Source organism: Delphinapterus leucas, chromosome 3, assembly GCF_059928025.1.
Source record: "Delphinapterus leucas isolate spDelLeu-1000000601 "Yukka" chromosome 3, BTC_Dleu_Yukka2, whole genome shotgun sequence".
In the NCBI taxonomy this organism is placed as follows: Eukaryota; Metazoa; Chordata; class Mammalia; order Artiodactyla; family Monodontidae; genus Delphinapterus; species Delphinapterus leucas.
In genome coordinates, this window is record NC_143131.1 from 93,503,846 (window position 1) to 94,080,561 (window position 576,716).

At 39.6% G+C, this 576,716-nt stretch overlaps 1 protein-coding gene, 1 non-coding gene and 2 pseudogenes across 7 annotated transcripts; 2 read left to right on the forward strand and 2 right to left on the reverse strand.

Moving 5' to 3' along the window:
* The first annotated feature begins 27,662 nt into the window (after positions 1-27,662).
* EPB41L4A (erythrocyte membrane protein band 4.1 like 4A) lies at positions 27,663-288,208 on the forward strand. Of its 5 annotated transcripts, none has more exons than XM_089909174.1 (25): positions 27,663-28,295; positions 28,701-29,145; positions 132,200-132,304; positions 162,494-162,545; positions 169,071-169,149; positions 178,928-179,025; positions 180,216-180,336; positions 182,893-182,980; positions 185,455-185,543; positions 186,100-186,163; positions 190,898-190,969; positions 208,567-208,658; positions 210,032-210,109; positions 216,206-216,327; positions 238,089-238,179; positions 240,665-240,748; positions 241,732-241,845; positions 250,658-250,705; positions 251,814-251,891; positions 262,773-262,892; positions 278,720-278,767; positions 279,359-279,427; positions 280,025-280,135; positions 281,218-281,303; positions 285,405-288,208. In XM_089909174.1, exons 2-25 carry the CDS (start codon positions 29,047-29,049, stop codon positions 285,419-285,421), a joined length of 2,025 nt encoding a protein of 674 aa, XP_089765300.1. In that variant the 5' UTR covers positions 27,663-28,295; positions 28,701-29,046; the 3' UTR covers positions 285,422-288,208. The 5 variants fall into 5 exon arrangements, with proteins under 5 accessions (XP_089765300.1, XP_089765301.1, XP_089765299.1 ...); XM_089909173.1 differs by having other exon boundaries at positions 27,665-28,295; positions 281,218-281,299; XM_022591117.3 differs by lacking the exon at positions 190,898-190,969 and having other exon boundaries at positions 27,666-28,295; positions 281,218-281,299.
* A 106-nt stretch (positions 288,209-288,314) lies between these two features.
* On the forward strand, positions 288,315-368,222 carry LOC111162828 (small integral membrane protein 20 pseudogene; annotated as a pseudogene). The gene is made up of 3 exons (XR_016392732.1): positions 288,315-315,701; positions 316,449-316,524; positions 316,668-368,222. The product of XR_016392732.1 is annotated as a small integral membrane protein 20 pseudogene (transcript).
* Positions 288,719-290,888, reverse strand: LOC149749612 (uncharacterized; annotated as a pseudogene).
* Positions 288,780-288,914, reverse strand: LOC115801686 (small nucleolar RNA SNORA13). Its single transcript, XR_004021997.1, has one exon. It is a non-coding gene; the product is annotated as a small nucleolar RNA SNORA13 (small nucleolar RNA).
* Positions 368,223-576,716: the final 208,494 nt, after the last annotated feature.

Here is a 576,716-nt window from a genome sequence, read left to right on the forward strand (position 1 = left end):
TCTCTATAGGACTTGTTAAGAGGTGACTCCAAACTGGCTCTGCTGCCTTTTCCAGGTTTAGCGAAGGATTGAGAATGAGGCTTTCTTGGAGGTCTGGTGGGCGCTGAGCTCTGTGGCATGGCCCTCCCCTCCCACTGGGAGACAGATGGTGCTACCCTCTCCCACCTCCAGCCAAGTGAGGGGGCTCCTCCATAAACCCTTACAAAGCTATGGTCCTGGAATGGCCACTGGTGAGAGCGCTCACAGAAGACTGTGACACATGACTCCCAGTGTTTAGAGCATCTGGGGTCTGACTCCTGCCAGGAAACTTCTAAGGTTCGAGGTTTTCTGGACCTGTCCCTGAAGCAGGGCAAGGGGAGCAGCTGCAGTGAGGCAATGCTGGCTGTCCTTCCCTCGAGGGACAGTAGATTCCCTGGGCCAGAGTGGCCAGAGTGGGACATTGCAATGGAAACAGGATTTGGGGAGGTGGGAACAAGTAGTCGTCTGGGGAGTGCACCACCCACATCAATGCACACATAGTGCTGGAGGTATCTGAGGGCAAAGAACCCCCCAAAAGAGAGCCAGCTTTGGTGCATCTGCCACGCAGGAGTCACAAACACCACATTAGAACAGCACCCATTCAGTCATAACTGTTTACCTCCTTACCTGTCTATCTCCTCTCCCTGCCATCTCCTCCAACCCTGGAGGAGCCAAAGGGTGCACACTGAGTAGGAGAGGAAAAGTGGAGGAGCCACGTCGGGGAATTGTGAAAATATGGAGTAGATCAAGCCCCCTTCCCCACTGCTAGTCTGTGGATGGTGGCAGGGAGAAGCTGGAGAGATCAAAGTTTTCATTTTATCCTATGGGATTTGTTAACACGGTGCCTGAAAGTTAAACCTTTTAATCTCTGAAAGGGACTGCAAATCTATAGGATCTGCTTAAGCTCTCATCCAGGGGCCAAGAAGGGAAACACGATGGGAAATATCTGAAGATCAAAGTGGGAGAAAAATGAAGGTGCTTCCTGCCTGCACCCCCTGGAGTCCAACGCATTCTACAAACATTTTACATCTGGGATACCGGGGAGAAACTGGAAGAAGTAGTTAACATGTATGGATTTCAAGTAAATGCCCTGCTGGAGATAAGTGGAATTGATGTTTGCAATGTTGTATTTCACTATTAAATTTCACTATTAAATAGCATTAGATCGGGAGGCATTAAATATGGCTCCTTCTCATCGTTTCTATCAATGACAACCAAAATTATTTCCCACCTCAGTAATTCATTCCTTTGGGAGAAAAAAATCTAAGAACTTGCTTTTTATACTTAACATTATATCATAACTATTTTCCATGTTATTTCATATTCTTTTGAGTGCAGTTTTAAATGACTTTATAACTACATCCTATAAAAAGACATTTTGATTACTAACAGTTTTTTTTTTTTAATGAATAGCAAAGCATGTAGATAGGACTTTTCACATATTTTAAAGCTTAATTCCTTTGGTTATATTCCAAGAACCAATGGGACTCTTAAGTCTCATTATTATTTCATTTTCAATTTTTGACAATTCAAGGTGTAATTGATTCCTATTGATTATGATTGAAAGTAATTTGTGTTCTATTTCATGGCCTTACTGGTTAGAAAAAGCAGTTTAGTCTAAAACTGATCACTTTAATTTTCCAAATCAAGCGCTCATAAATAAACAATTTATTCTTTGAGCCTTCAACTTCTGATTTTAGCAATAAGTTATTTTGTGTTAAATGCTTGTGTTTATTGTCCAAAAAATACTAGTTTATTTTAATCCTCATTTACATATTATATGTACTACATTAAGAGTAAATTATCTTTAAAAATATTCTGTGATTAAGAATTCTCACTTCGTAGAATAGCCATTTCCTTATTGTCAGTTTGTGAGATTTTATCATAACATGCTTATAGCAAAAGACTCAGTTGTTTTAAGAATTCAAAGTAATTTGAATTTATTGGCTAGACAGTTCTGTGGAAATAAAGTAACTCATACTACATATGAGAAAGTTTGAGTGAAGTTATTACTTATTAAAATTCCCTCATATTTAATAATAAAATAATATTAAATACATTGTATGAGCAGAATAAAGCATATTCCACATTATTTTGCTTATAAATGTAGTTTCATAAAACAAATAAAGTTTCAATTGTCCAAAAAGAGGAAAGAGAAGAGCAATAATAATAAACCATGCCTGATCTAACCCAATGATGTGGAAATTTTAAACAATGTCCATACATCTGACTAATATTTAAGGACCTGCATTTGGCATTGTTATTTTTAATGTGTGCAGGATAATATGCATAAAGGTAACGTAATTTTAAAGTTTAATTAGAATTTTTGGCCCTATGTCTTTCAGCAAACTAAACTGGACTCTTTCCTCAGTTGCCTTTGGCAATAAACACTACAGTGACTGATCTTCATGACCTCATCCTGGAATTTGGCTTGAGTGACCAGTTTTAATCAACCTGAAAATAATGCCTCTTTGTCTATTGGAAAACGAATGGCGACAGATTGGCTCTTTCTGCTATAACCATAGCTCATCTGACTAGCTTTGACCATGAAAGCCTTAGAAAGTATGAAATACAATTTGAGGAGTTAGTTGTGTGTGAAAATCTTAATGAACTCAGTCACCTTGTAATTTACTGGCCAAGAAGCAGCTGTCTGAACAGATTAGCCATTAAATCTCAGATGTGGGGCTGTTTGACCTGAATTTACATATTTTTAAAATCCAGTTTTGCAGGATGTGGTCGGCTGTCTGAGTCAAGTGAGGAGTCTGAGCAGTGCCTCACTCCTATCATGTAACAAGGCTACGGAGCAGAAGCTGAGCCAGTCACTAGTAGAAAAACAAAAGGTGACACTATTTTCGTTTGTTTTACATAGTTTTAGTAAATTAAAATGGTTTTATACAATTGGCATTCCCTCACTGGCCACTTGTGTTCTCTGAAAGGCTAAATTAACATTCAACTACAGCAATGGTGGGTAATAAGAACATCACTTATGTTGGTCTTTACAGTGTATTTATTTCTGAATACAGATATGACTGTTGTTGGGATAAGGAAAACTGAAAATAAAATAACGAAGACATTCAAATAGTATTGCTAAAGGAAATGCCCAGAAGAACTGGGGAGGTAAAAAGTTGGGTTGTACAAGAGACTACTAATGGACCTCCAGGATTAGCAATAGAATCCTGCTCAGAACATACACTACACTTCTCAGGCTCCCTTGCAACTAGGTGAGGCCATGTGTTATGGACTGAGTTGTGTCCTCCCAAATTCATATGTTGAAGCCTACCGCCCTCCACCCTCCCCATCACACCAGCACCATGTGACTGTATGTGGAGATAGGGCCTTTAGGAGGTAATTAAAGGTAAATGAGGTCATAAGTGCAGGCTCCTAATACAATCAGACTGTGGCATTCTAAGAAGAGGATGAGATCTCTCTCTCTTTCTCTACCATGTGAGGACACAGTGAAAAGGCTGCTGTCTGCAAGCCAAGAAGAGAGCTATCACTAGAAACTAAATCAGCCAGCACCTTGATCTGGGACTTCCCAGCCTCCAGAACTGTGAGAAAAAAAATTCTGTTATTTGCAATGCCTTGGTTATGTTAGCTTGAGAAGACTAAGATACCTTGTGATTAAGTTCTGGCCAATGCAGTATGAGCAGAAATGATAAGGGTAACTTCTTGGTTGTGCAATTATGGAGAATGCACACACCCTCCCCTTCTCCTTCTTTCTTTCTCATCAGCAGGAACCTGTTCCTTGTGGTAGTCAGCCATCTAGGACCACTCAGATGAGGACAATACCTTGGCTGAGCAACAACACAGAAAGGACCTGGGTCTCACACACCACAAGTCTGTCATCTTAGCTCTGTAATGCTTATGCTAGAATTATATTACATGAGAGAAAAAACAAAAGCATTTCATTTAAGTCACTGTTACTTTGGGTCTTTGTTTTAAGAACAGAATCTATTTCTTAATTCACATAGTATATGTCAGTTGAAAGGAGGGGTTAAAGTCCTAAAAGCATAAAAATACAAGTTTTAGGAAACAATGTGCTTGCAAAAACAAAAGGAAACAAAATTCTGTCTTAGGATAGACTGAACTAGTTTGCAGTTCTGGCTGTCATTTTTCAGTCTCTTTTCTGAAGCCCAGACTCAAGAATCCTTAGAAAGCTGCCACATCCCACCCTTTTCCAGGCTGTTCAAAGCATCCCTCTCACATAGCCTGACAAAGGTGATTCTGCCTGTCAATCCTTTATAAGATTTAGACCTAGGGGTGGGAGCATATAGTTTAGGTCCTTCATTATTAACTGGCTGATTAATTGTGAAGACAGGAAGTTGAAAACCAAGGGCCATGGGTCTATGAGGTGCCAAAAGAAAAGGAGTTTGAGGATGGATTGGAGAGAAAGTACCCCTGGAGGGGATGGGCACAGGACCACCCCTTACTGGTGTGTAGATTGGGTATTACACAACTGTAAGGGAGCCCATTCATGAAGAAGTCAGAGATTTGCATGTTCTGACAATCTCCCAACAAGTCTTAATGAAGTGCCTTGGAGTCAAGGCTCCTTTTGTCTAATTTGCATACTGCTGCAGTAAGGGCTGCATTAGCTATAGGGTGGGTGTGATATGCTGGCTGGTGCTGAAGAACAAGAGTGGGAGACTTTCTGGGAATATAGAGAGAGAAGGTGGCAATTGCCCCCGAAAGGAAAAAGTGACTTTCCCTTTGTAAAACTCAGTGAGGTTTTGCAGTGCCAGGAGGGCCTGAGTTTCAGCATACATATCTACTACGTAGATCTTGAGACAGCCATGGGGGGGAAAAAAAAAACACAAGAAGACCAATGAAGTGTGGGTGGTAAGGACGTTTGATTAGAAAGGTTCCTATCTTTACAGTCATTGCATAGGAAATCCCAGGCACCCCAAATGGTGCTAGGGGATTGGGGTAGGGAGAGATTTCCAGTAACATATTCCAAACATTTAAAAAAACTTATTTTATGTCAACATATTGTAAGAGTAGCTGCTCCATGTTTTAGATATTTCCAAAAGTTGAGGGGAGAGGGAGAGGGAAATGGCAATGCTTTTTGAAATTCACTGCTTGAGTTTTAAATATTGTACTATACTACGTTCTATTGCAGAGGTGGTTATCTGGCTGCTCAGGTTGAATTTGGCCTTGCAGTCATATTTTGCTGACACGGTATTTTTTACAAATTGAAAATAGTTGTCAGTTTTTAAACAGAAGAAATTTCTCAATAAAATTGGGATGTGAGGCTTTTTTAAAAACTGGAAAATGTGGCAATACTGAGCTCATGCTCCCTTATGGTAATAATCAATGGAGCTGAATAAAGGCAGCTTTTTTTTTTAAATTGAAGTATAATTGATTTTCAATGTTGTGTTAGTTTCAGGTACATGGCAAAGTGATTCAGTTATATATATATATTCTTTCATATATATATATGTATATATATATTCTTTTCCATTATAGGTAATTACAAGATATTGAATATAGTTCTCCGTGCTATACAATAGGTCCTTGTTGTTTATTTTATATATAGTAGTGTGTATGTTAATCCCAAACTTCTAATTTATCCTCCTCACACCCTCTTCCCCTGTGGTAACAATAAATTTTTTTTTTGTTCTGAGTCTGTTTTAATTTTGTAAATAAGCTCATTTGTATCACTTTTTAGATTCCACATATAAGTGATACCATATGATCCTTGTCTTTCTCTGTCAAGGCAGACTCTTTGCGATGGAGCCTCTACTCTTCAGGCCACCGCAATTCCCAGTTCCCCCTAGCCTGCCTCATTTACGTTACCTGCCTGCTTCTATTGGCATTTGACTTGACTACCTCTGCTAGATTTCCAACAGGGACTGTTTTTCCTCACGAGGACCTAGTGTATTGCTGATAGAGTATGTGCTCGATAAAGATTCATTGAATAATGAATGAGTGAATGAATTGATCCTACTCAGGGTTCACTACAGTCTGACGTCAGTGATCATCCTCAGGCTAGAATAAGTTATGGACCAGTGTTTTGATCTTCCCGCCTGGACCTCTGCTTCCAGCCAGGAGACAGGTGAACCACTGAAGCCGGATGTCATGAATCCATCACCAGGGAGGCGGCTTTTGCAGTTATTCAGGATGAGTTTGTGGGACTTGGTGCTGCTCTTCATTTTTATTGAAAACTTTATTTTCTGACAGCCTACAGTCCTGTATTTAGGGTCTGATCTAAGTGATTTCTCGGACCGAGGCCTTTCTGTTTGTGTGTCTTTGTAAAGCTGCTTTAGATTCTTTGGTCAAAAAAGATAACTTTTGCCTGGTGACCTGATTTTGCTTATCAGCATATTCAACAATTCTGTGATTTCAGTTATTTCCTCAGGAAACTGTGTTTGATTCCAAATGAAACACTTAAGTGCTTTATCTGCAAGTAACACACAATGTGTCCCAAATGCACGGACTTTAATTTATGAGTCATTTAAGAGAAAGGTCTACTAAAGGAAAACTGGGGTGGAGGGTAGAGGGAGGGAAAGAGTAGACAAGAAAGGAGAGGTTGAGGTTGCTTTGTAGATTCAGCAGAAGGAACTGGGTGGGGATCTTGAAGGAAAAAATTAATCTTGAATTCCACTGGGGTATACAGGCAAAAATTCAAGTGCAAAGCTCTTCTAAGATTGAAAGAAAATCATCCAATCCATGCTTTGGGGTGAAACCTCTGATTCTGGTTTAATATTTTTCGGCCATTCTACTTCGCCCAGTTGTTGAGGATTCTGCTCCTTTTGGTGGAAACAGGAAGAAATTCCTCTAGAGTTCTGCAGGCTGGTTGGTACTTCATAAGCTAGGAAGGATTTTATAAACTCCTCCCAGAAGGATATAATATATTAAAGAAATAACATTAAAATTTTAGTTGCCTCATTGCTAAGATCTTTTATATCCCTATGTGCTAGGCATATTATTTCCTGGTAACTAAAAATGGCTCCCTCCATACAATTCATGAAACAAGAAGCATTTCCTCTTCTCACCTTGAGTGTGTATTTCCCGAGTCCTTTTCCAAAGCTTAAAATTTAAGGCAGAGAAAGGCGTTCTTCTCATTTTGAAAGCATTTATTAAGAGCCTCTGGTGTACTGTACTTACTACCTGGCCAAACAAGAGGCAGAGAGTGGTGACTGGAAAGTGATAAAGGGGCACAAGACAATACAGAGAAATCCTACGATGAAACAGCCCCTGATCAAAAAGCCAGTCTTTGGGGGCAAATAAAACTCACATATTTTATTCTTTCAATTCATTCACTCATTCATTTATCGATTTTTCTTTAAACACTTAGTAATTTATACTCAGAAAACTGTAACATGAACAAAATCAAAGACCTAGAACTGACTGGGGAAACAGTGCCTGGTACATAAAAGCATTCAGTAATGGTTAGCTATTATGTTTACTAGAAAATTAAAAAGTTAGTATCACAGAGAGCTTCTACAAGTTAATGAGAAAAAGATAAACACTCACAGAAAATCGAGCAAGGATTATGAAAAGGCAATTTATAGAGGAGGAAATCCTAATCTTTAATAAACATATAAAAATATGTCCAGCCTCATTAGAGGTCAAGGGAAAACATTGATTTAAACAACAATGAGATATTAGTTTCAGACATCAGGCTGGAAAAATTTTCAAAGGCTAGTGAGGATGGGGAGAAATAGTTGCTACAACTGTGGGAAAAGAAATCCGGTGGAATCTATTAGAAATAAAATTACACATATCCTCCTTGGGTTATGGTTCGTTTTGGCTAGAACTCGGTGAGTGGGTGTTTGTGGGGAAAAGTACACAAGGTGAGACCTGGGTATGTGGTGGGGAGCTTGTATCTGCAGGGGGAACCCCTGGCAGAATTTTACCTGGGGAGTGGAACGATGAGATCTAGGAGGTGATGAAGATCAGATGTAGTGCTTCAGAAGGATGCTCTGGCTGCAGTGCAGGAAGAGTAATGGATAGTCACAGCGCTGGAGACAGGGAGATGAGTAAATGGCTGTGAAGAGAAGTCTGATGCAAGAAAATGAGGGTCTGGCACTAGGGCAGTGGCTGGAGAGGAGTGGGTACTATCAAAGCAAGCCCTCAGGATGCGAAATCGACAGGCCACCTACATGAATACTCAAGGTCAGGGTGGTACAATGCAGGTGCCTCAGGAGGCAGAGGTGAGAACAGACTGAAGAGACCAGGACACAAGACTGCCCTAGACCAAACGGTGAAATAGCTCAAATGTACATTAAGCTCTTCCTCTTACCTTTTGGTCTGAGCCCTCATGCCATCCTGGATTACCCAGAGCTCTTGACCACAGGGCCTCCCACTGACAGTGCTGCAGGCTTCAAAAGGCTCTAGGCATTAAGCTGTGAGCCACTGGAGGGCAGGGATTGCAACCCATTCATTACTGTGTCCCACCCTCTAGCCTGTCTGTCACATTGTAGGTACTTAATAAGTATTTTCTTATTTTGTGCTTTCAATTAGTTATTAAGAGGATAATTAAGTAAGTCATACCAAAATACGCAAGATAGCAACTTAACATGTGACCTTCCTAGAGTCAGTTGTTAACCCAAAGGAATGTATTAGTGATGGTGAAATTTCTGGGAGATGGAGAGCTTTTGGAATCTGTATCTTCCTGTCAAATCACACAACACAGGCTATCACCTAGATAAACTGTATTAACCTGGAATGGCAGGAGAAAGTCCCGATGCCATGGCTGGTTATGAGAATCCAATGAAATAATATACGAAAAAAAGTTTAGAAGACGGTAAAGTAGATCAGAGATTGAAGTTCTGTCACAATCCAATTCCTGCTCTACACAAAGTCAGATATGGAACGACAGAATCTGGGTATATTTGAGGGCTTTGATTTAGTTACATCAATCCGTGGTACCCAAACACGAAAGTTTACGTTAAGAGCTCTCTAGCTTGGTCTACAATTTCGTATTTCATATTGTCGCTGCTTTGGGCTCTCCACAATCCAAACTTGCCCTGGGATGATGAATTACTCATCTGATTCCACTGACTGTCTCTTTATTTACCCCTTAGTGTGTTCCCAGCTCCACTGGGACCAGCGATGGGTCTCCTCTGGGTCCATACAGGTGTGTGTTAGTCTTTTCCCTGTGAGCAATAGAACCAACTCCTGGAGGGCAGAGGCCTGTTCTCATTAGTGTGTATTCTACAAGGCACACAGTGGGAACTCAGTAAACGTTTGCAGATTTCAATTAGAATAAACCATGGAAAAGGGGAGACTTTCAGCATTCTCTGATTAGGTTGAAAGGGAGCTGTATCTAGAGATAGAGCAGATCTGTTGCTGGTCCCCAGAGAGGCCAGGCTCTTGCCTGCAAGGTACTCCACTTTTCTATACCTCATTTATGTCACCCTACTCACAAACAACTTCCTTGGTGGTCAATAACCACAACGATATCATAATGTAGCCATTTATTGTTTATGGGTCAAGCAGTATGCCTAGCGTTCTTTGTATATATTAATTTTATTCTCACAACAACCCAGCAAGAGGAATTATTATTCTTGTTTGATCACTGAGTTAATACCAGAAAGGTTAGAAGACTTGCCCAAGGTCACTGGACTAGTAAGTGATGGAGTCTTTTGGTCTCTAAGTAAAACCTGTGCTTGAGTCACAGCAAGGAGCTGTTCGTTTGCTTCTTCCCATCCCCATCCTCACTCACATTTATTTATCAGCGTGCCAGGCAGTTTCCTTGATGCTGGGAAGGTAAAGAAGTGTAAGCAAATCATTTATAGTAAAGTGTGCTTAGTGCTCAGATAAAGCAATGTAGAAAGTGCTATGGAAACCAAGGCAGAGATACCGAAATCAGACTGGGGTGGGGAGTAGGGCAGTCTTCTCAGAGGAAGAGATCCATGAATATAGTTCTGAAAACAGTAGGAGTGTTATAGCTGGAGAAGGGAGACAAGGTTTGTTTGGGGAACTGCTGAGCATTGGGTTTAAATCCTGATTTATTTATGCACTAGCTCTGGGATCTTGAAAAAGTTACTTAAACTTTTTGAGTCTCAATATGTTCATCTTAAAATGAGGCAATGATTTGTCTTATGCAGGGCTCTGGTGAAAGCCAATGGGAAAACATAGGTAGAACACCTGGCTTATTGCCTGGTGTGCAGAAGGTGTTTGTAAATGGCAGTGATGGGGGATACATTTTATCAACATGATCGAAGGAGGAGGCTTGTGTAGAGCCCCTGGACAGGTGAGACTGGTGAGGGGGCTACTGAGCAACCAGGGGCAGAAATGATGAAGCCTGGACTCAGGCAACAGGTGTGGGGAAGGAGAATAGGGGCAGATTTGAGAGAGATTTCAGAGGTTGTAGGTGAAATAGGAATAATCTGGTGACTGTTTGGCTAGATTATGAATTGAGCGAGAGGGAGGAGACTTCTCCCAAGTTACTGGCACAAGTGCAAGGGTGGTGACAGCAGAATAGGGAGAAAAGATTTTAGCGCATCCACTGTTTAGAGCCTACCACCCTTTAGGGTCAGTAGAGTCTTAAACCCAGTCACTTGGCATCTACACAGTGACTATGAGAAGGGGCTCAGCATGACCATAGGGGTTGGGAGGAAGATGGTGCTGCACATTTCTAACCCTTAACCTCATGTCCCAGTTAAAATCTGTGATCTTGAAGAAATGTTAGCATGTTGAGACGCTAATCCCAAAATTACTTGGGATGACATTGTTTCCTTAGTTATAAAGCATCATTTACTCTCAGGGAGATTCAGAATTCAATACAGAGACAAACTTAGGACATCAATAATTTTTGTCTTAAGGGACCTGTGCATATTTCGTACTTTAAGTATTTGTTATATTTAAGGGAACTGAGCCTGTTAGAGTCAACAAGTAACCTTGTTTCCTATATAAATTTATAATTGAATAATTAATTTAAACCTGTGACTTTAAGTTGGAAAATATAAGGATATGTTAGTAAGTCTAAAAACAGGATTAGAAATCTTAAAACATTTAAAAAATATGCTTAATAGCCATGTATGAGTAATTTAGGTTCTTAAAAAGGGTTGGTTTGTTCTTTAGAGAGTTGAAATACTTAAGATAGAAATAAAATGTAAAAACTCTGTTTAAAATGTTTGAGGGTTTCTTTTTATGAACTCAGTTTGTATATTAATTTAATACATTAATCAACCTTCCTTAAAAGTGACTGTTAAAATTTGTTAGTTGTATGAACAGAATAATAATATTTGTAAGTGAACTAAAAGCTCAGAAAAGACCTAGACTTTCCATATTTAATTTTAATACATAACTTATCAAAAAAATGAAGTTCCTCAATAATCTTTTCTATTTACAAAAGCCTCTCAAGGTACCAAAAAACACCAGTAACACATTGACATGATGTATGCCTAAATTAAAAAGAATATTATATAAGGTTTCTCAGATAATATATTTATATTGTATACAAAAATATTTCTATATATAAATATATATTAAATATATTATAAATACTATATAGAGAGATATAGATAAATATAAACATTTATATTTACTATATTACTAATAATGTATTCTTCTGTACATAATAATATAGTCCAAATATATATTTGTGTGCATATGTTTGTGTATTCCTTTTTCCTCTCATAGGAGAAGCAATGGTATGCAAACATTGCCCACTAAGGGTTGGATGGTCTTGTCTGAAAGCTGTTTGCCACAGCTCTGATATCCAGTAACCTAAGTAGAGAACAAAGGGGTTTTGCTCCATGAAGCTTAATTGCCTGCTGAATAAATAAATAAACAGATGAAGTGCTGCAGGCGTCAAATGAAGGTAAATATTGACCTGACACCATATGTTTCCTGGCGTGCCAGCTGAAGTGTGCTGGCAGGTTTGATCAGTCAGGGGGCTCGCCAGCCCAGCAAGCAGGGGCCTCGGTCATTCAGAAGCACAGTCTGGGAAGAGACTGAAATATCAACAAGGCTCTCCTGTTGGTACCTTAATCCACCCCCATGCCCAATTCTTTCACCAAAGTCCACTTGCGAAAGCTGAAATCCAGAAAAGGAAAGATAGGATGGATATTGATTGCCTAACCTCAAGATGGTCCCATGGGAGGCTTTGTTCAGTCAGACTGAGGAGAAGCATACCTTTGTTTTATTTCACCTTTACTTTAAAAAGGAGGAATTATTCGATTGGGTCGGACCCATGAGTGCGTAGGCAACTACAGCACGCCCGCGTGGAACAGACTCCCTCTCCCCACAACACCACTGGCTGGGGGAGTACTATCACCTCTCTGAGCCCCAGTTTACTCAGCCTCACGATGAGGATAATACTGGCCCTGTCTTTGTCACAGGGTTTAGAACCTCAAGTGAGGTTAATTATACAACAGGCCTGGGGAAAAGGGCTGTGGATTTTAAAAAGCTAGTTACAATGATTTCTGAGTAACAAGAAGTAACTCTGGAGTATCTCCTCACCCACCTTTGCTTTCTGCCCCCATTCCCGTTTCTCAAGCCCAGAGTGGCCAAAGGAGGGGCAAGGATGGTCAGGCTGCTGCTGCAGGTGGCCATGGTGACTTCTACAGAGGAAGAAATCCCTTCTTTTCTCCTAATTTTTTCTGAATTAATTAAGAAGTCTGAGTAATAGATTTTCAAAGAAATGGAATTTACAAATTTTAAGGATATACAGAATCAGAGAAGTTAAATATTTTCCTTCAATAATAGACAAAACTTATTTTCAAGGAGTGGCATAGAGCACATAAGTAAGTGGTCCTTAAAAAAAAGGTGTGTAGGTTGTTTATTTAGTTCTTTGCTATTCTATACAGTTAGAAACACGGCTGTGGGTTTCACACAGGATTACATTTGGCCACCTGTAACAAACGGCAAAACAAACTCCCAAAAACAAACAACAGGGGTTTGAACAGGTGGACATTTCTTTCTTCCTTTCTCATAAAAAAGCCAAGACAGGCTGCCCCAGGCTAGTGTGGTGCTTCCATGTGTGCTGGGTATAGGCTCCTTTCTTGTTCCCTGCCATTGTCTTGACCAGGTTTTTTGAGTTCCAGCCATCCCATTCAAATGCCAGCCACCAGCAGGGATGACAGATGTTGTACGTCTCCTTTCTTCTTGTTAAAGACTTTTAGGAAGACTTTTAAAAGGCTCTCAGGAAGTACCATTGAATACTTAACACTTATACCTCACCGGCCAGGTCTGAGCCACATGGATATATCTACTAGCAAGGGAATTTGGGGAAAATGCCCAGTTAAAAACTGGGGTTTAATTTCAGAGGCAGATTATATGCCATATTTTGCTTTGATATATAGGTAAGGGGAAGGTAAACTTTAATCTCAAGATATCATAAACTGCAAAATCAGAAGTATCTTTTGGATTAATACTCAGGAAATACTTCTTCCTACCTAACTCTAATCCACTGCAGCCACGCATACTACTTTTTTGGAGTAGAGACTAAATTGATTCATTAAAAGCTGGGGATACATATGATGTGCCAGGCAGTATTTTAGGTGTTACAGGTAAGAAGCGGAATAAGGTGCAGCCTCTGCCTTCAAGCAGCTCATAGTCTAATAGGGAAGACAGATCCATAAAAACATTTATAGGGCTTCCCTGGTGGCGCAGTGGTTGAGAGTCCGCCTGCCGATGCAGGGGACACGGGTTCGTGCCCCGGTCCGGGAAGATCCCACATGCCGCGGAGCGGCTGGGCCCGTGAGCCATGGCTGCTGAGCCTGCACGTCCGGAGCCTGTGCTCTGCAACGGGAGAGGCCACAACAGTGAGAGGCCCGCATACCGCAAAAACAAACAAAAAAAACCACATTTATAATTATAATACTAGAGTCAAAAATAATCTACTCAACCCCCAAAGTTCACATAATGATCTTCTAGAGTCTTATTTTCACTTCCATCTTATACAATAGTGATCTAACTAAAGGAAGATGAATGCTTGCTAAGAACTATCATTCTGTGAGACTGTAAACTCCATGAGGGCAGAAACCATGTGCAGTTTGCTCATTGCTAAGTCTGGTACACAGTGGGTTGTCAATGTCATGACTGAGTAGTAAAATGAATGGAAATATGTGAGGAAAAGGGGAGTCTGAGTACCACTTTTTAAGTGTATAATTCGTACAACATAGAAACTTGGTACATGAAAATAGATATTTGTCAAAGATATAAGGCAAAGGATGATTATTTACCTTGAACACATGGCCCTCATTTCCAAATATGATTTGTCAAACAAACCTGTGTATTTAAACCATGATTTGGGTAGTGGACATTTGTCAGTTACTCCTACCTGCTTTCTATGCTTCAAATGCCTAATTATTCCTTTTCAGTGCCCCTATTTGGGGATCCATGTGATTCCAGAGAAGCAAATGCTGCCTATCACTCGGGAGGTGACTTCTGACCTAGGCTAAGCCTTTCAGTACATTGTCCCTCTAGCCACAGTGATTGTTTCAGGGATGAACAACACCATCATCATCACCACCACCACCACAACCATCACCATCACCATCATCATCATCACCATCGTCATCAAAAATACTTTCATAGGATGTACTAAGCGCCAGGCACTGTTCTAATGACTGCATTAGTCCATTTAACCCTCACAACAACCGCATGAGGTAGGTGCTATTATAACCACCTCTTTGTGCTGCTCTGAGGCTCAGAGCTTGTAAAGAGTGAGCTGGGTTGGATTCTGAACTCAGGTAGTTTGGCTCTGGAATCTATGCTCCTAATAACTCCATTGAACTGCGTGTGACTCAAGCTGGTCCACCAGAGTGAACCCTGGGCCTCCAACTAAGAAAGTTAGGATGGTTTACACCCTTTTCTCTGTGTGGTGTGGACAACAGATGTGAGTATTGGAATTACTCCAGCATCTGATTGCTTCAAGAGAAAACAGGCTGAGTTAAAAAGACCAATACATGGAGGTGGTATAGGTAAAAGGTCACAGGGAATCAGAGTGAGTTCTTGGATGATGCTTGAAATTTGTAGTCAGCAAGGCAATAAACTCTATTTTAAAGATTGGTTTAAGTTGGGCTTTCAAAAGCATCCTCCTATCATTTGATTTACAAAAAAATTACATACATGCATTTTTTCTTGTATACATGTTACATGAAAATACTTATATCTGTGTCCTTCACTTATATTTACCAATGAGCATCGTATAAATACAGAGACATTGGTAACATTAATCAATTATTTTAGCAGAAAAGAGTAGTATAAACATAATCCTAATTATCATCATACTTTGTTAGTTTTCAAGATGACATTTTTTCCCACATGTTAGTATTTCTGAAATTGGGATATCTCTCATAATTGATAGTGTCATCAATTAATTCTTTCTTTCTTGGTGGTAAAAAAATAAGTTACTAATGGAATCAGTGGCATCTTAGAGTCAATGAAATATAGTAATTTGATTATGGTTGGATATATACCCCTTCTTAAATATTGCTTTATCTTACCTACAACCTGGACTTACCTACAACCTGGACTAAGCATATTCACTATTCATATACACTATTGATATATATAGTATATGTATACACAACAAAGCTTAACTTCATACTTCCCTAGAGTTTTGGGTGATGTTATATTGCAAGTAAAGAGAAATTATAAATGAAAAAATTAACAAATTAAAACTTAAGGAGAGGGGTATCAAGATGGTGGAGTAGGAGGACATGGAACTCACCTCCCCCCACAAACATATCAAAAAAAATCTACATATGGAATACTGTCATGGAAAACTAACTGGAAACTGGTAGAAGAACTCCTATACAACAAAAGCTACAAGAAAGATCTCAATGCAACTGGGTAAGATGGAAAAAAAAGGCATCAGGTCAGGACCTGTGTCTCTAGGAGGGGTCTATAAAAAGCAGAAGGTCCACATGGGTGGACCCTTTCCCTGGGGACTGAGCAGGATAAGCTATAAACTGGAGGTCCCAGTCCGGGGGTCATGCACAGAGACAGCCCCCTTGCCTGCTGGGAAATCTGCTGAGACAGATAGTAGGGTTGGAGAAGCTGAGGCTCTACTGAAGAGGAGCACATGTGTGCTGGCCTGCTAAAAATCAGGGCAGAGAGAGCCTTGCACTGGCAGCTTCAACCTTGTGATACCTACCTGACACTACATCCCTCAAAACCAGAATACACATTCTTTTCAAGCATGCATAGAACGTTCTCTAGGACAGACCACATACTAGGTCACAAAACAAGCCTTAACAAATTTAAGAGGATAGAAATCATTTTAAGCATCTTTTCTGACCACAAATATATGAAACTAGAAATCAACCACAGAAAGAAAAATGGGAAAAGATGAACACATGGAGACTAAACAACATGCTACTAAAAAAAAGTAATGGGTCAATGATGAAATCAAAGAAGAAATTAGAAAATACCTCAAGACAAATGAAAATGAAAAAAAACCCCACAAAATTGATGAGATACAGGAAAAGCAGTTACAAGAGGGAAGTTCATAGTGATACAGGCCTTCCTCAAGAAATAAGAAAAATCTCAAATAAACAACCTAAACCACCACCTAAAATAATTAGAAAAAGAAGAACAAACAAAACCCAAAGTCAGAAGAAGGAAGGATATAATAAAGATCAAAGAAGAAATAAATGAAATAGAGATTAAAAAAAATAGAAAAGATCAATAAAACCAACAGCTATTTTTTTAAAAGATAAACAAAATTGACAAACTTCTAGCCAGGCTCACTAAGAAGATAAGAGAGAGGACCCAAATAAACAAAATGAGAAATGAAAGAGGAGACATAATAACAGATACTACAGAAACACAAAAAAATCATAAGAGAATACTAAGAACAGTTATATGCCAACAAATTGGACAACCTAGAAGAAATGGACAAATTTCTAGAAACATACAGCTTGCCAAAACTGAATCGAGAAAAAACAGATAATTTGAACGGACTGATCACTAGTAAAATAGAATTTGTAAAAACAAAACAAAAACAAAAACAACTCTGTGCAAGCAAAAGTCCAGGACTAGATGGCTTCACTGGGGAATTCTGCCAAACATACAAGGAAGAACTTATATCTATCCTTCTCAAACTATTTCAAAAAACTGAAGAGGAGGGAACACTCCCAAATTCATTCGATGAAGCCACCATCACCCTGATACCAAAACCATACAAAGACATTACAAAAAAAGAAAATTACAGGCCAATACCTTTATGACTATAGATGCAAAAATCCTCAACAAAATATTAGCAAACCAAGTCCAACAATGCATGGAAAGCATCATACATCATGATCAAGTTGGATTCATTCCTGGGATGCAAGGATGGTTCAACATATACAAATCAATCAATGTGATACACCACATTAACAAAAGTAAAGGTAAAACCACATGATCATCTAAACAGATGAAGAAAAAGCATTTGAAAGAATTCAGTATCCCTTCCTGAAAAAAACTCTCCCCCAAGTGGATATAGAGGGAACATATATCAACATAATAAAAGCCGTTTATGACAAACTCACAGCCAACATAATACTCAAGGGTGAACAGCTGAAAGCCTTCCCACTAAATTGAGGAACAAAACAAGGATGTCCACTCACACCACTTCTATTCAACATAGTACTGGAAGTCCTAGCCACAGCAATCAGACAAGAAAAGGAAATAAAAGGTTTACAAATTGGAAGGGAAGAGGTAAAACTGTCACTATTTGCAGATGACATGATACACTATATAGATCACCCTGAGGTCTCCACATGAAAACTATTAGAACTAATAAATAAATTCAGAAAGATATCAGGATACAAGATTAATATACAGAGGGCTGTTGCATTTCTTTATACTAATAATGAACTATCATAAAGAGAAATTAAAAACATAAACCACTTAAAATCATGTTGGGAATTCCCTGGCAATACAGTGGTTAGGACTCCATGCTCTCACTGCTGACAGCCTGGGTACAATCCCTGGTCGGGGAACTAAGATCCCACAAGATGTATGGTGAGGCCAAAAGTAAATAAATAAATAAAAGTCATGTCAAAAAAAATTCGTAGGAATAAACTTAACCAAAGGTGTGAAAGACCTACATGACGAAAACTACAAAACACTGATAAAAGAAACTGAAGATGATTCAAAGAAATGAAAAGATAACCCATGCTCTTGGATTTGAAGAATTAATATTGTTAAAATGGCCATACTACCCAAAACAATCTACAGATTTAATGCAATCAAAATAACCATGACGTTTTTCATAGAACTAGAACAAACAATCCTCAAATTTATATGCAACCAAAAAGGGCCCAGAATTGCCAAAGCAATCCTGAAGAAAAAGAACAAAGCTGGAGGCATAAAACTTCCACACCTCCAAACAGCATGATATTGGCACAAAAACAGGCATATAGATCTAGTGAACAGAATGGAGAGCCCAGAAATAAACCCACACACCTACAGTCAATTAATCTATAACAAAGGAGGCAGGAATATACAATGGAGAAAAGACAGTCTCTTCAACAAGTGGTTTTGGGAAAGCTGTACAGCTACATTTAAATCAATGAAATTAGAATACTCCCTCACACCATATACAAAAATAAACTCAAAATGGTTTAAAGACCTAAATATAATACATGAAACCATAAAAATCCTAGAGGAGAACATTGGCAAAACATTCCTGGACATAAATCGTAGCAATTTTTTTTTAGATCAGTCTCCCAAGGCAAAAGAAGTAAATGCAAAAATAAACAAATGGGACCTAATTAAACTTAAAGCTTTTGCACAACAAAAGAAACCATCAATAAGAGAAAAGACAACCTACAGACTGGGAGAAAATATATGCAAATGATGTGACCGACATGGGGTTATTTTCCAAAATATTAAAAGAGCTCATATAACTCAGTATCAAAAAACAAACAACCCAATCAAAAAATGGGCAGAAAACCTAAATAGACAATTTTTTCCAAAGACGACATGCAGTTGGCCAACAGGTACAGGAAAAGATGCTCAGCATCACTAATTAATAGAGAAATGCAAATCGAAACTTCAATGAGGTAACACCTCACACTGGTCAGAATGGTTACCATCAAGAAATCTATAAATAATAAATGCTGGAGTGGGTGTGCAGAAAAAGGAACCTTTCTACACTGTTGGTGGGAATGTAAATTGGTGCAGCCACAATGGAAAACAGTAGGAAGGTTCCTTAAAAAACTAAAAATAGAGCTACCATTTGATCCAGCAATCCCATTCCTGGGTATATATTCAGAAAGGATGAGAACCAATTCAAAAAATACATGCACCCCAATGTTCATAGCAGCACTATTTACAGTAGTCAAGACATAGAAACAACCCAAGTGTCCATCACTAGACAATTGGTTTAAGAAGATGTGAAATACACACACACACACACACACACACACACATACACACACACACAATGCACTACTACTCAGCCATAAAAAAATGAAATAGTGCCATTTGCAGCAACATGGATGGACCTAGAGAATATTATACTTAGTGAAGTAAGCCAGACAAAGACAAATTCTATATGATATCACTTATATGTGGAATCTAAAAACTAATACAAATGAATCTATATATAAAACAGAAACAGACTCACAGACATAGAAAACAAACTTATGGTTATCAAAGGGGAGAGGGAGGACGGAAGGGACAAATTAGGAGCATGGTATTAACAAATACAAACTACCATACATAAACAGATCAACAAGGATTTACTGTAGAGCACAGGGAATTATATTCAATATCTTGTAATAACCTATAATGGAAAATAATGTCAAAAAACATATAATCGAATCACTTTGCTGTTCACCTGAAACTAACATAATATTGTAAATCAACTATACTTCAATTAAAAAAAAAAGAATTAAGGGGCAGGAGTCCTGTGGTTAAATCCAACTCTGTCAAGAGTTAAACACTTCATCTCTTTGTGTCTCAATACATTCATCTGTAAAATAATTAAAAGTTAGGATTAGGTTATCATTAAAATTCTTTCCAGATTTCACATGCCATAGGTCCTACATAATTATATTGCTTGCCGCTGTTTTATAATATTACCAACAACAACTCCAATCATAATATCAATAAAGCATCCCCTAAACCCAGATTAAATTACTTATTAGGGACTTACCTGGTGGCGCAGTGGTTAAGAATCTGCTTGCCAATGCAGGGGACACGGGTTTGATCCCTGGTCCGGGAAGATCCTACATGCTGCAGAGCAACTAAGCCCATGAGCCACAACTACTGAGCCCGCACATCGCAACTACTGAAGCCCACGCGCCTAGAGCCCGTGCTCTGCAACAAGAGAAGCCACCGCAATGAGAAGCCCACGCACCGCAAAGAAGAGTAGCCAATGCTCGCTGCAGCTAGAGAAAGCCCATGCTCAGCAACAAAGACCCAACCCAGCCAAAAACAAAACAAAACAAAAAACACTTATTAGAGATTAATCCTCATCTTGGGGAACTCAACCAAGCTTTCTAAAGGAACAGATTACTGTAACTCTTTTATCAGTATCATCTTAAATATCAGCTCAAATGCTACTTCTAATAGTATTTGGTATTTATTTAATACACCTTGACCGTAAACTCTGGTCTGTAAGTTTGCACAAAGAAAGCCTGAAGTTTTCACCACTGCCCTAATTGCTCATTCAGGTTACTTTCTACAGAAAATAAGGGGATACCTCACAACACTTCTGAGATCCAGGCGACAGCCACAAAATCCAGTAATACACAAGGCAATGAGAAGCCTCAAGGGTAAAGTGCACATTTCAATATATGACAAAGGTTTTATGCTTACTCCAACTCTTTATTACCACATCAGTAAAAGCTGCTTTTGGTTGAGAATATAGATAGCTGGCAAAGTAAGAGTTTTTGGGGAAGGGAATCAAGTCCAGTTGAGGGTGCTCAAAAGAAATGTGCAGGTAGCATGCCACAACTGGAGCCTGTACAAGTGATCTCATTCATTCATTCAACACATATTTATTGAGAGTTTACTGTCAGTTAAGTACTGTGACCGGTGCTTGGGACATAACAGTGAACAAGCCAAACATGGCTCAGAGTTGAGGAACGACAGTCTAGTAAGAGGGTGGTAATAATGCAGATTAGATTGGGACCCAACCCAGCCCCAGGAGTCAAAGGAGTTTCCTGGAGGAGGGAGGGCAAAGTGGATACCTGAGCAGAGAGTGGACTTACTGAGCTGAAAATGGGGCAGTGGGTGGAGATTTTGAAAGAGGAGGATTTTAGGAAGATGAAGGTTTTAAGCTAAGAAAACGGCTCATATGGTGAAAGGGGATGAGGACTGAGGGGCTGAAAGTCAGTGATTCCCAGGCCATGCCCTGAGAGCATGTCTGTGTTAGGTGACGTGGTTGCTAATAGAGACTGTGTGATAACTTCTCCCCTTGTTTTGATGTGCTCATTTGGCCTCCTTTTGCTCTTTACTTCACATTTTTATTTTGTAAGATTAATGCTTAAAATTAAAAAGATTTACCTGGCCACAGGGGTGATATTCATGGAAGAAAATTCACAAAAATAAATAAAATCATAGAAACTAAAATTCGCTCACAGTTCTACCACAAAGAGATAATCACTGTTATTTTCACATATATAAATCCAATCCTTAATCTATCCGATCCATTTAAAAAGATGAGATCATAAACTATACTTTGTCTTTTTAAAAGTGACTTTAAAATACTTACTTCTGAGGTGACTAAGTAACACATGCACAGAATGAGGCTACAAAACTCCAAATGTGTAAAAAGGAATATGGCAAACGTTGTCTCCATTCTAGTCCTGTCCGCCAATCTCCCTCCCTGTAGAAAATGACTGTATTCAGTTTTTCTTGACAATTTCCTAATATCAGAATCAGAAGGTTAGACATGAGTACAGAGGTCATCTACTCCAGATGTTTCTTTGCCAGACGTTACACTGGGTTGTTCCTTTGGGGTAGCACACTTACAGAAAGAGCAATGTGTCGTTTCTAGAAGAGAGGGATGGGAAAGCAGCATGCTGGGCATGAAGATCAAGAGGCACCATAAGTCCCAGGTCCCTTATTTTATAAATGATGGGACTTCTCTAAGGTCACATGGCTCGTCTGACAAAATCAAAATAATTGCATGTAACTAAAAGCTAAATTCCTTATCCTTGTCCTCAAATTTCTTTAGGTGGATTAATACCTGTATCACTAAATTGATGTTAATAAAGTTAAATTGATATGCTTTATTCAGGGCACAAACCAGAATATATGAACCAGGCAAAATAGTCAACACATTAGAGTCCAGGTTAGGACTTAGAAAAGGCATTCATTCTTAAATGAGGGCCAGTTTCACTAACTGGTAATTTGACAATTATTTCATATAAAAATTGATTTTTATTTTAAACTAATTCATGCTCATTGTAAAAAATCCAAACATTCTTTTAAAAACAAACAAACATGGATGTTTCTGTTTGCACTATTATATAAGCTGCTCTCTTTTTACTTCACTGCTTACCTAAGAGAACTTCCATGTCAGTGCATATACATTACTCTCATCTTTTCTAACAACTGCTGGGTATTCTATTATACACATACATGAAAATTAATTTAATAACTCCCTATTTTGGGGCCCTTGGATTGTTTAAAAAGTTTTAATATTATAAACATGCTGTAGTAAATATCTTTCTACATACATCTGTGTCTATTATTTGATAAGGATAAATTCCTAGAAATTGAATTTCTGTGTCAGAGTGTATGCATATTTAAATTATTGTATTTATGACATATTGCACTTCAGAAAGCCTGAATCAATCTATAATTCCACCAACAATGTATCAAAATACCCATTTAACCCACACTTGCCAATCTTTGGAATCTCAATCCAACATGCAAAGATGTTAATCTGTTGTTTAAAAAATTCAAAAAATATCCCCAAATGAACTAGACTTATTGACTAGCTCCCCTGCTTCCATTTTTTGCTAGTATATATTTGAACAGATAAGGGGAGACTAGGGTATTTCAAACTCAAGTTTCCAAACCTTTTATACCAAATACGAACCATACTGATGCATTCACCAACAAGGATTAAAAACTGTGCAAAAGGGACTTCTCTGGTGGCACAGTGGTTAAGAATCCACCCACCAATGCAGGGGACATGGGTTAGAGCCCTGGTCCAGGAAGATCCTACATGCCACAGAGCAACTAAGCCCGTGCACCACAAGTACTGAGCCTGCGCCCTAGAGCCATAACTACTGAGCCCCTGTGCCACAACTACTGAAGCCCATGTACCTAGACCCTGTGCTCCAAAACAAGAGAAGCCACCACAATGAGAAGCCCATGCACTGCAACGAAGAGTAGCCCCAGCTCGTTGCAACTAGAGAAAGCCTGCGCAGAGCAACGAAGACCCAACACAAACAAACAAACAAACAAACAAACCAAAACTGTATAAAATTAGAATTTCCCCTAAACCCCAAAGAACATTCATATGGAGATCACAAGGATGAAGAAACAGCTTAGATAACTATCTTGGGAGATGATTTCCCTTGAAATGTGAGTAACACCTTTGAGGCATTTCAACAAATGGGATCTAAAGCTTCACTACTTAGAAGAGAGGAAAGCTGGTTAATGACATTTATATGAAGTGAGTCAGAAGGCAGGATGGGCTTAAAAACTGGATGCGCCTGGGTACATACTATATGAGAAAGAAAAATGAGGAGGGTATCCGAATAGACTAGGCCATAATATAATGAAACTCAAATAGGGATATCTCCCTTCCTTAAAAACTACTCTTTGTGATGTAACCTACTGGGCAAGGTCTTCAATACTCTTTTCTTTGACAGGCATTATTTTGATGGATGAGGTAGAATAAGAGGGAGGCTGCTGGTAAAGAATGGACTTTCCCCTTTTAAAATACTGTATGTAGGTAATTAGGAACAACTTTTATTATTTTTTTTTGAGAGATAAGCTCTAAAGCAGTGGTTCCAAGTATAGTTCCCAAGCAGCAGCAGCAGCATTCACCTGGGAACTTGTTAGAAATGTAAATTCTCAGGCCCCATTCCAGACCCACTGAATTCAAAGATCTGGGGATGGGGCCAGAATCTGTGTTTTAACAAGTCTTCCTGGTGATTCTACTGCATAGCCTTCAGGTATTTAAGTAATTAACTTATTTATGTCAATGTTTTAAAAGTGTTTTTTCTTTTTTCAAATTAGTTAACTTTCTGAAATTTGGAAAATATAAAATTATAAAAAGATGACATAAGACATAGATTATTTAAACACATCTTAAAGAGAATATGGTGCTTTAAACAGAATGCTGTGTCTGGCATTTTGAAGTGCATGTTTCAGCAAAGGGTAGGGGCCTGTTTTATGTAAAGTGAAACTGCTTCTTCCAGGATGAGATTCCTGCAGTCCTTCACAGATGGTCTACATATTTCCATAAAATTGTATCTACTCTTAATTTGTTTGTCATTTGATTCATCTACATGGGCTTATTACGACAAAATGTCATCTTGACCAAAGAAAATACTTTCTTAAAAATCTCTGAAGAGAGATCAAAGGTTTTGACACGAGGCTTTAAATAGACTGTATTATGTTATGCACATGTTGAAAAACTATATGATTTTCCTGGGGACAAAATGTTTGAGTAGTATCTTGTTAATTTGTTTCTCTGTGTAGGCAGAGAAAGTTTTCCTCCAAAATCCTGTGGATGGTTATATGTTCAACTTTTTGAGAAACTCTCAAAGTGTTATCCAAAGTGGTTGTTCCATCTTACATTCATACCAGCAGTGTATCAGAACACAAATTGCTCCTCACCCTCACCAACACTTGGTATGGTGGTGTAGTAGGCATTTTATTAGGACTGTAGTGGTATCTTACGGTGATTTGAATTTGCACTTCCCTGATGACAAATAATGTTGAGCATCTTTTCATGTGCTTATTTGCCATTTGTCTATCTTCTAGTCCAATGATTCTATTCTTTTTTTATTTCAAAAGAAATAAAAGCACATGTCCACACAAAGACATGGATCCTTGCTATGGACTGAACTGTGTCCCCTCCAAATTTATATGTTGAAGCTCTAACCCCTAAGGTGACTGTATTTGGAGATAGGGCTTATAAGGCGGTAATTAAGGTTAAAAGGATCATAAGGGTGGGGCCCTGACAGAATAGGTTTAGTGTTCTTATGAGAGAAGACACACAGAGCTCATGCTCTCCCCAACAGCTCCCAGCAAAGAGGAGATCATGGGAGCATGCAGTGGGATGGCAGCCACCTGTAAGTCAGGAGAAGAGGTTTCAACAGAAAGGAACCATCCTGATTAGACTTCCAGCATTCAGAACTGTGAGAAAATAAGTGCCTGTTGTTTAAGCCACCCAGTCTATGGCTTTTTGTTTTGGCGGCCGGAGCTCACTAGTATAGTCCTCATAGCAGGATCAGTAATATTTATATTATTTGTAATAGTCAAAAACTAGAAACCACACAAATGAATGGACAAACAAAAGGTGGCATACACATGTTCAAAGGAATATTACTGAATAATACAAATGAACAAACGATTGATATACACAGCAACATGGATAAATATCACAATAATTATGCTAAATGAAATAAACCAGACCAAAAGAAAAGAGTTGGCACTATTATGCCATTTATATAAAACTCCAGAAAATGGCGATAACTGATAGTGACGGAAAGAAGGTCTGTGGTTGCTGGGGAGGTGAGGTGTGGGGAGGAGTGACAGGGAGAGATTACAAAGTTACTGGAGCAAACTCTAGGGGGTGATGGACAGGTTTACTAGCTTGACTGTGGTGATGGTTTCATGTATGCATAAGTCAAAACTTACAAACTGTATCCTTCAAATATACACAGTTTACTGTGTGCCAGTTATAGTGTTCCTGAACCAAAATTGGGTCTGCTAGCCCACCCAAAGTAAAGCCAATCTCCCGACCGGGTTGTGGTGAATGAAAGTTCAGTGTTTATTGCAAGGCACCCAACATAGGGCCAAGCAAGGAGAAGGGGCAGCTCATGGTCACAAAGACCTGAACTCCCCGATGGCTTTCCTGGAAGGGTTTTTAAAGACAAGGTGAGGGAGAGGGTGGATATCCTTCTGAATGGTTGGTGGTGAGGTAACAGGGTGGTGTTTCAGAAGTTAACATCACCAACCTTCTGGTTTGAACTGGTCTGGGGTCTACATGCAGTTAACTCCTTCCACCTGGTGGGATTTTAGCATCTTCAAAACAACTCAAGGATACGGCTCAGAACATTATCTATAAGCCCTTGAGGAGGAACTAAAGGTCCTTTGTTTTATGGCTAAACTATTATTATTTTGTCTTGCTTCACTGTTTTCCTCTGTTTCTGCATTTTCTCACTTCTCTGATTAAATTTTCCCTTTGGAACTTGGGGAAGGCCTAGGAGACTAAAGCTTTTCTATAATATAAACAAGAGGCAAGGGGACATGAGGGTGGGGTCTGTTCCCAGGAAGGCCCCACAGTGTCTCGCTTGGTTTCCATAGCTCAATAGGCTGTTTAACAACAACAACAAAACACCTGTGGAATTCCTATTTTCTCCAGGAAACTCTAATTTTGTGTTAAGTGGATTTTGTTTTCTCCATCCCAATAAAGACATGGAAAAGAAAATGTGTCATCCAGAAAAGGCTGTCATATGTACAGGACTCCATGGCTTTGTACTTTCCCTTGTGAGGAGCCTAGAACAGAATCCCTGCCCCATCCCAAACCCCCAGCCTTTCCATTACCATTGGAGGTAAAGCGAAACAAAATCACAAAATCAAAGAACATAAAACAGGGGGCAGCAAAACTCAAAACTGGCAAGCAAATGAATACACTTGGGCCTTATCTTTTGTTTTTGTAAGCTTAGGTGGCTCTATTGGATATTGTGGTAAAGAATGAAAATCTGTTATGCAATCTTTCAGTCACATTTGGTAATTTGTGTGAGGAATTATATTACAGAAAAGAAAAGCTTCCCTAAGTAAAGACACTAAAATCTAGAATAATAAGATGTCAGCTCACGGGAAGCAAAACTTTGCCAGTGCAACCCAAAGTTGGACACAGAATTTGGTTAGAATTTCAAAACCTGCTTCAATTTCACGGTAAGTTTGAAAGATAAAGCAGGGTTTGGTTCTTAGCTTTAGGTAAAGTTCATACCAAAAATAGTGGGTTTATCACGCTTTGGGGGTTGTGCTAATTTATGTTTAGATGGGGCTGAGACAACAGGGAAGGAGGCTTTCTACAGAAGGTCCTTTGTGGCAAACCACTATGGGAGGAAATTCCTTCTAAAGTTGCACTGTGCATTTCCATTCTATAATTCTACTGTGCTGTGGATGCCAGGTTTTTTTTTTTTTTTTAAGTAGTAGCGTCCTAGGCTTTAAGCAAATTTTTCGCACTTGGGCTCCGTAGTTTAAAAGTGGTAGAGGAGAGAGCTCAAAACCGTCTGATACCCAAACTCTCGCTCTTTCTAATACTCAATGTAAAGTAGAGAAGATTTCTGGGAGGCCTACCGTCCACCCTGGCCCACGTCCTCCCCAGCCCGCGTCCTCCTCTTGTGTCTCCTATTTCACTTGCATTAACTTGCTTCTGGTTCCCAGCTGAAGTGCATAAACTGCACCTGCTCCGAAGGCCAGCGGGGGCCTTGCCTCACCCGCCGCTCAGCCTCGGTTGCTTGTGCACGGACACGAGTTCCCACCAGGGGGCACTGCAGCCTCAGAGCTATTGTGCCCGCCAATCCTGGACACAGCCGGTCCCGCGGAGGGCGTGGGACTGGGAGCGCGGAAAGCCGGGGTCCGACCCTCGCTGCGCCTGCCTTCCTAGAGCAAGCCTCCAGGTCTCCCCGGGAAACCCATACAGCGAGCCGGGCCAGGGCCTGCGACGGCTAGGCGGACCCGCTCCTGCGTCGCGCAGGTTCCTGTGCGGACCTCTCCGCACCTCGCCATTTGACCACCTCCGCTCCACCCTCCATCCCCGGCCGAGACCCCGCCCAGAAGGGGCGCCCCCTTCCCGGCCACTGGGTCCCCGCTTCGCTCCAGGGCCTTTTGCAGACGCCCGGGCCCGGCCCAGCTGCACCTGGGCTACTCCCGCCCGGGGCGCCATCCCTTGCGCCGCCAAGAGAACTTTCCCGGGAGCCGCTGCGGCCTGGCGCGCCCAGGGCAAACCCCACCAGCCCGCCGGCCGCGTTCCCAGCCGGGGCGCCCGCTCCTCCGCCCGCAAGTCCCCCGACTGCCCGCTTCTCTCAATCTCCCGGGGAAACAGCACTCCGCCGCCCGGGCAGGGGGTTCTCGGAGGGAAGGCTTCAACTTGGCCACACGTAGCCCCGTGATGAACTCGGGGATCCCCAGACGGGAGCTGCGCCCCGCGACGAGCTGACCTCCACTCGCCGGTCGCGGTAAGGAGCCCGAAGCTCTTTCCGACCCTTTTCGGGCTTCTCGGTGCCCGCGGGTTGGGAAGGTGTAGGTGGAGGTAGCCGACTGAGTGACGACCCTCGACACTGCCCCTGCAGTGGGGCCGGGACGTCGTGGGTACCCCTGACACAAAGGAACAGCCGAGTGCTCCCCAGTCGGCGGACCGGACCGGGGGCTGCGGGGTGGGGTCGGAGCTGGAAGTGCGCGTCCGCTGGGGACCCCGGAGGCGGAGAGGAGGCTGGTGCGTGGCTGCAGCGCTCCAGGCGGGCGTGGGTGGAGGCGGCTGCAGAGCTTCTAGGGGCTTCCAAGTACGGGGACGGCCTAGAGCTCTCGTCCCTCCCTTTTCTTGCCTCTTGTATCCTTTGACAGGAGATTTTTGTCGTCCGCAGGGCTGCGGTTGGGGCCGCGGCACCCTCGCCTTCGGAGGAGCCGGAGCCGCAGGATGCGCGGGGACGCGCCGCCGCCCTCTGCGCCCAGTTCCTCCGGCGCTTCCCTGGCCGCTCGCGGGCGCTGACTCTCTCCCGGGCTTCCCCGCCCTCCTTACCTTACGGCCGCGCCGGGCGGCTGGTCCGCGCCGCGCTGCTGGTCCACGCCGCGCTGGACCGCGCCGGGAACTGGTCCTCTCGACCTCGCCGCGGTGCGGACAATAACTTAATGCCTCGCGCTTGAGGGGAGGGGGCGGCTCAGCGCCTGGGTCGCAGCTTTCTCCTCTGGCTGAGGCCGGCCACAGCCGACATGGGCTGTTTCTGCGCTGTTCCGGAAGAATTTTACTGCGAAGTTTTGCTTCTGAATGAATCCAAGTTAACCCTCACCACCCAGCAGCAGGGCATCAAGGTAGGCGCGGGCCGGGGGCATGTTCGGGGTCGGGGGTGCGTAGCCGGGCAGGCTCGGGGGTTCCGCGGCATTGTCCCAGGGCTGTCACCCGGGCGGGGCGGACGGCGGTGGCGTCTCTGCACGGTGGGAACGAACGGCAGCTGCCCCCCGCGCTCAGGTGGAGGGTGGACGTGTCAGGGTGAGTTAACTTTGAGTCCTTCATAAAGGAAAGTAAGTTTGACGCCTTGTAGGAGGGTCCATGCACCAAGCTCTCAGCTGCAATCCACCGTCCTGCAGCTGAGACCCAAACTTCCCTACGTCGTTTTCCTCCAAAAGCGTTTAAGGCCCCCGCAGCTCCCAAAGAGGCGCAGAATTGATTGTACGGGCAGCATACAGTGTTGAAGGCACGATCTCCCTCGGCTTTGTTGAAGACCTTTTTTCTTGATAGGATTATTGGGGAAGTAAAATAATTCACTCGTTGAAACACATTTATTGGGTGGTTGTGATTGTGTCGCCTGTGTTTGTGGTTGGGTAATGCTACGTTTGGCCGGAAAATAATTTCCTTTTCCAAAAGCCACTTGGTTTATCCCAACATTTAAGTAAACATCTCTCCAAACGAGGTAATAACTTTGCGTCTCTTCGTAGGTCATTATAATGCAATTACTGGTGTTAACCTAGAGAACCCAAACAAAAAGGCTGTGGGAGCTTGCAGACATTCACTTCCTTAATTTTGGCGAGCTCTTATGTTTACGGTTGACAACCTGACTGACGCGCCTGCGCGCTAGTTTTTCTCTCGCAACAACGTAGCTACCTAGAGATGATCGGAATCCCGAGTGTTTTGTTTCCCTTTCTCCTTCAGTTTTAAATCATTTAGGCATTTTAGATACCTCAGCAGCTGAGTCTGATGAAGGGAAACCGTCCCCCTCCCCCCGCCAAGGAGGCTGTCTGAGAAATCAAGTTCAGGCTGCCAATTGTCTTGTCCTAGTCTTGTCATCTCAGAAGTTAATCCTAATGGCGTAGGCTCTGGGCATTTCCTTGTGTGAATCAGATTTTACATAGCTTTATGCACACTAGAGTAAATGTTCTTGGCCAAAAGCTTCAGCTTTGTTATTACCGTTCTTGGTGTACAGAATTTTAATTTCACAGCTGTCATTTTTTTTTTTTGGTCAGAGAAAGAGGGCAAAAATGATCAATTAAAGCCACAAGATACAGTTAACCCTTTAGGAAATTGTTTTGAATATTGTTTCTTCTGTAATTTTAATAAGCAAAAGTCAGTCAGATTCTCATTTAGTGTTTCCTTTCAAGGACAATAAAAGACTCTGGGGGGGAGAGTGTTCATTGTATATTTTTAGCTTTTTATGTTCCAACTCCCAATCCCCCCCACCCCTATGAAATCAGGAAAAGAACTTACTTTACAAGATGACGTAACATTCTTTGGAGTACTGTGAGCACAAAATAGACAAAAGTAAAAAAAAATCATACATTTTTGATAATACATAGATTCTCTTTGGCTTCGAAACAATTAGAGAAAGATAACTGATGATCTGTTACTAAAAAAACATAGAAATCTTTCTGAAGTCTAAAGTCATCTGGTGTGTGAGCTTCCTATTTAATCATGAAAGCCCTACTCCTGTCAGTTGTGGAACATGTACATTATTCTGTCACTAGAGCAGCCAAGACTCGGAATCAAATGGAATAATTTTGTCAAAGAAACATGAATTAAAAATCCTGATCCATAATTACTTTTTATATCCTGATGGTGCTTATCTTGTTTTACAAATAGGTCAAAAATTGGTGATGGATTCAAATGCAATAGCAACTTTATAATGCTGTTATTTTGGATATGTGCCATTTAACTGAACAATAATTTAAGCATGCTTTTGTTGGAAGTAATCATTTTGCAACAGGCTTGCCTTCTTTCAGTGTCACAAAAGCATGCCACAATTATTTTGATGGCCATATGTGTAACACAGATGTCTGCTGAAGTTAACCACATTATCTGTAACTACCATGCTACCATAAAATGCATGTGTTAAGCACCTATCTGCTTGTGGTATGTACTAAATTAAACACATATATATATATTTACAAATGGTATAACGTATGAACAGCATCTTGCACGTAGATGGTATTCAAACATTGAATGAATACATGTATATTATTGTTCTGTACATACTTGGCACTTTCTTTAACTCCTGCTTTATTATTATTATTTTTTTCTTTAACTCCTACTTTAGTTTGTAACTGAAATAGTAAGCAATTACTCCAAACTTAATAGCCAATAACTACTATTACAGTGTTTTTCCCCCAGGATAGTACTCTTGATAATTTTGATTATCACTAATTAAAGTCGAAGTTAAGCATGTGACATTTTCCCCTGAAATTAAAATAGAAAAATCTTTTTTCAAAAATATTATCTAATATTTATTTTGAGATGACCCCTTTTCACATTCTTTCTCAAATGAAGTATCTAATTCTGTGGTAAAATTATTCACATATTTCATCCCTTAATGGAAGGAATTTTACTGATTCCTAAATGGTTACTTAAGAATTTGCTGGCATTACTGTTATAATAATGCATTGTAGGTTAAAGAAGATTAATTGTAGTAAATTTAAGTAGAAAACATATGAGAGAAGCTTGGTAAAACATTTTTTTCTGTGTGCTATTTTGAAAAACACTCTCTGGATTTCTTTAAGCACCAAATTGCTCATTGAAAAGTTAGTTATGAAGTGATTTTTCTGCAACTCAGATCAAAGTTTTTAATCAACTTAAAAAAAAAAAATCAATGTGTGTCCTATGGAAAGCATTTCAGCCTGAAGACAATAGTTACACATCTTATGTGTTAAGATGAGTAGCATTTAAATGGAAAATAATTTTCTGTTTTAAAAATAATTAGAAAAATAAAACCCAGTGTCTGTATTCATACTAATGTGATGTAGCAGTTTGCCTTCTTAACTTGTTTTAGAGCTAACCTCACCTTGTCAAGCAGAAAGTCTTTTGCGTGCAGTTCGTAGTTTGAGCCCTCTGCAAGATTTAAAAACCCAAGTTTATATAAACTGAATGTTATTGGTTGTGTGTCGAGCCACACAATAGCTTTTAGCTGTTTGTTCTCTGCTGCTATCTCTGTTGTTTATTTTAGTAAGAATTTCTGCTGTGGTTGGTCTCTTGGTTTTTTGAGCAGTGTTTGTTCAGGGAAACTTTTGTTATGTCCTGGGGGAGGTAGAGATCCTTCTTTTTGTTCTCTTAGAAAGCAAAACTTGAATGTGGCTCAGACTACTTTTATAAGTTGTCATTTGATTAGCAAAAGATTTTTAGGGAAAAAATCACAAGGTTTGATGATTTAGTCCTCATAATTGCTGCTGCAAATGTGAACTAGATTAGTATTTTCATTTCAGCAAGATTTTAGTCCTCTGAGTAGTAATGTAATAAACACTGAGGTGCTTATTTTTGCCTCAAGGTATTTGACTAAATTAATGAAACCAATATGACAGCAAGATGGAAATTCCATTAACTTTTTAAAAAAACTGCTTTATTGAGATATAGCATACAATTCACAAAGTTAAATTCATCCGTTAACTTTTTTTTTTTTTTTTTTTTGCGGTACGCGGGCTTCTCACTGTTGTGGCCTCTCCCATTGCGGAGCACAGGCTCTGGACACGCAGGCTCAGCGGCCATGGCTCACGGGCCTAGCCGCTCCGCAGCATGTGGGATCTTCCCGGACCAGGGCACGAACCCGTGTCCCCTGCATCGGCAGGCGGACTCTCAACCACTGCGCCACCAGGGAAGCCCCATCCGTTAACTTTTAAATGAAGTTACTTCCTAATCATCCTGAGGTTCCTGAGGGAATATTATGAGTCAATTTTGATGTTTTGATCAGAAACTTCCTAATAAACTAGAAAAACAGAAGTTGGGGACTTAAATTATATGCGTCTCCCTTACCAAGGATTGTAATTTTCACTCCATTTGGACTGGTAAAGAAAACATCTGAGAAAATTTGGAAAAAGTGAAAAACAATAGTTTTTCACAAATCACATTAAGTGTATATCTATACCTTTTAATATCAACTACATAAAGTACACAGTCAGGGACCTTATAAACATAGGTTGAAGCAAGTAATCATACACCAACATTTCTGTTAATGTAAGATTGGCTGTAGTTAGTAAATTAGGCTGTGGTTAGTAAATTAGTAAATTAGATGTAACTGGGATAGAAGTACCCCTCTTCCACACTGCATCTAGGTTTCTAAAATTCAGATATGGTATCCATGTTGTGACTGATCACAACTGTATAAATCAGCTAGATTTATCTAGCTAATCAGTAGATCAGCTACTGTATAAATGCCCCTTCATATTTTTTTTGTTTTTAAAAAATGATTGAAAGTATTTAGCTTTATTGAGGTATAATTGAAAATGAAACTGCAATATATTTAAAGTGTGCAACGTGATGATATAATATATATATATAGTGAAAGGATTCCCGCCATCCCACCATTGAGTTATTAACATTCCATCACCTCACATATTTACTTTTTGTTGTTGTTAACAGTTCAGTTCTATTCTCTTAGCAAATTTCAATTATACAATACAGCCTTATCACCTATAAATACCATGTTATACATTACATCCTCAGACGTAAGTGCCCCCTCAATTTTACAAGAAGTTTTTCTTGAAAAAAATTATTAAAACTGTCATTTATCATTTATGGTTTAAAAGTGATTTAAAAGCAATATAATGGGGAAAGAATTGTTTGTTACCTCTAGCAGGTAATGGCTAACTATCCTTTTATAGGGACTTACACTTTTCTTGGTTGATGGTGAATCATACTTTTTGCAGCCCCATTAGTGTAATTGTCCTTGAATTCTGTAATGTTAAGCTTAAACAAACTTTGAACTAAACTTAAAACTAATGCAGAGCTTTTGTTTCTTTTGAGCATGGGTGGTGCCTTAGTCTGTTCAGGCTGCTATAAGAAAATACCACAGGCTTGGTGGCTCATAAACAAGAGAAATTTATTTCTCATAGTACTAGAGGCTGGAAGTCTGAGATCGGGGTGCCAGCATGGTCAGGTGAGGGCCCTCTTCCAGGTTGAAAACTTGTTGTATCCTCATGTGGCAAAAGGGCCTAGGGAGCTCTTTTGGCCTTTTTTTAAAAATAAGGGCGCTAATCTCAAAGGCCCCACCTCCTAAAACACATTACCTTGGGAGTTAAGTTTCCGACATATGAATTTCAGGAGGGCACAAACGTTCAGACTGTAGCAGATGGCGATAGAGTTAAATCTAAGTTGCAGGGTCAGAAGTCCAGGCTCGACTGTCCATTAGCTGTATGGACAATGGTTGGTTATTTTTATTACAGAACAAGATGGGAAACTCATCTTTTCTTCAGTGGTTTGTGTCAGGTTGTATCTTAGTCCGGCCAGACAATTCTTTGTTGTGGGATGCTGTCTGCTCCATGGCAGGATAATTAGCAGTATTTGTAGCCTCTGCCCATGAGATGCCAGTAGCACCTCTTGCCTAGTTCTAACAACCAAAAATATGCCTAGATGTTGCCAAATGTCCCCTGATGGGCAAAATCACCCTCATTTGAGAACCACTGCTGTGGAGGGTAGCAGTTTCCTTTATTCTCCTTTATTTGGTACACATTGGATGCAAACTGACTTTTGGATGCCTTCTTTTTTCTCTTTTGGAGGAGTGAGTCATGTGCCTTATAGGTCAGTGAAAACAATATGAAATCTGTATCTTTAACTTGCTTAATATTCTTAGACTAGGAGCAATATACTGAAGTGATGAAAAGCATGGGCTGTAGCATCAGACCACCTGGATTTACATTTTGGCTCCACTGATTACTTATTAGCTGTGGGGCCTCCAGAAAGACACTTTTCTTCTCTGAATCTCAATTTCCCCATCTGTAAAATGTGAAAAAAGTCATACCCACTTCATAAGTTCAAGGTGCTTTGCATGTGGTAAGCCCTCAGAAAATGTTGGTCTAGATTCTTTCTCCTCCGTTCCTTATCCTCTCCTTCTTTTAGTGCTTCATTCCTGTCTGCATATAAAGTCCACCCTTCACTGTCTGATTTGCCACCCTCCCTGCTCTAGACCTTCAGCAGTTCTGTGTGCCTACCTAAACGACTTGCTCTATATGGGCACGCACAACTGCTCAGTCTCCCAAACATACCAGAGTTGCTTGTGCCTTATGCTTGGGATTCCCACTGAGTGGCACTGTTTTGTGTTTCCCTAAGCACACGCTCATCTGAGCTCATCCTTTAAGACTTGAACCGAGCGTCGCATCTGCTAGAAAGACTTAGACCCGGCGTGCCCTGGCAAAGTTAAGTGCTTGTCAGTGTCTTGCACGCTTCTTGTTATAGCCCTTACCACACTGCAGGCATTATTTCTGGACACATCTGTCTCCCCCAGAAGCCTGAAAGCCCTCGCCCGTGATCCCCAGCAGCTAGAGCTGTGCACCACATGTAATAGATGCTTATTCACTGTAATTTGAATAGAAGAATGAATGGAGTGTTACCGTTGGAATAGGCCATATTGAAAATCTTCTGGATAATGAGGTTCCTTTGCCATTTTATTTTTACTCGAAAAGACCTAGAATAGAGAGAATCTCACTGTGAAAAATCTGTTGCCAAGATACTCTAATTTTTATATTGATAATGGGTAGAAAATGAGATGGTGCAGTGGACTGGGTGCATGTAGCGCATTGAAGAGCTGACTAGCGGCCATTTTAGAAAACACGAGTTACCAACATCTTTGTAGTGTAGAAGTAACTACTGAATCCTTCCCTCTCTCTCTCTTTTTAAAAAGTAGAACTTTCCCCTTATAGCTCGAGAGTCTTTTGGAAGAAGGGCATATTTCACGAATGGATAATAGATCCTCACACTTTTTGCTTTTCTTCCTTGTCTCCTGTTCTGTAAACCTTTGGAGAACAGCATCAGTTGGTTTCACAGTGTGGGTTTACACAATCGGGGACCATTGGTATAATTTTTAATCTTGCTGTACCACCCATTTTACTCCTGAACCTCATCTGACACTGCTCTAGGGCATAATGGAAAACACAGGGTCGAGAAGTTAAATACTGGGTTTTTATGACAAATGTTAAGTTTTTCATTCCGACGCACAATGGATTTTTCTGCAGGCCTGTTATAAACAGGACACATCAGACATCAGATTTGTCATAACCCTGCAGCTTCTCTGGGGTTGACTGCTTTGACCGAGCTTTTGTCTCTGATATTTTAGCCACGCGTACAGCTTATACATAATGCTCCTGGTTAGCCTGCTTTGGGGGGTAAGAGTAACTGACGTTTGCTCCTGCATAGCAAGATTTGTTTCTAAGTCTCACGTGTTAAGTTTAACCAGGCCTCTGTTATCACTTGTTTGGGTCTCGACTAGGTGTGTTAAGGTCAGGAACCAGCCAGTTTAGTTTGTGACTCAAAAAGCCTGTTACCACACTTGGGAGAGTCTGTAGCATTCTCAGAAATGTGGATTGCATTCCTGTGCCCTCTGAACCATGATTTCCTGTTTTGTTTTTTTTTCTTTTTTTTTTTTTTTAAAGTGAAACAGCCACTTTTCCTTAGTGCCGCCTGTTGTTAATCCATTTCTCTGTAACTAAACACTCTTGGTGAATCCCCAAAGGCTGAGATGGCTCTCTGCAGAGGCTCTCCCAGTAATCGCTGAAGTAGTGAGAGGGCCTGGCAGTGGCTTCCAAAGCGGCAAGAAGTTTGTTTTCAAGGATACTGACATGCCAAGTGGAAGTTAAAACAAGGGAGATTGTGGCAGGCAGGGAAACCCGAGAGGTGCTGAGTGCTAGCCCCCATGGTCAGTGACCAAAAGGTCAGATGGCAGAGGAGGAATCAGCCGACTGAGACCAAGGAGGGATCCAAATATGGCAGCGGACTGTCGAGAAATGCCGTGTTGTGAGCACGTGAGGAAGCGCAGTTAGTGATGCTCAGCGCTACCAACTCTGTGGGCACAGCGTCCTGGAAGTTGGGTAGAAAGTACCTTGCGTAGAATACAGCTTTCTGTAGGAACAGTGACTTGAATGGGGGTCAAGTTCCTGAGCTAGCCCACCGAGACCGTTTGAGTTTTTAAACCACTCACGTCCCACTTTGCCCTTCATTCAGAGCCGTGTTTGAGAAGCGGTCTTGGAGCCTCTGCTGCCTTAATTATCACTTGTCAAAATTGGTTTTTAGCCACCATCCTCACTGCTCCCACTTCGCACCAACCAGCCTCCTAACTGGGGTGCTGTGTGGTCATCTTCAATCTCTCCCCATCCCCTATCCTGCCCTGTGTTTAAATCCTGGTTTACCATGAAATTGTTGGTCTTGTGATGGACCACAGGACTCTTCTTTGAACTAGCCTCCCTTTCCTCATTTGTAAGCCAATGAGTGTGATAACTGCCTCATGGGATGACTGTGCAAATTTGAGAAAAGAATTTTAGGCACATAGGATAAAAGGTGCTCAATAAATGATAGCTATCATTATGTGTGATCTATTATTTGCTAATAATTTTTTTTCTGAATTCCAGTTTGGGATATCTAATCCCCCACCCCTGCCCAAAGTGACACTGGCTCTCTGAGAGGCATGGGTGGTTGTTAGAAGTGGGGGAACAGTGGTGGTTCGATATCCATAGGTACCAGTGACTTTTCAGGTCTCTGTATTTTTATTCACATTGCCTCAGCTACCACTGGGATGCTGAAACTTCGCATCTGTACCCCTAGTCCAGACTTCCTCACTCTTACCTGACTTGTATTTCTGATTGCCTACTGGAGGTCACACTCGATGTCTAAGCCCTTCTGTTCGCTCCAGACTCTCTCTTCTTGTGCTGCCTAGTTTGGCGAATGAGGCCACTCTCCGTCTTCATCAGTTAAGATGCTTTGATTCTCGGTTGCAGAGATTCCATTGCAGATTCTCTTAACGTGAGGAAGCTTATTTGTTCACATCAGGTTCCCAGCTTCTCTCCATCTCTTCTGGGCTCTGTCTTCTTGGGAGACAGGGTCATATGCAGATGGGTAATGGTTCTAGAGACAATATTTGCACATGGCAATACGTGAGTTGGGAATAGAGACAGGCTCTTCTTCAGAAAGGAGAGAAGACTCCTTCTCCCCAAGTTCCCCATCAGACTTTCCCTTGTGTCTTTTAGCAGAACAAGTCTTGTGGCCATTCTTGAGCTATAATGGCAATGGGATCACCTTTAGGGCAACAGATTCTCCCTGGGACTGGGTGGGGGTGGAATCCATTTTCCCAAGGCAGCTGACAACTGGGGGAGGGGTTCAGTCAGGAGGAAAGGTAGGAGTTGTGGGTGCTATTGGCCCTCTGCCCCTCTGGTCAGGATTCTGGCACCTGGGCTCTCTGTAAATTTCCACAGCCTTCCAGGTGTTGTAATTCCACCTCTTAAATATATTCCAGATTCATCTCTTCTCCCCTCCTCTGATTGCTCCTGCCCTGATCTGGACCACTCTCAGTTCTCAGCTGGACACCTGTAGTAGCCACCAGCATGATCCCCTGTGACTGCCTCTAGCGTGGCCTTTCTCACCCTGGCTTGGATACTTCCACGGGTTCTCAACCTCCGTGGCTTAGTTTATATTCCTGAGCATCATGGCCCTTCATGATCGGACCCCACCTCTTTCTGACCTTCCTCCCACTGCTACCATATGCCTCTCACGGATTCTAGCCAGAGGGAGCTGCATTCTAGTCTGAATTCTCCACACTCCCTCTCACCCTGGTCTTTTTCTGTCCGGAAAGCCCCACCCCACCTCATCTTGTTTGAGTGAAGTCCCAGCTCTCATCAAGCAGGGTTCTGCTCAAATGCCACCTTCTCTGAAGACTTCTCCTTGGTGAAGCACTGGAGAGGCCCTCTCCTGACCTGAATCAGGCCTGCATTTCATTGCAGGAGTTTCCGTACTTTCCTGCCCACCTTGCCCTGGGAGCAGTATAGTAAGATGAAGAGAGAATGGGTCTAGGTCATAGATAAATCTGGCTTCAGGTCTCCTTTCCATGTGTTAGTGCTGTAAATGTGGTCAGGTCACATACCCTTAGAGTCAGATTCCTCATCTGTAAAATTAGGGTCAAGCTCTCCAGCTTATTATCCTGAGATACTGCACGTGAAACCCTGAGCCCTGTGCCTAATGAGAGGGAGCTGTTGTTACTGGAGATGGAAAGCCTTGAGGGAGGGGACTATATCTTTTTTATGGGATCCCCAAGTCAAGCTGAGTTCCTAAGGAATCAATGAACGATTGTTGACTGGGTGAATTAATCTGAATAAGAAAAGTACTTCCAGATCGACATAAGCAATGAACCTGAGAAAGAAAAGACATCTTTCACCTCTTTACTTTCTAGGTTCCCTGGTACAAGGAGTGTACCTCCTTGACTCCTTAATTTCTCCTTGACTCCTTAATTTCTCATTTAATTTTTAAAAACAGGTTTATTGAGATATAAATCACAGACCATACGAGTCACCCATTTAAGGTGTGCAATTCAGTGGCTTTTCATATATTTACAGAGTTGTGCAACCACCATCACAATGAATTTTAGAACATTTCATTACTCCACAAAGAAACCTTATACTTATTAGCAGTCACTCCTCATTTCCTTCCAACCCTCTTACCTGCTCGGCAACCACTAATCTTTCTGCCTCTACAGATTTGCATATTCTGGACATTTCATATAAGTGGATTTGTATAATATATGGTCTTTTGTGACTGGCTTCACTTTGCATAATGTTTTCAAGGTTCATTCATAATGTATGTATCAGTATTTCAGCCATTTTTTTGCTGAATAATAGTCCATAGCATGGATATACTATATTTGTCCATTCATCAGTTGATGGACTTTGGCTATTATAAATAATTTTGCTATGAAGATTCATGTGTAAGTCTTTATGTGGACATGTGTTTTAATTTCTCTTGCATATGTACCTAGGAGTGGAATTGCTGGGTCATAGGTTTAACAGTTTGAGGAACTTGCAAACTGTTTTCCACAGTGGCTGCACCATTTTACATCCCCACTAGCAATGTCTAAGGGCTTCAATTTCCCCACATTCTCACCAACACTTGTTTTACTCTTTTTGATTATAACTACCCTTTTGGATGTGAAGTGGTATCTCATTGTCATTTTGATTTGCACTTTCCTGAAAAATAGTGACGTTGAGCATCTTTTCATGTCCTTATTGGCCATTTGTATATCTTCTTTGGAGAAGTATCTATTCTTTGCCAGTTAAAAAAAATTGGGTTATTTTTCTTTTTATCATTGAGTATAAGTGTTTAAAGTATATATATATATACATATATATATATATTCTGTATACAAGTTTTTTGTCAGATACTTGATTTGAAAATATTTTCTCCTATGGGTTTTTTTTTTACTTTCTTGACAGTGTCCTTTCATGTACAAAAGTTTTAAATTTTGATGGAGTCCAATTTATCCTTTTGTTTCCTGCGCTTTTGGAGTCATATCTGAGCAGCCATTGCCTACGCCAAAGTTATGGAGATTTACTTGTATATTTTTAAAGAGTTTTATGGCTTTAGCTCTTACATTTAGGTCTATGATCCATTCTTCATTCTATTGAGTGTGGATATCCAGTGGCCCCAGCTCATTGTTGAAAAAACGATTTTTTCCCATTGAATTGTCTTGGCACTGTTATCAAAAAATCAATTGACAATAAATATGAAGGTTAATTTCTGGACTCCCATTTCTGTTCCATTGATTGACATGCCTATCTATGCATCTTGTTTAGTTTTACTAATTCCTTGGCAGGGTAGGTGTGTGTAATTCAGCAGAGAAAACACTCCCAGTTAAAACAAATTTGACATTTAATATTTTGAGCAAAATTTCCTGTAAACTTCCTGGTGGCAGTTAAGTATTGTATATTTTATTCACTTTTAAATCCCTGAGCACCTAGAAGAGTGGCGGGCCCATGGTGGTGCTCAGTAAATATTTGTCATATTTGAAGAAAGACTAATAGAAGGATTGTTTTAGTCATGCTGCTATTGCTTTTGTAACTTGAAACCTTGGTTGTTGAGTATTTAGATTTCCAAAATCTTTTCTGTATAAGCTTTTGAGTGTTGCTGTTTATGTTGTGTAAAGGATTTGCCTTTGGTCCTTCCAGGCTCTTCTGTAAATCACTTGATGGAGGGCTGGAAAAGAGTATTAGCATATGTTTTATGAATAACTTTCTTCGTTAGTTTTGGTAGGTGAAGATGTAGCATGTTCAAAAAGTTAATGTCATTTAAATAGGTATGCGGATTTCATCTATTACTTGGCAACACACTGAGAATTTGCTAGAGATTTGTCCTGAGAGTGCAATGTGTTCTCCTCCTGGGAAAATAATGTAGGTGGCTAGAAGACCACTTCTGAATGCACACACCCTCCCCAATCCCCATGACTTCCTTTCAACCTTGAACTTCCAGGATTCCTAGTGTGATTGCAGGTTGAAGCCTAGGGAGCAACTGTGGCTTCATGGAATTGAATTCCCTATGACTGGGGCAAATGGTCGCAAATCTTAGTGGTATTGAAAGTGGCATAATAGAAGCTCTACATCTTTTGTCTGGATTGTGCATTTTAAAATTGGTAGTATTCAAACACTTGACAAATCCCAGTAGATATGCAGGCTACAGGCAGTTTCCTCTGTGAAGAAAATTTCAAATGTCTAGAATCTAGATAATGCCACAGCTGTGTGTGTCAAAATCTTTCACATAAATTGGTTTCTACTTGTCATTGCTTTTTTTTTTTTTGCCAGCCACTCATTCTTTGCCCAGTAGTTCAACTGTCTGGTTCTCTGCACCAAATCTGACTGTGGTCACACGTCCTTAGTTAATTCAGCCCTGTGATGCTGCTCCAAAATGCAGCAGACACCCGGGGAGAATGTGGAAGAGATGACATGAGTTACAACAGCCTGGCTTTCACTTACCATAGAAAGCTAGACTCGGCATGGGCATTTAGAATCATCTAATCCAGTCCTCTCATTCCACAGCTGTGGGAACAGGGACCCAGGGAGGGGCAGTGATTTGACAGAGCCCAGCACATGGTCCTAGAACCCTGTCTCTTGGTTTCCTGTCTGGTAATTTCTCAGTGCTCACCCACCCTCAGTTTCTTTGAAGCCTGCAAGGGAGGAAGGGCTGAGAGCTGATTATAGGGGAAGAGGTCAGAATTTATTGAAAATCATCTAGATTTATTGCCAATCCCATCTCTTCCATGCTCCCAACCCTTCCCCGTTTCCTCCCCGCCCCCCCCTTAAATTAAGTCCTTCTAGGCCTACATCTGGCTTGATTACCTTCTGCAGCCTTGGCATTTGGATTTGTGGAACTCTTTCTGTGTAGGTTTTATGAGGGAGAGACTCTTTTGTCCTAAAGAATCTTTTTTTTTCCCCCCTCCCAATTTGGAAAAGAGTTTGCTTATGTGGAATTTCTTTTCAGAATGATACCAACTGCATTGCATTTTAATTTTTTGGCTTTTTTGAAAATGCTTATTTATTTAAAAGGCCTAGAATAATTTATGGTTATGGCCATGGTTTTAGAGCTCATATCACTCAGAGTTTTTCCTTGGTCTTTATTAGTAAAGTCTTTATCCTGAATTCTTATAGCTCCATTCTGGTATCTCTCCAGGAAAGAAAATTAAAAACTGATTAGTGACCCTTCTTATTGCCTGAGGGAGGGTGCAAGAGAGGAAAGTAGAAAGGTAAAATTGCTCTTTTGCTGAAAGGTTTAAGATGGGCCAGTCATCAGGAGGCTAATAGATCTTTCCCCCGATGATGATTATTTCATGCATCTGCTGCTGTTTACAAGGGCACTTGGAGGATGTGCAAATTTTCCAGAATTCCTCAGAGAGCCAGCTTCTTTTTCTTTCAGATGCTGTTTTTACATAACGTTCTGGGGTAGTTACATGAAGATAAACAGGTTTTGAGTGTGAGGGTGTATGGGGGTCTGGACCAGTGCTGTGTGTCTGTAATTGTAGGTATTGCTTTGTGAACTCACTTTTAGGAGATTTTATTCAGAGCTTGTGTACCCAGTAGCACCCAGAATTTCTGGTAGGGATGATGAAATAGAGGGAACACTCTTGCCTTTTTTTTTTTCCTTCAAACATAAGTATATTTAATTCTTTCAAATGCATACAAGACAGTAATTACACAGCAACAAATCTTTTGTTCAACAGTGATTTGATTCATAAGTATTTGAGTGAAATTTACATAATTTCACATCCAGACTCTTGCATTTTTAAATACTGTAAGTAAAAAAGCTCCCCAAATAACCAATTCTTATATTTCCTACTTATCCATCTCTATATCCACACTTTAAAAAGTTACAAACTGAACATTATACAGAACATATAAGTCATGTTTAAAAACTTGAGGTTTTAAAATCATTGTACCCCAGTATGACTGAAAGAAGTCTCAATGCTAACAAATGCAGTCCTAGGTGGTAAAATAAATTGGAGGAGGGGAAGAAAGAAGAGACAGACACAAGTTTGCTGTCTTAATATTTTACTAATCCTGTCAGTTAAAAATGGTGATGTCATGAGAAATGACAGTTTAGGTTTAATATGAGGAATGGAGTTTGCCTCATAATTAAAAGAAGTTTAAAAAGTTAAAAGAAATTTAACTTTTAGGTGGAAAGACAAATATTTACTTATAAAACAACAGAATTCAATACAGTTCATAATCAAGTACTGGGTTATATGGTGGAGATTCTAAGAGGTATAGACATTCTTATAAGAAATGATGTTTCTTATATGCCAAGGTGGGGTTAATCAGGAAAGGAATTTTAGAAAAAGTGAATATAGGTTTGCAGTGCCTTATCTGAAACCCTTGGGGTAGATGTGTTTGAAGATTCAAAATTTTTCAGAGTCCAGCAAGGTAATATGGTATATAAACCATCCATTATGCAATATCCCTGGCCAGGTTTGGGGTGATATCTCATAAAACAAGCACATTAATATTTGCACAGCTCATGATTTGGATATTCACAATAAGTGGGGTAAATAGAGACTATAAGTTGTCTTCTGCCAGTTTATAATAGATTTTGTCTCTGTATTAGTTATCTGTTGCTGTGTGCCATGTTACATCCAAAACTTAGCAGCCTAAAAGAACAAACATTTATCCCAAACAGATTCTGTGGGTCCGGAATCCAGGAGCAGCTTCACTGAATGATTCTGGTTCAGGGTGTCTCTGAGGCTGCACCCAAACTGTGCCTGAGGCATTGGTAATCTGGGGATGGTGGGTCTGCTTCCAAGCCCGCTCACGGGCATGTTGGCAGGCCATGGTTCCTCACCACATGAGCCTCTTCATAGGCTCCTGGGTGTCTTCACAACGTGGCAGCTGGCTTCCCTACATAGCAAGGGATTTTAGAGAGAGAGAAAGCCCAAAATGGAAGCCACAGTCGCATATAATATCCTGTTACTTCTGCGGTATTTTGTTGGTCACACCAGCTAACCTTGGAGTGAGAGGGCACTGTATAAGGGTGTGAATACCGGGGGGCGGGCATCACTGAGAGCCGTCTTGAAGATGGACTGCCATAGTCATCAAGTGAGTTTTGGCGTCAAACGTAAAGCTTTCAGTTTTCCTATCTTTTTGGGTTCTGGATTGAGGATTTATATAGACTCTGGCCTCCTCAGAGTGATGACTTGAGAGGATGAACCGTGGCTCTGAAGGTGGTCAAGGACTGCAGGGTAGCGTGAACACAGAGAAGTGAGTTTGGTGGAGAAAGATGGGCGTCTGGGGAGTATGCAGACTCATAGTGTGCTCTGTGCCAGGCACTGTACCTGACGTGGGGGGTAAAAAGGTGAATTAGATGCATTTTTAACCATCTGGAGCTAGACTTATGCTTTGAGAAGTCTAGAGTTTTGTTTTGAAAATACTTGTATTGAGGATCTACAGTGAGAAAGAAAGCCTGCATGGTGAGAGAAGCAGAGAATATAGACTCAGAAAATCTGGATTCCTTTGCCAGTTCCTTCATTTCCTACCTTGCAAAAGTCAAAGTTTTGGAGCCTTAGTCTTTCCATTTGTAAAATTAAACTGATGCTTATGTTATTCCGTCAATATCAAAGTGTTGTGAGACCCCAAGGAAGATAACGGCTGAAAAAACTCTTGCAAAAGTTGAAAGTGCTTTGGAGTGTTAATAATTATTATCCTGTGGCTCTGTCGTTTACTAACTAGTGACCTTTTGCCTCAGTCTCATCATCAGTGAAATGAGGATAATACTACTATCTACTTCATAGATTGCTATGAGGTTTGAATGAAATAATACATGTAAGGGCTGAGAATAGTGGCTGGCACATGATAACATGAGAAATAACAAATATTAGCAGTTATTATTATGTCATCATATAGTGCTAAGCCTTATGAGGAATTAAAAGAAAAGTGAAATGATGACTTAGAATGTCCTTAGAAAGTTTTAAACAATGAGAAAAAAAAAAACAGTTTTCCTTAAAAGGCTTTTTATTATTTGTATTTGCATGTGCCAACTAGAAAACGGATTTATTTGGTTGGACAGAGATTACTTTGAAAACAGCTACCAGCTTCCTCCCTCCTTCTTTTTTTCTCTCTCTTTCTTTTTTGATGTTGACCTTCACGTACAGCTTTTCAAATTTTTAAAGGTCATAACTGAAAATAAATCCCTTTGCACTTCCGGTAGCATAGTAGTCAGCTTGCCTGTCCAAGCAGAAAGAGCTAAGTTCAATTTAGATAATCCTCATCACTTGATAAAGATGTGTTTCAAAAATGAAGCTTAGATTTGGAAGCCTGGCAGGATTTACTCATTAAAATTCCTTGTTGGAATAAATTATGAGTCAAAAATGAAGACTTGCAATTCTTTTGTGGAGTTCTGTGATGAAGACATTTAGTTTATTATGATTTAACCTTTGTAAGAATCTGAATAGCCATTTTTTGAGGATCATGAGAACTTCAACAAATCATTATTTTCTAAAATCTTTGTCTGGCAAACCCTGAAGAACTTTTCCCTTAGAATGCCTTTATGCCATTACATGCACCCAGGGATAGCAGGCTGTGACAATGTCATGGAAACATCAGTATTGACACAGCCATTATGGTGACTACCAAAGAACAGCTATAAAGGAAACCAGACCCCAGGCTGACAGCAGATCAATCCCCTTAAGTCACAAATTTCCTTTGTGAGCGGTGGTGAAAAAACTTGAGCTTCTTGTGTGTTTTCAGGTTAAAAATTCTTGAGACTTCCTTCTGTTTGAAAATGCTGAACTCGTGCGTGTGTGTGTGTGTGTGTGTGTGTGTGTGTGTGTGTGTGTGTGTGCACGTGCCAGAGGGAGAAAGATAAGTGACCTTGTGTTTAACTACCATTTTAATATTTGGGTAGTTGTGTTTAAGAGTAAATGTATGTAGAGAACAGACTTGTAGTTGCCAAGGGGGAGGAGGTGTGGGAGTTTGGGATTAGCAGATGCAGACTATTGCATATAGAATGGATAAACAACAAGGTCCTATGTATAGTACAGGGAACTATATTCAATATCCTTTAATAAACCATTAATAAAAGACTGTGCAGAAGAATATATATGTGCATGTATAACTGAATCACTTTGCTGTACAGCAGAGACTAATACAACATTGTAAGTCAACTATACTTCAGTAAAATAAATTTTTAAAAAAGAGTAAATGAATGACTAACTTCTCTCTAGGAAACCATTTTTCTTGCTTTTAAATGTTGTTTTCAAAAGATGAGCAGTATTTATGTTCTGAAACAACATTTTCTTCAAGTGTGAGCATCGGGGCTACTGAAAACAGGTGTGCATATTCAACAAGATGTACCTTGCTTTACTTAAAAAAACTGTTATTTTGAAAAGTTTCATTGTGAATTGACTCTTGTTTTAAAATGCTTCCCATCTGGTATAATTGAAAAGTTGGAAATGACACAGAGATTTTTTTTCCCAAGGGAAGGGTGGTGATTTTGTGTCAACTCGCTTACAGATCACTGGGTCCTCCTTGTGCTTTTCCATTTGCTTCAGTTAGTGCTGAGTTGAGCAAAGCCAAGTTCCTGACAGAGACTGTTGTGGTTTCCAGCACAGGCCTACCTCTGTGTTGGCTTTACCAGTGTATGTTTACACTTTTGTCCTCAAATGGTTAGATAATTTTGTGCTTTCTGCCTGAGATTGGGATAGCAAAGTGACAACAAAATGTACCACTTCTCCCTACATTTAATAGATTCTGCTGCTCGTGAGTGGAACCCATGGCTTATTAGATATGTCAAGTTGCTAGTTTTCTAAGCACGCTCAGCTAAAAATGATGAACAAAATGGCTTAAACTGGAATATTTTAGGTCTCTCTGCACGTATAATATTTGTCAAAGAGTTTGGCCCTAGTTTATTGGCCAATCTCTTCACGGAAGATTCATTGCCACCACTTGGGTCAATTTGGCTGCCATTTCTTGTGTTAGGTTGTGTTAGAGCCCTCTTGAAGGAAAATAAAGGAGTAAGAGCCAGTAGGAACCCAAATATTTATTTATTTATTTTAAAAAATTTATTTATTTTATTTTTATTTTTGGCTGTGTTGGGTCTTCGTTGCTGCACGCGGGCTTTCTCTAGTTGTGGCGAGCAGGGGCTACTCTTCATTGCGGTGTGCGGGCTTCTCACTGCAGTGGCTTCTCTTGTTGCAGAGCACGGGCTCTAGGTGCGCGGGCTTCAGTAGTTGTGGCACGAGGGGTCAGTAGTTGTGGCTCACGGGCTTAGCTGCTCTGAGGCGTGTGGGATCTTCCTGGACCAGGGACTGAACCCATGTACCCTACATTGGCAGGCGGATTCTTAACCACTGTGCCACCAGGGAAGTCCCAGAACCCAAATATTTAGAAACATCTGTAATTTTTATACCGATTACTAATAGATTTTCCACTTCCCCATAAATTAAAACTTTTGGGCTGAGAATAAAGCACATACAATCCACGTGTATATTTGTTATTACATGAATCTGGTATTTCTGGTTGTGTCAGTGCATGCAGGGATAATGTTTAAAAAAAGATCTTCAAAATTAATGAGACAACCTTGACTGAGAAAAAGTTTCCTTACACAGGAACTTTTAGTTCTTAACTGAGTGAAGTGTGAGGAAAGGATTCTGCAGACCCTGGGTAGCGAATACGTTAATTGTATGTTTGACACAAGCATTTGACCATTAGAATAAATAGCTGAGCTTCCTTCTAGCTCTGAAAGTCTGATGGGTTGTGTCTAAGGTGGCTGTGATGACAGGTGCAAGTTTTCATATCTGGAGATCGTGTCTGTGGTTTATCTAGTCTGGAGCCACAATCAGCTTTTCATTACTCAGGTTTCACAGATTACTGTGGCTTGTTCAGCTCCCCACATAGAGTGGACAGGGCCCAGGAAAATCAATTAGATTTCCTGTTTTCAGCAACCTGAATGATTGATTTGGTCATAGGGAAAGGAGAGTGAAGCTGCCTGTTCTTTCTCAGACTCATGAGCATTTTGGATTTTTGGTTACTCCGTTTTTTTTGGGGGGTGGGGGTGGGGGCATTATTATTTTCGTCTTTAAGGCTACTTCATAGAGTAAGCGCATAGGCCATTAAAGGCTGCCCATAAGAAAATGTGAGCCAGTCAATTCAGTGGATGTTTTAACAGTACTTACCATGCACATGGATATTTTATACCACATGAAATGTCTAATACCCAGTGATGTTCAGTAAATGTGACCTTTTCCTTCTTTTTGACACTAGTCAGCCTGTTATGGGTGATACAACATGAACATAAGTGAAATTTTAAGAGAACAGTTAAATCTATACTAGGGCTGGAAGTATGATATTGATGTGTGGGACATGAAGGGTCTCATGGAGAAGTGTGTCTTGAAGTTGACTTTTAAGGATAAGTGGGCTTTAGATACACAGAAAATGAAGGGTTGCCCAGTAGAACTGCTGGGACACTGAGGAGGCTGGCCGAACCTGGAAGCAAAGGGGAAAACCAGATGGCATCCAGTTGGTGTTATTCAGTAAGGGAAGGACTTGAAAACCATGAAAAGGAGCTAAGGGCTTCCCTGGTGGCGCAGTGGTTGAGAGTCCGCCTGCCGATGCAGGGGACACGGGTTCATGTCCCGGTCTGGGAAGATCCCACATGCCGCGGAGCGGCTGGGCCCGTGAGCCGTGGCCGCTGAGCCTGCACGTCCGGAGCCTGTGCTGTGCAACGGGAGAGGCCACAACAGGGAGAGGCCCGTGTACCGCAAAAAAAAAAAAAAAAAAAAAAAGAAAAGGAGGTAAGACCTTGCTGAGTGATAAGTCAAAGCAGAGGAGAGTCCTGGTGGTATTTTAGGAAGATAAGTTGGCAGGTAACAACTACAGACTGGATTGGAGCGAGAGGAGCCTGGAATCTGGGAAAGCAGTCAGTGGTGAGGTGATGAGAGCTGGGATTCCACCGTGACGTGGAGTAAAAAAAAAAAAGATAGTAAGGATGTTTTGGATAGTCATTCACAGACTATATTTGGAGAACCTTCCAGGTGTCAGGCACTGGGCTGGGCCCTGGATGCAGTGATGAGGCCAACTCACACAGTCTCGACCTGCATGGAGCTTACAGCTCAGCAGGGGAGCAGGTGTGTGAGCGGCCAGGTGTGTGAGCGGCCACGTGTGTGAGTGGCCAGGTGTGTGAGTGGCCAGGTGTATGAGCCCCCAGGTGTGTGAGTGCCCAGGTGTATGAATGCCCAGGTGTGTGAGCGCCCAGGTGTGGGGAGGAAACATTGGCAGTGACACCAGAGTGTACAACAGGGACTCTGATGGAATGGGAGGGAAGTTTCCTGAGGGAGTCATACTTGGGTTGAGTAGGAGTGCTGGGGAAGCGGAAGTTCTAGGCAGAGCGAACAGCTGGTGCAAAGGCCCTGAAGCAGAAACAGGAAGAACCCAGTGTGTCTGGAGTACAGTCAGGAGGATAAATGAAAGAGCTGGTGATTTGTTACCATCCTAAGTGAGGGAGGGTGTTTAGAGAAGAATATTGATGGAAAATGAGTGGCTGGAAGGTTTAATGTGGGTAGGGGTGAGAGTACCTGGTAGGGGAGGTGGGGAGAGGATGGATTCAGAATTCCATTTCTGCTGATTGACGCCTTCTTGCTTCCCTCCTCTCACCTGTATACTGGTCTGCCTCTAGAACCCCACCTACATGCTAAAGCGCACTTCCTGGGATGACTGATTTGTCTAATTATAATTTTACCTTCAGCAGGTGTCTTACTGAATGTGACCTACCTGAGATCAAGGTCACAGCAGTTTTGTTTAGGTGTGCTCATTAGTGGGTGTCCGTTTTCTCGAGAAACGTGCCCTCAAAACGCAGTGTTTTGGATGGCTGCTTTAAACATGAAAGGCTTTAGGTTTACTTTTAAAGAGAATTCTTAAAAGACAGGGACTTCCCTGGAGGTCCAGTGGTAAAGAATCCACCTTCCAATGCAGGGGATGGGGGTTCGATCCCTGGTCGGGGAACTAAGATCTCACATGCTGCAGGGCAACTAAGCCTGCACACCACAACTACTGAGCTCGCGCGCCTCAACTAGAGTCCGCGTGCCGCAAACTACAGAGCCTACACACCCTGGAGCCCGAGCACCACAACTAGAGAAGAAAAAACCTGCACGCCGCTACTATAGAGAAACCCGTGCACCACAGTGAAGGATCCCGCACGCCTCAACGAAGATCCCGCCTGCCGCAACTAAGACCTGATGCAGCCAAAAATAAAATAAACAAATAAATAATAAAGACATCTTTAAAAAAAAAGAGAGTTCTTAAAAGACAGTAAAATAATTAATGTTAAGTACTCTGAGTTCTAAGGCTTTAGAGTCATGAAGATGTTAGGAGTAAAGTCTATTTGTTTCTCATACACGCAGCTGGTCTCTGCCTTGGGGCCTTAGCTCCTGCTGTTCCTTCTGCTGGGAATGCTTTTCCCCAGAATTCTGCCTGGCTTACCCTCATCCCTTCAGGTCTCTGCTCAAGTGTCTCCTTTCTGAGACCTTCCTTGAGCCCTCTGCATATACTTTCCCTAAACCCCTTCTGCTTTATTTCTCTTCATCATACCTACCACCTTCTAACATAGTGTATAATTTACTTACTGATTTTGTTTGTTGCCTGCCTTCTCCACTAGAATGTACTAGAATGTATGCTTCATGAGGGCAGGAGTTTTTTTAGGATTTGTCCACTGAGATCTGCTCAACATCAACTACAGTGTCTGGCATATAGTGGGCTCATAGTAAATACTTATTGAATGAACACCTTTTTTTTATGCTTTCATTTTTTACATTTACTTTTAAATTTTTTATTGAAGTATAGTTGATTTACAATGCTGTGCCAATCTCTGCTGTACAGCAAAGTGACTCACATTTACACACATAGACATTCTTTTTTAAATATTCTTTTCCATTATGGTTTATCCCAAGAGATTGGATATATTTCCCTGTGCTCTACAGTAGGACCTGGTTGTTTATCCATTCTAAGTGTAATAGTTTGCATCTACCAACCCCAGCCTCCCAGTCCATCCCTGCTGCCATGGCAGCCACAAGTCTGATCTCTATGTCTGTGAGTTTGTTTCTGTTTTGTAGATAGGTTCATTTGTGTTGTATTTTAGATTCCACAGATAAGTGATATCATGTGGTATTTGTCTTTCTCTTTCTGATTTAATTCACTTAGTATGATAATCTCTAGTTGCATCCATGTTGCTGCATATGACATTATTTCATTCTTTTTTGTGGCTGAGTAATATTCCATTGTATATATGTACCAAATCTTCTCTATCCATTCATCTGTTGATGGACATTTAGGTTGTTTCCATGTCTTGGCTATTGTGAATAGTGCTGCTATGAACATAAGGGTGCATGTATCTTTTTGAATTATAGTTTTGTATGGGTATATGCCCAGGAGTGGGATTGTTGTATCATATGGTAATGCTATGTTTAGTTTTCTGAGGAAACTCCATACTGTTTTCCACAGTGGCTGCACCAACTTACATTCCCACTAGAAGGGTAGTAGGGTTTCCTTTTCTCCACACCCTCTCTAGCATTTGTTATTTGTAGACTTTTTAATGATGGCCATTCTGACTGGTGGAACACCTCTTTTTAATGTGGGCTAAACACATTTCTCTGCTGGCTCTAGTCAAGATGTACTGGATACCGCACCCACCCCCCCACCCCTTTTTTAAGGCTAGGCTCCCAATAGCTTCTTCCTTTCAGAAAACACCCTGACAGTAAGGAAAAAAAGTCTCAGAGGTACTGGATGAGCCACTTAGAAGCCTATGTTTTAAAGCCCATGTATGTTTTACTCGGAGCCTAAGAACTCAAGTCAGCAACTGTCATACAAGTTAGTTGTAATTTCCAACTCTATAGCAAAGACAGGCCTCCGAGGAGGACCATATGTGAAAGAAAGAAAACCCAAGTTCTAAAAAGGCATTTATTTTGGGGCTGTTTATTATAGAGGCTGATAGACCTTCCCTCCCATTAAACTGCTGAGTTTGGAAATTGGGCAGTCCTAGGAAAAAGTAAGGAAAGGCCTTTTTTTTTTTTTTAAAGAGTCCCCCATGTCTCCCCACATTGGGGAAAAAAAAGTTAGATTTTTTTCATATTGAATAATCATCCCTGTACAGTGAATGGGTTGGACTAAGTAATCTCTAAAGCTGCCTTCTGTCTTGAAAGCTATATGATCCTGTTCTAAATATTCCACTCTGGCCAGTTTATTTTATACACCGCTGTATGAACATGCTGCATGCATTCCTTAGCTTAGTGGCTTAGTTTATGATTGTCTCTAGCCTGAGTACTCTAGAAGGGGGATTTCTGGATCCAAGGGCTTGGAGATTTTTGAGGCTCTTGTTTCATAGGGCCAGATATTTTCTACATAGGCTGCACTTTAGGGTAAGGTATAGTGTTTAGGATATTGAGTCAGCACAGCTGTGGTCAGCCCTGGGTCAGCTGCTTGCCAGTCCTGTGCTGAGTTTACCGGATCCCTTTCTCTTCATTTCTTTCATACCTTCCTTACAGGATAGTGATGACGATTAATTGAGAATGCACCCTGGCTGCTATTATCATTATTATTATCATTATTATTTTATTTTGTACTCAGAGTTTTCACAAGCATCGAATATTAGCATATAAAATATCCTTGTCAATTTGTTAAGGAAAATGTGAAGGTTTTATATTTTTGATTACTTTTGAGTGTTTTTTCATGTTCATTGGTTATTTACATTTTTTTGGTGTTTAAAAAAAAATTTCTTCTTCATTTTGGTCACAATTCCTTTCTCTAAGTTTAAATCCGTATTACACCCATCACTCAGTTTACATGCATTTGGTGTTCTTAAGATCACCAAACATAGCAGGAAGAATGCACAGGTGGTGTTCAAGAGTTACTGTATACATTTTTAAACATATAAGATATGTGTATAGTATGTGAAGATTGTTTTGGTAAAAATTGTTTTTTGATCAAGTCTATCAATTGCTTATTAAATAAGTGAATATATAGTTGGTTTTAAAAGCAAATCCCTTGCCAATGGCCTGGTGAGTGAGCCATTTTGAAATTTAGTCTGTTGGCCCATTCAAGCCTTCAGCTGACTGCAGCCGTGGCTGATAATCTGACTACAGCCTCATCAAGAGACCATGAGGCAGAACCACCCAGTTTATTAAAAATGCCAGTACAAATCTGTCCCCATACAGGGAAATAATTTTGGATGAAATATATTTCTCATATTAGAAAATGTTAGTTTTGCATTTTAAATTATTGTACTTTCTTTTGTTTTTTTCCCCCGCTCTTGTGCTCTGAACCTCCTGCTAAGCCCCAGACATTTGGTTTTTTTCATATACAACAGTTCTCTTCTGGGATGAGAAGTTACTTTAGCATAAGTTCACAGCTCATTAATTTAAGAAGCAACTGCTTCAGAGACCCGCAAACCAATAATTTACTCTTAAGTGTGTGTTTATGTCTGAGAACTCGTAGCAGGGGGCTAAAAGGGGAGAGTAATGAGCCTGGAAACTCACTGCTCAGCTGGCTCACCAGACCCCTCACAGGCAGTGTTTCCACAGTCCCTCTCTGTTTTCTGGGGTCCCATCAAGATGCCCTTCGGAACATAACAGACAGTTGTTCTGCATGGCACTTAATGATAGAGCAACAGAGCAAAGGGAGAGAAGAGCTTGGAGCTGACCCTGCACACAGAAATGGACCGGGTGGATGTATGGCTGGGCCAGGCCTTTGAGAGAGCCTTCTGCTCCCCAAGTGGGCACGGAACAGACTTATGTCAGGGCAGCCTGTGGACCTGAGGTGTTTTGAACGCAGGTTATCTGTTCCTGCCTTCCATTTTCCTTTTTCACTCCTCAGGCCAGTGGGGCTGACCCCTGATTGCACAATAGTCACTTGGGGGAGCCTTGAAAACAACCAGAGAGGTTCTGATTCAAGTGGTCTGGGTGGGTTCTGGGCTTGGATAAAGTTAAAAAACCTCCCCCTCGTGATTCAGATACACTCCAGGATGCGAGAGCGAGGAACCCAAGCCAGGTTGGTCTACTGATCTGTTTCCATACTTAGCCTTTCCAGGCTCCTCCCCTACCATTTGCCTTCCTTAAGTCTGCTCGAGCAACAGCTCTGCCCTGCACTTTCAAACTTCGACCTTCAGCTGCTTGCTCTTTTAAATGGGAAGGAAGGAGATTGGTGAATATTTGCAGGCTGTAATCATGTAAGGGTAAGTTGTTAGTTTGCTACCCTGTTGGGTTTTGAATTAATTTAATGATCTGTGAATTTCTGCGGAAACAACTAGAATATCTAAGTCTCCTCTGTGGCATAGCCCCTAGTGAGAAACTCTTGGGTTTGGTATCTTAAAACTTCTCTCTGCTGGTCCTCATGTGCTGGTAGAAGATTCAGGTGGTTTAGTTCCTTTTCCCTTTATTATTGTTGTTATAAATTGGGCACACAACTTTTACATTTCTTTTTAAGGCAGTGAAGGTGGAACATTAAGAATGTATTTCGTGAGTTTTGAATCAATCTCTTAGGGTTAATCTGAATGTCTAATTTTTCTTTTTAATGTTATTGTATAGGAATGCCTCAGCATTCTAATGAAGGCTATAATCTGCAGAACTGTTTCATATAAAATCTCACTTACAGATAATGTATATTGGACAGTGTAGAAACTTCCCAAATCTACAGTTTGGAGGACTTTGTGATAAATGTTATATTATTTGGCAACTCAAAGGAAATTTTGCAAATTATTGAACACAGTTTCCTTAAAATATAGCCACTTAGTAAGAAACTGTTATTAGCCCATTCTAGGCAAAGTTTGACACTTTTGTTCTAGTGGTGGTTCATTACCTTTGAGATACTTAAAGTGATGGGAAGGCTTTGGAGCCCTGATGGAAGCTGGGGTGTCCTGTGGGGATGGTGGTCGAGGTGGGCTCAGGGAGGGCCCCTGTGTTGGACATGGTCGGCCTCAGGTACCCGGACTTCATGCAGATAGCTTAATCACTGGTTGCATCTGGATCTGGCCAACGTCAGCAGCCATGTGAGTCAGCCTAGGGACTTTTTTGAACAGAGTATGAGGGGAGAGACCATTGAGGGCCTCCAGTTCAGTGAGCTTCATCCTCAGTAGTGCAGGACCCGGAATCAGTCCCTTGGGGCACTTGCTGACAAAGCTGAAGGGCAAGCAGCCTTCAGGCCTTCCTCCTCCGTGTATGAATGGCTAAGTCTCTGCAGGTCAGTGCTATGCTGTAGTTAGTCCCAGTGGGAAGGTAATTCTCTTCTCTGGGCTTTAATTTTCTGTATCAGATGTGAGGCCCATGTCTCTTGGGGTAGATGTGGGTCTTCCGGGTGGACACACACACTTAAGGGATCCAGGTGGCAATTTGCTCTTTTTTTCTTTTTTGTTTTTTCCTCTTCCCTTAATCTTTTTAGCTAAAACGGGGACCCACTGGTAGGCTCTCTTAATGGTAAGGTCAGTGTCAGGTAGGGTGGTGGAACGGAAAAGAGTCTACCACCAGTGTTTGTTGTCTCAACTCCGTTGCTTCTGCTTTCTCCGTTTCCACTGAGCCTCTCCATCTATTCAGTCTTCCAGTGTCATGTCTATAGTATCTTCCTTTACTGTCCAATCAAAGTAACTGGAATCTGTAACCTCAATTTTGAGATGTGTCTTATATTTATGATCCTAAATATGGGATTAAAAAGAAAGGTGATATCAGAGATTTGTTTTATTTTTTAATCTATTTATTTATTTATTTTTGGCTGTGTTGGGTCTTCGTTGCTGCACACGGGCTTTCTCTAGTTGCAGTGAGCGGGGGCTGTTCTTCGTTGCGGTGCGCATGCTTCTCATTGCGGTGGCTTCTCTTGTTGTGGAGCACGGGCTCTAGTCGCGCCCACTCAGTAGTTGTGACGCATGGGATTAGTTGCTCCCCGGCATGTGGAATCTGCCTGGACCAGGGCTCAAACCTGTGTCTCCTGCATTGGCAGATAGATTCTTTTTTTTTTTTTTTTTTTTGCGGTACACGGGCCTCTCCCGCTGCGGAGCACAGACTCCAGACGCGCAGGCTCAGTGGCCATGGCTCATGGGCCCAGCCGGTCTGCAGCATGCGGGATCCTCCTGGACTGGGACACGAACCTGCGTCCCCTGCATTGGCAGGCGGACTCCCAACCACTGCGCCACCAGGGAAGCCCCGGCAGGTAGATTCTTAACCAGTGTTACACCAGGGAAGTCCCAGAGATTTGTTTTAAAACTTTATTTCTATAATCTGTCCTGAAGTTAGTGCTCAGTCCAATTTCTTATATCTTTCACAGGATCAGAGCCTGACAGTTAAATTCAACAATCATTTATTAGATTAAAACAACCTGGAAAATGCAATTACCCAGAAAACCCATTCCCTGAGCATCCTTTTAAATCAATATTGGGCCCTATAGATGAACTGGGAAGTCTCTGTATTCCTTAATTACTGTGGATGTGTAAGCCTTTTAGAATCTATCAAAATCAAGTGTTAATTTTTAAGCTAATAAAATGTATTACTGAAGGTTTGATGTCCCATTGGAAATAGTTTAGGATCAGACAGGAGTAATTTGCTGTAAGGATATTTTACGTAAGGCTTGAGCAATTTTATGCACTGGGTTTATGAGGCTGGTGTTCAGGGGCTGTTTCTTTCTTCACTGTGTGTTTGCAGGGTTTAACATATGATGCCGATTCGTGGGTGATAGTGCCTTCGTTAGGTCTTAGTGCAAACAGCTGTGCTTCATAAAGACAGGCCTCACAGCTGAGAGGATGCACGGCATTGCTTCATCCCATTATGCCTTTTAAAAATATAAAGCGCTGGGGCTGAATTCTTTATTAAAGTAGCTAGAAGTAAGTGTAACTGAAAGGACTAATTAAGCCATATTAAAAAAGTTAATTTGGCTAACAGTGAGCTCACAACTTTATTTCTGAGACAGTAAAGCTTAGGGGGAGAAAGGAGTAATGTTCTAGTGACAAAGAAATCAATACATGGTGCTCACATTATTTTCAGAAATTCTACCTATTTGAACACCTACCACAAGCTTGTGAGACTGAAATCTCCTCTGAGCGATATATAGTATTTGAAGATTTGAGAAATACAAATTTGCATCTTAAAAATTCATTGGTGAGGTTAGGTATTACCCATTTGTTTCCCTCCTTTGAGGTTTGTGTCCTTTGGTCCAATGGAGTCTCTCAACATCTTCTGGGTTTGGGGCCGCCTCACCTCTGTCACTTAGACTATAATTTTAATTCTTTTAATCTCAGTGAGGAGATAATTTCAGTGACTGAAAAAACAGAGACTGGTCAATGGATTTTATTTTTTTTTTTATTTTTTTTTTTTTTTGCGGTACGCGGGCAGAGGCCACTGCTGTGGCCTCTCCCGTTGCGGAGCACAGGCTCTGGACACGCAGGCTCAGCGGCCATGGCTCACGGGCCCAGCCGCTCCGCGGCATGTGGGATCTTCCCGGACCGGAGCACGAACCCGTGTCCTCTGCATCGGCAGGCGGACTCTCAGCCACTGCGCCACCAGGGAAGCCCGGATTTTATTTTTTAATTGATGGTATTTTGGCTTTATGTAAGAAGTTTATTTTTCTCTGGAGTCAGGCAGTTCGGGATTGGTTCAAGGTTAACAGCTCTGGATTGGCTTTTCTGTTTCTTGGTTTTTTTCATGGTTGTCTGGGGGTGGTTACAAGTTTGTTACCAACTGTGGGATAATGCAGTCTCTAATGGTTTTCTGTACCGTACCAATACTCTACAATACCCTTTGTTAGACTTTCCCAAATTATACAACCTGAGTCCACGCTGTATTTCTTCCAGGGATCCTGACTGAGACAGGTACATCTCTTTTCATAAGAGAGGAGCATTTTCCCCGGAAGCAGCACAGTCCCATCAGACTTCGTTTTCTGCAGGTTCCATTGGCTGGGACAGCTCACACTGTCAAGCTGTAGGCTGTCGGGGGGAGTACCTGGCAGAGTTTAGAGGAAGGTAGCTTCTGCTGACAAGGGCTTCTCCAGGTCTTTATAAAAGGTAGAGATGAATCCATATCCCAGGATCATATGTGCTATTTACAGCTTCTTCCTGAAGGTGGGAAGCTTCAGTGGATTGAAGGGTCATGAGGTCATGGAATGATCAAGACTGACCACAGAGGCAGTTTCAGAGATACTACCCTAGGAAATGGATGGGTTTGTTCTTTGTATTATTTTTCCCAGCATATATTGAGTCCTAGGGAAAAATTTATTTACCGTTCATGCTGAAATGTCTTCAAACCCAGGCAAAATCCCATCAGGACTTTTCTTTTGCCTTTTTAAAATAAATTTAAATAAAACCGCTTCAGTCAGGGTTTTGACAAATTACTCATTCTTCTTTAGTTTGATACCTAGGAAGTATATACCTTCCACTCCCATCTGCTTCCATAAGAAGGAAAAATTCATGTATGTGTGTGGCAGAAATCTGGCTGTGGTCGAAGGTTCTCAGCCTCTAAATGGGCATTTTACTGACAGTCCATTTCACAACAGGATCATATTTTTATTATTATTTTTTTAACAGTAAAGTTAGCCTTGGTTTGCCATGTTAATTGCAACACGTTTACCATCATTTTGCCTTTAAACTCAGGTTAAAGAAGTTGTAATTTTTTTTATTGAGGTATAATTGATGCATAACATTATATTAGTTTCAGGTGTACAACATAAGGATTTGATATATGTATATATTGTGAAATTATCTCTATAATATTAGCATCCATCACGCATAGTTACACTTTATTTTTTTTCATGATGAGAATTTTAAGACCTACTCTCTTAGCAACTTCCAAATGTACAATAAATATTAGCTATACTCACCACACTGCATTATATACCCGTGGCTTACTTATTTTATTTTATTTTATTTTGTTTTATTTTATTTTTTTTGCGGTACGCAGACCTCTCACTGTCGTGGCCTCTTCCGTTGCGGAGCACAGGCTCCAGACGCGCAGGCTCAGTGGCCATGGCTCATGGGCCCAGCCACTCCGCGGCATGTGGGATCTTCCCGGACCGGGGCACGAACCCGTGTCCCCTGCATCGGCAGGTGGACTCTCAACCACTGCACCACCAGGGAAGCCCCTAATTATTTTAAGAAGAACTTTCCAAATGTTTGAGGGGAGATATATATGTTCTTTTGCTTCCATTCATGTCCACTGAAAGCTGGGGGGCTGCCTTGGCTTCCCCAGTGTACTGGCCCCTCAGAGAATGAGTATCTGCAGAGATAGTGAGGAAGCGCTGGTTTGGTGCTGGCCTGGCGTGCTCTCCACTTGTGTAAAGGTGTTCATGAATGCTCACACCTGCACACACCCAAGCCACAGGAGGACAGGTAAGGATTTACAGGGAGCACATCACAGTGGAATGGTTTCCATATTTAGCCCCTGACGCAAAATAAGACTTAATTTTAAGTCAAAATTAGACTTAAAAAATACCTTTAGAAAGGTTCCCCCATGGAAACTGCCCTACCGGCTGTTAAACACGGCCCGTGTTTTGCCTTGCTTTGGAGCTATTACTATATGTTCAATAGCGCATCAGACAAATGAAGAAGGAGGCTTGTGTTTAGAGGCTTTGTGTTGTTAAAAAAAAAAAAAAAAAAAAGAATGCACCTGAACCACTAAGATCAGACACTGTCAGACACTGTTTCAAAGCACACCTGAGAGAGGCGGGGAACTGAAGCTGCAGGAACAGGAACGGCCCCTGGAATTTCCTTGTCTTTCAGATTGATCTAGTTCAATGTGTGTAAGCCAAATGCTGAGTACTCTCTGACACAGCCAATCTGGCATTCTTAGGAGTGGCTGACATTGTGTGAAAACGAATTCCTCCAGTCATGAGAGGAAACAGACACAATTTTTACCAAGATGTGATGCAGAAGATAGCATGGCTTGACCAATGAAAAGTTGTGAAGTATCAGAATAATCAGTGGAATGGATTGTAGATATTCCCTCTGGAGTGTTTTAAATTCAGGGTAGGTTTTCACTTTCCCATGTTGAAATAAGTTACTCCCTGTAGATGAGGTACATGGATTCTTATGTCTTGGAAAGTTTTAATGACTATCCTTGTAGGTAAAAAGTGAAGGTGGCAGTTTTTTGTTTCTGTTGTTTTTGGACCCAATAATTGTGGATTCAGAATCCTCCAAATGTAAAAATAGATGAATTCTTGTTGTCCTAAATACACTGTAGAGTAATACCCTTTTTGGTTTCCCCTGAGAATTGGGTTTGTGATAGGGAAGATGAAGCATTAGGAGTAGTGGCTTTTTTTCCAGTTCATATGAAAATGTTAGTCTGAAAGACAGAACTGGAAAGGTCGTAGTACTGGACAGATGGGCATTTTAGCATCTTTCACTAAAGAGATGGAAGAGATCAAAGCAAGTAGCAGCATAGAAAATGGTCACTAGAGGCTATGTGTGTCATAGGCTTGATAGCTAAAATTATGTTGCATGTCACCAAGGAAATATTAGTCTTGGCAAGGCTAAGGGGTCCCCTCCTTTATTGAATAAAATTAGGTAGGTTGCTGGGACTCATGAACCACGGATGAAATGTTAGAGCTAAAAATGGCCCATAGGATCTTCCCTGGAGGCGCAGTGGTTGAGAGTCCGCCTGCCGATGCAGGGGACACGGGTTCGTGCCCCGGTCCGGGAAGATCCCACATGCCGCGGAGCGGCTGGGCCCGTGAGCCATGGCTGCTGGGCCTGTGCGTCCGGAGCCTGTGCTCCGCAACGGGAGAGGCCACAGCAGTGAGTGGCCTGCGTACCAAAATAAATAAATAAATAAATAAATAGATAGATAGATAGATAAATAAATAAATAAATATCTTGAATATACATAAAAGTCACTTCCAGGTACTTGCTGTTCTCTGTATGTTGCAGTTAATGTTCAGTGGGCTGGTAGCCTTTTTTTTTTTTAAATTAAACTTTTTATTATGAGAGAATTCACATGCAGTTGTAAGAAATACTACACAGAGAGAACCTGTGTCCCTTTATTCAGTTTCCCCTGATGGTAACTTCTTGCAAAACTGTAGTCCAGTATCACAGCCAGGGTATTGACATAGATGCAGTCAAGACCCAGAGCATTCCCATCACCACAGAGCTTCCTTATAGGGCTCTTTTATAGCCACATCCACGTCTCCGCCACTTCTACCTCTCCTTAAACTCGTTACCACTAATCTTTTCTCTCTTTCTATAGTCTTATCATTTCAAGAACGTTCTATCAGTGGAGCCATTTGGAAAGGCTTTTTTCATGCAGCATACATCTCTGGAGGTTCATCCAGGTTTTGCGTGTATTCCATGGTTTGGATGCAACCACAGTTTGGTTAACTAATCCACCTGCTGAAGGACACTGGGTTGTTCACAATTTTTGGCTTGATGAACAAAGCTGCTACAAATATTCATACATACATTTTATGTATGAAAATAAAAATGTCATTCCTCTGGGATAAATGCTGAAGAGTACAATTACTGGGTCACGTGGCAGGTGCATGTTTAGTTTTTTAAGAAGCTGCCAAACGGTTTTCCACAGCGGCTTTACCGTTTTATAGTCCCACCAGCAATATGTGAGCGACCCAATTTCTCTGCATCCTCGCCAGCATTTGGTGTTGTCACTACTTTTATTCAGCTGTCCTGTTTGGTATGTCATGATATCTCATAGTAGTTTTTTGTTTGTTTGTTTGTTCTGTTGTTGTTCAACAGAGAATTGCTCATTGTAGTTTTAAGTTGCACTTCCCTAGTAGCTAAATATGTGGAATATCTTTTCATGTGCTACCTGTATATCCTTTTTGGTGAAGTGTCTCTTTCTGTCTTTGCTGACTTTCTAAATGGATTGTTTGTTTTCCTGCTGTTGAATTTTTTGAGTGCTTTGTGTATTCTAGGTATTAGTCCTTTCTTTGGATATGTAGTTTTCAAATATTTTCTCTCAGTCTGTAGCTTGTCTTTTTATCCTCTTTACTGGATATATTTTGCTAAATAGAAATGATTAATTTTGATGAAATCCTTAGCAGTTTTTACTTGCATTCTTACTTTCTGTGTCAAGTCAAAGCCAGCCCCTGGGATCAGTCCTCTTGTCCCTTCTTCACATCTGAAGCCTTTGGAGACACAGACACTGTCAGTCAGTCAGTCTCCAGAGGGCTAGCTCCCCTCAGTGGTCCTCATCTTTGACTCATTCAACAGTCTCATTCAGAAAGTCAGATTAGATCCATTAAGACAAAGGCAACTTGGTCCCTCGTGGTGCAGTGGCTAAGAATCTGCCTGCCAGTGCAGGGGACACAGGTTCAAGCCCTGGTCCGGGATGATCCCACATGCCGCGGAGCAACTAAGCCCGTGCGCCACAACTACTGAGCCTGCGCTCTAAAGCCCATGAGCCACAACTACTGAGCCCACGTGCCACAACTACTGAAGCCTGTGCGCCTAGACTCCGTGCTCCGCAAAAAGAGAAGCCACTGCAATGAGAGGCCCGCGCACCACAACGAAGATTAGCCCCCGCTCGCCACAACTAGAGAAAGCCCACGCGCAGCAATGAAGACCCAACACAGCCAAAAATAAATAAATAAAATAAGTAAATTTATTAAAAAAAAAAAAAGACAAAGGCAACTTATAGTGAACAGGCCCTAGGAGACCACAGGCCAGTGTAGAGCTGGGATGGAGTCCCATGGGATCCTTCCCCCAGAGAAGCTTCCCAGCCTGCACCAGCCCACACCTGCACAGTTGGTGTCCGGGCTAGTGATGAACCTACTTCAAGGACCTGAAAAACATGGTAGCATTTCCCTCAGTTTATCTAGCATCTTCATAATGCCTCCTTGAAGAATTTTTATCATGGCTACATAAAAATCTTTGTCAGATAATTCTAACATCATTGTCATCTTGATGTGGAAATCTGTTGTTTTGTCTTTTTTCATTCTGTTGGAGATCTTCCTCGTTCTTGGTGTGATGAGCGATTTTTGAACAAAACCTGGACATTTTTGTATTATGTTATGAGATTTTGTTATGTATTATGAGATTTTGAGATCTCATTTCAACCTTCTGGTTTTGATCCCACTCGAAAGGGGAGCGGGGGAAGTTGTCACCTAATTACTATCTGTGTCTCCAAGGGGTTCTTAGGAAGAAGGGGCAAGAGGATTGCTTGGCTTTAGTGTTCCACCATCACTCTGGGGCCTTGATATTTCTTTAGTATCCTCTACGCAGTGGTTCTCAACCCTGTCTACCCGTTAAAGTCCCCCAGTGGAGCTGAAAGCAGCAACTATACATGATGGTCTCTTCTTCTACCCTGAGATTTTGATTCAGTTGAGCTGGAGTGGAGCTTAGGCAGTGGTATTTTTAAAAAGCTCCCCAGGTAATGTGCAGCTGGAGTTGAGAGCTGCCATTCTGCAGACAAAAAGAACCTGAATATTGACCATCACGTTATGGATTCTTACATTTTTTAAAAGCCTTGGCCTTAAACTCAAAGTTTTGTTTATATCCATTCTCAGTGGCAGGGATGGGGGGGTGGGGGAAGATGTGAAAAGTCACAGGATAAACTTGACCCATCTTCCTGGATTGCCAGTTCTGCCCTGTAGAAAAATCATGTTTTAAATTACCTTGCAAAAACGGGCAAAAAAAGCAAAACAGATCTTTTTTAGAGTAGAATGTAAAGTTTGCATGCATTTTTAAAGAAAAAAACCAAACTAGGTAGGACTCCAGAGAAAGCTCACATTAGCGGTAAGCCCCAGCACCCAGGGATGGGTGTTGGCAGGGCTCTCTTACTGGTGGAATTGTTTTGAGATGCACCATGAAGTCCTGGAAGGCAAAATACTGCTGTCTGTGAGTGATGTTTATAACTCCTATTGTTAGGTAACCTAGGTGACTGGACTAATGCGATGTTTTATAGTATGAATCATGTTTATTTAGAAGACTTTACCCCTTTTCATCATCTTTAACTGTCAAAAGTATTCATCCCCCTGAATACTGATATTTCATACACACACACACACACACACACACACACATATTTTTTGGTCTGGAGCTCTGGGTGATAAGAATCCCATGGTTCTGAATTCTAAATTTAGGAAACACTTCTACTCATTCTTAGAGGGTTAATGCAGGGGGCTGTTGGATAATGAGAATATTCTCGGCCTTTTGTTTCCAGCCGCCATCACTGTCAGCATGGATGAGCTCCTTCTGTATGGCCATAGCTTGTAACACCAGCTTAGCAATCTTGTTGGGGGCCTGTGCTATTCTGTGGGGATGCTTCTGACATTTGAAGAATACCATTTATTTCTGAACTGAGCACTCATTCCACACTAATAATTCTCTTTGTGGGAAGTTCTTACAGAAGATGGGTGCTTCCTCCCTGCAGACTTGCGCTCTGGCAGAACTGACAAGTGTGTGCATGCGTTGCTCTCTTTACCACATACTCAGTGAAAAATGAATGTTTTCTCTTCTTCCCATATTAACCTGATTTTCTGGAAGTGATCCAGAACTTGATGGAAACAAACTCACATAATTTCAGCACTATAGAAACCATATAAACATTCACCTCAACGTTTCCCCATTAAAATATAAAAGTTGGATACTCCCTCTTTCCATTGAATCATGGACCTTTTGGTGGTTGACTGCAGTTGTTTCAGTTTATTCCTGAAGAATGAATAACCAAAATGAGGCTTTGAAGAGGCAGCTCAAGTGGTTAAGAGCATGGGGACCACGGGCAGACTGGCTAGTTCTAATCCTGCCTCTGTTGCTTGCTAGTTACTTAGCTTTTTAGTTTTTCAGTGTCCCCTTTTATAAAATGGGAATCGAATTTTTCTGAGGATGACATTAGTTAATACATTGAAAGCTCTAAAACAGTTCAAGGTGTGGATGAAAAAGGTCACCTGACATATCAGTAAATGAAGGATGTTGTGACCACCAAGCCAGCAGGTACTGCAGCCATCCCCAACAGTGTGCACCCTGAGGGGATTCAGAATGGAGAAGAGTAGGATACTGGCCCTAGATAGTTAAGGTGTATATCAAAGGAATGATTTCAATCAGCCCAGCCTCTTGCATCTGCCCAAACATAGAAAAGCACTAAATTCATTGAGGAGATGTCTGGTTTTCTTTAATTAACAGTAATATTTTGATGTTCGACTACCTGGTTTTTGTTGCAAAACTCCTATACCTGGTTCTTCCTTCACCTCTTTGAAGCAGTCCCTCAGAGCTGTCTGAGAGACTGTCTTCTGGGCTTAAGTCCTCAGTTTTCTCGGCCAAATAAAACATAATTCTCAACTTTCAGGTTGTGTAATGATTTTTTTAGTCGACAGTGGCATATGACAACAAATGCTCAATAAATTAGCTCTTCGTATTGTTTAAATGGACATAAAATATAGGTGGCTACCAGTTTCTGCACATTTGACATATATGTGAAAAAAAAATCCAATTCCAGATTGGGCGGCAGGTGAATTTGTACTTGTAGCTTCCTACACTTGGGATGTGCTCTTCCTCTCATGACTAGTGCACACTCAGCTCAGATATCCCCTCCTGGAAGGGCCTTCCTTATCATTCTGCTCATTTCCTTCCTAATAATACCACTATTGATAGGTACTTATGTACTTGCTGTTATCGATCTCTTCTACTAGAATATAAACTCCACGAGGTCTGTGTTGCAGGCTGACTTAAGTCAGTCTGGCCTTCCAGCATTGTTGGGTTCTTTTGTTTAATATTGGAGACCTCCAAAATCTAGAAATAAGTGGGTGCTCTACAACCCTCTCTCCAGGCTTTGACTTCCAGCTGGGAAATAACAACGAAAGCAATTTCTCATCTTAATTCTGCCAGGCTTACAGTCGTTTATGAGAAAGCAGTGCCAGCAGGTCCAGAGCCACATACCATCTGGTCACTCTGGATGAGTCCCCACACTGTCTTTGGGCGCTGAGGTTCCTCCGGTACAAGTGCAGTGATGATGTTCTGATGACAAGGCTGGCGAGCTGGGACTCAAGTCGAGCAAGAGAGTCTCCTGAGGGGTGGAGAGAAGCAGCACAAAGGTTCCACATCTTGAGTCGCACATTACAGGTGTCAGATTTTTGGCCTTGCCAGATATTTGATGTCTTGGTCTTGCAGAGATGGTGGAGTCTGTATAATCTTAACCAACCACATATCTTGGACACCACTCTTTTCACAAATCAAAATTACTTCTCATTCCTTCAAACAGTTTGCTAATTAACAAACCTTTTGTTGTATTTTAAAATAATGATACTTAAAGTGCTAAGCAGGAGTGTGAACTCCTGATAACAGAACTTGAAATGCTAACTGACGACTGCTAGGGTGTCCATAAGTCATTATGTAAATATACAATACACACAGTGCTCATTGTTTATACCAAAGTTTTACTAAATTACAGGAATTGTAATAGATGGGGACCTTCTCTGTTTTATTTCCTATAGTATCTCCATCACTTAAAACAGTACTTTGTACATGATAGGTGTTGTGTGAATGAATAAAATTATTGCTGATAGGAAAAAAAAAATCTATGTTCTAAACAACCAGTTTACAGACTTTTGGAGCATAACTGACTTTTGAGGATTTGTAACTTGAAAAATTAATCTTTTTAAAGAAATCCATGAATATTTTTATTTAATCTAGACCAAGTCGATGATTTGGTTATCAATCAAATATCTAAATTGATTAGGATGCCATTTTATGAATATGGGAAACACATCCATTACCATCCATATGCTTAAAAATGCTGTGAAAATGACAGAAAAAATACTTTTGGAAGAGAAAAACATCTGGGAATTCCCTGGCGGTCTAGTGGTTAGGACTTGGCACTTTCACTGTGGGGACCTGGGTTCGATCCCTGGTCGGGGTACTAAGATCCTGCAAGCCTCACAGCGCAGCCAAAAAATATATAAATGAATAAAAATTTTAAAAAGGAGAGAGAAAAAATCTGTAAAATTCAAGAAAGGTATAGAATGCCACTGACAGATGAAAACTATGGAGTAATTCCTGAATGATGGAAAAGTTACCAGTTCTGTAGAGGAGCAAAAGTGGTTAAAAGGAGCCAAGGATTGCTACAGAGTAGAAACAGTTCTGCAGACCTACATCCCAGAGTAGGAAAGCAGCAGAAGCAGGTAAGCAACCCGGGGTGTTCATCGGAGATTAATGCAGAGCTTAGAAGCCAGGGAACCTTCCCCAAGTTTCAGTACCTTTTGCTCCAGGCTAAGTGGGCCAAGGGGTCTGTGCCCTGGTGTCCTCTTGTCCCATCAGAAAGCTCAGGACTCTCAGAGGATAAGCTGCCCCACCGCCCTGACAGCATTTCTGCTCCCTCCCAGCAATTTCCAGTGGCACGCTGGTTATTTCTCAACATTTCTTCAGTTACACAATGGAGATAAAACAACTATCTTAAGAATTTGGAAAATATTAAATAAATGAATGAAAAAACCCAACATAGCACATGGTGCTCATTATATTATATAAAGAGCCCCAAGTTTGTAAGCGGTCTGTATTCAGTGCTGTATAGAAACACTTAAAGTAGTATGAGGACATTGGCCTTTCTCAAGTAGTGGAACACATGTGGGTGAATTAATTTAGCTTTTTTGGAAATCATTTCATGAGCCATGTTTCTTAACATTAAACTAGGATCATGTTGTCATAAATCATCATTTAATATAAGCAAAGCATTGAAAATAAAGTCACAAGATTTATGGCTGTTTCAAATAAACTCAAATACATTCCTCAGTTTTTCTAATTCATTCATTAAAGAAATATCATATCTAGATCTGATTATGCAGCTGTTCCTTCAAGTCCCTGAACAGAAGAATGACTACAAGAGAAATAAGTCTCCTTTGAAAATCTATTGCAATAGAAACAATGAAATGTGCTAGTCTGATTTTGGGTATTGTTTTGTTTGCAGTTATAATGAAGGAAAAGATAGTGTTCTCAGGGCTCACCAAAGCTTTTACCTCCAAGAATTTTTCTTTAGGTCCTCTTAATTTACCAGTAATTTGATCCAAATCTAAATGATATTCAAAATACCCCTCAGATGTTTTTAATCATACTAACTTTTGCTTCAAGTCCAATTACCTTCATTAAGGCTCTTTGATTCAGTAAACATTTCTTGTGCCTCTGTGCTATGCTATGCCCTGAGAATACACCACTAAATAGGACAGGGTCCCTACCCTCTGGAGGCAACACAGAAACAGGTGATTTTAATTAATGAGGCCAAGGAGGCTACCTAGAGGAGATGTCACCTGAGACCAGAAGAATGAATATGACTTTTTCAGGGAAGGGAGGGTATGAGGAGAATTCCACAGAAGATCAAATAGCATGAACAAAGACACAGAGCCATGGCATAGCCCTGCGGAGCACAGGCAGGTGACAGCAGTCAGTTCTGTATTGCTAGAACATGAAACCAAGTAGAGACTAGGTGGGACATAAAGCTAGGGAAGTAGGTGGGCCTGGAGCGGGAGGACCTTTATGCTCTACGAGCAGAGTTAATGGAAGTTCCTCTTAAGGGTTTTGACTGGGCTGCTGATAGACATTTGTGTTTTCAGTAGATCTGGCAGGGCTGTGTCAGGGAAGTGAAATGAAGGAGGTTCAGAATTAAGGAGAACCAGGTTCAAAATAAGGAGAACCAGGAAGCTCTGTTAGAGACTTTGCAGTGGTCTAGGTGAGACAGTAAGAACCTAAATTAGTATTGGGAAGTCTGTGTGGAAAGGAAGGGGGGGGGCGATGGGTTTTAAAAATACTTAGGAGGTAAGACTTGGAAGATTTGGAAAATGTGGAAGAGGTTAGGTTGATTCCAGATCCCTGGCTTGCCAGACTAATGGTGGCTAGGCTACCATTGGGCATTCATGTTGAGTCTGAAACACTGTAGGCATCAAAGCTGCCATCTAAGTATATTTCTGTAGCTGGAGAAAAGACTTAGGGAGCATTTAGTGAAAGGTGAGAGTTAGAACCGTGGAAGTGGATACAACTGTCTACTCCAAGGAGAGCTTGGAAAGAGCGAGAAGGGGGCAAGGCAGTGGGAGGGATGAAAGAGAATTGTTGACAGAGGGGTGAGAAGGCAGAGAGAAAGACAGAGGCAGTATCAAAAGAGAACCATTAGGGACAGTAATGTTTAAGGAGTGGGCAGGGAAACACCGAGAAAGCAAAGTAAGCAGGAATGGTTAGAGAACTCCAGAACAACCAGAAATGAAAAAATTGCATTATAGCAGTCACGGGAAGGAGAGGTCAGTGGTATAAAACATGGCAGAGAAGGCCAGCAAGACACAGACTGAAATGTAATCAGTGGGTTTGGCATCTAAAAGAAATTGGTGGCCTTTGGGAGAGCAGGTGCAGTAGCATGATGGTGTCTGGCCTTGGCTCAAGAAAAGGAGGGGCACAAGTAAAGATGCAGGAGGCCAGAGCACCAACAGTCTTTCAAGTGAGAAGGAGGAAAGCAATGGGCAGCAACTGGAGGGACTTACGTACGGGCCAGGGAGATTATTATTGGTTATTTTTAAATTTAAATTTATTTTAATTTTTTGGCTGCACCACGCGGCATGTGAGATTGAACCCACGCCCCCTGCATTGGAAGCACAGAGCCTTAACCTGGACTGCCAGGGAAGTCCCTATTGGTTATTATTATTTTTTTAAAGGATTTGAGTGACTAAGGGGTATATATGAGCTGTAAGGAAAGTGTGAGTCAATGGGGACAAGATGGTGATAGAAGGGAGGGGACAACAGATGGCCAGAGGAGACGAGAGAATGGTGTCAACCATAGTATGGAAGGAATGGTGTCCAAGAAGAGAATCCATGCTCTTAGATCAATGATGAGGAGGGAATAGAAGTACTTTACAAGTGAAGGCAGAGAGATGAGATAGGTATGAAGATGTTCCGTTAGAAGGCCAATCTGTTCTGAAAGTTTACTCCTCATATCTTTAAAAATGATAATTGAGTAATAAGATTAATAAAAGACTTAAAAGCTACAAAAATTATTTATGTTGGCTGCTTTTTTTTTTTTTTGCGGTATGCGGGCCTGTCACTGTTGTGGCCTCTCCCGTTGTGGAGCACAGGCTCCGGACGCGCAGGCTCAGTGGCCATGGCTCATGGGCCCAGCCACTCCGCGGCATGTGGGATCTTCCCAGACCGGGGCACGAACCCGTGTCCCCTGCATAGGCAGGCGGACTCTCAACCACTGCGCCACCAGGGAAGCCCTGTTGGCTGCTTTTAAATTATTTTATATCATAAGCCTTATGAGCTATTTTTTCCTACCAAGTAGTCCCTGTACAAACCCATTTTGATAAATTAAATGCAATTATTGATCATCTCCTTTTATAAAGAACAATATTAAATCATCTGCTTTGTATTCCTGGTAAGGTGAACATAATGGCTCATTGCCACACCGCTGCAGAGATTTCATTGTGGGTGATGGTATTTTGTGTTCTTTGTTTGATGGCGCAGGCTGTTCACGGTTTGTTAAAATAGCGACTTAGAACTTTATTGACAGCACGATCATAATGAAATGTAAATGTCATTCCTGTGGTCCTTCAACCTTTCATATTTTCATTGCATTTCCGAAAAGAGGAATGGGTGTTTTTATTAAATGCAAAGGCATTTGTGCACAGCACATTCAGTGCATGAATTCCTTAGGCACTTACTGTGTTGCCTGGTACAGTGCTGGTCTGGGAGGAAGTCAGAAGAAATAAGGAGGCATCTACTTGTCCTGGAAGGAGCTGCCAGGTAGGGAATGTGGAGTGGAAAGTACCACCGTGGAAGATGTCAAGGGCCCCAAGGGCCCCAAGGAGGGCAGGGGAAGGATGGGGAGGGCATTGCAGGGCCTTTATTCAGGGAGCTTTATGCAAGTAGTGGGTGATAAGGGAAGTCTGCTGTTTATATAAACATAGAAGGTCTAGTACCTCATTAAAAGTCTCCAGACAACTGGTTTTATAGACTCTTAAGCAAGACAAATTATTTGGAGAAGTGGAGTGAAATGTAAATGAAGTTTTATTTTGTTCTCAGTCTATCAAGTGTAGATTCAAGGTCCAGCCCTGGAGCTTATGAAGTATTGGGCAGGATGACCCAGTGGTTAGGTTCTTCCTTGTTAGAACATAGGCACTGGCCTGGGACCACAGGTGCAGACTCTGTTCTGTATTGACATGGGGTGTGGGGCAGAGCTGAGCGGTCAGTCTGGGTGCTTGTGAGCCTTCCCTGCAGCAGAGCCATGCTGTGGTGGACCCAAGTTCCATCCTGACTAGTAGATGAGATGGGCATGTTGCATCTCTTCTTTCAGATAGACCTCCATGGCCCACTAGGTGGTTTGTGTTGGACCTGAGATTATTTCTGTAAATCCCCGTCTTCCAGGAGTTCACAGTACAGTAGTGGTGATATGACAGACAAACAAATATGAAAATGCAAATAGCTGTCTGAAGGGTGCCTTCCTTTCTGAACTGCCTGTCTTTTATTGGCCCCTCCAGATCCTTTCCCCATCCTAATCCACTCTGTTCTATGCTCTGGGATGCTGACCTATGTAGTCAACTTGTTTGCCTTCTGGTCTCCTTGGTTCTGGCCGATGGAAGGATCTAGCAGGGTGGGAGGACAGGAGAGTGAGGTGGGAAAGTCTGTTCCCCTAAGCTCCTGTCAAGTAGCCCTTTTCCCAGTCACTATTCTTCCAGGATTTTAGTATTTCCTTTTGTTCCTTGTTATTTCAAACTCGGTGTGGAGCAGCTTCCCATGGTTGTGTACCCCAGGGTACTGTACCATCTCAGGTTGGTTTCTCTGCCCACATCTCTGTAGATGCTCCTTGATTAATCTCAGTTACTCTGTTGGTAATGCTCTTTCCTGCTGGGACCTGACCACTTTCTTTTCTTTTTCTGAAAATGATTAGAGACAGCTTACAAAGAAAGACAGGCTGCAATGAATAGCTGCGGGAGAGTTGGGCAAAGGTAGGTAGTGGCGGCGGAGGCAACAGTCAGTACAGTTCCTGTAGTTGAACTCTAGCTTCAGAGTGATGCCTGGGGCACAGTAGATGCCAGGTGAGTTTTCTCCCAGCTCTCCCGAAATGTTTCCTTGGCACTTAGTCTTTCTCAGGCTCACTTTCTCTAGGTTTCTTGTGATTTGTCCCCCAGCAACACTCTTCAGCTTAATTTCCTATTGCTTAAGTTCTGTACCTGCAGTCTGGAATTTAAAGCTGTAGTTGGCTTCTTCCCAGAATATAGTGCATTTTTCATTGAATAAATGGGGAGATAAAGGACAAAATTTTTGCTTTGTACCTTGTCCTGTCAGAAATCTTTGAGTTGAATATTTTGAAATTTGATGTTTGCAAAACCAAAGCCTTCTAGGAAAAACATAAGACAAATCCAGATTGAGGGACATTCCTCAACTCAGTACTTCTTAAAATTGTCAAGGTTATCAAACTTAAGGCAAGTCTGAGAAACTTCACAGACCAAAAGCTAAGGAAATGTGATCACTAAATGTAATATGGTGTTCTGGATAGAATCTTAGACATTAGGGAAGAACTAGTGAAATTCAGATATTGTCTGGAAGTTTGTTCATAGAAATGTACCAGTGTTGGTTCTTTAGTTGTAACAAATGTACCATGATAATGTCAGATGTTAACAGTAGAGGAAACGGGGTGCCAGGTTTATGGGAACTCTACGTCATCTCTGCAAGTTTTCTATAAGTCTAAAACTATTTTAAAATAAAAGTTCACTTAAAAAATCAGTCTTTCAGAAAAAGCAAATATCGTATAATAATGCATATATTTGGAATCTCGAAAAATGGTATAGATGATCTTATTTGCAAAGCAGAAATAGAGACGCAGACGTAGAGAACAAATGTATGGATACCAAGGGGGAAAGGGATGGGGTGGGAGGAATTGGGAGACTAGGATTGACACATATACATTATTGATACTATGTATAAAATAGACAACTGATGGGAACATAGTGTATAGCGCAGGGAACTCTACCTAAAGTACTGTGGTAACCTAAATGGGAGGGAAGTCCAAAAGGGAGGGGATATCTGTATATGTGTGGCTGATTCATTTTGTTGTGCAGTGGAGGCTAACACAACATTGTAACAATAAAAATTAGTAAAAGAAATCAGTCTTTAATATCTAAATAACCTCAGTGGAATTGATATTAATGGTAAACTGAGATGAGTGTTTTGCTTGACTTTTAAAATTAATGGTCTGCTTGTTTTATAAACTTAATAGTCTAATGGTAGACAAGCCTATTTGGTTTAGTATAGTAAATAACCTAAGAATTTAAAAGTTTGCCTTAATGGCCTGGCTTATCAAGAAAGAAGGAAAAAAAATGTCAACATAATAAAACATTTTTAGAATTGGATTTGCTTATTTTCCTTAATTACTTTTGTTACCCTAAAACTGAGTTTGCCTGTTGGTGGGTGTTGAGCCAAAAGACACAAACAAGCCAAAGATGGGGAGAAGGACGGATTTATTATTTGCAGCAAGTAAGGAGAACACCAGGCATCTCTCCCGAAGCAGTGTCTCCCCATCAGCAAAACTGGGGAAGCTTTAAGCTAAGGGTACATGCATATTCATGAAGGGGCTTGGGTGGTAGGCAGAGTCCAAGATTTAGTTGATTGAAGTCATGAGGGTCAGAAAAGGTTGACATCATCATCCCTTAGATTTCTGGTGGGTGAGCCCCCAAGGGGGGGTGATTTAAATTCTGTAGAACAGCTCAGACTGTGCTTTAGTCTCATCTTTACCACTGATACAGAATTGGGAGTCTTTACAACTGATTTGCTATCTTTGCTATTGTTACTTCTCTTGCCTGATAAGGTTGTTTCTGCATTCTTTTGTTCCCATGATATGACTGAGACCTGTTCAAGGACAAGCTTTGTGGCCAGGCTTAAATCACACAATGGCTTAGGCCAAAAATGACTTCTCTTATGTCAAGAAAGCCATGCCTGCTTCTCTTTCTCCGGGGACCCCCGCTACCCTATCTAATTACACTTTTACAAATGTATTGGATTTCTATTGGATCTAGTCTGGACAAGAGTTTTTTTTAAGAAAATGTAATTTTAAGTAATTACAGAGTTCAAATATATACTTTGAAATTTGAAACATAGTATGTTGAGATAGAAAGGGAAGATGGTGTATCATAATAAGGTTAACATTTTAAAACGTAGTGATACATGACATATTTAACATAAACTCATCAAGGCTTTCAAGGACTTTTTCCTTACTTATCCTTGAAACTGAAGCAGCAAGTAAGTTTTTTCAAATTTGAAACTCAATCATTGTTATTCCAACCACATTAAGATTAGAGAGCATAAGGAAGTGAAAGCTTTTGAAATCAGCTATGGTAGATAATTGGCTGCCTCTGGCTATGTAGAGAGACGGAAGTTTCTCTAAGCAAGCTGAAAATTTGAATATCTCTGGCTTTCGTTATCTTTGTTGGACCCATTAGAGAACCTGGGGAAAAAAAAAACCCTCTGGATTCTCTTCTAAGAATATGTACATATACATAAATCTTTTAAGAACAATTTTATGGGGGTATAACGTACAGTAAAGTACACAAATCTTAAGTATATAGCTGGATGCATTTTTACATATAAATACAATTGTATAAACACTGTCCAGATCAAGATGCAGAATATTTTCAGTTCCCAAGGAGGCTCCCTTGTGTACCTTTTGAAACAGTACCTCTCTCCCCCTTTCACTCACCCACCCAGAGGTAAACCACTATTCTGACTTTCAGCACTGTACCTTAATTTAGCCTGCTTTTGACATCGTGTAAGTGGAATAATAAAATATGTACTCTTCTATGTTCTGCTTCTTTCACTTAGCATTATGCTTTGGGATTCTTGCATGTTGTTGCCTGTAGCAGAAGTTCTTTGCTTTTTTCTGTTCAATTTCTGTGTGGTATTCCATTATATGAGTATAGTACAATTTATCCATTCTGTTGACAGTATTTAGCTGTTATATATAAAGCTATTCTGAACATTCTTATACATGTCTTTTGGTGGATATGTGCACTTACTCATCTTACGTGTATAGCTAAGAAGTAGAATTACTGGGTCACAGAGTATGTGTATGTGTAGCTGATGGTTTTCCAAAGTGGATATACCAATTTATGCTCCAAATTGCAATATATGAGAATTCCAGTTGCTCCATGTGCTTGTCAAACCTCTTTTTTTTTTTTTTTTTTGTGGTACACGGGCCTCTCACTGCTGTGGCCTCTCCCGTTGCGGAGCACAGGCTCCGAACGCGCAGGCTCAGCGGCCATGGCTCACGGGCCCAGCCGCTCCACGGCATGTGGGATCCTCCTGGACCGGGGCACGAACCCGTGTCCTCTGCATCGGCAGGCGGACTCTCAACCACTGCGCCACCAGGGCAGCCCTCAAACCTCGTTATTGGCAGTCTTATAAATGTTTGCTATTCTTATGTGTGTTTTTTTGCCCCCATATGATTGCAGGGGGATTTTAGGTTTCCTAATGATTAATCATGTGCTCACATCAGGATTTCAGATTAAGAACTTCATAGTTGGGTGATAGTTAACAGTATCTGTCTACGGATGTAGTTCTTGTCTCTTCTAATTTATTCACAATTTCATGGAATATTCTGTAATCTAGAAACTAAATTGTAAAGTTCACCATGGCGAATCCTTCTTAAAAAGGGTAGAGAAAGAAGTGAGGAAAAGCAAATAACATGGTGTATATGTATATATATGTGTGTGTGTGTGTATAAGTTGGATGGAAACAGTGAGGACAAATCATTACCTGCTCCTTGATGGAAAGGGTCCAGTGTAATCTATCTTCCACCCAGTGGCTGCCTGATCCTTCAGGGGAAGGGGGACTTCCCTTGGGGAAGTCTTGGGGACTGAGGATTGGTTTCTTCTATTGACAAGTTAGGTACTTACTGTAGGCAGGAGCCAGGTTAGCCTTTGTGAGAAGTCCTTGTGTGGAATCCATGCATAGCCTCTGCTACGGTCGCCATGGCCACTTCTAGTCAGTCTGTTGAGGGTGTCCTGGGGTGGCTGGTGACAGAGGCTAACTGACAGCCAGAGATTTGTAATTTTGTTTACTTGATTATTGAGAGGCCCCTCTGCGATGGATGCCCTTCAGTGTATATCCACACGGGAGAAAAACATTTTTCACATACTGTGATCATCCTGAGAGGTCCCTCCATATACCTCTTTCTAGATCTTCTTGTACCCTCTCTCCCAATATTGTTTTTCCCCAAGTTCTTGACCATCCAGGGTAACCATTAGCTCTTGCCCATGACTCAGTGTAGATCCATAATTCTGGCCATTTCTCAGTGTTGATCAAGTGGACAAGCAAAAGTAGTGGTCACACTTGTGTCTGCTAGGATGATTTCTCTTCACAAAGTATTTCAGGGATGCTGTTCATTGGAGATGTGAGGCTGCAACAGTCCTCTTTTGCTTGGTGCCAGATACTGTACAAGCTATCTCTTAACCAGGCCCAAGTTTCCTTCTCAGTCAGCTGATCATAAGAAATTCTCCATGAAGCTCTAGGTGTGGTAATATAATAGGAGTAGGCATTAGAGGTGTCTGAGCCATCTGCTTATATGATTTCTTGTGCCCTGTAGACCTGCTTTAGCCCAGTCTCTTTTACACCATTCACTTTTGATGGTTGATTGCTTCTGCACAGGCCCAACCTTATGGTCTGGTGGGTCAGATAGCATTCAGATCATTATAGGCAGCTCAGGTCACAAGTCACTTGATATCTTTTCATCAGGCTCTGCCAAAGGCTAGTTGCAAGCCAGGAGTCTTTTCTTAAAAAGACAGTTATCTGCAGAAGAGGGCATGACTTTATTCAAGAACCTTAGAGGGTGGGTGCTGTGATTCTCTGGATTTTATTAGATGCAACTAATTGGACCTGCTGCATCTTAAGACCTAAGTGGCATAGCAGTTGGTACTGCAGACCAGACATGCTGCCTAACCAACCACCTCTTGCTCTGGGCCCTACTCACCACTGGTGATCTTTAAGGTTACCTAGTAAAGGTAACCTATAAGTGTGTATAAATGTATTGTCTTTAAAATGTAAAGAGGCCCGTGAAGAGCTGTGCCTCTTTTTCAATAGTAAGCAGTTCCAGGTTCAGCAATTTGCATTTCACTTTGGAGGGGATGTTCCAACATGTTCTAGACCACTGTATCCCCAGAAACTTTACTGACATTGCAGCCCTTGAATTTTCATGGTGTTTTTTTCACCATCAAGCTTGGATGCATTATACTAAGACACCAAGGAATTTGTTATGTCCTGTTCATCGAGTCTAGTGTGCATGGCGTAATCAATGCAGCAGACCAGTGTGATGGTCTGTAGGATGTGAAGACAAGCAAGATCTCTGTAGACTAAGTATGGCAGAGAGGAGAGTTGTTAAAACCCCGATTCAAGAATGTTGAAACTGTATTCTTGAACTTGACCTGAAATAAAAGTAAATGGTTTCTTGTGTTCCTTGCATATTGGTAAAGCATTTTTCACATGAGTAGCTTCCTATCAGGTGTCAGGAGCTGGATTTGCTCCAGAGAAGGTACCTCATTTGGTAAAGCCAGCTACATTGGAGCCACTGCTTGAGCCATTCTCTGAGATCTGTCTGTTCTCTGCATGGACCAAAGAGGTGAATGTGATCCTTGAAAATTTCAAGTTCTTGGTGGTGGTATTCTCTGCAGTTTTCCCATGGATGTAATATTTCCTTTGGTTTACTATCCTCGTAGGGAGGTCACTTTGTCATTCCTGTCATAATAGCCCATACCCAGTGGTCATGGAGCCATTGTGGGAAGTCTATCAGTGGTGGAGCATATTTACTCAATAACACATTCAGAAACTGAAAAATAACCATAGGGTGGGTCCATGGATTTATTGGACCCACTGTGCGATGCAGGAGGCCAAAATATGATTCACCTGACTACAGTAAACTTGACTTTGACTGTTAGTATGGTGTTTTAGGTCCCTAGGATTTAGTGGAGCTCTAACTTTTCAAAAGTGGAAAGGGAAGGATTGCTGTCTGAGGGAATCAAAGCAAGTGGAACGTGGTTTGTTATGCTTTTGTTTCCAGCTCGAAATCACTCAGTATACCTATAAGAAGGGCAACCCTAGGAGTCGGTAAGGGCCAGCAGGTGAAGGAGTGGAATGCTTCGTGGGTGGTGGTCTGTTGCAAAAGGTAGTTCCTGCAGAGCTTGTAGTTGTGTTAGGAGAAGGTTTGATTGAAAGAGCGTGTTTGTTTTCACACATTCTTAATGCTCTCAGACCGGCTCCTAATGAGGTACCAGAAGTGACCTTCATCATATTGGAAATTGAGTTTCCGTTGTGAAACTCAATTTGTGCTGTACATAAACACATGTAGCACTCCACAGCCAGTGAAATATCAGTTTGAAGTGTGAAACATGCTTGTAGAAAAGAGGTGCTTAGGTGTTTCTTTTTCTGACAAGGAAGCCCCTGTTACCTGTTCTTAAATCAAATTAAAAAAGAAAACACAAAACTTCTTTCTTTAGTCACGTGTAATAGTTTTTCTTACCTGATGGTAATATGCTATGCTTATTAATGGCATTAGTGTTCTCTGAGACTTATAAAAGACATAGTTAAAAGTGCAGAGAGGGCTTCCCTGGTGGCGCAGTGGTTGGGAGTCCACCTGCTGATGCAGGGGACACGGGTTCGTGACCCGGTCCGGGAAGGTCCCGTATGCCGCGGAGCGGCTGGGCCCGTGAGCCATGGCCGCTGAGCCTGCGCGTCCGGAGCCTGTGCTCTGCAACGGGAGAGGCCACAACAGTGAGAGGCCTGCGTACCGCAAAAAAAAAAAAAAAAAAAAAAGCAAATAAAACAGGTTTGCTAGTAGCATCTTGGCATATAGTTTGCAAAGACTTCAGCATCCATAAGCCATGTTTGAACTAGACCAACTATGAATCATGAAGTATTTATTGTTCACTTGTGCAGAGGCTGCTGTTTGTTTTGGAGTCCTAATCAGAAAATGGGATTTTCATCTATCAGAAGCCTTTCCTGGATATTTTTTGTACAGGGTAACTATATGGCAGGAAAAAACAAACACTACAAAAAGCAGTACTTGACTGGTAGTTAGCTTATGTTCACTTTTTTAGGGGAATGGGTGGGGTTTTGTCAAACTGAATTAAATGTTTCTTCCATGTCCTTCCTTACCCTGCCTCAAATTTGGCTTTCTCCTGACATGCCTCTTCCCATCCTCCCTTGCCCGATGGTAGTACATCACTTAGCCAGGGAGTGCGGTCTGCTTTTACTTGCCTTATCACTGCTCCTTCCAGGTTGTTTCTCTTCCCTTCGTTTATTGTCCTCTCTTGATTTCTCCTTATCTGCAACTCAATCTATTGCTGACATGTGGGTTCCTCCTCAACACAGATTTAGGTGCTCGGCAGCTCACACCCACTGTTTTCCCTGTAGTTGTCAGCCTAGGTGACTCCAACTGCCATCAGGAATCATAATAACTAACATTTAATGAGTTCTTGTTATGTGCCAGGCACTATTTTTATTTTTTTAAATTTTATTTATTTTATTTAATTTTTTCGGTCTCACTACACGGCATGTGGGATCTAGTTCCCTGACCAGGGATCGAACCCATGCCCCCTGTGTTGGAAGCACGGAGTCTTAGCCACTGGACCACCAGGGAAGTCCCCAGGCACTCTTTTTAAAGCAAGTTTATATAAAAGTCAATCCTCAGAATAGCCCTCCGAGGTAGGTACTGTCATTATTCCCATTTCACAGATGAGGTTATTTGCTTGAAGTCGCAGAACTCAACCAGCAGGTGTGGGTTTTGAACTCAGGTAATCTGATTCCAGAGTCCATGTTCTTAACCACTCTATCCTGGGAGCTTTAAAAAGTGCTGATGCTTGAGGCACATGCCTGAAACTAATAAGAGTCTCTGAGGAGCAGGACCCAGGTAGCTGTACTTAAGTCTCCCCAGGTGATTCCATTGTGTAGTTAAAGTTGAGAACCATTGCTCTACATCTGCACTACTTAGTATGGTAGCTTCTAGCTGATTGTGTTCATTTAAATATAAATAAATGAAGGTTGAAATAAGTAAAAACTCAGTCCTTCAGTCTGCTTGGCACATCTCAAGTGCTCCATTGCCCCCTGTGGCTAGTGACGGCTGGATTGGACCAGGTAGATACAGAATATTTCTGTCCTGGCAGCAGTTCTGTTCGACAGCGCTAGCTATACTATGACGCCTTCCATCCCTCACACTGTCTGCTTCCTTGACCCCATGACCTTCACTGTTCCTTATAGCACTGGCATGGCTTAACCCTGGCCTTGCCATCACTTGGAACTTGTCTGCTTTGCAAAATCTTTAACTCACAAATCCCTCTTTAACCGGAGCCTCCTATTCTGTCTTCTCTCTAGCTCATTTACTTAGTCAGCCTCTCCGCCTACCCATTTTCCCCGTCAGCTTCCTCCAGGCTTTCATTCTTTTTTTCCATTCAGTTTTGGACTCCAGGATCAGTAACGTCCTAGACATTTCCTCTGTGTCTTCTGTTTTCTCTTTCCTTTCCTGCTGTGCCCACAGTGGCCAGCTCTGATGCTGGATGTGGAGGTGTTGACGTTCCTTGCTGCCCCTGGCTCCAGTGCTGCTAGAGAAGATCATCTGTCTTCAAACAGATGTTGCCTTAATTTTTCAGTCTCATTTGGAAACTCATATCTGCACAGCAGTCCTTTAAGTCAGCGGTCCGCACTTTATTTCTATTATTATTACATTGTAATATATAATGAAATAATTATGCAACTCGCCATAATGCAGAATCAGTGGGAGCCCTGAGCTTGTTTTCACTTGCCACTTGCTGATAGGGTTTTGATATGAGCCTGCAAGCAATTGATTTATTATGGTCTCTGTGCAGTCAAACCTCTCTGCTAATGATAATCTGTATTTGCAGCCGCTCCCCAGCACTAGCATCACCGCCTCAGCTCCACCTGAGATTATCAGGCATTGGATTCTCATGAGGAGCGCACAACCTAGATCCCTTGCATGCGCAGTTCACAGTAGGGTTCGAGAGCTCCTATGAGAATCTAATGCTGTGGCTGATCTGACAGGAGGCAGGGCTCAGGCGATAACGTGAGCCATGGGGAGCGGCTGTAAATACAGATGAAGCTTTGCTTGCTTGCCCACTGCTCACCTCCCACCTCCTGCTGTGCAGCCTGGTTCCTAACAGGCCACAGACCATTACTGGTTCTTGGCCCAGGGGTTGGGGACCCCTGCTTTAAGTCACACTTACACAACTCTCTCTTTTCCCCCATAGTGGCTGCTGCACACCTTTTCACCCCTGGCATCCTGATCTCCCACCTCTGCCAGCCTCAGCAAATGCCCCTACCTCTCACCTGGAGGCAGTGCAGTGTAAACTCCTGTGCTTCCCTCCCTTCCACCTTCACACTCCTCAGGAGCAGCGCCCACTCTTCGTTCCTTCCCTCATCTCAGAAGAGAAGCCCCACTCCTTTCTAAGGCTCACCTCTCCAGCAGGTCACCCAAGCCCCATCTTCCTATACTGGGGCTTTGCCAAGCCTCTCCTATCCTCTCCAAAAAAGTGAAAAAAATGATACAAGTGATCTTATTTACAAAACAGAAACAGACTCACAGACTTAGTAACATTATTGAATGGGATGAGGCTCTAGGATGATTCTGTACTGGGAATACATAGCTTGTTTGGAGATAACTTGAAACACATTCTTGATTTGCACATGTGTGCTTCTGAACGGACAGATGGAGTCCCTAATAGATGTTTGGGGGCTCATTGTCGAGGTTCACTTTCTCTGTCCACAAAACACCTGACCGCTTCATTAATACCACTGTCACGTCACTCGTCACGTGCTGTCTCACTTTGCAGGTCTGCCTTGATCTCAGCCCCCTGCACCCCCCACACCTTCCTCATACACCTGCCTCCCCACTGTCCCTGCAGAGGGACTCATGGGACTTCCCAGATGTTTTAGGTTTTGTCTGCAGCCAAGAAACATTTAGGACTATTGTGTTTTTACATCACATTTTCTAATAAAATGGCTTTTCATGAAATAGGATTTGGGCCCGTTATTATTGATATCTGAAAATGATTATTTAGCAGTCTAGGAGGACTATCTTTGTTCTTAGAGATATAAAGAGAAATAAATAAAACACGAAAGCCATGGCTTTGGGGTGATTATAAGCTACTAGGAAAAGAATATATGTGTACCATTTGATTCTAATACAGGCACAAGGTGATAAGTGGACAGAGGTGGGGCATTTTATAGAACGTCTCATGAAGCAGTTGGCTTGAGGAGAACCTTGAAGGACAGGTAAGAATTTCAGTGGGCAGAGACTAGAGTGAGGCTGAAGCAATCCAGGTAGAGGGACACCGTGAGTCGTGGTAAGAAGTGTGGCCCATGCTGGCTTATGTTGGATATTTCAGTTTGATTGATGCAAGGGTGTATTGGGATATTCACACAGAAGGATAATTTGTGTCACAGAATAGAGTGCCAGCCTAAATAGTGCACATGTGGTAAGTGGCAGGGAGCCTTTCAGGGCTTTTGTCAGAGGAAAAGTGTGAAGGTGGGGTGCTGGAAAGATGCTCTGGCAGCAAGAAGGAAGTTAGAGGGTTTATGGGAGGGTTTGAGGCTGGGCATCTGTGGCTGGGTGAGGAGCCCAGGGAGGTGATGGTACTGGGGCTCCTTTTTTTCTCTGCTGGAGTGTGGGAGGCACAGGCTAGCCCTTGTCTGTGCCCCACTCCGATCTTACATTGAAACTATGGCCTTTGGCTGCTCAGCTTCTCAGACTTAAGCTTTTCTCCAAATTTCTGCTAGTTCAGTCTTTCTGTCACCACTCTGTTCCACAAGTATTCAGTTATATTTTAAATGGATGCTCAAGGGTCAAGCAGTGAAAGCGGGGAAGAAGAGAAGCCACTTATAAAATGGATAATTAAAAGGTGCGTGAATGGCTTTCCTGGTGGAACAGTGGTTAAGAATCCACCTGCCAATGCAGGGGACACAGGTTCGAGCCCTGGTCCGGGAAGATCCCACATGCCACGGAGCAACTAAGCCCATGCGCCACAACTACTGAGCCTATGCTCTAGAGCCCGTGAGCCACAGCTACTGAGCCCACATGCCGCAACTACTGAAGCCCGCGTGCCTAGAGCCCATGCTCTGCAACAAGAGAAGCCACTGCAATGAGAAGTCTGCACACTGCAATGCAGAGTAGCCCCCGCTTGCCTCAACTAGAGAAAACCTGTGTGCAGCAATGAAAACCCAATACAGCCAAAATTAATAAATAAATAAATAAATTTAAAAATGGTGTGTGAAGGTCCAAACGCATGTTTTTTTAAAAAATTATTTATTTATTGAAATGTAGTTGATTTACAGTGATTCAGGTATACAGCACAGTGATTCAGTTTTATATATATATAAATATATATATATAAAAGAATATATAGGGCTTCTCTGGTGGCACAGTGGTTGAGAGTCTGCCTGCCGATGCAGGGGACATGGGTTCGTGCCCTGGTCCGGGAAGATCCCACATGCTGCGGAGCGGCTGGGCCTGTGAGCCATGGCCACTGAGCCTGCACGTCCGGAGCCTGTGCTCCGCAACGGGAGAGGCCACAACAGTAAGAGGCCTGCGTACCACAAAAAAAAAAAAAAAAAGGAGATATATATATATATATATATATATATATATTCTTTTTCAGATTCTTTTCCATTATAGCAAACAGAAACATTTTTGAGAACAGAGGTTAGAAATAAAATTATATACTTTTTGAGATATTTATTGTCTAGCAAATTGCTTTATTATTATGGTGAACCTAAAAAATAACATATCTGATATAGTGAAGTTTTTTTTTAATGTTTATTTATTTATTTTATTATTAGTCATCCATTTTATACACATCAGTGTACACATGTCAATCCCAATCTCCCAATTCATCCCCCTCCCCCCCGCACTTCCCCCCTTGGTGTCCATACGTTTGTTCTCTACATCTGTGTCTCAATTTTCATATGAACAGAGCAAACACATGTCCTTAGCTGAAGCAAGTTAATGGCTCCAAGATGCTTGCAAAGTCTTGCCTGTAGGAGATGAAATTGGGGGAGTGGATAATCTGTAATTAAAGTATTAGTACTTACCTAAATTCTGCACTTTAATCAGATATGAATTACCTACACCACTTGGTGAATTGCCAGTGTTTAAAAATTCAACTGATTCCTTCTGTATTTTTTTCATCTTTTTACCGACTATTGCTTTTCCACCATCAGTGCAGATGTCAACACAGTGAAAGAGGCAAATAATGTGGGCCCTCTTAATGGATCGCACTTTGAAAATGCTGGTGTGTGTATGTATGTGTATCTAACCATCTTTTGTTTATTCCAGCTCACTTTTGTGGCTAGATGATGCTACTTGTAGCTTTCACTTGCTTTGCTATTTGCTTATTGTTTCCTTACAGAACTATGTGTAGACCTCAGTGGTTCTCTCCATACTGTGGCTCAGGGCACTGTTGGTTTACTGGTTTTGTGCCCAACTTTGGTTTGGGGTTAGAGTCAGACATACAGCTGGCTGTTCAGGCTGTAACTGTCAAAATGCCAAATGTTGGGCATTGACTCTCAGGTCTTCTGCCTTGGTGTTAAAAAGCTGTAAAGAGCACTGGGGATTTAAGAATTCATCTGGATATAGCTCTCCTTTTAAAGCTGTGGCCTGAGAAGCCTCAGAGAGGATTTCTGTGCCTAAAACTTGTGTTGTCTGATGGAACAGGGAAATGATGATTTGCAAGTTTTGTTTCACTAACATTTATTTTTGGTTATGACTATAAAATAACACTATAAAGTATGATATGCTTGTACATGGTATGCAGGTCTATAGTATGGTGGGCTGCCATACTGTAGTAAGGTATACGGCTGCCATATTTCTGTTTATAGTATGGTGCAGGGCTATAGTTTGGTGTATGGCTGCCGTGTTTCTGTTTATGAACCTCTATGGCTAACATATTTTTATGAAAACCATAAGGCAGTATCTATTCTCACAGTTTAACTTCTTTCAATTTCTATTTATTAATCTTTAGGCATCATACAAGTTCTTTCTCTTTTGTTAGGTGAAAAGTATCTAGTTTATCTAACTTTGAAGATCTTTTCTATCAGATATTTGATGAAAATATAACATATAGTTATATCTGTGTGAATAAATGATTTGGCATTCCACATTACTGGAAATCTTGGAAAGAGAACGCAAAAGTAATTGTGGATTCTTGTGACTAACAGTCTTGTCCCAGTGTTTCTAGTAACCTAAGATTTCTGTGCAAATGAATTGATCTCCCTTGTCCTTGTCAGTGAAATCAAAGAACTGTCTATCAACTCAACTCTACAAAATAGCTTCATAGCGACACCTAGATAAGTGATTGAAAAACTGGGGACTATAGCCCGGCCATGTTGACTCATAAAGGTGTGACCGTCACAGAGAATATGTTAATGAACTGCACTCATGTACCCTCATTTCCCCCTGCAACGACCATAAACCACTGTTACCTCATCCACACCTTCATCCACTTCTCCTCTTCCTATTTTATTTTGAGGCAAATCCCAGTCATCATTTCATCCACAAATGATTCAGTAGGTATGTATTTCTAGCCCAGTGCAGTCCAACAGAATTTTCTCCTATGACAGAGGTATTTATTCTATATCTGTAGCCACTAGCTACATGTAGCTATTGAGCAGTTGGAACGTGGCTAGTGAGACTGAGAAAATAAAATTTTACTTGTGTTTAATTTTAATTAATTGAGAGTTAAACAGCCACATGTGGTTAGTGGCTATGGTACTGGAGACCATGGCTTAAGAAGGTAAGAGCTCTTTTCATATAACATAATCCTATTATCTTGCCAAGAATTTAATAGTTATTCCTTAATATGATCAAATATCCAGTCAGGGGCTTCCCTGGTGGCGCAGTGGTTGAGAGTCCGCCTGCCGATGCAGGGGACACGGGTTCGTGCCCCGGTCCAGGAAGATCCCACATGCCGCAGAGTGGCTGGGCCCGTGAGCCATGGCCGCTGAGCCTGCACGTCCGGAGCCTGTGCTCCGCAACAGGAGAGGCCACAACAGTGAGAGGCCCGAGTACCACACACACACACACACAAAATCGAGGCAGTATTAACATTTCCACTTGTTTCATAAGTGTGATAAAGTATGTATTTTTTAACAGTTTGGGTCAGAATACAAAGAGAAACAGTACCTTGCAATTGGTAGATGTATGTGTCTTCAAAACTGTAGGTTCTCTTTCTCTGATTTACTAGTTATTTGTTGAAAATATTGGGTGATTTGTCCTTTTTAGATACTGTGTCCTACTCATTTTATAGATTACATGGTCAAGGGTTGGTTGTGTAAGCTGGGCTCAAAGCCAGGTTTGTCTCCAAATTAAGGTTCAAAGTGACGCTGTCTGGATCCAGACTTTGAATTCTTAATCACTATGCTGCATACTATATTTCCTCTTAAACACAGGGATGAGAAATTCATCTTGGTTGCCTCTTAGGAACCTCAACATGTTTGAAATTATGAAGCCAAATTTTACTGATTGACTTTCCAAGGCTGTTGGGAGAATGAAACCAGTTAATGCTTGAAAGCACTTGAGGACCCTTAATGTAAAAGACTGTTACAGAAAGTATTTACTTGTCTGTGAAGTCAACTGCCTACTATTCCCAGACTCCTATTTGTGTTTTGTATTTCAGTTGCTTTAAAATGGAATCTGTTCCTACAGGCCTCATTCTGAATATGACATTTTTATTTTAAATCACTTAAACATTATAGAAATCCTCTAAGAAACCTGTTTAGAAACTCTTCTGTTCGAAGTGCCTTGTGCATTTTCTAGATTGTTTTTCTCTCCTGGGTTAGGAGAGATTTGTTTGTGTCAACAAGATGGAATGCTAAAATGCACTCTTGGGACTGAATGCCTCTGAAGTTTAGCAACTTGATACAAAACCTGAGTGTCTATGTGCACTGGAATTTTCCTATTTTGTATGCCCATCTGCTAGCTGGAAGCCTACAAACTAATCCCCGTGAGTCTTAGTGGTTGCCCTTCCCTCAAGACCACCCCTTACTTCCTCAACCTAAGTGGCCGTGGAGCCTGCTGCAGCTCAACATGCCAAAGAGGAGTAGACGCCTCCAGCTCTAATTCCTTTCACGTGTACTGGATTAAACTGGTACCTAACGCAGCACGCGGGGACATTGCCTGGCTGATAAATGGGTCTGGAAAATGTGCCCAGTGCAGTTGCTACTCTCTGTAAAACCCCCTGCCAACCCACCCACTCAGGACTGCGGGGCATCTCAAACCCACCCCACTGGATTGGGCTGATCACAGTTTCTAGAAATACATGGCAGTCAATGCTTTAAAAAAGTTATCTGGAAGTACCAGTGATAAGATAAGGTATATTTCATATGTCTACAATTCAATGGAAAGAGAGATAGAAGGAGAAAGAATAGTGGAAAGGAATGAAGAAATGGAAGGAAAAGAAATTGGCAAGCCAGCTGGGACAACGTTTATTGTGTCCAGGAAGCATGGTTGTCTTCCTGCACACTGTATGCGGTATTTCTCTTTGTTGCCCACTATCTTTAAGGAAATGGTCTTTAATGGAAAGGGTTACTTTACTGATTAACCTCTCTTTTTAAAAAGTGAAGTTTTTAACAGTTCTTATTTAAGTGTCTCCCAAGAATATATTTCTCTGACAATGTATAGTTTCCAATTGCAGATAACTTTGCATGGTGTTTTATGAATTATTTTGGTCCATTCTATAGGATGGAATTGATATTTGGCTTTAAATAAAGATATTTGAAGGAATTTTGACATAATTAATTGCATATTCAATCCTGTTATACTGTCTTCACCTAAGCTAAGATGATATACAGAATTTTAGATTACTGTCCAAAAATATTCTTCAGTATTTTTTTAGATACAGGATTCTGTCTTTAGAGTGCCCTGTTTTTCAAGGCATGTAGTTAAGGATGAGCAATATAGCTTTTAATATTTAAAATGACTTCCTTTCAGATAATTGGATGTGAGCCATCAACAAAGATGTTTATAATAGTTTACATGCTTTGTTCATTTGTGAGGTTATGAAAGAGGTATTAGAGAATCCTACTACCATATTTCAGTTGACAGCTAAAGCGTCAGAGCTACATTTAGTGACCTCTGGTATTAAAATCATTTTCTGTATGCACACACACAGAAAATATGTATTTTTGTAAACTTATTTCTGGAAGAATTGGTTGTGAGGGAGGTAAGCAACATTTGTATTAGTTTCAAGTAGGAAGGTTAATGCATTATAATTGAACACAATGAATTATATGTGGGATTTTTAGAATCTGATAAGGATTTATTCAATAAATTCAACTAAAATTTATGAAGTGCTGTATCTGCCAGGCTCAGGGAAAGAGTAATGAACTAAAAGTCCCTATTCCATCTGGCAAGAGGAGACCTATTACAGAATGAAAAAATAAATATGCGGTAAGTGTTAAGAAGAAGAATAAAGTTGGGTGAAGGGTCTAAGAGTGATGGGATGTGGGGAGGATTGCTGTTTTAGAGCAGTAGTTGTGGACTTTTGATGAGGTAACATTTGACCAGAAACTTGAATGAAGGGAGCAAACCATCTGGCTATTTGTTAGAAAGAAATATTCTTGCAGAGTGAACAGTAGGTGTGAAGGTCCTTGTGTATGTGTAAATGGATACTTACTTATGAACAGTACTTAAGGTTATATTAGGGCTGAATGAATGCTATGGGCTTGCTGTCTAATTTGGATCTTTACCCAGGGAGTACATACAGGAGTAAGATAAACTGTACATCATTTTAAGTGGATTATTTGTAAGCAAAATGCACATCACAAAATAAAATTGGCAGACATGCATATATAGTTGTATGAGAACCAGTAAAGGTGAAAGGTAAAAATAAAACCTTAATATGTTGTTATATAGCATTGAAAAAAATTTATTATATTCAGAGCAGGGATCTGTTTTTGTTACTATTTAATCTTCCTATGAGAACTGGAAAATCATATTGAAGGAAGCAATCTAAGACAGATTCCCTGTTAGGCATTGGAATGGGTTGAATTGTGTCTCCCCGAAAGATACTGAAGTCCTAACCCCCAGTACCTGTGAATGTGACCTTCACTGGAAATAGGGTCTTTACAGATGATCTAGTTGGGATGTGGTCATTAGGGTGGGTCCTTATCCAGTATGGCTGTGGCCTCATAAAAAGAAGGAAGATGATGTGAACACACAGGGAGAATGCCATCTACAAGTCAAGGAAAGCCTGAGGCTATGAGAAGCTAAGAGAGAGACGTGGAATAGACTTTCCCTGTAACCCTCAGGAGGAACCAAGCCTGACCTAGGACTTCTGGCTTCCAGCACTGTGAGACAGTCAGTCTCTGTTCTTTAAGTCACCCAGTTTGTGGTACTTTGTTATGTCAACTCTAGGGAACGAAAACAAACATTAAGAAATATTTCGTTTTCTTCTCAAGCTGTCAAAAATGAGAAGATAAACCTTAAAATGCTTTCTGTATCTTGGCACCTTGACAGTTAGGCGTGTGGTAGGGCAAATATAAATGCCTGCAAACCCCAACGGGATCAGAGCCTTTGCCCGTTCACTGTCTCCTTACATGGGACGGATACTTCATACTTGGTTATTGATTTCTTTATCTAAAATGGGTAATGAGATTTTTGGTAACGTGGCAGCCACATAAAATGTGTACCAGTTGAAGAATCCTCAACAGAAGTATAATGCTTTTCCAGGAATGCTGTCTCTCTATTATGTATTTACCATTTTCTGCTTGTTAGTTGTGTTTTGCAAGACGGCTGCTCTGTTATAACACTTGAGAAAAATGAACTGAATAAACTTTCTTCTCACTGAGAAACTGAAACACATGGTCGTGCCTTCAGAAGAGGCCAAATTTTGCCTTTCGGAGGGAGGGGAGGGAAGTAGTAAGTTGAAGTTTTCTTAAAAAACAAAACTTGAAGATGCATGGTCCTTTTTTCATACTGGGAAATAAAGGCCTGAGGATGGAAGCTGGGATCATTGCTGGATATGGTCAGGCAGCTTTAGAATGCTTGTGACTTGGGATCATTGAAATCTGGTTGTACGTTTGTATGAGGAGGTGTACAGTTTGGAGCATGGGCTCTGAATGACATGGCTTGTGTTTGAATCCTGGCTTCACGGCTTGTTGGCTTTGTGACCTTGAGCAAGTTGCTTGACTTCTCTGTGTCTCATTTTTTCCTCTCTGAAAACTGGGATAACAGTAGTTCCAGCCTCAAAGGGTTGTTGTGGAAATAAAATGAGATGATCCCTGTAAAGTGCTCTAGAATAGTGTCTGGTCACATTAAGTGCCCAGTAATTTATGGCCTTTATTAGTAGGAGGAGGAATAGAAAATCAAGTTAGAAGGCAAAATGTAATAAGATGGAAAGATAGGGCAGATGAGGCTGATCTGTGAGGAAGAGGCATAGATGCATTGGCCAGAGGAGCTCTAGGGAGAAGATGGCTCTAGCCAGCCCCTGGTGACTCCCCAGGGAGTGGGGACCTCCATGATGCTGAAGAATGGAGGCCTTAGTTGGTTCTAAATCCTGTTTGGAAAAAGTAGAATTTGTAACAGTCCTCACTGACTCTCCCAGGTTTCTGGAGCTGGCTTTAGTGTTCGTGATAGGATAGAGGGGGATGGAGCACGGGGCACGTCCAGGCTCCACAGGGGCATCCTGACCTTAGCAGATCCGTGAGAGCTGTGACAGTGACAGCTAGCATGGAGGACACCTTACAATGAAGCAGCATGTGCCAGCCACGCACCGTACAGGGTCTTGTCATTTAATTCTCAAAGCCATCCTGTGAGGCAGTTCTTATTACCAGTTGTATTTTTAAAATGGGAAATCTTGTGCTTTGGAAGGTTGCTTTTCTAAAGTTACACGTTAAGGAAGTGGGGGAGCCGGGATTCGAATGAGGTCTGTCTGATTATAGAGTCGGAGCTTCCAGCCAATTTCTCCCCCTCCCCAGCATCTGGTTCACCAATGAAAATCTTTTCTTCCTGAGGCAGGGACCTGATGACCTAGATTTAGTGCCCCAACACTGTTGGTTTCATGGGAGGATTATAACAAGAGGAAGGTGATGGCGAGTCAGTCTCTATCATCTGTTCTTTTCCATATGTATACATACATACATACATACATACACAGAATATATATATTCTGTGTGTATATATATATATACATATATACACACACACACATAATTTTTGTTTGATGATTTAAATCTCAATCTTGCAGTTATAAAATCGAGAAGACCAGTTTTAAGAATATCATAACTTATGTATCTATGCGTATTTTTCAGCAGACTTTGTACATATAATAATGGTACTCCCATTAATGCTTAAAGAAATCAGTCTTACTTTCAATGTATTTCTTGGTTTTTAACTAAGAAATATCGTGTTATTCAGTGTACTCAACTCCTTTACTAAGACAGGTCTTCAGATAATGTTTTGGACTTTTCCCAACTTACAGCCACCCTCAAATGGCCATCTGCAAAAGTTGAGGATATTTAAAGAATGTGCTGCATTCTCAGCAGGCAATTCTAGAGGAGGCACTAAACTGTTTTGACGGTTTGTCTGCCCTATTGGCAAAGCAGCGTAATAATCACAGGAATTGTTTTGAGGTAGATAGCGTTCACTTTGAGACATTCATCCTGACACACTTGCAAAATTATTCATTGCTTGACCTCTAGGGCACTGGGCTTGTCGCTAATGTCTGGATAGATTCTGTGCCCTTCTGTGTGCTCAGACGCCTGCCATTCTTTCCTGTCCCCACCTTCTGTGCTCCCTCACTAAGAGCGGCTCTTTTCTCTGATGTGTTGTGAACAAGCTCAGGTTCTTTCATCTTCCTTGAACTTGCAGCTGCCACCGCCCTGTTTCCCCTCTTCTTTTCATAGACAGACTTCTCAAACTGGTGGCCAGAGAGAGAGGTGAAGATCCAGGTGAGAGAGGAGTCAGGAAAGCCACAGGACGGGTCAAGGTCAAATGCTGCCACAGTGGTTCCCAGAGTGTGATCTCTGGACCTGCCGCATTAGCATCACCTGGGAACTTGTTAAAAGTGCATGTTCGTGGGCCTACCCCAGACCAACTGAAGAGGAAACTCTGGGGTGGGCCAGCCGCCTGTTTTAACCACAGCACCAGTTGATTGTGATGCAGCCTAAATTTTGAGAACCACTGTGCTACAGAAAGGTCAAGTGAAAGGTGGGCCGGAAGTCCCCATTGGTGTTCCTAATTGGACAGTTCTTTGTTTCCCTCATTTGCTCCCTCAGTCCTGTGCAGTCTTGCTTCTGTCCCCAGTGCTTCAGTGAAAGTGCTGGAAGTCGGCAGGACCTCCCTCCTGACTCCTGGTGCTGCTGTGAGCACTGATGATGGGAAGAGCCCCGGGCCCCTCGGCAAGAGTTCTGGGTTCTATTCCAGCCTCCTCCTCTTAACCAGCTGGGTGACTTAACCAGTCTGGGTCCTAGTTTCTCATTTGTTAACCCAGAGAGTAAGATTTGCTAATCATTAAAGGATCTCCTCCATCAGGTCTAAGGTTTTCTATTTGCTTATAAACATTTAAAATTTATAAATTGGCTTATATGTATTTACTTGTTACTCTGTTGTTAGCCGTTCAAATTTAAGCATGTTATCTCTGGTTACCAAAACTTTGAGTCTCCAGTATATATTTCAATCCCATAATAATGGAGCCAGTTTATTAATAGGGGCTGTGCTGTGGGTCATTGACTGACCTTGCCAAGGAGCCTGACACCTTCATTTCAAACCGATCAATGGGGAGACAGCCAGCCCTGATGCAGAACTTGTGTTTGTGGTTTGATTAGAACCTCCTCCTTTGCCTAAGGAACACAGCCAAGTTTGAAATCCTTCTGTTGGCGTGATTCCTTCTCTTTTTCCTGGCACCTGCACGCAGTCACCAGGCCTGTTGATTTCCTCTCCGGCCTCTCTTGCATCCATTTACTCCTTTCCTTTCACACTTCCCCCTCCATCTCCCTGTCTTCCATTTAACAAATGGTTTCTGAGTGCCTGCTGCTTGCTAGGTAATGCAACAGTAGGTCTGGAGGTAAACTGTGAGCACAGAGGGAGAGAGAGGCAGATTGCCTGACACTCGAGAGCACGGCTGGCAAACCTTTTCTGTAAAGGATCAGGTAGGAAATATTTTAGACTTTGTGGGTCATGAGGTCCCAACTATTCGACCCTGCCATAGCAATATGGAAAATAATGGGGTGCCTTTGTTCTCATCAAAGCCTAGGCGGTGGGCTGGATTTGGCCCATGCATTATAGTCTGCCAGCCCTATTGTGGAGATTGAGGTAGGCCCTAAAAAATACACAATAAAAAAATGTGTGTGGGTCTTTCTGTGTGTATATCAAGTCCTGATAAATGCTACGAAGAAAATAAAGCAGTGTGAAGGGAATGAGGCAGGCTGGGGTATGTGTGTAGGGGGTGTTCTTTTTCGCATAGGCTGCAAGAGGAAGCCCCTTCATCTGGAGAAGGTGTGGGAACGACTGCAGAACATGTGGTGGGAGAGGTTTTCTGGTGCTGGGAAGCCAGTGCAGTGCCCCTGGCATGACCATGTGGTAGGCTCGTTCAGGGAACAGCAGGGAGGCTGGACTGGCTGAGGTGAGCCAGGGCGAGGGTGGGCAGTGGCTCTGGGACAGCTGCCAAGGGAAGAGCTGGTAGGAGTTCACCAACAGACAAGAGAGGAAGGCCTTCGAGAGAGAGGAGGTACCCTGTGGGAGGATCTGGGGCGTGAGAAAGGACAGTCTGCTTAGGGGAAGGAAGAGATTTGGTTTGGCTGGGGAACAGGCTAGATGGGATATTTGGGAGTGAGAGGCGTGGAGACATTGGTAACTTGGATTTGAATATCATACCAAGAAGGTTTGACTTTGTGGGCAGGTTTTTTGGGAGAGGAATACTGTCAGCATCTGTATTAGAAAAGGGGACAGGAGGGCAAGAGGCGTGTTCAGGAGGGACCTTGCACTTGGCCCAGTGGAGTCCTTTTTTGTCTCTTTATGTGCCCCGTGTCTTCCTACCATGGTGTCTTTGTTCCTGCTGTTTCCTCCTGCAGGAATGTCTGCTTCTGACCTTCACTTGCAAGGAGTGGCCCAAAGGCTTCCTTCTCTGAAAAGCCTGCCCTGATTATGCTAATGAAACAGTCCACTTCTTCCTCCCAATTCTCATAACATCTTCTTCCTGGCAGTTTTTTTAAATAAATATATAAATAAATTTATTTTTGGCTGCGTTGGGTCTTCGTTGCTGTGTGTGGGCTTTCTCTAGTTGCGGTGAGCAGGGGCTACTCTTCGTTGTGGTGCACGGGCTTCTCATTGCGGTGGTTTCTCTTGTTGCGGAGCATGGGCTCTAGGCACACAGGCTCAGTAGTTGTGGCTCGTGGGCTCTAGAGCGCAGGCTCAGTAGTTGTGGTGCATGGGCTTAGTTGCTCCGCTGCATGTGGCATCTTCCCGGACCAGGGATCAAACCCGTGTCCCCTGTATTGGTAGGCGGATTCTTAACTACTGCACCACCAGGGAAGTCCCCTGGTAGTTTCCTTACAGTACAGGTCAGAGAAGGCTGTTTGTTTACATGCTTTCACCACTTCTTAGGTATTTTCACATTCTTGAGGGCAAGGGATACTTCATTGATATTGGGGTCTGAGGATATAGTATAGTGGGGAATATGAACTCAGGAGGTTTGCTGTCCCACCACTTACTGTGGCACTGTACGTGAATGGCTTTGCTTCTCTAAGCCTGCAGTTTCTCATCGGCAAAAGGAGGTTAGGAGTATTATCAGTCTCACAAGCCTCCTGTGATAACTGAGATACTGCATGGAAGCACTTAAAACAGAGTCTGCTCATTTTAAGTGTTCAGTAAATGTGTCAGTTATTAGTAGCATTACTGTTACCTTACATTAGTACTTAGCACAGTGCCTTGAATACAGTAAATGCTCAGAAAACGTTGGTCAACGGAGGGAATGTGGTCCAGATAGAGTCTGTGCTAGATGGATACAGACCAACCCAAACTGTGGCAAAACTTACTAAAACGGATCAGTTAGGTCTGTATTAAGATCAAATTAGAGGCTTTAAGAGAAACTTACGTATAGTTAGATATCTTAGAAAGTTATAACAGAGGAAAAGCAATAAATTCTAATTCCTATGTGAGTGAAAAATCTCAGTATACATGCATCATCAGTATTAATGATCAAATGTTCTTTCATCTTACAAAATCTGCACGTGACAGGTTTGAAAGACAAATACTGAGGGATAATAATGTCAACAATGCATACTGCTTCCGGATTGAGAGAGCTAGCTTCTGTGCTTGGGTGGGAGACCAGTTAGGAGGCAGCTGCGGTAGTGTAGATGGTTCGGACCGGGTAGTGGTGGTGGAGACGGAGGGACACAAACAGATTTGCGTCAGGAGATCTTGTCCTGATCATCACAGTGTCTGGCTGGTATAATGGGGTAAAATGAACCATCTGAGAAATGCCAATTTGTGGACCTGGGTTAATAGACTTGAATATCTAGAAGCATCCAAACCTATTTCAGTGATTTTATCATATTCCTCATTTCCTTTCATTGTATAGGTCTGGTTTTTTTAAAAAAAGAAAAGTTTCAAACAAAAAGTAGTGGTGATATTTTTCTGCCTATAAATCTATATTATGTTTACCTTTTCCTGGTTAAAGACAATAGATTAATTCTTTATAAGACTGAAAAGATTTCTGACTGCTGAGGAAGGAGTGTCCTTCTGTGAGTTTGGTGCTTGGGTGGATTCAGACTCTAGTGGAGGTACCTTTAGTTTTCTGCCTTTCAGTGATGGAGATCTTCCCCCTGCTCTCAGGTCCACCGTGCAGGGCCTTGGTTGGATCCAAACAAGGCATCCCGTGTCCAGGCCCCTTGTGCCCAATCAGTGCAAAGCCACCCTGGCTTTTTTTTTCTGATGACAGAGTAGTTCTTCTTGTGCTACTTAAACTTAATGGAAATGAAAAATCCCATTCTAGGCCAGAATTTAGTAGTATGTTTCCTAAGGTTGTCACGAATGTTTTTTGCAGTTCTTTTCTCTGTCAGAATTTAATGTTTGACTTTGCCCATTGGGGTGTCTGTGAAACACTCACACCCCTCATCTCTTACTTTTCATTTTCTTAGACTCACTGTTAATCATGCTTTGTGGTCCTTGAGATGACCTGAAGTGGGTGCTGAGTAAGCTGTTTATGTAAACCTACAGGGGAAACCAATGGCAACATCATGGAGTGTGCACATAGAATAATTCAATGTGATACTGCTCCTGGCTGATCAGGGGCCCCGGCAGGCAGCTAGGTTGCCAGAGAAGCATTTATGCAAAAGCCGAGCTGGTGACGTGTCCTGGAAAGAGTGGGATCAGAATTGCTGTCAATACGTAGCAGTCAGAGAGAGATCTCTTAACAGCGTGTAAGTGGAGGAGAGAGTGGGGGAAGAAAAGAGGACCAGAGGAAGTCAAGCAGTTTGGGGAAGACACATCTTCCCTTTGTGGCCAAGCTATCCATTTCTGAGAACAGGGAGTGCAAACATAGTATCTTGGATCATCTCTGCTTTGTCTGTGTGTTTGTTTAATATTCATCAACACCCCGTCTCCTGGGGTTTGGTGTCACAACCATTATCCTTCCGTCTGAGGCTGGCTGCAGCTTCCCGTGGAGACCAGCAGTGAGGCTCCTTAATCAGCTGGTGGGGTCAGCAGAGCTGACATGCACATTCCTATCATTTTCCCATCCCCCCTGCTCGATGTCTCCCCCCCCCATATATTTCCTAGAGGAGAGGGCCCAGCAGAACCAGGAGGAATTAGGGGTCTTGCCTGGGAAATGAAACCTGCTCAGGAATGTAGCTCCTTAGTGAGAGGCTCATTCCCAAAGTGTATACTTTAAGCTTTTCAGGGATGCCTCCATTTTATTATTATTATTATTATTTGTGGTATGCGGGCCTCTCACTGTCGTGGCCTCTCCCGTTGCGGAGTACAGGCTCCGGACGCGCAGGCTCAGCAGCTATGGCTCACGGGCCCAGCCGCTCCGCGGCATGTGGGATCCTCCTGGACCAGGGCACGAACCCGTGTCCCCTGCATCGGCAGGCGGACTCTCAACCACTGCGCCACCAGGGAAGCCCCTATTATTATTATTTTGAAGTGTGGTTGATTTGCAGTATTGTGTTAGTTTCAGGCATTAAGAGGGAAAAACAGTCCTGCAGTTAGGGCTCCTGCTCAGCAGAGTGGCTACTAATGATTTCAGTATTCTTAGCATTTGCAGGAGTTGGGAACTCGATAGCATTAAGAACAAACGTGACTTATGCTTAAATATGAGTACCCACCATCTCCCTGTTCTTCCTCTAACGCATGCTGTGAATGATCTGAGCCTATGAAGAACCTTTCCCCAAACCTTGAACACTAGTCTCTTGATTGATATGTTGTGTTGCTTTTAAAACAGTAAAGGAAGAAAGCCTTTCACTATTTGTAAAGAGCCACAAAGTACATAAGCAAAAGTACAAAAATAATCATGTGCTTTTAAAAAAATAGGTCAATTTTTAAAAAGCTGTAGTTCTACCGTATCTGCGTATGTTTTCAATTCCTAACTTTAACTGTACTATTGGTAATCCATGTTACTCTGAGAGCTATCAGTGGGGCTTAAAAGATAGCTTGGGGTGTCAGTCAAATATAAGACTTATTAGGAAAGAAAGAATGCACAAAGAAAGAGAGAAATGAAAGACAACCAGAAGTGGAAAAAGAGTGCCTGGACTGGGGAGTGGAAGGGTGATTTCAGAGAGGGCCTGGTGTCATTCAGGAGCAGTAGTGCCCACATCTCTTGTAGTGCAGATGTTATTTTTATTTATTTATTTATTGAAGTATAGTTGATTTACAGTGCTGTGTTAATTTCTGTTATACAGCAAAGTGATTCAGTTATACATACATTCTTTTTCATATTCTTTTCCATTATGGTTTATCACAGGATATTGAATATAGTTCCCCATGCCATACAGTAGGACCTTGTTGTTTATCCATTCCATATAAAATAGTTTGCATCTGGTAACACCAAACTCCCAGTCCATCCCTTTCCCCCCTTCCCCCTTGGTAACCACAAGTCTGTTCTCTGTGTCTGTGAGTCTGGTATAGACTTAAAAAAATAAAAACGCATAAGCAGTTATTTCATGGCAGACCTTGTCACACTGAAATGGTCCTGGGTGGTCCCTAAGCCAGATGATTACTCCAAATAACAGAAGTGGTACCACCCCACCTAAGGCTGTGTGTCAGCAAGAATGGTTCAAGAGTAAAATAAGTTGATGAGATGGTTTGGAATCGAGAGCTAAAACCAAGAGGACTGTTTTAATTTTCACCTTCTTAAGATTTTGGAATTAGAGCTTCACAGGTAGAACTCTTGTAATGTTGTACCTGCCTCCTTGAGGATAGAAGTGGAGGTCACGAATGTCTTTGCTTTCATTCCTGCTCCCACAGACCAGATCCCTTAGGTTTCTTCAGTTTCTGTTCCCAGTTCACCTGTTTTGAGAGGGAGCTGCTTGGTAGCATCCTGTTCCTTAATAAGAAATACTTGCTGTGATTCTAATGCCTGTCTGCCCATTGGCAGTCGCCTGGATGGCTCAGGGTTGGAGGTGAAGGATCAGTATTTTGAAAAAGCAATCCAGGCCGTTCTCACATGTACCCAGAAGCAGGTACCCCTTGGGTACCATGGACAGCAGATCCTCTGTTGAGTTAGCTGCCCCCCAGCTGCTGCTGCCCACGTTGGTTGGGGGACTGGTGGGTGCTTATTCCTGGGGGCTGAGACCTGATGCTCTGCTCTGATGAGACTTGTCAGGATGCAGCAGCAATACCCAGAGGGCCCTGCCCAGGTGGCCCTAGCCTGGTGCCCTCTGCTGCTCTGGCCCTGGATTCCCAGTATTTCTTTGGTTCAACACCCCAGTGGGAAGCAGGACATACCAGCCCTCTGAAACCCTCACTTCTCCAGTGCTGGGGGATCCCGAGTGCGTGTGCCCACTTCCTATTGTAAATAAGGAAACCAGGAAGCAGAGTTCACCCCCAGTTTGGGGCCATCTGTCTGGTGCAGCAGGTCAACACATCTCCTTGTTTCATGTGTAAAACCAGCAGATCTGAGTAGTTATAAAGGGAGGTGGAGTGGAAGTAATATTCTTCAGCGATGGCTGGGCACCAGTTTGGGACCGGATTCTTGGCATGCATTGATCTTCACAGCAAGCCTGTGAGGAAGGTGGAGTTTTTTCCTTGTAGAAGAAGCAGCTGAGCCCAGAGGGCTAAGGAAGTTCTCCAAATGTCCATGAGTGTTAAGTAGTGGGAATTGGAATTTGGGCTTGGGTTTGTTGACGCAGAGTCAGTGGCTTTCCTGCTCTGCTGGTTTAAGGATTTGTAAGAATAGAAAGGTAGCTCCTTAGCGTGTTGAAAGATGACTTCCCTTACTTAAAATAATCTGTGGACATAAACAAGGTGCACAAGGTCAGAAGCTTGAACCAGCACAGGAGTTTATAGAATGAAGAGTAAAAGCCTCTCACCCTGTGCACCCCCCATCCTGCTAACTGCTCTCTCTGAAGGTAATCACTATTAATAATTTCTTCCAAATCTATATAAAATATGCATATGTTGACACTTACTGATACATAGACGCACAAGTATTAGGCCTTTTTATTTCTACCAAGAGAGTATACTCTGCACGTTGGCAGCAGGTGTGAGCATGGACTGCATAGCCAGGTGGCCTGGGGTCAAGTCTTGTTTCTTCCTACCACGTATAAGGCATAGTTACTCTCTGCGCTTTAGTTTCCTCATCTCTAACATAAGTTGTTCTGATCAAATCTGATAATATTAAGAATGTGGAACAATTCCTGGTACATAGTAAATGCGGGATGAAGGTAAGCTGTTTATTACTTGGCATCATCCTGGTTTTTTAAAAAAACTTAAAAAATAAGAGATCTATATCTATTCTTTTTTTCACCTAAAAAATAAATGAATTTAGCCAGGTGTCAAACTGTGCCCTTATTATCTTACAGTGCCGCAGAGCCTGGTTAGCGCAGAGCACGCTGTGATTGTGCACAGGCTAGCATTTTATGAAAGGAGTGAGACCGTGACTGTGTATGTGGTGCTTTGTGCTTTTCAACAGCTTCCGGATAGGTTTTATTTGATCTTCCAAACCAGCCCATGATGTGGGTTGGGCAGGTGTTATTAATGCATTTTGCTGGTGAGGAAACTGAGTGTGACCATGATTCAGCAGACTTGCCTTAGGTCACACAGCCTTGCCTGGAGCTCTGAAGATGCCCAGTACTCTGCCTCCCTTTGATGTTGCAAATAGTCCCGTGGGCCACCCACTGTGGGAAAGTCCTCTCACTTTCAGCTGAGGAGGGGGTCGGGGTGCTGAAAATATCCCCCGTGGTGGGATAGGTCTGCTCAGATTCGTCTACACTCTCCTTTTCCTGTAGAGTGACACCCATTTTCAGGCCGGTCCCTGGGATTGGAGATGCACTGTGGGGTCACTGAACAGATAAAATCAGGAAAGCAGTGTGATGCAGTTGTGCAGTGAAAGGAAAAATGAACCGGAAGGCAGGAAATGTGGTCTCAGTGTCTTCATTGTTTAAAATGATGCCTTGGTATTAGTTTTCCAGATTTACAGATGAGGATTTAGGGCTGGAGAGGTTAAGGGGCAGCTTTCGGTCACCCACCTAGTTAAGATCAGAGCCAGGACTAGATAGGGAGGGTCTGTCATAACAGAATTAGTTATCAGGACTGTCAGAACCCTTTTGCCAACCCAGGGAACCCGCGGGGTTCCTTTATCAACAAAAGCTTTTCTTTATCAAGAAAAGCTTCAGTATAGTGCTGTCCAAAAAAAATATAATGTGAAATACATCGATAATTTAAAATTTTCTAGTAGGTACATTAAAAAAGTTAATTTTAATAACGTTTTCTTTAACCCAGTATATCTAAAATATTATTTTGACGTATAGTTAATATAAAAATTATTCTGTTTTTATATTGTCTTCAAAATCCAGTGTGTTTTTTTTTTTTTACTATTTTATTTATTTATTTTTTTGTGGTACGTGGGCCTCTCACTGTTGTGGCCTCTCCTGTTGCGGAGCACAGGCTCTGGACGCACAGGCTCAGCAGCCATGGCTCACGGGCCCAACTGCTCCATGGAATGTGGGATCTTCCCAGACCGGGGCACGAACCTGTGTCCCCTGCATCGGCAGACGGACTCTCAACCACTGCACCACCAGGGAAGCCCCCAGTGTGTATTTTATACTTATGGCACCTCTCAATTTGGACCAGACACATTTATTCAATAGCCACATGTGGCTGGCGGCTACCCTATTGGATGCATAGCTCTCAGGGGATAGGGGCTGCTTAAATGCACATTGTTCAAGTTGATTTGAAACAGAGACCATGCCTCTTGGCCCTTGTCAACATTTCCCTGTGCAGTTTAGTTAAACTTCCTTAGAATGGAGAAATTGGATGAACTGTGCTTTAATAAGTGCCACAGAAAAATTTATTTGTAAGACCTGTGATTTAGGAGTTGGTGATTCACATTCTTTTAATACATTTGTATTTCCTTCTAATGTATTAACTGTTTTACCACCCGCCCCCGCCCCCCCCCCCAAAAATCCAAGGAATTGAGAAGTTTTATTAGGTGCTGTGCTACTTGAGGATTAATGAGTTAAGTATTAAAATTTCAGAAAAATGTCAATGGTACAATATAGTTTGAATGAGGAAAATTTGATTTTCTTGAAACTTTTTAGGGGAATATCGGTTGCTTACAAAGTGTTTACAAAGTGACCAACATTTTAGATGAGCGGGATATACACTGAGCAGTTAGGAGAGTTGGATTCCAGTCTCAACTCTGTTTATTACTCAGTTCTGGGGCAAATTCTTAAGTTAGCTCTATTTCATTACTTTATAACAAAATCCAAAATCACTTCATTTAAAAAAAAACAGTTTAGATACAACCATTAAAATAGTTATCAGGTACACAACCCTTTTCTGCACAAGGACTATCAGATACATAACCTTTTCTGCAGTAAACAACTCTTTATTCACAATATTATTTCTTTGGGAAACTTGAATTCAACTAAGATTATTTTGATATATAGGATCTTTCTCTCCTAATATTTTACAGCATCTTTTTAAAGGACAATAACTTGCCCAAATACTAGAAATAAAATGAAGATATGAAGAAGAAATTAAATAAACTGATAGTGGAGACTGCACGTAATTAAAAGTTGTAGAACTGCAATGAACCTGAAGGGTGGATTGACTGGACAACCAGACCCCACTTCGAATCCAATGCTTGCCTGTCCTCCTTTCCTGTCTGTATCCAAGAGTAGTTATTGATTGTTCACTATATTCCAAGTGCTTCTATTTACAGCTGAAGTTTGTAGCTTACAATTTCTGTTAAATAGAAAAATGTCTTATTGAGTAGGTACAGATAGTTTTGACATTTTCTATCCTTAAAAGGAGGTTTAGAAGATATTTATTTCTTAGAATCATTAAATTTAAACATGGAGGGTCCTTCTTTAAAAAAGCCATGTTTACTCCATAATATGTTGAATTTCTTTTCTTTAAGGAAGCCTTTTCTAATTATTCTAGCCAGAAATACTGTCTGCTCTTCTGAGCCTTAACATCATGTTCAGGAAGGACCATGACCATGAGCCCTTCCTCAGGTGAATATCTCAGCTTCAGCACTTAACTGATTCCATGGCTTTGGCAAGTCACTCAGCTGACCTTCCTGAGCATTAGTTTCCCCATATGTAAAATTGAGGCTGCTACTGACTTATGCACTTGTTGTGAGGGTTAAATGAGATATTGAAAGTCTCTAGCACAGTGTATGGTAGATGCTCAGTGAATGTTTGTTGAGTGAATAGATAATTGATTCTGTGATCCTGTTAGTGCTCTGTTGCCTCTGAAGATTTTTGGTTGACTGTAGAACTTACGTGGTGTAGGTGTGTAAGTGGCTTTAGTCATTTGGTTGATTCTTAAAAGTGGAGAGCAGGGACAAGAAAAAGGAAGTAGGGATGCAAACAAAGGAGACAGGGTGAGTTGAGAGCACCAGCCTTTGCACTGTGAACTGCTGTACATCACATACTGTTCAGGAGTGCTGAGGTAGGAACCCTAAATGAAATAACAGGGCACTGGAACAAGACCCTGTCTTTAGAGGCATGGTGAGTAGAAAGCTTTCAATGACTAAAGCCAATTTGTAAAACTTTTTTTTTCTTTTTTCTTTTTTACTTCTGTTCTGATAGTACTCCCCCACCCCCTTTTTTAAAATATATATCTTTTTCAGAAATTTGATATGAAAAGAAACATAATTATTTTGAATACCCCTTGGCCAGTAATACCAAGGGGTATCGACCCTTCTATGTTTTATTGCCTCTTCTATGAAACTGGGAGGGCCCTGTTTGACGAAGGGACTCCAGTGAACAGGTTTTGTGCTGTCTCTGTGTAGATCTGGCTGTTCTCTTGATAACGCCCTGGTGGAATTTCCTTCTGGTTGGGGGTTAGGCGCGGCTTTCAGGTGGACTGGCGGCACTCACCCTTGCCTAGATTTTGGATAAGTGTAAGTTCACAGAGAAAGAGGCAGACAGTGTGGGTTTCCAGAGTATTCAGTCTGCAGTTTTTGTTACATATTCATTGACTGCCAGAGCCGGAAAGGATCTTTATTCAGTTCAGTGATCCCATTTCGCAAATGAAGAAACTGGGACCCTGCGTGGTTAAGCAGCCTGCCTGAGGTTCAGTGAGTCAGGAGCAGAGCTGGATAAAACCCAGGTCCCTGACTCACCTTCAACTGCCTCTGAACACTGATCTGTGCTGTCCTCTTGCCAAGGAATGACCTCCCTACCACCATTCTTTTCTTTTTCTTAGGTTTTTTTTTTTTTTTCCCGGTACGCGGGCCTCTCACTGTTGTGGCCTCTCCCGTTGCAGAGCACAGGCTCCGGATGCGCAGGCTCAGCGGCCATGGCTCACGGGCCCAGCCGCTCCGCGGCATGTGGGATCTTCCCGGACCGGGGCACGAACCCATGTCCTCCGCATCGGCAGGCGGACTCTCAACCACTGTGCCACCAGGGAAGCCCTCTTAGATGGTTTTGAAGTTACAAAATTTGAAATTCTGAAATTTGAAATTGCAAAAGTAATACATAGTGTTGTAATAAATTTAAAAAATGTAGAGGTGCATAGAGAAAAACTTAATTCCTCATCACCCACTTAAAACATGACTCTGCTTTTGTAAGTAAAATATCTTATGAATATCACTTCAACTTAGCACATATTTATTCAACCCTTTTTAATTGTTGCGTAATTTCTTATTTTGAATGACTATGGTTTATTCAATAATTCTTCTGTTGGTGGCCATGCAGGTTGGGGGATTTTATTTTGCCACTCTCAGTGCTGCAGTAAACCTCCTTGACTATATAGCTGGTGCTTTTCATTTCCATAAAATGGATCCCCCAGAGTCAGATAGCTTGTTCTAAGGGTACCTGTGATAGCTACTCTCTGGTTACTTTTTAAAAGATTGTCACTCCTTCACCACTGACATTTATCATCCTAAATGTTACATGTGTTTTTATTCTTGCCATCTATTTTTAATTTATCATTTATTATACTTTGTTGTTGTTTGCTCTTCTTTTCCTTTCTTTTGCTCCATGGTCACATTTCAGCTCAGTTCTCTACCAACCTCATCATTAACATGGACATTCTTTGCTTGTTATTCCTTTTAGTGGCTCCTTTCCCACTGGATACTTCCAGAGCAGTTACAATTAAAAATTCTATATTAACATACAAAAAATAAATAATAAATATCCCCCCACCTTGGGTTTTACCTAGACAGGTTAGAATTTTTTATTCTCATCTGTTAAGTTTCTTCCTATTGTATGTCTCTTAATAAACATTTAAATTATAAACTATAAATTCGAAGTCACAGTAGCTTCATCCCGTTACATTGTGCCGCTTCCCCCCTCTTTGTCTTGCCCATCTTGAGGTCTCTGTCTAGTTAGAGCACATCTTCCAAGATCTCCTTAGGTTGAGTTCATTGGTTAAGTAGCTTCTTACTTTCCCATATTCAAGAAAGGGTTTTTGTCTTCTCTGACAGGTGAAGAACAGCTTGGTTGGGCTTTTTCTCTCAGTAGTCACTCTTTAACTGTGCTCTAGTTTTCAGTATTGCAGTTAAGAAATCTGATGCTAATCTGATCCTTCCTCCTCTGTAAGTCCTCTGTTCAACTTGTTTGAGTAACTATATGATTCCCTCTTAATCTTGAGTCTCTGGCTGCTGACTCTGAAAAGACTGCAGACTAACCTATAGATAAAAAAAAGCCAAGTTTATTGCTTACGGCAGTGAGGGGGACCATGACACTGACTGAGTGTTTCAGAGGAGGGAGGACAGAGATGGGGGATTTATGAGGTTCGTTAAGGTCTGGCTTGAGGCAGGCTGTTCAATGCAAGGACATAGAATTAGACCAAGTTTTTGATAAAACAGTTTAAGAGCGGTGGGCTAAGTAAGGGATATTTACTCTCATAAGGATTAGTTGAGCTGTCTATTGTTTAAATAAATGGGTTTTGGAAAGTCCCTGAAACAATAAAGTTACTTATAACTTCACCTTCCTGGGTAAGGGTTTCCTGCAATAGTAAAGTCATGGTAATGAACACAGTAAGATGTGTGGCTGCAGATGATTTTCCTTCTCAGCTTAGTATTTCACAAGCCTAGGCATGTGTCTTTTTCATTCCTCATTAATGCTGCCTGAGCTTTCTGTGAGCCCTCTCAGTCTAGAGAATTATCCCTTTTCAGTTCAGGGAGGTTTTCTTTTGTTTTGTCCTCTCCCACTTTCCCTTCCAATTTATTTTTTTGTTACTGTTTCTCCTCCTCCAGGAAAACCTGTTTTCTGTATGTTCTGTCTTCTGGCTATGTCTTCCATTTCTCTAGTATTTTCACTTATGCTTCTCTGATCTTTCAGAACACTGAATGTTCTCAGTACTGATCATGCCCTTTTCCATTGTGTCTTTTGAAATTTTAATTTGATTTTAAAAGGCCTTTTTTGGTGTGTTCTAACAGTATCTCCTTGAAAATCCCTGTTGCCTTTTCTCCCTTATTTTCTTTGGTCTTTTTATAGACACTGTTCTAGTTGTTCATCTTGGTCTCCCTCACTCAAGTGGCTTGAGACTTCTTACTTGGGCTGTAATTTTTCTTTGTCTTTTAGTGGATGCCTTGTCCTCAGACAGGCTAAGAGGGCTCTTGGGCCATGGTAAATCAAGTACTGGAAGATAAAAGTGTGTGTGAGATAATGGATGAGTATAAGCCATCAAACTGGGACCCATCAACTGAGGTATTTGGAGGAGATGATTTGGTCCTTGAGTGGTTTAAGTCACCAGTACAGTGACCCTTGATGTCTGCTGGCGTCGGTAGGGTGAGACAGCCCCTCCGAGGACCAGTCACAGTGTCTTTCCAAGTAGAACCAACTTAGATTTCTGGCCAGGTCATTTTAGGGAGCTTTAAAATCTGTGGTTAACCCAGGTGGGTCCTTTGGCTCTGATACAGATTTTAAGAAACTCTCCCTAGGAGTTTTGAGAAAATTCTGGCCTCACACCTCTTCTTTAGCTTTCCCAGTACAGTGTGAGGGCGTTTTGGAGCACAGGCTCTAGAGCCAGACAGCCTAGGTTTTAATCCTGGCTCTGTCATTTACTGTCTGTGTGGTCTTACTTAACCCATGGGTTCTAATTATCTTATCTGTAGAGTGAGGAAAATAATAACGTCTATTTCCTTGAGTTGCTATGAGGATTAAATGAATTTCCCCTTTACGGAAAGATGTGGTGTTCTTAGAACAGTGCCCAGTGCATGGCCGATAGTAAGCGTTGGCTACAGTATCATCTCCAACTCACAGGGCGGCTGTGAGCATTGAGTTAGTATATGTAAAGTACTAGTATGTGCCATTAAGAATTAGTGTTAGCAGTTTTGTTGTTTTATGTGATTTTGGCTTATATGACTTTGAATTATTATGACATAATAAAATGTTACCAAAGCTTCACTTTATCTCTTAAATTTGGAATTTCCCCCAAATTAAACAAATTTCATAAAAAATCATATAATCTTAAAGTTGGGAGGCTGAGTGAATTCTAAACAGTGTAAATTCAATTACCCCTCACCCATAGATGCAGTTAACATTTTACCACATAGGTTTTATCATTATTTTTTCTCTCTCTTACTGAACCATTTGTGAGTAAGTTGAAAACATGACTTTTTACCACTGAGTGCCTTATTCCAAATTACCTACAAACAAGGACCCTCTACCGCATAATGATGGCACAACTGTCAGCATCAGGAAATGAGATACAGTCTGGCTATTTAATCCAAGGCCTCGTTCAAATTTTGTCAGTTATCCCAATATTGTCCCCTTCAGAACAAAATAATCCAATCCAGACTATTCATGGTATCTTGCTAACATGTTGTTTAACTCTCCTTCAGTCTGGAATGGTCACTCAGTACTTCCATGACCTTATTATTTTTGAAGAGACTAGGCCAGGTGTTTTGTACAGTATCCCTCAATTTGGGCTTGTCTGATGTTTCCTCAGTATTAAATTTAGCTTAAGTATCTTTGGCAGGAAAAACACAGAAGTGGTGCTATATTGGTTGCATCCTTTCAGGTGGTACATGGTGTCAATTTGTCCCACTATTGGTAAAATTAACTTCGCTGCTTTGACTGCCAGGTTTTTTCCACTGTAAATTTTCTGTTTTATCCTTTGTAGTAAATATTTTGGGGGGAGATATTCTGAGACCTTGTAAAATATTCCATTCCTCCCCTGACTTTTCGCCCACTCCTTTTAGCATTGCTGACGATTGATTCTTCACTGAATCAGTTATAACTATGATGGTCATTTTCTAATTCTGTCATTCCTCCTGCATTTATAAGTTGGCATTTTATTATAAAAAACATTTTCTCTTCTGTTTATTCATTAATATGTTTGTATTTCACATGGACTCAGGGATTCCTCTCAGAGTATTATAATCTGATGTTTTCCCTTATATTGATGTTCAAATCGCCCCAGATTTAACCAGTAAGAGTCCCTTCAAGCTAACACCTCTATTCTTTTGAAAGGACCCCCATCATTCTTTGAGCACTCCATTCCTTTCTGGTAATAAAAAAGCATTTCAGGCCTTTTACTTCCCTGTCCCAGCCTTGAATCAGTCTGTTTTCAAAGGAGTAGAGGATGATATTTAGAAACCAAAGATCTAGGCACCAGGTTGGTCCTTGCTATCCGGGTGTCACTGCTCCCATGCCATCTCAGGGGGCAGATCTAGAGGAGTGGGGTGTGTATACATACACACCTATGTTTATCTGAACATACTAAGTCATGTACTCATATTGGTACCTCCATGTCCACAGTTTTGTTTTCTCGTTTTTGTAACTCCCCTTCTCTAACAGAAGAAACCTGGCTCCTGTTTTTCACCGTATACTTACTTATTGCTTAATTCCTCTGTGTGTAACCCGCCTGCCAACTCTGGCCGCTGCCTTCCTCAGCGGCCATCCCTACTCAGACAACTGTCTGGCTCAACGTCCAGCCGCACCAGATAACCACTGCGTATCCCTAACAAGTACTGAGGAAGGGACCCTAGTGGCTTTTCAATGGAATGTTTCAGTTATTCAGGAAGGAAGGAAGAGGAGGAGGAACTAATTTCTTCCACCCCTCTAAGTGTTTGAGACATGAAAGTAAAAGTCATCATTCACTTTCGGGTTATGCATTTTAAATCTGATACCACTTTGTGATTGTACTGTGGAGTCACAGCTGTGTGTATGGCTCAGTTATAATGGAAATGTAGGTTATATGACAATTGTGCAATGTGAATAGAATAAAATAAATGCATGTAAAATAGAAAAAAATACCTACAAAAAGTACAAAAGCCTAATCTACTTTCTAGTACCAGATAAGAGCTAAGTTACAAAACAAGAACAGTATAGTAAGTTACAAGAAGAATTTGGGTGTCCTGTACAAGTCATACTGCCTGTCACATGACGTATTTAAAGCTGATGGAAGAAAGGTGATCTGCTCTATCCAAACATATATAGGTGTACGTTGGCGATATTGTGTGTTGGGTTCCAGACTACCACAATAAAGAGAATATTACAATAAAGTGAGTCATGTGAATTTTTTTGGTTTCCCATTGCATATAAAAGTTATGTTTACACTATACCATAGTCTGTTAAATGTTCAATAGCATAAAGTCTAAAAAAAAGGACATACCTTAATTAAAAAATTCTTTATTGCTGAAAAATGCTAACCATCACCTGAACCTTCATCAAGTTGTAATCTTTTTGCAGTACAACATCGAAGATCACTATGACAAATATAATAATAATGAAAAAGTTTGAAATATTCTGAGAATTACCAAAATGTGACCAGAGGCATGAGGTGAGCAAATGCTGTCAGAAAAATGGTGCCGATAGACTTGCTTGATGCAAGGTTGCTGCAAACCTCCACATTGTAGAAGACTCGGAATATGCAAAGCACAAGAAACGGAAGTACATTAAAATGAGGTATGCCTGTAATTTGAAACATTACAGTGAAGATGAGTTCAGCAGAGGAAAAAAAATATAACAGGTATAGAGAGAGATCAGGAAGTGAAATATGGTAGATTGTCTACAAAGATGACCACCAGCAATTCTTCCAGTCACTCCCTGTACCTTCATGTCATTTCTCCTTTCAAGAGATGGAGTCTCTTTCCCTTACCTTTCCATCTGGACTGCCCCTGTGACTGATTGACAGATAGGGTGTAGCAAGAGTGACGGTCTGCTGGGCCTGGGCCTTGAGAAACTGGGCAGTATCTCTTCTTGCTCTCTCAGAGCTCCCAGTCACCATGTAATGAAGTCGGACTGCCTTACCGGGAGAAAGGCCTCGGAGCAGGAGAGACTGTGAGGTCGGGGAGAGAGGCCCCGCCAGCCCCCAGCCATTCCAGTCACCTGAGGTGAGATGTCACTATTGAATGAAACCATCTCAGGTACTTGAGCCTACGGTAACCTCTTGAGCCAACAGCAGACAGAGCAGACACTAGCTGTCCCTTCTGAGCCCTGCCCAGATGGCATAATCATGAGCTAATTGTGGTGGTGGCTTGAAGCCACTAAGTTTGGAGGTGTTGGTTACACAGCAATAGAAACATTAAAGTCTGAGAAAAGTTCATCAGTGCAAACAAGCTTTTATGTATGAAAACCATAGGCAGTACCTTGAAAAATAAACACATTTTAATTCCTTCACCTAAAGTGAAGGTAACTCATAGTCAGAAACCTTCAGATGGGGACTTCCCTGGTGGCGCAGTGGTTAAGAATCCACCAACCAGTGCAGGGGACACAGGTTCGAGCCCTGGTCCGGAAAGATCCCACATGCCGTGGAGCAACTAAGCCCGTGCACCACAACTACTGAGCCCACGAGCCACAACTACTGAGCCCGTGTGCCACAACTACTGAGCCTGCGTGCCACAACTACTGAAGCCTGTGCACCTAGAGCCTGTGCTCCGCAAGAAGAGAAGCCACTGCAGTGAGAAACCTGCGCACCACAACGAAGAGTAGCCCCTGCTCACCGCAACTAGAGAAAGCCCGCGCTCAGCAAGGAAGACCCAACGTAGCCAAAAATAAATAAATTAATTAAAAAAAACAAAAAGCCTTCAGATGGTGGTTAACAGTACTTGGTCTGAGAAGCAGTTACCGTTGGTGCCTGAGGAGTGTCTCCTCCATTGCCCCTGCTTTACGTTATCCTAACGGGCCTGAGCTAAAAAAAAAAAAATTAACATCGTTTCTGCTTTCCCAGAGAAACTGAAATCTATTATGTCAAAAATATTAAATAAAAGTATAGTGAATTTTTATAGGCTTAACATTAAAGAATTTTCCGAAGGGTTCATTTCCCCTTTGTGAAGGAGTAAGCTGTTTGTGTGGAACGTAATAGTTATCATTCTGTGCAGCTGGTAAAAACCTGCCTTTCTGGTTTGTAATGTCATGTTAATCTGCAAAGGTGTTGTTACTCATTTGAAGAATCCTTTGTTCTGGTTGAAAGCCTCACTGATGGTATTTTCAAATAAATTTATCCGGCCTGGGAGTCTTTCTCTGTGATTATAAGCCTCTTGTAGCCCCATTCTTTCCAGAATGTTGCTAGGATGTCAGAAAGTAATCTATTTCTCTATTTGCTGAGATTTAAGTGGCATATAATTTACCATCCAGAAATATGTCACAGGCATTTATTTACTTTCATTTGAAAAGTAAATTAACAAATTGTAACATTTAAATGAAGTTTTTCTGAATAGAGTTATAAAAAGTCAGAAGCTTCCTTTATTTCTTTATTTTCTTCTTAACTGCCTCATATCCAATCTTTTTTGTTTTTCTGATGATGGAAATCCAAATTCTTGTCAGATTTATTTTATTGCATAAAGAAAACTGTGTATCTTTATATTTGATGTATAAAAATTGAATATCAGGCCTCTAATTTTTTTGTATCTTACAAATTTCAAATGTAAGATACTTAAAAAAAAAGTAAGATACCAACGTCATAGTCTATTAAGTCTTTTGAAATTATATTAACACTGAAACAAATGTATGTTTTTCAAATTAAACATAGACCAAGTAGCTTTGAATCAGTGGTTATACTGAGGTCAGCAGGATAACTGAATCCATCCATCTTTCTTCACTCTCATAGGTTTGATTGGTCAAGAAAAATGGAAATCTTCATTGAGAGACAGGAAGAGAAGTTTAATTCATAGGCCACCATGTTTCCAATACTGCATCTTTCTCTTCTGTGTTTCTTGGCCCTTAGTACTTACTCAGTGAACTTTCGGGGGGTCTTACTGTGTATGGATTATTGGACTGACATGGAAAGGAGGTGGTGTGTAATGTTCAGCACCTGCTTTCAAAATGCCTATATATTGGTGGCAAAGTTAAGAGAAGTATCAAATGGCTTTAACAAAGGCAGAATAGTGTAAGTCTCGGAGAAGGACAAAAGTAGGACACTTTGTAAGTCCAGTGGAGGCCGAGGTCATAATGAGGTTAAGGGGATACGGACAGGCTTTATTGAGAAGGTGGTATTTGCACTTGGTCCTGAAGGATAAGTGGGGTTTTGATGAGGACGGAGAGGAGGGAAGGTGTTCCACAAAAAGGGAACAGTACAGACAAGCCGAGATGCGGGGAGACCTCATGAAATTCTTTTTCTGTTATTTGTGTTGGCACTCAACTCATTCTCTCAAAAGTCTCAGTAGTGGATGTTCCTTATCTGTCTGTGACAATATTTTATTCATTTTCCAGAAAATCCTTGGGCATGTTGCCAAGTGCTTTGGTTGTAGTTATGTCTTATTTTATAGCATCTTGTTGATTTTCTCATTTTGGCAGAGATTTCTTCTAGAAATGGTCAGAAAGACTTGGAATGGTGCTAAATACAATCACATTCATGAGTTTCCTTTGCCAAACACTGAAAGAAGTAAAGTTAAGAAATAAGTTTATATTAAACTTCAGGTGAAACGAACCATCTCCCTTGGAAGTGAAGCCTGTGTCTCAGCGTTTCAAGGACTGGGGGCACTTGGCCTCCACGCTGGTATATGATGGCCTAGAAGAGTTAGGTCTGCCTGCTCAAAGGGCTTGGGAAGAATTCAGATTAAAAAGTCTTAAAGTCACTGTTTTGAGGGATGGGAGTGTGAATTGTTGGTGTAAACGTGGTCAGAATGTTGACAGCTCACCGTCATAGTGCTATCTTCTCTCTCTGCATTTTCCTTACTTAATATCTCATAGCACATTAGCCAAATCTACAAAATAACTATAGCTGTGAGGAAGAAAAAGATAATGACTAGTTCCTACTTGGCATATTTTTTCTTTAAAAAATTTTTTTACTCAGATAAGACGTGCATAGTTACTAGACAAATGTACAAAAAAGCTTCTGAAAACCAAGTCCTTCCTTGTCTCACTTTCTACAAGTTTCTTATCACTCCATAGCCCCCCCGGCTTCTCCAGGGTTCTGATAGGCCAGTCACCTGCTTCCTCCATCAAGGTTCTTGGTATTATATTCCAGGTGCGCCTGACTCTCCTATGGCAGTCTTTTTTTTTTTTTTTAATTTTTTATTATTATTAAAAAACTTTAAAAAATTTTTGGCTGCATTGGGTCTTCATTGCTGCGCGTGGGCTTTCTCTAGTTGTGGCAGGCAGGCGCTACTCTTCGTTGTGGTGCGCCGGCTTCTCATTGCGGTGGCTTCTTTTGTTGCGGAGCGTGGGCACGGGCTTCAGTAGCTGCAGCACGCAGGCTCTAGTTGCGGCACATGGGCCACAGGGTGCGTGGGCTTCAGTATTTGTGGCATGTGGGTTCAGTAGTTGTGGCTCGCGGGCTCTAGAGCGCAGACTCAGTAGTTGTGGTGCACGGGCTTACTTGCTCCACGGCATGTGGGATCTTCCCAGACCACGGATTGAACCCGTGTCCCCTGCCTTGGCAGGCAGATTCTTAACCACTGCGCCACCAAGGAAGTCCCTCCTCTGGCATTCTTATTAGTGTACTTCTTCCATCTTATAGATATTAATCACTTGCTGGCATGTAAGAGGTACTCAATAAATGTTTGAATGAAGTCATGTTTCTTTCATAATATCCTTGATGATATTTTCTTGTCCTTTTCTAGTAATAAATCCTGGACTGGCCTGCTCATGTTCCTTGCCCAGTGTGTTTCTAGTTTGTTCTTTGGCTCTCATGTCAGTTCTCTATCAGTTTTTAATTTCTTTATTCAAGGATGATTTCTTCAGAACCTGAAGACTTTCAACTCAAACTGCAACATATAGCCCACAGGCAGTGTCTGTGAAGAACCCATGTGAAGAATGAAATTATCCATAAGTGTAAAAGCAGAAGACATCCCAATGGAATACAACTGAGGGGGAGGGACTGAAAGGGGTCAGTTAGTGTAGGATGGGCAGAAATGTGAGCTGGTGGTGTCACCCTGCCCCAGTGGCTAATGTATTGCTGGCATCCAAGCTTCCTGAGTCTTGTCATATTGCAGTATAACAGATGAGAAGTTAAGCGGTTTTCATGTACATGTTTGCTTGAAGAAGTGACAGAAATATAGTATTTCTGAGGTCCACCTGGCTCTGTTCCAGGCATGTGTGCAGACACACCTGTAATGTACAGAAAGCTGTAGAAGGAATCATGAAACATCACGTTTTTTTCTTAGGTCAGCTCTGGATTCATTGCATAACAGTGCATGCTTTCCTTGTGGTTTCTCTGTAGAGGATAACGTATGCTAAAGGCTAATATTTGTAAAGTATTTTCAGCATCAGATTCTATATAAATGCACAACTGTCACAGAGGATCAACAGACTTACGTTCTGGTATTTTTCCAATGATAGTTTTGGAGACGGTGATTCTTGCATGAAATTTTTGCAATCTCCATAGACTTGCCAAACTTCTAAGCTGGTTTTCCAAGCTTGCCTTTGTGTATTTTCTTCATAAGCAGGGCATTTTATCTTTTTTATGCTTTTTGAGTAGATGATATGTGTGAAAAGGCTAACATTTCTTGTGGAAATAGAGGTATAAAATGTTTTTGTATAAAGACAACCTTGATTTAGATGTATATTTTTAAAAATCTGCCCTGTTTCAGTGCTGTAATTTCAAGCATAATTCATTCCTCTTTTTTTTGTGAAGCACTTTTTTTACCTGCTTGGGATAGAAGGATTAGGTGGAGTTCTGTGGCTCTACCTGTTCCTGTCTGTGCCTGGATAGGAGAACGGACCCAGAGGGGAAATGAGATCAAGGTGTAACACTGGCTGGTATGCCAGCCTTCCAGAACTATGTGTTTTTTTTGCGGTACGCGGGCCTCTCACTGTTGTGGCCTGCGCGTTGCCGACGCGCAGGCTCAGCGGCCATGGCTCACGGGCCCAGCCGCTCCGCGGCATGTGGGATCTTCCCGGACCGGGGCACGGACCCGTGTCCCCTGCATCGGCAGGCGGACTCTCAACCACTGCGCCACCAGGGAAGCCCCAGAACTATTTTGAATAGGAAAGATACAGGTGCATTTTCCAGAACCACCTGAAAAATAGGCTGGTCTCAGTTGGCCAAAAATTGTTTGAGAAAAATTCCTGAGACGAAAAGGCAAATGTAAAACAATTGAAGGTGAAAACTGTAGCCCAGAACATGGGCAGGAGAACCATGGGAGGGTGTAGTGATGGATTAAGGATTGCTTCAAGTTTAGTGGCTGTGGATATTAGGATGAGCAGAAGACCCAAGCAACTGTCATGTGGTATCTGTAGAGCCTGCAGTGGAAAAAATCAGTTGCTTTCCAATAGATTAACGATAGCCAGTCAGAAAGTATAGTATAACAGTAAAACGATAAAAAAAAGCTAAGAATAAGCCTGTATTCGTTTTCTATTGCTGCATAACGAATTACCACTAATCAGTGGTTTAAACATACTCCTATTTGTTATCTCACCATTCTGAAGGTCTGAAGTCCAGGACAGCATGAGTGGGTTCTTTTCTCAGGCTCAGAAGGCTGAAATCAAGGTGCTGGTCAGCTGGTCTCTTATCTGAAGGCCCTGGGGAAGAATATACTCTCAAAGCCTCCCAGGTTGTTAGCAAAATCCAGTTCTAGTGGTTGCAAGCCTGAGATTCCCATTTCCTTACTGGCTGTCAACTGGGGATTACTCTCAGCTCCTTGAGGCTGCTTAACATGGCCCCCTCCATCTTTCAAGTGGCAAGAACCTATGGAGTTGTTCTCATGCTTTAAATATCTCTGACTTTCCTTCTGCCTTCCTCTTTTGCTGTAGAAAGTGCTTTGCTTAGTAGGGCCCAAGTGATTAGGTCTGACGCACTCCAATAATCTTCCTACTTTAATGTCAAAATTGTGACATATGACACAATAAGAGGGCTGATATTTTAACATACTCACTGGTTTCAGGGATTAGAGCAGGACATTTCTTTTGGGGGGAGGGGGCATTTTGTAACTTTTGCCTACCACAAAGCCTAAGTAGAATTTTGTAAGACCTACATGAAAAAAGTATAAAATTTCCTTGATGAATATAAAAGAAAACCATATAGGTTTCACTTTGTAGATATCATATCATTACCTCCCAAGTTATCCAGTCTGTCAATTCAATTTAATTCCAGTCAGATTCTTAACAGAATTGTTTATTAAATTGGCAAGCTGGTTCTAAACTTCCTGTAGTAGAGAAAAATGCCTAAGAATTGGCAGAGACAAATTTGAAAGAGAATGATCGATATCAACAAACTATACTAAACTAAAGTTAATAAAATCTTGGAGGATTAGTCCAGGAGTAATCCATGGCATAGAATGAGGATTCATTTAGTAGATGATAAAGTTGCTTCAATCAAAAGGGAAATGATGGACTTTTAGGTAAATGGTGGTGTAGTTGTCTGTCCATTTGGAAACAAAATTAGGCCCTTATCCCAAGCACAGAAATAGTTTCCAGATGGACTGAAGAACTAAATATACTAAGTGAAATTGTACAAGTATTAGAAGTATTAAAGAGAATTTGCTTATAAACTTTGAGTTAGAGAATACCTAACCAAAGTGCTGGGAAATGTGATTGGTTAGTCAGCACATGCTAGAGCACTTCTATCAGTGTTAGGAAAATGCAAATTAAAATAATTACCCCCTCCCCTCTTTTTTGCTCAGTCAGATTGGAAAAATTTTGCTCATTCCAAATGCTGGCAAGGGTATTGAGACATGTACTCTCATTGAATGAATTGTAATGGTCTTTTTTGCAGTGCCCATTGTAATTTTAAGTAGGCCTATCCTTTGAATGAGTAATTTCACCAACAGATTTTTACCTTAGTTAAAGACATAGGGACATGAGCACAAAGAGACATTTTCTGGATGTGGCACTGTTATTATAGCAGAAAATGTCTAAGAACCTAAAGATTTATCATGGAAGGGCTTTTTGTTTATAAATTATCAAATGGATTTTGAATAAAGGACCAATTATGTTTAACTAAGGTAATTTAGAGTAAAATGAAATATCTGTGGGATTTTTAACAAGAACTGTCTTCTCACAGTGTGTGCTTTTATCACCTCTTATCACCCATTTCATTATATATTTAATCAAAAACATTTCCCTTATATTACAATACATTTTCTAAAAACAGTGCAGTGTTCTTATCATACGTGAGTAAGTGTGTAATGGTAATTCTTTGAGGAAAGTGCAACTGAACAAAGCCCTGCTTCATTAACATAATGTGTGACATCTTGGGGATTTCTTTTACTACCCTGTTGTACCTGTCATTGATGGGAAAAAAGAAAGGAAAATCTGTATCTGTACATATACCATCAAAATGGATTCTTTTCAAGATTAATGTGTATATGGAGTAATGTTTGCTTATTAAATGTTTATCTTATGTGTGAATAATATTTAATATATTAGATGTAATCTTCATTTAAAGACAATGTAATGGGAGGGGGAGAAGAGAGATTAGATTTTTTAGACAGGTATTAGCATTTACCAAACAGATAAGGGAAATATTTTCCTTATGTCTGTGCTTATGTGAAAGAGATAAAGTCAAATATCTTCACAAGGGCTTTTCAGAACGTTAACTTTGGTGGTTTTTATCTTTAGGTTTATTAGTTAAGGATTGAAAATAAAAGCTTTGGTCATAGTGGCCAAGATGGTAGAGTAGAAAGACCCTGAGCTCACCTCTTCCCATGGGCACATCAAATTACAACCATTTACAGAGCAACTACCTCTGGGAACAACCTGAAGAGTTGCAAAAAAGATTTTCCACAAGCAAAGATAAAAAGAAGGAACCACAGTGAGATGGGTATGAGAGATTCATTACAGTCAAGTCCTACACCCCTGGGAAGGTGACCCACAAATGGGAGGATAACCACCATTGAAGAAGTTTTCCCTAAAGAGCAAGGCGTCCAGGTTGCACATTGGGTTCCCCAGCCCAAGGGGTTTGCATTGGGAAGACAAGCCCCCAGAATGTCTGGCTTTGAAGGCCAGTGTGGCTTACATATGGGAGAGCTGGAGGGCTGTAGGAGACAGAGACTCTACTCTTAAAGGGTGAATGCAAAACCTCATATGCTTTGAGTCCCAGCACAGAGCCAGTAATTCGAAGAAAGCCTGGGTCAGACCCACTTGCTGATCTCAGAGAGTCTCCTGGAGAGACAGGAAGCAACTGGGATTCCCTTTGGTGACATAGATGCTGCAGCAGCCATTTTTGTTTTACCATGAAGACACAGGTGCTGGCAAGGGACATTTAGGAGTTTTCCCTCTAGCCTGTTAGTGCCAGGGGTTTACTCGCCCACCAGCAGGCCAGCACCAGTTCCAGAACCCTCAGGGCCACAAAGCCACCTATGCTGGGACCCAGCTCTGCCCAACGTTGGGCTGGCAACCACAGCACAAGGCAGGACCTGGCAGCCAACTGAGCTGGAGGCCAGTCTTGCCTATTACTGCACCCACGGTAGTTGGACCCACCACCAGAGAAGGGCAACGTACAGGAGAACCCTAGAGCAAATTGCTCTGGTGACTAGAGGGGACTATGCTGCTGGGACCCACAGGATGTCTCCTATATAAAGCTACTTCTTCAAGACTGGGAAACATAATAGAGCTACCTAATAAATAGGAATAAACACAGAGAATTAGGCAAAATGAGGAGACAGGTGAATATATTCCAAATGAAGGAACAAGGCAGAACCTCAGAAAAAGAACTAACTGAAGTGGACTTAAACAATCTACCTGATAGAGTTCAAGGTACTGATCACAAAGACGCTCAATGAACTTGGGGGAAAAATGGATGAACACAGTGAGAAGTTTAAGCAAGAGTAAGAAAATATAAAGACCCAAGCAGAGCTGAAGAATACAGCAACAAATCAAAAATACATTAGAAGGAATCAACAGTAGATTAGATGATACAGAGGACCGGATCAGCAACCTAGAAGACAAAGTAGTGGAAATCACCCAAACTGAATAGAAAAAAAAAAAAGAAAGAAAGAAAGAAAGAAAAATGAGGATAGTTTAAGACACCTCTGAGACAACATCATTTGTACTAGCATTTTGCATTATAGGGGCCCCAGAAAGAGAAGAGAGAGAGAAAGGGGCAGAAAATTTACTTGAAGAAATAATAGCTGAAAACTACCCTAACCTGAGAAAAGAAATAGACATCCAGGTCCATGAAGCACAGAGTCCAAACAGGAAGAATCCAAAGAGGTCCGCATGAAAAAATATTTTAATTAAAATGGCAGAAATTAAACATGAAGAGAGAATGTTAAAAGCAGCAAGAGAAGAGCAACTAGTCATATTCAAGGGACCTCCTGTAAGACTGTGAGCTGACTTTTCAGCAGAAACTCTGCAGACCAGAAGGGAGTGGCATGATACATTCAAAGTGATGAAAGGAAGAAACCTACAACTTAGATTATTCTAACCGGCAAGGCTATCATTCAGATCTTTTTTTTTTTTTAATGGAAAGCATTATCATATGCTTATTCTTTACTGACACAATTTCATTATTTTAACTATTTTTAGAAACTATTATCTAATTAATCCCTGTACAGTGTTTTAATCAACACATCCCTCTTTCTTCCAAGCTCAGATTCATTTCAGTTAAGAAACTTTACAGTATTTGTTGTTTTAATGCAGCTAGTACCTTTTTCTAACGTTTATTTATTTTCTTATTAGTCATCCATTTGATACACATCAGTGTACACATGTCAATCCCAATCTCCCAATTCATCACAACACCCCCTCCACCCCCTGCCGCTTCCCCCCTTGGTGTCCATACGTTTGTTCTCTACACCTGTGTCCAGTTTTCTGCTCTGCAAACCAGTTCACCTGTACCATTTTCTAGGTCACATATATGTGTTAATATACGATATTTGTTTTTCTCTTTCTGACTTACTACACTCTGTATGATAGTCTCTAGATGCATCCACATCTCTACAAATGACCCAGTTTCGTTCCTTTTCATGGCTGAGTAATATTCCACTGTGTATATGTACCACATCTTCTTTATCCATTCGTCTGTCAGTGGGCATTTTGGTTGATTCCATGACCTGGCTATTGTAAATAGTGCTGCAATGAACATTGGGGTGCATGTGTCTTTTTGAATTATGTTTTTCTCAGATTGTATGCCCAGTAGTGGGATTGCTGGGTCATATGACAATTCTATTTTTAATTCTGTAAGGAACCTCCATACTGTTCTCCATAGTGACTGTATCAATTTACATTCCCACCAACAGTGCAAGAGGGTTCCCTTTTCTCTACATCCTCTCCAGCATTTGTTGTTTGTAGATTTTCTGATGATGCCCATTCTAACTGGTGTGAGGTGATACCTCACTGTAGTTTTGATTGGCATTTCTCTAATGATTAGTGATGTTGAGCAGCTTTTCATGTGCTTCTTGGCCATCTGTCCGTCTTCTTTGGAGAAATGTCTATTTAGGTCTTCTGCCCATTTTTGGATTGGGTTGTTTGCTTTTTTAATATTGAGCTGCATGAGCTGTTTATATATTTTGGAGATTAATCCTTTGTCCAATGATTCATTTGCAAATATTTTCTCACATTCTGAGGGTTGTCTTTTCGTCTTGTTTATGGTTTCCTTTGCTGTGCAAAAGCTTTGAAGTTTCATTAGGTCCCATTTGTTTATTTTTGTTTTTATTTCCATTACTCTATGAGGTGGATCAAAATAGATCTTGCTGTGATTTATGTCAAAGAGTATTCTTCTTATGTTTTCCTCCTAAGAGTTTCATAGTGCCTGGACTTACATTTAGGTCTTTAATCCATTTTGAGGTTTTTTTGTGTATGCTGTTAGGGACTGTTCTAATTTTATTCTTTTACATGTAGCCATCCAGTTTTCCCAGCACCACTTATTGAAAAGACTGTCTTTTCTCCATTGTATATCCTTGCCTCCTTTGTCATAGATTAGTTGACCGTAGGTGCGTGGGTTTATCTCTGGGCTTTCTATCCTGTTCCATTCATCTATATTTTCATCTATATTTCTGTTTTTGTGCCAGTACCATATTGTCTTGATTACTGTAGCTTTGTAGTATAGTCTGAAGTCAGGGAGTCTGATTCCTCCAGCTCTGTTTTTTTCCCTCAAGACTGCTTTGACTATTCGGGGTCTTTTGTGTCTCCATAAAAATTTTAAGATTTTTTGTTCTAGTTCTGTAAAAAATGCCATTGGTAATTTGATAGGGATTGCATTGAATCTGTAGATTGCTTTGGGTAGTGTAGTCATTTTCACAATATTGATTCTTCCAATCCAAGAACATGGTATATCTCTCCATCTGTTGGTATCATCTTTAATTTCTTTCATCAGTGTCTTATAGTTTTCTGCATACAGGTCTTTTGTGTCCCTAGGTAGGTTTATTCCTAGGTATTTTATTCTTTTTGTTGCAGTGGTAAATGGGAGTGTTTCCTTAATTTCTCTTTCAGATTTTTCATCATTAGTGTATAGGAATGCAAGAGATTTCTGTGCATTAATTTTGTATCCTGCAACTTTACCGAATTCACTGATTAGCTCTAGTTGTTTTCTGGTGGCATCTTTAGGATTCTCTATGTATAGTATCATGTCATCTGAAGACAGTGACAGTTTTACTTCTTCTTTTCCAATTTGGATTCCTTTTATTTCTTTTTCTTCCCTGATTGCTGTGGCTAGGATTTCCAAAACTATGTTGAATGATAGTGGTGAGAGTGGACATCCTTGTCTTGTTCCTGATCTTAGAGGAAATGCTTTCAGTTTTTCACCATTGAGAATGATGTTGGCTGTGGGTTTATCTTATACGACCTTTGTTATGTTGAGGTAGGTTCCCTCTATGCTCACTTTCTGGAGAGTTTTTATCATAAATGGGTGTTGAATTTTGTCAAAAGCTTTTTCTGCATCTATTGAGATGATCATATTGTTTTTATTCTTCAATTTGTTAATATGGTATATCACATTGATTGATTTGCATATATTGAAGAATCCTTGCATCCCTGGGATAAATCCCACTTGATCATGGTGTATGATCCTTTTAATGTGTTGTTGGATTATGTTTGCTAGTATTTTGTTGAGGATTTTTGCATCTATATTCATCAGTGATAGTGGTCTGTAATTTTCATTTTTTGTAGTATCTTTGTCTGGTTTTGGTATCAGGGTGATGGTAGCCTCACAGAATGAGTTTGGGAGTGTTCCTTCCTCTGCAGTATTTTGGAAGAGTTTGAGAAGGATGGGTGTTAGCTCTTCTCCAAATGTTTGACATAACTCACCTGTGAAGCCATCTAGTCCCAGACTTTTGTGTGTTGGAAGATTTTTAATCACAGTTTCAATTTCATTACTTGTGATTGATCTGTTCATATTTTCTGTTTCTTCCTGGCTCAGTCTTGGAATGTTATACCTTTCTAAGAATTTGTCCATTTCTTCCAGGTTGTCCATTTATTGGCATAGAGTTGTTTGTAGTTGTCTGTTAGGATGCTTTGTATATTTGCAGTGTCAGTCGTAACTTCTCCTTTTTCATTTCCAATTTTATTGATTTTCTTGATGAGTCTGGCTAATGGTTTATCCATTTTGTTTATCTCCTCAAAGACCCAGGTTTTAGTTTTATTAATCTTTGCTATTGTTTTCTTTGTTTCTATTTCATTTATTTCTGCTCTTATCTTTATGATTTCTTTCCTTCTGCTAAATTTGGGTTTTGTTTGTTCTTCTTTCTCTAGTTCCTTTAGGAGTAAGGCTAGATTGTTTATTTGATATTTTTCTTGTTTCTTGAGGTAGGCTTGTATAGCTATAAACTTCCCTCTCAGAACTGCCTTTGCTGCATCCCATAGGTTTTGGATCGTCGTGTTTTCATTGTCATTTGTCTCTAGGTATTTTTTGATTTCTTCTTTGATTTCTTCAGTGATCTCTTGGCTGTTTAGTGACGTATTCTTTAGCCTCCATGTGTTTGTGTTTTTTACGTTTTTTTCCCTGTAATTCATTTCTAATCTCATAGCGTTGTGGTCAGAAAAGATGCTTGGTATGATTTCAGTTTTCTTAAATTTACTGAGACTTGATGAATGTTCCGTGCGCAGTTGAGAAGAAAGTGTAATCTGCTCTTTTTGGGTGGAATGTCCTATAAGTATCAATCAAATCTATCTGGTCTATTTTCTCCTCTAAAGCTTGTGTTTCCTTATTAATTTTCTGTTTGGGTGATCTGTCCATTGGGGCAGGTGAGGTGTTATAGTTCCCCACTATTATTGTGTTACTGACGATTTCCTCTTTTAGAGCTGTTAGCAGTTGCCTTATGTATTGAGGTGCTCCTATGTTGGGTGCATATATATTTATAATTGTTATAGCTTCCTTTTGGATTGATCCCTTGATCATTATGTAGTGTCCTTCGTTGTCTCTTGTAACATTCTTTATTGTAAAGTCTATTTTATCTGATATGAGTATTGCTACTCCTGCTTTCTTTTGATTTCCATTTGCATGGAGTATCTTTTTCCAACCCCTTACTTTCAGTCTGTATGTGTCCCTCGGTCTGAAGTGGGTCTCTTGTAGACAGCATATATATGGGTCTTGTTTTTGTATCCATTTAGCAAACCTATGTGTTTTGATTGGAGCATTTAATCCATTCATGTTTAAGGTAATTATCGATATGTATTTTCCTCTTATCATTTTCTTATTATGGGTTTGTTTTTGTAGGTCCTTTTCTTCTCTTGTGTTTCCCACTTAGAGAAGTTCCTTTAGCATTTGTTGTAGAGCTGGTTTGGTGGTGCTGAATTCTCTTAGCTTTTGCTTGTCTGTAATGCTTTTGATTTCTCCATCGGATCTGAATGAGGTCCTTGCTGGGTAGAGTAATCTTGGTTGTAGGTTCTTCCCTTTCATCACTTTAAGTATGTCATGCCACTTCCTTCTGGCTTGTAGAGTTTCTGCTCAGAAATCAGCTGTTAACCTTATGGGAGTTCCCTTGTGTGTTATTTGTTGTTTTTCCGTCGCTGCTTTCAATAATTTTTCTTTGGCTTTATTTTTTCCCAATTTGATTACTTTGTGTCTCAGCGTGTTTCTCCTTGGGTTTATCCTGTATGGGACTCTCTATGCTTCCTGGACTTGGTTGGCTATTTCCTTTCCCATGTTAGGGAAGTTTTCGACCATAATCTCTTCAAATATTTTCTCGGGTCCTTTCTCTCTTCTCCCTCTGGGACCCTTATAATGCGAATGTTGTTGCATTTGTTATCCCAGAGGCCTCTTAGGCTGTCTTCATTTCTTCTAGTTCTTTTTTCTTTATTCTTTTCCACAGCCGCATGAATTCCACCATTCTGTCTTCCAGGTCACTTATCCGTTCTTCTGCCTCAGTTATTCTGCTATTGATTCCTTCTACTGTAGTTTTCATTTCAGTTGTTGTATTGTTCATGTGTGTTTGTTTGTTCTTTAATTCTTCTAGATCTTTGTTAAACATTTCTTGCATCTTCTCAATCTTTGCCTCCATTCTTTTTCCAAGGTCCTGGATCATCTTCACTATCATTATTCTGAATTCTTTGTCTGGAAGATGGCCTGTCTCCATATCATTTAGTTGTTTTTCTGGGGTTTTATCTTGTTCCTTCATCTGGTACATAGCCCTCTGCCTTTTCATCGTGTTTATCTTTCTGTGAATGTGGTTTTTGTTCTAGAGGCTGCAGGATTGTAGTTCTTCTTGCTTCTGCTGTCTTCCCTCTGGTGGATGAGGCTATCTAAGAGGCTTGAGCAAGTTTCCTGATGAGAGGGACTGGTGGCGGGTAGAGCTGGCTGTTGCTCTGGTGGGCCGAGCTCAGTAAAACTTTAATCCGCTTGACTGCTGATGGGTGGGGCTGGGTTCCCTCCCTGTTGGTTGTTTGGCCTGAGGTGACCCAACACTGGAGACTCTCCGGGCTCTTTGGTGGGGCTAATGGCGGACTCTGGGAGGGCTCACGCCAAGGAGTACTTCCCAGAACTTCTGCTGCTAGTGTCCTTGTCCTCACAGTGAGCTATCGCCACCCCCGCCTCTGTAGGAAACCGTCCAACACTAGCAGGTAGGTCTGGTTCAGTGTCCTATGGGGTCACTGCTCCTTCCCCTGGGTCCCGATGCGCACACTACTTTGTGTGTTCCCTCCAAGAGTGGAGTCTCTGTTTCCCCCAGTCCTGCTGAAATTCTGCAATCAAATCCCACTAGCCTTCCAAGTCTGATTCTGTAGGAATTCCTCCTCCTGTTGCCAGACCCCCAGGTTGGGAAGCCTGATGTGTGGCTCAGAACCTTCACTCTAATGGGTGGACTTCTGTGGTAAGTGTTCTCCAGTTTGTGAGTCGCCCACCCAGCAGTTATAGGAGTTGATTTCATTATAATAGCGCCCCTCCTACCGTCTCATTGCGGCTTCTCCTTTGTCTTTGCATGTGGAGTATCTTTTTTGGTGAGTTCCAGTGTCTTCCTGTCGATGATTATTCAGCAGTTAGTTGTGATTCTGGTGTTTTCAAAAAAGGGAGTGAGAGCATGTCCTTCTACTCCGCCATCTTGAACCAATCCCCTAATCCAGATTTTTAAAAAAATAAATTTATTTATTTTTTATTTTTGGCTCCGTTAAGTCTCCCTTGCTGAGTGCGGGCTTTCTCTAATTGCGGCGAGTGGGGGCTACTTTCGTTGCGGTGCGTGGGCTTCTCATTGCTGTGGCTTCTGGTGTTGCAGAGCATGGGCTCTAGGTGAGTTGGCTTCATTAATTGTGGCACGTTGGCTCTAGAGCGTAGGCTCAGTAGTTGTGGTGCATGGGCTTACTTTCTCTGTAGCATGTGGGATCTTCCCATACCAATGCTTGAACCCATGTCCCCTTCATTGGCAGGCAGATTCTTAATGACTGCACCAGGAGGAAGTCCCTATCATTCAGATTTGAAGGAGAAGGAAAGAGTTTTACAGACAAGGAAAAGCTAAAAGAGTTCAGCACCTCAAAATCAGCTTTGTAAGAAGTTTTAAAGGGGCTACTCTAAGCAGGAAAGGAAAAAGACCATAAATAGAAATAGGAAAATTATGAAAGGAAAAATCTAATTGGTAAAGGCAAACATAAAGTAAAGGTAGTCAACCAACCACTTATAAAGCTAGTAGGAAGGCTAGAAGATATAGAAAATTATCTATATCCACAAGAAGTATGTAAGAGATATACAGAACAAAAAGATATAAAATATGATGTCAAACACAGTAAACAGTGTGGGGGCGGGGGAGAAAAATGTTAGAATGTCTTCAAACTTGAAATTGTCGCCTTAAAATAATCATGTGTATATAGGTTGTTAAATATGAACCTTATGGTAACTGCAAACCAAAAATCTATCATAGGAGAAAGGAAGAAAAAAGAACTACAAAAACAACCAGAAAACTTAACAAAATGGCAATAATTACATACCTGTCAATTATTTTAAATGCTCCAGTCAAAAGACAGCGTGGCTGAATGGATAAAGAACAAGACCCATGTATATGCTGCCTATAAGAGACTTACTTGAGATGTAAGACACACAGACTGAAAGTAAGAGGATGGAAAAAAGTATTCCATGCAGAGGGAAATGAAAAGACAGCTGGTGGGTAGCAATACTTGTATCAGGCAAAATATACTTTAAAAGAAAGACTGTAGCAAGACAAAGAAAGACAGTATATAATGATCTAAGGGATCAATTCAAGAAAAAAGAAAATACAACAATTGTAAATATATATGCACCCAACATAGGTACACCTAAATACATACAGCAAATATTAACAAACATAAAGGGGGAAATTGACAGTAACATATTAATAGTAGGGGACTTTCACAGCCCACTTTCAGGGAATTTCCTGTTGCTCTAGTGGTTATGACTCCACTCTTTCACTTCAGGGGGCATGAGTTCGATCCCTGGTTAGGGAGTTATGACCTCACATGCCACTGGGCCCAGGCAAAACGAAAACAACACCCCACTTACATCAATGGACGGATAATCCAGACTGAAAATCAGTAAGGAAGCAGTGGCTTTAAACAACACATTAGATCAGAGAGACTTAATGGATACAGTTAGAACATCCCATCCAAAAGCAGCAGAATACATTCTTTTCAAATGAACATGGAACATTCTCCATGATAGATCACATGCTAGGATACAAAACAAGTCTCCATAAAGTTAAGAAGAATTGAAATCATATCACACATCTTTTTCAGCCTCACTGGTGTTAGACTAGAAACTAACTACAAGAAGAAAACTGCAAAACACACAAAGACCTATAGGCTAACCAGTATACTGCTAAACAACCAATGAGTCACTGAAAAAAATCAAAGAGAAAATTAAAAAATCTGGAGACAATTGAAAGTGGAAGCATAACAATCCAAAATCTATGGGATGCAGCATAAGTAGTTCTAAGAAGGCAGTTTATAGCAGTACAAGCCTACCTCAGAAAACAAGAAAAATGTCAAACAGTCTATCCTTACACCTAAAAGAACTAGAAAAAGTACAAACAAAGCCCGAAGTTAACAGAAGGAAAGAAATCATAAAGACCAGAGTAGAAATAAATGAAATAGAGACTGAAAAAACAGTAGAAAAGATCAATGAAACTAAGTGCTGGTTCTTTGAAAAGATAAACAAAATTGACAAACCGTTAGCCAGACTTATCAAGAAAAAAAGAGAGGGCCCAAATAAATAAAATCAGAGATGAAAGAGAATTTACACCTGACACCACAGAGCTACAAAGGATCCTAAGAGATTACTATGAACAATTATACACCAATAGAATGGACAACTAAGAAGAAATGGATAAGTTCCTAGAAACATGCAATGTTTCAAGGCTGAATCAGGGAGAAATTGAAATATGAACAGACCAATCACCAGTAATGAAATTGAATCAGTAATTAAAAAAAAACTCCCAGTAAATAGAAGTCCAGTACCAGATGGCTTCACAGGTGAATACTACCAAACATTTAAATAAGAGTTAAGGGCTTTCCTGGTGGTACAGTGGTTAAGAATCCGCCTGCCAATGCAGGGGACATGGGTTCGAGCCCTGGCCTGGGAAGATCCCACATGCTGTGGAGCCACTAAGCCCCTGTGCCACAACTACTGAGCCTGTGCTCTAGAGACCGCAAGCCACAACTACTAAGCCCTCAAGCTACAACTACTGAAGCCCGTGCGCCTAGAGCCTGTGATCTGCAACAAGAGAATCCACTGCAAAGAGAAGTCCATGCACCGCAATGAAGAATAGCCCCCACTCGCCGCAGCTAGAGAAAGCGCATGCACAACAATGAAAACCCAAAGCAGCCAAAAAACAAACAAACAAATAAATAAAATTAAAAAAAAAAAAGTTAACATGGTTCCTCAAAGTATTCCAAAAAATTTCAAAGGAAGGAATGCTTCCAAACTCTTTGTACAAGGGTAGCATCATCCTGATACAAAACCAGACAAGGACCCCGCAAAAAGAATTAGAGGCCAATATCACTGATGAACATAGATGCAAAAATTATCAATAAAATATTAGCAAACCAAATTCAACAGTACATTAAAAAGATCATATACCATGATCAAGAGGGATTTATCTCAGGGATGCAAGAATGGTTCAATATCAGCACATCAATCAATGTAACATACCTCATTAACAGATTGAAGAATAAAAGTTATATAATTATCTCAATAGATGCAGGAAAAGGTTTTGACAAAATTCAACCTCAATTTATGATTTAAAAAAAAAAACTCTTCACAAAGTGGTTATGTAGGAAACATAGCTCAACAAAATAAAGGCCATATATGACAAACCTACAGCCAACATCATACTCAGCTGTGAAAAGCTAAAAACATTTCCTCTGAGATCAGGAACAAGACAAGGAGGCCCACTCTTGCTGCTTTATTCAACATAGTATTGACAGTCCTTGCCACAGCAATTAGATAAGACAAAGAAATAAAAGGAATCCAGTTTGGAAAGGAAGAAATAAAACTGTCACTATCTGCAGATGACATTATATTGTATATAGAAAATCCTAAAGATGTCATCAGAAATCTATTAGAACTAATAAATGAATTCAGTAAAGTTGCAAGATACAGAATTAACATACAGAAATCTGTTGCAGTTCTATACACTAACAATGAACTTTTGGAAAGGGAAATTAAGAAACAGAAAACAGTCTCACAATTATATCAAAAGAGTAAAATAGGAATAGATCTAACCACGGAAGTAAGACTTGTACTTGGAAAACTATAAGACTTTGATGAAAGAAATTGAAGATGACACAAATAGATGAAAGTATATACTGTGGGACTTCCCTGGTGGCACAGTGGTTAAGAATCCACCTGCCAATGCAGGGGACATGGGTTCGATCCCTGGTGTGGGAAGATCCCACATGCTGTGGAGCAGCTAAGCCCGTGTGCCACCACTACTGAGCCTGTGCTCTAGAGCCCATGAGCCACAACTACTGAGCCCTCGTGCCACAACTGCTGAAGCCTGCACACATAGAGCCCTTGCTCCGCAACAAAAGAAGCCACTGCAATGAGAAGCCCGTGCACCACAGTGAAGAATAGCCCCCACTTGCTGCAACTAGAGAAAGCCTGCATACAGCAATGAAGACCCAATGCAGCAAAAAATAAATTAAAAAATAAATTTATTTTTTAAAAAAGAAAATATATACTGTACTTACATACTGAAAGAATTAATATGGTTAGAATGACCATACTCCCCGAGGCAATCTATAGATTCATCACAATCTCTATCAAAATACTAGTGGAATTTTTCATAGAACTAGAACAAATAATTCTAAAATGTGTATCAAAACACAAAAGACCCCAAATAGCCAAAGCAGTCTTGAGAAGGAAGAACAAAGCTGTAGGTATCACATTCCATGGTTTCAAGCTATACTACAGAGCTACAGTAATCAAAACAATATGGTACTGGCACAAAAACAGACATATAGATCAATGGAACAGAACAGAAAGCCTAGAATTGAACCCACACTTATATGGACAGTTAATCTATGACAAAGGAGGCAGGAAAATATACAATGGGGAAAAGACAGCTTCTTCAATAAATAGTGTTTGTAAAACTGGACAGCTACATGCAAAAGAATCAAACTGGACTACTTTCTCACATCATATACAAAAATAAACTCAAAATGGATTAAAGACGTAAATGTAAGACCTGAAACCATAAAACTCTTAGAAGAAAACAAACAGTGGGCCCTTTGACGTCAGTCTTAGCTATATATGTTTTGGATCTGTCTCCTCAGGCAAGGGAAACAAAAGCAAAATAAACAAATGGGACGACATCAAACTAAAGAGCTTTTGCACAGAACGGAAACTGTCAAAAAAGTGAAAAGACAGCTTACTGAATTGGAGAAGATATTTGCAAACAATATATCCAATAAGGGGTTAATATCCAAGGTACACAAAAAAGTCATACAACCTAATGGTAAAAAAACAAACATCCCAATTTAAAAATGGGAAGAGGACCTGAATAGACATTTTTCCAAAGAAGGCAAACTGATGGCCAACAGATACATGAAAAGATGCGCTATATCACTAATCATCAGGAAAATGCAAATCAGAACCACAGTGAGAAACCACCTCATACTTGTCAGAATTGCTATCATCAAAAGGCAACAAATAACAAATGTTTCTGACAACATGGAGAAAAGGGAACCCTTGTACACTTTTGGTGGGAATGTAAATTGATTCAGCCACTATGGACAACAGTATGGGGGTTTCTTGAAAATTTAAATGTAGAACTGCCATATAATCCAGGAATTTCACTTCTGGGTTTACCTGAAGAAATCAAAAACACTAATTTGAAAAGATATATGCACTCCAGTGTTCATTGCATCATTATTTACAATAGCCAATATGTAGAAGCAACCTAAGTGTTCATTGATAGATGAATGGATAAACATGCAGTGTGTATATACACAGTAGAATACTGCTCAGCCATAAAAAAAAAAAAAGAAGCCTTGCTATTTGTGACAAAATGGATGGGTCTAGAGGGTATTATACTAAGAGCAATGAGTCAGACAGGGAAAGACAAATACCTGTGGAATCTAGAAACAGAACAAACTGATAAGACAAAATGAAGGCAGACTTGTAGATACAAAGGACAAATGGATGGTTGCCAAAAGGGAGGGGGCCAAATTGGTGAAGGGATTGAGGTACAGACCTCCAGTTATGTAATAAATAATCACTGGGATGTAATATACAGCACAAGGAATATGGTCAATAATATCATAGTAACCGTATGGGAAAAGATGGTTGTTAAACTTACTGTGGTGATCATTTCATAATGTATGCAAATGTCAAATCCTTATGTAGTACACTTGAAACTAACATAATATTGTATGCATACTATATTTCAATTAAAAAAATAAAACATAAAACCTTACTAAAGAAAATAAGAAAAAATTTTAAAAAGCTTTGGCTATTATTTTAATTTTATGTATCTTCATTAGTTGTGAGAGTAATGATGTAGGTGAAAATTGCTTTTTAAAGTGAAAGAACTGTGGGATTTTTAACCAAAGTAAGTTTTTTTGATGAATTTATTAGATGCACTTCATGTAAACTGTTATGTTTATTAAAATAATAATTTCGTCTTAAAGATATTTTACAGTCCTGTAAGAAAAGAACCTTATATTAATGTAAAATGTACAACAATTAAAAAATTGTTTTCCAAAGCAATTCATTTAATACTGAAATCCCTTTCTTTGTAATTGAGGTAAAACTTAGAGGGAACTATGGGCTAATAAAATTGTTCCCATGTGAGCAAAGCTAATAAAAGATGAGAACTGTGACTGTGTCCCACTGAGAAAGACAAGGCACCTTATTAAAAAAAACACACTGTGTTTGTTATAAAACAAAACTGTGAATTATTTTTGCAGAAGTCAACGAAAGGTTCCGTTGTCCTTGAGCACGTATTCCGTCACATAAACCTTGTGGAGATAGATTACTTTGGGCTGCGTTACTGTGACAGAAACCATCAGACGGTGAGTACAATGACTTCATATTAAATTTTTCTTGTATAAATTTCACTGTATCTCTGGCTTTTCCTGAGCTTTAGGTTTTTGTAACTGAAAATGACTGAAAAACTTAAACATGTTTTCCATTGCTAATTTCTTTGTATTTTTTCCACTTCTGCCAAAAGTTGTAGAGTTGTAGGATTCATAGCTTATGTGTGTGCAGATTTCTTTGTAGGTGGCTTACATAGTTTCTGTTTTTTCGCAGCCATATTATAGAGAGTACTTTCCCTTTGTGCTGTTAGGACTGAATTAGCCATTTAATGTGTGTTAGGAGCCAAGTGGCTAGCCTCTTGAAGTGATAGGCATTATTGCTTTTTAAGAAAGTAAATGGTTAAAGAGTATTTAAAGAAATACAATGTAAAAAGGTGCCGATCTAAGTTTTATAAGTTGGACGAGCAATTATAAAATAAGTAGGGGTTTTCATTCATGAGCTTCATGGAATAAGAGTGATAAAGGCAACCAAATTTTTGGTGTAGGATGTCATTTGTTCATGAGGATTTAACTCAAGAATTCCTGACTGGTTTGATGGTAGAGAGGTACTAAGAAACTTACCACATTGGTTAGTATAGATTCTATTTGGTAAGACTGAAATGCTGTCTCTTGGTGATGAACAGAGGAAAGACTTTGGAGGTGATGATTTTGAGGTACAAAAGTATATTCATTAATGTGACTTTTGGTTTAAAAGTCTAAGACAGATCTTAACCTCAGATAGTCTTATTAATGCTTATATGCTTACCTTAAAAATACCGTATTTGACATATCTTTTATTTTTTATACGTTCTTCCTCAGTTGTCCCAGTGTACACTGGGTCATCTGGGTCTGGGGTCTGTTCATTGAGATGCATGATTGTCTAAGTGGGCCTTTTCTGTCCTGTTCCCAAGAACGTGCTAGGATGAGAAGAGGCAGACAAGCGGAATGCTATTGATGGCGGTAACTTGTGATTTTTCTTGAGCTTGTTCCATAACCTGTTTCGTTTCACATGAGCATTTCACAAAGTACGAATAAAAGATTGGGTGTGTTGGTTAGATTTCCATAGGAAGGAATTGCTTTCTAAAGGCGAGTGGTCATTAACGCATAATGCAAAGAAAGGGAACGGACATACTCAGAAGTTCACTGAATTCTGTCTTGTACAGGCCATAAGTCAATATAGCAGAACTGTATATCTGTACTGAGAGATTAAATTGAAGGCTATAGAAGATATCTTGCATTACATTCATATTTTTGAAATCGTATTTTTCCTAGCAGAGGGAAATTCAGTTTCCTGATCTTATCTAGTATGTCAGACCTTGCCTGGAAAGATCGACTGTCTTGCTAAAATTATATAGACCTTATCTGTCCTTTTTTTTTTTTTTACATTCCAAAGAAAAAGATGTGAAAAGCTAGAGAATTTTAAACAATGGCTCATATCATTGCAAAAGAATTAGCAGTTGGTATTGGTAGTTTATTTAAAGTTTTCTAGGTCTTATTCAGAACAGAGTTTCTTTTCTGTTACATTTATTCCTAAGGGTTCACATTTGTGATACAGGTCTTAGGAGAAAATAAATTATACAATTAGAAGGAGAAAACTGTTAAGTCATGCTTTTTATTTGGTAAAATAAATCAGATGTGTAAATCACATGAAAAACTATTTTTTTGCCTCCTGAATTTATTTCTTTCTAGTAAACTCAGATAAAATAAAGGTGATTTGTGACTTAGTCTTTGTATGTTCAAATGTATTCTCTTATTTTCCTTTTAATTGTAGGAAGCTATGAGAATAAGTTCATGAAAGTTTACTCTGACTTTAGGTAACCATTTCTTCAAGGCCTATCATTTCTGCAGGGCTGGGAGTGTGTGTCTGGGTAGAAACACATGATTCCATTCCTGATTTTCTCCTCTTGGGTTCAGAGGCAGAAGTTGGGATCTCCCTCAGGAAGAAGTGCAGGCAGCCTTTTTAAATCTGGAAGGGCAACCTCCCCAACTGTAAGTTTCTGAGGGGATTGTTGGTAAACCTAACTTCATATTTCCCTGTTCACTCTCTATATCCCATAGTTACTTATGGTAAATAAGAATAACTCTGTGTTAGAATAGCACAGGACATGGGGAAAAGTCCTTGTCCTAAAAATAGAGGAATGATTTCTGTGAATATGCCTGAATTACTGTCCATTAGATGGGATTTTGTTTATTGCTTTACTCTTTCTGCACCCGAAAGTTTATTTTAATGGGGAATGCCTGTGTAACAATCTTTAGTGTAATTAAGATCTATATAGAGAAGACTTTGAGGCCCTAATGGGCACCACTTAGATCAACTCTTGAAGCAAATAAAAAGAGATAGTGGGATGAGGAGCTGGGGATAAAATGGAAGAAAGATGACAATGAAAAAGAGATGGCTACATCAGTGAAAAGCTCTCCCTCCTTCTCCCTCCATCAGCAGTGGATCATGCCTTGGGGCCATGCCTGAACTTTGGCTGGGGGTGGGGAAATAGACTGGGCAGTCTGCAGCACTGCTAGTCAGCCTGGTGTGATCGAAGTATAAGCATGCAGATGTAACTGAGTTAGACTGGCAGTGGCTGCAGAGCTGGCAAGGAAGGATTAGGGAGGGCTTTATGCCCCCCTCAGAGAATTAGTGTGTGTTGCATGAGAAGATGGGCAGCTACCCTGGAGAATTAGGATGCAACATGCCTAATGAATATGTCCCTAGGACATGTGGACCCCCACATGGCAGGGAGCTTGTTGTCTGTCCTGGGGGTAACCAAGAGGCCACAATCCAGGTGTATCAGCCATCACCATTGTTGTCATCAATGTATCAGGAACTGTTGAACATTTTCTTGTGTTCATTACATGCTCAGGACAACTGTACAAGTTAAATATTATTATCCTACCATCAGAGATGAAGAAACGGAATCTAAAAAGATTAAACAGTTTCTCCAAAGTCACATAACTAGCAAGTATTAAGATCAGAATTCAAACCCAGTCTTTATGTCTCCAAGACTTTCAACCACTATAATATCCCAACTTGAATGTGTGTAAGATAAAGAGGTTTTGCATACTTTGGGCACTAAAGAACTCTCTTTTGGGTTTCCCTGGTGGCACAGTGGTTAAGAATCCGCCTGCCAATGCAGGGGACATGGATTCGAGCCCTGGTCTGGGAAGATCCCAAATGCCACGGAGTAACTAAGCCCTTGCGCCACAACTACTGAGCCTGTGCTCTAGAGCCCGCGAGCCACAACTACTGAGCCTGTGAGCCACAACTACTGAAGCCTGTACGCCTAGAGCCCATGTTGTGCAACAAGAGAAGACACTGAAGTGAGAAGCCCGCGCACCGCAACAAAGAGTGACCCCTGCTCGCCGCAACTAGAGAACGCCCGCGCACAGCAACGAAGACCCAACAGAGACAAAAATAAATAAATAAAAAGAACTCTCTATGCAATTTACATATTAATGTTTGTTGAGAAGAGTTAAATGGTAATTACCAATAAGCAAACTTCTCAGATTAACCTGTGACAAGAGAGCTCATTTAGGCCTTTGTGTGTTGCCGTATTCATGTGGTCGTTCAGCTGTTATTTAATGAATACCTAATATATGCAGGCCATGTTCTGCAGCTTTCTATGTTTTTCATGTAGTCTGAGGAATTCTGAGGAAAGGGAATTTACTGCCTGGAATATTAAATGAAAAAAATACAGGTTTTATGTACATTCCATGGAACCAAGTCCCGGGAAATTCATGTAGCAAACACATTGATTTAGGTGTTATGTATGTGTAAAGAGTAACAGCTGGACAGAAATAAATCTTGTTAAAGCTAATGTCTCTCTAAGGTACAGCTGACTTGATTTGGAACACTCTGGGCATCATAATTTCTTAACTTCACTTCTCAGGATGGGTCTGTAAAAGAATCTCTGGAAAATAAAAACAGTTTTTTTGTGAAGACACGGTTACTGAGACTGAATTAACACAGTGCCGCCTGCATTACCTCAGGCTTTTTTTTAGAAAGTACCCTCTTAAGGATGAACCATGGGGGAGACTTCCCTGGCGTTCCAGTGGTTAAGACTTTGCCTTCCAATGCAGGGGGTGTGGGTTCGATCCCTGGTTGGGGATCCCACATGCCTCGCGGCCGAAAAACCAAAACATAAAACAGAAGTAATATTGTAACAAATTCAATAAAGACTTTAAAAAAATGGTCCACATCAAAAAAATCTTAAAAAAAAAAAGATGCACCGTGGGCTTCATGTACTTGCAGTTTCTTTCCTTAAAGACAGCAATAGTGAAAGCACTTAGCCTGGGCCTAGAACCTCCGTTTTGTTCTGCTCTGGCCTGTGTCATCAGGTTTGTTCTTAATCCAGACTGGTCTGTGCGGGGTATGTCTCTTTTATATCTGGGCCGTGGTTCAACTTACAGAAAATTTCCAGCCGTGATGGAAGGTGTCTGTGAGGCCATCTGTCATAAGGGTTACAAGAACACACCAGCTTTGTTGAATGACCCTGCCACTTACTAGCTGTAAATATTTAAAATTCTCTTAAAGTACTGACTCTTAATCTAGAACAGCAGAACTGCTGGGAGAGTGGGCTGCGTCCAGTGTGTTCTAGGCCTGCCTATCACCAGTTGAGTGGCCGTTCATTGGGAACACCTTCCTGTTCTCCTTATGGCGTGTGGCCAGCAGCTTAGCTTGGTGTGTCTTCACTTTGAATGGGTACCAGCTCTCTCTGCTCAGTGTCCTAATCCCAAGCCTCTGTGAATATGTCACCTTATATGGCAACAGGGACTTTGCAGATGTGACTAAATTAAGGATCTTGTGATGGGGAGATTATCCAGGTGTGACCAATATAATTACATGAGTTATTATACATGAAAGAGGAGGCAGGAGAGTCAGAGGAGATGTGACAGTTGGATGCAGAGGTCAAAGTCATGTATTTGCTGGAAGGAGGCCTTGATGCCAGAATGGCAGGTAGCCTCTAGAAGCTGGAAAGGGCAAGGCAAGGGTTCTCCCCTGGTTCCCCCAGAAGGAGCACAGCTCTGCCTACACTTAGGTTTTTTTTTTTTTTAACATCTTTATTGGGGTACAACTGCTCCACAATGGTGTGTTAGTTTCTGCTCTACAGCAAAGTGAATCAGTTATACATATACACATGCTCCCACATCTCCTCCCTCTTTCGTCTCCCTCCCTCCCACCCTCCCTATCCCACCCCTCCAGGCGGTCACAAAGCACTGAGCTGATCACCCTGCGCTACGCGGCTGCTTCCCACCAGCTATCTACCCCACGTTTGGTATACACTTAGGTTTTTAAGCCCAGTGTCTTAGTCGGTTTGGGCTGCTTTAACAAATTACCACAGACTGGGTGGTTTAAACAAGCAACATTGATTTCTGACAGTTCTAGAGGCTGAAAGCCTGAAAGCAGGGTGCCAGCGTGGTTGGGTTCTGGTGAGGGTCCTTTTCCAGGTTGTGGACAGCTGACTTCTTGTAACTTCACATGGTAAAAGAGTTCTTACAAGAGCACTAATCCCATTTCTGCTTGACCTAAGCACCTCCCAAAGGCCCTACCTCCAAATACCATCACATTGGGATTAGGGCTTTAACATGTAAACTCCCGGCTGCGGACACAAACATTCAGTCTGTTATACCTACTGAAACCATTTTGGACTTTTGGCCTTCGGAATTGTATGATAATAAATTTCTGTTGTTTTAAGCCACCAAGTTTATGGTCATTTGTTGCAGCAGCAGAAAGAAACCAATACAGATGGTTACTGTGGGAAGCATTTTATCTTGCTTGCTCAGTGGAAACTTGAGGGCCTTCTTGTTTGGTGTCACCACATCGGGCAGAAACCTGAGATACTGTTACTTTCCTGGGTAATAATAGCATATAACCTTCTGCAGATGCCTAGGATTTCTGTGATTAGGGCTACTTGTGTATCTGCAGATGCCTGTGAGTAATATTAGTTGCTGCTTCAAGATTATCTAGATTCCTTATTATGAGGGAGGGATGGTAAGATCTGTTAATGATAGGCAGAGAATTGAAATTATGATACAGGCCTATTCCCTTTAATAATTGGGTGAATTTGAAATTACTCTGAAGCTGGAAGGAACATGAGCTGCCTTTGGGTGTTCAGAAGTTATTATAAGTGGAGTGTGTGTGGTAGAACAGACAGCTGCCTTTGGAGTCTCAAGATATGTCTGAGTCCTATGTCCATTTCTAAGAATGGTCAAGTCACTTCATTTTTCTGAATATTGAGAATAATGCCTTCCCTGACCCAACATTCAGGATTGCTGTAGGACCAAATTAGAGACCACACATATACTATAAGGTGTTAAACATTTTGAAGGCCTTTCCTGTTGAAACTAGGATGGAGGAAAATATTGCTGGTGATACATATTTTTAAAAGGTGGACTAGAGGAAAGAAGGAAACAGCCTGGGGGAAAGAAGAGAGAAAATCAAATAAGCTTTGGACTCTGAAACAGCTTTGGAGATTTTTGAAGATTAGTTTTGTTGATATTGAAAGCAGTAATAAGAATAAATGTGATATCTCAATACTACTTCCGGTTTTAAAATCAGTGGTTATAATCACATCCCGTTTTAATGTTAGCACTTGAGTTGTCTTTACAAATTACTCCTTCAAATGCAGATTCTATCCAGGTAGAGCTTTTCTCAGAATATGGCATTCAACCTGCTGAATCTGCTGTCCTATGACTTCAGAAGTCAAAGAAGGAGGGAGACAGGTAGCGTACAGATTCAGTCAGCACGTGAATGTCCTCTTCCCCAGTGAACTCTTCTTTTCTTCACCAAGACAATAAAAGAAATCAGATGGAAGCCCCCTAACTCCTTAACCCTTCTCACACACTTAGTTGCTTCTTACCCATCCTTCCCTCTCCTCTCAGTGGAAGAGCCCCAGTGGCTCTCCCCTGGATTTTATCACCTCTCATTTCTTCTGCATCTTCAGCCCTCTCCCTCTCTCTTCCCTTTCTTCTGTCAAGGTTTGGGCATGTTTAAATCTCTCACATTTAAAACCACCCTTCCCCCACTCCCATGCGATCCTTTGTCTACTACCATATTGACTCCCTCTGTGTCACACCTAAACTCCAGAAAGCTTTGCCTAAATTCATCACCTCCAGTTCTCAAATCTAATTCATCCTTTTTTTTAAAAAAATTTTTTTATTTATTTAGGCTGCTCCGGGTCTTAGTTGCAGCACGCAAACTCTTAGTTGCGGCATGCATGTGGGATCTAGCTCCCCGACCAGGGATTGAACCTGGGCCCCCTGCATTGGGAGTGCAGAGTCTTACCCTCTGGACCACCAGGGAAGTCCCCATCAAATCTCATTCATTCTTAAACTTCTCACAGTTCAGCTTTGATGCCCATCATACACTGAAACGGTCCTCAGGGTCGCCACTAGTTGCTACATCCAAGTGACACTTTCAGCCCTTATCTTCCTTTCTGTTGTTGCATTGACCCTTGTTCTTAAAATCTTCTCATTTTGTTCTTCTGACAACACGTTCTCCTTTTTTTTCTCTTTTCAAGTTTTCTTCTGGTTATTCTTATTCAATCTTCTTTATGATCACTTTTCCTCGGCCTTTTCCTAAAAATGTTGATATGATTTTGTCCATGGTTTTCTTATGTTCTGACTGAATATAGGCTCACACGCTTAATGCTACTTCTTCTGGCACTATTTTTTTCTGAAATAACTTCCTTAAAAAAAATGAAAACTAAACTGTGTATATATTTGTATCCTCCCCACCGCCCCCAATGCTCTGAGGATTATTGAGCAAAAATGATCCCATCCATTGAGCACTAGCAGGCAGGCGCTGCCATGAGTAATGGTATTGTTCTTTGCATTACGATTTGTTGTATTTTGCAGTGTGAGTGTGAGATTTCACTTTCTGTAACTTTAGCTTCTGGCAAATGCCTGTAATGACTGATAAAATGTGTGTAAGTGATCATACAAGTCCTATTGCAAAGAGAGAAATGAAATTTGTCATGTTGAATTATTACAAATTGAAAATTTTTTAGCCAAGACATGGAAACAACCTAAGTGTCATCAGTGGATGAATGGGTAAAGATGTGAGATATATGTATGTATAAATAAAGTAATGGAATGTTATTTAACCATAAAAAGAAGGAAATCCTGCCATTTTCAACAACGTAGATGGATCTTGAGAACATTAGGATAAGTGAAATAAGTGAAACAGAGAAAGGCAAAGACTGTATGATCTCACTTATATGTGGAATCTATAAAAGCCACACTCATGGATGCAGATAACAGATTAGTGGTTCCAGAAGTGGGAGGTGGGGGATATGGGTGAAGGTGGTCAAAAGGTAAAATCTTCCAGTTATGAGATGAGTTCTGGGAATGTAATGTACAGCATGGTGACTATAGTTAACAATACTCTTCGTATATTTGAAAGTTTCTGAGAGAATAGTTATTGAAAGTTCACGTCACAAGGAAAAAAGACTGTGTGAGGTGATGGATGTTAACTAAACTTAATTGTGGTGATCATTTCACAATATATACATATATCAAATCATTATGTTGTATGTCTTGGACTAATACAATGTTTTTTTAAACAAATTTCAATGAAGTATAGTTGATTTGCAGTGTTGTATTAATTTCTGCTGTACAGCAAATTAACTCAGTCATAAGTATATATATTCTTTTCCATTCTGGTTTAGCACAGGGTACTGAATATAGTTCTTTGTGCTACACAGTAGGACCTTGTTGTTTATTCATCCTATATATACTGGTTTGTATCTGCTAATCCCAAACTCCCAATTCTTCCCTCCCCCACCCTGCTCCTCCTTGGCAACCACAAGTCTGTTCTCTATGTCTGTGAGTCTGTTTCTGTTTTGTAGATATGTTCATTTGTGTTGTAGTTTAGATTCCACATATAAGTGATATCATATGGTACTTGTCTTTCTGACTTACTTCATTTAGTATGATAATCTCTAGGTCCATCCATGCTGCTGCAAATGGCAGTTTCATTCTTTTTTATGGCTGAGTAATATTCCATTATATATATATATACACACATATGTGTGTATATATGTGTATGTATGTATGTGTGTGTGTGTGTATATATATATATATATATATATATATATATATGCCATATCTTCTTTATCCATTCATCTGTCGATGGGCATTTAGGTTGTTTCTATGTCGTGACTATTGTGAGTAGTGCTGCTATGAACATAGGGGTGCATGTATCTTTTTGAATTATAGTTTTGTCTGAGTATATGCCCAGGAATGGGACTACTGGATCATATGGCAACTCTATTTTTAGTTTTTTGAGGAACCTCCATACTATCTTCCATAGTGGCTACACCAATTTACAATCCCACTAACAGGGTAGGAGGGTTCCCTTTTCTCCATATCCTCTCCAGCACTTGTTATTTGTAGACTTTTTAATGATGGCCATTCTGACTGGTGTGAGGTGGTACCTCATTGTAGTTTTGATTTGCATTTCTCTAATAGTTAGCAATGATGAGCATCTTTTCATATGCCTATTGGCCATCTGTATATCTTCTTTGGAGAAATGTCTATTTAGACCTTTTGCCCATTTTTCAGTTGGGTTGTTTGTTTTTTTGTTATTGTGTTGTATGAGCTGTTTGTATATTTTGGACATTAAGCTCTTGTCTGTCTCATCATTTGCAAGTATTTTCTCCCAGTCTGTAGGTTGTCTTTTCATTTTGTTTATGGTTTCCTTTGCTGTAGAGAAGCTTGTAAGTTTGATTAGGTTCCCCTTTGTTTATTTTTGCTTTTATTTCTGTGGCCTTGGGAGACTGACCTAAGAAAACATTGGTATGATTTATGTCAGAGAATGTTTTGCCTGTGTTCTCTTCTAGGAGTTTTATGGTGTCATGTCTTATGTTTAAGTCTTTAAGCCATTTTGAGTTTATTTTTGTGTATGGTGTGAGGGTGTGTTCTAACTTCATTGATTTACATGCAGCTCTCCAACTTTCCCAACACCACTTGCTGAAGAGATTGTCTTTTCCCCATTGTATATTCTTACCTCCTTTGTCGAAGATTAACTATCCATAGGTGTCTGGGTTTATTTTTGGGCTCTCTATTCTGTTCCATTGATCCATGTGTCTGTTTTTGTGCCAGTACCATACTGTTTAGATTACTGTAGCTTTGTAGTATTGTCCATAATCTGGGAGGGTTATGCCTACTGCTTTGTTATTTGTCCTAAGGATTGCTTTGGCAATTCTGGGTCTTTTATGATTCCATATAAATTTTAGGATTATTTTTTCTAGTTCTGTGAAAAATGTCTCAGGTAATTTGATAGGGATCATATTATATCTGTAGATTGCTTTGGGTAGGATGGCCATTTTAACAATATTAATTCTTCCAATTCAGGAGCATGGGATATCTTTCCGTTTCTTTGAATCACCTTCACTTTCCTTTATTAATGTTTTGTAGCTCTCAGCATGTAAGTCTTTCACCTCCTTGGTGAGGTTTATTCCTAAGTATTTTATTTCATTGTTGCAGTTTTAAAAGGGATTGTTTGTTTGCATTCCCTTTCTCATATTTCATTGCTAGTGTAAAGAAATGCAACCGATTTCTGTATGTTAGTCTTGTATCTTGCTACTTTGCTTCTAGTAGTTTTTGTGTGGAGTCTTTAGGGTTTTCTATATTTAGTATCCTGTCATCTGCATATAATGACAGTTTTACCTATTCCTTACCAATTTGAATACCTTTTATTTCTTTTTCTTGTCTGATTGCTGTAGCTAGAACTTCCAATACTGTGTTGAAGAGAAGTGGTGAGAGTGGGCATCCTTGTCTGGTTCCAGATTTTAGCAGGAAGGCTTTCAGCTTTTCACTGTTGAGTATTATATTGGCTGTAGGTTTGTCATAAGTAGCTTTTATTATGTTGAGATATGTTTCCTCTATACCCACTTTGGTAGGAGTTTTTATCATGAATATATGTTGAATTTTATCGAATGCTTTTTCTTTTCCTTTCTTTCTTTTTTTGGCTGCGTCGTGTGGCATGTGGGATCTTAGTTCCCCAACCAGGGATTGAACCTGTGTCCCATGCATTGGAAGTGCAGAGTCTTAACCACTGGACCACCAGAGAAGTCCCTACTTTTTCTGCATCTGTTGATATGATCATATGGTTTCTGTCTTTTATTGATGTGGTATGTAACATTGATTTGCATATGTTGAACCATCCTCGTGACCCTGGGATGAATCCAACTTGGTTGTGGTGTTATATGTCAATTATATCTCAGTAAAACTGGGGGGAAGAGCCTTTACTATCTAAGCATCTTCAGGTATCTGGTGAAGGAATAGGGCAAAGATCAAGAAGCAGAAAGATCTTCTTCAGTAGCTCTTTGACCATCATAAACAGTGCAGCAGCCTGGGAGGACTGATGACAAAACATCAAGTGCACCTGGAAAAAAAAACACAAACAAACATGGCTGGAGGCTCTTCATGAGTCCAGGGGCCTGGAAGGGAATGCCAGAGCATCTTCATAGGGACCCCCAGCAGTGAAGCTTCTCATTTTCCTGCTGGTGATTATGTCACTTTTCCTACATAATCTCATCTGCTCCATGGTTTAGATTACTATCTAAAAGCTCAGTTGACCCTCAAATTTGTATCACCAACCCAGACATCTCCAGGCATTATACTGTGTACAGACTCTCTGGATTCATACAACTTTATACTTGGGAGAGGTGTGTGGCATTGGGTGAGTCTTCTCATTTGTCCAGGCCTCAGTGTCCCCATTTATGAAGTGGGGATAATAATAGTACCAGCTTCAAAGGGTGGTGGTGAGGGGTAAAGGAGTCTATAAACACCCAGACTAGTGCTTTAAATGGTGTGGTCAGTGCAGTATAAGTGTTTGCTCTTATTCTGTACTTGGATATTCCTAAGGTTCCTCCAACACAACATATTCAAAACTGAAGTCATCATCTCTCCCTCCAGATGTGCTCTTTTTTTTTTTTAATGTTCTTGACAGTAGTGATTTTCCAGAATTAAAGAAAAAAAACTATGTACCTGTATATAATTTTAGGTTGAGAATAAAAATTTTATCCTAAGTTTAAATAGATGCAAATTTTTGGTTTATCATGAGTACCAACATTGTAAAATCTGTCACATTACTCTTAAATGTATCTTAAATGTATACTCTTAAATGTATACTCTTAAATGCATCTCTATGTCATAGCAATTTTGGTACTCATCATCAATGTTTAAAAAGTAGACGTGAACAATTTCTACATTAAAAGTCATTTATCTTCTTCGTATTCTACTTCATAGAATTTTCTCTTATTATATTTTATTAATAAAATATATTTATCCATAACAATATTTTATATAGAAATTGAAAGTTTAAAAGTTTATTTCATGAGACCTTAAGGCTTTATTATTGAGCCATAAGAATAGTTATTATTACCAAGGTTTTCAATTAAAACAGCAAAATATTATGCATTTTAATAACTCTTAAACATAAAAAGTGAACATTTATTGGACGTGCATCTCAATGAAGTAATGGGCTGCTTCTTCTCAGTTAGTTCGTGTACCCCTGAATGATTATAATACATTCCTGGAGTGAGATAGGGCTCAGCATCAATTTTATTCCTATTTCTTGTCTTTATAAGGATGAGCACTGAGTAACCTTATCTACTAAAGGAGTTAGATTGAAAAGGAAGGAGTTTTGATAAAGGAAGATCACTTAATTCCTTGAACTCTCCTGAGTTATACGCCAAAAGAATCACATAGTGATCTGTCATCTAAAATTATTTTCAGTAATCTGTCAGGTATCTCCAAGGCTCTGTAGTCATCACCAACCCCTCTCAATCTGCTCTGAGAGCAGAGATTTCTCAGACCACTCACTGGGTTCTCCTTCAGTTTAGTTTGAAAGCAATGAAATCAAAACCGCCTGAGTGGCGAACAATTTGTTAATCATTATAGTAATTCAGTTTCAGAATTTCTGGGAGATGTATTCAAAATGCTTTACCAAGATTTATCAAAACAGTATTAATTTTGCTTTTTCTCTTTTACTTAGAAGCATCTGATGTAATCTACTTTGGTTTTAAAGGATTATGAAAATTAAAAATTGTTAATTTTAATGAATATTTGCCAGTACATGATTTTTGGTAAAATGCTTTTAACTATAGTTATGTACTTTATATTTTTATCAGAATTGTGGAGCTGTAGATTTAGTTAATCCAGTTTATGGAAAATGTCCAACATATTACTTTGGCAAAGCCAGTTACTATCAAGCCACTGAGCTAAACCAGTGTACATTCTGTCATTTGTCAATTTAAATAAAAATGTTAACGTGTATTCTGTGACGAGTACTTCACTTTGGAATTTGATTTCTGAGATGGGTAGACAGATAAGGCACAGTGTTTTGTCACTTAGATGAGGTAGACTTACTAGGGCTTTGATTTGTTTTATTCTGTGGGACTCTTCCTCATGAGCTAGGCATATTTTTATACATTTTGGTAGTAGCTGGACAAAGTAAGTTGCAAGATCATTAAACAAACTCCCTTTGCTGCCTTGTTCTATAATATACCTGAATTCCAAACAACCCAGCCAAGGACCAAAATACCATGTTTCTTTCATTTTGCTTAGTCCTCACCAGAAAGACATGTAAGGTAGGGAAAGACAGAAAGCCCTGTTCTTCTGGTTTAGGGTGTTTTATTTAAGGCAACTTTGCTGACACTGGTATTTAAAAATGTTTCTATCTTTCTGCTCAGGAATTTTCTACATCCTGGGGCAGAGCACCCTAGAGTTTAAAAGGGTGAGAGGTGCCTTCCTGCTGTAAATGGGAAAAGAGGGTTGTGAAAGGGGAGGGCAGAGGGGAGAGCTGGCAGGTCCTCTCATCAGGTCTGTGCTCACGAAGATCAGGTCTAGAAAGAGTATGTGTGTTAAGAGGGCAAATCCTGAGAGTTCTCGTCACAAGGAGAACCATTTGTTTCTTTTCTTCACATTGTGTGTATATGAGAAGATGGATGTTAGCTGAACCTACTGTGATCATTTCACAATATAGGTAAATTATACCATTGTGCTGAATGCCTTAAACTTACACAGTGATGCCAATTATTTCTCAATAAAAGTGGGAAGAAAAATGTATATGGAAGTTGAGAATCTGGGAATTAAGTCCCTTAAGACTATCTGTTGTCTTTGTACCCTTTAGGAAGTCCTCATGGTTGCATCCCTGAGGTGCCTGCCCCTCTGTCTGAATACCTTAGTGAATGCCTCCACTCATGCTAGGGTGTCATCCTTAACTCTACTGTTTCTCCTTCTCAGAGCTAACCCATCACCAGGTCCTGTCACTTCTACTCCTTAATAACTAGCACGACTTGTGTGGTTCATCATCCAACCCAGGGTACTTTTGAGAGTGAAAAGGGTCACTGTTTGTAACTAAGCTAGGACAGCAGTTGTCAGCAGGACTTATGGTTACCTCTTAACCTGAATCCTGGTTGAAGTGCTTCCTGGTGGCTCAGTGGTTAAGAATCCGCCTGCCAATGCAGGGGACTTGGGTTCAAGCCCTGGTCTTGGAAGATCCCACATGCCGCGGAGCAACTAAGCCTGAGCGCCACAACTACTGAGCGTGTGCTCTAGAGCCCGTGAGCCACAACTACTGAGCCCACGTGCTGCAACTACTGAAGCCCGTGTGCCTAGAGCCTGTGCTCCACAACAAGAGAAGCCACCGCAATGAGAAGCCTGCGCACCGCAACGAAGAGTAGCCCCCGCTCGATGCAACTAAAGAAAGCCCGCATGCAACGAAGACCTAATGCAGCCACAAATAAATAAATAAATAAATAAATTTATTTATTTATTTATTTAAAAAAAAAAAAAAATCCAGCACGGGAGCCTGGATTTCTGCAAAAGCTTTCCGACTGGTCTTCCTGTCTTTGCTCTTGCTCCCTCCCATGTTTTGCCTCCTGCAGTTGCAGTTTTCTTTCAGAAAGACTACTTTAAGGATGTCTCCTCTGTGGCTTCAGATTCTTTAATGGGTCCCAAAGGGAAAATTCAGGACTTCCTCAACAAGGATTACAAGGTCCTTCAAGAAACGTGGCCCTTGGTTGCTCTAGAGCTTTTCCTGAATGGTAATTTTTCAGTCCCCCATCAACCATCCTCCCCGCAAACCCACACTCCAGGTACATGAAAGCTACACTCAACTACCTGCAGCTCCTTACCTGAACTGTAGTGTCTCCGTGATGTACCTGCTGCTTCCCCGGCCTGAATACCCTCCTCGTCTTCCGCGCCTGTTGATTTTTACCTGTTGATCCTGCTCTTCCTTACCACCTGGTTGAGCAGTGTCTGATATTAGTCTTCTCCTGAAGCTTTATCTCACCCCACAAGTGCCCTAGGCTAACCCCTGTCATCACACACCGCAAGTCCCACATTGTATTTTTCTCTTAAATAATATCCCCCACTTGATTAGAAACTCCTTGAGGGGAGGGGGGAGGGCTTATGTCCTGTTTCTCACTCTGTTACCACCTCTGCCACTGCCAACTAAGTGATCTCTCACCTAGACAAATGGCAGGCCAGAGAGAGGTCAGGCCTTGACAAGAATGCTTCTGCCTTGCCTTTCTGTGTCTGCTTGCTGCCTCCTTTCCCTGCTGTTCTTTGAATTTATTGCTTTGGTTCTCTTAAGAAAGACCTCTGCTGCTGTTTATTTTAACCAGACTTTGGAGATATATATATCTATATAGGTATGTGTGTATTTATTTTTTTTAAAGCTTTACTGAGATGTTAGGAAGTTACGTTGGAAGTATCTGGAATTGCAAGAAGTTGCAGATACATGCTATCCTTAGCATGCTGGCAGCTACGGGGTGCTGTTGAGAGTACTCCTCTCAAGTAAGAGGTAGCGTAGTGTGTGGTAGAAGGAAGTGTATGAGGATTTGAGTTCAGGTAATGACACCGGCAGCTGTATGGTTGTGGGTCCCGTGGTTTTTAAAAATTTGTTCATAATAAACTAGTCTCAATAAAACAGGTTTTCGTCTTTCTGTATAGCTGTTGAACAGTTTCTATTAAGAAGGGAAGTGATGGTGCTTTTCTGGAGCCGGTTTCCATTCAGAGTGGGTCTGATCTCTTCTGAGCCCAGTCATGTGCTGCATAGTGAGAATTCAGGAGCTGGCCTGCTGGAAAGAACCCCAGGAAGTGCTGAGAGAGGAGCCTGTCCACCTGCCAGCTGCTCGTGCTTTCCTCCCTGCTCTAGCCCTTAGGGAGAAGCAGAGCTTGCTCTGATTGTTTGTTGTGTGTGTTGATTTTGCCACGGTTTCAAAAATGCTTTTGAAGGACATAGATTTGTCTCGAGTTGGCTCCATGGTGTATCTTGAACCTAACCCTCTTGTAGTTCTTTTTTTTCTCTTCCTTTTCCTTCAGATGGTTGATCATAATAGGCACAAATGTGTCTTCCATGGGTCATGTATAATAAAATATTTTACCCTGCAGCTTTCATAAACTTGTCTTCCAGCTTTAGCAAGTTGAGGCACTGAATTCTATATTTCTTCATTAATGGCACCAGTGTCTTTTTCTTTTTTTTTAAACCAAAAATAGATGAAAAGGAGAAACACTTGGACATGATAAAGGTACAAAATACTTTAAAACAAAACTATCTGGAATGGTACAAACTTCCCTGTATATACATATCCACATATATTTGCATATATAACAAAGTATGCAGGTATACTAAGTGTTCTTGTCAATAAAACAGGTTTTCTGTGACCAGTTTCTGTGACCCATACCTGCTTAGCTGTATAAGTGCATGAGAAGAATATTGCTGATGTCCTTACCATGAAGATTTTATTAGATTTTCCTTCTACCTGGTTAACTCAGAATGAGCTATACAGGATGGAATTTCAGACAGTTGATTGGCTAATGGAAAAGCAGCGGTTTTAGAGTTAATGATTCTAGACATTTTCCTGATTATCATAGGAAACTAGTTTTCTTTTTTTTTAATCTAGTGTTTTGATACAAACCTCTGATACGTTGACCTTGATTTAACCTTATTCTGAATCTTAAGTGGAGTTTCTTCATGAATGTAAAAAGAGATTTGATTGGGATGTTCCAGAAGCATACTGATAAAATGCATTATTTTCTATATTATTTTCTCTAGAATTTCATAAAATATCAAATATATTGCATGTGCTAAAAGCTAAGATGACTAGTTTGTCCATTTTTTGTGACCTGTTCTAGTGGGAGAGATGCTTCAGGAATTGCACAAAGTTGGGCAGGTACTTTTTGGGGTGACAGAGGCAAGACTTACCCACTTTCTCTCTTGGACTGTGAATTTTCAAAGTAGCTTTTTGAGTTAACGAAAGTAGGCCCTTTAAAAGCTGACGATATATAGGAGCTTAATTTTTTCTTGCCCCGATGCTCACCACTTTTTTGGGGTTGCAGGATATTTTATAGAGAATATTCACTTAGGAAACTTCTTGTTTACAGTGTGATAGCCTTCCTCTCATCAGTGCCCCTGACCTGGAACTGTGAAGAGATAAGAGCATTTGCTATTTCTCATCTCCGCTGAGTCATGGAGCAAATACTTACTGGGTAACCACTGTGTCTCAGCAACTAGGGTGCAGTGGTCGGCAAGAGACAAGGTTCCTGGCCTTAAGGAGTTTATATTCTAGGGAGAGACAGATCGTAAATATGTTTTCAAATATCATGTAGTGATGAGTGCTTTGAAAATAATATAAGATGTGCCAGGGTGACTGGGAGGCTCCTTCTGTTGAGTGGTCAGAAACAGCCTCTCTGAGATGACATTTAAACTGAGACTTGAATGGCAAGAAGGGAGGGGCATGGCAGGCAGAAGGAACAGCTTGTTCAGTGGCCTAAGGCAGAGACAAATATGAAGTGTTCTAGAACTGAAAAAAACACCAGTGGTGCTAATAGTAGTGAGAAGGAGGGTGGCAAAGTGACTGGCAGGCAGGGTCTGTATTACAGAGTGCCCAGCAGCCTATGGTAGGCTGGGTATATGGGAATCTATTGAAAGTTGAAGCTAAGAAGTGATGGGACCTGATTGAGGAGCTGGATTTTGGGAGTGGGGAGTCAGGTGAAGCTTGAACAGGTGAAGCTTCATATGCCCAGTGGACATCCAGGTGGAGATGTTAGGCTAGTAGTTGGGCTCCTGAGAGGTTAGAGTCACATTTGGGAGTCCCTAGGTTTTTAGAGTCATGAGACTTTAAGGTTTTTAAGGTCATTTAGGGAGAAATAGACTATAAATGCAGAGAAGAGGAGCAGGGCTGCCATGTACCTCTTTACCCACCATGTAATTCGGGCCTCTGGAGTTAGGCACAACTGTGTGTAGTGGTGCTGAATAGGAGCTCCAGGTCCTATTTACTGCATAACCCCTTGGGTTGGCTTGGCTTCTCTGTGACAAATTACATGGTTACTTAAAGCCATGTTTACATTCAGTTAGTAGAACAGAGTTTAAAAACAAACTCTAGTTTAACCACCGGTGTATTATTTCAGTTACTACAGTTTCAGAGCATGGCAGATTTAAGATTATATTTCAAGATGAAAATGATTCCATAGTCTAAACCATGATGCCTCACTTATCTAGATGTTAGAAATGTGTAGGTAGCAACTTCAGTTATCAAAAATATAGACAGAACTTCTTGAAGAAGAGCTAAAGTCTCTTGAGCAGCACAAAATTGATATCTTAAAGTTCACTCACAGCATTCAGGACTTTTCTCATAGAATCTGTCATCCTTAAGACGTGTTTGTTTTTATTGTTAAGAAGAAATCCAGGGACTTCCCTGGTGGCGCAGTGGTTAAGACTCCACGCTCCCAATGCAGGGGACCTGGGTTCGATCCCTGCTCAGGGAACTAGATCCCACATGCATGCCGCAACTGAGACCCACTGCAACCAAATAAATGAAGAAGAAGAAGAAGAAATCCAAACTCATTTGTGGTTAAATACACTGGCCCCTGAGAGATTATGACAGCCTGTTAGATGCAATTGTAGAGCAGCCTCACTGGAGATAGTCGTGGCTTGGCAGGAAGGCATGTCCAAGGGATGATCTGTGGGCTTCTAGGAGATAGAATAGTTGGTCCCTATAATCCAACATGGTTCTATTAACAACCAAAAAACCAACTCATGTCTGACTTCTTTATTTGTGATAAAACTAGTATATTTAGAATTCAGAAAGATATACAGAAAAGTTGATATATTTGTGGATTAAATGAAAAAATGATGGTTAAATTGAAAGATAGTTTAGTTGGTTAAGCCTTAAGCAGAGAGAACTGATTTTTGAATTATATCAACTTAGAAGGAAGTCTCTAGGTATGTTCCAGGGCTTACAATATTGATATCAGGACCTGGGATGAAGCTGTGGAGGGCTAGGGCATATTCACCAGGTTCACAGATGATTTAAGCACAGGAGGAAAAGCAAGCATGTTGTATGCAAGAGTGAGAAATCAAAGAGATCTTGATGAATTGGCACATGTTCCTGTTAATCATGGCTGTATAACAAGCCACCTCAAAATTTAGTGACTTAAGACAACTCTGGGAATCCCCTGGCAGTCCAGTGGTTAGGACTCTGTGCTTTCACTGCCAAGGGTGTGGGTTCAGTCCCTTGGGGAACTAAGAATCCCACAAGTCATGTAGTGCAGCCAAAAAAAAAAAAAAAGGCAACTCTACTCATAAACCTGTGGTGAGGACAGGGCTTGGCAGGGACAGCGCAGCTCTGAATCACTTAGTCTCAGCTGGAGAGGCTCAAAGGCTGGAGGCTGAAGTTATCTGAAATCTCAGCCATGTGTCTGGTGGTTGGTGTTGGCACTGGCTTGGGCTTGGCTGGTGGTAGAACACCTACATCTAGACTTTACATGTTGTTGCTTGCCTTCCTCACAGGGTAGAGTTTGGGTTCCCAGGGCAGGCATCCAGAGGAAGGTCGGGAGGGAGGGAGGGAGGGGAAAAAGCAGTATCACCTTTTATGACTAAGCTCAGAAGTCAGAGAGTATTACTTTTGCTGTATTCTACTGATTTGAGGTGAAGAGAAGGCCAGCCTGCATTTAAAGGGAAGAGAGATTAGATTATCCCGTTTGATGGGAGGAGTGTCAACTAAATTTGCACACATGTTTCAAAACATGAGAGTCTATTTTCCAGACAAAAATTATTTCTCTTCCTCCTACATATAAAATGCACCTATCCCTCCCAAGGCCTTCGCAAATCTCATTTATTATGACATTGGACTCAGACTTAAGGTCCAAGAGCCCATCAAGGCAGACTCTTTGGGTATTGTTCTTCAAGTTCAATCCCTTGAATATAGTTCCTCTTGATCTGAAGACCTGTGAATTAAGAGGGTAAGAAATATATATCCACATACCCCACCACCATTCAACATATAGTGATGGGACACACATGGGATAGGATAAGTGGTGTAAAAGTTGCATTTAGAATGAGGGAAAACAGGAGGCACATAGCAATCACTAGTCCATAACAGTTCTGATATCTAGCTAGGCACATGTAGCCATTTCTTTGATTAGAGCTTGGTCTTACTTCTTGTGACAGTTGGCTCTGCCCTCTGGGCTTTTGGTTCTGTTCTCTGAGTTTTCCTTCCCTTTCTATAAAAGTAATGTATGTTTGCAGCTGAGTAGTATTTTCAGTCTGCTTTTTACCTGATGAAGATTGGGGTCCAAAGACCTCTTTTCAGTGTGTAGGATCTCTGTCCTTTCAACTCTAGCTGGTATAATTCCTTTAAAAAAAAAAAAATTATTGAGGCTTCCCTGGGGGCGCAGCGGTTGAGAGTCCGCCTGCCGATGCAGGGGACACGGGCTCATTCCCCGGTCTGGGAAGATCCCACATGCCGCGGAGCGGCTGGGCCCGTGAGCCATGGCCGTTGAGCCTGCGCATCTGGAGCCTGTGCTCCGCAACGGCAGAGGCCACAACAGTGAGAGGCCCGCATACCGCAGGAAAAAAAAAATTTTATTTATTATTTTTGGCTGCATCAGTTCTTAGTTGCGGCACTCGCGATCTTTCGTTGCGGCACACAGGATTCTCTCTAGTTGTGGCATATGGGCTCAGTAGTTATGGCGTGTGGGCTCTGTAATTGTGGCATGTGGGCTCCGTAGTTGCAGTGTGCGGGCTTAGTTGCCCTGCAGCATATGGGATCTTAGTTCCTGGATCAGAGATCCAACCCGCATCTCTGCATTGGAAGGCGGATTCTTAACCACTGGACCACCAGGGAAGTCCCCTGATAGAATTTCTTCAAAGAACTTTGTGGATTTCTTGTGAATCAATTTATAATCAGCTTTATTAGCCAAAGGCAACACTGACAAATCGCTTTGAAATAAGCTCTTCTATACCTTAGATTCCTTGTAAAACTTTTGGGAAACACTGCCCTTAAGATTCTTAGAGGACCCTTTCTTAGTTTATGAGGCATCATATTAGATCTTTTGAAGACTTAATAAGTTTTACAGTTACATTCATAATTTCCTGGCAGCACTCTGGATTCAGTCTTTGCCCAGGAGCCATTTCTTAATTGTAGCATCATTTGCCTTCTGATAAGTCTAGGGGTGAGAGAATTTTATTTCAAGCCTAGTAAGTCCTGGATCCTTTATATTTCACAGCTTGTTTTCAGCTTCTCTCTTTCCTTTTAGATTTCATTGTCGGGGGCAAGTCAATCAGCAGTTTCCCCAGTCCCCCTGGAAATCTTATCTGGATCATCTAGTTCATTAGGTGCATCTTTTATTTTCCATATTGCCCCAGGCAACAGCACTGCTAAACTTTCTGCCTGAAGAGTCAGGTCTTCTTTCTTCCTGCTTCCAACAGCTTTCTCTTCGCTTTCCTTTAGGCCCCCTTGAAGGCCCTGCGCCTTCCACTAACAGTCTCCTTAAGGTCCTTCCTGCTGCCTCATTCTCAAAACACACAATGGAGAGTGAAGGGGGAGTAGGGCCAGATCATATACGGCCTTATAGACCATCCTAAGGACTTTGGATTTTAGTTGAGTAAGAAGGGAAACCACCGGAGGATGTTGAGAAGGAGAATAAGCTGATCTGATCTACATTTTAAAGCATTCCTTTAAGTGCAGAGAAGAAGGGATACCATTAATGGAGTTGTTTAAGAAATCCAGGTGAATGGTGATGACTGCTTGGACCTGGGAGTGGTAAGAATTTGACAGATCTTATTTATATTTTTAACATAAGCCAACAGGATTTGCAGATTGATAGAAGAGATAGACAATAAAGAGGCATTGACTGGAGCCAATGGAAGAGTTTTGTACCATTTACTGAGATGGCGAAGACTGCAGGAGAACAGGTTTTTCTGGGAGGGAGTAGAATCATCATTTCCTCTTTGAACATGGAAACTTTAAGATTCTAATAGGCATCTTAGTGGAGATGTCAAGTAGGCAGTTGGCTTCAGGGGGCAGTTCTGGTCTGGCCATACATTTGGGAGTTGTCATGTATAGATGTCATTTAAAGCCAGGAGCCTGGTTGTAAGATGTGAGCCCAGGGCAATCCAGCCTTTCCTGGTTAGGAGACAGTGAACAATCAGCAAAGGAGATTGTGAAGATGTGGCCAAAAAGGTAGGAGGAAAGGACAGAGGGAGTGGTATACTACAGACCACATGACAAAGGTATTTCAAGACCGTGGGTGAAGACTCTTCACCTGTCGTTAGATTTAACAATTATTGGAGGTCATTGTAGTAGGAACTAGAGTGGGTTCTAAAGTGGACTGAAGAGGGGGTGAGAGGCCTTATCCCTTGGATACGAAATTATGATCACATTTGGGAAAAATAAATAATGAAGACTAGAGAACAGTTCACATAGCAGATTTATTCCACTTGAGTGAAGGCATAGTGAGAGAGTGGAGATGGTATGTATTTTGGATACAGGCATATTTGAGTTTGAATCTCTGCTTCCCAGTTGGCCAATTGTGGAACTTTGGGCCATCATTCAATCTCCATCTATAAAATGGGGATAAAAGTACTTTTCTTAAAAGGTTGTCAAAAGGATGATGTGAAAAAATAATATGCAAAACATCTAGTACAATGCCTGGCACAAAATAGGTGTGCTAGACATGTAAAATACCATTGTTTTCATTTTTGTTTTTTTCAAACTACAAATTAGAGTTTTCCATGACCCTTATTTTCTTCTCTGGGTATTATTGGTGTGCTAGAGCAAATAATAATGTTAACCCATAACTGAGACTGTCTAGTCCACCCCACTACACTTTTAGTCTTCCTTTTGGCTTGGTTGTATACTTGGCCAGCGGTATTAGGATTAGAGGAAAGGGTACTGACCCATTGTCAGGAGACTTGAATGATTCCCTGACTCATTGGCAATATGACCTTGAACACATCACTAGGCCTTTCAGAGACTTAAATAACCCATCTGTAAATAGGGAGTCATAATCTAAGCTCTATACTCTATCTGTTTTTTTAAAGTCTTCTCTAACCTGAAACTACTCCCCAAATTACCACCGTACATGAAATTCCCAACACTCCCCATATGGCATTTTATAATTTAGAAAATGATTTCATATTCATCGACTCATAACAAGCCCTATCAACTAATTTATCTGCCCAGTACTGTGATGTGAGGAAAAATCAAACTTCTGTTTTACTTGAACCTTTTCAATTGAACCAATTAAATGAGATAACAAATCCAGAAATTGGCTTAGAAGAGTTCCAGACATATAGTGAAGCCAATAAAGGCAAGCTACAGTTGTTAAATCTCAAAGTAAATTCTAAGTTTTTTGATTAATGGGCCATGTCTTATATCTCGCCATGTCTTTGCATCTCTGCATATCCCAAAGTAGATAGGACATTGCTGGGTATAGAAGGGATGCATCCAATAAATCAATACTGACCAAATGAAAAAAAAAAAAAAAAAGGGAGTGAGAGGAAGTAGACTACAGAATTTTTTCCCCAGAGATTTGACTTAAAGTACAGAAGTAAAATGGGCAGATATAGGGATCAAAAAGGTGTGTGTGTGTGTGTGTCTCTGTGTGTGTGTGTTTTAATATGGGAGAAATAAAAGCATGTATTCAGCCAGGAATGATTCTATGGAAAGGGAAACTTTGATGATGCAGGGAAGAGAGCGGAAAATTGCTGGAACCAAGTTCCTGAATAGATGGGAAGGGATGGGCTTAAGTGGAGCGTGGCCATTCATCCACAGTGAAAAGACAGAGAGAAGACAGGACACCAGCACAGATGCAGGCAGGTTGGTAGATGCTGTGAGAATGCATACATGTTCTCTCCTCATGGCTTCAGTTTTCTAAGTGAAATAAGCAAGATCATCAGCTGAGAGCGAGAAAGGGGGAGGAGAAAGTGTGAAGGAGTTATCCAGGCAGGTGAAAGAATAAAATATTGTAGGATTCTGGGTGGTACCAAGGGTTCCCTTGGGTTACTGATAATGACTTTAAAGTGAGCGCATCTGTGATTGTACAATTTGAGTCTCCAGTCATGGTCAGCCTCTCAGGTTTTGGCATGGAGAAGGCAGAGAGTTGGCGGGTGTTTTTTTCAGTGGATATCATGGAGGGAAGATTGTTCAAGGGAACTGACGATAACTGCGAGTGAATGAAGATAACGGATCGTGAGCAAAGTGAGGACATGGGTTGGGACAGGGAAGAGAGACGGTGAAAAGGTAGTAGGATCTCTGACTTGTGTATCCTGGTGGAATCAGAATATTAGCAGGGGTGAGCTTGGAAAAGAGGAGTTGGTAGTGAGTTGAATGTATAAATCTTGAAATTGAGATTGTACATTCCTATTAGGACAATATTCTTGAGAATGGCTTGGTTTGAATGTAAGATGGAAAGGGCTGCAGTTCCTTGGACCTGCTGTTCTGTATTTTGGGGCAAGTTGTTTAATCAGTGGTTCAGTTTCCTCATTTGTCAAATGGTAATTATAGTAGTTCCTAATTCATCGAGTTATTAAGAGGACTAAATGAGTGAATGAATGTAAAGTCTTCAACAGTGCCTGGCACATGGTAAGCATTTAATAAGCATTAGCTGTTACTGTTATTACTTCTCTAGGTCTTAGGTGGTGCCAGGGTCCATGTGAAAGAACTGAGGAATAGTCCCTCGGGCCAGTGACACTTCTTGAGGAGCCAGATGGTCCAACAGTAATTAATTGGAATCCACTTTTGTTGAAAAAAATGGGGCCCAGTTACCACCCCCCCACACACACACTTCCCTCAGTGATGGCCTAATGGCAAGCCCTGGTTTCTGTCCCTGCTGTGAGTTAGCTCTGTGATGGTGGTTTTACCTGAGGTCCTAAGGCTTCTGTGATTGATACCAAGGAGCAAATTAAAACCATGTCCTGTGAATGTTGCTTAGAGGGCCTGAGATGTGTCTATACAGGGACACTGGAAAATGAGTGTGGACAAAGTACAAATAGCTATCATCATAGTCCTGGATTTCTGGGAACCTATGTGCAAATTATGTCAAGTCCTAGAACTCTGCAGGAATGAGCCGTAGTATCCTTTTTTGAGATCTTTTTGGCTCCATTGTCACTTACAGATTGTCAACTTTTCATACTCCCTTAGATCAAGAAGTTATTTTGTTATATTGATGAAGACTGTGTGCTTTTAAAGTCTTTTTTTTTTGATCTAGAGGAAACATTATTAAATATCATTGTGGTATTCTTAAATTCTCCAAAGGCGAGTCAGAATTATACTCAGTGTTAAATAAGATGCAGCAAAGCTCTTTTTATTTGATGCTGTCCATGCTTTATGTAAGATGTTTTAGGGCTTATTCTACTATTAGAGCTCTAGGAGACTCCAAAAGAACAGTTGACAAATGGAAGGTTGGACCCTGAATTTAATACATATCTTTTGAAGATTAGGATATTGGTTTACTGGACAGCGTTAGAGTTTTAAAATCTAATTTTGAGACTGTTACCTAGGAAGTTGATGAAATCGAGACATGATCAGCCAAGGTGGATAAAAGACGCTCAGGGCATTTAGCCAAGACTGTCAGAGAGTAAGAAGAAACTTGTGCCCATCTGTCATTTCTCTTCGGGTTGCATAAATGCCATTATTAAGATTGACAGGACTGAAGAGGTAAGGCCCCCTAACTACTGGACTCCTGCACCCTGGCAAAGAGTCATTGCCAAGGAGGGCTTGTCATCTTGACTCCTCAGTGATTGGGTATTGGAGTTACAGTTTGTTAACATTCTCCTGTGTTAGGAAGCCCACTGTAGAAATCAGGATGAGAGAGCAGGGTCTGTTTTGGTTAATTGTCACCTTATCTTCCTGCAAAATAGGATCTAATTCAGCTTGTGAGGATATACAGAACTATAGGATATAAGTTTGAAATAGGAGAGAGAGAGGAGATGGGGGACAGGAAGGGGGCAAGATGGAAAGATTTTCCTGGAGACTGAATAGCTTGAATGTTGAGAGATGATGAGAGAGATGGGGGCTGTCTCTCCTCGTGGCTGTCTAGGTAGCAAGCGCAGTTCAGGAAAGCTGTTCTGTAGCCCAGCACCAGTGACCACTGCTCAGCTCTCTGCTTCTCTCTTTCCCCCAACCCAGGACAGATGGGAAGACTGAAAGGGACATTGCTTCTGGAAGTCCTTCAGGTCTTCTTTTTCTGGAAGTCCTTCAGGAACATTGATTTCTTAGCTGCACAGCTACTAGTTATCAGGTAGCACTGATTTCAGGAAGTCCTCAGCTATAAAGGACTTGGAGTATTGTGTTCTATGTTGTTACTTAAAAATGGATCCATTAGCTTTAAGAGCAGTGGAGCTGTTAGATATCATTCTTATAAAAACTTAGGGCTGTGTTCTCCATTTCTATTTTGGGAAAGTTTTTTTATTTGCGAGCATGCTGTTCAAAGGTTTTCTCTTCAATGATGCCTTCCTGTACTTACCCTGAAGAGCTCATTTTCTTTTTACATCATCTTTTTGTCTCATATGCATTCATCTTATACACATGATCATCTCACCACATTATATTTCAACTCTGTGTCTGGTAAACTGTGGGTGCCCCACGGTTAGGGAAAAGTTTCAGTCGTTTGTGTTTTCCTACACTCCCCAAGACAAGATCTGACATGACATATAAAGAATATATGTAGTGGGTATTCCACAAATGTTAAGTGAATGAATGGTATCACAGTTTTAGAGCCTACATCCATTCTGGATATAGGTGAATATTCTGAATGTAGACCCTAAAACTGAAACTGGGATGCTGTGTTCATTGGCAAATTCTGTGCCCTTTTTTCTCACTGGTGATGGAGCAGCTGCCTGATGTGTTTCATGGTGATCACACATGTGCTGTGTTTGATTGCTTGTTGATAATGTGTGGTGACAAGTGTCATCATGGGATGGCTGCTTTGGTTCCAAGGTCATTTCTTTCCTTTGGTTGAGCGTAAGTGGGTTTTACATTTTAAATGCTAGCTTATGGAACCTGGTGGCTCGTGTTTTATTATGTACGTTCTGGGGCATTTATCATTGTCTGACCTCTGTAACCCCTGGTTTCCATTTAGATCAAATGCAATGCATGCGCGGCAAGCGCTGGATTGATATTTAGCGTATCTAATGTGCAGTGAGCAGCCTTTGGCTGAGTCTTGACTCTTCCTTTTTTGCTGCAAAATTGTAATTTCTAACTCGTCTCAGAAACTTCATTATACTTTTTCACCTCACAAATCTGATTGCTCTCAAGGAAAGATTTATTTTAAAAGTGTACAGACTATCATTAGGTGAAAAATTTTAAGAGATTAACCAGTCTTTTCCGTTACATTTAGTTTAAAATTTCCTTCTTGTTTTCTTTACCTGGCTTTTTAATGACTGGAAATCATTCTGGAGGGGAAAACAGACAGACAAGGATTTGGTTTGAGGAAAATGTTTGTAAAGTTTGTTTTGGGGGGAGATGATGATGTTAAAAGGAAACTCTCTTGCAATTTCTGTCTTTTACTAGTTTCAAGATGAGATTAGACAGAGGAGGAAGACCAGAGGCCTCTTCCCTCCCCTCCTTTCTTGCCCCAAGCACTTAGTGCAGTGTAAGGCCTAGTATTATGTGTGCCTTGACATCTGGAGAAAACTGGGAAGGCCTCTCATGGCTCAACTCCAAGTCTCCTCCCAAAAGTGCTCTTGTGGGTAGGGTCTCCTCCCCAAATAACCCTCCAGGACTCCAGCCAGCTGACATCTTGATTTTGGCCTTGGGAAACCTAGAACAAAGAAACCAACTCATCTGCAGACCTTGGAGTTAATAAATGGGTGGCGTAAGCCTCTACGTTTGTGATAACTTGTTATGGCAGCAATAGAAACCTGATGCAAGTGTTTATGGTTGAGTGTGTTTTCCTTGGTTTTATCTTACTTGAAACATCCAGGGATAGTCAAACCCTTTTGTTTAACATGAATTGCAAGAAACAGTCCACCCACCTAATGTTTCCATTTTGTGGGAAGCAGCCATAGCTTTATATACCTAGAGGAAAGGGTCTGCTCTGTGTCCAACACACAGCTGAGCATTTGAATTGATTTTACTTGATTTGAATGAATCAGTGTTTCCCTGGGAGCCATTTATTTTAACACCAAAGGCACATCTTTAGCCATTGTGGGCTTCAAAAGCAGTTCACTGATTATGGCCTCTTCTTCAAATGTATCTTTTTTACTTTAAAAGTGAGTGTTTCTAGACCTTCAAAAATTGAGACGTGATAAGGAGCGGAATAATGAACATTGTGTCATAAGTTGCTACCCGTTTATATTGGTTACCTTTTGAAAAAGTTGGAAAATCTGAAACTGCTCTAGGAGTGGCAAATAGTGAAGATTATGTGTACATGAATAGAGTTAAGTATTGTAATAAAATCTTACAATAAAATGATTATGACATACATTTAGGATGAATGATTTTTATATGTAATTAGGAATAAAAGGTAAGGGGATTATGTAAAATATTATAATTACTATTTATAATTACTGCTACTGTTATATAGCAGAGCAAGCATTTCTGCCCTTAGTGGAGGGGCAGGGAAAGGGAAGCTGGGCAGGAAGGTTCTCTTAGACTCCTTTTGTGGCTTGTGATTCTTGACCCAGTGTGGTCAGGAGAGTGTGAATGATTTCACCAGGACAAACACAAGAGTGCTAGGAATGAAGTGGCTCAAGGTGGACCAGCTCCTACCTCCCTGCTATGAGAATTGCTCCTTCTTCATCCGGGAACATGAGAAAATGGAAACTGGTTACCTCAGCCCTTGGAATCTCCAGCATTTGGCCAGAACAGCAGGGTAAAGTTTCCACCTTGCCCACCACCCCTGACTTTCCAGGCAGTGGAATCCCTTCGACTGTGTGCTTCTATGGGAGCCCCGGGTGTCCCCTTTGTACTTGGTTTGCTTCTCCCCTGTGCTTCCTCCACATGAAGATGAGGCAGAAGGCTTGTTTCTTTTTCTTTCAGTGATTTTATTTCACAAAGGTGAGATTTAAAGGAGGGCCTCTCCACAGAGCCCCCAATTCTCCCATCACTGTCTAAAATTCTATTCATCAAAAATTAATTTGAATTAATAAGCAAGTACCTTAGACTGGCTAATGGCACTTATTAAGAATGACCATCATACCTTAATAATAATCATCACTAGCATGTGTTGCATGCCTAGCGTGAGCCAGGGGCTATTCTGAAGACTTTGCATGACTTAGTTGATTTAATCCTCCTAGCAAGCCTACGAAGAAGGTTCAGAGAGAGAGGTCCAGTAACTGGTTCCAAGCTACATGGTGATAATGAGGGGAGAGCCAGGACAGAATCCAGACCGGTCTGCTGTGGGACTCGAACCTTCAGTCACTGTGCTGAGCCACCTCTCCTGGATTACTTAATGAGGATGTGATTTGATTTGGTTGCTTTCTTCCTTATATCTAGCAGCAATACCTGTAAGGGATGGGACTGGATATGAAAAGAGTAAAGACATTTTAGGGGTAGACATGTCTGTAGGGGAATTGTTATAGGGACGCTGGAAAGAGATTGGGGGGCATTCTCTGCAGCCGTTGTTTTCCCACCAGAGGCGGTAAGAAGTTCACTCACTAGCATCTTGATGTTACTGATCTTATAACCAGTACGAGAATTCAACTAAGAACCCAGCATGGGCTCTCTCCTGTTTCTCTTCTCTGCTCCTCTCCAAACGTTGACATTTTTCTTTTCTTTTAATGTCCTAGCAGCAGAAAACTCTTATGTAAGTTTATGTGTATATATCATAAATGAAATGTTTTACTTATTATTTAAATGTTATTTAAAAAAATAACACTTTCCAAATACTCTTGAAGCAAAGGCCAATGAAAAGCAACTAATTTCTGTAATTACCCTTTTCTTCCTCACACAGTATTGGCTGGATCCTGCGAAAACCCTAGCTGAACACAAAGAACTGATCAACAGTAGGTATTTGATTTTAACTTTGTTCAAATTTGAAAATAATATAATGTCCATGATTAGATGGGTGCAGAAATAGGCTTTAATACTACGTAGGTGAATATTAGCACTTGAGTGCCAGAATATGGAGATGGGTGTTTGTACGTCGCCAGGTCTCTGCAAACTCTGGTTAGATTTGTGTAGATAAAGACTCTGAGTGGATCTGAGTATTGAATTTGGATTTTGTGTGCACCTGGCCGGGACTTTTGCCTGTGACTTTTCCACTGTCTTTAAAATTTCACCTTCAGACAGAAAAGGCAGAGAGGCACTGGTTTGAAAAAGAGGTGGACATCCGACCTTTTAAAGTGCTTGGGTTTCTTGGGTTAAGGAGTGGTCTTGCCCTTCACATTATTCAGTTGGCTGAGTCGGAAGATTGCTGTGGCTTCAGAAAGGACCCATCTGTTTTGGTTTTAATTTTATCAATGTGCATCTTACTAGGTGACTCAGAGTCTAATTAAGGTTATATTCATTAACGTTAATTTCCATAACCCAAGTTTTTATTTATAAATGTGCATGTGCACACACACTTGCAGCCCTTAAGTATGCAGAACAGTAGTTATTTTTAAATCGTCTTTATTAAAATTATGGTAAAATATCGGTATATAACATAAGGTGTACCACTTTGACCACTTGGGGGTGTAAAATTCAGCAACGTTAAGTACGTTCACATTGTTATGCAACCATTACCACTGTCCATCTCCAAAATGTTTTCCATCTTCCCAAACTGAAACTGTATCATTAGACCATTTTGCTTTAATGTACAAATTATTGCTAATAAGATCTAGTGGATTCTTCTGGCCTCTCTTACCCCCATTCTGATTCTGTACTTTCCATGTGTATTGGCTCACTCCCTGTGGTAAAATGGGTCACATGATGCTTTACGGACCCCAAGGGCAGGAACCGAGCTGTGCCTCAGAAAGGAACTGGGAGCTAAGAACTGCAGAACGAACAGTCAGGGACTCAGTGAGTACTGTTTCTCTGAACATCAGCATCATTTTTGTTTCTGTCTGTGGCCTGGCTCTCTTTAAGCCTCCTCAGTTTCCAAGTTACAGCTCTAGCCACAGGTAGAAGTGCACTGACTGTCTCTAAATTGCAATTCCGAATTCTAGGGCGGGTGTCGGACCAGCCCAGTTTGAGTCAGTAGCTCACTTCAGTCCTGTCAGCTATGTCTAGGCTTTTTGCAAGGTCAGTGCAAACATAGCCGCTAGGGGCCAGCATTCTGGATGGTAGTGGGCAACAGGTTTCAAAGATGGGGCTGGAGGCCTCAAAATATATACCTTAGACATCATCAAGTTCTGCCTACTCAGCCTACACAGGAGTAAATCCTAATCAGAAACAGCTTATGACCTGCCATGGATGAGACGCTGCTTGACAGCAGAGGGATGACTGAAGTCCTGACCTTCTGACTTCTAATACCACGTGCTTCTTGAGTGAGCAAACTGCCCACTAAAGGCTGAGGGGAAGCAGGAGGTTCATGTGATTAGATGTGAATGCAGAAAACTTCCAAGAGGTATCCTCGTGTGAATGGTAGGCACTCCAGTTTAACAAGTCTCATCCCTTGGGATCTAGAAATCTGCACTTTTCCAAAATATTCAGGTATAATAATAAATACAGTAAATATCTATCTTGTCCATTTGAACCACTTATTTTATTACCAGTTCAACTAGAAAAATGGTACAGATGAACCAGTTTGCAGGGCAGAAAGAGAGACACAGATGTAGAGAACAAACGTATGGACACCAAGCGTGGAAAGCAGCGGGGGCGTGTGGTGGTGAGGGTGGTGGTGTGATGAATTGGGCGATTGGGATTGACATGTATACACTGATGTGTATAAAATGGATGACTAATAAGAACCTGCTGTATAAAAAAATTAAAAAAATACCAGTCCAAAAATTTCAGGAATTGTTATTTTAAAACAAATGCAAAGGTTTTTTATAAGAAAAAAGTTGAGATTTCTACCCAAATGATGAAGAAAAATGGAAATTATTTTATTTAAGGTGTATTATTCAAGTGTTCCTAAGAGCATTTGAAGTATCTATTTCATTACATGGCATGAAATATTATGTTTAATATCTATAATCTGTAATGCAATTACTTTCTCATCCTAAATAAATGTCATCCTATTAAAAATTTGACGTACAGGAAGAATAAAACACTGATATTACAATTGAAGAAAAGTTATGTAAGTGAATAATGCATAATTTTTTATCTCATAAGATAGTTTGATAATTAATGAGGGAGAATGGCTCTCACATCTTCCAGCAGATAAGTCAGAAGGAATATCTGTAAAAAGGACAGAATATTTGCTAGTCGTCAGGATTCTCATAGGTGCATTATGATTTAGTTATCCTGAGCTAATGGGAGACTATTATCATTAAAGGCCTTGAAATTAGTCTTCACAAAAGGTAGATTAGAGGATTCCCAGTTTCTGGCTTCTATTTTGCTAGAGTAAAACAACATTAACTTACTTTACATAAGGATTTCTTAAAGGTAGACTCTGTGGAAGGACATAGATCAAGGTGATAATCTAGGAGTTTACTTCATCAGCACCTGATATTTATAGTCAGTCTTAGGCTAGGAAGCCAAAAAATACCTGGGTAGACATATCCTTGCTCCAAAATCTCCATTTCTCTAGCCTTTGATTGATCTATAAAACGGTGATGTGTAGATGAAGTATTTGCTTGCTCTAAAGGTGTTATAATATTTTCCCTGAGAGCCTGTATGCAATAGTGGCCAGCAGGCACTGAACTCTAAGTACTAGCAAACGTGGTTCTCATCATTGGGATCTTGGACGAGTTGCTTTACCTCCTTGGAGCTTTTCCTGCCTTGCATATGTTACCAGATGCTTGTTGGGAATCAGATGTTTAGGAAACATTTTTGCACATTATCAAATACAGTCGAATAGTAATTTATATATTTGGATACCAGACATTTTGTATGTAAGTGGGAAAGGGAGGGCTGATTTGGGCCAAAAGTCCTTAAAGAAAATTAGTCCAAACAATGTTTTTCATTATATATTTTTCAAACTTCTGCTTAACTGCTCATCACTAAATACATTTCAACTATCTAGGCTTGGTCAATAGGGTGCAATCTGTCATGTTCCAGAGAATAAGAGCAGCTCTGGAGTCTGGACAAGGCCTTCCTCCCTTTGTGCACCATCTCAGCAGCATCTGTGCTCCTTCTGCCCCCAGATGCCAGCCCTGGTGTCCTGCAGGTGCAGGTAGACCCATCTGCTCAGTAACACAGAGTTTGATTGGCACAGATCAGCAGCGGGTGGACTTCCTGGCTTTTCTAAATACTTAACAGTCAGTGCCTCCTTGACATCTGTGTTCAGGGGTAGAGGTCTGTTTGTCAGAAATAAAATAAGGAAACATAGAACTCGGACATATGGAATCAACTCTAACCGTAAATTGTAACAAAGTTTCTTTTAAAATTTAGTTTCTAAAAAAGCTCCAGCCTAAGGTGTGCCTTACACAGGAAGGCATAGCTTAGGGGAGCAGGGCGAGGCCCTAGTGTTGCTTGTCTTCTGTGTGCCAGGAACAGGGGTTTTATACACATAGCTTGTGTGTCATAATAATAAATAATAACATAGTTCATATATTGTAAGTTCATTATGGCTTTGTTATCTGTTGTTCTATGTAACTTCCTCTCCCCAGCTTCTAAATTTGTGACTTTATTTACTTAGTTAAAAATGAAAATAAACTGTATGTCTGTTATACAGTATCAGAGACTTGGGATAACAGTGTGTGGGTGGAAGTATTTTTACACAGGTGCCTGTTTCATATCTTTTTTATTTGTGTGGGAGAGCTTTTGTTGGATAAAATAATTAGAAACTATGACCACCGATTGGTGCACCAGGTAACAAATCCATTTTAAAACAGATTTAATATAAGATCTAGTTACCACATTGCTCAGAAGTATGCAGTTTTGGAAACAGTGCAGGTTATATTTGTACCTTCTGAAATAGAAATATTTCTAGTGAAAATATAATGTGGCTGGCAAACAAAGGGGCTTGTGTCCTCTTGCACAGTATGAGTGTTTAATTATATTTTATATTTTCCCAGGTACAATTCCAGATTTTGTTTCACATATATTTGGTATTTGTGCATGTAGTTCTTCTGTGTGTGGTAAATGACTGAGATGAGAAATGTGTTCTTAAATATGTAAGAACATATTTTTAGATTCAGAAAAGTTTAAGAATGAAACAGATATTGCTCCTAATCCTACCACATAGCCTCACTGATAATTTTGTTTTTAAATGGTAAGAGATATACATGATAAGAAATTTCTGACTTATCAGTTTTGCTAAAAGTAGAATTTAAATGTTCTCACTGAAAGGAAAAGTTAGTATGTGAGGGGATGGATGTGTTAATTAACTTGCTGGGGAGAAATGCTTTCACAATGTATACTTTTAAATATCTTATAATTTAATTTGTCAATTATACCTCAATAAAGCTGGGCAAAAAAAGTTTACAGCCCCTCTTCCCAAAGTTTACCACACTTGGTAATTTCTTATGCATTCTTCTGTCGGGGTGTGGGCCCATATTTTAACAGATAACTTTCTTTTACACACAGAAGGAGTCATATTTCTGCAGTCAGAAATAGAGCTTGGTGATCTTTTCCCATCAGTATATAAAGTCCCCCTCTGCCCATTTAAACGGTTGAATGGTACCCTGTGTATGTCCTGTGGTTGACTTAAATGGTCCACCTGCTGCTGAGCATTTAAATTGTTTCCACCATTTTGCAGATTTGGGGGGTACTTTTTGCAATACTTAGGTGGTTTTTAAAACTATTCATTTTGTTTATCAGTAATCTTTCCTCATTATGAAAAATACATATGTTGTAGAAAATGTGAAAAATGGAAAAATTAGAAATAAATAAAACTTGTGCTTATCTCACTAACCAGAGATGAAAAGAACTGGCAATATTCTAATGTATTTGGTCCTGTCTTTTTTCTTGTGTTTATGAGCACATAGACCCATACTACATAGATAACTACATAGTTGAAGCCTTACTATTGCCCAATTCTGAACCCTTGTTTTTTCATTTTGCATTTTCTGTCTTTAGAAATTCTTGGTGAGTGTAATTTTTTAAACAACTTTGTTGAGGTATCTTTGACATAAAAAATTTGTATATATTTAAGGTGTACAACTTGATGTTTTGACAGACGTATACATTGTGAAAAGAGTACCACATCAAGCTAAATAATTTATCTATAACCTCGGCATAGTTACCGGGGTGGGCGTGGGGTGAGAAGATTTAAATTAAGATCTATCCTCTTAGCCAATTTCAAGTATGGAATACAGTAGTAGTATACAATAGTCAACTATCGTCCCCAAACTCTACATTAAGTCACCAGAACTCATTCATCTTGCATAACTGACACTTTTTACTGTTTGACTGACAGCTTCCCATGTCTCCCTCCTCCTGGCCCTGGGCAGCCACCATTCTACTCTCTGCACTTAGGCATGTGACTGTTCTAGATTCCACATATAAGTGAGACCAGGCAGTATTTGTTTTTTTGTGTCTGGCTTGTTGCACATAGCTTAATGTTCTCCAGGTTCATCCATGTTGTCACAAATGGGAGGATTTCCTTCTTTTCATGGCTGAATAATATTACATTGTGTATGTATATCCCATTTCTTTGTGCACATTCATCTACTGATAGGTTGTTTCCATGTCTTGGCTTTTGTAAATAATGTTGCAGTGAAAATGGGGGTGCATACATCTCTTGGAGATCCTGATTTCATTTCCTTTGGATAAATACCCAGTAGTGGGATTGTTGGCTCATATGGTAGCTCTGTTTTTAACTTTCTGAGGAACTTCCATACTGTTTTCCCTAATGGTTTGATCAATTTCCATCACACCAACAGTGCACAAGGCTTCCCCTTTCTCCACATCCTCATCAACACTTTTGTCTTTTTTTTTTTTTTTTTTTTTTGCGGTACACGGGCCTCTCACTGTTGTGGCCTCTCCCATTGCGGAGCACAGGCTCCGGACGTGCAGGCTCAGCGGCCATGGCTCACGGGCCCAGCCGCTCCGCGGCATGTGGGATCCTCCTGGACTGGGGCACGAACCTCTGTCCCCTGCATCGGCAGGCGGACTCTCAGCCACTGCGCCACCAGGGAAGCCCCACTTTTGTCTTTTTGACAATAGCCCTTCTTGTAGCTGTGAGGTTGGCATCTCACTGTGGTTTTGATTTGCATTTTCCTGATGATTAGCCATGTTGAATATCTTTTCATGTATCTTTTGGCCATTTGAATGTCTTCTTTGGAAAAATGTTTATTTACGTTCCATTATTGTAATTGGGTTATTTGGTTTTTTGCTATTGAGTTTTATAAGTTCCTCATATATTTTGGATATTAACCCCTTATCCAGTATATGGTTTGCAAATATTTTTGCTGAGTGTAATTTTTAGCAGTTGTGTAATATTACACTACTACTTTGACTAATTTATAATGTGAAATTTAATTTCTATTTCTTATTTTTAGCTGGACCTCCGTATACTTTGTATTTTGGTATTAAATTCTATGCCGAAGATCCATGTAAGCTTAAAGAAGAAATAACCAGGTATAGTACTGACTTTGCTTTCGATCAGTACATGTATGACATATACAAAAGGCTTTATTTAAAACAAATTGGGGTCAAATATTTGGATGGGTGTCTGCAGGCATTTTGTAATGGGACTACTGTGAGAGCTAAATTTAAACTAGCATTGCGTGAGGCAGTTCAGTGTCTGATGATAGATGTGTTTGAACAATGGAATGGACCTGGGTGACATGATAATAGATTCTGCATCTGCTGTGATGGGATATTTCTGTATTGTTATTGTGAAGGATGCATTCAGTCTTTGTAGTCCTGTAAACGTAGCCATCTGAACTGCATAAATGGAGGATATATATATTTTTAAATTTATTTTATAGAAGTACAGTTGATTTACAATGTTTTGTTAGTTTCTGCTGTACAGCAAAGTGATTCAGTTATACATATACATATATATTCTTTTTCATATTCTTTTCCCATGGTTGAATATAGTTCCCATGGTTGAATATAGTTCCCTGTGCTATACAGTAGGACCTTGTTGTTTATCCATTCTATATATAATAGTTTGCATCTGCTAATTCCAAACTCCCAATCCCTCCCTCCCCCACCCCACCTCCCCCCCCCACCCCACCTCCCCCTTGGCAACCACAAGTCTGTTCTCTATGTCTGTGAGTCTGTTTCTGTTTCATGGATAAATTCATTCATGTAGAGACAGTATCTTGATGCTGAGTTTGCATACGTAATTATAAACTTGAAGAGCCACTCACTTCTCTTTAATTGTTGTAGCTTAAATATCAGCTGTTCAGGGATTTCATTCATCTCTATGGAAAATGAAAAGATAATTGCTTTTAGTATTAAGGGAGAGAAAAAACCCAGTGTTTTTTAATGCATTACTTTACCTTTGTCATCAAATATTTCAGTTAAGACAGAATTTCTGATTCGTATTGATTATATTGTTAAAGCAGCCCACACCAACATTTGAAAATGGCTTATAAAGAGCAGACAATAGCATTATGTTTTCACTTATTCCACTAGTGACCTGCCTGCATGTGATAGCAAAAACAGAAGCGTTTTCCCTAACTTAACTCTAAGTGGTCAGTTTTCCTAGTGAGCCCGTCATTGGCTTGAGTAAAGCCTAATGCATTGCTCAGAAAATTGGAAATCATCTCCTTGATAACTAAGACAGTCTATGGTCTTGTTTCTATTCTATCCTTTCATCTTTTTCCTTAGACTTTCTTTTGTCTTGATTCTGCACTGCACACAGAAGAGTGAGAAGAGGGTCAGCTAATCAGACTTTTTCTCTTCTGCTCTGAAGTGCTGTAATTAGGCCTCATTTGTAGAACTGTGCTGACATCTGCTTTGCGTCTCCTATCACCACATTGTTAACGAGCACTTGCAAAGGCAGGGCTAGAATTTCATGAAGAGTCTTTGCATTCAAGAGGGATTTCTGAGTTGAGGGCTTATGGGGAAACTGAGTCCAAGTGGTATAAATGCACATTTATATCTGTAACTCATTAGGGAATTACAGGGCACAACATTTTATGAAAATACAAGGAAAGTTCTTCATTTTGATGTTATCAGTAACCTCTCTGTGCTCAATTTCCTCACCTGTAATATTGGAGATGTACCTGTATCGTAAGGTTTTTGTAAGCATTAAATGGAATAATGTTTGTAAAGCTCTTATAAGTTGGTTGTTTCGGCTCATAGTTAAGTGCTTTCGGCTCGTAGTTAAGTGCTTGATAAATGCTAGCACTTATTATTTCATTCTCTCTTGCTCTGGTGGTTCAGTGAGTTACGTCTTTTTGTGTGTGTGTGTGTGGTACGTGGGCCTCTCACTGCTGCGGCCTCTCCCGTTGTGGAGCACAGGCTCCAGACGTGCAGGCTCAGCGGCCATGGCCCACGGGCCCAGCCGCTCCGCGGCACGCGGAATCCTCCCGGACCGGTGCACAAACCTGCGTCCCCTGCATTGGCAGGCGGACTCTCAACAGCTGCGCCACCAGGGAAGCCTTTTTTTTTTTTTTTTTTTTGGCTGCATTGGTTCTTCGTTGCTGCGCACAGGCTTTCTCTAGTTGTGGAGAGCGGGGGCTATTCTTCATTGCAGTGCACGGGCTTCTCATTGTGGTGGCTTCTCTTGTTGCGGAACATGGGCTCCAGGTACGTGGGCTTCGGTAGTTGCAGCACTCGGGCTCAGTAGTTGCGACACACGGTCCCTAAAGTGCAGGCTCAGTAGTTGTGGTGCATGGGCTTTGCTGCTCTGCGGCATGTGGGATCTTCCCGGACCAGAGATCGAACCCGTGTCCCCTGCACTGGCAGGCCGATTCTTAACCACTGCGCCACCAGGGAAGTCCCCCAGTGAGTTACATCTTAAATGAGAGTTAGATTCCAAAAGATACTTGATTTAGTATTAAGAAGGGGGGAAAAGAGCAGTGTTTTATAATGCATTACTTCACATCTGTTTACCAAATACTGATGATGAAGAGAAATTTCCCTTTAGAATCTACTAACAGCTCATTAGCAGAACATATGGATTTGTGTGTAATCTACAACCGCACAATATATTGAATACAGCCTTTTTTTCCTCAAGTTTTAGACCATTTCATGTAAAGAACCAGATGATATTGTTGGCTTAGTTAGTGGCCATGATCTATAATAATTTGTTTTTATTGTACAAAACATAGAGTCGAATTTAAATAAGTTAAATGAGCATTTAATGTGATATTATTGTATACTGACTCTTAGTATATCCTAGAGGTAAAATCATTGATTTGCATGAATATGCTAACTTAAATGGTTAGGCATAATGGACCTTAAAAAGGGAAGGGAGTCAATTACATGAGATAATTTTGGCAAAAGCAAAAACTGAAACCAAAAGACAGAATCCCCCAAAATAAGCTACTAAAGGAAAAGCATACTTAGGCCAGCATTTTCAAGTCGAACATTTATCTTGCTTCCGTTCATTGGAAAATTGTTCCAACCTTCTCTGTACTGGCTCTTAGGTTGTTTGTAATTTTTTCCCTTCACTTTCTCTCTTCTATTTCTTTTTTATGAAATTTAATTTAAAAAATTGAAGTATAGTTGATTTACAGTGTTTCAGGTGTACAGCAAAGTGATTCATTATACATACACATATATATTCTTTTTCGGATTCTTTTCTGTCATAGGTTATTACAAGATATTGAATATAGTTCCCTGTGTTATACAGTAGGTTCTTATTCCATCTATTTTATACATAGTTTGTAATTTTTTGATATGAAAAATAAAGCTACAGTAAACATGCTTTTTTTCCCTGAATTTTATTTTATTATTTTATTTATTTTTTCTTTATTGGAGTATAATTGCTTTACAATGTTATGTTGGTTTCTGCTGTACAACAAAGTGAATCAGCTATAAGTATACATATATCCCCATATCCCCTCCCTCTTGAGCCTCCCTATCCCACCCCTCTAGGTCATCACAAATAAACATGCTTTTTTAAAAAAATAATAATTATTATTTTTATTGTGGTGATTCCATCTAAGAACAGTTAAAGGACAAAATATAGTACAGAGTCAAACACAGCTCCCTTTTTTTTTTTGGCCGCGCGCATGTGGGATTTTAGTTCCCCTGCCAGGGATCAAACCTGCGCCCCCTGCATTGGAAGCACAGAGTCTTAACCACCGGGTCACCACCAGGGAAGCCCCTAAACATGCTTTTACTTATTCTTCCATGTATAGTTTTTTTTGAAAGTCACACAATTTCATACATACGGTTACAGACCTCTTTCACCATCTAACCCATTTGTTTTACTCCCACCCTTGTGGATGACTACCCAGCTTGTTTCCTTTTTAAAATTATATGTGATGCTGCATTGAATCTTCTCATGTAGATAAATTATCATGCTAGATGATGTATTCCAGAAGGACATTGTATCTAGGGGGAAAATTTTTTAGATGAATGGGATACATTAAAAAATAAGGCTTCAGACTATGAAAAATATAAGTTAATAGAATTGCTTCAACTGGGAGTACCTGCTATGTGCTCTAAAATGTTTTCTGAATAGATGAAGTTGGGGGACTCTGAGGTCATATATCCTACCCTCCATTTTTATAAAAAGTTCCTGAGATGTTAGCCGGCTTCTTTCTTCTTAAACATTTTAAAGAGAGGAAACCTTACTGCTTCACAAAGTAGTTGGAAGTTCAATAAGAAATAAAAGATCTCTGGAACTTCTGTCATCAGTACTAGGTTTTCTTTCTAGGTTTATGCGAAATAAATCTAATCTCTTTTCTCTTTATCAGTTTTTAAAATAATTTGTGTCCTCATGACATCTGTTAAACTTATTTTCAATTCTGATTCAAAATATTATGACAGCCTTCCATGTATTATGTGTCATTCATAGCTATCTTCTGCAGATTCGATAAGCATAATGCACATATTCGTTAAGAAGGCAGCCTTTGGAGGCAGACAGGCTGGGATTTGCAGCCTTGCTCTGCCACTCACTGGTTGTGTTATCTTGAGAAGATTACATAACCTTTTAAAGTCTCAGTTTTCTCGTCTGTAAAATGGCATTATAGTATTTCTTCAGAAAGATGATGGGGGACTTCCCAGGTGGTGCAGTGGTTAAGAATCCACCAGCCAATGCAGGGGACATGGGTTTGAGCCCTGGTCCGGGAAGATCCCACATGCCTCGGAGCAGCTAAGCCCATGCGCCGCAACTACTGAGCCTGTGCTCTAGAGCCCGTGAGGCACAACTACTGAAGTCCGCGTGCCTAGAGCCCATGCTCCGCAACAAGAGAAGGCACCTCAATGAGAAGCCCGCACACCACAACGAAGAGTAGCCCCTGCATGCCGCAACTAGGGAAAGCCTGCACGCAGCAATGAAGACCCAACGCAGCCAAAAATAAATAAATAAAAGATGATGGAGGAATATATAAGATAATACATGCCAAGTACTTACCATAATGCAAAAATGAAGTGTTCAGTAGATGGTGGGGGTAGTTAAAATAGAAATAATGATTATCTTATATTTTCAAATTACTGACTAAAAAATTAGGGAGGAAAAGACCAACTTGGAGCCCGGAGGATAGGTCTTCCAGGTTAAAGTCAATCCATTAATCAGAGTATCCTACTACTGCCCTCTAGCCTGCATTTCTTGAATTTGTACATAAAGACAGAATTCACTCACTCACTCACCGTCCTTTCAGTACTGTGTGGAGCATTGTTGTCCAGTGCACTGAGGACAAGGAGATTCTATAGTGACCAAAAGAGAGCTATGGTTTCAGTCCTCCAGAGAGAGAAGACGGAGAGTGAGTGGGTCTGAGTGAGTGAGTCTGCCTGTTGCTTTGCTGACAACCCTATGTGTGATGACACTGAAATTTTAACTCTTTCTAAAAAGAGAATAATGTTACTTCCAAATGACTTGTTCATGATGAATACATTTTAGCTTCTGAAAACAGGTGTTTGGTTTTTAATATTTTATTGTACTTTGTTGGGGATTGACATTAAGCTCGTCAATTATTTATTATTATTATACTGGGTAATCCATATCCTTCTCTTTGTTAAGGTTAGTGTGTTTTAGCTTCTTTATGAGCTGAGTGACCTTCAGTCACACATTCTCTTCCGGTGTCCCTGTCTCCTTCTCTAAGTGAAGTTAATGGGTCTCAACACATCTGAGTTGAGCTGTGGGTCACATTTCAGTATGGATTCAAAAGACATTGTGACCTTTAAAGGGCTATATAAATACAAGGTGGTACTGCTACTCTTTGTTCCTATATGTTTATCATCAGTTTTAAACTGCAAAAATGTTATTCCCAATCTTTGTCATTTTCTCTTGAGAGTCAGTGGGTGCTTTCTCTCCTCCTTTTCTTTTTCTTAAGTCATACATGCTATTTCCCCCACAGTGTTCAGTACTATGTTATTATTTAAACATTTCCTTCTGTCCTGCACATTAAGTTTCATCCAAAATGATTAGGCTCCTGTCACAGGCTGCATCCCTCTCTTTTGGATGCAGAAAACCGTCCTGCCTTTCCTCTAGGCAGGTGCTCTCCTCCCAGATGTCTCAGTGTCACATTTTGCTGGCACCAGAAATCAAACTTCTACTTGTCCTCATATCTTTCAGTTTCCTCACCAGGGTCTCAAGTCATTGGAAGATACACTTCAGCCTTCATTGCTGTGAGCCTTCCTGGCTGTCTTGGGCCCCAGAAGTCTCAGGAGAACCTCCTGTTTGGGCTCTGGAAAGAACAGCATCTCTTCTTTAAGCAAATCTCCTTTGCCTGTTCTTCTCATCTCTGACACTTGCTAAATTGCCTATGGTCCTTAGCAGCTTGTACATCCTGGGTGTCAATTCAGCTCTGTTCTATGAACATCACACAAACACAAAATGGCGAGGCCAGTATTTCAGGCCCTTCTCTTGTGTTGTACTGGTTGTACTGTTGTGATGAGTGAGGATGGGGTGCAAGATGGAGGGCTTCTCCCCCAGGGCTCATAATCTAGCTTGGGCCACAGTGCATGTACACCAGTATGGTAATTTACATACAGAGATAGCCAGTAATGCGGCCTCTGCTTTGTACCAGGGTGTGTTCTGGAAAGCTTCCTTATTAAGAGGCTCATGTTAAATCAACATTTTTTTTTCTCCAATGTGGGTACAATGTAACTAGGGCTACAATATAATTTATTGTTCAAATCCTAACACTTGGGAGAATGATGAAGAGAGTTATTAATAATGGAGAATGTGTAACAAACTTAAGCTAGAACTGTCCTAGGCAAACTGGGATTTATTGGGTTAAAACCAGAGATAAACAAGGACTCACACATGCAGTCATAGCCTTAATCAGAATGATGTAGAAGGAAAGACTCAGGAACTCTAAGTCTGTAATTTAAATAAAAAATTGTAGTCTAGGTCCCATAAATGGACAAAATAAGTTATATATAGTTAAAAACAAGCCCTGAGATAAGATAAAATGTTCAGCATGTAAAAGTATGATTTTACTGTATCATAGATTTGTCTTATCCAAAACTAATATGATGCTTGCTGTGATAAAAATTAATAAAATTATTAGTTAAAAATAGTTTACTTGTCTCCTTTGATTTTAGTGGATTATTTTTTTTAATGGAATGACTTAAAGATCTCTAGTATCTTTAAAAGGCAGGCTATCCAGGGAGGTTTGAACAGATGTCCTTTTTTTCTTCATGAATTTCTCAGAGACAACAAAGAATGTTCATTTTTTTCCATTTTCATCTATCTGTCTATCTGTTCATATATCTATCATCAAGTCAACAGCTATTTACTGAGCAGTTACTGTGTGCTAAACCCTAGGTACTGGGAATACAGTCACCAGTGGGGTCTGGTTCCTTTTTCTTTGTACCGGCTTGTCTTTCTCTGTTTCAGCTCTGTCTTTGTAAAAGCAAGGAGAAGTCATCTCTTTGGTTCTCTTTCCCTTTCTGAAGCAAAGTCTTATGGGATTAGGTCCCTCAGTTTCTTTATTTGGCAAAAGATCTTACTATTCAGTCAAATGTTATAAAAGTCTTAATGGAGCAAGACAAATGTGCCTCTGTGACCCATTTACTCAAAAAAATACACTTTAGGAAAAGAGATTCCAAGTTAACAATAGAGGAAGGGAGTGAAGCTAAACACAAGTTTCCAGCAAGCAGTAGTAATTCTGGGGAAATGTCTCTATATTTTTGCATTTCAGTTCTGCTAATGTCACTTTACTCTGCTTTTCTCCTCTTTAAGAGGAACCCAGATGATTATAACAAACTGGATTTGATATCTAAGATGAGCATTCAGGGAATGGAAAGTAGTTAGTAGGGCTGGGAAAGTGAACGCAACTTAAGGAGCGGGGTTAGCCATTGGTAATGGCAAGAGATTTGGCTCAAGAAATAAGCAAGTATTGTAAGCTATCTTAGGGATCTTGAACTTTGTCCTGAAGGCAAAGGGAAGTGTCTTAAGTTTTGTTTGTTTGTTTTTAAATCAAGGGAATGACATTATCCTAGTTACCTCTTGGAAGTGTCTTTTGCAAGGGAGATAAGTATGACTAGTGGCAAGGGTAGTGAAGGTTTTAGAAACCCAGTGGTTAGTGACCTGGACTAGGAGATGGAAGACAGTGTATAGACTCCAAAAAGGTTTAGTGATTGAACGTGGGTGCCAGGGGTTACACATTGTCCTGGGTTTCCCTTGCTTATGTGTCTGGAGAACCGTGGTGACATTTACTAACTGAGTAGTGGGGAAACACAAGGTGTTAGGCAGATTTTCACCTAAGCCTGTGGGTACAAAGTTGATTATCAGTCTTCTAGAAATAATCAGAGTAGCATCTAAAATTCACTAAGAACTTCTGTTGTGAGCCTTGGGTGAAGAAAAACTTACCACGGCTGATTTTTATAATTAATTTCCTATGCTTTTTTCCTGCCATTCCCAATGACAGCAAGCATCACCTTGCAAAGAAAGAGAAATCACAAAAGACAGCCTGGTGTATGTGTGTGTGTGTGTGTGTGTGAGAGAGAGAGAGAATAAGTGATCGTGGCTGAGGATGGCATGGATGGTTCATTGTATTGGTTCATAAACCTCTTTCACCCACTGGCAGAAAGGCTGAATGGGAGGGGTAGGGGGAAAGCTAGCTAAGGTTGCATAACATCCTGATTAAGAGAGTGCTAGGGTCACATTGCCTGGGTTCCAGTTCTAGCTATGCTACTTAACTAGTGTGGACAAATTTTTTCATCTCTTTGTGTCTGTTAGCTTCTTCATCTGCAAAAGAGATAATAATAGTGCTAACCTCATTTTAAAATCTTAAATAAGTTATTGTCTGTAAAATACTTGGAATGAGTTACTATGTTTACAATGTTTAGAACAGTGGGTAGCAGTATTATTTATTTATTCATTCATTCATTCATTCATTTATTTATGGTGGCTGTGTTGGGTCTCCGTTGCTGTGCGTGGGCTTTCTCTAGTAGTGGTGAGTGGAGGCTACTCTTCGTTGCGGTGCACGGGCTTCTCATCGCAGTGGCTTCTCCTGTTGCAGAGCACGGGCTCTAGGTGCGTGGGCTTCAGTAGTTGTAGCACGCAGGCTTCAGTATTGTGGCATGCAGGCTCAGTAGTTGTGGCTCACGGGCTCAGTAGCTGTGGCGCACAGGCTTACTTGCTCCACGGCATGTGGGATCCTCCTGGACCAGGGCTCGAACCCATGTCCCCTGCGTTGGCAGGCAGATTCTTAACCACTGCGCCACCAGGGAAGCCCAGTAGCACTATTATTATACAAGGTTTTCTTTTAGCACATGGAATGAGCAAAGCTGCAGATAATGGGCAGCATCTTAATAAGTGGGAGGATTGATAGAATTACATTATTATGACCTTTCTGTCCTGTACCCATGATTTTAGACCCTGATAACACATAGCATATTGGCTGGGTCCTTGTAATTTGTTCATCCCAGTGAGAACATGTTGTAGTGTTAGTGGCAGTGGCAGTGATGAGAATGGTGAAACTAGCTTGTATGAAACCTCCACGTCAACCTGATGAGGTGTAGATACTTCATGGTCTCACTTTTACCCTTGAAGAGCCTGGCTGTTATGTGAAGCAGCTGCCCAAGGCCAAGAGCTCGTGAGTCCTGGAGCTGGGATGCAATCCAGTTGGTTTAACTTGAGAGCCTGCACTCTTTAGCCACTACCCTGATTGCCTCTGCAGTGTGTGTAAACAGTCCCTGTTCACACAACGGCCCCCTCACAAAAGAGAAGAAAGTGGCTTTATTTTCGTGAAAGGTGAATGGGTTTAAGGGTCTGAAACTACAGGTCAGGGTAGTGGAAGATATCATTAATCTCTGTTTTCCATTTCTCTTTTAGATATCAGTTTTTCTTGCAGGTGAAGCAAGATGTCCTTCAGGGCCGGCTGCCCTGCCCTGTCGACACTGCTGCTCAGCTGGGAGCGTATGCCATCCAGTGTAGGTTCCACTTAAGCATATTTGCTTCAGAGCTCTTGAGAAGAATGTTTGAATTTTTCTTTTAAAGCAATTTTATGAAGTTCTTCTTATCAAATGACATTTTGCTAAAAAGAAATTGAATTTAGTAAGAATTCAAGTTTTAATCAGTGTGCCTTCAGAAGGGGTAAAAGTGAAGCCGGTTACATTATACCTTGTAGTAGGTTGCATGGAGTTTTAGTCACAGGAATAGCACTGATTCTTGATTCCATGGAAGGTCTGAAAATTTGTTCTATTCTACATTCCTCCTGAGTTGATTGATCCCTCTGAACCGCCCTGCCTCAGAGATCCCACTGCTTCCAAGCGGCTGTTGTGATGACTCCACGTGGGCAGGTGCCATCGCCAGTTTAGAGCGTGGCCCACAGTCCGCACCCGTTGTCCGTCAGCTCTTGCCATCCGTGTTGCGGCCATGGGGGCAGCTCCAGGTTGTACTGTTGTTTTGGAGGCTGAAGCTGAGGCTGTTTCCACTTATATTTACTGAGCCCCTTCTAAGAATCAAGCAGGGTATGGGGGTGATGAGACAGCATGTTCCTTGCCTGTGTGATTCTTGCAGACCAGAAATAGCTTAGAAAAAATATTCTAGGAAAAATGTTGTGTAAATGAACTGGGGAACTGGTTGGGTTTGGAAGGTGGATTAATGTAGGGAGAATTTTTATAAGCATAACATAGTGAGCTCTCTGGTTTCATTTAGTTTCTTTGTGTAAACTGTAATGGGGTTATGTGCAGCATTGTATTATATTTCCATGACCATTATGTGGGGCAAATACGTTTTGAACCACATGATTTATCTCTTGGTGTCATTGTCTGAGACAGGTTATGGTTGTTTTTCACCTCAAGCATTTCCATTATATGTACTTTAAATTCTGTTTACAACATTTTACTTCATATAAACTGGTAAGAATAACTTAAATGAAAATGATAATCATAGTCTTGCAGAAAGCAAAAATTTTATCTTTTTAATATAAGATTTTGTTTATACTATCCATATATTCTCATCAGAGTTGTTTTAAACTAAAATTAGTTATTATCTTATATACATTTATTAATAAAGCATTTGAAGAAAATGTTTAAGCATGAGAAGAATACTTTTATTCCTGTATTTTTAGGAATATTTTCCTAAAATGGAAAAAAATTACAGTTTCTTTCTTTTTTAGCGGAACTTGGAGATTATGATCCGTATAAGCATACTGCGGGGTATGTGTCAGAGTACCGGTTTGTTCCTGATCAGAAGGAAGAACTTGAAGAAGCTATAGAAAGGATTCATAAAACTCTAATGTAAGAATCACATTTTATTAACAATAATCAACATGTTGTACATTAGGGCCCCAGAACTTCATCTTGAAACTATAAGTTTATATTCTTTGACCAACATCTCTCCATTTCCCGCACCGCACCGCCCCATTCCCTACCCCCCCAGGCCCTGGTAACCACTGTTCTAGTCTCTGTTTCTATGAGGTTGGCTTTTTTAGATTCCACATACAGGTGGATTATACAAGAATTTGTCTTTATCTGTCTTACTTCAGTAAGCATTATGCCCTCAAGGTCTATCCATAACACTTGAAAGTTGCTAAGAGAGTAGATCTCAAATGTTATCACAACAAAAAACAAATGGTCATTATGTAACGAGATGGAGGTGTTGGCTATGCTATAGTAGTGATCATTTTGCAGTATATAAATGTATCAAATCAACATGTTGTACACCTTTAACTTATATAATGTTATATGTCAATTATATCTCAATAAAGCTGTAAGAAAAAGAATCCCACTTTATGTCACATCGCCCATCAACCATCATTTTATGCTATTGACAGGGTTAAGAAAAGTTTCTTAACAAATTCTTCATCTGTGCCTTGAACATTTTTTCTTTTCAAAGTTTTTTTTTCTTTTTTTACTGCTTATAACACTAAAATGCACATAGGAAACCCAGACAATTTAAAAAGTATAAAGGGAAAAAAAGTGTAAAAGAGAGAGTAAATCCCAGTACCTGAAGTCAACATATTTTTAGTTAATGGCCTTTCAGACCTCTCTCTATGCATGATTTCCCATAGAGAAAATTTATTTTATATAGATTTATGTATGTATGATTTTACAATGAAATCATTCTGTACATACTGTATTTTGCAATCTTCTATTTTTTTCAGTCACCAGTACCTTGTGAAATTTATTTTTTTTAAACTATAAATATATGTTATTACCACAAAAGCCTTAATGTATTCTGGATTTGCTCTGTCTTAAGTATGTAAGTTCTTCACAGTTACAAGCAAAGCCCTATTCAGTCTCTAGCAATGAATCTGGAGATCATGATGCCAGTGTGGAGCCTCAAGGGGTATTATGTTAACACCACATGTGCTTCTGAGAAATAAACACACTCCACTAGTAGGATTTTCAATTAATGGCCTGCAGCATTGAAATTATAATTTAATTATAGTTATTTTGGTTAAATCCTCTATACTGATTAACTTTGCTTTATTGCCTCTTATGTAACATCCCCCTTTGAATTTGCTTCGTTTCTTTCAGATGCATTACAGTTAAGGTGAAAAAAAGTGTAGAATTAATCTGGTCAACAAAAAATGTTTACCTAAAGGATCTGTTTCAGTGAGTAGCACCAGAAGTCAGTTGCTGAATTGCAGTCAGAGAAACTAGGCTTTCCACCTTGTGTTAACATGCCCCAGAATGCTCTCCAGCCTGGTTCTAGAGTCCTTCGTTTTAAGGTTTCACTGAAGTGGGTGCTAAGAGAGTACCTGTTATAACATTATGAAGGGCACCGTGTTTGGCACATCCTGAGAATACTGATTCTGCTAGGAGTTTCCAAGTACACTTATGTTTTGAAATTATCAGGGAGCTTTGATAAAGGACCTTATCTGTTTTATGGCATGGCGTTGATAGCGTGACTGTTATTTCTAAAAGACTAAAGCTTGATCAAGGTTTGGTAGCTTTCTTGTGTCTAATTTGTGGTAAACATTCTTCTTTATAGATTTCAAAAGTATTATATTGCTGGGCTTTCCAGAGTACCATGGCTGAAACATGGGATTGCATCGAAGCAGGATTTCTTAATTTTTAAAAATTTGTGACTCCTTTTGTTAACCATTAAAAATCTCTCTCTCTCTCTCTCTCTCTCTCTCTCATACACACACACACACACACACACACACACACACACACACACAGAGAGAGAGAGAGAGAGAGAGAGAGAGAGAGAGAGAGGGAGTTCCAGTCATCCATGGAGATTCCTGGCAGATGCTAACCCTCTTTAGGAATGAATGCTATTTTCTGTATATTGTCACCAATGAAGATTTTGGGAAGATTTTTATACTTTGTATTAAGAAAGTGACAAGTACTTTTACAGTTTCTAAAGGACTACACATGTGCTCAGGAGATGCTGATGGGCCCCGGTTGGGTGGTGAGGGCCCATTCTCTTCTTCCCTCCAACACTGCTCTCCTTCGTTTCCCTCCCGGTGGAGAGCTGCCGGTACACAGAGACGTTTTACTGTCCGTAAAGGGTATGCTTTTTAATTTGAGTGCTTATATGCTCAGTAATCTGTTTGGGGGTTTCTGAAACTGAGACTTTTTAATATATGGGGGGCTACTGAGATCAGCTATAATGAGCAAAACTAGATTTGGTAAATGAAATTAACTTACAAGTATCACCTCAGGGTATTAAAATTTTGTCACCACGAAGGCAAGAGTCTTCTTGAAATACAAAGGCTTATGTTTGCATTAGCACAAAGCATTATTTATTTTTCCAGTGAATATAGTGAAAATGGCTTCTGTTCCCTGTGAGCATAGTAGCTATCAGTAAAGTAAGGCTCTTTGTTTTTATGCTGGGCATAGGGGTCAGGCTCCTTCTGAAGCGGAGCTGAATTATTTGAGGACTGCTAAATCCCTGGAGATGTATGGTGTTGACCTCCATCCTGTCTATGTGAGTAACATTTAATTAACACAGAGTATTTTAAGCTGATGACATTTTCTTAAAAAGTCACTGGAACTCCCAAAGGAAAGGAGCAGTCCTGTTGTTTAGCGAGATGATACTTCTTCATCTGATGTTTTTGAACACAAAGAATCTCTTGCGTGGATTAAAGCCTAATGAGTTTTGCATAAAGGCCTGTGCTTGTATTTCCATGTGTAGAAAAACAATTAACTGGGCTTGAAAACACAACCTGGATAACAGCTCCAGAGGGCTTAGCTAAACATCAAAACAGTTTTAAATTGGTCTATAATTGATTATATTAGACAGAAAACAGGAGGATTTTCCAAAAAATAGATTTTATGGCTGAAAAACATTCATAAAATCACCTGCCTGCTAAAGTAGACTTTAGGCAACAGTATATGTGTAACTGTTGGTGGTTCTATGTTGGATATGCAGGTTCTGTCAATATTAGGGTTACTGCCTACTGTAGTTGCCACTGCATAAATAGGAGAATTTTTGTAATTTTTCTTCAGTGGCTGATGAGAACTTGTGGAATATGATCAGTGGGCACTTACACTGAATCTGTACTGAGTGTTCAGGATCCAGATCTTCAACTTGGAGCCACTTCTCTAAGGTTACCAACTGGTTATTCTACACCAGTGAGATTGGAATGTCATTGTCTTTGATTTTATGAGAGTTTAGTTACCAATTGACAAATCTGATTATTTGAGAAAATGGACCAGTTGTCTTATTCTCTACACGAAGTGAATTGCTAAAGATTATACGTAGATTGAATGTCATTTGGATTATGGAACTCAGTTGGGTTTTTTTTTGGAACTCAATTTTTAAGAAACCCTGATAAGACTTACTGTAATGCAAACAGCTCATTGATGTATTCATTTTGTAATATGTCTTTTGCTCATCAGAGTTTGCTAAAACAAATCATCTCATATTATTTGTAAAGAATTAGAAGCATCCCTGGTTATACTGTTAATATGGCAATAAAAGTTACATATTTGGGAGAAGTAGTAGCTCCCTGATAAATTACAGTCTAATCTCATTAAACCATTAAATGCTCCATACTACTGTCCTTTAAAAATACTTCTAAAACTTTGTGGAGTAATTTTTTTTTTTTTCTTCTAGCCACATTAATCTTATTAGGTTTTCAGTTTTTTAAAAAATATATTTTATAGGAAATGTATAAAGAGAGAGTCTTCTGCAAAATGCTTCTGCATTTGTATAATGTTTATTCTAATTCAAAAATATTTCTTTTGTGGGAGGTGGAAATTTATGGCAAATGAACCGAATTTGTTAGAAGCTTCCATACATTCCTTTAAAATCGAATTTTTAGAACTGAAAGTGGGTAACAGCTGATATTTTTTGAAAATACATTAGTTATGTTCCTTGGGAATTTTACTTTGCAGTCTGTTATTTGACGTTAGGGTAGAAAAAAGATGGATACAAACACAATTCGCTGTGTGTTCTTGGTATCCACTCTGTGACCTTTTCATTTCAGAATCCCATTTTCTTTTTTTTTTTTTGCGGTACGCGGGCCTCTCACTGTTGTGGCCTCTCCCGTGTGGAGCACAGGCTCCAGATGCACAGGCTCAGCGGCCATGGCTCACGGGCCCAGCCGCTCTGCGGCACGTGGGATCCTCCCGGACCGGGGCACGAACCCGCGTGCCCTGAATCGGCAGGCGGACTCTCAACCACTGCGCCACCAGGGAAGCCCAGGATCCCACTTTCTTAATTGGGATTTGTTATTGCCCGGAAATGAAGGGTTTCCAGTCTTTACCTAGCAGAAGAGATGGTATTTTAAAATGTTTGGGCAGTCTTAAAGTCACAAATGGAAATAGGAAGCAGCATGCTGGAGACCTCAGAAAATCCATGTGTATGTCTGCAGGTGGCTGCCTGAGATTTCTGGGGAGGGCGGTGGTGAACCAGGACTCATGATTGTCCCGGTCAGAGAGTAAGATCAAGACGAGTCCTTGGAAGGCGCCCTTGAGAGCAGCCAGTGGTTGTCAGTTCTTGGCTGCACAGGAGAATCACCTGGAGCATTTATGTGTTTTTGATACCTGGGCCCCTTCATTACAGAGTCTCATTTAACCAGTTTTGATGGTACCCAGGCATCAGCATTTTAAGCTGCATGAGGGATTCCTGGTTAATGTGCAACCAGGGTTGAACACCACTGTAGAAGCAACACGGGGTGAATCAGTCAGTGGCTGGATTGGTAGGTAGTCCAGGTTCTCTTAATGGACTGAGGTGACCGGTTAGAAAGCACTAAGAAAAATTTTCTTAAAAACTTTGAAAAAAATGAGCAGCACATTAGCTACCATGATAGCTTAGCTAGCTTTCTAAGCTGATGTCTTTCAAAAACCAGATCTAGTATTTATGCAACAGATTATGTGTGTATGGCTAGTTACAGTTTGAGAAAGAGTTTTTACATGAACAAATTTATGGTTATAAACATATGTTTGTTTTTGTAGGGAGAAAACAAATCTGAGTATTTCTTAGGATTAACTCCGGTTGGTGTTGTTGTCTACAAGAATAAAAAACAAGTGGGAAGGTATTTCTGGTAAGTTTAACTTGAGGACAGAGTTGGTATTAAAGTTGTACGCTGTATGTATTCGGCTTATGGGACTTGTATGTCATTGAAAGAGTTGGGGAAAGGCAAACAGGTACATTTCCAGTGGTTGACAAGTAAATGAGTGAACTTCGGTATAAGTTTTCTTCCAGTGCATATCAGTGTATCTTTTCTCTGTAAATTTCAGGTATTTTGGTTCTGGACACTCTTGTCCATGGAAGCTGTGTGTAGTAGGATTTCCTACCCATTCCAGGGTAGTCTGTGGGCCCAGGACTCCTCTGAGTTCTAACTCTAAATGGGGAAGGATCTGAGAGAGATAGGGGAGCCCATAGCACTCCACTGTGTCTGGGAAGGCAGCACCACCAGGGCCTGGGGACTCCAAGCTTGTCTTCATTTACTGGAGAAGCCCAGGAGAGTGAGAATGGAGTTTTGTTCAAGAAGGTGTCCAGAATGAAGGATGTACAGGGAACTCTCTACAATTACAGTAGCAGTCTATAAACCAGTCTTTTTCTACTGAACACTTCCCATTATCTGTTTTGCTTTTCAGGCCTCGGATTACAAAGGTTCACTTCAAGGAGACACAGTTTGAACTCAGAGTACTGGGAAAAGATGTAAGTTTGTGTTTAGTGCTTAGCTTCCCTGAGACGGGAAGTCTTGTCTACTCATTGATAACTTAGAAGACATGGTGAAGTAAAATCGCCATGTATTCTTCAGCTGCAGCCACATGGAAGGAGGCTAATTGACTTATGTGAACAATTTGTCAAGGAAGGGAAGGGGAAATGAGTAGAAATGAATGAGTTGGTAATGGAGAGATGTCACTTCAGTTTTAGCAAAGGAAAAAAAATAACCTTTCTAGGGCACAGGAGAGAATAGGATGTGATTATCATTGTTAGTGTAATTCGATCTTCAATATGGTCTATGAAGGTAAGATTCATGTAATTAGAAGGGTGCAGCCTGCACGTGGGATAAGACGTGTCCTAATTTTGTCCCGAAGTCAATTGAACAACAACCTGTAGGGAGTCACACTTCTGTTCTTTCCCTAGTTGAGCGTGGTAGATAAACCAGATGGGAAATTCTGTATGCTTTCAAGGGAGACTGTAAGCCAAGGGTGCAGAAATGCAGACGGTCACTCTGCAGGTTGGCAGTGACTTCCAGGACTGTTTGGGTAGTGGGTACAGTGTTTGTCAGAGCCTCAGGGTGCTCTCGTGCATTGACAGGTAGCTTTTAGGAAACTGGGCAAAAGAAGACAGGATGTGAAAGCTTCCTTTTAATCTCCCTGTGAAAATAATGCTCCCTTGAAGTGCTATTCCTATAATTCATGTTGGGATACGTGGATGAAAATATGACGTAGGAGAATTCATCCTTCTGTCTCCTTGATGCTAACTTTATGCTGAAAAAAAACTTAAGTGAACAGTGTTGAATTGACTTTCTAATAAGATACTTGTAGAAAGAAGTAAACAAAATCTGCTGATGCAGCCACAAGCTGGGATACAGGAAGCAAAGTGGCTGCAACCACAGTTGGAACCTGGTATCTGGTTTAGTGCCCCACATGTAGCAGGTGCTCAGTAAATACTTGTGGCCTGATCAGTGAACTGATGTACTGGGATCGTGGGCTGCCAAATCAGAAAACCTGATACTACTATTGGTTCTTCTTCTAGAAAAAGTACAGTGATCCCTCCCAGAACTGTGTGATATGCTGCCAATTATTGATGAAACTAAAATTGAATTTTTGACATGAGTTTTAACTTGTAAGGAGGGGAAATTCCTAGTTTTTAAAGGAACGAATAGTCTAAAAAGCTTGTAGTAGTTCTCAACAGTCTAGTCTGAAGAAAGTCCAGTTTTCTTCAACCTTAAAAGATGTGCTGATAAAAGACTGAATTAAAATTATCCAAAAGTATTGTAGAATAGCTCATTAGATAGTAGTGTTATACAGTTTTCTTCCTATCCTGCTGCTGGTTTCATGTGACTTGATAATGCAAGGAGTAAGGTCTGTTTAATACTTGGAAATAACATTTCACGTTTTTAATAAGAATGTGATAATGGGAATTCCCTGGCAGTCTAGTGGTTAGGACTCTGCTCTCTCACTGCTGAGGGCCTGGGTTCAATCCCTGATCAGGGAACTAAGATTAAGATCCCACAAGCTGCACAGCCAAAAAAAAAAAAAAAAAGAAAGTGATAATAAAATGATAAGGCTTTTCATGAAAACAAAATAAACAAAGGGATTACATCAATCTAAAAAGTTTTGGCACAGCAAGGGAAACTATCAACAAAACGAAAAGGTTTTCAGGAATTCTGAATAAGTCTAAAATTATTTGTAGACTAAAATTAGTTTAAGTCTAAAATTATTTAAGTCTAAAATTATTTAGACTTAAATTATTTTTAAGTCTAAAATTATTTTTAACTTAAAATTAATTTAAGTAGCCGAATTCCAACTCCTGTACTCCAAAAGAAAATAATAATAATAATGTCATCATTGCCACTGTAAAACTTGTACATATTACATTAGATTCTCCTCCCAAAGAATTCATTATTTGTTGGGAGGTTGGTAAAAATGGATAAAGGGGGTCAAAAGGTACAAACTTTCAGTGATAAAATAAATTGTATATTTGAAAATTTCTAAGAGAGTAGATCTTAAAAAGTTCTCATCACAAGAAAGAAAACTTTTATGTAACTATGTAAGGTGACAGAGCTTGACTTATTGTGGTGACCATTTTGCATTGTATACAAATATCAAATCATTATGTTGTATACCTGAAACGAATATAAGATTATATGTCAGGGGGCTTCCCTGGTGGTGCAGTGGTTGAGAATCTGCCTGCTGATGCAGGGGATGCGGGTTCGAGCCCTGGTCTGGGAGGATCCCACATGCCACGGAGCGGCTGGGCCCGTGAGCCACAGCTGCTGAGCCTGCGCGTCTGGAGCCTGTACTCCGCAAAAAGGCTGCGATAGTGAGAGGCCCGCGCACAGCGATGAAGAGTGACCCCTGCTTGCCACAACTAGAGAAAGCCCTCGCACAGAAATGAAGACCCAACACAACAAAAATAAATAAATTTAAAAAAGAAAAAAGAAAAAGGTCACCTGTTCCCTCAATTAAAAAAAAAAAGATTATATGTGTTATACCTCAATAAAAATATAAAAAAGAAAAAGAAATTTCATGGAAGCATTACTATTATTCAAAGTCATTTTTTCCATTTAGACCTAAGTTATTTTTGTGAGTGAGGGCCTTTGGTGAACTCCTTGTACATTATTATTACAGTGCCTTAAAATGTCTTCTACAACCTTGGGATAAATATTTGGTAAAGTTGCAGCTAACTCGAACTTTCAGCTTCTTACATTTCTTCATTATTAAGTGAAAATGATAACAAAATTGATGTCAACATGTGATTTTTTAAAAAAATGGCAGTCTCCACAGGGTGGCCCGGTTTCCTACACACATAGCTCAGTCCCTTTGCTGTAGCATCTCTGAGAAGGCACGGATGTTTGTTTGTGTGCAGCCTGAGGCACTGTGTGCTCCTGGCAGTGGTCTCTAGTAAGGTGCCAAAGCAGGTCACGTATAACTCAGGCTTGAATCAAAGGAATTTTAAAATTTATTTTATTTTATTTTTAAAATTTTTTTTTAAATTTAATTAATTTATTTTTGGCTGCATTGGGTCTTCGTTGCTGTGCACAGGCTTTCTCTAGTTGTGGCGAGCAGGGGCTACTCTTCGTTGTGGTGCGCGGGATTCTCATTGCGGTGGCTTCTCTTGTTGTGGAGCACGGGCTTTTGGCACGCATGCTCAGTAGTTGTGGCGCACAGGCTCAGTAGTTGTGGCGCACGGGCTTAGTTGCTCCATGGCATGTGGGATCTTGCCGGGCCAGGGATCGAACCCATGTCCCCAGCATTGGCAGGCAGATTCTTAACCACTGCGCCACCAGGGAAGCCCTAAAATTTATTTTATTAAATCGCACACTAATTTAACCAAAGCACTCCATTTTCTGAGAATTCTGGCTTTGCAGACTCTTTCTTCTTTCTCCACCAGGGTATCTTTGTGAGGTGGTGATTTACATAATGGTAGAATTAAGTTGATTATTATGGAGGCCTAACTGTAATCACAGATTAAATAAAAAAGGCCCCTGAAACCCATTACCTGGAACAATAATCACAGTCAGCTTGGAAAAGGATTGAAATCATTATTCTACCGGTTTTCCAGTCGGCTGGTCCAGTCAGAGAGACTTAACTCTTTATGTTAGGAGCTGTTAGGGCCAAGTTCAGAGATTGAGTTCCCAAAAGAACAGCAATGTCCTACAGATAAAAGATTTTCCTGGTGTCACACTATGCCACTAACACTGTCCAATTCCACTTTTTAATATTTACCATGTCCAACAAAACACATTGACATATCTTATTAGATAGTAATAATGTCTAACATCTGTTTATATATTGCTTTGTATCCACAGATAACAATCTCATCTTTTTTCTTTTCAATATCCCCACCAATATTTTCTCTTTTTCTTTCTTTTATAAATTTATTTATTTATTTATATTTTTGGCTGTGTTGGGTCTTCGTTGCTATGCGCGGGCTTTCTCTAGTGGTGGTGAGCGGGGGCTACTCTTTGTTGCGGTGTGCGGACTTCTCATTGTGGTGGCTTCTCTTGTTGTGGAGTGCGGACTCTAGGCACGCGGGCCTCAGTAGTTGTGGCACGTGAGCTCAGCAGTTGTGGCACACGGGCTTAGTTGCTCCGCGGCATGTGGTATCTTCCCAGACCAGGCTCGAACCCGTGTCCCCTGCATTGGCAGGCGGATTCTTAACCACTGCACCACCAGGGAAGTCCCAGGAGCCCCATTTTTAACATGATGAGTCTGAGGTGTCTGTTAGACTTCTGAGTGGGGACATTTAGTAAGTGGGCTCTGTGAGTCTGGAGTTCAGGACCAATGTCTTTGCAGAATATTCAAATTTGAGAATCATTGACATATCCCTGGATTCAAAGCTATGACACTGTATGAGGTCACTAGGAGAATGAGTGTAGATGAGAAGAGAAGAGGAAGAACCAGAAAAGGAGGCTGAGAAGGAACAATCAGGGAGGTAGAAGGAATCCTAAATTGTCCTCACCTTTGCCAAGTGAAATTCATGTATTAAGTAAGGTTCAAATGATGCTGACATGTCAAATTAGATAAGGACTGAGAATCAACCTTAGGAATGTAGGAGGTCACTGATAAGACCAGTTTCAGTGGATTGAAGAGTGAGTTTTAGCAACTGCACTCTTAGCTCTTTGTACCCTAGAGAATCACAAGGGACATGGATATTCCTTGCAACACTTACGTGAAAGTAAAAAAGAAATAAAATAACAGAGACGTTCATCCATAGGAGAATGGACACCTAAATTCATGCATGTTAAGAAAAACAGAAGAGGTAATAGGAGGAGTGGAATTGGAGATGGTGAGTGTGGACAGCTCTTCTGAGGAGTTTTGACACAAAGAGGAACAAATAGGGGGATACGTGGCGGGGGAAGTGGGGCAAGAGGAGGTGTGTGTTGTTTTGTTTTGTAAGTTGGAAGAAATAATAGCACATTTATATCCTGATGAGAATGATCCAATACATGGTGAAAACTTGATGTAGGAGAGAGAAATGCTGGAATGGTACTTGCTGAGTAGAGGATAGGAGATGCCAGCTGTTATATAAGTGGAGGCATATACATGGTTTTAGAGAGCAGCCAGGGCAGTTCATCTCTGGTTTGCAGGCAGGAAGAAGGAGTGTGGGAATGTAGATTGGGGAAGGTGGTTGTTCTCTTATGACCATTCTGCTTTTATTTTTTTTTATTATTTATTTATTTATTTATTTATTTGCGTTACGCGGGCCTCTCACTGTTGTGGCCTCTCCCGTTGCGGAGCACAGGCTCCGGACGTGCAGGCTCAGTGACCATGGCTCCTGGGCCTAGCAGCTCCGTGGCATGTGGGATCTTCCCGGACCGGGGCACGAACACGGTTCCCTGCGTCGGCAGACGGACTCTCAACCATTGCGCCACCAGGGAAGCCCTCTGCTTTTATTTTGAGGGAACTAGGTAGCATGCTCTGCAGTTGAGATTGAGGTTGGGGAGGATGTGTTGGGGTCTGAAGGAAGAGGAAGCTATTAAATAGTAATTTGGGAGAGAAAATGGACATGGGACGTGTGGTTTGATGATGTCCTATGATAGTTTCATGGTGTGAAGTGTCATAATTTCAAGTGAGCCCACTCATGGTGTGCTTTTCTCCAGCCACATTCAGTGGCACTGGGGCAGGCATGGAGCAAGTGGGGAGTTGGTTTTGTTAAGAAAGCAATACAAAGAAAGAGAAGGGCAAGGGAACCCAGTGGGGCAGGGGAGTGATTATAGTGATTTGCCATGGAGTTGAAACTGGATAAGGAGGTGACTGAGGACAGTGAAAGAGCGGTCGAGTCTGTGGGTGGAGGTCCTGGTTTAGTTGAAAGATTGTTGGGGGTAGAGTATTGGAGGGAGTTAGCTGGAGAGGGAGGTGGTGATCAGAAAGTTGGGTGCTAGGCATTGAGATTAGGGAAGAGCTTCAGTTATTGTAAAGGGAAAGTCCTAGGGCAGTGGTTCTCCTGGGGGCAATGGCCTCTCATCCCCTGCTCCCCAGCCCTGGGGATGTTTGGCAACATCTAGACATTGTTGGTTGTCACAGCGCTGGATTGGGCAGGGATGGTGCTGGCTTCTACAGGGTAGAGTTTGGCTGTGCCGCTAAACTTTCCCAGAGTGCTGGGTGTTGATACAGGAAGGCCCTCCTCCCCCAATAAGTGTCAGTAGTGCTGAAGCTGAGAAACCCTGCTCTGGAGTTAGGAGCATGGGGGTGAAGGGTGGAGAGAGGGGGCAAGACAACCTTGTTGGAGAAGAGAAGTTCAGGGAACTGAGATGTCTGGGAGTGGGAGGGATCTTTTTTTTATATATTAAAATTCCCAGTAGTTAATGCAAGAGTAGTATTGGAGAGAGTGACAGAGACTGTAGTAGCATCAGCCTGTGAGGGAGATGACTTAAGGGCGACAGCCACCATAGAGGTCACAGGTGATATATATTATCTGATGAGATTCAAACCTGGGAGTTCTTATGGGGAGGGAGAGAGAATGGTCTGCAAGTGGCAATGGGGAGCAAGGAGGATCCTCCCGCACTTGCAGGCCCAGTGATATAAGAAGCGTGGGGGCAGAAGGCACAGCACCGCATCAGCGCTGGGGTGCACACTGTCCTCAGGGGAGAGCCTGGGTTGACCGGCTCAAGAGGGTGAAGGGAGCACCCTCTCTGTTTAAGAGAACAGATTGGAGCTGGGGGATTTTGCTGTTGTTGGTAGGCTATGAATTCCAGAGGGCACCAAGGAAGTGTTTCAGGATGTGGGTAGCAGTGAAGGAGGGGGGATAGACAAGGGGATATGCTGAGCATTATTTGGGGGTGACTGACATAAACAGATATAGGGGACATAGTGAGACGGGGTCCAGTGGGTTCAAGGCAGATGAAAGCGAAGAGGCTGTGAAATTCGAAAGGGAGTGAGGGTTGGTTTTCCACGTCTGCTGTCCACCCTAGTGATGAGGGTAGAAGGCCGGAGGGAAGTGAGATGGTCCCAGTGCACTAGTGCAGTCCTACCTTTCTTGGGAGAGGATTTCTCTGATCTGTGTGCGTGTGCTGGGTCTTGATGCTGACTGATGGACTGGAGGACTGCTGGAGGGGACTGGGTGGTACATCAAGCCTAGGACCTCACCCACTGTGATCAGATTTACCTTTCAGAAAGAGTACTCTGGCTGCAGGGTGAACGTGGAGGTGAGAACAGAGACAGACAAGTTAGGAGACTGAAGACTGATCAAGGGGAGATGACGAGGGGGTAGTCACCACAAGGAAGGAGGCAAGTGGACAGATTTGCGGGGCATTTAAGAGGTAAAATTGCTTCTGATTGGTAGCAGATTGAATTTTTTTTGTGCAAAATAGGGAGGAATTCAGGATCATACCTGAATTTCTTGGTTTCATTAACAGGGAAAGAATGCGGTCCCCAGAGTAGGCCTGGAAGTTGGCATGTACTAAGCACATTTGTTGAATAAGTGGAAAAAAAAATAATGCTGTGATTACATTTACGTGTGATGCATCATGGAACTAACCTCAGCCAAACCTACCCAGCGTGACAGGATGTAGAACCAAAAGGTTTCTGGCAGCTCTGGCCACGAGTAATTAGATGCACTTGGCCGAACTCTCAGCCTTCATTGAGAAGAGGAAGTCATGGTGGCCAGGAGTTATCACTGTTTGTCAACAAGCCCAAGAGGTCTTGCTTACGTAAGCTAGGGGTTCCTTTCATGTTTTTAATAGAACTACAGATTTTTTTTTTTTTTTTTGCGATACACGGGCCTCTCACTGTCGTGGCCTCTCCCGTTGCGGAGCACAGGCTCCGGAATCGCAGGCTCAGCGGCCATGGCTCACGGGCCCAACTGCTCGGCAGCATGTGAGATCTTCCCGGACCGGGGCACAAACCCGTGTCCCCTGCATCGGCAGGCGGACTCTCAACCACTGTGCCGCCAGGGAAGCCCGAACTACAGATTTTTAAAATCTGTTTTTATTTGAAAATAATTCCAAATTTACCAAAAGTTGCAAAGATTAAAATATTACAAACAACAAGTTCCCCTCATGTTACTCACATTCACTTGTTAACATTTTACTCCATTTCCTTTTTTACTTATCTCTCTACAAAGACACACACTTCCTTCTGAACAATTTAACAGCAAGTTTCACGTGTCATGTGTCTCTAAATACTTCAGTGTGTGTTTCCTAAGAATAGAGATGTTCTCTAATGTGACCATAGACCACAGTACAGTTATCAACTTAATTTATGTTGGTAGAATACTTTTTTTTATTTTTGAATTTTATTGTATTTTTTTTTTATACAGCAGGTTCTTATTAGTTATCCATTTAATACATATTAGTGTATATATGTCAATCCCAATCTCCCAATTCATCACACCACCACCCCTCCCCCACCACTTTCCCCCCTTAGTGTCCGTATGTTTGTTCTCTACATCTGTGTCTCTATTTCTGCCCTGCAGACCGGTTCATCTGTACCATTTTTCTAGGTTTCACGTGTATGCACTAATATACGATATTTGTTTTTCTCTTTCTGACTTACTTCACTCTGTATGACAGTCTCTAGATCCACCCACATCTCTACAAATGACCCAATTTCGTTCCTTTTTATGGCTAAGTAATATTCCTTTGTATATATGTACCACAACTTCTTTATCCATTCATCTGTCGATGGGCATTTAGGTTGCTTCCATGACCTGACTATTGTAAATACTGCTCTAATGAACATTGGGGTGCATGTGTCTTTTTGAATTATGGTTTTCTCTGGGTATATGCCCAGTAGTGGGATTGCTGGATCATATGGTAATTCTATTTTGAGTTTTCTAAGGAACCTCCATACTGTTCTCCATAGCGGCTGTATCAATTTACATTCCCACCAACAGTGCAAGAGGGTTCCCTTTTCTCCACACCCTCTCCAGCATTTGTTATTTGTACATTTTCTGACGATGCCCATTCTAACTGCTGTGAGGTGATACCTCATTGTAATTTTGATTTGCATTTCTCTAATAATTAGTGATGTTGAGCAGCTTTTCATGTGCTTCTTGGCCATCTGTATGTTTTCTTTGGAGAAATGTCTATTTAGGTCTTCTGCCCATTTTTGGATTGGGTTGTTTGTTTCTTGAATTTTGAGCTGCATGAGCTGTTTATATATTTTGGAGATTAATCCTTTGTCCGTTGATTCATTTGCAAATATTTTCTCCCATTCTGAGGGTTATCTTTTCGTCTTGTTTATGGTTTCCTTTGCTGTGCAAAAGCATTGAGGTTTCATTAGGTCCCATTTGTTTATTTTTGTTTTTATTTCCATTACTCTATGAGGTGGATCAAAAAAGATCTTGCTGTGATTTATGTCAAAGAGTGTTCTTCCTATGTTTTCCTCTAAGAGTTTTATAGTGTCCAGTCTTACATTTAGGTCTCTAATCCTTTTTGAGTTTATTTTTCTGTATGGTGTTAAGGAGTGTTCTAATTTCATTCTTTTACATGTAGCTATCCGGTTTTCCCAGCATCACTTATTGAAGAGACTGTCTTTTCCCCATTGTATATCCTTGCCTCCTTTGTCATAGATTAGTTGACCATAGGTGCGTGGGTTTATCTCTGGACTTTCTATCTTGTTCCATTGATCTATGTTTCTGTTTTTGTGCCAGTACCATATTGTCTTGATTACTGTAGCTTTGTAGTATAGTCTGAAGTCAGGGAGTCTGATTCCTCCAGCTCCATTTTTTTCCCTCAAGACTGCTTTGGCTATTCGGGGTCTTTTGTGTCTCCATAAAAATTTTAAGATTTTTTGTTCTAGTTCCTTAAAAAGTGCCACTGGTAATTTGATAAGGATTGCATTGAATCTGTAGATTGTTTTGGGTAGTACAGTAATTTTCACAATATTGATTCTTCCAATCCAAGAACATGGTATATCTCTCCATCTGTTGGTATCATCTTTAATTTCTTTCATCAGTGTCTTATAATTTTCTGCATACAGGTCTTTTGTCTCCCTAGGTAGGTTTATTCCTAAGTATTTTATTCTTTTTGTTGCAATGGTAAATGGGAGTGTTTCCTTAATTTCTCTTTCAGATTTTTCATCGTAAGTGTGTAGGAATGCAAGAGATTTCTGTGTATTAATTTTGTATCCTGCAACTTTACCAAATTCATTGATTAGCTCTAGTAGTTTTCTGGTGGCATCTTTAGGATTCTCTATGTATAGTATCATGTCATCTGCAGACAGTGACACTTTTACTTCTTTTCCAATTTGTATTCCTTTTATTTCTTTTTCTTCTCTGGTTGCCGTGGCTAGGACTTCCAAAACTATGTTGAATAATAGTGGCGAGAGTTTATATCCTTGTCTCCTTCCTGATCTTAGAGGAAATGCTTTAAATTTTTCACCATTGAGAATGATGTTTGCTGTGGGTTTGTCATATATGGCCTTTATTATGTTGAGGTAGGTTCACTCTATGCCCACTTTCTGGAGAGTTTTATAATAAATAGGTGTTGAATTTTGTCCAAAACTTTTTCTGCATCTATTGAGATGATCATATGGTTTTTATTCTTCAGTTTGTTAATATGGTGTATCACATTGATTGATTTGCATGTATTGAAGAATCCTTGCATCCCTGGGATAAATCCCACTTGATCATGGTGTATGATCCTTTTAATGTGTTGTTGGATTATGTTTGCTAGTATTTTGTTGAGGATTTTTGCATCTATATTCATCAGTGATATTGATCTCTAATTTTCGTTTTTTGTAGTATCTTTGTCTGGTTTTGGTATCAGGGTGATGGTAGCCTCACAGAATGAGTTTGGAGGTCTTCCTTCCTCTGCAGTTATTTGGAAGAATTTGAGAAGGATGGGTGTTAGCTCTTCTCTAAACGTTTGATAGAATTCACCTGTGAAACCATCTGGTCCTGGACTTCTGTTTGTTGGAAGATTTTTAATCACAGTTTCAATTTCATTACTTGTGATTGGTGTGTTCATATTTTCTGTTTCTTCCTGGTTCAGTCTTGGAAGGTTATACCTTTCTAAAAATTTGTCCATTTCTTCCAGGCTGTCCATTTTATTGGCATAGATTTGCTTGTAGTTGTCTCTTAGGATGCTACGTATTTCTGCGGTGTCTGTTGTAACTTCTCCTTTTTCATTTCCAATTTTACTGATTTGAGTCCTCTGCCTCTTTTTCTTGATGAGTCTGGCTAATGGTTTATCAATTTCGTTTATCTTCTCAAAGAACCAGCTTTTAGTTTTATTGATGTTTGCCATTGTTTTCTTTGTTTCTATTTCATTTATTTCTGCTCTTATCTTTATGACTTCTTTCCTTCTGCTAACTTTGGGTTTTGTTTGTTCTTCTTTCTCTAGCTCCTTTAGGTGTAAGGTTAGATTGTTTATTTGAGTTTTTTCTTGTTTCTTGAGGTAGGCTTGTATAGCTATAAACTTCCCTCTTAGAACTGCTTTTGCTGCATCCCATAGGTTTTCAATTGTCATGTTTTCATTGTCATTTGTCTCTAGGTATTTATTGACTTCCTCTTTGATTTCTTCAGTGATCTCTTGGTTATTTAGTAACGTATTGTTTAGCCTCCTTATGTTTGTGTTTTTTATGTTTTTTTTTCTGTAATTCACTTCTAATCTCATAGCGTTGTGGTCAGAAAAGATGCTTGATACGATTTCAATTTTCGTAGATTTACTGAGGCTTGATTTGCACCAAGATGTGATGTATCCTGGAGAATGTTTCGTGCACACTTGAGAAGAAAGTGTAATCTGCTGTTTTTGGATGGAATGTCCTATAAATATCAATTAAACCTATCTGGTCTATTGTGTCATTTAAAGCTTCTGTTTCCTTATTTATTTTCATTTTGGATGATCTGTCCATTGGTGTGAGGTGTTAAATTCCCCCACTATTTTTGTGTTACTGTCGATTTCCTCTTTTATAGCTGTTAGCAGTTGCCTTATTTATTGAGATGCTCCTATGTTGGGCGCATATATATTTATAATTGTTATGTCTTCTTCTTGGATTGATCCCTTGATCATTATGCATTGTCCTTCCTTGTCTCTTTTCATATTCTTTATTTTAAAGTCTATTTTATCTGATATGAGTATTGCTACTCCAGCTTTCTTTTTTTTTTTTTTTTTTTTTTCCAGCTTTCTTTTGATTTCCGTTGGCATGGGATATCTTTTTCCATTCCCTCACTTTCAGTCTGTGTGTGTCCCTAGGTCTGAAGTGGTCTCTTGTTTTTTGTTTTTTTTTTTGCAGTACGTGGGCCTCTCACTGTTGTGGCCTCTCCCGTTGCGGAGTACAGCCTCCAGACGTGCAGGCTCAGCACCATGGCTCACGGGCCCAGCCACTCCGTGGCATGTGGGATCTTTCCAGACTGGGGCACAAACCTGCATCCCCTGCATTGGCAGGCAGACTCTCAACCACTGCGCCACCAGGAAAGCCCAATGGGTCTTGTTTTCGTATCCATTCAGCAAGTTTGTGTCTTTTGTTTGGAGCATTTAATCCATTTACGTTTAAGTTAATTATTGATATGTATGTTCCTATGACCATTGTCTTAATTGTTTTGGGTTTGTTTTTGCAGGTCCTTTTCTTCAATTGTGTTTCCCACTTGGAGAAGTTCCTTTAGCATTTGTTGTAGAGCTGGTTTGGTGTTGCTGAATTCTCTTACCTTTTGCTTGTCAGTAAAACTTTTGATTTCTCAGTTGAATCTGAATGAGATCCTTGCCAGGTAGAGTAATCTTGGTTGTAGGTTCTTCCCTTTCATCCCTTTAAGTATATCATGCCACTCCCTTTGGCTTGTAGAGTTTCTGCTGAGCAATCAGCTGTTAACCTTATGGGAGTTCTCTTGTATGTTATTTGTCGTTTTTCCCTTGCTGCTTTCAATACTTTCTCTTTGTCTTTAATTTTTGCCAATTTGATTACTATGTGTCTCCATGTGTTTCTCCTTGGGTTTATCCTGTATGGGACTCTCTGTGCTTTCTGGTCGTGGTTGGCTATTTCCTTTCCCATGTTAGGGAAGTTTTATGTTCTTGGGTGCTTTGTCTCTCTCTTCTCCTTCTGGGACCCCTGTAATGCAAATGTTGTTGTGTTTAATGTTATCCCAGAGGCCTCTTAGGCTGTCTTCATTTCTTTTCATTTTTTTTTCTTTATTCTGTTCCGCAGCAGTGAATTCCACCATTCTGTCTTCCAGGTCACTTATCCGTTCTTCTGCCTCAGTTATTCTGCTATTGATTCCTTGTAGTATAGTTTTCATTTCAGTTATTGTATTGTTCATCTGTTTGTTTGTTCTTTAATTCTTCTAGGTCTTTCTTAAACATTTCTTCTCGATCTTTGCCTCCATTCTTTTTCCGAGGTCCTGGATCATCTTCACTGTCATCATTCTGAATTCTTTTTCTGGAAGGTTGCCGATCTCCACTTCATTTAGTTGTTTTTCTGGGGGTTTATGTTGTTCCTTCATCTGATACATAGCCCTTTGCATTTTCATCTTGTCTGTCTTTCTGTGAATGTGGTTTTTGTTCCATAGGCTGCCGGATTGTAGTTCTTCTTGCTTCTGCTGTCTGCCCTCTCTGTAGAATACTTGTATCATCTACTTTCTATATTCCAATTTTGTTGGCTGACCTAATAACGTTCTTTATAGTATTTTCCTGCTCCAATGTAGAATCAACTTAGCTTCCTTTAATCTGGAACATTTTAGTAGCATTTTTGTTTTCTATGACATTGAGATTTTTGAAGACTACAATTCTACTCCACTTTTTGAAAATACAGTTGACTCTAGAACAAGGAGTTTGAGCTGCGTGGGTCCACCTGTAGGTAGATTTTTTCCACTGGATAGGTAGTACAGTTACTTCCTGATCTCTGGTTAGTTGAACATGCTGAGGCAGAGCCTTGGATCCAGAGGGTTGCCTGTAAAGTTATACCAGATTCTTGACCGTGTGGGGATTGGTGCTCCTAACCCCCTGTTGCTCAAGGGTCAACTGTGGAAAGCTGCTCAGTTCATATTTGTCTGTTTCACTGTGATTGAATGAGGTTCTGCATTCTCCGCTGGAAAGCAGCACAGGTGAAGTTGTGTGTGTCCCAGGGTGTCACATCTGGAGGTACATGGTAACCACTGCCAGCCTCCTATCGGTTATGTTAAGTGTGATCACCCAGTCGTGGTTGTCCCAATTTTCCACTTGATAATTACTGGGTTTTTATTTTTCTCCTTTGCAACTAATAAGCAGTCTGTGGAGAGATAATGTAATTCAGTGCAAATACCCTGCTCTTCAATATTTACCTTAGGTCTAGCATCCATTGAGGGCTCTTGCCTGATTTGATCTTTTACTATGATGCTTGCAAAATGCTGATATTCTAGCTGTCCTGCTGCCTCCACATGTATCAGTCAGCCCTTGGCACTCTGCTGTAGGTGGGAGCCTCACCTTCTCTCCTTTTTATTTATTATTGGCATGGACTGACTCCTATTTTTTCACTGGTTTGTAATACACTACTGTACCTAACTCTTCTGTTATTGAAGTTGTCCTAGATTTGGCCAGTGGGAGCCCTTTGGGACGCCTGTGCCCTTTTGACCTGCCCTTACCATTGTTTTGGTCACTTTCTTCCTTTTTTGGTATAGCTTGGTATTTCAGGTGCATCTTGTACCTACCCTGCATCCACTCTGTTATCAGCCATTTCTCCAAAGAGCCCTGGTTCCTTTCAGTGAGGAAGGGTCCAGATCTGGGTGTTAGGTGTGGTCATTGCTACTGGGGTGACTTTGCTTCTCGGCCTTTCTAGTGGACAAAGCTAGGGAATACAAGCATGAATATACACGTGTACAAATATGAATACATATGTTCACACACGTGTGTGCATAGGAGCATGCTTCTGCACATTTTAGAAATCATAAGTTCATGCCATACCTCCAGTTTCCATCCATCCCCACAGGGCTTGCTCTTCCTTCCCTCATTTCATTTTTTAAAAAAATTATTATTGTATTTAATTGAACATTTCCACTTTGTTTTAATGATTGCTTTTATTTATTTATTTATTTATTTATTTATTTATTTATTTATGGCTGCACTGGGTCTTTGCTGACGTGCTCAGGCTTTCTCTAGTTGCGGCGAGCAGGGGCTACTCTTCGTTGCAGTGCGCGGGCTTCTCATTGTGGTGGCTTCTCTTGTTGCGGAGCACGGGCTCTAGGAGCGTGGGCTTCAGTAGTTGCAGCACATGGGCGCAGTAGTTGTGGCTCGTGGGCTCTAGAGCGCAGGCTCAATAGTTGTGGCGCACGGGCTTAGCTGCTCCGCAGTATGTGGGATCTTCCCGGACGAGGGCTCAAACCTGTGTTCCCTGCACTGGCAGGCAGATTCTTAACCACTGCGCCACCAGGGAAGCCTCCCTCTCATTTCATTTTTGTACAGGCTGTCTTTGGCCTGGGAGAACCATGGCTCCCAATAACAGTAACACATTTACTTGTGTGCTCAGTCCTAAACTGCATCTCAAATAGTTCACAATTGCTTTGGCCAAACCACTGAAATTGACAATTTTTTTGTGTGATTCTTTCACTCATGTATATCACCTTGCCAAGACAGTATAGAGTCTATTACCGTGTTCAAAATGTACTTGGGTTGGCCTTTCCTTCCCTCCTCCCCTATTCCTGTGTCTGGGGTTCATTTGAGATCTAGTTAGGTTTAACTGTTTCTGTTTGCTTTCAGTTATAGGGCCCCCCTTCATATCCTCTTTTCTTTGATTTTAATTTTTGAAGATGTAGAAGATTAGCATGCTTCCAAAAGGCAAAAACTCTGCAAGAAGGCACACTCAGAAGTATTGCTGACTCCCATATTCCTTTAGTTCCATTCCCTTACCCTTCTTTGTAGGTAACCAACTTCAGGGTTTTATGGTTTATCCTCCTCCTTGTATTTCTATTTATAAAGATAAGCATATTACAGTTTTTTTCTTTCTTACATAAAATATAGCATACTCTATGTGGTCTTTGTACTTTTTCTTTCATTTAGTGTTGCCTCCTAGAAATCTCTGTATCAGTTCATTTGGAGATTTCTTGTTCTCTTGTACATCTGCATAGTACTCCATTGAGTGTCTGTAAAGTAGTTTATTCAACCAATCTCTTATGCTGGGACGTTTAGGTAGTTCTCGATAGTTTGCAATTAAAATGTTTCCTTCAGTCAGTAACTTGGGGCATATGTATTTTTATATCGTTGGAGAGCTGCCTTCGGGGTAAATTCCCAGGTGTAGGAATGCTGGAAGGGTGAGTGTATGTGTAGGTATGTTAGATATTGCCTTATTCCCCCATCCCAACCTTCACCCGCAGTTTCTGTACCATTGTACATTTCACCTACAGTGTTGAGTGTACCTGGAACTATAGGTGTTATATTTTCCCCTAAGTGTTCACAGGTGTGACTCTGTTAGTAACATTTGGATCCTGATTCCATATGACAGTGTGGTTTGCAGTCTTTCAGATTAAGTGATGGATTACTAGACTAGTGGTCAGATAGCATGGTGTAAGTCCAGATCTCCCACTTCTCTAACTTTGGACAATTTTCTGAATGACATTTAGCCTACATTTCCTTATCTAATAAGTGAGGATGATAAAATCTGTCTTACAAGGTTGTTGTGAGGTTGAATGAACCCAGTCCAAAGTTGGACTTGTAACAGGCACCTGGTACACGTCTCTGAGTCACAAGTGTCTTGCCCTCATGCACTTAGAGCTCTTGAAGTTTTGCACAGGAAAGGGCTCAGGCAGCACCTTGTTCTTGACTAGCCTTGGCTGGTGAATAGCTCTTGCCAAGGCAACAAGGGGAGCTCAGGTCTTCCAGGCCCATGGAGTTTCCTTTGCTTCATTTGCTAGTATGTTTCTCCATAATTAAGTGAGCCATTTGTTTGGAAGGAATGTCTAAATTCTGGTATAAAATTTTTCTACATTAAGAGTATCAATAGATCTTACCAGATATGCCTTCATTTTAACAAGCTTAAGTAACATTTGTTATTAAAATTTTTTAAACATTTGTAAGACTGGCAATAAAGATTAGTTACCATTAAAAAATGAAATCTGCAAATATAAGAGAGAAATGCTGACATTTTAGGAAATCCTATAGTTTCTTTAAAGAAAAGATGAGGAAAAGATAGAGTAAAAACAACAATAACAAAAGTAAGCCATCTGGAATCCTGGGTTTGCATCTGTGCATTTTTTCAAATAGGAAGCAGAATAAGCTCAATGAAATAGCTTTCAGAGTTTACTGAAACATGATATAAATATTCTCTAATGTTTTGGCTCCTGTTTTCTCCTTTTGAATTCTTGGGAGGAAAGGGAAAAAGGGGGGATGCACAGCACAATCTAACACATCCTTTCCAATTCTATAATTTATGTTTCTATGAAATAGAGTTATAAACAATTATTCATCAAGCAATTAATTTATTCATCTGTAAAAGAGGTAAAAAGGTTTTTCATCTTTAGTGTATAGTTTGAAATATAACCCACATAGCTGACAAAAGAGTTCTGGAATACTTTTGTTGGTTTTGTTCTTTTATTGTAGAATACAACATATATGTAGGAATAGAAATTAATGTTATTCTTCCAGTGCTCTGTTGAAATGCACAGTGATTTTTAATTCAAACTATATTATGTGCATTTCAGAAAGAATTTTAAAAATAACTGGTGTGTGTGTAGGGATGTTTATATTTTCTAAACCAGAGTAGTTGAAATAAAGTTTTTGCTCATATAGATCAGGGAAACACCAGCTACCTTACCAGCTCTTGGAGAGTCACAGTACACATTAGCTCAATAAAAGGTCTGAGCGTTTAACCCAGTGTTTCGCAAACTTTTTTGACCATAGAACTCTTTTTATGCCAATAGCATAAGACATTAATGATGTAAGAAACACTTTTTAGGGAGCACTCTGTAACGAAAAAACTTGAAAGAACAAGATAATATTTTACTCAAGTGTTTTAAAATTCCCTCTAACTTCCCTTTCCAAATAATAACAAGATTGATAATTTTTTGGTTGCAGGGGTTACTCTGAACTCTTTGTCTGGCTTTGCACTCGGAATGAGAAAGCAGTGGAGAATATGGGGAAAGTGATTAAAACAAACATTGTGCCCACTGTCTCACATACACAAACGTAGTTAAATTTTTACAACTGCAATCATTCAGGCTTACCATTTATAAAGACAGAATTTCTCTAATACTTAAAATTTTGTGATATTTCTTTGGTATTTCTTTTTAGTTCAAGAATAATTTTTTTTTCTGTTCCACCATTTGCCTTCCTTTGCTTTATCAGTAATTAAGTTCTTTCAATCATTTGCTATTAGCCCCCTGATTTTTATTTCATCTAGTGTCTAAAGTAAGCTAACAATTGCCAAGTACATATAAATCTTCTAGAGATTGAATATTTGAAAAAAGATGCCATAAAACTGTAAGCTTGTAATCTTTGCACTTCTTTTTAGCCTCTCCTCTGCCTTTATGGATCATTGATAAGAAAACTCTCTGTTGTAGGCCTTTGCAACATTTATGTAATGATTGCATCTTACTATTGTTAGAAGTACTAATCTCTTTACTCTTAAGTATTTGACCTATGCAGTGTACCTTAGGTTACTTCTATTGACCGTGGAGGTGGGATGAATATATAATGACAGGATTGAGAAAATGTTCGTCCTCGTAATTCTAGGGAAGCTGGGGAAGGCAGATTGTCCAGTAGTGGCTGCTTCCCAAGACGGAATCAGAGGGACCAGCTAGAGTAGGGACTGTGTGTGGCAAGCCCATTGGGCATGGGAGAGGCAGTGAAGCTGGAGCCCAGGGAGAGTTAGCTGCTGTGCATCTTGTAGTGTGAGCCCCTCCATGGCCCTGTCAGTAAACTCAAGACGATTCAGAGAAGCCAGGCTAAAGTAGATTGATTTCTTCAAGGCTGCAAAGAGGAACATAGCCAGCAAAGATGGGAAAAGAGTGAGAAGAACAGAGGGAGTTAGGTTGGGAATTCGTCCATATAATCTAGGTCCTGAATTCTTACAAATGATGGAATTGGGACTTTGGCCCAGTTTACCTAGAGATCCACAGTGTGATGAAGCCCCACGTGATATCTGAGTTAGAGGTGACTTAAGCTTGATCTCTTTATAAAAGAAAAAGAAATAGATTCAGACCATAGCTTTGCTTCTGGCATAAAATGACCAAAACTATGAAGGTGTTTGAGGAATTTTGCCAAAAGCAAGCGTTGGTTGCTTGGATAAAGTATTTTAGCGGTAGGTTGAAATGAACTTCTGAAGCTAAGCAGCTACTTGCCTTTGTGTGAACAAATGGAAAGGTGCTAATTGTCCATGTCCATTTAGAAGAGGTTTAGTAGGTAGCAGAGTTTCAAAAAGAAAGACATTTGAATGCCGCATCAGTTACATTTATGCCAGCAGTTATTGTATGTGGCAAAAACACACAGAATTTATTCCGAATACCTGGCTCTTTTTAAATTTATGTTAACTTGCCTTTTAGTATTTGGATCATTCTGCTAACAGTGGGACAAAAACCAGGCAGCTGGTGTTAAAGCCCTGTATGAATGGGGGAATGAGTTTATATTTGTCATTTGCACAGGGCAGAAGTAATTAGGGAGCCCGTGGGAGGCTCTTTTGTTCCTTTAATATATTTGTATCCACAGAAACTTGAGAAAACCCAATTCTGGTTGGATCTTAAATACCTTTTATCCTTTCATTAGGTGATGGTAGTTTTAAAAAATATATTAAAAGTTAGATTTCCTGTGACCAGGTCTCTATTTGAAAAGCAAAAGAATACAGATGTTTCTGTGACGAATAAAGTGAAAACCTGTCCTAGAAAAGTTTAAGGAGATTTACTTTGTTTTCAAGTTTGAACATTTTTTTGTTTCTCCTCCACTTTCGGAAATCTGGATGATATATGTAATTAAATCACTTTGTGAAAATTCAATTTAGTATGTCAATTCCACCTTATTTGTGGATGCTTTTGCTAAAATGTGAAGGTGTCTGTGTCACAGAATAGTCACTAGTAGCCACCATTTCTTGTCAGTGAGAATGCCCAGTACGTTAGTCCTAACACACTTTGTGTTTCAGTTGTTGACAGGGAGATGGGTGCATATACTGAGAGAGGTGGTAGATTGGGGAGCGGAAGAGCAGCCTGTCCTGTACTGGCTTCTTCTTTTGCTTTTTTTTTGGTGAGGCTTGCTGGATCTTAGTTCCCCTACCAGGGATCGAACCCATTCCCCTGCAGTGGAAGCCTGGAGTCTTAACCACTGGATCACCAGGGAAGTCCCATGTACTGGCTTTATCTTATTTATCCTGATACACAACCAGAAGCAAAATTATCTTAAAATTAATGACCTGTGTATTATATATTCAGATAATCCAGTGACTTTAAAACACCGGCATGGGCTTCCCTGGTGGCGCAGTGGTTGAGTGCCGATGCAGGGGACACGGGTTCGTGCCCCGGTCTGGGAAGATCCCACATGCCGCAGAGCGGCTGGGCCCGTGAGCCATGGCCGCTGAGCCTGCGCGTCCGGAGCCTGTGCTCCACAATGGGACAGGCCACAACAGTGAGAGGCCCGTGTACCGCAAACAAACAAACAAACAAAACACCAGCGTGTTATATGACAAACTCTTAATAGTGGTTGCCTCTGAGGAGGGGAATTGGAGACAGTGGTAGGAGGGAGATTGAGTTAGAATTGTGTTATCCACTTTGGTAACTTTTGGTGTTTGTACCATGAGTATATATTTAAAAAGGAAAAGTAAAAGAAGACAAATTCGCCTCTAAGCGTTCCCATCTCCTGACAGGAGGCTTGGTTTCTCACCCTGCCTCCAACGATATTCTGTGATTTCCTCTGTGCCCCTTCCTCCTCACCTCCCCCCTAGTTTCTTTTGCTTTTGAGGAAAACACTTTCTGAATTGATCACCTTTTCTTCATCACCCCTAATTTTGTAATCCTTAACCCCTTTCACGAAAGCCACTGAAGATTTCTCCCCATAAAATGCAGTGACCTCTTTTCAAGCCCTGCGACCTTTCTGGGTCACTTGAGACTTGCCCTCTCCTCCAGCCTCTCTGACACCATTGCCTTGAGGTCCCTTTTGACCTCTCTCACTTCACCTTCACAAGCATCTTCACTGTGATTCCACTGTTATCGACTCTGTGCTCTCTCCCTGAGCAATCTGTTTTAGATTCTCAGGTGAAATTATCTGTGCCAGCAGATACGACCTCTCTCCTCAGCTCTACCCTTGCATGTTTACTGGCCCATTAAGCGTGTTGAGTTCCTAGTTCCATGGGCATCTCAGAATCAAAATAGCCTGAACTTAATGTCCATTCCCCCGCCCACATCCAATTCCTCAATTTTTTTCCACTTGCTGTATTTTACTACTTAGCAGCACCCAACTTAGAAACCTGGAACTTGCCCTAAGTTCCTTCCTCCACCTCTCAAGGTTTTGGAATTACAAAGCCTTGCTGTAACATGCATATATTGGCTCAGTTTCCATCACACCCTTTCATTTTGCAAATAAACTCCTAAATTGGACAGCTTCATTCTAGGTGGACTTGGGAGAAATTTCATGCATATAAATATTCTGCCCTTGTTAAAAGTGTGTGTATAGGGGGAGGAATCGTTTCAGTTATTCTTCTGCATTGACAACTTTGTCTTTATGAATCCATGGAAACCTTATTCCAGGGGCACTTCTACATTTGTGACTTGAGTTTGTTTTTTATTTGAGACTAAGTTAGCAATTATATAACTTCACAGAGCTTGTGGTTTATTATTATTTTAGTGTGGATACTGTATTTTGCTTGGTTTCCTATTCAGTCACTTAAAAAGAATAGTATCTTTTGCTGCACAGTTAAAATTACCTCTAATATTGCCTTTGTTTCTTATGTATTAAAATAGATAAGTAGCTGCGAGATTAAAATGATAGTTAAAATTAATTGTATACCTAATATATGGAACTTCACATCTGTCATGTCATTTAATTTATTTCCCCCAATAACTTGATGCAGAACGGAGAAACTCAGTCCTGAGACATTATTTAACTTTCTCAGATTACACTGCTGTGGTGGTCACACCTCCCAGCGACCCCTCTTGAGATTCTTTAGTTTAAGTGTGGCCTGTACATCCCTGAAAAAAATACAGTTAAAATTACATAAAAACTAGGTTTATGGGTGTCTTCTTTTTTTGGGGAGTTGACTTTCACACGGTCAGTATTTTTCCTGTTTTGTTCGCCCATTGATGACAGAAGAGTTTGCAGTGCTTCAGTGCCATCACTCTGATTATCCGTGGTCATGGGGTGATGTAGAAGAAGATAATAAAGGTGATGGCACTAAGATTTACATGGAACTTATATTTTGTATTTTTATCAAGAGATAATTATTTTTTTAATGTGTTAACAGTAATTTCTCTGCTTACTTGAATTTTTGGTACCTAGAAGGGTGGCTGTCATCTGAAGAATGTTGTGGTCTGTAATTTATATTCTCTCTCTGTTTCTCTCTCAGTGCAATGAAACCTCATTCTTTTTTGAAGCTCGAAGTAAAACTGCTTGCAAGCATCTTTGGAAGTGTAGTGTAGAACATCATACATTTTTTAGGTATGTTAATGTGAAACCTTTGTTCATTGTCCTAATAAATGAAAATTGCATTTGTTTTTGTTTTTAAAATTTTTTTTGATGTGCATATGTTTTTATAACAAGAATTCTATCCTGTCTACAAGAAGAAATTTACAGTGTTTCTCTTTTATTAACATTTTTACATGCACACACACATATATAGATATTTTCTTTGCTCATGCTACAAGAAAGGATCAAGGACAATTGCTTTTGACATTTATGTAATAAAAGTGCAGCTTTGGTATTGGTGGAAATTAAGTGTTCTACTGTGGACTTACTAAATTTGAAATGACTGTTAGCTTGGAGGTATGGAATGGGTGGCTGGGTATACAAGGCATACAGGATAGACCAAGGTTGGTCATATAAATTTCATAGGTATTAAGGCAAAGGGGATTGGATGAGGTCACCTGTGGAAAAAGTGAAGAGAGAGGAGCAGAAAGCCAGGGACTGAGCTGTGGGACCCTCCCAGCATTTAGAGGACAGGAAGAGCCAGCTGGGGAGTATGAGAAGAAGTAAGCAGTAGGGTATGGGAAAATGGAATATGAGAAAGAAAAATGTCTTAGTGAATAAGGAGCTAGCAGCTGCATTGCATGCTCCTGGGAGGTCACGTAAGATGAGGGTAGAGAATTGACCATTGGGTTGTGGGGATCCTGTTTGTGTCACATCCTTATGGTGTAAAGATAAAACTCAATTTTATCAGATAATACTTGAAACTCTATTTTTGGTTTTTAAATTTAAAACTAGATTAACTCTTCCCCTTATTCGTGTTTGATTTGCATGGAACAGTTTCCCCAAATAGCATGATGCTAGAGAAGTAGCCTTATAAAATGACCCATGTCCGTTGTGGAGTTCGTATTAAGAGAGGGATATAGCCCAAAAGGTCTGAGGCATTGCCTCTCGTGTAGTGGGGCTGGGCCTAGGAACTGCACGTGGAGGTGTGTGTCGAGAGTACCCTGGAATGGAAAGTACAAAGAAGAGTGAGCCACCCCATTAGATACGATCAATTGCCCTGAGAACCTTGGCTTGGTTCAATGTAGTGACAAAAGTTCCCAAGATAATTTAGTAGAGAAATTAAATTGATTCACAATAAAAGCTTCCTTGTGCGGGCAGTGATGTATCTGATAGTCTTCAGGAAGTATGAGTGTTTTGACATGATACAGATATAAAATACTAGAATGTCAAGTATTAGCTTAAAAATAATCGATTATTATTCCTGCCGATACGTAGAATGGATAAAATATTTTGAATGTGTTAAGCAGTGTTGCACTGTTACATATTTCTACACAGCTTTTGCTCAAGTGTTGCATAAGTATAGTTGTGATTCTCTATCTAATTTTCTTTTAAAAATTCATTAGAATGCCAGAAAATGAATCAAATTCATTGTCAAGAAAACTCAGCAAGTTTGGATCCCTGAGTTATAAGCACCGGTATAGGTAAATGGCATTTTTTTTCCTCTGGGCTGTGTGTGGGGTGTGTATGAATAAATATTTAATGCAGCTGTCCACATACATGCATGCACATTAAAGTTTGTGATCAAATTTTTTCCTTATTTTTCCACAGTGCCAATGAATTTGATAAGCATAACAGTCTATTAAACTGTCTTGACAAAAATGATTTTCTAGGTTTAATTATTTAAATTCTACATTAGCTAGGTTAAGCTTAGGGTGTTTAGAATGTAGTAGAGCTTATTATCTTCAGAAATTCATTTTGATCCAGTTATCACTTATCTCTAATTATGTTGTGATTATGAAACAAAGTAGATATTCTGAATAGTAGTTTTTTGGTATTCTTGGGACATTCAGTTGATCCTCTATTATAACACAATGTATACTTTATATCAGCAGTCCCCAACCTTTTTGGCACCAAGGACTGGTTTCGTGGCAGACGGTTTTTTCCATGGATGGGGAGGGGGTGGGTGGTGATGGTTTCGGGATGATTCAAGCACATTACAGTTACTGTGCACTTTATTTCTATTATTATTACATTGTAATATATAATGAAATAATTATGCAACTCACCATAATGCTGACAGGAGGTGGAGCTCAGGCGGTAATGCAAGCAATGGGGAGTGGCTGTAAATGCAGATGAAGCTTTGCTCTCTCACCCACCACTCACCTCCTGCTGTGTGGCCCGGTTCCTAACAGGCCACGGGGGTTGGGGACCCCTGCTTTATATTATGGATCAAATCAAATGTTTTCTGTAGCATAACACCTACATATAGTAATGCTAGCAAGTATATCTTAACTTTACAGAGCAGTTGCTAAGTGCCATGTATTGTGCTAAATGTATTCCATTTATTGCTTCATTTAATCATGGCAGTGTTATTAATGTTATCCTCATTAATATGTGAGGAAACTAAGGCTCAGAGACGACAAGTCACTTCTCAGGGAAACCCAGCTAGGAAGCAGTAACGTGGGGTCCAATCCCTGGCAGTGGAACTCTAGAGCCCTTTCCGTTAACATTAGTCAGACTGTTAGCATGTTGCAGGAAAAGCCTGATTGTCCAGCAGTCAGGCAGGTGCCTGTGTCTTTTTGAAAATGGGAGCCTTCTGTGTTTTGAAAAAGAATTTGTTTTGTTTCAATTCGTTCTGTTAAGTGGAGAGCCTGTGATGTGGAAAGCAGGGTGTTAGGTACCCAGAGGTACAAAGAATTAGATCTCACCATCTCTGCCTTCAGAGAGCTACAGTATTATTCAGGCAGTAAGGTGGTCCCAGGCCCTATAAAACCCAAGCAGGGTGCAGAAATGGCACTCGGGAGGTGGGACAGTGTTCTGTCAGTTCTACTGGAGACATCACCAAATGAAATGCTTACTTAGGAGACTTAAAAAAAAATCCAGGTGGTGTTTGCAAGATAATGATATGCCAGATTTTAATTCCTCTGTTTGATGAACCACTTTTTTTGTCTTGCTTGAAGCCAGAGATAATCAGTAAAGGAGTGATTAATATTAAATGTTCAGTGCATTAATCTTTACATATTATTCACTTGGATATTTGCTCATTAGCTGACTTAAAATAACACTTAAATATTATTGTGTTATAGATGTTCTTGATATTTGTAGGAAAGTATTCATTGAAATCTAAAAATTTAAACTTAAGGTTATCAAGGTTCTTCCGTAGATAGTGATATAATTACAGGAATTTAAGGAAAGAGTATTTTTATATTGAGAAAAATAGTTCATAGTCAGTATTTGGGCTGTTCTTCCAGTTGGGGCATAACACATTTCAAGGGTTATAGAGTGAATATGTAAATCTGTCTCTTTGTCACTGAAATGAAGCTAGTGAAAAAGCATCTGTCTTAATATTCTTACTGTTAAAAAATGTAATTAATACTGTTTAATGTATGCTGTAGTCGGTTTCTACAAATTTACCCATACCTGATTTCTCAAATTTATTGAAATGCAAATGCTGTGGTTATTGGGAATTATTATTAGAAAGTTATTGGATTTTGCATATTGAGTATCATTTCTTCCACAAAAGTAATTAAAGATAACCTTTGCAAATTGGAAACTCTGCTAAATCTGTTCAGTTTTGTGGCTGGTGTTAACTGCTTGGTAAGTCTTAATGAAATCCAAATCTCAGTGTCTGTATGTAGGAAGCACTAACATTACACCATCTCTGAAAGAAAGGTGTTTCATCCCACTGCCCAGAGCCAGGCTTACGCAGGGGTGGGTCTCTGACTGCTGGGTGGTCGCCAGCACATGGACTGTTAATTGGCAAAAGAGTAATAACAACCAAACTTTAATAAACATCATATGCCTGTTCCTTTATTTTGAGATGTTCTGGAGGTATCTTGGAATGAAGTAAGAGCTCCAGAAACATAGGTAGCTCCTTCCTTTACCCTGTAGGCTTTTAGAGCATGGGCGATAACGAATAGCATAACCAGTGGCTGCGGTGTGTGAGTGTGGGTGTCTGTGTGTATAATTGTATATGTGTTTATAGTGGGATGTATGTGATAGAGAAAGACAGAATTCTAGTCTTTACTTTCTCTCTTGCATCTTAGGGCTTGCAGAATACCAAGGAGAATCCAACAGAAAAACTTAGGGGAAGATTAGATAATTTTAGTGAAATGTGACAGGCAATCCTTTCAAAATTTAAAATTAAATTTTGGGGAAAAGGCTGAGCTTAAATCTGACAGTTGACTTCTTTTGTTGATTTCTTATCAGTTACCAATAATCTGAAATAGAGATTGATTAAATCTTTGGTTAAATATTTCGTTGCACACTGCTCTCTCTTTCTCTTAAAAACTAATCTTGCCTTTACCTTTTGTTAAGTTTGTAGGGGACTCCTGGTTTTGATGAATGAATGAGTTGTGTAGAATTTATACTCTAGAAATGACGCTTAGACCTAAGAACCACCCCTCAGGGACCTTGATGACCTTCTTGTAGAACTTAAATCACATGAGCTTTCCACATTTCATGAACTATGGAAGAGAGACCAAGTTCTCCTGAGAACCTCCTTTGTGTCTGGTACTTTTACCTGTGTTACTTTATTAAATCCATTCAGTGACCCATCAAAGGAGGTATCATGTGCTCATTTCTGTAGACAAGAAATATGCGCCCCCCAAAAGTAAGGTAACTGAACTAAAGACCTTTAACCAGTAAGTGGTAAAGTTGGGATTTGAACCCAGGTGTCTTTCCTCTTGTCCTCTTCCCTCTACCTCACTGATGGCCGATTGTATCCTCACTTTGAAGCTGAAGGGCTGCTGGCAGTGCCTCTCATCATAGGATGGGAGTATGTGTGCCACAGTGTGAGGGGCAGGGAAGTGGGTGATCCTGGGGACAATGCTCTGTCCTGTCACTATGGAGAGCCACCGGGTGTGTAAGAGCTCTTTCACCGACACTGAAAATCTCTACTGTTGTCAAGTGCTTTTTGCTACAAGAAAATACTAAGAATACCGTACAGAAGTATTTCTGCTAGGAAATAGTCTGAACAAGTATAAATAAGGAAAATGAGGCTCTAGAAGATTTAATAAATAAGCTGCTGAAGGCCACACACTTATAGCAGAGCTGCGTTTTAACCTGGGCTTGTAGCTTTAAACCAAATGGCTCTGCACTCTGTCCCTTTTCCCAGGCTGCCAAGCTGTGCCACACTGACCAGCTGGAGGACAGAAAGATTGTTCCAGTCCCAGGTCCCGTACAGCCTGTGCAAGATCAGTTTATGTTTCTGGACTTTAGTTTTATGAATCTTGTGATATGATTTTCCCATTTCTCATTTATTCCTGAGAGAGAAACCATGAGGAAAAATTGAATAATAAAGTAAAATCTCATTATAAAATGCCTCAGTGGTCCACATATTATTGGGTTATGTTTTTAGGGCAAATATTTTTTCCTCTGTGCAATGAAGTACATACTACCCAAGTCTTAGAGTAAGTTTGTTTTAAGTAGATGTTATCTTCACACTCCAAACCATTTCTCATAGTGGAATTTTGTTCTCTATATAGATTTTTTTAAAGATTTTCAGGGGAGAGATGTTGCTATTTGTGTTACCTTATGTACTACCTTTAAAACAAATAGTTAAAACTGTAGAAATATTCTCAAATTGATTATTTTTAAAAAATTATTTACTTGTATTTAGTAAATAATTCTATAATATTTTTATGTGTCTGGCATTGTTCTAGAAAATGTATAAATATTAATACTTAACATTCATAATAAGCCTATGAAGTGGTCATTGGTATTATTCTTACTTTAGTAATGAGGAAATGGAGATACAGAGAGTTTGAGTAATGTTTCCCAAGGTCAGAGAGCTAGGATATGACATCGCTGGGATTTGAACCCAACCTCCAGAACTTGTCTATTAACAATAAATTAATATGTAAAAGAAAACAGCAAAATGAAAGCTGGTAAATGATAATTTTCTTATCAAATAACATTATTAGATTTTTATTTATTTTCATGATATATAAGGAAAAAAAAGTAGTTAAATTTCAAGTGAAAGAAAATCTCTCACAGTTTTCCCCCCTACTCCCTCCCCTCCCCCTGGCTTCCATGAAGTCTTGAATATGAAGTACATGGATGGAACCTGTCATTTTAATTCCTCATATCAAGTCATATCCTCACTTAGCCTGATGAGAAACTTTTTTATGAGTGTTTTGGGCCCCTCTTTATTTCTAATAAAAGTGGATGAGGTAGTAAGGAGGGGAAGCTTTCACAGAAGAATGTAGGAGGTGAATTTGGCTTTCTAAGTCTTATTTAGTCTCTTTTAGGGAGAGAGCCACCAATATATATTCTGTAAATGTAGGATAAATGGGATTTGTGGCCAATAAAAGACTTTTTTTTCTTCCCATTAGGTGGCTCTTAACTGTGGTGAATCAAAGTATTGATAGATAATTAGAAATGCATTTTCTCTGTACCTAAATGATACTTTCTGTCATGAAAGCCAGAGTTGTTCATTGGCTCAAATTCAGCTGTGGAATAAACTTTTCGTAGGATGAATGTTGACTGAAATACAGCAAATTAAATTACATAGTTCCTCGAGTAGATTAGTTTGTCCCCAGGGAAAGCTCTCCCTGTTGCATCCTCACATACTCTTAAGGAAGTGGTACTGTGCATGGGGTTTTAGGCTGCTTTAAATCTTCCTGGGCACTTCCTGACTCAGGTGCAGTGGGCGTAATCAATGGTTGATTGTGTCACAGGGTTCAGAGTGAAATCACACTAAGTGGTCCAACTGGGGAGGCTCTATGACTTGCCTTATAAGTACAGCACGGGGACATGTTGATTCACGTAGAATCATTGCCTTCTGTAGTTTAGCCCAACACAGTTTCTTTACTATTTAGCTGTAGAACTGGTAGACCATCAGCATCCTCTATTTCTAGCCTATCATTCTACTTAAATCAAAACCTAACTCCTCCTTTAATAAATCCTTTCTTTCCTGGTTCTCCCTCTGAAAGATCTTCCTTGTGTCGGCTGAGGAAAAAAAGCGCAACATGAGAGCTATGAGTTCAGTTTTATCTGGGGCTTGCTGAGGACTAGAGGCTGAGAGAGAGCCTCTCAGATAGCTCTGAGGAACTGCTCCTAAGGGAATGCGTGCAGTCAAGCACACACCTGTGTAGAAGGTTGCTGGTAGTCAACGAGGAGCAGATGTCTCCGTTAATGCTTTTAGCACTTCTCTAAGTATGAGAAGATGCCAGAAACCGGGTTCATAAAATTTTCTCCTGAAAACACCTAACTATCTGAAGGCCTGTTCGGCCACTTTTTCCCAGCCTCATTCCTGATCTCTGTCCTGAACTCCTTTTAGAGTGTATTGAAGGTCAGCCACTTTAGTGGCTAGTGACTTCATTCTTGTAGAACCAGGTGGTGAGCGACATTCTTCAGTTGGCACTTCTGTCTTACCTAAATCTTTCCTATTAGAGTTTATTAGTTCCTTGGTTAACATTGCAGTGAGAATCAATTGAAAGCCCTATATACTTAGAACCTGTGTGAATCTGTGTTTTTTCTTCTCTCCGTACACTGCAGATATTCTCCTTGAGCTGTGGTGTAATTTTGTGGCTGTGTGGTTTTACCTGTGTTACTCAAAATGTTGTTTTTTCAAGTGGCAGGACAGCGTTACAAATGAGTCGAGATCTTTCTATTCAACTTCCCCGGCCAGATCAGAATGTGGCAAGAAGTCGAAGCAAGACTTACCCTAAGAGAATAGCACCAACACAGCCAGCCGGTAAGTCACAGAGCCCCCAACTCCTCATTGTAATCTTGTGTTTCCTTTTAGGCTCCTGGTTAACATACACTTAAGTGGTGACTGTAGCCCTGGAGGTTTTTAATTGTTAACAGTAGAATTTTTAATTTGACCCAGAAAATGTCCATGCAATCAGAAATTATTAATAAGCAGACAGGTAAGCAAGTTGAATCACCATAGCCTGCTTAATGACTATACTTAATAACTCTTTCTTGAAGGCATTAAATAAAACCTCAACTGCGTAATTTCTTAGTTTGGTGTAGCTGAGATTGGAATTGAAACAAATTCTTTGGCAAAAGTCTTAAAAAAAATACCGTTGACATAAGAGTCTGTAAAGAATTTAGTTTTTTGTTATCGTTGGTCTTTTATTGTGATCTATAATAAAGGCCATAAAGTATACATACTATATACCTATGCACATACACATAAGTGTATGTGTGTTTATATACATATATAAATATATACGCAGGCGTGCACATGCACACACACACACAATTTAACAGCCTGCAGCCCCAGAAGTCCCTGCTGTTTGCTTGGTCACATCCTCACCTTCTCCTCCCTCCCCAACCAGTGAAAACCTCTGTGTGACTGTGTGGTAATTATTTCTTTACTTTTCACTATAATTTTACTACTTATGTAGCCTTCTCTGAACAAAGTAGTTTTTTTGCCTATTTTTAAAACATTATATAATTGAATCAAGGGGTGTGTTCCTTTGTGTCTTGCTTCTATCAGTGTTATATGTAATATATACTAAAATGCATTCATTTTTCTTGCAGTGAGTTTTCTATTGTATGACAGCTTCTTATTCATTCTACTATTGATGGACATTTGGGTTATTCAGATTTTTTGTTTTTAATGCACACCACTTCTTTAATAAACCACCTCATCAGTCAGTTTCAATCCATGTTCAATGTTCAGAGCTCACGGAATTTTACTCTAAAGTGATCTTACTGACTTTGGTTTGTGGCTTGCTTACAGATCAGCCTTGTCTAACACTCTCCACCGGCTTTTCACATATATTATTTCACTTGAACCTCCCAGTAATCCTGTGAGGTAAAGCAAGGCAGACACTACGTTCCCATTTTACAGATGAGGAAGACATGGTCCCAGTAGCTAGAAAGGGGTGGGGCTGGGACGAGAGGCCAGATCTCCTGGCTCTTTCTGCCATATTGTATGAAGAGAATGGAATTTTTAATAACAATAATTAACATCTGGGGGGTGGTGGGGGGATGAATTGGGAGATTGTGATTGACATGTATATACTAATATGTATAAAATAGATAACTAATCAAAAAATAACATCTGAACATCGAATGACAGTTGGCAAAGCATTATGACAGCTGTTGTTTCATTTAACCCTCATGACAAGACTATGAGGAACGTGTTTTGAGTTTGCTCCACTGCTGCTGACTGTGAGAATGTCACCTGACTTACAGTTTCTAAAGTGAAACTAAATCTGATTGTAGGTCCCCTCCTCTCACTGGGCTGAGAGGAAATTAAATTCTTTCTGATGGTTCTACAGTGGTAAAAGTAAGACATGATTTAATTTTGCAGTGGGTTACCTGCCACATAAGTAATATTATCCCCATTTAGCTGATGAGGATAACCAAGATTATAAAGGTAATTTGGCCAAGATTACATAATAAGCAGGTGACTTAGGACAGAAATTCTAGCTTTAACATTTAATATCTTTATGTTAATATTTTGTGATTATCTTTGAATATGATCAGTCTTAAATCCCATTTGGATCAAGTGCAATGTGGTATAATTGATAAGCAAACTTTCAGATCCTTTGCTATTTCTTAAACACCAGGCCTCATGAAACTATTTTGAGACCAACCAAGAATATCAAAAGCATTCCTCGTGTCAAATCAACATTTCATTCCACCTGAGTTGCTGGAATCACATGTGCTTTTTACACAGACCTGCTCAGGTTGTTCCTTTTCCTCTCCTCATGTGCTCTTAGAAAAATATCTGCCTCTGTAACATTGTGTCTGTCTGTCTGTCTCTCCTTGGAAGCCGAAATTCCAGAAGCTGATTTATTTAGGGACAAGGGGTTTTGTTTTTGTTTCTCTCCTGGCTTATGTAGATCCAGCCAAATGCAGTTTTCACAGAGTAGCCTGGAACTGTACTGAGCCCTCGCGTCCGTCTCCCCTCCCCACTAGTGTTGTATTAAAACATACTCCCTCTAGGGTGGAGGCTGAGGAGATGGATAATGCACAGCCCAGTGTGCTCGAGGGCAGCCTCTCAGCATCAGGCTGAGAATCTTTTAAAAAAATGCAGCACATGTTATGCTTTTACTATTATAAAAATACATCCTCGCTTTAGGAAATTGAGGAACCTCAGAACTCCCCCTCCCCTGCAAAAAGAATATCTGTTCAGTTCCATTCTCTTAGCGCTAACACTATTTTATATAGCCTTCTGGTCATTTGCATATCTTTTCTGCAAAAATGATATAGCGGTGTTTTTATTTACTTTTTTATTTAATAACATATCATGAATATGTTCTAACAAGTTTTAAGTGTTCTTATATAGCACCATTTGAATGTCCAAATAATTTTCTGCTGCATAGATGCATTGATGTGACATAATTTATTCAACCAGTCGTTAGTTTTTGGATATTTAAGCTGTTTCAAAATTTGAAAAATATAAATGTAACTAAAGTGAATATTTTTGTAGCGATATCTCTAAGTATTCATGCTGATTTATTGTATGTATTTTAAACAATGGTATATTTTTATAATTTTTACTAAAAATTTTAGTAAATTTTTACTAAATTTTTACTAATTTTTAAAAACTGAGACTGCTGTGTGTACATTTCACTTTGGTTTTGAATTACTTTTGAAGCCTGTGTTCCACAAAACTGTGATGTGTTCTGGGGACCCAGAGATGACCCTGCCCTTGACAGCATGATTGTCCTGGGTGGGGAAGGACCATTTAGCAATGCCTGTGATGCAGAGTTATTTCAGTTGCTGTCATGCACATATGAAGAATGCTCTGGGGGCAGGGATAATGTTGTTCTATGTTTATTTGAATGTTACATATTCTTTTTTTTTTTTTTTTTTTTTGGTTGTGCTGAGTCTCAGTTGCGGCAGGTGGGCTCCTTAGTTGCGGCTCGTGGGCTCCTTAGTTGTAGCATGCAAACTCTTAGTTGCAGCATGCATGTGGGATCTAGTTCCCTGACCAGGGGTCAAACCCATGCTCCCTGCATTGGGAGGTGCATCCTTAACCATTGTGCCACCAGGGAAGCCTCTGAATGTTACATATTCTTTTTCCTCTAATTCAAATGAAGTCTGCTTTGAGCCTCAGTTGAACCCAGCTGGTAGAGAGACCCAGTCTCTAAGGTCATGGTGGGGTTCAGACTTGGAGTGGAACAATTGAAGAGGGCGCTCTTGTCTTCACCTACATCAGTCACTCTGTGCTCCTTATCCCACCCAGCAGGTCCCATTAAGCAGGGCAATTCTGTGTGAATCTGGGCCACTGTGAGTATGAGAGGGGAGGGGTTATTGGTAAGCCTGGAGCCTCCTGTGCTTAGGGTCAAGCCTGCCCCTTTAAGGTTCTGCTGTGGCGGTGGTGGAGGGGAGTGGCCTGTAGGTCCCTAGGTCACTGTAGCCCTCAAGCCTCCATCTCCTTCCCCACCAAGCCTTTTCTGCCACTCCAGGCAGCTCCTCCAAGCCCTGTCACTTCTGATTCCCACACTCTCAGCTCCAGAGCAGCCTCCTTGCTCCAAAGCTCCCTGTTCCTGAGATTTGTTCATGGGTGGCTGGGCAGGAAAGGAACAATAGCTCAAAACAGTAGGTTTTTTTTTTTTCTAATTATTTTTTTTGACCAAAGAGAAGCAAAAGTATTACCTTACTAAATATTCCTGCCACAATTACTTAAATTTTTATTTGAAAATTTTGACAATTAAAATGGTAGAAAGCTTATTTTAAAACGTAGAAAAAGTTTATTTTATTAGATTGTACTGTGTTTGGCAAAAATGGAGTTGTGGTTTAAAAAGAAGATAGATATAAAAAAAAAACAACTCTAATGAGGCCAGCTATGAATTTTCATAAATTGAATTCTGGTAGGCTCTCTAAAATAAAACTTTAGAGCTATACAGTTCCAAGAGTCATTGGCATAAATTCTCACCTCTCATTTAACATTTATAGATACTAAAAGACAAGTTGTGATAGAAAGGAGACTTTAGCTTTTTGTTAGTTTATATCATTAATTGATACTACATGACTTGTAACTTTAGAAGACGTTATTTTGTTTCTTCTGAAGTTAAAGTAATTCAGTCAAACTTGATGACTACTGCCCTTAACCTGCATCTCAGTTCTCTGCAACTTTAAAAAGCCTGTGTTTTTATTTCTCAGTCAGGAATAATAAATGCCCTGGTAGCTCAAAAGCCATTGTGTTTAGAACCCACCAAGATTAGACCTTGGCACCTCTATGAGGAAGCGCATTCCAGAGTCAGGAGCCCTGCACCCAGCCTGCCTTCTGCCCCACCCCCACCCCACCCCAGAGGAGTTCAGCGCCAGGGCAGGCAGCCAGAGCATTCCTCCAGATCTGCTCGGCAGAGGAGCTTGGGGGTAAAGCAGGAGGCGAGATGGCAGGAAGGAAAAGTGCATATTTTGTACAGCCCTTTCTCTGACAAGCTCTTGGCAGCTCACAAAGGTGGGTTCCTGTCAGAAAAGAGTTTCTGCTGTAAGAAGACAGTAGTAAAGACAGAATGTAAAGGCAGTAAAGACAAAATGTTTAGCTATAATCCATAATTAGCTGCAAGAAAAGTAATGGGTGAAACCATTTACAGTGGATAAACAATGCTGTGATTGTCTGATGCAGCATTTTGAGTTCTTAAGCATATCGTACTGATGAACAGAGAAATAAATAGTTGCAGTGTAGTCTTCAGACAACTGAAAAGCCGGTTCGGGTGACATTTTGGCATTCCCACTCTGAATCTGTGGAAGACGCTGCAGACACAATGCCCGAGGGATCCTGAAAATGACTTGTGAGTGAGGATGGTTCGTGCCTGGTCTGGAAGCAGAGAGCTACTGCTCAGGCCAAGCCAGTGTTTCTGTGCAGGAGAGAGGACCCAGTGTTGCCAATCTTCCACTCTCTCAAGGGAAGCACGAAATTTAGATATTTATAGAAACTTTTCCAGAATTTTAAGTTTTGGCAATTGATTTCATTTTGAAGAAAGTCTCTGTGTGCTAAATCAAACATTCCTAAGGGCCCAGTATGGCTTGAGCGCTGCCTCTTGAGAACCTCTGTTTGACAGAGCTGGTATGAATGGCCGACCCACCTGTCCTGGGGTCTCTATGGGTTTCTGCAGCATCCCCTGTGGAGGTCAGGTTCTACACTCCATGACTCCCAGCAGGAACACTTTGTAGTTGGTAGGTCAGTTGGCCAACTCTAGGGGATGATGGTGCTACACAGGTCTGAACCCTCTAGCAGATGATTCACATGTGGGTAGCTGACTGACATTTACTGGTGACCTGAGCTGGGTGTAGCCCAAAGCAGGAGAGACAGAGAAATGCTTTGACATAGCGAAGTACAGTTTCATCAATTTGATGTAGTATAAAGCTCTGGGCTGCTGAGACATAGTAATGTCAGGAGAGTAATAATCACTTACTGAGCGCTTGCTCTGGTTGGCACATTATGTCAGACATGAGGTCAGCAGAAACCCAGCTTGGCTTGTGGCGATCAAAAATAGATTTTAAAAAATTATTATTTTTTTTAATGCAGACAAAAGGCAAGCTATGTGAGTAGAGACTGGCATATCAGACTGAGCTACATCTGATAAATCTGGGTTTAGCCTCAGTCATCCCTGTACTAACTGTGTAGTGTGATGAAGTCACTTAACCAGGCTGAGCCTCAGTTTCTTTATGGGTCCAGTGGGGGTATTACTTCCTGCCTCACGGGTTGTTGTCATGCGGGATGGTGTCTGCATTGGGCACAGCATCGTGTCAAGAATGTGGAGGGGCTTGCTACACTTCAGTTTCTTTCTCCTAAATCAAAAGGAGTCTTTCTCTACATAGTGTGGACCAGCCTATGAGTCCACCTGAGAGTCTTTGTATTATATTTACCATATAGCATCAACTTCACATACAAAGGATAATATAATTATATGAGGGAGGTGTGGCCTTTTATGATTGATGGGTGGAGAGAGTCATTCAAGTGCAGAGAATGGGCTTTGGAAAGACATCAGTTACCCCTGATTTATTCTAGAAGATTGGGTATAAACAAGTATGAGGGAAGTAGGCGAGTCAAAGGGCCCCCTGTGTGTAGGTTTCTTCTTTCCTGCCTGCCTGAAGATCTCTGGGTACACAAGGGCAGCTGTTGTCAGACAGTATTGGGAGCCCAGAGTTGGGTATCGTCCTACTTAACCTGTTCCTACTTCCCAGAGTAATCATTTTTCTCACCTTAGTTTTACCCTACTCTGTGCTCACCACTCTCTAGGCGCTCCAGCACCACTGGGATAGTCTATGGCTATGAATTGGGAATAACAAACGCGTTACAGTGAATCCATAATAATGATGAGATTGTATGCTTGTTTTAAAGTTCACATAGTTAATCATTTCATCTTCTGTATAAGCTGGTTTTCCCTATTTGAGGTAATCAGGTACTAGGCCTATCCAAGTCCACTTTTCATGTCAGGCAGGCAGTGGAAACAGAAGACAAAGGGCTAAGCTGAAAGGGCTCGGGGAGGGAAGCAGAGTTGTTGAATGAGGAGTAAACAGAAGCTGGGGCTGGGGCTCTGTGATTTCATAAGTCAAGTCCCAACCTCAATAAGCTGTTAGATCAGCAACCTCGCTTCTGCAATATGAGCAGGCCTGTTGCTGTGTTTGTCATCACAGAGACTGAAAGCTACCTAAATGTCCATTAGTAGGGAACTGGCCTAATAAAATAATAGATGTGTACCCCTAGGAAATACCATGTGTCTCTTAGAAGAAATCTGAGGGCAGGATTTGACGTTGTGCTGGTCCGATTCTATAGTCCCACCACGTCTGCCTTGAAAGGTCAGATCCCCTGAGGAGCTCCACAAGGCAGAGGAATGTTAATGACCAACAGTCATTGAGCATCACTGCATGCCCAGTGCTGTACTAGGCACATGCAGATAGTATCTCCCTCATTTCCTTTAGAAGGGTGCTGTGACTCTCAGTGTAACAGGTGAGAAGACAGAGGCAAGGACTTGCCCAGGGCCCCAGAGCTGGAATATGATCCCAGGTCAATTAGAGTCTGCGATGTGGAGAGGAGGAAACAAAAAGAATGTGATAAATTTGTGTCAATATGGAATGATCTCCAAGAGATAGTATAAGCAAGAAAAAAAAAAAAAAAAAGCCAGGGGTGGGGGCCAGCAGCATGTAATATGCTCCCATTACATAAAAATACAATCAAAAAGAGAAATCAGAAATCCGGAGTGGGAGAGAGATTTTTTTTTACTCTGTATTCTTTAATAGCATTTGTGTTTTTACCATGTTGTACTTTAAAAAAGCCCTTCAGATACTTGTCATGAATGCCTTAAGTTCACAAGATGATTTCAAATGTCCATTCAAGTTTCCAGATGAGGACATTGATATTATGCTAGGAAGCGTGCATCATAATTTATGGAAAAAGTAATAGAACGATACGAGACAGATCATACAAATTCAAATGTTAGGATTTCTACTGTGCTGTTACAGATACAGCTCAAGTCTTCAAGGCAAAGGGCATAAGACATTTTCATATCTGTACATTTATTTTCTTTATTTTTATTTCATATCTGTACATTTAAACGTAGGCCTTAAAGTTTAGGAGATTGCACTGTAGATCCTTGAGTCAGAGCATGCTTTGTTTCAAAGGAGGAAGACTCATGTAGGACCCACAGTCCTTGGATTAGATGAAGTAGAGGACAATCACTTTGCGTTGTAGGCAAGGAAACTGAAGCCCAGAGAGGTGAAATAATTTGCAAGTGTAGCAGGTTCTGGAACCTGGAGGGTATCTGGATGAGAATCACTAGGCACTGTGAGGAATGTCTGGAAAAAGACAGTGACATAATAACTCTCACACCTATTGGGCACTTGATGGGTATTGTGAAGTTTTTGCATGTTTGTCCTCTCTAGGTCAGCTGAAGACAGGAAGGGAAGAAATTAGTAAAAATTGTCATACAAGGGAATTGGAGCAAGGCATTCTGACCAAGAGTTGTTATGTGGGTAGTTTTGGAGAGGATTTCTAGAAAATTTAGGAGAGTGTTAACTTTGTTTTCGAAAGAGTGTGATTATGACTGTCCTCCTTCAAACCTGATAAGTCAGAATTAGGTGATCAACTGAGGTGTGGTCCAAATCTGTGACCTCACTTTCTCTTCACCCTATGAACTTCTGCAACTGATTATGTAAGCCTTTGCATTGAGAAGGCATGTGGTACAGTGGCAGGAAAACAAACAAACAAACAAACATGTACCTGATTTGAGTAGACTTGAATTCCTGGTCTAACTTGGCTGTGACTTGTAACACATCATTCAACATGCTGAGCTTTCACCTCATTGTCCATAAAGTGAAGCAATTCTTTTGGTAAACCTGTGGGAAGGTGGGTGGTATCCTCATCTTACACATGAGGAAACAGTAGCTCAGAAACATTGAATACTTATTCAAAGTTACACAGATAGTAAGAGCAGCAGCAGGGTTTGAACCCAGGTCTTTGGAATATTAAGGCACATCCTTGGAAAGTGAATGGAAAATAAAAAAAGTGAAAGTTGATTTGAAAATAAGTATACATCCTCTGGTTTTCCCACTATTGTGTGATTCCTTTACTTCACTAGATCTGCTTGTTTCAGCAGATATTCTTGAAGATAATACATTTACAGAGGAGCAGCAAGTCAGTCTGATTTTATATCAAGTCATTTTTTAAAGAAAATATTTAAGTTCTTTGGGACATTTTACTCATGAAAGAGGGGAAATGGCAGTAACTGTGTTAATTGCAAGGAGCATTAGGTTAGGTCACAGAGTCGGGTGTATGGTTTGTTCAAGGCTGTCTTCCTTTGTTGACACCCTTTTCTATTCTGCCTTGAAGCTGATGTTTATTTTCATTCTGTAAAAAATGTCTTAATATATGGCAAGCTGGTTAGATTTTCTCTAAAAAGTTAATGATTCCACTCTTTCTGGGAGTGTTTAGCATTCCATGCATAGCTATCAAAATTAAAAAAGCACGCAAGGCTAAAGGCGTATTGTATATTCCAGTTAAATACCATAGCTTTAGTGAGTTATCATAAATGACACTTTTTATCCCCTTTACCTTCTCATTCAACAAGAATTTATTGAGCGCTTCTTTGGCATAAGACCTGTGATGTTGTAATTAATAATAAATAATCATTTGATGAAATTAGAACACTTACACCGTACATAAAAATAAACTCAAAATGGATTAAAGACCTAAATGTAAGGCCGCACACTATAAAACTCTTAGAGGAAAACGTAGGCAGAACACTCTATGACATAAATCACAGCAAGATCCTTTTTGACCCACCTCCTAGAGAAATGGAAATAAAAACAAAAACAAATGGGACCTAATGAAACTTCAAAGCTTTTGCACAGCAAAGAAACCATAAACAAGATGAAAAGACAACCCTTAGAATGGGAGAAAATATTTGCAAATGAAGCAACTGACAAAGGATTAATCTCCAAAATATAAGCAGCTCAATATCAAAAAAACAAACAACCCAATCTAAAAATGGGCAGAAGACCTAAATAGACATTTCTCCAAAGAAGATATACAGATTGCCAGCAAACACATGAAAGGATGCTCAACATCACTAATCATTAGAGAAATGCAAATCAAAACTACAATGAGGTATCACCTCAAACCAGTCAGAATGGCCATCATCAAAAAATCTACAAACAGTAAATGCTGGAGAGGGTGTGGAGAAAAGGGAACCCTCCTGGCACTGTTGGTGGGAATGTAAATTGATACAGCCACTATGGAGAACAGTATGGAGGTTCCTTAAAAAACTAAAAATAGAAAACTACCATATGACCCAGCAATCCCACTACTGGGCATATACCCTGAGAAAACCATAATTCAGAAAGAGTCATGTACCACAGTGTTCATTGCAGCACTATTTACAATAGCCAGGACGTGGAAACAACCTAAGTGTCCCTCAACAGATGAATGGAAAAAGAAGATGTGGCACACATATACAATGGAATATTACTCAGCCATAAAAAGAAACGAAATTGAATTATTTGTGGTGAGGTGGATGGACCTAGAGTCTGTCATACAGAGTGAAGTAAGTCAGAAAGAGAAAAACAAATACCGTATGCTAACCCATATATATGGAATCTAAAAAAAAAAAGTGGTTCTGCAGAACCCAGGGGCAGGACAGGAATAAAGACACAGACATAGAGAATGGACTTGAGGACACGGGCAGGGGGAAGGGTAAGCTGGGACGAAGTGAGAGAGTGGCATTGACATCTATACACTACCAAATGTAAAGTAGATAGCTAATGGGAAGCAGCCACATAGCACAGGGAGATCAGCTTGGTGCTTTGTGACCACCTAGAGGGGTGGGATAGGGAGGGTGGGAGGGAGACGCAAGAGAGAGGGGACATGGGGATATGTGTATATGTAGAGCTGATTCACTTTGTTATACAGCAGCAACTAACACAACAATGTAAAGCAATTATACTCCAATAAGGACATTAAAAAAATAATAATAAATAATCATTTGGCCTTCATCCCCATTTCTGGCACAGAGCTCCTAAAACACTTGGAATTTCCTAAGCGATAAGAACCCTAAAGGTGAAAGGAGCATCTTTTGTTATTCATAACAAGCCCCTTTTAACCACACCTGAATTTATGGTAATGAGATGACTTCTGGAATGCCCCAAACAAGGAGGGGGCGCTTGTTGCCCGGGAAACTAATCTTGAATAGAGGGTTGGAAACTTCAGTCCCATTCCTTGATTTCTGGGGAGGGGAGAAGCACTGGAGGTTGAATCAATCACCAATGGCCAGTAATTTCATCAGTCATGCCTATGTAATTGATTTCATCAATCATGCCTAGGATTTCTTTTTGTAATAAAAACTTAGAAAGGATGGGGTTCTGAGGGGTTGATGAACACTTACATCTAGATGTGGAAAGAGTGGCGTGCTTACAGCATGGAAGTTCTATGCCCCTTTCCATGTATCTTGCTGTGCATCTCTTCGTCTGGCTGTTTCTGAGTTACATCCTTTTATATATAATAAACCAGCAATCTAGTAAATAACTGATTGTCTGAGTTCTGTTAGCTAATTTAACAAGTGAATTGAATCTTAGGAGGGGGTCTTGGGAACCTCTGATCTATAGCCTGTTGGTCAGAAGCACAGGTGGCAACCTGGACTTGTAACAGGTATCTAAAGTGAGGGCAGTCTTGTGGGGCTGAGCCTTTAACCTGTGGGATCTGACACTACCAGGTAGATAGTGTCAGGATAGAGCTGAATTGCAGGATACCCAGTCAGTGTCTGCTGAGAATTGAAGAATTACTTGATGGTGCTGGAAAAAACACCCAGTGCAGACCCTATTCCATGGAGCATGGGAAATGAATAAAACTTGGCCCCTGATCTAGAGGAACTTCATCATATAGAAAGACTACAGCAGTTATTTAGCACTTGCTAAATGCCAAGCATTGTCTAAACGCTTTCTAGAAATTACCTAATGTAATCCTCATATCCGCTATGTAAGGAGTTGGTGATATCTCCATTCTACAGATGAGAAAACTGAGACCCAAAGAGGTTTAATAACTTGTCCAAGATCACACAGTGGGTAAATTGGCAGAGCTGAGAAACATATTTGGGTTTGTATGACTTGTATGCTTAACCACTGTCAGACTGAAGAGGTAGAAACTGAAATACGGGCACATGTGTCAGGTGTCGTGGATTGGAGCAAGGAAAGTTGTAAGTGTCCAGGAGGATAGTTTGCTTATGGCTAAATGTGTAATCCATGATGCTGTTGTGAAGGAAGCGGATTTTGAAGGACGGGTGGATTAGGAAAGAAGATTTCGAACTGAGTGTGCAGCCCCTGGTGGGGAGGAGATACAAGAGGGCTTCCAAAGGGTTATGTGGGCCCAGGCAGTTTTGATAGAATCAATTTCCAGATTCTCTTTCCTCAGAGCAGTCTGCCTGTGATAGTAGGCTTGCCCCTTCCCAATGGACGTTTTCCCATTTTCTAAAAGAAAGGCAGACGTTTTTCCCATTCCGAATCTGTTACACTGCTTTGCCTTTAAATGTTAAGCCTCCTGGGTTGGTGTTGGGAAAGTAAAATGATCTTAATTGTCAAGTGACACATCCTTGCATGTCATTTTCTCATTTTGACTTTCACCAAAATTGGTGGAGGACCCAACTGATTTGCCACCTGATAGAAAATTCAAAATAATTTTAGGTAATATATCACTACTTGTAGAGTTATAGGTCTACATGTAACTCTTAGAAGTTCTTTGGGACACTGGTGATATCTTTATAACAGAATACTTAACAGAATAATATAAATCTCTACTTAATGTGAACAGGGTTTCTCAGCATTGAAAATCTATCCAAATAAAAATAAGGCAGAATTGTTGCTAAACTGTTTCATTTTAGCACAGAATATTCTTGAATGGGTAGATCCATGTAATCATTGGGAAAACAAAACTACCCTGTTTATCTCATTAAGAATTACTTTTCAATAAAAACTTTTTATATTTAATAATTATTTATCAGCATTCATATGGTATGCTAATAATATGCTATTAATAATTGTAATGATAACTTGGTTCAGAAAAAATTTTTACCATGTAGAGCTTTATGGTCATGGGAAATAAAACTTTTACCTTATTTCTATTTTTTTTGTCACAGAAGTAAGATAGAGTGATGAATAAAAACTTTAAAGTATAAAACATTACTTTGGGATACAATTTTTGCAGAGGAGATGGAATTGAATTGCAACTACAAGAGAAAAATTCTATGAAATTTCCAAATGCTAAACTCATTTCATCTATTTTTAAAATGAATGACTGGGTATCAAATTTCTATGGTATTTTATTACACTGGTTATATTCAAGAAAGTCATGAAACAGTTACATTTAATTAATTGATTTTTTCAGTTTTTTTTTTTTTTTCTTTTTTTCTGTGGTACACGGGCCTCTCACTGTTGTGGCCTCTCCCATTGCGGAGCACAGGCTCCGGAAGCGCAGGCTCAGCGGCCATGGCTTATGGGCCCAGCCGCTCCGCGGCATGTGGGATCCTCCCAGACCGGGGCACGAACCCATGTCCCCTGCATCGGCAGGTGGACTCTCAACCACTGCGCCACCAGGGAAGCCCATTTTTTTTCAGTTTTAATATTTTTATTGAACTATAGTTGATTTACAGTGTGTTAATTTCTGCTATACAGCAAGGTGATTCAGTTATACATATATATATATAAATATATATTATTTTTTATATTCTTTTCCATTATGGTTTTTTATAGGATATTATATGTAGTTCTCTGTGCTGTACAGTAGGACCTTGCTGTTTATCTCTCTTATATATAAAGCTTATACCTGCTAACCAACCTCCCACTCCATCCCTCCCCCAGCTCCTTCCCCCTCGGCAACCACCAGACTGTTCTCTATGAACATAGAGATTGGAAGCAGTTACATTTTAAAATGTCAATATTTACTGTATGCTGCAAATGGCATCCTTTGGTACTATTTAAACTTTTGATGCAAAATGTTAGATAACATCTTACAGACATGCACTGAGGTACATCATTTTTCAAATTCTTTTAGTGAGTACTTGTGTAAAAAGCTTAAAGAACCCCGAGTTAAGGCCTCCTAGATATGAACTCAAATATGGAAGCAGAAAAAACCAAAAATTTTCTCAATTTTGCCTGAGTCAAATAAGACTTTTTAAAGTGATGTTTACACACAATTATATGTATTTTGTATTTGTATATACTTTATATACTACTGTAATTACATCAAGTAAAACCTCTAGAGCAGTGGCCTAGCGCACTCCTCTGGAACAGAACCGACTTTAGGTCAGGTGTGGAACTGTCCACCTGTCCTAGACCAAGTGAGCATAAATGGGGGGCTTGAGAAAAGATGGCTGGAGAATGTTTGTGGTATGTTGCTCTAAATTGTGTCGCTGATGGGGGTTGGGGGTGGTAGGCTGGGGGGAGTACAAGAGAGTACTGGGATAGGATGTGAGTGTTTATTCCGTTTTCTTCCCTCAAACTGTGTCCTCCTATCACAGGAAGAAAAAACTTGATATCTAAGAGATTTGCCACACTTCCTGCTTCCAGGCAACCATTCACAGAGAGGTGTTGGCATTGGGCCTAGGAGGGCTGAAAGGAAAGACGGGCTCCCCTCTGCTGTTAGTGCATCTGGCTGCCCCTCAAGCATACGCAGGTGTAGATCCCAAGCTCTTCAGTTGGTACAGCCCTTTTGTTCTACTCTGAGGGCCTGAAGTTCTTCAGTTGGTACAGCCCTTTCGTTCTACTCTGAGGGCCTGAGGGAGTAAACAGATGCTGAGAAGGCCCTTTCTTGGTTTTGAACCTGGCCTTCTGACCTGCAAGGAAGTGTGTTTGCGACCATCTCTCAGTGTGTGTGCCTCTGTAGCTCGGGCAGAGGATGAAGTGCTTTCATCTCATGCTCCCAAGTTGACCGTTTTGGTCATGAGGAAAGCAGAGGGATCCAGGAGAGTGCTGCGTCAGGGAAGAAGAAATTGGAAGCAGACCAACCAGGGAAGGGATCTTTCACGCATAGACATATTTTCCTAGCATCTTTCTCATCTGCATCCACTCTTTATAATCTACCCTACAGCTTTCTAGTAGAATGCCTTGTTTGATCTTGCAGTTGACATGTAGCAAACTCAGTGTCTTAAAAGTCTATGTTTATGGTAAAGAAGTAGCTGTTTAAATATCACCCTTGGGGTTTTTGACTACAGAAACAGAGAAGCAGGCTGCCTCTTTGGGATGAATGGGCTGATGTCAGGCATTTGAACTTAAAAAAATTAGCCACTGGACACTGAAACACTTTTATTTTCCAAATCGTGTGTTTTGAAATTTAATTGTGTTTTACATAATTTCACAAGTGTCAGTTCTGCCAAATATAAAACCTTTCATGATGATGGGGAAAAAAATGAATATATGTGAGGTTTCCTTGGTCATTTTACTGTTTGACTGTAATTCATGTTGTTAGAAAAATATGTTTTATTTTTGCTAAGTTGCTCTACCGTCTGCCATTTTTTTCATAGTAACCCAGTCTAAAGTTGGTGAAACCAAGGCAAAGTGATTTTGTACTATCAGTGTGAAAACGAGAGCTAAAATGTATTTCCAGTTATTAGCTCATTCTTAATTCATGAACATCACATTTCTTCTGATAAGTCATTCTAAGTCAGATAATATGAAATCAGATTGTCTTTACTGAAGCCTAATAATCTGTTGTGCTGGGAATAGTTAAAATCTGTCCTGATTATTTGTCTCAAGCATCAGATACAGTGTTTTAAAAACATAGATCAGAAAAGAAAATGAAAATAAGTGAGATGAAATTTAACCTAAAAGTTTACAAATGTATCATATTTGAGAGTTTTAAAAATGAAATCATGTATATATTACAATGCAGCTTAACTTATTGGCTATTTGTTTTTTTCCCCATTTAACAGAGGAAGGCATTCTCTCTTTTTTCTTTTAATGTCACACGTTCATCCTCCATGCCTACTCTGTAAATTCAAAGCAATGGCAATTTAAATAACATCAGTCATTTAACTAAGGTTGACAGGTGTAAAACTGAGCTATGAACTTTGTGAAACTCATAATACTATTTAAATGCAAAGTATTTTTGTAATTGAACATCCATATGGATTCAGCACCACATCTTGAAATCTTGACATCACCGGTTGACTTTTAAGAATTGCCCCCAGACCAAGTAGCTAAACAGATCCTGGGAAAGTTGATTCTGTTTCAGACAGCCACTCTTCTTGATCCAAAGGCGAGGGTCACTTACGATGAGGGCGCTCAATCGTGAACAGAGCCAAACCACACAATAGCCTGGTCGTGGTCCGGTGCACACAGGCTGGAATCATTTGCGTATAGGGTGTTAAAAAATTAACAGACAAGACCATGGAGCTATGGACACTGGCACTGCGCTGCTGCCTAACTGGTAGGGAATTGTGTGCACCCATATTAAGCTGTAGTGTCTAACAGTCCAGAGGCAAAAATGATCACAGGTCATGAGCTAGATTTGGCTCCTTAATAAACTATAGCAGTCTCCTGATAAACTTATTCTTCCACATGTGACCAGTCTCATGAATAAAGCCCTTTGTCTCTTCCCCTGCCCGGGCCGTGCCGTGCAGCATGCAAGATCTTAGTTCCCCCACCAGGGATGTTCCCTTGCCCCCTGCAGTGAAAGTGCAGAGTCTTAACCACTGGACTGCCAGGGAAGTCCCAAGTCCTTTGTCTTTTTAGTGTGAACAATATGGAAAGTGAACTGGATGCTTCTAATTCTAACTGGTCTTGCTAGTGTTGATATTTTATGTAAAATAAAATACAGATTAACCTAGGAGCCTTAGTAACCACATGTCAATAACTGACCTTTGTTGTAGGTAATCTGTGACTTTCATTTAAAAGAGTGGAAAAGAATTGCATGCTATGGTGGAAGGCTGCTTTTAAAGCTCTAAGAAGTAGCCCAGGCTTGTAGGATGTCGTGCATGTCATCTCTCATCCTGAATTTCCCATATGGCCACATCCAGATATTTTTTTTTTTGTCTTGGTTTTGACACATTTTAAACATAATATCATTATCCTGAATTTTCCCTTCTAGTGGAAAAAATAGTAGAAACAGAAATATATCCTCTATAATAATAGACCTTCACTGAGTATCACCATGTATAAGACACTGTGCTGGCAATCACGGGAGCACAATGATATGTCCTTCATTTTATTAAGATTTTGAGGGCCTATTCACTTTTACTAATAATTTTAAATTTTAATAATTTCATTATGTGTATTAATATTTTATGAAATATGTACATGACAATTTGTGTTTCTAGATATTTTAGATGGAAAACAACTGTTTGGCCTTATCTGAAAGGAAGAGTTACACCAAATGGAGTGATTGTGTAGTGTAGAAAAATTTCCCTTAATGTTTTATATCTTGACGTGGGTAGTAGTTAAATAGCTGTTAACTTTATAATAAATTTGTTAAACTGTTCATATATGTATGTTATATTCTTTTCTGGTGGTCCATTATAATTTACAATGAAAAAGGAGTGGTGAAAAACGATTTCTTCAGCCTCAAAATTTCTCCTGGAGCAACGCCTGAAATTCTGTTGTTATCAGTTAATTATTTTAGTTAATATTTGGCTCTTCCTTTTTCTCTTTAAAATGGAACTATGGGACTTCCCTGGTGGCGCAGTGGTTAAGAATCTGCCTGCTAATGCGGGAGACGCGGGTCCGATCGCTGGTCCGGGAAGAACCCACATGCTGCGGAGCAGCTAAGCCTGTGTACCACAACTACTGAGCCTGTGCTCTAGAGCCCACGCGCCACAACTACTGAAGCGCATGCACTCTAGGGCCCGTGTGCCACAACTACTGAACCCGTGTGCTGTAATCACTGAAGCCCACGCGCCTTGAGCCTGTGCTCCGCAACAACAGAAGCCACCACAATGAGAAGCCTGCGCACTGCAGCGAAGTGTAGCCCCTGCTCACCGCAACTAGAGAAAGCCTGTGCAAAAACGACGACCCAATGGAGCCAAAAAAGAAAGGAACTATTCTGTGACTAATTAATACATGAAGACATGAGCCCTCTAGTGTGGTTGGTTTGTCAGATCACCTCTTCTCTCTAGTCCAAGAATCTGAGCTAATGTAGGAGGGATGGTTCTGGAAGGTGGGATGACGAGGGGAGGAAACATTTGGAAAAGGAAGGCAGTTAGTGCATGTCAGCAAAATGGAGTCAATAAACCTAGATGATGCATAACCATCTCTCTCACCTTTGTGGATTTCAGTAAGCAATATATAACCTAACTTAATTGCTTAGCTTTCTTCTTAAATGGTAGCATTATAAAAAAAAATCTCATTTAACATAATTAGGACAATGGTTAAAATACAGTGTTTTAAAAATGTAGTTACTGGGACTTCCGTGGTGGAGCAGTGGTTAAGAATCCATCTGCCAATGCAGGCGACACGGGTTCGACCCCTGGTCTGGGAAGATCCCACATGCTGCAGAGCAGCTAAGCCCATGTGCCACAACTACTGAGCCTGCGCTCTAGAGCCCACGAGCCACAGCTACTGAGCCCACGCGCCGCAACTACTGAAGCCTGTGTGCCTAGAGCCCGTGCTCTGCAACAATAGGGAAGCCACCATAATGAGAAGCCCGCGCACCACAAAGAAGGGTGGCCTCCGCTCGCCGCAACTAGAGACAAGCCCGTGTGCAGCAACGAAGACCCAACACAGCCGAAAATAAAATAAAATAAAATTTAAAAAGTAGTTATTACTTTTAAGTGCACATTTAGTAATATAAAGCTAATAAGTATTGCCTAATTAGGGCTTTTTAAGAACCCTATGTTCATGAATAGAATAATTTATAGTTAAATATGAATATTATATGAATGGATACTGCAGAAGTGCTCCCACTGAGTTAAGGCTTGTAAGTAGCTTTTCTCCTTATAGTCTGTTTTCCTAGTAAGGCTTTTACACCATAGGCTTGTCCAGTTCACATAGCTATAGAGGAGGAAGATACATATAAACAGAGTTTTTGGTTAGTAGTACACTGTTTTGAATATAAAAGAGCCATAAATGAAATTGTATTACCCTGTCTAGTTATGATGTGTATATGAGAGTTATATGACTAACATATATACCATCTTATGTTAGTAAAATAGTCTTGTCAGTCAGACAGTTTATTTTGAAGAAGCCTGGCTATGGTGTTTGTTGAGTGTCTGAGAGAGAGCTTGTGTGTGATTTTTTTTCCTGAAATTCTTTGGGAAAACCATAGATTTAGCGTTTGATGTCAAGAATTATGATTTAGATATTGTGAATAACCCAATGTTGGTTTCTTTAAGAAAAAACGCATGCATACATAGTTTGAAATTTTTCTATTTTAAGATAATGCTCAGTTTTTGATCTACCTGTTTATTAAGTTTTTGGAAGCTTCGGAAGGAAACCAGGTGAAAGTGATCAGGCAGCCTCACTTTCCCCAAGGTTGTTAGACTAAGACTGCTCAACAATATTATGGTTACCAGGCGGGAGAGGGAGGGACGGGTAAACTGGGAGATTGGGATTGACATATACACATTACTCTATATAAAATAGATAACTAATAAGGACCTACTGTATAGCACAGGGAACTCTACTCAGTGCTCTGTAATGAAAGAGTAGATATGTGTATATGTATAACTGATTCACTTTGCTGTACAGCAGAAAGTAACACAATATTGTAAATCAACTACACTCCAACAAAAAATAAACAAGCCAAGAAACAAAAAGAAAAGACTGCTCAGCCTGGGAAATAGCCTTGGGTACATGAAGGTCCCTTGCAGTATAAATTAGTAATACCTGCTGAAAACAATACCACATTTTAAAAACATGTATTCAAAACAATTAAAAATATGATGTTGGGGTAATTCTGTCTGGGGCACAAATGAATTAATCCCTCCTGCCACTGTCCCAGGACCATACCACATGGAATTCCAGTTTTGAGAAGCAGCTCCATCTGAAATCTGCACCTGAAATTTTGGGAATCTGCCTAGGTGATTTTTATTAAGGGTTATGGCAAAATAGACAGTGACTGGCCACTCTGATGTCTGATAGCACATGGGGTTGTTCACGGGAGTTGGTTGTGTTCCACTTATTATACCTGGTGAAATTTCCCGTAGATCTCAATGTTATTGTTTTCTAATGCCTGGGTTCTGAATGTTGCTCCCACATGAGCGTACCTTTAATGCCACATATCTTCAGGTTCACCTTTTCATTTCAGGGTTCCGGAACAGGAACAAAATGCAGATGTTGAATCCATGTCAAATTCCTTGTAATAATAGTTTTGGGAGCTCTTATTTGAAACCACTGTTTTCTTTCTGTGTTCAAGGTGTATGCCTTAATGTTTATCATTCCTGATGAGTAGCCAAACCTGCCTCCAAGTGTTCTGGAGGGAATGGCCAACTTTGGGGTGCTCACTTGTTTCTCTTGTTGTCTTTCAGCGTTGGTTGCCCTTGAGAGAGAATTCTTCTCTTAGTTGGCTATTAAATATTCTTCTCATTGGACATTCTTTTTTTTTTTTTAATATTTTTTAATTAATTTATTTATTTTGGCTGCGCCAGGTCTTAGTTGCAGCATGCGAACTCTTAGTTGTGGCATGCATGCGGGATCTAGTTCCTCGACCAGGGATCGAACCCGGGCCCCCTGCATTGGGAGCACGGAGTCCTACCCACAGGACCACCAGGGAAGTACCCTCATTGGACATTCTTTTCACTTCTAAAGAGTCTTTTTCTCCCAGTGGACCCTTAATTTAGACTGATTTTTGAGGATGAGGTGCAGGTGGTCATGGAAGGCTGTGTACTGTGGTGGCTTAGAGCTAAGACTCAGGAGCCAGACTGCTGGGTTTTAAAGCTGCTCCCCGCCCCCCCCCCCCACTCATGAGCTCTGGGACCTTGGCAAAGTCCTGTTTTTCTTATCTTTAAAAATGGGGATAATATTAGTATCTACCTTAGAGGATTATTTTGAGGATTATATAATTAAAAAGACCCGGAAGTACTTGGGGCAGCACCCAACACGTGGTTAAGTGCTCAGTAAATATTAGCTCTTATTAGTATTACAGACTCACCTCACGACTCGAAAACCATTAGGGGTGATTACTCTTTGGATTGAAGGACCTGATCCTTGGACATACAAGATGCCTTTCTGAGGAAGACACACCTGCCTGCCACACGGTTAATTGAACAAGGGCTTCGGACATCCCCTCCCTGGTTTCCCCTGTACCTCCCAGAGTGAGGGCCACGCCGCTGGAGAAAAGAAGACAACTCATCAGTGCTGCACATCTCACCCCTGCAGCTTATCTGCCTCCCTCCCAAGAATGGGATCCAGACTTCCTGGTTGGGCCCATCTGCTGCACTTTATTTGGATCATGATTTCCAACATTGTGTCTGCTGGGGGCTCCCTCTGCTGGTTCATCTAGCGTGTATGCAAATCTGCGGAATAAAAGCTTTTAAAAAGTCAGTTTTAGACCTTAAGGGATATTTACATTAAAAAACACATTTGAAAACTTTTTTTTTATGTGAGTGATACAATTCACATCTATATTACTCTGGTTTTGCCATTTGCCTTATGAGTTGGAATATTTTCAGGTTCAAAATATTTTGGGTAGGTTGGATTGAGCATGAGGGTTGTCATGGCATGCCAAGAAACAGTAACTTTTTCACAACGTAGTTATCAAGGACCGATTGGAATGGCTTACATTCCAATATAATAGTACTAAATATCTTAGACTCTTATTTTAACAGTTGATGTGGGGACTTTTTTAACTCTTAAAGTCTCAAAAGGTACCATTTTAAAGTGGTGCCATAACCTAGACCCCTTTGGACATTGTTATGTTGAGGGCTTAGTACATTTCAGAAAATAGTAACTCAGATTTATCGGGCAATTCATTATGCATTTGGAATTAAAATTTATCAATACAGTGTGCCATGACGTCCCTAAAGTTACATTTAAAAATATGTTTTTGCTTCTTTGTGTTTTTCTGACCACTATCTCCTTTCTTTTCTTCTCCACTATCTCTTTCTTTCCCCTCTTTGCTACTAGGATCAGACAGCATAAATCGGGTAACTGCAAACATGGAAAATGGAGAAAATGAAGGAACAACTAAAATTATCGCACCTTCACCAATAAAAAGGTCAGTCGGTTAACTGAAAGGACACACGCACTATACGCTGTCACAGAAATGCTTTTTTTTCTGTTGGCAAGGTTAAGAATCTTTTCACTCTGATAATTAACTAATACTTTTGATGAAAAAAATTCTGTGGGCCAAAGAACACTTTAAAATGCCGGTGAAATATAAAACATCAGGATATGTCCCTCTCATTTGAAGGAAATGCTCCTGCTGTCATAGCGTGATAAAGTCACAGATAGTGTGTGGTCTGCCTTCTCCAAGCAGAGTGAAAATTCCATGGGATTTTTTAAATGGCATGATATAATGGACTAACTCAGAGGGACCTGGGAAGTAAAGTAGATCATATTCACGTTCAATGTACTGCGTTCATTACAGCGATGCACTGAACTGTGGCCCTAGAAAGAGGGTTTATAGCATTTAGAGGCACAGGGTTTCAGAAGGCAGTGATTGCATATGTATAAACAGTCGTCATGGTCCTCTGCACCAATTTTCCCAGCAGCCTCCCCCAGCAGAAAGACCTTCTCTTAATATATTATGTGGATTGTTTCCCTGAAAGATCAGCCTTGTTCTCTGTTAAGACGCTGTTTCAGCATCACTTTTTCCGATCTCGAATTATGTTCATGGAACAGGATGTTACACATACAATAAGTAGCTTTCATCAGCTCACTTCCTCTATAGAGATTGCTCCACATGCATCATGGAGAAGTCCAAGCAGTCAGAAATACATGACCTTGAGAGACTTCTTAGATCATCTACTCCATCTTTCATTAGTAAATACTGGTGTTTTCATTCAACTGGGTTGTTGTTACTAGGAGGGATATAGTTTATGATTTCTCAGCAAAACAATTCTAAGTTATGAAATTTCTCAGAGTTGCAGGGTGTCCCCAGTGTTTTGCCATCATTTTGTTTTGTTTAGTTACAGGACGCTCCCTGTACAGGTTTTCTTTTTGGAATGACAAGTTCTTTGCTTTTGCCTACACTTTCGTTTACTGTGCTTCCCTTAGTCAGCCTCACGGCTGTGGCTAGTGAGTCATCTTAATCTGTATGTACAGGATATGCTTATGGTAAGTCCAACATAAGAACAGTAATCTTGCATGAAATTCAGATCCCAGGAGTTCAATCCCCTCTGTAACTGCATTCTTGCCGATAGGACTGATACCTGCAGGGCCGCCAAATTTTCCTACTCAAGTTTCAGATGAGAAATAGCTCAGTCAGTGAATGCAATTAATTTGCCCCCCAGGATTTCATTATTCTTTCGCTGCTCTCTCAATTTCCCTTTCATCTCCCTACTGCATTTCTCAATCTCCCTTTTCTCTTTTCTTTCTGATTTATTAAACACACTCAAACTCTCTACTGTTGTATTAAATCTACCATATTTATTACTTTTCCTCATTTCAAAAGTGAGGTTTTACTTTAGAAATTTGATCTTCCAAATATTTTTTAACCTTTATAAGAGTAATATATTGCTCATATATAAGTAAAACATACCTACTATCTACTAATGCTCTGTTACGTGCCTTTGTCAAATATCTAATTTTTTAAGCTTATGTTGTATTAATTGCTATATGAATATAGTATGCTAGGGTACAAGTTTATTTTCATTTTTTGAAATGACCTTGTTATTTTCTCTCTCCTCTTTCTTGACTGTTACAAAGAACTCTGCTATGACTATATTCCAGGACTATTAAATAGAGGATTCCTCAAAAAGCCAGGGTTAAAAGTGGATTAAGAGTTAAGTAGATCTATCTTTTTCTGAAGTGGAGTCTCCCGGGGAAGTGAGAGGTGACACACCTCCCCTACTCCCCTGGTGACAGAAGAGTTCTGATGAATCCTTTCCTTGTGTCTCCCATGTGTTTCTAAAACAATTTGTTGGGATTGAATAACAACTCAGTTATATTTACATTCTTAGGGCAGAAAGATAATACTAGGTCAGGAAATAGCATTTGAAAGTCATTCTGATTTGGAAGGATGCAGCCAAGATATGGCAGAAGCTGGGGGCAGAGAAAGTCAGTTCCGGTAGCCTGAACCTGCCCAGAGCTGACCAGCCTGCATAGATTCAGACCCAAGGCCAAAGCCAGCGGTCTCTGACCACTGCTGAAAAGAGGGAGCCAGCTTCATGAGCCCAGATACTCAACTTTCCTTTCTCATCAGCCTCTTTTTCTTGGCTTGCTGGTGCCCTTTTTTCGTGTCCTGCAGGTGGACTCTTTAGAAAGGTTCTTAACAATTGATGACTCGGCATTTGGTTGACATAAAGAAGTAAAACTAGAAAGAAAGAAGGGGGAAAGAGACCCCCAAAGTACTGCTGGAAACAAGTATTTTTTTAAATTAAGGTAGCCACTTTATATTCTTTCTGGAATGAGTCACAGGTATAAATAAAAACACATTTTAAAACATTTGTTAAATAATTTTACTGAAGAAATAAGTATGTGAGTTAATTTCTTTTTATTTTCTAGCTAATTTCTACACTCTTTTTGTTTTTTAATTAAAGCTTTAAGAAAGCAAAGAATGAAAACAGCCCTGTTACCCAAAGAAGCAAATCTCATGCGCCGTGGGAAGAAAATGGCCCCCAGAGGTAAAGAGAATCATTGTTTTTATAAAGGAGAACAGTATAAAAGGGGTTAGCAATTGCAGCTTGTTAAATAATGGAATCCAACTGCTTTGTGGCTGGTGATGACTAACTGTGGACAAGTCAGTCAGATTCCTAAATCTGTGTGACCGAGAACTTCTGAAGTAGAGGTCAACAGGATGTGTCCTAACGTGAAACTTTCTCCTGGAAAGACAGAAAGGAAAATTTGTATATACTAAGAAACTGCCTGAAAGAGCATTAGGATGGCTTGGTGGTCATTAGAATATGCGAAATGACATATAAATGGTAATTTTCCCATTTTCATAGTTCTTGTAAAAACTTGAGTTGAAAACTATAGCTCATGAACAGTGCTTCTAGTAGACCTTTATTCCTAGAAATATAGAAATATTTAGTTTCTTTTGTTCACAGCTACCATACCAGGAGCAGACCTGCATCATAACTTACTGGCCATATAGTTATGGTGGTTCCAGGTCTGACCACACAGTGGTTCAGATTCTAGCTCTGCCTGTTTCCTAGCTACTCTACTTGGCTGCGTAATTAAACATTCTGTATTTCTGTTTTCTTTTCTGTTACATGGGTCTAATAATTGTACTTTGGTGATTAGGGTTGATCTGGAGAAAAGCTGAGATAATGAATATAAAGCCCTCAGCTCAGGCAGCACCTGGCATGTGGTGGATTCATTATAAGTGTGGATTGTTGTTGTTATTGCCATCATTTGTGTGTGTTGGTTTCTTACTGTTGAAGGCCAGTGAGACAAACCCGTTCCTGCAAAATGAAGATTTTTATGATTTGTTTACTTCTCTTTTCTTTCAAGAAATCTTGTCAGCAAAGAGAACCATGTGCCCATGATCCAGTATTCTTCAGGCAGTAACAAATGTGCAGTCATGAACACTTCCCTAGATCCAGGTTAGGGTGTTGCTCCTCCAGGCCCTCTGCGGACATCATTGACCTTTCCTCTTCCACTCCAGCGGACTCTACAACTCCCCGAACGACCGCACGAAATCTCCCAAGTTCCCCTATGCACGCCGCCGAAACCCCTCGTGTGGGAGCGACCATGACTCTGTACAGCCCACCAGGAGGAGGTAAGCTGAACGACCCTTGGTTTTAAATTCCCAACAGAAGCCCTGGATCCCAGCCGCATTTTAATCACAGGTTACTCTCATAGTATCATGATTGTTTGTCTCCCCATGGTAACAGAGAGCTTATGCTTTCGGGTTTTTTTTTTTTAATATCTTTATTAGAGTATAATTGCTTCACAATAAGGATATATGTTTATTTTTGTTTTTAATTGAGATAAAATAAGCTAGGGGTCCTGAAGCATTTCTCTTAAACAGCCAGAGTTTCAGAGAATAATTTCATGAAATATTGATGGGAACTCGCTTTCTGTATTGTAGTTAAGACTACATTTTAAAAAATGTATATAATGTATTTTGAGAATAGATATTATATAGTATATATAATATGTAGTGTATATAATATATATTGTATAATGATACATATTAATATATAAAAGATTTAAATGTTTTTATCTGAGAAGATAGGATTATGTTTAGAGAGAATTCTCTTAGTGGAGACTGAGTGCTTTGCTCTCAGGACTGATATTGTTGCTTAAACTTGAGTAAAACCCCTTTCAAAGAACAGAGAAAATGAATCCTGTTACATTTTACCCAGCAGGTCACATTGTTTGTGTGATTATATTTGCGTGTGTGTACTTAACTAAAAAAAATTCATATCTAGCAGTTTTGGACTGTCTCTGCAAAGCAGCCTGGGCAATATGACAGGTCCAAGAGAGGAAGACCTAGAAATCACTTACCAGAGAAACTCATTTCATTCCTACCTGATGGGGACTGTGTTTTACTTTGTGTACCTATATAAATGGTATTTTACAAGTGACTTATAATTATGAGAAGTTCAGGTCATGTTTTCAGATAACTGTCAAGGTTCTTTTTGTATACACTGTAGATTTAGAAAGCAGAAGCCCTTCTCTTTTCTCTGCCCTTGTTCCTACTCACTTGCTGGTCCATCCCTGTTTGATGTCTTCTACTTCTGCCAGTTTCCCAGGGTCTTCATCCCCAGCTTTCTCAAACCAGGTCCAACTTCACTGAAATCCTTTGGTAATTAAGAAGGGAAAGGTCATCACCTTCACCTAGTAGGACTGAGAAGGGGGAGCTGGATCATGAGCAACACGATTAGATAGAATAATGGAAAAATAGCTTCCATTTACCATGTTCCAAGTACTGAGCAGATTACTTGCTATGTGTTATCTCATTTAACCCTTATGATACCCCTATAGAAATTGGTGTATATATCATTCAGTCACTAGGCCTTTCCAGCAGAGAGGGATTAATGCAGGGATTGGTACACAAACGTGGACAGGACTGAAGGAGCAAAAGGCAGAGAGTGGTGCATGTCTGCAACCTGGACACTGTGCAGCCAGGAGTAAGAGGAGAGACAGGGTGTCACCCAGAGAGTCAAGGCTGCTTCCGCCTTTCAGCTGGCCCTCGGGTGCCTGTACTTGCTGCTGGCACTCCGGGGGCTCCGCCACTGTAGGAGTGACTCTTGATGCCACTGCTAGAGGTACCACTGCCATAGCTAACACTGTGGAACCCCCAGTTGTAAGGAGTGCAACAGTGGGTGCCACAGGTCCTGCTAGAAGCAAAATCACTTGCCCTTTCCTCCTGCCTTCAAATCTCTCCTGAGTGCCTAAGTGGCAAAGGAATCCAGGAAGATGTGATATTAAGGCCTCCAGTCTTGGCAATACAGGGGAGATTAGCGGTGGGTGCAGATGGGACTGAGAACCGATGGAAAATCCCTGGCCCAGCATTATTATCTCACTTTCACAGATGAGAAAACAGGCTTGGGGAGAAAATGGTAGCTGTTCCTTGTGGGTAACTGTTCCAGTCTAGAAGTGGATCCAGGTCTGTACATCTGAAAAGGGCAGGGATAATGAGTCATCACTTAAGGCAGGGGAATAGATTTTCTGCCCTCCTTCCCTACCAACGATTGGTTCATCTTGGACAACACTTAAAACCAAGGCAACATCACTGGGAAACACTTTAAAGTGTATTTGTGTGTATATATGTGTTCAGGGGATGTGGGTAGTGGGAATTGCTAAATATATTAAGAATTTGGCACTGTTTGATTGTTAAATAGATAGGTTTTTATAGTTTTTCATCCTAAATTATTAGTGTACCTTTTCAGCATTCCCTAAATAAAATAATTACACACATTGAGCAGATGGTTATTTTTATTTTAATATGCTTGAAAATGAATTTATCAAGTTTTTACATTATTTATACAAATTTACATTTTTTTCCCCCAAACAAATTGCTTGAAATAGTCGGGAGCACACATATTCCCAAATCCAGACTTAATGACTTTTTTACTGAGATACGTTTTCTGCTGGCTTCCTGTGAAATACAGAGAAGTAATTGTGGTGCGTGGACAGAGGATCCTTTCATTGGCACCATCCAGAGGAAAGGCTTTTGATTTTATAGAGAGTCTTTTTGTCTGAGCATCAGGGCCTCTGTCTGGTTCTGTGTGGTACTTGAAAGGTCTCTTATTGGGCATGTGTGTTTTGAGGAGACTAGACATTGCTGCATGTTGGTATAAAGAGCTAGAGCTCATTCTTTGTTTCTTTCCCCTCTAAATGCCCTATAATTGCCCTGTCCTTCTCAGTCTTGTTTTATTTTCACACATATTTACCTTGCCCTTGAGCACAAATCCCTGCATAGCTGGATAAACTCTGACATTTAAAACCGAGATTTGTCATCAGCATGGAGAAATCTCAAGGACTTAAATTTAATAATAGAAAATTCTATTTTGCAGTGCATGGCCAGGGTAACATATTTTGCAAAACATATCAAAATTTTCTATTTTGCCAGTTGTTTGTCATCAAATGGATAAATCTATCAAATTCTGGCTGAGTCTAGAACACTGATCCTTAACCTTTTTCGGTGATAAAACTCTCTGAGAATCTGATGAAATGTTGGATTCATTCCGGAGGAGGAAAAAGTACTTAATTAAATACACGGACAAATTTTCATAGAATATTTCAAGGTTCATGGAGACCCTGAAGCCTGCTTGTTTAAGCAGTCCTGTTCTAGAAGAAGAAGGCTAGCATACTTCCTAGCCAGTACAAGTTATTTTCACCCCTGTCCCTTTTCACACTCAGAAATGTTCATTAGTGCCTACTTTATGCCAGGCACTGTGTTAAACAGCACTAGAGAAAGTCCCTGCCCTTTGGGAGCTTACAATTTGGGGAAGAAATACACGAATCACACAAATGCCTATGCAGTTATAACTTTTCTATGTCCTTGAGTGGGGAGTTAATAGGGTGCTTAGAGGGATTTATAAGAACTTGTTATTGTAACCTAACATGTCTCCAGAAAAGTACACATATCACAGGTATAACAGCTTGATAAATTTTAACAAACCAAACACTTGTGTAACCAGCACCAATAGGTGAAGTTTTGCTGAGTCCTTGAGTCAAGGAGGTCGGGAAGTGTTCCCTGAGGTTGGATTCTTGAGCTGCGTGCTGAGGCCAGAGCAGGCAAGAAGAGAAAAGATCATTCCAGGAATGGGGGCAACATATTCGGGGGCAACATATTCAGGGGCCTTGGGATGGAACAGAGTGTGGAGCAAGGCTGAAAAGCCAGTGTTGCTCAAGCACTGAGTGAACAGAAATGTGTTGGAAATGAGCCCAGAGAGAAAGATGAGGCCAGATCTCAAAGGACGCCTGGAGGGCTTCCCTGGTGGCGCAGTGGTTGAGAGTCCGCCTGCCAATGCAGGGGACACGGGTTCGTGCCTCGGTCCGGGAAGATCCCACGTGCCGCGGAGCGGCTGGGCCCGTGAGCCATGGCCGCTGAGCCTGCGCGTCCGGAGCCTGTGCTCCGCAACGGGAGAGGCCACAACAGTGAGAGGCCCGCGAACCGCAAAAAAAAAAAAAAAAAGACACCTGGACTTTGTTGAGGATTTTGGTCATTAGACCAGTGGTTTTTCTAAGGGGGTGATACCACAGTTGCATTTGTATTGGGTAAAGGTGATCCTTACTGTCCTGTGGAGAGAAGGTGGGAGAAGGTAGTAGGGGAAATAGATCAGGCAGCATATGAGTCCTGGAGAGAGAGAATGGGAGCTTGCGCTAAGGTGGTGATGTGGAGATATAAGGAAGTGAATGGTTTTGCGACCCTGTAGGAGGTAAAAGCAGTGGGACTAGAAGGACCAAAATGAGGGGTGAAGGAGTGACAGATATCAAGAATGAGTACGGGCTTGTGCAGTTTCATGGATTGAGGTGTGATGTACTGAAATAAGAACCACCTGGACATTACAGGCTCAAAAAGCATAGCTCTGAGTTTGGTTGTTGATAAGTTGAATTTGTGGTACCTTGGAGAAGTCCACATGCGGGATTTACATGGATTGTTGGATATAAGTCAGGAGCTAGATTAGCCATCTGGACTGAAATATAGATTTCTCGTAGGTGTTAGTTGAAATATGAAATAGAACTGAGGCTGTCTAGATAGACAGTATGGATAGAATGCAAAGACAAAGCCAATGATAGAGCTATGAGAAACTTTAGCATTTATTTGCTTTAGTTGAAGAGGATTAATTTGTAAAAGAGTTAGTGAAATTGTGCCCATGTGAAAAATCAAGAGAGTGAAGAATCTGGTTACTAAATAGCTTCCGTCCCTCTTCATTCCCAGACTGCTAGAAGCCAGGTTTATATCTCCTAGGCATGAGATTAGAAAATCTCACTGTAGGATATGGACAGATACTAGGGGAAAGGCCTACAGATAGCAGCTTTCAAAGGATCCTCCAATGAAATGGTTGAGACTACCCACTTTACTTAGCTCCACATTGCAGTGAGGCCCTCAGTTAACATGCACTGCACCATCCAGAGGGTTCCAGTCTTTCTCGTGCCTAATGCTTAAATACGAAGAGAGCCATAATCACCTGGCACTTGAGGATAGCATCTCTTTGGAAAGACAGAGACTGAACCAACAATTAGGAGTGCATGTGTGGGAGCTCACAGGAAATAGAGACAATATAAGAAACAAAGAAAAATTTCTAAAAAAGTTTATTATCTTTAGAAAAGTGAAAACTGTGGTATTGAAAGGAAAGAGTGCATAAGAGTTTTCAGATTTTAAACTCGTGGGGTAGAATTTTACATAATTAATAGAAGGTTTGGAAGATAAAGTTAAGGAAATCTTTCCCAAAGTAGAACCAAAACAAAACAAAACAAATCCATGGAAATAAGGATTAAAAATGATCGAACCTGGATATCAATCATTTGACTAATAAAATTTCTAAGGGAAAAAAGACAAAAATTGCAGGAGAGGAAACTATTAAAGAAATAGTAAATACAAAAAAAAAAAAAAAAAAAAGAAATAGTACAAGAAAATATCCCAGAACGGAATGATTTAACTCTATAGAGAGAACCCACTGAGTATTTGTCATACTAGATTGAAAAATTAGATCCATACCAAGATCATTAAATTTCAAAACATTATAGATTAAGAAAGAATTTTTAAAACTTGGTGTCGGGGAGGAAAATGGGAGAGAAAAGAAAGGCCACGCACGAATGGTGACAAATCAGAATCATGGCATTGGGCTGCTTAACAGCAAACGCAGGGAAAGAAGATAACGAGGCATTGCCTTCAAAATGCTGAAGGAAGATTATTTTCAATTTAGGATTCTGTGCCCAGATAAACCATAATTATATGTGTAGAATAAAGACATTGTCAGAAATTTCAGCTCTCAAAACAAAAAAAAATAATGTACCTGCCATGCAGTTTTCTCTGTCAACAAGTTCCACCAAAACCAAGACAAGAGGCCATGAGACCTGGAAATATGGGAACCATCCAACAGAAGCAAAAGGAATTCCCTGGTTCATGGTGAAGAGAGGTAATCAAAGTGACATTTGTGCAGCAGTACTAGACAGCAGGCTGTTCAGATATGAGCAGGAGGGCAGAGGGCTCCAGGAGGGATGTAAATGTAACTTGCAGATTATCTGAGTATTCGTGCATCTCAGGAGGAGCTTTGCAGTTTTCTCAGAGTTGGGATGAAGAGTCAGTGAGAAGCACAAGGAAAACTAAGCAGCTGATAGGTATGTAGAAAACTTGGCAGTTATCATCGCTAAGAAAACCTTAAACCCATACAAGAATGGAATTGTGTTCCGAAACACTGTTTAGATCATCTGTGAACAATACTTATATAATTGCGTTTACATATCAGTGTTATGTTATTTGATATAATTATGTTAGGAAAATGGGGGAATGAAAGTCATGAATGTGGCCTTAAAGAGCCATGTCTGCCCTGACTGGAGTGCAAAGGCACGTATAACAAAGGGTAAGGAAATGGAGACCAAAGGGCATAGACACCTCTCTCAAGAAGTGTGGCTTTGAAGGAGAGAGGAGAGACTGGGCAGGAAATCATGGGTGATGTGGAGTCAAAGTAGTTATGTGTATGTCTAAATAGGAGAGACTTGAGAATGTTGAAAAGCTGGTAAAAGAATTTGCTATGAGGACAAGTTGAATATATGTGAGCGATAGGAGGGTAGTTAATGACAGTCACAGAGTAGATAAGAGGTGATGGGACCCACACGGCACAGGTGAAGGGACTGACCTTAATTATAGGGACAGTTCCGTAAATAAGAGAGGGAGATGTTGGTCAGTTTTATTTTTGGTAACAGGAAGAGGAAAGAGTTCCCATCTGATGGCTGGCTACTTTTCACTTTGGAAGGAGAACACAAAGTCATCTGCTGAAGCAGTAGAGGGTTGCGAGGTGAAAAGAGTTTGAAACTGCTTTACAGAAACTGAGAGTACTTAGATCAGAGAAAGGTGGTAGGATTGCTGGGTCATGTTGTAGATCTACTTGAGGTTATGCAAATGGATTTGTAGTGTAGCTAATATGCCCTTTTACGTAACTTCATCCAGCACTGCTCGGCCAGCTTTTGCCGGCTGGCTCAGAGAACCTGGAGAGTTGGATTCACCCATACTTGGGGTTTTGACAAAAAGACTGAACAAAAAACAGAGTTGGAGGAAGTTTCGAGTACTGGAATACATGTTATTGAGATGATGGAAATCTGAGCTGAGTCAGGGAGGGAACGAAAAAAGGTGAGGAACTGATGGAAAGTTGCAAGGTCTATAGACAGATGGTACTACTGAGGTCAAAGAAAGATAGAATGGAAGTCATTGAATAAGCAATAATAGTAATACTAATAATAGCCAGCATTTATTGAGTGCTGACAGTGGGCCGGGTCCTACTCTGTGCATTTTAAATATATTAATTCATTTTATCCTCATAAAAACCCTGTGTGGGAAGTACTATTAAAACTGAGGCTCAGTAGAGAAGTAATTTGTTTAAATCACACAACTTAACAATGGATGGGATGGGATTCACATTCAGGACTACAGAGCCCGCATATTTAACCAGAGTGCCCCATCAAAGCTGTTTGAAGGTAAATAGGAAGTGGTATTCAGGAAGGAGAGGAGATTTCAGTCAGAGAGCAGAGTGTTTGTGGGTGGTTACAGATGATAAAGTCCAAAGTGTGACCATGATGGGGTTGCTGAGTTGTAGTGAAGAGGTCATTAGAGACGATGACAAGGGACGTGGAGGCCAGGGTGTTGGAAAGGGCATTTGGGTGAGAGCTGATGTCAGATTATGGCAGAACTTGGCTTGGTTGATTGTGTTACTGAATTGAGTTTGTTTGCCCAACTTTGCAGCAAGCCAAATGCTGAGATGCCAAGGTTTGCTTCAGAGAAACAGTTTATTCACGAGACAGCCAAGCAAGGTGAAGGGAGAACAAATCTCAAATCTGCCTCCCTGAAGATAGGGCTTAGGGCTATTCATGGGATAAAGAGGCAGGGTGGTCTGAGGCGTGGGGAGAGGTGACTGGAGGTAAGAAGAGGGAGGTAATTGGTGGTCTGTGCAAATGTAGTCGAGCTTCATGGCTCTTCATAGGACACATGTTCAAAAAATATTGGAGTTCACATGTTCTGAGGGTGGAGGTTTTGGCCCTCTGACATCAAAAGGTCATCCATTGGACACTCACGCAGGCCCAGTTGAATGGTGAGTGGTTTCAGCCGGCCTGAACTGGGCAAGAACTAATTCCAAGTTCCTGAAAAACAACTTAAGCAACCATTACTATTGTGACCCATATGTCAGAGGTGTTATATATAAGGAAGCTGTGGGCATCTAATTTAAAATCAATTGAAAGCACGCAAGGCAGGACTTCCCTGGTGGCGCAGTGGCTAAGAATCCGCCTGCCAATGCAGGGGACACGGGTTTGATCCCTGGTCCGGGAAGATCCCACATGCCGTGGAGCAGCTAAGTCCATGCGCAACAACTACTGAGCCTGCGCTCTAGAGCCCGCAAGCCACAACTCCTGAGCCCGTGTGCCACAACTACTGAAACCCGTGCGCCTAGAGCCCACTGCACTGCAATGAGGAGTAGCCCCCGCTTGCTGCAACTAGAGAAAGTCCATGCACAGCAATGAAGATCCAACACAGCCCACTTCCCCCCCCCCCAAAAAAAAAGCATGCGAGGCAGGTAAGGTTTGGTGGGCCTAATTAGGTTAGCACTTGGTTTCACTTGCAGACCTAGGAACTACAGATGAGCCCCTTCATTGGATGAATGGAACTTACCAGACACGTTGTGCATAGTTATTTATGGTCTGTTTGTAGCCCCTGCTAGATTGCTGGCTTCTTGAGACCAGTTGGTATTATGTTTCTGGGGCCAGTTGTAGGGCTGAGCATATGTGTGTGACTGCTGTGTTTGGTGAACCGATGACTCTGTAAGGGACGTACGTTAACTGAAGTGAAACTCATTTGGGTATGCTTTCCTTAGCCAACTGATAATTTTCTCTTCTCCTTAATGTCGTTTGTTTGTTTTCCATAGGAAAGTCCATAACAGTGGTGAGGACTCAGATCTAAAGCAGAGGAGGAGGTAAAGAAAACAAATTGGAAGGCGGGTCAAGGGAGAGGGAGGGGGCTTAGCAGATTAGCACAGCGCAGACCTGAGGCAGGAGTGGGGAAAATGTTTTGTTTTATTAGTGGCTGCTTTAAGAGTATTGTAATGTTTTTTTAAGAGTATTGTAATTTTTTTTAACTTTGAAATATCAATTTTGGCTTCAACTGGTTCTCAGTCTTCCTTTCTTAACATCCTTAGGAGTTTCTCTTTTTTTCTTTTTTCTGCTCCTTTTGTCTTAGAGGAGCTGTCTCAGTTATCTCTTTTTTTTTTTCTTTCTTTCTTTCTTTTTTTTTTTTTTTTTTGGCCACATCGTGCGTGCGGTGGCATGCAGGATCTTACTTCCCTGACCAGGGATCAAACCCGTGCCCCCTGCAGTGGAAGCGTGGAGTCTCGACCACTGGACCGCCAGGGAATTCCCTCTGTTATCTCTTGCTACATTAAAACCACCCAAAACTTGGTGGTTGAACATAACAACAGCCATATATATCTTGTGTGATTCTGTTTGTTAGCTAGTCTAGCTAGTCCCTGGCAGAATGGCTGGCAATCTGGGACCTCTCTCTGTCTGTGGTCTCTGCACCTGGCTAACTTAGGTGGCTGGAAGGAAGCAGAAGCTACCAGCCCTGTTAAGAGACTGTCCTAGAACTGGCAGAGTATCCCTTACACCTTCTTCTGTTGGTAAAAATCAGTCACAGGACCAGCACAAATTCAAGAGGAGGGGAAATAAACTCTCCCTTCTCCATGAAGGTAGGGGTTTGACAGGACTTTGTGTCCATATTTAGTCCACCCCAGGGGCTTTTAGCTTTTCCACGTCAGAGTTCTGTTGGAAGTATTTGTTTCTGTGGTCCCTTCAGGGAGCATGGTGACATTTGCTTTAATCTGCTCTCATTTCTGTAGACACTCAGATGCCTGGCTGAACTGAGAAACTCTGACTGGGAGAGGGTACGACAGCTACTTATGTTTGGATTAGTAATTTTACTGCAAAATTAATTCTAAAAAACCAACATGAACCTTTCTGAAATTTTTCATTTGTCATAAATGTGAGTTGTTTTTTTTTTTTTTCCTTTTGCTCTTATTTTGTTTTCAGGTCGCGCTCACGCTGTAACACAAGCAGTGGTAGTGAATCAGAAAATTCTAATAGAGAACACCGGAAAAAGAGAAACAGGTAATATTGGAAGGTCGTGGTTAACGGGAACTCTGAAATCAGAGGCTACCACTGGTCATAGAAGCTGTGTGTCCTATGAATTTCTATGCCTGATTTTTCTCATCTGTGTTTAAGAAGGAATCTGGCATGATTTTAAGCACGGTTTTAGGAAACCTCAGCTCTTTGGACTGAGTTTCTTATCATTATAATAAGATGATTAAACAATTTGACAGTGAGGTTCCTTCTTGTTAATAAAAAAAATGATGACCTATATTTAGGTACAACACGTGGTGAATTTGTTTGAGGGTGGTAAGAAATTTTACCATTTGTAGAGCGATTTCTCCCTGAAGTGTCTTTTAACATGACATCACTATCCTTTGCCCAGCCAAAAAACGAGACACTCATAGTTGCATAGTTTCAGCCTTATGTATGTGTACATGCAAATACGTGTTTATACTCGTGCCAGGTGCACACAGTTAGATGGGTAAATGCAATTAGTTCATATCTTTAAGACTTAAGAGCTTGTTAATAACATGATTTGACATGTAATCAATGTCAGTGATGGCTTAATGCACTAACCAGTTCTTCCTAGTTCCGGAATACTTATTTGAAAACAAGTAATCATATAATGAAAGAGCACCAGGTTGGCGAGGTGAGGGATTTGGTTACTGGTTATGCCAGTTTCCAACCCAGTGGTTCTCAAATGGGGACAGTTTTGTCTTTCCCTGTGTTCCCTGAGGACATTTGGCAATGTTTTGGGATACTTTTGGATGTCACAATTGTGGGGGGGGATTGCTGCTGGCTAGAGAGGCTGCTAAACATCCTCCAATGCACAGGACAGCCCTCTACAACAAAGAAATATCTGGCCCCAAGAACATCCGTAGGGCCACTGTTGGGAAACCGGTTCTCACCTGACGTGGAGTCTTGCTTGGTTGCTTTATTTTTCTGGGCCGTCTTTTTCTCCTCTGTAAAATGAAGAAGTTGGATAAGATAATCTCCAAGGTCCTTCTTTAGTGCTCAGAGCTCTTGTGCTGGTCATGCATTGAATTGGCCTCCCTCTCTAACTACAAAGCCTGTGTAATAACAGCCCAGATAGCATTGTAAGAGTGGGCCATTTTCTTAGGAAGCTTTCCATGTGGAGCCTTCTTAGGGGCTGGCATCATACTAGATAGAGGTGAGATCTCAGTGTGTAAGGACAACTTTCTCAAGGAAATGATTTCAGTTTCTTTATCTATAAAAAGCCAAGTGTGGAGGGTAGATCTCCCTCAGGTACCCTCTTCCTGCTCTAAAATTCAGTATTTCTGCACAAACAACACAAAACAAAGCAAAACTAACAAAACAGCCTCCCTCCCCCATTTGTACTTACTGATCAAGCCAGTATCTTAATAAATATATTTCTGTTTTGCTTGGTGTATTCTAAGTTGAGCTCATAGGTGCTCTATTCTCAACTTCTCAGAAGGTAACCTATTTAAAAACTGTCTTTTCAGGCCAAAATGCTCACGGTGACATTTGCTATTAAAATGAAACACTATTTAAAGGTTGCCAGCAAGTTCCTAAATAGCTCATTACTGATCTAGGGGCACTGGTTTCAGTATTCCTTCTAGGTGTTTTCTCCCTCTACCCCAATTTCTCCTCCCACCCAATTTCATGAACAATTTTTTAGACTGGCTTTCTTTGTACCGTATTTTAGAATGATGGTGGTTCTGAATGTTTAAATGCAAATGTACTTTGTAAGGCTATTAATGAGAAATTGCTTTCAAAACACACTGACACAAAGGTTTTCAAAATCATTTGTTTTACCTGCAGAGATATTGCCCTAGGGTTATACAAGTTGCCTGTGTCTGTAGAAGATGAGGTCTGGACTCTAGCTCTCAGGGGCATAGCAAAAAGTGGGCAGAGGAGGAAACATGTCTTGCAGTTCCCATATCCACTCCTGAAAATCCTGGTGTGGGTACAGTGTGCAGAGAAAGATGGTGCAACACATTACACTGCCCCTGGGTGCCACGTACCCATTACGCAATGCTGCCGCTAACCCCTCCGTCCCATTATTTGCCTTTAAAATTTTGCCAGAACCCAGTCATTCCACCTCGGGGTACAAGGGTCTGAGTATTTATACTGCGGCCCTGCTGATGGTCCCATTACAGACACAGTATGTCTTGTGTCTGTAATGAAGGGTTGTCAAATGATGTCTGACTTTCTACTTTGGGGGAGAGAATGAATCTCTTCAACCTCAGTTGTCCTTCCTTATTTTGGTCGGGAACGTGACCCAGCCAAGCTCTCACCAGCGTCTTTTGTACTTTTATTAAAGGACTCTGGTAACCCTAGAATGGGGCAAAGTGAATCTTGAACATGTTGATGTTCTACTTCCTGCCAGCAAGGTCTCTAAATGCAGACCTGGATGCTTCCTCACTTTGGAAACCAGAGCCTGCACCCGACACACCCCATTTTCCTGTCTCCGCAGGGGAACTGTAGCCTGAGGCAGAGGAACAAAGACTGTGCACATTTGCTTTTCAGGCACTGTTTTGAAGCCCATGAAGTGTCCAGTGGAACTCTGGACAGAGTTCCAGAGAGACTTTCTGGAGACTGTGTGTGGTCTTTGGGATGCTCTTTCCTATGCTACTCTTTCTTGCCGTTTTTTTGTTTTTGTTTTTGTTTGTTTGTTTGTTTAACATAAGGAAGGTCTCTCCTACTAGGTTGGAGATAATTCTGTGTAAATACTGTTTTTTCACTGTGTCTACCCATTGGATTTTAAGCTGCCTTGCTGTTCCCATGGATGACAATTTCAATATCTCAGATTTTGTGTTCGGAGAAACACAAGTTAACAAGACAATGTTCACAGATCAACTTTATCCAAAGCAGTAGTTGTGGCTTTTAACAACCATGAAAAAAAATCATAATCCACATTGACTCTGGAAGGCTAGTATCAGAAACAAGGATTGTTGTTTAGATTCAGTTTTAGAAAAATATAACTGTAGATAAGCACCCCCTCTGTCAGTTTTGGGTCTAGAGCTAATGAGGCCAGATGGTGAGGGCTGTGCAGTAACTGCAGGGTTTCACTCCACAGAAGTTTCCGACAATGCCAGAGGCTTCGAGCCTCCTTTGGGGAATTGTTTATGTCTTTCTTAATCCCCTTTCACTTCAGTTGTTGCTTCCTTACTGTTTCCATAATGTGCATGGGTACCTACAGTTCTCTAGATTTTAAGATTTGAGAAAATAGATTTTTCCTCCCTTTGTATAATACCTGGAAGTTGGAGCACAGTTTCTTGTGATAACATCTCAGATGACAGAAAGTCCTTATTTTCCCCTCAGTGTCTCTACGTACACCCTCATCTTCATTTCTCTTCTCTTGCCTCCCTTTTTACTATATCACATTATTTTTCCTCACCCAGTTCCCTTTTTTTTCTTTTCTTAGCTTCTTTCTCACTCTTTCTTTCCTGTCTTCTCTGACTTCTGTCTCTGTTTAGGAGCCAGTGATGTGTCAGAAAACCCCCAAGGGTGTGGATCAGGGTTTTGGTTCTGCCATGTCCTGCTGTTTGACCTTGGGCAGCTCATTTAACAAATTTAAACTTAGCTTTCTCATCCCTAAAATGGAGTGCATACTACCTGATCTGCTTTCTTGAATGAGTTACTGCAAAGACCAAACGAAATCTGAGAGGTGATAGCACTTTGGCGGAGGGAGCCGGACAGTTTAATATCTAATTTTGGAGTCACTGCCTCTTTCTTTGGCTGTCCCCACCTCTCCTACAGCCTCTTTCCAACCTTTTCCACTTTTCTTTTAACCTTGTCTTCCATTTCCCCATCTACCCTAACTTTACACATTTGTATTTTCAGACCAGGTATTCTTACCCTCTGATTGATGGGTAGGTTTTAGGGGTCTCATAACCCCAAGAAATTGTATGTAACATTCTTTGTGTTTCTAAGTGTACAATTTTCTGGCGATAGTCTGTAGATTTAATCAGATTCTTAAGGGGGTGTCTGACCTCCAAAAAGTTATGAAGTGGTGATTATGATCTAAATAGTGAGAGATAGATTGATATTGGGAAGTGGAATTGGTAGGATTCAATTCACTGGTAGGATTGAAAACTAAAAGGCTGCAAATTTCTTTTCAGATTACTTTTTGTTATACCAATTTGGGAAAAAAATCGGTTGAATTAAATTCATCAAATTGGAAACCTACCAAGTACAAAGCAGCATGAAGTTAATGTGAATATTAGATTGAATTATGTTTTACTAGTTAGAATTTTGAATCTTGTACCTAAGTTCAGAAGGGCCAGTCAGCTGGTCTTTATGCGTTTGAGCCCCTGGGCCATGCTCAGGACTTGCCCACAGTGTATGTTGAAGGAGGACCTAAGAGGTAGACCTATCAGAGTGAAACCTTTCATAAACCAGCTTTCCCTGAAAATACCTTGAGCTTAATAAAATATCCTTCATGTTCAAAGAAACCGGTCTGCAAAGTATCCTTTGTGCTGTTGATGAAAATCAGCACTCCTTTGGGCATTCACTGGGGAGGATCTGTGGATTACTTAGTCATTAGCTTTGATGTGTTGCTAGGCTTTTAGGATTTGAAGTGGGAGATTTGGAGGAGGTGGGCAGTGAGGCAGAGAACTAGTCTGGTGTTTTTTGCATAAGCATAAAAGTGGAAGTAACTCTGGAGCCTGGTGAGGATTAAAAGGGTAAGAGAAATGATAGAAGCTGGGGGTAAATGCTGGACTAGAATAACTTGGCAACAGAGGACCATTTGGGCCTTTCCCAAATTTCATTCTGGGATGTTTGCATCGTAATCACATGAGTTATGTACCTGAGGTGATGTGCGTGCACACGTGTGTGCGCGTGTGGGTGAAATAAAGCTCAGAACAAAGAACGAGGGACGGTGCGTTACGAATTTTGAAGATGCTTTGAAGATCTTTGTGCCTAGGAGCTGGTTCCTTTACCCTCTGAGTCTTAATTTTCACACATGCAAAGTGGGATAATACCTGCCCCGCCTACTTCACGGGGTTTATAAAGATCTGAGATAGTGGATGCACTTTGAAAAGCACAAAGGGCCCTGCATGGGCAGGTACTATTCGATTGATGAGAATGTTCAGCGCTGCTCAGTGTTATCTGAAGTCCTGTTGGATCTGCAAAGTGGGGCCCAGCTCCCTTTCACAATAAAGAAGTCAGTATTTCTAACATGAATTTGTTCTTCCACAAACGTTGTTAGAGTTTCCTCCTGCTTTTTAGACGTCTTTTAGAATCTGTATCTGAACAATGGATTAAGATGGTTTGAAGTATTTTAAATGTGTTCCACAGGTCTTTTATATTATTTTTCTAAAAAAAGAAAGAAACCATCCTCCGTGGCACTGCAGCTAACAGGGACAATACACTTGAGCCGGGGAGATCTAGATCACGGCTTTGGCAGGGTTTTGTTTTTGTTAGAGTGATAACACAAAGCAAAGCATTCCTGTCCCTCTGCCCTAGGGAAAAAATGTGGTTTTGATGATGGCAAACTTAAACCAAGGGACGTTTCTTCCACATGACCTGAAGATAGGTAACTGTTTCCTTGCAAGCATTCCCTCCTGCCCGGTCCCTGTCCCCGATTGAAGTGTCGGGGCTGGCTGCAAAGCAGGTAAAAATTGCGGGTAGGGAGAGAGCAGTTCGTGCAGAGCCAATGGAAATGATGTTCACCATGGTACAGATGGAACAGGGTTCTGATTTCCACTTTAATAAGTTGTATTAAGATTTAGACATTTGATGTGGATTATTTAGGGATTCCAGAGTATAATCCAAGTTGACAGAGATGACTGTGGAAGTGCGGAGCTGCAGCAAATGAGGAATGCTGTCAGATGACTAAAAGCAGAGCAGGTTGAAGGATCATGAAAACAGAAGGAGAGTTTGGGGAGGGAGATGGCACCAAACGCAGCCCATTTTAGCAGGGAGAGCATAAGGAGTAAGTGGAAGAGATAGAATCACCTTTAAGAGCAAATAAGAATAATTTATTGATGGTGGGGAAGGTGGGAAAAGCAAATGAATTTTTTGCTTGCTGGTCTTCAGGGAGTATGTCGACAGATGCCTGGAACCAACATAAATTTCCCAAGGGAAGAAAAACTACTGAAAAAAAAAGAAGACTGGTTTATAGCATGTGATCCAAAAATGAGAGCAGTGGATGAGAAACAAGTCCACAGTCAGCTGGGAACTGCAGATTTAATATTAGCGATGGAGTGGTTGTATGAAGCAATTGTCTGGGAAGTTGTGCTATTGCTGAAGAGTGGAGAGTTTTGTTTTGTTTTTACCGTGTCTGAATGGCTTATAAATAAAGCACGAATAGAGAACCATAATTTTAAAGCTGGAAAGGATCTTTACAGTAATTCAGTAGATGAAGAAACAGACCTACCAAAGAAGGTTAAGCGTTTTGCCCAGGGTCTCTGAGTCAGATAATGACAGAGCTGGAACGAGGCTGAACTCAGGAGCGATGGGTATTGCTCTTATCGCCTGGAAGCGTCATTATACACTTGCTCTGTAAGATTTCTCAAGTTCAGTATTACACATGGTCTTTATCTCAGTAAATGAGAAATGGAAGCGTCATTATACACTTGCTCTGTAAGATTTCTCAAGTTCAGTATTACACATGGTCTTTATCTCAGTGAATGAGAAATGAATTAAGAACTGGTATAAAGGAAGGTCCTATTAAGAACAAAACTGCCTGGATAAAGGTAGAGGATGAAGTAAAACCCGCGGGGATTTGTATAGGAATTCATTTGGTACTGTGAAGAATTTTGCAGAAGAGGCAGAACTATAATTGGGAAGATAGGAAAGAAGAGACTAGAACAGTCATTATCTTCATTATTGTTATCAAACGATTATATGACGTTTTGTCTTCCAAAACTTTAAGTGTCAAATGCAGTTAAAATCTAAATTGCACGGATAGCCTGAAAAATTAGGGTGTTGAAGTTTGGTGAGACGTGGAGGAAATGTATCAGAATTCTCTTATTCTGAAACGTTATTGGAGAACGCTCTATTCTAGAGCGACGCTCTCCCTCATACCTTGATTAAAAAGCAAAAACCTTACGGTAAGGCTTCTTAGCCCAGTTGCTAACTCTCCTTGGTTGTACATGAGGAAATAGACAAAATGTGATGCATGTAGAGTCATTGCCTTAATGGATACAGGAAAGAAACAGCATTTTTTGAGGTTCAGCTTTAAATATAACATTTGAAAATGAATACATCCCCAGTGAAAATTTCAACGGACTCCTTTCCCCACTTAATGACTGACTGTCATATAAGACGTTTTGACTTTTTAAAAGGTACTATATTGATATAATGCTTACAGTGTTTTTATTCTTCATAATGTAAATCCCCACATTAAAATTAAAATGTAGCAGGAAAGGAGCAAAACCCAACACTTTGCGTGTGCTACACCTAAGGAGAAATGAGACTTATAAGGTAGAATCATGATAGGATATGTCTTTTACATTTAAAGATTTCTTTAGTTACTCATGCATAAACAAAATAGTTAACTCCTGCCTCATAAGGACTCACTGTTACAATATCCTTGCCTTTAGGGCTAGGATTTTTCCTTTCCATGTAGCATCTGTATTTTCTGGAGCAGTTCAGTGATGGAAGAAATGACACTTTCATTCTTGTAATGAGGTACCATTAACCAGAGGCCTTTTGTAAGGGTGTAATTTCAAACTTCATTACAGACTAAGGCAGCCACACCATCCGTTACTCAGGAGAATGTGCTTCTGTTGTGACTCTCCAATGAGCCTTACATTTTTAATGTACCTTGTTAGAATATTTATGAAAGAGTATCCCCAGTAGAGGGCAACTGTCTTTGGAACATGTGGGTCCCAAGGATATTAACTGACATGGTTTCACTGCCCTCACTTTCGACTTTTTGATTAGGAAAATAAAAGTTAAAGGTGCATGCCGTCGTCTGAAATTCTTTGTGATTTAGTTCTTGTTACTAGTAAGGTACAAGAAATACGTGTGCTCTTGTCTCAGGAGCTTTAATTTTTGTTATCAGAGTAAAGCCTCAGTATGAAAGTAGCCAGCTAAATTCCACAATAGAAGAATGAGCATATACTGCTTGTGCTTCCTTTGAACTGTCTAAGGAATGTTTCTCTAGGAAATGTATGTTTGCCTCAATCAGGTTTCACCCTTGCTGGCAGGCTTGACCTCTCAAAAATATTTAAGGATGCTGATTTACCGATTTAAAAAAAAAATTAGTGGAATTTTGTCCTGTCCACGAGCTGTGCAGCGATTTAGCTCAGAACGGAAGCTGTAGTCTAAAAGATGCCAGGCTTAGGAGTTGCCAGGACCTGGTGTTATGTCTACCCCGGGCAATGCAAGGTGTGGGTTCCTGTGGGAAGGAAGACAGCTCCTTGCCAGCCTGACGCCTTCCCACTGTCTCTTCCTAGCTTTTGGATCCCTCAGTCCTGGGAGAGTCCAGGACAGTTCCCCCCTCTCCGCAGGTCTGGTGGGTCACTCCCTGGCTGTCACGTGATACATGGAATGGCTCGGAGGTGTAGGTTCTGGCTATGAAAATACATATACATACACGTGTGTGTGTATGCGCACATGGAATTTTCAAGTGAGAGTGTTTGCTTCAAAGGGTGATTAATTATGACCTCGTCGTATACCTTCTCATACTTTTCTTCAGATGTTTCTAATATTCAGATTCATATGTTCAGTTTTCATTTCCTCTGCACATGTCATTAGAAGAGGGAACTATGTTCTTGAATCTGTGAAAAATACCATGACTGTATCCTGTTAATATTCAAATAATAGCCTATTAGGAATGAAAGCTTTAGTGAGGAAATATATACAGTTCAAAGACTTGAAATGTGTTACAGATAATTTTTTACTTAACACAATTCCTCTTTAATCTAGAGAGATTTAAATAGCTTCTTCCTCATAAGCTACTTTTTTTTTTTTTTTTTTAATGCGGTACGCGGCCCTCTCACTGTTGTGGCCTCTCCCGTTGCGGAGCGCAGGCTCAACGACCATGGCTCACGGCCCCAGCCGCTCCGCGGCATGCAGGATCCTCCCGGAACGGGGCACGAACCCGCGTCCCCCGCATCGGCAGGCGGACCCCCAGTGACTGTGCCACCAGGGAAGCCCATAAGCTACTTTTTTTTTTTAAACTGGAATTTGCTTTCCATTGTCTCTGTTTAAGTATAAGTGAGATGAATATATGTCACTCTTCTACTGGTTTGCATTATAAGCAAATGCAGATATCCACCCCACAGTCTGTACTAAGTGCTGTAACAGGGCAGCGGAAAGACATCTGTTCAGTGAGAGAAATGACTCCAGACTTGTCTATTCTTTTCATTTCTGTTTCGAAGCAGTTATGCTCATGCAGTCACAGTACTGGGATGATTACTGTGCAATTCCATGCTGCTCTCCCACGCCCCGGGAGCAGCAGTGTGAAAGAAACACCCTGGAGCAGCTTCCTCAAGAACGTACATAAATTCAAAGTCAAAAGATTCAAATAACAGGTGTTTGATTTTTGCAAGAAATACTCATGGCTTCACAGCATCACTGCAGTGCATTCCAGACATTATTTACACATTAATTAAGCACTTGCTTTAATTAAGTACTTGGTTCCCTCTCTCCCCTGTAACACCTCACCCTTCTTTTTAGAAAGACTTGATGCATCAAAAGTCCGAAACTTCTGCAGGCTGTGTGGTCCATGGATGGGTTTTGCCAGGTCAATACAGTATTTCGCATTCATAATTGGTTACCATTACTTGAAAAATAGAAGAGTTTGTTTTTAAAAAATCCAGATTTGTGGATTATCTTTTAAAAACTGAGAGGATTAAGTAACATTGTCCCGTGCTCTTACATGGCAAGTGCCTGTGCCCCCCCGTACCCCCTCCCCCCAGTTTCCCTTTCCCTCATTTTACATTCCCTGCAGGGCCCCTGGCCACGCTGAGTGCTGAGTGCTCAGCCCTCATTCCCTCTTAAACATGCGAGCAGCATAACCAGAATGTTCTGTGCCTACTCGGTTGCTGAGGCATTATGCACCACATCTAACTTTTTTTATTTGTAGCTTCTTGTCTTAAAAAAATGGAAATTGTATCTGGCACTTATTGTGCATGAAAACTTGGACAATTTGTGAATTTTTAAGAGCATTTCAAAGGAAAACTATTCATTGCTGTTTCACTTAGTATATTTGTATAAAATGATTCATGATTTAAGATTGTGTAGCAGACACCACTGTTTCTTTAGTCAAAACCTAAATATGTTTTATTTTAAAATTTATTTATTTTTGGCTGCGTTGGGTCTTCATCGCTGCGCGCGGGCTTTCTCTAGTTGTGGCGAGCCGGGCTACTCTTCATTGTGATGGCTTCTCATTGTGATGAATGGCTTCAGTGTGATGGCTACTCTTCATTGTATGGCTACTCTTCATTGTGATGGCTTCTCTTGTTGCGGAGCACAGGCTCTAGGCACGCGGGCTTCAGTAGTTGCGGCACGAGCGCTCAGTAGTTGTGGCTCGCGGGCTCTAGAGCGCAGGCTCAGTAGCTGTGGCACACGGGTTTAGTTGCTCCGTGGCATGTGGGATCTTCCCGGACCAGGGCTCAAACCCGTGTCCCCTGCATTGGCAGGCAGATTCTTAACCACTGTGCCACCAGGGGAGCCCCTAAATATGTTTTAAATGAGTTTTGTTTTTGATACATGTCTTTTTAACTAGGAAATTTTAAGCCGGGGATGAAGTCTGAAAATAACCAATATATGTTTACGTATTTATATATAAATATTATATACTTATCTACTTAAGGATATGTTGATACGGTTAATACATTCCTAGCTTTAAGTGATTATGGTAATATTGCGAAATAACTTTTAAAAACATGTTTAGGATGAACTGATAAAGCACCACATATGTGGATGTTAATTTTAGATGAATGGTCTTTCTTTCAGAATACGGCAGGAGAATGATATGGTTGATTCGGCGCCTCAGTGGGAAGCTGTACTAAGGAGACAAAAGGAAAAAAACCAGGCGGACCCCAACAACAGACGATCCAGACACAGATCTCGCTCGTATGTGCTCTCTCTTTATGCCTTGATTCAAAAACTCCGAGCTTTTGCTAGCATGCAGAGTCTGGGGCACATTGGGCTGTCTCTCTGAGGTCTTCTCAAGTGATTTAGTTCAACCATGATTATCCCACTGTTTATTTGTCATAGATACCTTCTTACATTTGTTATGCTCATCAACTGTATCTGAAGCAGTAGAAGTTGGAGCACAGCCAAAGCAAAATGTCATAAAAAACAAGGCTCTCAAAATCATGTCTTGTTTTGTTTTTAAACAAAGGTATATATTCAACTGAATAAGTAGGAATAGTCTCCTTTGTTCTGGAGCCTGGCAGTTGGTGAAATACCTGCTGCTTATCTCAATTTGAGTCTGCAGAATCCTCTTAAGTCTTGTTCCAGATTAAACCAGATGTGAATAACTTCCCATCAAATCACCATTTGTGAGCAGTAGTTAGTGAGTGATTCATTACACCCGTGTTGAGATTGGCCTGCTCCTTCTGTTGCTAGACAGTGCCATGTGTCAGCGTAATAACCTCATGATGATGAGGTTGCCAGTTCCCCAAATTAATTTTCTTTTGCACTGATAAAGTTTATACTTAAACAAAAATGTTTGCATCATCCAGATTTAGACTGTCCACACCCACCTCTTGTCCCAAAGCATACCTTTTTTTTTTTTTTTTTGATGTGCAAGAAGTAGATTTACTAATACAGTATACACAAGCTGTCAAGGCAAGGGGGCTCTGCCCTGAGAACTAAGTGGGAAAGCAGCTTTGGTTAGGGAGATTCACACTCCATAGTCAGAGTGTGGGCCACCTTAGAAGGTGAGAAGCCCTGGGAGATACACCTTCCATAGACAGAATGTGGTCCAACTCAAAAGGCGAGAGCGGCCCCAAAGCATACCTTTTTAAAGTGAGCTGGACCTAACTACCTATCCCTTTATGATCCTGGGTGGTTAGATGTCTGGTGTTGCCTACTTGTGGAAAGAGGGATAGTGTCTCAGCAGGGCGGTGGGAGGATGCCTGGGAGTGGATGGGAGGCAGTCTCTAGAGGTAGGTGGGGAGCTCTGAGGGAGCTGGGCAGAAGGGTGCCAGCTCAGTTTAACAGAGGACAGGAGCAGGCTCCAGAGGGAACACCCCATAACCCTAGGGGACTCTGCTCAGTCTTAGGGACTTGCTTTCGAATGAGAAGTTAACCCATAATGTGTGTGTGTGTTTATCAGTGGTACATCATAACGAATGATGTCTGTTTCTTCTCTAATAGAAAATTTGCAGGTAGTCACTAAGCACTGTACACCCTATAGATTTATTCTTTACTCCATTTGTTTTTGTCTGGACTAACTAAACTGTTCAATTTAAAGCAGAAGTTAATAAAAGTTTCCTTTGTCTTGCATACCACCTCTCCCTAATTCCATTAAAAAAAGAGAGGTTTAGAACAGGAAGAATCAAGCCGTAATTGTGGACAGTTTAACCAAAAGGCACAGAACCCCAAGATACGATCCCAGCATGGTCCTGGGCATATCTTTTGCAACTATGCTTTTACCCTTCCGTGTGGAATCTTTTTCTATGAGAGACTTATTATACACACGTTTTGGTAACTTGGTATTAAATCTTAAAAACAGCATTCAGTTTTTCTGATTATTTCTAAAGCACTCTAAATTCAACTAAATGCCAATAATAAATTTCATTTATTAAATAAAGGGAAAAGTAAAATGAAATTAGGAAAAATCCTATATATAAACTTTGAAGAAGCCGAAATACATTTCTGGGGACAATAGTAAATAGTGAATAATCATTTATAGATAAAATTGATAAAGAGAATAATCCAAAGTTGTTAAGTATTACAGTTACTATAATTCAGTTACCTTATGGGGCAAATATTGTAGATGGGACTATGGATTTAATCATTTTTAATTGAGTGATCTGAGATTCATTTAACACCCTAAGGAATAAACTTTTTTACAGTTGAGGTAATTTGAGGTGAAATTTACATCTAGTGAAATTGCTCTCACCTTATGGGTAGAAGTCTATAAATTTTGACAAGTGTATACATAGTGTATCCATCATGCCAATCAAGACACAGAATTTAAAAAGTTCCCTCCTACTCCTTCTGTTCAGTCCCCATCCCCCATAGGCAGCCACTGTTCTGATTTCTATCACCATAGATTAATTTTTTTCTCTTACTGAATGTCACATAAATGTAATTATACAATATATGCTCTCTTAAAATGTGGCTCAGTCCATTGTATGATTATACCACAGTTTGTTTATCCATTCTCCTCTTGATGGATGTTTGGATTGTTTGCAGTTTTTGCTGTTTTGTGAAAAAGCTCAAAGATACTCCACACAAGTGTACCTGTGGAGTATGTTATCTTTTGCCTTGGGGTAAATACCTGAGTGGAATTGCTCGGTTAGAGGATATGTCTTACCACATTTAGTTTTATGAGAAGCTACTCAAATCATTTCCAGAGAGGCTGTATCATTTTATACTCTCACTAGCAATGTATGAGATTCAGTTCTGCTCTATTCTTGCCAATATTTGGTTTTGTCTGTCTTGTTAATTTTAGCTCGTCTAGTTGGCTTGAAGTAGTACCCTGCTGATGACTGACAAAGTTAACCACATTTTCCTGTGCTTATTGGTTATCCATATATGTTCATTTGAAAAGTGTTCAAGTTTTGCCCATTTTTACTTGTTGTTTTCTATTATTTATTTGTAGGGCTTTTTATATGCTCTGGATATAAGTTCTTTTTCAGATATGTGTATTGTGAATATACATATCTGAAAAAGAATTCTCGGCTGTGGTTTGCTTTTTCATGTTCTTAACATTGTCTTTTGGTGAGCAGACATTAAATTTTGATGAAGACCAGTATATCTTCTTTTTTTTTCATTTATAGTTAAGGCTTTTTTTGGGAATATTTGCCTACCCCAAGGTCACAAAGATATTCTCATATCTTCCTGTAGCAACTATATAGACTTTGCTTTTATATTTAGATCTGTGATCCGTTTAGAGTTAATTGTTCATTGTATGAGGTAGAGGTAGATATTGAGAAGTTTTTTTTTTTCCAGGTGTTTTTCCAGTACCATTTGTTGAAAAGACTGTCTTCATTGAAATGCCTTAGAGCCTTTGATGAAAATCAATAGACTGCTTAGATATGGGCCAATTTTGTTTCATTGATCTGTTGTTTGTCTAGTCTTAAGCCACCATGTTGTCTCAGTTACTGTAGTTTTACAGTAAGATTTGAATCATGCAGTGTAAATTGTCCAACTTTGTCCTTTTTGTCAAGGTTGTTTTAGCTATTTTAGATCCTTTGCAGTTCTATGTAAATTTTTGAATCAGCTTGTTAGTTTTTGCACACAAAAAAGAAAAAATCCTGTAGACTTTAGATTAGCATTATGTTGAGTGTCTATCGATCAATTTTGAGAAGATCAGTGTCCTACTCATCCATGTATTTAAGTCTTTAACTTCTTTCAGCAATGTTTCTAGGTTTCCAGTATAGTTATTGCATTTATTTTGTTAAATTTAATCCTAAATATTTAATATTTTCAATGATATTGAACTACATTTTGTAAAATATTATTTTCAAATTGTTTGTTAGTATATAGAAACAAATTATTTTTTTAATATTGATATTTTATCTTGCCATCCTGTAACCTTGTTAAATTGACTTTTTAGCTTTGGAAGCCTTTAAAAAATTTTTTTTCTTAGGATTTTCTACCTTTGCAATCATTTTGTCTGTGAACAGAGACGGCTTTCCTTTATTACTAATCTTTTGCCTTTTACTTCTATTTCTTTCCTAAATGTACCGGCTAGATTTTCCAGAATAGTGTTGAATTACAATGTTGAGTCGAAGTGTTAAGAAAGCAGACATCCTTGGCTTGTTCTCTTTCTTGGGGAGAAAGCATTCAATATGTCACATTAAATATGATGCTAGCTATAAGATTGAAGAAGACCCCTTCTATTCCTAGTTTAAGAGGTTTTTTTTTTTATCATGAATGAGTTTTGAATTTTGTTATTAGCTTTTACTGCATCTGAGATGATTGTATATGGGTTTTCTTTATTCTGTCAGTGGAGGAATTACATTGATTCAGTTTTGAATGATACATCCTTGCATTCCTGGGATAAGACCTTAGTGATTCTGATCTATTATCCTTTCCGTATATTGCTGGATTCTATTTGATATTATTTTGTTAATATTTTCTTTTCCTATGTTTGTGAGAAATTCTGGTTTATAATTTTCTTGTAGTATCTTTGTCAGGTTGTTTTTTTTTTTTTAAACATGGTTATGCTTGTCATATAAAATAGTTTAGGAAGTTTTCCTTTTTTTCTCTATTTTCTGAGAGTTAATGTAAAATTAGCAGTACTCCTTCCATAAATATTTGATATAATTTTCCTGGGAAACCAACCCTGCCACAGATTTGCTTTGTGAAAAGTTTTAAATATAAACTGAGGAATTCCCTGGTGGTCCAGTGGTTAGGACTCTGGGCTTCCACTGCAGGAGCCACGGGTTCAATCCCTGTTTGGGGAACTGAGATCCTGAATGCCACTGTGTGCGGTGCGGCCAAAAATAAAATAAAATAAAAAATAGACTAGTATCTCTTAAAAATAAATGAATAAATAAATTACAAACTGAAATTCTTTAGCAGATACTGGGCCGTTCAGATTGTGTCTACTTGTTATGTGTAGGTTTAGGTAGTAGGTGTTTTTAAAAGAATTTGTTCATTTTATCTAAGCTGTCAAATCTTTTTTTTTTTTTTTTTTTTCGCTACGTGGGCCTCTCACTGCTGTGGCCTCTCCCGTTGCGGAGCACAGGCTCCGGACGCGCAGGCTCAGCGGCCATGGTTCACAGGCCCAGCAGCTCCGTGGCATGTGGGATCCTCCCGGACCGGGTTACGAACCTGTGTCCCCTGCATCAGCAGGCGGACTCTCAACCACTGCGCCACCAGGGAAGCCCAGCTGTCAAATCTTTTAATAAAAAATTTGTTTGTAATAATTCTTTAGTATCCTTTGAACATCTGTTGTGATATTACCTTCTTCATTCCTGATGTTGATAAGTTGTGTCCTGTATTTTTCTCCTTAATTGTATTTTCTAGTCTTTCAGAGAACTGACTTTGGGTTTAGTTGATTTTCTTTATCTGTTATCTATTTCATTGATTTCTACTCTTTATTACTTCCTTCTATTTATTTTGTCTTTTATTTGCTCTTTTTTTCATCTTCTTAAGGTGACATTGATTTTAAACCTTCTTTTTTAATATAAGTATAAAGTTTTAAATTTCCCCTAAGTCCTGCTTTAACTATATTTCATATATTTTGATGTGTTGTTGTTTTCATTATCATGCAGTTCAAAATTTTAAATTTCACCCGTGATTTCTTTGACCTTGGTTTCTTTTAGTAGTGTGTTATTTAATTTCCAAATATTTGGAGATTTTTCTACATATCTCATTACTATTGATTTCTAATTTACTTATGTTTTGGTTAAAAAAAGTCTGTAAGATTTCAGTCATTTCAAATTTGTTGAGATCTATCTTAAGAGCTAGCATATAGTCTTTAACGATGAATGAGCTGGTGGACTTGAAAAGAATCATTCTCAGTTGTTGGGTGTAGTTTACAAATGTCAAGTAGATCTAGTTTGCTGATAGTGTTGTTCAGATGGTCTATATCTTTATTGACTTCTTTGTTTACCTTTCAATCTGTCATTGAGAGAGAGATGTTAAAATTTCCAATAATGATTATGGATTTGTCTGTTTTACCCTTTAGTTCTGTCAGTTTTTGCCTCAAGTTATTTTGAAGCTCTGGTATTAGGTACACACATATTTGTGAATTTTTTGGGGGGGGGTCTTCCTGATAAATTGACCTTTTTATCATTATGAAACGTCCTCTTTATAATAATACTCTTTTCGCTATGTCCATTATACCCACACACTCGTGTGTGTGTGTGTGTGTGTGTGTATTTATATAACCATTACACCTTTTTCATGCTCACTTTTTGCGTGGTATATATGTTTTAATACTTTACTTTAAGCTCATCTCTTGATCTCTTGTAGACAGCAGTATTTGATCTTTTTTTTTTTTTTTTTTTAACGGTACGCGGGCCTCTCACTGTTGTGGCCTCTCCCGTTGCGGAGCACAGGCTCCGGATGCGCAGGCTCAGCGGCCATGGCTCACGGGCCCAGCTGCTCTGTGGCATGTGGGATCTTCCCGGACTGGGGCACGAACCCGTGTGCCCTGCATCAGCAGGCGGACTCTCAACCACTGCGCCACCAGGGAAGCCCTGATCTTTTTTTTTTTTAATCTAGTCTGACCATCTCTAACTTTTAAATTGAATGTTTAGGATACTTATGGGTCATGTAATTATTAACATTTTGGGGTTTAAGTCTGCCATCTTACTCTTTCTTCCTGTTTACTGAATCTATTTTTTGTTAGTTTGTTCCTCCTTTCCTATTGTATTTTGTGTTAACTGAATATTTTTTGGTATTCTATTTTACTTTTTATATTGACATCTTACCTATACTACTTTTTATTATTATTTTATTTAGTGGTTTCTTTATGACTTACAGTATGGTTCCCAATTTATCACAGTCTGTTTAGGATTAATATAAAATTTTATTAAAACTTAGAAATCTTAGAAAAATATACTTCCAATTATCCCCTTTGTTCTTGTGCTATTGTCCTATATTTGATTTTTGCATGTCAGTAGCCCCACATTTCAATGTTACCATCTTTGCTTCAACAGTACATTGTTTTTAAAATAAATCAGGAAAAGAGGAACGAAATTTTATAGTTAATGTGGTAGGCAGAAAATGTCCCCTAGACATGTTGATGTCTTGATCTCCATAACTTGTGAATATTTTATGTTAGATGGCAAGGGGGAATTAAGGTTGGTTGCAGATGGAATTAAGATTGTTAATCAGTTGACCTTCTGCCAAGGAGATTATCCTGAATTATCCAAGTGGACCCAAGTAACAACAAGGGTTCTTAAAAGTGGAAAAAGGGACAGAAGAGGAAGTCAGAGTAATTCAATTTGAGAACAGCTTAACCTGCTGTTGCTGGATTTGAAGATGGAGGAAGGAAGGGGTCATCAACCAAGAATGTGGGCAGCCTCTGAAAGCTGGAAGAGGCAAGGAAATGGATGTTCTCCTTAAGCCCCCTGGAAGGAGTGCAGCCCTGTCAACATCTTGATTTTAGTCCAGGGAGACCAGTGTCAGATCTGACCTACAGAATTGTAAGATAATACATTTGTATTGTTTTAAGCCACTAAATTTATGGCAATTTGTTACAGTGGCAATAGAAAATGAATAGTTACCCAGTTTACTGTTACCTGTCTGTTCTGTTCCTTTCTCTAGATCCAATGTTCCATTTTCCTTCCTTTAGCATTTTTTGTAATACAGGTCTGTAGTTGATAAATTGTCTGTTTTATTTTATATGAAAATGTTTTTATTCTACTCTTATTTGTGACAGATGCTTTCACTATCTATCAAATTTGGGGTTGATGGTTTTTCCTTTCACACCTTAAAGAGATTGTCTGTTGTCTTCTGATCTCTGTTATTTGTGGTAAGTTAGCCTTCATTCTGTAAACACTGTATGGAATTTGTCTTCTTTTCACTAGCTACTTTTATGACTTTTTTTCTTTAGCTTTTTAGCTCTTTGATTATGGTGTGGCTAAGTGTGGTTTTCTTTATACAGTTGAACCTTGAACAACACAGGGGTTAGGGGCACCAGCCCTCCCATGCCCTCGAAAATTCATGTATAACTTATAGTCGGCCCTTGGTATACGTAGTTCCCCTTTATCCACAATTCCACATCCATGGATTCAACCACCTTTGGACTGTATAGGTACTGTAGTATTTACTATTGAAAAAAATCCTGTATAAGTGGAGCCGAGCAGTTTGAACCCGTGTTGTTCAAGGGTCAACTGTATCTATCATCTTCTTCTGTAATTTGGTATTTTTCACCAAATTGGGGAAATTTTTGGCCATTATTTTTCAAATTCTTTTTTCTGACCCATTCTCTTTTTCCTTTTGGGTATCCAGTTGTATGTATGTTAGACCATTTGATATTGTCCCACAAGCAACTGAGGTTCTGTTCATGTTTCAAATTTTTCACCCTTTTTTCAATCATGGTAATTTCTATTAACCTGTTTTCAACTTCATCAGACCTTCCTCCTACCCTCATAGTCCAGTCTGCTATTAAACTCATTCAGTGAACTTTGTACTTCCCTGTTTTAGAATTTCAGTTTTGTTATTTTTATACTTTCCATTTCTCTGCTGAGATTTCCCATCTATTCATTGATTATGTTCCTATTTTCCTTTAAGTTGTATATATTTATACAAGATGTTTTAGGGGGGATTCCCTTGCAGTCCAGTGGTTAGGACTCTGAGCTCTCACCGCCGAGGGCCTGGGTTTGATCCCTGGTCAGGGAACTAAAATCCCACAAGCCTCACAGTGCCCCCACTCCCCCCCCCAAAAAAGGATGTTTTAAAGCCCTTGGTAAATTCCCATATCTGGGTCTTTCAAAATCTATTTCTATTGACTACTTACATTTTTTTTTCTTTCCTAGATTATGACTATATTTTTCTGCCTCTCTGCATGTATAACAATTTTTTATTGCATGCTGGAAATTTTAGAGGATATGTTGTAGGAGGTCTGGATTATGTTGTCTTCCTTTAAAGAGTATCAAATTTTGTTCTGGAAGGCAACTGAATTACTGTTGGATCCTCTTGATCTTATTTTTCATGCTTTGATAGGGTGGGACTTTTTAGATTTTGTCCTTAGCCTAGGGTATGTTCTTTACTTTAGTCTTGGTCCTTATTCTTAAGGCCTGGCCTTTCTGGAGTCTTAGTTGAATGCACAGAGTGCTCAGCATGTGGCTTCTCCACTGTGACTGCAACAGAGCCTTGTCTGCTACCACTTCACACAGCTGTCAGCCTTGTAGTGGCTGTTTTCTTTTAGGCCTCAGAGTGCCACCCAGCTTATGTATAGATTAAATGTAGTTAATGTTCTCAGCCAACCTCTTAAGGAAAACCCCATGCAGACTTCTCGAGTCCCACTTTTTTCTTTTATCCTGCAGTGTAAATTTTAGCCTCAAACTTTGATTTCTACCTCCTCAGCCCTGTAAATCTGTTGCTTCTTGAGTTTTACCTCCTTGTACCACATTGGGAAAGTGCCTCCAGGCAGAAAACTTGAGCAAGTTGGTGGGGGGGGGAGGGGGGTGGTTAACCTTGTGTTTCCCTTCTCTCAAAGATCACAGGCTTATGGTATCTGTTGCCCAATGTCTGACAAACAGCTGCTTTGTATATTTTGTTTTATAGTTTTTGAGGATGGGAAGGGAGGGTTTGTCTGATACCAGTTACTCCATTGGACCAGAAGTGGAAGTTCAAGAATATTCTTTTGGGGCTTCCCTGGTGGTGCAGTGGTTGAGAGTCCGCCTGCCGATGCAGGGGACACGGGTTCGTGCCCCGGTCCGGGAAGATCCCACATGCCGCGGAGCGGCTGGGCCCGTGAGCCATGGCCGCTGGGCCTGCGCGTCTGGAGCCTGTGCTCCACAACGGAAGTGGCCACAGCAGTGAGAGGCCCGCGTACCGCACAACAAACAAACAAACAAACAAACAAAAAAGAATATTCTTTTGAGGTAGAGTAATATCTTTGAATTGGATATTGCTTCTATCGGATCAACTGAAATCAGAAAAGAGCCTAATGATACTTTGAATTTAAAATCTTATTTAAACTTTCTTTTAAATCTTACCTTCATGATAAAAATATCAGATCAGACAGAGGGTTATTTCAGAACAATGCAGTTGTATGAGAGAACCCCATTAAGAGTTTGATGTGTACCTTTCTGGAATTTAGTTTTAAAGCAAACCATGAAAAGACTTAGTAAATGTTTGTGGGATGACGTTGTAACTGAACTTGATTGCTTAACTATATAGCTGATATGGCCAAAGTACAGTTAACAAAAAAGTCTGTTTTAAGAGTAGTTCATTCAGAAGTTGCTCTGGCTGCTGAGTAAAAAGCAGATTGAGAAAGACAAGGAAGCAGGAAGAGCAATTTTAAAATATTTTGGTGGTCCAGGTGCAAGGTGGTGGTGGAATTGAAGAGAAGTGGATGAACACACATTTTGGAAGGAGAGCCAACAGGTTCATAGTGTGAGAGATACTGTGGATGCATTTTGAGTTGATGGATTAAGGGATAGACATGCCTTTTTACCCACTCCATCCATGAGATGGAGTGAGGTGGTCTGGGGATGTGTGGGAAGTGACAAGATTTTTGTTCCATTAGGTTTGAAAAACTAAGTGGGTGATCAAATGGAAATGTCAGGTAGGCAACTGGATAAAAGTGTTCAAATTCTACAAGATGATGGATTACTTTATTTAGGACAAACTGGGCTCTGCCTTTTATTTGAGCTATGACATTAAAAACCCGAGGTTTGTTGACAATTAAGAAAATATCTGCTGGGTGCTATCGTCAGACCAGACCTCTGTCTGCCTTCTGCGTCTCCGAGTGTTAGCTTATTACCTAATCTCCACAAACTTCTAGTGTCGTGTCTACAACACAGATGATACCATCCTCATGAGATTTTGCTGAACATTATTAAGTCAGATCACATACGTCAAGTGACAGCATAAATACTTAATTGCAGTTACTGTAATTAGTAAGTTCTCCAGGTCTCAGTTTATCTGTATAAACAAGGTACTTGATGTTTTTTCCCTTGAAATGAGGAAGAGCTGAGAAGTGAAGAGAGTCGGGTGGGGTCCAACTCACATGAAAATTAGAATTTGAGAATTTAGGAATCACTACAGCTTTTTTTTTTTTTTAAGTTAAAACATGGCTAGAGCACCATCTGAAGAAAGTAATTAAAATTGTTCTTTAGATATATTTATGAGTGTATGTAGCATTTCAGAAATATAGTAAACCACATATCTCTCAGTTACTTCCATATTCTTGAATTCCTACTATAGTGTCTGTAAGTTGCCCATGTAGAGGTATCCACTGAGGATGAGTGTTATGATACATCATTCATACATGATTCACTCATTGTTTTTTAAATCTCCAGTGATAAACTAGAAACCTGTGTTTATTATTAAATGCCAGAGACATACAGTAGTATAAAATACAAAATCTTCTCTCCTAAAACACATTAAACTGAAGTATGATTGGAGATCATCTAGAAAAATGTGAGAAGTACGGTTTTATCCAGTTTATTTTTCAGCTGCATTGCCATTAACGTTTTCTTATCATTAGGAAACTCAGATGAAACTTCTTTTCTACGTGGATGAATTTTTACTCACTGAGATATTTGGGGGAGGCATCAAAGCTGAAACAGTTACGTTCTCATAGGTTCAACCTGTGTGTGCGTGAAGGCTCAGGCTCCCCCTGGTGGCAATAATATCTTACTACTTCTATTGAAAAATGCTACTGTGGAAGATGAGGTTGTCAGGGTAGAATGATGTTCCCAGTTAAACACAAAACAGAAGTCTGGGCCTTAGATAAAGATTTAGCGTGAAGTCCCTGGAAGTGACTCCTGAGCGATCTTCAGCAGCTAGGTTTCTGGGCTCTGTGGCTTTCTAATCTTTCTTTAATTCTGAGAGGGGGAGAGGGAAGGAGGGGAAGATTAAGACATCTCCTAATCATATCTATTCTGACCACTCAGGAATATGATGAGGAATTACTGACATATATGTTAAGTGCTTTGAATTCTTTAAATAAAGATGTTTTGTAAACTTAGTTTTCTTAGTAACACATTTTCAGCTCTATAAATTTCCTTCTATGGCAGTGGTCAGTATAAGATCACAAAAATAATAAGTCAAATGAGGTCATACTTATTATTTTATTTTCAGTATAATATAATACACAAAGCATAGTATATTATCTACTATACTATAATATATAGCATATGTTATATGCTGTACTATATGATATATGGCATATATTATCTATATACACTATATATATAAAATATATGCCATATATTATATATATACACTATATATAATATATTGCCATATATTATAGTGTAATATTTTCTAGGTAATATAATTAGAGTATTTGGAGGATGCAGAAGAAGACTATAAGGAAGAAGAAAAATTATTTCTAAATGATGTCTCATCAAAGAAATTTCTCTGAAAGGTGAATATTAATTTGAGTTATTGGTATAGGGTGTGTATGAGGGATACTTTTGAAAGATATTGGACTAATACTGGACTGCATGTATATTTTATATATACATTGTACCTATGGACAACTCATGGTTTTATTTCCTTAGGAATTTATTTGGAGAGTTCAAGTAAAACACCTACATAATTAAGCCTTTTAATTAAGAAAAATGGCTGTTAAAATTCCACAGCTTCCTGAATCCACAAAATGATGTTGAGCTGCACCTAATGAAATCATCCTAAATTATTGATGAAATTTGTGCAGTTGTCAGCATAAAAATGATATAGTTCTCATTAGCATGTAGCCTGTGTTTACATTTATTAAATCACAGGTAGTCTAGCAGTTGGAGATTAGCATTTTTTTTTTTTTTTTTTAGCCTTGGAACTTTTCCTTGTCTTAACGCTGTTTGAAACTGCTGGCATTTCAGAACTCAGTTTGGTTAAATATATGACTATTATGTTGCTGTAGAATTTAAACATATAGACTAAATTCCTGAATTTTTTAAGACCAATATTTATGGCTAGAAGGACTGATGTTCTTTTAAGGTAACATTTCTGCTAATTTTTCTGAGATGGGAATGAAAGGCATTTCTTGTGGAATTGCAGCATTAATAACTTTTTAAAAAAAATTGACGTATAGTTGATTTACAATGTTGTGTTAGTTTCAGGTGTACAGCAAAGTGATTCAGTTGTACATATGCTTTTTCAGATTCTTTTCCCTTATAGGTTATTACAAGATGTTGAATATAGTTTCCTGTGCTGTACAGTAGGTCCTTGTTGTTTATCTTTTTTACATATAGTAGTATGTATATGTTAATCTCAAACTCTTAATTTATCCCTCTCCCCCCGTAGTAGCTTTTTAAAACATGAAAATACCTTTTTTTTTTCTTTTCTGATAATTAACGTAAGAAATTCTCTTGGCTAAAAGAAAAACATCAGGGCTTCCCTGGTGGCGCAGTGGTTGAGAGTCCGCCTGCCGATGCAGGGGACACGGGTCCGGGAGGATCCCACATGCCGCGGAGTGGCTGGGCCCGTGAGCCATGGCCGCTGGGCCTGCACGTCCAGAGCCTGTGCTCCGCGACGGGAGAGGCCACAGCAGTGAGAGGCCCGCATACCGAAAAAAAAAAAAAAAAAAAATCAGACAAGATAGGAAAGTATAAATAAGAAAATAAAAAATTACTTGCAATTCCAACACTCAGAAATATCTATTGTTACCAGTTTTTTGTATGTTGCTCATATTCATCATCTTTCACCACCACTAGGCCTGGTGTGGTGGCCTTGGGGGGGGCGTGTCCTCCTTGCCTCTCATTGCTTTTTCTCATTCTCCTCCCCTCCTCCCTCAAAGCACTTAGCTTTGAGTCTCATGCCATCCGATTATTCCTTCATTCTTTTAAGATTTAGTTCCTGCCTCAGTGTCATTCTCTCCAACACTATTCAGTAGCCACATACTGGATCTTTACAATAACTTGGCCTCTTTGTTCCTTCACGAAACCTTAGCTGTTTTACTTCCTCATCATACCTTTGACCAGTGGTTTCCAATCTGGGGCAGTTTTCCCCCCCAGGGGACGTTTGGCAATGTCCAGAGTCATTTTTGGTTGTCCCACTGGGAAGGTGTTACTGTATCTAAGGGTCAAGGCTGTGGGTGCTACTAATCATCCTGCAGTGCACAGGACAGCCCCCGGCAACTAAGAATTATCTGGCCCAAAATGTCAGTAGTGCTGAGGTTGAGACACCCTGCTGTAACTTGAAGGTAGCCTCACCACTGCACCTCCCTGAAATAAGAATGATTCCCAGCAGAGTAGCTTCCTAACCTAGATATTATATAGTACTATGGATTATTGGGTGACTTCCTGTGAGAATCAGATGCTGATGTATAATTACAATGGAACCATCTCTCTCTGGGAACAGAATCATAGCTTAGTGCTTTTAACATTAGCACCTTCTCTGGCAGTATCATTGAATGCGTTAACGTATTGTTTAGTGAATCAGACCAGCCAAATGTAGGAAAGGCAGATCCCATATAGGAAATCCTTCCAAAGAAGCATTTAAGTTTTTTAAGCATACAATTTTATTCTTTATAACGAACTCTACCTTTAACAATACCATATTTTATATGTCTGAGACCAAGGCTTCATCTCCTCCCCCTTATCTTCTTTTTAAAAAAATTTTTTTTAATTAGTTAATTTATATTTGGCTGTGTTGGGTCTTCGTTGCTGCGCGTGGCTTTCTCTGGTTGCAGCGAGTGGGGGTTACTCTTTGTTGTGGTGGGTGGGCTTCTCATTGTGGTGGCTTCTCGTTGCGGAGCACGGGCTCTCGGTGCACAGGCTTCAGTAGTTGTGGCTCGCGGGCTCTAGAGCACAGGCTCAGTAGTTGTGGCGCATGGGCTTAGTTGCTCCGCGGCATGTGGGATCTTCCCGGACTGGGGCTCAAACCCATGTCCCCTGCATTGGCAGGTGGATTCTTAACCACTGCGCCACCAGGGAAGTCCTCCTTCCCCTTATCTTCTGTGTTTGACTCCTTTTGAGTTGATTAAAAGGTCTTTACAGATTTTTATTTTCTCCACAAAGGAAAAACCACTTAGTCAATTCAATTGCTAGAAAGTAGTTTATTGTATTCTGTGAGCTCAGAAAGCCCTACCAGAATGCTTCAGCAATGCCCTTATTAACTGAGAAAAATGAAAGCAATGATAATATCATACGCTGAAAGTAATATTGAGCCCAGAAATGCTGATACAGATTATGAATGTAAAATTCCACAGGACAGAATATCAGTGGCTTTGTTTAGCTCCAGGCATTTTAATTGTTAGGGTTTGGGTCGTTTCTTGGGGCCTTTATTAGACCTTGGTTCTCTTGAAAGGACTGACGAAAGCTTATTTTCTCACTAGGAAAAAAAAAATCATTCTGTGGCGACAATTGCTGTGATCATAGATTTCCAGTTTTCATTGCTATTATGGGGAGCGTGAACACCTGAATGCTGGCTTTGAATTTCTCATTCTAGGAAGTTAAAAGTAGTGGTACGGTTTCTATTCAAGTAGTTCTTGGAGCAGAAGAGATCTGTGGGCTCTGTATATAGGATGGAGAAGGGCATGTGGGGGGTGGCAGCACAGGCCACAGATAGGTTCCAGCTTTGTGGGCCCACGCCGTGGCCCGGAAATGCAACGTCAGATGCAACAAGAAAGGACAGTGGGTCAGTGGCGCACAGTCTGCCAATCTGGCTGTCCCACCATTTTCTTTGCCCTTGTGGGGCTGCTTCCACTAGGTAATCACAGATCACGTTGAGACTCGTTCATATTAATAGAATCAGGATGAATTCTTTTGCCTTTTCTTAGAAGTAATTAGCAGGACCAGAAACAGAAGCCTCAAATCATTCTTCATTGTAAAACCACCACTGGAGGGTGTGTAGATTTGCCCCTGTAGTTCTAAGCTCTTTCATTAAATGAAGCCCTGGTTATGGCTGATTTTTATGTGATTTTTTTTTTTTTTTAGTGGGCTAGCAGATAAATTGTCTGGTATCTTTGTACTAACCATCCCACATTAGCCCTCCCTGTCCAGTCTTTCCTTGTCTGGTGTCAGCTGGCAAATAAGAACTTCACAGTCTGGAAACTGTTAATGTTGTAGCTCTTCTAAAGTTAGAGATTAGATTGTTAGATGAAGCATGTTTTCAGAGATGAGTGTTGTTTTTTCTATTTATAGGAGAAGTCCCGATATTCAAGCAAAAGAAGAGTTATGGAAGCATATTCAGTGAGTACTGTTTTTAAAACCCATGTGGTTTGAAGGCATTTACAAGGAGGACCACCGACACCAAGAGGCAACCTCGGGCTGAAGCCTGTCAGGTGGCCTTCACTGCCGTCATTCTGTGGAGCCTGGCACTCAGTGGTGGTGCCTTACCACACCAGCAGACCTCTGCAGGCAGCCCTGACATCTCCTCTCCTGAGGCCAGTTAGCCTCGCCTATAAATGAGCCTCAGACAGGCCAATATTGTATAAATAAATATCAAGGAAAAGCAATTTGTAAGAAAAAAAGACACCTGCTACAGGGGAGAGAAGCAGATCTTTTGTAGGGAAATGGAGGTGGCTGGAGAGTCATCTACATCCCGGATATAGAAAAACTGGAAGAAGGTAGAAGAGCTATAGAAAAGGTTTTCCTCCCATTTTTTTCCTGAAATACATCCTAGTTTTAAAATCTTTGTTCCTGGCTTATATCTCTATTAGTTTTATTAACATCGTGTTTTGCAACAAGATTAGAAAGGGGGAAACTCACCTGCCAATTGTGAAAGGTGTTAGTATTTATATCAGTATCAAAACTTTAATTCTCATGCTCATTCCTTTCTAGAAAGGAACTTGTGGATCCATCTGGACTGTCAGAAGAACAATTAAAAGAGATTCCATACACTAAAATAGAGTATGTCTTTGAAAATCTTTTTTAAAATGTTTTATTAATAGTTGTAAATGAGTAATCCATTCTTACTCTTCAGTGGTGTTCCATTCAGTGCTTTGTCTTTACATTTTAACTAAAATTAAAAATAACTATAGAGGAAGAAGTAGAAAAGAGGGTATTAAAGCTAATTATTCATTCTGTACGTCAATCACTCTCTCTCTTATTAACTGCCTGTTTGTAGGTGGTCCACTTATACTGGGATTTTTTACACTAAATAAGGATCCTGGTTGGCTGAATCCATGGAGGGATTCATTCATGGAGGGCAGACTGTAAAGTTATATGGGGATTTTCGACTTCGCTCAGGGTTGGTATCCCTAACCCAGTATTGATCAAGGGTCAACTGTACTATAAAGTTTTATTTTCATGTATGATGGAGGCAGTTTTCTTTTGTTAACTTGTGAGATTGAAGCCACTTAGGCTTTCCACGCTTAGAGGAATCAAGTCCTTTTTAAAACTCTCAAAGTTATTACTCCTTTGCAGTTTCAATATTAAGGAAAATCTCCAAATTATCCTGTTCTGACTTGTGCTGTTTGTCTCCACGGTTTTTGGTGTCTTGTTTAGGACTCAAGGTGACCCAGTCCGCATCCGGCATTCTCATTCACCTCGAAGTTACCGCCAGTATCGCAGGTCCCAGTGTTCAGATGGAGAGCGATCCGTTCTCTCAGAAGTGAAGTAAGTAGGCAAGTGTGAGTACATCATCACGCTCATGGCTCCAGAACAGCACAGTACAATAGAACTTTTTGCAGTGATGGAAGTGTTCTATATCTGTGGCTATGGGGTGTTTGAAATGTGGCTACTGTGACCTAGAAACTAAAAATCTAATATTATTAATTTTCATTAATTTAAACTTAAGCAGCCATGTGTGGCTAGTGGCTGCCATACTGGATAGCACAGACCTAGACTATACTTAGGCTGAATTATGGCCCTTCCAAGCTATGCACTGAAGCTTTCAGAAGAAAGAGAAAATGCATGAGCTATTCTATTTTGAATAATAAATGCATCCATATTTGAGAGAAGTTGGCATAAGAGTTTCTGTTGGAACTGATGGCATTTTGTCTTCTTTTACCACAGCAAATGTTATATATTACAGTAGTTTGTTTCTTTGTGTTATTTAGTTTCTCTTTCGAGGAAAGTGGCCATATCTCAGCTTGACATGATAGGTACTATATGTTAAATGAATGTGTTAATGAAATAACTATGCATCCATTTGTAAAAGTACTATAGTCATGGAAATTCATGTACTTGGTATTGCTGGGTAGGAGTGTCAGCCATTAAACTCTGAATTAAGGCTTAAAACTTTGATAAACATTAACAAATTGGGAGATAGCCTAGCCCGTTGGAGAGAGATATAGGCTGGGTTTCTTTTTGTTTTGTTTTGCTTGTAAAATGTAGGCCATTGCTGTCTATAGCTCCATAGGTTTATAAAAAAAGAATAAATGGCCAATAAGTGTTTCTCTAGAAACAAATCAAAAATCCATTTATACAACATATCACAGTAAGAAAAGCACATGGGAACCATACCTATGTTATATTCTTGGTTCTTCTAGTTATTTGCTGTGATTTTGGGCAAGTTACTTAACCCGTTGAATTCAAAAACATTTATGAAATGCCTATCTGTGTAAAGCACTGTGGTAGGCAGTGTAAGGAAGACAAAGACATGTAAAACATGCTTACTTTGCTATAGCCCTTTTCCAACTCAGATTGTGATTCTAGGTACTGCCTCAGTCATTAATTCTAAAACTGACTCTCTGCAGTTCAAAAACGGATCTTGTACCTCCACTTCCTGTGACCCGATCTTCAGATGCTCAGGGTTCTGGTGGCTCCACAGTTCATCAAGTAGGTAATAATCAAGTTTTAAGAAGGTGTTGTACTGATGACAAGATTCTGTGTTTAAAAAAAAACATGTACAAAACATGGAAAGAGAAGGAAGGAAGGGTGTGTGATCAAGACAAGGCACAACCTGGGAAGAGTTACATTAGGGGTGAGAGCTAGAGGTAGTGTAAGGTCTAAAATGATCTGAGGCTTGGGGCAAAGCCTCAAACAACAAAGATCGTAAGATTGTCTGGAGCCAGAATAAAGAAACAATGGGCTTCACTAATTTTAAAAGTATGTCTAGATTATTTTTTGAGCCAGAGAAACAGGGATAAAGTGGTAGACTTAGAGGGGGCCCATGTTTGATCGTTAACTGATGGCAGACAGAGAATTACTCAAGTCCTATTTTATTTGTCTTCTTCATCAAAGAGAATTACTTTTCTTCTGGAAATGTTTAGAAAATGTGGTCAAAACGGAACTCAAGGACATGGCAAAGCATCTAGCTGCCTTAACAAAATCAATGTGACACTCAGCTGAATTAGATAGCTGTTATCAGGGGAGCACTGTAGCAGACATTTCAGCAAGGTGTTTGACATCATCTCTCATTGTATTTCTTTTTAATGCGATAGAAAAACATGGAGGCTGTGTAAGGCTGTTGGATGGATTTATATCTGTTTAAATCATTACTCCAGAAACAAACTTGATGTTTATAATGGATCAGTATCAGCCTGTTGTTTGCAGTGGATTGTTTGGATTGTGGATCCCTTTGAAAGGCAATTATAGCTACTGTCTCTTCCCCATAAAAATGCATGTAAGCACATATTTAATGCACATAAGCATACAATTCAGGAAGTTCATGGACAACCTAAGAACCCTGACTCCAGCATATCCATCATATACTGCCCTGTGCTTATCTTGACTCATTTTTGTCAGTGACTTGAGCAAGGACAGAAAAGGCCTGTGCTAATTTAGGTTAGGTTCCCTAGGAAGAGATTCTGCAATGGAGGTTTGCATGGAGGATGTATACTGGAAAGTGCTCTTAGGAGATAGGCAAGAGTTGAACTGAGTGGTATAGTCCCAATAAAGGCATCAGATGATCCCATGGGGAGCTCTGGAGCTGAGATGGCTCTTCTGATTCATCCCACTTGGAGACAAGGGGGCTGGGCCTTAAACACTCACCATGTAGCAAGTGACTGGGTAAAGGGTGGCCCTGGGAGGGGGCATGACCTTGAACAAGGTGGCTCTCTTTAGCGCAGGGCTGTTCCTGGGGAGGGGCTCAGTTTTGGTTTTTTTAAATATTTATTTTATTTATTTATTTTTGGCTGCATTGGGTCTTTGTTGCTGTGCGCGAGCTTTCTCTAGTTGCGGTAAACGGGCTACTCTTCATTGCGGTGTGCGGGCTTCTCACTGCCGTGGTTTCTCTTGTTGTAGAGCATGGGCTCTAGGCACGCGGGCTTCAGTAGTTGTGGCTCGTGGGCTCTAGAGTGCAGGCTCAGAGGTTGTGGCACATGGGCTTAGTTGCTCCGTGGCATGTGGCATCTTCCCGGACCAGGGCTTGAACCCGTGTCCCCTGCATTGGCAGGCGGATTCTTAACCACTGCGCCACCAGGGAAGTGCCAGGGGCTCAGCTTTGAGCTGTATGGCAGCCAACACTCCAAGCTGCTGGGGAATGAATGCCTCAGTCTGGAATGGAGATCTGAGTGGTTAACCACAACTTCCACTAAAATCTGTGTAATTTTTGATTAGATAAATCTGAGAGAGCTAATAGTTTATCCAAACAATTTGTTTCAAGTCAATAGCACTTTAAAAAAATTACATTCATGATTAGTTGAGGCTTCACATTCAGACAGGACCTGCATTGGTGTCTCCTTGTCTCCACACACCACTTGTGTGACTCTGAACATTGTTTAACTTCTAAGATTAAATTTCTTTGCAATGTAGATAATAACCTACCTCTTAAAGTTGCTGGGAAGATTAATAAGCACTGTTACTTTTCAAAGCTTTTTTTGGGGTCTTAAATTTAAGTTGGCTTCAATACAAATGGGAATTTCATGTATTTTTGCTTTTCCAACTACTCTAGACTCTCTAATCACCATCATTTAGGAATCTCAAAAAACTTAAAATTATACACATGAAATGTTGAAAGAATAGCCGTCACTGTGCTGCATACAAGAACAACTCACATGCACCTTTTAATCAGTGGCATTGATTCTAAGCTTGTCTCTGGGAACCTTTGATTTTGAATTCAACAGCTATCTAATGAGCACATCTAAGGAGTGACAAGGCACTCACTGGGACAGTCAGCAAACTACAGCCCAAGGGCTAAAGTTAGTCTGCAGCCTGTTTCTATACAGTCCAGGAGCTAATAATTGTTTTTATGTTTTTAAAGGGTTGCTTGTGGGGAGGGAAAAAGAATATGCAATAGAGACAGAAGGTAGTCTATAATCTGGCCCTTTGCAGAAAATGTTTGCTGACTCCTGGCCTTGACACATAATACGTAAAAGTAAACAGGTAAAACAATTTAAAAAACAACAACTAGGTAAGTATTATGAAGAAACAAAGGTCTGAGTTAGAAAACGAACATATGACCTCACTTTAGAAAGATAGGGCAAAGACGGTCTCAGAAAGTGACCTGTAAAGCTGAAACTCACAGGTAGAGAAGGAGCCAGCCATGTGAGTATTTGTGAAAGGCTGATGGAAGCAGAAGAAAGAGCTGAGGCTGGAAAGGGCCGGGGTGTTTGAGGTCTGAGCAGAGTAAAGGGGAAGGAGGGTGGATAATGCAGGGCCTTAGATGCCATGGGAAAGAGTTTGTTTGCATTTTATTCTGAGTGCCAAAAGGAAACAACTGATCTGGTTGCCATGTGGAGAAAGGATGCAAATGATATGGGGAAGTGGGAAAGCTGCATTTCCTAAGTTCCAGAATGATGCCAGATTTCTGCTAGTGGCCTGGCCTGCCTATACCTCACCTTACTTTTTCATGCAGAAGCCTGGTAAAAGTGGGGTGGATTAGGGACTTTGATTCATTTTCCTTATTCCTTTACGGTGTGCAGGCAGAAGAGATAGGTTCAACCCTCAACAAACTTAAAAGATAGTGATTCTTCTGATATATTAGCTCTCTATTCCCCTGCCCTGACTTACTCATGCTCTGGTGTCCTCCTCCCTCTCCCGTTACCTAGAAACCTGTCCCAAACAGATAACGTCGGACGATCCAAAATTAGCTTGATTTGTACTCCTCATGCTTAGCAGAATTGTTGCTCCATTAGTGCCTCTCTGAATATGAGTAAATCAAATCAAGCCAGTGTAGGAACAGATGAAAGACAGCCGCTTAGAGGGTAGTTTATTTTTAGCCCAAATGAATCTCAAAATAATGAATTCTGGAGTGTAGCTCATTATGTATGGGCAGGTACTTGTGTGGAAGGAAATACGCTTGTTAGCCAGATCTACTGACAGCTTGGGCCATCTCTAAAAGGAGCTAAGAGCAGGTCTGTTAAGCAGAAGAGGGAGCTGTGGAGGCACTTTGGTGTCATCCTCAGGGCCTCCACCTGTGGCTGTGGGAGGACATGACCCACTTCCAGAAGCCCTGGGTGTGGTGCTCAGGCTCTGGCAGCTCCACTCCCATTTCTCCAGGATGGGGCCACCGCAGCTAACAGGGAGCTCTAGCCCCAAGTGATGCGGGTCCCCAGGGCATTGTGTTGTACAGGTTTCTTTCAGTGACTACTGAAAATACAATCAGGGAAGAGTAAAAATTACCCCCAGCTCCCCATGCTCTTCATCTCTCTGCCCCTCCTTGGAAAAGCAGGAGGCCTGAGAGCCTGGGTTAGCAGCAACTACCATGGAAATAACACTTCATTGGGGGAATGGGTTGAGATTTATGCCTGATTTTCATGAGTAAGATTTGTTATGCATGTAACTGTCAGAGTAACTTTTTTAAGATTTAAACACAATCTTCATGTTGTTTATCATAACTATTTAAATAAAGGGAATATTTGAACAGCTTTTGACATTACATACCTTTCCTAAATATAACGTGATGTCTTAAATCTTAGTATTTGTGTTAATAAAATTGATTTGGCTGTAGTTTCTTCTCTGAATCTTACTTTCTGTATTTTTCAAATGCATTCTTTTCTAGAGAAGAAACGGGTCTAAAGATAGCCTGATTGAAGAAAAATCTCAGACGTCTACAAGCAATCTGGCTGGAAAACACACAGCAAAAACAATAAAAACTACCCAAGCTTCACGCCTCAAGATAGAGACTTAATCCCAGTGAAGGGCTAGGGATGGGGGGGTGGGAAGGGTGTGTGTGCCACCTTTACTTGGAAACTGTGAATTATAATTATTCAAGTATCTTGGACCTGCAGAAGTGTTTCTTCAGAAGAAAATAATGGAGTCTGTTGCATCTTTTAAAGGTTTAACTACAGTATATTTGTGCCTAAGGGCCTTTTTATTTGGTAACTGGAAAGACAGTATTTTAAAACTTATTCACTTGATGCCATGTTTTCCTTCCTGGAAACTCCCAAGTTATCTTGTGTCTGCCACAACCAACACCAGATGCTTCGGTTCAAAGTTCTGGAATCCTGGACTGCAGCCGGCTAGCTGTGCAGTAGTACACCAAGTGGGATGGAAAGGTTCTTCCCAACTCTGGGTGGATCTGCCTATGCACAAATGCATGACTGAAGCATCGCTTTCACACTGCAGATGTTTTTATTCACATGTTCTTTGTAATACTGTATTTTGTGGCATTAAGTTCCACCGATTATTTGCAAATGTTAAAAAAAAGTTTGTTAAGTGCTGCTTTTAATTTCTAGTGTCCTTGTCTTGTGCTTTCAGAAAAAAAGAGGCTATGTGTGGATTTCAGTTGACCTCAGCTTATAAATTCATGACCCTCTACCTGAAATGGTCCCTTCCAGTCTGCCTGGCTAATTCTCCCCAAATACTATTTCAGACGTTTCCTCTCTGCAGGTGATTGCAGTCTACAGGAAAAACAAATACTCATGCAGGACACCTTTCATCTTCTCCTTACCCAACAGACAAGCCTTGCCGTGGCTGCCATCAACCCTAGTCCTTCCCTTTCTCCTGTTCCCTCTACTTGTCCTCTCAAGCCCATCTCCTTCAGCCTTCTCATCCCTGCTCTCTCCAGTACTAATATATTCAGCCGCTTCCTCTCAGCTAGACTACCATCTAAAAAAAGCCAACCAAATTTCACACCAACAAATTCTTCTCCAGCTACCACTTTTTTCTCCCATTCCAAGTTTCTTAAAAGGATAGGGGCTTCCCTGGTGGCGCAGTGGTTGACAGTCCACCTGCCGATGCAGGGGACACGGGTTCGTGCCCCAGTCCGGGAAGATCCCACATGCCACGGAGCGGCTGGGCCCGTGAGCCGTTGCTGCTGAGCCTGCGCGTCCGGAGCCTGTGCTCCGCAACGGGAGAGGCCACAACAGTGAGAGGCCCGCGTACCGCAAAAAAAAAAAAAAAAAAATTATCTGTCCACTAAAGTGGACCTCAAAAATCACCTTCATGTCACCAAATCCAAGTTAACTTTTAGGCTACCTTACAATATTTTGTTTCTTTCATGCATTTCCCATTGTTTCTACCATTCTGACTATCCTTTGCAGCTCACGCTGTTCTACCTCTCCAGCTGAGTATCTCAAATCTAGGCCCTCTTCCACTACCCCAGTGGATCTCATTTATTCCCATAGTTTATTTCTATAGCTTAGACTAAAAACCAGTGTAGTACCAAGGGGTCACTTAGATTTCTAAGGCAATTCAAAGAGCTAGTTGAAAATGCTGCTCCCCAGCTGGATTTGCAAATGTACAAGACTACACACCTAGCAGTCATTATGGATACATCCTTTATTACTAACTCCTATCTGCTATAAACTATCTCTCTTCCTTAACTTTACCACCACCCTGGTCCAAGGTGGTCATCTCTCGCATAGACAGTGGTAGTAGCCTGCAGTTGGCCCATCAGCACCCCTTTTCTTGCAAATGTGCATTTCCATCATGGATTTCCCCTTGCTTTATACAGAGCCTTAAGTGGTCTGGCCTCTTACCTGTTCAGCCTCATTTTGTAACACCCAGAGCTCCCATAATGGCCACCTTCAAGCCTCATTAAGCACTCAACTCTTACCTAAATGATGACACTTAGAGGGAAAGAAACTACAATAGTCAGAAATCTGGACTTATGGTCATACCCATTTTTTTTGCTCAAGGCCTCTGTACATGGCACGGGGTCAGCTTTGCCTTGCATAAATACTTACCTACGCTTAGTCCTAACTGCCTTCTCAGGTTTCCCTGACTCGGTCAAATCCTATCATACATGGAATTTGTCTCACGAAGTTTTCAATTGTGATGACATTTCCTCCATTTAAACAAAGGTAAGCTTCCAAAGGGAGGAACTGTGTTTGTGCACCATTGTGTTCCCAGCTCCTAGTTCAGTGCTTTCAATAAATATTTTGAATGCCCGAATACACTATTTGTTCTTTCCTGCAAAGTGAAGGCAGATTTGCTTTTAGCTTAAAAAAAAACAACAATGCAGTAACATACAGCACACCTGTGACCTAGAAACCAAATAGTCTAGTTCACTTCATCACGCAAGAGACACTACAAGAAAGCACGTGTTTCTCCTTGGAGCCTAGCATAAGCCTATATTTCATGAGGTTATCAGTGATCGCTATCACAGAATGTTAATCTTAACAGCTGAGATTTAACATAATTTTGAAGTTGCTGGGAGAGGGAGGTACCCTCCCTATGATCCTTCAGTAAAAAAAATGCTATTTTCTGGCGGTTAATCACTTAGCACACAAACCTCCAAGAAGCCCATTGAATTATTTTATTTATAGCCCCACTGTTTTAGATGTACATTTATGGACTATCCAAAAGCAGTATTTTTTTTAGCAATCCTGGAAATTTTAAATACTCTAAGCAACTCCCGAAGATCAAGTTGTCAAGTTCCTTACCGAGGACATCCTAAAAAGAAAAATAAGGCACTCAATTTGACATTTACACGCACCACATCTTAAAAACTTTCAGTACATGCTTCTTCGCTGCATTAAGTTATGCACTTCTGGACTTTAAATGTCAACATAAAACATGCCTGAGATCTGGCAAGTGGTTTTTTACAATTCACATAAAATCATGTAAAGATTTCATGACAAACTGGGAAGAAGCTATCCCATTTGCAGTTAACTATTTGTTTACAGATGCGGCAGTACTAACACTAGTGAACCCTTAATAACTAATTAAACTAATACCCACTAGAGAAGGCCCCCCAATCCAGAAAGATAAAATTCACATCACAAATAACTGCTGTATGACAACTTCTAATTCACAACTATCACCCTACCTTAGGTCATCTTTGTGCTCCCAGATAGTAAGTAGTCAGCTAGCAGCAGTCTATGCTTCAAGCGTCCATCTTAAACCTGAACAAAAATTAAAACCTATTAAGAAAAACATACACTTAACGTTGGCAGAATCAAAACCACATGTGTACATAATATAGGAGTATAACTGTTACTTGTGCAGCTCCTACACCAAAGATGTCAAATACTAGGGGAGGAAAAGGCTGCACAAGTGTTTGGTTTACGCCTTTTTTGACACCTCATCCACTAGTTTCCAAAAGTGAACGGGCAACACAAAGGCGACAAGAAAACCGCGTAAGGAATGCTGTGCGGCACAAAGCTGCGGTCCCCAAAACAGCTGGCTGAGATGAACTGTTGTGTTGATGAGCTGGGAGAAAAACTAAGCCCAGCTCTACAGTTTCCTTTACGACTCAACATCCGACTAGGTAACGAACACCAAATTAACGTCTTTCAAATGGCTGAAACCTTAAAATTTCCAGGAAACTGATCTGTTCTGCAGGAACATGAAAACTCGCCTGCAGAGCTAGTGATGGTCATTCGATTTCCGCCAAGTTCTGCACCACGACACAGTTATCAAGATCTAAATCTGAAATGGCAGTTCTGCGATGACCTGATTTTCCACCGTGACAAGGTAGGCAAACGTGCCGTTATACGGTGAGGCCTTTCCCTGTCACACGCAAGAAACCCCCGCATCTATTAAAAATTCCCTGACATACAGTCGATGACCAATCGACCCCAAAGCCCTCACCCCCCTCGCCGCATCTCCCGGCATAGGAACACAGACCCAGGGCCGCTCTGGGCTTTCTGAGGTCTCACCGACAACGTGGCGGAGGCCAGACCAGGCCGCTGTCCTACACGCGTTCAGGAACCGGGAGCCTCGGACCCGGCCCGGCCGCGGCGCCCCAGCCGTCGGAGGCCAAGCGGCCACAGGCCCGGGACCGTCCGTACCTCCGCCGCCGTACAGCGCCGTACACCTCTCTGAAAGAGAGGTGAGGTTAGAAAGAACGCGCGGCCTTCCCACAATGCTTTTCTATGACTGGAAGGACCCACTGCTCGAGGCGCGCGGGGAGGACGGACTGTACCATCGGCCGCCGCGTCCCGGCGAGACGCCGCCGTGCGGCCGGAGGGCGAAGTGCCCATTGATGGGCCGAGGGGCGGGGCTGACCGGGGAAAAGAGTTCTGAGGAGCGCGAGTTCGCCGAGCGCCGGGGGCGTCGGGCGGGAAGCTTTTTCCTCGCGGGAGGCGCGTTTTTCCAGTGTGGGTACCCAACCACCCCTCCACCCGGTGTCAAGAGCACACGGTCAGCGCTGAGCTGCGGGTGTAGCCCAAAAGACTTGAGACCTCGTGTTCTGGGAGAGGACAGACAGAGCTCACCGTCTCCAGCTGAGGAAGAGTAAGGTCATTAATTCCAGAAATATTTATTGAGTACTTACTGTGCTTCACGCTGTTCTAAATGCCTGAGAATCCGCTGTGAATGAGGCAGAGTTCCTGTCTTACGTTCTAGTTGGGTGAGAAAGACACTAAACAGGTAACGTGGACACTGTTAAGTCCAGATAGTGTAAGGGCCAAGGAAACAAAGGAGGGGAAAATGTGACAGAGCCGTGCTCTATCCAGTAGGAATCTCGTGTGAGCCACGAATGTCATTTTAAAATTTTAGAAATGCCACATTAAAAAGGAACAAGTTAAATTAAGAGGAACTCAACATGTTCTAAGTATAACCATTTCAACATGTGGTCACTATAAAATTATTAGTGATATACCTTACATTCTTATATGCCTACTAGGTTTTGAAAATCCAGTGTGTATTTTATTTTTTTAAGATGTATTTATTTATTTATGGCTGTGTTGGGTCTTCGTTACTGTGCGAGGGCTTTTCTCTAGTTGCGGCGAGCGGGGGGCCACTCTTCATCGCGGTGCGCGGGCCTCTCACTGTCGCGGCCTCTCTTGTTGCGGAGCACAGGCTCCAGACGCGCAGGCTCAGTAGTTGTGGCTCACGGGCCTAGTTGATTCGCGGCATGTGGGATCTTGCCAGACCAGGGCTCGAACCCGTGTCCCCTGCATTGGCAGGCAGATTCTCAACCACTGCGCCACCAGGGAAGCCCTAAGTGTGTATTTTATGCTTCCAGTACATTTTAGTTCAGACTAGTCACCTTTCAGGTGCTCAGAAGCTAGACCTTGGCCAGCGTGACTGGAGCCGCGTGTGGAGTGCAAGGCGGCGTCCGAGACAGCGGAAGAGACCGGCAGGAGCGAATCATGTAGGGCTTTGTACCTGTGGTAAGGAGTTGGGATTTTATGCTGGAAGTTTAGAATTGATTATTACCACCGAAAGAAAGCAGAGGTAGTTAATTACTTTCTTGCTGATAACCATAACTCCTTGAAGGGATAAAGACTGCGGTGATTTGGACTGTGTGTTAGCAGCTGGGTCTCCTTGCACCTGTGAGTCCTATAGAGACTCACCCAGAGAGACCACATCCCAGCACCTTTCTTCGTTTCTTTGAAGCTTATTGCAGAAAGAAAGAGAGGGAGGGAGGGGAAGAAAGGGAGGGAGGGAGGAAGGAAGGAAGGAAGGGAAAGAAAAAGAAAGAGGGAGGGAGGAAAGAGACAGAGAGGGAGGGAGGAAAGAAAGGAAAAAAAGAGAGAGAGAAAGAGGAAAGAAAGAAAGGAAAGGAAGGAAGGAAGAAGAAAAGAAAAAGAAAATTCAAGCCCATAGCCCAGTGATCATCACACAAGGACTGGCCTGAATGATAACATCACTGTTGGGACAGTAGGGACAGTGACCATACAGAAGTAAATGTGTATGATAATAAGGAGGTAAATAACTCTAAGTCCTTCATCAGGAATTCTCTGTAACATCTGGGGAGAGAAAGGTTGGGGAAGGGGAATGACACCTCAAAGAGTGTCATTTGAATACACTGAAGGGTACCGTTTGAGGATTATAACAAACTTCAGTCTTGCCTTCTTGCTAGGGAAAGTCAGGGAGAGGAAATTCCCTTGGGCTTGAGCAGCCAGCAGACCTAGGTTTCGATCCAGCTCTTTGACGCTTGTGCTTTTGGGTATATGACCACCTCTGTAAGCCCAGGGTTCCTATTTTACATGATAATACCTTTACCTATGTACCACATAGGTTAGTTTAAAGAATTAAGGAAGGTTTGTTGAATTATCTCACACTGTATTGTACATAGTGACACCCAATTAATGACTCTCACGAGCTAGACTCTCCTTGTTGACTGCCACCCCAGGTATGGAAACTTCCTGGGTTGAGTTCTTAAGGAAGGGGGAACTATGCTGCCATTTTTCTTTTAATGGCTTGACATTTTGTTCCCACCCCATTCTTTCCTATCTGCCCCTTGTAACTCGTCCCTAAACTCTGGATGGTTCAAGAACAGATAGAGGGGAAGCATTTGTTTCAATTATTGGATAATGTTGGTGTTAGGAAATTAATTCTAAATTCTTCATCTTCCTGTCTGCTTTGACCTCACGTAGCCTGGGAAGGAAAATTCAGTAATTCAGCCAACACAAGCAGAAAGGACGTGAGAAAAGGGGGATATTTTCTACCCCGTTGGAGCAGAGGCATTACGGAAAGATGTACAAACGACATATAGTGTTAGCGCAAGCGTGGAACAGACCCAGTGTCCTTGTTCTGTATGGTAGGCAGACTAATAGGTCCCTCAAAGGTGTCCACACCCTAATCCCCAGAATCTGTGAATGTGTTCCATTGCATAGTAAAAAAGGGGCTTTGCAGATATGATTAACGTGAGGGACCATGAGATGAGGAGATAAAAAACGAAGAGGAAAACTGGGGAGTCAGAGATGTGTCAGAAGAGAAGGCAGGAACGGGACTCAACCTCCCATTGTTAGCTGTGAAGATGGAGGGGGAAGATCCTTGAAGCCAAAGAATACAGACAGCCTCTAGAAGCTGGGAATGGCCCTCAGTTGACAGCCAGCAAGGAAACAGAAACTTCATTTCTGCAGCTGCATGGAACTGAATTCTGCCAACCACCTGAATGTACGTGGAAGCAGATTCTCCCCTGGAGTCTCCAGAAAAGAACACAGCCCTACTGATGCCTTGATTTTAGCCCAGTGAGACTCGTGACAGAATTCCAACCTACAGAGCTGTGATAATAAATTTTTGTTGTTTTAAGCTGCTAAATTTGTGTTAATTTGTTATGGCAGCAAGAGAAAACTAATGCACCCTGTAAGGGGTGGAGAGTGGGCTGTTTTTCTTACCCCACTCCTTGTGCCATTCCAGTTTTCTCATCAGGAGCATAAGTAAGATTTTGCATATAAGCGGTGCACATTTCATTTTAAAGTGCTTAATCCATATGGGGTTGACATTTTGTTTATGTTGGGAGTTAGGGATCTGATTTAATATGCAATAGATATTAAATAATTTGAATACTTTTTATAATTTAGAAGCATTTGTAGATTTTCTTTGGATTTTCCCTTTAAACAATCATATCATCTGTGGAAGCTTTCTTTCTACTTATACTGTGTGATCATGCACACACATGTGTGTGTGTGAATGCTGAGACTAAGACATCTAGGGCAATGTTGAATAGAGTGATAATAGACATCCTTGTCTTGTTCACGGCTTTAAAGGAATGCTCTTAAAGTTTCAGCATGTATGTATGACGTGTATGACATTTTAATGCATTTCTTGTTGTTTATTGGGTTAGGGAAGTGCCCTATTTTTAGTTTGCTAGTAGTTTTTTTTTTTAATCATGAGTGAATGTTGAATTTTATTAAATGTTTTTTTCCTGCCTCTATCGAGATGAACATAGGGGTTTTTTCCTGTAATGTGTTTATGAGGTGAATTGCATTAATACATTTTCTAATGTTGAACCAATCTTACATTTCTGGAAGAAACCAAACTTGTTATTTCAAAAAATATTCTGTTTAGAATTTATGTTTACAGACAAGAGGGGACTGTGATTATCTTTCTCATACTGTCTTTGATAGTTTTGATATTAGAATTATACAGATATCTACTTAATATTAGTAATTTGTTTCTGAAAATCAGATGTTCTATGCAAAAATATTAATTGAGAGCCTATTGCCCTCTGTTTTAAATGGTAAAGTTATAATGAGTTACTTTTTAACCCAAACCAATTTCCTAAAATGTAACTAAAATATAGTAAACAAACCTCAATTAAATAACAAACTATAACATTAGGCTGTAAATGTCTATAACTTTGCTTCCTGATCACCAAACAATATAGTTGTTAACAAATAGTTGCTTTGTCAGTAGTAACATATTCTCTTTCATTGTTACTGCTTTTCTGCTTGGTTTGCTTCTTTTTCATTAATCTTTAACATTTCCTCAGCTTTTTTGGTTCTTATAATACAAAACTAGGGGAAAAAAGGGTAATATGAAATATGAAAGGCACTATGGAAATGTGACAGAGAATGATTCATACTGAGGATGATACTTCAGTGCCTCTTTTATCACTACGGGCATCTATGTGAATATCCCCTTCATTGATATTCAGTGTGTTTTTTGATTTCCTGACACATGATGCTGAGAACATATTGCCAGTTGTGTTTGTAATGTAACTTAGGGCATTTCCCACACCTTTGTTGTTGTTGTTGTTGTTGTTGTTTTTGTTGTTGTTACTGGTAAAAATGTATTGAGTTTTGGGTCCTAAATATATTGCTTCCTATATACGCTGTTGAAATGTTGTTTTGAATGATATATATGTTATATGATGTTGGAGTATTAAATACAAGAGTTAATTTATTGGGAAAACATTAATCAGGGAAATGTTCTGAGGAGTATGCCTATACTAGCTTTATAAAATTAGTTGGAGAACTTTTCCTCTTCTCTGAAAAATTTAATGTCAGAATTAAAAAACAAACCTCGCTTTTAGAACTTTCTCGATCTAGTATTTTCTTTGTAGGAAGATTTTAAACTACTGAATTACTTTCTTTAATGGTTGTAGAAGCATTCAGGTTTTTTCTTTAGGCAGTTTTGGTAAGTTATCCTTCTGAGGAATGTATCCATGGTGCCGTGTTTTGAAATTTGTTGGTCCAGGAAGCACAGAGAGTCCCAAACAAGATCAACCTAAAGAGGATCACACCAAGATGCATTTTAATTAAAATGGAAAAAAGTGGGCTTCCCTGGTGGCGCAGTGGTTGAGAGTCCGCCTGTCGATACAGGGGACGCGGGTTCGTGCCCCGGTCTGGGAAGATCCCACGTGCCGCGGAGTGGCTAGGCCCGTGAGCCATGGCCGCTGAGCCTGTGTGTCCGGAGCTCCGCAATGGGAGAGGCCACAGCAGTGAGAGGCCTGCGTACCGCAAAAAAAAAAAAAAAGGAAAAAAGGAAAGTTAAAGAGAGGATATTAAAAGTAGCAATGGAAAAGCAACAAGTTTCCTACAAGGGAACTCACCTAGGGCTACCAGCTGACTTTTCAGCAGAAACTCTGCAGGCTAGAAGGGAGTGGCACGATATATTTAAAGTGATGAAAGGGAAAAGCCTACAGCTAAGAGTACTCTACCCAGCAGAGCTTACATTCAGATTTGATGGGGACATGAAAAGTTTTATGGACAAGCAAAAGCTAAAAGTGTTCAGCACCACCAAACCAGCTTTATAAGAAATGATGAAGGGACTTCTCTAAGGGAAAAACAAAAGGCCACAACTAGAAATGTGAAAATTACAATAGGAAAAAGCTCACTGGTAAAGGCAAATATACAGTAAACATAGTTAATCAACTCTGTTGATTACAAAGCAGTAGGAAAGTTAAAGTACAAGTAGTAAAATCATCTATATCTACAGTGAGTAGTTAAGGGATATACAAAACAAAAAGTTATATCATGTCAAAAACATTAGTTGTAGGGGGAAGGGAGCAAAAAATGCAGTCAGCCCCTTGATATGTGTTAGATTAGAAGCCTACCCGTCAGGTCATAGCTATCAAAGTATGCAAATAGGCCTCTTTTCTGGAAAGACTGGGCAGGTTTCAGTCTGCTGGTTCTGTGCTGGGCCTGGGGGGTTAGCCATTGTGAGTCTGTGGGAGCCCTTTATGAACTATCTTTTAGATCCCTATGGCCTTGTAGGTCTTACAGATGCAAGCCCCACTGGTCTTGCGGGCACCTGTCTCTCAGGTGGAGGTCTTAAAAGTTGGGGCACCAGATTGGGGGTGTCTAAATCCCTCACTCCTTAGGAAGAAGCTGGGAGTAGTGAGTTCCCTCCCAGTTGGGTGTTGCTGCACCAGGGGTGGGGTTTATGGCGAGATTGTTTGTCAGTTTCTCCTACTTATCTTGATGTGGGTTTTTTCTCATTTGCCCATTGAGTAGGAGTGAGGTAGTTTCTGGATTTCCTTCAGAGGGAGTTGTTTCATATGTAGCTGTTGATTCCATGTGTCTGTGGCAGGATGAGCTTAGGAGCCTCTTACATTGCTATCTTGAGCCAGATCCTATACTGAGTTTCTAATGTCAATTATTAGAAATTATTTTTCTAGCATTTCTCTTTGGTTCTTTTTCAAAGATGTAGGTTACTTGTGATATCTTTTGTTCCTTTGTTAGGTACCCCCTTTTATTTCTCAAAAAGTATATTTGAGATTTATATTTAAATATAAACACACTCATTTAGATATTCTCAAGGTCAAAAATTGGCATTGTCTTAACTGTTTCCACTCACTGTCACATGTTGTTTTCTTACAGGTTTATGTTTTGTTTTTAAACTGTAAGCATATGTTCTTTGGAAACTAAGTTGTGATAATCATTTGGGTGTGTTCCTCTAGAAAAGATTTATGTATGGTGTTGCTAGGCATTTGGGGCACTTGCTACCCTGGGAGCAGTGTCAGACTGTCTCATCCATTCCACGTAGAATAGGCTGTGCTCTCTCCTGCATGAGGGAGGGCTGGTGTTAGTCACTTTCAAGGGAAACGTTTCCCCCGTTTTGTCCTTCTTAATAATAAGTGGGTTAATTATCTCCACTATTTCTCTCTGTAGGGTGATTCACTCCCACCCCCGCACCGTACCTAATTCACTTACTGAGGGTGTTACCTTTCAGGGGTCACAACTTTATGCACAGGTCATTAGTTCTAGTTTCCACTTGTTCAGGCCTGATGTCCTAACTCCCAACTGGCCCTATGAAGCCTAAGCCTCAAGCCACCAGGGATAGGCAGGTAGATGTCCCAGGCAAATGCCAGCTCCAGAACTTACTTTGGGTTCATGCTATCTCTTATGTGTGGCCCCTGAGGACTTCCCTTATTTTTCAATCAACTCAGCCATGCATTTAGAAAGATATTTTAAAATATTTTATCCAGCATTTTAAATTAATCTGAATTAGGGGATTTCTCTGCATGCCTCCTGCCACATTGCAGGCACAAAACCCAGTTTGAGTTTCTTCATCAATTTGTTCCTTGAAAAGCGGTCCAGCTTAAGAGCATTGGAAGGCTTATCACTAAGCCTGTTTTTCTACTAACAACCTATCTGTAAAGGTAATAATTCTTCCCTAAATAATTTATAATTTAGAGCAATTCTCACAGAGTCTCTTTATTAAAGTAACTTGGTTAAATTGTTTGGGAACTTCACAAAATTATTCTGAAGTTCATTTGGAATAAGAAACTGATGAGAATAGCCAGAAAAATTTAGAAAAAGTAGAGTAATGGTGGAGGACTAACTCCTTACTTAACACTAAATGTTAAACAAATATTCTAAACTTAAATATTAAAACATTCTCAACTTTATAAGGTAATTAACTCAGCGTGGTATTGACACAGGCACTCACTGTCAATGGAATGGAAGATATAACTGATAACAGTTCGTGCTGTATGTTACATCTTAATGTGTCTTAAAGCAAGCATCACAAATCAGCAGAGAAGGAAGGGCTTTGACCCACACCTGTCACTGGCAAGAGGGATCTGTCATTTTGGAAAAAATAAGAATATTACTTGATATAAATCAAAATAAGGCCTGTGTAGTTTAAGGAATTAAATGGAACAAAAAATCAACTAATAGAAAGGCTAAGTGAAAACATTTGTTTGATTGTACAAAGGATTTCCTAAACTTAACAATCAGCGGCAGTTTCTGGAAGAAACTGGTTACAAGGGATGGTGATGTAATAGAGAGACTTTCCTAGTTTTGGCCATGAGAAAGTATTACCTTTCAAATTAATAAATTATCTTTATTTAAAAAAATAAATAAATGGAAGGAGTAAAACACTAATTGATAATCTTGATTTGGCAAAATTTAAAACTTCTTTATCTTCAGTAATTAAAGGGAAATTCCATGTATCTACAGGCCAAATTCTTATAATAGGTATAAACTAACAAATATAATGCTTAATAATTAAATATTCATGTTAATCTTTTGAATGCTGAGAACACCGTGGGACCTAAACCAAAGAGAGAAATTTCACAAAAGAGAAACCTGAGTTCTGAAATATATCAAGAAGTATTAATACCTTAAGAGATTCTATGAAAAATATTTTTGTAACACTACTCATTTGCATAAATACAAACCCCTAAATTTCCAGTTTGGTTTTCTGATATTCATATATATTTTTTTTAAAAATAAATTTATTTATTTATTTATTTTTGACTACATTGGGTCTTTGTTGCTGCCCACGGGTTTTCTCTGGTTGCATCGAGCGGGGGCTACTCTTTGTTGCGGTGCACGGGCTTCTCACTGCGGTGGCTTCTTTTGTTGCGGAGCACAGGCTCTAGGTGCGTGGGCTTAAGTAGTTGCAGCACGCGGGCACAGTAGTTGTGGCTCCTGGGCTCTAGAGCGCAGGCTCAGTAGCTGTGGAGCACGGGCTTAGTTACTCCGCGGCATGTGGGATCTTCCAGGACCAGGGCTTGAACCCCTGTCCCCTGCATTGGCAGGTGGATTCTTAACCACTGTGCCACCAGGGAAGTCCTATTTATTTATTTATTTATTTATTACTTAAAGCTCGGCAGGCCTATGTTTAAAGAGACTTTGTCTCTTTCTTTCATTTTGTTCTTCTTATGTGGTGTGATTGGGCTTAAATTTTTTTCTTCCAGATTTTTAATTATTAATTTACTAATCATTATGCTTATTGTGTTCGTATATAAATGATGTGTTTGAATAAGATGGGGTTCATCTTAACTTAGTTACCAGAGACTTTATGTGCAATCTCTTCTGCACCACCATTTTAGAGATCTTACAGAAGTACTTTGTCAATGACAGTGATACTGCAAAGAAACTGCTAAGTGAATGCTAATTCAGGAAATTCCTTACAAGTCTGATATTAGTACAAGCAGGAAACCACCAGGTGGCAGTACAAGCCAAGCACAAAACCTGCACTATAATTTATAGATGCATATTCTCATTACACTTTAATTGGAATGAAATTAGCAATCGAATATCCACATTTGAGTAGAATCACCCACTTCCCTAGGTGCTTTTTAAACCTGGTTTTATACTAGTTTTTCAGAGGTGATGCTTTGATTTTTTTTTTTTTTTTTAATATCTGGTCAAGTTGCATGGGAAAGACCTGTTTTAATATGCTACTTTGAGTAATCCAAAAGAACATCTTATGTATTCCAGTCCAGACAAAAATGAAACATCTTTCAGTGGTAAGATTCCTGTGCTGCAGAACTATATGTCCTAAGCCAATCAGGAAAATAAAGCTGGTGCTTTTAGTCAGGAGCCAGCCTGCCAGGAAATATACATAGCAATTGGAGTTGAATTATTAATAGATACTTCTTTTGTGGGTTAGACAGCTCAATGTCTCAGTTTTTTTTTTAAGTCAGGTATGACTTGATTGCAGCGCTTAGTCACTTTTTGGAAATAAATAGTTGCTAGATAAAAATAAGATTTTTTATTTTTATAACCAAATATATGTGGCATGTGTTTCATATCCATACATTTCCAGGAATATTCTTAGGAACATCTGTTTCCATATTAGTAACTTTTCTATTTGGTTGTGCTAGAGTCTTTCTTTGGGGGAGCAGACAGCATTGGAAAATCTTCTGTGAGACTGGTGCTCCTGTGAGGCACAGCATAGCTCCAACAGCACAAACGCCCAAACGTGGGTTTCTAATGAGTGGCTTTAGTTGTATTTTTTTTAATTTAATTTTATTTATTTATTATTATTATTTTTAACATCTTTATTGGAGTATAATTGCTTTACAGTGGAGTGTTATATTTATTAATTTTTATACAGCAGGTTCTTATTAGTTATCTATGTTATACATATTAGTGTATACATGTCAGTCCCAATCTCCCAATGCATCCCCCCACCACACCCCACTTTCCCCCCTTGGGGTCCATATGTTTGTTCTCTACATCTGTGTCTCTCTTTCTGCCTTGCAGACTGGTTCATCTGTACCATTTTTATAGATTCCACATATATGTGTTAATATACGATATTTGTTTTTCTCTTTCTGACTTACTTCACTCTGTATGACAGTCTCTAGGTACATCCACATCTCTACAAATGACCCAATTTCATTCCTTTTTATGGCTGAGTAATATTCCATTGTATATATGTACCACATCCTTTATCCATTGATCTGTCAATGGGCATTTCGGTTGATTCCATGACCTGGCTATTGTAAATAGTGCTGCAATGAACAATGGGGTGCATGTGTATTTCTTTTTTTTTTAAAATAAATTTATTTATTTTTGGCTGCGTTGGGTCTTCGTTGCTGGGCGCAGCCTTTTCTCTAGTTGTGGTCAGCAGGTGGTACTCATTGTTGTGGTGCATGGGCTTCTCATTGCAGTGGCTTCTCTTGTTGCAGAGTATGGGCTCTAGGCACGCAGCCTCCAGTAGTTGTGGCATGTGGGCTCAGTAGTTGTGGCACACAGGCTTAGTTGCTCCACGGCATGTGGATCTTCCAGAACCAGGGCTCGAACCCGTGTCCCCTGCATTGGCAGGCGGATTCTTAACCATTGCGCCACCAGGGAGCTCCCGCATGTACCTTTTTGAATTATGGTTTTCTCTGGGTATGTGCCTAGTAGTGGGATTGCAGGGTCATATGGTAATTTTATTTTTAGTTTTTTAAGGAGCCTCCATACTGTTCTCCATAATGCTTTATCAATTTACATTCCCAACAACAGTACAAGAGGGTTTCCTTTTCTTCACACCCTCTCCAGCATTTGTTGTTTGTAGATTTTCTGATGATGCCCATTCTAACTGGTGTGAGGTGATACCTCATGGTAGTTTTGATTTGCATTTCTCTGATAATTAGTGATGTTGAGGAGCTTTTCATGTGCTTCTTGGCCATCTGTATGTTTTCTTTTGAGAAATGTCGATTTAGGTCTTCTGCCCATTTTTGGATTGGGTTGTTTGTTTTTTTTAATATTGAGCTGCATGAGCTGTTTATATATTTTGGAGATTAGTCCTTTGTCCGTTGATTCGTTTGCAAATATTTTCTCCCATTCTGAGGGTTGTCTTTTTGTCTTGTCTATGGTTTCCTATACTGTGCAAAAGCTTTTAAGTTTCATTAGGTTCCATTTGTTTATTTTTGTTTCCATTACTCTAGGAGGTGGATCAAAAAAGATCTTGCTGTGATTTATGTCAAAGAGTGTTCTTCCTATGTTTTCCTCTAAGAGTTTTATAGTGTCCAGTCTTAACATTTAGGTCTCTAATCCATTTTGAGTTTATTTTTGTGTATGGTGTTCTAATTTCATTCTTTTACATGTAGCTGTGCAGTTTTCCCAGCACCACTTATTGAAGAGGCTGTCTTTTCTCCATTGTATATTCTTGCCTCCTTTATCAAAAACAGGGTAACCATATGTGTGTGGGTTTATCTCTGGGCTTTCTATCCTGTTTCATTGATCTGTATTTCTGTATTTGGCCAAGACTATATTGTCTTGATTACTGTAACTTTGTAGTATAATCTGAAGTCAGGGAGTCTGATTCTTCCAGCTCTGGTTTTTTCCCTGAAGATTGCTTTGGCTATTTGGGGTCTTTTGTGTCTCCATACAAATTTTAAGACTTTTTGTTCTAGTTCTGTAAAAAATGCCATTGGTAGTTTGATAGGGATTGCATTGAATCTGTAGATTGCTTTGGGTAGTATAGTCATTTTCACAATATTGAGTCTTCCAATCCAAGAACATGGTATATCTCTCCATCTGTTTGTGTCATCTTTGATTTCTCTCATCAGTGTCTTATAGTTTTCTGAGTACAGGTCTTTTACCTCCTTAGGTAGGTTTATTCCTAGGTATTTTATTCTTTTTGTTGCAATGGTGAATGGGATTGCTTCCTTAATTCCTCTTTCGGATATTTCATTGTTAGTGTATAGGAATGCAAGAGATTTCTGTGCATTAATCTTTTATCCTGCAACTTTACCAGATTCATTGATCAGCTCTAGTAGTTTTCTGGTGGCATATTTAGGATTATCTATATATAATATCATGTCATCTACAGACAGTAACAGTTTTACTTCTTCTTTTCCAATTTGGATTCCTTTTATTTCTTTTTCTTCTCTGATTGCTGTGGCTAGGACTTCCAAAACTACGTTGAATAATAGTGGCAAGAGTGGACATCCTTGTCTTGTTCCTGATCTTAGAGGAAATGCTTTCAGTTTTTCACCATTGAGAATCATGTTTGCTGTGGATTTGTCATATATGGCCTTTATTATGTTGAGGTAGGTTCCCTCTATGTCCACTTTCTGGAGGGTTTTTATCATAAATGGGTGTTGAATTTTGTCATAAGCTTTTTATGTATCTATTGAGATGATCATATGGTTTTTATCCTTCAATTTGTTAATATGGTGTATCACATTGATTGATTTGCATATATTGAAGAATCCTTGCATCCCTGGGATAATCCCAGTTGATCATGGTGTATGATCCTTTTAATGTGCTGTTGGATTCTGTTTGCTAGTATATTGTTGAGAATTTTTGCATCTATGTTCATCAGTGATATTCATCTGTAATTTTCTTTTTTTGTCGTATCTTTGTCTGGTTTTGGTATCAGGGTGTTTGTGGCCTCATATAATGAGTCTGGGAGCGTTCCTTCCTCTGCAGTTATTTGGAAGAGTTTGAGAAGGATGGGTGTTAGCCCTTCTATAAATGTTTGGTAGAATTCACTTGTGAAACCATCTGCTCCTGGACTTTTGTTTGCTGGAAGATTTTTAATCACAGTTTCAATTTCAGTGCTTGTGATTGGTCTGTCCATATTTTCTATTTCTTCAGTCTTGGAAGGTTATAACTTTCTAAGAATTTGTCCATTTCTTCCAGGTTGTCCATTTTATGGGCATAGAGTTGCTTGTAGTAGTCTCTTATGATGCTTTGTATTTCTGTGGTGTCTGTTGTAACTTCTCCTTTTTCATTTCTAATAATATTGATTTGAGTCTTCTCCCTCTTTTTCTTGATGAGTCTGGCTAATGATTTATCAATTTTGTTTATCTTCTCAAAGAACCAGCTTTTAGTTGTATTGATCTTTGCCATAATTTTCTTTGTTTCTATTTCATTTATTTCTGCCCTGATCTTTATGGTTTCTTTCCTTCTACTAACTTTGGGTTTTGTTTGTTCTTCTTTCTCTAGTTCCTCTAGGTGTAAGTTTAGATTGTTTATTTGAGATTTTTCTTGTTTCTTGAAGTAGGATTGTATTGCTATAAACTTCCCTCTTAGCACTGCTTTTGCTGTATCCCATAGGTTTTGGATCGTTGTGTTTTTGTTGTCATTTATCTCTAGATGTTTTTTGATTTCCTCTTTGATTTCTTCAGTGATCTCTTGGCTGTTTAGTAACGTATTGTTTAGCCTCCATGGGTTTGTGTTTTTACAATTTTTTCCCTGCAATTGATATCTAATCTCATAGTGTTGTGGTCAGAAAAGATGCCTGATATGATTTCAATTTTCTTAAATTTAGCGAGACTTGATTTGTCATCCAAGATGTGATCTATCCTGGAGAATGTTCCATGTGCATTTGAGAAGAAAGTGTAATCTGCTGTTTTGGGATGGTATGTCCTATAAATATCAATTAAATCTACCTGGTCTATTGTGTTATTTAAAGCTTGTGTTTCCTTAATAATTTTCTCTCTGGATGATCTGTCCATATGTGTAAGTCCATTGGTGTAAGCTTGTGTTCCCTTATAATTTTCTCTGTGGATGATCTGTCCATTGGTGTAAGTCCCTCACTATTATTGTGTTACTGTTGATTTCCTCTTTTAGAGCTGTTAGTGTTTGCCTTATGTATTGAGGTGCTCCTATGTTGGGTGCATATATATTTATAACTGTTATAGCTTCCTGTTGGATTGATCCCTTGATCATTATGTAGTGTCCTTCGTTGTCTCTTGTAACATTCTTTATTGTAAAGTCTATTTTATCTGATATGAGTATTGCTACTCCAGCTTTCTTTTGATTTCCATTTGCCTGTAATACCTTTTTCCATCCCCTCACCTTCAGTCTGTATGTGTCCCTAGGTCTGAAGTGGGTCTCTTGTAGACAGCATATATATGGGTCTTGTTTTTGTATCCATTCAATGAGCCTGTGTCTTTTGGTTGGAGCATTTTAATCCATTCATGTTTAAGGTAATTATCAATATGTATGTTCCTATTACCATTTTCTTAATTGTTATTGGTTTGTTTTTGTAGGTTCTTTTCTTCTCTTGTGTTCCCCACTTAGAGAAGTTCCTTTAGCATTTGCTGTAGAGCTGGTTTGGTGGTGCTGAATTCTCTTAGCTTTTGCTTGTCATTTCTCCATCAAATCTTAATGAGATCCTTGCCAGGTAGAGTAATCTTGGTTATAGGTTCTTGGCTTTCATCACTTTAAATATATTGTGCCACTCCCTTCTGGCTTGTAGAGTTTCTGCTGAGAAATCAGCTGTTAACCTTATGGGAGTTCCCTTGTACGTTATTTGTCGTTTTTCCCTTGTTGCTTTTAATAATTTTTTTTGTCTTTAATTTTTGTCAGTTTGATTACTACGTGCCTCGGTGTGTTTCTCCTTGGGTTTCTCCTGCCTGGGACTCTCTGCGCTTCCTGGACTTGGGTGGCTATTTCCTTTCCCATGTTAGGGAAGTTTTCAACTATAATCTCTTCAAATATTTTCTCGGGTCCTTTCCCTCTCTTCTCCTTCTGGGACCCCTATAATGCAAATGTTGTTGCATTTAATGTTGTCCCAGAGGTCTCTTAGGCTGTCTTCATTTCTTTTCATTCTTTTTTCTTTATTCTCTGCCACGGCAGTGAATTCCACCATTCTGTCTTCCAGGTCACTTATCCGTTCTTCTGCCTCAGTTATTCTGCTGTTGATTCCTTCTAGTGTATTTTTCATTTCAGTTATTGTATTGTTCATCTGTTTGTTTGTTCTTTAGTTTTTCTAGGTGTTTGCTCTTTAATTCTTCTATGTTTTTTTTAAACATTTCTTGCATCTTCTCGATCTTTGCCTCCATTCGTTTTCTGAGGTCCTGGATCATCTTCCCTATCATTATTCTGAGTTCTTTTTCTGGAAAGTTGCCTATCTCCACTTCGTTTAGTTGTTTTTCTGTGTTTTTATTTTGTTCCTTTATCTGGTACATAGTTCTCTGCCTTTTCCTTTTGTTTATCTTTCTGTGAATGTGGTTTTTGTTCCACAGGCTGCAGGATTGTAGTTCTTGATTCTACTGTCTGCCCTCTGGTGGATGAGGCTATCTAAGAGGCTTGTGCAGGCTTCCTGATGGGAGGGAGTGGTGGTGGGTAGAGCTGGGTGTTGTTCTTTTGGGCAGAGCTCAGTAATACTTTAATCTGCTTGTCTGCTGATGGGTGGGGCTGAGTTCCCTCCTTGTTGGTTGTTTGGCCTGTGACCCAGCACTGGAGCCTACAGGCTCTTTGGTGGGGTTAATGGCAGAGTCTGGGAGGGGTCACACCAAGAAGTGCTTCCCAGAACTTCTGCTGACAGTGTCTTTGTCCCCGAGGTGAGCCACAGCGCCCCCTGCCTCTGCAGGAGACCCTCCAACACTAGCAGGTAGGTCTGGTTCAGTCTCTTTATGGGGTCACTGCACCTTTCCCCTGGGTCCCGATGCACACAGTACTTTGTATGTGTCCTCCAAGAGTGGAGTCTTTGTTACCCTTAGTCCTGTCGAAGTCCTGCTATCAAATCCCACCAGCCTTCAAAGTCTGATTCTCTGGGAATTCCTTCTCCTGTTGCCGGAAACCCTAGATTGGGAAGCCTAATGTGGGGCTCAGAACCTTCACTCTTGTGGGTGGACTTCTGTGGTATATTTGTTCTCCAGTTTGTGAGTCACCCACCCAGTGGTTATGGGATTTGATTTTACTGTGATGGCGCCCCTCCTATTGTGTCATTGCGGCTTCCCCTTCGTCTTTGGATGTAGGGTATCTTTTTGGTGAGTTCCAGTGTCTTCCTGTCGATGATTGTTCAGCATTTAGTTGTGATTCTGGCGCTCTCGCAAGAGGGAGTGAGTGCACATCCTTGTACTCCACCATCTTGTTAGAAAATTTTTAGAAGACGTCCACTTTACAACCTAGAATAGTAGCTATGTTTCTCGCCTCCTCCCCACCGCCACACCATGGGGAGAGGGCAGGTGGGTGGACTGGCGACACTGTGCGCTGGCGGCTTGTGGCTCCCTTGCCCCAAGCTCGGCTGGCTGCCCCACCCTGCTCTGCTCTGCCCTGCCGCTGTCGCCACCACTGCTGCAGTTGCTTTAGCTGTATTAATGTTAATATTTGTTTTAGTCACTGAAAGAGAATTCCAAGTTGCTCCATTAGAGATATGAAGTCTCTCAGCTGAATAAATTAAATCCCTGAGTACTGAGGCAACTTGAAATTGACCACACAGAACCTCTGTCAGGAATCTGTGAGATAACATGGCGAGCCCAAAAAGGGCTGAAAGATGGGAGAAGTTTGAGGATTCTGATCCTTCAAACTTTTAAAAAGGGGAAGAAGTAATTTCAATAAACTCTGGTCTATAACAATGAACGTGGTCTCAATTCTGTAATGTACTAAAAAATAAGTGATTGGTGAGTCCTTAAAAGCAGCATCACTTATTCATGAGAAGCCAGAATGGGTTTAACACCCATCACAACAAAATTTCTTTTTTTTAAATGCTTTTTAAAAAAAAAAACTTATTTATTTATTTATTTAGGTTGCACCCGGTCTTAGGTGCAGCACATGGGATCTTCATTGCAGCATGTTTAGTTGTGGCATAAGGGATCTTTAATTGTGGCATGCAGGCTCTTAGTTGTGGCATGTGGGCTCTTAGTTGCATCATGTGGACTTTTTAGTTGCGCCATGTGGACTTTTTAGTTGCGCCATGCGAACTCTTAGTTGAGGCATGCCTGTGTGATCTAGTTTCCCGACCAGGGATCAAACCCGGGCCTCCTGCACTGGAAGCATGGAGTCTTACCCATTGGACCATAAGGGAAGGTCCCCCAAATTTCTTTTGTAACAAGGCATCCAGACCTCCAGAGCTGGGAAGGGTGGAGAACCTAGAAATCTGAATTTGAACAAGACACGACAAAGTCTCTTATCATACACCTCTGGCTGAAATGAAACCTGTCATTGTGTATATTGATAATTAATTGAATAGGTACCGGGGGTGTTGTTTGATAGGTTGATGTGAAATGGAGGGATGGTTCTAGGGATGTCTTTGGCCTTTTCCTTTAATCCTTTTTATTGGTGATCTGGATAAAGGTATTGAAGACACTCTTAACAGTTTGAGATGATATGAAGTTAAAGAAGATAAATTAAATGGTCAAACAGAATCCTAAAATCTTAGTCTTTTTGAACTTGATGAGTGTTAAAAGAATGATTTTAAAGAGCATATATGTAAAGACCACTACTTGTGTCCTGAAATCAACAGCATGTGTACAGGATAAGTCATATCTTAGCTGTAGCACACCTGGGAAAGACTTAAGGGAATGTTGTTGGCAGTGAATATAGTATAAATCAGCACGTACCATGGCAGTCGGCAGCGTAAATGTTAAGTTAGGTTTTATTAATCAAAAAGTGTGCCATGCTGAAGGAGAGAGATGTTTCCTCTTCTCCTGTCTTCATTTCTAGGTGCTATACCTCAGGCCGGCCATAGGCAGGCTAGGGACTATTCAGGAAAAAGACAAGCAAGATAACAACAATAGAATCTGTGTTATAAAGGAAGTGGCTGAAGGAACTGGGTATTAGAAAGTACATCATAGAAGATGAAGTGACACTGGCTTCACATGTTTGGAAGTCTGTCCTGTGAGAGGGGGATTAGACTTTTTCTGTGTGATCCCAAGGGATCAAATTAAGATCAAGGGGTAGAAACCTTAAGGAGGCAGCTTTGAGTTTCATATAACTGATGGTTGGAAGCAGTCCCAGATGGGCACAAACTGTTGAAGAGATGGTGAGTTTCTCATCATTAGGGTGTTCAAGCATAGACAGGTAAGAGCTTAGAAATATCTTACCAACTGATACATAATTGAATGAGTTTAAAAATCCCTTCCAATTCTGAGAGTTTATGGTTATTTTCTTAATGCATTATTAAGCTAACAGGACTCCTTAAGAATAGGCATCTTTAAAGATTTCTCAGTATTAATTTATCTGAATAATCCTAATATGTGTTGTTTTTTCTTTTCAATGTCTTTAGTCAGCACAGGCAGTATCAGGATTTTAAATGTGACCTTTATTCTTGTTGCCTCAGAGATATGGTCAAAGCCCCAATACCAAGATAAACACCCTAGTTACCAAGTACTTCCAAATCCTGAAGAGATATCTAAGCAGGTTGTGTTATATGACTGGGCAACCAGTTCTGCCTATTTTAGCCCATTGCTCACCACTGGGTTGGAGCCTAAGAATTGGTGATGAAGATTGTTAGATAGAGTCACTGGCATGCTGCAAGATCTCTGTCCCCCTGTGGGTAACTGCTGGGAGAACTTGATAGATATGGAAGTTTGGGAGACTCAAGGACAGTGACGCTCACTAAGAGAGACTGTGGCTGGAGCTACCCATGCCTGCAGTGGTTCAGAAGAGAGAGCTTTGGTGGGAACAGTCTCCACCACCAGGAAGGGGGTGGCAAAGGTGCATGTTACCCCTAGACCACAAGTGAGGTTATTTTAAAAGGTTGCCTGGAGAGGTGGACTGCCAGCAAGAGGGCCTGATGGAGGAGACTAAAAGGAGGTCAGTGAGAAGAGATTAACTGACAAGAGCCAGACCATCTAGGTTCAAATCCTGGCTCTGCTGCTTATTTGCTGTGTGATCGTGGGCAGAGGTGGAGCAAGAAAGGTAGAAGAACCTAACCCCATGCTCCTGCCCAAATCTTAGGAAGATGGAGCCAATTTAAATTAGAGAAGATTTTTAAATTTGGACAGTAAATAAAGGGGTTTTAAAATACCCAAGTAAGACTTTTCTTGCAACTTAAAGGGATAAAGAGAACTATGGGACCTTCCCAAGTTTCCAATCAAAGGTAGAAAATGAGCCCAGAAAGCAGGTTTGAAGAGGCAGTGGAAAAAAGGATAAAGCTGCTTTCTGTGTACGGCCTGTGCAGACCAGCTCAATAAATAGATGAACTGGTTACAGGCAGTGAGTGGAAACGCCAGAGCCATGGATAGATTCTAGGTGTGGTTTTGTCCCCAAATAGCCGTGTCAACAGCAAGTCACCCTACCTCTTTGGGTCCTAAATTTCTTCACCTGTAGAAGATCTCCTGGTTCCTTTTAGCTTTGTAATTCTGTTTCCATTTTACTTCACAACCAAGTTTTGGTATCTATCTATTATCTATCTATCTATCTAATTTAGTATTTATAAATATTTACTTATACAGAATTTTTTCCAGAAAAGATTTAATTAACTGAACTTTTGTGTTTTCTTCCTTTTGGCATGCTGATCGTGTTTTGTGCCTAAATGTAGCGTTAAGATTATCTTCTGTGTTTCTCATTTCTCCAGTAGTTTTCCTCTCTGCTAAACTTAATATAGATAAGCTTTAGTAAGATACGGCATTGTGAACACATGCATTTTAAACATCTTACCCGTATTAACTTTGCTGATTCAGTCTTCATGTGTTTTTTACATTTTATAGATGAAAAGGCACAGGCAAACTAAATTCAAGGAGGTAAAAGGAATGGTCAATTAAATACAATTAAATATTAAAGAATTTCTCAGACCTCTTGGAATTCATGAGATAGTTCTGCATTTTCTTACTCATGTGTGCAGCAAAAAATAGGCTTAGTTTGTCCTTGAATTTTAAGTCTCTTCATAACACAACTGCTGTCTAAGGTAATATAATTATCTGTAAATTCCTGTCAGAGTCTCTGACATGGCCCAGAAAGGGTTGGCACAAGCAAATCATTTATTTAACTAGTTTAGCTATTTAAAATTATACAGTAAGGTGTACATTTCAGTTCAAACGAAAATGAGACACTGATTAGAGCATCATAAAGTAGGCAGAATGAGTAGGCAACATACATCTTAATCTGCTCACTTCTTTGCTGGAATTCGTAATTTCTGGATTGATCTCTTGAACAGTAGCAAGTTTGTTACAAGTTATACTAGTTTGTGTAACTAGTTTGTAAACTAATATATATATTAGTTTTAAATGTTATAAGACATTCAGTCTTTGTAATGATACTGAATAAAGTATTTCCAAAGTTTAGCACTATACCTGGATTACATATTTATACATACAGCATCTGTGTTACACACTGAACAAGAACAGCAGTAGCAACAATTGCCCCATCCATGGCCCCAAAGCCTGTAACTTGAGATGTCTTTTCTGTTTTCAGCCTATTTATTTATTTATTTTTTAACATCTTTATTGGAGTATAATTGCTTTACAATGGTGTGTTAGTTTCTGCTTTATAACAAAGCGAATCAGCTATACATATACATATATCTCCTCCCTCTTGCATCTCCCTCCCACCTCCCTATCCCACCCCTCTAGCTAGTCACAAAGCACTGAGCTGATCTCCCTGTGCTATGTCGCTGCTTCCCACTAGGTATCTGTTTTACATTTGGTAGTGTGTATAAGTCCATGTCACTCTCTTACTTCGTCCCAGCTTACCTTTCCCCCTCCCAGCTTACCCTTCCCCCTCCCTGTGTCCTGAAGTCCATTCTCAATGTCTGCATCTTTATTCCTGTCCTGCCCATAGGTTCTTCAGAACCTTTTTTTTTTTTTTTAAGATTCCATATATATGTGTTAGCATACGGTATTTATTTTTCTCTTTCTGACTTACTTCACTCTGTATGACAGTCTCTAGGTCCATCCACCTCACTACAGATAACTCAATTTCGTTTCTGTTTATCGCTGAGTAATATTCCATTGTATATATGTGCTACATCTTCTTTATCCATTCATCTGTCGATGGACACTTAGGTTGCTTCAGTGTTCTGGCTATTGTAAATAGTGCTGCAGTGAACATTGTGGTATATGACTCTTTTTTTTTTTTTTTTTGTGGTACACAGGCCTCTCACTGTTGTGGCCTCTCCCATTGCGGAGCACAGGCTCCAGACACACAGCTTCAGCGGCCATGGCTCACGGGCCCAGCCGCTCCGCCGGCACGTGGGATCTTCCCAGACTGGGGCATGAACCCATATGCCCTACATCGGCAGGCGGACTCTCAACCACTGCGCCACCAGGGAAGCCCTCATGACCCTTTTTGAATTATGGTTTTCTCAGGGTATATGCCCAGTAGTGGGATTGCTGGGTGGTATGGTAGTTCTATTTTTAGTTTTTTAAGGAACCTCCATACGGTTCTCCATAGTGGCTGTATCAATAGACATTCCCGCCAACAGTGCAAGAGGGTTCCCTTTTCTCCACACCCTCTGCAGCATTTATCGTTCGTACATTTTTTTGATGATGGCCATTCTGACCAGTGTGAGGTGATACCTCATTGTAGTTTTGATTTGCATTTCTCTAATGATTAGTGATGTTGAGCATCCTTTCATTTGTTTGTTGGCAATCTGTATATCTTCTTTGGAGAAATGTCTATTTAGGTCTTCTGCCCATTTTTGGATTGGGTTGTTTGTTTTTTTGATATTAAGCTGCATGAGCTGCTTGTATATTTTGGAGATTAATCCTTTGTCAGTTGCTTCATTTGCAAATACTTTCTCCCATTCTGAGGGTTGTCTTTTCATCTTGTTTAAGGTTTCCTTTGCTGTGCAAAAGATTTTAAGTTTCATTAGGTCCCATTTGCTTGTTTTTGTTTTTATTTCCCTTTCTCTAGGAGGTGGGTCAAAAAGGACCTTGCTGTGATTTACGTCATAGAGTGTCCTGCCTATGTTTTCTTCTAAGAGTTTTATAGTGTCTGGCCTTACATTTAGGTCTTTAATCCATTTTGAGTTTATCTTTGTGTATGGTCTTAGGGAGTGTTCTAATTTCTTTCTTTTACATATAGCTGTCCAGTTTTCCTAGCACCACTTATTGAAGAGATCATGTCATCTGCAAGAACATGGTATATCTCTCCATCTGTTGGTATCATCTTTAATTTCTTTCATCAGTGTCTTATGGTTTTCTGCATACAGGTCTTTTGTCTCCCTAGGTAGGTTTATTCCTAGGTATTTTCTTCTTTTTGTTGCAATGGTCAACAACATGGTCTGTCCTCTTTTTGTTGCAATGGTAAATGGGAGTGTTTCCTTAATTTCTCTTTCAGATTTTTCATCATTAGTGTATAAGAATGCAAGAGATTTCTGTGCATTAATTTTGTATTCTGCAGCTTTACCAAAGTCATTGATTAGCTCTAGTAGTTTTCTGTTGGCATCTTTAGGATTCTCAATGTATAGTATCATGTCATCTGGAAACAGTGACAGTTTTACTTCTTCTTTTCCAATTTGGATTCCTTTTATTTCTTTTTCTTCTCTGGTTGCCGTGGGTAGGACTTCCAAAACTATGTTGCATTATAGTGGTGAGAGTGGACATCCTTGTCTTATTCCTGATCTTAGAGGAAATGCTTTCAGTTTTTCACCATTGAGAATGATGTTTGCTGTGGATTTGTCTTATATGGCCTTTATTATGTTGAAGTAGGTCCCCTCTATGCCTACTTTCTGGAGATTTTTTATCATAAATGGGTGTTGAATTTTGTCATAAGCTTTTTCTGCATCTATTGAGATGATCATATGGATTTTATTCTTCAATTCGTTAATATGGTGTATCACATTGATTGATTTGCATATATTGAAGAATCCTTGCATCTCTGGGATAAATCCCAGTTGATCATGGTGTATGATCCTTTTAATATGTTGTTGAATTCTGTTTGCTAGTATTTTGTTGAGGATTTTTTCATCTATATTCATTAGTGATATTGATCTGTAATTTTCTTTTTTTGTCGTATCTTTGTCTGGTTTTGGTATCAGGGTGATGGTGGCCTCATAGAATGAGTTTGGGAGTTTTCCTTCCTCTGCAATTTTTTGGAAGAGTTTGAGAAGGATGGGTGTTAGCTCTTCTCTAAATGTTTGATAGAATTCACCTGTGAAGCCATCTGGTCCTGGGCTTTTGTTTGTTGGAAGATTTTTAATCACACTTTCAATTTCATTACTTGTGATTGATCTGTTCATATATTCTCTTTCTTCCTGGTTCAGTCTTGGAAGTTTACACCTTTCTAAGAATTTGTCCATTTCTTCCAGGTTATCCATTTTATTGGCATAGAGTTGCTTGTACTAGTCTCTTAGGATGCCTTGTATTTCTGCAGTGTCTGTTGTAACTTCTCCTTTTTCATTTCTAAATTTATTGAATTGAGTCCTCTCCCTCTTTTACTTGATGAGTCTGGCTAATGGTTTATCAATTTTTTTTATCTTCTCAAAGAACCAGCTTTTAGTTTTATTGATCTTTGCTGTTGTTTTCTTTGTTTCTATTTCATTTATTTCTGCTCTGATCTTTATGATTTCTTTCCTTCTGCTAACTTTCGGTTTTGTTTGTTCTTTCTCTAGTTGCTTTAGGTGTAAGGTTTGATTGTTTATTTGAGAGTTTTCTTGAGGTAGACTTGTATAGCTATAAACTTCCCTCTTAGCACTGCTTTTGCTGCATCCCATAGTTGTTGATTCATCGTGTTTTCATTGTCATTTGTCTCTAGGTATTTTTTGATTTTCTCTTTGATTGCTTCAGTGATCTCTTGGTTATTTAGTAACATATTGTTTAGCCTCCATGTGTTTGTGTATTTTACGTTTTTTCCCTGTACTTGATATCTAATGTCATAGTGTTGGGGTCAGAAAAGATGTTTGATATGATTTCAATATTCTTAAGTTTACAGAGGCTTGATTTGTCAACCAAGATGTGATCTATCCTGGAGAATGTTCCGTGTGCACTTGAGAAGAAAGTGTAATCTTCTGTTTTCGTATGGAATGTCTTATAAATATCAATTAAATCTATCTGGTCTATTGTGTCAGTTAAAGCTCGTGTTTCCTTATTAATTTTCTGTTTGAATGATCTTTCCATTGGTGTGAGTGAGGTGTTAAAGTCCCCCACTATTTCTGTGTTACTGTCGATTTCCTCCTTTGGAGCTGTTAGCAGTTGCCTTTTGTATGGAGGTGCTCCTATATTGGGTGTATATGTATTCATAATTGTTATGTCTAATTCTTGGAATGATCGCTTGATTATTACGTAGTGTACTTCCTTGTCTCTTGTAACATTCTTTATTTTAAAGCATATTTTTTCTGATATGAGTATTGCAACTCCAGCTGTTTTTTGATTTCCATTTGCATGGAATATCTTTTTCCATCCCCTCACTTTCGTCTGTATGTGTCCCCAGGTTTGAAGTAGGTCTCTTGTAGACAGCATACATATGGGTCTTGTTTTTGTATCCATTCAGCAAGCCTGCGTCTTTTGGTTGGATCATTTAATCCTTTCACGTTTAAGGTAATTTTCGCTATCTATGTTCCTATTACCATTTTCTTAATTGTTTTGTGTTTGTTTTTTGGTCCTTTTCCTCTCTTGTGTTTCCCACTTAGGGACATTCCTTTACCATTTGTTGTAGAACTGATTTGGTGGTGCTGAATTGTCTTAGCTTTTTCTTGTCTGTAAAGCTTTTGATTTCTCCGTCAAATCTGAATGAGATCCTTGCCGGGTAGAGTAATATTGGTTGTAGGTTCTTCCCTTTCATCACTTTAAGTATGTCATGCCACTTCCTTCTGGCTTGTAGAGTTTCTGCTGAGAAATCAGCTGTTAACCTTATGGGAGTTCCCTTGTATGTTATTTGTCGTTTTTCCCTTGTTGCTTTCAATAATTTTTCTTGTCTTTAATTTTTGCCAATTTGATTACTATGTTTCTCGGCATGTTTCTCCTTGGGTTTGTCCTGTCTGGAACTCTCTGTGCTACCTGAACTTTGGTGACTCTTTCCTTTCCCATGTTAGGGAAGTTTTCAACCATAATCTCTTCAAATATTTCTCTGGTCCTTTCTCTCTCTCTTCTCCTTCTGGGACCCCTATAATGTGAATGTTGTTGTGTTTAATGTTGTCTCAGAGATCTCTTAGGCTGTCTTCATTTCTTTTGATTCTTTTTTCTTTATTCTATTCCACAGCAGTGAATTCCACCATTCTGTCTTCCAGGTCACTTATCCATTCTTCTGCCTCAGTTATTCTGCTATTGATTCCTTCCAGTGTATTTTTCATTTCAGGTATTGTATTGTTCATCCCTGTTTGTTTGTTCTTTAATTTTTCTAGATCAGATGTTAAACATTTCTTGCATCTTCTTGATCTTTGCCACCATTCTTTTCCTGGGGTCCTGGATCATCTTCATATCATTATTCTGAATTCTTTTGCTGGAAGATTTCATATCTCCATTCCATTTAGTTGTTTTTCTGGGGTTTTATCTTGTTCCTTCATCTGGTACAAAGCTCTCTGCCTTTTTATCTTGTCTATCTTTCTGTGAATGTGGTTTTTGTTCCACAGGCTGCAGGACCATAGTTCATCTTGCTTCTGCTGTCTGCTCTGTGGTGGATGAGGCTATCTAAGAATCTTGTGCAGGCTTCCTGATGGGCGGGACTGGTGGTGGGTAGAGCTGGCTGTTGCTCTGGTGGGCAGAGCTCAGTAATACTTTAATCCACTTGTCTGCTGATGGGTGGGGCTGGGTTCCCTCCCTGTAGGTTGTTTGGCCTGTGGCGACCCTACACTGGAGCCTATCTGGGCTCTTTGCTGGGTCTAATGGCAGACTTTGGGAGGGCTCATGCCAAGGAATACTTCCCAGAACTTCTGCTGCCTGTGTCCTTGTTCCTTGGTGAGCCACAGCTGCCCCTCGCCTCTGCAGGAGACCCTCCAACACTAGCAGGTAGGTCTGGTTCAGTCTCCTATGTGGTCACTGCTCCTTCCCCTGGGTCCCGATGCGCACACTACTTTGCGTGTGCCCTCCAAGAGTGGAGTCTCTGTTTCCCCCAGTCCTGTCGAAGTCCTGCAGTGAAATCCCGCTAGCCTTCAAAGTCTGAGCCTCTAGGAATTCCTCCTCCCATTGCCAAACCCCCAGGTTGGGAAGCCTGACATGTGGCTCAGAACCTTCACTCCAGTGGGTGGACTTCTGTGGTATAAGTGTTCTCCAGTTTGTGAGTCACCCACCCAGGAGTTATGGGATTTGATTTTATTGTGATAGTACCCCTCCTACTGTCTCATTGTGGCTTCTCCTTTGTCTTTGCATGTGAGGGTCTTTTTTGGTGAGTTCTAGTATCTTTCTGTCGATGATTGTTCAGCACTTACTTGTGATTCCGGTGTTCTCTAAAGAGGGAGTTAGACCATGTCCTTCTACTCCGCCATGTTGAACCAATCTCTGCAAGAGAATTCTGTGCATTAATTTTGTACCCTGCTACTTAACCAAATTCATTGATTAGTTTTCTGGTAGCATCTTTAGTATTCTCTATGTATAGTATCATGTAATCTGCAAACAGTGACAGTTTTACTTCTTCTTTTCTGACTTGGATTCCTTTTATTTCTTTTTCTTCTCTGATTGCTGTGGGTAAAACTTCCAAAATTATGTTGAATTATAGTGGTGAGAGTGGACAACCTTGTCTTCTTCCTGATCTTACAGGAAATGGTTTCAGTTTTTCACCATTGAGAACGATGTTGGCTGTGGGTTTGTCATATATGGCCTTTATTATGTTGAGGTAAGTTCTCTCTATGCCAACTTTATGGAGGGTTTTTATCATAAATGGGTGTTGCATTTTGTCGAAAGCTTTTTCTGCATCTATTGCGATGATGATATGTTTTTTCTCCTTCAATTTTTTTTTCTTTTTTTTGTGATACGCAGGCCTCTCACTGTTGTGGCCTCTCCCGTTGCGGGGCACAGGCTCCGTCGCACAGGCTCAGCGGCCATGGCTCACGGCCCAGCTGCTCCACGGCATGTGGGATCTTCCCGGACCGGGGCATGAACCCATGTCCCCTGCATCAGCAAGCGGACTCTCAACCAATGAGCCACCAGAGAAGCCCTCTCCTTCAATTTTTAATATGGTTTATCACATTGATTGATTTGAGTATATTGAAGAGTCCTTGCCTTCCTGGGATAAACCCCACTTGATCATGGTGTATGATCCTTTTAATGTGCTGTTGGATCCTGTTTGCTAGTGTTTTGTTGAGGAGTTTTGCATCTGTGTTCACCAGTGATATTGGCCTGTAGTTTTCTTTCTTTGTGACATCTTCGTCTGGTTTTGGTATCAGGGTGATGGTGGCCTCATAGAATGAATTTGGGAGTGTCCCTCCCTCTGCTATATTTTGGAAGAGTTTGAGAAAGATAGGTGTTAGGTCTTCTCTAAATGTTTGATAGAATTCACCTTTGGAGCTATCTGGTCCTGGGCTTTTGTTTGTTGGAAGGTTTTTAATCACAGTCTCAATTTCAGTGCTTGTGATTGGTCTGTTTATATTTTCTATTTCTTCTTGGTTCAATCTTGGAAGGTTGTGCTTTACTAAGAATTTTTCCATTTCTTCCATGTTGTCTATTTTATTGGCATATAGTTGCTTTTAGTAATCTCACATGACCCTTTGTATTTCTGCATTGTCAGTTGTTACTTCTCCTTTTTCATCTCTAAATCTATTGATTTGAGTCTTCTCCTTTTTTTTCTTGATGAGTCTTACCAATGGTTTGTCAATTTTGTCTGTCTTCTCAAAAAGACAGCTTTTAGTTTTATTAATCTTTGCTATTGTTTCCTTCCTTTCTTTTTCATTTATTTCTGATTTGATCTTTATGGTTTCTTTCCTTCTGCTAACTTTGGTGTATTTTTGCTGCATCCCATAGGATTTGGATCATGGTGTTTTCATTGTTATTTGTCTCAAGGTATTTTTTGATTTCCTTTTTGATTTCTTCAGTGATCTCTTGGTTATTTAGTAACGTATTGTTTAGCCTCCATGTTTTTGTGTTTTTTTACCTTTTTTTCCCTGTAATTGATTTCTAATCTCATAGCACTGTGGTCAGAAAAGATGGTTGATATGATTTCAGTTTTCTTAAATTTACTGAGGCTTGATTTGTGACCCAAGATCTGATCTATCCTGGAGACTGTTCCGTGCGCACTTGAGAAGAAAGTGTAATCTGCCCTTTTCGGATGGAATGTCCTATAAATATCAATTAACTCTATCTGGTCTGTTGTGTCATTTAAAGCTGTGTTTCTTTATTAATTTTCTGTTTTGATGATCTGTCCATTGGTGTAAGTGAGGTGTTAAGGTCTCCCACTATTATTGTGTTACTGTGGCTTTCCTCTTTTATAGCTGTTAGTAGTTGCCGTATATATTGAGGTGTTCCTATGTTGCGTGCATATATATTTACAATTGTTATATCTTCTTCTTGGATTGATCCCTTGATCATTATGTAGTGTCCTTCTTTGTCTCTTGAAATAATTTTTATTTTAAAGTCTATTTTGTCTGATATGAGAATGGCTATTCCAGCTTTCTTTTGATTTCCATTTGCATGGAATATCTTTTTTCATCCCATCACTTTCAGTCTGTATGTGTCCCTAGGTCTCCTAGGTCCCTAGGTCCCTAGTGGGTCTCTTGTAGGCAGCATATATATGGGTCTTGTTTTTGTATCCATTCAGCCAGTTTGTGTCTTTTGGTGGGAGCATTTAATCCATTTACATTTAAGATAATTATTGATATGTATGTTCCTATTACCATTTTCTTAATTGTTTTTGGGTTTGTTATTGTAGGTCTTTTCCTTATCTTTTGTTTCCTGCCTAGAGAAGTTCCTTCAGCATTTGTCATAAAGGTGGTTTGGTCATGCTGAATTCTTTTACCTTTTGCTTGTCTGTAAAGGTTTTAATTTCTCTATCGAATCTGAATGAGATCCTTGCCAGGTAGAGTAATCTTGGTTGTAGGTTTTTCCCTTTCATCTCTTTAAATATGTCTTGCCACTACCTTCTGGCTTGCAGAGTTTCTGCTGAAAGATCAGCTGTTAACCTTATGGGGGTTCCCTTGTATGTTACTTGTATTTTCCTTGCTGCTTTTAATATTTTTTCTTTGTGTTTAATTTTTGATAGTTTGATTAATATGTATCTTGGTGTGTTTCTCCTTGGATTTATCCTGTATGGGACTCTCTGTGCTTCCTGGACTTGATTGACTATTTCCTTTCCCGTATTAGGGAAGTTTTCAACTATAGTCTCTTCAAATATTTTCTCAATCCCTTTCTTTTTCTCTTCTTCTTCTGGGACCCCTATAATTCGAATGTTGGTGCATTTAATGTTGTCCCAGAAGTCTCTGAGAGTGTCCTCAATTCTTTTCATTCTTTTTTCTTTATTCTGCTCTGTGGTTGTTATTTCCACTATTGTATCTTCTAGGTCACTTATCCATTCTTCTGCCTCAGTTATTCTGCTATTGATTCCTTCTAGAGAATTTTAAATTTTATTTATTGCATTGTTCATCATTGTTTGTTTGTTCTTTAGTTCTTCTAGGTCCTTGTTAAATGTTTCTTGTATTTTCTCCATTGTATTTCCAATATTTTGGGTCATCTTTACTATCATTACTCTGAATTCCTTTTCAGGTAGACTGCCTATTTCATCTTCATTTGTTTGTTCTGGTGGGTTTTTACCTTGCTCCTTCATCTTCTGTGTGTTTTGCTGTCTTCCTATTTTGCTTAACTTACTGTGTTTGTGGTCTCCTTTTCGCAGGCTGCAGGTTCTTAGTTCCTGTTATTTTTGGTGTTTGCCTCCAGTGGCTAAGGCTGGCTCAGTGGGTTGTGTAGGCTTCCTGGTGAAGGCGACTAGTGCCTGTGTTCTGGTGGATGAGGCTGGATCTTGTCTTTCTGGTGGGCAAGACCACCTCTGGTGGTGTGTTTTGGGGTGTCTGTGACCTTATTATCATTTTAGGCAGCCTTTCTGCTAATGGGTGTGTTTGTGTCCTATCTTGCTAGTTGTTTGGCATAGGGTGTCCAGCACTGTAGCTTGCTGGTTGTTGAGTGGAGCTGGGTCTTAGCATTGAGATGGAGATCTCTGGGAGAGCTTTCGCCATTTGATATTACATGGAGCCAGGAGGTCTCTGGTGGACCAGTGTCCTGAACTTGGCTCTTCCACCTCAGAGGCACAGATCTGACATCTAGTCGGACTACCAAGACTCTGTCAGCCACATGCCTCAGAGGAGAAGGGAGAAAAAGGAAAGAAAGGCAGGAAGGGAGGGAGTGAGAAAATAAAAAGAAATAAAGTTATTAAAATAAAAAAATTTTTAAATATCCAAAATTTTAAAAAAGGAATTAAAAAAAAAGAAAAAAGAAAGAAGGAAGAGAGCAACCAAAGCAAAAAACAAATCCACCAGTGATAACAAGGACTAAAAACTATACTAAAAAACACCCCAAAAAACAGACAAACAGAACCCTAGGACAAATGGTAAAAGCAAAGCTATACAGACAAAATCACACAACGAAGCATACACATACACACTCACAAAAAAGGGAAAAAGGGGAAAAATAAATCTAAATATATATTAAAAAAAAGAAGAGAGCAACCAAATCAATAAACAAGTCTACCAGTGATAATAAACTGTAAATACTAAACTAAGGTGTAAACATAAAACCAGAAACCAGTCAGTTGCATATAGCAAACCCCAAGTGTACAGTTGCTTCCAAAGTCCACTGCCTCAATTTTGGGATGATTCGTTGTCTATTCAGGTATTCCACAGATACAGGGTACATCAGGTTGATTGTGGAGATTTAATCTGCTGCTCCTAAGGCTGCTGGGAGAAATTTCCCTTTCTCTTCTTTGTTTGCACAGCTCCGGGGGTTCAGCTTTGGATTGGGTGCACCTCTCCATGTAGGTCGCCGGAGGGTATCTTTTCGTTGCTCAGACAGGACGGGGTTAAAGGAGCAGCTGATTAGGGGCTCTGGCTCACTCAGGCCGGGGGAGCGGAGGGGCACGGAGTGCGGGGCGAGCCTGCGGCGGCAGAGGCCAGCGTGATGTTGCACCAGCCTGAGGTGCCCCGTGTGTTCTCCCGGGCAAGTTGTCCCTGGATCATGGGACCCTGGCAGTGGCGGGCTGCACAGTCTCCCAGGAGGGTAGGTGTGGATAGTGACCTGTGCTTGCACACAGGCTTCTTGGTGGCTGCAGCAGCACCCTTAGTGTCTCATGCCCGTCTCTGGGGTCCGCGCTGATAGCCACAGCTCGCAGCCGTCTCCAGAGCTCGTCTAGGTGGTGCTCTTAATTCCCTCTCCTCGCACACCCCGAAGCAGTGGTCTCTTGCCTCTTAGGCAGGTCCAGAGTTTTTTCCGGACTCCCTCCCGGCTAGCCGTGGTGCACTAACCCACTTCAGGCTGTGTTCATGCAGCCAACCCCAGTCCTCTCCCTGAGATCTGACCTCTGAAGCCCGAGCCTCAGCTCCCAGCCCCGCCTGTCCTGGTGGGTTAGCAGACAAGCCTCTCGGACTGGTGAGTGCTGGTCGGCACCGATCCTCTGTGCGGGAATCTCTCAGCTTTGCCCTCTGCACCCCTGTTGCTGCGCTCTCCTCTGTGTCTCTGAAGCTTCCCCCTCTGCCACCCGCAGTCTCCGCCCGCGAAGGGGCTACCTAGTGTGTGGAAACTTTTCTTCCTTCACAGCTCCCTCCCTGAGGTGCAGGTCCCCTCCCTATTCTTTTCTCTCTGTTTTTTCTTTTTTCTTTTGCCCTACCCAGGTATGTGGGGAGTTTCTTGCCTTTTGGGAGGTCTGATGTCTTCTGCCAGCGTTCGGTAGGTGTTCTGTAGGAGTTGTTCCACATGTAGATGTATTTCTGATGTATTTATGGGGAGGAAGGTGATCTCTGCGTCTTACTCCTCTGCCATCTTGAAGGTCTCCCTTCACCCAATTTAGATTTAAGTGATCGCTAAGTTTTCTTCTGTCTCTGCAATCCTATGATTCAGTTCACAAGAGACATCATCTTTAAAGCCTGGGTATAAATTCAGCCATGGTATCTTAAGCCTCTAAAATCTCAGTATCCAGAACACCAAAAACCCTGTTAGAATGCAATGAGAATATTTGTATGTTGGTGACAGAATGGAAAGTTAAGTATAATAAAGTGCTTTTCCTTAGAAGTACATATATGTTTGTTTAATTTCCTTTATGTTCCCAGAATTGCTCCATATCGTGGTGGTTAAGAGGATTATAAAGAGTGGTTATAGAGAAAGATGTAAGCAAAAAGCCCAAAATTCTGTTTCTGAGGGCAGATTATCTTCTTTCTGCCTTACTGGACTATGGACTACAAGTACAAAGGTGTAGTCCAGTAATAATGAAGGACGATTGCATATGTAATAAATTGGAGGGTAGCAATAACATATTATTTCAGGCTTCTGGCACTATTATTTTCGCAACTCAGCACATTTCCTATCCTTTTCTACTCCTTTAGTGCAGACTGCTTCCTCTCTTCACACAGGGATCAGCACAAGAACTAATAGGGGCTTCCCTGGTGGTGCAGTGGTTAAGAATCCACCTGCCAATGCAGGGGACACAGGTTCGATCCCTGGTCCGGGAAAATCCCACATGCCATGGAGCAACTATGCCTGTGTGCCACAACTACTGAGCCTGCACTCTAGAGCCTGTGAGCCACAACTACTGAGCCAGGCAACTACTGAAGCCTGTGCACCCTAGGGCCCGTGTGCTGCAACTACTGAACCCGTGTGCTGCAACTACTGAAGCCTGCACGCCTAGAGCCCATGCTCTGCAACAAGAGAAGCTGCCACAGTGAGAAGCCTGTGCACTGCAACGAAGAGTAGCCTCTGCTCACTGCAACTAGAGAAAGCCCGCACACAGCAATGAAGACCCAGCGGAGTCAAAAAAAAAACTCATAGGGTCCAAGAGCTCCGTTCACCTGGCTATTGTGGTTGGTTCAGATATGACACATGACCCAAGCAAGGCCAGTGAGAGCCCTTGTGTAGGACTTTACTATAGTGGAGTCAGTAGGGAAAACTGCTTTTGCTTCTGTGTTCCTGGAACTGGAAGGATATCTGTGTCTCCAGCAGGATAGCACAGGCTCGCTCACATGGTTGTTGTAGGTTTCCAAGAGAGTGAGTGGCGCATGAGGTCCTCTCAAGGCCCAGACTAGGCACTGGTACTTCACTACTTCTGCTGCATCCTGTTGACCAAAGTACAAGGCCAGCCCTGACTCAGAGAACGAGGAAATAGTCTCTAGTTTTAATGGGAGGAGTTGGAAGCCAAAGGGAATGGGTATAGGCAGGCATGGAAAAATGGGACCATAACTCATTTACTAAAAAAATTATTATGTACATATACTTCAAAAGTTAAGAAATTTCCTCAAGGTCACATGGCTAATAAGCGTTAGAGACAGGATTTGAGCCTTAATCTCCTGACTGAAAATCTCACTCTTTCAGTATTTCTCTCTAGTCTTGTTGATTGATCTATGTAGTCCAGATGTCACAACTTAATTAGTTTCTAAAGCCCTGTTCTTAGATCACTTTTGAATGACTTGTAAGTTATTATGATGAGTTCTTTATTATAGTAAAGGTATTAACTGTCCATGAATTGGTTTTTCTTGAGCCATACTTATAAGCATTTTTATTCATATTCATATCCACAACAAAAGGAAGTTCATATTTTTATCTTGCATCACAGCTATGATTTGAAATACCAGATGTTATTTGTAGGAGAATAGATAAAATAACTTGTAGTATGTAGCAAATTCTTAAATGATACTTAGAGGTAGTGAGGAAACAATGAGTTCAGGCAAGTGGGAAGGTGGAAGATGCTGAGAGCTATAGAAAGAGAAGAAGCCTGTCAACAAACAGAAGAAAGAGACAGTGGACCTCAATCCTGTAGGATTCTGAGGAGAGTAGTGGTGGTAGTGGCTATCATTTAAGCTGAGGAATCTTATAGCCTAGGGTGAAAGGCTCCATGCATATTCCAGGGATAGCTCTTTCCAAGGATCCTCAAAAGGATAGGTTATGGGGAGCAGAGACAGGCACACAGAGCCTGGTATTGCACTCTAAGACTCAGATGCCCCATACTGTGCCTCTACCAAAATAATTTAGCTCAAACCCTCTGTGAATGCCTAGCTTAAAAGTCTGGGTATTATAATTCTTCCTCTAGAACAGTCCTAAGTGTGTTGGGGGAAAGGGATGGCCACATAGGCAACTTTATCTCATGAAATTCAGTGATTAAAATGCACGATTGCTGTGAAGAAAGGAAGATTAGGAAGGTATAGAAACAAGCAGATTGTGGAAAATGAAAGGAGACAACTGTCAGAAACTTTCTTTCTGCAATTGAAGTAAGGGCTTCTCCCAGAAGGTAGCACTAGTGATTAGAACTGAACGCTTGTGAACATTTCAGAGATCATTTGGTTTGAGGTAGGATGACTGGAACTCACACCTGGGATATAAACATGAGAAAGGGAGTGTTCAAATGGTTCAAATGAGACAGGAGTAGGTGAAGGAGGACAAGTAAGAAGACATCTCTGGATTGGTGAGAAAAGCAGATGGTTTTATGCCTTAGAAACTGGCTAGTAGGGGAAAAGGTCATATATATAGTTTTTAAACATCATAGTAGCCTATATGTTCACCTTCTTTTCATTACATTGGTAAACATGCCAATTTAATACAAGAATAGGTTCTGATTTTAGAATCTGGTGGTCAGGAAATTATGGGGTATCAAAAGAACTGTAGCATGTTCTCCTCGGAGCGAACAAGACAGGGATTACACTCTCCCTGATGAGCTTTCTAAGTGATTTTTTTAAGGAGGTTTGTGCATTCTGTGTTTAGAAGCACAGAGAACCTTGGAATGGAGAATCAGTTTTCCCTCTTGTCTGTTAGTCTGCATCCGGGCACTGGATGACTCTGCCTAAGTCAAAGAAATTTGGCCTGCAGTCAAGGCTGGATCCCAGGGCTGTGGGACCTGACGTTCCTGTACCCCAGGTCTGAGATTTTGTCTGTATCAGATTGTCATCTGATTGCAGACTCTTTCCCTTACACTAAAAGGTGCAGGGTTCTAACTACAAGAGTGAGAATTCTGTATAAGCCTGAAATCACTTTTCAACATGAACCATTTGAGATAATAGATCACATTTTACGATATTAAGGAAAATAACCCAAGGAAATTAAAAGAAAACAGATCCATGGCCATTAGATAGGACTGTCTCAGAAAGAAGACCAAAAAACCAAAAAACACGTTCAAGTACGGCAACTTCATATAATCATTTTAAGCTTTTAAATCACAAGTCTGAGCTGTAGGAATGTCTTTGTTGATAAATGCAGAAGATGGATCAGCCACTGGAACCATTTATCTTGCATTTGTTCAAAGCACTGAATAAATTACAGCAAAATTTATAGAGTTTGGAATTTTACTGTGATGTGACAAGTACTCAAAATCAAAGATTTGTTGAATTTGCAAATAATATATATTTACAGTGATTGACCCTTCTTCTAAATCTGTAATTTAAAAGGGGAGGGGGGATACCGCCGGCGGGATCCGGGTTTCCAAGAGTGAGGGCTGCTTGGCTGGTCAAGGCGGCCACAGGCTGGAGCCATGACCCCGAACCTGCGCACCACGCTCATTTTCGGCGGCTTCATCTCCCTGATCGGCGCCGCCTTCTACCCCATCTACTTCTGGCCCCTAATGTGGCTGGAGGAATACCAGAAGGAACAAGCCATAAATCGAGGTGGTATTGTCCAAGAAGACGTGCAGCCACCAGGGTTAAAAGTGTGGTCGGATCCATTTGGCAGGAAATGAAAAGGCTATCACCACCTCTGATTATGAAAGGAGACAGAGTCTTCATGCTTTCAGTTCTGCAGCAAGTACAGTAAATCACCTGGCTAAAGAACGATGGCTGGAGAAGAAAACTCTAGAAGGCTGTAAAGAAGAGTAGTGTGCACCAGGATTAATTCCCTTCTTAAGTATCAAAAGAACCCTGAAACAAATCACACCATTACGAAGGTTTTCATGATTTGGTTTCCTTTCTAAAAATGAAGCTTTCTCACCCAGCTGCATTTGGAGGTGATCTACTTATTATTCAGTCTCTACCTCTTACCTACCTGAGCTTCGATATGAATACTAGCAACCAGTAGACTTGGGAAGATCCTAGTCTGTTTTGCCATCTTCCAAATAAGAAGTTTCAGTGAAAAACCACCATATTGAGCAGCCTCATAGGGCTCTTTGAAAATGTTAAAGTTGATAAAACTCTTTGAGGACAAGGTACATTGTACTCTTTAAGAATAAAGAGTTCAACTCAACTATCTCATTGGGAGGGTTGCTGCATTTTGAAAAATAAATAACTATGAAGCAAATCAAACTAAATGGGTATGCATGCCTAGTAGAAATCATGTTGAATTAACTGAGTGAAAATATGTATATTAAAATGATTTCTTCTTACTTCAAAAAAAATAAAATAAAATAAAAGGGGAGGGGTCTTCCCTAGTGGTGCAGTGGTTAAGAATCCATCTGCCAATGCAGGGGACACGGGTTCAAGCCCTGGTCCGGGAAGATCCCACATGCTGCAGAGCAACTAATCCTGTGCGCCCCAACTACTGAGCCTGCGCTCTAGAGCCCACGAGCTACAACTACTGAGCCCACACACCACAACTACTGAAGCCCATGCGCCTAGAGCCTGTGCTCTGCAGCAAGAGAAGCCACCGCAATGAGAAGCCCACGCACTGCAACGAAGAGTAGCCCCCGCTCGCCGCAACTAGAGGAAGCCCACATGCAGCAACGAAGACCTGACGCAGCCAAAAATAATAAATAAAATTTAAAAAATAAAAATAAAAGGGGAGGAAAAGTAACCAAACAAAGCAATTTCACATTCTTCACTTCCAAATTCTGGTTGAAGGTATTTGAAAGATCAGGATGGTTTTCCATCTCTGGTGATTTAGACATGTTTTCAAAAACCAAAAGTAATCCAAGAGTATTGTTATTAATATACGTGTTATTCTTCACAAATTTATAGTAACAGCTGCCACCAATTTTGCTGGCTACATAGGGATATCTGTCTGTGGATGCTTCTTTTCATGGTTTCATTCTCTGAATATGTCATAAGCCAAGTTTGCTTAACTATTTTATTAAGTACACTTCTTATTTTGGAATAATTTTATGTGTATAGAAAATTTACAAAGAGTGTGTAGCAAGTTCTCATATACACTTCACCCATCTTCCCCTAATGTTTAACATCTGTAAGTGGGTGGAATCTTGGCCTGCAAAATATATGTCCACATCCCAACCCCCGGAATCTGTGAATGTGACCTTAATTGGAGAAAGAGTCTTTGCTGATGTAACTAAATTAAGGATTTTAAGATGAGATTGTTCTAGATTATATGAATGGGCCTTAAATCCAATGACAGAGATCCTTATAAAAGACACAAAGAGGAGAAACATATAGAGAGCAGAGGACAGGGCTCGGTTTTTCACCAATATTCCTTTTTGGACCTAGGATCCAATCCAGAGTACCACATTGCATTAGCTGTCATGTCTCTGTGGTCTCCTCTGGTCTGTGACAGTTTCATAGTCCTTCTTTGTTTTTCATGATCTTTATAGTCTTGAGCAGCACTGGTCAGATATTTTGTAGACTGTCCCCCACTATGGGTTTGTCTGCTATGTTTTTCATGATTAGACTGGGTTATGAGTTCTGGGCAAGAATACCACAGGGTTGTAGTGCCCCTTTCATTACATCATAAGGGATATATATATCCACATGACTTACCCCTGCTGATGTTCATCTTGACCACTTAGGTGTGGTAGAGTTTTCCAGGTTTCTCCGTTGTGAAGTCACTATTTTCCCTTTCCATACTCTATTCTTTGGATAGAGTACACTCAAGTAGGTGGGAGATTAAGCTATACCTCCTTGGAGTATGGGGAGGATAATAGTATGTATTAGAATTTTTCTGTAAGAAATATGCCTTCCTTCCTCCCTTTCTTCAATCATTTATTTATATCAGTATCAATATATGTATATTTATTTTATAATCCAATTCTACATTATGATCTAATACAACATTATTTATTTTTTTGCCCAAATTATTCTAGCTTTTCTGGGTCTTATTTTTATTATTATTTTTATTACATTGTATGGTATTAATTTAAGCTTTCTTTTTGTTCCTTGGTCCATTAGCTATCTGTTGCCACATAACAAATTATCCCTAAGCTTAGTTGCTTAAAACAACAAACATTATTATCTTAGGGTTTCTATGGGTCAGCAATCTGGGTGTGACTTAACTGTGTGCCTCTGGACCCTCACAAGTCTGCAATCAAGGTGTAAGTTGGATCTGTAATCTTCTGAAGCCTCAACTGGGGAGGATCTGCTTTCCCATGCTGACACACGTGTTGTTGGTAGCCCTCAGGTCCTTGCTAACTGTTGCATGTAGCCATAAGTTCCTTGCCATATAAGCAAGAACCAGTCATAGACAGCTCACAACATGGCAGCTGGCTTCCCTCAAAGCAAGAGAGTGAGAGAGGGTGCCCAAGATGGAAACTGTAGTCTTTTTGTAACCTCATCTTGCAAGTGACAGTCTGTCACTTTTGCCCACATTCAAGGGGAGGGGATAATAGAATGGCATGAATATGAGGAGGTGGAATCCCTGAGGGCCATTTTAGAGGCTGCCCACCGCACCCAGTGTTGCACTTTTGTAGTCACTCACTTTACTTCACTAGAACGGACAGAAGGAGAAGAGAAGGGGGAAGCTTTGAAAAGCAAAACCCCAGTGGATTAAATGTTTTGCTTGCAATAATTTTCAACATCGTGTCACATACTACATGGTATCTACCTTCTATTATTGGTCATTTGCACATTTATTTATTCATTCATTTAGGAGTATATGACATGTAACTTCAAATCCATTGTGACATTTCTGATCACAGGATGTGGTCTGTCTGAAGTCTTTGAAAAACCTTTTTTTCTTCATTAGATAGCATCTGTGTGCTTATAGGTCATTTAAGCCGAAACACCACAGTCCCATTTCCACCAGGTGTCATGTGAGCAGAAGTGGAACAATTATTAATTGTAATTGAAGCTAAATGTAATTACTTTTATAACCTTGAGTTGTTCACATTGAATTCATAAACATTTCATAACGAAACTAGGGAATTATGAAGAATTACTGACAATAAAACCAGTAATTCTTACATTTGAACTCAGTTCATCTTTAGATCCATAACCTTTAAATAAAATCATTTATTTGTGTCTTCTAGTTAAAAAAATAATTCATGCTCCCTGCAGAACACTCGAAAATGAAGAAAAGCCCAAAGGAAAACAACAAAACCACTCCAAACTTTATAGCATAGTGTTAACATTTTGATGCATAGAATTTCCACATTATTTTATACATATTTATGTATACATATATTTAACACCATTGGTATCAAATCTGTAGAATATTTAGAAATGTATTCTGAATATTTTCCTAACTAAATCATTATTTTAGCAAGGATCCACTTGGCTTACCATTATTGTCACTGAAATACCTATGCATGTGAGTTTCTGCTCTGTGGACACCTCTGCACTCACCCAGTAAACATCTATTAACTGCTTACTATAGGCCAGGCAGTGTGTTGATGGCACATGATAGAGAGCCTAGCGCAGTGGAGAGCACCTGCCAGGGATTTGGAAAACTCAATATTTCTTCCAGTTCTGCTACTAATTGTCTCATGTCGTTGGACAGATAAAAACCAATAGCTAACATATATTGAACATTCACTATAAGCTAGCTACTGTTCAAAACCATTCATTTACACTCTTCACTTATTAAGTTTAATCACAACAGCTTAGCAATGTAGATACTATTATAGCCATACTCATTTTGTAGAGGAAAAGATTGAGGCCAGAGAGGTTAAGGAACGTACCTAAACGCACATAGCTAGTAGGTAGTGAAGGCAGGATTTAACCCTTGTAGCTGATTCCAGAGGTTATGTTCTTAATCACTACTGTATACATTTTTTTTTTCTTTTTGTGGTACGCGGGCCTCTCACTGTTGTGGCCTCTCCCATTGTGGAGCACAGGCTGCAGACGCGCAGGTTCAGCGGCCATGGCTCATGGGCCCAGGCGCTCCGTGGCATGTGGGATCCTCCCGGACCGGGGCACGAACCCATGTCCCCTGCATCGGCAGGTGGACTCTCAACCACTGCACCACCAGGGAAGCCCTACTGTATACTTTTGAAGTGACTATGAGCCCTCTGGGCCTTAGTTTCCTCATTGGAAAAATATATGAGTTGTCCTAAAAGTAGATGGTCCCCTATGTCCTCTGCTTGTTTGCATGTATAGTAGCATTTTATCATATGCATAATTAACTTACTCAACTTCAAAATTTCCTCAAATGAAGAGAGCAGGAGATTGGTTCAAAATGGCGGAGTAGAAGGACCTGCTCTCACTCCCTCTTGCGAGAGCACTGAAATCACAACTAACTGCTGAACAATCATTGACAAGAAGACACTGGAACTCACCAAAAAAGATACCCCACATCCAAAGACAAAGGAGAAGCCACAATGAGATGGTAGGAGTAGCACGATCACAATAAAATCAAATCCCATAACTGCTGGGTGGGTGACTCACAAACTGGAGAACACTTATACCACAGAAGTCCACCCACTGCAGTGAAGGTTCTGAGCCCCACGTCAGGCTTCCCAACCTGGGGGTCTGGCAACGGGAGGAGGAATTCCTAGAGAATCAGACTTTGAAGGATAGCAGGATTTGATTGCAGGACTTCGAGAGAACTGGAGGAAATGGAGACTCCACTCTTGGAGGGCACACGCAAAATAGTGTGCGCATTGGGACTCAGGGAAAGGAGCAGTGACCCCAGGGGAGACTGAACCAAACCTACCTGCTACTGTTGGAGGGTCTCCTGCAGAGGCGGGAGTGGCTGTGGCTCACCATGAGGACAAGGGCACTGGCAGCTGAAGTTCTGGGAAGCACTTCCTTGGCGTGAGCCCTCCCAGAGTCTGCCATTAGCCCCACCAAAGAGACTGTAGGTACCAGTGCTGGGTAACCTCAAGCCAAACAACCAACAGGGACGGAACCCAGCCCCACCCATCAGCAGACAAGCGGATTAAAGTTTTACTGAGCTCTGCCACCAAAGCAACAGCAAGCTCTACCCACCACCAGTCCCTCCCATCAGGACACTTGCACAAGCCTCTTAGATAGCCTCATCCACCAGAGGGCAGACAGCAGAAGCAAGAAGAACTACGATCCTGCAGCCTGTGGAACAAAAACCACATTCACAGAAAGATAGATAAGATGAAAAGGCAGAGGGCTATGTATCAGATGAAGGAACAAGATAAAACCCCAGAAAAACAACTAAATGAAGTGGAGGTAGGCAACCTTCCAGAAAAAGAATTCAGAATAATGATAGTGAAGATGATCCAGGACCTTGGAAAAAATGGAGGCAAAGATCGAGAAAATGCAAGAAATGTTTAACAAAGACCTAGTAGAATTAAAGAAGAAACACCTAGAAAAATTAAAGAACAAACAAACAGATGAACAGTACAATAACTGAAATGAAAAATACACTGGAAGGACTCAATAGCAAAATAACTGAGGCAGAACGGTTAAGTGACCTGGAAGACAGAATGGTAGAATTCACTGCTGCAGAACACAATAAAGAAAAAAGAACGAAAAGAAATGAAAACAGCCTAAGAGACCTCTGGGACAACATTAAATGCAACAACATTTGCATTATAGGGGTCCCACAAGGAGAAGAGAGAGAGAAAGAACCCAAGAAAATATTTGAAGAGATTATAGTCGAAAACTTCCCTAACATGGGAAAGGAAATAGCCACCCAAGTCCAGGAAGCACAGAGAGTCCCAGGCAGGATAAACCCAAGGAGAAACACTCCGAGACACATAGTAATCAAATTGACAAAAATTAAAGACTAAGAAAAATTATTAAAAGCAACAAGGGAAAAACAACAAATAACGTACAAGGGAACTCTCACAAGGTTAACAGCTGATTTCTTAGCAGAAACTCTACAAGGCAGAAGGGAGTGGCATGACATATTTAAAGTGAGGAAAGGGAAGAACCTACAACCAAGATTACTCTACCCAGCAAGGATCTCATTCAGATTCGATGGAGAAATCAAAAGCTTTACAGACAAGCAAAAGCTAAGAGAATTCAGCACCACCAAACCAGCTCTACCGCAAATGCTAAAGGAACTTCTCTAATTGGGAAATACAAGAGAAGCAAAGGACCTACAAAAACAAACCCATTCCAATAAAGAAAATGGTAATAGGAAATACATATTGATAATTACCTTAAATGTGAATGGATTAAATGCTCCAACCAAAAGACACAGGCTCGTTGAATGGTTACAAAAACAAGACCCATATATATGCTGTCTACAAGAGACCCAGTTCAGACCTGGGGACGCATACAGACTGAAAGTGAGGGGATGAAAAAAGATATTCCATGCAAATGGAAATCAAAAGAAAGCTGGAGTAGCAAAACTCATATCAGATAAAATAAACTTTAAAATAAAGAATGTTACAAGAGATAAGGAAGGACACTACATAATGAGCAAGGGATCAATCCATGAAGAAGATATAACAATTATAAATATATATGCATGCAACATAAGAGCACCTCCATACATAAGGCAACTGCTAACAGCTCTAAAAGAGGAAATTGACAGTAACACAGTAATAGTGGGGGACTTTAACACCTCACTTACACCAACAGACAGATCATCCAGACAGAAAATTATTAAGGAAACACAAGCTTTAAATGACACAATAGTCGAGATAGATTTAATTGACATTTATAGGACATTCCATCCAAAAACAGCAGATTACACTGTCTTCTCAATGCTCATGGAAGATTTTCCAGGATAGATCACATCTTGCATCACAAATCAAGCCTTAGTAAATTTAAGAAAATTGAAATCATATCAAGCATCTTTTCTGACCACAACACTATTATATTAGAAATCAATTACAGGGGGAAAAAATGTAAAAAACACAAACACATGGAGGCTAAACAATACGTTACTAAATAGCCAAGAGATCACTGAAGAAATCGAAAAATACCTAGAGACAAATGACAACAAAAACACGGTGGTCCAAAACCTATGGGATACAGCAAAAGCAGTGCTAATAGGGAAGTTTATGGCAATACAATCCTACCTCAAGAAACAAGAAAAATCTCAAATAAACAATCTAACCTTACACCTAAAGGAACTAGAGAAAGAAGAACAAACAAAACCCAAAGTTAGTAGAAGGAAAGAAACCATAAAGATCAGAGCAGAAATAAATGAAATAGAAACAAAGAAAATTATGGCAAAGATCAATACAACTAAAAGCTGGTTCTTTGAGAAGATAAACAAAATTGATTAACCATTATTCAGACTCATCAAGAAAAAGACGGAGAGGACTGAAATCAATAAAATGAGAAACTAAAAAGGAGAAGTTACAACAGACACCACAGAAATACAAAGCATTCTAAGAGACTACTACAAGCAACTCTATGACAATAAAATGGACAGCCTGGAAGAAATGGAGAAAGTCTTAGAAAGGTATAACCTTCCAAGACTGAACCAGGAAGAAATAGAAGATATTAACAGACCAATCACAAGTAATGAAATTGAAACTGTGATTAAAAATCTTCCAACAAACAAAAGTCCAGGAGCAGATGGCTTCACAAGTGAAGTCTATCAAACATTTATAGAAGAGCTAACACTCATCCTTCTCAAACTCTTCCAAAAAATTGCAGAGGAAGGAACACTCCCAAACTTAATCTTTGAGGCCACCATCACCCTGATACCAAAACCAGACAAAGATACGACAAAAAAAGAAAATTACAGACCAATATCACTGATGAACATAGATGCAAAAATCCTCAACAAAATACTTGCACACAGAATCCAGCAACACATTAAAAGGATCATACACCATGATCAAGTGGGATTTATCCCAGAGATGCAAGGATTCTTCAGTATATGCAAATCAATGTGATACACCATATTAACAAACTGAAGAATAAAAACCATATGATCATCTCAATAGATGCAGAAAAAGCTTTCAACAAAATTCAACCCCCATTTATGATAAAAACTCTACAGAATGTGGCCTTAGAGGGAACCTACCTCAACATAACAAAGGCCATATATGACAAACCCACAGCAAACATCATTCTCAGTGGTGAAAAACTGAAAGCATTTCCTCTAAGATGAGGAACAAGACAGGATGTCCACTCTCACCACTATAATGCAACATAGTTTTGGAAGTCCTACCCACGGCAATCAGAGAAGAAAAAGAAGTAAAAGAAATCCAAATTGGAAAGGAAGTAAAACTGTCATTTTGCAGATGACATGATACTATACATAGAGAATCCTGAAGATGCCACCAGAAAACTACTAGAGGTAATCAATGAATTTGGTAAAGTTGCAGGATACAAAATTAATACACAGAAATCTCTTGCATTCCTATACACTAATGATGAAAAATCTGAAAGAGAAATTAAGGAAACACTCACATTTGCCATTCCAACAAAAGGAATAAAATACCTAGGAATAAACCTACCTGGAGAGACAAAAGACCTGTATGCAGAAAACTATAAGACACTGATGAAAGAAAGTAAGGATGATACAAACAGATGGAGAGATATACCATGTTCTTGGATTGGAAGAATCAATATTGTGAAAATGACTATACTACCCAAAGCAATCTACAGATTCAGTGCAATCCCTATCAAATAACCAATGGCATTTTTTTACAGAACTAGAACAAAAAATCTTAAAATTTGTATGGAGACACAAAAGACCCTGAACAGCCAAAGCAGTCTTGAGGGAAAAAAACGGAGCTGGAGGAATCAGACTCCCTGACTTCAGACTATACTACAAAGATACAGTAATCAAGACAGTATGGTCCTGGCAAATACAGAAATATAGATCAATGGAACAGGATAGAAAGCCCAGAGATAAACCTATGTTCAACTAATCTATGACAAAGGAGGCAAGGATATATAATGGAGAAAACACAGTCTCTTCAATAAGTGATGGTGGGAAAACTGGACAGGTACATGTAAAAGAATGAAATTAGAACAGTCCCTAACACCATACCCAAAAATAAACTCAAAATGAATTAGAGGGCTTCCCTGATGGTGCAGCGGTTGAGAATCTGCCTGCTAATGCAGGGGACATGGGTTCAAGCCCTTGTCTGGGAGGATCCTACATGTCGCGGGGCAACTAGGCCCATGAGCTACAACTACTGAGCCTGTGCGTCTGGAGCCTGTGCTCCGCAACAAGAGAGGCCGCGATAGTGAGAGGCCCGTGCACTGTGATGAAGAGTGGCCCCCGCTTGCCACAACTAGAGAAAGCCCCCGCACGGAAATGGAGACCCAACACAGCAAAAATAGATAAATAAATTAATAAACTCCTATGCCCAAACATCTTAAAAAGAAAAAAAAAAGGATTAGAGACCTAAATGTAAGACTGGACAGTATAAAACTCTTAGAGGAAAACATAGGAAGAACACTCTTTGACATAAATCACAGCAAGATTTTTTTGATCCACCTCCTAGAGTAATGGAAATAAAAACAAAAATAAACAAATGGCACCTAATGAAACTTAAAAGCTTTTGCAAAGCAAAGTACAAACAAGATGAAATGACAACCCTCAGAATGGGAGAAAATATTTGCAAACTAATCAACAGACAAGGGATTAATCTCCAAAATATATAAACAGCTCATGCAGCTCAATATTAAAAAAACAAATAACCCAGTCAAAAAATGGTCAGAAAACCTAAATATACATTTCTCCAGAGAAGACATACAGATGGCCAAGAAGTACATGAAAAGCTGCTCAGCATCCCTAAGTATTAGAGAAATGCAAATCAAAACTACAATGAGGTATCGCCTCACACCAGTTAGAATGGGCATCATCAGGAAATCTACAAACAATAAATGCTGGAGAGGGTGTAGAGGAAAGGGAACCCTCTTGCACAGTTGGTGGGAATGTAAATTGTTCTCCATAATGGAGAACAGTATGGAGGTTCCTTAAAGAACTAAAAATAGAATTACCATATGACCCTGCAATCCCACTACTGGGTATATACCCTGAGAAAACCATAATTCTAAAGGAGTCATGTACCACAGTGTTCATTGCAGCTCTATTTACAATAGCCAGGACATGGAAGCAACCTAAATGCCCATTGACAGACAAATGGATAAAGAAGATGTGTTGCATATATACAATGGAATATTACTCAGCCATAAAAAGGAACGAACCTGGGTCATTTGTAGAGACGTGGATGGATCTAGAGACTGTCATACAGAGTGAAGTAAGTCAGAAAGAGAAAAACAAATACCGTATATTAATGCATATATGTGGAACCAGAAAAATGGTACAGATGAACCAGTTTGCAGGGCAGAAATTGAGACACAGATGTAGAGAACAAATGTATGGACACCAAGGGGGGAAATTGGTGGGGGAGGGTGGTGTGATGAATTGGGAGATTGGGATTGACATGTATACACTGATGTGTATAAAATGGATGACTAATAAGAACCTGCTGTTTAAAAAAATAAATAAAATAAAATTCAAAACAAAGAAAAAGAGCAAGAGAGAAAGAGAGAGTAGGAGATTGAGAGAGTGAGTTTAAGTAATGCAGGGGATTTAAATAGTCAGTACTCAGTGCAGATTGGTCAAAACCTATGGAGATAATGTATAAATGATTTCATTCAAAAATTATTCTTGGGCTTCCCTGGTGATGCAGTGGTTGAGAGTCTGCCTGCTGATGCAGGGGACACGGGTTCATGCCCCGGTCTGGGAAGATCCCACATGCCGCGGAGCGGCTAGGCCTGTGAGCCATGGCTGCTGAGCTTACGCGTCCAGAGCCTGTGCTCTGCAACGGGAGAGGCCACAACAGTGAGAGGCTCGCATACCACAAAAAAAAAAAAAAAAAAAAAATTATTCTTATCATTGACAATGGAAAGAGATGTATTATTTATGTGACCAGGTAGGTTAGTGGTGGTAGATTCACCTACACTCTTGAAGAAAGAGTTGAAGAATTAATTGGTGAAACATTTACAAGGGATTAATTAGGGAGCCAATAAAATCATCTTACAGAACTGTAAAAAAATGCATTCTATGTTTTTTAAGCAATGTAAGATATTTTAAGGATACATAACACTGTATGTGATTTTTTTCCACTTAACTGACTTTAAAATCAAACCTATGGGCTTCCCTGGTGGCGCAGTGGTTGAGAGTCTGCCTGCACGTCTGGAGCCTGTGCTCCGCCACGGGAGAGGCCGCAACAGTGATAGGCCCGCATACCGCAAAAAAAAAAAAAAAAAAAAAATCAAGCCTACAAGTAAGATGTGAATCCATTTTAATAGTTACCTACTCAAATTAAAATTTATTGGAAAGATACAAGTTTATATCACAGACTTTGAAAGTAGAGGTTCATTCTGGCCTTACAAGGGACTGTACTATGACCAAAAAACCATTAGGATCCAAGTAGCAGTTTTCTGGATCTTTTTCTTTATTTCTTTGCTTCTGTATGCGGACTTGACTAATTCTTTTCTCTTTTCACACAAGCTTTCTTTGCTTCTTCATGCATGGGTGGAAAATGGGCATACTGCATAATTTTTGAGACCAAGCACTCAGTGGAGAATGACTAGTGTTTCTGAGACTTAATTCCAAATATTCTGGAGGATGTGCTGTCTTAGATAGGTTTGTGGGGCCCAAGTGAGTATGGCTCTATGTCCCACTTTCCAGGAGAAACTGCGGGGTAGGAATCAGATCCAGAATGGGAACTGCTACGTGGTGTGTTTCAGCAGTCAGCCACTGATGGCCTCACAGAGGTTCCTGGATCCCTCAAGCAGGGCTCAGAAGCAGAGGGGAGAGTCACTGAACTCGCCAGAGCCCTGTGGACAGAAGTGAGGGAGGTCTTAATGGTGGTGAGAGAGTACCAGACTTAGGTGACTTAGTAGGTGACCAACAGCATGGCACTGTGGAATCCTTGGAGACTTAGATGCAACCCAGGAAAGTGAAAGTGTGAAAGGAAGAATGCTAAACCAACAGATTAAATTTTAACCCCTCCAGTGAAATGGAGCTTGAAATAAAAGCTAGACTGAATCACAGAGAAGTAATATTATGTTAGTAGCACACCTGCTTTGAGGGTTGAGACTTGTATCTAATACCCATGGAGACCTGTCTGGAATTTCTGTGATTCCTCATGCAGCATATTCCTGGACTAGAGATTGCAGACACACTCCAGAATTAGGGTCAAGTCACTTTGGGGGCAATACTCATGATCTCATGCAGAGATAAGGTTAGTGCTCAAAAGACACCAGGAATCAGAAAACTGTGGACTGCAGTGAGATCAAGGTGGCAAGAGTTCTGCAAAAATGCTTTAAAGTTTTTGGGCAACCTGAGGGTGGTGGGCAGAAGGAAGAGAGGACAAATGTAACCTTAATAAAGTTAATGGATGGATTTGAGTTCTATAAGTGTCAGGAAAGTAATTATAAAGTTAGATGCATAGAATGTTCTTCTCAAGGCATCTTTCTCAGACTTTGGATGTAAAGAGTGGGTGCCGAGGAGAAAGGAGTGATTGCAGGCAACACCAGCTCAGACCCTGCCAGATGGCATAGATGGGTACTTAGCCCAGCAGCGCTTTTGGGATGCCCTTACCTAGGCTGTTTGTAAGGTAGCTTCCAAGGCAGAAGGATTCTGTTGCTCCGCCGAATGGGTGTCCCCTTACTGTTATGGATTAATGTAATGGCCAGGGCCACAGTCAGACACTGTCTTGGGGAAGGAGACAGGACTCTTAAGCCTCTAGAGGGCACTGCTCTGCATTGGAGGACCTTTCTAAGACTGGTGAAGCACAAGCACTCCACTATTTTGTTTTGTTTGCAGAAAAAAGGACCATTTTAATGGCAACTTTGTCTTAATGGAAACCCTCAGGCACTAACACTGGAGCTAAGTCCTGCTTGGTGAGGGTAGGATGAAAGGGTCTCAGAAAAGTTAGAGGACCAAAGAATAGAGCCACTTTGTACCTAAGAAAGCGTCTGGGCTCAGGAAACCCTTATATCTCTTTTTTTCTCCAGACCTCTGAAGCCCAGAGATATTGTAACAGAGATGTCGGGGATGAAGTAATGGTGGAAATTCAGGCTGGGGAGCCTGCTCACACACCTGCTGCCTTATTTAAGTCAATAACAGTTTTTCACTTCTTGGGTAAAGTGGGCTCCTTAATTCAGTGGAAATGATGGGTTGGTTTGGGAAGCAGGTGGCGAAGGGATTACTGATGGGAGATGGGAGAATTTCCTGGGTGACCTCAGATAAGGAGAATTATAAGGGCAAAAATCATCCAGGGCCTATTCTTATGTAAATCACCTTTGAGAGCCCAGAGAAAATATCACTCCTGTGGTCAGGGGCTGCCTTATACACAGCAGTTCTCATCCTTCTGAGATTTGGACCCAGGTCTGAACTGTGGCGTGTGTGTATCTGAAGGGGGCATTTGGTGAGGGTTAGGAGTGACGCCTGCAAGTGTAAATTTTCTTTGCAGGGATGTAAATGTTTAATTCAGGAGGAGAATATGGTGGAATAATATCTTTGAAATTTATTATTTTATTTCTTTTGGCACATCTTTCCTCTCTCCATTGGAGCAGATGGTCAGCTGTGAGCTCATCACCTCAGGAAGGGAAGTGACAGTGTAGAAAGAGCCTCTCTAGACTTGTGTTCCAAAACCCTAAATCCTTAGGAAACTAAGAGTATTTGGGGTATAGACAAAATATTTAGAAGTTGTAGGGGGAAGAAAACAGGCTTCCTCCAAGATTAGAGAAAGATCCCCTGGGCTGGAGGGTGAGAAGGGGAACAAGCTGAGCCTCAGAGAGGGGCTCCATGCCCTGGTGCCTGAGTGCAGTTCTGGAGGAATGGCTGCATGGAATGCCTGGCAAGTGGGACCAAAACAGCCTCTTATATGTTCCTATGTACCAGGGGCCTTGAAACAGCAGACAGGTTCCCATATGGGGATTTCCAGACGGTACCTTGTTCCACTTGTTCTGTGGTCATCCATCCATGTGGGTCTCCACATTCTCTCCATTCTTTACACTGAGTAGTTTTCACAGCCCCTTGGAGTGAGGTAGCTCTCTCTGATTTTTCCTCTCTGCCAGGCTAGAGGAGGTAGCTTGTGTACCATGCTAAGACACGGCCGTCTGTGTGAGGCAGTCGGTGGCCCACCTTCCTCGATGTACCTCAGTCTCTTTTTGAGGCCCTGGTACCTCTCTGAGGTCCCACTCTGATAACCAGGTGCTGGGACCTTCAGGTTCTTGGGTTCTTAGTCATCACGTTTCCTCTGCAGAAACCACAGTGAGGCTCAGAGGAGCATAAGAGCTTGCTAAAAGGGAAAAAATGTTTTATAGGAACACAGAGGTATACATGTTCTCACACTTATATTGGGAATTCTCTGAGTCATCTCCCCCACTCCCACTGCACTCATGAGAACAAATTATGGTCAGAGGTCTCCAGGTCACTCCCTCTTAGGCAAACTTGAATTGTTTTCACAGTAATACCTCTTTGGGCAGTCTAAGGGAGTTTTTAGAGGCAAAGAATTCAGGTTCTGAGATACAGACAAGTTTCTCCTACAGTGTATCAAGAAATGCCATATCAAGCTCCTGCTACAGACTTTCAAACCACATCAGTCTCTCCATCTTGTGAACTTAGTATGACCATGGTCTGCACTAGCCTGTCACACAAAGGAAGGTCACATATTATTGTGGTTTGGTCATGAAATCAGCACTTAAACCAAAAATTTACAGTGACCACTACCCTAAAACTTTCTTAAATCTTCAGTTGAGCTTCATGTGAAGTAGGTGCCTCGTATTTAGGGACAGTGTTGTATTTTAAAAGTTTGTTTAAATTCTGGAATCACATTCAGTGTGGTGAGATGCTCACCCTATGAGAAGTAAATTAAGGGAAGAGCACTTTACATTTCTCAGATTAATCTCAGTTTGGGGTGTGAATGAAATGTTCGGCAAAGATATACACATTATTTATTACATTTATTATAATTCTCCTTCTTGGTAGAGAAAGTACAGAACAGTGTTAGACATGGTTGAAGGTACAAAGAAACATCCAGGAGCTTGATCTCAAGGGATACACTGTTCCACTCCTGAGACAATTAAATAGTAATGTAAGAAGTAAATGACAGTGTAAAGGTCTCCCAGTGGTCTTGCACATCTCTTGGTTTTGGATCATTCACTGTGGCTTCATTCTTGGGCTTCATGTATTGGAAATATGTCTACCAATACTCCAGGTTATGTCCTCCCAGGCTGTGCCCAGTAGAACAGAGTTTGTCTTTGTCAGCAGTTCCAGCACATCTCCTTGCATCTCATTGGACCTTATCGGTTCATATGCTCGTTCTAAATTCACCTTCACCACAACGTGGAATGGATGGTAAGAGGAAGGTTGTAGAATATAATTCTTTGATTGATTATGCTTTAATTTTTGGCTTTAATTCTGGAGACAGGGGTGAAGTTAACTCCATTATAAGAAGACAGAATGAGAAAGAAGTTGGTTTCCCAGAGGAAAATTGGGGTAATGCAATCTGGAAAAAGGTGAATGGATATGGGGGTAGAGAAATGACACTCTTAAAAAGGTTTAAAATGTTGGAAATTTCTGGGCAGAAGAATGATACTCCATTGTAAAGCCTTAGACAATAGGTAAAAGGGAAGTCGGATGGGAAGGAGAAGTCAGTCAAAGAAGCAAAGGGCTACACTGAACAGGATTCAGTTCAAGAGATAAGGGGGGATGGCACCTTGGGTCATGCCTGGGAATGACATGGATAAAGCATAGAATTCAGAGGTAGGCAATGAGGAATGAACTAATTTTTGGGTCCCCATTTGAATTTTGGTGCAAAGTTGTTTTGTATTCCTCTGTCAGTCCTAAGCCCTTTCCCTTCTGCAGTGTTTGCAGAGGCCCTGAGACTTTTAAGGGTGTCTCACCAGAAGAGCTGGAATCTAGATGGAGATAGAACGATAAAAAAAGAAAATTCCAACGATTATTAGTAGGTTATAGTGCTTTTACCTTGCTCTTTTACTCTCGCTCTCTTCTTTTTCCTGATTAGGGAAACTATTTAAAAACCATGTAGAACAAGTGCAAGATTAGGTTCTCAAAAGATCATTGGAGCTTTCTCCTACATTTTTTGCAAGACAAAAATGGGGTTAATTGAAGAATGACAGAATTGAAGGCATGTTTCACTTGCTTTGAGCAAGGTCAGCTTTAATATAGAGTATTTGTATCATTCATTCTGAAAACAATTATGAGCTAATTTATATATTAGAGAATTGCTGCCTAAAGCCATTAAATTATCCAATTGAGTTCCTACAGAACTCCTCAAAAAATTTATAAGATGAAAATAAGAACATTTAACATTCTATATGTTATCAGGTGAAACTTAATTTCATGACAAAGTCTATATTATTATTGCATTTAAAAATACATGTTATTATTATGTTGGAATTGTCCGCAACTAGGACTGAGGACTTTTATAAACAAAAATAAGAATGGAAGCTTCTTTTCTATGAGAGTCTTGGTTAGTCTTACGTTTGTTTTGGAGATCTAATAGCTGCCATATGTTAGACTTATTAAATGAATGATGTAATTTAGGCTGCCTGTTGTCCTGCCAACTGCTCCATGCTGCCTCCTCATTTTTAGCGTGTGTTACTCCAATATGTCCATATATCACCCAGCAGTAGCTTCTTATACAGTCGTGTTAGTCCTTGGGCCCTTAACCCCATCCATCACCTACATAGGCTCTAGCTCCTTCCTTCCAGAATTGAAACTAATGAAAAATAATGGTAAACCTTGGCAAAGAGTGTGCTTTAAGGATGATAATCAACCCAATATTCTGCCTCTTGAATAGAAAACCAAGGAGAGGGTTGATGCTTGAGACAAAAAACACAACGTATGATGAAGAGAATTCAACCTTCTTCACAATATGAAAGACAGAAAAATGCTTTATCTTTTGTGAAACATTAGATGGTATATTTCTCCACCCTAGTGAGCGAGATGGTATAATGAAGATGATGAGAACAAAAATAAAGTCACTTATATTGTATGCCTTTTTCTTGTACCACTTCTGATGGCTCCTATCCAGGAAGATAAAAAGTTCAATCTGAGTATTTCAAATATTTATGTAGCTATAAACCACATATTTTCCATTTTTATAAATGGGGAAACAGAGGGCCAAAATTGATTAATGAGTTACTTCAAGTTGCCATACATGTATCAGTGTTTTTTAGAAGAAAATTTGTATGTATTAAAAAATTATATTGGGAAAAATCCATTATCAATTATTCTATCAATTTAACTGAAATCTATTTCTTACCAGCCTGGGTTGCATTGTGCTACAAATATCTTAGGACTGTTTCTATTGCCATTTTCCAGTGAGTAAATCGGTTAGTGAGACTTTTTTAAGCATTAGAAAGGAATCCTAGAATTTGCCACGGAGCAGCTTCAAAGACTTATGTCTTTGTATTATGTCTTATGTATTCAAATGTTAGGACTACTTATTTTAACTCAGTATCTTAATATATTTTCAATATGGCAGATTTCTTTTAGCTACTTTGCATCTTCATGAATTTCAATGTTCTTCTATTTTTTTCTTTAAACCTAGGAACAGATAGATCATTTTCTTTAATTTACACCTTTTGAATGGTCCAGCAGAACCTAAAATTAATCCTTTCTTTTACTGGGAATGCTTAACAGTTGTACTCTTATGTAACCTGTTGGCTCCCACTTGTCATCTTAATGAACTTCCCCATTTCCTACTGTTTTACAATCTGTCCTTTTGGCATCTTAAAACTTCCTGCACCCTTCTTCCTATGGTAAGTGTATTAGTTTGCTAGGGCTGCCATAACAAAGTACCACAGACTAAGTGGCTCAAGCAACAGAAATTAATTGTCTTACAGTTCTGGAGACTACAAGTCCAAGATCAACGTGTCAGCAAAATTGGTTCCTTCTGATGATCATGAGGAAAGGATCTGTTCTAGGCCTTTCTCCTTGGCTTGTGTATGGTTATGTTCTCCCTGTGTCTTTACGTCATCTTCCCTCTGTACGTGTCAGTATCCACGCTTCCTCCTCTTATGAGGACACTAATCATATTGAATGAGGGCCCACCCTAATGATCTCATTTTAACTTAATTACCTCTGTAAAGACCCTATCTCCAAATATGGTAACATTCTGAGGTTAGGGCTTCACCGTATGAATTTTGAGGGGACACAATTCAGCCTCTAACAGTGGGAAAGAAGAGCACAGAAATATTTAATGTCACATGGCATTTCTGGGGTATTGAGATTCTTTGGATCTCAAAAATACAGGTGTTAATTATCAGGCAAGAAATATATGAATATGCTGCATAGTGGTATTAGTCTTCTAGCTGTCAAAATGTTAACCTGGTAGGATTTACCGCCCCCCCCATGTATGTCAAGAAAACAATGCAAGTTGAGTTAGCAAATGTGTGGAGAGTAGAGATCCTAAAACAGAAATGGGGAAGGAGATCCTCCAGAGCCTTGCATACCAAATGGTAATGAAATTTAGATATTCTTTTTAATAATGTAGGGGTATCTTCATTCAGATTACAACACATTCATGTAAACCAACTCTGACCCGTCCCAACATTTCACATTCATATATTATATTGAATATATGCTATTTCATGGGAGTCAACAATGTAATTTCTCTATTGTTTTCAAGTCTTTAAATGTAGAAAGAGATCCTGAAATAATTATAAATGGCCAAACAGATCAGAACCTATTTCTTGCAATTGCTATAAAATATTGAACTATGCAAAGAATCACATATTACTAGAAGGCAGATGAGCTGAGAAACTCTGTCAATAGCTTTGACTTTTAATGCCATGATTTCCTCCTCTGAATTAGAAGTTGTGATTGTACTAGAGATCTGAACTTTCTTTCATCATGATCTAGTGAAATGACTTAGGGGAAGGCTGGTGGGTGCTTAAATTCTAGAGATGGAAGTTAGCTTGGGGGTTGATCCTGGGGATTTTTACCAAATCAAATCTATATCTGTCTGCTCTGATTGCTGGGCTTCCAGGTTAGTTCTGGGGACAGCCCAGGGAGTGAAGCCCTGAATAGGGCAAGTGAAGGGTGGAAGGGGGATGTCCCAGCCTCATCCTTCATGAAAATTGGCCTGGTCTCTTAAAGGGTCACTCTGGATTAAGAATGCCAGATCAGTGGATGAGCTGAACCTACTTCTATAGTGGTCATATTCAGAGAAGGAGACAGGGAAGGAAATGGGGACTCCAAATAGCTCCACTTAGCTGCCTCTGTGAAAGGTTCTCAAAAAGGCTGGCATGTCATATATTCAAATTTAAAATGTTCCCTAAAAAGCATACATTTCTGCATATTGCCCATTTTGCTTCAGTCAGTTCTGTATAAGGATTATATTACACTGGAGTGTTTTTAGCAGGGTCTTATAATTTCCTATATTAATCTCCTTGGTGTTCTTTAGAAGTCACATTTTTGGAGTTACGTTTAAAATAGGGTGAGTTTACCTTAGAAACAGTGGGGATTACTGTCATGTGTTTTCTAAGCAGAATTTTCTTGAGCTATTATAAAGGATAGTACTCACTAATATGCTTAAGTTGAGAAATTGCTGTTTCACTAATGGGTAAAAATTGGATGGCTTATCTCTTTTCTCAGAAAGTATTAGTGATTTCCTGTGGGAGGAAAAAAGTGGGAGAAAACCCTTCCTACACTCTTCCCCAGTTTCCTGTTTTATTTTCTGTGTCCTAAAGAGAGATGCATCCTGTCCTCCTTTCCCAGTTTATCACTTCCTCTCTTATACTCAATCCCCACACACCCACAGGGACTGATTCTCACTTCTACTGTTTTTGTTGTGCATTTCATTTATTTCTATAATCCTTCCAAATGACTCAAAAAAGTGGATGTATATGCATTCTTAGAGGTGTCATCTCACTTGTGTTTTTAAAGTATAACACCAAATGGAATTTTAATCAACCTTCCTAGGTCAGTTAAATAAAAAGTTTTGGTATAAACCAAGAGTTACAGTTACTGGTATTTATGGAGTTTTCAATAATGGGGAAAAGATTATGGTTGTAAATGATAATTCTTCACCTTTCAGGTTAGGGAGCAGAATGATCTAAAGGCTCTCTCCTGTCAGTTTTATCCATGACATGAAGAGATCAATTCAATGTGTATATTCTTCAGATTCTCAAGAGTCTTCACTGAAGGGAGGGCCTGAGCTCATTGTGCGTGTGTACTATCAGTCCTTGGTAACGTGGTGGATATCTTGGACTCTTGTATTGACATTTTGGAGATTTTGGGGCCTTTTTTTCTTTTCTTTTTAAAAGCAAGTTAAGCATATGCTAGAGTCAGTGGTTATGTTAGACTATATAGTTTTAGAGGAGAATCAGTAGGATTTGGAAAGGTCTTTTAATGAAAGACTTAAGGAAGTATCTGCTTATTTTCTGGAGCAGAGATGAAATGAATTAGCCAGAAGGTGATTGGAAAAATAGGAATTTATTCCTCTCTATGCTTATATGAGGACAGAGGGCTGAAAGGAAAATATTTACAGGCATGTTGATTGATCTGGGAATGAATTGGAAAGCATTGCTAAGGATAGACGGTTTTTGATAAATGGTAACCATCCTCAAGATGATAAAAACACGAGGAAGATAGGAGACAGCACATCTTTCCTTTTTATAGGACCAGTCAGTATTGCTGTATAGTTCAACCAATGAAGCCTTTCAAAGAGAGAGTTCCAAAGAGATATGCAAATACATTTCCAAAAAGAAAGGGACAATCTGTTTAAAAGCAAGAGCTTTTATGTCTTTGCTGGCTAGCAGGTCAGGGATGTATCCCAAAGTCAACTAAATTATTAGTTAGTGTTGCTGTCTGTGTAAAATGGCTTTACCTGGTTAAGAACCTTTCCTCAGAGACATGAGGAAAAGGGCATAAATAATGACACAGAGAGGCTTTTGAAAAGTAGGCAAAGCTAGTGTAATCCATCAGAAATATATTAACAATTTATTGGACTCAAGGTATATCTACTATTTCTTCTCTTCAAATGAGCTAAGGACCCACGATGTTGCTTGGTCTGTGAGAAGAATTTATTGGAACTCTTAACATGTCAAACTATTCTCAACATTCAAATAAAAAGATGTTTTAGACAAATGAAAGGTGCAGAGAAAAATGAGACTGGAGATCACATAGCCAGAGCCCAGGAGACCACCACCACTAACTGAGTGAGTGCAGGTTAGTGCAGGGCAGCCTGAGATTCACGGAAGGAGCTTTGGAGGCAAAAGGGAGATGCTATTCCTGACCCAAGGGCCCAGAGAAGGATTAAGATCCCAGGCTGGGAAACGTAAGACTCTAACTATGATGCAAGTTCTGTAAATGATGGACTGAAACCTAGGCAATCTGAATACTTGAAGGATAGGCGTAGGGAGCCCCACAGAATAAGAACAAACTGCAGAGAAATTACACTGACTTTTGGCATAAATGGGTGACCATGAAGCTGAAACCTAACAATGAAATAAAGAAGCCAACGTATTGGATTTAATGTCCATGCAGTCCATATCTGTGTCCAGTGGGACTGTGAATCAGGAGGTGGGTCCAGCATCCAGTCTCATCATAACTGGGATGCAGCTATATCCCGTGCTTAGCTAAGAAGGAAGCCCAGGAAGGGGGCATGGAAACTGCAGCCCTCATTTCCATCATGCTTCTCTGGAATATGAGGGCATGGCCACTTTGTTAGCATTCTTGAAACTGGACTTTTGTCAAGATTATATTTGTTAAGCCTTGTCAGTTTTTACCTGCAGAGAAAAATGGTTGCAAAAAATATATATATATCATTTGCTTGTTTCAGAGACAGGCAGTATGGGAGATCTTGGGTGGGAGAAGGGGTCTGTACCGGCTTTCAGGGAGAATCAGTGGACAGAGGTGTCCATGGCAGTGATTCTCGATGTGGGGATGAGGTATTTTGTCCCAGAAGAACATCTGGCATTATATGGAGACATTTTTGATTGTTAGGACTGTAGGAGAGCATGCTACTGACATCTAGCAGGGAAAGGCCAGGGATGCTACTGAACATCCTACAGTGCTCAGGAATCCCCACCCCCACCAAAAATTACAGGATTCAACATGACAGTAGCGCAGAAGTCAAGAAACCCTGATCTAGAGGCATGTAGATGATTTAGTTGAAAATAGAGAGAGGAGTGATTCTTACCACCAGGCCTGGTGCAGAAAAGGAGTGGACTGAGACCCTGTGAGTGGGAAACTGCTAGAAAGCAAATAGTGTTGCCAGGTGGGTGGGGGGGTAGGATGGAATGGAGTGGGGAGTATTTGGAGGAACATCCTTCATTCCTTAACAAAAGTTTCTGGAGGAGAAGCCAATATCTGTTACTTTAGAGAGGGAGTTAACTTTCTCCCGGTTCCTTTTCTGGAGGGATCTGTGGTGAGAACACTTCTTGCCTATTTATGCTCACTTTTTACTGTCTTCAGTAAAAGCCTATGCTTCTTCCTATTCCGCTGAGTCTATGCATTGAAAGTTCACCAATGCCCTCCACTTTGCTCTTCTAGCATCACTTAATAGTCTTTATTCTGCTTAACTCTCTCTTTCTGCTGACACTGTTGTCCACACATTTTTTTTTCTTGAAATTCTTTCCTTTCTTTAGTTATCTACACCCTTCTGGCTCCTCTTTTCCATCCCTAAATTCTTCTCTTGCCCCTTTTCTAGTTCAGTGCCTGCTCCTGGTCTTCATAGTTATGTCCTCTGTCCTACTTTCTTTAACACATTTTGCTAGTGATGTTGCCTCTTCACACTCCTCCATCAACTCACTGTGGATAATTCTTTTATCTTAAATGACCAGTCCAGTATTCTCTCTTAAGTTACAGACCCTTAGTACAAAGCTGATCATACTCTTTTTTATCAGATAGGAGGTTGCATGATTCTTTTAATAAGCCCACAGAGCAAAACTCCTCTGATGTGTACCTGATTTGCTTCTTTGGTGCCTGGCTTTCTCTGTAGCTCCTGAATCAGCTTTGCTTCAAGACTTTGGATTTTTGCTCCAGTGGGAAGATTCATTTATCCCCAGTAAGTGAGCATCCATACTCACTATGTTACTTATCTACCAAGGTTCTAGTCTAGTGACCCTGTACTATTTTACCCATACAAATATATTGTAGATGACATTTCAACTTCAATAAGCTTAAATTTTGCAGTCTCCCACTAATGTGTCAATTCACAATTCTTTTCCCTTCCACTTAAATCTTGCTATCCTATCTCTCCTCTGCAATGCTGGTATTTAGGCAAGAGTCTGTACTTCCTTGGGTCAAAGAGTGGAACCTATAGACATTTCTGGCTCTGAGATAGAAGCCAGTGGGCAAAAATTGGGGTGGGGTGGGGGGTAGGGAAGGCTTTTGGAACTTTTAAAATCACATGATGCTGGCAGCTGCCACACACCAATGGTGCTTGGCCCTGGCACCCTTAATGCCTCTTCTGTTTAAGTCTTCCTGCTTCATATGGCAATTAGTACCCTACAGAGCTGGAACAGTCAGGTCTTGCGAGCTTTTCGGTAAGAGTGAAGGAAAAGGATGTGGGATGGGGAGAAATAGAAGGGAATTAAACCAACTTCCAGGGTTTCCTTGTTCTAGCTATCAGGCAAATATTTAATAAGCCTGACGTGCTTTACTTTAAATACAGTTTTGAAAATTTGCGTAAATGAATCTCTGCAAATAAAGTGCTATTTCAAACATACTATTTAAAATTTGCTCTGGTAAATTCCACTGGGTTACAAAGAGTGCATAAAAAATAATTATGCTTTCATTTCATAGAAGCTGTACTTATTTATTATCAAGTTTGTTTGCATTTATTCCACATTTGATTACATAATCACATGTCCATGAAAATAATTTCTGTTCTGCCACTGGTCAATAGCTATATTAAAACTGCTTGCCTGAAGCTGGCTCAAAGAGAAGTAAAAAATCTGATCTTACTTCTGCTTGCTTTTCTCAGTGTTGAAAGACAGGATGAGAAATTTACACTAAAAGTGTATTCTGTAGACCAATTCAGGAATACTACACCAAATCCTTAACAGATTTTCACTTCTCTTTGTGCTGTTACATTTTATTCTTTGATGCCATCAGCTTTGTCTTTGCTTCTCAGGAAAAAAGAAAATTATTAGAGGTTTTTCCTTTGTTTCCTTTCCTTTTCTTGTCTTGTAAAGTAAGGGAAATTACTGAAGGTAATGAGAAATATGTGATATTGTATTTAGGCTACACTAGGTAGGCATTTACCTCAATGCTTGATTAATTCACAAAGGAGGATATGAGCAAGGTCAGAAATTCACTTAGTTCAGAAAGACATATAATTTCTGTTTTTCCTAGCATTTTAACTGTATTTCCTGAAACATTACTTGTGGGAGAGAAATCAAGCTAGACTTAATTAGTCACCAACAGCATTGGGTATTCCTTAGTGTTGGCAGAAAAGTTCAGGAAAGATATCTGAAACACCCATAGTAATTCGGTTTAATTGAAATTTTTACTTTTTAGAACTTCAAGTTAGATCCTATTGTTTCTGTGAGTTGATACCTGGCAGAAAAAAAACCCACCACATTTCATCCAACAATGCAAAAATTAGAGGGTTTTTGGTTTGATTTGTTTGTTTTCTATTTCTGTGGCACACCACTGTTAGAGGTAACATTTTATCCATCTCGAAAAGTGCTATTTATAAGGCAGATGAAATTCTATTACTGCCAGTTTATAGAAGCATGAATTTCATAACGGCAAAAGCAAAGCTGAATGCAGCCAGCAGGTAGCCCTGTTTTCTGATTGTTTCGTCTTGTAGAAAATGTCACCAAAGTATAATTTTGCTATTTTGCTTAGAAATTATATGGTGTGCCTAGGTAAAGTCCACAGAGCACAACATGAAGGCTTGGAACAAATCACTAGGGTCTGAGGAACAAGTGAAAAGGAAATTCCGTGTTGCAGTCTAAATCATCAGGATTCATTTATTCCTTTATTTTTATTAATATGGTACTAGCAAATCTTTTATTAATATGACACCAGCAAATCTTTAGTTGCAAAATAGAGATATAGGTTATTTTCATGTGGGATTTTTTTTTTCTATTGTAAAAAATTCAACCCTCAGCTTATGAACTGTCCTCCTTAGGTCCACATGAAAATATCCGTGGGTAGTTATTTGCCAAGTTCTGACAGATTTCCACATTTCTCTCCCACATAGTTCGTTCTCCTTATGGAACACCAAATAATCTTTAAAAAATTTAAATCAGGTCATATCATTCTGCTTAAAAAACCTTCAATGGAGTTTAGTCCCATTCAGCTTCAAGTAAGATCCATACCCCATACCATAACATGACCTACACCAGCTTTCTTACTTATTTTGGTCTTGGGACCCCTTCACACTCTTAAATATTATTGAGGATCCTCAAAACACCTTGTTTACGTGCGCTATAACTATTTAGATTTATTATATTAGAAATTAAAACAGAAAATTTTAAAATTGAAAAATATTAATTCATTTAAAGACAGCAATAATATATAGTACATAGCACATTTTACTGAAAATAACTATTTTTCAAAACAAAAAATTACTGAAAAGAATGGCATCGCTTTACATTTTTGCAAATTTCTTTAATGTTTGGCTTAACAGCAGATAGCTGGATTCTCATATCTACTTTTTCATTTAATTTATTACAGTAGCACATATCCTTTTGCTCAGGTCCTCTTCACTTTGGTCTCCACAGAGAGATCTTCTTTTTCCACCCACCTATACAGTCACCCTGTATCCCATTACTTTGTTTTACTTTCCCCATAGCATTTAAAATTATACAAAATTGTATTATCTATGTCTGTGTTTATTATCCATGTCTACCCGCTCATTTGTAAGCTGCACTTAGGCAAGGACCTTGTTTGTGTTGTAAATCATAGTGTAATAGTTTTCTATTGTTGCTTAACAAATTACCCCCACATTTAGCAGCTTAAAACAGCAAACACTTATTATCTTACAGTTTTTGTGGGTCTGGATTTATGTGCGTGTGGTATAGCTGGGTACCTCTGGCTCAAGCTCTCTTTTGAAGTTGGGTCGAAGGATTTCCTCTCAAGCTCACTCCTGTGGTTGTTGGCAGGCCTAGATGATCTACTTCTAAGCTAATTTATGTGGGCCAGGGCTGCCTCTGTCCCTGGCAAGCTGGCTTTCCCTAGGGTGACTGGTGAGAGAGAGAGAGAGAGAGAATTTGAATGAACCTAAGACAGAAGCTACAGTATTTTCATATTCTAGTTTTGGAAGTGACATCCAATCACTTCTGCCATTTTTAGTCATTAAAAGGAAGTCACTGGATCTAGTGACTCGGAGAGGGGATTACACAAGATGAATAACAGGGAGTAGGGATTACTGGGGGTGAGAGGCTGCCTGCCATCATCTGTATCCTCAGGGTCTAGCATTATATCTGGCACATAGTAGGTGCTCAGTTAATACTTGTTGAATGAGCATAGTGCCTATAGAGTACTTAGTTATATGCTTGTTGTCAGAGACTTTAGCCTTGTTTTCTGAGCAGAAGGGAGATTATTTGCCTTAGAAGGCTTTTAAAATCCATGCTATTATTCATCGCTCCTCTAGTATGTTGTATTATGTAGGTAGTTGATACAGGCCTACATAGAAGGGAAAATATTAATTTCTTCTATGGAATAAGAAGACTTGCTGGTGTCTTCTGGGGCTTAAAGTGAGAAATTGGGTGAATACATTAGTCCGGGGGCTGTGATGTATTCCTGCAGGGGAAATAGAACTTCCTGCCCAATAATGTATGTTTGCCCATTCTTCTTACTTAAAATTTTATCATCTAGTGAGATTGTGCTATTGTGGGGCCATTGCTCTCTCTTGGTGTCTTCATTTGCCTTCTCTAGGTTAAGGAAAACACTGAGTTGTCTGGTTGGCCATATTTGTTCTAAGATGCAGGAATTCCAAATTCATTAATGTTATCCATGAACAATTGTAATCATTTTCTAAATAAACGTAATATGCTTAATTAATTTATTTACTAAATAGAACTGCCTTAGAGTATCTCCATGTATCTCTACACTATAGTACTATTTTATTTTGGTCTTTTGAAGGAAATTATAGCTAGTCTTCACTTTCAGTCACAGTATAATAACTTTGGTTTTACACCTGTTTCCAGGGCTGTGTACATAGGTTACATATTGGTATGAATTCCAGGGGTGTGTACATAGGTTACATATTGGTATGAATCAGTCTTTAAAATTGTTTTCGTGACACTTAGCTGAGACTACGACAACAGTGATAATTTCAACTGAGAGTCAGAATGGAGGAAGAGATACTCTCCCCGCAAAGATTCTGTGGGAAAATACATGTAAAACAAATGCTAACATATATACTCAGTGTTCATGTTGGTAGCTCTCTTTCCTTAGGTAAAGTTTGGCCGAACTCCCCATTTTCAGGTTGGAGCGTTCTCTTTTTGTGGACACATCCAGATTTTAATTCAGTCTCTATTTGCAACCCAATAAGAGCTGTCCTTAAAACAAAGAAGATGATAAGATTTGGCTGTCATTCTATTAGCTACTTACAATCTCCATGTATTAAAAATATCCCTGGGGAGTTATAAGCATGACAAAAAGCCAGAAAATATCAGATTGTTCAGTACGTGTGGTCAACTGCACAGTTAAAGTTGTAATCAAACATCAAGATTTCTCATAAATTATGGAAATGTTTTGAACAAAGCCCCTGATGGCAATGAAAGGAGAGGAAGTCCTAGATAGTGAGAGTTATTAATATATGGCTAAGTTACTGAGGACATTTGTAGAGTCTTCAGACTCTCTCAAATACTGTTTCAGCTCAATTAATCTATGATTCCCATGGAACAGTATTTTCCAGAAGTATTATGGGCAATTGGTTAGTCTTTATGCTGTTTTTCAAAAACTTAAAATCATTCATAATTTCTAATTATGAATTATTTTGAATATACAAAAATTATAATAGACATGTATTTACTCACCACACACTGAGATTTAAGAGATGTTCATATTTTGCCATATTTTTTTTTTGTGGACTCTCTTTTTAATTAGGTTTTACTTTTATAGCTAAAACTCCAGGTTTATCTCGTCTCCCTCCATTTCACTATATTGAAGTCATTCCATTTCCATTCATGTTTTCTTTATTATACATGTGTATATCCATAAAGAATGCATGGTTTTGCTTTTGTGTTTATTAAAAAATTTTACATGAATGGTTTCATATTATATATGTTGGACTTGCCTTTATGCTCTTCTGCCATCTCCATGATAGCAGGCCTGGTTAACCTGTTGGGCCCAAGACAAGGAAAGGCACAGACCTAGAATCTAGAATGGACTTGGAATCATCTAACAGCTTTGTGTCAAGCCTGGCCATGCCAGGCCTTTAGCTGAAGCCCGACTGACCTGCAGACAAGTGAGCAAGCAATAAGTGCCTTTGTTGTATATCACTGAGATTTTGTGGTTGTTTGCTATGCAGCAAAAACTGACTGACATATATTTTTATTATATATTGTATTAGGTATAACAGCATGCAATGTAGTTATCTGTATTGTTCCATATGGTTAAGTAATTCATCCATTTTTATTCATTTTTTATGAGAGAGACTTAAATTTCTTACTGGATGTATTTTTCATAATGTCTCTGGAAACTATTGTCTTTATTTCATGGTATTTTATTTCTGTAAACCAAAAGTATCTGTTCCGAAAAGAAGGTGTTTAATGCTAGGTACGTTGTGATGCCTTCCACCAGTGGACCCAGACAAAATGAAATACAGGACAGCTATGGGTTAGGAACTGAGGATTGGCTTATATAATTTCTTTTTTTTTTGCGGTACGCGGGCCTCTCACTGTTGTGGCCTCTCCCGTTGTGGAGCAACAGGCTCCAGACGCGCAGGCTCAGCGGCCATGGCTCACGGGACCAGCCGCTCCCCCGCATGTGGGATCCTCCCGGACCGGGGCACAAACCCGTGTCGCCTGCATCGGCAGGCGGACTCTCAACCACTGCGCCACCAGGGAAGCCCATAATTTCTTAATTATATACTTAAAGATCTCAAGTATTGTTAATTCATGACATAGTTTATTTGGTATAATAACTGGAATAGGAAAGAGAAATTTAAAACTATATTGTAAAATTACTAGTATGGTTAGAAAAGCCATTCACTCTAACGTGTGGTTGGTGTACCTTTGCAGAGAAAAAAGCATCTAGAAGAATTTCACTAATAAAAATATGTTTTGTACCATAGATGACAGTGTTTTTGAAATGTAGGAAAGCGTTCCAAATATTGTTTCCTTCTCAGCATGGGTAACTGATGCTGTTTAGGAGGCTTACAGGATGGAAATTATGTTTGTTGTAATCATGCAATTATTTTACATTTGAAACAAGAGATACTCACACAAAACCTACCACTCAGACCAAGACATGTGAAAGCCATTAGTGGTAATGAAAAATAGACTAAAATGAGATTAGCCCCTCTTGCATTTCCATACTACAGTTCATGGGAATAATAGAAACTAAGTCCAGTGAGTCACAAGTCTTCTAGGAGGCCTGCTTTAGGAAGTCTCCCTGAAGGGATCATTCAGGCCTGTAAATACTTACCAGTAAATCATAACTTCTCAGAAACCTTTAGGTTGGAAAGGGATGAAGCCGATCCTGGTCATTTTTACTTTTTTGCTCTAGTTGAGGGAGAGAATGGGAATTGGCTAGATGACTGTCATCGTTTCAGCTTTTAGAGTCTTGAACTAAAAATAATAGCTAACACTTATTGACTACTTACTCTGGCCCAGAAACTGCTTTTTTTTTTTTTTAAATGTAAACCTTCATCCTCAAAAGAGCAAGGTAGGGATTGATAGGGCCCTTTTGCAGATAGCGAAACTGAGGCACACAGAGGTAAAATGACTGACCCAAGGTCCGTGGCTGGTAAGTGAAGGATGCTAGATTGAACTCACCTGTCTCTGGCTCTCTGTGCTCTTAACTTTACACCCATGCCCCCTCTTAGTGGACAACATGAACCTAGTAGCTGTTATATGTGGACATTTATGTAATATTGTAAAATGTGCAGAGGAAAGCAATTCTATTTTTAGGCCTTTTTCCTTATTTGAGAAAAGTTATACGATGCCGCTGTCTACAACTTTGAATTGCAATGAATGTATCTCTCCCTTACAACTAGCAGTGTATCTTGTCTGAGATGAAAAAGCTTTGAGTTTGGTCAAATGACTGTTTATAACTTTGAGAAGGAGACTTGGAAATAGGTTTGCTAAAGGGGATTCCTTGACTTATGTTGACTATAGCAGAACTGTTTGTTGCCTGGCCCCAAACTTTTTCCACCATCTCCTCCCATTTTGTTCACATTTCACGTAGAGAAAATGATCTGAGCCACGGGACATGTGCTGGGGGCTCCTGGGAAAGATTTCTTCCCCGGTGAGAGAAAGCTACCCTTCCCCATGCTTTTTTGTCTTTGAAAGTGATGTGGAAATGTGATATTTGGAGCTTCTGTATTCACTTTGAGACTATGAAGAACAAGAGAATTATATAGAGTTGCAGCTTGAAGTCATCTGATTTATCAACACTGAGCGAGAGTTGGAAGCGTAAGCCTCTGACTGAGTTGGCTCTTGAAGGTAGTCATTTGTTTTACCATCCTTGTTGTTGGTAAAAACTATACTTTACCTCAACTCTTCTGTTTACTAGATGTTCATGAAAAAGTTTTATCTTGTAGTAATTCAAATATCAAATTTTGTGATCTATATAATATTCACATATAAGTTTACTATAAACTTTTGCACAGTAAGCCAACTAAATATTTGTTGGTGTTGAGGTCACCAGATTCTTATCTTAGTGGTCTTCCCAGTTACTGTACAATTTTAAGTCATAATTAGTAATGACAAAGAATTTTAATGTGAATTTTTCCCACAGAGCCAGGAGCCTGATTTTCTCTTAAAATCTAGACCTTTAGTTGAATTTTACATTTGGTTATGTTCAGCATTGCAACTACACTTTCAAATAGTCTTGATACTGCAGGAGCAAACTCCAAGATTCTCTCTTGAAAAACCTCTCAGGCCTGTGTGGGACCCTCTGCCTTTTTAGGAACCACCCCTTTGTCTTTGCTTGGTGAAGTCCAGGCAACAGTCAATACCTATTAAGCAGAAATAAACCTGAAGTCAATTTATGGAAGGTGTGGTTATATTAATGGAATGGTGCACGCATGAGAGAGGGAGAGGGAAACAAGAACGAGAGTCACTGTATCTTAGATCACATTCATTAAAGGAAGAGTCCAAGACACAGATTTAGGTATATGTGAGTTGATGAGGAAGTGATTTTCAGGACAAATCTGTAAGGGAGTAAAGGAAGCAGGATAAGGAAGGCAGAGAAGTTGAACAATGATAAAGTCTTGGGTAAAGTCTAGCCTTAACCTGATTCAGAGGGCTCTGAGGCGTAAATGGTCCAACCTGGAGCTGTCCTGCTTTGAGGCAAGAGGACCAGACTCTGTATCCCATATCGACCAGTCATTGGCCATCCCCTGGGGTGGACATAGTGGGGGTGATTACGGTGATATAATTTCCAAGGCATCTCCCGCTGAGGTAATGCTCTGGAGAAGGTCACAGGTACAAGCTGTTAGCAATAGCAATTTGAAGAGCCGGGAAATGGGCATATTAACCTGTAAAAGGGATTTAAGAGAAGCACCTACGGGCTTCCCTGGTGGTGCAGTGGTTGAGAGTCTGCCTGCCGATGTAGGGGACACGGGTTCGTGCCCCAGTCTGGGAGGATCCCGCGTGCGGGGGAGCGGCTGGGCCTGTGAGCCATGGCCGCTGAGCCTGCGCGCCCGGAGCCTGTGCTCCACAATGGGAGAGGCCACAACAGTGAGAGGGCTGCGTACCGCAAAAACAAAAAAAAAGAGGCACCCACATCATCTACTACAGGTTTACTTTTGGGTAGGAACCTGAAGTTTAAGGAAAGAGTTGAATTTAATTCAAAACAAGTTTATTGAATGCCTACTATGTGCAAAGCAATATACGAGGACAAAGGGGGTTACAATGTGAATGATCTGTTGCCTTCAAGAAGTGCAGTGTATAAGAAATAATTAAACATACAAGCATTATATTTATTCCTTAGATTTGTCTCCAGTATCAGGCTTTGTAAGTTATAAATTCCTATAAAGATAGTTACCTTCTATACTGTAGTATTCCTATAAAGATAGTCAAGTGAATTTGAAAATGTCTACTCTAAAATTAGATATAAATTCTCTCTGAGATTATTTTTAAAAATTATAGCCTACTGTTAATACAAAGAATTGAGTTGACTCTTCAAAAGTTTAGACTTTTTCCATGCATGTGAGAACAAAATTACATACTTTTAGAAGTGGAGGTCTGGCATTTTTATAGTTCATTTCTTTTTGGTTTCGTTCCACTGAGTGAAAAGAAATGATTGGCTTTTATGTGTTACTCAGAGAAATCTGTTATACTTTATACTCTTTACTGTGCACACAAGACATGTTTCTGCTGTGGCCACTGCATCAAATATCATTTTTTTTAATTTATTTATTTTAATTTTGGTTGTGTTGGGTCTTTGCTGCGCGCAGGCTTTTCTCTGGTTGTGGCGAGTGGGGGCTTCTCGTGTTGCGGAGTACAAGCTCTAGGTGTGCGGGTTTCAGTAGTTGTGCCTCATGGGCTCTAGAGCGCAGGTTCAGTAGTTGTGGCGCATGGGCTTAGTTGCTCCGCGGAATGTGGGATCCTCCTGGGCCAGGGATCGAACCCGTGTCCCCTACATTGGCAGGCAGATTCCCAACCACTGTGCCACCAGGGAAGCCCTGCATCAAATATCTTGATGGTTCTATAGATGACCTTACTTAAATTGAAAAAATTGATTAGTGGTTTTCTGAAAGAATTCTGTCTGGTTGTCTAAACTTGAGCTGAAAAGGTATGGTGTATATACATGGAATTTTTCTACTAATGTTATGGTAGAAAATTTAGTATTTATTCTATAACATGAGGCGATAAGAAACTATTGTATCCCCTTCATTTTTCCAGGTCAGATTTTCTCCAAGTTCCCATCCTGATGGACTGCCAAGAAATTAAATCTTAATCATTATTAAGACTCTTTCCCTGCCACCTTTATCACCCAAATGTTTTAAGAGTTCTTTACAGTTCAGAACATTATATCCTCGGTCTTTAGTCTTTTTTTATTTAATTTTTTTTATATTGGTAGAGTTGGTTTACAATGTTGTGTTACTTTCAGGTGTATAGCAAAGTGATTCAGTTATACATATACATATATCCATTCTTTTTCAGATTCTTTTCCCATATAGGTTATTACAGAATATTAAGTAGAGTTCCCTGTGCCATACAGTAGGTCCTTGTTGATTATTTTATGTATAGTAGTGTGTATATTTAATCCCAAACTCCTAATTTATCCCTCCTCCCAACCTTTCCCCTTTGGTAACTGTAAGCTTGCTTTTGAAGTCTGTGAGACTGTTTCTGTTTTGTAAATAAGTTCATTTGTATCTTTTTTTTTTTTTTTTAGATTCCATATATAAGTGACATCATATTTGTCGGGTTTACTTCACTTAGTATGATAATCTCTAGGTCCATCCATGTTGCTGCAAATGGTATTATTTCATTCTTTTTTGTGGCCCTCAGTCTTTAGTCTTGACTGTTCATATCCTAAGTTACATTATAGCATTGTCATTTCTGTGCCAAGACTGGGCATAAGATCTTTCCCTAAGGTTCCCATGGACATGATTCTTAGTATTCTATGCCCATCACTCTTCCACAGGTTACCTTTAAGAGCCATAAGAAAGCTACTCACCTTTTGGAAGAGGGTATGTGGATACATCTGTGTGGAGATGAGCTGTGGTCCCCTACCTCTTTAAGAGAAGCTCTCCTACTTCCTCCTCCCCCTACCTCAATTCCCTCAACTTTCTCTTCTTTTTCTTTGGAACCCCAGTAATTCCTTCTATGAGTTTAAGTTTTTGAATATAAAATCCAGGAGAAGGTATTATATTCTGGGTACTCAAAAGCTTCTGTTTTATATTTGGACATGAAAACATTTGAGGCAAGGCAAGGGGACACATAGCTTAGAAAATCTTGGGATGGAGAGGGGAAAATACCTATGGATGGGAGAATAAAAAGCACATAGTGATATTTTGATAAATTATTCAGCCTTTTATTAATATTTGTTTTTATTTAAGACCTTATTATTTTTTAGAGCAATTTTAGGTTTAAAATAAAATTGAGAGAAAGGTAAAAAGATTTCCCACATACCCCCTTACCCCACACATGGATGGCTCCCACCACTATCAATATCATTCACTAGAATGGTACAGTTTTTACCAAGTATAAACCTACATTGACCCACCATAATCACCCTAAGTCTATAGTTTACCTTAGGGTTTACTCTTGGTGTTGTACATTCTATGGGTCTGGACAAGTATATGACATATATTCATAATTATCATATAGAGTATTTTCATTGCCCTAAAAAATCCTCTGTGCTCTGCCTATTCACCCCTCAACACCAACAACCACTGATCTTTTTACTTTCTCCATAGTTTTCTTTTTCAAGATTGTCATAGAGTTGGATCATACTGTATATTGCCTTCTCATATTAGCTTTATTCACTTAGTAATATGTATTGAACTTTACTCTGTCTTTTCATGGCTGGATAGCATTTTTCCTTTTAATGCCGAATAATATTCCATTGTCTGAATGTACCGCAGTTTATTTATCCTTTCACCTACTAAAGGACATTTTGGTTGCTTCCAAGTTTTAGTAATTATGAATAAAGCTGCTATAAACATCCATATGCAGGTTTTTGTGTGGATGTAAGTTTTCAGTTCCTTTGGTTAGATATTAAGGAGCACAATTGCTGGATCAAGTGGTAAAAGAATGTTTAGTTTTGTAAGAAGCAGCCAAACTGTCTTCTAAAGTGGCTGTACTATTTTGCATTCCTATCAGCAATGAACAAGAGTTCCCGTTGCTCTGTATTCTCACCAGCATCACGTGTTGTCAGTGTTCCGGAGTTTGGCCATTCTAATTGGTATGTAGTTGAATCTCACTGTCATTTTAATTTGCATTTCTCTGATGACATATGATGTAGAGCATATTTTCATATGCTTGTTTGCCATCTGTATATCTTCTTTGGTGAGGTGTCTGTTAAGGTCTTTGGCCGTTTTTTAATAGAGTTGTTTGTTTTCTTTATTCTCATATTTTTCTTCTTCTTAGAAGAATAAAAAACAAAAGACATATTGATGTTCAGTGTTTAATTGTTGGTATTTGTTCTTTAAAAATATATTAGGAATCAAAGATAACCTTGTTCTAGTCAACATGTCCTAACCAGAAGAAAGTTTCTATTTATGTAACTTCTTTTCCAAAGAACGTTAGAGAAGTTGAGCCAGTAAATCAATTGCAGGTAGAAATAACGACATAAGAGGAAACTTTTGCTTGTTGATGTGTAGCTTTGTGGAAATAGGACCATTCAGAAGCAGACCTATAATGCATGCTGGGAGGGGATCGTGGTGGAAATGGGGATGGGAATTGGTAGAACCAAAAGAGGTTCAACTCTGACACAGGCCTGGACTACTATGTTTGGCCCTCTCTCCATCCTATTTAGGTAATTCCTCTGGCTTTCCTTTGACATGTGTCTGCAGAAAGGGACATAACATGGGAAACCCAAGGGAGAATTTACCTTTGAAAGGAATTTAAGGATATTATGAGACAACCAGTTAAAAAAAAATGAGATGCCTTCTAAAATTTCTGTGAAGTCTGTAGGAGATAACTATTATGTAAATAACCACAAATGGATAAGGTATGCAGAGTTAAATTTGTTCTTTAGTTCTAGGTGTTTTTGACATACCATGTTACTGCTTCATTGCCAAGTTGGAGAAATAGAGAAATCTGAATCTTAATAATTTTCTCTTGATTCCTAATGTCCATTTTTGCAGAAAGGCATAAAAACCTTTGGGTAAAAATTGAGATCTAATCACAGCATAGAGATTGTTTACATATATCTACAAGAAAAATATTACCATACAGCTAGATAATGAGAACTCCTTATCATGCAATTTCTAATTTTCCCTGTGAGTAAGTGCCTTGAAGAATGTACCTTATTAAAAGAATGAATTCTGGTTACTCATTTTGTGTTCAGTGCCTATCAGGCCTTCCTAGTGGATGTGATTTCAATTTTTCTTACCAGATAGAACAGCTACTCTGCTCATCACAAAGCAGTGTGTTTATATTCCAAGATTTGTGATTTGATAACTTTACTAACCTAGTACCATCCCGTTGTTACTAACTAGTTGCTTTACATGGTTATTGTATTTTATAGTGTAAAACTGGAATTGGGACTTTAAAAAGTCTCTAATTCAGAGGTTTCCTTAAAATTCCCTGTGATGCCTTTAAAAATATTCAAATGTTTATATTCAGATATTCAAATGTTGAATCAGAGTCCCCAGGAACCCACTAATCTTGTCCTTCACTGTTCTTTCAAAAATGATACAACCTAAATCATCTTATAAACCACATAGTAAATTGATAAGTGTGGGGATACTGTAGCTTTCTCATTCAATCAGACTTTAAATATATAAGCAGAGAATTGTAAAATGAGAAAATGGCCTCAAAATAAAGGCAGTTTAGTTTTAAAGGCTTTCTACTTCATAATCCCTTTGTGTTTGAAACAAATCTTAAAGTATTATGAGACTCTATGAAATCTTTCATCACTAATTGGAACAAAAAATGCTGTTGTCCTCAATTGCAGTCTCTTAATCTGCCATCAATCACTATGGGATAAAATATGGACCTACCCTTATGTTTACAGTGTTTAGTGGATGTTTTTGTAATGTTTAGTATTTTTTCATCATTTATATTGACATTTCTATCAAGAGTTTTTTTTAAATTTTCTTTGAGTAAGAATTTGGTAAAATAAAGTGCAGAATGAAGATAAAGATATTGATGGTGTCTATTTTTAGAGAAGAAGGGCTTCTTTCCCACAAAATAATCTGAAACTTTAAAAATTAAAGATTTTATAATAGGGACAAATTGTTAACCATGACATTGATTTTGTTTTCCGTTTAAGTGAGTAATCAAGTCAGAGAAGAGTTACTTTGTTTAGTTTTGCCTATCTGAAATCTATAAATGTAATCATTCTGTGTACTTCTGTACCTTCCTTTTACTGTTCAGTGATGGGTTTTTGAGATCCTTCTTTATTTATACTCTTAGTATATAGCTCACTCATTTCCACCACCATGGACATGGCAGAGTGTAAATATTCAAGTTTATTTATCTATTCTACTGTTAATGGATATTAGGATTATTGTCAGAATAATGTGTTGTCACAAACACTATTGCTGTGAATATTTTAAAAAATATTTATTGATACATAAATACCATAAATTTCACTCATTTAGAGTGCACATACAGTTCAATAGTTTTTATAATATTTATAAAATTTTGAAAGTTTCAGCAAAATCTAATTTTAGAACATTTCATCATGCCAAAAAGAAACCCTGTACCTATTAATAGTCACTCTCTACCCTCACCTCACCTCTTCCTTCAGTCCCTGGCAACCACTAGTCTACTTTCTATTTCTGTAGATTTGCCTATTCTGGACATTTCATGTAAACAGACTCATATAACATGTGGCCTTTTGTGTCTGGCTTCCTTCATTTAACACATTGTTTTCAACATTCATCCTTATTGTATCAGCACTTAATCCTGTTTTATTGCCAAATAGTAGTTCATTGTATGGATAGATCACATTTTGTTTGTCTTTACATCAGTTGATGGACATTTGGGTTTCCACTATTTGTGAACAAGTGTTTGTGGGGACATAATTCTTTATAAGTTTCATATGTAGATACTTAGCAGTGAAATTGCTGGGTTATATAGTAACTCGATGTATCATATTTTGAGGTACTGCCAAACTGTTTCAAGAGAGTCAGTATCATTTTACATTCCCATTAGCAATGTATGAGAGTTCCAGTTTCTCCACCTCCTTGCCAACACTTATTACAGTATGTCTTTTTGATAACGGTCATCTTAATGGTGTGAACTGGTATCTCATTGTGTTATTGATTTGCATTTCCCTGATGACTAATGATGTTGAGCATCTTTCCATGTGCTTATTTCATTCATATATCGTCTTTGGAGAAAGAAGGTATATTCAAATCCTTTTCCCATTTTAAAATTTGACATTCGATTTTTATTGTTGAGTTGCAAGAATTCTTTACATATATTATAAATATGTGCTGGAAACAAACCCCTTATCAGGTATATAATTTGAAAATGTTTTCTCCCATTCTGTGGGTTGTCATTTCACTTTCTTTTTAAAAAATATTTATTGATTTATTTGGCCGTGTTGGGTCTTAGTTGCAGCACACGGGATCTTTGTTGTGGTATGCGGGATCTTTCGTTGTGGCACACGGGCTCTAGAGCACGCGAGCTCAGTAGTTGTGGCACGCAGGCTCCAGAGTGCGCGGGCTCAGTAGTAGCGGTTTGTGGGCTCTCTAGTTGTGGCGTGCGGGCTCTAGAGCACATGGGGTCAGTAGTTGTGGCACATGGGCTTTGTTACCCCGCAGCATGTGGGATCTTAATTCCCCAACCAGGGATCAAACCTGCGTCCCCTGCATCAGAAGGCAGATTCTTAACCACTGGACCACCAGGGAAGCCCCCTATTTCACTTTCTTGATGGTGTCCTTTGAAGCATAAACATTTTAAATTTTAATACAGTCCAACTTCTCTTTTTCTTTCATTGCTTGCGCTTTTAGTGTCACATATAAGAAACCAAAGATTTCTTAATTCACAGTCCCCAAAACTACTTCAGAGTCCCAAAGACTTATGCCTAGGTTTTCTTCTAAAAACTTTATAGCTTTAACTTTCATGTTTAGTCTTTGATCAATTTTTGAGTTAATTTTTGTATATGGTGTGAGATAGCGTCCAGTTTCATCTTTTGCATGTAGATATTTGGTGGTCCCAGCATCATTTATTGAAAAACCCCATTGAATTGTCTTGGTACCTTTCTTGAAACCAATTGAATGTAAACGTAAGGGTTTATTTCTAGACTCTAAATTCTGTTCCATTGACCTATTTGTCTATTCTTGTGCCGGTACCACACGCTTTAATTTCTGTAGCTTTGAAATCAGGATGTATGCCCTTTATCTTTTACATTTAATACGATAACCCTTATTTGATCTCAGAAGTTTTACATTTTAGTAGTATAAAATTATAAAATATAATAAAGAAAAAATGAATAATACTCATAATACCGCCAACCAGAATTAGTACTTTAGGACATTCTTTTGGTCTCTTTTTAAGCAGCATTGTAAACTTAATTTTCAGTTGATCCACATGCAGTGTGATAAGCAGTGAGCATATTTTTCTTCCGAGACAATCTTCATGAAGTTCTTGTGTAATATTTAAACTTTCATATTTTAATAACTTAGATATAATTGAAACACGTAAATGTCAATTAATGACAAAGTGAGTTTTCTATTTGCACCTTATTTTTATAGTCTTCAATGCTGTTTGTAAGGGGAGGCAGTTTACTTTCTTATATAATGCAGAGTTTTTACTGAGCTCAAGTAAGATTACTTTGAATTATATGGTTATTTTTACTTTTATATAACTTCTATACCATTACACAATTTCTGTTATAATCATAATCAAAGCTGTCAGTTTGCCACTTAAAAGCGCTTTATGAAGATTGTCAAAACCAGTGGTTACTCAGTTAAACAACAAAGATAATCAGAAAAATTATGAAACATAAGCATATTCAAATAGAATCCACTGGATTCTAAATATTTACAAATATCAGCATTCTACTATATTTCCCCAAAGAGAAGTCTTTTCCAGGAAAAGTGAAGATTCAACCTTTTGCTTATTTGTGTTTGATTCCTAACTCTAGGCTATGAAGTTTTAATGCTTATGTGAGACCTCTGCCTCCCGAGGCCTTTGAGAAAGTCCCTTTGAAATACTTCCTTTGTGGGGGATGGGTGATCCTCCACCAGGAGTTGGGGCAACAAGGGCACAATAGCCCTGATGATGTGAAATCAACTGTACTGACAGATTGGCGAAGTGTGGGAAAAGTATACTCATAAAATATACTCTGAATTAATACAATAGAGATCCAGATTCCTCATACATAGAGAAAAAATGACTCAAAATAAAATTATCTCTAATTGATAGAATGCTAAAACCAAGAGTCATTCTTTCTTTTTCAACACATATCAGATTTATCACTGAGTCTAATGGACTGTACCTTCATATATATGATAAATCTGTCTACTTTTCTCCATCTTAGAGCTCTACCTTAAGCCTAGCTATGTAATCTCAACACTACATGTCTTCTGGCATCTGCTCTTGCATACTTAATCCATTCTCCGTACAGTGTACAGATGTTTTAGAAATGTAAATTGAGTCATGTTACCTCCCCATTAAAAACCCTCCGATGTTTTCTTGAGTGAAGTAAGTCAGAAAGAGAAAGACTAATACCGTATGCTAGCACATATATATGGAATTTAAGAAAAAAAAAATGTCATGAAGAACCTAGGGGTAAGACAGGAATAAAGACACAGACCTACTAGAGAATGGATTGAGGATATGGGGAGGGGGAAGGGTAAGCTGTGACAAAGTGAGAGAGTGGCATGGACATATATACACTACCAAACGTAAAATAGATAGCTAGTGGGAAGCAGCCGCGTAGCACAGGTAGATCAGCTCGGTGCTTTGTGTCCACCTAGAGCGGTGGGATAGGAGGGTGGGAGGGAGGGAGACGCAAGAGGGAAGAGATATGGGAACATATGTATATGTATAACTGATTCACTTTGTTATAAAGCAGAAACTAACACACCATTGTAAAGCAATTATACTCCAATAAAGATGTAAAAAAAAAAATCCTCAAATCATTAAGGAAGTGGCAGACATGTTCAATGAAGAAATATGTGTGCTAAGAAAAACACTCAGATATATTTATCTTCATTCCTAAGAGTATGTGAATAATATAACTTGAAATATAGTAATGGTTTAATGATGATCCAGAAAAGTCTTCTAATCCAGTTAACAAATAAAATTTCTTATTATTACTTTTTTGTAGTGTGGCATGTCTGGCAGTCTGCATAAAGGAAAGTGGAAGTATAGAGGGAATAAAATTGAGAAAGCTTAGTAATAAATTGCCATCATGCACATGTAATATTCTGCTATATTTCTAATAACCTCTAAGCCATAATTTTCTAATGGAGTGAAATAACTGTCAGAGGCAAAATCAGTACTTTCACAGTATACACTAATGTTTTGTGAAATTAGAAATTGACCTTTTTTGCTTTCTTTTTTCCTTTTAAAGAATAAATACAAGTGGGTTTAGATATTTGGAGTATATACAGCACTTGAAATACAAATCTCTTGATGATCTCTGCTGAAAAATAATGTGTGTTGTTATGTGTCTTCTTCCTTATTGATAATAGATTATAAATAAAACTTGTTTCTATAAAATATGGTTAATAATTAAGACAATTTTTGTTTTAATATTTGGCAGGATATGTTGCTCAGATTACAACTTGAATAGAAATGAAATATTTTAAAATTAAACACTAAGCAATTAAAAAGTGAACACTATTTTCTCCCACAATGCTTATGCTTAAAATTCATACTAACTTGGAGTGAATATTCATATAAGATCTACTGTATGATAAAATTTTTTTTTCCACAGGGAACAAATTGTTGACTATAAATCAAGCTGCTATACTAGCTCTGTGAAGTAGCTATGAAAACATTTTAGGTTTTAAGTTTTTTTTTTCCTTGTTTCTCTAGTTTTATTGAGAAATAATTGACATATGTCATTATATAAGTTGAGGGCATATAGAGTGATGATTTGTTTTACGTATATTGTGAAATGATTTTGTATAAGTTCTTGAGATTGTTTAGTTGCTCTTACTGCATTCAAGCCATTTGGCAAGTTGTTGTTCCAGCTGGGGTTGTTTGAAAGGAAAGGTGGATGTTCCACATAAAATAGTACAGAAGTTTCTAATTCCGTGGAATCTATCTGCAGATTGTTGGGTTGGCACATATTCAAGATATTTGTTACTTTTCAGTTTCTATCACTATAGTCTCTTTCATATTTGCTGCTATGGAGGTGATATAGTATAGTATATAATTAAGGCATTGGCGCTGAAGCCTACAGGGGCTCAAATTCTAGCTCCACCAGTTACTAGTAATGTGACCTTTGACAAACTATTACATTTTCTGGGACACAATTTTTTTCATCAGTAAGATGGAGATTTAAAAAAAAGTTCTCATGGGTCTCATGAGAAGATGAAGTGGGATGTTGCATGCAAAGCACTTAGAGTTATTTCCAGTAGGTAATAAGGCACAGCTCTCAGAAGGTTTTTGCCTACACTTTCTCATCTTTCTCTACTCCTAGGTGATCTTAGCTTTGGGAGAATGGAAGGAAATACATTCTCCCCCAGATTAAGGAGATGGGGCCTGAGATCTGCTTGACTCTTAGGACAATAGGCATGTACAATCTCATGAAGTGAGGAGAGGTTAAGGGAAAAATGGAAAAGATGTATTGCAGTGCCAGGAATATTCAACCCAGAGAAGGAATGCACGGACCAGTGAGGAGCAGCCTTTAGGGGAGCATCATCAATGTGAGCCTGAAAATTCCCCTACTCTCGTTCTTATCTGGTTCACCTTCTGCCTTGATTTACGATGCTCTACACTTTCATTCTACAGTTGAGCCTTGAAGAATGTGGGGGTTAGGGGCGTGGAGCCCCCAACCCCAGTCAGAGATCCATGTATAACTTTACAGTCATTCTTCTGTATCTGCAGTTCCACGTCTGCAGATTCAACTGCTGGATCATGTAGTACTGTAGTATTTACTATTGAAAAAAATCTGTGTATGAGTGGACCTGTGTAGTTCAGACCCATTTTGCTCAGGGTCAACTGTACTTTGCTGTTGTTGTTGCTTGTTTTTGTTTTTTTTTTTTTTTAACTAGTGGAAGTTTACATGTTAGCTGATAATTTGGGGTTTTACAGTTGTGGAATTGTAGGTTCCCTTAATCAGAATTCTTATGTGAATGGTCATAATTGGAATCAGATCTTCTTTGGGAAATAGCATCTTCTACACTGGTGCTTCTGTGTTATTGTCATTTCCTTTACACTGTAGGCAATGACTGTCAATCCAGAGAAAGATGCTATCGGTAGATAGCATGAGATGATTACTTAGCATGGAGCTTAAGGAGAAGCGTGTCACTGTAGATTATTTGGATATTTAACCACCTTATAAAAATGCCATATAGTTTAAAAATTCACAGATATTTCCAAGCGTCTCAGCTAGGCCAGAGCATGAGGGAGATAGTGAGATTCAGACCAGTGAACAAGATCAACTCAACAGTGCTCACAAAGTACTTTATTAGAAGCATAAAGTACACGTCCCATTGTATTATCAGTATTTTCACATCTTTTTCCTTAAGATTTAGGGCTCCTTGTAGGAAGTTATATAATCTTATTTGAGTTTGGATTTCTAATGCTCAGTACATGTGTACTGAATGAAGGAATGAATGAATGAGCAGACTTAGGTCAGTTTACCTGTGATGTAGTAAGTCACGAGTGAGTAGAGTCTTACCTCGTGGTTTACACTGTTCACTTGGAAAGCTCTGGTGCTACTTCTAACTTCCCTGAAACAACATTAGATGTATATTGAGGAATCATGCCATTATTTAATGCACATCTATCCAACTGATTGCTCTCTAGATAAGAATCAGGACTTTTCATGAATTGCTACTTTAAAGTCAATTTTTATTTTGATTTAAAGTGAAATACACACAGTTTTAAAACTAAATAATTCTAAATACCTGTGGTAATATAAATTACTTTTAAAACATAATTACTCCCATCAACCCCAATTGATTCTCTCCTTACTGGGAATCACACTAGAGAAGGTTTTTAATTCTCAACTCAGTGGTGTCAGACTTAGCCATGTAACTTGCTTTGGCCCATAACGTGAATGGAAGTGATAAGTGCTGCTTCTCAGCAGAGACTTTAAGAGCCATAATGTGGTTCTGCTGTCATTCTTTTCCTTCTGGTATGCAATTCTCATGCCCCAGCTAGAGTCCACTCTTGAGCCTTGATCTTGTAATGAAGATGTGGAGAAGAGACACCCATGGTAAACACGAAAGGGAAGTAATTCCATTCCCGTTGTTGTCAACTACTGAGATTTTAGGGTCGTTTGTTATCACAGAATAACTTAGGTAGGCTGTTTGATACAGTGGCTTTTAATTAAAGTGACTATATGATTTATTGTCAAACCTGGACATTTTTGAGAGTTAAAGGAGGTTTTATGACCAACTTGTATAAGCTGGTACTGTCTCAACAAACAGGCTGAACAATCATCCTACTTGTATAGGAAACAGAGTGATGCATGGGATAATTCTGGACCTTCCTTGACACTCTTACTGCCCTTTGCTGCAGTCACTTTGTTGGAGCTTACAGTGCACAAATTTCTCTTTTTTGACTGACTCCCTTTTTTGCTGAAGCATATCCTTCAAAAGGGTGCCTGGGACATTCAGTTAAAAAAAAAAAAACTTTTAGTGTCTAAACTGACTCTATTTTATTTTCACACTTTATTTATATTTTGGCTTGGATAGAACTTTAAGTAGAAAAAATATTTTCCCTTAGATTTTGAAGCATTGCTCCACTCCACTTTCTTCTGGCATTCAGTATTGCTGTTATGAAATTTGATACCATTCTCATTCTTTTATATTGACAGGCTTTCTCTCTCTGGCAGGTTTTAGCATCTTCTCATTATCTCTGGCATTCTGAAATTTGGAAATGATGCATATTCTTTCATTGCTGTAGTCACTCAGTAGACTTTTTCAAACTGTAGACGTTTGTCTTATAGTTCTGGAAAAATGTCTTGTGTTACTTCTTTGAGCTATTTCTCTCCATTGTCCCTGGTCTCTCATTTTCTACTCCTTTCATTCATTGGCCATCCTGGATCAATTCGAGAGGGATTTTTATGGGGTTTTTTTTTTAACCATTGTTTTCATATTTTCTGACTTTACTTTTTTGTTCTAGTTTCTTGGTGATATGTTCTGTTTTAACTTTCAACCATTTGATTTCTTTTTTTTGTTTGTTAAGATTCAAATCTAGTCTAGGAGACATTGATTTTTTTTTTTTTTTTTTTGGTACGCGGGCGTCTCACTGTTGTGGCCTCTCCCGCTGCGGAGCACAGGCTCCGGACGCACAGGCTCAGCGGCCATGGCTCACGGGCCCAGCCGCTCCGTGGCATGTGGGATCCTCCCGGACCGGGGCACAAACCCGCGTCCCCTGCATCGGCAGGCGGACTCCCAACCACTGCGCCACCAGGGAAGCCCTGATCTTTTTTTAAAATAAATTTTATTTATTTATGGCTGCATTGGGTCTTCGTTGCTGTGTGTGGGCTTTCTCTAGTCGCAGTGAGCGGGGGCAACTCTTCGTAGCAGTGCGTGGGCTTCTCATTCTTGTGGCTTCTTTTTTTTTAAAATTTTTTTTGCGGTACGCGGGCCTCTCACTGTTGCGGCCTCTCCCGTTGCGGAACACAGGCTCCGGATGCGCAGGCTCAGCGGCCATGGCTCACGGGCCCAGCCGCTCCGCGGCATGTGGGATCTTCCCGGACCGGGGCACGAACCCGTGTCCCCTGCATAGGCAGGCGGACTCTCAACCACTGCGCCACCAGGGAAGCCCTCTTGTGGCTTCTTTTGTTGAGGAGCACGAGCTCTAGGGTGCGTGGGCTTCAGTAGTTTTGGCACACAGGCTCAGTAGTTGTGGCTTATGGGCTCTAGAGCACAGGCTCAGTAGTTGTTGCACACGGGCTTAGCTGCTCCGCGGCATGTGGGATCTTCCCGGACTGGGGATCGAGCCAGTGTCCCCTGCATTGGCAGGCAGATTCTTAAACACTGCACCACCAGAGAAGCCCTGATTTCTTTATTTTGGATGTTTTGTGATGGCTACTTCCCAAGAGCTCTTTCTTATCCTCTGATTATTGTGTAGCTTACCCATATTATTTTATGAATGCAGTATCTTTTATTTCACTGAGGATGTTATTTATGACTTATTTGAATTTTTCTCTGCTTTTGCTTTGTTTCTGTCTCTTCTATTTTCCTTTGAGCTCTTTATCTTTTTCTTTCACGTTGGAGGCAGGTTGAGCAGGAAAGGGTTGACTGAGCAGGCCTGGATTAAAGCCAGCACATTTCACAGAAAGGCCTGTCTTCAGAACTGGCCCTTGGCTGGCTCCTATAAGATAAATTCTGAGCCCCTGGAATATTCTACTTGATAAGATTGATTTTGTATGCTTGAGGCCTTGGGCCACACTGTACCAGTGTGATCCAATAGTTTGTGCTAACACTGTGATTTATGGTGAATGCCTGGTTTTGTACTGGGGGAGGGAGGCTGAAGTCTCAGCAGCTGAGGTCAGTCATACAAGTACTGCTTGACTACATGACTGACTCCCAATAAAAACCCTGGATACTCAGGCTCCAGCAAGCTTCCCTGATTGGCACAACTTTACATGTGTCACATATCATTGCTGGGAGAATTATGTGTATCCCTATATGACTCCTCTGGGAGGGAAACCCTGGAAACTTGTGCCTGGCTTTTCTTGGACTTCAACCCACATACCTTTTCCCTTTACTGATTTTAATCTGTATCCTTTTATAGTAATAAAATATAACCATGAGTATAACAGCTTTTCTAGTCCTGTAAGTCCTTCTAGTGATCATTGAGCCTGAGGGTGGTCTTGGAAAACCCTAACACAAAAGTTATTCTTAATTAATTCTTCATATTTTTAAGTAAGTGACTAAAACGCACAAAGTGTTCTCAGAACATAAAGATAGGGTTTGTTCATTTGATTATAGGGCAGTGGTTCTCAAAGTGTTGTTTGAGGACCCCTGAGATCTCAGAGAAACTTGCAGGGAGTTCATGAGGTCAAAATTATTTTCATGTTAATACCAGATATTATTTGCTTTTTCACTGTGTTAACATTTGCACTGATGGTGCAAATCACTGGTGGATGAAAGTGCTGAAGGCTTTTGCCATGAACAAAGGACATGGCACCAAACCATACCAGTATTATTCACCACTACAAGCTATTGGAAAACATGCTGGATTCACTTAAGGTAGACCTTGGTGAAATAGTAAAATTTATGAATTGAGTACACTTTTTTTAACATTTTGTGTTAGAAAATGGCAAGTCTGCCTAGGGCACTTCTGCTACATACTGTATACAGTGGCTGTCTCAAGGAAAAGCACTAGTGCAATTGAGTTGAGAGTTGAAGTTATTTTTTTTCATGGAAACCATTTTTATTTGCAAAAATGAGTGATAGACAAACTATGATCATTCACAGTTGGATATCTTGCAGACATTTTCTTAAAAATGAATACAGTGAGCATGTCACTTTAAGGAAAACAATTCACAATATTTTTTGCCAATGATAAAATTCAAGCTTTCAAGAAATATCAGAAGTTTGGAACATTTGAATTAGTCACTGGGAACTTGACAGCTTACCAATACTTACAGAATTTTCTGATGAAATCAGTGGTAATATTAACAAATGTGATTTTTTTGGATATTGTATAGTGAAATGTGTCAACATTTGGAAGATCTCTATAACTCAGTGAGCAATGATTTTTCCAAATGATAAATGCACGATGTTACAAAATCAAAAGATATGTTCAAAGTACAAGATCGACCAATGGACTTTAATGTAACAGAGTAGAAAAAGTTCACTGATATGATTTCAGATTCTACCTGAAGGTAACCTTTAAGAAACTACTGATTTTCAAGTTGTGATGGAGTTTCAATCTGCACTTATCCAAAAAGGGTGTTCAAATACTCTTCCATTTTCCAACTATATATTAGTGTGAGGCTGCATTTTCTTCATGTACTTCAACAAAACAACATGTTGCAACAGGTTAAATGCAGGAACAGATATGAAGACCCAGATGTATTTTATTATGACAGACATTAAAGAGGTTGCCAAAACACCACTCTTCCACTAAATATTTTTTGTTTTGAATAATTATTTTCCATAAAAACGTTATTTATGTAGTAGGTTTGTTATTGTTATTTTGAAATGAATTAATAAGTATTTTTTTAATTCCCAATTTAATTTCTAAAATGGTAAAATTTGATAGCTATAATTTGCATAAACATGAGCTCTTTTGAGGCATCTGTAATTTTTATGAATATAAGGAGGTGCAGGGACCAAAAATTTGAGACATGCTACTGTAAGTCTTAAAAGGAGGACCTGGTCTTTTCATTGGAATGCCCCCAAATGTTATTACTTGTAGATGCATATTTCTGAAATTGTTTATTTTCTTCCGGAGAGGAATCCCGCATTTCTTTGACCTTTGGCTATACGATGGCATTTTGGGAGTGGGTCAGAGGAAGGGGGCTGCATATCCCTTAGTTCGCTAGTGCACTTTGAATTTATCCCCTAGTTTTCATCCTATGCCACAGTCCTCTCCTCCATTCTATTTGATGGCCATAACTGCAAGGCCTTTCTGACTTTATTTCTCCACAGCATAATCTCTGCTCTCCTGTCAGGTTGGGAGAAAGGCACTGGATGGATGCAGTGGCTTACTTTTTGTTATTATTCTTTTTTCCATACTGTTTTTCACAGTGACTGCACCAATTTACATTCCCACCAACAGTGTGCAAGTGTTCCCTTTTCCCTGCATCCTCACCAACATTTGTTATTTGTGGTTATTTGTGTTTGTTTTGATGATCGCCATTCTGACAGGTGTGAGGTGATGTCTCATTGTGGTTTTGATTTGCATTTCTCTGATGATTAGCAATGTTGAGCTGCTTCATCTACTTTAATCATCTAAAAAGTTGTCCTTCCTTAGATGCTGTTGATTCTTCTCCTGATATCTTTTTAGGCATGTGGTAGGGTGAATAATGGCCCCCTTGAAAGAGATCCATGTCCTAGTCTCGGGAAACTATGAGTGTTCCCTTATGTGGCAGAGACTTTGCAGGTGTGGTTAAGTTAAAGATCTTGAGATGGGAGACTATCCTGGATATCCAGGTGAGCCCTAAATGCAACCACAAGTATTCGTATAAGAGGGAGGCAGAGGGAGATTTGTTACAGACAGGAGAAGGGGATGTGGTCATGGAGGCAGAGGTTAGGATGATGCAGCCGTAAGCCAAGGAATGTTGGCAGCCACCAGAAGCTGGAGGAGGTGGGAACAGCCTTTCCTCTAGAGCCTCCAGAGGCCCTGCAAACACTTTGATTTCTATCCAGTGATATTGATATCAGATCTCTAGCCTCTAGAATTGTAAGGGAATCAATTTCTTTTAAGTCACCGAATTTGTGATAATTTGTTATAGCAGCTTCAGGAAACTAATATAAGGCATAGTTGTTGTTTTTTTCTCCTTCCCTGTCATTTTAATGGGGTTATGCAAGTTAGGCTAGGTAAATGCATGTGGTCATCAGATGTAACCAGAAGCTTTGCAATGGGTTTCTAACCTCATCTAAAGATGAGGCAAGCAGGGGAGAATGGAAATTTTGCCAGAATAGATAATTTTCTGATGCTTTGGAATGACTCAGCTGTCTCCAGGGATAGGGTGGGGGTGGGCCTTAGATTTCAGTCACTTTTTTTTGGATTCTGAGGAAAGGAAGCATGTCCAAATGGCTGTAACTTATCTGGGATATTTAGAAATAGCCAACAACATGCATGAATTCTTGATCCAGCCCTAGAACTTGGAAGAGTTTGGAATATCATCGGGTTGGAGTAAGGGGATGAGTTACATTTCACATTTTCTATTGCCCTGGTGTGGGAACTTTTACAACTATCCATTTGAGACATATGATTTCTTTCTATATGACTGCCTTGTGAACTTTTATGCAGTTTAAATAAAGGAAGAGGGATTGCAGCTTCCCCACCTTTCCCCATATTTGATGTTAATGATGCTTCCCACTTATGTTGTCTGTGCAAAAGCCAAAGATCATGGAAAGCTGAAAGGGAATAGGGGTTAAGGACAGTGAGAGCTGTAACAGCACAGTGCAAGTATCCCAAGACCAGTGGATGGACTGAATGATGGAACTGGGCCCTGGAAGGGGTGTCTTCTTTTCACAGTCAACAAATATTTAGGTAGCACTCACGAACTATAAAGATCTTAGTACCACAGCCTCTTTGGTAGGAAATGGTAACCTTCACCCTATCCTTGCTCTTATCTTACACGAGTAATCACGATACATAAGAAACTGTAATGCATTAGTTAGTATACTATGTACCTGAAGGAATATTTTCCAAATTACTTGAGTTCCTGGAAATAATGAGAATTAAAGCAAAAAGTTTAACATCTAGAATTTACAACATTAAAACCTATAAAAAGACTGTTATTCAAATTGTCTTGATACATTATTAAAGAAATAAATCTCAGAATTTATAACAAAGTTGGGACTCAGATATTTTCTACAAATTAGATTTTTCTTTTCTTTACATGATTAGAGTTGCTTGGGAATTTTTAGTGATAGATATAGGTCTTTAAGAATAATGTTGAATAAGTGATGACAAATAAAACCTAAATTGGCAGGGTAAGCCAAATATACAGAATTATATTAGACAGAAGCCAGAAAATGACCATTTTAGGCAGCATGCCCAGTGGGCTGTAATTAGGTCTAATGCTGTTGTTTCTGTTACTTCATATGCTGCTGGTAGTCAATGAAAGGTTAAAACAATCAGAAACATATTCTGCAGTAATGAATTTTATTTTTGCTACACAGAGTCATAAATACACATATTACTGCCTACTAATTCAAAAAACTGCTTCCCCCAAACAAATGACTCCCCTTAACTGATACATCCCAGTTTCCTGACAACATTGAAAGAACTACCTAATATCAAGAACTGCATTTTTTGAAAACTTACTGAATATTGGATAAGCTGATTAGTGTTCCTGATAAAAGTAGGGAAGAAAGATTGGAAACTATAGGGTGGGGGGGATGATAGATGAATAATGTGTGGAGTCATGAGGGCATATGTTAACAGACAACTAGAGTACTAAGTCCTTGACTTAGAGAATCCACAGTTTCTTTCTTCTACTGCCTGCCTGTTCCAGAAAGATCTTACATTTCCAGATGTGTGTGTGTGTGTGTGTGTGTGTGTGTGTGTGTGTGTGTGTATGACTGTATGACAGTTGGGGTGGTTGGAGAGAGAGAAAGAGATGGGAATGAGAACAAGAGAAAGCAAAATGATACAGTTTTAAAGGAAAAGAGAAGTAAGCAACACAAAGGCATGGATATTAAAATGGAGCAAGAAGTAACATTAATAATAATAATAATTTAAAAAGTCAACCACAAAGATCTACAAAGGCCCTTATGCTTATGTCTGATATTTTAGAAGCCATTCAGAAAAGAAGCATATGGAGTCAGTTGTACATAAGATACGAACATATCTGTGGCTCCAGAGGTACAGAAATATCCCTGAGGCTGGGGACAGGCAGCTGTTTCCTGAATGAAGACTTAATGGAGATGGCATCTTGTAATGTAAAGAATGGTATTCTCAACAGAGTTCTGTGGTGCACTGATAATTTCTCAGGGTTGTTGATTATCAGTGGCTTCACATCCAACAACAGTTCAGCAAAATCACTCCTACCAAGGGCTGTTACACTACAAACCATGTATACAGCTGGATGGATGAACCAGAATTTGCTTCTGAGGCAAATGTGCTCTGGAAAGAAACAGGTAGAGACAGCTGAGCCTGGCCGTCTGTACTCCTTCAGTGCTTGAGAGTCCCGAAGTGACTAAATGCATTTACTTATATGGAGAAAGAATGACTGTCTGCATAAGAACAAGAAAAATGGAAAGTGCTCATTATATACATTTAAGCAGCCTAGAGCTTCCTCCTTCTTTATTAGTTTTATAATTCCAAATGTGGACATAGAGTAGATTCTTCTTCCTCTGGCTGAGTGTGTAGTTCTACAACCACAGGCTCATAGAGTATGGATAAAATATAAATAATGTTTTAATGATCCATCTTTACCTCCCAAGACAAGACTCAGTGGGACTGATCAAGAGCTACCCATATTGCACAACTCCAGAGGTCATCATTTAAATGGGGGTTATATAAATGTCCGTGGATGCCTGGAATTGTGCTACTTAAAAGCTCTAGGAGAACCTTTTGTCAAAGGAAGAGCAGATATAAGGGCTAACATTTTTCCCCATTTCAATCAGGGTAGAGTGAACATGATGTTAGGTGAGGAATGATTGTGCCTGCCCAAGTAAACTGAGTCCTTTTTTGTCAAGAGAAGAGTCAATACTTCCATGAGTAGGTAGTAGAGATGCAGTAGCAGCACAGACCAGGGGCAAGCCCAGTTGCTACAGGCTTTGTTGGAGTGATGACTACTGGACCCTCCTGTAAATAAAATTTTCAAAGTTAAAAGTATAACTCATACAAATATAAACAAGCTGTCACAATATCACTTAGCTTATCAAATAATGAAGGAACCAGCAAGATGAAAGGCTGATTACAGTAGCACTGGACATGTACAGAAACTGGACGTTTATAGGAAACTCAGTAAGAGAATCTTAGAATGAGATTTTTAAGTTAGATTGGAAACTGGTTAATGGCCTGAAAGGCAATACGCTGTAACATATGGGGTTATTTTTTCTACCAGAAAGAAATCATTTGGATAAAATTTGTTAATATTCCTTTTACTGAATTAATTGGGTGCAGTCTTGATCTTTATCAGGAGTTGCTAGGTATCCTAATCACAGTAGAGCTGATTTAGGGTTGGGATGCTGTTGGATTTTAATATTTGTTTTTTATTAATTTTATCCTAAATGCATACATAAAGTATTGTGGGTAAGAGAGGTTTCTTTAACACGTCAGCCCCTTTTGCCCCAGAACTCACCTCTAGGGTGATGTGATAAAAGTCAGGACAAGGGGGTTCCCTGGTGGCTCAGTGGTTAAGAATCCTCCTGCCAATGCAGAGGACACGGGTTTGATCCCTGGTCCGGGAAGATCCCACATGCCGCAGAGCAGCTAAGCCCCGTGCGCCACAACTACTGAGCCTGCGCTCTAGAGCCTGTGAGCCACAACTACTGAGTCCGCGTGCTGTAATTACTGAAGCCTGCGCACCTAGAGCCTGTGCTCACAACAAGAGAAGCCACCGCAATTAGAAGCCCACACACCGCAACGAAGAGTAGCCCCTGCTCGCTGCAACTAGAGAAAGCCCGCACGCAGCAACGAAGACCCAACATGGCCAAAAAATAAATAAAATAAAATAAAAAGTGATGTTAAAAAGAAAAAAAGACAGGACAAATGTCCTACTTGAGCTGCTGAACACTCTATAGGTGAGAGACAAGGAAAATGATTTTTCTCTGCTTATAATGGGAAGAAGACAGCTGTACCCCTCCCCTCCTGAAAATGTCTCCCTGGAAATGTAATGGGCCTGAATCTTTACTTCAGCCCTTCGGTTTATAAATAAAATCTCTCCAGGAACCAGAATGCCACGTGACCTTTGCCACCAAGAGATGTCTTCAAGTTTTGGAGCTCATGCCCCTTTGAAATGTAAATACCTAGGGAGGTAACACTCCAGGCTGAGCAGTAACCATTTAGGGTCTTTTTGGATCAGAGCAGTTAACTCCATCATTAGGGAGACAAACGGTTGCTGATCTAATCCTTATGGTATGTGAAAAATGTTTCTAGGAGGAATGAAAGCAAACTTTTTCTTCCTAAGATTGTTCTGTCTTTATATTGTATACATTCCTGTATCTCAGGAAGCTAGGGCTTTTGCAGGTGCAAATACTTTAGGCCAGTGGCTCTCAAAATGTGGTCCCTGGACCAGCAGTATCAGCCTCACTGGGAAATTTTTAGAAATGCAAATTTTCATGCATTACATTACAACAGACTTATTGAATTAGAAGCTCTGGTCCAACAATCTGTTTAATGAGCCCTCCAGGTGATTCTGATGCAGGCCACAGTTTGAGAACTGCCACCGTGCACCATGTGCTCATGAGCTAATCCCAGGCTTCCTCTTTATTTCCTACAGCTGTCTCTTTGCTCCCTACCATGCATTACTAATTCTTTACCAACTTACAAAGTCTATCTGCTGCCATGATAAGGTGTACTCATTATAGTGAGTTTGGTAGTAACCCAAAGGGCAAATTTACATGTAGGAAGCATTTTGGTGTAATGAGGTTTTGAGATCCCTGTTTTTGAAAGGGTTTAAAAACTAGATAAGCAACCACCTGTTTTGGATGATTTAAATATGGATGCCTGAGCAGCAGGGGGCTGGCCAAAATGACTAAACTTTTTCAGTTTCCTCAAGGCAAACGATATTTGGGACACCAAATAATAAAACAGTTTCCTGATTGAAGAGTAATTGAGCAGGATTATCCCTTGTAGATTCAACATGTGGAAAGCAGACATTCAACATACATTATATTGCATATTGCATCACTAGTACATTTAGGAAATAATGACTACTTATACATGCTTCATAGATGTTTTTATGCTTTTAATTGGTTGGAATTCTGGTGTCATCTGTCTCTCTTGATACCAGAATTGTTTAAGGTGTTCTGTGGTGTCTGTCACTTGCCTTCTGCTGTCTTCACAAGGGTGACATCAGAATTCCCTTTATCTATAAACAGTGTATTCTCTTACACAAAAGCGGGTTCAGTCTTAGAAGTGAGAACTCCAGAGGCCTAAGAGAAATGACCCATTTGTTTAGAAATCTGTCCTTCTGGAAAATTAGTAAATGATATCTGATCATATAAAATTCAGTTTCTAAAACCCCCACATGATCTCTTGAAATTCCCTTCCAGCTTTATGAGTCTAAGCAAACAGAACATGTGGGATCCATTACAAACATTTCCAAAATTCTTGTTTTAGTTCCATGAACATAAATCTGATTTGCTTGGTCATGAGAAAGATCATAAGAATTAATCCACAACAGAGAAGAAATGCATCTTAAGGAAAATATAATTACCAGCATGTGTGTTTCTGTGCTGCACCATTAATGTTGACCCAAAAGCACATGTGACATAAGAAAAACGTAACAAAGAAAAAAAGAGACCTAACTTTAGATAGCACTATATTACCTACAATTAAAGAGCGAATAGTCCAGGTTAATATAAAAACACATGACCATAAATGCTTCAGAAACAGAGAATGTTTCCTGTTTCTTGTAATACATGAGTATCACCCACTTTCATAAAGCAGAATTGTTTTTATGGACTGCTCAATTACTCCTTGCAGCACTATACTCTTTGTTGCTTCTGAAATTGGTTTGGAAGGGAGCAGTCGTTACTTTAAAAATTGCCAGTGTTTATCCAGGTTTCTGTGGCCATTTTGTTGAGGTTTTCAAAAGACGTTCCAAGTATGAATATCCAAATATGTGCAAAGTACACAAATCTTTTTTTTTCCTTTTCTCCTTGGAGGCTTGTTCTTGGGAGGGCTATTAAAGAAAGCTTCCTTTAGGGGGAACTTCTCTATATGAGGACTCAGTCAGTTTTCATTTCTCCTATCCACTTTCCAATTCTGGTATCCGTGGTCTTTTGATTTTGAGACTGTGCAGCACACCACGTTGTGGAGAATTACTTTATGTCTTTAGTTTAAGGGGGCTTTTTAGTTTGGCTTGGTAGGCCCACAATACCAGAGAAGAATAAATGCTACAATATTCTCTACCAACTGTCTTAGTAGGGAGAGGTGGTCTGGCCATATCTCCTTTAAAATGGAGAAAGTCAGAAAGATTTTTGTGTGACATGACCTTGCTGGGTTCAGTATGCTTGCTGTGGCATGGCGCTTTACCTAAATGCAAACCTGTTGGCGTCCTTTGGATCATGCACCTGTAAACTGCTGTGGCGCAACGTTCTCCCCACTCACTTCAGCCTGGCCCAAATATGCTCCCAGGGCTCTGGCGTTCTTTCTTCAAGGTCTTCCTTTTTACCTGAACCTGGAATCCTTCCTTGTTTAATGATGCTACTGCATACTTCTTGTGTGTGTGTGTGTGTGTGTGTGTGTGTGTGTGTGTTTCCTCTTTCCATGATTCTGCCTGAGGATTCAGATGCAGCCCTTTGAGAACTCCTTTGCTTTCTGTACCTAAAGACAACACAGAATCTTTTTATTTTAATGGTTTAACAACTACTCATCACAAGGGGGAAAGAAAGGAGATAATAACATGAAACTCCAAGAAGTTAGAAGTGTTTAAGAAATCTGACAAAGTTTCTTGGCTCCTATAGGTCCTTTTGTAATTCTCTGTTTTTCATTGTCCACCTTGAAAACCAATTCTAGGACAGCAAGAGTCATAGAATTTATCTATGTCTTATATACTAAGAACCCAGAAAACAAATCCTGACACAACAAATGAACAAAAGATGTTGGTTACAGAATACATTTTTACTAAAAACAAGCTTGGCCACAGGGTGGAGGGCTTAGAGATTTTGGTTATAAAATTGACTTCTAGAAATTAACTTGTCTCTTTGTCATAGAATTTCTTAATTAAAACAGAGCCTAGAGAATTCAAAACAAAATCCATTTCTTACTGAAACAGAACAGAATGTAACCTCACTTTGTAGCTAAAAATAAAAAAGGGCTGAGGTGGTGACTGAGGGTGTCTTTGTAGATTTCAGTACCATCCTAACTAAGATTTACAAATACCACATTCTATACTGCCCCAAGGAAACCAGGATTATCATCTTCCTGTCTGCTCCATTGTCCTTCTGACTTGTGTACTTGTGTACTATGATTATCTATCCTTCCTCTCCAGCTAGTACAGTTTCAATGACTCCTGGAAGTATATTTCTCTGTGACTGCCTGGCACTGAGCGGTATATCCGAAACCTAATATTGTGCTCTTCCTTAGGAAGAAAACTAATAATGCTAACTATAACGTTAACTCTAGCACAGTAAGCCATCTACATTTTATGGTTCTGAGTTTTTATTCTTGGCAGTAGAAGTATGCTTGGTAGTTAATTTTACATCAGGCTGCAACCCAAGAGTTTGTGTCTGACAGCTTTAAATAGAGAAAATGAGTATTTTTAAAACAGCCCAGCAGCTATCGGTATGAATCAAGTAATTTTGGGATACAAATGGATAGTGAGTAAAATCTACTCTCTTCTGTAATTTTGTTGCGACTACCTGCTTCTGACATGAAAAGAAAAGTGGGCATTAAATCTAGAACACATTTTCTTTGGCTCTGAGGGTACCAATGGGACCTTTTCCTCACTGAAAGATACACTGGACTAAGCTTTTCTTTGGCTTCCTAAAGCACCCGACTGCCCAAGGTAGTGAAGCAGGATGAGGCACCAAAGACCTGAATTTGACTTCCTGACCTGGGCATAAAAATAAAACCTACCCCGTAAAGTGTTTGGGGGATTAAATGAGAAACGAGTGTAAAAGTCAGCACAGAGCTGGTGCAGCCTACTCAGCAAATGTCCTAGCCATCCTTATTATCAGCTTCATCCTTGGGGAATTTACATAAAATTTCTGAGTCTCAGTTTCCTTACCTGTAAGATTTAGAATGTATGAATCCGTACTGAATCATTAGGTTGTAAGGACTAAGGGCCCACACTGAGTGTGGGCACAGTCAGTCCTCACCATCTGTTAATTTTATTTCTTCAGGAGTCCCAGAGGGTGTAGCTCTTCTGTGCTAGATCCAGAAATGTTACAGTGCAACCACTTCATTGGTAGGATACCAGCAGGAGCAGCTTTATTTCATTATTTAATTTCACCTTGCCCTCGATCAGCCCTTCCTGTCTGATCTCCCTTCTCCACCCCAGGAAATTATCTAGGACAGATCTCATCGTCTTCTGGTCATATTCAGGCATTGGAGACAGTCTCATTTTCAGACATTAGAAAGTTCAGTCTTGTCTAAATGCAACGTCCATCTCTCACTCAATTAAAAACTTTCCCCTTTCACAGCTTGCTCCTGTGAAACCTATAGTAGGCAAGGGGTGCACAGTTTGACCAATGATTACAGCTTCTGGGCTTTCCACATCTTTATCCCTGTCCTTGAGGTTGTTTCTGCTTCTTCCAGCGTGAGGGTGGGGAGGAGAGCAGAGAGGGAATGGGTCATGCGAGTCTAAACCGACCGGGTTGATGCTGGTGTTCCTCACAGCAACTGCTCAGTGCTCTTCCTCTCAGAGGCCACTCTGGTGAGTTCTTAGGAAGCTTCACCATAGGGAATCTTCCATCTGCACTTCCTTGGTGCAGGTGACGTTCTTCACGCTGACGCTTTTAGGTTCACCCTCAGGTCCAGCCCCTGGTGGTCCACTGCCACCTCCTTCTGGTAGAACTGGTCCCCTGCAGGCAGTGCTCTTGCCTGCCATTGGTGGATGTGTGCCTGCACCCATCAGGGGCTCTTCTCACTCTCAGTCAGGGCCAGCTGACGTTTTCAGGTGAGAGGGGTAAACCAAGCTCTGTGACCCCCTGGTTCTGGGGAAGATGATCAGGTTCTCCCAAGATCTTCCCGCATGCTCTGCTGTAGGCTTATGCTGGAGCACTTGGAGCCTCCTGACCTGACAGCAATGCCATGTCCCTGTTGTTCTCACCTTCCCTCATAAATCAGTGGAAGGAAGGTGGTGGTGGGTGGGTGACAGGTGGGTACAGAGCCAGGGAGATGGTGAGTTCAGTGTAAACGGCCTGACAGCTCAGTTTAGGTGTAACAACTCTTAACACTCTGAGTTATAATTCTGATTTATGTTGTTCTTTTAAGTTATATAGTTTTCTTAACAGCTTCATTTGATCTGGGAGGTCATGATTAGATCTGTTTTGTGCTTATGTCTTTCTAGTATGTTTTCAGTGTCCAGAGGGGTGGTATATGTTTTTTCTCTTTTTTCCTCCTATAACTTTGTATTGGATTTGACCTAGATCCTTTTCTGTTGCTCATATTTATGTGAAACTAGTTTTCCTACATTTTTAGAAGTTATGGCTCTATTACTCAAGGTAGTTTTCTTAATTTTTAGTGCTCCCACTTCAGTTTTTATATTTTTTGTAGCATTAGAGCATATGTTCACTTACTTTTTGAGATTTCCTGGGTCTCTTTCCCTTTCCCTATTTACCTGGGCCCTGTCTTTCATTTTTCTATGTTGTCCAAATTTTTCCTGAATTTTTATTTCATTCTAAGAAGTTTCTCCCCATTGTGGGGTGCTCTCTCGGAAGGAAATTCTGGCTGTTTGGTCTTGCCAGTTCATGTGACCCACACTGCTTCAGTCTTTTACAGACTTTACTGTGGGTCCCTTGCAGTCATCTACTATTGAGTTGGGCAAAATTCTTTCCAATTTTGGCTGCTGTTTTCAAATTGGCTGGTCTTGTTTCTCAGTGAATACCTGTGCACTATTTTGCTCTTTCATTTTCCAGATCCACCAGACACCCCATTTCTTCTCTCTTGTCTTCTTCCACATAGACACTGACACCATGTACAACTTGTGGATGCTGTTAATTTTTTGTTACCTGCTGTGTTTAGGGATATGTGGGTCTTTTTTGTCGACTGGTTTTGTTGCAAAAGTTGTTTTGTTCTCCTATCTAGGTGATTGCTCTTTTTATGTGCAGATTCTTTACAAAAGTATTTTATTATACTATATAAACATGAAGTGATAGCCCTAGTAAAATAACAAATTGGATTCTGTTATGAACAATTTATTATGTTATACTTCTGTTTTTAAAATCAAGTGTTGTGATTCAATGGAAGGAATAATGATAAATTCTCTCTTCCCCATTTCAATAGCCAGTAAGAGCCAATGCCTAAACGTTTCTTTTATTAAGTCTGATCTATTGTAGAATTCTGTAAGACGTCAAGGGTAGTGCAGCAACCTGGAGCTAGGAATAGTGGAGCTGTTACCACCCCTAGGCTGGAAGCTACAAGGGGAGATGTTAATGGAAGCCAGAAGGATGAGAGTAGGGCATACTTCCTTGAGAGAACCAATCAATGACTTTCTTTTGAGGGACACAGCCAGGTTGAGGTGATTTTCCAAGGAGAGAATTAAGGGCGTAATACCCTGACCATATTCTCTTCTCTCTTTATTTGCTGCTTGAGCATCCCTGTTGGCTGAACACAAAATTCATGAGAGCCTGTGGGGTAAGAGCAGGGTGAAAGGAGAGATAAGGTACCTGTATTAAGCAAATATAAAATATCCAATAAGCTAGCTAATTGTCACATTAGAACAGAACTGTCTCAGGCTAAACATGTATCCCCATGTTATATGGTACATCTGTGGCTTATAAACATGTCATTGTTGATTTAGCAATATCTCCTTCCCATTACTAAAACAGAGAGAAAGCACTCTTCTTACCTATATACATGCTGTTAACCACATGAGGATGAATTTATATTTTTAACTCCATCTTCTTTCTCCTTTGAATATTATTCACTAAAAAAAGTAAACCAAAGTATTTGGAAATAACAGGCAAATTGAGAAAAACCAATTATTAGTTTATGTAAATTATCTATAAAGATCTTTTTATCCACCAATTTATATATGTGCTCATTTATGTGTGTAGCCAACTATGTCATGAACTTTATTCTAGATTTGAAATGATAATACTTCGCCCCCAACTCACCTTTGTGGGTCATAATGATGACATCAAAAAGATCTTTCATTTTTTACCATGATAATTGATTGAGTATATGCATTTTTCAAGACAGGTTGGGTTATGCAGCTGTAACAGATCCCTCAAATCTCAATGGCTTAAAACCAAGAATACACCCAATGAGGTCCGGCAGTAGACCTCTGCTCTTCACAGTCATCTGTGGTCCCAAGATGAAGAATGCACTACCATTTCACGACAGTTTCATTTCATAAAGTGTTTATCTGGTCAGCACAGCAGGTAGAGAACTCTGGAGGGTCTCATGCCAGTAATTGAATATTGCTGCCCTGAAGAGGCATGCAGCACTTCCAGTCATAACATTGACCAGAATTAGTTATTAGACCCTGCCAAATCACATGTGTGCCTGGAGGTGCAGTATTATGCGTCCAGGAGGAAGACCTGAATATTAGTGAGCAGTGATAATGTCTATCAAAGTATGAGGTTCCTTTTTGTTCTAAATTGAATGAGATCAAGACGTCTTATGAATTACCATCTTTTTTGTACATTCTCTATGGATACTCAGCCATGATCTGCCTCTAATCTTAACCCTTGAACACCTGGTACCAAAATTTCTTTCTTTCCCATGTCAGCCGTGGTGGAGTTTTACTCACAGAGGGTCGTAATTTTGGATCTGTCTTAAGATGATCACATACTTCAACTTGAAGGCTAAACTAGAAACAGACTACAAAAGACAAGGACTACTTTACTCTAAACGCATAGTGAGGTTTGAATTAAAATGACTGTGAAGTACAGCTATCTAGCAACTATGAGAGATGTCACCCAGAAGATGAGAACGATATAGAGAAGCAAGCTGTTGCTTTTCTTCACAGAGGACACAGAGGACCATCCAAGGTCTGTATTCAATACACACACCCCTAAACTATCTCCAAATTACAGAAGATGGGTTGATGTTGACTTCAGTTTCTTTGAGTCATGTCTATGCTTTTCAGTGGGAAGAAAATTAAAGCCTCAGAGAACTTTGACTCTCTGTCTTTGAAATAATTTGTGTATTGATTGGGAGAATTGGTTACTAAACTATTTTTTCCAAGTTCCTTTCATCATTTTTATCATTGCCTAGGCTATGAAAATATAAATATGTAGAGGCATAAAAATGAATATGTATAAATCCATTTACTATCTTGTTTATCATATAGAAGTCAATACTAAATTGGATTTTTTGGGTACTGAATCAATGCTAGGAAAGATTCAAAAATTTTAAGTCAAAAGGTCAAAATCCTCCTCTTCACTGAGCAGGGATACCAATTCCTAGGAGACCTTTTGCTGATAAGACATTTCCAAAGTGTTAATTATGGAGCAGTCCTGTCCAAGTAACTTCTTTGATTTTTAGTTTTATTGGAAACATCTCAGAGTATCTTGATGTAAACAACTTTCTGTTCCTTCCCCAACAGAATTCTTAGATTGCTGACTTGGCAAAGTACAATCATTTTCATTCCTTTCAGATCATTATTTATATAACTCAGTGCTAGCTTTACAGCATTTCTTGCCTAATGGTTCGTAAAATCAACAATCTGAGCACTTTGGGGAAATAGATTGTGTCAGTGTTGGGTGTTAAGGGGTAAAGCTTTGATGGAGACCATTCCATTCTCCTCTGTTTTTATAGTGCATGAACAGAGGGGATGGGATGGTCAAAACTGGGATGGAAATCAGAAATTTTATCTATGGGAGCTCTAAATATACACTTGGCAGGAAAAACCTAGCAATGAAATCAATGTAGAAGAAATGCTGTCTTTCTAAGCTTGCTTGCAATTTCATTTTACTTTTGAAATACTTGATTTCAAAAATAATATTTTCTTGTTATTTAAAAATTAAGTGCTACACAGATATTTAATAGTAAGGTGCAATTTCCTCATCCTCCAGAAGTAACTGTCACTAACAGTTTGTGTATATTCTTTATATTCTTCCAGAGTTTATTTTTTATTTTTTATAGGACTGTCTCCCTTCTCCTCCTCCTCTTCCCCCTCCTCTGGCTTCCTCCCCTTTTCCTTCTCTTCTTCCTCTTCCCTTCATTCTACTCTCCTTATTCCTCTTCCCCATATCCCCCCATTCTCATTCCCCCACTCTTCTTTCTATACTCTAAATTAGTACATGTGGCATTGCTAGATCAAAGATTCTGAACTTTTAGAGTTTTAGTAGATTGTCAGTAAATATTTTGCCAATTGATATGTTGTTAATTGCTCTGCTAAATAAAGTTGTATTAAGCTACACCTGTCTAGACACTCATTAATACTGACTAGTATCTGTCGTTGGTCTTTATTAATCTTTGTTAATTCCATTTTAATTTAAATTTCTTTGTTAGGTTTAGCTTCTTTTTATAAGTTTATTGGCCCACAGAATTTCTTCTGTGAGTTTCCTGTTCATATGTATTTTTTTGCTGTTGGGTTATTTGCCTTTTTAAATACAGACTTTTATATAATGTTAATATATCATATATTAATATGTTAACATATGATACATAAATATATTATATATATTAATATATATTAGGGATGTTAGACTTTTGTCTTTTCTCTGTATTGTCTATACTTTGATCGACTCTGTCTTCTTCATTTTGTTATGGTATATTTTGCCTTGCAGAAGTTTCAGATTTTCATGTGAACGTATGTGTCCATTTATTTTATTGCTTCTAGATTTCATGTCATGCTTGGAAATAACCTGCTGCATTCTAAGTTTATGACACACATTTGCCATTGTTTCCTTTAGTTTATTTGTGAATTTACTTTTTTGCCTTATATGTAAGTTTTTATTCTTCTGGAATTTATTTTGTAACAAGATATAAGTCATGGATTCAATTTAATTATTTTCCAAATTGCTATCCTTTTCCAAATGACACGTTCATTGTACAACCTGCTTCTTTCAACAGTCCATTTTTCTCTCCACTGATTTGAAATACCATCCTTATCAAATACTATGTTTTTATATACTTGAGTCTTTTCTTTTATTAATTATGTCTATTTCTGTGCTGATCCTGGGATGTTTTCATTATGGTGGCTTTAATATATTTGAATATATAAGAGACCTTCCACTTTCCTTTGCTCAAATTTTGGACCCAACTTTAAAAGTATAGTGGGGATATTGATTTTTATAACACTGATTTATAGATTAATTTGATAAAAAATGATGGCTTTAAACTCTTGAGTCTTTCTACCCCAAAATAAAATAAAACTCATTTTTGAAGTCTTTTATGGCCCTCATTGGAATTTTATACTCTTTTCTTATAGGGAATATGTATTTCTGGTCAGTTTTCCCAGGGTGTTTTGTAGTTTTCATTTCTATTATAAATATTTTATTCAGTACGTTTTATAAGAATATATAAAGTTTTTGACTTTTGTATATTAATTTTGAATCCAGCTCTGTGCTGAATACTTTGTTTCCTGCTAGTACTTTTAAAGTTGCTTCCCTTTGGTTTTCCAGAGAGACACTCATATAGTCTGTAAATAGTAATGATGTTGCCTTTCTTTTCTGTATTTCTAAATCTTAGTCCAGTGCTCTGTTCTCCGACTTTTTCCAGTGCAAAGTGAAGCTGTCATAGTGATGTTAGGCATCTTTTCATCCTACTGCTTACTTTAACATTTATGCTTCTGGTGTCTTAAATTAAGCATAATGCTGGCTTTGGGGTTGTATATGCTACCATGTTAATTAAATAACTATAACTGTTTATTGAAATTTTAAAAAATCAAGAATCAATGATTGATTTCAAACCAATTTTTATAAATAATTAAATTTTATCAAATGCATTTTTGCTATCTATTTAGATGAGTATATTGTGAACATTATTAATAGAATTCTTAGTTTTGATCCATCCCTGCCTTTCTGGAATGGCTATCACTAGATAAGTGAAATTAACCTATATTTTCTTTTTTAAAGGTACCTTTGTATGATTATGGTAGCAGTGATATCTATTTTATAAATGATCTAGGAAGCATTTCTCTTTTTTCTTTTTGCTGCACTCCAGATCATCTTTCACTTGGCTCCATTAAGAATTCATGTATATTTCTTTTTCAAGAAGAGCTTTTAATGTTTTTATTCCTGAGGTATTATAACATCAGACACTACAGCCTGGATGGATATACAGTGTTTAGATCCCATTCCTTTCCCTTCAACCGTCTGTAGATGTAGTTCCTCTGTCTTTTTTGGCCTTCAGTGTTGCTGAAGTGAAGCCTGAGATTATTTTATTTTATTTAACACTTGTAGGGGATCTGATTCTTTTCCTCAGGTACTTATAAGAGTCTTCCTTTGTTTTGGACATCTAATAATATCATTAGTAAATACAATTCTTTGTATTTTCATGGAGCACAGTTAGCCCTTTTAACGTTAACATATAGGCGTTATTTTAGAAAAGAAATATTGGTGAATAATTTTTACATTCTATTCTCTGCTTTATGTATTGACTACCTTAGAAGTTTATTATCTTCACTTCTCTGTTATTTTCCTGAGCTTCCCTCCATATTACAATTGCATTTTCACCAGTATTAGTTCATTGTCTTTCTGCTTTCAATCTCTTTTTTACTTCTGTAATGGTGTTTTCTCCTTAGCTTTTCTGGCTCCCTTTTATAGCTTCTTCACTTGAAATAGCATCTCTCCTTTGTTCTTTTGCATCTCTTCTTTTTGATCCAATTACCTATTTAAGATGTTTTGCCTAAAATTTTCTTCTGTTTTCTGGAGTATCTCCCATTTCAAAAATCTTTTCTTCATCTGTTATTTGTTGGGTATGTTCCTTTATTTCCTTAAAAAAACAAAAAAACCGATCAACCATATTAGATTTTTTTCCACTGCATTTTGTTGACTTTTGACTGATGTAGCAGTGAGAGTTAAGCTGCAGATAAACAAATCTACTTTCGTTATTTTAAGCACAAGGAATTTATGGCTGGAAAGTTTGTATTATGGCATCTGGAAAGACATGAGGAGCAGGTTTTAGACTGGGTCACCAAGAGTGATTCCCAGACTAGCCCTCAAGAACTGGTGTACTATGGGAGCTGCTTCGTCTGTGAAAGTCAGGAAGCTGCTGTGGTAACAGGTGACATATGTAAGACTGGCAATTGGGTAGATGTGGTAGTAGGAGTTTGTGAATGTTGTCCTCCAACTGCTTCAGTTTTCATAGTGAAGTTGGAAGCAAAATCATAATCAAGAGTTTGGATGCAGGACGAGATGATGGAAGTTTGAGGAGAAATGAGAAAAAGTAAAATGAATTTCTAGAAGAGTAGAAAATGAACAGGCTACAGAAGTGTAGTATGATAGCAAGAGAGCATTAGGGGATTGTTTGAGGTTTGTGATCATGATTCAAAGTGATACCAATCAAGGTAGTTGTGTGGTTTTTTGTTGTTGTTGTTGTTGTTTTTTGCGGTACGCAGGCCTCTCACTGTTGTGGCCTCTCCCGTTGCGGAGCACAGGCTCTGGAGGCGCAGGCTCAGCGGCCATGGCTCACGGGCCCAGCCGCTCCATGGCATGTGGGATCTTCCCGGACCGGGGCACGAACCCGTGTCCCCTCCATCGGCAGGCGGACTCTCAACCACTGTACCACCAGGGAAGCCCAGTTGTGTGGTTTTTTAAAGCCACATCCAGCTGCAGAGGTGCATACATGTAGTGGTTGAAAGGTTAGATTTAACCAGGGTTAGAAAATTTCCAAGTATTTATAATGATGGAAGAGAAGGACAAGAGAGTTAAGGATTATGAGAGTAAAGCTGGTTAAAGAAGGGAGAGAAATAGCAAGAAGGTGAGGTACAGTGGAAGTTGGTAAGACCAATGGTCTAGAGTCCTAGTGGGGCCAAAGGATTGTTGCAGTTTGCATGCTAGATACAGTGAGAAGAATAAAAGGAGGTGGTTATCCAATAGTAGAATATGTGAAATAATGCTTATGGAGAGGCTGAAGTTACAATGACAAAATCTGTGGGAGCAGATGGCTAAAATAATGTGGAAAACAGTATCACTAGAGGAGAGGGGTTCAGGGAACTGAGAAGCAAGGGACTTGAAAAGATTATCTACATGTATGTTGAAATCTCCAAAAATTAAGAAAGGAGTAGTCTGGAGAGGAAGACAATGAGCCAGAAGTGAAAGTCTTTGAGACACAAGACTGAATAACCTGGTGGAAGATCTGTAGATAAAGCAATATTGAGGCGTGGGAGATAATATAATCTGATTCCATGAAATATACAACTGGAGGTTTTTAGGTAGTGGAACTGAGAAAGGAATGAGCAACAGAGAGGGTATCCACCTCATTCCTGTGCTCAGGGACATAAGGGCTATGGGAGAAAATCAGCCTTTGCTTGAGAGGGCTGTGCAGGAAGCAGTGTGTTCAGGGCAATGCCAGGTTTCCTTTAGAGTCAGAAGATAAAGAGAATCAGAGAAGGGGCTGGGGATGTTTGGGACCATGCCAGTAATGGAATTCAAAAGTCTAGTAATAGGAGTACAGGAGGGTTGGGAGAAGAGAATAGATGAGCTAGCAGAACCTTGTGGGGATTACAAGGTAGGAGATAAGGGTGGACCTAGACACCTGGGTCTAAAGATTAACATATACAAGGCTAAAGGCTATAGTGAGATCCATTCTCATTGATTCAAGGCAGAAAGTGGTAGCAAAGCTGAGTCTTTTGGGCAGGAACAATTGGGTGTTTGAAGCTCCCTCTTGATCCCTATTGGCAGAGGCAACAGGAAATGAGGAAGTGGGTCTTTGACCCAGTGTATGGACTCCAGCTTGACATTGTATCATAGGGTTAGAAAGCCTAAGGGATGCATCTCCCTGAACTAGACACAGTCTGGGATTTGCTATTGATGGGAGAGGCTCTGCCTTGAACTTTAGTGGAATTGGGATTCTGGGGGAACTTGTTACTTAATGTGCAAAGACACTCCCCGCTCCCCCCACCTTTATCACTGGTAATCTAGGTAGAAGGCCTAGAGGAGGATAGGTCTCAGTTTCTGTGAACAGGCCTCCTTGATGCCTGATGATTGGGGTTAGGGTCATAAATGAAGACTCTTGATCTGCTGTTTGTCAGAGAGTGGGTGGGATCTCCATTACGCTTATGTAGGCATTGTTTAAATTGTCCCATTAAAACTTAAATGGAAAGTAAGATTTTATGTGTGTGTGTCAGGGGTGGAGGGCAGTGATGTGTGAGCTAGGATAGGAGCAGCCTGTAGCCTTAGTTCAAGTATGTTGTTTCTAAACGTTTTCCAGAAACGATACATCATCTGCCTTTAGACATGTCTCACTCTGGGTGTATGTGTGAGTGTGAAGTTGGGGTAATATATGGGAAAGAGGTACTGCCTTCTAATTTTGTTTGTTTTAAAAATCATAATGATGGATTACCCCAGTTAGGTTCACACAAAATAAAGATGGCACAGGGCCCAGTACCATCTTCAACCTTGTCTCATTGTTTGTCCTTGGATGTGCAGATATGACTCTAGTGGATGCTATTTTTCTTCCTCAAGGTTCAACCTGCCATTGGTATTTTCCCTTTTTACTTAAGGGATGTTATCTTTTTAAGAAAAACAAAAATTGATCAAGATTATGGAGATGGATTTCATTTTGAAGTATTTAAAGTATTTGAGTCCTTCTCAAATACTTTCTTTTCTTGCTTTCTGTAAGTTTTCTTTCTGATCACAAGGCCTATTGCTTTACAGTGCAGTAATATTTAAAAAAAAAAAAAAAAAAAAAGATTTCCACGGCTCTAATTTAGTCAAAGGACACATGCAATGAATTTACTTTGGAGACCTGCCTCTGGAATTTTTCATGACTACTCTTTCCCTCAGGGCAGAACTCATGATTCCTTGATGTGTTTTTCTACTCTAGCCATTATTTAAGTTTCTCAGACTTACTACAACCTGTAATCTCCACTCCCTTGATTTATTTAAGCTTCTAATCAAGTACGTACTGTATGGTTGATGTTTATTGAATGAATAGCAGTTTCTGTTCGACTTCATCTTGTGGCTAATCAGGCGGGTGTTTTGGTCTTTTCACAGTTATTTTTAACTCTCAGCTATCCCAGGCAAGTAGAATACTGTGTCTCTTTGCCTGCCTTTATTACTTATCTATCCTAAAGTATTTTTTTCTAATTATCATAAAGATTAAATTCCTTTTTTGGTTTGTGTTTCTTAATAAGCATTGTTTCATCTTTTTCTTCTTTATTATTTTGCACTTTTTCATATTCCAGTGAACTTTTGTGAATAGCAGGGAGTGTCCAATGAGAGGAAAATTAACTTCATTAGATGTTCCATCATAGTTTGTAAACAATGTTTACCTCATAAGCTAACATTTTATTAGGAAAAATAAAAACTTACACCCTGTGAAAAGTTAAAACTGAATTACATTTCTTTAAGAGACTCAATGTTTTTATAAATATCTTCTTAATAGTCACTGTACAGTATTGTCAGTTTTCCACCTGGACCAATGGAGGGACACAGATTAAAAGAAAAACATAAGGTTTTCTGAACGTGCCAGATGCTTTACCTATAAAATTCTTCAATATTTCATAAGGAAAATTTCACAAAAATATGTGATATTGCTTTATAAGCTCTGCCTGAGGCCTGAAAACATGAAAATTAAGAATAGAAATGTCTGAAATGGGAGAATATAGTGAAGAGATTTACTTGAACTATATCCCTTTAGCCATGCCACCAGTGATCTTGCTTTGATGAAGTACTTAAGCACAAACACATTTCATTTAATGTGAAATCTAATCGTGCTAATTTGCCAAAAGAAAATGTCAAATTAGTGATTAATTTGCTTTCATCAAAATGTTTATTGGAACCTGATTATATCAGGATATATGAAGCAAATATAGTTTCTATATTTCTTAACATCTCGGTAGTATATCCTTGCATATCTTACCAGTTATACTAATAGATAAAAGATAGGTTACTTAGTGTAAATTTCCATTTTACACAGTTGACAATTTTTAATGCTAAATCTATAACTGAATAAGGAAATATATAAAGAAAAGGTTAATTTATTATTACTGGTTAACTTTCTAAGTATTTTTTAAAAAATCATATATTGTGGGAGAATTCTGGGTCAGCTGATTCCAACGTATGTATTGTATTAATCAGCTATTACCACAATAATGCTGCATAAATACTCCAAAGCTTCATGACTTAAACAACAACATGAAATTATTCTCATGCTCAAAGGCGTATATTTGACTGCAGAGTGATCTAGCCCAGAACAGTTGGGCAATTCTTCTTAAGGCTGCTAATTGGCGTTATATCAGTTTTGTGTCCCTTTCACTGTCCTTGGACCAGTTTCTGCTCAGAGCACTTTTTTGTGGCAAAGAGCAGAAACTCTCTACACTCATCATCCTCTAAGGTTCCTCTGGCCAAAGTCAGTCACGTGGCCAAGCCTGGAATCCACAGGGCATGGGAATATACCAAACCCATGGAGGAGTGAGGAAGGGTAGGAGTTAGTGTTTATTGAAGAGTAATCCAAACTCTCTTGTAATTTTTTTCTTTATGATAAATTATATGTAATTTATATTACAGATAGGGATCATACTATTTGTGAAATCATGTGCAGATACACTATATAGTATCCCTTCTTTTTCATGGCATCCAATAAGGTTAAGAGTAAACTTAACTGTGAGTTTGCCAATCCTTATTTTAGGACCCGAGATGAACTTTTTAGCAGCTGTTTGTTTTAGCAGGTATTTGCTTCATTTTTTGGTTGTTTATTTACAGATAGAGGTATATTTGGTGGCTCAGTAGAGTCTGTTTCTTTTTGTGTTTTTTTTTTTCCTCTTATTTTTTCTCTAAGAATGTGAACGTATCTCTTGTGGGAGAGAAGAAACGGAAAAATGGCTGTTCCACTAAATTGCTGTTCTAGGGCAGAGGCACATCTGTCTCTGTTCGCTGCTATGTTTCTGCACTCAGCCCAATACTTTGCTCTTAGTAGCCTCTCAATAAATATTAAACTGATTACCAACTTGCAAAAGGGTCCTCTTGTGTCCCACCTCTATTTATGCTTCATTTTGTGCTAATACATACACTCCCTGAGAATACAAATTGATGTTTTCTTTATTGTGGTAAAATACACGTAGCATACAATTTACCATTTTAACCATTTTAAAGTGTACAATTCAGGGGTATTAAGTACATTTCATAAGGTGAACTTCACAAAAATGATATTGCTTTATGAGCCCTGCAATACCATCGCCACTATCGAGTTCCAGCACTTTTTCATCACCTCAAATGGAAATGCTGTCCACATCAAGCAGTTACTCCCCAACCCTCTTCCTCAGAGCCTGTGGTAAGAACTAATCTGTCTTCTCTTTCTATGGATGTGCCTGTTTTGGACGTTTCATACAAATGGACTCATACAATATGTGGCTTTTTGTGTCTAGCTTCTTTCACGTAACATAATGTTTTCAAGGTTTATCTATGGTATGTAGCATGTGTCAGTACTTCATTCCTTTTTGTGGCTGAATAATATTCCGTTGTATGGATATGCCATATGTTATTTATCCATTCATCAGTTAACGAATTCAGGCAAGTAATATTTCATATACATGCTAATTCATTCTAGATATCAGATGAAGTCTAGTAGGTTAACAATCTCAGAGGTTGTACTTACTTCTCCCTGTAGAATATATCAGTGGAAAGGAATTCTTCTGCAGAACTTGGTTGGAAAGGGAAGAGGAGAAAACTGGAAGACTTTCTAGAACAATGATATGACCACAGTGTAGAGTGAATTCCCACTGCCCAATTAAACTGTGATACTGTGTTGTTTTTTTTTAACTTAAGTTCAGATTACTATTATCAGATATCATAGTCATTTGACAGTAATTTGGTAGGAAACCAGGAATCAGCAGCTGGTTATTTTAAATGTGACTTTAATCTTGCATCTTTTCCTTATTTGCTGTGACACATGCTTTAATTTTCTCTTTTATAAAATAATAACAATACCCAAACGGTACTTTCCTACTTCTTCCCATGCTTTCTGTGACAATATTATATGTGCTTTCCAGCCTCCTCCTGCTTTCCAAAAATGTTTTAAACCTCAGGTCATGTGAGATTCTGATTTAAGATTTTAAAATACTTCCCTCCTTGAATGTTTATTACCCAATTGGAATCTGAAAGGGACTGCATGACTATTTCATTATCCATAGAGTCCAAGAGGGGTGCAATGGAATTAATTTAAAAGCTTGGGAAAATAAGATATATGAATAAAATGAAAGGAATTGGCATTATGTAACCTGGAGAAATGAAGGCTGAAATCTTTAATACATGAAGGACTATTATATAGAGGATATAGAAGAGGACGAATGATTTTTCTCTGTCTTGCATGAGAACAGAATAAGAGGAAGTAGATTTAAGCCATAGCACACAGGATTTAGATTAGAAATAAAAAGCTTTCTAACTCTAGGGAATGTAAGGCATTTTATCAGTGTCCTTTTTAAATCCCAGAAGGGATTTAAGGAAAAGAAATAGGAAGAATTACTTTTATTAACATTGTTTATTAAGAGATGTTCCTAAATACCCTTCCTTGTGAATGTTTAGAGGAGGATAGAGACCTACCTATTTTGGGTGGTCTCGGCTCCCGAAGAAAATAGAGGGCACCGTACTGTCATGTTTCTCCTCTATAGAAGTGTGGAGCACAATGCTTTGCAGGCAGGACCTGCTTAATAAAATGTAGTGAAATGAATAGGCCCCTCTTCTTTTTTTTTTTTTTTTTTTTGCGGTACGCGGGCCTCTCACTGTTGTGGCCTCTCCCGTTGAGCCCCTCTTCTTAAAGACAAGAAAACCTAGGTAGTATAATAACTATATGCTCTAAGATCTAGCAGCTGGCTGCTATTAGGATCAAACTCATACAATTGGGCTTCCCTGGTGGCACAGTGGTTGAGAGTCCGCCTGCCGATGCAGGGGACACGGGTTCGTGCCCCGGTCCAGGAAGATCCCACATGCCGCGGCGCGGCTGGGCCCGTGAGCCATGGCCGCTGAACCTGCGCATCTGGAGCCTGTGCTCCGCAACGGGAGAGGCCACAACAGTGAGAGGCCCGCGTACCAAAAAAAAAAAAAAAAAAAAAAAAAAATTCACACAATTATTTAAGACAAAATGTATACATACAGTACTGAGCAGTTTCTTTCAAAAATGGTTAAAAGTAATGTATTCAATAATTATTTATTGAGTTCCTATAGTATATGAGGCATTACGCTAAGTCCTAGGCAGTGCATAATATAGAAAAGATGTCTGTGAAATAATGTGGAGATAAGCTGTCCCTTATTTTTAAAGGCATCTGGCAATATTAAGGCTAAACGTCAGGAGAAGGTAGATAGGAAAAAAACAATGGAAATAGCTTTGTGTTTTCTCAGAAGGTATTGGGGTGTAGGCTTATAAACTCCTCATCTGTTCGCTCCCTGGCATCAGCCTCTTCCCTTTGTCATCCACCCCTTTGTCAGTCCGTGCAGGCGGACTGACCTGCTCTTCCACCCCTGCACTGTACACCTCTTGCCGCATGTGCTTGCCATATCACCAGCTCGTGCACAGGCTTACAACCAACATTTTCATTCTCTTCACTCTTCAGCCAGCAGGAATTCAAGGGTCCTGAATGGAGAGTAATTCCATGGCATTTGAAGGCCTGCTGTGGTGGTGGAAGTGAGCAAGTCCCTGTAGGGCAGAGGTCCACAGACTAGAGCCTTGGGCCTAAATTTGAGGTGCCAAGTCTAGAAATTTAACTTCTATGACGGGAATAAAGTGATGAGAATTAAAATCTACCATGGAGTGAAGAAAACTGTCAAGCAACACCGACAGCAGGCACTGAGAAGTAAAAAAAAAAAAAAGAGAAAAAAATTGTTTAAAATGCTGGTTACGATAAATATATAAACCAGTTCAATTATGCATAATCACCAGTAACATAAAATCACAATTACAATGATCCATCATTAAATATGCCAGATTGATTTTGCATATATTTCATTTAAACTATTCATGTGACTTAGTCTTCAAAATTTCTTGGTTTTGGGCTTCCCTGGTGGCACAGTGGTTGAGAGTCCACCTGCTGATGCAGGGGACACGGGTTTGTGCCCCGGTCCAGGAAGATCCCACATGCCGCGGATCGGCTGGGCCCGTGAGCCATGGCCGCAGAACCTGCGCGTCCGGAGCCTGTGCTCCGCAACGGGAGAGGCCACAACAGTGAGGCCCACGTACCGCAAAAAAAAAAAAAAAAAAAAATTTCTTGGTTTTGTAGCATGGTTGTCTGTTCAGAGCATATAAAACAACAGAGAAGACAATACCCACCCATCAAGTACCCACCCATATAATTATTCACACTGTTTGGTTGATGTTTCATAAATAATGCTGGTTAAAAAAATTTTTTTTCTGTTGAAATGGAAGGAGTATTTCAACGATATTCGAGAAGGCAACAATTGGCATATTGTTCTGATTGCCTTAGCTGCCTTCCCTGAAGGAAACATGCTTGTTTTCAGGGCTGGCTAATCTTGGAATAATAATACATTGTTCTCAATGTTAAGTTGAGAGAAATTTAATCAGACTGCTTTCATTTTGGCAATTTCAGGATTTCTAGCTTCCATTTCCTGCCTCCCCAGGAAAAACTGAACAGAGAATATTGGATTTTCTGCTTGTCAGATACTTTGCTCAAGCATTACTTTTTTTTTTTTTTTTAATAAGATTTAATCAAAAGTAGTCTCTCCCTTGGCCATCCTCATCCTTGTCAGGCACTGTTTTTAACCTTGATAAAAGCAGCATTAAGTCTGTATTTTGATTTTAAGGTTGAAAAATTAATGTAGGCAACTAAAGGAATCAAATAAAACAAAACTTGGGGATTAACTTTTACAATTAAGACAAGAAGAAAAGCAATTAGTGGCTTGGCTATCAGAGCCTTCACCGACCCATTTAATGCAATTTCTTTAACCCACTAGTCTCTTTTATCTGGATTGAGCAGTGATTCTTTGTCGGTCATCAATTAAATTTTTTTCCCTTCCCCTTGAAGGAGTTATTCCAGATTCCTGGCAGCCTTGCTGAACTGCAGTGGAGCCAAGGACTTTTATGTATGCAAATTCTTAATTGTAAACATTGTGACAAGCATCGGCAAACTGGGATTTGGCAGAGTTGGTGTGATGTCATAGAAAAGAATTTCCTTTGTTTTATTTAAAAGTGGTTTCCAAGTTTTTCCCCAGTTAGTCTGGCTTTTATCTCAAGCTCCAAGAGAGCCGTTTACCAGATGTCAGAACCAAGACATAGTCTTTGACTTCTAAGGACTTTATCCAGGCTGACCTGGATTACTCCCCTTCATGGATTGAATGCAAACTTCTTAAATAACACTCCATTTCTCCAGGTTAATGTTCTCTCTTTTCTTTCCATTTATCTTACCCTGTCTATCCTCATCCTTTGTCTTAGGCAGAACTTTCCTGTCTCAATTCCCTTAGCATGAAAGTGACTCTTAACCACTGTCATCTCCCTAAAATATTTTCAAAATGAGGTTTTGATTCCCACCCTGATTTCATCCTGTATAAGCAGTCAAGTTACAGGTTGATGAATCTGATATAAGTTAGTGGCAAAATCCTAAAACAGAATATTAAACAAGTGGTTTGTTAGCACTTAGGGAAAAAGTCAGTGATAAATTGTGAGGGTCTGAATGAATTTTCTAAGAACAAATGGCAAACCAATCTCTCCCTTAGATAGGTTCCCTGCATTGGGAGGTCAGAGAAACTGTATAGAGCATTTTGATTCCAGCAAGATATTTGAAATAGTTACTCAAGGTGGCTTCATGGACAAGATGTAGAAAACAGAGCTGGGTGAAATGGTCAGGCCTGGCAGAACAGCTAAGGCTACTTAGTGAAATTATATAATTTAGGAGGTGATTTTTAGAGGTGTGCCACAAGACTCTAGTTGGCCCAGCTTCAATAAGTGTTTTGATTTATGGTTTGGATGAGCCATGGAAGGCCCTTTTCTATTTCCTGTTTGATTGTCTATTTGATCTTCAAAACACCACCTCAGAAGTCTTCTGTCATCCTTAAGTTTGATTTAGAGATCTCCACTCTATACTGCTATAGTAGTTTTTCATAGAATTTACCACATTGTTCTGTAATTCCTCATTTTTCCTGCCTGTTTCCTTTTGTAATCTGTGAAATTCTTGAGGTCAAAGACCAATCTTATTTAACTTTATATCCCACAGCATCTGGTACTCAGTAAAAAAATTTTTGAATAGGTGAATGAATGAGTGATTTAGTGCCAAGTTTAGCATTACTTTCATGTAATACAAAAATGCAGTATAGTTAATAACAGAATTAAGATTCAAAAAGAGTTGAGTGGCTAAAAAAAATGGCTCCAATTAAAATGATGAAGTTCAATACCTCAACTCCATTGATTTTACCGACCACCTTTGATTGTCTCTTACCCCCTTGCTGTTCTCTATTTCCCCCTCACCAAGCCTAATTTCATGGTTGATCATTATAATCACTCACTTGCCCATCTCTTGCCTTGTCCTTTACAAAACCACAACCCTGGGTAAATCCAACTCTCTACATGGATCCATGGATAAACAGGACTGAAGAAAAGCCCACCACCCTGCAGACTTGCCTCACTCTTTTTTTTTTTTTAATAAATTTATTTATTTTATTTATTTATTTTTGGCTGCGTTGGGTCTTCGTTGCTGCGCGCGGGCTTTCTCTAGTTGCGAAGAGCAGGGGCTACTCTTTGTTGCTGTGGGCATGCTTCTCATTGCGGTGGTTTCTCTTGTTGCAGAGCACGGACTCTAGGCGTGCACGAGGGCTCTAGTTGTGGCACGAGGGCTCAGTAGTCATGGCTCACAGGCTCTAGAGCGCAGGCTCAGTAGTTGTGGCACACGGGCTTAGTTGTTTTGCAGCATGTGGGATCTTCCCGGACGAGGGATTGAACCCATGTCCCCTGCATTGGCAGGCAGATCCTTAACCACTGTGCCACCAGGGAAGTCCCACTTGCCTCACTCTTAATTCATGACCACTAACCTGAAGTGAGCCCTTAATGCTGCCACTGATCATTTTGTATGTCCCTAATCTCTTCCCTCTCCAAGTCTGTCACACAACTGTTTAGACTTTTTCTCTCTCTCCTCGAACACTATCACGTTCCGCATTCTCACTCTCAGTTGATGACCTTCCTTCTTTTTCACTGAAAAAAATGTAAGCAATCTCATGAAAACTTCCACATCACCCATCATCTCCTCTGCACCCACATACTTTGCCTTCCTTTATGTTACTAGAGAGATAAACTGTTAAACCAGACATAAAACCATCATCATATACACTGGATTCCACCCCTTTCATTTACTCAAGAAAATAATTCCAGGAGTTCTGGGATTTCTTACAATGTCTTTTCTTTTTTCACTTTCTACTATATCACATTCACAGGAATATAAACCTACTATTATTTCTTCTACCTTAAAAAGTCTTCTTTAGATCTTCTGCCTTAGTTCTTCGCAGCAAAACTCCTCAGAGGAGTCTATTTGACAATGTCTCTAATTCTCTTTTCCCATTCTCTATTAAAGCCACTCTAATCAGCATTTTGCCCCCATAATTCTTTTAAAACTGCTCTTCATCCTCATCTTAGTTGATTTGTTAGCACCCTTCGGTGCTTTGATTACCTCTTTCTTTCTGGGTGATATATTCTTTCTTTGACTTCCAAGATACCATTCTAGTTTGTTTTTACCACTACTTTATTGTCTACTCATTTTCAGTCTGTTTGCTTTTACTTCTCTTCTCTGCAGCCTCTTCTTCTTTATGAGCCCTAGAAGTAGGGCTCACTCCTTGATTTTCTTCTCTTTCTGCATTTATTGCCCAATGATCATCTGGTTTCATGGTTACTGTATACTGGTGACTTCCAAATTAGCATGTCCAGTTTAGATCTCCTTCCCAAATGCCTGATTCTTACAGTTGTCTAGGAACGATTTCCCCCTGCCAAATCTGCTCCATCTATAGCATTCCCCATCTCATTTAATGGCATTCTATCCTTAAAGTTTTTTGGGCTAAAAACCTTGATTTTGTCTCCTTTTCTCTCACACTCCATATCCAGTATATTGAGAAAGCATGTTGACACTACTTTCAGAATAAATCCAAAATCTCATCACATCTCATCACCTCTACTGTTACCACCCTAGACCCAGACACTATTATCTCTAGCCTGGATTATTGCAGGAAACTCCTCCTGGTCTCTCTGCTTCTGCTTTTGGTGCCTTCAGTCTGTGCTCAATATAGCAGCCTCTGCTGAAAACCCTGCTACATCTCACTTAGAGTAAAAGTCAGAACCTTGCAGTGGCTGCTGGAGCCTGCATGCTTTGCCCTTCTTCCCATAACTTTTACTTCATCTTCTGTAAGACTCCTCCTTGCTCACTCTGCTCCAGTCACAATGGCCCACTTGCTGTTGCTCAGACACACCAGTCGCAGTCCCACCTTAGGGTCTGAGTTGGCTGTTCCCTTAGCCTGCAGCACGCTTCCCCTAGATACCTGCGTGCCTTTCTGTAACCTCCTGCTTAAATGTCACCTTCTTGGTAAGTCTGCTCTGGCACACTATTAAATACTAATGATTGCACCCCCCTGCACTCCAACTCCCAGCACTTCTGATCCTGCTCTATTTTTTTTATTTTTATATAGCACTTGTTTATTTTTCAGTATACTATGTTATTTATTTATTTATCAGATTTATTGTCTTTCTCCCCCTGTAGAATTTAAAAACACTTCACAATTACGTGATGGAAGAGTTGTGACTTACCATTTGCTTATGAGAAAAAACAAGAGTTTTAGATGTAAATACAAGACACTGTTATCTTCTCATTGCTAAAAAAGTTAAGCATCAGGTTGTGTTAATAGTAAGTATAGGGAAGTAATCATTTTTCTGTTTGTTTTACAAATATTTATTAAGTACCTCTTATATATTAGTAACTGTCATAGGTTCTGGAGCTACAACAGTGAACAAAACAAATAAAAATCCTTGACCTCATGGAGTTATATTCTGGTATATTTTATTGTGCACTGCTGTATCTAGTGTAATACACTGTATTCTGTATGGGCTATGCCAGACCAATCATACTGCATTTCCTTTGGTCATTACTCTTTGAATCACACTGGTTAAGAGCATGGTCTTTGGAATCAGGGAGACAAGGATTTGAATCTTGGCTCACTTTGACCTTGGAAAAATTACTAAACTTCTCTGAGCCCCACTTTCCCCATCAATAAAGTGTGGGTACTGTTACCTACAGTAAAAGATCATTTACTTAGACTGTCAGGACCTGACCCATTCCAGATTAATATTTCTTACTTTAGGTATCTTAACTCCAAAAGAGCGCAGTGATTTACAAAAGACATTTTAGTTTGACAGTTTTGGTATATAATATGAGATGTCAAGTATGATAAGAAATGAACAAATTTAATATGCATAGATGTCTTACAGAATCTTTTTTATGAGTTGAATGCCGTGCAAATTACTTAAAGAATTCATTGTGTATCTGTGGAGTTTTTTTTTTTTTTTTTTTCAGTACGCGGGCCTCTCACTGTTGTGGCCTCTCCCGTTGCGGAGCACAGGCTCCGGACGCGCAGGGTCAGCGGCCATGGCTCACGGGCCCAGCCGCTCCGCGGCATGTGAGATCTTCCCAGACCGGGGCACGAACCCGTGTCCCCTGCATCGACAGGCGGACTCTCAAGCACTGCGCCACCAGGGAAGCCCGAATGTTTTGAATGAAAATATTTGTTTACCCGTGAAAGGAAAATATGTATCACATAAAATATAAATATTTAATGATGTAAATGTTGTTATATATATTTATATATTTTGCCCACCAAATTTTTACTGCAAAATCAGACTTTATAAGCCATACTGATTTCCTTAAAAAAAAATGGCTAAAAAAAGTCTGGTAATTTTTTTAAGCACAAAATTTATTTTAAAAACATGAAATTTGTTCCTAATCTGCAGAAAGAGGTTTTGTAAGATCACTAACCATCAGGATTTGCTTTTTCTATAGCAGCCACAGTAGAGGATGATACAGTAGGTCTTTGGAAAAGATCAGGCAGGGGCTCTGCTTGCTTGTGCCTTCCTTCATTTTCAGGGTTCTCTCCCATCCTATGCATTTGGAGTAACTTCTGTTTACCAATGAATACATTTTGTTCCATGGGATTTATGAAATTTTCACAACATCAAAGACCCTCATCAGAATCATTTTCTAACCATCCTTTGTAATCCTCACTGCCTTGTCCATTTTGTCATCACCTTCCTATCATTTGCAGCCTTGGAGGTCACACCATCTCTTAGCACAGAATATTGTAGCAAAATGCTCCTCTTTTATTACAGTGTAACTAAAAATGGACAATCATGAAAAACCTTTTTTTAAGAATAAATTAGTTATTTGAATGCTTACAGTATTTAAACTTTCAGATAAATTATCTTAAGTACAATTGGTATGAGGAGTTCAAGAAATAGTAATGTATATAAAGAATTTCTCACAATGTATGGCACAAGGTAATTGCTTAATAAATGACTTTAATTATTATTATTGTACAAACAGATTAGTGTATATTTAGAGGAAAATTCCCAGGTCTATAAAGGGATCAGTATAATGTGAGGATTTTTTAAAAAAGTAATTGTCTTAACTGTATACAAACAGTTGTAGATTCATATTTCCTTTAGAGTTCTCTCCATACATTATCCATAATAGCTGATGAATTTCTAGTTGACAAGAACCATGCCAGTTTAACTTGTTTTTTTTTTTAATTTCTAAGCAAGCACTAAGAATTTTTTAGGCACATTCTGTTTGCATTAGATAAAGCTAATTTCATATTTTTCTTTCCACTGAAGGAGATTGGGAGCTTCTAACGATTCTTGGAAATCATTAAATTAGGATTAATGATTATCTATATAGAGAATCTATACTGCATGCATTAATGTTAGACAAGGTCAGGGATGTACATTATTCATTCATTTATTCAGCCTGTCATTTTCAAATCATTCAATAAACATTTATTGAGCATTTTGCACTCCTTATTAAGTATATTAGATGTTGGAAAATTAAAAATAACTTTTAGTCTCTATTATTAATGTGATAGATATTTGTGCTGGAAGACTATATGTGAGACATCTGTGGGGGAGTTTAGCGTATACAACCTAAGGAAGGAGACTAGATTATACCATAAAGTTTTATCTTGAATATACTTACATACAAATTCAGAATTATATTAGGGGTTTTTAGTTCAAGTGATAGGAAACCCAATCCAAATTGGCTTAAGCTAGAGAGGGAACTTATTGGCCCATATACATGAAAAGTCCAGGGTATTTCTTGTTTGAGTACTGCTAGATCCAGTGTATTGACGTAATCAGAACCAAATCACCCTTTTAATCTTGGTTTCGCATCCCTCTGGAAGTTGGCTTCCCTCTCAGGTAGTCTTTCTCTTTGAGCTGTCCCGTAGCAGCTCAGACTTACATCTTTCATGTTGCAGAAAGGAAAGAATTCTCACCCTGTGCCCATGGCCAAAGGCCTGGAACTTTCTGATGTGGACATATTCTCTTTGCTTAACTGATTACTGTGTTTGGCAGTAGGTGGATGATGTTCTGACTGTCCCTCAAGGATCAAGTGTCCACCTCTAGACTTGAGGATGGGAGGATGGAGTTGGTTCCATGTGAACCACTTAGTCTGAGAGTTGGTAAGAAGTACCACCCAGGCCCATTACTCAAGGAAGAGGGATGCATGATGAGGAGTCACACAAGGATCCACAGCAAAGATCCTGTGACAGGTGTGGGACTGTTCCAACTGATGGGGTTGGTAAGAGAGAGGAGAAAGAGCTTCAGATTAACATTAATCTTATGTATTTTGCCATTTACATTGGTGATCAGACACCCTATCTAGAAAAACTATCACTGTGCTTTCGATTTCTTTAATTGCAGTATGAAAGATCCCTTTCCAGAACCTCCAGGTAGACATGGAGGTTTTGATTTGCACACCTGTATGAAAAGTGTGCATCTAAAGATGTTTGTTCTTTGTGTAGCTAGATGTGTGACTCTCCATGAATGTGCATTTCAGACAAGGAATTTTCCAATTTTTATAGTATCCATGCTCCAAATATCCTTCTTGAAACTGCTGAGGACATAGTCCTTCCACTTTATTTAAAAACAAAAATCACAACAAGAGCAATAGCAACAAAATGCTCCATTTACCTTTAAAGGTATACTGTAAATATGCATATTTGGTGATTTGAGGAGGGGAAGAAATGTACACTTGAATTCAGTATTATTTGAGAATCTTATGGATGCTTTGCAGGCACCTTCACACTGCCAGACACTGTGAATTTACAAACTCATATGATTATCATAAAGCCCAGCAAGGCAGATCTGATCTCTATCTTTCACATATCTCAAATGTCTAATCAGTCTTGACGATGTTTATATTTATGAGAGAAGCAGTAAAATACTGATTGGAATTGGTGTATTTGGCTGGGTCTTACCGATTGGTGGATCCCATCAAGATGGTCAGCAAGATTTTCCCTCTGGGTGTGAGATTCTGTTGATTTTTATTCTGGAACAATTCTTCTCAGAAAGAGGATCTTCCAGCTTCCTGCCTGGAGGGTACACCCTGCTCTGTGCTTGGTGTCCCAATCTAGGGCCCTCTGGTTCAGTTTTTGTTGGAGGTGGAAGAGGTATGTTGCCTGGTTATGGAGGTGAGGACCTGAACTTCTCACTGCTCCTCGTAGAGATTTTCCAACTGGCTTCCTTAACAACTGCTGCCTCCATTTCCTAAGACTTTCCAGGATTCTAGGATAGAAATGGCTTGCTTCTCATTTGTATCATGCTGTTGTAGACTTAATCTTCCTGCTGCCTGCTAAGCCACTTACCATTTCTCCATCCGCTCTCGGCTTTCATATACTATTTGGTTCAGGGTTATAGAGAGCCTCAGTCGTACTGAAGTCAAAGTTTTGTTTCTGTTTCTTGTTACCTATGCTTTTTGAGAGTGATTTTTAAAAGAAGAGGACAAAAATATTTTGAAGCCAGATGTCATCTAATTTATAATTATCTTGACCTCAGTGCCCTTATCTATAAATTGATCTAGATGGCTTCTACAGGTGTAAATGCCATCATCATTATTGTTTTATATTAATATAAGTGTACACGTGCTATTTTAAATTTCTAGTTCATTGATTTAGGATAAATTTTTCCCATTGAGGAAGCCTAAAAAACTAAAACATCCTATATGTTAATTAATTTTACTTAAGGCATATAAGTACAAACACAGTTGTGTCCACTATATTATAGGACATCCCACGTAAAAGCAATTAGTTAATTGAAGCATATTTTTTAAATGGGGCATCAACCAAGCAGATCAAACCACAAAAAAAAAGGAATGTGATTGTTTACTAACTGCTCTAACATAAGATCCTTAGAGCTTTGAGGAAAGTGACTTTACCAAATGCTAAACTTAATTTTAGGTGATGTAACTACTTACTTTTAAAATAGTTCAAAAATACTAACTTTATATGAAATTCTAACACATTTTTTTTAGGTGAGCCATTTATTCTATAATGATTCAGTTGCTAACTCATGAGTTAGAGAATCAATTATTTTTAAAACAATTTTTTAAAGTTCTGTGCTCTTCCATTGTTAAATTGTGACATGTAATAGGTCCATTTTGGGAATTTACTCTTAATAAGCCAATTACAAAAATAATACAATATAAAATTTCAACCTATATTTGGGATTTGAGTATAACACACTATGACACATAAGCCCAAAGGAACACATTTCTTATTTACATGTTTCTATTATCCTTTCCTTCTCCTCTCTTCCCTCCTTTTCTCCCTTTCTCTCCTGAATATCCTTAGGTCTATTTTGTCACTAAGAAAAAGTTTCTACATATCTGGCCAAAGGCCAAAGGTGAATACCAAGCAAACTCAGTCACCTCTTTAAGGATTAATGATGGGATTTTTACCCAGCATGCCCTAGGTTTCCAGTGTTCCTTTTGCCAAGATAAATATCTGGGCAATCCAGTACTTGTTTGGAAGAAGACTTGAGAAAAGTTTAATCATTTGTGGAGTTGATTTTTTGACAGGTCAGCAGAAAACTGCTTTTTTTTAAATCCAGATTAATGTGTTTAAGACTCAGGAAATAGAGTACTGGCTTTGGCAACAGGTTTGGGCAACAGGCAAATGCAGAGTTCTTGGAGAGGCATCAACAAGCACATGCATCTCTGGGGAAAAAAAATCCCACGGACCTATAAAGAAGCCAGTTTTTCAGTTATACGAACATCAAGTATTAATTGTTTCTAGACACAGTTGGATAGAGAAGGAAAAATTGGGGCCTGGCCTAGTTTTATCATGTGACCATAATCTCCAACAGCGACAACAATATCAATAAAACCGTGGGTTCCCAGAAAACCCTTCTAGAACCTTCAGTGAAGACCTTGGAGTAGAAGAGTAACTGGAAATTGAATTACCATGCAATAAGGATGGAGGAATAAAAATGGAAGTGCAGGTACTTACCAACAGCTAAAAGACAGGAAGGAAATTCAAAATGCTTTGAATGGACATGTGCTCCTGCATGCAGTGTCATCTAAAAGAGAGGCCAGCTAAATTTGGTCATCTTTTAAAGTTCCAATGACTTGTATTTCCCAGGAGTGACCAGGCCCTGACAATATGACTCATGCTTACCAAACTACTTGCATGACTGAGGTAGACACAGAATGATGATTTATTTATTAACAAAGGAAAATATAACTATTGTGTGGACTGGGCGTATATGTGAGAGCATGATCAACGCAGTCCTTCTCTGTATACAAACCTTGAGAAGCTTTATCATGGTTAGAAACCATGGGAAAAATACAATGATTTCAGAAATAAAAGTTATATTATCAGTCTGTTCTTTTCCTAAAGTTAAACAACTTGGGAATCATAGTGTCTTGGTAATCCCAGACCCAGAAGAAGGGGGCTTTACATAAACTCAGTGCACAGTGGCACCAGTCCAGGGATATGTGATGTCTCCATCTCTTGAGAGGAATGGTTTTGCCAGATGGACCAGGGCAGTCACAGTCTGATGGCAAATGCTTCCAAGATCCTCTCAGCAATAGAGTGGCTTTGCGGTTGGACTGAAATAAGTATAAGCAATCTCATTTTCAGTTTACTTGGATTTTCAGAACTGCTCAAACCTCATCCTTAAATCTACTTCTGTTTGATAATAGAGTGCTTCTGGGAACAGCCTTACTTGATGGATTATGTTCACCCACTGTTACTCTCCAGTATCCTTCCATCTTTCTTCAACCAACCAAACTGGAGAATTAAATGGTAGTAGAATAGAAGCCACCACCCATTCATTTCAAATCTTCACTGGTGTTACCACATTGGCTAGTCCTCAGAATTGCAGTATGGCTTTTGGTTGAATATTGTGGTAGGGATACGTGTTCCAGAGTATTTCATTTGTTACTTAGTCCTTTATTCTTTACTCTGTGAATCAGGAAGCTATCATGGGGGGCTCTATGATTAAGGATATCCGTTCTTCAGCTCCTGAGTTTGTATTTGTTTGTAATTCAGGGTCCTCCTAAACCCACTTCGAGGCTGTCAACATTCCATTTTAATCTGAATCCATATACCCTCTCTCTGACCAGTAGTCTAGAGTGATATTCTGGGTCCTCAGGAATTAGTGTTAGCTCAGAGCCAGAGTGCAGTAGCATTGATACAAAAGTTTGTTTCACATTCCCAGCTAATGCTGTAGATTTCCATGTAGATGGATAATAGGAATAGATAACACTTACTGAGCACTTATTATGCATCAGGCACTGTTCTGATTCTTGTTTCTAAATGTTCTAGATGCTGGTATCTCTTTCATCAAATATCCAAAATCTTTGGCATAAAGAATATTTTTGTGGGCCCACCCAGGGGCACACAGAGGAGATGGGCAAGTCACATGTTAAATCTACCAAGTGTTCCTATCTTGTGAAAGGAGAATTCCCTTCAAATAAGAAATGGGGGGCTTCCCTGGCAGTCCAGTGGTTAGGACTCTGCACTTCCAATGCAGGGGGCGCAGGTTCGATCCCTGGTTGGGGAGCTAGGATCCCACATGCTGTGCGGCACAGCCATTAAAAGTAAATAAATAAATAAATAAATAAATAAATAAATAAATGCCTCTCAACTCAAACAAAAGTACAATTAGAAAATTTAAAAAAAGAAAGAAAGAAATGGGTCTGCAGGCTGAATGGCCAAAAGCAAAACAAAATATAGAGACCTGGTAAATGTCTGCTACATACATACAGGTCCACCTCATTCCTTTAACTGCCGCATAGTATTCTATTGATTTGATATTTCATAGTTTATTCACTACTCCTCCATTAACACACATAGTTTCCTTATTTATTGCTACTTCAAACAATACTTCATAAATATTTTTATATGTCTCTGAGCACATGTGTGAAGATTTTTCTATGATTTGTATTAAAAGAAAGCTTTCATTATCAAGTGTGTTTATATTTTGCCTCTGTGTTGGAGAGGCTGAGTCCCCACATCCTATCCTTTTTATTTTTCAGACATACAGTGTTTACTGGTACTTTTGTTTTGAGCTCTGTAACAAAACGGTGTTTGGAAACAATATTTAGGATAAACAGTTCATTTGGATAAAAGATTTTGCTTTGTTTTTGAGAAGATTCAAAGTAACCATAGTTATGAACTATGGCAAGCAGAGACAGAGGGCTGTCCAGGAAAAACCAATGAATGGAAAATGAAACTCCTCCAAATAAATGAATAAAAAAACCACACAAGCAAAAAACAGCAACAAAATACAAATGCTTTAACCAACAATCTTGTCCTAATAATGACAATCAATCTCATATAGATATCAGAAAACTGAAAAAAGCTATCATTCTCATATAGATATCAGAAAACTGAAAAAAGCTAAGATAGACAAATCATGTCCCCTAGAATCTGAGTGGAGAAAATTAAATAGGTTCCCAACTTTTAAAATACAGATTTTAAAAACTTTAGCTTTCTAAGCCAAATATATATAGCATATGGTTTTATATGTCCAATGCCCTCATCTCTTTTTTTCCCTCTGAGCTTACAGGAAAACACTGTGTTTATTTCTGACATTTGGGAAAGCTGTTTCAGCCCCAGTGTTGATTGATAGCAGTAGATATAAGGATTAATAAAAGAGATGTGTTCAGTGAGTCCCCAGCACAAGAGCTAAAACAGGTCACATCCCAAGGTAAACCAAGCAGGTCCCAGCATCACCCCATAGAGTTTTAGAGCTGTGATTGAGATTCAGAAAGGAGGAATATGTGTTTGCCAAGAAACATCAAGGCTTTTGACTTCTTTAAACCTAGACTGCTTGGTGGCATTTCCAGACAGCTGATGAGGTCTGGAGGGGAGAGTATAAAGATAAAGTCAAAAACCCTACTGAAGTGAATTTGCTGTAGTCTTTTGTTGGTCTGCCTGATTTTTCAGTAAGAGTCAAAATGCCAGGAAATTTCACATTACTCATATTCCTACTCATATGCTATTAATGATATTCTAAAAAAAAAAGAAAAAAATTGAAAAAAGAAGCCAGACACCTCAATCAACAATCTGATCCTAATAATGAAAACCAACTGCTATATAGAAACCAGAAAACTGGAAAAAAGATAGTATAGACAATATTATTGATTTGATATCCCAATCATAATAATACCACAAATACTTTATCATATTTTCCAGTAAAGGAGCTTCATACGTAATTAACTTTGATCTCATCCTAAATAATCCTAGATTATCTGTTCACTTTGCAATTAATAATGTTTTTCTAATTTTTGATGAAGCTATACCTTTGTATACTATTATTGTTAATATGAATTAATAAGGCCCACATGCAAGAACCAGTGTGTCTCCTTCAAGTTGCCACTGCTTCTTTTCTTGTCAAGAATATGTAGAACTTTTTCTTTCATCGAGTGTGGGCTCTTGCTTGACATTTAATTCAGTTGTGTGGGCTCTGGTGAACTTATTTATTTAGAATTCAGTGGTAAGTCTCCCCGCCACCACCCCCTTGCCCTCACCCATTCACTGCTGCTCTCTTTACAGAAAAACGTAGCAAAAATAGATAGCATGTGTTATGCGCTGAATTGTGTCCTCTCAAAAATACATATGTTGGAGTCCTAACTGTCAGTACCTCAGAATGGGACTGTATTTAAAGATAGAGTCTTGGGACTTCCCTGGTGGTGCAGTGGTTAACAATCCGCCTGCCAATGCAGGGGACACGGGTTCGATCCCTGGTCCAGGAAGATCCCACATGCCGCAGAGCAACTAAGCCTGTGCACCACAACTACTGAGCCCGCATGCCACAACTACTGAAGCCCGCGCGCCTAGAGCCTGTGCTTTGCAACAAAAGAAGCCACGGCAATGAGAAGCCTGCTCACTGCAACGAAGAGTAGCCCCCGCTTGCCGCAACTAGAGAAAGCCCGTGTGCAGCAACAAAGACCCAATGCAGCCAAAAATAAATAAATAAATAAATTTTTTAAAAAATTAAAAAAAATAAAGATAGAGTCTTACAGAGGTAATTAAGTTAAACTAAGGCCATTAGGGTAGGCCCTGATCCAATATGACTGGTGCCCTTATAAGAGGAGGAAATTTGGACACAGGTATAGAGGAAAAGCAGCTCTAGAAAGCTAATACAGCACAGGTGCTTTATTCCCCAGACTTTCCTGCCTGAAACGCCTCACACATTTTTAGATTTATCTGTCCAATACATTTCTATACACAAATAAAAGATCGTAATATAATTATTTCTTTTTCCAAACTCAACATAACATGACACACAGTCTTGACTGGAAATATTTTCAACTTAAGCCATCAAAATGAAGTTGTCTTTGCATATGATTTACGTATCATTTTAACTTTATTTATTTATTTATGGCGGCCTTGGGTCTTTGTTGCTGCATGCGGGCTTTCTCTAGTTGTGGCGATCAGGGGCTACTCTTCGTTGTGGTGCATGGACTTCTCATTACAGTGGCTTCTCTTGTTGCGTAGCATGGGCTCTAGGTGCCTGGGCTTCAATAGTTGTGGCACTTGGGCTCAGGAGTTGTGGTTCGTGGGCTCTAGAGCGCAGCCTCAGTAGTTGCGGCGCATGGGCTTAGCTGCTCCGTGGCATGTGGGATCTTCCCGGACCAGGGCTCGAACCCGTGTCCCCTGCACTGGCAGATGGATTCTTAACCACTGTGCTACCAGGGAGGTCCCTTATGTATCATTTTAATACTGTCAGATCCCTGGCTTTCTGGGACGCAAGGCAGGTTTTTCTTCCATTGCATATGTACTGTAGGATCTTCTGCTAGCATGAGCATTTGCTTTCTTCAGATTCTTTCTTTTCTACCTTAGTGGTGGCTTGCTATTAATTTATAATTTGGGGGGTAGCCTAGTGTGACATGGCTGATTTGAGGATGTCTCTAAGTTCACAGAGAAAAGATAATCACAACTTTTGGCACTACCATTACAGCTCTATTTCCATCTCCTGGTGTTTAGAAATGCTTCAAACTTACCTTCATGGCCGTTTGGCCCATTGGTTAATTTTATAGTTTACTGCTCTGGGCAGTCTGGACAACTTACCATTTAATATCAAAACTCTTCGCTTTTCTCCCTTTATATTTTTGTCCATGTAGAATGTCATCTCCCATCAACTCAAGACCAAATTGAATGCATGAATATGTGACAGGCAAGTTCTTGTTACAGGTCACTTTTTGCATCCTATTTACCATCTAGATGTGAATTGGAAATAGGATAAGGAGATTCTAAAGCCCATAGGTTTGAGTTTACATCACAACTGGATGGTGTGTGTGTGTGTGTGTGTGTGTGTGTGTGTGTGTGTGTGTGTGTGTGTCTATATATATATATATACATTTGTGATTAATGTTGTGGTGAACACATAGAATTGGTGTGTGACTTATGAGTGATTCCTGATTCTTCACTATGGGCAGATGGGAGATAGCACGTACCTCAGTGAATTTACAAATATCGAATTATGTGATTTCAAAATTCAGTGTCTAAGGGAAGCATGTATGCAGATTAATAGGAGGTTGTAACCCTCTGCCAGTGGTTCTGTGTTTTGGCAAGAAACAGTTTCCTTGTGTAACTAGTAAATTCAGATGGTTGATAACCATCCAAGAGATTTAGAATTATTAATATAGGTTTTCACAGTACCTTGCAGGCATCATTCTTATTATAAACTTATATGACACAATAGGCCATGATGATGGGTTCACTTTACGTTTCTCTGGGACTAAATATTTTGAAAATGATAGAAACTATTACAGGTAGTCGAACGGTATGCTTTATCAACTCTAGCAGTGCTCCTCTTTACCAAAGAAGATACCTTGTCAGATAGAACTTCTTTCGTTGAAAAAGAAAATAAAAAAAAGAATGGTCAATATAAAATATAATTCCTCCATTTATGCTTTCATGAAGAAACAGATGTCATTAGCCTTTGAGTTTTGTGGCTTTTTTACTCACTGGTTTCTTATGTATTTTAGGAAAGGTGTGGTTTAATGTTTGTGTTTGTGCCTGGGGTCAAATGTGTCAGTGGTTTAATATGGGAGAAATCTAAGAGAAGTTATTGTAGGAGATTAGACTGACAGCATATCTAAATTTCCTCTTGTCCTGAATCTCTTATGTGGCTGAATGTGTATGTGTATATAAAATATATGTATATATTTCAGAGCAATGTTGGAAAAGGAGGAAGAATGTCATCAGCAGGCAGAAAATTTTGAGAATTTCTGTGAATTAGAGAGAATGCAATCCTGAGATCCTCCAAGTTGAGAGTGACCTAATATAGAGGAGAGGGAGGTGAAGGAATAGCCCTCGGAGTAATTAAACAGGAGCTAAATCTGAGCAGCAGAACAGTCAGTCCTTTCACTTCCCCCACTAAACTATATGACAGGCACAAGTGAAATTCAGTGTCAGGGTAAGCCTGAAAAGTATTATCAAAATAAAGCCTTTAGGGGTCTGAGTGAGAAGGAGAGCAGATCATGTGGTGACATGAAACGCACACAGGCACAGAGGGAAAAAAGGGAACAGACTGCTCTGCCAGGAGTTTCAAGCTCTGAAGTGCTTCTCTGCCAATGTACACATCTTCCTAAGTTGGCAAGGTGTAGAGCAGATGGGTACCCAGCCTGCCTGCCCGCCCATGCCCAGGGAGCCTGAAGGGGTGTTGTCTGCTTGACCCACCCTAACAATTTATGTAAAAACTTAAAGCAGTCTTTTCAGTCAAAGTTGAGGCCTGCTGGAACATTGGAACTGTATCACTGCAGAAGTAACCCATGCCAGCTATTAATGGACAGCCACCTATCACCAGGTAGTTGATGAAAAACAATAGAAGGCACAAGACGAAGTAACAGAACCACAGATCTAAGATTATAAAAGAATTCAAGAAATGGTTGAAAACTTAATAAGAAACACATAAAAAGTATCTTTAGAGAAAGTCAAGTGGCTATTATCCGTTAAAAGAAAAGCAAAGAAGGAGGAAGATGAGGAGAGGAGAGAGAGGGGGAGGAAAAGACTCTTATGAAGATGAGTAATTAGAAAACACAAATTGGTTCTAGAAATTAAAAATCTCATTGGCAGAGTAGGGAAAAAAAATCAAATGCAAGGGTTGAAAAACAGAATGAACATTGCTGAAGGCTGAATTAGTGTTCTGGACAATAAAATATTTTAAAATTTGGAGAAAAAAAGAGAAAGGGATAGGAAAAAATGAGTAAAAAATTAAAGCACAAGCATTTTTTTTTTTTTTTTTTTTTTTTGCGGTACGTGGGCTTCTCACTGTTGTGGAGCACAGGCTCCGGACGCGCAGGCTCAGCTGCCATGGCTCAGGGGCCCAGCCGTTCTGCGGCATATGGGATCTTCCCGGACCGGGTCACGAACCCGCATCCTCTGCATCGGCAGGCGGACTCCCAACCACTGCGCCACCAGGGAAGCCCTGAAGCACAAGTATTTTAATCCTTGATGTTAAACACCCATAAAACAGGAGTTTCAGGAAAAGAGAACATAGGAAATGGAAGTGATGAAAAGGAGCTAGAGGAATTTCCCTTGAGCCGAAGGTTTTGGGTCTTCAGATTGATAGAATGCCCTTAAAGAGCTACATCCTAATGAGGTTTCTGGTTTCCAAAGTTTAAAGCTTCCAGAGAGAAAACCAATCAGTCAATCACACAAACAGATGGCCAAGAAAGGAGTAAGAGTCAAATTGTAATCAAACTTCTAGTTAGCAGCGCTGGATGCTGAAGTAGTTTAAGGAGGCTTTTTCTGTCTGTGAGCAGATGGAGAACTCCTCTCCCCTTTTTTTGCCCACTTAGAATAATTTTAGTTTAGCCCTCTGTTTCCCAAAACTTACTGATCATCCAGTCACCTGGGAAACTTTTGAAAAATTCAGATACATAAGTATACCAAGAAATATGGGTGAAAGAGATCCAGGGAATGGCCTGTGAATCTGTATTCTAAAAAGCTCCTCAGTTGGGAAATAATTGGCTGAGCCCCTAGACACTGATAACTCAACTCCATTAGCTGTTTGGTCCATGTGACTCTACTCCATGGACATGAGCTCCAATCTAGGGCTAATTCCTCCTTATTCTAGACCACAGTGCTGACTCAGTGTGCTCTGTAGTCTAGAGCACATATATGTCTCATGTGGCCAGAACCCAGGCCACAATAATAATATTCATGGCTTCTGCTTTATTTTAGACTAAATGTGTACTGGATGACAAACTAACAAAACATGTGAAATATTTTTGTAAATACAACTCTATTAGAAACTGTTATCTTTCATTTCTGACCCACCAATCATTGTTTGAAGGCTTAAGTTTCACGAATAGGATGAAGAACTTGGCAAGAATTTTCCAGTTAAATTGCAGCTGTTCAGTTCACATGGATTTAACCAGGTCTAATTAAATTAAAAATTAAAGATTTGTCAGATAACACTACAGAATTGCCATATTCATAGAGAAGCCCCTCGAGTTGCCTTTTAATTCTATCAAATTTGTCATTAAGAGAGGATGTCTTATGCTGGCCACATCATCGGAAGTCACATTAAGTAAAGAAGTAGCTTCTAGAGTGTGGTACATGACATGAGCACTGAGAAGTAGGGTCAGGTACACACAGGAATCAACATTCCATAATCTTGTCAGATCAATACAGTTTTGGCAGATCTTATTCATACTGTGGATGATTGAATCCACCACTCTACTTGCATGTTTAAAGATAGAGAATGTAGATTCTATGCAGAAGGCGACTAAGAAAAGGTATGCCATTCCTACAGTTGAATGCTGCAGTATTAGGTGGTATAAAACTAAGTAATTTTTTTTTTTAACTCAAGGAGTTATTGTGAGGATTAGGAAAGAAAATGGGTGTGGGTGAAAGTGCACTGTAAGTTCCAAACACAAATCAGATGGGAGCTATTTATATTAGCATTATTTTTATTGTTATTGAAACATTGGCAGACTTTTGAAGGCTCTCTCCTTTCTTTCCTTTTTAATTTATTTTCTTATTACACTCTAATACATGACATAGATCCATCAAAAATTTTCATTGCACTTCCCTGCCATGGCTCCTTTTCCACCCTCTGACTTCCCTCCAGTGAGCTTCTTTTTCCCTTCCTCCAGTCTCCTTTTAAAGCTCCTTCTTTTGACTTTCTTCAGTATTAAAGGAGGAGAAAAGTACAAAAGTTGAAACATTTATATAAATCAATTTTATTAGTAACTGTTATCCGTTATGGCTGAACTGAGCCTATCATTAGTTTATGAGGGTCCTGCCTAGCTGGCAGTACTTCCCCTTGAAGGCACAGCTAGCCATTCATTTCTTTGATACACCTACTGGTTAAACAGTTTTTATTTTCATTTCTAATCAGAAAAGAGGGCTAAAATAAAATTTGGCTCCGAAGAAATCTCTGTGTTCACCTAAGCCTATGTTGGAATTTCCAAAAGATTATACTCCTCTCAGGTCCAATAAGTTAGAGGGAAATTTTGATTACCATGCCTGGAACTTGTGGTCAGTGAGATTAAAAACTGATTAAAGGTCTATTGAAAGATGCAATTGAGATAATGGCTATAATTTTAGGACTTAATGTAAATCATGACCTCAATGTTTGAATTTCTTTCAAAAAGTAAAAAATATTTGCTTTACCTCAGGAAATAAAAACAAATAAAAGTTTAGTTTATATGAGAACCTCAGAGACAGTCCCAGTGATCAGCTCCTAATGATTGTGTGTTCAGAGGAGAGGAGACCAAGCAATCCTACTTTAACCTTTTAACCTTGAACCTTTTATGGTATTTATTTTATATACGTTAAAGGGTTAGTATGGCATTGTTCCTTTTTCCTTTTCCTTCTTCTTTTATTTTTTTAAATACATATTTATTTATTTATTTTTGGCTGCATTGGGTCTTTGTTGCTGCATGCGGGCTTTCTCTAGTTGTGTCCAGTGGGGGCTGCTCTTCGTTGCAGTGCGCAGGCTTCTCATTGCAGTGGCTTCTCTTGTTGTGGAGCACGGGCTCTAGGCGCACAGGCTACAGTAGCTGTGGCACGCAGGCTCAGTAGTTGTGGCTCATGGGCCCTAGAGTGCAGGCTCAGTAGTTGTGGTGCACAGGCTTAGTTGCTCTGTGGCATGTGGGATCTTCCCGGACCAGGGCTCGAACCCGTGTCCCCTGCATTGGCAGGCGGGTTCTTAACCATTGCACTACCAGGGAAGCCCTCCTTTTCTTTAAATTGAAGATACACTGAGTGCTATCAGTACACTATAGGAATAGAATACTGATTTTATTAGAGAAAAATAAAGTGGCATTTACTTGGTCTTGATTTAGAGAATAATTTATGTAAATTTTTTTTTTTTTTTTCGTTACGCGGACCTCTCACTGTTGTGGCCTCTCCCATTGCGGAGCACAGGCTCCGGACGCGCAGGCCCAGCGGCCATGGCTCACGGGCCCAGCCGCTCCAAGGCATGTGGGATCTTACCGGACCGGGGCACAAACCCATGTCCCCTGCATCGGTAGGCGGACTCTCAACCACTGAGCCACCAGGGAAGCCCTATGTAAATTTTTTTTAAAGGGCAGGAGATGTCAAGCTTTCCGGATAAATTTCAAACTAGATCAACACATTCATTGGCTCATCACCAAGGGATAAATTTTGCATTGCATCCTGTATTTATTTGTTCTAAGGTTTCTGATTATATTGGTATTATTGTTAAGAGAAAACTATTAAAAAATAGTCTGGTCACATCTTCCACGTAATGAGTGGTCATCTTGACCTCACTCTTGGCAGTTTTGTCATTTGAGCCCTTGTATTTGAAAAATGTCTGGAACTGGTAACGTCATTGATGTGCAACTCACTTTCTGCATTTCCATAAACTTATCAGAAGTGGATTTGATGTCCACAGACATATGTTAGAAGGAGTTTTTAAACTATAGTACCCTGGTAGCTTCATGATAGAAGCAAAATGATAGTGAAAGCTAAAGTAAGAATAATAGCATAAATCAAGGGGTGAAGGAGGGAAGGGGATTGGGAGACATTCACAAAAGGAAGCCAGACTGATCCCTGAGTCTTTAAAGATACCCAAATGGGGACTAGAAATCAGTCGAATAGGGGTGGGTGTGATTGTAAAAGGGCAACACAACGCTTGTAGTGATGGAATTGTTCAGCATCTTGACTGTGGTGGTGGATATAGGAACCTCCAGAAGTGATAATACTGTGTAGAACTAAACACACACACACACACACACACACACACACACAAGTACAAGTAAAACTGGGGAAAGCTGAATAAGGTGAAAGGATTGGATCAATGTAAATATCCTGGTTTGATACACTGTAGTTTTGTAAGGTGTTACCACTGGGGGAAATGAAGCAAAGTGTACAGGAGCTTTCTCTGTATTATGTCTTATAACACTGCATGTGAATCTACAGTGATCTCAGTGACATTAAAACAAAAACAATCTAATTATGTGGTACTGAAAATTGGTTTACATGGCCATATACTTGAGGGCAAATACAGTGACATATATTTTTGCACTCCTAACCTCTAATGTGGTGACAGACATGTGATAAGTGCCCAGTAAATTATTGCTAAATTAATTAATTTGGGGGACAAAGGAGAGTGAGGAGTCAAAGATGGTTGACATTTCTATTCTGAAGTACTGAGAAGATGGTGATACCTATAATTAAAAAGACATAAAGAGTACAAAGTACAGATTTGAGTTGAAGTCTCTCTCTCTCTCTCGCCTTCTCACGCTTTTCTTGATGCATTGAATTTGAAATTTTAGTGGGATATCCAAGTACAAATATCTAGAAGGCAGCTTCAAATATTTTTATTCTTTTTAGTGTTCTTGTTAAACAACAAGTGTTCTAGGTGTGACTCTATGCTTCAGGGTTATATGTACTCATTACATTTCTTGAAAAGGACTTAATTAAGCTTTCATAGTTCGTTTTCTAGTCTGTAATACTGCATATTCAACATGACAGTCCAAATTAAAATATAGTTGATGATCATATTCTGAATAGTCTCATTTTATAGTTATAATCTGTTTATTGGCAATAATTTTGATACAGTTTAAATTCTTAATCATTTCTCAGAGTTTAAATTCTTAATCATTTGTCTTAATCATTTATCAGATGTTTTCACTTAAATCTAAGGAGTTAGGTATTGCTTTTAATTAAATCAGTTAAAAAATGGACATAAGAATATTTGCCATGAAATGATAATATTAGTCAATGGGCAAATATGTCACTTCTAACATCACTTGTAGGAAACTGTTGATTGTAAAACTAAGGTACAGGTTTTAGTATCACAGTCTAGAAAGGAACATCAGTAATCATTGAGTTCTATGATCATAACGATCATAACAATCTTGAATAGCAGTCAATATTATTCTTGACAATCTCTAGGCATTTATATATTATATATGTTCCTTCAGCCAGTTCTTGAATTTTATCACCTAGTTGGTCAAAGGAGTTCTTTCTTATGTCGAAATGAAATGCCTTCTACTGGCAGAGACTATGTTGTAATTCATCTTTGTGCTTCTGCAATCTCCTATTGTGTTAGGCAACAAGGCAGTGCCTGTATCGTGTGTTTTTATTGATTGAAACAATGCCTAAATAAATGCTTTAATTTTATCCCATTTTTCTTATGTCTAGGCCTTTAAGGGAAAGAAAAGCATAAAACCACTCCTGATCATAAAGATAATAATCAAGTAAGCCCTTAGTCTTCTCCAAGTTAAAGCTGGAATTAATTTAACTTTTTCTCATAGAACCTAATTTCCTTTCCTAATTAATCATCCTTACCATTGTCCTCTGGATCTTGTTTAGCCTTCACATGTCCTTTAAAAATTTGTCACCCATTGGACACTCCATTCCAATAAGGACCTCATTAATTTAAAATATATCAGCTTGATTACTTCATGGATTATGTACATAATTCGTTACACGGTTTTTGTCAGGCCACACAGCCCTGTGACTGTTTCTGCCACATTGTAGGCTCTCAATAAATATTTGTTAAATGACTGAATTTGCTTAAGATTTGGTCGTGTTAATAGACCTGTCGCTTAGAAAAAAGAGTACCAAGCTGTGGTCCTGTGTGCTCCAATAACCTATAGATGTTAGTGAAAACAGCTGTTTCTGCTTTTACACAAAGGGCAGAGGAAACTTCCAATTGATTGACAAGGCTGTCAGAATTACCTTCCTCTGACAGCAAGTGCATTTCTACCAGGGCAGGCTTACCTACCTAATCCTGTCTTCATGACAACGTCTTAGCAAGAGGCTCCTTTGGTTGGATTCCTGGTCGGCCTATTAAATCAAGCCTGTGGAATATCAGGCACATCTGAATTCTAACAGTGAATGTGGGGCTTACTCTGACACCTTTGTGCCAAATTAAAATATCATATTAACTTTTTTTTTAACAAAGGTATTATTTAGATTTTTAGATTTTTAAATTTCCTGAAGAGCAGGAATTGTGTTCCACTAACCTTGGGCCTTGCACATGACATGCATATAGTAGGCACTCAAGTATTTGTTGAACTAAAGGCTGATGAATGGCATTTTCAGTTTATGATAGTTTAATGAATGTGACATATTTAATTTTACTAGTAATAGCAAACAAATATTTGCTTATTGATTTAAGCTGATATTTTAATGCTATTGATATAGCAACTTTGGCAAATTATTATTTTAGCATTCCTGGGTTCTACTTAACTTACAGTCTGTCATTACACCAAGTAGATGTTCAGTATTTTCCCAGTGTTTTCTACACTGGGAGTTGGTTGATTCATAGGGAGATCATGGGCTGTTCTCAGGAAGTCACAGAGACTGTAGCCCAGTGCTCCAAGTAGCTATTTGGAGAAGAGGCAGTGAACTATGGGTGACCCGGCATTCTTTACCTACTGCCTCCCCTTGGGTGCTTCCTCCTTTCAGATTTGATGTGATACTGAGGGTGAGACCAGAGCTACTGCAGAATCTGTACAATGAAAATGGAATTTATTTTTCTGTGGACAGTTGATATGAGTCATGGAAAACCCAGGGGAGTTTACAGGATGAAAAAGTTTAAGAAGTCCTGAGGTGACCTCAGGCTGATGCTAATTGAATTCCCTTGACAAAAGATCTTAAATGATGTTAAAACAGTTACTGTTAAAAACAGTTACTGTTTTTAAATGAGTGCAGCGAAAACAATTTTCCCAGGGTGTTTCATTGGAGACCAAAAGGTCACTCAGGTTCTGTGGTTACCAGTTATGTGCAAATCAGTCTTTGGATTAAGTGAGGACTCAATCCAAGGGATCTGGAATTAGAAGACCTGGATTTGTCCTGGTAATTGTCTTTGTCTTATTAGTTGAAAACAGTGTGATTTCATTTTAGTATCAAGGCTTAAAATGTCAAGTAAAACATACAAATTTCTATTATCTTTAACAGAAGTAATTCAGGATAGTTCTAAACATCTAGTCTATTAAAACAATTGGCAGCAGACTTGATTTATGATTGTTATATGCGTTTCTCTGTATTTTACACATCTCACAGAACAACCTCATGCAGGCTTATGATTTCCACCATCCTCATAGATAGGGTTTTCTCCAGACTTACTCATTTTACGCCTATTTCCTGGGGAAATTATTGGTAGCCTCCTGCCTATCATTCTCAAAACGCTTATAAAGAATGGTTTTTTTGGGCTTCCCTGGTGGCACAGTGGTTGAGAGTCCGCCTGCTGATGCCCCGGGTTCGTGTCCCGGTTTGGGAAGATCCCACACGCCGCGGAGTGGCTGGGCCTGTGAGCCATGGCCGCTGAGCCTGTGCATCCCAAGCCTGTGCTCCACAACGGGAGAGGCCACAACAGTGAGAGGCCCGCGTACCGCAAAAAAAAAAAAAAAAAAAAAGAATGGGTTTTTTGAATTCTAGACTGATGGGTGTTTTTTTAGACATGTGAATGTTGAAATAACATAGACATTTTACCCTCAATGTGCCTAATACTGAACCAATTATATCCTCAGCACTCCTTTCTTTCCTGTATTCCTTGCTTCTTGTGACATTCCCTATCCCCTGTGATCTCCATCTGCGTGTTCCTCCTTCACTGATGTTCATAGCCCTCTACTCTTCTCGGAGTTGTTGCCCAGAAACTTTCTGAGTACTTCTCCCCATTTATTGAGGATTCTGGGTGGATCCTTGTTCATCTTCTCTTCCCCATTAGTCCACCATCTATCTGAATTACTTCAGTGTCCATGTATATGACTGTGGCAAACACCATCGGTTGCCTACCCCAAACCATCTGCTGTTCCATCTTCTTCCCAGACAAATGAACTCTGCTTTTGTTCATGTGGAAGTATGCTTAGCTCCAGGAAATGAATCATGATTTGTCTAACTAGTGGTTCTCATTCCTGGTTACCTATTGGGATCTTCTTGGGAGTTATAGAAAAATGCCACTGCTAGGAACAGTCTCAGAGTTTTTGACATAATTGGTCTGAGATGGGGCACAGATGTTGGTGTTTTCTAATTTGCTGTTTACTCTGCAGGTAATTCTAATATGCAACCAGGCATGACAGCCATGGCTCCAAGCCCATCATGGCAATCTCAGTTTCCTTTGTGATTGGTCCAAGGCTATGCACACAACCAAATATGGGAATTTCTACTGACGTTTTCTGGGAAAGCTTTGCTTTCATGATAAAAAAAGAATTTAATATAGTCAAAGTCTCCTTTGCCCTTTACTTTCCTTCTTTTATGGTTGCTGTCCTGTGAGGATGCTTGTAGCTGTTTAGCCATCTGAAAACTCTGAACTGGTAAGTCAACCTGCTGAGAATAACAGAGTGGAAAAGTATAAAGAACCTGGGTCTCTGATGTCATTGTTGAATCTATGAACCAAGTAGAACCTGGCTGACTCTAGACTTTAGGTTAGGAAAGCAATAAATATTCTTATGTTAAGGCTGCTGTCTTTCACATCTTATGTATTTTGCAGAAAGCATACTGGTGATAGAGTGCCGCATCTAACCTCCCAGACCAAGGGTCAAAAAACTTTTTCTGTAAAGTCCCAGATGGTAAATATTTTAAGCTTTGTGGGCCATACAGTGTCTTTTGCAACTACTCAATGCTGCTCTTCTAGCACAAAAGCAGCCACAGACAATACCTGAACAAATGAATGTGGCTGTGTTCCAATGAAGTGTACTTATACAAACAAGCAGAAAACCAGATTTGACCTGTGAGCTATAGTTTGGGGACCCCTGTCCTAAATCATCATTAAGAAATGGCAGGGCTTCCCTGGTGGCGCAGTGGTTGAGAGTCCGCCTGCCGATGCAGGGGACATGGGTTCGTGCCCCGGTCCGGGAAGATCCCACATACCACGGAGCGGCTGGGCCCGTGAGCCATGGCCGCTGAGCCTGCGCGTCCGGAGCCTGTGCTCCACAACGGGAGAGGCCACAGCAGTGAGAGGCCCGCGTACCACAAAAAAAAAAAAGAAATGGCAGGGTATCAGATTCTAAAGGGCTAACTACATCTTTGATATTTCTTGGACAAGATAAGGTTAGTTCCGTTTTCTGGGGCAGTACAGGAAATAACTGCAGAATTTGGAACTGAGAACAAGGGAGGCAAACAGAATTGAATTACCTGGACTCAAAAGGTAAGAGAGAGCACCATTTGGAGGCAAGAACCTTAGACAGGGTTACCATGGAAGTTTTAGATGGGCATTAGTAATTCCAGAGGTTTTGTGTCATGGGTGTAAAGAAGAGGAGATATTACCTCCATCAGCAAAAGGCTTATGGGATTTCTCAAAGCCTCAAAGTCTATTTTGGCTCAGAATCTCAACGTTTGTTATTTGGAGAAAGAAAATTTTGCTGGGGTATATAAATGATGGTGGGAATGATGCCGAAAATTGTCCACTGTGAACCAGTACCAAATCAAATCTCAGAGACAGAGTTTTGGGTGAAGTAGAAAAGAATAGCTTTATTGTTTTGCCAGGCAAAGGGGACACAGCAGGCTCTTGCCCCTCAAAAACTTGTGTCCCAAGCTGGGAGGATTTGGTGAGGAGTTTTTTAGCAGTGGTTCAAGGGCAGGGTTGCTGATAAGGATCAGTGTGTGTGCAGGGCCTACACTCCTTTAATCTGGCCTCAGGTGGTCTCTTGTTGAGCTTCTTTGGAATGAAGAATGCTAACATCTTCCATTTGTTGGCATTTTAGTTCGATAAAGAGCTCAAGGATATTGTTATGTGTATCACTTGAGGCAGAACCAGGACCCTGCCCCAAGGCTGCACTGTTGTTTCTTGGCTGCTCCTCCCTTGTCTCTGCATCCCCTCTGTTCCCTGATTAGCAACTGTTTGAAAGGCTTCCATGCCCAGGAGCCCCACTGGGTCCTGCTCAGTTTCAGGAGGACAAACTGTCTAGGTGGGATTCTGATTTATCAGGCTGGGCTTCTGTGGGTTCCCTAATGAATGAACAGATTTTTCTTCCTGTAGCAGATTAAAATAACGAGACAGTGTTTGCCATGAGATCTGTTCTTTCTTTGAAAGAGGCACCAGCTAGCTTTAACTCACCAATTCACAATTGTTAGTTGTGAACAAATTATTTCATCCCTCTATGCCTATATTTCCTTATCTGTAAAATGGGGATTAATGTAGAGCATACTCAGAGGACTGTTGCAAGGCTTAAGTGAGGTCACATGGTGAAGGTCATAGCACAGTGCCTAGCAAGTGTTCAATACATGTTAGCTATGATTAGCATTACTAATCAGTTAGCATTACTGATCTTAAGACTTTTATATCTGCTACTGCATATCTCCCCCTGGATTGCCCCATAGGTACCTCTAACTCCTGGTTCCTGCTGTCTCTCTCCTTCCCACCATATGCCCTTCATTTGTGCTAATTAGGAAAATGCCTTGGGTGTAGCAGAAAGAAATGTGGTGCAGTGTGTGAAACTGTGTGTTTGGGCTTGGATAGACTTAATTCACAGAATATGCTATGTGTTGTTTGGTTATCCAAGGAACCCAATAAAAACTGATCTCATCCTATTGATTAAATTTTCTGACACTCTTATCATTTCCTTTTGCAATTTTATGGTCCGGAATGATTCTGTTGCCAGTATCTTCTGATAAAAGGAATTACTTTTCCAGTCAGTTGCAATCATGCTGTTTATCAAAAGAAACTTTGGACAATCAGAATGCACTTCAGAGCTGTGTCCTGAGCCATCTGGCCAACACTGAGCAAGAAACTTTGTCCTTTAGAGACTGAAGTACTAACAGAATTGGAATGAATGGAGTTGGAATTATTCAGCTCTGTACGTGAAGAATAATTTACTGTTTATGCATATGAAGGGACATTTTTAAAGAAAGGAAGCAATTATAGGCTGTTTGGTGCCTGCCTCACTGACCTCTTCATTTTAACCTTGCGTTTTTTACTTGGGAGATGTTTTTACTCTGTGTTTATTAATCTATGTCTATGAATGCCAACACTTTATGTAATGCATTCATTTATTCAATATTTACTGAATGCTAGTGGCCCTGGCACCGTTTCAGGTGCTGGAATAGAATGGGGCTCCTGCTCCAGTGGAGGCTGAGCCCTGGCCTTGAGGTATGTTGAGGAGGAAGAAATTTTCTTTCTAAGGATTAAACTGTCATGAGACAGATTAGCAGGAGAAAATCAAACAGAAGATTAATAACATGTATACATGGGAGAGACCCAGGAACAGGGAGTAACTCACCAAAATGGCTGAAACCCTCACCTTAAATATAGTTAAAGACAAAAGAGGATGTTGGGGGTAATGGTCTGGGACTTCAAAGGGGAGGAAGGTAATTCACATGGAGATGAAAAGCAAATGTTTGGTAAAGCAAATGTTTGCTGGGCCATGTAGATACATGAGATACAGAGATGAACTGTAACAGACAGACTTTGCTAGTTTCCTCACTGTCACACCTAGTTCAAACTATAGTTATCTATGGTGATAGCTCCCTTCCTGGAACAGTCCTCTGTCTACATTCTTTTGGGCAGTTAGGGGGGAAGATAAAAAGAAAGACTTCCTGAGTCTTCAGTTTCTTAAAAATAATCAACCTAAATAAATCCTCACGACAAAGAGATACATTTTGGGATGGCAAATTTTGCTCCCCTACAGGTCTATGGTAGAATAGACTTGGGCTGAAGGCACTGGGGTGCAGCAAAGAGTAATGTGCTAGGAAACAGATGTCAGAGTTATTCCGAAAGGAACACTGGGTGTAGAATCTACATTTCTTTTCTTTTTTTTTTTTTTTTTTTTGCTTTTCTAAGTAAGTCAATGTATTTTTATTGAGCACTTCCTAGCACAAAGAGCTAACTACGGTGAAATGTATTATGTGATTTATTATGAGAGACTATGACTAGTACTCTTATAAGCACATAAATGCATTTCCATGGAAATGCAGGGAAAGGGAAGAGTTAAATCCTATTGAGGATCCGTGAGAATGTATTCTGGGACGTATTCTACTTTCCAGCCCTGGAAATATAAACGTGCCAGTCATAGATGTGGAAATTGTTTGAATAAGACTAGAATCTGCATTTCTTAAAGTGTCAAGGATGCCATAAAACAAATACCAGTTTTTCTATCATGCTTCTAACTACACTTTTCACTATAATATTGAAATATTCAGAGCTCCTATTTAAGTCAGAAGCTGTTATACAATTTTTTCTGAATGAAGGCAGTAATGATTCCTTATAATACAGTTTATTATATGAAATTAGTAAAATCTTAGGCCTCAAAACATAATATGTACTGTAAAATCATGATATAACATAGTTAATCTATACTTCGGGGTTAGCTTAGTTCCACTCAATTATCATTAAAAAAAGGTTTCAACTAGAAGAAAAAGCAGCTTAATTTGTAAAACAGTTCTATATGCTGCCTAACTTAAAGACAGAAAAGCAAGAGGATGGAATGTGCATTTGATGAAACACTGGCATAGAATACAAAGCAGCGGTGAGTCCTTAAGATAAATGCATTTCATTCTAATAGTTGCAGGTGAAATTAATTATTTTAGGGAAGAATAACAGGAATGAATCAAATCTATTTCAGGTTAGCATTTTGAGGTGAGTTTTTTTTAGCATTTTTAATTCCAAGTTAAGGAACACAAAATATGGCGTTTTTAGTTTTCAGTGTGAACGTCTATGTTTATGGATATTGTTTCTATATGTAACATGTATATATTTTTTGTATATAACCATTTTATTTTTCAAACACTTTTCTTAGAACGTCATCACTTCCTAAACGACCCTGCTTCCCTTACATTAATCCTTAGGCTTCCAGATCTACTGGTCATATACCCTAGCCAGTCAGTGTCTTTCTCAGGGATTTTAGAAATGGGAACAAAGCCTATTCTCCCTCTCTCTGAATTGCTGAGGCTGTAAGATGTGTACTGGGGCAGTGTTGGCATCCATGTTTCTTACCATATAGTTTGGTCTGCAGAGTAGAAGAGAAGATGAAACATGAGCCCAGAGGAACAGGAAGACAGACAAGAGTCCTTGGTTCCAGTTGTTCCCAGGTTCTGTGCCTGATATCTGTTCTTGAATTGTGTAAGACACTCTGCTATCCTGATTTCCTCTTTTTGATTCAACTAGTTCAAGTTGAGTTTCTATCATAAGCAACCAACCAGTTCCCAAGTATTGCAATCATCCTCACTACTGCCTATATAAGCTCTTCAGTTAATTCAGGTGCTTCACTCAACTTCCTAAACTTTACTTGTGTTCCTTCCTCCAACCTCTGGATTGGGACTGTCACCAGTCTCTACCCTTATGGAGGTCCAATCCTTACTAGCATCCAGCTCAAGTTCCACTTGCCTTCCGTATCTTTTCCTAATTACCAGGGCATCCTTTCTATCCTCAGCACTCACGTAGCCTTTGTTCTCAGTAAATGCTCACTGATACTTTCCTTTTCCTCAAACTGGATTGTAAACTCCTTGAGGGCTGAGACAATATATCCTACCTTTGTGTCTCTCCAGTGCCTTAAACATTATAGGTTCTTGTTTTTGATAAAGACGATGTTGCCAACTATTATTTTATAGGTATACGATAATCTTGAAAATGCAATTTAAGTGGAAAATGAATTTAGATATAGTGAACTCATGTTAGCTGAGTAATTATTTTAATATTAGATTAAGTAGCATAGCAGTAGTTCTTGTAATGATGAACTTTATATAAAGATGCTGTTGTATGATGTATGCGCACACTGTTTGGCAAGGAGGATGTGTTTTGGGAAATAGGACTGCTGACAATGTCATATAAGGTTGTTGCAGAACAGCTGTCAACACTATGAATTCCTGGCACTTTATGTTGACAGTACATCTTCCATTCTCTTCAAATGACGTGAAGTCAAGACTACTGCAGGGCCGGTTTTATTCGAGGTGTTTTTCCAACAATGGCAGGTCAATTATCCCAAACTACAGAGATGTTTATGATGCCATTCTAATGTCACTGAATTTCTACCAATCCCTGAATTGTCTGCCTAGCTTCACCCTATGTTTCCACATCTATTTCTTTGAGGGTAACATCAGTTGCCCTACAACTTGTATAAATACAGCATAAAACATGATATTTTCCTTGCTTTCTTTGGGAAAGTCCAACTCTATCACTTTCAAACATTTTGTGAGCCAATAAGAGTAAAAATCTTGGCCAGAGCCAAAATAATTGGTAGAAATAAAGACTGAGGAAAGAGGAAGCCATACAGAACATACTAGCTATAGGAAAGCAAGGCAACAGACTCAGGTAAGGGTTTTTTCAGTATGTGTCTCAATTCTTGTTGGCCTACAGCCTATAAATGTAGGTAGTACTCAGAGCATTGGGAAAATGTTCAGTGATAGAGAACTGAAATAGAGCGCATACATATATATGTATATGTGATTTGGGGAAGTATTTCAGAAACAATTTGCTTTATAGCAAATTAGGGGCAGATAAATAGCATTAAGCCTTGTAACTTGGATAGAAAAAGGAGAAATTAAATGTAAATATACACTAAATAATTTACCTTTTTTACTAAACACAAATGAAGGATTCAAGACTTAGGACTTTGATTTAGGCTTGTGAAAAGAAATGAAAGATGCAGATAAGGGCTGCAGAAAGGGCAGATAAATAGCATTAAGCCTGGTAACTTGGATAGAAAAAGGAGAAATTAAATGTAAATATACACTAAATAATTTGCCTTTCTTACTAAACACAAATGAAGGATTCAAGACTTAGGACTTTGATTTAGGCTTGTGAAAAGAAATGAAAGATGCTCAATATTGCAAATCATCAGAGAAATGCAAATCAAAACCACAATGAGAAATTACCTCACACGTGTCAGAATGGCTATCATCAAAAAGACCACTGATAAAAATGTTGGCAAGGATGTGGAGAAAAGGCAACCTTCGTACACTGTTGGTGGGAATGTAAATTGGTGCAGCCACTATGGAAAACAGTATGGAGGTTCCTCAAGAACCTAAAAATAGAACTACCATAAGCTCCAGCAGTTCTACTCCTGGGTATATATCCAAAGAAAACAAAAACACTAATTTGAAAAGATACATGCACCCCAGTGTTCATAGCAGCATTATTTACAATTGCCAAGGTATGGAAGCAACCTAAGTGTCCATCAACAGATGAAGTGGTAAATAAGATGTGGTGTATATATATCTATACACACATACACACACAGGAATATTACTCAGCCAAAAAAAGCACAATGAAATTCTGCAATTTACCACAACATAGATGGACCTGGTGGGTATCATGGTTAGTGAAATAAGTCAGACAGAGAAAGACAAAAACTGTATGTTATCACTTCTATGTGGAATCTAAAAAATAAAACGAATGAATATAACAAAACAGAAACAGACTCACAGATAAAGAGAACAAACTAGTGGTTACCAGTGGGGAGAGGGACAGTGGAGAGGGACAAGACAGGGGTAGGGAATTAAGAGGTACAAACTTCCACGTATAAAATGAATAAGCTATAAGAATATATTGTACAGCACAGGGAATATAGCCACTATTTTATAATACCTTTAAACAGAGTGTAATATTTAAAAATTTAAAATCACTGTGTTGTACGCATGGGCAGTGGGCAGCAGTGTATGCACCAAGCGTTGCCCTGTATGCACTCTTGGTCCTGGGACAGTCTAGGGTGATGTGAGACCTGGAGGGAGCCACTGGGGCCAGGACCCAGTCTAGATTGGCGGTGGTGACAGCCAGTAGCGCAGCCTTGGGAAGGCTGTAGTACTGAGACGGGGCTATGACCCTGGCTTGGCTGTTGTCTTGGGAGCTTGTCCCTTGGGCTTTAGCACAACTATTAATTCTCTGGACTGAGCGCTGGTATAGGAACTGCCAGCAGTTAAGTAAATTTTGCTAATAAGTATCTGCAAAATAAAAGTGTACATATGGACCTTGCAATAAAGCATATTAGGGAATTATTATTATTTTTTCAAAGAGTTTAGAATCCCTGGGTTTGAAAGCTGCTGAAACATTGTAAAGCAAATAGTGATGCCAAAAGCTCAGCTTCTCTGTACACTGGTGCAGAATCGAATTTCGAAAACAAGAGTTTGGGGTGAAGTAGAAAAGGATAGCTTTATTACTTTGCCAGGCAAAGGGCAATACAGTGGGCTCCTGCCCTGAAAAACTATGTGTCCCCCACCCTTGGAGAGGATAGTGAGAAGTTTTACAGTAATGGTTCAAAGAGGACATGATCAGCTTGTGGACATTCTTCTGATGGGTTGGTAGTGAGGTAAGTAGGAGTCAGCATCGTCAACCTTCAGGTTCCAACTGGTCCGGGGTCTACACGTTTGTGGGCAGCATACCATCATTAACAGTTAACTTCTCCCACCTGGAGGGGGTTTCAGTATCTGCAAAACAGGCAAAGATATTGTTGTATGTATCCTTTGATAGGGAACCAGGACCTTGCCCCAAGGTTGCACTATTGTTTCTCTTGACTGTTTCTCCCTGGTCTGGAATCCCCTCAGTTCCCTAATTAACAACTGCCTGAATCTGCCCATTGGAACTCAGGGAAGGTCATGGAGGCTGAATGAAGGCTATTTTCTGTAATCAAAGAAATGGGGAACACAGAAAGGCTTTGTGCCCAGGAGCCCCACAGGGCCCTGCTCAGTATCAATAGCCACAGGCTTAGAAATACAAATTAAATGTAAAGATTGTCCCATTGGATGGAAAAGAACACTGTTTTCATATGAAGCATCAGATGAACCAATTACTAATGAAGATGACAATTGTAAAATTTATTTTTCCTTTTAATTGAAAATATGATAGGATGTATAAGCAAGTGTTCTGAATTATTTGCAAATTCATGACGCCACTTTTGGTTTCTTGTACAACCTCCATTTCAGGAACTCTTAGAGGAAATACTTAAATGCCATTGTACTAATTTACATTTATAATTAAATTCAGATGCATGAAACGGATTTGTATGAGGAATTAAATTTTTAAAAAAAGTTTTGCAAGAATCATTGGTTCTAGATATACTAAACTTTATATTTCAAAATAGTTTATCAGAAATTTATCCCAATTTTGACACAGTCTATGAAATACTCTTAATAGCTCTAGTAACAGTTATGTAAGCTGAAAGAGCCTTCTCACAATTAAATACTGTAAAAAATTACTTGCTATCTTTTATTTGCCAGGAACAATTTATGTGACTTTAGTTTATATCAATTGAAAATGAAGTATTGTGATGACCTGGTAAATGAATTTGCAGAAAAATGATCCAACAAATCTTGTGATCAATCAAGAGATTACGTTAATAAAATATTACTTATTATAAAATTATGTACCAAAGTATTATTTTTTGTATAATTTGTAAGCTATTGTTTACTCATATATTACTACCACCCCTATTACATTTTATAAATAATAAAACATTTTTAAAGGAAACAGCTTTATATTTTAACTGCATCTTCTCCCTTCTTTTTGAACAAATTACCCTGCATTTTTATTTTGCACGAATTCTGGAGCTGGACCTGCTTCCCAGAGTGGTGACCCCTCCATTAGCACACTCAATCTCTCCTGCCTTTAGGACAATCCTTGCCTTGAACACAAGGGTTGAAGAAGCTGTAGCTTAACTCCCTAAGAGTCAGTATTAGGTCACCTTGTTTGCTAGTTTTTCTTTGATGACAGCTTCTACTTTCTTTTTATTATTTCCTCTATACCTCAGAACTGGCACCTGCATTTCTGCTACTCTGTCTAGCCTCACTCCTAACCACTTTCCTACCCCTGCTCCTCCAGGACAAAGGAAAGAAAACTGAGACATGGTCAAACATTGCTGAAGTTGCTATATCAAATGTGGCAGTTTGGAGAGACTCAACTTTGAACTAGACCCGTCTAGTTGAGTGGAGAAGGTTCCGAAAGAGCAGACTATTTTGCTATAGAAATCTCAGAATTACATGGCTTTGTCCCCAAATATATGATTCCTAGTTGTTTTTCATACCGATTTTCCCATTCTTCTTCATAATAGACTTTTAAGCTGGGCATATGGCTACCCAGAATAAAGATTACATTTTCCAGCCTCCTCTGCAGCTAAAGGGTATCCCTGGTACCCTGCCTGATCAATGGGATGTATGCTAAGACTGTAGCAGCACCAGATAAATTTAGTAGCACTAGATAGCTGGTGCATACTTTTTGCCTCATCCTCCAGGATTCTGCTTGAAAAGTGAATGTGACATCTGGAAATCTAACTTAGCAGGAGGACAAAAGGATGGTAAGCAGAAAGCTAGATGCTGTTCTGCCATCAGCCCAGAAGAGCAAGTTTTTGTGATTAAGAAAAAAACATCCATTCTATAAGCACTTTATTGCCAGATGCAGGAAAACTGTCATAATAAATTCACAAATCTGTTTTGATTATTATATGAAAGGCGTCCTAGAGTTGTGCAGTGCACATTCTGCATAGCAAAACACGACAGTCTGATCTAGAAGGAGCCTGGATCCTTGAGGACCACATGGAACAAAGTTATAGTATATGCCCTAATTAACCTATAGGTGGACTTTTATGTGTGAGAGAAACTTTCTTATTTAAGCTACTGTTATTTTGGGTCTCTGTTGTTTGAAGCTGAATCTAATCCTGGTATGATGACTTACGTTGCTTGTCACTTTTTCATGTGCTCTAGCACAGTTGCTTCTCAAATCTTAGTGTTGATATAAATTGCCCAGATATCCTGTTAGAGTTCAGGTTCTGATTCTGCAGTAGGTGTGGAGTGGGGTATTTCTAAAAAGCTCTGCACAGATCACCATTTGAATAGCAGATACTCATGAAACTACATTTATTGCTGTCTCTTCTTGGATGAGGGATATATCTTTTAACCAATCGTTGTAAAAATGTAGGTCATCAACAAATTTCCTCAGGTCTGATGAGAAGAAGACCACATAGTACATCTCTTCATTCCAACTTAGAATCCTTTAGAGATTGTTTCTCAGTGTGTAATCTGTTGACCTCCTGTGTAAAAAATTTAAAAAAAAAAAAAACCTTCTAGGGGAATTGGGGTTTGTTAAAAATGGTGTACCCCTCTCAAGGCAGCTGTTAAATGAGAACAGCTGAGGATGGGATCTTGAAATCCATATTTTTTAACCAGCTGTCCAGGTAATTAAGAAGCACTCTAAATGGGAGAACCACCACCTCAAGAGAAAGGAAAAGCAGGCAAATGAAGCTATAAGAGATCTGGCCAGCAAGATTTCTAGACTTATCTACTGCCTCAAAAAATGCATAGTGAAGTGGTGGGAATGGAAAGTAAATGCAGACTAGAGGCCAGGAAGTCCCTAGGAGCCAGAGAGAATGAGCATGTCCGTGGATTGTTGATACAAAACTGGCACAGGTAAATCCCGAAGGAATGTTGGCCAAATGCCTGTCACTGATGTTGAGAACTAAAACACTCAGACCGAAACCATCATTTTGACATTGATGTAAGAAGAGGAGACCCATGTATGTGGGCAGATAGGTTTATGATGTCTTGGGAACACAAAATAAATTCAAACAAAAAAATAAATTTAGAACCACACATTTTAGTTCCAAGGAACAGATTTATTCTACAACTTGTTGTTAGGCTTTTACTTATTACAGTTGAAAAATTACTCCTGGAAAATCTACATTGTACACAGTTTAGAAAAGAGAGTTTGCAGATCAGGTTTAGGAAGAGAAAACATTTTAAAGTTTTTATAAAGTATACAATGGAAAGAGAATTTTCTCTATAATTCTGTTAAATTTTATTCCAAATGAGTGTGGAAGTGCAATTCATCTCTAGTAAAATTTGTTGAGAGACAGCCAGAGTTCTGCTTCATACTTTTTGAGGATGGAGCAACTTTCCTTCACTAATCCCCACCCTGCCCAATCCACCACCATCACAGCTTTACCCAGTGACCCCCAAGCTTTGTGGGTTACTCCAAGTTGTAGAATCTCAGAGTTCAAAATACCTACCTCATTCACTCCAGTCACTTCTCCAGGACTTGAATCCAACCTACAGCATGTATAAAATGTCCAGTCTGGTAATAGAGGCTTTATTCCCTCCCATGGATGTTTGCACTGTTAGGAAGAAGAATCCAAATTTATCTCCTCATATATTTTACCCATTGTATGTCAGACTTCTGAGGGCTGCTTCTACATGACACCTCTTTAAATATTTAAAGAGAGCAATCAATCCACCGTCTTTCTTCAGGCTAAATATCACCAGTTCCTTTGTATTTAGGTTGTAGAGGACAGAGGAACATTTATCTCCTTTATTATAGCTACTGTATGTCTATTAATACAACTCAAGGTCATATTAGTTTCGTTTTGGAGAGAGAGTCACATGTTGACTTATATTAAGTTTGCAATTGAGTAAAATATTTATGCCTTTTCCACAAATGGTTCTGCAATATCACTGTCTTCCTGTCTTGTACTTTTGTAGTTTGGTTTTTGAACTGGTTGAATTTCATCTTCTTTTGTTCCATCCAGCATCCCGGCTTCCTGGCTTTTTGTGTCCTGTCTCTGCCATTTACTTTATTTGCTTTCCCTCTCAGCATCATGATCTGTAAATGTGATGAACGTGAGTTCCATATTTTTAAACATGTTTTTGGACAAACAGCATTCTGTGATCCACCACTGGAAATCTCTTTTTAGGCTGGTAATTATCCAGCCTAATTAGTTAGTCCTTGATGGTCACTTTTCTAGTTATAGAGTCTCCTAAATATCCTAGTATCTGGTTCACATTTCTCTAACTTGACTACAAAGGTCTTACGGAGACTTTGTTAAATTCCTTTATACTATATGGATGCATTTTCTACCTATGACATTTCCCCAACTCAGTCCTTTAACTCCGTTAAAATCTTTTTTCTAAATAACAATAAATTTGAAAAAAATTGACCTATTTTACATCAAAATATTTACTTATCCACTGGGGTGGGGGAGTAGGTTGATGGTGGCATGCCGATTGTGAAGGGCCTTGAAAATCATGCTAAGTGGTTATGACTTTGTTTTGGACACAGCAGGGGACTCCTGCAGATGAGCAAAGAAGCAACATAATTACATCTAAATATGGTGTGTGAGACTGGTGGCTGCCCAGATGCTGAGAGAAGCTGACACCCAGGGGTCTGAGTAACCAAGGATATGAAGTAATGGGGCTGCATGTGTAGTGTGCATAAAACATCAAGGAGGGAATGCTGAAGACAAGGCCATCAGTTTTTGATTAGGGCACATTTTCCTAACTGAAGTGATGGTCTTGAAACATTGCTGAAGGTCCTTCAAAATCAAGTGGCGGCAGGTCTTTGTCCTTATATTGAGCCAAAATCTCACTCCTGGCAACTGCCTCCTATTTGTTCTGCTTCTGTCCTTGTGAGCAACTTTGAAAGTTTATCTATTCCCCTTTCTGTGTAACAGCTTCTTAAATATTTTTAAATAGTGCCCATGTTTCTTTTATTCAGACTGAACGTTTTCAATTTCTGTACTATAAATATTGACTTAGCATTATCAGAAATAAGGGAGTAATTCTCTTCTGCAGTAGAGTTTAGTGGAAAAATGTAAACTCAATTTTCGTATTTTATTTTAATCTTATTTTTTGAGTCAGTAGGTTTCAGTATATTAAAAAATTTCTCCCTGCAGTACCTTTTTTAAAGTTAAAAAACCCCAAATTTTAAAAAAAGATGTGAATGATATCTCCCTAATTTTCCTTGCTTCCAAACCAAAATTTTCATGAAAGAAAATCTCCATTAATTAGACGAGTGGAAAATGGAAAAATTATGATTATGTTACTAAACCATACTTGTGTCTACCTGGCCCATGTTGCAGCAAAACCAACCTACTGACACCAGGTTGTGGTGAAGGAAATTACAGTGTTTATTGCAGGCACCAAGCAAGGAGTACAGGTAGCTCACACTCAAAAGACCCAAACTCCTCTATGGTTTCCAGGGAGGATTTTTAAAGGCAACATTTGAGGTGAGGGTTGCAGGAGGCATGACTTTCTTCTGATTGGTTGGTGGTAAAGTAACAGGGTGGTGTTTCAGGAATCTTAATCATCTACCTTATAGTTCCAACCAGTCTAGGCTCTATGTGTTTGTGCTCAGCATGTAGTCACCATCCTCTACCTAGTTGTGGGTCTTGGTTCTTCTAGAATGACTCAAAGATATGCATCAAATTGTTATGTATATCCTTGAGGAGGAACTAGGACTCTGTTTTATCACTGAACTATTGTCATTACTTTTCTTGCTTAACTGCTTTTCCTTTGTTTCTGCATTCCCTCACTTACCTAATTAGTAATTACTTAAGTCTGCTCTTTGGAACTCAGGGGAGGCCTAGGAGACTAAAGACTTTTTCTACAAACAACAAACAGGGGACACAGTGAGGCTTTTGTACTCTGGAGGGCCCCACAGGGCCCTGCTTGGTTTCAGTTCTCCGTTTCCTTTGATACTCCCCAGTCCTGAGAGGAGCAGGGGGCAGGACAAGAAGGAGAATAAAGTTTTGGATGGAGAAGTTAATCATAAACTTGTCAGGGGAACTTGGTTTTAGGGGGACTCAGTTTCAATTAGTTGAAATTGTTTTTGCCTGAAAATGTTTTTTTGTTTCAACCTTTAATGTTGAAAACAGTTTCCTGACATAGAATATTAGAAGGAACATACTTAAATTCTTTTCAGTACATGAATTTTGTAGTAGATTCTGCTATTGTCCCACTTATCACAGTGGAAACAACTAAAAGGCAGTTGGGTTTTTCAGAATTATTCTTTTTTTTTTTTTTTTTTTTTTTTGCGGTACGCGAGCCTCTCACTGTTGTGACCTCTCTCCCGTTGTGGAGCACAGGCTCTGGATGTGCAGGCTCAGTGACCATGGCTCACGGGCCCAGCCGCTCCGCAGCATGTGGGATCTTCCCAGACCAGAGCAAGAACCCATGTCCCCTGCATCGGCAGGTGGACTCTCAACTACTGCGCCACCAGGGAAGCCCCAGAATTATTCTTTACCAAAGCAGCAAGAGACAACCAGGAGGCAGGCTGAATAAGGTGAAGGAAGTAAAAGGAGAAAGATGTCTTGATGTCTTGGCTGGAGGAGCTATGGGGATTTAAGGTGAGATTACAAAAGTGAAGAATTAGCCATTAATGGGTGATGAGTCTGGTGTCAGGATGAGGACTTTAGCTTTGACATCATAGGAAAACAGAAGCCATTGCCATTCTTTAGGTGAAAGGGGTGAATTACAATGTCACAAAAAATATTAGTCAGACAACTGTGAGCTTATGAACTAAAGTGGGCCAGGAGATCATTTGGGAGCTTGCAGTAAACTAGAAGTGAGATGTTAAAGCATGCGTTTTGATTGTGGTGAAGGTAATAACGAGGAAAGAAAATTGTAGAGAAAGGATTTATTGGACAAAGGAGAGAGAAGTCCTTCTGTATATGTTAATGATGCATCGTGGGCTGGTGCCTTGGAATTATTCTGCATCTCCATCCACTAGATCTGGGATTCTTAACCTGGTCCTATTGACATTTTGTGCTGAATAATTCTTTACTAGGGGAAAGGGGAGCATTGTGTGCATTGTAGAATGTTTAGCAGCAGCATTGGCCTCTACCCACTAGTTGACAATAGTACCTCTCCCTTATTGCTACAAATGTAGCCAAAATGTCTCCATACATTGCCAAATGTCCCCTGGGGGGCTAGATTTCCCTCGTAGAGAAGCACTGTCCTAGTCCATTCAGCACATCCTGCCATGCCTGACTCCTGGAGAAGCTGTGCTGATAGTAAACATTTTTTTCTGCTCATTGAACTACTATCTCTGACTTGTGACTGTCAGACAGAAAAAAAATATGTTGGAAAAGTGGAGACATAGGACAGCAAACTTTATTTTTTTTAAAAATATTTATTTATTGATTTGGCTGAGCCAGGTCTTAGTTGTAGCATGCAGGATCTTTCAGTGCGGTATGCAGGCTCTTAGTTGTGGCATGCGGGATCTAGTACCCTTACCAGGGATCAAACCCCAGCCCCCTGCATTGGGAGCGCAGAGTCTTAACTGCTGGACCATCAGGGAAGTCCCAGGAGGACAGCAAACTTTAAAAAGTTTTATTATTTAAAAAAAATAGTCAATCCCTTCTTTTAGCCCATGTTTTCTGCTTAATTAATCTCCTTTCCTTCTCTCATTTCTTGAATTTTGCCTTTATTCTGCTTTGATGTTTTTCCAATCTTATCAAGTCTATATATTTTACTTTGTTACTGCAAATCATTTTTAGAATCCAGAGAGTTATTAATAAACAATACCATAAAATCTTATTAGCACTATATCACTTCTTCTGTTAGCAGTTTATCTCAACTCCACATTTTTTTAAAAATCACAATTTCAAATTCAATACCAATCATTTCATATATTTACAACCTAATTTTTAAAACTAAGTGTAGATTAAAAGCAAAATTGACTACAAAGAAGTGGTGAGTTGAAGTCATTATCTTTTATACTTTTTATTTTAATCAATAGGGTCATTTGCCAGGGAATTATAAATTTCTAGTCTTTTGCCATCTTTATTAATCTTTTGCTAATGGTTGGTTTCTTAAAAACAAATTCTTGCTGCAGTGACATTAGCATTAATTTCATGCTCTTCCCCACCCAACTTTTAATGATGCTCATTTCTTTGTGATATGCTTTTCCTAAGAAATCTGGATCCTTAATATTTCTTGCCCTTTGAGTGACAGAGGTCTTCTAGATTGTAACCTGCACATTTCTAGGTGTGGCCACTGACCATGGTCCATGAGTCTTTTAGGAAGACCTTTCAGAGCCTGGTTGAGGCCTGTTAGTTTGGGGGCTCCAGCCTGTGCTCACATTCCCTTAACTGCCTATCCTCCTCATTTACAAAACCCTGACTTTTTTTCAAGAGTACCTGGTCCTGCTTAGGAGATGTATCAATCAGTTGGAATGTTTCGGCCTTATTTGGATCTCAAACAAACTGTAAATACACACACAGACACACACACACACACACACACACACAGACTACACACAGATACATATTTATGAGATAATTGGAAATGTTTGAATACTAACAGGATATTTGTTGACTTAGGAAACTTTTTTTAAAGATGTGATAATTGTATTGGGGCTTTGTTTTTTAAAAGAGTCTTTATCTTTTAAAGACATATACTGATGTAGTTACAGATGAAGTAACATGACAGCTGGATTTATTTCAGAATAATCTGGGGAGAGAATGGAGAGATGGATGGGATATAGATGCAAGGAGATGGGGCATGAGTTAATTGTGAAGCTGAGAGCTGGTTTCATGGGATGGGGTTTATTATTCTATTCTATTATTCTATAATATTATTCTATTCTATTATGCTTTTCTATAGATTTAAAGTTTCATTTTCTACCATAAACAAATATATCATTATGTTTAATGATAGCAAAATTTAAGGGAAAAAAGATCAAGCATACAACCTCATTCCTATGGCTAGGTGCTCAGGGACAGGGTCTGTCAGCAGCCTCTGAGTGTGTATTGAACACCTTGATTGGCTTAGATGAGTTTTATTTCCCTATCCAGTGATTGATTTAGGTGGGGCAAGTGATGTAATTCTTACCGATGAGGTGAGAGAAAGTTTGCTGGGGGCTTCAGGGAAAGGTTACGTTACACTTAAGAGAGAAACATTGGAGAAGATGGCCTCTTTTTCCTCTGGATGTGATCATGATTGGATATGGTGTCTGAAGCTATTGTAGCTATCTTGTGATTATGAAAGACCTAGCCTGAGAACAAAGTGAGAGAGATATTAAGGATCAGAGCAGGAGATGGAATTGCCTGGGTCCTTGATGATGTTGTTGAGCCACTGAAACAGGTAACACTGGACTTTACCTATGCCTTGATTTCTTATTATGCAAAATAGTAAATGTTCTTATTGCTTAAGCCATTTTAAATTAGAGTTACATATTTTTTCCTGCTGAAAGTGTTCTAAGTAGACTATGTGCACACTCTACAGCATAGAAATTGTACTCTGTACAGATATATACCCGTAAGATTAATAAAATATGACGTGCTCACATAATGGAATATAAAACAGCAACAAAATGAACAAATTATAGCTTTACACATCAACTTAGTTGAATCTTACAAATATACATTGAATGAAAAATGTCAGAAATAAAAATTTACGTATAATGATGTGATCCCACTAAATAAACAAAACTAAAAATATATTGTTTAGGGATACAGTACCTAAGCAGCAAGAGTATAAAGTAAAGCAAGTGAACAGTTGTCACTAAAGTGAGGGACTAGTTTCCTTTTCAGGGAAGGAAGAGGGTGCAGTTAGGAGGGGCATGTGAGGGTTTCCAAGGGACTGGCAGTGTTTTAGTTCTTTACATGGGTAGTGCTTACACAAGTTCTTGCTTTATTATTATTGTTTTTTAAAATGTACATTTGTTTAATTTGCTTTCCTATATGCATTGATAATACTTTGAAAGAATTTTTTAAAAAGCCTTTACCAATGGAGATAGAGTAGTAGAAAATGAACAAGATTGCCACTCACCTTATTTGAGCATGTCACTACCAAGGGCTCAGTTTCTGTTTCTATAAAACGAGGGAGTTGAACCAGTAGAGTCACTTCTTACTGTAATTTTCTATTTTTCCATCATGTATCACTTCATTCTACGTTTTCTTCTTTGTCAAGCTTACTAGCTTTTGGTCTTGAGTACAGACTATATGAAACTTGTGAATTTGAGTAAGGTGCCATAGAAACATCTGTAATAAATTCAGCTATGAAAACAGCATAGCCTGTTAGAAAGCCCTAAAATACATTTATGGACAGAGCCACAGGGAAGAAGTTCAGTCTTGTTTAATTGACTGCCTTCAATTCTCAAATTGCTCTCTTTGTTTCCTCTTATTCTGAACTGGGTTTGATGATCCATTTTAAACATCTCTTGTTCTGTGTTTTCTTGGTGGAATGATATTTTGGTATAAGGGTTATAGATTCTGCTTCAGAGAGTTCCTCTGAGATGCTGTCACTCTCTGACACGTTCACTGAGTATTTAGGGAAACATCTATTAAAGAAGAAAAGAAAAAGTACTTGACAATGTCTTCTGTGATACTGATTTTTCAGCAGCGTAGATTATCAGGGTTGAGGATTGGAAAACGTGAGGAATGTTCTGAGTACATCAGTTTTATTATGTGGATTACTTTTCATTGGCTCATCTACCAAATCAGTGATTTCTTTGTATTTATTTATTTATTCATTTATTTATTTATTTTTGTTGTTGTTTTTTGGGTTTTGTTGTTTTTTTTTGCGGTATGCAGGCCTCTCACTGTTGTGGCCTCTCCCGTTGCGCAGCACAGGCTCCGGACGTGCAGGCTCAGCGGCCATGGCTCACGGGCCCAGCCGCTCCGTGGCATGTGGGATCTTCCCGGACCGGGGCACGAACCCTTGTCCCCTGCATCCGCAGGCGGACTCTCAACCACTGCACCACCAGGAAAGCCCTATTTATTTATTTTTAATTGGAGTATAGTTGCTTTACAATATTGTGTTAGTTTATACTGTACAGCAAAGTGAATCAGCTATACGTATACATATATCCCCTCTTTTCTGAATTTCCTTCTCATTTAGGTCACCACAGAGCACTGAGTAGAGTTCCCTGTGCTATACAGTAGGTTCTTATTATTTATTTTATACATAGTATCAATAGTGTATATATGTCAGACCCAGTCTCCCAATTCATCCCACCCCCCTTCCCCCTTGATATCCATACATTTGTTCATCTGTGTCTCTATTTCTGCTTTGTAAATAAGATTATCTATACCAATTTGTTCAGATTCCACATATATGTGTTAATATACAATATTTGTTTTTCTCTTTCTGACTTACTTCACTCTGTATGACAGTCTCTAGGTCCATCCATGTCTCTACAAACGACTCAATTTCATTCCTTTTTATGGCTGAGTAATATTCCATTGTATATATGTACCACATCTTCTTTATCCATTCCTCTGTTGATGGACATTTAGATTGCTTCCATGTTCTGGCTATTGTAAATAGTGCTGCAATGAACATTGGGGTGCATGTGCCTTTTTGAATTGTGGTTTTCTCTGGGCATATGCCCAGTAGTTGGATGGCAGGGTCATATGGTAGTTCTATTTTAAGTTTTTAAAGGAACCTCCATACTGTTCTCCATAGTGGCTGTTATCAATTTACATTCCCACCAAGAATGCATGAGGGTTCCCTTCTCTCCACACGCTCTCCATCATTTATTGTTTGTAGATTTTTTGATGATGGCCATTCTGATTGGTGTGAGGTGATACCTCATTGAAGTTTTGATTTGCATTTCTCTAATAATTAGTGATAGTGAGCATCTTTTCATGTGTTTGTTGACCATCTGTATGTCTTCTTTGGAGAAATGTCTGTTTAGGTCTTCCACCCATTTTTTGATTGGGTTGTTTGTTTTTTTTTGATATTGAGCTGCATGAGCTGTTTGTATGTTTTGGAGATTAATCCTTTGTCAGTTGCTTCATTGGCAAATATTTTCTCCCATTCTGAGGGTTGTATTTTCATCTTGTTTATGGTTTCCTTTGCTGTGCAAAAGCTTTTAAGTTTAATTAGGTCCCATTTGTTTATTTCTATATTTCTATATTTCTGTTTTTATCCTCATTACTCTAGGAGGTGGGTTAAAAAAGATCTTGCTATGATTTATGTCAAAGAGTGTTCTGCCTATGTTTCCTCTAAGAGCTTTATAGTGCCTGGCCTTACATTTAGGTCTTTAATCCATTTTGAATTTATTTTTGTGTTTGGTGTTCGGCAGATTCAATGCAATACCTATCAAATTACCAATGGCATTTTTCACAGAACTAGAAAAAAAAATTTTACAATTTGTATGGAAACACAAAAGACCTCGAATAGCAAATGCAATCTTGAGAAACAAAAATGGAGCTGGAGGAATCAAGCTCCTTGACTTCAGACTCTACTACAAAGATACAGTAATCAAGACAGTATGGTACTGCCACAAAAACAGAAATATAGATCAATGGAGCAGGATAGAAAGCCCAGAGATAAACCCACACACCTCTGATCACCTAATCTATGACAAAGGAGGCCAGAATATATAATGGAGCAAAGATAGCCTCTTCAGTAAGTGGTGCTGGGAAAACTGGACAGCTACATGTAAAAGAATGAAATTAGTGATTTATTTTTTAATGATTCAAGTTTAGGGTAGTCTTCTCTTAGCTAATGCTAAAGAATGAACAGGTTTTCTCAGGCAAAAATAAGGTGTAAGAAAAGAAGTGCAGTTGGTTAAAAACAAAGTTTGGTCATTATTGGTCATGGTATTAGCATGAAAGTATGGTATTAGCATGGTATTAGCACTGGACTGCTGAGGCAACCTGAGCTTTGTGTTTATGGAGGCTGCTATACCTTCCCTGAGATTTGACTGTACCCTTGACTGGAGCCCTAAGTTATAGAAAGCAGGACCTTCATTTCTAAAGGACCATCTCAGTTTCTCTCCCCTTCTTCCTTAGAGTTTTTGCCAATTGTTCACTGATACTCTCTCTAACACTCCTGTTAAGTTTCTACATGTTTTCAAAATCCATGTAGAACAAAAAGACATGAATCTGTTCACTAAGTCCTCATTACTCCAAATTGTCACTTCACACGTTTATGTTATTGCTTAGTCCCTAAAAGCATTCAAATTTGGAATCTCTAGTTTATAGATTCAGGAGACTTTAGGGAATTAGCAGTATTTGACACTTCCTAAAGTGTAGGATTTACAAACAGCAGAAATTATACACAGGAACTATAGGACTACTTGAAAATCATAAATGTAGAGTAAATAAAAGGATGTATTTTTCATGCTAGAAATATGATAGACTCAACTCTAAAATACCATATAAAACTCTTTAAAGTTAGTTTAAGTGAACAGAAAATATTATAGATGAAATTAGAATATTTTTAGCATGTTTTTACCATTTGTGTCCCATCAAATGTTATTTCATTCTACTGTCAGATTAAGAAAGCTCTGGTAAATTCCATCTCAGAATCCAACCTCTTTCCATTTCTGTTTGTCACAAGCACTCCAGTGAGCAACTTCGAGTGGGCTCTAGACCTTCACTGTTTTTTGATCCTCAACATTCTTGCCTATTTAGATCACTAGCACTGCACTCATATGCTATCATATTCAAATAAAGATGAAGCTTTTGACCCATCCACTGGACTGTTTTTCACATCATGATGGATTTGTAATAATCCATCCACCTCCATTGCCATGCCCTTGTGAACAATGGCACACATTTTTAAAGACCTTACTGTGGAATTAAATCAAGCTAACCGACCTTTATGCCTCAGTCCCCTCAACATCCATTCACTGAATGTGTTAAAGAATTAGTGATTAGTTCAGTAGTTACAGTGTGAAAGGTTCAGTCTGTGACTTTGATCTGCTCGGAACTGCTGTGGTATGGAGTAGAATAGCGACACCCAAACTTTGGGATGTCAGAGATCAGTGAAATTTCAGAAAAAACAAAAAGCTGGGGATACACACAGGTTTGCCAACTTTTACTTTTGCCAGATGCAAACATTAAAAAACAGCCACCATTAATATTTGGTCACCATAATTTACAATAGAAAGAGCTTTTCTGTAGTAAAAAAAGTTGTAAGGACAATCTCAGAATTTAAAATATTAAATTATCAGATTGGTTTTATGGAAAACTTGACTCTTTTGTTTCTTAATTTGGTTCAGTGAAGAGCATGTCTTGGGCTGGCAGCTTTCCATGTATGGCATTTCGGTATTTATTCCAAATGTTTTATTGTTTGTACACTTCATGAAAAAAAAAACCTGGTTATAAAACATGAAGTTGATTGAAGAATCCCCTCATGAGTCACAACATGCAGTTTGGAAAATACTGCTCTATGATGTATATGCAAAAGTGGAGTTATTGAGTTGTAAGGTATATGAACTTTCAATTTGTATAGAAACGATGCTAAATTGTTCTTCAGTATGTTTAAACTAGTTTATTTTTTCAATGATTTCGTATGAGAATGCAGTTTTCTCCACTTCTTTGTTAACTCTTGATATTCGAGTTCTTAAAAGTTCTTATCAGTGCTATAGGTTAAAAAAATTGGTACATTATTTTAATTTGATTTTGTGAGTTTTTACAAAAATATATATTCTGGATACTCAGTTTCTTTGATATCTAATCCAATACCCTCCAACACTGTTTGCATTTTAATCATGTTTAGATATCTGTGTTTACTTAAAATTTTAAATTTAGTTAATATACATACAGAAAAGTGCACACATATGTACAGCCTGATGTCTTTGCAAAAAGTGGAATCATCAACCAGATCGGAAGAAAAAACTTCACCAGCACTTAGAGGCCCCCAGCTATAAACCTCTCCAATTATTACCCACCCATCCCTTCCTCAAAGGTAACCACTATTCTGATTTCAATCACCATAGACTAGTTTTGCCTGCTCTTAAAATTTACATGAATGAACGTATGGAGTAAGTTAGAGTATATTTTGATGTTTAGCCATTGTATATTTTATTTAGTCGAATATGTTTATCTTTCCTTTATGACTTTTTTTGTAACTTGCTTAAGAAAACCTTCCCATCTGAAACTCATGTTGTGTTTTAAATAGGTTTGCAGTTTTAATTTCCACATTTAGTTCCCTAACCCATCTGATATTTTCCTTGTATGAAGTAGGAAACAAACAATTCTGCACACAAATTTTATTACATAATGAAAAATATCTCCTTATTCTTGCTTTCGGGAGGATGCTTCTAAAGTTTGTCATTACATAAGATACTTGCTGTTAGTTTTTGAAAGTTCCCTTATAGAAGTTCTCTTCTGTCACTACTTTGCTGGGGTTTTTTCATTGTTTGAATCATGAATGAGTATTGTTGATTGTTTATCAAGTATTTAAAAAAATCTATTGAGATGATCTTTTAAAATTTTTGTGTCACCAAATGTATATGTTTTGTTCTTTATGCTTTTCTTGTGACTTTTAAAATCTCTATTTTCCCTAATGTATTTAACTTGATAAGTTTTCTAATGATGAACTATACGGCCAAGCCTATTTGATCATAGTGTATTTTGTTACATAAAGCTATATATATATTTAGACATGAAGTTAGACTGCCTTAGCTAATATTTTATTTAAAGTTTTTCATTCATGTCATACGTGGAGATTTCTTTATAATTTTATTTTCTGGTACTCTGTCTTGGTTCAGCATAAATTTACTAATATCATAAAATGGATTAGATAATTTTTTGCATTATCTCGAAGAATTTATATAAGATAGGGATTATCTATGCTTTAAGCTTGATAAAGGTGTATTCTGGTTTTGTGAGAAGGAGTAAACTGCTTGGTCAATTTCTTTAATGTGTATTGATCCACTGAGATTTTAAAAATCCCTTATGGTTCAATATTGGTAGTTCAACATTTCCTAGAAATTTTCCCATTTTAACAAATTTTGAAATTTGTTGACATTAAATTCGTAAAGTACCTATATTATTTTGTCAAATCACAATTATATATGATGTTACCCCTTTCGTTTCTCATATATACAATTTGCCTGTAAACCTGCCCCCCCACACCCCTTGCCCCCAGTGTTATTCTTTGGAAGCAATCTCTGTCTGGGAAATTGAAGATTTCTCTTTAACTTTGATATTCTGCAATATACTGTATACTGTATGTCAGTGTACTTAATTGGCATTTTAAAAATGAAGACTCACATTTTTTTTTTTGGTGTTTTTATTGAAGTGTAGTTAATTTGCAATGCTGTGTTAGTTTGAAGTATACAGCAAAGTGATTCAGTTATATATACATACATATATACATTGGGTTGGCCAAAAAGTTCATTCAGGTTTTTTCCGTAAGGTGTTATGGAAAAACCTGAATGAACTTTTTGGTGAACCCAATATATATTCTTTTTCAGATTCTTTTACATTATTGGTTATTACAAGATATTGAATATAGTTCCCTGTGCTATACAGTAGGTCCTTGTTGGTTATCTATTTTATATATAGTAGTATGTATATGTTAATTCCAAACTCCTAATTTATCTCCCCCTCCCCACTATCCCCTTTGGTAACCATAAGTTTGTTTTCTATGTCTGCGATTCTATTTCCGTTTTTTAAATAAATTCATTTGTATCATTTTTTTAAGATTCCACATGTAAGTTATATCATATGATATTTGTCTTTCTCTGTTTGACTTACTTCACTTAATATGATAATCTCTATGTCCATCCATGTTGCTGCAAATGGCATTATTACATTATTTTTATGGCTGAATAATAGTCCATTATGTACATGTACCACATCTTCTTTACCCATTCATCTGTTGATGGACATTTATGTTGTTTCCATGTTTTGGCTATTGTAAATAGTGCTGCTGTGTACATTTGGGTGCATGTATCTTTTGAAATTAAAATTTTCTCTGTATATATGCCCAAGAGTGGGATTGTAGGATCATATGGTAACTTTATTTTTAGTTTTTTAAGGAAACTCCATACTGTTCTCCATAGTGACTGCACCAATTTACATTGCCACCAATAGTGTAGGAGGGTTTCTTTTTCTCCACACCCTCTCCAGTGTTTATTATTTGTACACTTTTTAATGATGGCCATTCTGACTGGTGTGAGATGATACCTCATTGTAGTTTTGACTTGCATTTCTCTAATAATCAGTGATGTTGCACACCTTTTCATGTGTGTGTTGTCCATCTGTATGTCTTCTGTGGAGAAATATCTATATAGGTGTTTTGCCCACTTTTTGATTGGGTTGTTTGTTTTTTTGATATTAAGCTGTATGAGCTGTTTGCATATTTTGGAACTTAATCACTTTCAGTAGCATTGTTTGCAAATATTTTCTCCCAGTCCGAAGGTTGCCTTTTTGTTTTGTTTATTGGTTTCCTTTGCTGTGCAAAAGCTTTAAATTTAATTGTCCCATTTGTTTATTTTTTATTTTATTTCTATTACTCTAGGAGACAGATCCAAAAATATATTGCTGCAATTTATGTAAAAAAGTGTTCTGCCAATGTTTTCCTCTAGAAGTTTTATAGTATCCAGTTTCATATTTAGGTCTTTAATCCATTTTGAGTTTATTTTTGTATATGGTGTTAAAGAATGTTCTAATTTCCTTCTTTTATATGTAGCTGTCCAGTTTTCCCAGCACCACTTATTGAAGAGACTGCCTTTTCTCCATTGTATATTCTTGCCTCCTTTGTCATAGATTAATTGACCATAAGTGTATGGGTTTATTTCTGGGCTTTCTATACTGTTCCATTGATCTATATTTCTGTTTTTGTGCCAGTACCATACTGTTTCGATGACTGTAGCTTTGTAGTATAGTCTGAAGCCAGGGAGTGTGATTCCTCCAGCTTCATTCTTCTTTCTCAGAATTGTTTTGGCTATTCAAGGTCTTTGGTATTTCCATACAAATTTTAAAAAATTTTGTCCTAGTTCTGTGAAAAATGCCATTGGTAATTTGATAGGGATTGCATTGAATCTGTAGATTGCCTTGGGTAATATGTTCATTTTAACAATGTTGATCCTTCTAATCCAAGAACACTGTATATCTTTCCATCTGTGTCATCTTCAATTTCTTTCATCAGTGTCTTACAGTTTTCATAGTACAGGTCTTTTATCTCCTTAGGTAAGTTTATTCCTAGGTATTTTATTCTTTCTGATGTGATGGTAAATGGGATTGTTTCCTTAATTTCTCTTTCTGATAGTTCATTGTCAGTATAGAAATGCAGCAGATTTCTGTATATTAATTTTGTATCCAGCAACTTTACTGAATTCATTGATGAGCTCTAGTAATTTTCTGATAGCATCTTAAGGATTTTCTATGTATAACATCATGTCATCTACAAACAGTGGCAGTTTTACTTCTTCTTTTCCAATTTGGATGCCTTTTATTTCTTTTTCTCCTCTGATTGCTGTGGCTAGAACTTCCAAAACTATGTTGAATAAAAGTGGCAAGAGTGGGCATCCTTGTCTTGTTCCTGATCTTAGAGGAAATGCTTTAGCTTTTTATAGTTGAGTGTGATGTTAACTGTGGGTTTGTCATGTATGGCCTTTATTATGTTGAAGTAGGTTTCCTCTATGCCCACTTTCTGAAGAGTTTTTATCATAAATGGATGTTGAATTTTATCAAAAGCTTTTTCTGCCTCTATTGAGATGATCATATAGTTTTAAAAAATTTTTTAAGCTTTATTTATTATTTATTTATTTTTGGCTGCTTTGGGTCTTAGTTGCAGCACATGGGATCTTCCTTGAGGCGTGTGGGGCCTTTTGTTGAGGCGCGTGGGCTTCTCTCTAGTTGTGGTGTGCGGGTTTTTCTCTTCTCTAGTTGCGGCGCACAGACTCTAGGGCACATGGGTTCTGTAGTTGTGGTGCACGGTTTCCATAGCACATGGGCTCTGTAGTTTGTGGCACACAGCCTCTCTAGTTGAGGTACGTGAACTCAGTAGTTGTGGCGCATGGGCTTATTTGCACTGAGACATGTGGAATCTTAGTTCCCTGACCAGGGATCAAACCTGTGTCCCCTACATTGTAAGGCAGATTCTTTACCACTGGACTACCAGGGAAGTCCTGGTATTTTATTCTTCAATTTGTTGATGTGGTATATCACATTGATTGATTTGCACATATTGAAAAATCCTTACATCCCTGGGATAAATCCCACTTGGTCACAGTGTATGATCCTTTTAATGTGTTGTTGGAGTCAGTTTGCTAGTATTTCGTTGAAGATTTTTGCATCTGTGTTCATCAGTAATATTGGCCTGTAATTTTCTTTTTTTGTGGTATCTTTGTCTGGTTTTGTTATCAGGGTAATGGTGGCCTCAGAGAATAAGTTTCAGAGTATTCCTTCCTCTGCAATTTTTTGGAATAGTTTCAAAAGGATAGGATCCTATCAGATTACTGCTTTTGCCCTTGATCACAGTGCACATGAGATTTTGTGTGTGCCCTTTAAGAGTGAAGTCTCTATTTCCCCCAGTCATGTGGAGCTCCTGCGGTTAAGCCCTGCTGGCCTTCAAAGCCAAATGTTCTGTGGTCTTCTCTTTCCAGTGCTGGACCCCCAGGATGGGGGCCTGATGTGGGGCTCAGAATTCTCACGCCTGTGGGAGAAACTCTGTAATATAATTATTCTCCAGTTTGTGGGTTGCCCACCTGGGGTGTATGGGATTTAATTATACCACGAGTCCGCCCCTCCTACAGTCTCATTTTGGTTCCGTCTTTATGTCTTTAGCTGTAGAGGATCTTCTCTGGTAGATTTCAGTCTTTTTCAATGATGGTTCTTGTGAAGATTGTTGTGATTTTGGTGTGCTTGTGAGAGGAGGTGATCTTAGAGTCCTTCTACTCTGCCATCTTGGCCACTCTCCCGAGCTTAGAGGTGGTTTTGTAGGACAGGAAGAAAGAGGACTAGAACTTCCAGTCCTGACAGCCCCTTATTCTAGGTACCTTTGCAGAGCTTTTTGAGTTGGGCCCAAACAAGGGTCCTCCTGCCTGGTGTCCTTCATGCCAGTAGAATGAGAACAAGTTCAGTTCAGAAGCAAAGGAAAGTTTTATTCTTTGATCAAAGAATGGAGAAGAATGAGCTTGAGCTCTAGACCACAAGCTCTCCACATCTTTCTTCACTTCTGAAAATTTTCAACTATTATCTTTTTGAATGTTGCTGCTTCCCAAATTTACTCTCTTTTTCTGGAATGCTTCTTAGATGTGTTTTGGATCTTCTCATACTCTCTTTCATGTCTCTTAATTAAAAAGAAAAATTTTTTGTCAACTCAATTAATTTTTCTCTTTCATTCTGGAAAATGTCCTTAGGTTTCTCTTCAAATATATTAATTCTCTTTTTAATTGCTTTAATATACTATTTAATTCTTCTATTGAGCTTTTAATATCAATTTACTATTTTATAATTTTCTGGGTTTGTTTCACAAAAACAATTTCTTCATATCTTTGAAGACTTTAAAAGTACTCATTTTAAAATCTATTTCTCATTGTCATATTATTTCTTTGCTGTGAGTTATATGTGTTGTCCGGTTTTGGTATCCAGACATTCTCATGTGTTGTGTCATCCTTGTCTGTGAGTTCATTTTCCTGGAGCATCGTCCTTTCTCTGAGCTCCCTCATGTATACCCTGGATTGTGGACGTTTCCCCTTGCAGCTTTACCTAGGGGCTTTCACCGTCCCTGGGCAAGTTCTTACATTTGTGTTTTGGCTCTGGGCTTTTTGGTTTAAGATAGTGTAACTAGGCAATCATATGACACAGATCCAAGATTCTGGAATTCCATAGGAAATTATTTCCAACCATGGCTTGAGCGGATGGTTTGCTTACCAGGTCCTGTTCTCTCACAGGAGGCCCAACTGTGGTTTTTCACCACAGGGGTGAGATGTGTAACTCTTAACTCTCATCCTCACGTTGGTGTTGAAATACAGACCCCATGGTTCTGTTTACTCCCAGGATCTGCCTCCTATACCATGAGCTGCCAGAACTCAGCCTAAAATCACTCATTTCTGACACCTGGGTATTTCTCATTATTCCTTTCATCCAGGTTATGTACATAAAAATAAGTATAGTTTATATATCTTATTTAGTAGTTTGGTTATTGGAGTGGAAGTGAGGACTTAAATCCTTAAGTGTACTTAATATGTCATCTTGACTTGAAAATCTCTACAGTGTTTCCCTCATACAGACACAGAAGGAAATTACTTATGGGTCTCTACATAAGGACAAGTTGTGTTTCTTACCACAAGTCTTGTAACTGAATGTTTTTTTCTCTGTATTAGTCATAGGTAGTTTATAGCCCAATTAGTAACACACTTCTAGCACCTGTAGATACAGAGTCCTGGATGGCCTGCGTGTATGTGAAATTTTTCCTTTTTTTGGACTTTCTCAACTATTAATTTTATATTTCTGTATTACATAAATTTTTGTAAAATTTCTAAATTGTTTTTGTAGAATGAGGTGGCATATAAATAAAATACTCAATATTATTATTATTTTATTAACATATCTGTTAATCATAACAGATTATGACCTTAAGAAGTATAAGAATGGTATTCCTCTTTGGATATGTACAGACTGTGATCGTTCTTTGATTGTAGCTGGTGCTTAAAAAGTGCTGGTTGAGAGAAGGAATGAAGCACTGGGAGTGTGACTCTTACCACAACCCTTTACATATGCTTTCCTATTCCATCTACATGTCAGGCAGGCAGAGGGTGAGTGTGATTGTAGAGGAGAATATCATGCGTGCGGAGATACATTTTCCTTACTAGAGCAAACAAAAAATCCAGACTCACTATCAATTTCATTTAGCCTTCTTCCTCATGTATCTTCGCTGGGAGCCTGATTTGTTCTTTGTCACTTAACACAAAACATTTTTCAGAAAATTATTATGTTCTCAAGTACTATTGTGGGCCTTGAGTACACAAGTATGAACAAGACATAGTCCTTGTCTCAAGGACCTTCCGGTTTAGTGGTGGAAGAACACTTGCTGGCAGGTAGTTTAAGCTCCATTGGGAAGCTGTGCTGGCAGATGTGGCCCACTCAGAAGCCTGAAAGCACACAGATGGATGGGGCTGGGGGAGAAGGATGATCATACTCAAGTCAGTGTATAGGAAAGGGTCAAACTGGAGCAAACAAGAGAGTTCAAGAGGATCAAGTCTTTGTGTTAGAAACTGACAAGTAGCAGGTGCATGAATAGAGTTCAGAGTTCCAAAGGCAAGAGTTGAAAAGCTGACTATAAAGTCAATAAATAAATAGTTATTTTGACAAATTGTAAAAGGCAAAAAAGTAGGGTGTTAGAGGTCAGTTAGATGCCACAGGACATGCAAGGTAGAGGTGAGAGTGAATTCTTTGGAACAGTAATGCAAACACTGCTGTCTTTTGTCTGGACGTGTCTCCCTGTCTGTTACATACTGTTATGGACTGAATTGTGTCCCTGAAAAATTCATATGTTGAAACTGTAACCCCCCAATGTGACTGTATTTGGAGATGGGGCCTTTAAGGCGGTGATTAAGGTTGAAGCCATCAAGGTGGGGCTCTAATTCAATAGGACTGATATCCTTTACAAGAAGAGGAAGAGACCCAGGGATGTGTGCACACAGAGGATAGGCCATGTGAGGACACAGTGAGAAGGCAGTCATCTGAAAGCCAAAGAGAAAGGCAAGACACCAATCCTGTTGACACCTTGATCTTGGACTTCCAGACTCCATAACTGTGAGAAAATAAATTTCAGTTGTTTAAGGCACTCAGTATGTGATGTTTTGTTATGGCAGTCTTAGCAGACTAATACATATACTCTCTTTTTCTTCTTAAAATAATCGATCTGTTTCTGACAATAGGTTAGTCCTTATATAATCTGCAACATTTTGCACTTAGTCAGTCTTTTGTATTGGTTACCAATAGTCATCAAAATGTATTTTTCAAAGAGTTATTTAGCATCCTTTTCTTGCCCTCTCTTTGCTCCTAGCAGAAGATAGGTACAGCATGGTCCGAGGGTAAGGCCTCAGACAATCTGGGGACCCAGCTTCTAGCTCTGTGCAAACACTGGAGGCATTTAACTGCTTAGACCTCCCTGTCCTTATTGTAACATGAAGGGAACTTTCCATTTCACATATTTATTCTTACTTTGCATTTCTGACCCAAACCAGTAATATGTTTCCCTGTAACTTTCATTTATAGTTCCAGCTCTTCCTTGGATCTGGGCATAAAATATGAAATCCATCTTCTACCCGACAGTTCTTCCAGTATCTGGAGATGATCACATGATATACCAAATGTGCCATCATAGAGCCCATGTTTTTCCATCTTGGCCAGAATGTCATGAGAGAGCTGATCGTGTGCCTGGCTGAAAATTAGATATCCATTCACTTTAATTAAATTCACATTAGTGAGATGTGTGGGGCCCTAGAGAATAATGTCGCAATTCCTTAGCTGTCATACACCTCACTCTCTGGCCCTAACCCATCTTACACTTGCTGGTACTTCCACAGGTACCTGTACTCGTATTTCAAGGACATGAAGCTAAGAATTCCCATCCCCTAGGAGTGGTTATTTAAAAAGTATTTCTCCTAAACATGCCATGTGTTTCCACATCAGTGTGTCTTTACATATGTTGGTCCTTCTACCTGGACTATCCTTCTCCCGTTTCACCATTATTTTTCATAACCCAGCTCAAATCTTCTGAAAATATACCTCGATTCCCCCAGGAAGAGTATATTTCTCCATGCTCCCTGTCTAGACACTTGGTTCATGTTCTCCTCCTTTCCACTCTGTAATGTGACTTAAGTGTCTGTGAAGTGTCTTTTTAAATTTTTGTTTTCCTAGTAATTAAGCTCATTTATTGAGCTGGCCCTCCATAAATGTTGGTTGGACACACGACGCCCAGAGAATGAAAGCAAGCTCAGATAAAGCTTAAAAGCCAGACATTTTAGAAGACAACTAGTCTGATAGAAGGAAAGACAGCAGTGTAGGAGGTTGCCAGTAATGCAGGAGAAAATCTTTGGGAACAAAACTAATGGCCTCAGATGGTCTTGTACCCATGCACAGAGTGTTCAAGTGGAAATTCATTGAATCATTCCCAAGGTGTATCATGGCCATGGCCATGTCTGCTGCAGAGTGGCCTCCCTGCACACCGCACCAGCTTCCTCATTGCCCCTCTGGGAAGTATGTGCTTGACAGGGCTTTGAGCTATGCTGCCCTGAATCACTCACCCCCATGGTGGGAAGTTCCTGCCTCTTGTCCTTAAGTATCAGCACACGTTCCTGTATTATGATTGCCCAACTTGTACCTCACCGTGGCTGGAGTTATGCTAATCATTACTTATCGTATCTATTTTTTTTTTAAATGTTGAGCCTTCTTTTAATTTATTTTTTATTTTTGACTGTGTTGGGTCTTCGTTTCTGTGTGAGGGCTTTCTCTAGTTGTGGCAAGTGGGGGCCGCTCTTCATTGCAGTACGCGGGCCTCTCAGTGTCGTGCCTTCTCTTGTTGCGGAGCACAGGCTCCAGACACGCAGACTCAGTAGTTGTGGCTCACGGGCCTAGCCGCTCCGCGGCATGTGGGATCTTCCCAGACCAGGGCTCGAACCCGTGTCCCCTGCATTTGCAGGCAGATTCTCAACCACTGCACCACCAGGGAAGCCCTCGTATCTATTATTAATTGCTCTCTTCAACTTCTCTTTATGCTGGTTTTCTCTTTTTTTTTTTTTACATCTTTATTGGAGTATAATTGCTTTACGATGGTGTGTCAGTTTCTGCTTTATAACAAAGTGAATCAGTTATACATATACATATGTTCCCATATCTCTTCCCTCTTGCGTCTCCCTCCCTCCCACCCTCCCTATCCCACCCCTCTAGGTGGTCACAAAGCACCGAGCTGATCTCCCTGTGCTATGCTGCTGCTTCCCACTAGCTATCTACCTTACGTTCTTGTTTCATCATGACTTCCTCTCTTCCTTCCCTCACCCAGTTTTCCCTCTTCTCTTTTATCTGCCTTTTCCCTCTTTAAATTCACCTAGATCAACAGCCTTTACTGCAAAATTGAAGCATAACTTGACATTTCATTGCTTTGAGTATGTGCCAGTAACTGTCACATATAAACATCTTCCCTTACTTCTTGCCCTTCCCCTGCTACCCTCTTGCCTCATTTACCTACCCAGGTTGTAGAAATATCCATGAGGAGGAGAATTTCCCTTATCACAGCCAACTAAATAAATGAAATAATAATAACCTAGACTCTTGTAAATCAACACCTGTGTTCCAGAACAAAATTACAGGCCCTGGGAAGATAAAAAGCTGATTTCCTTCCGTCAAAGAGCTTAATCAAAACTGGATAATCCAGGGGCTTCCCTGGTGGCGCAGTGGTTGGGAGTCCGCCTGCCGATGCAGGGGACGTGCCCTGGTCCGGGAGGATCCCACATGCCGCAGAGCGGCTGGGCCTGTGAGCCATGGCCGCTGAGTCTGTGCGTCCGGAGCCTGTGCTCCGCAACGGGAGAGGCCACAGCAGTGAGAGGCCTGGGTACCGCAAAAAAACAAACAAACAAACAAAAAAACTGGATAATCCAGAGTTACCTAGACAGGGAACCTCACCTTCGGAGTAGCCAGAGGCACAGCTGAATCCTTCCTTCTCTCAACATATTCTCACTGCTGCCTAGCTGGTTGGCCTCATGTGTAGGTGGTAGAAATTGCCCTTCAGAGATACAGTGTGGAGACCATGTGTCCCACACTGAAGCAGTAGGACTTCTCTCCTCTCTTCTCCCTATTCAAAAAAATACCTTTGGGGGACTTCCCTGGCCGTCCAGTGGTGGAGACTTCGCCTTCCAGTGCAGGGGGTGTGGGTTCAATCCCTGGTCAGGGAGCTAAGATCCCACATGCCTGGCAGCCAAAAAACCAGAACATAAAACGTAAGTAATATTGTAACAAATTCAATAAAGACTTTAAAAATGGTCCACATCAAAAACAAACAAAAACAAAACAAAAAATACTCTGAGACTATGTTTCATCTTGCAATTTATCTGTGAACAGAAGGAGTAGAAGGAGTATTCAGCAGGTATCAAATTATGAGCTATAGAAGAACTTGGTACACATGATCCAGACACACAGATCCTTAGAGATAGTGTGCCTGGGGTCAAGGTGTCGGGAAAGAGAATGGGATGTAGTGTTTGTGATGAGGAGCTCTATGTGGAAACAAATAGGGAGATGTCCTTTGGCACTTTTGTGCCTCAGCCTGACCTTGGGATGGAGTTATACCATTGCTCTACCATTTCAGTTATTACCTTGAAACATACCTCACAAATATAGACATGAACCATTATAGTAAATCCAGGATATTTGAAATGAAACTGCAAAATAAATGGACGCAATTTGAAAGTTTTTGAGATTTCAAGTGTTGGTGAGGTTGAGGAACAATGAGAATAGGGATGTTTTTATATTATTGAAGAGAGTCTCAATTGGTACGTTACTTTGGGAGGCTTTTGGCAACATTTGGTAAAATTGAATACTTACGTAGTCTTCAAACAGATGACTGCTAAGTTTATACCCTAAAGTAGGGTTGGCAAACTTTTTCTGCAAAAAAGACAGATAATAAGTATTTTCAGCTTTACAGGCCATACATTCTCTGTCACAGCTACTCAGTTCTGCCACTGTATCATGAAAGCAACCATAGACAATATATAAATAGATGAGTATGGCTGTGTTCCAATAAAACTTTATTTACAAAAACAGATGACAGGCCAGATTTGGCCCAAAGGCATAGTTTGCTGACTTCTGCCCTAAAGAAACATTTAATCATATACACAAAGATAAGTAAACAAGAATGTTCATAATAGCATTGCTGGCAATAGAACAAATTAGAAATAAACTAAATGTTCATCGCTAGAAGGATGGATAAACGAATTGTATGTATGTGCAATGAAATACTATATCAGAATAAATAAATAAACAGGAGCACTCTATATCATCATGGATAAATTTCACAATGTTTAAGCAAGAAGGATGCAGACAGTATGATACAATTTATTTAAAGTTTTACAAAATAATTACACATATTGTTTTAAGATATGTATATATGTAGTAACAGTATAAAGACATTTATGGGAAAGACAAACACCAAATTTAGAATGGTGATAAACCTAAGGCAAGAGTAAGGATGGTGCCGTCAGGGAAGGGCACATAGGGGCCTTAAATTGCACTTTTAATGTTTTAGTTCTTAAGCTCATGGGGGAGACACAAATGGGTAAATGAGTGCTCATTATACTATATCCTAGACCTTTTTGTTTGTCTCAAATATTTTATAATTTTAAAAAATTTCTAGGGTTTTAAATTTTGAATGCCTTTGTTTTGGATTGCAGGTTTTGACCCACTGTTGACAGACAGCTGCAATTACCTTTAATCTTAATGTCTTATTCAGTGGTGTGACCTACATGCTCCATCCATGGAGCCTGTTTGAAAGCACTTTTAACGTGAGAACATTTGTGTTGGGCAGTGAAAATGCTTTCAATAGCCTTGGTCTTCCAGGAACACTCTTATTTGTGATTAGAATAGGTTGCTATGGAAAATTGCTGGTTGAGGGCAGAAAGGGTTTTCATGATTTTGTTTTGTTTTGTTTTTTCATTTATTTGTCTTTATGTACTTCACTATTACTTCAGTTTTCTTGCACAGATTCTATGGTTTATTTGTTATCTGCATTTTCTCTTTGAACATTCTAGTAAGAGATTCACCAACAATCTTTGTACTTTATTTCACATTTCAGATGGGCAAGTTTTGGTCACCAAAACTCAAGTTAGGTGACTTTCTAGAGAGAATGAGAGAATGAAAAAAATTGGAAATGTCTTCTACATAGGGAATTGATTAAGTTCAGATTTTTCCCACACTGGAAAGATGCTGATTTGGATTCGCAGTCATGATATGAGTCAGCTGCAGCTGGGAACATGTTGTCCACTTACAGTGAGCTGTTCCATGCTTGGGAAAGGTGACAGACTGACAGGGCAGGAGAGAGAAGTGCTGGATTAGTGTTTAGGAATTTTTTCCATGAAGACATGCCTTGGACTTGGACTACCACTTTTGCATGGCCCTTAGGCACAGCTGTCTGGGAAGGACTCTTGTTTTTGTCTCTGGGCATATATGACAAATGGTCTTTGAACTTGATAGAACTGAGTTAGCCAGAACAGATTCTAGCCTAGTGATTGTTGACATAGAAGCAAGTACCACCAGGGCATCTCTCTCTCACATGCATCCTGTAAGGGCAGGGCTGAATTACAATGAAGACTGGAAGTATATAGTTTGTATGGTTGTTGTTCTAAAATAGTGAGAATTCATTTTATTGTGTTTTGGCCAGCATTTATCCAGCACACTGCCTTCTACTTTCTCCACAGCTGTTCACTGCCATACATTTCTGATCCAAAATACAAAGTTGTCCAAAAAAATGTGGAACACACTGACCTGATCTTTCCACCAGGGAAATAACACTACAGGAAAGATGAAATTATTAGAATAAGGCTTTTGTGGGAAACTAAATATTTCTGGATTTATAGAGATGATTAGTCCCCTACCTCTCTCAACAGCAGTTTGTTATTTAAAATTTGGGACCAACAAATGTGTTTTTCAACAAATGTAACTTTGATATCTAAAACATTTAATATGGCTCATGAAAATTGAGGTGGCAGCAAATGTTGAATTAGAAATTATAAGAAATGTGAGTGAGGGTTGCAGGTATGTAATATAGCATGTAAACTTAAACTGATAATAAATGAAGTAGAAAAGTCTAGGAACCTCTCAGCAACTCATAAAAAGACATTTATAAGACATCAAAAAGAAATACATTTACTTCAAACCTTACACGAATACTAAAATTTTCGCGATAACTAAAATATGTTATCAAAATATTCCTTGCCAAGATGCCTTACTTTAAGGTATGTATAAAAATAATTTAAAATTACCATATCAATGCACTCTTCCAACGAGTGGTCACCTCTTAAAAGGAGGAAAAGTACAGTGTATTGGTTAAGAGCCTAATGTTTGGAGCTAAGGTCCAACCTGTATATATAACCCCTGAGTGGTTTCTCTCTGAGATTTAATTTTTGCATCTGTAAAGAACAGATTAAAGTAATTGCCTTATAGATTTGTTGTGAGGATTTAACAAGATAATATAAAGCAGTTAGCATAATCCCCAATCAGTACTCAATAAGTCATATCTATCATATTACATTATTATAATTGATATGTAAATGATAAAACTAAAAACTATTTTTCAAAGTTGATAGATATCCCTCTATAATGTAGTTCAGTATTACCCATGATTTGTCATGTCACATTTCTTATTAATATTATAAAGGTAGACAATTTATTTCAGTTCTTAACTGAAAGAGCACAGAATCTGAATTAATGAGATCTGAATTAAAGTGTTTTTTCTCTAGCAAGTTTGGTATTTAGGATCTCCAAAGATAATGTTTTAATTAATTTTAAGCAAGAATTTTAAAGTAGCTACTGTGTACAGACAACTGTAAAATATTGTGGAGGAGGGAATACAAAAACAGGGACTTCCATAGTTATTACTTCCACATTATTTCTTTGAATTTATACCTTTTGAAATGTCAAAGTTATTCTTGTTGAGAACATTTAAACCGTAAATTGTGCTTCTGAATCTTACAAATAGTCACTGCCCTAGGAGAGTTAAAGTTCACTATATTGTAGGGAAAAAAAATTTGGATTAATAGTAAGGAGATTGGGATTTTCTTATTTTTCTTAGTTAGAAGAAATTTTATATGTTTCTTGGTTGGTTGGTTTTGGTTTTGATCTCTCAATCGGTTGACTGTAAAACTCTAGAAGATGTATGTCTGGAAGAGAAGCAGAAATAATTCTGGAGGAAGTTGTGGCTGCTCTTGGCACGGGGTCAATGGGGATTTATTTTTTAGCTGGGGAAGAGAGTAAAGAGGTAATGTGGTGTCCTCTAAACAGATGTCATCCCTTAACAAAATGGGTCTTGATAGAGGCAGTACTGAGGCACCTCCATATGCCTTCTTTACAAGTGACTTTGTTGGAAAGAATGAGAGTAGGAAGGGAGGAAATGACTGATTCTGCGTGACAGCTGAGAAGTTTTCAGGGGACGATGGCCTGAGAAACAAAACATTATGTGTAAAATGAAAAACTATGTATTTCATGGTGATTTTATTCACATCAAATAAGACAACATGAAAATGCTTTAAAATCAAAAGCTCCATATATGTATATGAAGAACTTCAGTGTAAGGCTCATACTAACCTCTATAAACTTTTGCCATTTGTGATGTTGGCAGTACTCTGTCTAGGTTCATCTGAGGATCTTGTTTTTTGGCAGTAGCTGGTGGCATAAATTCTATGCCCATTTTGTTGTGAAAGAAAGTGAAGTACAAAGAAAATTGAATTAGCTTGACAAAATCTCACCAGTGGATGATTAGCAGAATTGGCAATTTCAGATTAGTAGATTACTCTGCTCACTAGCTCTTTCAAGTTTAGTTCTTCTTACATAAATGTGTGTTATGCCATATCAGAATCTCTTTTGAGAGTCTCCTCTCCCCCAGTCTCATCCATTTGGTTTAGTGGGGTTCACACTACCTAGCTTCAGGGATGACGATGTGTCCCAGATCTGCTTGATGAGTGTACCACTTGTCTTTGGTCGCAGTGATTGGTTCAGAATTGGGCATAAGATCCAAAGTAAGCCAATCAGAGTTAATGATAGAAATTTGGTGATGCTATCTAAATGAGCTGGCTATAAACTGGTTTAGATCTTTTCCATCTTTTTACAGAGACCCTGCATAGAATAAAGCAGATACTAAGGAAAACAGGGCTGTGAAATAGAGAAAGACACAGTGTCCCAATGATAGCGTGTAAAAGCCTGGATCCAACTATCCTAAAGCCAGATTCAACTCTTGCATTCCTAGTTATATGTGCCAACAATTTTATTTCTGTGGTTAATTTATTTTGAGATTGGAAATCTGTCATTTCCAACAAAAATACCCTTCTTTTAATTTTTTTTTCATTTTCCTCTCTTCCATTTCTTCTTTCTTCTTTCCTTTTTCATTTTCCTTCCCTTTCCTTTTTATCCTTTCTTTCTTCTCTTCCTTTCCCCCTTAGTTTAAAGGTCTTTAGTAAGAAACTAAAGCAAATACAATCAGATCATACAGGGACTTAAAAATTAGGATAATGGTGTTGGACTTTATCATTTATACCCTGAAGTTTTTTAATTTTGGAAATAGCGTGATAGGAGTTGTACCTTAGTCTGGTAGAAGTGTGTAGTAGACATTGAAGAATGAAGAGAGTACATTCATGAAGAGAAATTAGGGTGTTGTTCAAACTTACAAGGAAGAGTTCTGGCCTTTGATCATCAGTCTATTAGAATAGAGACGTAGTGATAGATACAGCATTAGTAGAAATTGTTAACTAATGAAATAAGAGGGATAAAGGAGAGTTGAAGATGATTCTGAGGTTTTGAGTATATGTGACTGGGATTTTGATGGAACAAAGGATTATTATAAATCAAGAAATGGGGGAGTGAGCCAGTTGAAGGCTGCAGGAGATTGTATGTTGAGTTTTATTCTTGATGAATTTAAGTAGAAAGTCATCCTAATCAAAGTATCTTTTTTTTTTTTTAAAGATTTATTTATTATTTATTTATTTTATTTTTGGCTGTGTCGGGTCTTAGTTGCAGCATGGGGGATCTTCGTTGAGGCAGGCGGGATCTTTCGTTGTGGTGTGTGGGCTTTTCTCTAGTTGTGGCATGTGGGTTTTCTCTCTCTAGTTGTGGCGTGCAGGCTCCAGGGTGCTGTGAGCTCTGTAGTTGTGGTGTATGGGTTCCAGAGCACATGGGCTCTATAGTTTGCAGCACATGGGCTCTAGTTGAGGCGTGCAAGCTCAGTAGTTGTGGCGCGTGGGCCTACTTGCCCCGCGGCGTGTGGGATCCTACTTCCCCAACCAGGGATCAAACCCACATCCCCTGCATTGTAAGACGGATTCTTTACCACTGGACCACCAGGGAAGTCCCTCAATGTATCTTTGATGTCTTGGGCCAGAGTTGAGTCAAGGAAAGCAATCAAGATAAGGACAGATGTCCAAGACTTTGGCTGTGGGAACAAATACAACTAGAAGGAAAAAGGAGGAGGAATGAGAAAATAGGAGAGAGGCATCAAAGTTGGAAAAATAGGAAAAAACCTAAAAGTTCTATTGATAAACCAAGGAAGATGCAAATTTTAAGACAGAAAAATTGGTGGTCTCAAATATTTCAAAAATGAAAAAGACTGCTATCTAGCCATTTCTCATCCAACCTATTAAGATTTGGAAATCTTCATAAATTAAATTTTACTAATACCTCATCAAAATAAATTCCAAGTAGAATAGAATGAAACATAAACAAATAGAGAAACTGGAAGACAAAATTGAATATTCATCAGATCTCCTGATAGAGAAAACATTTGTAAATTTAGAAGTGGTAGAAAAAAATTCATGGAAGGAAAGGTCATTAGATTTGATCATTTAAAAATAATAAGTTTCTGAATGCAAAAAAAAAAAACAATGTTACTGGATAAGAAAATATCTGTAGTAAAATACGACAGAGTTAATCAGTTTTATAAAATGCTAATGAAAAAAATCCCAAGAAAAGAATATACTTAATTATATAACTAATGATAGTATTAAAAAGACAGAAAATTAAGTATGGCCTATTTATTTGTTTCTTCTACTGTATCCTCCAGTTAGATTCTAAGTTCTATGAGGGCAGAGCCCATTTCCATGCTGTTTGCTTTTTCAACTCAGCATTTAACACATTCCATCCTGGGATGGGATGGGGATGATGATGCTTTTTCTTCAGACAGGAATGCAATATGGGTTTGGTGTGAAGATGAACTCAGATTGCCTGTGCTGGCTTTGTGGTACTGTGGGACATCCAAGTTGAAAGGTTCAGTGCACATATATAAGGATCTGGAGCTCTGGGGAGCAGTTCAAGCTGGAGATACAGCTTTGAGAATGTTCAGCATATAGTTGGTGATTGAAGATATGTGATCTTCACCACCCGAAGGAAAGTGTACAGAGAAGGGACTGGGAAAGAATGCCAAGGGAACCCAGTGTTTGGAAGAAGAAGCAAGGAAAATTAGGACAGTATGTTCCCACATGGGTTCAGGGAGGACACTGATTCAGGACAGTGGAGTATACTTCACAAAAGGATGCATAACAGGAACATAGTGAAAGCTCAAAAAATGTTAGCTATTATTATTATTATTATTGAAGAGTAATAGCAGGGTGCTTTATTAATGTGTTATTGAATTCACCAGGGGACAGAGTGGAGATGCAAAAGGAGAGCCAATTGTCAAAGCTGTGTAGAAAGCTGAAGGTGGGGAAAAAGGAAAAAGGAGGACATGAGAGAGCAGTGATGAGATGGGATGAGATCAAAGGAGAGAAGGAGGAGGAGAAGATAATATTTTAGCCCCAGTACTGGGTGCTGCCTAGTGCCAGGTGTTATTCTTAGTGCTTTAACTGACTCAGTCTCACCACAGCCCTACAAAGCACTACATTTGTCCACATTTTACAGTTGAGGAAACTGAGAAACAAAGCATTCCAGTAACTTGCCTAGCATTTCCTTTTACTAAAGGGTGAATGCAAGATTTGACCCCAGGCATTCTGATTCCTGAGTCCCTGTGCTTGACCTCTTCTCTGTACAGCCTCCTGATTATATGAGTAGTTATAGTAAAATATTTCTCTCTCTCTCTTTTTTTTGAACCAAATCTTGAGTGCAGAAATCTATTTCTAAGGCTTCTTCAGTACCATAATCTAAAGCTATTTTTTTTCAAATTAGTGTTTTAGAAGTCTTTAAATAGGAATATCAACTTATATATCGTTTCATATTTCTTTGCAATTATTTTGTAACCTATCTCTGATTTTTGATCTTGGTGCACACTTGCTGTTGTTATTTGATAGCACAAACTGCTTTGCAATGAATAAAAGACACCTGCAGTGTTGCAGATGTAGTGTAATAGAGCCGAGACACCAGGAAAAGCAACAGAGCCTGTTTTAGAGACTGTTTTTAACATGCACCAGGGATCTGAACAATGACTCTATCACATGTGACCATGATTCTCATTAATCAGATGGGAATACAAATCTCATGAGACTTTTTAAAGTGAGAAAATTCAGAATGCCCACAATTGAAGCAGATATGAATCATTTTGATTTTAGTGTTATTTGGTGTCATTCTCAATAAAAACTTCAAATGATATTAAACATTTTATGGTAAGCATCAGGATAAAATTTTATTAACAAATAGCTATTAAATACTGGTAGTTTTTCCTAAAATAATTACCATAGAGAAAAATGTCTTTTGTAAGGCTAAATTAACGTAGTTATTTTTGTAAGGATAAGACAAGATAGTGCCTTATGGAATTGATCCCTGAGGCAGGTACTCTTATCACAGAAGCAAAGAAAAAGAAAAAAAGAAAATTAGTTTTGCTCTTCTACAAAATGTTGGATTGGCTGTACCAAGAATCAAATCCAGAGTCCCCACATGGTGTTAAAATGCAAATTAAACAGTAGTGAGTATATTATTGTATTGATATAAAAGTTAAGTATGTTAAAAAAAGAAGACATAACTAATTAGGGTAGAAACCTTGTAGAGAATAACACAATTTAGAGATTTACATTCCATTTTTTTGATTCTGTCAGGTCAACCTCTTAAATCAGCTTTAAGACATGTATGCCATGCTCTGGGCCAGAAGCACTAAGGCTTTTAGCTATCAGTTAAGCCCATTCTAACATCCTGTCTTAAAATGCTAATACCAGCCTTCCATTTTTTAATTGTAGAAGTGTTTGGCTGAATTGTGTTCACTGTGGGCTTGCCCCACCCCCACCCCCACCATTCATATGTTGACATTCTAAACCCTAGTATCTCAGAATGTGACTGTACTTGGAGATAGGGTCTTTAAAGCGGTAATTAAGGTAAAATGAGTTTATTAGGGTAGGTCGTAATCCAATAGATTTGTGTCTTAAAAGAAGAGGTTAGGGGGCTTCCCTGGTGGCTCAGTGGTTGGGAGTCCGCCTGCTGATGCAGGGGACACGGGTTCATTCCCCGGTCCGGGAAGATCCCACGTGCCGTGGAGCAACTGGGCCCGTGAGCCATGGCCACTGAGCCTGCGCGTCCGGAGCCTGTGCTCCACAACGGGGAGAGGCCACAACAGTGAGAGGCCCGCGTACCGCAAAAAAAAAAAAAAAAAAAAAAAAGAAGAGGTTAGGACACAGACACACACAGAGGGAAGACCATGTGAAGACTCAGGGACAAAGACAGTCATCGCCAAGCCAAGGAGAGAGGAGAGAGGCCTCAGAAGAAACCAGTCCTGCCAACACCTTGATCTTGGACTTCTAGCTTCCAGAACTGTGAGACAACACATTTTTAGTTGTTTAAGCCACACAGTCTGTGGTACTTTGTTATAAACACACTTAGAAGACTGATGCAAAAGGGTATGATGTTGAGCTTTCACTCCAGGTATTAACTCCAGATTATAACAAGATAATTAAACTACCAGAAAATATGACTGTAATTCCCAGATGATTTTCATTGATTTCCTCCTTCACAGTTTGCAATTGTTTTAGGAAAGAAAAGTTTGATGTCCATTTATTCATTGTAACCCAGAGGTTGCTGGGATCCCATAGTCGTTCTCTGGTTTTCCCCAGCAGCATCCTTGAATCAGGAATCAGAGTGTGTTTCATACCCAAAAAAGAAACCTATTTCTTAAAATATCAGTGCACATTATGGATTTACTGAAGATTTCATGGAAAACGGGGGAGAAGTTTTACAGCACACACCACTCAGAAAATTCTCATTCATCTTTTTTTTTTTTTTTTTTTTTTGCGGTACGCAGATGTCTCGCTGCTGTGGCCTCTCCCGTTGTGGAGCACAGGCTCTGGACGCGCAGGCTCAGCAGCCATGGCTCACGGGCCCAGCCGCTCTGCAGCATGTGGGATCTTCCCGGACCGGGGCACGAACCCATGTCCCCTGCGTCGGCAGGCAGACTCTCAACCACTGCGCCACCAGGGAAGCCCTCATTAATCATTTTGTCTTCTCCACTCGTGATCCCTCCCCTTCCCCATCCCAAGTAGCTTCTAATTCCTCTCCATGAGCTCCTTTTTATGCAGAGCTACTTAACTTTATGTTATCCTAGCACTTTCACTCTTTGAAGCCAACTGATAATTCCAGGTTATCAAAACATTTATGCTACATAATGCTTGTCTCTTTAGAGAGGGATTTTTTTTCTATTAAGGAAATTAAAAAAATTTTCTCCATATCATACATGTTTCTGAGAAACAAATATTTGCTGTTCATAGCAAATCTCTTACTATGGGTGAGATAAAATGAAGATAAAATACAAGATAAAAGGTGTTTATGGCACCTATGACTCTTTAGGCATACAGCCCATCTGAGTTAGACTGAATAACGGACCCCCAACTGTGTTCATGTCGAATCCTTGCATGCTGTGAATGTTACTTTATATGGCAAAAGGGGCTTGGCAGATGTGATCAAGTTCAGGATATTGAGACGGAAGGTTACCCTGGTTAAGGGTCCTTATAACAGGGACTCAGGAAGAGTCGGAGTCACAGGAGAAGGCGATGTGATGATAGAAACAGAGAAGGGAGTGATGTGCTCTGAAGCTGGAGGAAGGGAATGCAAGAGAAAGATTCCAGGTGACACTAGAAGCTGAAGAAAGCACGGAAATGGAGGCTCCTTTCAGTGCATTCAGAAAGAACAGCTCTACAGCCTCCTTGACTTTAGCCCAGTGAAACTGTTTTTGACTTCTGACCTCCAGAACTCCAAGAGAATACTTTTGTGTAGTTCTTAGCCGCTAAATTTGTGTTAATCTGTCACAGCAGTAAGAGTAAATTAGTACACTATTCCATCTCCTTCCACTGGTCTATGAGATTCATGCCTTCACTCCTCTGCATCTCACCTGCCCTAGGTTCACCGGGCAGAGATCCTTCTGCATCAGTCAAAACATAGTGGCTCTTGGGCTTGTGGAAAGGAGGAGCAGCTGTTTTTGCCACATGCACAGAAGAATGGGCAGAAATCTCTAACCAGATGTGTAGCAAAGGATTTACCTTGCCAAAGAGAGGTTTGGTTTTTGCCCCTGACTCCTGGGAAGTAAATTTTAGCCCTTGGAATGTCCTTCCTGATCAGTGTCTCTGTTCACCTGGGGGCCTTGAGTGATGGCAGATTATCTGTGGTGACAGTGTGATTTATGTTGGGTCACACAATATGGTTGTCTACCATAGCTACATGACTGAGCCCCAATAAAAACTCTGGTCGCCAAGGCTAGGGTGAGCTTCTCTGGTTAGCAATACTCTGTACTCTGTGTATTGTCATACATCTTTGCTCTGAGAAATAAGCACTGTTTGCATGACTCCACTGGGAGAAGACCCCTGGAAGCTCATACCTGGAATGCTTTTGAGGCCCTATGTGCCTCTTCCCTTTGCTGCTTTTTAATCTAGTGAATTACTCAACTTGAGGATGTTCTTGGGGAAATTGAAACTTGTAGTTGATGCCAGAGTTGGGCTTGAGGGCCCCCAACCTTGCATTAGGTGTCAGAAGTGAGGGTGGTCTTGGGTGATCCCAATCTTTGCACTGGGTCACCTGTGTCTCTCTATCTCAGGGTCAGGACCCATCCCTGTAACTCTGACCCCCCTCCTTCCCCACTGGGATGGAGTAGGTGGTGGTGAGTGATAGAGAAAACCATGCCTGCTTTTGCCCTCTCCTCTAAGGCTTCTATAAGTTGTAAGAGAAGGGAGATATGTGAATACTGAGTTATTTTCCTCTGGGCCTGGAACATAGGGAGATAGACAAATAGATACTCTGATCCCCTTGTCAGTATAGCCTCATGCCAGCTACAGTTTGTGGTATTAGAGAGACAAGGGCAACTATCTGGTGGGTGATAGGGTAGAGGGGTGACATTTAAATCAGTAGGTGGAAAAGGGAGGGAATAGTACTTCAATAATGATTTTTATCTTTTATCCCTGTCCTTAAACTAAATTTTGTTTTTGCTGTTTCAGAGTCCTTTTTCATGTAAGGTTGATTAGACATCTTTATAACAACAGGCTGGATACCTTAATTCAGTTTTTCAATTTATGTAACAAGTAAATTTACCTTGGAAGAGAAGTTTTGTTTTGACAACCTAGTGCACTATGCTTGGAGAGTGGCTAACAATGAGAATTCTTCTTGGAAAGAATTAATTCAGATTTGGATATACAGTTGATTCCCATTATTTGTTGCAGTTATGTTCTATAAAGTTGCCACAAACACTGAATTAATGACTACTGGACCACTTCCCCTGGGGGAAGTACAGGGTTAGGCTCCTGCAAACCTCTGGTCACAGCATTTTTGTCAACTGATCAATACATAACCTTGTTTTATGTGTGTTTCTGTTTGAAGACACCTTATTTAATGTATTGTTGATTCAGTAACTTTGAACTCATGGCCAATAACACTATAACTCGTGCGTGAAGGAAACTTGTCTAACATGTATTTTCTCCCTAAGGTAGCCTTCTTGCACTCAGGAACGCTAGACGGCAGTTCAGCACTACAGTTGCGAGACATTTTAAAGAGCGACATCACCAACAAAAAGCACAAAAATGCAAAAAACATGTACTAACTAGAGTGAAAAGGAAGCTTGTTTATAGTATGAGAGCTGAAATAAGAAGGCAGAATATTGCCTTGTTTGACCTCAGCTGGGAGCTTGCACGTGGGGCAACTCAAAATTTTTGTACTCCATGCATGCCCACTAATGACTGAAAAAGTGCTGTGAATAAGGTTTGGGGGTTACAAATAAATTTGAGCAAGTAGGCAAATTCACAAGTATGGAATCCACAAATAATGAGGATCCATTCTGTCATCTGGGGAAAATGCTGATTGCTCTAAAATATCTTTAAAAGGAAACTGGTACTCTGCTTATGATGTTCATGTCTCTGGAAGACGTGAAAGCTCTTTATATTTTTCTCACACACCATTCCAAAGGGGACATTGCCAGAATCTCTGCCCCTCTAGCCTACCTAATGCATCAGATGTTTACCATGAGAAGTCATCAGTCTTGATAAGGAATCTGGTTGGTTTGCTAGGCTGGTGGATGTTGCACGCTGGAGGATGTGAGGATCCTTGGACTCTTTGCCAAGAATGAAAGTTTTTGTGAGGAGAGCGGGAGAAAAGGAAGGAAGACCAAGAACGATAGATGTAGTTTCTAGGTACTATAGACCAAAAAAAAAAAAAAAAAAAATCCATCTGAGAGTCTATCCCAAATACATTTTGAATAAGACAGTAAGATTAGGGTCTCTGTGGAGATGGACTGATCCAGCCTGCTCTTTCAGTGTAACCCTGGAAGCAGGGTTGTATTCTTTTTTTTCCCAATAAAGAAACTACTTCTTCATATTTTGTATAGAGACCTCATCATCTGTCTTAATTGCTTTGCCAGAAGATTCTGAGAGTATTGTTAGAGTTCATGGATGACCTCTGAACTGGTGACTGTGGTAGACTGAGCCTCCAATCAGGAACAATGATAAGGGTAGCTAGTATTCCCAGAAGGCTTTTTAAGACCTAAATTCTGTTTCAAGTGCTTTATACATATGAAGGCATATTAAACCTTACAATAGGCGTTTGAGGTCAGAAATCATATCATCCCCAGTTTGTAGATGAGAAAAATGAGGCAGGCATAGGTTAGGTAACTTGCTCTAGAAATCATACAAATTATAAGTATCAGATTTAAGACTCAAAGAAGGCCATGTGCTTACAGAGCCCATACACTTAGCCATTGCATAATTCTGTCCTTTCTCAAGGAGGAAGTGAACTTTAAAACATTTTAAGTTCAAATTTCACTTGTCTGGATGTTAAAATTAATTTTAAAAATTGAACTAAAAAAAATTGAACTAAAAGGTACCTATCTGTTATAAAATAAAATAAAAATAGGACACAGTTACTAACGATAACTTCACACAGTGTAGATTCGGGTGTTTTGGGTTTGTAAAATGTCTTTCCAGTAGTATTCAGTAGTCTGGTGACCCATCTGATAACCCTCTTATAGAGCAATAGCACTGGGAGAGGAGTCTAAGGATCAGTCTGTGAAGGGCTTTGTATCACAGACAAGGAATATGGGTGAGGAAGTAGAGAACTACCAGAAAAAATCCTACAAAAAGTACTCTTTCTTTTCTAGGCAGCCCTGTCATGCCCCTCCCACCCACCCACCTCACCACGGTTTGGGGCCTCATCCTGAAAGTATGCGTTCCTCAAGGACAGTAACTCCCACAGGCCAAGAAGCATCTGGCCGTGTGGGTGATGTATTCTCCAGCCTCTCCAAAGTTGTGTAGGTAAGTCTGGCTGAAGTTATTGTCTCCCTCATCTGGGGGTTGCTGTTTGTTCCCCCAGGAAGTTCTCCGTCCTTGCTCAGCCACCTGTGTTGGCCACACTTCTCACCTAGGATAATCCTCTGTTGGGCCTCACATAACAGATACTGAGCCTACTGCTTAAAGCATTAGGCAATGTGGGCTGGGTCCCAACATGGAACTACAGGCACACCTTCCTCCTCCTGAGAGCCAGTGAGGAGTCTCTGAGGTGTTTATGTCTGTCTAGCTCCAGGGGGAAAACAGGCTAAGGAAGCCTAGGTCTTTTTAAGTTCTGTGTGACTCCACTCCATGGACCCTCTCTGGTTTCTGAGACCATCTAAATTCTCCCTAGCTTCTAGATTAGTAGCTGTGGTTTCTGTTTAGGAATGCTGTTTACCATGTGGTGTGATGTCCATCTTTCCCTCAAGCAAGGCAAAAACAAATGGTGCAGGTGTCCTTAAGCTCTTAGAAATTCTGGGACTGAGCAGTGCCCTTCATGGGTTGGCTGACCAATTGGATATGGGAAGTTAGAAAAGCTATAGATGAGGAATCTCTCATATCAGAGAAAAAATGGAACTTAGAGTATTGGGGGTTATGGGGGTGGGTGAGGAAGAATGTAGTCATTCCATCCTTGACCCAGATGGTAATACCCTCTCTCAATAAAGGGTTATAGGCAATGGGTTAACCAGTTAATGGGTTAGCTAATAGAAGAGACCAGGAAAATGTCCAAACAGATTTACCAGCCATTAGGACCACAGTATAATTGGAGCATCAGAATCACGTCCTTTTGAAAATGGACCACTCAAAGATTGCTCTGTAATTACTCTGTTTCTTTTCTTTGGGTTTCTTTTTCCTAAATGACAGTATATCTCATTTGTACTGAGGAAACTAAGGAAAAGCATTCATGTCCTCCCTTGAACCAGAGTTAAAAAAAAAATGATCTCTCTTCCTGGGTGGTAGGCATGGTGGCAGCTACAGGAATCAAAGATGGAGAGCCATGGGGATGGAGGGGGAAAGTGGGGTTTCTCATATACCTGCTTGCATATATTCATTTCCATAGATTCCATCTCTGCTGAGTCTTAAAGGGTTGATGATTTGATTTTAAATGGCAAAGAAATTCCAAGTTATAATTAGGAGAAGTTAGAGGTATTCTGGGCATGTCAGTTTTGGCCTAGCCCCAGGACAGAACCATTTACCTTATGGGACCTTGTCTGGTTAAAGCAAGTCCTAATTGACTGCTGTGAGTGATACTCTTACTCACTCAGGGGTGTGGGGCTTTGTTCACTTGGCTTTGGGGCTTAACAGGATAGAATTTAGGGACTGACACTGCCAGTCAACAGGGCTTGGCTTCCTTGGCAATACTGGCTGCCTTGTTAGTGAATGATTTGACCTTTTTGCAGGCATTGGCATGTGAATTTGGGGTTTTATACACCAGAAATGGATATTTTAGCAATCTCTGTAAGAAGTTCTTTTCCTTTTCCAAATATTTGAGAGGAAAAATTCTGAAATATTAAAATAAGAAATTTTAAAGGAGGGAGCATAAATTTTATTGTTTAATGGAAAAGAAGAAAATCTGAAAGTTTGGATTTTGGGAGAAAAATGCTAATCTTTTTGAGTAAATGTGCATGAGTCCTATTTTGCACATAGCACATTGCTAGTTCTTGTGCCATTTCTGACTTGAAATCCAAATCTAAACTTAGACACTTTGAATTACTCAGATAATGGATGTGACTGTATCTCCGTAGGATGGCTATGGTATTTTGAGTATAGAGTTGAATTATTTTGATCATTCATGTTAATACATTCATTCAGTGTATCGTCATGAGCACTTTCTCATCCACACTCATGTTTCTCTGTGTCCTAAAGAACATTTATGTCCCAAGAAATTATCATAGGTATTTTTGTTGGGAGAACGGAGCATCAGAGGACTAACCATAGTCACCCTAAATTTGAGAAATTCTGAGTTAAACAAAAGTTAAGCAGACTTCTTTACAGAAAGAATTCTCCAAAGTCTTCAATATGCTCTGTGTATGTTTTAAATCTCTACCTCCCCCCCCCTTTTTGATAGAATATCTGTTAATATTATTCAGGATACTTTTCCTGTAAGAAATTTTGGAAAACACTACTCAATTCCAAGGATTCAAGATGCAATTGGTTTAATCATAACCAGAGGATTTTGGCCTCTCACCAGATGGTTGTTGAAAGTAAAGCCCTAGAACAACTTTCATCTCCTTTTTTGGAAGGCCTTATGAGAGTGACTTCTTTTTGTCTCAGAGACCATTATATGCTCTTTTAAAGGAAGAGGAAAATGAACCAGAGGACCCCTGGAAGGCCCTCTAATTCTCTGGCTTTAGGGTACAGTCTCTTAGAACATTTTATCAATTAATGTACCTTTGTCTGAAAGTGACCTCAGTTCCTCACCACGTGGGCCTCTCCTTAGGCTGCTTGGGTGTCCTCATGACCCGACAGCTAGCTTCACCTACTATGAGTGATCTTAGAGAGAGTGAAGAGGAAGCCTTGGCACCCTCCAAGACCTAGTCTCTGAAGTTAGTCACTTCTGCCTTATTCTATTTGTTAGAAGTGAGTCACTAAGTCTAACTCATACTCGGGGGAGATTTAGATTTCATCTCTTTTAAGGAAGAGGATCAGAGAATTGTGGCATATTTTAAAGCCACTACAGAAGGTTGAAATAATAAGGACATGAGAAGGGGCAAGATAGGGCAGTGCCTGAATTAATTTAGTTCAGCATCTTTGTGACGTTGTCAAGGATCTGAATTCTTTCCACCTTCTGTTCTGCCATGCTTGGTGCCTTGGCTTTGTGCTCCAGTTAGCTCCCCACATAGTTGCCAAATGACTGTACAAGTACTGACTACCATGCCCCATCACAATATCCAGCAGGAAAAATGGTTTGTGTCTTCCTGGTGACATGTAAGAAAACCTTTCTTAGAAGCTCTCAATGGTTTCCTGTCTTGACTCCCTGACCAGAACTGTCTCACATCCTCTAAACTAATGACAAACAAGAGGAGTGGGATTGCCATGAGTGACTTACGTAAATCAGGATGTGTTCCCGAGCTAGGGATCAGGACCCTTGTCCTGAGGTGGACACTGAAGCAAATTAGAGTTCCCTTTGCAAGGAAGGGAGGGAAATGGCTACTGGGTTGGCAAAAACAGGTAGCTAGCTTTGGATCCTTCACCTCCTTCCATGATGGTCTTCCAATCACCATGCCATGTGAACAGGGCAACATCACCTCCTTTGTAGAATATGAAGGCTTACACTTTCGACAGAAGATCAAGTCCAGGCAGCCCCTCAGTAGCTCTTGGTATAATACTTATTCTAGTTAAAAGGTGTAAAAAATTCAGAAAATACAATTTCAAACTACATGTTTAATAATATTCAGTGTTGGTGGGAGAGAGGGGTTAGAGATTAAATTAAAGTCACCACTTACGAGGGAATCATTATATCATTGGGGGTGGGGTATAGGGGACTGTTTCTTCTCATTTGGTGTTAGTAACAGATAGAGTAAATTTGTCTTTTGTCCTTATGAGACAGGCTGGGACCTGGGACCCTTTGCTTCAGTGCTGCAATGCTTGCACCTGGACACACCTCTCCTCAAGCAACAAAATACAAAGAAACTGTATGGGACTAAAAATAACTAGGTGCATGTGCAGTTGGGGCAAATTCTGGACAAAAGATACAAAGAGACCAAAAAAACACCCAACTGCCACTTTTGAAGAGCCCAGAGCAAAAGCAGGGTGTCAGGAGCAAAAGCAGGGTACTGAGCATGCCCCCTGCACACGACACCACCAGAGGGGTGGGCAAAACACCTAAGCCACACCTCAGTCCCACCCCCAGACACACCCCTACCCTCACCCCATATAAGGAACAAGCTCGTCCCCCCTAGGGAGCAAGCAAGCAGGGGAACCTGTTGTTTGTTCTGGCTCCCCCCTGCTGCATCAGGGGCCCCAAAAAAGCCTTGCCTGAATTTCTTGTCTGGCCTCTGATCAACTTCTATTGATTAAGGAGGCTAAGAACCCTGGCTGGTAATACTTATGGGAGTCTAACATCTAAAGGGAAGTTTTCTAACATGCAACTACAATATGATCCAACAATTGTACTCTTGGGCGTTTATCCAAGAGAAATAAAGACTTAGGTTCACACCAAAATCTGTAAACAATGTTTATAGCTGCTTTATTCACAGCAGTCAAACAATCCCAAAGTCCTTCAGTGGGTGAGTGGTTAAACAAACTGTGGTACATCTGTACCTTGGAATACTACTCAGCAATAAAAGGAAACAAACAACTGACGCACAGAAACCTGGATGAATCTCCAGAGAATTATGTTGAATAAAAAAAGCTAATTCCAAAAGGTTACCTACTGTATGATTCCATTTATACAATATTCTTAAACTTATAAAATTATTGAACTGGAGAACCAAGTAGTGATTGCCAGAGGTTAAGGAAAGTGTACTCTGAACTGAGTAGACTGGGTAAAGGTACTTGAAAGTGGTATCCTTCTGTGTTATTTCTTACAATTACATTGGAATCTACAATTATCTCAAATTAAAAAGTTAACTTAATCTTCAAAAAAATAAAAATAAAGGGAAGTTTTGAGCTGTGTGTTAAATGGTCTAGCATTGCACTGGTTGTCTTATATTTTGTTTCCCCTCTATTTCACACCCTCCCTCCCCTCCAGTGGTCTTGCTCAATCAGAGCATAAGACAGGCCATTGAGGGCCATAGGCCTTGATGCTCTTGCCTCTCTTTGCTCCTGAGACCTGCAGAGCTATTCAGGGTGACTTCAGCATTGCTCACTCAAAGTGCATCTCCATAGCGGTTTGTCATGTCTCATCTGTGCTCTGTTTTAGTCATTTCATGGAGCTTTTACAATTGCTGGACAATTGCCTGAAGACAAATTTAGGGGAACAGAAGAAACGTTTAAAAAGTAATTTGAATAATTAAATCCCTGCTCTTGGAGGTCGGGACTCAGAAGGAATGAAGCCCAGAATGGGATGGAGAGCAGGGACTGTGAAAAGGTCTGGAACTATATATGTATACTATATGCTAGAAATCACAACATTTTCAACTATTTAAATTTATGATAAAAATTCTAGATGTTAACTTAAATACCTGTGGGATGTAGATAGTTTGTAGAATTCTTTTAGGGGCTATTTGGGCAAAAGTATTTGAAGAGTACTGCCCTAGAATGTCATATTATCTTAGGGTGGGGAAAAACAGGAGTAGTCCATCACAAAATTGTCAAGTGAGGAAGTGTCTGGCATTCATGCCTTCTCCTCTCTCCACTCTGCCTTCCCCCTGAAGTTTTCCTCACAGAGATTTCTGGCAGCCAGGCTTCCCCTGTCCAAGGCCCAGTTGATACAGTTGAGGAAACTGGAGCATACAGAGAGAAAGTAACTTGCTCATGGTCACACAGCAAGTAATTGGACAGCCAAGGTTGACCCCAAGGAATCTGACTCTAGAATCTCAGCTGTAAGTCACCATGCAAAGGCACATGGCCCAAGTTCAAACAGTCAGACACAATCACTGCAGACTGTTATTCAAGAGCTGGTGCCTCAGGGAACCAGTGATAAGAGATTCTATCTGGGACTGGGGAGGACCACTGTGGCCACCACATAGACTGTCCCAGGGCAACATGGCAGTGAGGGCCAACAGTTGGGGTTGATGGCTGTCTAGGTGTGCTGGTGTATACAGTGCATCTTGGAGTGCCAGTAGGGACAGCTGTGGACCACAGCTGGGGTGTGACTATGATTGTAGCTCATGCCATGCAACTTTCTACATGGTTCTTTCTCTTTCCTGGTGGTCCTGGGAAAACTACCATCTATCTATCTATCTATCTATCTATCTATCTATCTATCTATCTACCTACCTACCTACCTACCTACCTACCTACCTATCGGACCCTGCTGGTGAGCTTTTAAAGGTGAAGATGGGTGCTTTTTTATGCTTGTGTCTTTCTTGACTCTCAGCAAAAAGACCTGCATGGAGCAGGTGCTCAAAACACATTTCTTACAGGAATAATGAGCTGATGCACAGCAAGGTGTTAGTGGGTGATAATGACTTATAGGGGCAATGCTTCTAGTAATATTAGCATTTAGATGCAGACCCTTAATGTCCCAAGGCACTAGTTGCAACCCATTAATGGGCCCTGAAATTGATTTAGTTGCTTGCTGCTAGCATTTTTAAAAATGAAATAGACTCAATTATAACAAAACAATGGAAAACAGAGTGCATCAGTGGTAGGAAGATTAAGTATTATTTCACAAAATGTTTGTTTTGATTGTGTTTACATCTTTTGTTTATATGTGCATATGTGGGCATATATTGGGTTGTGGTATTACTATGGGCCAAAAATAGATGTGACTTTGGTCAGTGTGTCACATCTTCTGGAAGAAGAGAAGAGGGAAGGATTTGGAGACAGGGTTCTGAATTTTCTCAATAATTACCTACATCATAAAACATAAGACAGGCCCAAGGAACATGTGAGTATTCACTCATACTCTTTAAGGTGGAAAGAGAAGGCCACAATTCACATTAACCCTCTAACTCACTTCCCCTTCACACAAATACTTTTTTAAACAGGACATATTTTTTCTCATTCATCTATTCTAGAATACAAGGTAGCTATACCTATGTGAAAGGCTAATAAAACTAGTAAATTGTTCTACTGTTCTCATGAACATTTTCCATATTATATAATCGCTAGTGTATTTTCACATATAAAATATTTACAGTAATATGCCAATGTATCTGTATTTTATAAACCTTTTTTCTACTCCCCTTCAGCTTAATTCACTTGTGCACTTTACAACTTACAGGTTTTGTGTGTGTGTGTGTGTGTGTGTGTGTGTGCACCTCTGATGAAAGGGTACCCCGGGGTGACCAGTCTTCTACCTCTGACCTGTGTCCTTGGGCATGGCTGCCATAAGTTTGGGAAGGCTGTCTACAGTGAGGGGACTGGGGAAGGTGCTGAGAGAAACGCACACACACACACACACACACACAGACACACACACACACACGATACAAATGTGTGAGTGGCATGGAGGTGCAATGGGGAGAGAAGCACTAGGACCCAAATGCTCTTGAGCTCCAGTTCCCAAGACGGTGCTGTGCCTTGTATGTGTGTCTGTGATCGCCTCTTGCAGTGTTACCCAAGCCACTCCGGCCATTTTTTATTTGGGCTGGTGTCTTAGGTCAGGTTCCCTGGAGGCCGACTCTGAGGTGAGGATTTATGTGCAAGTAATTGACTAAGGAAGTACTCCCAAGAGAAGCTGGAAAAAAGTGGAGAAAGCACTATAAGAGAAGGGGAGAGTAAGTTGTGATTTCAGGCAGTCTATGGAAGGTAGCTTCAGCCTCAGTGTTCTCTTGACCTGAGGCCAGAAAGCTGGTCTTTCATTGCCCCACACCATCAGTCATAGGCTCAGGGCTCAAAGGGATGCAAACTCCCAGGCATGTCCAGCTCCCTGAGAGTACAGCTCAGTAGCTGGAGGGAGTCCTTGAAAGAACAATGACCACAGAAAGCAATAGACAACAAAGCCAGCACAAAAGGGGCAGCATAGAAATGGCCAAAAGGATCTGAGGGCATCAGCCTGGAGTAATAGCATTTACTGGCCCTGGTCTGAGTGGTTATCTGTGTCTACAATTAAAAGGACTTTTATTCATGCATGGACATAGTTCAAGAGAATAATCAAAAAGAAGAGCAAGATTTTTACAAAAATGGAAAGACCACTCCCTGAGAGCAACTGTGGGGCACATTCCTAAATTCATATCAGAGGAAGTTGCATGTTTAAACTTCTTAAGCTTCTCTAACCACCTAAGATGGAAATGTTCTGCCTTAAGGATGTTTTCTGTAAGCAGAGAGAAAGAGAGGCCAAGTACTCCCTTTTGCAATAAATGCTTCAGCTAAAGACATACCAGCCCTTACGCTTAGATGGCTCTTTATGCTGATCCTTGGACCTGAAGTGGGAATATGGCCCTTAGCCTAGAGCCTACTTTTGCACCAGACTGTCATTTCCATTTAAATTTTTTTCTATCAATGGACTCAAATCTAAAAGTACTATTGACCACAAAATAACCTTGCTTTTTGATGCCTATAGATGGTTACATTTCCTTTATCTCCTAATTCAAACTGGACATGCTTTTAGTTTTTAAAGTAAATCTGTGGCTTGATTTGAATTTATGGTGCCTTCATCCATCATTAGGTAACTTTAAGTGGTGATGTTATTTCAATGTGAAACTCTTCTACTTCTCTTATCCTGCCCTACCCTTTTGTCTTTTGTAGTAATAGCACCATCCCTATGATTAGAGCCAGAGGTGAGAAAAAGAATAGAACTGGGAAATTACCCCTTCTCTCTTGTGAAGTAGAAAATCTTGTTTTCAGGACCCATCCCTTCTCTCCCACCCTGTTCTCTATTAGTTCCTTCTTTTGGCTTCTGGTTCTATGTCTCTTCTGATCATTAAGTGTCCTTATCTTACTCCTCGGTCATGTAGGACATTGAATTACAGACTTATCCCCCTGTTAATCTGGGAAGATGCCTATTTGAATCTTCTTAAACTTCCTTTTCTTCCATCAAAATTAACCCATCCTGAGTTCTATTTATACAAGGTTGTTCTTTCTGCTAGGAGATAGTTTGATGGTCTTGTCAGCTAGTTTGTGGTAATGGATTAAAGACAACATGCTAATTCTTCGTCTCCTGAAAACACCTGCAAGTTTTAAGAGGAATATTTTTATAAGACTCCCTCAATAATGAGGCAGTGTGGTATAGGAGAAAGTGAAGTCCTGCTTCTGGAATGAAACAGACATTGGATCAAATCCATCTCTCCTTCTTATTTCCTAAGAGATCATCCACAGTTACTTAAACGACCTGCCTAACCAACCTTTTCACACCCATAAAAAGGGGATACTAACACCTTCCATGTTTTGGGGGCTATTTAGTTAAAAATTATAAAGAGTACCCAGGTTAGTGTCTGATATATAGTAGGTGTCTTACAAATTGTAGCTAATATATTAACAATATTGTAAACCAAATAAGTAACTCCAAGTAATGCTGGTAATCTTAATAAACAAATATTTCTTAGATACTCTGTATAGTAGGAAAGAAATACAAATGGTACCTCTTAAATTAGATTCTCCTTCACCTATGTACTATACTAGCTCTTCTCTAGTCTATTCATCTACCAGCCAACTATCCATTTATTTATTTATTAACTTATTTATGTACTTACTAGGTGCAAAATGCTAGAATGGGTACTCTGAAGGATACAAAGTATGTGGTACATAGTCCCATCTTGACTTATAATTGAGTGTGGTTTAAAAAAAAAACAGTCTTTAGGTATTTTGGATATTGGAAAGACAAGAAAGAGAATATCTCAGTCCCCTCTGAAGTTTGTCCATGAATATTCAGAGTCAAAGTCGAGAGACATAACTATAACCTTCTGGAAAGTTGAGAGAGATCATTTTCAGAGATATAGAAAGAATATATTTTGAGTCAAGCTCTAATCATAAGCAGGGTCGATTTATGGACACAATAATATGCATCAGACCAGTAGTCAAGGTCATCAGGAGAACAGGGGGAAGAGCAAGGCTCTGAGTGGGTAAAGTGAGGAGTTCACCAAGCAAATCCATGTCCACTTGAAATGTGACCAGGGAGACCTGAGCCATTTTGCCAGGTGGGTTCAGTCACTTATGGGAGCCACACCAGATTGGATGAAGGAGTCAGAGAGAAGAGCACGATGAACAAAGAGCAGGAGGAAAAGCCTGGAGAGTATTGCCATAGCAACTTGTACCAATTCATAAGCTTGGAAGAAAATTAAAGTGGCCAACAAAGTGTAAAGACTTCTCAAGTTTAAATATTGGATATTCTAGCATAGAATTTATAATATCAGAGAAGCCTAGTGTACTAGATTTGCATCTTTACAAAGTAGATGGTGCAGTGCTTATCACCCGAACTCCACAGGCAGAAAGAAAGGAGATTACGTTTTGTCCTCGCCACTTATCAGCTGTGTACCTTTGGACAAATTATTTAGGCTCCCACAACTTAGTTATGCCGTGTATAAAATGGGGTAAAGACTAGAATTTGCTCATGGGATGGTTTTGGACACAACGAAAAGCTGTGTATATGTCTTAGCACGGTGCTTGGCACATAGTAGGTAGGCAATGAGTATAAGTTCTTTGGGGTTTGGATTCTACATGTATGTCTAGAGGTCTCCTCAAGCTTATGTAACCTCACCTGTCATATAGTTGTGCCTATTTTAATGTCTGTAGCTGGTCATAAAAATAACTTTTAGACCCTATGACTAAAGCCAAAAAGAAGTCAAGTGGAGCCTGAAGAATAGTAGCACACTTATGAGCCATTTTAATCTCTTGGGCATCTCATTTTCTCTCTTATTTGATAATTATTTATGGGATCTGTGCTTTTGGAAAGAAGTCCAAACCTATCTCCATCTCCCTCAGGCTCCTGGAGGGTCAGTCCAGGATCCAGAAGGCTTTCTGCCACATAGTAGGTGCTCAGTCAGGGTTTGTCTGGATGGATGGCATTGGAAATGGGGATAATAGCCACGCAGATATTTGGTATTCGTTGGGTTGAACTAGCAAATAGGTAATGTTTCTGGGGAAATGCATAACTAAAAAACACAAAATAAGGAAAGTAAATGGGTCCTTATTCATCAGTTTACTCAGAAGAGCTTGCTGAGCAGTTCGTGTGTGGCAGACACTGTCTGTACACTGGAGACCCTCAGAACAGTGGGTGCGGGGTGGTCTAGAGCAAGCGGCCAGCAGAATCGACACTAATGGTGATAAATCAGCATCCTGGCGTGCTCTTCTCTGCCAGGCAATGCCTCTCTGAAGCATCCAGGACCAAAAAGGGGCTGGGGTGGTAGGAGACCATTTGGGTCATGCACAATGGTAGCTGTATATGGGCTAGTGAGAAATAATAATTTAATATTTTGAAATCTGTGTTTTAGAAAGCTGGTCACACTAATGTATTCTGGCAGTGAACAAGATAGACAAGGTCCCTTCCTCATAGGGCTTTCTTTTTTGGGAGTGACTCCATTGGCATCAGAGGGCTTATCTCCTGGGAGAACTTTGCGTTTCTTACAGTCACAGAGGCCAAGTTCCTCAGCTCCCCAGCCTGGGGCCTTGATGGTGCCAAACAGCATCGTGCCTACACCCACACTTGGCAAGCATTCTTATCCTTAGCACCTTTCATATTTTTTAAATTTTATCTTTGATACAATTTAAAATTTACTGTAAGTTTCTTTTCATGGAGCAAGCCAATTATGATAAGTATATGGGTCCTTCTGAGTTGTTCAGTTCTTCAGGTCTTTTTGTTTGTAAGGACACTCTGCTAACCAATCCCCCATAATACAGCAGCCAATTAATTCCCACACCTTGACCCTTTGTGATGTTCCCCATGAGAACTCTCATTATGGAAAAAAAAGATGATTTAACTTACCCTTTTAGAGAAGTGGCAAGTTTTTTATTTAATCTATATTTATAAAAATTTAAAATGCTTCCATGTCAGAGACTAAAATGAATGTTATCTTTTGTTGATATCCAGAGTGAAAATTCAGGGAGGTATATGGGCAATCAGAAGTGCAAATGGTTTATCCAGGGTATAATCAGGATAAATTTGGCTAGCTGAAGATAATTGAATTTAAGGAAATGAAAAATGTAACATCACTCTAGTCTGCAACAAATTCAGTAATTTATATTCTCTTGTAAATGTGCATTATATGATACAGTAAATTATATTGTGCCTTCCTGAGACTTACTAATCCAGTCAGTCTTATACATGGAAAGAAAGAAAGAAGTCACAAATAAAGCTGTGGCCCAAACATTTAATCACAAATGCCTACTTAATCCACAAAACATGGATTTTATGGTTAGAATTGCAAGAATGGTAACGCAATGATGGCAGAGCTATCTGTATCCAATTGTTCCTCACATGTTCATCACAAAACTGTCAGATGAATTGTTACTGCTAGATCTGTTATCTGGCATTGACAGGAAAGGCTGAGAGAACACAGCTTGGTATTGAGGCTCTGGGTGGATTTTGTATTAGAAAATGAAAACTTTGACATATAGATGGGATACATTTGATGTGCAAGCCATTACAAAAAGATAATTGGGGATTCACACAAAAGTACTTTCCTGCTGTAACCTCAATTCAAGTATCTGTTCTCATTTTGTGGTTTTAGATCATGAAGACTTAGAAGCCACTTGTGCTAGAAGTAGGTTTGCTTCACATGGGGAGAGCAAATTTACACGCCAATCCATTTCCCATGATATCTTGAGCTGCTAAACATAGTTATAGAGAAGCAGATCTTATTTCATTTCGTAAATGCATCAAATAACTCTCTTCAATACACACTAAATCCTGTAAACAATCATCAATATAAAAAATGAAACTGTTTCAAACACTAATAACAAAACCAAGGCCAGATGTGCAAATTAGCATTTTATTTGTTGTTCTGCATTGACTTAGGGAAGAAAGCCAGCTCTGTGTGCATCTTTTTGCCCCATCTTAGTTTCTCACAGGAATTTGTCCTTTTCCGTGTGTGTATGTGAGGGGGTAGGGGCTCATGTAACTATGTAAGTATTTTGTTTAATCTACACTAGTGAGAAAGGCAGGGCAAACAAACGTTATACAGATAAGAACTGACATTTACAAGCTCAGTTTTTAAGAGCAGTTTTAAGAAATAAAACATTTCTCTGTTCTTTGTTTTTAAATTATAGGCTCATCATCATATTTTATATTCTCTCAAATTTGAGATTAGTTAGTAGATATATTAGCCTAAGTATTTGTCCTAAGCAGTATAAGTATTTCCTTATTTGTAGAAGCAGGTGTACTAAATGATTTTCCTGTCCCCTCTCTCCTTCTTTCTTCCTCTCTATCCATCCCTCTCCTTCCCGTCCTTTCTTCTTTCTTTTTAAACCAACAGGTATTTATTTATTAGGTACTCATTATGTAAGATTCAGTAGTCTATACTTTATGAATATAAAACACTAGGACCAGATGAAAGTGTAATAACTAACATTTACTTAAATGTTTATTTGGTTATTGCAGTTATGGAGAATAAAACATGTCTCTGTTAAATCACAGGGTTCATTACCTACAGACAGGGAAGGCTAAATTGCATATTAATTTTCTTAGGCTTCTTTGTACTTCTGTGGCATTGTTCACATTCCTAAATAGGCACTTTTCACTTTGCAATGCAGTTGGGCCTTTTAGTTAAGTTATGCTACTGCTTTGCCTAAAACTCTCCAGTGACTATTTCATTTCAGTAAAAGCTAAAGTTTTCAGAATGGCCTACAAGGCCCTACACATTCTGCCATGTTGCCTCTCTGAGTTCATTTTTACCACTTTCCTCCAAGGTTATGGAATGTGGCCAAAGTTGTACTTTGAGTAAAATTCATAGACTTGAATCCCTGTACTATTAACAAGTATAAATTTAAAATGTTAACAAGCATTCAAAAGACAGCAAAAGTAATCAAGCAATCATATTTTACTGATATTTGATTAGTGGGAATGTTGGTAATTTATGTTTTCTTTCTTTGTTCTTTTATGTCATTTTCCACAATATCAAACATTAGTTGTAAGATCAGTAAAGAAAACATTTTGTCAGTTCAGAATGAGACATTTAGGTTGGGAAAATGGGAGACTTTATTAATAATGGAGAGCAAAGGTAGAGTAAACTCACTAAGCATGGAAAAGGAGAAAATATAATTCAATTTTTATAGTCTGTACCACTGTTTTGGCCATAATAAGATTGAAGTAATCAGGGAAAAGTTAAGATGCCAGCAAGGCAGTCTCAGGAGGATGTTAACAGCTAGGGTAAAGACAAGCCAAGAAAGCAGACAGAAAGATAGCATGTTGAACACGGAAGGCAGACACACAAATTTTATCAAGCATAGAAAATTAGATTACAGAGAAGGAACATAGGAAAATATGCCTGGGTTGAGGACCAGCTCATATCATCTTCAGGAAAAAGTCAAGAGTTCACTTTTGGTGTCATATATTGTGAGTTACACTGTCATAAATGCACTGGCAGAACACTTTCTACTCTCTCAGTACTGTATTAGAGTTGTCCTATATTCGTGTTTCTATACTTTTCCTAACATTTACCAACTGTAGGACAAAGGGCAAATTATTTAATCTAACTGAACAAGTTTCCTTATTTTAAAATTGGTGTACAAATATCTACCTTTTCTATGTCATAAAATTGTGGTAAAAATAAAATCTTAGCATAAGAAGTGCTTTGAAAACCACAGTGTGTTATTTAAATATAAGATTTCATTTATTATTAACAGTAGTTTATACTGACACCTGTTAAAACCAGGTTTGAATCTAATGGAGTAACACATGTCCTCCAAGACCAATGAGAATTTAATAATAGTAAATGATGACAAAAGGCATTGAATATTTTAAAAACAGACAGTATTTAATTGTGGGGTCCTGGGCTATCTGGGACTAAGAGTAAGGAATCATTGTTACCCACACAACTATGACTTTCTTTCCATGCCCCTGTCCCCATCCCAGTCCCTAACAGATTTGCATTCAATTTTGCATTATCAGGAAATCCTTGAAAAGTGCACAGGAGTATTTGCTCAAGATTTTTCAGTAAAAAACAAAGTACAAAGGTCAGTCTGTTAATTGAAATTAAATGAGGCTAATCTTTGTAAAATGTAGGGAAGAAATTGAAGGTTATGGGAGACAGGCCATGAAATATGCAAGTCAATCTTTAGAAAATGAGCAGATACACTGATTTAAATGGTTGGTGGCCTCCCCTGTGTTGATTACCTATGTAAGCATACACTTCTGGATATCAGTTGTTTCTATATTGTATATTGCTGGTGATTATCAAATTTATTCAGACCTCTAGACTCAAGTTCCCAGCTGGTACTGGTACCTGTTGGACAATTTCATTTAGATGTTTCATTGGCATCTGAAACTTTAGCATACCTAAAAAAATTTTTTTGATTTTCCTTCTGAAATCTGATCTTTCCCTAGTCTTCCCCATGTTTATAAATGAACACCATTCACTCACTTGTTAAGCCCAAACTTAGTTATAATCCGTGATTCCTCAGTTGCCCTCCACCTGTAGAATGTATTGTAGTCACTTTGATTTGTCTCCAATGCTGTGACTGTGGTTCAGGTCACCAGCATCTTGCACATAGATTTCTTCAGCCTCCTACCAGTATCCCTGCCTCCTCTTATGCTGCCCTGCCATGAAATCTATTCTCCGCTTAGCAGCTAAAATGGTCTTTTTGAAAACATAAAATAAATCATGTCACTTTTTGTCTTAATAGACTAATAGGAGTCACTAGTGTAGCTTTCTATCACAATTATTATAAAATTCGAACTCCTTACCGTACGCTATAGCAGGGCTGATCCAGGATGCACCGGTACAGTTTTATGGGTTATTTACAGACAGTGCCTGGTCTGAGTGGCTAGTGCTCTTGCCACATGAGTTGTTCAATATTTTGCCTCTTGCTCCTGGTCCTAAGGCCCTACATGAGCTAGTAGTTCTCAACCGGAGAGTCTCAAATGTTCCGAGGGATAGTTGGCAATACCTGGAGACATTTTTGGTAGTCACAATTGGGGAGTGCTACTGGCGTCTACTGGGGAGAGGCCAGAAACACTGCGAATATCCTGTAGAATGCAGAACATCTCCCCGTAACACAGAATTATCTGGTCCCAGATGGCAATAATGCCCAAGTCGCGACACTGTGAGATAACCATCTTCTTCCTGCCTGCCTCATCCGTAGCACTCTCTTCCTCGCTTGTTATCTGCACTGCCTTCTTGCTCTACCTGGCAAATTACTACTACCTCAGGGGTTCTCTATCACGTCATCTGTTTAATTTTTTTTCATAGCACTAAAACCATCTGATATTACCTTTTTTAGTTATTTTTGTTTCATCTCTGGCACTCCCACCTAGAATGTAAACTGCATATGAAAAGAAATATTTCTCTCTCCCAGCATGGAGAACAGTGCCTTAATATTTTCTGAATGTTTGTCTGTCCTCTCTCCATCCTCCCTATTCCCTACACCCAGCCTCACTTATTTTTCACTACCACCAATTCCTGAGCTCTACTCTGCGCCCGATCTGTAAAGGGTTTGGTGAGGTTTAAGGATAAGATAAGCATATCTGTTTCGCACATCACTGGGTAATAAAAACAGCTGAAAGTGTATTGGTTTGTTTTTAGTCCCCATCGGATTGTCTCTGAATTAAAATGAGGGTTTCTTTAACATCCCCAGGATCAGCAGCATAAAGCAGCCTCAAAAGGCATGATAGCCAAAGCCATGCCCCAGAACCTTCTATTCAGATGGTGTTCTAAGAGTTATTAACACAGATTGTTTTGCCTAGGCATCCTCTGCTTAACTTGAGTTATGACTTCCCTGGTGATTAAACGTCTTAACAATGTTGTTGCAGAGGATCCGATTTCAATTTACTGTGATAGATAGCTATATAAATATTATGATGACTCTTCACTTCATGTGAATGGCCTCCCCATCCTGGCCTTGAGATTACCCCACTCTGGTCATAATCTGAAGGCCCACACCCATAGGGGTGTCTGCTGTTGTGCATCAACAATCATGTTCTCATTGCCTGAAGATAAAAATCATTCAGTAAAGAGCTGGGCCAAGGCCTGAGTTGCTTTGAATCAGTAGATTAATTTGTCTTGGGAATTAGAAAATCATTTTTCAACACACAAGTGCCTGTGCTTTTGGAAAGTTGCTGGTTTTCCATTTGATTTGAATTTAAAAGATCAAATTTCAAGGAAAAGCACAACAGAATTCCCAAATCTCACCAAATTTACTTTTGTTCTAGCATGACCTCATACTGAAAAAAAAAAAGTAGAAAAAGAAAATCCCTCAAGGTTATGCTGGCAGAAAACCTAATTAGAATAAATTCATTCTAAGTCTTAATCACAGAACTGTCCATTAAAAAAAGCAAATTTTCCCTTGAAACAATAAAATTGCTTATCATAAACATAGCTATTTAAATGGATTCTCTTCAATACACTATACCTGACTTAAGATTAACCAAGAGTTTTTTGTTTTTTTTTTTTAAAGAAGATGTTGGGGGTAGGAGTTTATTAATTAATTAATTAATTTTTACTGTGTTGGGTTTTTGTTTCTGTGCAAGGGCTTTCTCTAGTTGTGGCAAGCGGGGGCCACTCTTCATTGCAGTGAGCGGGCCTCTCACTATCGCGGCCTCTCTTGTCGCGGAGCACAGGCTTCAGATGCGCAGGCTCAGCAGTTGTGGCTCACGGGACTAGCTGCTCCGTGGCATGTGGGATCCTTCCAGACCAGGGCTTGAACCCCTGTCCCCTGCATTAGCAGGCAGATTCTCAACCACTGCGCCACCAGGGAAGCCCCTAACCAAGAGTTTTTATTTGGAAAATTTATCATTATTATATTATTATTTGCTAAAGCTAAAGTAATTCCTAGGTTAAAGTCATTGCATTTTTTAGACCTCTCTGTAAAAATTCTGCTCCTGTCATTTATGCCTCATGACAGGTATAAGATTGTAAAATGAATTTTGAATGCTCAGGTCCCCCCAAAATTAAATGGGAAATCCTAGCAACTTAGATTCCTTACATCCCTTAAGATGGATGTATTTGCATACATCATTTTATTCGGCTTTAATTTTCTGTTTTTACGTTCTAAACTTAGTGTACAGTTCTCTTGTTGTAAATAGTCTTTGCTTTGCTTTGGAAATATGGAATAAAGATTTTTTAGAAACCTTTCAAAACGATACTTGAATGTCAAGTATAGTTTAGAGATAGAGAAGAAAGAAAAGTTTTAAGGATTTACCCATTTAGTCTTTGCTCAATGAAACAACTGTTTCTTTTCTTAAAAGCCCTTAATTATTTTCTTTACTCAATTTACAGTGTATATAGAATCTGAGTATTGCTTAAGTTAATGTTTTTGTGTTATTTCCCTATTTAGTTCTGAACATTTGCATGATAATTGCAATTAAAGCAAAAAGCTATCCTGATGACTGGACAGAAATTATTTGCAGCTGCTAGGGTTTTTACCCTTTGTTTTGTTTTCTTGGGATTTGGATGGTATCTTCATCTAGGCAGGAAGATCTGGCTGCAACTATCATACAACAAAGCAAATCCTCTGACTGACCTGGACTTCCTGTGTAGTATCATGAGACCTGCTGCTAGTACTTCAGTGGCAAACATGGGGAATCAATAAAGCTGTTTTTCCACTGGAGTTCTAAGTTTTCTCCAGTTTAATGATTGCTTCAGTTAATCAGTATTTCCTTTCATGTAGTAGAAGGTTCATGTTGCTGGTGGGCTTGACTTTTGTTAATAAAAGATCCACTAACCTTCAGATCCTAAGAAACCCAAGTTTTCATAGGGTTTATGGAAGCCCAAACCAATGTCTTGAAAGGCTGCCCTGTGGCAACTGCTCTCCAGAGCCTCTTCTTGTGTTTTCGGAGTAGTTTTCTTAAAACATACAAAGAAAGTCAAGTTTTTAAATAAATAAGATTGTAGGCACTCTGCATGTTAAAATCTTAACCTACATTTCCTTCAGGCATTCTCTCCCTACTGGTTTGGGGGTTTTTTGTTTTGTTTTTTTTGCAAAAAAGGGATCAAATTGAATTTTTTTCAATGTATCGCAACCCTTCTTTTTCTTAATTTTTATTTTTTAATCTAAATGATGTATGCACCATGGTGAAAAAATGAAATTATTTAGACTTGCTTATATTGAAAAGTTAGAATGCATTTTCAAGTAATTTCTTATATATATATATAAATGTGTGAGATCATCTTGATGTTATAGTACATAGATTGATTCCCTCCCATTTTGAGATGTGGCTTCTTCCCTGTTTCATACAATCCATTCCACTCAATGTATTTTTCCTATAGGGTCCCAGGCATGATATGCAGAGCACATTGTTACTAGTAATTTAAGCGAGTACCTTCTATTATTATATATTTTTTCCTTCTCCTCTAATCTTTACTCTCATTTCTTTCCATCTGCCTCTCCCCCATAGGTACCTGCAGTAATGTATTTACATGTCCTTAAAATATGTATGTAATTTTTAATAATATGCACTTTGTGTTTTAGAGTCTTTAATTTACACAAATGACATTGTGCTTTCTCATTGTTTTTACTTTTCTGATAAATTCTCACTTATTCTGTTTCTAACTTCTCTACGTATTACTGCCCAGTGTTCCATAGAATGCATTCACTCCTCACTAATCATCCTTTCCCTAAGTCTCTTCTGCTCCCCACTACCTTAATGGCCATTGTGTTCCTGTGCAAAGACCATCTATGTACACATTCTCTGCAGACCTAAGTGAGAATTTCTCTGATATATATCCCAGGAGTGTGATTACAGTGTCATAGGCCATACACGTCGTTCCATTTTCTGGCTTTTGCATATTTGTTGAAATCCACCAATTCACTAAAAATCACCACCCCACTCTTTTTTTTTTTTTTTTTTTTTTTTTTTTGCGGTACGTGGGCCTCTCACTGCTGTGGCCTCTCCCATTGCGGAGCACAGGCTCCGGACGCGCAGGTTCAGCGGCCATGGCTCACGGGCACAGCCGCTCCGCGGCATGTGGGATCTTCCCAGACCAGGGCACGAACCCGTGTCCCCTGCATTGGCAGGCGGACTCTCAACCACTGTGCCACCAGGGAAGCCCCACCACCCCACTCTTGATCTCTTTGCTGCTATATGTTGATTCATTGTGTACTCCTAAAATTTTATTTCAGTGGAGTATTGAGAAAGACTGGAGGCAAATGTGTGTGCTCAGTCCAACATTTGAACCGCAGCTCAACCATCTCCTGTTCAACGCATTACAGTTAGCTTGGGGCGTGGTACAAAGATGAGGAGGAGGAGAGAGTGAGGAAAAGACATTTCTCTTGATGGTGAGCTGTGTGCAATTGGCCGTTAAGCTTTTCGTTGAGACCCATTACCTAGGAAGTGGGACATAGACTAAAATGAAAGCTTGCATCTAACTAAAGGTATGTGCGGGCAGTGATCATTGTTTCATAATTTAGAGGCAACAGTTTGACTTTCAATCCAAAACCATGACAGCATTTCTGAAACCAAAGGCCTGTTGCCTGACCTGACCCCCGGCCCCAGCCTACAGTCCTTAATCCCATTCTGAGGTTACTGTTTTTCTTCAGTGCTACAACAAACTGTGCTACGTAACGCTTGTAAAGTACAACCATGTTAGTAGTTCATTTGCCAGGACTTTCCCTTCTATTTCAAATGGTTTTATGATTGCTCTAACAAGGTACCTCAGCGAATACTGCTATGAAGTAATCAGAATTGTGTGTTCTGGGCCCATCAGCTGGGTGGCTATGAGAGGGCCAAATCCAATTTGTACTTGGACAGGGTTGGAGCAGGACTTAATAAAAAAGGTGAATGTGGGGCTTCCCTGGTGGCGCAGTGGTTGAGAGTCCGCCTGCCGATGCAGGGGACACGGGTTCGTGCCCCGGTCCGGGAGGATCCCACATGCCGCGAAGCGGCTAGGCCCGTGAGCCATGGCCGCTGAGCCTGCGCGTCCAGAGCCTGTGCTCCGCAATGGGAGAGGCCACAACAGTGCGAGGCCCGCGTACCGCTAAAAAAAAAAAAAAAAAAAAAAAAGGTAAATGTGTATCAGGTCTGCCTGCATCTCAAGAGCAACACCCATGGCAATGTCAGCACTTTTTAAAATTAGAGTTTTCTGGGTAAAATCTGCCAGGGATGCCTTTGGTTGGATTTGAACAGCCTCAGTGAAAAATAGTCAAGCAAACCCCAGATGACAAGGCATTCAGCCATATTTTAAGGCACTTAACCTCCTTTTTTCTGTTCTCCATACCAATTAAATTGTCCAAAGTACAGATTCCTATTCTACAGTGTTCAGAGCAGTTGTTCCACCACAGTCCTACTCTGTCTTGCCCAAATTGGACTTCAGCAGCTCGTAATTGCATCTGACTGAGATTAGTGGAAATGACAGCTTGTAGAGGCATTGTGATCTTGGGGATTGAGCACTTGATTTGGAGTCACGATTCAGCCTACTGTTACCTGCAGTTTTCTTATCTGTACGCTTTAGATAAGGGTAATACAAGTCTCCCTGCTATGTTAAAAGTTACTATGAAGACCAAAAAATAGTATACCTGAGAGTTTAAAAGGTTTGCATTTCTGGTGTTATGGTCTGACTTGTGTCTCTGATGTTTCCTTCCCTCAACTTCATATATTGAAGTTCTAAATCCCAGGACTTCAAATGTGACTGTAATTGGAAATAAGGTTTTTAAAGAGTTGATTAAGTTAAAATGAGATCTTTAGAGTGGGCCCTAATCCAATATGACTGGTGTCCTTATAAGGAGAGGAAATTTGGACACATAAAGACAGATACCAGAAATGGCAGCCTGAGCAGACTAACACAAGTACCTTCTAGTGCATTGGAGTGTCAGTCAGGCATATCAGCTTCTAAACTTCTTACTGTTTTCTACTTGTTTGCTCTTTTTAAAAAGGTTTGTTTACTTGGGGCTTTAAAAAGATGATGCAAAGATTAGTTAAAAACTGAAACTACTCTATGAAACAAACTTCTTATTTAGCATATTAATATTTAACTTTAGCAGGCATAGCAGCAAATGATAAATGTTATACAGATAATCTTGGACCTAATAGTCAGTTCCTCACTGTGGTATTGGTAAAGGCTTTTACCAGGGGAGGTTTTAGCCCAGCCTCTGGCATAGTTCTAGCCTGAGTCTTCTTGTTCAGTTGTCCCATTCCAAAATTCCCACCTGAATTACCCACAATTTAAACTATCCTCTTTGCTTCCAGTATCAATGAGGTTATTCTCACTGGTGATCACCTAAGGGATTTCCCACTGCACTTATCTCTCCCTAGCTGGGGCCCCATATTCCAGTGTGACTCTGTTAGTGTCCCTGGCCACACTGAATTAGCCAGGGGAAACTCGGTCATTGACTCAACTTGGTTATTGAGCTGCTCCCCTGAGAGCTCAGTTAGATCTCTTTGAGTCTACAACTATGCGATCTAAAACTCAGGAGTTACAGCAACCATGCCTTCTGTGTGTAGCCAGAGTGATGAATGGAGCAAAGCTGAGCAGAGGGGGGATTCCCAACAGTGTTCATGTCCTTAGTTCAAATTGTCCCGCATCTCCAGCTGCATTCTTAAGCCTGAGTTTTGTAAAATACTCTGGTATTATTATAAGATTTTCCTTTTCACTTAACTAGTTCAAGTTAGTTTCTGTCATATGTTTACAAAAGCAACCTAATTAATACAACGTCAAGCATACCTGCCTTCAGTGGCTCAAAGTTTATTTTTCGAGGTGCAGTCTTTCTATGCTAATTACACAGACTTATATTTCAAACACCATTTCAATTTCTCTCTAAAATTTTTTACTGTGCAGAAAAAGAAACTGTGATACACACAGCTTTGCCAAGAAGTTTCACCTTGACTGACCCTGAGTGCGGCAATGGGGAAGGTTTTATAGGCCTTTTTGGCTTTAGACAGGAAAAGGATGACCTGGATGTGGTCTGTGCTGAGGCTCCATTTCTTGACATGAATGTCACCTCTTAAAGATACCCACTCCTGCTGCTCTGTCCTGATGTGGAGTTATCTGTTTCATGGACCTTTGTAAACTTAAGATCATTCATACAGCAAAAATTGGTCCAAAATTCTCTCTGTTCCAGGCTCTATGGTAGAAGTAGAGGTAAAATCTGAAAAAGACAGGTTTTGCCCCCAAGGAGTTCTCAGTGCGACAGGGGGGCAGACAGGTAAACAAACAACTACAGTACTCTCTGAAAGAAATCGTCATGGGACAAAGGGTTAAAGGAGGAAAGGATTCATTTGCTTTGCATGGTGTATTTGAGGAAGGCCTCATGGAGTAGGCAATATGGGAGATTTGCCTCAAAATATGGCCATTCACCTCAATGCAAACAGCTTAGCACAGCCATGGCATGGCTGAGTATTGTGGGAGAGCAAGTGAGAGAGGGACAGCAGGAGAAGAGACTGGAGAGTAGGTAAGACAGAATCCTGTGGACCTTTGTACCCTGCAATGGGGGTTGGAGTTTCCTCAGCAGGTCTATACTGCTCTAAATTTAAGTGTATATAAAAATCTCCTGAAGCATTTATCGAAATTCAGACTCCTGGGCCTCATCCCCAGAAATTCTGACTCAGTAGGGTCAGGGTGGCAGCCACAAAATTTTACTTTTAAAAAGATCCTTAGATGGACTTCCCTGATGGCACAGTGGTTAAGAATCCACCTGCCAACGCAGGGAACATGCGTTCGAGCCCTGGTCCGGAAAGATCCCACATGCCACGGAGCAACTAAGCCCGTGCACCACAACTACTAAGCCTGCGCTCTAGAGCCCAGGTGCCACAACTACTGAAGCCCTTGTGCCTAGAGCCCATGCTCCGCAACAAGAGAAGCCACCACAATGAGAGGCCCGCGCACGGCAACAAAGAGTAGCCCCCATTAACCGCAACTGGAGAAAGCCCGCCTGCAGTAACAAAGACCCAACACACCCAAAAATAAATAAATAAATATTTTTAAAAAAAATTTTAAAAAATAAAATGAAAAGATCCTTAGAATGACTAATATGTTGGTGGTTCATGAGAAATAATTTGAGAGACCCTGGTATAGAGGATGGGAAATCATGAGAGGGTTTTTATCAGTGGGAGTAGTATGATTAGCTTGTGTTTTAGGATCATTGGAGAAAGAGTGGGTAAAGGATGTGAAAGAAGCAACAGGGCATCTGTGGAGGAGGCTGTTGCAGGGCCCCAGAGAGAGCTGACAAGGCTGTAGCAGAAGCAAGAGATAAGAGAGGAAAGACTGAGAGACATGTAGGAAATAGAGTTAACAGATAAAAGTGATAGATTAGCCTTCGGGAATTAACAAGCAGGTATCTGGCTTAGGGTAGATGGGTTAGATGGTTATGTCAGTAACCAGAATCAGTAGCGTAGGAATAAAAGCAGATTTTGAGAAAAAACTGTGATTTCAGTAATGGAACATTGAGCTATACAAAATATGCCACTATTTTATTATTAGGGAATGAGAGCCAACTAAGTAGAATAGTTAAGAGCAAAGACTGCCTGGGTTGACATCCTGATTCTACTGACGTATATTTTAAATAAAAGAATGTTGTTGGATAGTGTCTCCTCATGTTGGTGGATTGTGTTTTCTTTTGCTTTGCTTTAGAAAGTGGAGGGATTTGGTACTCACAGCTCAAGAACACCAATTCCCCTCCTGGGACTGTGCGTGGGAATTTTACGTCATTGGAGACCAAGGGACTGCCCTTCTGAAGTGCTTTGGGATTCATGGTCCAGGGAAAGAGAGTTGATAAACTGGTACGCAGGCTTCACTCTTAGTTCTGAGCCCCATCATCACTGATGGCCAATGAAATTCGGGTGTGGTTTCCATACCTGCAAGAGAAAAACAGAAATTTCCTCAACCAATTAGAAATTAACCTCTATAGATTGGGGAGAATGAGGATTAGGGAAGAGGCCTTTCTGGTTTCACTTTATATATTTCTGTATTGTTCAAATTATTTTTACCTTAAGTTCGTTTCATGCATTTCTTTAGTACTTGTAATATTTTAAGATGTTGTGTGTGCGTTTTAGGTTGCTGCCAACCTCAAGTAACTCTTATAAGTCAAATTGAATATATTTGACTGAATGTATAGGAGTAATATAATATTGGCCTACCAAAAATGAAAAAAAAAAAGAAATTAATCTCTACCAGTCAGAAGTATAATAAGAGTTAAATTGAATGTTCCAGAAGTGATGGGTTAACTTGATTTTTTCTGAATGTGGTTTCTGCATTATAATGTTTTATCTATAATATAAGGAGAAGTACTGAGGAAAAAAAAAACAAAACCCTTGGAATAAACTTCTAAGAAATTAGAGCCGGCAGAGCTTGGTGTCCAAGAGCCATTATGTAAGCTGTTGGTATATTCTGAGTGGTGGAGACTACAATAAGCCTCCCATGTTATCTAAATTTTACTTTTTTCTGTTACATTTCTGAAAAGTGATCCTCTCAGCAAAAATGCAATGAGGGCAATTTTTTCTTTTGTTTTGTTTTTTAATGACAGCTCCAGATCTAGTGGAAAGCATTTTCTATCTATCTCTTTTTCTATTCATCTCATAAGGCCTATTATTAAAAGATGTTTTTAGGAGTAGTACTATTTTAAAATTGAATAGTTAAGGGGAAGTTTACGAAGAGAAAATTCTAAGAACTTTTAGCAAAGAAAGTCACAAAATGAGGAAAATATTATCCCTTGGCAAAATTTTGAGGTAGGTGCACCTTGTCTTTGGTTCTTCCGATTTTACTGTTCTGGAAAGCTTACTCCCATTTTTGCTCATTCTCCATAAATCTCCTTGTAAAGATTTATTCTTTGGAAAGGTTCTAATAAAATATTCTCTTGTTCAAGAGGTGAGCGGCTGGTAAAGGTTAATTGTTTCCCTTTACCTGTATTTGCATTTTAACAGAGTTTGGAGTCCAAAGAACAACTCTTTAATAATGTGATTTCAGACATTCTAGTCAACCCAAGGATAGAAGGACATTATGGTTTTAGAGCTCATGTTCCAGAGCCATCTGAATCATCCTATTTAAATCATTTTATTAGTGGAGAGTGTAGAAGACAGTAGGGTCTTTCAGGCACTCTGCTCTGTGACAAATGACCAGAAGCAAGGCTACACTGAGGTAGGCCTAAAATGGGTCATAAGGTACTAGGGAGCCTACTTCACAAGTAACTCAGAGTGGAGGCAGAAGTGTCTCTCCCACTCAGCCCACAGTTCCATGCAATCCTCAGAAGACGTCCTGCAAAAGTTTATGCTACCTGACTCTCTGATCTGTAGTAAAAAATACTAGGCCCCCTACATTAGCAGCTCCAAACAAACTAATCTAAATGAAGCCTGTTAAACCACAAAACTTTCTCCCTAGACAGGGCCAGCCTTGCTTGGGCCTATTATGAACTCCACAAATCATGAAAGAACTATAATGGAAAAACGCTGCTTCTTAGGATGAAAGCATTGGATAAAAGAACATTCACCTAAGAATCAAAACCCGTAGATCTCAATCAGTGAAGGATTTTACATGTTCATATCTTGGACTTGTGAAATGATTCTTTTTCACTTTCTTCCACATTTGGCTCTCAGTCTTACCATAGAGCACACATGTAGTGTTAATACAGGTGACTTGCTTTAGCATTTTGACTAATAAGGAGAACAGTATAAGGAGAGCTTTAAAACATGGCTTATATTTTCACCTGTATCTGCAAATGAACATGTCCTATCTTAGGACTTTATGACACCTCAAATGCCCCGTAGGGACTGGGCTCTGGTACATGTGGATTATTTTCTTTTTACATCTAACTCTCCTCATCAATATCTAGGCCCCCAATTCCTGAAAAGATGAGATTATACCACCACTCAGAACAAAAATCACCAGCCCAAACAGTGTGGTCCTGTCTTAACACTGTTTTTGTCTCCACCTGAGACACTTTGACTGTCTGGGTTTGTGGAGAGAAAGTTGGGCATGGATGGGGTGGGAGTGGGGAGAAGATGTCTAGATCAGGAGAAAATGTGAGGAGATTTCATGGAGTTACTAGGACTCCACCTGCCCCCTCTCTCTCATTCCTTGTGGTAGGCAATATAATGGTCCCTCAAAGATGTTCACATCCTAATCCCTGCAATCTGTGAATATGTTACCTTATATCACGAAAAGGACTTTGCAGATGTGGTTAAGGTTAAAGACCTTGAGATGGGGAGGTTATCTTGGATTATCTGGATGGGTCCAATCTAATCACACAAATCTTTAAAGATGGAAGAAGAAGTCAGAAGCATGGGTTAGGAGATGAGACGTGAGAAGGACTTGATCAGCCATTGCTGGCTTTGAAGATGGAGGAAGGAGGCCACAAACCAAGAAATGCAGGTGGCCTCCAGAAGCTGTGACCAGCCCTCAGTAAACAGCCAGCAAGGAATTGGGGACCTTGATTCTATAATTGAAAAGAACTGAATTCTTCCAAGTTGAATGAGCAGAAAACAGATTATCCCCTAGTGAGAGCCTACTACACTTCAGACCTACATGACTGTAGGATAATAAATTTGTGTCTGTTTTAGCCTCTAAATTTGTGGTAATTTGTTACAGTACTGATAGAAAATTAATACATTCCTTGTTCCCTCTGTTCCTTTTATGATCACTCCCATTTGCTCTCCTTGGTTATTTTTCTGGCCTGTCAAACATCATTTAAGATTAAAAATAATAAGGACAACTTTTAATGAGTGCTTAAAATGTGTTAGGCCTTATGATAAATATGTTACCTGAATTATTATATCTAATTTTGAGGTAGGTACTTTGTTTTCCCCAGTTTACAGGTGACTAAACCAAGATTTGGAAAGGCTAATAGCCCAATGTCAGATTGCAATTACATAAGTGATATGACCTAGGTATCAACTGAGAATGCCTTATGCCTCTGATCCAAGTAAAAATGGCTGGAATGCTGACAGTTTCTCAGTCTGTGAAAATCTAAAGCCCTTCCCAGAGATTTGGTCAAGTATGACTCTTACATTCTTTTCGATAGCTAAAGTAAAACATAAGAAATTTGAGAATTGTGAGGTTTAACTACCTACTCTTGCCATCAGGATATAAATTAAAGCAAGTCTCACCTCAAATTCTGCCACAAATGTAAACATTTATTAAACAAATATTCATTAGGATGCAGAGCCAACACAGTTCATAAATTAGCAAGTTCCAATATTTTGTCCTTTAGATACTCCAACCCCACCTCGTACAAAAGGTTCACTCAGGCAGATGTAACTACATTCCAGGGACAAGATTCTGTTACCCTTAGAGGTGGCACAAGCAGCTATCAATACACCTAAACTAATGATAGAACACATGATTTCCACGAGATCAAGCGTGGATGCTGTGATGTTAATTTTATCTGTCAACTTGACTGGGCCACAAGGGGCCTAGCTATTTGGTCAGACCTTATTCTGGGTGTTTCTATGAGGCTGTTTTTGGATGAGATTAACATTTAGATTAACATTTAAGTTGGTAGATTGAGTAAAGAAGATTCCCCTCCACAATGTGGAGTCATTGTCAGTCATCCAAACATCTGAAAGCCTGAATAAGTTGACTCTTCCGTGAGTAAGAGAAAATTTTTCCAGCCTGACCGCCTTTAAAGCTGAAATCAATTTTTTTTCTGCCTCTGGATTAGAATGTAAACATTGGTTTTTCCTGTGTCTCAAGCCAGCCGGCCTTTGGACTGGAACTATACATTGGTTCTCTTGGGCCTCCAACTTGCTGACTCACCTGGCGGATTCTGGGACTTGCCACCTCCACAATCATATGAGCTTATTCCTCTTAATAAATTCCTTTATACACACACACACATACACACGACCTATTAGTTTTGGGTCTTTTTGGAGAACTCTGACGATTATGAATGCCATCCCTAAGGGTGCAGGGTATGATCCTCTCCAAAATCTTATATCTTGTTATGTTAGTTTCAAACTGATAAATGACCACAAACTAGATGTCTTAAATCAACAAAACTTTATTCTGTCATAGTTCTGGAGAGTAGAAGTAGAGAATCAAGATGTCACCAGGATCATGCTCTCTGTGAGGCTCTGGGTAGAATCCTTCCTTGCCTCTTCCTAGCTTCTGGTTTTCAGTCCTTGGCATTCCTTGGCCTGCAGCTGTGTAATTCCAACCTCTGCCCCCATCTCCACATGGCAGTCTTCCTGTGTATATCTCTCTCCTTATTTGACATAAGGACACCAGTCATTCTGAAAATGACCCACCTTACCAGCGTGACTTTATCTTAGCTAATTACATTTGCAGCAGCCCTATTTCCAAATAAGGCCACATTCTGAGGTACTGGGGGTTAGGAAATCAACATGTCTTTTTTGGGGACACAACTGAACCGACAGTACTTGTTTATGAAATATTTCAACCAACCCACATATAATGAAGACCTTTAATTTCACCAATGAAATCCATTTTCAAAAATGCATCACGCTAATTAAGCCTTTAATTTCACCAAACAAAATCGATTTTTGCTGTGCTAATTATCTGTGTCAGGCTAAAAACCCTCAGATGTTGGGGGAGATACGGAGAGCTGTAGGAACAAGCTGGCTGACCACTCCTTTGTGGTGCATTAAGGTCAATAGTTTGCCTCTAGAGTTTTAAACTCTTGGATTGGCCAAAAAGTTCATTCGGATTTTTCTGTAAGATGAAAGAAAAATCAGAACGAACTTTTTGGCCAAGCCAATAATTGGCTTATACACAACATTGCAGAGTCTATGCTGAAGAAGTTTAAATCATAGACATTCTAATGTCTTTTTTGCCCTGTATCAACTTGGCTGCACATACATATTTCTCTATTAAGAAATTCACTCCCAGAAAACACGTCTTGCATTTGATCAACTTTAGGCTGGTTCTTCCTATTTTTACTTACTCTATAAGGAAAGAAACAAGTTCTTCTCCTTGTCTCCTGCTTCTGTTGTTCTTGAGCGTACTCTTAGGGTCTCACTCTTTCTTCCTTAGCATTTCTCAAAGCGTTTCCCTTCCAAACAAATCTATTGTTCCTCTTAAGAAGAATCCTCATGACTCCATTTGTTCGTCCTTTCCATATGAGCATTTTAACCCAGGTCTCTCTGACTTTAAAACCTGAGCTTTTAGCCATGACATTGTACTGGATCACATGTATTACACTATTTAGCACCAAGAATAGTATGACTATAAAACAAGTACAGGACAGCATGCAATTGCTCATAAGACTTGGGACATTTAGTTAAAACTTGATTAACAGTGATTAATTTAAGAGCAATTATACTACTGGGTTTTAGAGGAGAAATGAAACGTAAACAAAATACTTTGGAAAAGTCCTTGATTTCATATTTAAATGGTAGAAATATATATGTTTGGAATAACTTCAGTATAGTTTCAAGCTGCATGTTAACAAATGGAATTTAAGGAAATTCTAATTACTGTTCTTTGAGCAAATGGGTAATTTTGGGTAAACCTCTGTGCTTCACAGTTGCTTCCTCAGATGTTGGTAAATTCTCTCTCCTCCTTAACTAGTATGAGTATGGAAATTCTATAACTATACCTCCTTATCTGTAATTGTATCTATGTGAGAGAGATACATATGCAAATAGACTTAATTTTGTAAACTAGTTGCTATTGCTCAAATTATTCCCACCTCATAGCTCCTACATATTTCTTATTAGATTGTAAGTGAATTGTATATACCTATGATGAGACCCAATGTGCAGTGACTGTTTGCCACATAAGCAGAAGTTTTTGTGTACCTTTCAAAATAGGCCAGTTTAGTCATTGGTCTGCCACTCAAAAACTTTGTACTTTTCACTCAAGTTGCTAGATATATAGGGATAGCAACTATCATTCATTTTGAGTATGGAAAATTCAAGATTGTGATAAAAAGTTGGATGATGCTTCAAGTTTGCCTGCCATTTAGATGGCTTTGTGCTTGAAGTATGATTAAAAGAATACGCCTGTTTAGTATCTCTGCAGAGGCTGTTGTACAATAGGAGAAAGTGCCATCAGGGGCCAAGCAGCTAACGCGTGATGAAAATGGACTAGATGCGAGCTCTAGTAAACTCGGTTGTGCATGATTCTTTCAAAACCAGCAATTGTCTCTCACCTCAGCTATAAGGGCCCAGAGGTGCCACTTAACCTAGTATTTTTTTGAGTGAAGCTAGAAATGTATACATTTTGTGTAAAATTTACAGATATTACATTATTGGTTCAATTTCTTTGAAAAATAAAATCTATCTGTGATTTTAGTCCATTTGTTGTGAAAAACCACCAGGTTGCAACTGGTATTCTACACTGATAATTAAGATAAAAAACAAAACTTCCCTGTTGGTGCTCTATCCATCCTCTTTGCTTGGCAAAGAAATCTGTCAACAATTTAATTTAGAATTCCTTAAATGTATTTCAACAAAAATCTGTTTCTTTGTTGTGGAGGGTGTATGAGGACATGATATCCATAATTTTTTTTAACTGTTTGGTGTTGTGCGTTTAGAGATACCCTGGAAACAGAGATCTGCTGCATGATCTCTGACTCCATGTTTTATGAAGTTGCCCTTTCCACAACAAAATAAGACAGAGACTCAGTTCTCTATGTTAAACTCTCTCTGAGTTAGTGGTACCAGTACCTTTTAAAATAGTGCCATTTTTTTTTTCCTCAGTGGAAAGAATAAGTACACCTTTGTAACTTTTTTTTCCTGAACTTTAAAAGAGCAATGCCAGGGTCTTGGGTTAGGGGCAATAGAGAGTTACTGCTTAACAGGTATGGGGTTTCTTTTCTGATTGATAAAAATGTTCTGGAATTAGATAGAAGTGATCATTGCACAACACTGTAAACATACTGGAAGTCCCTGAATTTTACACTTTAAAGTGGTTTAAGTAGAGAATTTTGTTATGTGAATTTTGCCTCAATTTAAAGAAAAAAGCTGTTGCCATAGGTCCAAGATGCAACTTTATCATTAGAGGGGCATAAAGTATTAGATATCAGGTACCGTATTTTCTTCTGTTCTGTTTTCTGAATAGATGGCTCCATTTCTCAAGCTCTCCTTATGTAATTCTTAACCTCTCTAATAGTAACGTAAATTTTTCTTGCGAATGTTTAAATATTTCTTATCCCTGTTTATAGATACTGTGGACTGAATTGTGACACCCCCCCTTCCTCCCAAGTTCATATGTTGAAGCCTTAACCCCTAATGTGACTGTATTTGAAGATAGGACTTTTAGGAGGTATTTAAGGTTAAATTAGGTCATAAGGGTGGGATCCTAATCCAGTAGAATTGGTGGACTTATAAGAAGAGAAAGGTTCTCTTTCTCTCTCTTTCTCTCTGTCTCTCCATGCATGCACTGAGAAAAGACCATGTGAGCATATAGCAAGAAGATAGCCATTTGCCAACCGGGAAGAGAGTTCTCACCAGAACTTGACCATGTTGGTATACTGATCTCAGACTTCCAGTCTCCAGACTGGGAGGAGATAAATTTTTGTTCTTTAAGCCACCCAGTGTATGGTATTTTGTTATGGCAACTAGAGCTAAGACAGTAGTTTAATGAGAATTAACCGCCATTCTCTTTCTAACAACTCCTGTCTGAGTGTCCGTAGAGAAACACACAAGGGAGCTACATTTCAAGGCAATGGAGTTCATCCAAAGTTGGCAGGGAGTGGCTACATATCCCCTGGTGATTTTTGGCATTAGCTTTTATGCATTGTTGAGCAGAATTTATGGTTTAGACTACACCACATGTGTTCACATTCTCTTTTAAATGGCAGTTGTGACCAGAGTTGAACTTGATATGACCTGGGAGTAAATTTGGGAAATGATGGATGATCTAAGTGGACTTTCAAAATTATTTTCAGGGCTTTGTATCCACAAACTGTCTGTGGAATTTCTATGCAATTAAGTAAGCTTCATCAATATCAGTTGAGATCATTGGAGGGAGATAGGAACTCTGAAGATGAAATAGCCACTGTCTTGCAAGGCCAGTATTAGGCTAAGCCATAACTATTTACTGCTTCCAAGTCTCCTCCTTATCCTTTCAGGCTGCCCTGTATTGGTTGTAGTGGCAACGTGGCACCATGAGGCCTGTGCCACTGGCTGCTGCTTGCAACACTGGGCGAGACTGATCCCCTCCTTAGGATGTGGTCCAGCTCCCAGTGCTACATGCTGTCATTCACATACCAGCGTCAAGTCTAATGTTGCTTTTCTCCTGGTGACTTCAGCAGTCGAGGAGCTACAACCCTACTGTGGATTTTCAATGTTAGAGGAGCAGAGATTACAGCAAGGACATATCTACTTGGCCAGTTTTCCATATGGGTGTGCCCAACTAGAAGAAGATTGCCAAGCGTTTAGCATGGCTACATTCTTCTGCAGCTTAAGTTGGGGCATACTGGTACATGTAAAAAAATTTTTTTTATGAATTTGGATGTTGCTAAGGACTTTTATTGTTCACATTGCATCTACTTCTCTGAATCTTCTCTATCTTCAGGATAGCTGCTTCTCCTATCCTGGAGTGTGAAGGAGGGAACACTTTAGCATGAGATAACTCCAGTGATCCTTCACACCCCCTGGGAGAGTAATATGCTCTCTATCCCTTCAGAATGAAGCAGGTACCCACACAACCTGTATTTTAAGACTGTTTACCTTGAATATATAGTAATAATTGACTTTTAATGCTTTGCATGAAATTTCACTTTACCAGCTTGCCTTTAAAATAGTCAAGATAAATGAGTGAAATTGTTAATTACTTGCCCAGACTAGCCCTTTAAAAGTGTAAGATTTATATACACTGTAATATATGCTGAAAGAGCTTCTATTTAGTAATACTATATGATTAAATAAAATGGATAACCTTCTTTTTAAATTTTATTTTTTAATTTAAATTTTGATAGATACTCTCTTCCCATGGTTCTAATACCAAAAATATGAAAGAACATACACTGAACATTCTTATTCTCATCACTTCCTTCTCCCAGTAGCTCATTTCAGCTCTCTCAGGCAACCATATGGACTCATTTCTTCGCATCCTTCTAGAAAAGTGATTCTCAACCTTTTTTTCACCACCACTCTCCTAAGGAGCCTTTGAAGACATTTTTTTCCTGATTATTGGTTCCCCCTTTAATTTGAATACACAGGTATATTGTATATCTTTTTTTGCACTATATGTATAACCGTGCTTTATATATTAAAACATTGATTCCTCCCACACAAGAACCAACTTTTACCCCTTTGGGGGTGATATCACCCCAATGAGAATGCTTATTCCAGAAGTGTTTTGTGCAAATACAAGTAAATACAAATGCATTTTATTTCCCTCCTTTTACACAGATGGTAACATATTATACACATACTAACCTTTGCTTTTTTTACTCAAAATATCTCATGGTAATATTTTTATAATATTGTATTAAAAGTATCCCCATTGCTTTTTAATGGATGCATAGTATTTAATTTTATAAATTTAAATTAATTTACTTAAGATAATCTAAATTAATTTATTTCATCCCAATGATGAACGTTTAGGTTATTTCCAATCTTTTCTGCTTATAAAACATGTTACCATGATTAGGATTATACATGTCAAATATTGAGGTCTCTGGTATATTAAAGATGTCATGATTTCTCTGACAGTCCTCCTTCAAGAAGTGTGGTCTGTGTCTCATGCCCTTGAATCTTGGTGAACAACATGACTGCTTGACGAATAGATTATAGTAGGGATGATGTTGTACCATTTTCTGGGCTCAGGCCATAAAAGACTTCCTGTATCTTGGAATACTTGTTGATGGAGCTGGTCGCCATGGTGTGAGGAAGCCCAAACAGTCCCCATGGAGTGGTTCAAATGGGAAAGAACTGAAGATTCCTGGTGATAATTCTGAGCTTCCTGCTGAAAGCTAGCACCAGCTTGCTGGTCATGCATATGGACCATCTTGGATAGGAATAACTGATAATGGAATAAGGTCTTTATCTTATTCAACTGCTCATCACCATTTGACATTAATTATAGTCACTTCTTGAAATATTCACTTCCCCTTGATTCAGTGGCACTGCACTCTCATAGTTTCGCTCTCGTTTCTCTGGCTACCATTTCTCAGACTCTTTGTCTTACCATATTCCTCTCAAACTTGAGATGTTAAGAGTTCCATAATGCTTTGTCCTAGACCACACCACCATCCTCCTCCCTCCTCCTCTTCTTCTTTTTTTAAAATTTTTATTTATTTTTATAGAGCAGATTCTTATTAGTTATCTATTTTGTACATATTAGTGTTTATATGTCAATCCCAATCTCCCACTTCATCCCACCACCACCACTGTCCCCCCATCCTCCTCTTTTCCCTCTCCGTCTCCCTCTCCCTCTCCCTCTCTTCCTCCTCCTCCTCCTCCTCCTCCTCCTTTCTTCTTTCTTCTTCTTCTTCTTCTTCTTCTTCCTCTTCCTCTTCTTCCCTCTTCCCCTTCTTCCTCCCCTTTCCCTTCCCCTTTCCCTTCTTCCTTCTCTTTCCTTTTCCCTTCCCCTTCCTCCTAATATTCTCTGCAAGCCAACTCATCTGTGCACAAGTCTTCAACCATTTGGAAAGAGACAATTTCAGCACAGAGCTCTTTCTGACTTCCAAGACTGTGTATTCAACATCCATTAATCCACCTCAGTCTCTCTACTTGGGTGTTTTATGGGTATCTCTCATATAGCACATACAAAACTGAACTCAAATCTCTCTTTTTTTTCCAATGTAATCTACCTCAGTGAGTGGCACTGCCAGCAAAGGGAGACCAGGAAATCATCCCCTCTCTCATTCACTCTCCACATTTAATCTATCACCCAATCACTTTGATTTTAACTCTTACTCTTTCTTACATTTTTCACTTTTATCTATCTCTACTACTATCATTCTGCACCTAGTCATAACCACTTTCACCTGGACACTACCACAGCCTTCTAACTGGTCCCCTAGGGTCCATTCTTTCCTCCTTGAATCTATTTTCACCCAGAAGCCAATGTAATCTTTTACAATTGCAAATAAAATCATATTATCCCCTGACTAAAGCTTTGAATGGCTCTTAGAATCAATATTAAGATATTTAATATGTCTTCTAATGCCCTAAATAACCCAGCCTCCTGATTACCTTAGAAAACCTACTCTGGTGTCACCTTTCTCTTTGGCAGATGAAATGAGCTACACTGGTTGTCTCTTGATTTTTAAACATAACATGCTCTTACCTGACTCTCTTCCTTGTTATATATGTCACAATTATAAACAAATAATTGTGCAATGAGTAGTTTTATGTCTATCATCTTTAACAGATTACAAGTCCTGTTTGTCAGATTCCCTGCTCTGTTCCCAGAATGTAGCACAGGGCCTGGTACAAAGAATTAGGTAATAAAAGTTGATGCATCAATGAATAATGTTTACCTTCTCCTGGCCTGTGATTGGTAACAGATTTATAAATGTGTGAAAAGATATAGCATGGTCCAGGAAGCCAATTTTTCTAGAACATTGACAGCTGTTTAAAAGTCCATTCTTAAAATTGCGACAGTCATATATCTCCATTCTCCCAATAATCCTCCCTTGAGTAAGAGAACTCCACTTCCTGGTGTTGTGCCTCAGAAGGACTGAACCTTCCCTGGGAGCCTCACTGTACTCTCCTTCATGCCTCAGAGAGAGTTACAGCTTCCTTTCTTGCATAATGAACTAGGTGCTAATAAGAAGGTGCTCACACTTAGCTGGCTTCCCTGCTATCTGACCTATGTCCTTGGAAATATTTCAGTGACAATCTGTTTTCTGTACCAATATGCCCCATCATCTATCAACCTACCAACTACTGGAAAAATTTACATGCTCCATGCATGGATAATTTGACTATCCTCAGGGGTTTTTAATTCTTGTCCAAAATATAGACATTTCACCAAACTTATAATTTCCAAGTGAATTCATTGTAAATGGAGGCTTTATACAAAGAATTGCACTTGGTTCGTTATTTTCTGATATAGTATGACAGTGCATTTCTATTAATAAAAATATATATGCTTTCAAAATTATACTCATAACTTATTAAAAATAAGCAGTTTCCCTGACTGTTTAGGGGAATATAAAAAATATAGTCATTATGCTGAAAAAGTAAATAAGAAAATCATCATGTGTAAATGTGCGATTTGCACCATTTCATTTATTTCATTTTTTTACTTGGTATTTGAATGGCATAATGTGCTCACCCCCCTTGTGTATCTGTAGCCATCAGCATCACTACCAAACCTTTCACACCCAAGCATCCCAGGCATTAGCCCAGGGACAAAGACTTCTGCAGCCACTACTTGGCCCAGGCAGAAGTTAGAGAGGGGACACCGCACATCTGGCTGTTCCAAAAGCAGAGCCCAAGCCCACCACCATAACAGTTGCTACAGGAACACTTCCTGTTCCCTGTCCCTGAAGCTTCTAAGCTCAAGGTGCCTTTGACCCTTCCCATTCTCAGAGTTGTTCTCTTTGAAATGCATTCTAGGCTGTGGTTTTCTCCATTATTTCTTTCTCGTCTGTTTTCTTTCAGGGATTCCTCATCATGTTTTGTTTTTCTTTGTTTTCAGAATTTTAACATCCTTTTCTGTCACTTTTAAGGGTTTAGGGCAGAAATAGACAGAGCCTTGTGTTCTCAGAGCACCACCTTGATCCAAACTCCAGAGCATTTGTTGTTGTTTTATGAGCAGTGAACCACAACATTTTGTGTAAGGCATGTTACAAATGTTTCCCAAGTGTTCCTGAGAGATTTTTTTCTTTAATTCTTTACATTGATATAATGTTTCTGAATACATTAAGCATTTTCATATGAATTATCCTATTCTTTCCTAACACAACCACTTTTCACTTTGCTCTTTTTAAATGATACCTATTGTATGTTGGGTGATGAATAAGAAATACAGTTAAGATATGGAATACAAACCTTGTTGGATTTTGCTCTGGAAAATAGGCAAAAAATTTTGTTTCCTGTGTATGTAGATTGGAAACTGAGTTTAGGACAGAATGAAGGAGGGAGAGATTGGAATCTGGAAGGTCAGGTAGGAGATTTCCACAGTAATCTAAGCACTAAACTGATGAGACCCAGGATTAAAGTGCGAATAGAATGGACAAGAAGGTATAAATGGAAGAAATATTTCAAGGAAACACATGATAGGTCTCAGCGAAATGTTGTATGTGCTTGATGGGAAGAGGCAATCAAAGGGGATGACACGGTTTTCAATGAAGTCTAAAGAAGACAGTGGTGTCATTTGTGGAGACAGAGAACTCAAAGGGAGCGTGTCCTATGCCCTGAGTGCAAACACAGTCACACTGGTGCCTTGATCTCATTCCTATAAGCCTTGGATTCAGTGTCAGCTGATTTCATCTTGGACCCCATCCAAGAAAGTTTATTCCTGGAAGTCCTAGAAGGATTTCATTACAACATCACTTTTCACTTAACAACATGATTATGCAACTTGCATGTAATAGGGAAGTCATAAGTAAGGCTCCAGAGTATTTGCCTGCCCTGTAAATTAGCCCAAAGACCTGAAATCTGAAAGAAATTTTGGTAAGCCTATAAAGCCAAATTGATGCAAAGTAAGAATGCTAATAAAAATGTACAACATGACCTGTGCATTGATCCTGAATTAGTTTAGGTTTACGTTCACTGCCCAAGGATCATTACCAGTCACTGTTAGTAGTAGGATGACCTGATTAAAAAAGACTGGGCAGATAAAGTTGCCTGTGGGATGGTAGATATTTTTGGACTTCTCAGCAAGATTCCTGGAACCATTCTGTTTTCAGCCTGGCCGCGCATGACCTCCTCTTGCGGCCCTTGGAGAAATCAATACGGCCAGGTATGGTAGGGTAGGAGAGCAGTAAGCCAGCAGGGCCAAGGCTGTGCCGGGCTCCAGATCCCCAGCAGATCTGTGAGCACATTAGTATTGCCCTTTTAAGACCTGTCCTCCAAGCTTCACCCTCAAGGCCTCTAAGGTGCTTTGGTGGCCTAATTTACACTAAACAGCAAGAGGAAATGCTCTGGGGCACAGCTGCCTAGCACACTCTCTTCACTTACTCAAATATTGCCTTTTTTCCTTGGCAAAAATTTTCATTCTGAAAGCAGTTTCTCCTTTTTAAACTTGTTATCTTTTGCCTTTCAGTGGATGGATCTTTTGCTGCAACATTTCAATTGTGCCTTGGGTTTTCTTTGGCTAGCTAGAGGGCTAGAACTAGTGTCTGTCTACCTATTACCGTGGAGTCCCTTTTGGAGTGTCTAACAGCCAAAGACAAAAATCTTTGCTCAGAATGACTCCTTCTTAGATAAATGCTCTCCAGCCTGAGAGAGATAAGGGAACATGCTGTCTAAGCTGTAATTCAAAGTGTTGGGAATGACCTCTTTAACCCCCTTTTCAGCCCCCAAATTCACATTGTCTTATCAGAGGCACGTGGGCAGCAGGATCTACCCCCAGGGCTGTGAAGTAGGAGGTAGAAAAACTTTTCCTGCTTTTTGTCATTTGTTTTTCAAGACCAGTCCTTTGGCTGGTCACCCATATGTGGCCTTTCACATTGCTTTGGCTTTCTTGGGAAATGGGAATGAATACGGCATTTTTTGTGAGAATCACTGTAGCATAAAAAGGTTCCATGCACTCTTGTTGGTGTTCAGAGTTCTGGAAATATACATCTTAAGTGTAAATGTAAGGTTATGTGGGGCATATTGCGGTAATGGTGGGATAAACTTGTTTATGAGTGGCCAGACTGAGTTCTAGTCTTTTAAATGTATCTCTATTTGGTGTCAGCTAAGTTAAGTCTCTTTGAGATTCATTTTCCTCATATGTAAAATGAGTGATTCAGACCTTATGACTTCCAAAGCCCCTATGGCTCCTGCATTCTTGTGAACAAAGCCCCTATGGCTCCTGCATTCTTGTGAACATTTGCTAAAACTTAGTATCTAGAATCACCTCACAACAGTTACCCTACTCCTCCCCAGAATAAAAGCTGGACACAGCTGCTTCCGGGACATACAAGACAAGACAAGGTGATCTGGACTTGGTGGACAAAATATGGGATGTGGAAAATCTAGACCACATAGGTAGAGGAAAGTAAAAAGAAATAAAATAGAAAGGAACCTTACTCTGGGCGCGGTGGTGAGTGGGGAGGTGCAGAAGCAAGAACTGTGGACCTCAGGTCAGTGGTTCTCAAACTTCAGCCTGCATCAGAATCACCCGGAGGGCTGTTAATACACAGATTGCTGGCCCTACCTCCAGCATTTCTGATTCAGTAGGTGTGCTGTAATACCTGAAATTTTTTTTTTTTTTTTTTTTTGCGGTACGCGGTCCTCTCACTGTTGTGGCCTCTCCCGTTGCGGAGCACAGGCTCTGGACGCACAGGCTCAGTGGCCATGGCTCACGGGCCCAGCCGCTCCACAGCATGTGGGATCTTCCCGGACCGGGGCACGAACCCGTGTCCCCTGCATCGGCAGGTGGACTCTCAACCACTGCGCCACCAGAGAAACCCCAATACCTGAAATTTTGATTTCTAACATGTTCCCAGTGATGCTGATGCTGCTATTTCCAGGGACCTCCTTTGAGAGCCATTGCTGTAAGTAATTTTCTCACTTTTAGGCGCTATAATCTGTAAGAGAGTGTTTTAGCTCTAAAGTAGATTCAAATAGCAGAGGATTGAATGGGTTATTTTTTCATGTCCTTTACAGTCAATTCCAGGCTTGGTATTGGAAGGGACTGCCACTTGAGACAGTGGCTACTGTCACGCCCTGTTGCTTTTATGTACTATAGGAAGGCGGGCAGCTACTCATTTCCTCTCTGCCACCATTCAGAGGACAATGAAAAATAGCACATGCATTCATTTATTTTTCCATCCAACAAATATTTTATTGAGTTCTTACTATGTTCCATTCACTTTGCTAGAAGCTGGGGATCTAGTGATGAAAAAGACAGACAAAAATCTGTCTATTCATGGAGTTTGTATTCCAGAGTGTAGTAAGGAGAGCTCAATGCAAGCAATTCCCTTTGTCCCAAGGAAGACATTTTAGTCATCAGATATTTTTAAGGTTTACCTACTCTACACCCAGCACCCTAGTACACAGCTCACACTAGGTGAGAATTATAAACAATCCACACACTCAAGAGGCTTAAGGTTTAGTGGGTTGTTAACACCAAAACACGTGAAGCTACCAGTCTGGCTCAGGGAATATTATTCAGGATGCTCCATTTTTCATTAAATGCTAAGTTGTGTGATACTGATTTTAAGGTCAGTAGTTAGGAGGGGAGGCCCATCATGTAGGCTGAAGAACCATCCATTTGGCTTTTCAGTTCTGCTCCCTCATCTATGATGAGTACCACGGGCTTAAGGTGAAGCCAGTACCACAGAGCACCACGCAGCTCTGCACTTCATGGCTCCAATGTCTGGCCTAGTATAAACTTCTGGATGTTGTGACCTCTAGGTCCCACAACATGGGGGTAACAAGCACTCACTTGTGTTTTCTAAAGAGTCCCACAATTACTCTTGGCTCTCCCAACCCTACTTTCCAGGGAGATGTGCAGGGTAACGTCCATTTGGAAATCCAGCACATGTGCTTTGAATTCTGCAGAAATTTCCTATTACAGCTGTATTTTGTTATCGTGTAGCAATATTTAACTAGCATGTTTCTATAAAAAGAAAAAAATTTGAGGTAAAATTTACAAAGAGACTAAATTAAAACATACAGATACAAAAGTGACTTAAAATTAAGGAATACCGGGCTTCCCTGGTGGCGCAGTGGTTGAGAGTCCGCCTGCCGATGCAGGGGACACGGGTTCGTGCCCCGGTCTGGGAGGATCCCACATGCCGCAGAGCGGCTGGGCCCGTGAGCCATGGCCACTGAGCCTGCGTGACCGGAGCCTGTGCTCCGCAACGGGAGAGGCCACAACGGTGAGAGGCCCACGTACTGCAAAAAATAAAAATAAAAAATTAAGGAATACCAAAGTTGGCATCAAACTTATAAAAGCAGTCTAGCACACTGTAGATCAAAACTGTATGTTGAAAGTATGAATTGATCAACCCATCAATACACCATATTGTCTCTTTTTTGTCAGAGGGAAGCTGAAAAGAAGACAAAGACTTGAGTTTAAATGTTCTTTCAGTGACTCTGGAACAAATCACTAAATCTATTTCATTTTGGTATCATAAAATGGGTAAATTTGAATGCCTTGACAATCAACATGGTAATTATTTGGGATAAGCACTGTCAGGTGGTCAAGTAGTTGAGCTAAGGGTAGACTGTTTTCTTTCTAGTGTGGAGAGCTGTCAAGAACTTGGCCGTGGAATTCAGACTGAGGTTGGTGAAAGTCTCAGCTTCTGTTCTTAATCACCCACCATACTGCTTCAAACACAGTCCTTTATACAGAAGACCAAAGTCCAAGGCAACTGTTAGAAAGAATTCATGCCTTAGGAGCCTCGATATAAGGATCTGAGTTTGCTTGTTTAATTGGCTATTACATATGGAAAGGACAATTGGGCTACAAAACAGGACACTTGGGGCCTATAGTGGCTCTGACACTCCTGTGTGAACTTAACTCTCTGGGCATCAGTATCCTTTTTTGTAAAGATTTGGGGGAAAAGAAAAAAATAAAACTATGTTCATATTTTATATTTAATGACACAGCTAGATTCAGTGGCCCTTTGGGGGGCAGTTCCTTCCTCCTAAGTGGAAACATCCCAGATCCTCCACCTTTCTTCCCCCTTCCTCCGTGGCAGGTGGACTAGCATACAAGTAGCAAGAGAGGGAGGGACAGGACAGAGTTGGACCTCTGCAGCTGGCACTCAGCAAATTAACCAAGACTGGTTCATCCACAGTCTGTTCTTGTTCACATCTTCACCAATAACACAGAGGAAAGTGGACAGAACAGGATTTTTGTCATTTTACAAACATTCTTACAGCTGCAGATCATTTTCTTTCACCTTTCTTTTCCCCTCCAAGCTGTCTCCGGTGTTCATTTTAACCTGATTTCACCTGCATGAAAGAGGAGGAGAGGCCCCGGGTGATTTGTCCTGTTCTGCAACCCCTAGGGATGGACTTGCACGTGGGGTCAGGGTGCCCTGTGTCCTAGGTGGTTTGCTTCTTAAATATTAATGAAATCAGCTTCCTCCAAGAATGTCCTCAAATCCCCTGAAGGTTCTTAGATGGTGCAGTTTGCATTTAGCTATTTACATTAGCAAAGACTGTTGTACAAACAGGCACTGGCAGCCTGTCAGTCAGGGCTCTGCTGGCTTCACTTCAGAGAAGGACTCAGAAGTGTGAGTTAAATGAGCCCAGCAGGCATGTAACCTCTGGGTCTGGAAAAATCGTGACTCACGGAGTGATTCTCCGGAAGTGGGATGGCAGACCAACTTGGTTAAGAAGCTTAAAGCTCCTCAAAACAAAACCTAGTAAAAATGATGATTAAAGCTAATGTGGAGCAGTTACTCTGTGCCAGCAAGTGTCTAGTAAATTGCAGAGAAACCTGTCATACATTTTACTCCTATTTTAATACATGGTAACTGAGGCACAGAGAAAATATCTTGACCTATGTCCCAGAACTCTGAGTGGTGGCATGAGGTTAAATGCATGCAATCTGCCTCTGATCCTGTGCTTTTAACCATTATTCCACATGACTCTGTGACAATGTACTTCCTACAGGTGTGTCATTTGGCATAGACAGTTTCTGGAACAATTTAGTAATACCCATGAAATTAAGCACTGATTAACTAATTCAGCAATTCCACTTATTAATGTCTACCTTAGAGATATGCACTCACTCATTCACCATGAGGCATTGGTTGTACCACTGTTTGTATAAGCGACCTAAATATCCATCAGTAAAGGTATGGATGAATAAACCACAGTTCTTACACTGTGGAATAACATAGAGCTGTTATAGAATGAAGCACATTATGGACAGATGTTTAAGACCTATTATGGAGTGATAAAGCAAGTTGCAGAATGAAGCAAATGGTATGATACCACTTAATGTAAAAAAACAAACACAATACTGCCTATATTTTCTCTGCATCTATATGGGTGTGAAAACATCTGGAAGGATACCAGGAGAATAATAACAGTGGTTACTTCTGGGAAGGGGTGGAAGGAAAGGTAATGGAGATGTTAATCAGAGGGGCCTGGCCTTATGTGTAAAGTGTTCTCTTTTTTCATGTTTTCTTATTCATATTCATTTTCACATCTTCATGTTTTACTTATACAATTAAAAATAGAAATTGACAGATGGATAAACATAAATAAATAGAGTAATTAAAAGTATTTTTAATGTAGCATTTCAGCTCTGGGAATCCCCCCACCCCCTGCCGGTAGGAATTTAGAATCACAGGATGGTGGGGCTGGAAAGGACCCTAGAGATTTTTTAATCTCACCTGCTCATTTCACCAATGAAGAAAGTGAAGCTCTGGGAGATTATGTAACTTGACTGTGGTCCCCCAGAGAGTCCTCATCATGGTGAGCCTGGGATACAAGCCTTCTGGCTCATAGGGAGGGCTCACACCCCTCACTCAGCTCAACTACCAGTGCTCCATCGGCAGGTGACCCTGCAAGGTGCTGCCTGACAGAGCCACCCGGAGCCTGGTCCCGTCCGTGCTCAGTGAACTTCGTGTACGTGCTCTAATAACCCTGAGCACCAAGAGCTGCTGAGCCCCCCAGATAAAACAGCCTTTGGCCAGATTGTTCACAGACTTTGTGACAATTCTCCCACATGCATATTCATCATGAAGGAGAGTGTTTCCATCTTTGAAACTACATTTTTTTGTTTGTTTTGGGTGGCTGTGTGGCTTGGATTTTTGTTGTTAATTCTTCTCTGAGAATAAAGAGAAGGAAAAATCCTACATTGCTTTCAGCTTATGCAGCCTCCCCAGAGGTGTGAGATATAAACACAGTCTGTTTCCTGTATGGCTTTCCCAAGGGCACTGAAAATGTGATGATATTTAATTGGCTGTTCCATGTCTTCAGTGCCTTGGTACAACAGCCGATACGATCATGAAATGAGAAAGAGCATCTGTGGCTGAATCATGGAGAAGGAGAGCAGCTCGGGAGAAAAGAGCAGCTTCCACAGGCAGTTCAGGCCTCAGAGAGATGATCCGAGAGGAGACATCTATGAGATTATATTCCCCTTTTAAACAAAGCAATATTTAAGAAGTCTGAGTTGGGAGGGACCACTCTTTGTTGCTTGTTTGTACACTCTTATTCCCCTAAGATGCAACCCAGGCCTAGGTATGTTGGTGTGCTTTTAAGGAAAAAGCCTTCATTGTTGTTTTCAAAGAAAGGGATAATAATAATAGTAACTAATTTACTAAGTGCTTGTTTCTGTTAAGTACTTGTTTCTTTTTTTGTTTTGTTTTCTTAATAAACTTTACTTTTTAGGGCAGATTTAGATTTACAAAAGTTTCAGTGGAAAGTATAGAGATTTCCCACATTCCCCTGTTATTAACATTTTTCATTCGTGTGGTACATTTGTTGCAATTGATGAGTCAAATTGATACCTTATTATTAGCTGAAGTCCCCAGTTTATATTAGGGCTAGCTGTTTGTGTTGTATATTCTTTGGGTCTTGACAACTGTATAATGACATGTAGCCACTGCTACAGATTCAGAAGAATAGTTTCACTGCTCTAAAAATCCCCTGTGCTTCACCCATTCATCCCTGGCTCTCTACCGCCAAATCCCTGCCACCACTGATCTATTTACTATAGCTATAGTTTTACTTTTTCCAGAATATCATATCATTAGAATCACACAGTTGACCTTTATTTTTAAAATTAGGGTTTTTTTTTTTTAGGTAAATTCACCCCTTTTAGGTGTATAGTTCTATAAGTTTTAACAAATGTGTGCAGTAATACCACCACAGTCAAGATATAGACTGCTTTCATCACCCCAAGCAGCTCCCTCATGGCCCTTGCTATTAATTTTTTGATATGTATTTTAAATCCTCTCTACAGACCTCTGAGGAAGGTGCTCTTCCCATGGCCACTTTATAATGAGGGATCTAGGCACAGAGAGGTTTCCTGATTTGCTCAGGGGCACACAGTTACTAAAGAGGTGGGGCCAGTATTGAACCTCAGTGATCTGGCTCCACAGGCCATGTTTTTACTGCCTGGTTGCAGTGTCTTAATGTCCTGCTTGTATACTCCAAAAACAAAGGAACTGTATTGTATCATAGAGCATAGTACTCTAAAGAAGAATCTCCTAATTTACTAGTAAAAGTAAAGTAAATAAACGCCCCGTGCCACCGCAAATGGAAATGGCTTTCTCAAATTCCCAAAGTGAGTGGTAGGATGGAACCAGAACCCAGGACTCCTGACTTTAAATAAAACCTCAAGGGCATGCTTTGCTCCTAATAGGCACTTTGTAAGTATCTCTTCAATTGAATTGAAATATATTCACATTCTCAGGGGACATGATGACAAGTCAGGGTGACTGTAAGTCTGAGAAGCACTAAGATACTGCACATCTCTAGGCTTTGAGGCCATGTCAGTGTTCTTATCCACGGCCCCGTCAGAATGTTGTGAAGAAAGCCTGGCACACAGGAGAATCTGTAGGGCAGTAGCACAACATTATGGTAACATGCCCTTTGGGACTTTGGCTTGAAAGCAAGAGATACAAAAAGTAGACTACACATATGAAGGTGGAAAAATTACACTACACAGCCTCACTCCACCCCTGCCCCCCACTGTCCAACCACTGGGAAAAAAGTTTGACTGTTGACAGCCCATCCCCGAAGGTGATCTAGAACTGCCTCCCGACTGAAGCTCTTTAGGAGATTACCTGGCGTCTCTATAGAAGTGACCCTTAGGAAATGATTCATGTTGTGCAGGACATTAAGTCTTTATTGTGAATATTCAGTGTGGGAAGGAAGGCTAAAAAGATGGTTCCAATCTCCAATGATATTTATGTAAGCAGCTAAAGATGGCTTGTTGTATTACCCGTTAGTATGGCTGTAACTTTTGTTTACCTTGATTTAAACTTTTCCTAAACCAGAGCTGAAGTAATCAAAGAGGCTTCCTTATTAAGTGATAAATATCGGAGTTGAAGTTATTTTTTTTTTAAACAGCAAAGCTGACTTTTGTTTTAATTAATTTTTTATTTATTTTATTTTTGGCTGCATTGGGTCTTTGTTGCTGCCTGGGCTTTTCTCTAATTGTGGCGAGCGGGGGCTACTCTTCCTTGTGGTGTGCGGGCTTCTCACTGCAGTGGCTTCTCTTGTTGCAGAGCATGGGCTCTAGGCACACGGGCTTCAGTAGTTGTGGCACACAGGCTCAGTAGTTGTGACTCACGGGCTTCGTTGCTCCATGGCATGTGGGATCTTCCTGGACCAGGGCTCGAACCCATGTCCCCTGAATTGGCAGGCAGATTCTTAACCACTGTGCTTCCAAGGAAGCCCCTGAAGTTATTTTTTTAAGCAACAATATTTGTCAGTCGGGTACTGATGGGGAGGGTATATCAAACTGGAACTGGGAAGGAGAGTAATTAACAAATTCTCCTGCTCTCAAGTAGCTTATAACTATGCGAGAAAATGGCCAGCAAACAACTAGGCAGCAACCAGGTTCTCAGTGTTAGGACAATAGCTGTTTTAGAGAAGAACATTCTGTTAACACTAGAGTATCTACAGAGGCTTCATGGAGCTTGACACATCATAAGGGATGAACAGGATTTAAGTAAGTGGCTGAAACAGTGCCTGGTACCTAGAATGCTCTCAATAAATATTTGTTCAATAAAAAAAAGAAGGAAAATACGTATCTTACATGTGGAACAGTATGGGCAGAGGCACAGAGATGGAACTGAGTGCAGTCATCCTGACCAGGGCAGAAAAAAGTAGAACTGAGATGGGCTGGGTAGAGTAGCACCAGACTGTAGTTGCCCAACAGGGAGATGACATTTACTGACACCTTCTCTGCACTGCAAACTACAGTAAGGATGACTTATCCCACTTGAATCTCCAGATATGAATTCTTACTGTCTTTATTCATACATGTAACTATTTAAGCTTTGAGCAGTAAAGGAATTTGCTCAAGATCACACACCCGGTGATCAACAGGTTAGTAGTTCATATCCTGTTCTGTAAACACTAAAGCCCTGGTTCTTCCCACTGTGTCACACTCTTTCTTAGGAGATGGGTTTGGAAGTAATGTGATAAAGCCTTATCACTTCTATTCTTAGTTCTTAAGGAGGGAAAAGGAAAGGTAGTGATTTAGGAAATTGTTCACTGGGTCCATGCTCAAGACAGAGTATTAAAGAATGAGAAAGGACATTGGGGGCCCAGCCAAAAAGGCTGAGTTGAATATTGGCAGCAGTGATGGGAAGGACAAATATTAAAGTTATTTGAGACAAAACAAAGTAACCAAGCTTAGTGACAGGTTAGACATAAGGGATGAAGGATGAGGGGAGCAGTTCAAGTTAATCATAAGATTTGGAGGCTGACAGAGTAGAAGAAAATGATACTGCCTTGGAACAAAAAGACAGTTCTGGAAAATAGAATCTTGTGGGTGAGGGGAAGAAGATGACCAGCTCAATTTGGGACATGTTGATTTGGGAATGATAGCTGGAGACATAAATGGAAATATGCTACAGGCATCTAAAAATATGAGTCTAGACAAAGATCAGGCTTAAATATAAAATTGGAAGCCTTCTGCCTTGAATAAAAACTCTGTCAACAAAGGAGTGTAGAACAGAGCCTTGAATCATACCCACAATGAGACAGAAAGACAAAGAGAATCCAGGAAAGCTACTACACAGGGAGTAGCTGGAGAAGTGGAAGGAGAACAGAGTTGATAGCTAGCTAGACAGACAGACAGGTAGAGAATTTGTCATATAGAAGAGACAATAGACAGTGTATGGGGAAAATGACTAGCTCCCAACACTGTCAAATGACATAAAGACTGTGTTAGAGTATTGGCTGAGATTCTGTAACTAAAAAATCAAAATGGTAGCGTTAAGTGCTGTCGGGGCTGGTATGTTGATTCCGCAGTCATCAGAGTCCAGGGATCCTTGTACTTTGTTGTTCTGCCTCCTTTAACACTGGATGCAGTGGATTGAATGTTTGTATCCCTCAAATTCATATGTTGAAATCCCAGCCCCCAATATGATGGTATTATGGGGTGGGGACTTTGGAAGGTGAACTAGGAAGTTATGGGTTAATGCTCTTATAAAAGAGACCCCAGATAGCTCTCGTCCTTCTTCCACCATGTGAGGATAGCACAAGAAGGTGGCAGTCTGCAACCTGGAACAGGGCACTTACCAGAACCCGACCATTATGGCATCCTTATTCCAGCCGCCAGAACTGTGAGAAATAAATTTCTGTTGTTTGTAAGCTACCTAGTCTATGGTACTTTGTTATAGCAGCCTGAACTGACTAAGACACTGGGCTTTCTTCTCATGGTTTAAGTTAGTTCCTCCAGTTCTTGCCATCACATTTGTATTCAAGCCTGCAGGAAGGAGGAAAAGAGGAATGGGAAAGGCCTACCTTGGTAGTTGCACACCTCAATTTAGATTCCATGGCTGTACTTGGTTACAAGGGAACCTGGGAAATGTAAATCTTTGGGCAGCCACGTGCCCAACTGAATTTCAGCTTCTTACTGTGTAATAAGGGAAGCATGGGTATTGGGGGCCCACTAGCCCTTGCCATCATGAATAGAAAGGATAATAATAATTCAGAAAAGACCCTTGAATTTGACAAGCGGTTGGCTACTGCCAAAGCCTGTTTAACTTTTCTTCCTGCCTCCATTCTTGCTGTCTTCCAACCCATTGTCCATGCGACAATTAGAAGTAATTTTTCCAAAGTGTCACTCCTCTGCTTGAACACTTCATTGACTCCTCAGCACTTTTAGGATAAAGTCTAAAACCATAAGTATAGCTAGGCTCTTGTGATTAGAACCTTACCCACATTTGAAGACTCACCTCTCTCTACTCCCCTCCCTCACACAGCCCATTAAACCCTACATTCCTCCCGCACTCAGTTTCTCACATTGACTGGAATGCAGGGTTAACTTCCTCTCCCTCCCATGTGTTGAATCTCCTCTTCCCCCTTCTTAGTATATTTTCTCCACTTTGCTTGGATTCTTCCTGTCTTCTTTTAGCTTAGACACTACGCCCACCGGGACACTTTCATAGGCCTTCCAGGATAGAGTTCTGTGCCATATCTACGTGTTCCAGAAGTACCAGAGTGTCACGTGTACCACTTATCCAACTCTGCCTTGTAATGCTTGGCTTCTCCGTGTCACCCACTAAACTCAGCTCCTTGAAGAAAAAGGAAGCCCATTATGCAAATCTGTGTGCCCAGAGGTTAGCACAGGGTCTGTTACAGAGTAGGAGACCCAAAGTATTGGTTTCATGAAAGAAAGGCATAACTCTAATGAGAGAAAAACTTAAAAACTATTACTTATCGAAGCAGGTGAAAACACTTTGGATTTCCTGTCCATTTACTGTTGTTTCTTAGGCTCAGGCCCCTCTGCTACATAATGAGGAACTTATTAATATGCTGACAAATGGCAAAGAAAATGAATTACCTTGACAAGAAACATCAGAGTGTGGCATCTATCTTACAACCTGAAACATTGTTGGATGTCATGATTCCATGTCTTAGAGCTAGTCAGATTGTTTTTGGCAATCCCCATTTCAAGGGAGGGAAAATCGCCTATTGTAAAGGAAGCATCCACAACCCACTCTTTAGCAGAGCTGTAAGAGCTTTTTTGCTTATTACCATGGCAACCACCAGCCCAACACTGCACATTAGTGTACTTGTCTAGACAGTACCAAATTCATCAGCACTTCCTCTTTTGTATGCTTGATTTTAAATAGGCAGGTATAGATCCAAGGTGCTACTGGGAAAGAAAAGGTTTTTCTTTCCATGTGGGCAAATGAGAGTGTTGAAGGCTTCCTGTGAGCATCTAAATGGCTAGCATTGAAATCTGCGCTAATTTGAAAGCTCTAGTTAGTCTGTGTTTTTCTTTTTTAATAAAACCTTACTAGAAATAAAGAACTAGAAATACACCCATATGGTCTGCCAACTGTGTCTAAAAATAATTTATGTGAAAGAAAACGTACTAACTTTTAAATTTATAACAAACCAAGCATCAAAAAATGTCTTTTAATTACTCTTTTCTTCTTGTCATCAGTATTTGGACACAAAGACACCCAAAGCCATAAATCAGACATCTATTGACTTAGAGTATTTGTGGTGTTCCCTTCAAGAGAGGAATCTGAGCAGGACCCAACCCTGCAGACCCAATCTCTTGAGCCGTGCTCAATCTCAGGGTCGGGCATTCCTCAGACAGAGCCCTCCCTAAGACTTGCTTGGTCTTAAATCTCTGTTAATGCTGAAAAATCCACCAGCAGGTGTCCTCTGGGAATATTTTGGAATGGAGGACCTAGAAAGAACACATGTATATTTACCCTCAGAGTTGATGCAACCAGTGGTTTTCACTAGTTTATGGGTATGAATAGAAACTTTGAATTCTATTTGTATATAGTTAACTATGTGACTGGTAACTCTGTATGCAATTTATTCTAATCTGATAGGAAATAACTGGGGGTAGGCAGGGACATTTGGCCCAGGCCTCACATTCACAAAGGGCAGCAAATTTAGAAGTTTGACCTTGTCTCCAAACAAGCATATACAGAGTCAGAGATGTGCTTACAGAATTGGAACCAGACAGCATCCATCATATATCTAAACTTAGGTCCCTTGCTGGATAATACTGCTTTGCAGAACACTATGAGATAGTACAGTTTATAAGTTTCATCATTATTGCATGGAGAGCATAATTATATCACATTAATTTGCATGTGTCCAAAGCTTTGGTTTGTTAAACGTAAATATTTGACATGGAAAACAAAACACGTTTCTCATGTCTTCCTTTTTGAAAATATATCCATAGCCTCATGAAACTGAAGAGGCCACAGCTCTCTCACGGCTGAGAAGCCTCTGAGATCAGGCATCACCTTGATTAGTGTTTGGTCCCCTAAGTCTTTGTGCTTGACTTTATGACATTTGTTGGATGCTTAATAAAAAATTAGTTTAATTCATGTATGAATGAATGAACCATGAATATGAATAAACACATTTTGGTTTCTAATCAAGGTTTCTTAAATTATATACAAATAGCATTAAATATGCCTTAGGCAATGTTAGCTAATAAAAGAAATGTCATATTAAGAGAAAAAAACCCAGGCGATTTTGGTATCATCTCATTGAACTGTACAGCCAGAGAGTCACAGAGAAGAACACTAAAATATCACTGAACAAAAAACAGTAGGAAAGGTAAAGTTGAATTAGTAGAAAGTGAACTGCAAAATATTTTATAAAAGAAATAAAGTTTTATTCTTCTCAAGTTAATGTAACTCAGAATAGACTGTGGTCTAACAGAGGTCAAGCTATCTGCTTAACCAAAGCATAATAACAGCAAGAAGCCCTTTGTGCTGTTTCCTGCGGCCGCTGTAACAAATTTTCACAAATTTAGTGGCTTAGAACAACACAGATTTATTCTTTTATAGTTCTGGAGCTCAGAAATCCAAAGTCCATTCCACAGGCTGAAGTCAAGGGCTGGTTTCTTCTGGAGGCTCTAAGGGAGAGTCTGTTTCCTTGCCTTTTCTAGTTTCTGGAGGTTGCCTGCCTTCCTGGACTCATTTCACTCCAATCTCCTGTCTTCATCGTCACATTTCCAGCTTCTTCCCTTCACCTCCTTGCCTCCCTCTTAAGGACTCTTGTGACTACATTTAAGGCCACATGGATAATCCAGAATAATCTCCCTTTTCCAAGATTCTTAAGTTAATCATATCTGCAAGCCCCTTTTCCCAGGTAAGGCAACATCAGCAGGTGCCAGGAATTAGGATGTCAGTATCTTTGGGGCTATTATGCAACTTACCATACCTTTGTATCCCATGAATGGTTGTATCAGGCACCTTATTTTGTTTGGGTTTTATTTTCCTCATCTGTACAATGAGGAGGTTGTATTAAAGTAGCTCCCAACCTTTTCAATATTTTGAAATATTCCCCTTCTCACTGCCCTCCCCCAATACACCCCCACACACACACACATACCCACACACCCACATACACACTCCAGAGTCTAGTTAAGAGCACAGGTTCTGTAGCCAGTCTGTCTGGCATAGTACCTGCTCTCCACTTACTAGGTATGTGACCACAGTTACCTTACCTCTCTGCACCTAAGCTCTCCCACCTGTAGAATGAGGATAATAATAGTACCTCCTTCTTAGAGTCGTGTGTGGCTTATTTCAGTTAAAACTCATAGTTTGGTTTTGTTGTTCAGTAACTGCTGGCTCTTAATATTAATTAATATTCTTAATCCACAGAGTCATTCATAATTGCATTTAACTTATGTAAATTCAAATAGCTCAGCAAAAAGAGTAGCCACAACATAAATAATGAGAATAATTACTCTTGTTGTTCTACTCAATTCACAAATGCCCGAGAGGGAGGGTGAGAGGGAAGATGTGAGTCACTGCCCATCTCAGCTGCCCCGGTCCTTGTGCTTCCCTAGTGTAAGCATCTTGCAGCCTTCAGAGTGATTCTAGAGTTTTAGTATCTGGTGTTTGAACAACATTTTCCTCCTAATGCAAGCTAATTGGTAGCTCAAGAAGAAATCTCACTCACCCAAGGGAGAGAACGTGGCTCCACCAAGGGTGAAGATGGGGCTGTGCTGTAACACTTGGGAGATACTTAGGCTTCTTCAGCAGAGCTTCTTCCCAAGGGGTTTTCAAGGGTGACTTTGCCTGTACCCAGCTGACTCTTAAGCTCATCCCTACGTAACCTCCTCCTGCATAAGATGTGACTCTTTGGTGCATCTACAGGCTCCTGGACTCCTTACAGTAATTCTCAGCTGAGAAAGGCTGTCTTGTCTCCACTAGCCAAACTTCTAGGGCCTCAATTTCAATCATGAATTTGGAGCATGGACATATTTTCCCCTAGAAAAAGGAAAATACAGGCATATCTTGTTTTCTTGTGCTTCACTTTACTGCTCTTCGAAGATACTGCATTTTTTACGAATTGAACGTTTGTGGCAACCCTGCATCGAGCAAGTCTATAGAAGTCATTTTTCCAACAGCATTTGCTCACTTCATGTCTCAGTGTCGCATCTTGATAATTCTTGCAATATTTCAAACTTCTTATTAGTATTGTATTTGTCATGGTGATCTGTGATCACGGCTCTTTGATGTTACTACTACGTCTCACTGAAGACTCAGATGATGGTTAGCATTTTTAGCAATAAAGCATTTTTCAATTAAGGTCTATACTTTTTTTAGACATAATGCTATTACATATTAATAAACTACAGTATAGTGTGAACATAATTTTTATATGCACTGGGAAACCCAAAAAATTTGTGTGACTCACTTTATTGTGATATTTACTTTATTGTGGTGGTCTGGAACCTAACTTGCAATATCTCCAAGGTATGCCTGTATTAGACATTTCAGTAACAGAAGAGCATCGTAAGTTCAGTTAAGTAGAAATTAGCATTAATTTCATCGTTACCTATTACAGGAATCATGTGAAAATGAAATGAGACGATATATAGAAGTCAAGAAATGACCAGTGCTCAACAATATGATCCCACCAGAGTTTTCCATCCAGAGGCCCCTGGGTGTTTCAGGGCTAAAACACAGAGTGCTAACCAGAGAGGCTTGTCACTGAACACATCTTTGACACTGGCCTTCCAGGCAAAAAGCATGAAACATTAGCAATTATAAAAAGTTGAAATGTGAACCCCAACCCAATATTTTCTTGCCCCTACTCTGCTTATTGCCCAGAGCAGGAGTTTCTAACCTATTGGATCACCGAGCGCTCTGAAACTCTAAGACCTTCCACTAAGAAAAAAATGCATACCCACACTCACATAAACAAACCTCTACATAAAATTCAGCAGTGTACCCAAAGTAGAGACCCCGGGTTTAAGAACCTTCCACCAGAATTCAAGGCCTTTTCTCATCAAGTCCTATCTATCTTTCTAGTCTCATCTCTAGATGTTCTCTCTCCCATCAAAACCATATCACAGTGTGCCAGACCACCCTTTGTGCTTAGCTTCATATCCCACTTGTGTACCTTTTATTCCAGCTATTGCTGCAGAGACCAGCCTCCTGCATTTATAACTAAACCTCTTATCTCTTGCTTTCTGTCCTGGGACTTTTCTGGAAGGAAGGCAAGGATGCTATTGATAACTTTCTTGACATTAGCATGTGTACAAACCTGAAAGTACACAGTAGTTAACAATCCCTGGGGCACCCTTGACTGATGGAGGACAGGAGTCGATTAATTAGCACTCTCATTTTCCAGACCTCAGGTGGACAGTTATGAGGTGTATTTTACACAGTCCCTTGGAGGGTCCCAGTAAGACTGCACAAAGTAAGGTCCCACGTGATAATGCCCTCATGTGTCAGCTTTCTCCCTGTCCTTGCTTCATCCTTCCCAGACTCTTACACTTACTCCCTGGGATCATGTACCAAAATAAATGACATGCGTGTGAGCCCTTGTCTCAGACTCTGCTTTTCAGGAGAAACTCAAACTCAAGCACACAGAAATTACACTAAACAATTTCTGGCTCCACTTTTTATTCTGCTATACCTTAAGCCTAAAATACCCTCTCCTTTTCTATTTGGTAAATCTCCTTATCCTCAAACCCTTGCTCAAATATCATCTACATCAGAGGTCATACACTAGATTTGGCCTGGTTTGGTCCACAGTTTCTCCTGTAAACGCCTCTTCTATCTATACTTGTTTACATGTTTGAGACTTGGCTTATGTTCTGTGGAACTAAGTAGAAGCATTTTGTCCTATTCATCATTGTATTTCCATATAGTGGCAATTTGTAAGCTTTGGATAAAGTGTTATTGACCATTGAATGGATGAGGCAGCTTTGCAAAGTGTAAAGAGTAATTGACTTAAATTAGTCTTCTGTATGCCCCTAATAGATTGTGTGATCTTGGGAATGTCATGTAAACATTCAGTCTCAGCCTCAGTTGGGAATGCATTTGGCTATAGGTAACAGAAAACTTACCTGCATTAGTCTCTTTATCAAATAAGGGTTTATAGTCTCACATAATAAAATCCAGAAATAAGCTGGCGAACCAGATTTTTTTTTCTTTTCTTTTCCTTCCTGGTCATATAATGGCTATGCCAGTTCCAGTCCTCACATTCACATACAAAGCAGGAAGGAGAGTGGAGGACAGAGACAGCTGTATTAGGTCCTTTAAGCAAAAACCAACAGACATACAACCAAACAAAAATGTTCCAGAAACCCTAGCAGATTTCTCCTTTATGAGTCATGAGCCTGAACTGTAGCACATACTCCTAGCAGCAGGACTGGGAAAAACAAATACCTAGACTGAAGCAGAGCAATTTCTCTCTCAGACACAATCAGGATTTTGTTAGCAATGAAGATGGGATGGTGGGATGAATGGATGTCAGGTACACACCCAATTGTGTCTGCCACATTCCCAGTCTGCAAAATGAAGTTAATAACACCTAATCTACCAACTCTGCAGAGTCCTATAAAGTTCAAGTAGGATCACATATGTGAAAGAGCTTTGCAGAATGCCATGCAAGCTATTAAGTAGTTTATTGTACACACAAATTGGAAAATATTATTCTATCCCACACTGAACTAAAGTACATGGTAGTTACACAGTATTTAGATTTTATGTTGAAAAATACATTTACCTTCTACTTCTGACAGAGGACCTTTATAAAATAATGTTATACACTGGGCTGGTGTAGTTTTTCTTCTTTTGGAATGTATAGGCTATCACCATAGCAATAATGGTAACCATAACAACAGGACCATCAGCACTTCATTACAATTTAATGGCAGGAAGGAAGGAAAAATATCTTGTCATTTTAGTTGTATGGGAGAATTTTGGTAAGAACATACTGTAACTTGGCCAGGACATCTGTACTCTTAAGAAAACAACATGGAGAGCCAAAATATCGGTTTTATAGCTGATTTGAAAAAGTCATTATTCTGAGGCATAGTGTCCTTGGGTATCATGTGGAGACATGGGCCAAGTGGGGAAAAACTCACATTTTGAATCACCTACATCACTTCCTATGACTCGTCATTGCCCTTCATGCTGTGGAAGTAGAATGCCTTCTGGTCTCTCAGCTAGTGAGAGCTAACTGCATCACAGCCTTAGATTCCCTCTCATTTAATTTTTTAAGACCAATTTATCATGCAGTAAAGCTCTGTTAAATATTAGGCTAAAACTTTGTTAACTATTATTTGTTATGCTAGAGATAACGTGGTTTATGTCCATGGGGATGAAGGCTGGATTTATTACCTTCATTTCACTACAGGTTATGACTTCATGTACATTTAGTCAATAGAGTATAATCCATCATCATCATGATATCTCATCCCTTAATACTTCAAACGGCATCTCTAAAAAATATTGATGTTTTCCTCCATTGACAAATTTACATTTTCCCACCTATCAAAACTGACAATAGCTCCTTAATTATTCAAGAAGTCCATGTTCAAAAATTTCTAATTGTCTCTAACATATCCTTTAGAGCTCATTTATAATATATAGATATAAACATAGATTATATATAGATATCATATATATGTGTGTGTATATATATGTGAAAACCATACATACATATATGAAACATACATGTATGTATATGAAAGCCGAGGGATTGGTTTATGGGATTGTGGGAGCTGGCGAGTCTGAAATGTGAAAGGCAGGCTGGCAGGCTAGACGCTCTCAGTCAGGAGCTTCTCCCTCAAGGAAACCTCAGTTTTGCTTTTACATCCTATCTGCTGATTAAATGAGGCCCACCCACATTACCCCAAGGATAATCTCTTTTCCTTAAAGTGATGTGATAGATATTAACCACATCTATAAAATACGTCCACAACAACACCTAGATTAGTGTTTGGTTGAAAACTAGGTACTGTAGCCTAGCCAAGCTGGCACATAGAACTAAGTGTCACAGTGTTGTTTAGCTTATTCTTCCAGCCCTCTGGTGTCCTGTATGGCAGGCACCAGTTTCTGAGCACTTGAAATGTAGTTAGTTTGAACTGAGGTGTTCTGTAGTGTACAATCCACACCAAATTTAGAAGACATAATACAAATTAAAAGAGTATAAATGATCTCATTAATAATTTTTTATTACTGAGGATTATCATTAATTATTTTTATTATTGTTTACATGAAATGATAGTATTTTAGGTATGCTGGGTTAAAAAATGTATTAACTACTACAATTAATTTTATCATTTCATTTTACTTTTCAAAGTGGGTTACTAGGAAATTTTAAATTATATATATGGCAACATTTTATTTTTGTGGGGTAGTGCCGCTTTAGCCTCCTATATTTTCGGTAACCTAGAAATTAGACTCTAAAGATTTGATTAGATTAAACTTAAACTTTCCCAGTAAGATTACATTGTCATGGTACTTCATATAGGAGTAGAAAGTATTATCCTGTATACTATTAGTGATTTAGAGTTTGGCCACAGGATTAAGGGGATAACCTTTTGAATCTTCCATGGTAAAATTATGGTTTTCTCCTTGTCACCAGAAAGTAATCCTCATCGTGTTAGTTTGCTGCCATAAGAACATTCCGTTTCTACCAATTCACCAATGATTTCAATAGCCATTGATAATTCTTGCTTAAATCAATAATTTTATCAGAGATTTCAAAATAGCTAATGTCCAATTTTGTCACTGCTTACACATAATTAGTTATCATTAATCTGTAAAGTAGCTGTTTCCTGTTTAACTGAGACCATTTGGTTGCTATGAATACTTACTGGAAAGATGGGATAAATTCTTATCTCTTACCTTTAATTGCCAGTTTTCAAAGTAAGGAATTGATTTAATGGATGCCATAAATGATGATAAATTACTTTTTTCTTGGTTTCTCTTTTTTGAATATTATAAACTTGTGGATTTTCTTCATATACAGAATATCTTTCAATCAACTTCAATCATTATTTTCTTTGATGCTTGAATCTTTACACTTAAACTATGGGAGGGCCTTCAGGATGGTTCCAGTGCCCTTTGACGCAACCTCATCAATCCTGGAAAGCTTTCTTGCTTTCTGGGAAAGCAATATTATATCCCAGACTCACTTTGTGCCTTCCTGCTCAGATCTTGAATCAGTCATTTCTATGAAAAGCCTTGTCTTAGAAAGTGTGTTTAGAAACTGTGAGCTTGTGCTTAGAGTCATAACTCTTCTCTATTTACTTGTAATAATATCTGAATTTTACAGTCATAAACTTAAGGGTAAAAAAAGTGGAATTTTATTTTCCTATAAGCAAACTCAATTTCCACTGATGTCAGTAAACTAAATATTTCCAGCCCAAATAAATTTAATCCCTTCTGGATTTTTCCTAGGCTTAGTTGGATTAAAATTCAATCAAATTTAGATCTCTCTCCTTCTTCACAATCCTTCCGTTCTCCTCAAAGTCGATATAGACTTGGGGTCTAGGAGCGTAAGAGTGTTCTATGTTGTCCTAGCACCTAAAAGGAGGTGTCTTATTCATGTGTAGGATGCCAGATTGTGCAAATAAAAACACAGGATGCCCTTTTTCATCAGTATCCACAACTAAAACGTACATGATCTCTCTGCTCCTTGGTCACCAGGTCTTTGCAGACCACTCTCTGGGTTCCTTGTCCCAGCTGCTAGGAATTTCTAGGTCTAGTCATCCATTCACAACCACTGCCACCTGCACCTGGGATGGAAGAAAATTTAGGATGCTCTCTTTCCCTCCTCTGGGGCTCTGAAAGGTTCAAGGGACTGTCTTTCTATTCCTCACCACATATTTCTACTTTAATGCTGGCTTCTCTTGAAGTGTTTTGTGTCCTACCCAAAGCAATAAATATCACTAATTTTGGTGTAGGGGGCCAAAAGAAAGACTAGTGTTATTGTTTCCAATTTTATTTTGCTGCACATCACTTAGGCGAGATTTGCTATTCCCTGCTTTAGCGCCTACCATTTTTCACCTCCAGAATTTTGCTCACGTGTTCTTTTTGCATAGATTGACCTTTCCCACCCCCTCCCAGTCTCTGTATATTCAGATCCACCCATTCTTCAGGGCCCACACAAACCTAAAAAATAGTCCTTTCTCCTTCTATTCTAATTATACTTCATTTCTGCCTTTCTTGTCGGACTTATTATTTTATTCATTATTCATTCTATAAACATATACTAAGAAGTTTCTTCCTGCTAAGGTTTGTGCTTCGGTACGCGGGCCTCTCACTGTTGTGGCCTCTCCCGTTGCGGAGCACAGGCTCCGGACGCACAGGCTCCGGATGCACAGGCTCAGCGGCCATGGCTCATGGGCCCAGCCGCGCCGCAGCATGTGGGATCTTCCCGGACTGGGGCACGAACCCGTGTCCCCTGCATCGGCAGGTGGACTCTCAACCGCTGTGCCACCAGGGAAGCCCAGGTTTGTGCTTTTTAAATCTGAACTAGATTGTAGATTATTTGGAAGGAGAATCAGTGTCTAGTACACCATTGTATTTCTGTACTCAGTAAATATTTCTGAAGGAAGGTAGGAATGGCTGAATGAATAAGCATGTGAATTGCTGACCACCTGGACTGCAGGAACCATATCTTTTCTCTAGCTCCTAGGGCCAAGATGCCTAAATTCTTAGCTTTCCACACTCCTCTTTCAAACTTACTTTTGTCTGCATCTATTTTCTCTTTGTCTTTTTAAGAGGAAGAAGAGATCCATTTTCAATCTCAGACTAGCCTTTCTGCTCATCGCCTGTCTAGAAACCATCTTCTGATTTCCCTGGGATCTCAATTCAGCAGTGATCTCCCTTTCTCTATCTTTACCTCCTTCTAGTCAGCATATAAACAGCCTCAAGTGTTTCAAATCTTTTAACACCCTCTTCCTCTCTTGCCCCCAAATGTTCTTACCTGCCTCTCTATCTTCATCTCCTGTTACTTGCAACCCTAAAGCTATGTTCCAGCCATACTGAAATATCTGACCCTCTATCTTCATTCACCTGTCTTTTTTGCTTTTCACATGCTCTTTTGCTTGAATATCCTCTCATTCTTTGCCTCCAAGTCTCACTCAAGCATTCTCTCCTCTGAGGAGTCCTCTACAACTCTCAGAGAAGAGCTGGTCATTGCTCCCTTCTATAATTTCACAATTTCAGATGTGTTATAATTATCTGTTGATTGATCTGCCTCCCCAAAGTGATTGTGGGATCCTTGTGGGCAGTTACACGGTCTTATTAATAACATGTGTATTCCCAGTGGCTGGCTGTAGTAGGTCCTAAAGGCTATAATTGATATACCGACTAATGAATAAACCAATGAGACTGACCATCTCATTGCCTATAGCTGCTGCACTGTGCTCAGGAAAAATCCCATGATAGTTTAAGCCAATGTGTGTTCCTCCTGTACCAGCTCTGGCAAGGGCACCCTGACCTTGGCAAGGTTGTGTCATGTATTGAATAGGAAATCAACTAAATTTCTTGTTTGTGTAATATGCTGACCAAAGGAAAGATGGTTGTGTGGGGTGAGGGCAGTAAATGAAAAGACCTTCTGTGCAAGGAACGTTCCTCTTCTACATTACATTTCACAGGAGGTGCCTCCTTGAAATGTAAACCCTAATTCAAGGAGGGTTACAACAAATCTTGCTCACAAGGGCTAGGACAAGTAGTTGGTTGTAGAAATCTTTATTCCAGTGTCTGAACTTTCCACTAAAGCAAATAGGAAAAAGAAAAAAAAATAACCTCATAATTACCCATCTTGGCTAAAAGTTCTTTCTACCATTCATTGCAAATAAGAACTAGAAAAAAAAATACGCTTAAAAATCATCTAACAAAACCCATTCATTTTGCTTACCCTAATTCACATTTTAAAGATGAATAGTCTAAGGTCCAGAGTAGTAGGAGAAGACCTGTCTAGGGTCTCATAGCCAGTAATTGGCAAAAATGTTATTTGATCTCAGGTTTCCTGATATTCCACCCAACACTTTTTCAACTTCATTACGCTAATTAAGTGCATAAATAGAAAAAGTACACGAAGAGAAAAAGGGATGATCAGGCAGCTGGAATGTATTATGGTACAATAAGATAGTTTAACAACTTACGTATGATTCCAAACACTATTGCATTTGTCATTTCCTTACATTGATCTATGACCTGGTGTTGATTTTTCCTGATACTTAAAATATTTTAGTTTGAAAATAACTGTTTCATATTTTTGTTCTTCAGCTACAAAATGCATGGTTCTACTTTTGGAAAGATCATGAAATCAATGACAGGATTAATAGGAGCCACAGTATTTGATAAAGAAACTGCCAAATTGCCATTGGATAGCTGTTAAGAACTTGGAAGGGTCTGAAGTTTTACCATACGTGTACTCTTTCAAGTCAGCTTCATGGATGCTGATGGAAGACACAAATCTCCTGGGTTAGAATCAAAGGACTTTATCACTCCTGGCAATAGCAGTAGCGAGAGTATCAGCACTTGCGCTGGTTTCCTAAACCCCAATTCCCGCGGGACAACACAAAGAAGGCCGGGTGACATTGGCACTCACAGTGGGTTGGTGTGATAGGAGAAGAACCTGGAGACTAGGGAATTTGAGTCTTCTATAATAGGCAATAAGGTTGACTGCCTTTTACTTTAGAGGGAGACACCATCTGTATCTCCCAAGGCTGTCTGCTGTACAAACAGAAAAATATCCTTGAAAAGATCATCTGAAACAGAGATTTGTCAGTACCTCTGGTCACAAAACATGTGAAAACAAAATGGACCCACAGAGTATTGTCTCCCACTAATACCTACCTACTCATTTCTATACTGCCTTGGCTTCTGGTTAATTTTCCCATGAGTACGCCACTCCATCAGCCACTCTGCTTAATCTGACTGAGAGAGGCTGGCACTGAATCTGTGAAGTAGGTTTTGTTTTTTTTGGTTTTTTTTGCGGTACGCGGGCCTCTCACTGTTGTGGACTCTCCCGCTGCGGAACACAGGCTCCAGACGCGCAGGCTCAGTGGCCATGGCTCACGGGCCTAGCCGCTCCGCGGCATGCGGGATCTTCCCAGACCGGGGCACGAACCCGTGTCCCCTGCATCAGCAGGCGGACTCTCAACCACTGTGCCACCAGGGAAGCCCTGTGAAGTAGTTTTACACAGCATTTAATTAAGGGTAGTCTTATCAAGACTTCAAGCAACAGGATGAGGCCATCTGCAGTGCTTACTTTAATTGTGCACCCAGAGTCCCACCTAGCTAAACAAATCCCATAAGCGATCAGTGTCTACTGTAGAAAGTCAGATGGTTTCTCCTTAAATTGCTTGGCCTGAGGCATTAATCCAGGTACAGCAAGATGTATTAGTGACTGGACAGATTCCATCTTGGCCTGCAAGGAGGAAGGAAGTCTAGGATGACTCTGTCATCCAGACTAACTCTGGCCTGTGGACTGAGACTGACTTAAATGCCTTCCAGTGCCAAAGTGAGTCATCAGTCAGTTCAACTAAAGTCAGGGGAAAAATGTGTATTGTCTTTTGTAATTGAAGGATTCCTATTGTAGGGAAAACTTTCTTGAGGGTGCCCATAAATAACAAGTCAGTTCTCCCTCTGAGAATTTTCCCTGAGGAACTAAAAGTAGCCTTATTTTGGAGAGATCATTGCAATTGTCTGAGGGCTACATGATCTAGAGGTGTTTCTTTAAACATTTTCAGGTCATGTATGACCATCTCTAAGGTGCAAAGCACTGTGTTTTAAGGAAGGAGGCAAGTTAGTTCCTGGCTTCCACAAAGAAATACAGTCCTGAGGAGGTAGCTGTTGTTTACATTCCTTGGGGCCCACCAAGTTGGGCCACCTTCAATCAGGGGCACAAGCTGACAGTTCTTCATAGCCAGTGTGTCCTCAGGGCCAGCCCAGGTTCCAAGTTTACTTACAGTAATCTAATCCTTGCTTTCGGAGGAACTGCCTGAGGGCAACTTGACCTATTTGTCCATGGCGCCATCTTGGTGGCATTCATCCAACCCATTGAATGACTGAGTATTAGCTATGGGAATAGGAATAAAGAGATCCAGAGGTGCTGGCAGGTATTTTGCATGGAAAGTGCAGAAGCTGGGGCCTTTTCCCGCAATTTCTGAGATTGCTCAGTAAGGTTAAAGGAAATGGTAACTAAGTCAAGTCCAGAACCATCTGGTGGGGAATGGCAGAGCCAGCAGTCAGGTAAATTTAAAGTGCTTGCAACAATCAGGGAAAAGTGCACTAGGGCATTTTCCTTCCTGAGGAAGGCTCCGGGGTGGTTCTGAAAGACAAAGGTAACTATTATCCCTCCTTCTCCTGTACCTGTCAAGGTCTAATGTGTTCCTTCCTCTGGGGCCAGAGTTCTACTGCCATAAAATTGGCAAGTTCCATTCCAGTCCCATCTGTAGCTTTACCTTGTTTAAAATCATCTCCTCCTTACCCTTAGACCTTTCACCTAGAAGGTTTCAAGGCAAGAGGATAAAGAGTTATAAGACTTACAGAGACTGTTTATGTCCACCACTTTGACCTCTATGGATCACTTGGAAAGCAGTGTACCCAACCAAGTAGCCATTATCCTTAGGCCATCCTAGGACCATGTCAAACCCACAAGAGAACCAGATGGTAGCACCAGAATTAAGTTTGGATTCTCTAGGTTCCCATTAATCTGGCCGCCACCAGGAAGTTGTACCAACCAGGTTGGTCTGAGGTTGCCATTAGGGGAAAGAAAGAGGTATCTTGTCCAGGAAAGGTCAGGATGGAACCTCAAGTTTTCAAAACAGATGTACGTAATTCCTGATTATTACCCAGGAAGTGTCTGAGAGAAGATGATTCCTTTCTGAGAACAGCCACATTTAGTGAACAAACCCCTTTGCTAAAATATTGTAGACCAGGAGGTGAGACAGGTAGAATCAGAAATCTCTGGGGGTTGTTTTTTGAGAAGGTCCACACTCCACAATGCAGAGTGTCTATGGGTGGTAAAGAGAGTGAAAAGTCCACTGAATACCTTGACAACCAGCCCACCATTGAGGGGTTTTTTCAATAAAAGTCACACATTTTCAAACTCTAAAAAACAGAAAACATGACACAAGTTAATTTCAAGGGCGCAAGGGTGTGACCGTAGTTGACTGATGGGACTGGAACAATAACACAGGATTCTGTGAAACTTTCAGTAGAGCAAGGAACCACCAATAGCCCCAAGTAGGAATAAAAAATCCAATTTAGTCAGTCTTACAGGAGCAGATGGAATCCACATGCATACAATGCAGTCTCCTTCACCTTGAGACAGACAGGTCAGCCTTTGGCAGGAGTCACAAATCTGGCATGCAACAGTAACCTTGGCATTAGAAAAAGTGTTCTTTGCTTTTTGCCCGTTCTATGTTGGTGGATATGTTTCCATATCTGGTAGAACATGGATCTAGACAGGAATAGTAGCAATGTGGGTGGTGCAGGCTCATCAGCAGCTTGATTATAGCTGGTCTCATGGGAGAACAAGCCCTTACTGTGGGTTTCTACAGGAGTGACCCAGATGGTTGAATCAGCAGCTGGAATTTATTTTTACTGTTCACGGCCCCAAAGAGGGGCTGACCAAATTGCTAGGCCGTTGGTAACAACCCAAGAGTCAACAAAACTGAAACAAGGTTCATCAAAGTGAGTATTGGACAAAGGACAGCCTTGAGTCCTACCCATTGAGGATAGCAACCATCATGTCCACACTTTTGGCTCTGCATTGATGGCATTGAGATTGAAGTACCACAGCAGCACTTGGATGCCATTTGGTTTTAGCTGAGCTCAGCCATGGGTGAGCCAGTCATTTAGGGGAACTTCTGTGCATTGATGATCTCACTGAGCTAGTGGCTTTGCTTTAGGCAGTGTGGTGGGGAATAAAGTTTCCCCCAGGAGGATAGCTGCCATTTCTTCATGTCAAGCCAAGATTCTGCTTGCGCTAGGCTAGCTGTTTTCTTGAACATTCCATTTTCATTTGACAAGTGAGGCTTGATGTGCCCTCCACATCTCGTTAGTTGTTGTTGAGTCTGAGTTGATCCACCCCAAAATGGAATTATCAGTCTAAAGAGTTACACGTTTTTCATGGGTCGGGTGTTCAGTGTCAACAAGAGCCCAGTAACAAACTAATAGATGCTTTTCAAAAGAGATGTACCCAGTAGCCTTGTCAGGGAAGTGATGACTCCAGAGCCATAGGAGTGCCCCTGGTGGAGGCTTCCAGATGAAGGCATCTTTCGCTAGAGGCTTCAATGGGCAAAATCATCAGTCATAGAAACTTGTAGCTCAAGGGGGCCATTAAGGTTGTTGAGCCCTACTTGGGATGGGCTAGAGAGATGGTTGGAAAGCAATTTATATGTTTCACTAACACTTCACTACATGCAGCTTTTCCTAATCAGAATTCCTTCTGGCACTTATGGAACAAGAAAGTACAAGCATATAACATTAGTTCTTTTAATAGTGTCAGTTGTAGAAGCAGCAACAACAGTACATTGATTTTTTTTAACATCTTTATTGGAGTATAATTGCTTTACAATGGCGTGTTAGTTTCTGCTTTATAACAAAGTGAATCAGTTATAAATATACATATGTTCCCATATCTCTTCCCTCTTGCATCTCCCTCCCACCCCTCTAGGTGGTCAGAAAGCACCGAGCTGATCTCCCTGTGCTATGCGGCTACTTCCCACTAGCTAGCTATTTTACGTTTGGTAGTGTATATATGTCCATGCCACTCTCTCACTTTGTCACAGCTTACCCCTCCCCCTCCCCATCCTTAAGTCCATGCTCTAGTAGGTCTGTGTCTTTATTCCCATCTTACCCCTAGGTTCTTCATGACCTTTTTTTTTTTTCTTAGATTCCATATATATGTGTTAGCATACGGTATTTGTTTTTCTCTTTCTGACTTACTTCACTCTGTATGACAGACTCTAGGTCCATCCACCTCACCACAAATAACTCAACAGTATATTGAATTGGCCCAAAGGGCCCCACCCATAAAGTCACATTAGCTTCCCTGTCCCGCTGCAGGCCCTGCCAGTACTTATTAGTAGAATTCTGAGGTCCCCACTCCTCATAGAAATAGTAGAATGGTGAATTGGGCACCTGTATACAACAGTCATAAAAGTTTGAGTCTTTTTTCTCCCTGAAATTCCCCAACATACTCTTATGGGTGTATCTAACCATTGGAGGCCAAAAGACCTTGGCCACACCCCTAATCACACTTTCTCTTAAAGTCATTTAGACTGGAGAGAAGGGAGGCATCAAGGGGCATGGAGGGAGAAAATGGCTCTGTGCCAGTAAACACATCTTTGCATTCTCTTTCTGGTTAGAGTGTTGTGGTGGTGGATCATGATTCAATCAAATGAACTTCCAATATTTGGGGCTCACCTAATCCTCTATGTCAAAAGATGAGATCCTCATGGCCGATACCATCATTTCAGTTTGGGGTACCTTCTGACTCAGCAGTGATAGTCACTGCTTTTGAGCTTAGGCTGTGAGATTTGTACCCTTTGCCTGATTGGACTTGATTCTTTGTCACTTTTTTTTCTTTTTTTAAAGGAATCCTCTTTAATCTGGGGCATTTCCTGATGCTTTGTCATAATAACATCTCTTAAATTTTCACCTGGTTTTAACATGTGATCTAGGGGAATTTTCCAGGGAGGCAGGGCTGATATAAGACTGTAACTAGATTACTTTGGGTAAGTTTCTCATCCTCTAGTGAATCACCTTCATCAGCATTGTAAACCCAGTACAGGGCAGTAAGTAGTCATATCGTATTCAATAACTCATCTATAGTTTCCCCCAGGAGTTTGTCTATGGCATAGTTTGTGGGTGAGGTAGCTGAGTTTAAAGGACCAGGAATGGGTTGGACAAATTCAGTAGCTATTCAAAGTCCAGATCCTCTGTCCTCTAACACAGAGGAATAGCAGGGTGAATGGGGTGCTAGCCCTCAGCACAGGAGCTGAGTTCAGATAAGGTCTGGACTCACAGGGTCAGATACCAGGTATTTACTAGGTATTTGCTTTCTGAGCTCATCATTAGGTAAGAAATTTAGTGGGGGACTGAGCTTAGAAGAGAAAGAGTGGATATAAAGGGGCAGAATCTGGAATCAAAGGTTGAAAACCCAATGGGAACTTGATATATTTGGGTACAGATTGGGAAGAAGCCAGAAGTATCAGCAACATTGTCTTTATGGGCCAGTGGGTGTCAAGCTATCTTGGAGGAACAGGTTCAAGATAATCACCTCTCACTGGTGTTGTGAAATAAAGTCTTAGTTTTCCTGACTCCAGACTCTTCCCCTGCCAATACCTCTTCCCTGTGGCTGCCAGAGTTCCATTTATGAAGCCCAAATCTTATGATGTTAGTTCACTGCTTGAAAACCCTTCTTTGGGCTCCCACTGCAAAATAATAAAGTCTAAACTCTTTTGTAGGTCATGTATCATCCTACACAAGCTTGACAGTCTGCTTTGCAACCTCATCTCTTGAGTCTCCCTAACATGTACCCAATGTTCTTGCCACATAGAATTTATATGTTCTCCCCCAAATACACTGTGCTCTTTCATGCCAGTTTGCCTTAATTGTCTTGCCTGGAATGACCTTGCCTTTCTCTGCCTGGAAAACTACTAGATTCAGCTCAGTCTCCCCCTCTAAAGAGCAGGCTATGCTTCCATGGTATCATATGTACATCGATTATGATGCCATGTAGTGCAATTGTTATGTCTGTGTTGCCACCAGACTGTGACCTTTCTGAGTGAACTTGTCTTATTGATTATGGTAGCCCCCACTACTTACTATAGTCCTTGGCATATAGTAAACATTTATTCAATATTTGTGGAATACATTTATATCTTTATGATGTACCAAATTATTTCCTTGAAGATTGCTCAAGAAGTGTCTCATTTTATCATGTTAAATAAACAGATGAGGACCCAAGAGTCTGGATTATTATAAATAATTCATCAAGTATAATATTAATGCCTTTATATTAGATATCCATTTTTCATTTCCAAAGCAATCAGCAGTAACTACTGTAGTTAAGCACTCTAATCTTTAAGGTTATTTAGTGTGAAATTAAGCTAAACTCATCCAAGGGACAGCAGGTGAACATTGTTTTAGAGAATGAATGTTTGTGTATGGTTTTTTTTTAAAGCGACACAGGTCATACACATACTAAATAGATTTTTTCTGTGATGCTCTTACTTGGTCCCAAAGGCAGTACCTCCGACCCTCCACATAACCTTCCTCTTCATCCCTTGCCTAAAAGACAAATATCCAAAAGAAATATAGATTTTGTGTCAAATTATCCATAAATACAAAAGATATTTATGGAAGCAGTTATTTGAAAGGTTGTCTGAAGGAACATTTGGAAAACATACTTCTTGTACACTTTGTAGTGTATTGAATCTCCAGAGGATGCACAGCATTTATTCATCCTGAAGAACATTTGACTCAACCATTTTCTGGAAAAGCACAGTAAATGGAAGATCTTGTTACTCTGGAGGAATAACCTAGTTTCTCAGTATCTTAGGCATTAGGTGGCCATTTTGTGAAAAAAGTTCTTTGATTCTGCCAGTGACCCTTGTCTTCATGCTAAATATTGTTGAAGTGAAAATTAAGAAAAAGTTCAGCATCCCTTAACAATCCTTCTGATGTAACACACTGATCTTCAAGGTTCCCTGACTCTAAACTACAACTATATATAGCAAGCAAACCAAAAGTGTACATCCCCTATATTGATACATATTGTGCAATAGTGCCCATTTTTCCACTAGGAAAAAGTTACATATTTAGAGCAGTAATGGTCCTTCAGTATGTAAGAAGGACATCACCAATCAATCACATTTTCCCACTGGGCATAGGAAAGCCTGCTACTAATAAGCAATTAGAATTGCCTTTCAAGAAAATATCCATTTTCTACTTTTACTCTGGTCCACAAGAATACATCTTCAAATAAGAAAATAAATCCTGGTTACAAAGAAGGAAATCTAACAGATACTAATTGAGTGTTGTAACAGATTTTGTACATGAAGTCATTCAGTTCCCATTTCAACCTTCTTCCAACTTGTCTTCTTCCACTAAAGAGGCTGAAAGGTAAAAGTCATACTTACATACCCCCTTGCAATTAGACTGCAGACCTGTGACCTAGGTGCCACCAGTCAGATGGCCCTGAAGGAGACTTGAATACGAAAATGAGAAACTCAAGGCTGCGGTCTCAGAGAGAGAATAGATCTTCTGGCATGCACAGTGGAGCTGGAAGCTGGTTCTTTTGGAATAGCTCTGGTAGAAGTTGTGGTGTTCATATTTTAGCATGCTCAGTGCTAAATTTTGGGCTGCAGCCGCAGTGGTTTATTAGAAGAGTCTATGGTATGAATTAGACATTTTTCCTGCCTTCATTGTACCTGGCTAGGTAGTATCCAAGTCTGGTTCTCTAGACCTCCCGGAGATTTGTAAGCTACCAAAAACCCCTTGTGTTTCAACAAACTAGAGTGTTCTCTGTTGTTTGTAACCAAGAATTCTGCTTGTCTTTGGTGTACTAATGACATATTCCCTGTGCTTTGGTATATTCTACAAGGAGAGATAGATATTAAACATAAATAGAATGAAAAACATGTAACTGCAATTGAGGAGTTAAAACTGGTGAGGATATAATCCTGTTAGGATTTTCCTGTTATGGAAAAAGCATATGGAGATATGGAAAATAATGGTGTTGAAGTTTGCAGCTGTAGCCCTGCTCTAATCTCCCAACCCAAATACCCATCAATCCACTTGCAACTAAGGACTAGAGGAAGAAACAAACGAGCATCTTGCTTCAGTATGAGCATTGCTAGCTGGGTCTCTTCTGAAAATATAGAGAACCTCTGGGCTTTTTTTTTTTTTTCCATTAAATGTCAAATGATCTAACATTGCTTTTCATAAGTATGTATCATAACAATATTAAAGCAGTTTAATGCAAAGGGAAATTAGAGTCTGCATGGTAACTATATAATATATATATATATCTCTTAACTCTGATACAACATCATTGTCCTCAACTCTGACTAGATAGGAAACAGTTAATGAGGAAACTTATATTTCTTCTCTGGTTATGAATTAGCTCAAGTACAACATAGATGTAAAAATAAATAAAGGTAATGCATTTATTGAACTGTTCATAGTGCTTTATATAGAAATCTATATCTTAATCCCTTTCTACTTCATGGAATTAATTTATTTTAACTAATGTATACCTTATGCACCTACACACTAAAGGCTATATAACTGAACATTGTGTGCTAAAACTTACCTGGAGATGATTATCAATAGTAGATACAAACATTTTATACGGAATTCTATACACTTTTTTTTTTTTTTTTTGCTGTACGCGGGCCTCTCACTGTTGTGGCCTCCCCGTTGCAGAGCACAGGCTCCGAACGCGCAGGTTCAGCGGCCATGGCTCATGGGCCCAGCCGCTCCGCGGCATGTGGGATCTTCGCGGACCGGGGCACGAACCCGGGTCCCCTGCATCGGCAGGCGGACTCTCAACCACTGCGCCACCAGGGAGGCCCTGGAATTCTCTACACTTTTGAAATAGGAGATCCAACTTTGATGAACTTCCTGGCCACACTCAAATTTGGAATACAATAGACTTCACATAAAAATCCTGTTAAACTCCTAACAAGATTATATCCTCACCAGTTTGGTTTTTTTTGTTTTTTTTGTTTTTTTTGTTTTTTTGGGTTTTTTTGCGGTACCGGACACGCAGGCTCAGCGGCCATGGCTCGCGGGCCCAGCCACTCCGCGGCACGTGGGATCCTCCCGGACCAGGGCACAAACCCGCGTCCCCTGCATCGGCAGGCAGACTCCCAACCACTGCGCCACCAGGGAAGCCCTCCTCACCACTTTTAACATATATCTGCCCACTCATCTATCTATTTCTAAAGATAGAAAGCACAGTGTACTTGAAAGAATATAGGCTTAAAAATTAAATAGAACTGTGTTTGCATTCCAGTGCTGCCATTTACTAGGTCTGTGGCCATGATCATATTACTTAATTTCTCTGAACATCATTGTATAATGGAAGGAATAATACCTACTTTATAAGGCTTAGATCTTAATAAATATTATTTCCTTTCCCTTTTTTCCTAATTGCCACTCCCACCTCTGGCTCCTCAGAATTTCGGGAAAATAAGTGTTCATTTCATTAATCTGTTAACTAATTTTAAAGGTAATTGTTTATCTATATGCCTGTGTTTATTTATATTTATAGATATATGCCACCCTAAAAATAAACTCATAAAATACTTAAAAATACATTTGTAACTAAGAAACATCTATTTAAAAACTAATTGATTAGGCTCTCATTTGTCATCTCGCTTCATAAAATAAAGATTTTATTAGATTAAGTAAGAACCTGAGATTTTTTACTCAGAGAACATATTGAATTACTCCAGACTCCTCCTAGGAAATGTAAAACGATAAGAATTAAGTGATTTTTTGAAACCTGAAAACTTTATCTGTGACTGACAGATTAGACTATAATCTTATAAAGAAAGCTCAGCTCAAATAAATATATATTTTTCATTAATAATGGAATTATAAACAGTCCTAGTTAATGAATAACTCTGTATCTGATTATGAATCAAATAATGTAACACATTTGGAAGTATATGGTATATGTAATGCTTTTACTGAACTATTTGTAGCATTCTGTTTTAGCAATTAGACATTCTTTCCTTAGGGAAAAAAGTATATTAAAGAAAAACAAAAGATAAATATATATGAGGGTTTTAATTGAAGTCAGAATTTAGGTTAATTACAATGATCAGGGAACAGAGCTGGATTGGGTAGTAGGCAGAAAGACAGATATATATGGTTTTCAGTTTTATAATTTTTACTTCATTCTTTTTTTGCAGATTCCAGTGCTCTGTTGATGTTCTTCATCTTGTCATCTATGTTTTGTGCACACTAATGGCAAGTATCTTAAAATCCTCATAACTACAATATGTGTTTTTTTTCTGTTGATTTTGACTATTTGATCTTGTTGTCTGGTATGCTTGGCATTTTTAAAATTATCATTATTATTTCATGGTGGACAGTGTCTATGTAGAGTAAATTTCAGGCTGTGAATGATTTTATGTTCCCACCAACAGTATTTATATTTTGACAGACAGGCAGAGTAAAGGCAGGTCACCTTCATCCAGTCTGATAGGAAACAGATATGGAGCTGAGTTTTGGTCTTTGTAAGGATTGGTCTATTTCCTTTCAGCCTTACTTCTAGCATGTAGCCTTTCAGGGGTCCCAACTGATAGTCTGGGGGCATTTACCAAGGTCTTTCCTCTTTTGCAGGCCCTACCTCTAGTTTTTGTCTTCCCAAAGCTCTACTGAGCTTCTCAGTCTCAAGTCTTCTCTTCATCTCTGCCACTTGCCTCTAGCTTCCCAGTCTCTCAGATGTACTGTAAATTTACAAATACCTTCAGGGAAAAGTAACACCAAATGTCAGGCTCATTATTCCATACTTCCCCTCTCTCTCCAGGGTCTTGGATTCCTAATCTTCACTGCTTTGGTAGCTCTCTGATGCCTTCAAAGAGCTAATTACCATTTTTTTTCCAGATTTTCTGATTGTTTACATTGGGAGAATTGGTCTGAAACAAGCTAGTCTACCCTAACTGGAATTTGCCTATGCTTCCATAGGTGTACATTGATATACAGGCAACTCTTGCTAATACAGAATTTGATCAACCAATTTGCAAATTAATTGTGGTTTAAAAATAACAAAAAGTGCATTAAAAATATATATACAGAAAATATTTCAAGTGTTTTCATAGTAGAAGAGTTTGTTGGTGCTATTTAGAAAGCAACACAACCTACATAATATTACAGCAACATGGGATAATTCTGCACCGTCAAAAAAAAACCCAATATAAACATTTTTTTCTTCTGTAAACAGCCTTTTCTGAGTCCTAAGCCATAGCCAGGCAAACAGCAAAGGCAAGAGGGGGTTGAAGAAGGACCTTCCAGTACCAAAGTTGGGACTATGATGCTGAACAAATTAGATGAAGAGAGAAAGGAAGAAAAAGGTACACAAAACTAGTTAACATCTTTTGCCCTACTTGCTTCCTGTTTCAATATGTTAAACACACACACACACACACACACAACAACCAGGCTCAGCTAAGAAATACCAGTAGCAGACATTTTAAAGGAGTAACTGTTGGTATGTGGTTTTCTCAAGAAATTTCTTTGATGTTTTTTGTTCCTAAGTACTTGTACTTTGATTTGTTTCACATATTTGTATTCAGATTTATAAGTATAAATGTGTCCCTAAATATGATTACATTGATAACTTTAACTAAGGTTATATTAAATCTATTTTAGACCACATTTGTAAGTTGTTTTATATACACATACATGACTTAAGCAACTCATTTAACACCAAAGAAAGGAGTTGATTTTTTTTTTTTTAAGAAGGGGCATGACAAAATGGACTAAAAATGTATGTATCAGGAGCTCTGTTTCATATTTCACACTCTTGAATGAGTCATTAGATCTCATAATTCCTCAGAATTCCAATCAGGAATATAAAAATAATATAACAGAGAAAGCACATGAGTCTAATAGGAATTCCTCTTTGCACAACCCCAGGAGGTACTGATCATGGGCTGTGTGCATAATGACTTCTGAAGTCCTTCCAGGGCAGAAGCCCTGTGTCTAAGGCCAACATCCAGTCTGTTGATTCTCAGTCCTAATTATGTGTCTGAATTATCTAGTGAGCTTTACAAAAATTTGACTCCAGACCTACTGAATTAGAATCTGAAAGGTTGGTACCCAAAGATCTGTCTGTGTTTTTGAAAGCAATCCAGTTGTTTTTGCAGCACAGCCAAGTTTGGAAACTTCTGGTCAAATTCATTCCCACCTCTGTTTCTTTCTTTCTTTTCTTTTTTTAAAATTAATTAATTAAAATTTATTTATTTTTGGCTGTGCTGGGTCTTTTTTGCTGCATGCGGGCTTTCTCTAGTTGCGGCGAGCGGACGCTACTCTTTGTTGCAGTGTGCGGGCTCTAGGCGTGTGAGCTTCAGTAATTGTGGCATGCGGGCTCAGTAGTTGTGGCTCACAGGATCAGTAGTTGTGGAGCACAGGCTTAGTTGCTCCGCAGTATGTGGGATCTTCCCAGACTAGGGCTCGATCCTGTGTCCCCTGCATTGGCAGGCAGATTCTCAACCACTGTGCCACCAGGGAAGTACCCCACCTCTGTTTCTAAGATGCTGTTACAGATTTAGACTTTTCTTGTTCTCAGACATCATCTTCAATTGATGGTTTTCCTTTTCTTTTCTCAATAATCCACTTTAATCCTTGACAACTTTTATACAAAAATTCTTCATATCTTATCTAATAACATTCATCTGTAATTGAAGTTTTTTTTAGTCTTTAAATAAAACAATGAAGGAAGACAGATCACACTTATATAATTTCTTATTAAATATAAAATATTTTAAGTAAGTGGAAAATTACTAAAAATAATATATATCTATGATCAGCCATATGTATACCAGTTTTCTATCTATTAAAAAAAAAAAAGCAAATTCATTTGTAACCTTCCCTCACCCCTTTCCATTCCCTTTTACCAGAGGTTTATCAGTATTCTGAAATTGGTGTTTATCATTCTCATACATAGTTTAGTAATTGTGCTATATATGTATTGGATTGGCCAAAAAGTCCATTCGGGTTTTTCTGTAAGATGTTACGGAAAAACCCAAATGAATTTTTTGGCCAACCCAGTATATACAGCCGATCCTCATTATTTGTGGATTTTGTATTTGTAAATTTGCCTGCTTGCTAAAACTCATTTGTAACCCCCAAATCTATACTCATGAAGCTTTTTCAGACATGTACAGAGTAGTGAAAAATTTGAGTCCCTGGATGTGCACCTTCTCAGCTGAGATTGACCAAAGCAAAGCTCTGCCTCCTTGTTTTCGTTCTCATCCTATAAACAGGTGGTCTTTTTCTGGTCTATTTAGTGCCAGTGTTTTGCATTTTTGTGCTTTTTGTTGATGATTTTGCTGTTTAAAATGTCCCCTAAATGTAGTACTGAAGTGCTGTCCGGTATTCCTAAGGGCGAGAAGCCTGCAGGGCACCTCATGGAGAAAATACACGTGTTAGATAAGCTTTGTTCAGGCGTGCGTTACAGTGCTGCTGGCCCTGAGTTCAGTGTTAATGAGTCAACAATCTATATATGAAATAAGGTGTCTACAAGCAGACATATACATAAAACAAAGTTATATAGTGATCGGTTGACAACAATGTTGTGACCAGGGTCACAGGAACCTAACTTTGTGTTTCCCCTAGGAGTAGTGGTTCCGTCTTTACTAATTCAGTGGTCATGATGGCTATATAGGGCATAACTACCACAAATAATGAGAATCAACTGTACTTGTAAATAATAAATGGTATTGTTTTATGCATTTTAAGTTTAAATGGTATCATACTCTACCTCTCCTTTTTCACTCAACATTTTGTTGTCGAGATTTATACATGAATATTTAATTCTACTATTTTAACCTCTAAATTCCACTGTACAAAAAGACCAAACTTTATTTATTCTTACCACTGCAATTAGATTATTTTAGTTTTTTTGCCAACAATGCAACAACAAATGACTTAACACATGTCTTTTTGTGCATCTGCATGAGAGTGTCACTTGGGTATGTTCCTAGAAGGCCTCATATCTTAAGTCAGTTTTATTTTAAATATTTGAGAGAAATCGTTAACTCAACCCTAATATGTCTTCTTCATAGTCAAGTGAGATATACTAATTCCCTACAGTGGTTTGTAAAATGAATGCTTTCCAGCAAACCATAACCTTGAACTCAGCCAGCCAACTTACAAATGAACGTTGTTGACCATACAACAAAACAGAAAGCAGAAAAACTTCTTTATATTGATTATGGGAACATTAAAAATAATATTAACAGAATGATTATTCTTAGTACATAATCAAGGACTTTATTTACTCAAATCTCTGAATGCCTTGTCACTACTATTCTTCTGAAGAATGTATTTTTTTAACTTGATTTTTAAAAACAAAGTCTCTTTGAAATTCTGTTGAAATTTTTTTTAAATTGCATCTTATAGTTAATAAAGTTGAAATTGTTGACACTTTCATTTGACTCTTCACAGTAAGTTACAATATTAGATTGAATCATATGGAATTAATTTGTAATATCATGTCACTCCAGTTTTTCTGAAGAATATTTTTTTAAATGTATGGTCTTTTTAGTTACATTTTTTTTTCCTACTAATTGCCTGCAGTTTTCTTCAGAGTTGCATCTTGCAATTAATAAATTTGAAATAGCTGATAGCTTCAATTGAGTAATTATTCTGGGTATGCCATAATGATTAATTGAAACTTATGAAATTTCTGATATCCAACTGTCTTTGACCTGTAAAAAATGGGTCTTTCATATGATTTTACCTAGTATTTTTATTGAGAAAATATTCTCTTGCAGATATTGAACTTGTATGCTCAGAGTAAACTTCTAAGTGTAGACTATGTTTTTTATATTCTAATAATTTTTAAAAGAAAGGCTGAATATACATAATCTAGAAAGAAATTAGGAAGAAAACTGCAAATTAAATTCAAACTCATAATGCTACAGATGAACCAGTTTGCGGGACAGAAATTGAGGCACAGATGTGGAGAACAAACGTATGGACACCAAGGGGGGAAAGTGGTGGGGGAGGGGTGGTGGTGTGATGAATTGGGAGATTAGGATTGACATGTATACACTAATATGTATAAAATAGATAACTAATAAGAACCTGCTGTATAAAAAAATAAAATTAAATTAAAAAAAATAAAAAAGATAAAGTATAAAAGATCATAAAGTTAACATCTATTTAACTTTCTATTAATAACAATATGTTTAATGTATTTTTACATTTTCTATAGTGAAACACTTTCTGTAAAATGTTTTCAGTTACATATGAATAAGAAAAAAAATTCAAACTCAGGGCTTCCCTGGTGGCGCAGTGGTTGAGGGTCTGCCTGCCGATGCAGGGGACGCGGGTTCGTGCACCGGTCTGGGAGGATCCCACATGCCGTGGAGCGGCTGGGCCCGTGAGCCATGGCCGCTGAGCCTGCGCGTCCAGGGCCTGTGCTCCGCAACGGGAGAGGCCACAGCAGTGAGAGGCCTGCGTACCGCAAAAAAAAAAAAAATTCAAACTCATAACAGAAGTCCTTTAATTGGCAAAATCTACAAAAATCCTATAGCACACATCATACTTAATGGTAAAAATTTAAGCTTTCCTGATGGGATCAGGAATGAAAGGAAGTCTACCATCACCATTTCTATTCAATGATGTGCTGAGGTCCTAGTCAGTACAATGAGGCGCTAAAATTAATAAAATATGTAAGAGCTGGGAGGGAAGAAGTAAAATTGTCATAATTTGTTGACAATTTTTTTGTCAAAAAATCAAAATAATCTGCAGATAAAATATTAGAATTAAGTGAAGTTATTCACATGGCTGGATTCTAGATCAGTATGCAAAAAAAATTGTATTTCTATATACTAGAAATGAACAATTAGGAATAAAAATTTTTAATGATACTATTACAATATTATAAAAAGGCACCTGATATCTAGTAATAAATAAGTTGGTTAATGATATTTTCAAATTCCTGTTGTGATTTTCTCTTCAACTAGTGCTATTTAGAAATACATTGTATAATTTTCAAATATGTGGGGATTTTCTAGTTTTCTTTAAATTGATTTCTGGCTTAATTCCACTGTGATCAGAAAAATCATACTCCTTATGATTTTAATCCTTTTTCCCCTAAGGTCTGTTGTGATTTGATTTATGACCCAGTCTGAGGATAAAGTTGATAAACATTCTATGTGCACTTGAGAAAACTGTGTATTATTTATGGAATTATTACAACCAATCAATTTGTTAATCATGTTATGTGAGTCTTCTTTGTTTTCACTGATATATTTGTCCACTTGTTCTATCAGTTTTGTATAAAACTTCCATACATTATTGTGTATATATCTATTTCTTTTACTTCTGATCATATTTTATGTTTTTTATACTTCATGACTAGGTTTTTAGTTATATAAAAATCTATAAATGTAATATATTCATACTGAATTGACCTTTTTAAAGAATAAGTTTGTCCCTTTTATTTCTAGTAACACTTCCCACCCAAAAGTCTACATTTTTGGTTATTAGTATAGCTACTTCACCCTTCTTTTAGTGTTTTCATGGTATATGCTTTCAAGTTTTCTGGTTGTTATGGTTAATATTTTAATTTTATCTGAGAATCATAAAACTTTAATTGGAAATATTTAGACCATTTACATCTAGTGAAATTGTCATCTATTATCTTATTATTTTTTGGTAATATCAGTTTTTTTTTACTTTCTTTTGGATTTATCAATTATTTTTATCACTCTATTTTCCTTCTCTTAGCTTACTGAGTGTATATTTTTTGTTATTCCTTTAGTGTATCCTAGATTTTATTAGTGTACCCTTGATTTATTAGAGTCCAACATTAAGTTAGTAATTTTAACACCTGTCAGACAGTGAGAGGACCTAACAATACTTTAAATTTATTTACCATCCTTTTACTTTTTTTACTGTTATTGCTCTTTATTTTCAGTTGATATATATTTTAAACCTCATAAGATATTACTATCATTGATTTAAACATCTATATTCATTTAGATTTACCTTCTTACTCTTTCTGGAGCCCTTTATTCTCTCATGCTCATTATTGTGCCTCCATCCAGGATCATTTTCCTGTTGCTTGTTGAAATCTTTTTGAAGAAATTTCTTTCTTTGTGGGCCTGTTGACAGTGAATTCCCTTAGTTTACATTTATTTGAAAAGTTTCTACTTTTCATTCCAAAATTCTTTTGGAAAGAAATGTTTTTAAAAAGATAAAAATAGTATTTCAGGGGAATATTTTTACTGATTTTAGGATTATTTTTTCTTTCAGCTTTTTTGCAATATACTTGATATATAGCACTGTGTAGGTTTAAGGCGTACAGCATGACTTGACTTACATATATTGTGAAATGATTACCAATTGAATTTAGTTAACGTCTTTCTCTTTGTATAGATACAAAAGAAAAGAAAAAGAGAAAATGCTTCCTTCCTTGTCACGAGAACTATTAGGATTTACTCTTTAGCAAGTTTCACATATACCACACAGCAGTGTTAACTATAGTCATTATATTGTACGTTATATACCCAGTACTTATTTATCTTATACCTAGACGTTTGTACCTTTTGACCACCTTTATCCAATTTGCCCACCCCCCTATCCCCTATCTCTGGTAACCACAAATTTAATCTCTTTTTCTATGACTTTGGTTGTTGTTGTTGTTTGGGGTTTTGGTTTTTTAAAATTCCACATATAAATAAGATCATGCAATATTTGTCTTTTTCTGTCTGACTTATTTCACTTAATTTAATGTCATTAAGGTTCATCCATGTTGTCTCAAATGGTAGGATTTCCTTCTTTTTTATGGCTGAATAGTATTACATTGTGTGTATACACACCACATTTTTTTTTTAATCCATTCATCTGTTGGTAGGCACTTAGGTTGTTTCTATGTCTGGCTATTATAAATAGTGCTGTTTGTCTTACTATTGCCCCTCTGAAGGCCATTTGTCTTTTTTCCCCTCTAACTGCTTTTAAGATTATTTTCTTTGTCTCTGATTTTAAGCAATTTCACTCTGATGTGACTAGATGTGGTTTGCTTGTATCTTATCTTGTTTAGGCTTTATGAATCTTCTTAGATCTGTGACTTGATGTGTATTTTCTGTTCCTTTTACTCTATGTGCTTCAGTTTGGATCTTTTTTACTGATCCATCTTCTATGTTACTAATCATTTCTTCTGTTCTGTCTTACCTTCTCCCACACCCAGCTTTTGAATTCTTTATTTCATTGATTGCATTTTTCAGTTTTAGAATTTCCATTTGACATTTCATACTTTCTCTGTTGAAAAATTTATCTTTTTATCCATTTTCTTCAACTTATTTATAATAGTTTAAACAAATCTTTGTACAATAATCATTGTATGCCTGGTAATTCTCCTTGAGTGACAACCAAAGTCTTTGTTAAAATTATATAGGCTGTAGATAGTTTTATTTTTCTTCAGAGATGATTTACTTTTCTCCTGGAGAGAAGTTAAAGGATAATCATCTCAATCCAATCAAATATGGAGTTGACTCAAGGCTGAGTTTCAGACTTGTCAATTTCCAGTTTTTTCTCAGTATTATGGCATAACCCTACTGGGTTCTAAACTGTCAACTGAAAGCCTGGGTGTTTAATCAGCCATATCCTCCTTGGTAGATCTTGGACTGAAATTCTTATCTCTTTAGCCTATAAGACTGTGAAAATCTGTGGTATAGCAGGTGTCTACTAGGTTTCTTTCTAATTTTGTCCCTATATCATTTAGGATTTGGCAAACGCCTCGAGGGCAAAACTGAGTTGATTATTGGATTTACTTCTTTAAGGTTCCTTGATAGGTCCAAATCCTTCCTGTATCCTCAGTTCCTTTAGTGTTTTGCACTCCTTTATTTTTTTCTTTCAGTAGTTCACCCCATTCTTTTCAACCCTTCCAACATTTTCCATACTCGCTGTACTTACTTTAAACCTCCCTATCATTGCTTTCAAACCCAATAATCACCAGTTCCTACCAACTACTTAACAGCATCCCAATGCCTCTCGGCCAATCCATTTTCTCCCATTAACCCCTAGACTAATCTGCCCTTCCAATCCTTTACACATATAGTCTTTCCAAGTCTGGCTGTTTCTTTAAATCCCAGTCTCTCCCAGCAGAAGATGAGGGAGTTGTTTGTCATCAATACCCCTATAAGTCCTCCAAAGCAGCCAGCACTGTGCCTGGTACATAGTAGTTGCTCAATAAATATCTGTTTATTGAGCAAGTCAGTAAATGGCAGAAATCAATGAAAAAGTGAGTCATTAGAGGCAGTGGAGAGGTAAAATAGTTATTTTTCTGTCTTTGCCTTTTTTTAATATTAAGCTCTTGGAATGGTATATAATTATTTTCACTTTATTGTATCCCCTAATACATCCTGGTATGAGAATGAATAAGAAATCTTGTTTAAACACTTGCCTGTTCCTTGTGTCTTGATTAAACATTTGAAAATTTGTATAATAAATAGATAAGTCAGAAACTTAACTCCCTTTGAATAATTTTTCTTTTCTTTAACTGATCACATCTGCAGGTGCTCAGTGTCTCAAGTTAACATATCAAATAATCTAAGGACACTATATTTGCATAACTGAAACTCATGCTTTTTGATTTGCACATGACTACCAGCCTTCAGCAGAATCCTAATCAGACAAATACCTCTGCAACAAAGAAAAACTGGCTGGAGGTTTTAAGACCCTCTTTTCTCCAACACTTGCAGTTTAGTCCTATAGCTATTAATTAAAATTATTTAAGAGTATGCACACAAAAGAATAGCAATAGCAGATTCCATATCTGTGGAATCTGCAAAATATCAGATACTAAAAGAACTAAGAAACAGCATTTATTGTGCTTATGTATATTAGTCCTTTGTTTCCTGAGAGGATGATGAGATAAGCCAGCCAGGAAATTATTAATGTGATCACTCAGAACAAAATTCTGCAGCACTTTGTTTCAAAGTGACTGCACTCGCTCCCGCTCTCTCTCTCTCTTTCTTTCTTTCTTTCACTTTTGCTCTGTGGTAACCATAACAACCATTTCCTTTCAGAGAGGTCAGTTACTAAAAAAGAATATATCATGTAATATGATCATCTATAAAGTATACTTTGGACAATGTTCATTTTTTACAGAAATTGTTTTTAAGGCTCTGAAAATAGAGGTTAAAATAAAGGAAGAAAAATCTATAGGTGTATCTAGAAAGTCAAACAGAGCTGACAAATTTGAACATAAATGGTCAGTTCTATTTTTTTTAACCATTATCACTAACCATCTCAATTTATCCTCAAAGAAAGCTATGAGGATTTCTAATTTGGAAAAAATATTTTAAGTGTTATTAAGTTTGTTTACTGAAAGTGAAACAACAAAAGAGAGACTTCTTTGTTCCTCTAACCATATATGCCATATCCCTTAAGGTCATTTGAGAGAAGTCTGTAGATGGACTTGCCATCAGGGGGCCAGCCATGCCACTTACCACCTAAATTACCTCTATGGGCCTCAGAATTTTCATTTGTAAAATGGAAGTGATAAGGCCTATTTCATATGTTGACTCTCAAAGTCAAATAAAATACTGCATGTGAACACAGAAGGTAAAGTACCTATAAAATGAAATACAGCATAGTAATTAAAAGCTAGCATTTTGGGTTAGGCTGGCCTAGGTTAAAATTTGACTCAAGAATGTACTAACTATTGACTACTACCAAGTTACTTAATTGCTCGGATCTTTAGTGTTAACAAAAGATGAGAATAAGTTATACCCAGCTCTAAGAAATTGTGACACACACAAAAAAGTTCTAGGTAAGGTATATTATTACTAATATTATACAAATGTGATACTTATGCAACATATGGTATACATGGTAACTAATGATGACAGTGAAGTGACCGTTATTACTATACTAAAACTACCACTTATCTATATAGAAATGGCAACTTCCAGTTATACGATATGGGAATAAAGCCCTGGAGAATGTTAAGGATCCCAAGTGATTGGCATAGGTATGACTTATTAAAGGAGAGAGATAAAGATAAAAGATTTGTCTTATAAAATTTTGAAAAGCTGTTACTTTTAAATCCTTGGCCTAAATTGCTCAATAATATGTTGATTATAATATAGAATTAGATTTTGTTTTGTGTTAAAAGTAATACCAAAGCAGTTTCTCTTCATTCTCCCTTTTTAGCCATATTAAATGAAGAAATTAATGCATACTTATCATTTTAAAATATTTTTATTTTCAAAGAATATTTCATGACTTTTGCTTAGGTCAAAGTAAATATTAAAAGTATCTAAGCCACAATATATTACTCTCTTAAGAATTAGAGTGGGACTTTGCGAAAAAAAAGTTCAGGGACCAAATTGAGATGAAACAAGTGGAACCCAATTTCATCTAATTGAAAAACATTAGTCTCTAATTTTTTTAAAGTTATATTTACCTTTTGTAAACTGATCATTGTTTCTCCAGGACCAGGTATCAGTGAGGGTAAGACTGAAAAAGAATCAGATCACTGACTCTTATTCTAGTTATTCATCATTGTATAGAAAACAAAACCCTTTATGATAATCCCAATAATCTGGAACTAATGAAAACTGCAGCCAGGTCTGCACTTCAGTTTAGCACTTGTATCTCTGAAAAAGGCTTCTCTAATGTCAAGAGAAGAATAAATATCCCAGGAGAATGTTTGTCCTCCTCCAGAAAGCTCTTAAAACTCTTTTGTTTTAAGTCCTTCCTTCTGGAGTTGATGACATTGTACTTTGATAATCCCCAGCCTCTGAGATTGGATGGAAGGCCAGAGACAGGTTAGGTTATAAGTAACTTGCAGGAGGTGTATTGAACAGAATTTGAGGAATTGCACGCCTAGTAGTTTCTATTGATATTTTGAGTGTGTGTCTATGAAAGGGATTGCAAAACTCTTGTTGAAAGAGGTGGGCCCTGAGTTCGGGGACTTGAAAAGAACAACTTATTCTGGACTTCTCTGCTATAGGAGCAGCAGTGACTGGTGACCAAACACATAAAAATGTTTCCCAAGCTGAGGCTGAAGACAATTCATGTGTAGTGGCACCTATATTCGTAATTGTTTTATTTTCTAGTGGTACTCAAAATTCCAGTAATATAAGAGGCTATTTCAGAATTAATCTGAGACCAGTTCTTACAGAATAGTAGGCGAAAGGGCAGGGGAACACAGAGATTAAGGCTGATGGCAAGAGAGTGATTGATGAGGTGCTTTGGATGCAGACTGGATAGAGAGGGAAATAATGATTAGACGAATCTGAAGTTCAGGAGGAAATGGAAGCAAAGATTAAGGGGCACCGATCCAGTGTTCATTCCACATTATTGTACTATTTTTCTCAACAACATGTGGTTTTCTCCTCTACAATTGTTTCCTGTAAGTCTGCTTGGTTTTTCTTTTCCCAGTGAACACCAGGAATCAGTTCCCTCAATTAATTTACAGAGTATTGACCAGATAAGCCAAGTAATTTTCAATAAGTATGTGGTACTTGTAATGCACTTGAAAAAATTACTTCAGCCAACATTCAGTATTACCTGTCAGGGCTTCCCTGGTGGAGCAGTGGATGAGAATCTGCCTGCCAGTGCAGCGGACACATGTTTGAGCCCTGGTCTGGGAAGATCCCACATGCCATGGAGCAACTAGGCCCGTGAGCCACAACTACTGATCCTGCGCATCTGGAGCCTGTGCTCCGCAACAAGCGAGGCCGCGATAGTGAGAGGCCCGCGTACCGTGATGAAGAGTGGCCCCTGCTTGCTGCAACTAGAGAAAGCCCTCGCACAGAAACAAAGACCCAACACAGCCAAAAATTAAAATTAATAAAAATATTACCTGTCAATGTTGAAACATAACTATAGTGCTCACATAATTCAGTAACAATTTTGTACAAAAAAATATAAAAGACTCTGGGCTTCCCTGGTGGCGCAGTGGTTGAGAGTCCGCCTGCCGATGCAGGGGACACGGGTTCGTGCCCCGGTCCGGGAAGATCCCACATGCCACAGAGCGGCTGGGCCTGTGAGCCATGGCCGCTGAGCCTGCGCGTCCGGAGCCTGTGCTCCGCAATGGGAGAGGCCACAACAATGAGAGGGCCGCGTACCGCAACAACAACAACAACAACAACAAATACATATACTGTATATATATATATATATATATATATATATAAAAGCCTCAATATGTATGAAACGTGTTAAGAGGGAAACCATTTTTAGCAAAGCAAGATGCTCATTCATTCTTTGCAGTGATGGAATGGCTTATAAAATTTCAACACCAGAAACTACATGACACAGAGGCTATACTGTGGTCTACATGTTGAAAGTTATTTCTATTTTATGAATTCCTTCAAGTGAAATTGAATTTCACTGTTTTATAAAGTCAAAATGAATCTGTGTGACATTTTTCAGAGTGACAGTAACAGAGATTCACACAGGATATCTTAAATCAAAAGGTAAGACTGTTGTAACTGCGTTTGGAAATAAGGAAGATTCAGATGCTGGCCACACGTCAGGCATTATAGGAATGAAAGGAGTTGTACAGTTTGATTTTGTGGAGAATGATTTTTTGATTTTGTGGCTTATGGGTCAGGAACTGAAGAGTGGCCCACAGGCCAGCACAGCACTTGTGACCTGGTTATGTCATTGCGCCACAGCAGCAGAGAATTATTAATTCCTGATTCGCAACTGCTTCCAACTACATCACATTCTATTCTTGTATATTTTTCTTCTTCTTCTTACTCACAGCTTCTGTTGCCTCATGGGCTCTGCACACACGTGTTATTGCCTGATTTTCCCCTGTATATCTACTATTTTCTCTCTTTCTCTTTCTCTCTCTCTCTCCCTTCTCTCCCCTGTCTGGGTCTACCTATATCTCTGTCCGGATATTTATCTGGCTCACTAATATCTCATTCAAATTTCCCTAAGAGGTTGGTTTGATTGGTTCCTAGATCACTATTGTCCATATTAGTCAGAACTTGCATCCCTGGCTGCTTCATAGATAGATTCTAGCTCATCTAGAGGTTGGCTGTTATTTTATCAAGAACCCCAAATAAGAACACACACACACACGCATGCATGCATACGCACACACACACCCACACACATCAGGCCCAGTCAGCAGGGTGACAAAATTTACATATATGAACATAGTGGCTTTTATGAAAAAGACTCTTTGGAGGGAGGGGGAGGTGGCGATAAAAAACTCTATAGAAGGGAACTATGGATGTGGCAGGTGTTTTTCGTGTTGGACTAAACTAAGCACAGAATCCGAAATGAACATCAGTTTGTCCAGAGTCATATAGATCTAGACTATGGTGATTGGCCTAACTCAAGTGGGAGATACAATTAGAAGTAGAGGGACTTAAGGTGAGAATAGTAGGGAGAGACTATATTAAAAAGAAAAACACATAGAAGTTGAGCCTTCATTATGTAGTAAATTAAGTGGCATTCAAAAGTTTTGAGCCAGACTTCCCTGGTGGCACAGTGGTTAAGAATCCACCTGCCAATGCAGGGGACACGAATTCAAGCCCTGGTCAGGGAGGATCCCGCGCGCCACAGAGCAACTAAACCCGTGCGCCACAACTACTGAGCCTGTGCTCTAGAGCCTGCGAGCCACAACTACTGAGCCCACGTGCCACAACTGCTGAAGCCCATTCTCCTAGAGCCCACGCTCCACAACAAGAAAAGCCACGACAATGAGAAGCCCGCGCACCGCAACGAAGATCCAACACAGCCAAAAATAAATAAATAAATAAATTTATTTAAAATAAAAAAAGTTTTGAGCAGCAAGCTGAGGAAGGCAGAGTTTAAGAAAGGCCAACCTGGCAGTGATACAAAGGATGGAGAGAAGAATGAGAACCTAAAGAAAAGGAGGTCATTTGTAATTATAATTATTATAATGTAATACTTCTTACTCAACAAATATTTCTTAAGTGCTCACAACATTCCAGCAATGCCACATGCTGAAAATAGAAAGGTTTAAAAGGTGGCGTGGTCCTGCCATCATACGGTTCACAATCTGACAGAAGACCCAGAAAAGCAAAATAGCAATGACGATCTGAACAGTAAAGGCTATGATAGGAACACTGTAGAGTTCGAGGGTAGCACGTAGGAGGGGTACCAAGCCCTGACCGGAAGTTCAAGGAAGCCTTCCTGAAAGGGAATATTATCGAAATTGAGACCTGTGAGCTAGATAGAAATTAACCAAGCAGAGGATGATATTGGGGGGAAAGGGGTGGGGCATTCAGTTCTAGGCCAAAGAATAATTGCTAAACAAAAAATAACAGTACTAAGTAGTTCTGCCTGGTTACCTGGTATAATTGAGAAGAAAGTTTTTGGTTTTGTTTTAAACACCAAATGTTCGGCACCGCACCAAAAGCTGGAGATATAACCCTGAACAAGATAGACATGCCTCCCTCCCTGGTAGAGAATTACAACACAGTGGGGAGTGCAGAGGAGCAATTATAATAAGTGTGGGAAGCATTCTCAATGGGAGAAGCACCTGAGATGGACACACATTGGAGGAGAAGCTAACACAGTCTTGGGCATCACAAAAGTAAAACTTTGGTGGCATTCTTATAAATAAATAAAGGTTAACCAGGTGAAGAAACGAGAAAATTCTTGCTCCAGACAGAAGGAAGACCATGTGTATGTGTCTAGAGGCGAGAGAGAGTACAGAACTGTTGAGAGGTTATAAAGCAGGAGAAAAAGTCATCTCTAACCTTCCCCAAAGGGGAAAAACTGCATTTACGTTTTATTTAGTTGAATAATTGTAAAGAGTTTTGTTTTGTTATCAAGATGAGGCTTTTCCTCTTTTAAGCACCATCTTGGTGGGTTAACTTCACTCATGGAACTGCTGAGTCATTTTCTATGGAAATTTATGTGAACTTATAAAATGTGCATAGTAAGGCATGTTATAAAAATTTCTAAATTATCCTTGAAATCATTTTTTTTTTTTTTAGTTTTTAAAGTTTCTTTAGGGCTTCTAAACATATAAATAACTCTCACTCGATTATCTCAATCTACCTAATAAAATTAATTTTCACCTTCTACTACAGTTTTTTTAAAAATTGTCTTTAAAACTTGCTACCTTTAAAGCAACAATTTCTTTGTTAAAAAAATTAGCAAAAAGAGTTTTAAAATAAAGTATATTTTTATAAAGTTTAAACTCATAATATGATAAAATTGGTTGAATTGTTTTCATCAATATGCATTTACATAATCTTTGGTAACTTCCGGGCATATTCCTTCATGTTTATTAGTTATTTTTAAGAGTCATCTGAAAGAAAGGTTAGGATTGTTATTCTCCAAAGATTGAATAACCTGATGGGCTGTAATAAAGTTAGAGATTTTTTTTCCATCTTATATGAGAGTTTGCACTAAACTTGGGCCTGGTATAAAGAATCTCTGACTTTCCAGTTGTTTAACACTGAGTCAACAACTATGAGGTGTAAGATTTTATTTAGGGGTTATTTTTAAGCTGAAGTCTACAGTCAGATACATGAAGTTATTTATTTATTTATTTATTTATTTAAGATAAATGAGATTTAATTACCTTACATGGAGCCTTGTAAAGACATCAAAATTTGCCAGCCCACGTTTTAAAAAAAATAGACTTTACAAGTCACAAATTCCCCAGCACAGCCTGTTCCTTCTCCTCCAGCCAAAAGCCACATCAAGTCTGGCTGTCCTTGGAGGTCCAGGCAGGACCAAGGCCGGTCTCAGGGCTCTACTTCAGGAAGCGTGATCTCTGGGGTCTTACTCCAACACCAGAAACCTCCTACTAAAGCACACCTTCCTACCCCATTCATACATATGAATTCAGATCAGACTTGTGAGACAATCCACAGTTTGGTCCATTTCTGGGGATAGGGTCAGAGGGAGCCATTCAAACTCATAGTAGAGAAAAACCAGTTCCTGTAAATAAATAAATAAGGTAAACTTTTGGATTGGCACCAGAATCCAAATAGTCAGGTCTAGGAGGCCTGAATTAGATGCTTAGTATCCTTCCCATGTTGGATCAAAAATTCAAGGCTAAGCTGCTCTCCAAGGCTGGAGGTTGTAAGAATTAAGCTGAGTAATTCATCCCCCACCAATAACACTTGGTGGGAAATTATTTTTCTCTTCTTTATTCTTCTCCATACCCTTGTCAACGTGCTGATTTACTACAACAGACTATGAATACACAATTGTAGATCATTATCCATGGAAGAGCATTGGAGGCCTATTCCTTCTCTGCAGTGGACCTGTCATTCTTCTTGATGAAGGGTGGTACACATTTTTAAAACCACATGAATCTCCCTCTCTCTCCCTGTATGGAGAAACTCTGGGATAGCAGAACATAAAACATATGTTGTTGTTGGGCTTCCCTGGTGGCGCAGTGGTTAAGAATCCGCCTGCCCATGCAGGAGACTCGGGTTTGAGCCCTGGTCCGGGAGGATCCCACATGCCACAGAGCAACTAAGCCCGTGCGCCACAACAACTGAGCTTGCACTCTAGAGCCCACAAGCCACAACTACTGAGCCCGTGTGCCACAACTACTGAAGCCCACGCACCTAGAGCCTGTGCTCCCAACAAGAGAAGCCACCACAATGAGAACCTTGCACACCACAATGAAGAGTAGCCCTGCTCGCCACAACCAGAGAAAAAGCCCGCGTGCAGCAATGAAGACCCAACGCAGCCAAAAATAAAAATAAAATAAATTTAAAAAACGAAAAACTATGTTGTTGTCAAGACTGTATCATCAGAGGCAGCAGTACCCATCCACAGGGAGAGTTGGGTATATGTGCTCTTTGACCCAGGGCTAGATACACATAGCTATTCCTGTCCCTAATATATAGGCATATGTATGTTCTCCACACCACAGCTTTTTATTTTGAAATTTCAAACCTACAGAAGAGAGGCAATAATAATACAATAGCACTCATATAGCCTTCTCCTAGACTCACCAATTGTTAACATTTTGTCACATTTGCCTAATCTCTCTTTCTTTTTGCTCTCTCTGTAATAAATACACAAACATTTATTTATTCATTCAACCATTAATTCATTTACTTGCTGAAGCATTTGAGAGCTAATTATGGGCCTTGCAATACTTTACCTCCAAATACTTATATGTATATCTGTTAAAAAATAAAATAAAACAAGACAGTCCTACATAAATACAATTGTCACATGAAACTTAATATTTATATAGTACTATTATCTGATACACAGTTCATATTCTAATTTCATCAACTGTCCCAATAAGGAACTGCACAGTTGTTGGTTTTTTTTCTTTTTAAAGTCTGGGATCCAATTAAGAACAAGTATTGGGGCTTCCCTGGTGGCGCAGTGGTTAAGAATCCGCCTGCCATTGAAGTGGACATGGGTTCGAGCCCTGGTCCGGGAAGATCCCACATTCCGCGGAGCAGCTAAGCCCGTGCGCCACAGCTACTGAGCCTGTGCTCTAGAGCCCGTGAGCCACAACTACTGAGCCCATGCACCACAACTACTGAAGCCCGCGCACCTAGAGCCCATGCTCTGCAACAAGAGAAGCCACCGCAATGAGAAGCCCACGCTCCGCTACAAAGAGTAGCCTCCGCTCACCGCAACTAGAGAAAGCCCGCGTGCAGCAACAAAGATCCAACACAGACAAAAATAAATAAATAATTTTTTAAAAATTAAAAAAAAAAAGATTAAAAAAAAACTCAGAAAAAAAAAGAACAAGTATTGCATTTCATTGTAATGTCTCTTTAGTCTCCTTTTTATCTAGAACAATTCCCCAGTCTTAAATTTTTTGTATTTATGTGACATTGACATTTTTTGAAGAGTCCAAACTAGTCGTTTTGTAATTATTCTTTAATTTCAATTTGTCTGACTGTTTCCTCATGATTATTTTCAAGGCACACATTTCTTGTCAGGAATGCTACATAAGGGGTACTGTGTCCTTCTAAATGTATCAGTCAGGGAATTCACATTTAAAAAGTTACTTGATTCTTTTTTATTCTCTTCTGTGTGGCTATGTTATTTATTTGATATAACTAGGTTCATTTATTTCTGCTTGCATTGGATTCTGGATCCCCCTATCCTTTATTATTTAACTTTATTATTTAATATATAAAACATTAACATTGCTCAAAATTCAAAACTATATAAAGTGGTGTAATCAGTGAAATCCTATCCCATCCTCTACAGCTTCTACTCTGTTTCTTATTATGCACAACAGATTTTGTATACGTAACAGATTTCTTCCTATACCTATAGATTTATATACATAATATATGTCTTCCTATACATAATAGATTTCATTATTTTATTATTGTTTAATGTAGTTCAAATTGTTAATTTTATCTTTCATTGCATCTGGATTTTGAGTCATAGTTAGATATTTTTCCTTACACTTTTTGTCTTGAAGGAATTTACTCATGTTTTCTTCCAGTCTTTTTATGGTTTCATTTTATTTTAACATTTAGATCACTGATCTATTTTCAGTTTATTCTTGTATATGTGAGTTATCTTTTTCCAACTGACTGTCCAGGTGTTCCAAATCATTTATTAAAAAGTCTATTCCCGGGACTTCCCTGGCGGCGCAGTGGTTGAGGGTCCGCCTGCCGATGCAGGGAACACGGGTTCGAGCCCCGGTCCGGGAGGATCCCACATGCCGCGGAGCGGCTGGGCCCGTGAGCCATGGCCGCTGAGCCTGTGCGTCTCCGGAGCCTGTGCTCCACAACGGGAGAGGCCAGTGAGAGGCCCGCGTACCGCAAAAAAAAAAAAAAAAAAGTCTATTCCCCCAATGTTTTAAGATACTACCTTCAACATATACTAAATTTCCACATGCCATCTCTTTCTAGATTTTCTATTCTGTTCTGTGGTTCTAAGTAAGCATTCATGTGCCAGTACCATATTGTTTTAATTCCATGGATTTCTGTTTAAATGTCTAATGGAGTAGTCCCTCTTTCATTTTTCTCATTTTTCTCATATAATCTCATCTCTATTCTTCTTCATTAAGCCTCTCCTGACCACTCCAGAAAAGGTTTCATAGCAAGTTTGGAATCAACTTGTTAGTTCCAGAGGCGAAAAAAAAGCTGACTAGTTTCACTGGGGTTGCATTACATTTATAGATTAATCTATGGAGAAGTCATATTTTTATGGTCCTTATTTATCTTATTCAGGAATAAGGAATATCTTTTATTTGATCAGTATACTTTTATTTCACTGAAGACTTTCACATAACTTGTTAAAGTTATTCTTGTATATATTATCTTTAGTGTCTATGCATGATTTTTTAAATCTTCCCCCTTCCAAATGTTAACACTGATATCTGTGAGGGACATAACATAAAATGACATGAAAAAAATACTATCAGGAAATATAACTGATAATACAGCCAGGGGATTTTTATATGATAGGGCTATTAATAATGCTGAATATTCTTGCTTTGTGACAATAATAAATATTAATATACATTTAAAATGTGACCTTGTCTTTCCCACTTGCATCGACATAAATGCTCTGAGCAATAAAAGATAAACTTAACATCTCCTGCAAAGGGAGAACCCCAAACATTAGAATATTATCAAAATGAGCAGGTAATTAAAAGGAAACAGATGAAAGCATCAGGAAAGAAAATCATGGTAAAGATGTGTACAGCATTTAGACACATCAATTAGCTGTCTAGTGAATGTGTATTTTAGACAAAATACTCATTTGGTTCCTTGTGACTGTATGTCAAACTGGATTTCTTGAAACCTCTCTGAAATAGTCTTCTCCACCTTTGGTAATCACCTCTGTCAGTTTTTGCCAAGATCTTCTCTATTTAAGGCTTTTCCTTTGGAGGGTTCACCTAACTTTATAACTTCATTTCCTATCCAGATTAAATAAAATCCCTATTATTAGACTTTACCGAAGTAATAATTTCTTCTTCTGACCTCTGACTGTATGGCTGGTAACAATGGCACTTAATAATTTCCATGGACTTGCTCCACAGTTGTATTAAACTCGTCTTACCTAAAACCAAATTTACGTCTGAAATCTTAATTTTTTTCTTTGACACATCATTCTCCAAGTTTTTGATTCCACTGGTTCGTAGTCATTTACAGTCAATCGGTCACCAAATTCTGTGACTCTTCCATCACATTATTTCTTGCTTCTGTTATTTCAACTTCATTCTTAGGGTCATTGCCATAGTCTGGTCCGGTCCAACATCAATCAAAGGTCCATCTAAGGATCCCACAGTCCCTTTCAGCCCACTAAATATTCTCCAGGATGTTTTGTATTTTCAGAGAAAAAAAAGCTATGAAATTATTTTTTCATATACACTGTGTATTTTAAATATAAAATTAATTCTAATTAAAAATACATTATGTTTTAAAATAATTTCTGTCCTCTAACATGTGTTGAAACATGTCAGTTTGCTTTGGCTAATGTTCAGGTAGTTGGGTGCACCTTAGCTGATATTTTTCGTACTATTAGTTTGTTATTTTTACATTTGTTGAATATTATTTTTAAAAGTACTATGCTGATCTAGGCCCTTGCCATCTTTTACCTGGAGCTCTGTGGTATCATACTTACTGTCTTTCCTGCTTCCCATATTTCATATCAACACTCTCTCCTACATAAGGTACCAAGTCTGTTTCTTAAAAACATTCTGTTCTCCCTAATGTTTTCAATACTAGATCTCATCCTGAAAGTCTTTAACAATTTGGAGATCACCTGCTTAATGATTCACCTATTTTTTTGCCCAAGACAAGCCATCTTCCTACTGTCCTTTCCAACACTTTGATACACTATTAATGTTTTTATTCATTGGATTCTTCGCCTTAATATTTACGATCCCACTTAAACTTATGCTCAACCAAATCTTATTTTTCCTTTAAGGCTCTATTCAATTCTTCTAAAGCCTTTCCTGACCACTCTAGGCAGCAGTGTCTTCTCCTAACAACCTATAGTAGTGGTTCTTAATCAGAGTTACTCATCAGAATCCTCTATTTTACATTAAAAATTTTTAAAGTATAGATGCTTGTGTCCTCTGTCTCTAGATTGTGATTCCATAGGTCTGAGATATATAATCTGGGAAACTTGTTTTTTAAAGTTCCACCAGTGATCAGAGCTGGCTCCATAATTTGCAGGATCCCCTGCAAAACAAAAATGCTGGGTCCCTTGTTCAAAAAGCAGGGAGAAAATGCCATTAAAAGTACTAAAATATAAAGCTTTTTCTTTTTTTCCCGTGATCTCTCTCTCAAGTTGCCATGTTAGTTTTTACCTGCTATTTAAGTTTGTTATTTAAAAAGTATAAAATTTTAAGTCGTTAGAGTGAATTTTATTGCTTATCTTTATATTGTACAATGCCAGTTTTAAATGCAAATATAAGGGTATCTAGTTCAATTCATACTCCATAGCTTATACATGCATATGTATTTTTTCTTACAGAACAGTGGAAAACTTCACAAACTAACTCAACTGTTCTTTCACTTCTTGATATGCACACATTCTATCAACACTCTCTACTTTCGGAGCAAAGAAAGACTGAAAGGAAAAGGACTTAAGAAAAGTTTTAACTTTCTCTTTCCTTTTATGTCATCATTTTATGTGTGTTTGGTGAACACAGGGAAGTAACACAAGTAAGAAAGGAAATTATATGATTCCATGATCACCATTACCTACTTTCTGCAAATTTTGGAAGGGACATGGACTATTGGCTAGGTCTTGGGAACATTTTATTTACAAATAATTTCCCAAGAAAATAACACTTTTCCTGGTTCGGGGTTTATTGAACCAGAAGTAGGTGACTATAACCTCTGGACAAACTTAAATCAGAAATAACTGGTATTAGGCCCAAATATTTTATTCCTTAGTGGAGATATGGACCTAATCTCAGATTTTCATGCAAACATTTGCATATTCAGTACAAGAGCAGATTAGAAGCATATAGGAAACCTAGGCACTAGAAACAGCAAGACTACAGCCAAGGGAGAAAACAAAAGAGAAAGGTTTTAAAGTAATTGTATTATGGAGTCAATTATCTTAGGGCAAAAGATCTTCAACATCTGTCAGTCCCATGTGGGATTTAACATTTGATAATGCCAGACCTCCCAGGAAATGTTAAAATAGCTATAGTACTCTCTATTGACCAAGGTGTGGAATTTTAAAATCCATTTCCGAAGATTTTTGTATTTCATTTTTAGAAAATTTGGGCCTTAAATAATTTAATTTCTCATTTCTCTATGGTCTTATGTAAATAGGAGTTCAATCATATTTGTTATAATTAAATTTTACCTGTCTTTCAAGATCCAGTTGTACCAAAAGAAACAAAATCATCTTTTCAAATAACCATTTATTATATTCTTCAGGTCAAAATATCTAAGTTAGGTCATTAAATTTAAGGGGAAAACTGTATCATTATTTAATTAGTTCCCAGTAATCTGTGCTTAATGTAAAGTTCCAAATAATAACAATGTGTAAAAGTGACAAAATGAATGATTTCTCTGTTTCTGGCAGACTTGATATCTTTTCCTATCAGTCTTCTCTTTCTGAACTTTATACACATTGCTTAGTTCTCCTTTTACCTAGACTACTTCCCTTCCTCCATAAATGTGTTCTATTGAATTGTCTAAAATCTACCTCTTGCTATTACACTCTTTTTTCTAAGAAAACCAGTTTTTCTAAAGAGGATAAAAGTCCCATCCTCATCAGGGCATTTGCAGTTGGAAGGCTATTCTGACTCATTCAGGCTGCTACCAGCTCTAGCACTTCAATTATCTTATTTAGTGGACTCATTTCATTTGAACATAAAGATGGCACAATTTTGGACTCATTTGACATCTGAGACACTGCAATCCAGCAGCCCTGCTGCTGGCCTTCCCAGTTTAGCTGCAGAGACTCTAAGAGCTCTAGCAGGATTATCAGCTTTATATTTAGTATCAGAAAGTGCATATTTAAGTGACGGACTTCATAAATTCAAGGGAAGACAGCCCATCCAGAAGATGGTACTTGCAAAATCTGGACTCTTACTCAAGTCGTCTTTTCTTCTCTAAATTCTAGTATATATATAGACTTGATCCTGAAAGTGTTAGTACCTTTCACAGGATAACAATTGGGCCAGTATTCCTCCACCTAATTTTAAGCTATAAGTAAAAAAATTCAATTGCAAGAAAATAAAATGTCACAGTAGAAATACAAGCTATGAGCTTTTTTTTAACCACTTTTTAAAAATTGAAGTATAGTTAATTTACAGTGTTGTGTTAGCTTCAGGTTATGAGCTTTTCAATATTTTTTCTCTGGCACCTGAATGGTGCCTGACTCAATAGGTGCTCAGAAAATAAATATTTGTAGAATGGGTGAATTTTTTAAATCTCAATTTTCTTCTCTAAGCTGTCCCCTAGTCCATGTGTATTTACCACTAGTGAAGTTTTTTACTTTCATTTCTTTCTTTCTTTATTTTTGCAGATACTACAATTGTGTTTTCTTATCTCTTTGGTAAACACTGTCATTCCCAAGACTCCATTGTTTCTCTCAGCAGTATGGATCTCACTGATTCTTCAGTTTTCAAAATTATTATCCAATTTTACAGCAGGAAACACAACCCCTTAAATACAACTTAGTTCTTATGTATCAGTTTGGTAGTTGTCCTAAAGGTTTCATACACGGTAAAGTTGTCTCTGAAATGTGATTTTTTTTAATTGTAGTACAGGCGATAAACGATGTTGTGTTAATTTCTGCTGTACAGCACAGTGATTCAGTTATATATATATATATATATATATATTCTTTTTTATATTCTTTTCCATTATGGTTTATCGTAAGATATTGAATACAGTTCCCTGTGCTATACAGTAGGACCTTGTTTTTATCCATTCTCTATATAGTAGTTTGCATCTGCTAATCCCAAACTCCCAATCCATCCCTCTCCCATCCCCGCTTCCCCTCAGCAACCACAAGTCTGTCCTCTATGTCTGTGGGTCTGTTTCTGTTTCGTAGATAGATTCATTTGTGTCATATTTTAGATTCCACATATAAGTGATATCGTATGGTATTTTTCTTTCTCTTTCTGACTTACTTCACTTATTATGATAATTTCTAGGTCCATCTATGTTTCTGCAAATGGTATTATTTCATTCTTTTTTATGGCTAAACAGTATTCCATTATATATATATGTATAATACCATATCTTCTTTATCCATTCATCTGTTGATGGACATTTAGGTTGTTTCCATGTTTTGGCTATTGTGAATAGTGATGCTATGAACATAGAGGTGCATGTATCTTTGTGAATTATAGTTTTGTCTGGATATATGCCCAGGAGTGGGATTGTTAGATCATAGGGCAACTCTATTTTTAGTTTTTTGAGTAACATGCATACTGTTTTCCATAGTAGCTGTATCAATTTACATTCCCACCAACAGTGTAAGAGGGTTCCCTTTTTCTCCACACCCTCTTCAGCATTTCTTGTTTGTAGACTTTTTGATGATGGCCATTCTGACAGGTGTGAGGTGATACCTCATTGTAGTTTTGATTTCTGCAATGTGATTTTAAGCTTCTTGAGAGCAGGGGAAAATGCCACAAGCCCCGTTGTTGTACTTATGGGTCATATCAAAGTATTAGGCAATGAATAAGTGATTATTATATTCTGAATGTTTGATTATGTGAGTCATCTATTATTAGTTATTCATTAATTCCCCAAATACTTACTGGGCCAGACTGTGATACCACAGTAGGTTTGAGTAGACATTTCTTTCAAAATATTTTCCTTTGCCATTACTGTCCTTGTAATCACTGTCTCACAATATGATGAAAAATAAGAATTATGTAAAGAAGCAGAAGCCCTGAGTCTTGTCTTGGCTCTGCTTTCTGCACTCAGTGACTTTGGGATGCCAGTTAATATAGTGGTTGTATTAGACAGAATAAGTGTCCCTCAAAGATGTCCACATCTAATTCCCAGAACTTATGAATATATTAACTTACATGGCAAAGGCACTTTGCACATCTGATTACATTAAAGATTTTACGTTAGTGAGATTAACCTGGGTTTTCCAGGTGGGCCCAATGTAATCACAAGGGTCCTTAAAAACAATGGAAGAAGGAGGTAGAAGAATTGGAGAAGGAGGTGTGGGAACAGAAGCTAGAGGTGAGAGAAAAAGAGAAAGAGGGAGGGAGGAGGAGAGAGAAAGAGAAAGGGAGAAAGGGATTTGAAGATGCTACTCTGTGACTTTGGAGATGGAGGAAGGGCCCTGAGCCGAGAGACACAGTTGACTTCTAGAAGCTGGAAAAGGCAAGGAGACAGATTCTCCCTTAGAGCCTCCAGAAGGAGAGCAGGCCTGCTGATTTCTTGATTTTAGCTCAGCAAAAGTCATTTTGGACTTCTGACTTCCATAACTGTAAGATAATACATTTGTACGGTTTTAAGTTTGTGATAATTTGTAACAGCAGCAATAGGAAACTACTGTGATTGTTAACTCAGGCTTTACTGTTCAAAAACACAGCATTGCCTCAGTTATTCTATCTCCAAATGAGAATAATGAAAGCACATTCCTCTTAGATGATTGCTTAGCTATGCTTGACTTTTAATAAATACTTATTTGCACCAAGTATTCTTTTTTTGATAAATACATTTTAATATTTTTTCATATACTTACAATATCCTTCACAGGGAAAAAGGAAATAGGAAATTCTTTTGAAAGGGAAAGATAATGGACATTTAAGCACCAAGTATTGTGTTTCCAATTGATTTTAAAATATCAACTGTAGCTGTCATTTATGTATTTTTGAGCTATTTAATTAGCTGTTCCTGGAAGAATTAGCTAAATTTTACCAAAGCAACCTACTCTCAGAGTACTTAGTATAGCTTAACGCATGAATCATTTCTTAAACAAAAATATATGTTACTGGAGTTCAGGGTTAAATATATATAAATTCTTTGACTTGAATATTAATAATAATAGTAACAGAAACTCTACCTCCTATTCAGTTTAGAAAAAAATTTTTTTTTTTAAATCATAGACTGTAAAGGACAGGTGAAGACAAATCAAAAGGATGATTCAAGCAACTGTGGAAAAACTTTGATGTCAAGGGAAATAGTTCAGAATAATTCAGATTGATTGTCTACACAGCTTGAATTTGCCAAATGAAAGCTAAGTTTTCCCCACATTCTGCTGTGCAGGGCTTCTTTGTGAAGCAGCGTCAGCAAAATCACCTTGATGTTTCATACAGGAATCAGCAGTCTTGAATAGAATATAGCCATGAGGTAGTCAGTCCACTCCCTGGCTGCTGACATATTTGTTTTATTTATTCTTGTGTGTTCATTTAATAATGATCCATCTGTGCTTCCACATCTAGTCATACAAAGTGGAAAGATTAAAAGAGAACAAAATAGAGACACAATATGGTGGAATATCAATATCTCCTTATATGTCTTTATAATGCTACTTGAATCAAAGATACTTATACCAGTTAACTATTTTAAGACAAGGCAATTTTTTACATCAAATTTCTATATTGAATTCTGAACAGAACACATTAAATTAATTTATTTTCTGTTTATTAAAGATGGATGCTATAGATATCACTTTGATTTCAGAAATTTTTTACAATGGATACTCACTCATCAACTTCCCCTAATATTATTGGGTGTATAGCATTATGCAAGAGAGTGAGGCAGATTGCTAAAACCTAACACTTCTCAAAATGAAAAAGGGTAATTCAGTTGGGAAATGCCCATATTTCCTTTGAATTCATAGCACCCACTTGACTGAGTGGCTTGTGGAGAGCTCTGTTATTTGACATGCCTGGTTATAGTTTTTAAGCAGTACCACACATCCCCTTTCCCTTGCAAAGGCCCATTTGTATCCTTTGTACAGTGATGTTCAACAGCGAAGAGCTAGAAAAACTAGAAATCACAAAGGACCACCAAATGATAAACATTATCACAAAGGAATTTTCGAATCCTAATGTGGCTTTAACATGTGCCAGTTTAGCCAAGTATCAACCATATTACAAATGACATACATGAAACTAAGTTATTATCTAAGTTAGTAAACTTAATAACCTAGTTGTAAGCTAAGTTATAACTAGTTGTTATCACTAGCAGAAATGAATTTTATTTGTTCATTTCATTCAAACAATTTCTTCCTACTTTCTCCCCTCCCTTCTTATTTCTTTTCTCTCTTCTTTCTCTTATTTTCAGGTGCCAAAAAGTTACCAAAATATTTTTTTTCTACTGGTTCTGTGGCATCTAACCACTCTCCTTTTCAAACTATGTAGATATTACTTATATAAGCAAAGTATCTTGAAGAGGAGAAAACTGCGCTTTACCCTTTTCTCCCAAGGTCCCTATTAGAGTAGAATCTGAACTGTTATCTAGTTTGCTAAAACCACATCATCTGTGGAAAATTAGGCTATTTATTTTTTTATTGTACACCAAAGTTTAATCTACACAATCTTTACAGTATTTTTCTTTTAATTTTAAGATGTTGGTAACAACATATATATTAAACCTTTTCCAAAAATATCATAAAATTGGATTAGTTGGTTACTTAATAATGGTCTCTCATTCTATATAGGATATCTAGAGCAGTGTATAGAACTTTAAACAAGACAATTAAAATTGGAAACTCAAAAATTTAACTAGGAGAATGAGACTGTCTGGGTGGTAGTTAAGTATGCATTCATGCAAGCCATAAGAGATTATATAATTGTAAAACCTGGGCCATAACATGGGCTCTAAGCTATCAATTAAATGTGAATCTCTTATCGTCAATCCATTAAAAATAATATATTTGCTCAGAGAAACAAGTAGTTTCTGCACACCTGGGTCTAAAGCAAATTATTTTGTGTTAATAATAAAAATATTTCTCTCTTTCTCTCTCTCTCTGTCTCTCTCTCTCTCTCTCTCTCTCACACACACACACACACACACACACACACACACACACTAACTATTGGGCATTGGAGCTAATGTGTATGTAGATTCAGCATGTTTTTCTACTAAGGTCACTGAGGAATACCATTGTCAGATGAGGAGTGGTTATAGGACCTTGATCAGAGAATACTACCAGTTGGGACTTGGGAAGAAGCACAGTGAGGGAATATCCAGCAGGGTTGAGAATATATGACAGAGACATGTTCTGAGCCAGCAGGTCTAGTGGCTGCTACTGGTTCCATGTGGTCCACTCCAATATACAAAATTCGAATCATTTTTTCCCTGTAAGGAGATTAACATTACCAAATCTCCAAAGATCCTAGTTCCCCAAAAGTGCTATCTTCAGATACAACAGCATTAGTTATGTGTTGTACATTGATTGCATTTACTTCATACCAAATTTTAAGAAGGGCATTGGATACCTGACATGTATCCAGAGGCAAGTAACAAGAATGGAGGAGGTTTCTCAAATTATTATATCTGAGGAACATGTGACAGGCTTGGTGATATTTGGAGAAGAAAAAGAAACACTTAGTGAGTTCATGCTAACTATCTCTAAATATTTAAGACAGTCATGTTGAAGACATTTTCTGTATAATTTAGGAGGCCAGGAAGGAAGCAGAACTAGAACCAAGAAACAGAAGTAAGCACCAAGGACAGATATTTTAACAAATGTAAGAAAGAACCCTCTAGTAATTAGAGTTGTTTGAAAATTAAATGAGCTGCTTTGAGAACTGCATAAGCACCCTGTCATTGGAAGCAAGCGATCAGAAGGTGAAGGAACATTAATGAAAGATAGAGGCTCTTTCAGAGAAAATTGGACAAGGTGGCCTTTAAGGCCCTTTCCAGCTCCCCAGCACTTTGATGGAAAAGTAGAGATCTCTTTTCATTTTTTTTCTAGCTCTTGCTCTTGCCCCCATCCTCCCTCTACATCTCCTTCCCTTTACTTCTCCGTCTCCTTCTTGTAGTTTACACATGAGAACCAAGGGGACTCGGGAAGACGTATGAGTGCTTTAGACCTCACTCCTGCCCCAGTGTTGCCTCTCTCACCCCCTCCATTCCCATTCATTGCTATTGATAATCCATGTTTTCCCCAGTCTAATAAAACATGTGGGGGGCAAGAACAGCTTCAAGTCCTCTTTCTTTTCCCTTCCACCAGCTCACCACCTCAAGCCACTTCTTATGTATAAATTCTGGAGTCATTATGGCATGCACCTATTTTTACCAACAGTAGCTTCCAAAACTTGGAGTAATGATTAGTCACTTTAAGATAGAAATGAGTCATGTCTGAGTACAACATTTCTATGTTTAACAAAGTCATGCTTCTTGTTAATGAAGAAAATCATGATGGATATTTTGTGGTCCAAAGAATCTGTATCAAAGGAAGAAAGGAAACAGGAATCCCAGTGATGGGTTATTGCTAGGAACACTTCCTCTTATTTCTCTCCAGGAAGATAGGATACAGATTCTGGCCTGCAGTTCATATACATATCTGATGTTCTCTCTGGGCAAGATACTCAATGACTCTATAACTCCAAGCTTGAGGATGGCACCAAGGGATCCCTGAGAATATAAGC

Bases quoted from the DNA above. Each gene is read 5' to 3' on its own strand.
- EPB41L4A (XM_089909173.1), top strand. From the start codon at position 29,047: ATGGGCTGTTTCTGCGCTGTTCCGGAAGAATTTTACTGCGAAGTTTTG. The intron at 132,305-162,493 runs GTGAGTACAATG...TTCCTCACACAG, and splicing joins GTGACAGAAACCATCAGACG to TATTGGCTGGATCCTGCGAA. The intron at 162,546-169,070 runs GTAGGTATTTGA...TCTTATTTTTAG, and splicing joins ACACAAAGAACTGATCAACA to CTGGACCTCCGTATACTTTG.